Source organism: Streptopelia decaocto, assembly GCF_964273445.1.
Source record: "Streptopelia decaocto genome assembly, chromosome: Z".
Classification (NCBI taxonomy): Eukaryota; Metazoa; Chordata; class Aves; order Columbiformes; family Columbidae; genus Streptopelia; species Streptopelia decaocto.
The window spans coordinates 46,302,194-46,878,909 of NC_138657.1; the positions used below are offsets into that span (position 1 = coordinate 46,302,194).

The window sequence follows — 576,716 nt, forward strand, 5'->3', positions numbered from 1 at the left end:
GAAACATCCTTGATGTTATTCTCATACTAAATCCAAAACACAGCATTATACTAGCTGTTTGGAAGAAAATTAACCAGGACAATGACATAGTGTACTGACTGAAATATAAGCTAGAAAGCTATTGCCAAATTCCTTGGCCATAAATTTCCGGAACACATTTTAGCAAAGCATTAAAAATAGCAAGTGTTTTCATCCGGTGAAATACATAATCTCTCAAATAACTAACCTACCTTTTTGTTTCTCATTACATTTCAATGAACAATGTTACTTCAATGAGCTTTAAGTTCTCTTTTTTATAAGAGAAAGTTGACATTTTAGGAAACAGTAAACCTTAATGAGAAGCATCTAGCAGTCTTGTGGAGTTAGCATCTAAACCTGGTGAGACTGTCCTGAGAAAAGTTCACTACGTGGTAGGACATTGCTTAGCTGGCATATGAGATTTCAATTATCATGTTAAATTGGTTGCAGCTAGAATATAATCTTGATTGCAGGCACTCTTTTATAATTCTTTTATGCATTTTTACCTGTAACTGAGTTTCTGCCTTTGCAATTGAGAACCCAACCCTTTACTTCACTAACAGAAACTTGTACCCTTTGCTTTCATAGACAAAATTAATACATCCAAAACAGTGTTGTAAACATATTCACTGAGCATCTGTCGCTCAAGGCAAGTTTGGGAATACAGCTGGCACAGCCTGTTTCTTGCTGTGGTCCCTGGGCCTCTTTGAAGACTGGCATGCCTTCACACTTTGGTCTGTAGTCATACACCTAACCAGTCCCACCTGATCATCTTAGAAAATGATATTCTTTTTCATCATGATTGTTTCCATTCTATTCAATGGCAAGTTAAAAGTCCTTAAAACTTCGAACCATCTAAGTAGTGTTAAAGAGATGCAGATTACAACGTTATTATATTGTTCTTTCCAGAGGAACCATTTTTCTGAATTGTCATATTTCCAACAAAGGATCGTCTAGTCTAAAACAAGACTTATCTATTTATATAATCTAGCTTGACCTGCAAAAAATTGACTGTTTCGTCTTCCTCTTTATTCATATGGTAAATGAAGGAAAGAAATGATACTCCTTAGAATAGGTGAGTGGTTACTACCGTCTTTATGGTTCTTGTTTGTTCTTTTTTTTCTCTGACAAATGTTAGCTTTCGGAACCAAAGTTCCTGACTTACATCATTAATGAATCAAAGATGCCCATGCTTGACTCTGAGCACTGACACAAGCAGTGTAAATGCAGACATCTCAGTTCCATAAAGAGGCCCTGCCCTCCTGTATTCCCTCATTCCCGTATCTTTCCAGCATAAGAGCCCTTCCTACAATTCACTAACGTCTTCAATTCTACCAAAGCTTTATAATATGAGAAGTATTCACTATACATACATTTGATTAACTCCCAACTTGAGTTTCAGTTTTCCCAAGAGACCATACATGGCACACCAATAATAAAGATGGCATGCATTTAGGTGTTCTTTTTGTAAACTTGTCTTCCCTACCTAAAGGTTGCCATCAGTTCAAGACTCCTACTAGCACATATGATGTGGCAGTTTCCATCTGCAAGAAAATATATTATGCTATTTGGGTAATTTATTTATGCTAATGAACATTTGTATAAATCCGTCGCTTTGGACTCTGAATTGTAATCAGGGGCCTCTCAGGTCAGGACTGCTTACAAAGGTAACACTATCATCTGCCCATTCTATACTGGTTGCACGGACATCTGACAGCTGAATCTCCTAAACTGTGGCAGTGATTATGGTTACTTTAAAATCTTGTGCTATGAACAACGGTGATTCAAGATCTGGCTGTTGAGAAACTAAGATGTCTGCATAGCAGGGAGGAATGGAGCGTGTAATCAGCCATCACAAGTTAGACTTGCATTGCTTGCCAGTCTGATCCTGCAGTCTTAGATTCAAAAGCATGCTTAGAAAGAGTATTAGGAACCATTTTGTCCCCCTATATCTCTGACTCTGCATTCGATTAAAAACTGTAGGGATGGAGAAGAGCACAAGCTGGGGGCAGTGGAGTGTGAGGGGGGCTGTAAGTCCTCAGGGGCCATAGAACACAATGGTATGTGGGTGTCAGTGGGGTTATTAGAGTCTATGGGGAGGAAGGCAGAGAAGAAGCTTGGGGGTCTAGGGGTCTGTGGGTGATAATGTTTGCCCACCTCCATGTAACTGTGTCCACGGCTGCTGGAGACTGAGGAGCCTCCAGTGCTTCCAGGGCTTCTCCTGCGCAGTGCTAGTTGCCAAAAAGGTGGAGTAATAAAACTACCATGGCCTGATAAGACAGTGGTTACGCCTGATATATACAGCATCTTAAATACTCCAGGGACAGACGGAAGCTGCACACGTCAATCTGGAAAGCAGAGACCTGGCTTGCAGCAGGCAGGGTGGCCATGCCCAGTGCCCAGCAGATGAGACTGGGCCTGGCCGCGGGGGGCTGCAGGGACTGACATGCGGGGCAAGACCCTCTCCCTGCACCCCAACAAATCTGTCCAAGCACATGGAGGTGTAGATCAAAAGGGCTTTATTGGGGGGAGCAGTCACAAGGGTAGCAGACCCTTGCTGACCACAGTGAGGATCCTTCCCACTGCATAAGCCACATTGTTGTAGGTCTCCTCACACAGCACGTGCAACAGGAGGTGGTAGAGAAGCTTGGTGTCGCAGCAGGAGGCGTAGAGCACTGCAGCAGCCAGAGCACAGAGGACCGCCAGCTCCGGGACGACAAAGAGCATGCAGAGCATCCTGTGGGGCAGAAGAGGCACGGGAGACAGGGCAGGGTGGAGGCCTCCCAGGCTCCTCTAGATAGGGGATGGAGGGACCCCTTCTAGGAGCCCCACAGGCCTCCTCCCCAGCCGCTTCGCACTGTTCCCTCAGACAGGCTGGGACATGAGATTTTGCAAGCCTGGGAAAACACCCTGGCCCAGGGAAAACTGCAAAGCCCACAGCCAGCCAGCAGCCTGGCTTGTGAGCCCCACCAGCTGGATCAGGCATCTAGCCCATCATCTCAGCCACTGCCCAGGAGCGGGTCCCAGGACACAGGGGACCCAGTGGGGACACTCTCTGCAGCCAGTAAATGAAGCTGTGTCTCCTCACCAGCAAGTCCCTCTCCTGCAAGTCAGCACAGAGTGAGGACACTTGTCAAGCACTGCCGCATGGTCAGGACAGGGCAACAAAGATGATGAAGGGAGTGGAGCATCTCCCTTATGAGGAAAGGCTGAGGGAGCTGGGTCTCTTTAGTTTGGAGAAGAGGAGACTAAGGGGTGACCTCATTAACGTTTATAAATATGTAAAGGGCGAGTGTCACAAGGATGGAGCCAGGCTCTTCTCAGTGACAACAAATGGTAAGACAAGGTTGAAACTGGAACACAAGAGACAAGGTTGAAACTGGAACACAAGAGGTTCCTCTTAAATTTGAGAAGAAACTTCTTCTCAGTGAGGGTAACAGAACACTGGAACAGGCTGCCAAGGGGGGTTGTGGAGTCTCCTTCTCCGGAGACATTCAAAACCCACCTGGACACATTCCTGTGTAACCTCATCTAAGTGTTCCTGCTCCAGCAGGGGAATTGGACTAGATGATCTTCTGAGGTCTCTTCCAATCTCTAACATTCTCTGATGCTGTGATTCTGTGACAGCTGGAGTTACACGGTGCCCTCGGCCTTCACCTTGAGCAGGAGTGTAGCCCATGTTTGCTGTGACCTCCATGGACCCCTCTCCCCAGGGAGACCCACGCTGGCTGGGGGCAGGGGCTGCCACACACTCTCCCCCTTACCAGCTGTTCTTCCACCAGCTCTGGCAGTGCAGACTCTGGTGTCTCGGCCTCCTTCTTCCTCTGCAGCTGGCTGGGGGCAACAGGGCTTGGTTGGACGACTTAGAGACTTCTACGGCCACGCAGGGCCTCTCATTCCAAACATACACCACCCCAGGCAGGGATTGGGCTCCCCTGTCACACCCCCACTCCATCACCTGGCACCAGCACTGGCAGCCTCATCCCTGTGAGTGCTGCAGAGACACCCTGCAGACCCGTACGGGGGTGAGGGGTGCAACTCACCAGGCCTCTTCCTCCTCCAGCTCCTCTTCAAAATTCCTTATTTCCCGACGCAGCGCCTGGGAGCCGTAAGGGTTGCGAGTGCCTGAGGCCGCTGTGGCCCTCCTCCAGCCCCCCCAACCCAGGGTCTGTGGGCACCCACCCGTTTTTCCCCAGCCCTTTTGGCATTAACTCAGTCTTCTGAATAGCCTGGTGCAGCAAGGCCACAGTCTTGGAATAGCGCCCTTCCACCTGCTAAACAACGGGTGCACCATGTGGGCAGCTGGGCTGGGACCTGGATACCCCCAGCCCTCTCCAGCCCCAGGGCTGTGCCCACTTGGGCCTCCTTCTCCCCTCTACCTGCTCCTGCAAGAGAGGAGAGCATGAGGAGCAGCCATCAATCAGGGCACAGGGACACCCCCACGAGTGCACTCCCCTCACCATTATCCCCTCCCAGCTCCCTTCGGGCACCACCTTTGCCCTCACGTCCCCTCTCCTTCCCAGCCCTGCAGCCACTGTGGGCAGACAGAGGGACTCCCATGCCCAACTCGGGACACAGTCCCTGTCTCCACATGGTCCTGAGCAACTCGCTCTAGGTGAGCCTGCTTGAGCAGTGGCACGAGATGAGACAACATCATCTCCAGAGGCTGAATTTCTTGCAGTGCCATATATTTGATGGTTGAATTAAGGCAAATCTGTTAACCTCTCTTTCTTGTGTCTCTGTTTACCTATCCTATCAGCTGAGCAAAAATGATTCCTGTAAACACGGTAAGTAATTCAGGAAAATCAGAAAGACATTAGGGAATAACTGAGAGGAGAAAAGGAGACAGTGGAGACAGTACTAATCTGAATGTCTTTATAGGCAGGAACTACTTTAAGCCCACACTTCTTTTAGTCAAAGAAAATGGTGTAAATATTTCTTCTTTAATATGATGTATAAAGGTTTGGATATTGAACGATTCTTTATGAAACAATCTGATTTGCAAAAAGTAAGGTTGTGGATAAATATTTTCAAGGTTTCAAGGTCTCCCCTGACGCCTACTTCTAAATATTTATCATTATTTGTTAATGTTACTAATTTTTGTTCATTGCTTTAATTTAGTGTTCTGTCTTGAGAACACACAAGAATTTAGGCTGCTTTTTAATGAAGTTGTACATTATGAGACATTTTGACTAATATATGGTAATGGATTCATTTCAGGAACTGGCAGTATTCCTAACACAATCACATTCAGTTTGATAGAGTAGTGTTTCCAGAAATTCTGTAAATTTTAGGAATTCTGAAAGAATAAAACATCAGAAGTGTTTTTTTCACAACTCTTCAACTAAGTTACCAGATGATGTCTCACTTATGTCGGAGTTGAGGACATAGTTACTTGCCTGCTCTTCATATAGGTAATATATAATCCATAGATTCTGGTTATTTACTTTAGTGTCCAACAATAGCTACACTGCTATAGGTAAGAAGACGGGTAAAATTGACCTTCTGTACTACCCTGTCCTTACTTGCTTTCTCGACCTAGTGAACTGCATAAGAAGTAAACCACAGATTTTTAATTTTTTTTTTTTAATAGTGTAATCATAGTTCAGTGAGTTGGATTATATCAGGAAATTGCATCCAGGACAGAATGTGTCCAGGAGGCAACCTCTCTATAAGATGCAAACTGATCAGTGAAAGTATTTAAGAACCATGTAGCAGCTGTCACAGTAATAGGTAATTAAACTGAGGTTCTAGAAATAAAAAGTGCATGGTGATCCATCCCATACTTGATTTCTATTCCAGCTGCTAATTATGCAAATGTATCCTTGTAATTGTTGCTTAGACTGGAATCTTCCTATTACATATTCATATCAATAACAAAGTTTCAGTCAATCAATCCATGTTTTGCTTCTGTCAAGTTTTTCATATGCAATTAAGCTTCTGACAGCTTGGGCTTCGACTGTGATGTAAACATTAAGACAGTGTAAGCAAAGATGTTTTAGTAATTTAAAAGTTACATATATTTAAATTCAGCCATTTCATACAACCACGTTCAAGATTTTCAAACGGACTTGAAGTATATACTTATTAACTATGTCCTATTGCACTACCAAATAAGTACGCAGGAGTGTAACTTTTACAATACTTCTTAACAAGGATGTAGTAACATGCAGTTATGCTTGGTCTATCGAGTCCTGCAAGATTTGTCTCTGTTGCTTCCTTAGATTTTACAAAGCTCTAGCATTTCTTCCTTCTGATGATATTGTTCATAGAAATAAAATACACATTTTTTCTTGTTATTTTTGTGAGGGTAGAGTCACTATATTGTCATTTATTTTGACATAATACAGTTGATATATGAAAAGCAATTAATACTTTCAGAGACGTAACCAATCCTTTTAAAAATTATCGGGGTTTTCATGAGTTTAACCATATCTTTGCTTCATCGCAAGGACATTTCTCAATTTGTTACATGATTCATTTGTGCCTAGCTTGCTAGAAATGTCAACGTATGTTGAACTTGTCTGAGAGAATCAAGCTTTCGAATTACAAAAGAGGACAAGGAGGACAGGAGTGCAAACCTTTCCATACGGGTAATGTGTCTAAGAACCTGCCTTAAATCCAGGTGTTTGTAGACCACATAAAGGAGAAAAACAAATGGAACAGTATCACACCACCAGGACTCAATGACATTTGCCCAAGGGCTCTAAAGAAACTGAAGGATATTGCTGACTGACTGATTGCACAACCTCTTTTCAACAGGCCCAAACACCAGAGGAATGCAGAATGGTCAGTATGACATGGATTTTTAAAAGGCTTCCTAAGGAGATGCAGAAGAGGAACTACAGAGCAGTAACCCTGACTTCTGCATTGGGCAAGTTGGTGGAAGCGATCAAAAAGAAAGCAATTAATGGGAGTGTGGATAAATGCTTTCAACTGGGGAAGAATCGGTATGGATATTGTTGACTTCTCTTGACACATGAATCCAATGGCATTCTTGGAAGGAATCAGTAATCATGTGCATTAGAATGGACCTGCTGCTATAGTCTACTTCAATTTTCAAACAATGCTGCTGTGTAACCCTATATTTGGCTGGCTATGCACAGTTGTAGTGCCTCTGCCTCAAAATGTATAAAGTAAGACTTGAAGAGGCATCCAGATGGGTGTGGAAGACTTGGTGCACCTTCTGTATTAGTACCGACCAGCTCAACCAGGACAGTTCAGCCTGGGAAAACAAAAAAGATGCCTGAGAGAAGATGAATAGAAAAGAACTCTTTACTCTCTCTCTGAACACATGAACTCAGGGGCTTCAAATAAAACTAGCAGTATCCCCACTCAGAACAAACACAACACTGTTCTGCACACCAAGAGTGGCTAAGCCACACCCAGTTGATGCATTTTCAGGAGCTCTTCAGGACTGGAGCTTATGTGTAGCTCTGCCGATTTGCTGAACTCTGTGGAATCAGAGAAGCAGAATTGGCAGCCTCTGATGAAACTTTTCATCTCCCTATAATACAGAAAGCCAGCCCAGCAGGCTTTGAACTTTTCGAAAGGCTATGCACTTGGACCAGACCTTTTAAGATGGAGCCAATTTTATCTGAGCGCTATACATTTTCTGATCATAAGTACAGAGAGCTGTTTCTGAGATGCAAAATCTTTCTGTAATTATACAGTTCCCTTTTAAGCTTGACTTTTTATGCTTGAAAAATTTTTTGATCAGATAGGTTCTACAAAAGCAGTATGGATCCATTTACACCCCCTGTGAAGAAAAAATATTTTCCCCTGAGGGAGCTGGAAAGCTCTGAAAAACGTATGTTCTGTCACACCAAGTTTAATGGAGGGGAATGCATCTTTTAACTTGCTTTTCAGAATATCAGTGGGTGCTAAGGTAAAAAATAGTACCAAGATGTTCTGCATACAAATTAAGACCTCCCTGGACATGTCTTCTCTCTTAGTCACTGACTGACAGGTGTTTAGGCATTTGCTGTCCCTACCTGGAGTGGCACACATTTAACTATTATTTTTTCAAGGGTGCATATCCCAGCTTTAAACCTGTCTCTGTAGCCCAGGGAGTACACTATTTTAATTGTATACATGTCTTGACCTTCACATCTTCCCTGTAAATGCTGGGAACCCCAAGTTGTGCAGCACTGAACAAGCCTGTGATCCTTACACATGCAATACACTGTGCAGACCCTATCCCCAGGCAGGGTTATCCATTTTGGTTATTTGAGCTAGTCTAGGATTTTTCTTTCAAGACAGCAACTCCATTCCTTCTTACTGATGCCCAACGGGAAGGATGTTCACATGAGAACTTCTTGCTGCCCTGTTAGATGCTGCCTGCAGTCTTCTCTGTTTCAGCAAGCTGGCTGTGACCATCCTGCGGACAGAGAATTTGGGCAACGCAGCCCCAAAAACCACCCAGCACAGCCCAGTACAGGCCTGGGATCCCTCCGGTTCACTGCTAAGTGGATCACTAACTGCTTTATGTATAACATATATATATAAAACATATATATAAAAAAAGTGTGTATATATATATATATTATATATACATGTATATATAAAATATATACATATATCACATAAGGCTTTCCCGGTCAGCATCACTATAGCTGGTTACTATTTTCAAGCTGTCATGATGAAGCAATGTTTGTCTCTCAACAGTTAGCTGGATGGAGTGCTGTTAGAGCAGGACATAGACATGCATGCAAATTGTTAATTCTTTCAACTTAATTTTTCTATCAGAAAAAGAGAGATGAAGGCTGCCTTCCTTAAAACTCCCATGGGTACGAAGTGATCAGTTATAAATTTGATCTGTACATGAACTACAAATTTTTTAGTCTACTTATTCAGAAAGATAATTGCATTAACATTTTATTGACTATCGTTGTTTCCAGAAAAAAAGATCGCACACTGTATCTCATGTATAAGCAACTTCTCTGGAAGATTTTTCATGAGCATTTGTATCTGTTCTGTAAGTAAGGAGCACCAGTCAGTAGACGTTAACTAGATTTAGTAGATGGGTCTGTAAGAATATTAAGAGATCCTCAGCAAATGTGTGGTGAAATAAATATGGATTTATAAACCGAAAGCATCCTCATTTTTTTTCTGTAAAACTGTTAATATAGTCATGACAGTTTTATTGTTTACTTATTTAAAGGAGTATCTGTGGTCTGCAGTTTGCAGAGACACAGAGCCATGGCTGGCACATAACATCCAGGGCTTCCTGCATAGCTCTTCCAAATACTGAGCCTACTAGCAAATTCTGTTGCTTATAGTGTGACCTCCATAGGTCATACTAATTACAGAGAAGTTGAAAAACATTGATTTCTGTCTAGTCTCCTTTTGATTTTTGCATTGGTGTTTTCAGAGTAGAAAATATGCTTTCCCTTCTTTGGAGATCTGCATTCAGGCATCATGTGGGGACACGGAAACAAGCAGTTGTTGTGATGTGTGATGTACATTCTCTCTGTAATTTTTGGCAGATCATTTAATGTATTTTCTTGATTTCTGCCTTGGCAAAATAGCAAAACTGCTACTATTTTAGTAAATTGTGTGATATAATGTTAAAAGAATAAAACAAGTTATTTCTGTTACTGTATCAGCAACTTCTTTCAGAGATCTATGGCAGACAATTTGCTTAGTAAACTTTTTCAAACTGCAACAAACTGATAGCAGAATGAATGTATACAAGTAGAACAAAACTACAGAAGAAAGCAAACTAACTATAACAGTATCTCATGTTAAAGAGTTTTGTGTTGTTAGATAATAGTATACCATGGTACTGGCAATTCTAAGAATTCAAAAGCTAAACATCAGTCCCCCCAAAAAACATAACACTGTCTTTAAGAGACATTATTTAAAAAAAAATAAAAAAATAATAAAAAAAAATACTTTTTAAACTTCAGGCCACACTCAAAAAAGTCTTCAACAAATTCAAGGGACTTGTTCCTATGAGAATGAAATCTAAAGGGGAAAAAAGGGTCCATCAAACTAGCAGTTAAAAGAGATAACATTAAAGTCAGTAGTGAATTATTCCAATACGCAGGAAAAACAGGAAGTATACTCTAAGTCTAAAATGGTTATACCAGAAGCTTGTTAATGCTCTGAAACCAAAAAAGAGTCACACAAACCTGAAAGAAATTACACATTGCTATGGTACAGTACCAGATACTAGCTGAAGTACATAGGGACAAATTAGAAGTTTGAAGTATTCAATGGCTCTTTTCACTCTTTCATTTAAAATAAAAAGTATTCTGAGCCATTTTTTCATACATATAAAGTGTAATGGCAAGGTAGTATGACACATCTTTCAGAAGAGGAAATGAACAGGCTAAAGGATATTTAGATGTAAATTCTTTAATGTTCTAAAAGTGTAAGTAATTGAAATCAACAGTGCTTGATGAAGATCACCCTAAAGCAATGGTTCTCCAGTGAACTTTCAGTTCTCACATCTGACCACATTTTTTCTCTCAAGACAAAGATAAGTGACTTAAGAGGCTTTCTGCTTAATTATCTCAAGGGGAGAGAAAGCAGAGATTGAGGAATGATTGTGAAACATGTCATATATACAGGAAATGCCCTTACTATAAGAGACTCGCAGCAGTTTCAAATCTATTTTCCAAGCAGCTCACAATATTGAAAAGTATGGACTGTGCTTTGACAATAGCTGTCTCCTTGACAATTCGCCTCCAATAGCAGCTAAATAAAATACATGCCACATTATTTGTCCTTTAGCACTTCCGTGACAGTTTTTTTTCCTAGAAAATCTTATTTTAATGTTGTAATTAGAGGGAGTATCAAACTGTATTACCACTTAAGAAAAACAGTAGGAAGTAATTTTTCCTATTGCAAATGTTAAGTTGTATAATTCATTAGTACATTTTGATGTTATGGACATCAAAAACATAAATGCTTAAAGATCAGCTGGACAAATCCGTGGAAGAAAAATGCTGACATGTAGTTACAACGCTCAGGAAGTCCTGCAGGTCACAACTGTTCTAGTTTGGAACAACACACTGGGACGAATATCCCTATACACTTCCTTCAGTCTTGGAAACTAGTGGTTGCATTTTTGAAATGAAATTAAGTGTCAAATTTTGCATTCATTTAGTTCCCGAGTTACAAGCATGCAAATAAAATGAAAAACATCCTTTTCTAATCTGACACGGGCAAGCAGCAGTCAGATATGATACAGAATTCATGCCTAATGAGCCAGTCTTCAAACACTGTTTTAATACAAAGGTAATTTTTTTTTTTAATGGGTATCTCTACAGATGCAGTAAACTCCAAAATTCACTACCAAAAAAATAATATTAATATCATGAATTTTGCATAAGTCACTTAAGCAGAGCTAAGAATTACCTGGTAAAGCAGTTACTTGTATTAATATTAAGAATATGACAAATTTACAGTGCAGCATGTGAATGTACAAAGCAAAAGTGGCTACAGCACTTCAAGTATTTAAAAATGAGAGAGCTGTCAATCAGTCTTAGCCTGTGGGGAAAAATGACTTTTATCCAAAGGAAAAAACCAAAACAAAATGTGGATTAGACAGGACCCCAAAAATAGGAGCCCCTGAGACAGAGATGTAAAAAAAAACCCAAAACCCAAGACCAGACAAGCAGGTAAAATTTAAACTACAATTGGTATTTGTGATTTTTTTAAGTTAATCAAATGTCTGTGTATCGGTGTAAAGAATGCAACTTTGCAGCAGCCATAGTGTCAGGATGTTGTCTCGAACCCTGGATTCCCTCAAGGGAGCTGATCTACTGTTTAACTATACACTCATCATACAATTTCCAACCAACGCACTTCAGTCCCTTAGCAGTACCTTTTGTGTCCTCTGGCATTATCACTATTACCAGCTTAAACCCCAAAACTGCACTAATCACAGCAATGTGACTGCTTGGTCAAACAGTTAGAAAGAGCTTGTATTTGTGCTAAATATCATGCAGATGTACTCCCCATAGCCTAGTGATTAGCACTCTCACCTTATCCTTCCAAGACTTCTTGTGCTTTATGATGAACAAACACTCAACATAAAACAGAAATAATCCTCCCAAGAGGTTCAAAACAGATTATCTCAATGATCTCCTCTGTACACTTGAGCTGTTAGCCTATACATCTGCAGCAAAACAATGAACATTTTTCTAATGGGGATGCTCGTACAAAGAATTGAATCTCTGAGCAATGCTCTGCCAATGCTGCAAGTAAACAACCTCAGGCATCCTCAGCTGAGGCTCTTCCTCTGCTGTCATCACTCCAGATGTCTACGAAATATGACTAAATACTGGCAAAAATCCTTTTGGCTATTAATAAATGCCATTTCTGGTTAGAATCATGTTTTAGCAGAAACATTTCAAACGCCCTCATGCTACAAATAAGATAGCTTAATTCCTGACCTTAATATTTTTCCATTTGACAGTCACCTCTCTGTCAGATAAACCCAGCTACCCAAAGACTGTGGGTAGAATACTGCTGTAAGCATGTTATGTATTAGATTTTTTTATCCTTGAAATTAAACACAAATCTTTTTTACCCCGCAACTCAAATAGTAAGTAAAACTTGATTTTTTTTCCTCAAGTTTTCCTTGACTATGCAGCTCTGATTAGAAATTACAAGAATACCTGAGATTGAGTTGAACAAGTGAACTGCAAAAATCATTACAACAGTCTTTATATAAAGTTTAACTTTAGTAATTCTCAAGTATATATAAAGATAATATTTCTACAATTATTTCTAAAAATGGATCCCAGCACCCCATCTAAGGAAACAGATGTACGATTTCTAGACTACAGAAGGCAGTAACATTTATCTTTTCACCACCTCGAAGCTGCCTCTATTGCAGGCAAAGCTCCCAGATGGATACAGCTCAAAAAGCATAAATTAAAGCAATGAAGCTTTTGTCACTCTTTCTCTTCATTCACTCACTGAATAAAATAATTTTCCTCATAACGCAGCTCTGTTTGTCTCCTATTTTACTTTCCTTTTTTAATGAAAAATAGCTAACTTCACTTTTATATTTTTGGAAGCTGCAGAATATCAATGACACAGCAGTGAAATGCAGTGACTGTGCCAATATGCAGAGACTGATAGAAAAATATAAGATAATGAAATGCTCCCTTGGTGTCTTTGTTTTTCAAGACACAGGTTTCCTTTCTTTTATTTCCTTCTCCTTTTCCTTGTGTTGTGCTTTCCTTTTCTTCAGTCCATCCTTCCTCCTTTTCATTAACCTAACCTCCCTCTTATTGTTTTTCCATTGAAAATAACATTCAAACTGCTGGTTTTCCTCATCAACTCCAGCAAGAGGATATAGCAAAAAATCTCTACGCTTCCTTCGGGAAATAACTAATCACAAGCGATGGATTTTCACTAATATTCTAACATGAACAAACAGTGGGGGAAAGGGCCTCTCCCTCCTAGTAAGTGCATTGAGGATGCTCGTATCACAAAGGCAGCTCTGAGGGAGGGAGGAGACACCCGCCTAGCTAGCCAGATCAGCTGAATCAACCCTGGTGATCAATGGGGAGACAGATGTTGCAGCCAGATCACCCTCACATCCAAATCCTGCTTTGAGCAGGGGCACAATGTGAGACAACATCATCTCCAGAAGTCCCTTCGAAGCTCAACCAGTCTGTGATTCTGGGAACTCACCTTACGCTGGGCCAGCAGACCCTCCAGCTGCTGGAGTACCTGGTGGCAATTCTCCGAACACCACCCCACAACAGAGTTCTGCGAAGAGGAGCTGCATGCAGGCACTGAGTCCCTGACTCAGTCTGAGCCACTGCAGCTCGGGGAACATGGGCAGAGGAGGGGACACTGATTATCTCTGTGCTCAGCATCTCTCTGGTTTCCTTCAGCTCTTCCTGCTTCTTTGCCTGCGTGGGGTGATACTGAAAAGTCAGCAAAAAGACTTCTTAACACTGTTTTGAAGGTGTTAAAAAGCAGGCACTTCTATTACCGCATGCTGGATGCTTGGAGGATCATTCCTCTAATCGAGAGTGTGCATGATTTGCACTTCTTGGTATTTATTACATATACCTCTTGCATATTCATTTGTTTTTACTGCTTAGTTAATGCATTAAACATAAATTATTTCCATACACCCTGTCCTCTTCTGGAAGTCCATCATCTATTCCAAGAGTCTTCATCAGGGGTCTCTAGTGGTCCGCGGGGGCCTTTGCAGCCTGGTGCCTACTCTGTGTCAGCTCCTTGACCTAATTTCTTGAGCAAGCATATTGTCATTTTGTGCTGCTACTCAGCAAAAGTCACGTAGCTCTTTCTTCATTTAGTGGAACGTTCCGCTTTCCCAGCTTGCAAGCCCAGGGCATCCTGCTTTGCCTTATGTCCAGTCTCTGTAGAGCTCTTGTTTCTCTGTTAGGTTTCTGTTACTTCATGCCTAGTCTTGCTACATTATGCCTAGGGGGTTTTGAAATATTTTTGTTCCTCTTATCAAATCCCTCCCTTTTCTTAAGACTCATTCTTATAGAACACATCTCGTAATTATTAGTTTCTATAATTTCTGTAGTGGAGTCAGTTATTTTTTCAAGTGTTCCATAATAGCTACACTGCTATAGGTAAGAAGACGGGTAAAATTGACCTTCTGTACTACCCTGTCCTTACTTGCTTTCTTGACCTAGTGAACTGCATAAGAAGTAAACCACAGATTTTTAATTTTTTTTTTTTAATAGTGTAATCATAGTTCAGTGAGTTGGATTATATCAGGAAATTGCATCCAGGACAGAATGTGTCCAGGAGGCAACCTCTCTATAAGATGCAAACTGATCAGTGAAAGTATTTAAGAACCATGTAGCAGCTGTCACAGTAATAGGTAATTAAACTGAGGTTCTAGAAATAAAAAGTGCATGGTGATCCATCCCATACTTGATTTCTATTCCAGCTGCTAATTATGCAAATGTATCCTTGTAATTGTTGCTTAGACTGGAATCTTCCTATTACATATTCATATCAATAACAAAGTTTCAGTCAATCAATCCATGTTTTGCTTCTGTCAAGTTTTTCATATGCAATTAAGCTTCTGACAGCTTGGGCTTCGGCTTCTGTATTGGTTTTTCAACAGTGTTACAAACTAGATAATGCCAAACACGTCAACAATCGGTCACTCAGGGAGGGGCAGAAGCCAAGTCTCTTGCCCATGTTACCTCTGTGTTAACAGCCTCTGGGTTTTGACTTGTTTGTTTTCACATATTCAAAATCTTAATATAAGATAGGGAACACTGTGCTTGCCCTGTACATCATAATTTGCAGACAAACTGAACACACAGAGGTATAGGCATATGTGTCAATATTTTGGAGCTACTTCTCATAGGACTTTTAAGCTATGATCATAGAGAGCTGTAAAACTTTTTTTTACCAAAACACTTTCACAGTGAATACACTTTCTGCTTCGATTGTAAATAACAATCCTAACGTTATAGGCAGGTCCCAGTCCATTGAATTGTCTCTTTCTTTTTGTACTTGCTTAAAGATTTGTATATTCTGCACCTGAAAATACACATGCTTCAAACTAGTCAGGGATTGTTTTTATCTAACTTTACAGAAAAGTTCAGAAAAATATTAAAAATGTGATTGTTCTTATTTTGTGCCTAATTAAGTAAAATTGACCAGGAATAGAAATCTCAGATCAGTATTACTTAGAAAATTTGACTGTGATGTAAACATTAAGACAGTGTAAGCAAAGATGTTTTAGTAATTTAAAAGTTACATATATTTAAATTCAGCCATTTCATACAACCACGTTCAAGATTTTCAAACGGACTTGAAGTATATACTTATTAACTATGTCCTATTGCACTACCAAATAAGTACGCAGAAGTGTAACTTTTACAATACTTCTTAACAAGGATGTAGTAACATGCAGTTATGCTTGGTCTATCGAGTCCTGCAAGATTTGTCTCTGTTGCTTCCTTAGATTTTACAAAGCTCTAGCATTTCTTCCTTCTGATGATATTGTTCATAGAAATAAAATACACATTTTTTCTTGTTATTTTTGTGAGGGTAGAGTCACTATATTGTCATTTATTTTGACATAATACAGTTGGTATATGAAAAGCAATTAATACTTTCAGAGAGGTAACCAATCCTTTTAAAAATTATCGGGGTTTTCATGAGTTTAACCATATCTTTGCTTCATCGCAAGGACATTTCTCAATTTGTTACATGATTCATTTGTGCCTAGCTTGCTAGAAATGTCAACGTATGTTGAACTTGTCTGAGAGAATCAAGCTTTCGAATTACAAAAGAGGACAAGGAGGACAGGAGTGCAAACCTTTCCATACAGGTAATGTGTTTAAGAACCTGCCTTAAATCCAGGTGTTTGTAGACCACATAAAGGAGAAAAACAAATGGAACAGTATCACACCACCAGGACTCAATGACATTTGCCCAAGGGCTCTAAAGAAACTGAAGGATATTGCTGACTGACTGATTGCACAACCTCTTTTCAACAGGCCCAAACACCAGAGGAATGCAGAATGGTCAGTATGACATGGATTTTTAAAAGGCTTCCTAAGGAGATGCAGAAGAGGAACTACAGAGCAGTAACCCTGACTTCTGCATTGGGCAAGTTGGTGGAAGCGATCAAAAAGAAAGCAATTAATGGGAGTGTGGATAAATGCTTTCAACTGGGGAAGAATCGGTATGGATATTGTTGACTTCTCTTGACACATGAATCCAATGGCATTCTTGGAAGGAATCAGTAATCATGTGCATTAGAATGGACCTGCTGCTATAGTCTACTTCAATTTTCAAACAATGCTGCTGTGTAACCCTATATTTGGCTGGCTATGCACAGTTGTAGTGCCTCTGCCTCAAAATGTATAAAGTAAGACTTGAAGAGGCATCCAGATGGGTGTGGAAGACTTGGTGCACCTTCTGTATTAGTACCGACCAGCTCAACCAGGACAGTTCAGCCTGGGAAAACAAAAAAGATGCCTGAGAGAAGATGAATAGAAAAGAACTCTTTACTCTCTCTCTGAACACATGAACTCAGGGGCTTCAAATAAAACTAGCAGTATCCCCACTCAGAACAAACACAACTCTCTTCTGCACACAGAGTATGACTAAGCCACACCCATTTTCAGTAGATGTGGTTCACTGACTGGTCCTTGATTCCTGTGAAAAGATCTCATGACTGTATGAGCAAGCATTGCCTTGTAGTATACATACGCAAATGAAATTAATTATGATTGCACAGGCATTCTTCAGATTTCTTAATATTTAAGTGCTTGTATTCACAATCTTTTTTTAAGTTGACTTCCACATTGTACCTAGTAGCTCTGTCACTCTGTGAAGTGGTACATGCTGACCCAGAAACAATTGTCAATGACAGCATTCTGACTTATAAGAAACATACATTGCTCTGCAATACTCCTGCACCATCCCACTGCAGTTTTCATCAGTTTCAGAACTGATTGGCATTTGGGACTTTCCTTCTGCGTGAAAGCTTCCCTCAGCTGTGCTGCTGCTGGAATTTACGAGATGATCAGCACTATTTGTGACCAAGCAGCGCCTCAAAAAATCTATAGTGTAGTAATACCTGTGAATGCAGAAATACTGTCTCCACTTCATGACCTAGACTTAATGGGCATGTCAGAACAGCTTTGTTTTTCAAGTACCAAATCGAGTGGCTTCTTAGAAGTATTTATTTCCGAATCATGATTAAAACTTTTGCAGCTTATCTTCCATAGAAACACGAAACACATGAGAGCAGGACACTAGAAATCTTAGTTGTGCTGAAATATCCTGTCTCTGGAGTATAAAAATATCTGATTTATTTCTAAAATAAGAATATTGTTTATAGTTCAGGTAACATACCAGGAATTTTAAAGGTGGCCAGGTATGTGACCTTTTGTGAGGTCTTTCCCATAATGATGAATTCAGTAATACCGATACTTATAGTCTATCTCTAGCAAGAGATGTCTCTTATTTTTTCTTAGGAAATTGCTAAACTCAGCTGTCTTGTATTGCACAAGAACTGTGATCAAGGTGTGGTTCATCATGTAGGTGCTGGCACAATTTTTTGTGTGGCCTAATCTAAACTATATTTTTTCCCTAATTTTTCAAAATTCCCACAGTTTCTCAGTTCTTAGCACACGCCTGTAAGGGCCATGAGAGCATGCTCTCTCCTGGCCAGGGCTCCAGAACAGCACCAGATAATGCTGCTGATTGCTTCTGACCCAGCCAGTGGCTGTGGGGTGAAGTTCCCAGGCAGAGCCAAACCCTGTGCTGTGGGAGCCACTTTTGGCAAAGGCTCTACTGCCCAGCCCCTCAAGACCCAGCTCCTGCTGCCTCACAGCCCTGCCTGTGCCTGATCATGCTCCCCTTTCATCTGGTCCTGGACGCTGACCCTGGTCAGCTTCTCAACTGGCCCTGGTCTTGCCTTGTCACCATCAACCTGCCTGCCAGTCATGAGGCTGTGTCTGATGCTGGGCTCCTTCGCTGTGCCAGATCCTGACCCCCACCATGCCTTAACGTCCAAGTGTGGCCTTGTCCCCACGGAGGTCCTCGGTGCCCCAAGGCTGTGGGACAGGCCCTGGCTGGCGGTGCCCTGCCCCACTGGTCTGGGTGTCTCCCTCAGCCCCATGGAGCAGCTGACCCCGCCAGTGCCCTGGCTATGCAGTTTTATTCAGATGCTATGTGAGCTGTAGGAGGTCAGCCCTTCTCTTTCAGAGTTTCAAACAGTGCTGCAATACAATGGTCAAATCAATGATAATTAGATAGACTTGGCTTCCTAATACACTCCTCCACGATAAATGTCCACTGTAAATTACTGGTTATTATATGCACTTCAGTAAATGAATCACGTAAGTGAAAGAAGCTTGGATACCACACTAAATCAAACTTTAATGGAAGCATCTCAACTATTTTTTTTCTCAGATTTTGTCAGTGATATAGTCATACTCATGAGCTTTTAATTCAGGCAGCCTTCAAAGATTTTTCCATACTGTGTGGATAGAGAGACTATGATTATCTTGAACTTTACATAAGCATTGCAAATACTGTTGCTATCAGTGAACTATGAATATAGACTTTCAGAATGAAAGAAAATCTAGTTCAGAGATGCTCATGGGTGTAGCTGTTTGATCTCACTGATACTAATGCATTACTTTAAATTGAGTTGTACCTGACCTAGATCTGACAATTCAGGCCCTAGAGGGCTTTTTTTCAGGAAAACAGTAGCAGTATCTCAGATAAAGATTACATGACTTAAACATAGACCAATGATAGCAACTATCAGAAATTTCAAAATTTCAAATTTTAAAATTTACATATTTTACACAAAATCATCTATGTGTGTTGATTTTTACACAGCTTGCTAAAAGTGTATTATTTGCATTAATTTTTTGAATGACTGTATTGTGTTTTCTTAAGTACTGGTATACGAGACAAGATTAACGTGTTTTCCTTTCAGAATATAAAGGCTAAACTGATCTCTCTAGACTCCATTTATAATCAGTGGACAGAAACAGGTAACTCTATCAGATAATTTATCTTAAATGTCTAAAATACGTTGTATTAATTGCCCTGTGTAGTATCCTCAATGAAACTTCAGATGCCTGAGATGAATGTTACATAGGGTGTCCAAAACCATGACCTCACCAAACAGCGCACTGTGTTATCTGCCATATTTACTCACATTTCACAGAAATCAAGGATTAAATGAAAATAATTATTATAGTACCTACTACAGCATAAGCATGCTGAAATGAAATACGAAGGTTGTCATATAAAAGTCATACTCTGGAGAACACTGAAAAGTACGGCCCTATTCCCCTCCTACAACTTCCTCCAAGAAAACTGCAAGTGCAGATACCAGACATGTTAGTTCATTTATTCTTGATAACAACCAGGTGAGATGAAAAGTATGTTAAACCCGCACTTTTACATAGTTGCTTCCCTGACAAAGAACTCTGGCAGAAGCTGTATCTGATAATGAGAAAAATTTGAGGAATAGAACAGGGATTTGCTTCATTTGGAAGTATCCATAAAAATATGTTAATTCTACTGGGATTCGGGCTCTCTAGAAATCCACGTTATTCTTGTTGTTTGCAGCAATAAGTTACTCCTACACATAGAAGAACAGAGACAGGTTTATAACACAGCTATATTTTTTTCAGTTTTTGAATTGACTACATCACCAAATTAATACATCTTTATTTCATAAGTTTAGTTTTATTATCTGTGCTGATTTGTTAAAGACAGGCATCTGCCTGCATACTACTCACAACACAATTTTTGTTAATATGCTTATAGTAGCTTGGGGTACAATGTATAATTCTTCTGTTGATCATGGGCAATGTTTTGCCCATATGTTAGCTCACAGCTTCTCTGTTCTTTTCAGGCCTTTTCAGTAATCCAAGAACGAATTTCTAACTCTGTCTCCTTGCCTACTGACTCCTCTTCTTGTAAAGCAAGCACTGTTAACAAAATTTTCTGGCTTAATAGACTTTGGTAGGTACAGCGCATTAACTGAATTTGGTCTTTAGGATCTCTCTGCCCTTTCTATCTCTCAAAGGAGGTAACAGTGTTATTTAAAGATGCAGACATCTGACTTCCACAAAAAAAACCCAACAACCAACCAACCAAAACCCGCAAAACAACAACAACGACAAAAACAAAAACACAGAAAACCCCAAACAAACAAACCAAAAAAAAACCCACCCCCACACAAATCCCGCCACCCTTCATTTAGAAACTTGAAGATTTAGGGTGCAAGTCCAGACCTCTTCTGATATCTGAACTTAAGCATAACCCAAAATGACTCATACTCTGAACTAAACTCAAAGCCAGTTTTCATAAATATTCAAGAACCTGATATCTCATTTTCTTTTCCACTTCAATTCCAGCACAAGAAACTTGGACATATTCCATGGAACTATCACTTTCCTTTAGACTGACAGGATAAAATGAATTAAAAATTATGTGGCTTTAACAGCCATCTCTATTTTTAATCCTGTAACCCCAAGATGGGATTTATTTTCTGGCACTAGTATCTAGTGGATGTTTTTGTTGGGTTTTTTTTTCACTTTTGCTTTCATTTAGAAGTATAAACTTAACATGAACCTGACAACCCACCAATGATTCATGACATGCTACATTGCTTCAAGTTCTCTGATCCGATTAGTTGATGGATTGATACTTAACTACACACACACAAACACACACAAAAGCTCTACAGTTCTAACTACATCTTTAGGATTCTGGGGTTACAGAATATCCAAGTTTAGGACCATTTCCTTTGCTACACTTCGGTACCATAGATATAAAGTGTTCTGGGTTGCTTTCCTATTTTTTTCTGTTGATCGCAGCAACCTCTATCTACTGTTGTCTAGCACAAGACTAAGTACATAAATAAGTGACATTTTAATATTAAATTATTAATTGCTCAGACCCAACATAAAAAGGGAAGTCATTATTGTTAAAGGTCATTTGTATTTGTGGTTGCCAATCCTTAAACAGAGCAGGTTAGTCCCTCAATTGCAGACGTGTAAAACTGCTTTTTAAATTGTTGTCTCTATACTTCTACTTACTGAAGGTCCCCTGGACTGGCCTTCCTCCTGAAAGGTAAATGTTGCTAAAATGGCTCCTAACAAATGCTGTTTAAATCCACAACACTGTAAACTGCCCATTGTGAGAAATGTTTTCCTCTTCAGAGTGTGGAGAACATGATTACTCAGCAATATAGTCAACATCATTGACAAATAATCTATTTTCCATGCATTTACTTAAAACTTATGGCAATAAAAAACTGTTCACAGTGAGTTGTAGAAGTGCCTCTGTGAAAGCACTTCTGAAAAAGGTCCCTCTTACAATAAACATCTGAAGATACGAACCAATAGCTAAAGTTTTCGTGGTGGATGAATCTCCCTTAGAACATGCTACAACTTGTTAGAGTGTATAGTATCCTCAGCTTGATCACCTTGTTCATTTGTGAAGCTACTGAATTAGATCTTCTGTCATTTCATGTCACGCAGTAGGTTTTGGGGTCTTTCTGGCATGTGGTCTTACTTTTACTGATTGTGTGCAGAAATGGACTTGTGCACGTGTCACACATTTAATGCAATGGTAGACTGATCGCTATCTGAACACACTCTGAAAAACTAAACTATAAATAGTACAACAGCAATCTTCAGATGAGTGACAGGCCAGCAGGCTGAAAAGACAATAAAGGAGATTATTTTAGTGGCTATGTTAAGGACCATAGTCTAGCCTGCTACTTTTATGCTACCACAGAATACCATTCACCCTTACTCAGTGAACTCCACAGCAGGCACACAAGCACATCCTGTGTTTCCTCAAGGCACAACAGGAGAGAAAGGAGAGGTCACAGCGAGGGTGAATTCCTACTGATGTTTAGTGGCATATGCTTCCTTATGCCACAACTTAGAGCAGCTACAGCCTTGTCTCTGGAGAATGATAATTAGTTATTATTTTTCCACCTTTCTTCTATCTCCTTACCCTGTGCAAGGCAGATTATCTCTAGAGCTTGATACAGTGACTTGCTCTCCTTTTCACGGAGGCAGATGATACATAAGCCAAAGTTTCTTTCTTCGCGTGCAGTGCAGCAGGTGTTCAGCCCCAGGGGCTAGAGAGGAGCTATAGCTGCAAAAGTGCTGTAGCTGCTACTTGAAACGCTCTTATCATAACTCCAAGCTGGTCAGGATCACGCTGCTGGGGCAGATACTCTCCTTTTTTCTGGGGAGATAATTCTGACATAATTCTGACTGCAGCGCTTCAGCACAAAGGTGCAGCTCCAAGTCAAATGCATATGTTCACTTTACTACCTCAAGGAACCAAGGGACTGCAAATAGTATATAAACACTGCTGTTGTTTACTTTTCTTAAAGTTGTTTGGATGTGGCTTGTTTATGATTTCTTCAACAGAAATTCTTTAGGAAACAGTGAATAGGAAAATATAAACAGAAGTGCTATCTCATACCTTCCTTCTCTTTTCATTCTTCTTGAATAAGATGCACAGTAAGGTTAATTTGCTTTCAACATTAGTTGCTTTTGTTACAACTCTCCACCTGACACACAAGCGAATCATAGAATGTCTTGAGGTGGAAGAGACCTTTGAGATCATCTAGTTCCAATCCCCCTGCCATGGGCAGGGACACCTTTCCCTAGACCAGGTTGCTCAAAGCCCCAGCCAACCTGCCCTTGAACACTTCTAGGAATGGGACATCCACAGCTTCCCTGGGCAGCCTGTTCCAGTGTCTCACCGCCCTCACGACAAAGAATTTCTTCCTTGTATCTTATCTAAATCCACCCTCTTTCAGTTTAAAAACATTACTTCTTGTCCTGTCACTACAGGCCTTGGTAAAAAGTCTCTCTACATCTTTATAAGCAAGCTCACCTTCTATATTGAAAGGCTGTAATGAAGTCTTCCTAGAGTCTTCTTTTCTTCAGGCTGAACACCACCAAGTCTCTCTGCCTCTCCTCATAGGAGAGATGCTCCAGCCATTTCACCATTTTTGTGGTCTCCTCTGGCTCCTCTCCAACAGGTCCTTGTCTTTCCTGTGCTGAGAGATCCAGAGCTGGATGCGGTGCTCCAGGTGAAGCCTCACCAGAGTGGAGTAGAAGGGGAAAATCACCTCTGTCAACCTGCTGGTTGCACTTCTTTTGATGCAGCCCAGGATCCAATTGACTTTCTGTGAGTGCACATTGACAGCTGCGGTGCTCCGGGTGGAGCCTCACCAGAGCGGAGTAGAAGGGGAAAATCACCTCTGTCAACCTGCTGGTCGCACTTCTTTTGATGCAGCCCAGGATGCAATTGACTTTCTGTGAGTGCACGTTGACAGCTCATGTCCAGTTTTTCATTCACCGGTAGCCCCAAGTCCTTCTCAGCTCTCAATCCCTTCATCCCCCATCTGTATCGATAATGGGGACTGTTTCAACGCAGCTGCAGTACCTCATATTTGGCCTTGTTGAACTTCATGAGGTTCACATGGGCCCACTCCTCAAGATGTGAAGGTCCTCCTGGATGGCATCCCATTCCTCTGGAGATACAGCTACACCCCTCAGCTTGCTGTCATCTGCAAACTTGCTGAGAGAGCACTCAATCCTGCTGTCTGTGTCATTGATGAAGATATTAAAAAGTATTAGTCCCAGTACAGACCTTTAAGGAACACCACTCAGGTTTCCATTTGGACACTGAGTCATTGACTAGAACTCTTTGACATGACCATCCTGACAATTCCTTCTCCATCAAACAGTCCATCCATCAAACCCAAATCTCTCAATGTTACAGGTGAGAATATTGTGAGAGACTGTATCAAAGGCCTTTTACGAAGTCCAGATAGATGACATCCATATGTCTTCCCTTGTCCACGGATTGAATGACTCCATTGTAGAAGGGCACTAGGTTAGTCAGGACGAAGCTAAAGGTGATTGAATTTACAAAAATATTACCAAGAACTATTGTCTTTCAAAAATCCATAATCAGCATAATACATAATATGATTTTGTAAAATATACCATTTAAAGCAGCTAATATTAGTTCACTCTGCCAGTTTTCATTATATTGGTCAAACTCCTATCAACTTGTATTTAGCTGTTCATGATCATGGTTTGTTGATACCATTTCCTGGCTCTTGAAATGGAACAGGGATATTCAAATCCCAGAAAAAATTAATTACTAAAATAAGCAGTACAAACAAAATCAAACCACAAATGCACAGACTCAGCTACTGAACAGTATGTACTGGCTTTCCTAAATATCTGTTTAACACCTGCAGTTTGACAGCAACTTGTGACAGACTCTAGAATGAGCTCTGTCCAAAAGAAGTGAGAGAAGGCTTGGCAAGGCAATTTGTTACTAACAAGGGGGCAGAACTTGTCTAGGCCCAAATGAGAACAGAAAGCTGTAAAACACTGCAGGTCAAATGAATAAGACTAAAAAAATAATTTGATGACCACTTTGCAAAAGATGCTCAAACTAGTAGTAAAAGCATCTTCATATACATCAAAAGAAAGAAGTTAGCTACAAATCTAGTGAGATTGCTTAATGACAAAACTCTAAAGGGGCCGTGTCAAGGATGGCAAGGCTAGCACAATGAAGCTCAAAGAGTTGTCTGCTCTAGACTGTGGTTGGGGTGCTGGGGATTCATAACCCCACACCTGCTTCTTGCTGAGGAGGCCACAGGAACTATATCCACTTGAAGTAACTTTATAAGAAATACGAGCCCAAGTAGGGAAGTGAAATACAGGGTGCACAAACCTGTCACCTGGAAGTGGAAGCCAGAAGTGAAGAAGGACCTCAGCTATCAAACTGCAGAACTATGGGTTGCGACACAAAACCAGTCCTTACGGCTGGGAGCCAGCCACCAAAGTACCTCTGCCAGCACAGGGCACGTTGGTGCCCTCTGACCGACCTCTCTCCCTGTGAAGCTGAACCGTTTGTGGCAAAACTCACTCAGAACAGGGGCTAATGCAGTCAGAGGGGGCAGAATGTACCTTCTGTGAAAGGAAACTGCTCCCTGAGGGTTCAAATAAACACAGACAAAGGGGATACATCTCATGTTTTCCTCCAGCTTCTGTACTCGTCTACGCGTGGGTACACCGAGGTTTCTGCCAGGGCACGTGGTGTTGGGCATAGTATGGGTATAAACTGGAACACAGGAGGTTCCATTTAAATATGAGAATAAACTTCTTCATGGTGAGGGTGACAGACCACTGGAACAGGCTGCCAAGGGGGGTTGTCGAGTCTCTTTCTCTGGAGACATTCAAAACCCACCTGGACACATTCCTGTGTAACCTCAATCGAGGTGTTCCTGCTCCGGTGAGGGGATTGGACTCGATGATCTTTCGAGGTCCCTTCCAATCCCTGACATTCTGTGATTCTGTGTGATTCTGTGTTTCCAGCCGTCCCTCCTACACCTGACAGTACATGACTCTCCGGTCCAGCGGGCTACCCCTCGGGAAGAACCTCTCTTCGCTGCACCCACTCCGACACCACTCCGGGCCCTGTGAGCTCAGCGCGGCCCATGGCGTGCGGCCCACGGCACGCCGCCCGCCCCGCCCCGCCTCGGTGCACGGGAAGGGCGGGAAGGGCCGCAAGGGCCGCAAGGGCCGCAACCCCGCAGCCCAGGCCCCGGAGCCCGCGCGTGTGCCGGCACGGGAGGTGTGCACCACGGGCAGAGGGCGGAAGAGCTCCCGCCTCCGCGCATGCGCGTCGCCGCTGCTGCGGCCGGGATCTCCCCGCTGCGCCTGCGCGTTTCCCTCTTCCCTCAGGCAAGATGGCGGCCGGGAGATCAGTCCGGGGAAGGGAGTGAAGGGGTGGCCAGGGAGCCGGGCTGGCGGGGACAGGACCCCGCCGCCGCGGCTAAGGTGTGCCTGAGGGAGGTGGCTGCTGGGCAGGTTCTGAGCCTGCGCAGGAGCTGGGGAGGAGGCCGGGACTGCCGGAGCCTGCCGCGGGGATGAGGAGCTGGGGAGACGGGACAGGGACCGGCCCTCGCCGGTGAGGAGGGGGCTGGCTGTCCCCTATGCGCGCCCAGCGGCTGCCCCTTCACGCCGCCCCGGGGAGGAGGCGCAGCTCGCGGGTCCGCGCCGGTGGCAGCAGCGGCGGGAGGCGGCGGAGGAGTCGCGGCGGCGCAGCCGGGCGGGGAGCGGAAGGCAGACAGGTGAGTGCCTGTCGGCCGGAGCGCTGGCCCCAGGTGGACCCGCTCCGCACCGGGCCCTTCGCGCCCAGTTTCTCGGCCAGCACCCGCTAGTGGCCGCCCCGGGCAGGTTTCAGCTCGGCATCTGCCTGGAGAAGGCTTGTGTGCGTTTCTCCCCGAGGGTGCCCGCCCCTCGGCCCTGCCGCCTGGCCGGGGGGTCGCCGCGCCGGGACGAGGCTGAATCCCGTCCGTGCTGCCCCCCACTCGGAAGGAGCCAGGTCTAGTGGGTGTTACTCAAAGCCAGTAGTGACGCTTTTTTTGTGTGTGTGGTTTTTTTTTTTTTTTTTTTTTAATAGTGTAATATGATTTAATTTAGTGGTTTTGGTCTTCATAATCTGCCAGGAAGCATTCAGATACTTGATAACTAAAACACCACTGGAATATGAAGACAATAGGGTCAAGGCCTAGGGACTAGGTTTTGGGAAGAGCTCAGCTTCTGTCTTCTATGAAAAGATATTTAAAGGCCAGGTCCTGCAAAGACCTTCTTTTCTAACTGTTGGATGAGTCTTTAACTTCAAAACTCAGTATTAGCAGGGCTTATTTCTTCTGTCATATGCCCTCTCTGACCTCTTGTAATGAGGGGTGGATCCCTCAGTGGCCATTCATAGGTTCAGAAGTGATTGAATGTAAAGTAAAAGAGTTCAGATTTCTGTAATGTCAGCTTCATTATGTAACTGCAGAGTAGTGGAGAAGTGAAGATACAAGTGTACTAAACTATAGAACTGACTTGTTGCTTTGCTCCCCCTGCATAATAACTATAAACACTATGATGCTAGTAACCTGTAAAACAGGGAAGACAAGACAAGCCTTTTGGTAAAGCTGTGATAGAAAATTTTAACTTTCTGTAAAACAAAACAAGGTTTTGCAGAAACTGTTTTGATGTACTTTCTTCTACCAGCTACTGATTGAATAAGAGGAGATTTTTCCATGTAATAGTGGAGAAGCACAGACTTGAAAGTTGTACTTCAGGAGTACTGCTAACATTTTGGTAAGTTAAGGCTGTGGTAAGATTTAAGTAAGATTAGGTCAGTAATTGAAATGTAGAGAAATGGAACCTTTTTCCTATTCAGTTGCTGCAGTCTTTTTTTTTTTTTTTTTAACCAGGTTTAAAAAAGTTGTATGCCAGATGCATTCATCCGGTCCTGAGCACTCACGAAATAGTAGGCCTAAACTGAACGTTGTGAGATCATTGTTATCCCTCAGCTTCAACTTCCTTGATTTTTTTTTTTTTTTTTTTTTTTTTTTTTTTTTTTTTTTGCCTTTTCATTATGGCAAAGGCTCTTTATAGAATTGTTCTGCTTGGTGAGAAAGACCCTGCAAATACTTGCTCTCCTTGGATGCTTCAGGTTTCAAAAAAATTATTTTAATTATTTGGTAAAAGGTATTTATACTTAGTGGTATAGAGGAAAGGAGGGGAAAGAAAAAAAAACACAACAAAAAAAGCCACCACAAACAAAAAACCCGTGGAAATCCAAATGTTGATATAGCCGATGTAATATTTTTTCATTTTAAAATAATGCAGTAGGAAACACTATTGAGCATAACAACATGTCTTACCATGTGTGCTCTTTCCATGCAATGAAATCCATGCTCAAGTGTGTTAAGTTTTGATACCTAGGCATCTGTTGCACAAAATGTTTGTCAAGTAACTAACATCTCAACTATAGTTTCTTTGGAATGTACAATGAATACCATCAACAATGTGCTTGTGCCACTGTGGGCAGAAAGTTTCTGATGCTCTCTTTTGGTCTATATTAGTGTTAAACTACTAGCTGTTGGCCCCAATGAACACCTGCATTTTTTTATTTACAATAGTTGTTTTATTGTAGTTAACTTCCTTTGTTTGTTTCAAACAGCTCAGTAACAATGAACAGAAATATTTTATGATAGCAAGTTGTTCTGAAATATCATGAGTGGTAAGTGGAAGCATCATACTGATTTAGGATGGCATGCATCTTGTTTCCCCTTTCAAACTATGCTGTAGAGGTTGTTTCATAGCACTATACAATACAAATAAATTAGTTCTGTGGTCTTCTCTCATACTATCTGAAACCCTGAGTAAGAATCCTTGTGGGTTTTTTGGTGCCTCAAATATTCTCCTTTGAGTTGTCTCAATTTAATTTGGACAGTAGAAAGCAATGCGTCTTTTTCTTTCTTTTGTATTAGGTTACCATGTTTTCACAGGATAATTTTTAGTAACTCATAGGATGGTGATGGAATAAGCAATGGCTTAATGGACTGAAATTATGTAGCTAACCAGCTTGGTGAATAAAATATACATACACTGCTAACTTTTCCTTTTTTAATGAGAGTATCAATATTATGAATGTTAAAAAGAAAAAAGAAGTGTATCAAGTGTATTAGCTTAGCTTTTGATGAAGGTTCTACTGTAAGCTTAAAAATGCAGTATGACTGTACTAAATAAATGAATATGGACTCAGCTGAGAATCTGGTAGTTGTCTTTAAATAGATCTTCTAGTTTCCTGTTCAAGTTCATAGCATTTTCATCATGCATTTATTACCACTATTAGCAAAGCAAACCCACTTTTACTGTTAAGTCTTAACTTTGACTCCTTCAGATTCACATACCCATCTCCTAGTGTTTTGATATTTACTATCCCACACTGTTGGGATTTTGATCGTAATTAACTTAAATTATGATTACAACTATGACTTCATTAAAATAACCTGTGATGGTGATTTCAATGGCAAATCATGCTATGCTGTTTTAGAACTTGAGTTGTTGGGTGGCTGCCATTCAGTTTTTGTTGAAAATGTGCATCTTTTTGCATCAGTTGTAGCTGGATGGTAAAGCCACTAGGCAGTAAGCACTTACTCAAAATATTGGAGGTCTATATTTAGCATGGATGTTATGTTTCAGTAGAGATTATGGGAGGGGTAGGTAGTTGGCAAAAAAGGCTGAAAAAAACAATAGTTGTTTTTGTTATGTCCATGTGCTACTGTAACAGTATCTCTGATACTGCTTGCTGGTCATGGTCACAAGGCTAGTCTAGTATAGGTGTTAGTATGTAGTGTTAAGTTAATGGTTGGACTCAATGATCCTAAAGGTCTTTTCCAACTAAAATGATTCTGTGATTCTATATGCTAATTTGAATTGACTGCTAAAGATTAATTGGGTTCCATAAGTATGGTCATTTGTGTCTTTAGTAGAGGATAATTGCTTTCATGTTAGTCATCACTACTGGAAATGAGAAATTTTAAAGCCATGAATGCTTTTTGAGATCAGAGAGAATTTATTTTGCCATTACTTCAGTGTGCATTTTCAGAAGATGAGAAATAAAATTTGGTTGACAAGAATATCTTTTGAATTAGTAAATACAGTTGTATTAGAGAGCACAAGTACTTTGACTTCTCTGTGGAAGTGGTAAACTAAAACCCTGAAGTTTGAGGATCAATAACATTTCAAGGGTATCTTTCATAAATGTGGTGGTATTCCTTGGGGGTGCACTTTAACCACAAATTGATAGAATATTAATCTCTAATGGAAGAAGAGACCTCACTCACATAGACTTTATAGTTCAAAATAAAAATAATTCAGGCTTGTGTGAAATAGTAAAATGATACCTCTCTTAATGTTGTGATTTTTTTGGGAATACATGAACTTTTTTTTTCTTACCCTGTAATAGAACTCTGGTGATACAGTAATGCATCACTTAACTTTGAGTGAAAATTGTTTGTTTTTTCTGGAAATTAGATAACAATTAAAAGCTTCCTTATTTGTGCAGTTAATGGTATGAGTGTTGATTGCTTTAAATAGATTCTGAAACATGCTGAGTTTCACAGAACTGAATTTGGCTGTTACTAGATTGGCCTTTTTGTAGTAACTGGCATGGGGAGGGAACTGGAAGGAAACTAGGACTTCTCATTGTTGTATGACAAGAGTGCAAAGAAATCATGAAAGCATAAATTGTGTGAGTTGGCTCTCCCTTTATTGATGGAAAAAGGTTCTCAGGATCACATGAGCTTTTTCTCCTCTCGGAAAGCCCTGCTATGGAGATCCCACATTGCTGCTGTTCTTCTATTTAAATAACTTCAGCTAAGAATCTCTTTAGAACTGAGCAATAATTTTTCTTATATAATAGTATTAAAAATCCAATATAACACACAAACTTTATACAGCTATTAAGTTACATTACTCAAATATGCCTACTTCATCTCATTGTTCTTTTTACTTCAAGCTACTTGAGTAATATATTGGATTTTATGACTTGTTTGTGCTTTGCTTCTATTTCTTGGAGTAAGATTTTTTTTTTTTTTTTCCATACTATAAGTTGAAATTCAGTTGATCAATGAGAAGCATTTCCCTCAAGCCCGCTCTGGCTTGTTTTGTTATGGGCTCTACTGGAGTTTTTGTTTGAGTTGCAGACTCCCTGTTTAGGTAGTGGGATGACTTCTGTATAACAAAATTATTTGAATGCCTGAGTAAGCATGTCAGAATAGAACTTACAGCTGTCACTGTATATGCTAAAGAGGATTCCTGCTCCTTGTTTTAGTTTGTCTCCTGATGTGTGATTAGTTTGGTTTTGGGGTTTGTTTTTGTTGTGTTGTTTGTTTTGTTATACAGGAGTATTTTTCATAACTGATTTTTGGGAATATGGAAATGTAAGTATTCGTTTTAATAAAATATGAGGTAGACTGAGGCTCTGGTTATATGAGTAAGAAACTAAGTTCAAACATGGTGGTGAAAATAAAAGTACTGTAATATTAAATTTATCTCAGTAGCTGTAGTGGAAGTTACTCATCAGATTGTCTTTGCAAGATTTTTTTGTGACAAAGGTCCTGGCAATATCTTTGGTCACAGACTTTATTTTCAGCAGAACAGATCTGAATCCATGTTGCTACTTGTGTTGACCTTGGAGAAGGAGAGTAATCTTCAGATACAGGAGCAAAGTGTTACTACATCAGAATTATTACAAAGAGTTTGTCCAACCTAGTAGTTTTGTGGAATGTGGCTTTGGGGTATAATTGTTTCCTAGAAATTGAGAGGTGTTAATAAACATGAAGAAATATGGCATGTAGTGTGCAGAGATTTTTTGGTGTTGTGAAGGGTGATTCTTGTTTTAGGGTTTTATAATTAATAGTTTTTCATAACCAGTCTTTGTAATAAATTTGTGGCCTTTTCTGCTGGGATAGAGTTGACAGAGTTCTTCCTTCTCTACAAGTCCATCTTTATAGTGGTGGTTCTCCTACTTGTTATGGGTCGCTGTTACTGTTCTGTGGTTGTAAAGTCCTTCCTCACAATGTCTTATCTTGCAGCTGGTCTTTGTTCTCAGAAATTATTGATAGCCAAGCTTGTCAAGTTTGATGAGAGTAATGCTGCTTTTCATGCCAGTTGTGCTTGGATTTGGGGGACAATATAAGAAAAGGTATTGATAGTAGACAAGTAGTTCTATGTTGTTACTAAGAGAAACAAAGGAGTGTGCTGCAGAGCAAAGTAAAATCGAGGTGAGTATATAGCTGTACCTGTGTTTTAGTGCTTTTGGTTTGGGAAGGAGCAGCGGAAGATTTAGTTATTCCTTGCAGCATATGTTTGTGGGTTCTTTGTTAAGGAATAGGATATTCATATTTCATAGATTATATGTACCATATTTAATGTGCAAACTACTTCCATGCTAAACATACATTCCAGGAGTCCTGTTGTGTCGTTGACATTCGTGTAGCTTTCTTTGAATATGTTTGAGAGCATATGAAGGATGTTGTGGGAAATAAATTCACCACGTTGATATGTAGTTAGCGGCACTGAAATTTAGTAGTTCGGAGATTAGACTCAGTTTCTAAGTTTTTTAGAAGTGTTATTTCAGATATGGTAACACTACTGTTGCGGAATGTACTAACTCTAGGAATTAAACTTTTCATGAGACTGTGGTGTAAGAATTTGAGCAGATATGGTCATGTTCTACAAGCATTTGTTCTACTTGTTACCCTAAGAGATGCTTTAATGATCAAGGCTTCTAGCAGTGTGATTTAACAAGAGCTCTTATTTTTATTTGAATGATAATGAAAACAGTGAAGTATTCAATTGTCAATTGTCAATTTCTATATTAAAAAAATCTGGAGTAAAAGAAAAACATACTTTATATTTGTTTTACTTCAATAATGCAATCCATTGCTTGTTTACTTGAAGTATCAAAAGAGGATGTTAGTGCAACAGTTTGTTTTTAACAACAGTGTTGTCACTTCGGCCAGCAGCAGTTAACCTCCATTGCTTTGTGTGTATAACAACCTTTGGAATAGGTTAAGATTCATCAAACTGTTTTGAAAATGGATCAAAATAGTTTGATTAAACTGAAGTTCAAAACCTTACTAAGTTGTATCTTGTGTGTACAGTGTCTGAATAAAAATACTGAGTTCCTCTGCTGTTTTTCTTCGACATAAGTAATAATAGTGCTGTCTTTACAGATCTAAATTCAGATGTCAGTCTTGCAAAGAACTCGCAGTTTGCCTCAGGTTGCTGACATCTTAGTGTAGTACTGCTGTTGTCTATTTGTCTTCATTTGTGCTACTCAGAAAAAAATATATCTTTTTATGGTTACTTGTTCTCCAAACAACAGCGTAATATTGGATGTGTTTTGAAAATATAATTGAAAGTATTTTTTCTTGTTCCAAAGTCTTTTGGTACTCATATTGGTGTTGATGGTTGGTCATGTTGATCTTTACTATCCAGTAAAAATGAAATGCACTTTAGTTAAACTTTGGAATTCTAGAAGCTTTTCTTTAAGCCCAACAATTTAGCATGTCTTAATTTGAACTTTTTTGTGCAGTTAAATGCTAACTTCTAGGTCCGAAAACTTTGAAACTTTGTCAGAAGTCTGCGTAATGCCTTGTGAGGGTTTAAGGAAGTGAGTGACCTTCACACTACTCTTGCCTATTCAGTAAAAAATACCTTTCCTGTACCCTGGTTTGAAATTTTAGTATCATGTTGCAACCTGCTTATTTTGGTGAAATGCTGGCCACTTTATCATTTTGCTCTTCAGTAAAAGCCTCAGATAGGTAGGCACTTCATTTTCACAACAAAGAGAAACAGGCTTCCATTCTGAAAGAGAAGTTTGTGTTTTACCCGTCTTGTTCTAATGTACTTCCAGTGCCCATGATGCTTGCCCCAAGGATGGAGTGTCTCTCTTCCTCATGTTTAGAATAGAAAATTCCCATTTATGATGTGCAAAGCATCAATGGCTAAGTAGCTGTGACTCTTCTACTCTGTGGTGTGGTTTAGTTTTGTTGTTGTGGGTTTGTTGTTGTTTGGTTTGGTTGTTTTGGGTTTTTTTTTGTGTGTGTTTTGGGGGTTTTTGTTTGTGTTGTTTTACTTTAGGTATTTGAATTTAACATTCCACTGTCACTTCCTGCCCTGAGGTATGAGTTGGGGGGAGAAGTGACTCAGGTTCCTGGATCCTCTTGGTTGGAAAACAGTATACACAGTACTTAAGGTCCACAAACAAAAGGCTTTTATTTTGCAGCTTGGCCCAAATGGTATATGATTTGGTGGCAGAAGGGTTTACATTATTGTAGGTTCAACTGGTAAACATTAAAAGTTTTTGGCACATGTGGGGCTCTAAATCTTATGTCGCTATGTTACTTACAAAAAGGAAAGGAAAAAAAAGGTAGAAGTATGGGAAAGAAAGAAAAGAGAGAAATATTTCACCATCCTTATGGCTCCGCTTTATGTGTGATGGAGTTCACAGTCTCGGATCCAGCGATGTGCAGTGTCCTCTGGTGTCTTCCTCAGTTCATGTGATGAGATTGGTGAGCAGAATGGTACTCAGGATGCTGGGTGGGCACTGCCAGTGCTTGCACAAGGTGGGCCTTTATAGCCCTCTGGGTTTGCCTGCTTGTGTAATTTTTGGTTGTGTTTTGTGGAGGTGTTATTGTGGAAGATGGAAAAGTCGGGGCGGGGTGGGGGTTGTAGAAGATTGACAAGTCTTGGGCCATCTTGAAGGGTCTCAGCTTTTGCCTTCGTGCCATGCTGAGCATATCAGAAGGTGGAGCTACATGCCCTTCAGTATGTACCCCACCTCCTACTGTCAGTCTGCCAGCCTGGTCCTTGTCTGTGGCTCCATTAGCTTGTCGTTGATATGTAAATCACAGTTCACCTTATACTGAATATATCATCTCCTGTGACTGGATGAACTGGTTTTGCCACAATGTTTGAACCATTATCCTTATCAGACTCTGACATCCACAAAGGAAACACTGCCTTGAATAATGTGATTTCTGGAGTTAAATACCTGCCTTGTCTCACTGACATTGTTTGCAACAACTTCCGTATGTTCTGCTCAGAAAGTTCTACATTCAAGATATCTAACCTTTCTAAGCTGTTTTCTACAACACTTGTGATCCATGAGCTCATATAAGGTCTCCTTGGTTACTCTATTAATGAAAGGCTTCCATGCGGAATGAAGTTTGGGTAAAATTTTTGGCTGTCAGCAGGTGCAATAGACTAGGATCTAGACCAACCAAAAAAAAAAAAGGCAGATTATGTCAGAATTTACTTATTTACTCACTCGTGACATCAAAAGTCTCCTTGTCAGCAGTTCTGGAGGAAAAGCTTCTGTGCCAGTAACCCTGAGACTAGAATTGGCATCTATTGGTGCTGAAGACAGTGTCAGCAGGCAGTGCTGAGATACATGAGATTCTGAGGTTAGCAGAATCTAATATATGACCACATTCCTTCCACATTGTTAATTTTTAACACAATGCTAAATTGATTTTTTTGTGGCTTTGTAATTTTGTTTACGGATTTTATCCTACCAGGATAAAGCGCTACTCTGAATACTTCTCAGTTCCCTTGTGAATCTATTTCTTTAATCTTGCTTGATACCAGTCTTCCTGCTCCTGTCTGTTTCAGCAGAATGACTCTGTTGGGATTTTGTTCCCTGGTATACAAATTGTTCAACTACAAGACTTTCATTGTATAAGACTCTAATTTTAGCCTGCTCTAGTGGGGTGGTGACTCAAACTTCTGTAAAATCCCTATTTCCACAAAAGCAGGAAAAAAACCCAGAGAGTTCATGACTTTTTGTTTAGCAATTTTCTACATTTTGTATTTTGGTTTTATTTCAGTAGAAACTACAGAACTAAATTAGAAATACAAGCTGAAAATATGCTTTAGCTAATGCAATTTGTATTCTTTGGTTCCAAATATAGCTTATTTGTTTACATGTATTGTTATGTATGTTCATGAGTTTTAAAAAGTTCTGTATACTGATTATGGTTCAGAGCAGAAATGCCAACTAGAATAATGGTACTTAATTCACATGTGTAAGTCTCTAAATATGGTTCAGAATGAGCTCCAGAAAGTTTTAAAATCAAGACTCAGCTTGGAGTCAGTAAAACTGTTTTAATTCAATCAGATCTTGTTGTGGGTGGTAGTTTTTGGGTTTTTGTTTGTTTGTGTGGGGGGAGGAGTTGGGTGGGAGTTTTTTTGTTTGTGTTTGTTTTTTCCTCACTTGGATGTCATAAGTACGCCCAGGCTACCAGGAAGCACAGAGTATGCCTCCATACCAGCTCATACACAAATGTGTTTATTATATTTTTGTCTTAGAATGTTCTTGTTAGTTTAATGTGTGTACATTGTAAATCTATGTCCTTACATTCAGTTCAGCTCACTCCCCTGTTGCATTAATGCATGCCAGTGCAATCAAGTAGCCAGAATATTATAAGACTTCTTGTTAGTTAATATAAGACTAATGGGATGTTTCAATTGGCATGGAATTAGGTCTCTAACAAAAGGTTTAGATGCCAGTCCAAGTGATGGCTTGCTAATTAAATGTCTAAATGTCATTGTTAAGACCTTGAGAACTAGACTTGATTCATAAAGCTTTTTCCAAAAATGTTTGAAGTGCTGGAAGCTGAAAAGAATGAATTGAATGGAGAAAGAGAGCTTGTCTGTCTGAAACCAGTAGATTTGTGTATTGCTTTATTTGCATCTCTCTCAATTTTACTTGTAAGCAAGATGTTCAGGGTTTTGTTTGTTTGTTTGGGCTTTTTTCTTTTTTTAAAATTTTTTATTTAGCAAGTGAAATAGTGCCTTGAATAATGTAAAGGTACTGAAGAGTCCATGTGACAGTCTAGTTTGCATGCAACAAGGAAGACCTGAAACTAGTTGTAAGGAGAAAGCCTAGTTGTAATTCACTGTTTTGTATTTTAGAAGTCTCAAATGGGTTAGCATGTTTTCACTTGTTCAGAGAATAAGGGGAAATGTCTGCCTTCAACATGCTGAGGTTACCATGGCTAAATTTTATATTTGCTGTCTGCCAGTGTATTAATTCTTGCCTTTCAAGTCACCTGCTCTGAATAGAGGTAGTGTAGGAATGTACAAATTCGTTACTTAATCGGTGTTTATTGCTTGAAGATTTTCTAATTTGTGGCATACAAGTGATGAGGTTCTTTACAAAGCCAGGTAATTGTTCTCATGGACGGTTTGCCATCTAGTTTAGTGTTTGAAGGAGAATTATCTATTTTTATTCGGTTCGTGTTCTTTTAAGTTTATTGTATCACTTGTAAAATGGATGTGTAGTGCTTTTCGTCATTCTTGTCTCTGTTCTGCATTTCCCAAGTTGTTATGTAATTATATTGCAGGAGTCTCTAGGAGCCATGCAAGCATTAAAATTACTTTGTGTTGGGCAAAGTTCAAATCTGTAAAAAGACACAATTCCTGTACTGAAGCAATTACATTTTCCAGTGAAGTTGTGCTATACAGCTGTTCACAGAAGTGCATGGACTTGATGCACTAGCCATGCTCCATCACATGGCTGAAGCACAGGAGTACCCTTTATGTGGTGGGTGCATATCTGGGCGCACAAGAACAGTTCCAATCAAGTCACTCATCCAGATGACTTCAGTCACAGGCATGTTTGATCACATGGCACTTTTGCCAGAGTTTCTTGAGTGCCATGGTGTGAATGTTGTATGAAATTTCCAAGTGCTAAGACATGCCTGGTCACAAGACAAGGCAAAAAATTCAGGGGAAGTGGAAGAAGTAAGAAGTGAGAATGGGCAACAATTAATCCATAATCTTAAATAAAAAAATTTTGATTGCTGCCAATTGTGTTTCTGGAGAAGGACTTTGGTTTTCTGTTTGTGTGACAGAAGGGATTTTGCCAATGACATGGAATCTCATATTGTTTCTTACTTGTCAGAACAAGTAATGCCTGCTGTAAAGATTTCTTTCTCTTGCCACCTGGGGTAATTGGCTTGCAAAATTAACCCCTTCAATGTTGTGAGAAATGCTCAGAATTCTTGGGATCCTGACTTAGCTTGATTTGCAGGCACTAAATTTGCCCACAAGACTACATTATTTGGAATTTTTGTTTATGTAGAAACAAAGTCTTACGTTTGCCAGAGTTTCTTCAGGGTGACTCCATTCCAGGCAAACTTGAAACTTGAATAGTTTGAGTTTTAACATTAAAATAATAGAAAATATTTCTAGTAAGGGATTCAGTACTTGATTAAAAATATAAACATTTATAAAAGAGTAATGGATCAATAAAATGCAAATCCATGCTGAGGAGGAAGATCTGTGTCAAATATGTTTTTTCCTAAATCTTAGCTAGTTAGGGCTGGTATTCTAGCTGACTTGCCTTGGGGATCTTTGAAAATACATCTCTTCATTTAAGATTCAAATATTTGGGTTATGTGTTAGGAGAAAAAAAATAAATTATTCTAGTACGCTTAGCAATGGAGAACTTTTCTAAACGTGGTTGTGATTATTTAAAATTTTCACTTCATGTGTCTGTAGGGATTACAATCTGAGATGCAAAATATATCTGTAATCAGTAAAATGTTCTTCCTTATCTCTAGCCTGAGTGTTTCAAGAGTTGCAATGTTGTACACTTTAATCATGCAATTGTACCTTACAGTTCTAAGATTTAATACATGCAATTAGTTGAGTAGCCGGTGGCCCTGAATCCAAGCTGTGGAAGCAAAGATGGCACTCAAATATACACTCTATCTAGATCAAGGAATTTAAAAGCACTCCCGGCTTCTCAGTTTTTGACAAACCTAGGTGCATTTTTCTTCTTTATTACTCCACTGATGCTTTATTTGTTCTGGGCATGGCTATCAGCCCTTCTTCAATTGCTTTTTTGCAGTACTTTCCTGAAGTAACTTTGGTAGTGGTAAATTTTTAGTAGTAGCTGTCTCAGATGCTGGTTTTGTTAGTTTGAAGTTGCCTGTTGATTTCCAAGATAAAGAATGGCACAAAGAAAGGCCAGATCTGTGTGACTTCTAAAAGTGTGGATCACAGTGTATTGTTGCTATATGTGTGGAGCTTGGTATTGGAATCAGCTTGCCTAGAGATGAAATGAATATTTCAATTTTGCATTCCTCTTCTAATGAGCAGGTAGATAAATTTCAATAGGTATTCATGCTGCTTGAATACTGGACAGGGCTGCTTATACTTGAATTTTGTTCCTTACTGACTGTTCAGTAAGCTGAACCTTTATTATTAGGAGAAAATATCCTAAGATATTATGGACTTCTCAGATTGTTATGAAAACAATCCCCACCACAATGGAAGCAAAATGTCTTTTTTCAACTTCACTAGTGTTACAGAAATTAGAATTTGAAGATGCAGTTCATCCAAAACCCAAAAAGAAAAACATAATTCCTAGCACCCACCCCATCAATATCATAAACCCTCATATTTTGAAATGAGGCTGTGGATTTTTAATTTTCAGTAAACCCACTAAACTGTGTGCCAAAAGACAAGGGAGTAAAAATTTTAGTGTGCCACTAATGCCTATAGGCTTGTGTAACAGCAAATTCCCTAAGGGAGTGAGATCCAGATCATCCAAGGAAGCATTTTTATGGTCAATAAATAAGCTGAAGTGAGCAACAATGTTTCCAAAACAAAAGCTAACCCAAAAATCTAAAATGAATCATTATGCTTGATGATTAACTTGTCTGTGAGCAGGAAAACTGCATGCTGGCCAGGTGTCTTGTCTGCGGGGGTTGTGCTACCTGAGAGCACAAGTCCATTCTGCATGAATGCTGCCTCTCGCAGCAGCTCACCTCTGCATACACAGAAATCAGTTAATGGTGAGAATTCTGTATTGGTCCTGAGAGATCTTACATTATGGTTTAATCCTAGCCAGCAACTAGGACTGCACAGCTGCTCACTTCCCCCTGTGTCTCAAGTGGAATTGGGGAGAGAATTGGAAAGGGGAACAAACCCACAAAAAACTTTGTGGGTTGAGATTAGAACAGTTCAATGAGATAGAACATGAAGAGAAAATAATAATAAAAATTATAGTAGAATATACAAAACAAGCCATACACAATGGAATTGCTCACCATCTGAGGCCCAATAGCATGTTCATTTGTTCCCAAACAGCCAATATTTGCCCCCTTGCTGACTCCAGTTTATGTAGTGAGCATGATGTCATATGGTAAGGAATACCCCTTTGGCCAGCTTGGGTCAGCTGTCCTAGTTTTGTTCCCTCTGAGCTTCTTGGGTACCTGCCAGAGCATGGGAAGCTGAAAAGTCCTTTACAACCTGCCAATAAGCAAAACATCAGTGTGTTAGCAACATTCTTCTCACACTAAATCCAAAACACAGTACTATGGTAGCTACTAGGAGGAAAACTAACTTTGTCCCAGCTGAAACCAGGACACCTTGGCAAGCAATCAGCTAAATCTCGGTTGTGTGAGACTGGATAATAATTGTTGCAACACATCATGAGTATATGCACATTGTAAGGGATTAAATTCTTGCAGGATTAAATAAATTGTGAACTTCAAAGCCCGGAGTGGATCCCTGCATTGTTCAGTGTGAACCTTATATTAGAAGCTGCAGAACACAAAAAAATCAGTATTTCCTAATTGAATATCTTGTCTCACCTTGTGGGCTCAGCACCTACTGAGCTTTTGTGATTTTTATTAACCACTCCACTGTTAGGAAATTAAGTTCCAGTTTGTCTAATTTCCAGCTAATGGATCTCTTTAAACTTGTGACAAACTTGGAAATATTTTCAGTATACAGTAATAAAAAGCAGCCTACTTTTTGCTAAGCCAGCTAAATTGTATTCCTTAAACCATACAGCATAAAACTTTTTAAATGAAATGATACATTTTTGTGGTCCTTTTTTGAATTTCTTAGTAATTACTGTTATGTACTGAAATGTGGATTTTTTTTTTTAATTAGATTTTTGAGGAAGATATATTTATCCTCAGATTTCTTGTCAACCCTTTATCTTATAAAGGACAGTTTTTGTAGATCTACTTGATATGGTTGTCATGTTCTAGCTGAGAGCTCAGAGACTCAGGCTTAAATTTAAGTGTTTAAAGACTATAATTATGGTGAGAGAACTCACAGCCACGACTGAGCAAGATCTTTGTGTTTCTAGACCTTGTCAAAGCTGTTCTTAGTGCAGTGGGCTTTCAGAAACTTGCCTAGAGCTGGAACTTTTTGTTTGTTTTATTTTGTTAGCAGACTTGGAGAATGGTGATGTTTAACATACCTTTTTGTAAAAGGTCTTTGCTTACAGGATTCCACAAAAATTGACCTTCCCTCCTTTTTGATACCCTGCACCAAAAACAAACAAACAAACAAACAAAAAAAAAACCCAAAACGTTGATGACCTCTAGGTAAATAAATTTTTAACTGATTTATTACTACTAAAATGTCAGAATGCTTACAATATATCAGTTATTGCATTAGCAACATTGGTTCAAACCAAACAAAGGGAATAGTGAAAAGAAGATGGTGAGAAAAAAGGTAATATTCCACTGAAGTGATAGAGCTTCTATTTATCATAGTGGTGTGGAGTTCTGGGATGTTCCTGGGTTCACTGTAAAACATGTATAACCATGCAGCATCCAATTTTTTTAGCAGTGACCTTTGTCAACCGCAGTGTAACAAGAAACTGAATCTGATCATCCATTTATGTGTGCAGTCATCCATTTGTCACCTACGGATGCTAATACTGCAACTTCTTATGTCTGATACTGAATATTAAGAAGCAGCAAAATAGGGCTTTTTCTCGTAACTCAGGCCACTGTACGTATTCTAGGTATGTGCTCAGTTTTTTCTACTGGATATGATACTTAATCAGTCTCTGAGCAGCGGAAGGACGTGCAGCCCTGGGTAGATCAGTATGTTAGAGTCAAGACCTGTGTGACAGCTTAGGACAAAGTATTCTGAGACAAAGTGCTTTGGTTACAAAAGGTAGCTCTAATGGAGATAAGGCAAGTCCAGAGCCTGGCACTCTCCAAGAAACATCAAATTCTTGAACTTTCTCTAAAAATTTAATGTTTTTTTCTACTCTATGGCGCAGATGAGGAAAAATAAGATAAATTTCTATTAACGAACGAAGTTCTCTACGAAGAGCTTTTCATCTGAAAAAAAATCCCCAGACAATCCCTGTGGTATGCTAGACAAGGGCTTTTATGTGGAAGATACTCAACACTGCAGATGTTCAGCTTCCAGTACTGTTAACTGATTACCGAAACAGAATTAAGTATGGGTTAGAAGGTACAATTACAGGTTTTCAAAAGTGCTGAATAAGCCTTTAGTTTGTGGGAGGTTTGGAATAAGTGCAGAGGCACATGCGTGAACCAGTGGAGTAAACTAAACTACACTTGAAAGTCAGCTCTTTAGTTTACCTGGTCAGTGTGAACTTGCTTTCTGCACATTTACAGACAAGTTTTCTAGCTCACACATTTAAAGTCACCTTTCCCAATTTCTGTAGAAGTCTATCTCTTCAGTGGATTGAATAGGCATCATCCATTTATGTTTTCCGCCTTTTTGGATAGGATTGTTTTTCCATTTAAAAAACAGAAATCTGTGTGAAAATTAATGCACAATTTTAATATTGGGTAAGATTAAGCCCTCTGCAGTTAACTGCAGAAAGCAAGAGCTGATGCAGGTTTGTACTGAACTTCTCTTGCCTTTCATCTGAGGTATTGCACAACATTGCTCTGACTTGCTGCCTCCTGATGTCCTACACGTGAGCCTCAGATTAACTAACAGCTGTGATATTTGAACCGAAACATTTCTAATAAAGACTTGTACCCTAGAGTCCATTAGAAATGAGGCCTAACAACTGTCATGCTTTGCCATGGTATTAAGGGGGAGTGGAAAAGATAAATAAAAAGAAGGCTGAAAATATAATATGTGCCTGAAAGAGCTGCAGGAGAGGGAACAGAGTGATTCAATACTTGGGATACTCTGATGTTCTTTAATTTAGAGGATGAGGAAACCATAGGTAATGAGTAATGTGACACATATCAGGTGGATTTTATTATATAGCTGAGATAGAAGAACGGGTGAATAGATGGTGAAGTTTACTGGATTAATGGTTTGCTATACAAACTCCTTTTTTTACTGTTGAACTGGTTTTCGAATATATGTGACTAATATTACAGATTGGGCCATGGCTCCATACTAGATCTAACAGATGTGAGGAAGGAAGCAGTCTTTCTCCTTGAATCTTGATTTATTTAAGTTCCAGCAAGAAACCTACATGCAGATGGAAAACTTTAGTGAGAGGAAGGATGAGTGGGAGATGCCCCAGAGAGCACAGTACTTCTGGACAAAACAAAGGAATTGGCAAACAGTAGAAAGCATTAGATAGTAAATGATTTAAAGAGCGGGTGATGGCTTTCCGTACCTCTGACTTATTTATGAAATAATTAAACAGCACGCATTTTTCTGCTTTTCTCATTTAGCTTATGTTACATGACTTTCCAGTAATTAATTGACTCCTGTGAAAGACAGACCTTTTAATTGCTTGTGGAAAAATCTTCTCAAGTTCAGGAACTTACGGCACAGTCTTTGGGGGAGGGGGGCTTTGAGGGCAAGTAGAATGCAATTTATTTTAGCACATCAACATAATAGAAAATCTTCACAGAACAATTTGATTTCTGATTCTGTACTCTCAGTACAGAAACTTCCTGTTTATTTTTGTAGGACTAGTGTCAGAAGGGTTGAGTTCATGTGTTCTGGTTGATGCATTAGGAACAGTGACAGTTCTTTTCTCCATTCTTTCTGCATCTGTGTAAGAAAGGTGGTCCTTTCGTTTCTTCATCCTTAGGAAACCTCTTTTTCTGATTATCTTTCTTGTGCTCATAGTTGGAGGTCATCTGTATGGGGAAGTATATGTGACATTTCTGAGAGAATCCTGATGGACAAAGTATGAGTATAGCTTTTCATGGTCAAAACACGGATATTAATGTTGACGGGAGCAGGTTATGAGTGTTCCCAATGTGTGTATATACAAACTATCACTGATCCTAGTCATACAGTAAGGACAAGGCTCAGAAGGAACAACACAGAGTCTGTGTGTGGTAGTGAGAAAGGTGAAAGCAACTTGACAGTTTCCAAGGAAATGAAAAACTGAGAGCATATTCAGCTTCATCAATTTTTAAAATAAATTTGAAAGGCAGGAGACAATCTATGATTATAGCAGCTGCTAAAATATTTTATTAAGTCCTGTGTTAAGATGAAATTTGCATCTATGTAAAACAGATGTGAAATGTTTTCAGTCTTTTGTTAACAAAATCTCTTTATGCCACTGATATAAGTCAATGTATAAGTGAAGTTCCGAAGGTAAGATCCCTTAAGTTGGCAATACTACATTTCACATTTGCGAGTAATACCAACCATAGTGCCTGGCAACAGAGAGAATTTAACTTATTATCCAACCCACTCACTGCCCAGAGTCTCTGAGGTAGGTCATACTGTGCATGTACAATGACTAATAATGAAATACCAATCACTTAAACTATATTAAATAGTTAAAAGCTTCTAGGGAGAAAGCTACTACTGCGAAGGGTAAGGTGAAAGCACAGAGAACTGTCCCATTTATGAGCCAGTTATCTAAAACGAGAAAACCTCTTGCGTTTTCTGCTCCAATAGTCTTGATTTTATGAAGCAAATATTTTTGGGCATCTTAATCTGCTCAGAGCTTCTATTGAGCACTACTTACTAGTGGTGGGGGAAAAAGGTTATGACAATTTTATTTGGTCTCAAACAGGATTTTTATAAATGCAACAAGGCATTGGGAAATACTTAGTACATGGATTACATCAAATATTCTGTGAAAAGATTAACAATTCCTTTTCTGGAGCCAAATTCCCATTTGGCTGTTTGAGAATGCTGTGCTGGGTAGGCTGCAGGGATCTTGTCCAAGATAATAAAAGTAATTGTGTTTTGAATGCTGAAACTGAGTCGGTATTTTTCAATACTAAAATTTTGCATCCCTGAGATTTGTTGGATTACATGCAGAGATTTCATTCTTTTAACAGATTTTTAAAGGGGGGGAGGTTACGTAATATGGAACAGGTATTGCTAGATCTGTCTTAGTTATTATATCTTTCAAAGAATGAAAAGTCCATCTTGTTCCTTCTGCCAAACAGAAAATAATTAGCCAAAAATACACTTAGTCTAAACAAGGCACTTCTCTGTACAATTCCTTTCTGTGTTTTATTTTTTTCTTGAGACCCTGACCTTTTTTTATTCAAGTACTGTTTCATTGGTATTATTGGTATCAGTTCTATTGTCAGGATCTAGTACTGCATGCAGAAAGCAGTTTTGAAAGAAAACAAGAGTATGTCACAATACCATTCACTTGTGTGGCTAAATATCGATGTTTTAACACCACTGGGAGATATAGTATGAGAAGGATCATCTTAGTAATAAGAACATGCTGATTATGAAACTGAATTTCACTTAATACTGGATTTTTGCTTCAGAGGCAAGTGAATGTGACACAGACAGAAAACATAAGCTACCATTTTTATTAAATCATAACAGAATGGGCATTACTATGAGCAAGGAAGCGAAAGCTTTCTTCCTCACACTCACCTGTCATTTTGGCAGAATGCATTGGAGAATTTGTACTGCTGCTTATGCTCTGCTTGTTCTGTGAATAAATATGTGACTTCAGGCTACAGAGTAGTGAATCTAACACAGCTCATCAGCACTGAATTTACTCAAATTTATGCAGCTTACAACTACCAGGCTCAGAAGGCACTGACTAATACCAGGACTAACAAGAGCATTTTCACAGAGTGAACACTATAGTTAGTTTTTCAGAGTTGCAGAAAATGCAGTATGATGTGTGTAAACAAATGGACCATGTTATGTAGCCTTTGATCTTTGGTATTCCCATTTAGGTTCTAGGAAATTAACTGTATTTCTCAAGCTTAGTTTTTTACTTAGAAGGTTGCAGTTTAGCTTTAAAGTATATAGATTTTCAGTTTTCTAGCATTTTCTTCAGCATTGTTTCTCTAGTATTGTCTTTGCACATTGAAAGTAATTACACACTGTGCTGCACTCGCAACTTCTGAACATGATCTAAAGCCATCACTGAACCAACCTGATTGGTATATAAGCTTCAACTCATATTGCAACACGTTGCCAACTGATAACGAGCTATGTCTATACTTATTTCAGTATGCACTTCTGCTAATGTAAATAATTTTAGGATGGAGAGAGCTGTACAGTAACAGCTGGGAGCATTTTGGCTTTCTTTTCTGAAGGGAGGAACAGTGGCTTATATCAGTAATGTATCAGTAAGATCGCTTTAGATGTAATGCCTGCATAGGTTCTACACTTTAAGTCTCTCAACAGTAATGTGATAATTTGTTACAGCTGAGGGAGTATGAACTTGGTGTCTGTAAAATGAAATTGAGTGGATTGAAGAACAGAGAGTTGTCAACTATTGCTGTAATTAATAGGAGCTTTGTAGCAAAAAAAAAAAAAAAAAAAAAATCATATAGCCTGACCTTTGAATACTGGCACACTTAAATTTTGTTTAAAGTGGTTTACTGTAACACCTTAAGTGATGGAACCTCTATAAGTAGTCATACTGATGAAGTCAAAGAGGATTTTGTGTGATGCTGTGCTGAAGGTAGCAGATGACATCATGTTGCACATCTCCTTAAACACAAAGACGTTTAACAAAAGGTTATCTGGTAACGAGCATCTTTCCTGAGAGCAGAGTATTGCCTTCTCTGACTGGAAAAAAAGAACTATGGGAAAACAGCTGAAGTTAAACTAGCAGCATTTAAATATCTGTTGTGCAGTTGCTCACAAGCATGCACAGGCCTGTGATGCCTTCAGTTGTGCCTGGTCCCAACCATGAGGTATCATGAGCTGCTTGTCTCATACAAATCGAACAAATTATTAGAGGAAGAATGAAATTTCCTGGGGCATATAAGGATATGTGTTTTTAATGAGCTATTTGTCCTTATGTCCACTTGTGTAAGTGTGTAACTCCATAATTTATGTGAAGTGCCACAGGGAAGGGCATTCATTTGCTCTAGCTGAGAAACTTGCGCTTGTTCAGATGTCTTCTTTCGTGCACTACTCTGTTGAGATGGATTGCACTGCCTGTAGATTTATTCTTGACTACCACTTGAGGATTAAAAAGACTTAATATTGTGCTGTTTCTACAAATCTGCCTTTTATATTACAGCTGGATTTTTTCAAATTTCATCTCTGTAGTACCTTTTGTCTTTATGACATTTTATTGAACTGGAAATACAAACTACAAACTCAAACAGCTGAAATATGGCTTCATTTCTGCTGCCTCTTGTATTCAGTAGTGTGTTTCTGGACTCAAACAGCTGAAATATGGCTTCATTTCTGCTGCCTCTTGTATTCAGTAGTGTGTTTCTGGGCGGGGGGGGTAAGTTTTCTTTGTGTATACCTTTTTGCTTCCTTATGCTTGGGGAGAGATCAGTTCTGGAAGGAGATTCTAAAATACATCATTTCATGAATTGATTTGTTTATTCATGTGTCTTCTGGATTTTTTTCCAACCCATCACTAAACTGATACTTGTTCTAATTTAGTATAGCTTAAGTGTATACATATTTGATTTGTCATAAAATTAGCACCTAGTAGTGACAACTTTATATCTAAAAAGCACATGAAAACAGTGTTTTACTGAACCGCAAATAAGCCTGAGATACCCTTGAAGAATACGCTTATGGTTGCCTTTTAAATATGTAGTGGCTCTGTGGATTTCTTTAAAAGCTAGATGAACTGTTATTAGCTTTAATTACAGAAGAACCTCGTTTCTTTTTTTTTTGTATAAAAGTATTTTCCTTTATAGAAATGCCAAAGATTGTACTCCTGTACAGTATTTCGTCCTTGTGTGCTTTTGTTGAAAGGAGAATTATAATATTCATGGCTGAAGTAATGCAGATGCTCGTGAGCTAATTTCTGCAGAGTGTGTTAATTCTCGTGCCCGTGGCTATGCAGAGTACTGGTGGTGGAATATAGAGCTGGGGCTGCTTCCGTGTGGAAAAGAAGGTCCTGCCTGCCTTCTCTGTGAATTAGCACGAATAATATTCTATATTTTACGTCGTGTGTGCGCAGTAGGTGGTAACGGGTTCCAGGCGGCTCAGGCCTTCAGCGGGTTGCGGCGGCTGGGGACCGCCCACCGCACTGTCCTGCGGGGAGGACGGCGTCCTCCCACGGGGCTGCGCCGGGCTCGCCTTGCCCCCGTCCGTTAACTTCCTGGCGGAGGCATGCCTGGGTTCCCGGCCCCGGGCCCCGCCTTTCGCATCTGGCTGCGGGAGGGCGCTCGGCCTCTCCGGGCGGCAGTGGGGCGCGGGGCAGCCCGTCGCATTGACAGCGCCCCGCCGCTGCCGGCAGCCCCGCCCCGGGCCGTGCCGCTGCCGGTGCCGAGAGCCGCAGTTCGGGGCCTGGCCGCCGGCGCGGCTCCTCCTGCCGCGGGGGCGCGGGGCGGGGGCGCCGCTGTTCCCCGCGGAGGGGGCGGGCGCATCCACAGGGGCGCGCCGCCCCATTGGCTGCGCCGCCGCGCCGGGCTGCACGTGACCAGCGGGGCAGTATTGGCCGCGGCGCTGGCGCAGCCGGTGGGCGCGGGCGGGGCCGGACGGGCCGGGCGCTGGCGGCGGGATGGAGGCGCAGCTGTCGCGGCCATGGGGTGAGTGCGGCGGCGGCTCCCCGGGGCCACCGCACCCGGGCGGCGGCGCGGGCGAGGTGAGGTGGGGCGGGGCGGCTCTCTGCGCCTGTGACAAGGAGGCGGCGGCGCCGCCGCCGCCGGGAAGGGAGAAGAAAGCGGCTTTTGTGGCTAAAAAAAAAAAAAAAACCAAAAAAAAAACCCCTAGCCTGCGAGAAAGGGCTGTCGTTGCGGAGGGGAGGAAAACCCCGCGCCCGCGGAGACGGGCCACCAGGCACGGCGGGGAACCGCCGCGGGCGGTACCGACGCCCCCCCCCCCCCCGCGCCGCCGGCGAGAAGCACAAAGCCGCCGCGGAGCCCTGGCGCGGCCGTGCGCCCCGTAGCGCGGGCTCTGCGGCCAGAGGAGGCGGAGAGGAGGCGGGCGGGCGGGCAGCCCTTGCCCGGCGTGTGGAGGTGCCCCTTGCGGGGCGGCGAGGCGCTGCCCGCGGGTGGCTTCAGCCCGGCTTTGTTGGTGATGGAGGGCGGCGGTACGTCCGCTGCCGCAGCGCGTCGCCGGGAAGAGCGAGCCGTGCCGAGCCGAGCGCGCCTGACGGAGAGCGCTCTGGGGTGAGCGCTGCGCCGTGCGGCCGGCTCGCCCTGGGATCCGCTGACTTCTTACAAATTTATTTAACATCACAAAGAAATGCTTGGGTCCGCGACTTAACGTGAATGCTGTGGGAAATCTTAATAAATTATGTATGAAGCAGTGGATCCTTTCTTTCCCTTTGTCAGATATGCAGCTTTTATTCTAGCAGTTAGGTCACCGCCAGCAGAATGCTCCTTGCTTTAGCAAAAATCTGTGGTGGCTTTTGGAAGATGTATATACTGCCAAATTATTTCATCCTATTTGTTGTTTGGGTCACGATTTAAAATTCTTCCTGTTGACTTACATGGAGGACCCGTGGTATGAGCTATAAGGAGCATTTTTCATTTGATAGGATTTTCTTTGAGGGATCAGTGGAACCTGGTTTTGATTTGATTTGGATAGTCATACACTGAAAGATGCCTTTTAAAGGCATAGTGAGAAACATTGTGCTTCTTATTTTGTATTGAAGTGTTCTCAGTAAATTACTGTGCATGCATGAATAGATCAATATAGATCAATTTCAGTTTTTAAATACTACCCTCCTCTGCTGTTTGTTCTGTTGAAAGTGCTCGTTGATGTTCCTTCTGCCCTCTTTTTATGATTTAGTTAATTTTTCTGTTACTTCTAATACAGTCAATAAATTTATATACTATTCTGTCAAGATTATGGTTCTTTGAAAATACACGTAAACATATGTACTGAAAGTACTTGCTTGGAACCAGACTCTTCTGTACTTTTAAGAAAACTCAAAGTAACTGGTAAAATATCTTTTCCTGCTTCTCAGTTCTATTAAATACAGTGATGCACAAAATAGAAGACAAATCTAACTTGCTGAATTTAAATTTCTGCTTTATTGCAGACATCCCCTCAAAATATTTTTTGTATATTCCATTATTTTTAGGGTCATAGATTTTGTGTCTTATTGGTAAGAGAGGCTTTGTGTGATGTTAAATTGTGAAACATCAGTTGAGGACTCCCCATTTGGAGTAATTGGTTTCAAAAGGTAAATTGGTGATACTAGATGTTTCTACTGTAATGTTTTGAGTGTTGCAGAGGTGTTTTCACTGCTTTTTTTGGAAAGAAAAGAGGGTGACAAAATCACAGTAGGGATTATGATAATTATTATGGTGATGGTTCTTCATGTTTAACAAGAAACAGTATTGTGCAGTAAGCAGAGTAGTTCCTGTAAGAAACTGTAGTCACAGTCTTAAAAATGGCAGCTTGAATAAAAGATCACTTTTAATATACTTTAAGTTATTTATGAGTGCAGACTTTCCTAAACATCATCCCTCAAATGCCATCATGATACTTCCCAAAGTATTTGTACAGAATATTCAGTTATGATAAATGTTTAAGTATGTGTTTTCATAGTACGCTATTGGTACTCAGCATGGAGTACCAATGTCATAGTACACTCCATACTCAGCATGGAGTAATACAGCACATGTTGGAAATACATAAGGTTAAAATAGTTTTCTTTGGTCTTTGAATTATGTAGGATTTCAGTATCTGTCTTAATTCAGTGGGTAAAATGTTTATCTTGATGAAACAGGATTAATTTTATTTTCATCAATACAATTCTATTTTAAATTGGCTGTACTAGTCATGATATGTTTTGACAGTAAGTTATTGTTAGTGAAGACCAAGTCTCCACTGGTGGTTTTCCAGAATTCTTGCAGGACCTTTGTGAACAGATGCTGGTACATTTCCTACAAGTCAAATGTTTTTTTTGTTCCCTGAAGTGCTGAAGGGACCCCTGAAGATGACCCCAATAGGTGACCCAATACAGGGGAAATATTGCTTTATATATGTATAATTTTTTTAAATTAAAGCTGTTTTTTCTCATATTAGTAGTTTTATGTTTAATTTGTGTTTTCAGTTAAAATTGGAAAATAAGGACCTGTCTCAGGCTTCTTAATAGCTTAAACTTTCTGGAATTGAAGCCCTAAAATATTGTGAGTGAGGAGGAGCAAGTCATATGCAGTGAGGGATACACAGTTGGCCATGAATAGCAGAGGTGATCATCATGAGGCATGAGTGTTCAAGCTTGTGAATCATCAGTGGTCCAGTATAAGTTATGATTCAGATGATGTCTGGACTGCTTTGTGTTCAATATAGTATTTAAATGCAAATCATGTTTTGTGTTTTCACAGTCATATTCGGAATGCATCATGACTAACCAGCTAAGGAACTTCCCAATGCAGAATTATAAAGGAAGAATTGGTGCTTTTTTTCTTGGCAGTGTGATAAAAACTGAACTTGACTGCTGATAGCCTGAAATGTGTGATTTCTTGACTTCACTCTTTTTTATATTAACAGGAATTTTGGGGGGATTGTTGCCACTCTAGTAACATTCTAAACATGAGGTCATTTCTATTTGTCACGCACTTGACCGCCATCATACTTGACCTGAAATAAGGAACATAAGCCAAGAGTTCAGACCATCATCTTCTCTTTCCCTCTTATCACTTATTATTTTGAACCCAAATCAGCCAAGTTATGTTTTGGTTAGGAAGAACAGATGATGCTTCTGCTTATGGTTGGTGACTACAGGTCAAGTATTGAACTTAAGGAAGTATCCCAAAATATAACAATGGCTTGAAAGTTCTTGCCAAGTTATGAGATCATTAATGGAACAACAGAACAAAATAACCTCTCTACCCTACCCCCCAGTCAAAAGAGTTTAGGAATGTCACATATAGTAACACTTCAGTGTTTTAGTCTGCTGTCAACAGAGATAACTTTCATGAAGAAATTGATAGAAAAACTGAGAAGAAAATCCTCTCAGTGTGGCTGAGGTTTAGAGAAAATTATGTTGGCTTCCTGTTGAAGGGACTAACCCTTTCACACATTGTGTTAGGATAACTGATAATAATAATGGCTTTTTGTTTGGTCCTTGTTTTTTCTATGCGTCTGAAAACCCAGGAATTTGGAGGGTTCTAATCTAGAGATTATTATTTGGTGTAATTTAGTATAAGCTTTTTCAAATTTATTAAAAGGAGTAGTGTTACATAACTTGGAATTCACTTTCAGATATCAAAGGCCTTGTTGCTGAAACAAGCTGATGCGGAACAGTTTTCTGTGATTGCTGTTCTTCTTCCTGCATCTCTCCGATGACCTGAGCATGCTAATATAGAACAAATGAGAACATGAGTAGAAGATACTAAATCTGCTGTTCAACTCACGGGCAATTCTCATTCTGTGCAGAATATTTTCTTAATTCTCTTTAACCACACCCAAAGCCTTACAGCACTTTCAAACTCCGTGTTATATTTGCCCATGTGGCCCAGATGAGGAAAAACCAAACAAAATAGCCTCCCTTCTAACTCCTATTGCCTAGAAGTTTTGGCCTTTGTTCTTAAATGCAGGTATGGGTAGAAGGATTAAATATGCTGGCACCAAAAGACATTTTAATCAAATATAGGCTTAACATGAGGTGGAAATAGCTTGGTTGTTCAGTGTGGTGCTGGAGAAGGCAGAAATACAATTTTTCTGCTCTGTCTAGAAAGAACCAAGATAATGGGATTTTACGATCTGAGTCCAATGGAGTATTTTTCAATGGGTAGGAAGAGAGAACAATGCCTGTGAAGGGTAAACGTTTTTAAGTCAGCAAGCCTGGAAAGTTTGCCCCAAACCGAAATGGATAAGACAGTCCCTGGTCTACTGATGCTTATTTTGGTAAGTTCTTAAATACAGCACTTAGAGTGTTGATATTTTGCCAAAGTTGAAAAAGGACGAACAGAAGGATATTTACATATAAGTCATTTAACCTGAAGACAAGCTTCAAACAAAATAATGGAAAATCCGATACAGGATTCAGTCAACAGAGAGATTGAATTAATGCAAATTGGCATGGTTTGATATGTTCAAATAAGAAGTGCCATTTTTGAGGTAACTATATGAAAGTGGTCCATTTAAGGCTGAAGTTAGTAAGTGGAGCTGGCTTACCTTAGAACAGCTGTGCTGGATTTTTTCCCCCTGCCTGGCAGCCTTGCTCCTCTTTTGGAAATAGCCACGTAACAGCTGCTGAGCCATTGTGGTTGATGGCCCAGCATAGTAAATTAAACTGGGACCTATTTCAGATTACCTTGGTAGTTAGGCAGTAATCTACATTGGTTTAGGCAGCTGCCACTTGAGCAGCTGAGCCCTTGTCTCTGCCCTGGCTGGAAACCTTGAGGAGATGGTTAGGGCAGACAGCTGGGGACAGGCACGGCTGCAACTCTCACAGTGTTAACACTGGCTGCTTCCAAGTTGGAAGCCCTAGACCTAGTGCTTAAAAAAAAAATCTGGTTAAAAATGTGTTTAAGATAAACTAATTGGAAAAAAAAAATTCTCATGACACTATGACTGTTTTTTCGCCTCTATTCAATGTGATATGCCCTTGAATAAACAATTCCCCATTAGTCACATGGGAATGAATGACAAAAATTGACAGAATGATAAGGACAAGATATTGGGCTTAGCACTGAATACTGAGGTAAAATTTGTGGATGTAGAAAGAAATCGGAGTTGATCGTCCTTTCCAACCTTACTATATGATATTCTAGATATTCATGAACTTTAGATAGAATTATTACAAGTTGTTGTAGTAAGCAGATAAATGACATTGTGAAAAAATTTCATTACACAAAGCACAGGAGCACATCTGTTTACTGGTGGTGGTAGTAGAATGCTAAATTCTGTTTGCTTATTAGAGAGTTGCACACCTGTTTTACTATTCACTGATTTTGGTGTCTGAAGTAGCCATACAACTTATTTGCTAACAAAAGCTTAAAAAAGTCACCCTCAGGCAGTTAACTCTGAGTGAAAGAATAATTATTTGGTTGAAGATTTCTGAAGTTGAAACAAATAGGTGGTAATTATCTCAAAATGCTGTTTAGCTTTACATCAAGATAGTGCCAGGTCTCTGTCACTACTGTTGAAAAAACACATGGTAGGGTTTTATATCTTAGATTCTTCTTAGCCTCTGTTCTGAAAAGACTAAGATTCATTTTTTCTACAAAAGTTACTTTATACAAATAGAATGTTCTCATAACAATTATGGCTTCTATGGATGAAAAAATAGTAACAGGAATCTGAAATATTTTCATAAGGAGATTTAATTAATATATCGCAAATTGTTGGGGCCCTTAAGTAGAACCTCTTCAGGGCATTTTGAGTATATATGCTTACTGATTTCAAAGAAAAAAAGGCTCTGATCATTAAAAACATTATAAGTTTTCAGATGGTATTGGGGGTTTTGCCTGTCTCTTGGGATTTAAGACTAAAAAGGGTTCATCTAAGTTTCTGATTTCTGGGCAGTTGTTACTGGCATAGGTTTCTTAATGTAGAAGAATGCATATCTAGATCTTAACAGTACATTTGCATAAATTTGGGCTTCTCATTAATTTTGATTTTAGTGTGTCAGAGAGTTATATCCAGCTTGAAGTTCTGTGTGTGTATTCATGCAAACTGCTGATTCAGTAAAGCATGAAATTTCTTGTCATAATTTCACCTTACTTTAATAGGAGATGGAAATTTCTCATCTCTTAATGATGAGAAATATGGGTCAGGAAGTGGGAGGCCTAGACTTTAGATGCTTCTTACAATGAAGGAATCATATTTCAAAGTTTCTGTATTGCAAGAGGACTATTTCTTGGAGTAAATCTACAGAAAGGGGTATCTCCCATGCTTTGGATGATGACCACTCTGCAAAGGAGAAGCGCAGTTAGAAGGCAAAAGGGAGCTTGACTGAAGCATAATAGTGAACTTCTCAAAGGTGGGTTGTGCAGCTTGTGTCGTGCATTTTCCCTTGGGCTGGGTAAAATGTGAAATGAGTGGTGGAGCCCAGAGTTCTTTTCTTTCCTTTCTCTCTGCTCCCCACTGAAGTGGTTTTGTATGGGGGAAGAGTAATTTATTCTTGACGCAGCTGATTCTTGCCCAATAATCTTGAGTAAGTTTGTGTGTTTATGTGCAGTGGTACAGCTTTAGGCTAGTGGTCCACATGTAAGCTATTCCTTGTTTTCCTTTGGACTGGTTGTTGGTTATTTCTACTGTGAATGAGGTGATATGTGGCTGTGAACACTGTCTGGCTGAGAGGGTCCAGAGTTTGATTCTTTCTCCAAGGCAAATGTTTTGACCACTGAGAAATTAGAAGGGGCTGCAGTGATATAGTTGATTTCTAGTGATGCCAGCAATTCTGTGTTCAAAAGTTAAGTCCTTTTTTTTTTTTTTTTTGGTACTCAAATAATTTGGAGGATAAATCCAAGGATTAGTTTTGGGACCTGAACTCTGATGTGATTTGCCTAGTTTGAGGCAATTCATAAAAACCTATTTCTAGAAGAGAGGCAGATTTTTGAGGGTGTTAGCTCAATATATGTGGAACAGCTTGTGTGTAATGGAGCCTTGTGATTTCACTCTACGAACTAAGTGCCTGAGAGCTGTTGCGGTGTTCAGCAACAGGAAGCCTAAGCTGCTTTGTGGTCGTGCATTACCTGTGTCCATTTCCTCCATTTTAAAATTAAATAATGGTGTATTTTGTGAAAGGCTTTGACATGTCATTATTTTAGGAGAAAAAGGTACAAATAGCTTGAAGATACGGAAATGAGTACAGTATTCTATATTGAAGGTTAGGAATACAAGATGGGATTTCTGAACTGTTAAGTCCAATTCCTTCCTGTGCAGTGAGCTAGACAAGGATGTTGCCAGCCTGCATTGAAAAATGATGGATTTATACCCATTTGTTCTGTGTCAGTATTGTGTTTTAACATAAATGTTTTTCTCCCTCTCGAGTGTTTTTCCCCTCTGTAATAACAAAGTGCAGCTGTATCATTTCAGCCTTTGTTTTGCTGGGGCAGCAAAGCCTTGCTCCTCAAGTCTCGTCTCATACGAGAGACCTTCTGCTCCCCTGATTGCTTAGCATCTTTATCTTCACTTACTTAAATTTGCTTTTCTTACCCATGCCTTTGTAAAATGACTTGATAACTCCGGAGATCATGTTAGCTTTCCGTGTGCCAGTCTCATGTAGGCAGTGCCCAGGTGCTCTGCAATCTGGCTGCTGAGAGGCTCAAACTGCTCCTCCCCACCCACTGCTTTCAGGTGACAAGATTCCTACAGGAGTGACCGTGCATTGTTACACTGTTTAATTCTGCCCTGTTTCTACTACTTCATTTCTCATTTCATGAAATGCCTTTTGTATTACATGTAGTCCTCTGACCTTGTGAAGCCTCTTGAATTTATGCGAGCAAGTTTTTATGCCACTTCTTCTGCTAAGGTCAATAATGAAACATTTAAAAATACCTGTCACAGACTAGTTTTGGGGGAACTTTACTAAGTCTCTCTCCAGCCCAACAATTTGACTTTCAGCGCTGTCCAGTGTAATTTTGTCTTTGAGCTACTCTGTTACTCATGTACAGTTTTTCTGTTTGTCTCTGTTTTAACTGTGGTTCATTTTACACGTGGCATAAAACACTTTGATGCAGTTGGGGTAGGTGAGATCTGTTAATTCTAAAAAGTAGTTTACTGTTCTCCTCAAATACGTGGTATTCCTTCCTTTATAGGCAGGAAAAAGGAGAATTATCTTCGAGGGCCAGGGAGGTAGGGATGCATCTGTGTGCCCCCAACAAGTCCAGGTGCCTCAGCCAGTGCGGTGGCAGGTGGTGTAGGTGGCCACAGCCTATTGCCAATGTGAGACTGGCTGCTTTCTGTTCAGTTTTCAGTGTAGATGCAAACATGGTTTGCCCAAGCCTCGCCATGATACCGAAAGATTTTATGTATGCTTTTTTTTAATTATTATTATTCCACCTCGGGAGTTTCGCTTTAAAATTGGTGCTGTACCCCAGGGTGTGGGTGTGGGTGTGCTGGTAGCAGGGAGCAGCTGCCGGCATGGCTGTGGCTGCTACTGGTGCAGGTGCCTTCCCGGCACGCGGAGCTGCAGCCAGGCAGCGTGACTCCCAATAGATGCCAGACTGGCAGGAGCAAGTTTCTGCCTGTGCGAGTGTTGGTTATTGCCCATTTGGGCATCTATTCAACTAAAAAGTGAAGATGTTTTGGATTAGTTATGGTAATCAGCTTTTTTTTTCTTTTTTTTATCTGAAAGCTCCCAGAATAAGATTAGACATTAGAATAAATCAGGAAGAGACACTAGTCTGAGGCAGAATTTTGTCTCTTAGTGGCGGTGTCCTACTTCCATGTTACAAAAATAAAATACGCAAAATGAAGCTTAGGAACTTAGATCAGGAGAGGGAGAAGACAAACCAAGCTTCCCCTTCAGGAACTGGGTCCTTATTCATTTACCATAAGAACATTTAAAATATTAGAGCTATTGCAATTGCTCTCTTTCTATGCTGCCTCGTCCCCTCATTTAGTTTTCCCCATTTTCTTCATTTTATGTATGTGTCTTGTTAATGTGGCTGGTTGTTTTAACTTCCGAAGTCGTGAGAATTCTGTAGCGCGGACAGAAAAGAGAAAAACTTGGTAATTTTTATCATTACCCATTTCTTCATTTTAATCATCAGTTAAAATAATTGGAGAAAAATATATTCTAGCTAGAAAAAAAATGCATGTCAAATACAGCGGTTTCTGTAAATAAGATGTACATGAATAAATGTGTGATATAATTCAGTCAAAACCAACAGTTTCTATCAATATTATAGTACAATACTAATGTATAACAACTACTAAAAAAGTGTTTCCACTTCTGTCTACCTTTCCTTGGGCTTGTGCAGAATTGTCCCTGCAGTGTATGTTCTGGAAGGAAATGTGAACTACAGCTGTTGGTTTTATTAATAAGAATGGAAACGGTTACATAAGAAATAAAAACATATATGAAATGGAACAGAAGCAGTCTTCCCCCTCTTCTTTTTTTCTTTCTGTTACAACTCTGTGAACTTTCCACCGTTTAGGTTAAATAGCCTGATAGTAAAAGCACAGAATTCACAGAATAGAGTATATGTTGCAGATTGCCTTCGTTTCTGTAAAAATGAGGTGTCCAATAAAGCATAACCAAATTTTGAAGAAATTTGTTAGGGATATTTTTTCTTTGGCTTATTGGTAGCGTCATGGAAATCACAATTCTGTAAGGGAAAGGCTTCTTCCTGCTCCTGTCTTTGATGATGACAGGTGTTTAGGGTGTTAAGACTTGCTTCTTGAAAAGGAAATAAACTAGTCTAAGCAAATGCACTACAGCTCTTGTTATTGTTCCTGTTTTCAATGATATGTATTATTCCTTGTGTTTCATTGAAATTAAATTTAGAAAGGTTGAGCACAATTTTCAAAACTTGTATTGGGGAACTAAAACCTTTTTGAATAATTTAACCTATTTTTAATAGGCTGGATAATTCAATTAAGATTGTGTGAAAGAGCAAAGTTGATTACATAAGGAGTTACACAAGCAGTGAAGTCAAAGGCTTAGTGAGAGAATACACAGAAAATGCTAAATAAGACCTTTTAATTGTTTCATGTTTTCCAAAGTAGTGCTGTAACTATGCAAAGGAATGTTGTCCTGTAAGCTTTTTGTATTTTTTTTCCTTTGAGTTACAGGCTGCATACTTTAGGAAATCCCTGCAATGACACTGGAAGGCTAAGTTGCATGTATATGAAGTGCTAAGCTTCCTTTTATTTTGTTAAATGGCTGACAAATAAGAAATTGATAGCTTCAACTATGAAGAGCTTCAGAGGTGCTTAGCCATGTCTTAGTTAACTTCATTAACATTGTTATCTAAACTCCAGTGGGTTTTGGTTTGGAAAGTGGGAAAAAAAAATTGAATGTTATAATTTAAATTGGAGTATTTGTTTCTTTCTCCTTTGTAATGGCTGAATAATTGTGATGGTGTTCTAGGGCTGTGCTACAGTATTACCCATAATAATATGGGATATCTTCATATCAAGAATAGCCTTTTATCTTTTTTTTTTTTTTCTTCTACCTTGCAATATGACCATTTCTTGTGTTGGAATTTTTTTAGTGTATTTGTTTGATCTTTATACCTTGGAGGGTATTTTTACATAAGACTTGATTACTGCTACATTTGATGCTTTTTTTTCTGTTAAAGTTCCTCAGTATTTACTGTTTGCATTTCATACAACATCTGCTCTAGTGCATGCTGTTCCTAAGAATTTTGAACATCTGTGACTATCTTTTGTTTCATAGAATAAGTAGTTAGTCAACATCTTTTAGATATGATAGGTGGTTCTTGTTGTCTATCCAAAAATGATTAAGTGTGATCTATTACCTGTGTAGTTTCTCAGTGTTAAAATTGAAATATGAGTAGTAATGATGCTTTTGTATTATGCTATGGCTTTCTTTCATGTATTCTGGCTTCCCCTAATACCAAACGTAATTGTTAATGAACTGCTTTCGTTTGCTTAATCACATGTATCAAATGGAAGCCCACTGAAAAAAGTCTTTTGACTGGCATCAGTTCTAGGCATTAATAGTTTGGTTTAATGGATATGAATTAAATGTTTGGAAAGTTGAGTGGTAAATGGGAAAGCAAGAGATAATTTTATGGTTAGATAAATTTGGATTTTTTCCCTAAAATGCTTAATATTTTCTCTTTCTTTAGGGCTGAGGGTAGCCCAGAATGGCCGCAGCTTCATATGATCAGTTGTTAAAGCAAGTTGAGGCTTTAAAGATGGAGAACTCCAACCTTCGGCAAGAGCTAGAGGATAACTCAAATCACCTAACAAAACTGGAAACCGAGGCATCTAATATGAAGGTATTGCAGACTCTGTGCCTCCGTACCTCAATGTTTGTTTTACTGCTTTTTGTGTCATGGACTGATAGTTGCTCGACAAGTTTTGTGTGCTTTTAGATTCCTACAGAATTCCTTTTCCAAGTTGTGTAAGGGAAAACAATTGAATCTACTTAGTGAATATTTTATTTGAAAATTTAAATATTACAAAACGTTTTTTTAGAAACAGCTTTTTATTTTCAAAGCTCCTTTTCTGGTGTGTCTTGATAAGCACTACTGTTTTAGTACTGCTATACTTCTCAGCACAAAGTACAGTCTGATGACATAGTTTGACAAAGCAAGTATTATTCAGCTCTCGAAAACATGGGAGGGAGTGGAGGTTTTCTGTATTTTAAGGTAAGTTTTGGGGTTTACTGCCGTTACAATATTTAATGTCCCAAAAGGAAAAGTTCATTTTAAATAAGACCACATGTTCTTCAGCCTCTCCCAAACACTAGTTTCATACTTAATAATTTCACACTGCTTTGTCCATCTGGTGTTTAGTGGCTAGATGTAGGCCTTCAGAGCCACCTCTCCAAGAGGAAACACTAGCCTCAGCTGGAATTTAGGTGGATTTTGATCAGTAGGAAGATACATACACAGCTGCATCTGTGTCATCCATTGCACTAGACAAGGCAGAATTTCGCAAGCATTATAGCTGCATTAATGTAGTGCTCTTCATAAGTTGACAAATGCTGCTGCTTTTGCTAACAGCCAGGAAAAACACACTGCTTTTGGTACCTCAGTTAATATAACTCAAATTGTTGGTATCTCTGCACATGCTGCTGTATTGGGTAGGCATATTCTAAATATTAAGCATGTCCATCTCTTTTCTTTCCAATCTTTGTATCACTTATTGTTCCTTTATAACTCATCTTTATTGTTTTAATATGGTAATCTGATGAATATAGCAATTAAAAATACTTTGAACTCAACTTTTATTCTACTAGCATGTGGATTGTGACCTGTATATTCACTGTAAGGATAAAAAAAAATGATAGTGTTCTGAAGCACTGTCACTAGTTCCAACACTTGAAAGCACAATTTTTGTAGATACATTTAATCTTTGCATTGCAGTGTAAAAATTGAAAATGGGTCTGCTACCTAAATTAAAATGAAATTGTAGTCCTTTACAGCAGCTGCTTGAAAAAGTGGTTGCCTTTAGCAGCTGTGGAAAAATAAAATTGTTTGCTCAGTTGTGTATCTGAAAGCTAGTTGTGTCACTTACACTGTTTTTCTTAAGATAATATTAAAACAAATCTGTTAGTAACTCCCCTCCCTGTCAGTGCAGTCTAAAATAAGGGAGGGAACAACAGGAGAGATGATCTTCCTCATACTTCAAAAAAGGAAGAGCAAAGCGTGTCTTGTTTCCTTCTTAGTCCACATAACAGTTTTTTGGTTGTGTGTTTGTTTTTTGGTGGTGATTGTTGTCGTTGTTTTTTCTCTTAGCTTTTGTACAGATAATTAAATTTCCAGTGACCTAGAGACAAACCAGCTGTATAAGCTGGTCTCCAGGGCATTAATTTGTGATGTGGAACAGTTTTCTGTCCTTACTTCAAAACTGGCAGACCACCAAACAGAAAGCAGCTCTATTGCACTCCACAGAGCAGTGGTTATGGGCATATTCAGAGTAGATGTCACTTTTTTCTTCCTCCTCCTGAAATGCTATTCGACATCTAAGGAATTTATCCTAAAAAAAACTTTAACTCAAATACCAAACCCAATATGTTTCTTTTCATTTTGGGGGATAGGTTGCAGGGTGATTGTTCAGATTAATTTGATTGATTTTTTTTTTTTTTTTTTTTAAATCCATATTCTATGCAGAAATCCAAATCAGCTGTGTTTCTCAGGAGTGCTTGCTCCTGCACCATGAGGTTATTTCTTTCACTTGTTTTTTTCAGATGTGTTTGGAAAGGGTCAAAACTGACTATTGACTTGAACCTGAAGGATGGTGTGGGAATGATCTTGGAGTCTGTGGGTGAAGTTTAATGGGGATCGTTGCAGAATTCTGTTTTGTCGGGAGATAATTTTAGTTTTGCAAGCTTTTGGAGAAAGTATGCTTTTTTGGAGAAAGTATGGGCTTTGTTCCACTACAAGAGACTGCACGGTTTGTATGGTTCCAGTGCCATAATTAGGGATTATTGCAAGAAGAGTATTTAGAAGAACCAGAGCAGTGGAGATTGAAAGCCCTTTGGCTACCATATAAGCACTTAAAACTCTAAATGCTTTGGAAAAAATGATCCTTTGGGAACATGTAAGATGCAGCCCTTCCCACCAAGTAAAATCCCAAATACTAGTTGGAGAAGGGGAGCAGCAGTGAGGGAAAAAGGCTGTCGTTCTATGGCAGACATCACTATTCTCGCACCATGAATTTTTATCCATGGGCTAGTGCAGAAACATCTCACAGTGATTCTTTGTGTTGTCAATGTGTTTACTTGTGTCTCCTCTTTTTTCCTTATATTGTTTACTCAGTTGCAAAAGTTAGGAAGAGCATTTTGAAGACTACATTGAATCTTTAAATAAATTGGTTTTGGAAGTAGTAGTGTTAAAATGTTGTGTAAGTGTGCCTTATCTTTATAGTCACCCCATTTCAGAAATGTAAGGTAATCATACTGGAATTAAAAGCTTAACATGAGCTCATCTTGCGTATGTATTTATTATAAACTACTGCTGACCTACATAAAACAATGTCTGAATGCTTCATGTTTAAAGCTAAATTTCATATTTAAAAGTGAAACTGCCCATTTGCTGACCAAAAACCAACAATATGATGGATTAACAAAGATTAATGTGATAACAGGGGTGCCAAAATGATTAGTAAAACAGTGTCCACTTTATTTTTTAATTAGTGTTGTCGTAGGGATTAACTGTTCAAACAAAAGCAAACCCTTAGCGTATTATGACTAAAATGGGGAATTCTGTTGTTGCTGTTGACTTGCTGTCAGATGAAATAGAACAGTTTGATATCATAAAATGTTCTCTCTAAATCAACAAATATGCGTTTTGATGCTCAGTGAAATAATTATATTGGCCCATAAATGAAGAATAGTTTCATTGTCTAGATGTAGATAGTAACTGCAAAAATACAGACTGTGGATGAATTTAGAAGAAATGAACATAGTTTCATTTGACTTCAAAACCTGTTAAAATTCACGAAGAGACAAAAGTGCAGGCCAGTGTCAACAATAGTACTTTGCGCATGTAAATGCAGGAGACTTTTTGTCAGAAAAAGACCTCAGATTTTGAGACAGAGATTGCAAACAAAGACTGTCGCACCTGGTTCTTGGAAAAGACAACTGTTTTTCTATTAAGGATGGCTTTTTTTTTTAAATTTTTTTTTGATGTCATAGCTAATTCATATCAGCATTTTTCCCTGTATAAAATCTGGGGGGGAATAGGTATATGTATCTTAACTCGAAGTAGTCAGGAAGTGGCAAAAGAATAATGTCATGCTTGATTGTCACACCCATGCTCTGTCTGGATTTTACAGTCAGTGTGTAATGTGTCTTATCCTTGTGTAAGAAAGCCATCTTTATGATATGTGATGTGCTGAGGGCAAAATGTTCTGCATTTCATCTTTATGTAGTACACTTAAAATTCTACATATGATTTTCCAGCTTATTTAATGTCTTCTGTATTGTATCACACATATCAATAATAGAGGAGGAAGGCTGTGTGCAGAACTGATTCAGATTTCTTGAAGTATTTTGCAAATGTTCTAACCAGCTAAATAGATGCTGTTAAGCAACAGGGCAATGGTTCAGCTCTTGTTCTCAGAAGATCATGAGCTACTTATTCATGGGGGTTGCTCACAGTGGTTTGTTTTGGGGAGGCTTTTTTTTTTTTTTTGTAGATCATTGTCCTCATATAAAGGTTTTAGTACTAATAATTTTCTGTGGGTTTTTTTTAGATGTTGTTTTGTTTGAAGGAATTCAAGTTTAAAAGACAAAGTCCTAGAGAGCCAGTTACTGTGGTGTCCAGTGTAGGTCCAAAGACTGGATAAAGACTGGATGGTGTTCGTGGGTTTCTTCTGCTAATTAGATAGCAGGGTGATAAACCTTGTGATGCTGTTTTTTGTATTGGAATGGATGATGAAATAAAAAGCAAGTGCTAAGATATTTTTGAGGAATTTGATTTTGAATGTGTTTGTATAATAGTAAGCTAACATAATTTTTTGTTGTTGCAAAATATATTTTAGCCTATAGAATATAATAACCCAGATTTATTGCAGTGTTGTGTATACTGTATGAGGTTGATTAATACTCAAATTAGCAGAGTTAAAGTGTGCTAAAGAAGATGCATGGTGCCTGTTTTTCATCTTGTTTCTGTTATGATGATTTTGTGAGAATGAGAAAACTTACATCTTACTAGAACTGTGTAATTTTATAATTAAATATGATTGTTGCATTTTATCTGCCAGTATAACTTCCTATAATATGTTATTATGACTGTTTAAAGGGATGAATATACAAATACTTAACTGGAATAGCAGACTGACTAGCAAGTTAGCAACTTAACAGTTACAGTACCTTTTTAGTTTCATTAAAGAGGGGGAATCTGAAAAATGTACTGCTTCCAGCTTGAAGTTTGTTAGCATCCATTTGTTTATAAAATCAGAAGACGGATGTTCAGAAAGTTCCAGGAACTAACTGGTTTGCGGTGTTTTGACACTCTGTTACACTTTTGGACGTGAACTCTTTGTCAACCTTGTATGGAAGTAGCGTTTTATGATCTATTAGTCATAAGAGTTTAAAAAAAAATAGTGTTTATAATTTACATTAGGATTACCAGTGGCTGAATCACATAAATTTTTTAGAAGTTTACACTTGTAGTGACAAAAGATTTCAGATACTATTAGAATTCTTTATCCCCATTGCCTAAATTTTAACGTTTGCTTTAAAATGGCCACTGGAGGATTCTCTCTTTTGGAATGTGTGACTGCTTTTATCAGGTATCTCCTTGATTAGATAAGCAGATTATCACATTTTAACTCACCAAACCCTTTTTTATGGTCACACAATCTGCTTAGCCACCATTTATTTATGTTTTACTGTGGAAATGTACTTTATTGTGATCAGCTGTTGCTGATTGTCTGTGTTTAATGATCCTTATCCTAGCACAGAAGGTGCTAGGAGATACTGTTGTTACTGGCACAAGAATTTTTAGTTCAATGTTTCATTGTAATCCATGTGTTTGCAAATTAGGATTTGAAGCCAACATGTTCACAGAGACCTCTGATACTTACAGTTTAACAGTTTTGTTATATGCTGCATACGTATGTAGTGAGTATGTATCTGTATGTGAGGTTCCTCAAGGAGATGGTCAATAAATACATTCAGTGATTACCAATGTTTGTCATCCCATCTTCAGAGATCTGACAACAGTTTTTATAATAAGGCACCAGAAATCACACATTTTGTTGGGGATATTTACTGTGTCACATAACAGGACTTTCCCATCTCTTTCCAAAGGGAGAGTGTTTCTAGCTTCATCTTGCCTTTTGACTTTTTCCTTTTATCTTTGGAGAAAAGATTTTTAGTTGACATCGCACAGAGTAAAATGTTCCACCAGGGCATACAGAAATAAATAATTTAAAGATTATGTTAAGCTATGAAAGCAAAGCATTCAGTACACAGAAAATAAATGTTTATGTTAAAATAGATATGTTTGATCTGGAATTGCTTCTGGTGAATAGGCTACACATAGTAAGCAAACTGTGGTATAACTTGGGATGATTATATCTGAATCTTGAATTTAGTATGATAGGAATTTTGGTGTGCATCCTGTTACACATTAGAGTATTAGTGCAGTTTCCATAATTGTCACTGGAAATCTAATTTCCAAGTGATCTGAGTTATATGGTATGCTATTTCTGTTAAGAGGTCAAGTCAGATAGAATGTATTATAGTTGCTTCATGAATCAAAATGAGTGTTGCGATATCTTCCCAGTAATTGCTCATATGAAGCATAGGGATATTTCCATACTATGCAGAGAACATTTCAACATATTCATAAGTTACCTGGAAAAAAAAAAATTAGATGAAAAAAATTGATTTTCAGGGTGATAAAAATTAACACGAATTGTGAAGAGCTGCCGAAGAATCTTAAGGTGTCAAGTGACTGAACTGAGTACTTGGCAAATAAAATCCAGTGCTCCAAAGTGTAAACCAATCATGACAGAAAACAGCCTTAAATTTATATATGTAATGAGGGGTTCTGAATTAGCATGGCAACAATGTAGAAAGAGGTCTTTAAGATACTGTAAATATGGAGAGGCCTTTGGTCTGTCCAAGTGTGAAGAGCAGCATTTGCTCTTGGTTCTGTTCTCTTTTTCCCCAGCTGGGTCATGCTCCTTTAAGAAGCAGGATGAGGAATTTCCCTCCCTTCTAGACCTCCAAAGCATTGTGAAGGAGAGGGGCCTTCAGAGGTGGGGGAAGGGGCGCCAGCAGCCCCGGAGCCCATGGCTGAAGGACAGCAGCAAAGAGCCGGTGGTAGAGTAGGAAACTGAGACATCTGCCTGGCCAGCCATGGAGAGTCACGTCGTGGATCAGGTAGCTCTCTGCAGCTCACATCTTCCCTGCAAGGACACAGCAGGCAGTGCGGGAGTCGTACTGAGGCTCAAGAACAGCAATTGAAGTGTCTCTTCAGGCAGTTTGTTTTTTTTTTTTAATTCAAATGGTTAATATTTTAATTAAAAGGTTTGCTGACTATCCTGGTTTATAGTTTGGTGTTTTGTTTCATTTAAAAGCTCTTCAGTCTTCTTTGGGAGCTCAACAGAAAGTGTTAATTTGTAGTTCTAAGCAGATTCATCACAAAGCTGTGCGCACCTGAAAAATAGCATGGTCCCCAGTGCAATAGTTTTTGTCTTACTGAAAAACACTTCAGATAATGATTTCAGGAAAGTATTTTTGGTGAGAATTTGTTCTTATGTCAACTGGGACTACAATGTGTGTTAATTTAACTTTCAAAATTCTATGTGAGGTGGCACTAGGATAACTTTGTCACATTAAAAAGTGGTAGGTTTTGGGTTTGGTTTTGGTTTTTTGTTTTGGATTTTTCATTTGGTTCGTGGGTTTTTGCTGTTTTTTGTTGTTGTTGTTGTTTGGTTGGTTTTTAGGAAACCAGAGTTATTAGGTTATTATATCAAGGTCCAGAAAATTCCATAGAATTTCATAGAATAGATGTTCAAAGCCCATCTAGTCCAACCCCTCTCCAACGAGCAGGGACATCTTCAACCAGATCAGGTTGCTCAGAGCCCTGTCCAGCCTGGTCTTGAATGTTTCCAGGGATGGGGCATCTACCATCTCTCTGGGCAAACCTGAGCCAGTGTTTTACCAACCTCATTGTAAAAAATTTCTTCCTCAGATCTAGCCTGAATCTCCCCTCCTTTAGTTTAAAACCATTACACCTTATCCCATTGTAACATGCTCTGCTAAAAAGTCTGTCCCTGTCTTTCTTATAGGCTCTTTTTAAGGACTGAAAGGCTGCAATAAAGTCTCCCCAGAGCCTTCTCTTCTCCAGGCTGAACAACCCCAACTCTCTCAGCCTGTCCTCGCAGCAGAGCTGTTCCAGCCCTCTGATAACTTTTGTGGCCTCCTCTGGCCTATGTCCAACAGGTCCCTGTCTGTCTTGTGCTGAGGGCTCCTGAGCTGAACACAGCACTCTAGGTGGGGTCTCACCAGAGCAGAGGGGCAGAATCACCTCCCTTGACTTGCTAGCCACGCTTCTTTTGATGCAGCCCGGGATGCAGTTTGCTTTCTGAGCTGCCAGCGCACATCACCAGCTCATGTCCAGCTTTTCATCCACTCTCGACCCCTTCATCCCCCAGCCTGTATTGACACTGGGGGTTGCCCCGACCCAGTAAGTTGCCAATGTGATCCCACATTTACTTTACAATTTATGAAGCAGTTGCAAAGCGTCAGGGTCATCCTGTGATGTCAGTACTGTAGTGCTGCAGACATGTAACCTGTTTTCACTGTGTCCTTCAGTTCTGGCCTTTTTTTTTTTTCTTCTTTTTTTTTGCATCATCCTAGTTCTGCCTGAGCATGCCTGGCTTTCAGCTTTTTGGTGAAGAATCCGGTTTACCTGAATACAGATGGCAGTGAAAGAAACTTCTCCTTTTGCTTGCTACTCGCAGCAGTTGAACATAAATTTTCTCTCCTTAATTAGCCTATGTGTCAACCAACTGATGAGAACCTTCTATCCTGCTTTTCATTTGCTCATTACCATGCAAGTAGTGTACCTCAGAAAGTGGTGCCTGTATTGAATCTGTCCTTGTCCCGGCATTGTTTGCCTGCATCTTCCAGCCAGCTCTAACGCGCCAACTTCATTTTGTCTGACTGATTTTTTGGCGTTTCTCTGAACTTCATTATTTTTTTTTTTAAAGCTTGTTGTGACACCTGCTCTGTCTGGCAGACAGTAGAGGCTTTGTCTTGAATTTGTTGATACTTCACTGAATTTTGTTGTGGCCCAGCTTTTGGGGAGCTCTAAGTAGGAACATAAATTCTAGCAGATAATAAAGAGAAATTTAGAAGGAACTGGAAGTGTTTTGAAGAACAACTCAAGCTGCAGTAGCAAATGAGAAGTTTGTGTCATAAGTTTCCTGTTTTTACCAAGAAAGCTAAGGCAGGGAATCAATGAATCAAAAGCATAAATTAATTTCTGTTAAATTCTTGTTTGTATCTTGTTTTAATCTTTAGATTAAAAAAAAAGCACCAAAGAAGACTTAAAATGCATTTTGTTTGACTTTGCGCATTCAAATATTAATGAAATGCCAGCATTAAGATAAGTGATGCCACCCTGATTTTGTCAGCTGGTTTGTACATCCTATGATACCATTTCAGTTATTCTACAAAAAAATCTTCCAAAGTTAGCATGCTCAACGCTCACAGGCTGAAAATATACTGTTGTATAAAATAATCTTGTTTTCTAATCTACGTCTGCAAATGAAGTTTTTAAACACATATTTTCATGTATGTAATGATCTGTAGAGGGTTAGGTATTTCTCTTGAAAGAAGTGCAGACTGCAGGAAATTTATTTATTTATTTATTTATTTATTGTTTACAGTATTAAAACTAGACTAAAACTCCATGCTTTTCTGTCAGCTGGATTTCTTAGCCAAACCGTGTCTCCTTGAATGAACGGTGGTCTTGCTGTGTCGGGGTTCCGTACATCATGGGAATTGCATGACTAGAGTCGCCATCAGAAACACTGTTGGGAGAGAGCTCACCTGGTAGCAGAGAATCCATTGAGAATTGTGGGATATAGACCTCACATAGCGCTGTGGCATCCCAGGCAGACAGTGCTCAAAATCCAATTACTTTCAGTACAGCTTACCAAAATATTTTGATGCAATAATACTGTATATTTTGCTTTCAGTGTAACTGAATTGTGTTTAGTATGCTGAAATGATACAGATTTAAAAAATTTGCTACAAGTTGGCTTTGTGCACTGTAGTGAATCATCTAGATGTAGAAATTTCACATTATAGCTACTTAATAAGGGAGATGTTTTAAAATATAATAGCATAGGATCTGACACTTTGAATGTCAGGTCCTCTTCCAAATGTTTGGCCGTATAGGCATTTGCGCAGCAGATACGCATGTATGCCTGCTCATGGTGAAAGCCTATTTTAGCTTTGTATTCATCCCATTCTGTGAAACAGCTGTGATAAAAATGGACAGAATGTCGTGGCACCTCGTTTTGTTCTTTGAGTAGCCATACTAGACAAGTCTTCATGTTTGTTTTATTGAAGTGCCTACAAGAACAGTCTTTGCTGTGCATGATAATAGCTGGCTAGTCTAATATGAGAGTGAAATGAGCTGTGTATATAGCCTTAGACAGAAAGATTGTTAATTTGGAGAATTCTTGTGGAGAAGTCAGCAGCATACTGGCTACTATCTTTTTGCTGCCTAGCAGTCTTCCATTGATATAAACAATGCCTCATTTAAGGCTAAATTTCTAAAAATTTTACTTTTGACTCATGGAAATAGTATTTTTTTCCAGTGTTTTTCAACACATGCATTGTTTGATGAACAGACAGGGTGAAAAGGCATTGATTCAGCAGTAATATTCTTTGCCTGTACAAATCTTTATGGAATAGGTGCTAAATTTTGAGCTCCTGTAGCTTGTGCTGTGTGAATTCACCTGGTATCTTCTTTCCAGTGTATGGTTGTTTTCCACTTATTTTGAATAGATCCTTTCCCCATGTGTTAGTGCTTGAACTTAAGTCTTTCCCTTCTTTCAAGGGAAAACTGTGATCATGGTTGGCATAGGAAATATTACATGCTGCTTTTTTGCCTTTTTTTTTTTTTTCCCATAAGGGGAGCTTTCATCATCTTTCTCAAAAAAATTCCCTGACTCTGAGCTGGATTTCACACATGCATAATGTTTTTGTGGTGCCCCACACACCCATGCCTTTCAGGAGGGAAGAGATTATGTGAGTCTCAAGGCACGTAAAGGATTGTGACACGGGGTAGAAGACTACTGGTATTACAGTAAATATGCAAAGGATAGTGCAATGGATAGATCCTCTGAAAATACTGTGGAAAATAAAAGTAATTTTGAAAACATTAGTGTGTTTTATTCATTTGATAGATTCTAATGTGTGAGTGGAAGAGACTCCCGTAAGGTGAACTGATTTTTTTCAAATTGAATCAAATTATGGATTCTGGGACCTACTTCTGTTTGGTGACTGCACAACTAATGCAGTTAGACATTTCCAAATAACTCTTTATATGTGAACCAAAAATGTAGTTATAAAAGTCATTTAGCATGCTACAAAATGCAGACATATAAAATATCAGAGTATTGAAGCAGTAAATAAGGAGCAGCAATATTGTGTTTGATTTGCGTCATCTTAAGTTTGTTGGTATGATTTCACAAGAAGTAATATTTTAGCATTATCTTTGTGATTCTAAAGATTCTACCATTATCCAAATTGGTTGGAATTTTTTTTTTTAGCATTTAGGTGGTGTTATATATAGTTGCTGACATTACTTCAGACAGCATGCTTTCTGAGCATAAAATCAGATAACGTTAGTTGATCTGACAGTGGGCTTCACTAACAACTTAGTAGACTTCAGTATGTGGTTACAGCAGGTGACAGCTCTTGACCATGCTGGCATGGAGTGTATATTTTTCTTTTAGAAAATGACATTGTTGGAAATTGAAATGAACAACATCATTTCACATAACAAACACTTTCTACGAGGTTGCAAGTTGAGTTGCTGCAGTGTTTCACCTTGGTCAGCAGTGCTGTCGTCGTTGCTGTCATCATTTGGACCTCGTTATAGGGCTGAGCAACCAGAGTGTTTGCTTGGTGCTTCAGGCAATTAGAAGGGCTCCTACCAAACTTGATTAACTAGCAGTGTAGTTTGCAAAAATGTATACGAGTAAAGGGCCTTTTCCGTAGCTCTCACTTGTTCCCTGTGAGTGCCGTCTTGCGTGTGGCAGTATTAAGCCGAGTTCATATGGTTTTAAGGGGTCATGTAGGACCTTGAACTTAAGTTTATGCTGCTTATAAATGTATAGAAAATAGTATTCTGGTGTCTGTCTGCCCCGCTGTTTTGATATGTAGTGGTTTTGTTCAGTGATGGATGTGCTTTTAGTATGTTACTGTTTTCCTGCCCTTTTAAACCAATAGTAATTGAAACAATGTCCAACACCAGGTTGAACTTCAGAAATCACTTCCAGTTCAGAGTGTATATTAAGTTTTCAGAATATTGATTTAAAAACATGAGCACAAATTATGTCAGGAATATTCTCATTCAAAAATACTGTTGATTTGGTTAAAAATAATAGTTCTGAGTCATTCAGTGTGCATTATTGCCAACCGGTGTGGTGCTTAGATGTTCAATTGCTGTCTGAAATAGTAAACACCTTCTATATTTGTGCAATTACACTATTTTTATACTCAAATGCTGTAAATGTACTGGTAACCAAGGGAAGTGTAACCTAAAAAACCTAAACTGAAGGATATTTCAATTTGGGTTTTGTTTACAAACATAAAAGGAAATACATAGTGAAGTCTGTGTATATATATATATATGTAGATGACAGAAATGCCTCTTTATACAGGCGCAAGTATAGTTATTAGCTTAAAAGTATGAACAGGTATGAAGTGTCTTACTAAAATTGATGGATAGAATAGCATTTGTTGGAAGTCTTTTTAAGTGTAGACTCAGCTTACCTTTAAAAGGTCCAGAAAATTTCAAAACCTTTTGTTTGCTTACTGTTCCAGGTGATACTGGCCTGGTGTATTGCTTCCAGCAATTTAATGTATTTAATTTTTGTGATGATTTTCACATGTTCTGACATTTGCTGAATACACAAAACTCTTTGAAAAGTGAATATTAGTGATAAAGCTCTTTCCATTTTGGGGCAGGGGGTGGATCTTGAGCACGTAGTGTTTACAGAAAACCAAATGTATCTGATTTGTTTGAATTGTCATGAGTGTGCCTTCCTGCCAAAGGAGAGGTATATGGCTAAACCAGAATGTCTTTGTACAGATACTATATATTGAAATATTTCTAAATATTAATATTTATACCTGTAGTCCTAAAAATTGAGTGTACTTTTAGATCTTAACTCACGGGGAGTTGAAATCTGGCATTGTTAGTGTTGTTCCCCTACAGTTTTGTTCTTTATTAACAGCTTGATCAAATTCACAGCCCTTAAGCAATTTTATTGACAACCATTACCACTTAACTGGGTGCATGTACTGTTAGTTAAGGTGCTTTTCTTCTCAGTACTTTTCCAGTTAGCTGCTGATGGGTCTGATCTGTTTTATTTGTTTGTGAAGTAGTTATAAGGTCAGGACTGTATTCACAGAGTACAAACAAACAAAAACAAGTGGCATTGTTTCTGTACTTCACAGTCCAAAGACTGTGAAGACAGAAACCTTTTAAAATTATGATGAGTCATAGGGACTTATCATTTTCCAAAAGCATTAATTTGTACTTCTTCTGCAGGACAAGATGAACTAGGTTATATTTAAGTGACCATTAAAATAATTTGACTTACATTTTTTAAAAGAACAGAAAAGAAGTTTTACAGCCTTCCGTATAGGTACATTTATGTTTATGTGCTTTATCAGTAAGTCACTAAGCAAAGAATTTGCGTAGAATAATGCTATAAACCACTACTAATACATTTATTCAGACTTGCGTAACTAAACAGAATATAAATTTAAATTTATTTAAGTTGATTCAGGTTTAGTTGTGGAGAAATTTTATGCTATTTAGCAGACATGATATCAAAAGTAATATAAAATTATTGTGGAAAAGTACTGTTTCAAAGCACTGTATTAATCTTGGGGGGTGTCAAGGTTTAAGGCCAAGGCGGCAATAAACCGTGGCAGATGCTCCCTGTTATCCCCTTTACCTCTCGCCACCCCTTCCTTTAGATCAGAAAGATGATAAGAAAGATAAGGGGAAAGGAAGAAAGACTTAGAATTAGTTGGAGAGTTTTAAAGGGTTTACTATTGCTACTAATAAATAGAGAATATATACAAACTATACAAAACAAATCTGCAGTGCTCGATGTGGAGCTGGCGTCACTCCAGCAGCAGAGCTGGGTGTGCGGAGCTGGCGGCTCCAGCAGGTGCAGCTCAGGCCCCCGGAAGTCATGGGTGGGACTTCACAGCAAACCGGAAACTGGTTGCAGGATGCGGGGCCTGAGGCCTGTAGGTCACAGGCAGACAGGCAGGGTCCTCTCTAGATGCCGGCCATGGTTGAAGAGCTTGACCCTCATGATCACCCTCTTGTATAGGGGGTATGATGATTATGGGATGGAATACTTCCACTGGTCAGTTCTAGTCACCTGTTCCATGCACCCCTCCTCAAACACGCCCCTCTCACAATGGAACGTGGGGAAACTTATCAGTCTTTCTTGGCTACCATAGTAATAAATCTAAACACAAGCTTCTTCAGCATTCTGGTGGTCTCTTATCAGCAACCGAGTACAGCATCCGAGGAAAAAATATGCAGGCTAAAACTCAGAGAAGTGCAGCCACCTAGAAGAACTTAGCTGAAAGAAAAATCACTAAAAGAGAACTGGTCTTGTTTTTAACAAAACCAGGACAGGGGGAAAAAATGGGAGAACTCTACATAAGCAGCATTAGTGTTGAGTCCTGGAGTTATAATAAGTGAATAAACAAAAATGTGCATTATCACAGTAACAGATAACTTGTGTTTCTCCAAATGGGTTATTGCAGAAGACTTTTCTGTTCCTTTATTCAAATAAAACCGTAAATCCCCCAGTTTGGCATTTTGGCACACTGCCTCGTTTTCTACCAGTACTTGACCCCGAGGCTGCATCTGCCTCTCTAACCTTTGTCTGCTTCGTCAGCTTAGATTTCAAAGTGTGCCGTGATTGAGTTTGAAACTGATGTCATAGCATCCATAATAGCGTTGTTACCTTAGCAATGATATTATAGAAAAGAAGTGAGGAAAAATAGAAAAGAATGCTTTACCTGCTAGCTTGGAAAAAAAAAATGCATGTGATGTTGAAGAAAAGGGAATAATTTAAAATCTGGAAGTTACAACTTAAGTTAATGAATTGTAGCAGAGAAAATTGTGAAATATGATCCCGTATGCTAGTGTTTCCACTGTTGCCAATATTCAGAAAGCACAGTCCCTATCTGCCAGTGTAATTTAGTAGCACAGGAAAAGGTGATAGTATTTCCATTTAACTGTTCATGTTGGCTTCTGAAGCAGGAAGACTTGTTATGTAGGAAAGTATTCTGAAGTTACCATTTCTGAAATAGCAGAACTGCCACGCAGAGAGGTGAGAAATGGGCTTCTGAGAAGGGAACAGGAGGAGGCATTGGAATTTCAGGTTGGGTTTTTTCCTTGCACCAAGGCGCTGTTCTCAGAGGAAAGGGATTCATTAGTTATTGCTAATTTTAACTGAGTTGACAGGTCTTGAAGAAGCCTGTAAAACTCCCAGGACCACTCCACATATCCACATTGCCCTTTTAGGCTTTTAAACTAAGACTGATGTCTGCAAATGTTATCTGCCTTTATGTTAGATAATGTAGGAGTCCTCCTTTGAAAAACACCAGCTTACTTGTTTGTCTAACTTTGCTGACAAGGCAGATGTTATGTATAGAGATGGCTGAGCCATATGGCTAAGGAAGATGCCCTTGGATGTACTTAAAAGCAAAAGCTCAGTAGAGATGTGTTTCTGAAAACAGTGGTTTTATCACACCAGACGTGATCCTGAAGGCTGTGCCAGCATTATCAGCTAGTGCAGTAAGAGCAGATCTGTGATGCATTATGTGAAGGACTCAATGTGCATACTATATATGTTGCAGGGGATTTTCTTTTTGGACTAGCTCCAGCCAGGTCCTGTGGTGTGAATGCCCATTAACAGTCTTGAGTGTAACTGCTGGCTTGGTTTGCTTGGAATAGAATTCAGTTCACACTTCGCAGTCACCCTGCAACGTGAAACAAGTGCAGTTGGTTGGGCAGGTGGGAGTCTGGCATCAGGCTGATCCAAACTAAAATGTAAATGCGGACATGCACCTCAACTCCAGTCAGACAACATGTGAACTGGGAAATTTGGCCTCAAGTTCACTGGCAAGATTATTTCCACAAAACAGTATAAACATAATTAGTGTGTCAGTACTCCAGTATTACTCTTCCTACAGTACTGGCATCTCATTACATGGTTGGTGGCAGCAACGATTGTGCTGCTACCGTGTGCTCTTAGTCTAGTGTTTGCAGATTATTTCTCCAGAACCCTCTGTAGTTCTTTACTCAAAATACTTTTGTTTCCTCCCCTGCCCTGCCCTGCCCCCCCCCCCCTTTTTTTTTTCTTTCCTCCGTCTCTGTACAAGGAACACCATTTTGAATACAGGAATGCTCAGTAGTTTGTTTGTTTGAAGAGTATTTTTACTTATAGATGCTGGGTTTTTTTTTCATTTGAAAAGAGCAAAATGCATTTTAAGGTTACCTGTGCAAGTTGCAAGAACCATTAATGTTGACAGTATGGTATGCTAGGCTCTTAAAAAAGCAAAATAGTCATGTGGACATATTTTAAATCATTTAAAATTCCTTAATTTTCAAGTCTGGTCAGAAAGTACAATTCTGATTGTAGAGTCTACCTATGAAAAGTATGAAGTATGTTTCATTATTCAGAATTGTTTTAATTTCTTGACTATTGCTGTTTCTAAAAATACTTTCTATGGCACAGTATGAAAAATTGTATTTTAAATTCCTGTAAGGGCTTTTAGCTTTGTGGCCAGTCTTTTCAATTTATTTTTGCTATTGATGTATCTGCTATTATGATATAGAAGAGGCATTCCCTAACTTGCATTTGGTTTTCTCTCAGAATTTAGGCCACTAAGCATTACGGACGTGGGGGCCTACAAGACCCTTTTAGTATAGCAGTCATTGTTTATTATAAATCTTTTTGTGCATTAGAAGTATATTCCTTCAGCTGTATAATTTTATAATACATAGTTTCAGTAGCACACAGCAATGTTCTTGGCTTTAAAGCTTCAGCTGCAAGAAGGAGTCCTAAATATCTTTCTTGAAGGTGTGGTGGTAGTAGTAGTAGTAATTAGCCAAATAATATTACACCATGAAGGAATCTTAAGTCTTTTCCTTATAGGTGTGGTGGTTGTAGCATTGGTAGGGGTAGCAGTAGTAGGAATACTGTGACTATTCTTGCTGGTTTACATTGGTGCTAGGGCATTGCAGAAGATAAATCTGGGGGATTACTTCTGCTCTGCTATATTTGAGATTTTAAAAATGTGACACTCAAGATAATTTTGTTACTCTTAGTTACATATCCAGGTTTCATTTTTACAAGGTTACCTTCAGGTACACAAATGGAGTAATCTAACTAATTTCTCTGTGCTTTCATTTCTTCATCTGTAAACTCGAAGTAACTGCTATTCACTTTAAGAACTTTTAAATAAGCCAATAGATTTGGCTATCAGAGAGAATGAGTTATTGAGGGGTATACTTTACATCATGACTCTTTGGGGAAATAGTGTGGATTATATTTGATGGCAGTTAAAGGTATAACACTTGATCATTAATTACACGAAATATACTTTACAGCAGCATCTCAGTAGCTGTTACATAAATGTGCACTTAAGGGCAGAAAAATATATATTTATCTTGTAGTTTATTGTTGTAAATATTTCTTAATTAAGCTTAATTTCTTACAGGAGGTGCTGAAACAGCTACAAGGAAGTATTGAAGATGAAGCAATGGTGTCTTCTGGACAAATAGACTTACTGGAACGACTTAAAGGTAAATGTATAATTATATTGTAAGTAGGTTCATTTGTTTCTCAGTTGTTTGTTCTTTGAGATAAATTTTTTTAACTCAGCTGCATGTTCTTTCCAATGCTGACTTTGATTAGGGATAGATTCGGTGCCTGTAATTTTTGCTAAACATTTTAAGACACATTCTCAAAAAAAAAAAAGTTCCTATGCTGCTTTTGTGCTTTTGCTACTATTACTTTAGGGGTTCATATGAATTCCTTTTGGTATAACTTGCATATCATTCAGTTCTTCAGAAAAAATACATTTGTTTAAATTAATGATGGATTAGCTCCACCAATTTTCTAAACTTGTTTGGATGCACTGCCTCCTCCATGTCATATTACTGGAATTGTATCTGTCATGCTGCAAATTGATGCCCCCTTCCCTAGAGCATGTGTTGGAATGTGCACCATCCCATTGTATGGGATGTGCAAAGCAAGCCCAGACCGCTTATACTCCGTGTATACATCCATTATCCCTGCCACTGAACCAGAAATGTCATAGGGAATGTTTATGGGCCGTGTGGTGAACAGAGTTGTCATCATTTACGTGACGATGAAGCATCTGCAGGGTCTCTGAGGAAGAAGCTATTAAGAAGTGAGCCACGAGAACAATCCATAGCATGTTTATGCAAAGCTTTACCCATTTCTTAAGTCCTCTGGGAAAGAGGCAGGCAGGTTCAGGTGGGGGTGCTGTTCTGATTGTCAGGATTGCAGTTTGGCTGTCTGCTCAGACTACTAGTGTTCTCCCAAGTGTACCATTAAGATTGATTTTGTTTCACATTGTGTTCTTCGGTGGTGCCAATGCAAAATGTTTCCATCATAAAGTCATGGAGTTGTTTGGGAAATAAGAAATTAAGGTAGAAATTATCTTTAAATTTGTGCTGCTGAACGTCAATTTTGAAAGTGTTTGCTTTTTCTTATCCAGAACTGAACCTGGAAAGTACCAACTTCCCTGGAGTGAAATTAAGGCCAAAGGTGTCCGTGCGTTCGTATGGGAGCCGGGAAGGATCTGTGTCAAGCCGTTCAGGAGAGTGCAGTCCTGTTCCCATGGGATCGTTTCCACGAAGAGGATTTATGAATGGAAGCAGAGAAAGCACTGGATATTTAGAAGAGCTAGAAAAAGAGAGGTAATTTTCTTTGTTTATTCATCCAGTATAGATTGACTTATAATTTTAACATGTAAGTTTACTGACATACCTAGTATTTAGCTATAATGCATATGGCTTTGATCACTGGTATGTTTATCTTGACAGGTGAGGAAGCCAGGAATCTGCATTATATTTAGATGCACAGTAAACAAGTTTAAAACACATCATACAATTCCTACTGCTTCATCGTATGTGCGTTTCATTGTTACTCTTCGTTGCTGAAGGTTATTTTACTTTGATCAGCAGATTGTCAACATCTGAAATATATTTAGACAGTGGGAGGAGAGCATCCCAGACACCTCTGTACCTCATCACTACTATTGTTCAGTGGTGAAACTCCTTACAGTGTGATGGTGCAGTCTCTATCTTTTTTGCAAATGTTACTACTGTAACTGGTTGATTAGTTATTTACTGTTATCAGACATTTACCTAGTGATCCCGGTGTCTCAGCAAAAATGTCAGCTAAACAAAATTATTTATTCTGTCTTCAATATGTTGTTCTCATCTGATGTTTTGTGTTGACAAAATAATGAGATTTCTTTTCTTGGAGGCAGTGATGTCCATTTAATAGGAAGCACACACATTCAGACCATAATACAGATATGTAGCACTTTATCAATCACTTGCAAAGGAAATGCAAAGTAAGAGACATGCAGCTGTTTCCACTGAAGACATTTTTATGTCTTAAAATGAACCTGACTAAAGTCCCAGGTGTTTTCAGAGGCCTGCCTATCAGACAAGGTTTCATAAAGATCTGGTTGTTGACAGCTACTTAATAGGATGTCAAGCTGGGGGCTGCAAAACAAAAATAATAGCAACACAGTATTTTTATGTCTAGTAGTCATGAACAAGCAAAAAACCCCACTTTCGAAACATAAAACATGGGGGGTTATAAGTGGTTTGTGGGCAACCCTTCAGAAACCTCTCCTCTAAAGGGCCTTTCCTACAGTACTTGTTTGTATTCTTCCAGTGCTGTTTTTACCGCATGCGATACTAAAATCTTTCAGTACAGATAGGACTTTCAGTTACGGTTCAAGTGAACTCCAGGTCACTTGGAACAAGGAGTATTAATTTATAGCAGCTGAAGTTCTTCATGGTGATTAGCAAATCTGATTTAGGATCTGTGATTCTTTCCAACTCTCCTGTATTCTAAGGTGATAAGTTCTTTGAACGTTGCTCTCAGTGATAACGACAGTGTAGGCAGTGTATTTGTTCCAAGTAGTGCTGGAAAAAGGGGATAAGGATATTTTTATTTCATATGAGCTTTAGGCAGTGTTACTGTTGCAGCTGATGGGGTAGAGATTTGTGCTGTGAAGACGGTCTGTATAGGCATGGCCTGATCACATCCGGCTTTATTATTAGTGAAATCATGGATGATCCAAACTGCTGTGATCTTCATGCTGTTTCAGGGGATGTGTAGGGTATTGGCAAATTAATGAGATGTTTATTAATACACTAATTCACTAAGTGTTTGTTAGTGTAAACAACTTAGAAACAAGAAAAAATGCGAAATGTCATTTGTATTGAAAAAATTACTTAAGCTTAGCTAGAAGTGATCTTCTGAGGGGAAGAAAATTAATCAGATGGTTCACTTACCAGAATGAACATATATTTGTGTGCTTGTTTCTCATTTGCTTACTTCTCTAATTTCAAAGTCCAAAAAAAAAGAAGAAAAAGTAGGAGGTGTATGTTTTTAGGTTACCAATTTATAATATATTATTTTAAAAATATCTCCTGCTTTCTCTCTGGTCATTTGTTGGGTGTATGTGGTAAGACACTGTACCAACAACAAAACTTCTCAGAGGACACTGCAGGTCACTTTTTGTGTTGGTTTACCTTTGCAATTTAGTAAATTTAATAATCTCACCTTTGTGAAATAAGATTATAATCTTATCATAAGTTGTTTCTGAAAATGTTTGTATACCGTGTTTATTCCTTCTGGTTTACACCACTCCTTGTTTTATTTTCTTAATGTTGATTTTGAGCATTTTCTCTCTCTTACATCCCTTTGACTAAGTGACTTACCTAAGTCTTTACAGCATCTATCAGCAGTGTTTTATTTTCAAGATCTTATCACGTCCCAAATGAAGTGACAATATTAATTGTCTTTGTAATTCACATAGTGCAAGTAGGGTAGCATACTGTTTGTTTCCCTTCTCCCTTTTAACTGGGAATAACATAATTATGCAGAAAATATTTCCAAAAGAATAAACCAATTTTCTGCATTCATTCAGCTTAATCTATTGTCGGGAGCTTCAAAAATGTACCACATTAGAGAAGTCTTTAACCACCCTTCAGAAAAGCAGTTCAAATGGTAAACTTTTTGTTAACTCATAAAAATAAGGTTCCAGAAGTGTGCTTCTTTTGCCCTGTTGCATTCTCACTGAACTTGACAGCGTATGACAACAGAATTTTCTCTGATACTGTGAAAGTCCTGATATAAATTTTAGGGTATAAAAAGGTGGAAAGACCCAGCTCAGTTATTCCATCACTTTTTTTTCCATAATCAGTAACACTTCTGCTACCTTAAATGCCCTCCTAACCTCAAGAAGTTCCAGAAGGCTGAGAAGGAGCTATACTTCTGGTTGCTATAGTGTCTGATAGTCATGTTAAGAGTGGGGAGCAGCTTATCAGACACATCTACAGAGACTTGCTGCTTATTTTCAAGGAAATAGAAGTGCAACCTGCTACAGTTGTCCCAACTCTTCAAGGCTTCTGCTGAGAGACCTTAAGATATTGTTAAAACCTGAATTCTCATGAAGCAGTGATACAAAACTAGTAATCTCAAATAAAGCATTACTTGTAAGCAAAAATGACACTATTACATTAAAGGAGTTGCCCTCAGGTCATACATTATGTTGTTTATGGAGCACTGATGGCTCCTACGTTCTCTTCTTGCTTCTAGCATCAACTGTGCATGTCAAAACAGATAGAATGGCACAGTGTCTCATAAACTGAATAACCCTACATTTCACAAGAGAATCTTAGTCACATGTTCACTTAGCCAAAAGTAATCCCTCTGGCTTCTGCTACCAGTTCTTTGACATCCAGATGCAGAATTAGTCCTTTTACATTTGCAAATCCTCATACAGTAAAAATACTTTCTATAAGGATTGCATTAATTATGTTTTTGCAAATTTGATTTCACAAACTGGACACAACTGACGCATGAGCACCCAAGGTGGAAAAAAGGGGGAGTCTTGCAGAATGTGATCAGGCACCCAGGGCGTGTGTTAACAGGAGGGGCAGGTGGGAGGCCAAAAATATCTACTTTCCTCACAGGCTTCCCTGAGCACCATCTGTTAGCTTTTCTTTCAGTCTTTCTAAAGGACTTAAGGAGTTCTTGCCAGCCCCATCCCTGTAGCTGGGGAATTACTCTTTTCCTGTAATCCTGCTACACTTACCTGCCATGGTATGGTAATCGTCACTTATTGTTTCTTTTCATCAATTTTGATTGTATACTTTGCTGTTGTTAAAGCTGCCCAGTAAATGACTCAGTGTGTAGTCTTGACATTCTTAAAATAATTCTGTTTCAACATAACTGTTGAATCAAATCTGGAAATTTATGTAATTCTGTCCATGTTTTAAAACATCTAACACTCTTTAAAATGTGTGTAATTTTTCAGTCTCTTGCAGTTGTAATGAGGGATTTTGTCAATTTTAATTTTCCATTTGAACACTGGTCAGGCCACTTGCATTGGGTATGGAGTATAAAAGTCAAGTCATCAAACTAGTTTGAAACCTTTATAAAGCAGGATCTAGGTCGAACAGGTCTTTTAAAGCACATATTGTTGAATTATTTGTTCTACATGAAGTTCTCGCCTGTGCATGTTTGAGTATCTTAATCTCAAATAGCGATTAGGATGCATTATCAAAGTAGTCAGGGAAGTTTGTGTTTTTTGTTGTATGCTGTGTTTTTTTTGTTTAACACCTTCCAGTAATTATCTGTAATGTGTTCGTGTGGTTGATAAATGCTCATTTAGCTCTTGCTCAGAAAATCCACAACCTGTGTTTAGAGAGGGGGATGCAGAAGTTAAATGATAGGGACTAATACTGGAAAAGGTTGTATGCAGCTTTCTCTTCTCTGACTAAGTCTTAATTTTAACATTTCCATGAATGCTAGTGAGCAGTATTAAATTGTTAGAAGGCAGAAGAGTGCTCACAAAGCGCATTTATAAGAAATTAATAACGTGTGTATAAAAATAACCAAACCAACCAGCCAACAACAAAAACCTCACCAAAACCAATGACAACAACAAAAACAACCAAGAATGGGTTTTCTTTATACCCCTACTAGCCAGATTTTGCCTCAAAATGTTAATACCTTTTGAAAGTGTTGTAACAGTAAACACTATATTGATAAAGTTTACAACTGTGTAAATGTAGTTCATGCAAGATTGATAAAATAGCATGTAAAATTTGTTAATAGATTATTTTCTTCTGCATATATTAATATTCCTCATATATTATTCAGGAACACAGTATGCTTATGGCACCCATTTAAATGTTTTAAACAATTGCAAATGTATCCTATCTATAACATTTGATGGAAAATACTCTTTGAAGTATTTTTTAATACTCATAGTAATGCCTTAATTTTGTGTGTGTTACCCATAGTTTTGGTAAAGGTGGCAAAGTTAGGAAGGAGACAGTGTGAAGATGGATGAGAATTTAATTCAGTAATGTTATTCAGGGAGGTACATGCTCCTACAACATTCAGGCCCTTAAATGTAGTTCGATGCATTGTACAAAGCATATTGTTTAAAAGACGCAGGATACAAGTTAGCACATGACTAACTTTTTTGCTTTCACAAAATACCTCAGTTTTAGGTTTCAAAATGGTTTTGTAGAGCAATGTAGGTATTTTCCTCTTCTATAGATGTGGTCCTGATATACAAGAAGCTAGTGACTTGATTAGCAAAGAGGAGTCAAAAGGTTGTTTAGCCGGGACCAGGGAACTGCACCCACCTTCTCAAATGTCTGCTTAATGCCCTCTTCAAACTTTGTTTTTCATTTAAACTTTTTTTGTGGATATCGGTGCTTGTTTCTGTACCCACATATGGTAATGAGGTCTTTATCTAGTGAGACATTTCCTGCTTCTGTTTTTAATAGATCTCTTTTGCTTGCGGAGCTTGAGAAGGAAGAGAAAGAAAAGGACTGGTATTATGCCCAACTTCAGAACCTGACTAAAAGGATTGATAGTCTCCCACTTACTGAAAATGTAAGTACCTTCAGTATGCTTAGTCATGTATCTGATGCTATGGTCTTTGTTTAGATGCTGTGTATATTTTATGAATTTGGTGATGTTCTCTAATATAATTTTAATTTAAAACATATTTATTCACTATGTAAAGCCAACCTTAGCCTAAATCATGCATTTTTCTTATGTAATTTTACACATTAAAATTCATACCTGTCAGTATAAATGTCAGTGATAGAGAAAAGCACTGAAAAGTTATGACAAATTAATTACATGTCAGTACGTTGCTTCTATAACTCTCTCCCCAAAGGTCTTTTTTCCATCCGTTCTGTTATTTAATGCATTATTTTAGTTTTGAGAGCAACATTAGCCTAAGAGACAACTTACACAGGAGCTGTCAATTCATAACAGCAAGTAAAGTTGTGCTATAGCCTGTGTAGGTGGTGTTGCTCCATGCTTTTACCTTGGCATCTCCAAACTATTTACATTCAAGTCATAATTATTTTGACTAACGAAGATATCTGATGTCCCAGATAACACAGATTTTCCTGTTGTCAGACTTCAGCAGCTGGAATATATTTGCAGTGCATTCCTTGACACATACAGTGTTAGGAAGTCCTGGTTGCCCATTGTTACAGTCGTACCTGATCAGGAATAGTCAGCCTCCTGGAAATGGAAACAGACAGTGGAAATGTTTCTGTGACTGCAGTGAAGCAGCTGGACTTGAGCAAATCTAACACTGAATTGTAACTGAGCTTATCAGAACCCCAGAAGCAAGGCAGGGAGGTCTGAAAAGGATCTTGAGGAAGGGCAGTCCCTCACCAAAGGCACTGTCAGCTGTATCTGAGTCACTCTGTTTTAGGTTTTAAGATTGTCTACCTAGTTTCATAGGTAATCAGTTTAACTTATCTCTTCTTATGATTAGAATGTCTTACTTAACATCTACACTAAAGCTCTTCCGTGGTAATTTATATTCATTGCTACTTACTTCAGCCACAATAGAGGGGCAGTTCCCATTCTTTTTTCCTGCTTTTCACGTTTTTGTAGATAGATGATTGTCTCTTTTTGACTCTCTAAATTGAACTTGGGGAAGTCTGCTGGAAGGACGGCTCTTGGAGACTCATTTGCAAACTGAGTAATTGTCCAAAACTAGTGAAGTGCTTTGCTCTTGTCTTGAAAAACATGTCAGTTGTAGTGTCTTCTCTTAAGCTGTGTTGTGCATGAATTGAATACTAGTGCTTTTTCCACAGGAGAGTTAAAAATAGGGTAGATAGCAGAAGTATGAAAACCATCACTATGTGCACTAGTTTGATACCTCTGAATATTTCTGAAAATACTGATTCAGATGGCATGCATTATAGTTTTGTTTGTATGCTGATGGATCTTAGTAGCCAGATGTTCCAGGCACGTAATGAATTACACTGTCACAACGTTTATGTAATATATTTAGTCATTTGACAGAACTTGGTGGTAGTCTGTTGGTTTTACAACAGTATGTGTTCTTATTTTTAATAATGCAGTCATATTTTAAGGATCTATAATTGTGTTTTGTTTATGAACTTTGGTGTGGAAAAGTAATTGTTCTGCTTATGCTCAGAGAAATATATAGTTCACATAAACATTATTTACTAAAATGCCTTCTCTGTACTTCAATTTCAGTTCTCCTTACAAACAGATATGACCAGAAGGCAGTTGGAGTATGAGGCAAGGCAAATCAGAGCTGCAATGGAGGAACAACTAGGTACTTGTCAGGACATGGAGAAGCGAGCACAGGTATAGTTTGTCTTTTGTTATTAGAAGGGATGAAAAAAAAATTTCCTGCATTTTTATGAAATTATTGGTAGTTGTATCTTACAACTGTGTGTAAACACAGTGATACCTTAGAGCATTTAGTTAGCCTTTCAAATACAAAAATAGGAATCAGGCCATAGGAAATAACTACACAGCAAAAAGTACCCTTTGCATGTTTTGAAAGAAGACTTGTGAGTACACAGATGTAGACAATTTCTTAAAAAAAAAAACCTTTTAAAATTATTATTTGCTTATTTTTATTACCATTTTAGTTTCAAACAAACATGTATTTACAACTACTTTATTTATATCTATCATGTTTGGTTTTTTTCATGCTTTTAAGTTCAAAATAAAATCTATGGTTGAGTTCCTTTAACCAGAAACCACGTATCAAAGAATAATCTTTGCAAACAAGGTATTCAAGTAAAATGTAATTCATATACGTATCTGGAAGTTGGTTGCTCTCACCAAGAATTGTTTTGCATTCATGATGAGGATGTAGAATTCTATATGCAAATCGTGTTACACCCATTTGGAAGTATAATTCTAATCTAATTGTGTGGAACCTGTAAATGGAGAGATCAGTTGCTTGCTAGTTATAAAAAGTATTCCCCCCACAGTAACAAAGCGACAATTTGCATTGTTAACATTTATTTCCAGAGATGTTAAATAACCGGCTTGCTAAGATATTTTTTTAAATGGTGAATGTTACAAAAATAAGTCCTTTCAATAAAAGTAGGTTCTATTTGTCTTGCCAAGTTTACTCAACACAAAATTTTGCTACGTAAGGAAACATTTCTATTTTTGTTTGTGACTAGAAAAGCTGCTTTAAGTTTCAAAGTTAACAATTTAGTAGGACTTTTCTGAAAATTCATATGGTTATAAGTATTTAGGAGAACAGATATCCTTCAATTGTGAGGTGTGTACATAAAGACTGTGTAGGGCTTTGCCTACGTAGACCTACTCTGTCAAACCCAAGTTTACTGTGCCTGGATAATAACTGGCTCTGATCTGGAAGCTGTATTACTGCATTATGGAGGTTTATCAGCAGTGGTGATGCGCTGCACAAATTCAGCTATACAAATGGTGTCAGCCAGTCCTGGGTGAAGGCAGATCAAACTCAGGATTTTCTGTGGATGTCTGCTTAGCCCTGTTGCAGAAGAAGGTGTTACAGAACTTCTGGGAAAGTTCTCTTGCTGCTAAAAAGCTTAAGCTAGAGCAAGGTGAAGTAAGCTAAATAGGTAGGGTAGGCTGCTGACAAAATTCTAAATGCAGTCAGGCAGAGAATAAGTGAATTTTTTCAGAGAAACAATTTGCCAAGAAGACATTGAAAGATTTTACGGTTTTCGGAATTAATAACCCCATGGTTTTATCACAACTGTTTTGTTGTCTATCTATGTGTATAACATGTACTTTAAAAAATTACACTGTCTGTTGTGATTATATGAAGGTGGGAAAATAAGAAGTAACTACTTCTGCATGTGCTTCTTGTGAATTGGAGTGGTAATTCCCCTTGGTTTTATTTTACCAATAACAGGTGCCAAAACTTTGTAGAAGTTCATTGGTGTACGAATACATAAAAGCAAATTCTGGATTATTTCACTGTGATGCTTAAAGGTGCAAATTGCACCATTCATATTTGGCAGGTGTAATGAATTTCCTGGTGTTTCAACTTTCTGCTCTGTGGTTTCCTTCCCTAACTAATTGTGACACACAATTCAATGCAAAATGCAGATTGAAGAGAGAGAATGGTTCAGCTATATGAAGTGTGGCATTGCAGACATCTCTGTATTAAGAGTCACAAAGACTGATTCTGTGAAAGAGCTGATAACCTTCTGTTGTTCAAGTAGTCATTACACTAGCCACCCTGTCTCATGGACCTCTTCCCTCTTTCATGTGTCATTATTTCCTTTAACCTCTTCTTTTGAAGCAAGTTAACTCACAGCAACTCACCATTTGTTATCTTTTGTGAAGTTTGTATGTAACAGTCACTCAGAAATGCATTAGAAGACTGTTAGCAATTCATTTTACCATGCTTAATTACTTGCAGTGTATAACTACAGTGTAGTTATATCTACCCTGAAGTGTATAACTACACACAGTAGTTCTTGGGGTAAAAAACCCAAAGCCATGCTTGTCTGTGTTTTGACTGTTCACATGTTGTGGCATTTATACTTAATAATAAGAAGCAGCAAACTTTAATTTCTGTAAAATGTAAAAGTTCCAAGGATGAAATTGTGTTCACATAGAATTTATCATAGCATCATAGAATGTCCTCAGTTGGACAAGACCCACAATGATCATCGAGTCCGACTACTGTCCCTGCATATGACAACCCCACAGTTCACACCGTGTGTCTGAGGGTGTTGTCCAGTCTCTTCTTGAACGCTGTCAGGCTTGGGGCTGTGACACCTCTCTGGGGAGCCTGTTCTAGTGCTCCACCACCCTCTGGGGGAAGAACCTAAACTTCTCCTGGCACATCTTTCTGACATTCCCTCGGGTTCTGTCATTGGTCACCAGAGAGAATCAGCATCTGCCCCTCCTCCTCCCCTTGTGAGGAAGCTGTGGACTGCGATTGAGGTCTCCTTCAGGCTGAACAAACCAATTGATTTTAGCCACTCCTTGTATGGCTTCCTCTCCAAACTCTTCACCAGCTTTGCAGCCCTCTTCTGGACACTCTTCAGTAGCTTTATACCCTTTTTATCCTGTGTTGCCCAGACCTGCACACAGTGCTCCAGGTGAGGCCGCACCAGTGCAGAGCCGAGCGGGACAATCACCTCCCTCACCCGGCTGGCAATGCTGTGCTGGATGCACACAGGACACGGTTGCCCTCTTGGCTGCCAGGGCACTGTTGGCTCATGTTCAACTTGCCATAGACTGGAACCCCCAGATCCCTCTCTGCAGAGCTGCTCTCCAGCATCTTGTCCCCCAGTCTGTATGTACAGCCAGGGTTGTCGTGTCCCACGTGCAAAATCCGGCACTTGCCCTTGTTGAACTTCATGCAATTGGTGATTACCCAGTTCTCCAATTTGTCCAGATCCCTCTACAGGGCCTCTCTGCCCTTAAGAATGTGAACAGCTCCTTCCAATTTGTGTCATCGGTGAACGTACCTAATATTCCCTCAAGTCCTGTGTCCAAGTCATTTATTTTTCTGTCATGCCAGAACAAGAAGGATCTGATATTTTTTTAGGTTTAGAGTTACCGAATATCTTACAAGAAATGATTATTCATATGAGAATTTATCTCAGGATCCTTAAAAGTTTGCTAGAACAGCAGACCGCTAAAGATATGTGAAAATTTGGATTCTGGAGTCTTTTACAGATTAAGATTTCAGCACTGTTATCTGCATACAGTGGTCTTGTTTGTAAATGTAGACCAACCCATTAATATTTTTGTCTGTCATGTATATTTTATTTTGAAAAAAAAAGAGAAGTGTTTTAGAACAAAATATTCTTTATTTTTACTTTCTAGAAAATTACTGTTTTTCTATCACTGTGAATATTGAGAATTCTTTTTTGTTATAAGTTTTACTAAAGCAGTAAAGTTCAAATAATTGCTAACTTGTAATTGTTAAATTACTTTATCCAACAGTTTTATGTTAATAAATGTGATTAGTAAATGTAACTGGGAATATGCTGGGAACAAACAGGAATAAAAAGTGATGTTTCTCTTATATGTTCTGAAGTTAAAACCATTCCTGGTGCTTCTTCAATTGTGTACCTCTGGTTTTGTGTATTTGGCATTAGGCTGTATGCCTTTGTGGCAGGAAATGGATTCTTTTTTCTGCTTGTACAGTGTTTGGTACGAATAATGCTCCCAGTTAATAACTCCTCAATTTATCTTTAATACAGATGATGAGATAAGGAAGAATGGTCTGATGATTACATCTCTGGACTAAAATTAGGAGGGTGGATTGAATTCCCGATCCTTTTGAGGACTCCATCAGTGATACTGGGCCAATCATGCAATATATATATTTTATTTATTTATTTATTTAGTCTGCACAAAAATATATGTACAGATACTTAGATTCTCTTGATGCCCTTTATAGAATAAATTGCTGGTTATGCAGAAACAAACTAATTTTAGGGGAAATTCAAGCCATTCTTAAAGACCGTGTCAGTCATGCATTACTTGACCAATGCACAGTTATTTCCAGGAATATATTTTTATTATAGAATAATAGAATCATTTTGGTTGAAGGAGACCCGTAATATCATTGAGTCCAACCATAACCTAAATCTAGCACTAAACCACGTCTCTAAGATCCTCATCTCCACATCTTTTAAACACCTGTAAGAATGGTGACTCCATCACTTCCCTGGGCAGCCTGTTCACCTTTGCATGAAGGAATTTTTCGTGATACCCAATCTGAACCTTCCCTGGTGCAACTTGAGGCCATTTCCTCTCATCCTATCACTTTCTACTTGGGAGAAGAGACCAACACCCTCCATGCTACAACCTCCTTTCAGGTAGTTGTAGACAGTTATAAGATCTCTCCTCAGCCTCCTTTTCTCCAGGCTGAACAGCCCCAATTCCCTCAGCCGCTCCTCATCAGACTTGTGCTCCAGGCCCCTCACCTTCCAACCGCTCTTGTAGATGGGTGTCACATTCACTAGCTTCCAGTCAACTGGGACCTCCCTGGTTAGCCAGGGCTGCTGGATGGAAATAATGGAAAGTGGCTTGGTGAGCACCTCTGCCAGCTCCCTCAGTGCCCCTTGCATGGATCCCATCTGCCCCCATGGACTGAAGTGTCTAAGTGGTGTAGCAGGTCACTCACCATTTCCCCTCAGATTTGGGCTTCATTCTGCTCCCCATCTCTGTTTTCCAGCTCAGGGGGGTCTGTACATGGAGCACAACTGGTATTACTGTTAAAGACTGAGGTAAAGAAGGCATTTAGTACCTCAGCCTTTTCCTTGTCCTCTCTCAATATGTTTCCCACTGCATCCACCAGAGGACAGAGATTCTCCTTAGCCCTCTTTTTGTTGCCAATGTATTTACAGGAGCATTTTTTGTTCCCTTTTACAGCAGCAGCTAGGCTCAGCTCTAGTTGAACTTTGGCCCTTCTAATTTTCTCCCTGCATAAATTCATATCATCCTTGTAATCCTCCTGAGTTGCCTGCCCCTTCTTCCAAAGGTTATAAATACTCCTTTTTCTCTTGAGTTCCAGCTGCAGGTCTCTATTCAGCCAGGCTGGTCTTCTTCCTCACCGGCTCATGTTTTGGCACATGGGGACAGCCTTCTCCTGCGCCTCTAAGATTTCCTTCTTGAAGAGTGACCAGCCTTCCTGGACTCCTTTGTCCTTCAGGACTGCCTCACGAGGGACTCTGCTAAACAGCCTCCAAAACAGGCCAAAGTCTGCCCTCTGGAAGTCCAACATAGCCGTTCTGCTGACCACCCTCCTTCTCCCAGAGTAGAAAACTTGATCTTTTAATGGTCACTATGCCCAAGGCGACCTCCAACTGACACACTGCTTATGAGCCCTTCTCTACTTAGAAACAACATGTCCAGTGGGGCTCCTTCCCTAGTTGGCTCTCTAACCAGCTGTGTCAGCTAGTTGTCTTTCATGCACTCCAGGAGCCTAGACTGCTTCCTCTCTGCTTGTGTTGTATTTCCAGCAGACATCGGGTAGGTTGAAGTCCCCCTTAAGAACAAAGGCTAGCGATCAGGAGACTGCAGAATATTTCATCTGCCTTTTCACCCTGATTGGGTGGTCTGTAACAGACCACCACCAGGGTGCCTGCCTTGTTGCCCTTCCCCTTGACTCTCACCCATGGATGTGGAACCCTGTCATCACCCTCATCAAGCTCCAGACAATCAAAACAGTCCCTAACACACATGGCTACCCCACCTCCTCTCCTTCCTTGCCTATCCCTTCTGAAGAGTTTATAGCCATCTAATGCAGCACTCCAGTTACAAAGAGTCATCCCACCATGTTTCTGTGATGGCAACTACGTCATAGTTTTTCTGCTACACAATGGTGTCCAGCTCCTCTTTGTTGTCATGCTGTGTGCATTCATATAGATGCACTTCAGCTGGACTATTGATCATGACACCTTTTTCTGGTGAGGACTGTTTCCTTTGTGACCATCATCAAGGGCTTCCGTGGTTTCTAACACATAGATAACCCTTGTGTTTTTCTACCACATGGCTCTCCATCCCCTACCTCCACTGAGACAGCAGATGGAAGGGCCTCGCTAGCACCCCTTCGCATGAATGCTGGCATGTCGCCCTTGGCTTTGGCTCTGCTGTGTCTGGTTTCCTCCCTTTCCCCCTAACAATCTAGTTTAAAGCTCCTTCAAGGAGCTCTGCTAACTCCTGCCCCAGGATCTTCCTCCAACTTTGAGACAGGTACATCCCATTTGTCACCAGCAGGCTAGGTGTCATGTAAACTGAGCATGATCAAAAAACCCAAAGTTCTGCTGGTGGCACCAGTTCCGCAGTCAGGTATTGATCTCTTGGGTCTTTCTGCATCTTTCCTCGTCATACGCTGCAACTGGGGAGCAGAGGAGAACACTGCTTGTGCTCCCAATCCTGCAACCAGTCATCCCAGGGTCCTGAAGTCTCTCTTGATTGCCTTTGGATTTTCCTTTTCATTCTCATTGCTACCTACCTGAAAAATTAGTAGAGGATAGTAGTCTGAGGGCCTAACCAGGGCAGGAAGTTTTCTTTTCACATCTTTGATGCCTCCCTGGGGCCAGGGTTAAACTTCCCTAAGAAGTGGGTCTCAGTTTGGGCAGCTGCATCAGTACTTAAGGATTTCTTGATCTAGGAGCAAAGGGGGATGAATTATCTGTTTGCCTCATGTTATGCTGAAACTTCTCTGTGTGCAGCTTTCCAATTTTATTGGCATTTTTTCTGATACTTTGCATTACAAATTCAAATCAAATTTATATTTTAATGTTCATCACTTTGCATCTCTAATAAATGTTAACATTTATGATGCTTTTCCTGTAGCTGCTTATGGTGCATGTTTTAGGAATTAGTTCTATTTTGTGATGCTATTTTCTTCTGTATTTCTAAAATTTCTATATAACATTGTGTTTCTATTCCATGTGTATCTTTTGGCATTAGCACCTTTTGAAAGTTCATCTTATTTCTGTTTTCAGATTATAAAGACATTAAATAAGATTGGCTATAATGCTGGTCCTTGCAGTGTCCACTAGATGCCCAAAGCCTTTCCTTTTTTAGTATAACATTGTAATGTAAACGTTAACGAGGCAGAAAGAATCAGGATTTTTCTTTCAGTTATGTGTCCTTTTTATTAAGCTGTCCATCACAGAAACAGTACTACTTAATCAGTTCATTGTTCTGTTCATATCCTGATATTATTTGACTAATTACTTTCTGCTCACTTTTAAAGTTACATAACTTCAGTTTATTATCAAGCTTATACAGGGATATAAAACTTCATATGCTTACTGTTTCACAGAATCATAATGCATCCTGTGCCTCACAGTACAACTTCTATGGAGTATATGTATCCTGTAACATTTTGGGTTTTTATCATACCCTTTACTAACCACAGAATGGCTGCAGTGGGAAATGAGTAGCAATGTGGCTGTAAAAGACTGATTCAGAAATTTTTATAATATCCCAGGCAAACCAAAGAAGCAGTATGTAGTTTTCTTCTTCATACTCGGCCTGTAAATTCTTTGAGATTTTTAGGAGCAGAAAAATATTCAGAGGCTGTGCATAAGAAAAACTCTGAAATCATTATAGTAACTGAATATAATAGAAGTAATTCAGAATTTCATACCTTCAAGAAACTCTGCAAATATAAGTCTTCCTCAAATCTCTTCAAGGCAAATAGAAGTCTAATATTGGAGATCAAGTCAAATAATTTGCTGAAGATCTGCACAAAATGTCAGTTTCAGAAACAGGAAGTTTGTGCAAGTTAACTGGAGCATTTTCCTGTACTTGAGTGTATACTGTGTGATGACCCGTTATATCCAAATGAGTATCAGTTTTATTAAAAACCGAACTACTCGCTATGTTTTCAGTGTTTGCAATCATGCCTGTGTTTTTTTATGAACATTTGAATTAGCACATGAATGAAGTAGTTTTGTTTTGTAGTCAGCTGTATTTGCACAGAACTCTTCATACTGTCATTCTAGACAGTATGTAAAAGGAGTTTTTGAACAAAATCAAACATGAAAATGCATTCGTTTCAGGCGAGGGTGGCGAGAATTCAACAAATAGAGAAGGACATTCTTCGTATACGACAGCTCCTGCAATCACAAGCAGCTGAAGCAGAGGTTAGTGAGCAGTTACTTGCCTTCTTTTGAATATGGTATCTTTTTCTGGGAAAAAAAAAAAATCATAAAATGGTAGGATTATTTGCATCAGCTAGTGATGTAATAGTTAATCAACTAGTAGGCTGTTACTTGCTCTCTGGCCAGTGAACTGAGGGTGGAATACCTGGATTAATCTTTGTGCTGCTACTGAACTTTAATCACTAATGGTGTACCAGTTAAAAGTTAACTGATGTGCAATGTATTATGAAGGCTGAGTCTTGGTTTTAGTAAATAATTGTAACAATCAGTTGTATGTGCCTTTCTAAGTATGAATCTCTGATAAGCACCTTCGTGGTTTGCTTATCTTTTGAGAGAGATAAGATTAAAAAAGAGCAAATACAGCTTCTGTCAGACTTTGTTACAGAAGCCTGGCATGTTTTTAGTGTTTAAGTATTGGGTTGTGTATTAAGAAGTACAAGATAATGTTTGCTGTAAATTACAAAGTCCATGGTAGTAATTGCTGTTAACAAAAACTACTCTCACAGTGGAAATTCCAAGGTCAACTCAATTTCTTATATTGGTAAATTAAATATGAATTTTATGTTGGACCTGAATATTTTATGGTTTGCCTTCACCCAAAATAACTACTGTGAAAGCTCAGATCAGCGTTTTGATTACTAAGGGCTGTGTATTTTTCCATTTTGAAAAATCATGATTTCATAATTCCAGGGTTTTGGGGAAGATCTGGTTTTGTAAGTGAAGCAGACACTAGTGTGTGTAATTAAAGTTGTCTGGTCTTTTGACATGTTAAATAATCCAGGTATTAAGCCACATTGATGAGTTCCCCCCTGAGCCTTCTTCAGGCTCTCTCAGCCTCTCTGTACATGAGAGATGCTCCAGCCCCTTAAGCACCTTTGTGGCCCTGCACGGGACTGACTCTAGTACGTCTATATTTTTCTTGTACTGGAGAAGCTGGAAGTGGACACAGTTCTCCAGATGTAGCTTCACCAGCACTGAGTAGAGAGGGAGGATTTACCTTCCTTGACTTTTCTGGCAAAACACTTCTTAATGCGGCCCAGGATACTGTTGGACTTCTTGCCACAGGGTCCATTTTTGGTCCATGTTCAGCTTGGGTGTCCACCAGGACCCCCAGGTCCTTTTCTGCTAAGCTGTTTTCTAGCTAGGCAGCCCCTGGCATCTACTGGTGCCTGGGGTTGTTCCTCCCCAGATGCAGGACTTTGCACTTTTCCTTGTTGAACTGCACAAGATTCTCTTATCAACCCATTTCTCCAGCCTGTCCAGATTCATCTGAAAAGTGGCTGAACTATCTGGTGTATCAGCTTCTCCTCACAGTTTTGTCATCCCAAACTTGAATCATAGAATTATACAATGCTAGTGATTGGAAGGGACCTCGAAAGATCATCTAGTCCAGTCCCCCTGCCAGAGCAGGAACACCTAGATGAGGCTACACAGGAACGTGTCCAGGCGGGTTTTGAATGTCTCCAGAGTAGGAGACTCCACAACCTCCCTGGGCATCCGGTTCCAATGCTCTGTTACCCTCACTGAGAAGAAGTTTCTTCTCAAGTTTAAGTGGAACCTCTTACGTTCCAGCTTAAACCCATTACCCCTTGTCCTACCATTGTTTTTCACTGAGAAGAGCCTGGCTCCATCCTCGTGACACTCACCCTTTGTATATTTGTAAACATTAATAAGGTCACCCCTCAGTCTCCTCTTCTCCAGACTAAAGAGACACAGCTCCCTCAGCCTTTCTTCATAAGGGAGGTGCTCCACTCCCTTAATCATCTTCGTTGCCTTACGCTGGACCCTCTCCAGCAGTTCCCTGTCCTTCTTGAACTGAGGAGCCCAGAACTGGACACAATAATCAAGGTGTGGTCTCACCAGGGCAAAGTAGAGAGGAAGGAGAACCTCTCTGGACCTACTAACCACCCCCCTTCTAATACACCCCAGGATGCCATTGGCCCTCTTGGCCACAAGGGCACAGTGCTGGCTCATGGTCATCCTGTTATCTACCAGGATCCCCAGGTCCCTCTCCCCTACCCTGCTCTCTAACAGGTCATTCCCCAACTTATACTGAAACCTGGGCTTGTTCCTGCCCAGATGCAAGACTCTACACTTGCCCTTGTTATATTTCATTAAATTTTTCCCCGCCTAGCTCCCTAGCCTGTCCAGGTCACGCTGGATGGCAGCACAGCCTTCTGGCATGTCAGCCACTCCTCCCAGCTTGGTGTCATCAGCAAACTTGCTGATAGTACACTCTATTCCCTCATCCAAGTCATTGATGAATATATTGAACAGTACTGGGCCCAGTACTGACCCTTGAGGCACTCCACTAGATACAGGCCTCCAAGCGGACTCTGCCCCATTGACCACGACTCTCTGGCTTCTTTCCTTCAGGCAGTTCGCAGTCCACCTCACTTCCTGATCATCCAGACCACACTTCCTCAGTTTAGCTATGAGAATGCTGTGGGAGACTGTGTCAAATGCTTTACTGAAGTCAAGGTAGACCACATCCACTGCCCTGCCATCATCTATCCACCTTGTTATATCTTCATAAAAGGCTACAAGGTTGGTCAAGCACGACTTCCCCTTGGTGAAGCCATGTTGACTGCCCCTAATTACCCTCTTATCCTTGATATGCCTTGAGATGACACCAAGGAGAAGTTGTTCCATTACTTTCCCAGGGATGGAGGTGAGGCTGACCGGTCTATAATTACCCAGATCTTCCTTCTTGCCCTTTTTGAAGACTAGGGTGACGTTAGGTTTCCTCCAGTCCTCAGGCACCTCTCCCGTCTCCCAAGACTTGGCAAAGATGGAGAGTGGTCCAGCAATGACCTCAGCCAGCTCCCTCAGCACCTGTGAGTGCATCCCATCTGGGCCCATGGATTTGTGGATGTCCAGATTGCCTAATTGTTCCTTAACCCAGTCCTCATCAAACAAGGCAAATTCTTGCACTGTCCTGTCTTCCTCTGGGGCCTCAGGGGTACGGGGCTCCCCAGGACAGCCTCTGTCAGAGTAGACAGAAACAAAGAAGGCATTCAGTAACTCTGCCTTCTCTGTATCTTCTGTCACCAGGGCACCCACCTCATTCATCAATGGGCCTACATTGCCTCTGGTGTTAGTTCTATCTGCCACATATTTGAAAAAGCTCTTTCTGTTGTCCTTGACCCCTTGTGCCAGGTTTAATTCTAACGAGGCCTTAACTTTCCTAGTTGCCTCCCTACATCCCCTGACAACAGCCTTATATTCTTCCAAGTGGCCAGCCCCTCCTTCCATGATCTGTAAACTCTCCTCTTCCACCTGAGCTTACCCAGCAGTTCCCTGTTTAACCACGCAGGTCTCCTGGCTCCCTTCCTTGACTTCCTACGTGTCGGGATGCTCTGATCTTGAGCTTGGTAGAAGAAATCCCTGAACATTAACCAACTATCTTGGGCCCCTTTACCTTCAAGCAGCCTTGCCCATGGGTTTTTCTCTAGCAATTGCTTGAAAAGGCCGAAGTTTGCCCTGCTGAAGGCCACGGTTGCAATTCTGCTTGATACTCTGTTCCTGCCACACAAGATCCTGAACTCCACCATTTCATGGTTGCTGCAACCCTCAACCTTTATCGCTTCAACCAGACCCTCCTTGTTAGTGAGGATGAGGTCCAGTAGTGCACCTCTACTGGTCGGCTCTTCCACCATTTGCATAAGAAAGTTATCTTCAGTGCGCTGGAGGAACCTCCTGTACTGTGGCTGTCTGGCTGAGTAGTCCTTCCAGCAGACATCAGGGAAGTTAAAATCCCCCATGACAACCAGGGCCTGTGATTGTGAGGCTGCTCTCAGCTGCCTGTAGAAGGCCCCATCAGCTTCCTGACCTTGATCTGGTGGTCTGTAATAGACACCCACAACAGTGTCTCCCCTGCCAGCCTACCCCTTAATTCTCACCCATACACGCTCAGCTTGCTCCTCATCTGTGCCAGGACAGTACTCGATACATTCTAGTTGCTCTGTCACGTAAAGAGCAACTCCACCACCTTGCCTGGCTGTCCTGTCTTTCCTGAAGAGGACAAAGCTATCCATGACCACGTTCCAGTCATGTGAGCTGTCCCACCATGTCTCCGTAATTGCCACCAGATCATAATCTCCTGCCCGAACTCAGGTTTCTAGCTCTCACTGCTTGTTCCCCATGCTGTGTGCATTGGTGTACAAGCATTTCAGGGAGCGAGCTGAGCATACTGATTCCACCCTAGGGGAATGGGAGGCCTCCCAGTCCCCATCAATTCTAGAATGCTGCCCCACTGATGCAGGCCCACCTGGAACCCCATCCCCCATCAAGTCTCGTTTAAAGCTCTCCAAATGAGCCCTGCTAATTCCTGACCCAGTGTCCTTTTGCCCCTGCAGGATAAACCATTCCCACACATCACTGTGTGGACTGGTGTCCTATAAATCCAGCCATTATCAAAGAATCCGAAGCCCTGCCTGTAGCACCAGTCTCAAAGCCAGTCGTTTACGGATTAAATTATTCTATTCCATCCCATGTTGTCACCCAAAAATGGAAGGAGTGACGAGAAAATCACTTGAGCTCCAGACTCTTTCACCATCCGTCCCGGAGCCTTGAAGTCTTTCTTTATGCCCCTCATACTGCGGGATGCAGCCTCCTGCCCACCTGTCTGGAAGATCAGCAGTGGGTAGTAGTCTGTCAGGTGCACCAAGTCAGGGAGTGCCCTGGTGATATCCCTGATCTGGGCCCCGGGTAGGCTACGAACTTCCCTGTGATGAGGGTCAACTCTTCATATTGGGCCCTCCGTCCCTCTCAGAAGGGAATCGCCTATTAAAATCACCCTTCTTTCTTTCTTGTCAGAGGCAGTCTTGAGGTGTGGAGTTAACTGCCTCTTCCTACGTGTCCCTGTAGGCGGATCTTGCACTGTGTCCTCACCTACCTCACCTACCTGCTCTTCAAGCTCCAGGGCTTCAAGCTTGTTATGGAGGGGCACCTGGGGAAGTAAAGCAGGTAGGGAGGGGGGTTTCCCATGATGCCGAACGGGAACTCGCTTCCAATCCTCCTCATCTTTTAGGTCACTTAACCTCTGCGCAACAGCAACAGGGCAGGGGACTGTCTTGGGTCTTCCACCTCTGCCCGACAAGGTAGGGGGTCTGCCACCTTTTCACACTCCCTGATGGTCCTTAGTGTCTTGACCTCCTCTTTGAGTTTTGCAACCATGCTGAGCACATCTTGCACCTGTTCACACCTCATGCAGGTCGAATTCTGGCCTCCCTCCCCTGGCAGCAGCAGGCTCTGGCACTCTCCACAGCCAGTGACCTGAACAGCCATGGTTTGGGGTAAGGTCTCTGTTTGAGTCGCCACAGTCTTTTTCAAGCAAGCTCTCTTCCTGGAGGAGACCATGCCAGCAGCAGTCTAGGACACTGCCAATAGATGAGAGATCTAACAAGCAATGAGAGCAGAACCTCTGTGTTCTACTGCACGAGCAACCACACCTGTTGCTGCAGCAGATGTCTGAAGAACGTGAAATCTCTCCTGCAATGCAGGGCTGTGGTCCTGGTTTTTGCCCTTGTCCTTCCTCTTAGGATCCTGAACCCTACCATCTTATGGTCACCACAGCCAAGGCTGCTTCTCACTTTCATGTCCTCAACCAGTGTTTTGTAAGTGTCAGGTCCAGCAGCGTACCGCTTCTTGTTGGCTTTTCAGTCACGTGTGTCAGGAAGTTGTCATCAGAGGACTCAAGATATCTCCTAAAATGTTTTGTCCTGGTATTGCCCTTCCAGCAGATACAAGGGTGGCTGAAGTTCCTCATGAGGGTCAGGGCGTGTATACACAAGGCTTCCTCCATTTATTTGGAAAAGGTCTCATCTGTTTCCTTTTCCTGATCAGGAAGTCTTTCGCAGATGTCCACTACAACAGCATGCATGTTGGTCTGCCTGCTAATCTTCACCTACAAGCTCTTGACTGGCTTCTGACCCACTCCTAGGCAAAGCTACATGCACTCTAGCTGCTCTCTCGCGTAAAGGACAACCCCCCCTCCTTGCCTTCCCAGCCTGCCCTTCCTAAAATACCTGTATTCTCAATTGTAGCTTTCCAGTCATGTGAGCTATCCCACTGCACTTCTCTGTGGTCTCAATGAGGTTGTAGCCCCATGGCTGCACACACTTTAACTCCTCGTTTGTTTTCCATGCAGCATGCATTAGTGTCAAGGCACTCAGGTGTGCCGATTCCCCACACAGGCGTGAGAGCTTTCCCCATGAGGTTGTTCTGCTGCACCTCCCTCCTTGTGTGCTGGTGCTTAAAGGGATTCCACTTCTCCACCCCAGTTGTGTGGCTTTGCCCTTGTGTTCCCATCAGCCAGGGCCCTTGCCTTGCCTGCCCTGTCCCCAGCTTCCTTACTTGTTTATTGAGTAATTGCTCTGTCCCTCATCGTTCCTAGTTTTAAGCTCTCCCTACCTGGTTGGCCAGTCTCTCAACAGATACTTTGCCCCATTTAGTTGGGCAGGTCCTGTCCCCAGAGTGTTTCTTTCTTCCTCTGGTAAAAAAAAAAAAAAAGAATCACAATACTTCGGATTCACTTAAGCTCAAGAACTCAAAATGCACTGAGATGCAACTACAGGATTAAATAAGTTTTTGTCTTAGTTCTTCATGCCTTTCACCAAGTTATTTGGCTGCTGAATACTGAATACATGGAAATTCTAATATATCAAAATGTTGTTGTGGTGTCTTATCCATGAAGTGTCTGGAGGGCTAGTTGTGTAGTCAGATGTTACCAGCGTGCTGGTGGTAAAGGAGACAGTCACTACATACTTATTAATACTTTATGGTGTGTTTTAATAATTTCCAAAGAATGGCCATCTTCTATGGAGATCTAGTTCTGAAATTGCCTGGTAGCAAGGAGAAAGGTAGTAGCAGTCAAACTGCAGAGTCCATGTAACTGAAAAATCTAAACTTGAGGCATTTGTTAGATTTTTATACTCTGCCTGATATAGTGATACCCAAATCGAATGTGCTCCTTATGTTTATAAAGATATAGTAACAGCAGTTATAAATACCATAGCTTGTCTACTGATACAGTTGGCCCCTATGGTGAAGCCAATCATTGTGGAATCCAAGTGCAATATATCTTGTAGAGTAAGACCAAATACAGTACTGCCCCATAAAAATAGCTTTTGGAAATCAATGATCAGAGAAAATTTTGGTGCAAATTTTTAAGGTTTGGTGAATTACTAAGTGTTGTAAATGCTACTAGAAAAAGTTGAAGTAATTTGCCTGCAAGTGATGGGAGCTTCAAATTCTGTGAGACTTCTGTTAGAAATTTTGCAGGACTTTCATAGTAATGTTTGAAGTCCCCTGTAGAGTTAGACCCCTCCAAAGAGTTTTTTTTGGTCTCTCAGGTACAAATCTGAACTTATTTAAAGGAAAGAAACATTCTTGGCAAATGTTTAATATGGGGGTTTTGATTTGTTAAAGTGGTACAGGCCTTTCTTTCAGAATATCTCTTGTTTGAAATAAGTGAAGTCTTTCCATTGGGCGGCGTTGCTGTAGATAAAATGTGAAGGATTTATTCTGTATAGAGGTTGTGCTCAGCAATCTTTAAACTGGGATGGACAGGAGTTCTCTCAAGGATTTGACTCACTAGAATTTCTTTTTTCTTTGACTTGACTGTAGCAAAATTGTTTCAATCTTATGGTTTCTTATTTTTGTTTGTTGTATTCTTTGACTTACCTTCTTACTTATAGCTGTATGTGTATTGTGTTTAATATGAAGCAGTGGCAAAATATACATTTTCTGATGTTCAGAAAATAATATTGTATGTGTAGTTTTCAGTACACGTAAAATAATAGAGTAGTGGAGTGCTGGGAAAAAAACAGTGGTTTATGCATAGAAAAGTCTTCTAATAAATACACAAGGAGCTGCTTCGGCAACTCATGTTGACAAAGTGTTAGGTTAAATTATTTGTAGTTTGTTGTCTTAGCAAAATGATCAAGGCCTACAATGCTTGCAAATGTCATAAAATACCGGGAGATTTCTCTTCTACTAGTAAATACAGAGAAATATGGTGGTAGCACTTTGAAAATGGTGGCAAACAAGATGGAGGGAGTGGCTCTGTCTTCCTGTGAGAGGCACGTACAGTCTTGCACTGTTCTGCTGTGAGAGTGAAGAAGCATTCTGCATGAAAGTGACTTCGGTGGTGTGGTGCCACAATTCAGACATGGCAGAGGGCTATAAACCCAGCTTATGCCTCCTCAAAAATTGTTCTTCAAAACAGGTGGTGCTGTTTACCCCTGGGGACCTGTGTACCATTTTCTAACTGCTGAACCTCATGTAGAGGTTACAGGGTCTTCTGCTGTTCATGTGCTTTGGCTCCTTGCTGATGTGGTTTGTAGTGTACACATACACAGGTCCTGCCTTTCCAGGTCGAAAGGTCACGTGAAGAGGCAGCATACTCGCAGTGATTATACTGTGTTTATAAATACTAATCCACAGTCTGTCAGATCAATATGCATTTATTTACAATAATGCTGTATATGTACAAAAATATAATCATCCATATGTGGGGGGTACATATTTTTATATAAATCTATTTAAAAATATCTGTTTATATGAAGATTCCATTTTCCATAAATACCTGCTATCTGCTGCCTATGGTATTGTTAACTCCTTTGGGCCAGTCTGCATGAAGAGAACAGCTTCTCGCTTCAAATTACTTCAGTAGCTGAAGTGGTAAAAACTCTTTGCGGTGAACTTGCAGAGTTGACATTCAAGCCCCACTGATGACCTATGTGTAATGTGTGTGCATGCTGTGAGTGCATACTGCATTTGAAGTTAGATAAGCCTAGTAACTATTAAAAAATGCCTTATAATTATAAATTACGTTGAGTGTTACACTGACAGCCTTTTGTAGTGGGCGGAAAGGGAAGCAATGTCTTTCCTAAATAGCACATAGCAAACAAAATGTATGTGAATGGGAGAAGGTCAAAGAGTGCTGAAGAGAGCAGAAACTTTTCTTGTCAGAGAATGAAATACCCCTGTGTTTGTGCTCTAGATGCATCAAAACTATTTAATAGATACACCATCATCACCACCCAAAAATACTGCCTCAAACTCAGGAGCATTCTTGGAAGAATAGCATTATTCGCCCTCAGGTGACCCACTAGGTCAGAGGGTGGCTAATGAACGGTTGTTGAGTACTGCTTTTCTGCATGGGGTTGAAAATTATTGTCACCTAGTGACTGGAAAATTCTTTCATGAGTTATACTGGAGGCTTAGATCTAGATTTTGTCAAACTCATCATTACACTTTATTCAAGGTTGAAGTACTGTGAGGTGGGGATTCAGCATATAACTCAACATGTAGTATAGAAGGCCTGATCTTGACTGGGTCCTCACTCTTATGTTGGCAACAAAAAATTCTGTAGTCATTGTATGAGCATCAGTAACAATTTCATTTCATACATAATGACAGAGATGGTGCCTTTTAAAATCACAGATCTGATTTAAAAGGATAATAACACTGTGTCTCCTAAAATATTTTGTGAGTTTTGCTTTGTGGCTTACTCATTTTCCATCACTGAACATACAGTGTTAAGAAAAATGTTAACCATCATTGTTTTCAATTTTCTCATGCCAGTACTTTTTCTGATACTACTGTGTTCTTTGACATACATTATTCCTTTAGTTAAACTGTATAGATTTAATTTTCTAAGTTTATCCCAAAATTATTACTTAATATCTATTTAGTTCGTTACTGGTTTCTGAAATTCTGTTCAACATTAAATACTTTCTGAGCTTGAGATTCTAATGTCTTTATATGAACAAAACAGAGCTAGTATTGATTGCAGTGATAGGAGTTTGATCAGCAGGTTAACTTATTTCAGTGTATACACATTGAAGAGAAGTATGTTTCTGCTAAAAGTGAAAGAGACATTTCCATAAATCAAGATGTGGCAGACTATGCTATCATAGGCTATACTGCTCAAGGACATTGCAGAGACACAGAGAAAATGAATTTAATGTAGCAAGTGTAGTTAAATTAATTAAGAGGTTCTGCAAGCGTGGTGTCAGGGTAGTAGCCTCTGAGTCTGAAAAATGAGATTTGGCATCAGAACAAATACTATGAGAACAGTTGTGCTCTGGAGGTAAGATGATAACGTTCCACCTCCAGACATCAAGCACCTTTCAAGGACAGGGTTATTTATGCCTTTCTGAATATCTGAAACATTTTAAACACATTACTAGATAATATTGGATACTTCACACGCTTCATTTGTGCTCAGTTATTCTGTTTGCTTTATTAAGAAGCTAAAGGCCTGATTTTCATATTGATCTCATGATTCCTGTCAGTCACAGGCACACCAGCTTGATTTTTGTATAGTTGTATAGAAAATTTGGTCTCCTGAAGGAACTGAAACATGTCCTGTACCAGCTTGCAAGATGAGCTGAATTTATTTTGTTACAATATTATTAGGTGGATCAGTATCAGGCTATATGCAAATTTTATTTGCATCAAAGTGATTTGTCCTTAAAAATTAGGATTTGTACAGTACAGGTATCCGTCTGTTCACGCAGAAATTATTTGTCTGTGAATGTGAAGCTTAATTGAACTGTGCTAGCTGTAGTTTCCAGTAAATGCACAGATCACGTGACAGTGCAGAGAAGACAGCTGTTTGCTCCAGTTCTGTTTCATTTCTGACAGCGATGTGAGCACAGCTGGTGGAAAATGGTGCTTCTGTGTCTCACAGCAAATCCTTTGTCTTGTAGGGCTATAATCCTCAGAGGACATGCTTCACTTTCATCTTGCAGTTTTTCGAAGACAGTCTCAGCTGTTAATTATTGAGTCTAAGCGTTACGAAATACAAAGTACTGTTCAGTGGCTTTGTGAGGATGCAGCATTGATGCATTCATGGTCTAGAGGGCTTTGAATGGTAAAGTGTACTTCATTTCTGTATGTAATTTCATAAACTCTTATATTAACAGAGAGCGCCTCAAAGCAAGCATGATGCAGGTTCCCATGATACAGAGAGGCAGAATGAAGGTCAAGGAGCAGCAGAAATCAGCATGGCAACTAGCAGTACTGGCCAGGTAAATTTATTATTTTGTTTGTTGATAATATAATTAAAATGCTGAATATATTGGCGTTTACCTTACAGTGTTTGTATAAACTGCTCATTTTGGAAGGATATGTTTTTTTCTTCTTTCCATCTATAAAAGAGAAATTTCTTGTATGTATTGGAAAGAAATGTTTTTATAACATGAAGTATAAATATTCAGTAATGCAGGGAGCATGTTTCTTTTGTTTAAATGATTAATGAGCCTGATACGATGAAGGAGATAACAAGAATGACTACAGAAAATGTATTCTTTTGTAGATGAACTGTAACCTTAGAAGTACAATTTAACTATTGAAAATTGTTCAAATTTACAGTTTAGAAAATAGCAGTGAAATATCAGTGATGTTTTGAAAAATAGGAGAACCAAATGGCAGGTTTATAATTAATGTTTCTTCAGTACTATTTTAGATACAGCTTTGAAGCCAGAGTATCAATGAGATAATCTCCTAGTGTTGGGCTAAAGGGTTATTTAAATGCTTCTAAATAATCTTTCATTGCTGGTCCTTTTATTAAGTAAATACATTAGTGCGATATTTTGAGAGCTATGCTAAATTCTCTACTTGTCTTTTAAACAAATATTTATCAAAATCTATTACTTTTCTCTTTGGCTAAAAAGACTTTGATTTATTTACTGTGGGCTAATAATCATTCCCTTTATGATTTCCAACTGTAGCTGAGATATTCCTACTAGTAATGGGGTTTTTAAAAATTCATACTACAGATTTAATGGTTGAACATATATGCAAAATATTTTTCTACTCCAGGGAAGTAGAATTACTTAAATCCTTCTGAAAATGTCTTGTATAAGAAGATTTATCAGAAGGAATTGTGGTTTGGCTAGAATATTTCACTTGATTAAACATTAAGCACAGCCCATAATTTTGCTTTTGAAATATGTTTGATCACCATTTGGAATTAAGTTTTATCAGCCATATCTGAACAATTGCTTGAGACTCTGACTCTTAATTCTTGTGACAGCTTTATTGTTTGAGAAGAAAACAGTTCAGTGCTGCTTTTGGGGCGGAAAGCATATTGTATTTAAATCATTGATGAACTGTGGATGTATCATCCATCTTCAGAGTATGAATCAGGAGTTATTCTGAACAACAGATATTTTAGAGGGAAGGGAGAAGGGATTGTCGTGTCTTGACAGTCTTACGCAAGTGGGAGATTCATTCATCCTTCATTTGAGATCTGTTGAGGATTTGCGCAATTTTGAACTTTGCCTGATAAAAATGTGTCAAACATGTATATTCTCTCCTCCTGGAGGTGAATACATCCGGGGCACCGAATCTGTGTTAAAAGGGACATCTGGAGATTATTTACCGTCAGTGCAAGTCCAGACAGAGGAGGTTTAATGGATTGGGCATAACATTTATTTTTGATAAATGAGCTCAATATACTTGGAGCCATCAGTATTCATTTGAGTGCAAAAAAAAAGTTTTAACCACATCATTTGGTTCTAATTGGTTTTGGAGTCACATAATCAATGTTAATTGAAGCACTGCCCATTGCATCCAGTACTTTGAGGTCAAGATACTACGAAGGGATTACTCAGTGTAAAACTCTGGGAATTCATTCCCATATGGCTAGCACTGCATATTATTTAATTAAATAATTTAGAAAATCCAATATAATTTTTATATGAAGCTTTAAGATTTTGAATGTTTGCTGTAGTCATCAGAGAAAATAAGGGCTTGTTTATGTAGGAAATGTATATTGGAATAAATTGTGTGAATTTAAATCATTCTAGTTGTACTCTTTGCATAATACTTATTATGGAACACACATGAAATGTTCTGGATTCAAATGGGAGAGTGAAACAAGCATAATATTGTGTGCTTAAATATTCCAGTATAACTAGAATTTTTTTCTGTTCAGACAAATGCGACATGAATTTATTCCTGCCTTTTACTACTGGTCACTGTCAGCTTCAAATTTAAGATATTGAACTGTGTGAACAGCAAAAACTCAGGCAGGATTGTTCTTTCTTTATGGTACACCTAGAAAAAACATAGAAATTATTTCAAAGTGCCTTTCATACAGTTTTCTTCAGTGTGTTACATATTTTTATTGAAAAAAATAAAATACTCATTGATCCACATAGGTTGAAAATGTTTTGCAAATTAAGCTAATAATTTCATGAACAGATTTTAGCTTTTGTAGAGGATCGACAAACGACTGGTGACTACCTCAGAAAGACAGTGTTCTTGTACTAACAGTGTTCATTCTTCGTATGTATTTTTTTTTAAGTTCCCTAAATGGAAAAGTAGCGACATAACAGGGAAAACTTCACAGATAGGAGGCAGAGCAAAAGAAAGCAAGCCATGACAAAGAAAAAAAAAAAAATGCGAAGAGAATTAGATAAAGGATAGTTTAAAAAAAGGGGGGAGGGCATGGGGAAGGAAATGTAAATAGGCAAAATGGATTAAAAGAGAACAAAGATGCTAAAATACGGGTCTTACTACTACAGATAGGAGCATGCTATTTATAGTCATTTCTAGGAAAATTAGAGCAAGTAGTGTCAGCATGATTTTATAGTTTTTGATTAAAAAAATAAATAGATTAATCTGCTCTTTATTTGCTTTTGATATGAACAAACTCAAGTAGGATTACTCCCTGTCCAGATAAATCTTTTTACTTGTCAGTTCTTGCATACCTGGTTGTGTTCTGAAGAACTACAGCCTTATTTTCCTGTGCACTACATAATCTGACATAAAAGTTGAGTCTGCTTTTTTTTCTCTCTGTAAAAATTATAATTTGGTTTGTTGCAAAATGCAGTTTTCCTCCTTCTTGGTGCAAGTAGTAATTATGAAATATTTCCATTGAAAATACAACTCTATTGAGAATTAATTTCAGGAAAAATGGTTAATAAAACCCAGTTTAACGGTGACTTCTAAGTTGAGTTAGGGGAGAGAGCACCTAACGTAAAGCAAAAATAACTTGACAGTTCACTACTGTCAATAAAATCTCTTCATCATCCAGTGGTGAAACTGAATTATGCAATAGTTGCTTTTTCACTCAGACTTTGGTTTATACTGAAATGTTGTTTAAATTTGTAGGGTTCTGCTGCTCGAATGGACCATGAGACAGCCAGTGTTATGAGCTCTGGTAGTAACTATTCTGTTCCTCGCAGACTGACAAGTCATCTGGGTACCAAGGTAACCGAAGATTACAAACCACAGGTCGCTAATGCTACATTTTTACTAATACAATAACCTCGTTGTTTCTGCCAGTAATACTAATATTAGTTGACGATCTATCTACACACAGTAATTTTATGGAGTTAAAATTTTAGAATATTTTTTCCACTTTTAAAATATATGCACAGAAATTCTTTGTTTCACTTGTTGATGATCACTTAAAAGTTGTTACAGTAAGGAAAAAATGATTGCTAGAAATTACTGAAATATCTAAAAATCTGTGATATTGGTTTATAATCTGTTATGAAAACTAACACTTTTAAGAGCAGTGCTTTGAATACTTACCCAGAGTCCAAATCCACAAAGCAGATGCAAGTTCTAAAAAATTAAATACACAGGAAACAAAAAAGAGATACAAGAAAAAATTATGTAGTCCCTTCACCATGATGTCTTTTCACAAAAGACTGTGCTCCAAGTATATATATAGCATAAAAAGAGAGGGCAAGAAAAGGGCAAATCTATAACACGAAATTGAGTTAATGAACCACTGGAGTTCACACTGCCTCTGGAATCAGCAACAGGATAGTAATATTGGTGTTGTGCTGAACACAGTCTTCTGGGAAGCAGACCCTATTAGCTTGACATAGTATTAATTACTTTGGGCCTTAGAACAGCGTTATAATATTGTAATTTCAGTCCTGCACTGTATGCATGTACTAAATGGGGCTGATATCAGTTAGAATGTCTGTGTTTTCATTGCAAATTGTAGAATTCCCAAAATCTGGAAATAAGAGGAGAGCCCTGATGAAGGCAGGGTAAAGGGACTGAGTGTGGAAGTATATGGCCAAAGAAATAAGTTGAACTGAGTGTGCTGTGGGATAGGAAAGCTTAATATTAATGCATGAGAAGATGCATTTACAGATGCAGAAGATGATGTCTCTGTGGGCAGTGTGTGTATACAGCAAGAGACAGACAAATATTTTTTGTTTTTCCTATACTATTTTTGCCACAACCTGGAGGCCGGATTTTTTTGGGTTCTACAGCCCTATTCTCTGTCAGAAACTTTACATACCAATTCTAAATAACATTGGATTAAAGCTGCCACTTGAAATATCTGTCAAGAGGCATGCATGAAGCATATTAAATTCACTCTGCCTTAAGAATCCAAGTGGTTTGTTTTAATACTGTATTTGATTTTTCCCAAACCAAGAAGACAAGATCTCCTAAGCGGGATGCTAATCTGACATAAAATTGGCTCCAGGTCTATTTCAGTGGATTTTGCTTATGATCATACAGTTGCACACATTCTAAGATTTTTATTGCTTCAGCAATCCAACATTATTTAGAGCAGTACGCATTAACAGACTTCATGCTTAGTCTACCTGCTGCTATCCAGGTTTTTATAACTCGGTATTTGCACCCATCTTCAGACACATTAGAATCAGAAAAAATCTTTCATTGGTCTGGTAACCAGTACAATTATGTAGTTATTAGTAGAAAACTTTGCGTAACAGTCCAAAGTCTCATTTCCTCCTTAACTGGTATATTCTAAAGAAATACACACAGCTACTTCACAGTTCCCTTTGAGAGTTTCTTTGTGTTGTGTTTTGATCATGAATGTTCCTGTTTACCTTGGCTTTAAGAGTTTGGAGATCCTAGATAATATCTAACATCATCCTCTACATCCTGTTATTCTACTGAAAGTTCACTGGAAGAACCAAATGCATTTCTTGATCTAAAGCTATTGTTGAAGAAAACAAAACGGGAAAGGCAAACCAAATAGTGCATTGACCACTGTATTGACAGCCAAGGGAATCCCTCAATAATTGCTATTTTTTTAATGAGAAATTTGGTTACTCCAAGTTAAATGTGTAATGCTGGGTTTTCATGGCTTGATTTAATTTGACAAATGCTCAGTGTTTTACATATATATAAATGGGCATTTTTTTGCTTTACTACTTCTATCCCCATAAGCTTGAAAGTGTTAATTTAACACTTCAGTTTTGTATTTGCTGTAAATAATCCAGTCCATATGCAAGTCATCCTAACAAAAAATGATTCGTTAATTTGAAATAGTGTTAAAGGAAAACTTAAAAGTAGATGGATGTAAGATTTTTTTTTTTAGCACAATGTAAACCAAATATTAATGTAATCATTCTCATAATTTGTCTAGAATCATCATATTTAATGCCACATTACATAGTTTTTCACTGAAGAGCATCTTTACATTAAAGTGTGATTCATATAGTGCATTTTTAAAGACTGAATTGATTTTAGAGGTATTTTAGATTTCTGAAACACTTTCATTGGTATGGTTATTTAATCTTTTTGTACAATGGACATTTAGAGGTCTTTGCCATTGGTCCGGTAGATTAAAACAGTTAAATACCTAGCCATTTAACCACTGCATGAAATCATTAAGATTATGAATGCTGAAGTAGTAATAGTAGTTAATTATTTCTAAACAGCACTATTTTTGCGCCGTTAAATAAGGGGGGTTTGCTCATGTGTTCTATTCAAATTTAATTTTAGTTTCATTTAATGTGTATTTTTAAAATGTAACTGTATTTTTAAAATGATTTGACCTGCAGGTGGAAATGGTGTATTCATTGTTATCAATGCTTGGTACTCATGATAAAGATGACATGTCAAGAACGTTGCTAGCAATGTCTAGCTCCCAAGACAGCTGCATAGCCATGCGTCAGTCTGGATGTCTTCCTCTCCTCATCCAGCTCTTACATGGCAACGATAAGGACTCTGTATTGTTAGGAAACTCTCGTGGTAGTAAAGAGGCCCGTGCCAGAGCCAGCGCAGCCCTGCACAACATCATTCACTCTCAGCCTGATGACAAGCGAGGCAGACGGGAAATCCGCGTGCTCCATCTTTTGGAGCAGATCCGTGCATACTGTGAAACATGTTGGGAATGGCAGGAGGCACATGAACAAGGCATGGACCAAGACAAAAACCCAAGTAGGTTCTGCAAGCAGTATAAAAGTGTTTCAAGCATATATATTTAAAACAGTAAATTTATAGAAAATGCTAATTTAATCTGTTGTCTTAGTGAATGTATGTGAGTTTTCTTCTATATATGTTGTGTGTATATATCTATTTTTTTTAGGTTGAGGTAGTGTTAGGAAATACTATCTTTTATGGGTATGATACCCTATTTATAAGCTTCATAGTTTAATCATAGATCTTGGTGTGTTTTCCGGATTATAGTTCTAGTGTTTTATATTTATAATCTATAATATTGAATATGCAATCATTCTGCTTTACATTTTAAGGGATAATGAAACATATCTAGATAAATAATCTCAAACTGCTTTTCATACAGATACATTCAGGAGATAGCACATTTCATTTAGGAGGGGGACAGAGATAGAAAATTAAATAATCTCAATCTATTCAGTATAATATGAACTGGTTTTTATCATGTGGTATTTAAGAAATATTTCAGTGTTAAAATACAAGAGAGATGATATTGTAAGTGAATAGGAATTTTCTCAGGGAACAGATAGAAAAAAGATTTAACCTTCTGGATCGCTTACCTGCTTTTCTGAATTGAGGGCATTTTGTAAATATGCTGCTGGTGTCTGTAACAGGAGCACTACTCAAATCAGTGGGCTGTGATGTGTGTGTTGCAGGTTACCGCAAAAACCATTTAGCAGGAGTGGAACAAGATGTACCAGTGCCATTTGTGCATTAGCCGGAACCTAGCGCACAAAATTACGAACTTTAAATCTTCTCAGTTATGAAACAAAGGGTTTAATTAATCATTCATAAGGACAGAACAACCAAAGAAATAAGTTTGGTTTTTTTGTACTGGGAGTCATATTTCTTACTTGATACATAGATTCAGGATTTTCCTTAGTTTCTTTTTCAGCTTCAAATGTATTTCTAGTACACATGTTAGTAATGTTCTTAACTAATTGTTTGTAGATTACTGGGGACATGCAAACCCTGAACAAATCTGTAATTGATTTATATTAAGATTAGGTTTGCTTTGGAAAATTTATGAACTAGACAAAATCACCTAAGAAATACTAATTGTTACCTATTTCTGGATCAGTGCCTGCTCCAGTGGATCATCAAATCTGTCCTGCAGTGTGTGTTTTGATGAAGCTTTCATTTGATGAAGAACACAGGCATGCAATGAATGAGCTTGGTAAGACCAAATGCTTTTCTCTGACTTCGAGAAGTCTGCAGGAAATGCTGACACTCCTGGTGTGCCTCACTGGATATATGGCTTTTTTTACTACTAGTTTAAACAGATCATCAGTTCATTGGTGTCAGTTGTTGCCTTCTAAGTGATTAATGGAGTTTAAATTAACCATACCATTTCCCAGTGGAGAAATTATTGTCAGTTACTCTTTTTTCTGGCATAAACTGTGAATTTTGGAAGAGTATTTTACTGTGGAAATACTTGCAATTTCAATGGAGACTGCTTTCCAGAGTGGGAGGTTTTTGTTGGTTTTTTGTTGTTTTGGTTTAGTTTTTGTCACAAGTTGGTTCCTGTTTAGCAGCCTGAATTTTTTAGGCCACGCTCAATAAATTCTGTGCATGCATTTTTCCTTAATTTGCTGCTTTTTGTTATCAATGAAAATATTCTATGTATCTTTCTCAGAAAATAACTTTCAGTGATAATTGAATCAGTAATTTTCAGATTTACTAACAGCCTTTGATGTAACCGGTGCGAGTTCATTGGTCAAACATGATTTTGGCTGGGTGAAATTAAAAGATGAGTGTGCTTCTTACTTCCTCATAATTCCTCCTGTTCCCATTCTCCCCTGACATGTCAGTGTCATGCTGTCATATCTTTCAGCTGCTACTTAGCGCAGGATTCAAGATCCAGAGTCAGTATTTAACAATTTATTTACCTTTCTGAGCCTTCTGGTTTTCAGACGTTTGAGACTTGTTCCGTACATATAAATGCAATGTGCTTGTGGTATATATGTACTGTGCTAGTGATACTAGAGTACAGATATATTTATTTTCTTATTTGTTGGTTTTTAAAGGAGGTTTGCAGGCCATTGCTGAACTGTTGCAAGTGGATTGTGAAATGTATGGACTTACAAATGATCACTATAGTGTTACCTTAAGGAGGTATGCTGGAATGGCTCTGACAAACCTGACTTTTGGAGATGTGGCAAACAAGGTAAGAGTAGAATTTTAAGCATACAGCAATTTCAGTTCATAGTTATGTTTGAATTGTAGTTCTCAAGACGAGTGATGAAAATTTTCAAGATAGGATGTTGAATTTGAGCTCAGGACAGAAGTTCAGAATACCTCTGTCACTCCATCCTGCTTCTGACAGAGAACCACAAACTGAGTATGGTATTATGCAAGTATAGTATAAACACTTAAATTATATCACTTTTAATTTGTCACTGGAAGTCAGGATTTTATCTACTGGCTTATTTTTTTATGAGCACAAAATTAGTATAGCACATAATGATGGTGGTCTCTCCACTGATTACAGTTAGTGACTGATTTTTCTGAGGATGTTGAACTACTAATTGAGTCAAATTTTGTAAAGTTGTCAGTTATTTAACAATACTATTACTGTCTGAAATTTTGCAAACTTCTTCATGCTGGAGCTTGCTTTAAAATATTTGGAGCATATCTGGCTTACAATGGGAGCTACTTCACATTATTGTAAGAGAGAAGAAGTGCTCTGATTTCTAACAAGGACCTTGCTTTCATAAGATAGAATAGTTTCAATAATTTCTTGCCCCAGAGTTTGCCAAGCTATGGATCTTAAAATAACTTCATACTGGGAAGACTTTTATCTTTCTGCTCTAGAGGAAGACATTTCAGAAGTGAATGGAAATGACAGGATTCGTGTAACTTGCTTTTTGTTCCCAGTTTTAGATCAAGATTAAAGCATAAATCCTTGCTGCAAGTGAATTACTTCACAACATATTGGCTCTTTACATCATCCAATCAGTAACCGCTACAGGGTTGAAGTTACTGGGTTTATAGCATATAGCATAAACTAAACTAATCAGAGATGTAAATGTATATGCTGTCCAGCTGACTAGTAGTACAGTTCTAGCACATATGTTGTTTTTGAAGTATTTTTGGTTGTGATCTGTCACAATTTCCAACATAAGCCTTTCAATTTATCTGTTGCTATTGTATCCTTAAAAAGTTGTTCTTCAAATGTGAGAAATGTTGCTATATTTATCAGTTTTAAATATTCATATTATTTTTCATACTATGTTTATTTGAGAGAAAAAAAAAAGATTGTGAGGCCCAGTAGACATTAACACATGGCCAGCTCACAGGTGATTTTTATCTGGCACATAATAAAAGGTGGCTTGTAAGGTAGTAAAGTTCCAGATCAAGTTATAGACCTGTTGTAAAAAAATATAAAATTTAGCACAATTTTACCACGTATGTATTGTCCAGAACAGATACTGACAGTTACGCTTAATTTTTTAGTAGTTGTAAACCAAATGTTTATTGTAGGCGATATTATTTTACTAAGCTTTTATTGCATTTCAGATATGATTAGCTTAAAATATCAAAACACTGTGCAGAAGTAAGCCACCTAACCTGACATTTAAGACTATTCACTTTTTTCTTATTATTCCGAACAGGCTACATTATGTTCTATGAAGGGCTGCATGAGAGCTCTTGTAGCCCAATTGAAATCTGAAAGTGAAGACTTACAGCAGGTAACATCCTTATGAAATATTTCTTCAGCCTGGACATTTCCATGAATTTCATTGCATTGTATTAAGATATTGTATTTCTGCTCTCCTTTCGTAATATTTACCTTCTTTCTATTCATTCAGCCTTGCCACTGGTTATTTTTTATACTTGAATTCTGTCTGTCATCTTCATAAAGTTTCTAGTGTGCTGTCCATAGCCAGCCTCTCTTTTTTTAATTAGGCTCTCTTTGAAATATACTTCATTTATCCCAGCCTGGTTTTGGGGGATTTTTTTAGGTTTGGTTTTAGTTGGTGTTTTTTGTTTGTTTGGTGGTTTCACTGGTTTGTTTGAGTTTTGTTGGTTTTTTTTAACAATTGCTGTTCTTATGTTGTCTTGTCTGCCTTAACTTTGAAGCAAAGTTTGTACCTGTACTCATTCCACAAATTATGAAGCACATCTTCGGTCTTGTAAAAGTGCTTAACTGTGGGTCATGTTCTGTTTTGGTTTTTTTGTTTGTTTTGTTTTGGTGTTTGCTTTTTTGTTTTGTTTTGCCAAAGCACATATGACATGTGGGCTATAAAACTCACTTTTATGATGCTGACCTTTTAGTGGAAATCCAGTTTTAAAGATAAGTTTGAGCAATCTGCGATTCTCTAATTTAGTTTACTGGTGATGGTGCTAATGGACTGGGATTACACAGAGTGTTAATACAGTATTGTGGCTCCTCCTGCATTCGTCGCAAGTAAATAATAGGGTAATAATAGCAGAGGAATCTGTATTTCAAGAGAACCTGCATTGACTTGACAAGTCACACATAACTACTCCAGCACCTCCCAAAGAAGCTTTTTAAGTACGACCAAAGTGTTCAGTGACACCTGAGTGTCTCTTCCAATGGCTCCTGCTATGTAAAGAAAACAGCCTGAAAATAAGTGCTTAGAGTGATCCTGAGAGTTGAGAGTGCAGAACTATTCTTCATTGACATGAAACTTGTTTAAAACCATTAAATATTAAATTATAATCCATTTTAATTAATAAATACTGTAAACAACCTGGAACAGCTTTTGGAAGGGAAAACCCTGTTTTCCTTGCAGTTTGAGTGAATCATCAGATTTATGTAAAATTGACTTTATCTCTTAAAGTACCATTCACAAAATTTGTCTCCACTAGAAGAACAGCTACCTAGTTATGACTGAGAAAATTATTAGAATTACAGCAGACGTTACTGAGTAAACTGCCTGATTGCGTATTAGGGCAGATACCAAGTATATTTACTGTTCTTGAAAAGGAAGTCACAGACACATGGGCCCTCTGACCTGTGGTCTGTCTCCAGTCACTGGCAGGTAGGACCCCTGTACACACACACGTGGGCAGAGCAAGAAGTCCCTCACTCTTGAAATGTCAGAAATGAGATTAAATAAGAATATGAGAACTGACCATGCTCATCAGGCAAAGGGCATGGCCAGAGGAGCGTATCAGCCAGCCAGCTGTTTAGATGCAGCTTACCCTTATGTCCACTTACCCTTGTGTTTCCCCAAATCACATAGAATCCATCCTTTTTTCTGCCGTTGGAACCTTTGGGTCCTCCCATCCCATAAGAAGTCTTCTACAGGCTCAGAATGCTCTTCACATGGATCCCAGAAAGTGTCACACATCCCTAGGCCAGGACTTCTGCACTGGCCTGCCTCAGTCCAGAAGATGCAGTGAGCTGCTCCCACTGACTCCCCTGAATGGGTGTCACACCTGGCCCATGGGGCTGTGGGTCTCCCAGGAGAGCCCTGGGAAGAGCCCAGACAGGGTGCCCCCTCCTCCGAGCTCTCAGTTTGTGTTCCTGCCTGTCGTGGGGCCCCTGTGCTCCTCTGGGCATGTTGACATGAGCCTCTGACGGGCTGAAGGTTCTTGTGGTGGGCCTAGGAGAGCAGCCAGAGCAGGGTATCACTGGGCTCTTCCACCTGCCACTGCCTGCCTGGGCTCCCTTGTGGGAGTTTACACGCTTCTTTGGCGATTAGAACATCTGTAGGTAAAAGTTTTCCATGGAATATATTTTGTTAGGTTACTGGGGCCCATAAATAGATGAAGTTTACTACGTAATGACTGTCCACTAAAGTGACAGTCTATCTCAGTCTGGCCGCTGCCAAGGACATAGGCTGAATGGCTACTCATCTGCTATAGATAACTATTCTTATTGAAAAACACACAATGTATTTTTAAAATATTGCAAAGATCTTTAAAAACATTAATCAAATGTTTATAAACCATCTGAGAGGCAAGTGTTCTTGTTCTATTTCACAAGCAGAAAAGCTGAGAAAAAGATTATCTCAGTCTCTCTCCTGAGAGTATGTATATCTAGTGCAAACATCTGAGTAGAGCACAAATCTGAATTTTTTAACCAGAGTGGAAAGCAGGGAACATGATTTCAAGTCTTTGTTTTAGGTACCCACACACAAAAGCCAGTACCTTTGATGAAATTTCATCCTGAAATGTTACAACAGTCTAGCAGGCAAGACAACAAAAAGCAGATTGTAGCAAAGGGCTAGTTCAGTAGCTGAGCATGTTCACTGTTAATTAATCCATAGCATTCTAGAAATCCAGGAGGAAAGTCAGATGACTTGCTAAAGAAGTAGCTATACTGAGATACATTAATTTTCTTTCATGTTTTGCAGGTCATTGCAAGTGTGTTGAGGAACTTGTCCTGGCGAGCAGACGTAAACAGTAAAAAGACTCTAAGAGAAGTTGGAAGTGTGAAAGCATTGATGGAATGCGCTTTAGAAGTTAAGAAGGTATCCTGTATAAAAGATTGAGATAAATTTTGGAGATATTGCATTTATTATACACAAAGCACAAAATACTGTTGTCCTTTTTGATAAAAGCACTTTGTCAAATATTTGGGGTGTTTTAGGTAACTTGCTTTGAAGAAGGGAGTTGGTTTGAGTTAACATGGCAACACACCATAATGTAGCAATGGCATCTCAAAACTACTAATATTACTGTCTTTTTATTTGAGGGTTGACAGCTTTTACTCTTCAGCTTCATAAGCTGTGTTGTTGCAATAGCCTTTTTTATAATTTTGCCACTTAATAAAACCTCTTTCGAGTTAATGAATAGATAAGTACCAGTTCTGTAATATTTAGATATATTTTTGGTACACAGACTTTATTATATTCCATCCCAGATTCCCCTGCCAATTACTTTTCAAGCCATTTTTACCATTATGGCAGCTAACAAGTATTGTAGCACATATTTCTGAAAACTTTGAGGGAAGCAGCACCAAATCCATAGCTGAAGGAAAGAAGCAAACAAAAGTATCTATGTGTTCACTGCTGCCTGCATCTAGCTTACCAGCCCAGAAAGCAGAAATTAAAACATACATAACTCCTTGAAGCTAACTTAGTATTTCTGAGAGCTTGTGACCAATAGTTCAAAGCTTCCCTAATCCTGTCATTTTGTTACTTTCCTAGGAATCCACACTAAAAAGTGTTCTGAGTGCCTTATGGAATTTGTCAGCACACTGTACTGAGAACAAAGCTGATATATGTGCTGTTGATGGTGCTCTTGCATTTCTAGTTGGCACACTGACATACCGGAGCCAAACAAACACTTTAGCCATCATAGAAAGTGGAGGAGGAATATTAAGAAATGTTTCTAGCTTAATTGCTACTAATGAGGACCACAGGTGGGTATACTTTTTCTGTCTCTTTAGTAACAGTTTCTATGACTGAGTCTTAATATGAATGCATGTATTAAATGTAGTGATTAAGTGTAGTTAATCTGAATGCATTTGATAAGGCAAGTATTTCACATAACAGGAATATGCAAACGGATTAATACCTGCTGCTTGTTAATGGTGAACTGTACTAAAAGCTTAACTATTCATATTTGTAATAGGATTTGATTAGCATTCAGATGAAATATGAGATAAATTTACAGTGGAGAACTCATAATTATCCTTTCTAAGGGCAAAACTTGCCACTAGCATAATAGGCTTTTGTTTTGCATTGTCTCTTATCCTTTTGAAATGCCACTTACTGATGTTTGTTTTCAATTACTCAACACCAGGCAAATCTTGCGAGAGAACAGCTGCTTACAAACCTTGTTACAACACTTGAAGTCGCACAGTTTGACAATAGTCAGTAATGCATGTGGGACACTGTGGAATCTTTCTGCACGAAACGCGAAGGATCAGGAGGCGCTGTGGGACATGGGAGCAGTCAGCATGCTGAAAAATCTCATTCACTCAAAACACAAAATGATAGCCATGGGTAGTGCTGCAGCTCTGAGAAACCTCATGGCAAATAGGCCAGCAAAATATAAGGATGCTAACATTATGTCTCCAGGGTCAAGCTTACCATCTCTTCATGTCAGAAAACAAAAGGCTCTGGAAGCAGAATTAGATGCTCAGCATTTATCAGAGACTTTTGACAACATTGATAATTTAAGCCCAAAAGCATCTCACCGTAATAAGCAGAGACATAAACAAAATATATACAGTGAGTACGTCTTGGACTCCAGTCGGCATGATGATAGTGTATGCAGATCAGAGAGTTTTAATGCTGGTAATATGACTGTACTTTCACCATATTTAAATACTACAGTATTGCCAGGGTCCTCCTCTTCCAATAGGGGAAACATAGAAAATTCTCGATCTGAGAAAGACAGAAGTCTTGATAGGGATCTAGAAGTAGGTTTAAATACCTATCATCCAGCTGCAGAGAATACTGGGAACTCCTCTAAGAGAATAGGAATGCAGATTTCTACTGCTGCAGCTCAGATAGCCAAAGTTATGGAAGAAGTAACAAGCATGCATATTCCACAAGAAGACAGAAGTTCCAGTTCCACTTCTGAAATGCACTGTTTGACAGAAGACAGAAATGGCCCAAGGAGATCAGCCACTGCCCATACTCACTCAAATACGTACTTTCCTAAATCTGAGAATTCAGGCAGGACGTGTCCTGTGCCTTATACAAAAATGGAATACAAGAGAGCTTCAAACGATAGCTTAAATAGCGTCAGCAGCAGTGATGGTTATGGTAAAAGAGGCCAAATGAAACCTTCCATTGAATCTTACTCTGAAGATGATGAAAGTAAATTCTGTAGTTACGGTCAGTATCCAGCTGACTTGGCACATAAGATTCATAGTGCGAATCACATGGATGACAATGATGGAGAGCTGGACACACCTATTAATTATAGTCTTAAATACTCAGATGAGCAGTTAAATTCTGGAAGACAAAGTCCCTCTCAGAATGAAAGATGGGCAAGGCCTAAGCATATAATAGATGATGAAATGAAACAAAGTGAACAAAGGCAGTCAAGGAGCCAAAATGCAAGCTACCCTGTGTACACCGACAGTGGAGATGATAAACATATGAAATATCAGTCACCTTTTGGGCAGCAAGAGTGCGTTTCTTCCTTCCGATCAAGAGGATCCAATGGCTCAGATCAGAACAGAGTAGGCTCAACTCTTGGAATGAATCAGAAGGTAAACCAGTCCTTGTGCCAGGTTGATGATTATGATGATGATAAGCCAACCAACTATAGTGAACGTTACTCTGAGGAGGAACAACATGAAGAGGAAGACAGACCAACTAATTATAGCATAAAGTACAATGAAGAGGAACATCATGTTGATCAGCCAATTGATTATAGTTTAAAATACTCAACAGAAGTTCCTCCTTCTTCTCAGAAGCCATCTTTTACTTTTTCAAAGACTTCTTCAGTGCAAAGCACTAAAACTGACCATATTTCCTCAAGCAGTGGGAACACATCAGCCCCCTCAGCTGGTTCAAAGAGACAGAATCAGCTTCACCCAAATTCTGCACAGAACAGAGGTGGTCATGCGCAAAAGACTGCCTCCTGTAAAACTCCCTCTATTAATCAGGAAACTATACAGACTTACTGTGTGGAAGATACACCAATATGTTTTTCAAGGTGTAGCTCTTTGTCGTCTTTGTCATCAGCTGAAGATGAAATAGGACGTGATCAATCCACACGTGCGACAGATGCTAATAACACACTGCAGATAGCAGAACTAAAGGAGAACAGTGGGGCTCTATCTACAGAAGGGGCAGTAAGTGAAATCACATCAACATCACAACACATCAGAACAAAATCCAGCAGAATTCAGACTTCTAGTTTGTCTCCTTCTGATTCCTCTAGACATAAAGCTGTTGAATTTTCTTCAGGTGCCAAATCTCCCTCAAAGAGTGGTGCACAGACTCCTAAAAGCCCACCAGAACATTATGTGCAGGAAACACCACTCATGTTCAGCAGATGTACTTCTGTAAGTTCCCTGGATAGCTTTGAAAGCCGTTCAATTGCTAGTTCAGTTCAAAGTGAGCCTTGTAGTGGAATGGTAAGTGGTATTATAAGTCCCAGTGACCTTCCAGATAGCCCGGGACAAACAATGCCTCCAAGCAGAAGTAAAACGCCACCCCCTGCTCAAGGAGTTCAAGTAAAAAGAGAGGTAGCTAAAGGTAAAGTACCTTGTGCAGAAAAGAGAGACCCTGGTCCTAGACAGGCAGCTGTAAATGCTGCTGTTCAGAGAGTTCAGGTACTTCCAGAGGCTGATACGCTATTACATTTTGCCACAGAAAGCACACCGGATGGGTTTTCCTGCTCTTCTAGCCTGAGTGCTCTGAGTCTTGATGAGCCGTTTATACAGAAAGATGTAGAGTTAAGAATAATGCCTCCAGTTCATGAAAATGAACATGGAAACGAAGCAGAACCTGAACAATCAGATGATACAAAGGATAACCAAGAGAAGAAAGCGGAGAAGCCTGCTGAAGCAGAAAAAGACATTTTGGATGATTCTGATGATGATGATGATATTGAAATACTGGAAGCGTGTATCATTTCTGCAATGCCAACCAAGTCTTCACGTAAAGCCAAAAAGCCTTCCCAAGGATCTGCTCCAAAAATACCTCCTCCTGTAGCCAGAAAGCCTAGCCAGTTGCCAGTTTACAAACTTTTGCCTTCACAAAGCAGATTGCAGTCCCAAAAGCATGTGAGTTTTACACCAGGAGATGATATGCCACGGGTATATTGTGTTGAGGGTACCCCAATAAATTTTTCAACAGCTACATCTCTGAGTGATCTCACAATAGAATCGCCCCCGAGTGAGTTGGCCAATGTAGACAATGTGGGTACAGGAGCAGACTCAGGGGAATTTGAAAAGCGAGACACCATTCCTACAGAAGGTAGAAGTAATGATGATTCTCAGAGAGCAAAAAGCTCAGCTGTGACTTCCCCAGGCCTGTATGATGACAAAACAGACGAGGGTGATATTCTGGCTGAGTGCATTAATTCAGCTATGCCAAAAGGAAAAAGTCACAAACCTTTCAGAGTGAAGAAGATAATGGATCAAATTCAACAAGCTTCTTCATCACTAAGTAATAAAAACCAGCCAGAAGGTGAGAAAAAGAAGCCAACATCACCAGTAAAGCCTGTTCCCCAAAACAGTGAATACAGAGCACGTATAAGAAAAACCACAGAGCCTAAAAGCAATATTAATAATGAAAGAAGCTATCCGGAGAACAGAGATGCAAAGAAACAGAATCTTAAAAATAATTCAAGAGATTTTAATGACAAATTGCCAAATAATGAAGAACGTGTAAGAGGAAGCTTTGCATTTGATTCCCCTCATCATTACACACCTATTGAGGGAACTCCTTATTGTTTTTCACGGAATGATTCCCTAAGTTCTTTAGATTTTGATGATGATGATGTTGACCTTTCAAGGGAGAAGGCAGAATTAAGAAAAGGAAAAGAAGCAAAGGAAACAGACAATAAAGACTGCACTAATCCAGAACAATCTTCAAGTCAGCAACCAAGTAACAGGACACAAGTTTGCCAAAAACACCCAACAAGCAGAAGTCAACCCAAAACTTTCTCTCAGTCAGCTAAAGATATTCCAGACAGAGGAGCAGCTACCGATGAGAAGACACAGAATTTTGCTATTGAAAACACACCTGTTTGTTTTTCTCGCAATTCATCTCTTAGTTCCCTCAGCGATATTGATCAAGAAAACAATAACAACAAAGAAGGGGAACCTGCAAAACGAACTGAGGCTCCTGATTCACAAATGGAATCAAACAGACCACAGACTTCTGGTTATGCACCTAAATCATTTCATGTTGAAGATACTCCTGTATGTTTCTCTAGAAACAGTTCTCTGAGTTCTCTTAGCATTGACTCAGAAGACGATCTTTTGCAGGAATGCATTAGTTCTGCTATGCCTAAAAAGAAAAAACCCTCAAGGATAAAGAGTGAAAGTGAAAAAAGTAATCCCAGAAATACAGGTGGTATATCGGCAGAAGACTTAACACTGGATTTGAGAGGGATACAGAGGCCAGATTCAGAACATGGTTTCTCACCTGATTCAGAGAACTTTGATTGGAAAGCTATACAAGAAGGTGCAAATTCTATAGTTAGTAGCTTGCATCAAGCTGCAGCTGCTGCATCGTTGTCTAGACAAGCTTCTTCAGACTCTGATTCTATCCTTTCATTAAAATCTGGTATTTCTCTAGGGTCACCATTTCATCTTACCCCAGACCAAGAAGAAAAACCCTTTACTAGTAATAAAGGTCCAAGAATTCTTAAACCGGGAGAGAAGAGCACACTGGAGTCTAAAAAAGCAGAATCTGAAAGTAGGGGAATCAAAGGAGGGAAGAAAGTGTATAAAAGTATAATTACAGGAAAAGCTCGCTCCAATTCAGAAGTTTCAAGCCAGCTGAAGCAACCACAACAGACAAGTGTGCCTTCAATTTCACGTGGTAGGACAATGATCCATATTCCAGGAGTTCGGCATAGTTCTTCAAGTACAAGTCCTGTTTCCAAAAAAGGTCCCCCACTCAAAAACACAAATTCCAAGAGTCCCAGTGAAGGCCAAAGTTTGACTAGTTCTCCAAGAGGAGTCAAGTCATCAGTGAAACCTGAGCCATCTCCTGTTACTAGGCAGCCATCAGGGTTGAACCAGAGTGGGTCAAGTAAAGGACCTTCTAGATCAGGATCCAGAGACTCCACTCCTTCTAGACCTCAACAGCAGCCATTAAGTAGGCCTCTGCAATCTCCCGGCCGAACCTCAATTTCTCCAGGAAGGAATGGTATAAGTCCTCCCAACAAACTGTCTCAGTTGCCAAGGACATCATCTCCTAGCACAGCTTCAACTAAATCTTCAAGTTCAGGTAGAATGTCGTACACATCACCAGGCAGGCAGATGAGCCAGCAAAACCTTACAAAACAAACTGCCTTACCTAAGAGTACCAGTAGCATTCCACGAAGTGAGTCTGCCTCAAAAGGGTTAAACCAAGCTCTCAGTAGTGGTGGATCAAACAAAAAGACTGAGCTGTCCCGAATGTCATCCACAAAATCTAGTGGAAGTGAATCTGACAGATCCGAGAGACCTGTTCTCGTTCGTCAGTCAACTTTTATTAAAGAAGCTCCAAGCCCGACTCTAAGACGGAAATTAGAAGAGTCAGCTTCATTCGAATCTCTGTCTCCTTCCAGGCCAGATTCTCCCACAAGGTCCCAACTACAGACCCCAGTTTTAAGTCCATCTCTTCCTGATATGTCTATATCCACTCATTCAACTGCCCAGACTAGTGGTTGGCGAAAATTACCCCCTAATCTAAGCCCTTCTGTAGAGTATGATGGGAGACCAGCAAAACGTCATGATATAGCCCGTTCTCATTCTGAGAGTCCATCTAGATTGCCAATCAATAGATCGGGAACTTGGAAGCGTGAACATAGTAAGCATTCCTCATCGCTTCCTCGTGTAAGCACTTGGCGAAGAACTGGAAGTTCCTCCTCAATTCTGTCAGCCTCTTCAGAATCCAGTGAAAAGGCAAAAAGTGAAGATGAGAAGCAACCCGGAAGTTCTCTTTCTGGACACAAGCAAAACAAAGAAAGCCAAGTACCAGCAAAAGGTACTTGGAGAAAAATAAAGGAAAATGAAATTCCTCAGATAATAAATGATCCTCAGCATTCTTCCTCGGGTACCACAAATGGCTCTGATTCCAAAACTCTCATCTATCAGATGGCACCAGCTGTCTCCAAGACAGAGGATGTGTGGGTGAGGATAGAGGACTGCCCAATTAATAATCCTCGATCTGGAAGGTCTCCAACTGGAAATACTCCCCCTGTTATTGACAGTGTTTCAGAAAAAGGGGGTGTGAATGGTAAAGATTCTAAAGAGATTCAAGAAAAACAAACCCCAGGGAATGGAGGTGTTCCTGTTCGTACCGTTGGTTTAGAAAATCGTCTGAACTCTTTCTTTCAGATGGACAGTCCAGACAAGAAAGGCACTGAAACAAAGCCTCTGCAGAATAATCCTGTCTCTGCACCAGAAAACAATGAAAGTACTGTAAGTGAGCGTACACCATTCAGTTCCAGTAGCTCGAGCAAACATAGCTCCCCCATTGGTGCTGTCGCAGCAAGAGTGACGCCTTTCAACTACAATCCAAGCCGCAGAAAGAGTAGTGTGGACAACAGTTCTGCTCGGCCATCACAAATACCAACACCAGTAAATAACAGCACAAAGAAACGTGACTCCAAGTCTGAAAATCCAGACTCTGGTGGAACTCAGAGTCCTAAACGTCTCTCTGGCTCCTACCTGGTAACTTCTGTTTAAGTGCAACAAAAAATAAATAAAACTGATGTATTATATACAGCAGCTACTTAGAACTTTTGTTTCAAACGAAACTAAAAAAAATGGGGATTGATTTTTTTTGTTGTTTCTATTTGTTGTAAATAGCTTTGATTCTTGTTAGAAGGTCCTTGTTCTGGAAGCCATATTTGATAGTATACTTTGTCTTCACTGGTAATATTTTGGAGGAATACCTGATTGACAGTTTGGAATAAAACTGCTAATGCAAGTAGATTTGTACAGTATGTTTAACGTATTAAATTAGCATCCCATCCCATAATACTTTAAATATTGCTTGTTGTTGAAATCACGGAACATTGCAGATAGAGGTGATAACAGTCATATTGCTTTATCAATCATTTCTAGATTACAGACTGACTTAAACTACATCAGGGAAGAACTGGTATTATTTATGCAAAAAAGTATACTCAGTTTTAGTATTCATGGGTCCATCTAACCCAATAATTAATCATGTGGCTGTGAAATTCACAGTAATATGGTTTCTGCTGAACAAGCTTTCCCAGCCTGCTCTTCTGCATGAATGGAATTGATGGTTCATTTTCTGAAGTAATGATTAACATTTCTGTGGTCACATAATGTGCATAGATAGTTGTGGTGTAACAATTTACACTTTGTGCCCTGAAAAAAACAAACAAAACAAAAAAAAAAAAAGAAACCTGTGTAACTGTAAAACCTTGAAGAAAATTATTTTACCTGAATTAGATTTTCTCTTAAAGTAGGTAGATTTTTTTTTTTTTTTGCTATGCTGTAACTTGTTGTATATTCTGGTATTTGAGGTGAGATGGCTGCTCTTTTATTAATGAGACATGGGTGATGTCTCAACAGAGACTAAAATGGACATTTCAGAATAAATTATTACTATATGTAAGTTGTGTGTGTTACTTCTGCATTACATAAAAATACAGTATTTTATTTTGAGATGTCACCATATAATGTGTTGTATAATGCACGTACACTTAAGGCCTGATCCAGCAGAATCTTGCACCTCCAGTATTCGTTCTTCCTTATCACTGACAAATGGTTGTTGCAGGATGCATGTAACAGTTGCAGGATCAGGCCCTAGGTCTTCTGTAATATATTCTGTGAGACAGTTTTCACACATCTCAGGTGCATAACAAGGCTAAAGGCAGGGTATTTCCAGTAGCCAAGCAGTATAATTGTTTTCTTGACTGCAAGCCTGAAACAATATTGTATGTATAAAAATAATATTTGTAAAACACAAGATTTTTTTTTAATTTGGGGATATAATATAGAATGTGAAATAGTGACTATAAGATGAAATCTTAATTCTACTTGAAATCTCCGTGCATTTTTTAAATTTATTTTTTAAAAATTGTGAAGGGGGAAATATTGCAAGAATCCCATGGCAGTAAGAAATTTGTTATCATAGTAGAAAAAATGTTTTATTCACAAACCAGGACATTTGCTGCCTCAAGCCTTTTTGATGTGCAAATACAGTTCATGCTAGAACAATGCCGAAAAGATAGATTTGTCCTTTAATAAGATAAATATAGCCTGGATTTAGATGAGAATTGGTTTAAAGTAGAAACATGAGAGAACAGAACATTAAACATTCTGTGCATGACTGAACAAAACGTGAAATGGTATGTCAGTTTTGTTGTATCTCAACTGGACTGTTCTGAAGTTAGCATTTTAAATAATTTCTATTCAGGATTCAAAATGCCCTGATTTCAGGAAGCCCTGAAATAGAGCAGTTTACCTTTATGGTAGCTTTAGACAGTTGCAGAGTGTATCACATCTGTGGCTTTTGTACTTCATCTGATATTGAATCCATTTTTATCTTGAATTCACCATGGGATGTACTGCTTATGAACAGAATTGAGATTCTATCAGCAGATGCAAGTCAATTTAGATAAAAGCCAATACCAAAAATACCTGTTCAGCAAAAATGGTATCTTATTTGCTCTTTTGTTCTTTCCTTCCTGTCAGATTTGCTTAGAGATACGCCATGTTTCTGTATTATCTGGGGAATCTGTTAACAAGCATTGGTAATATTTTGCATACACTGTCTTCACTTACGAATATTAGTGTCCTTTTAAAGATGAAATAGAGACAGATTATATAATGTATTCAAAGTCAGGACTTGCTAGTGGAGTAGAATACAGAACTCTGTCCTTGAGTTTAAAATGCAAGACCACTTTTCTTATAAATCATGTGATACTTCTTTTGTGCTGGTCTTTTAACTACTAAGAAGAAGTTACACCACGTAATCCAGGATAGTTGTTTAATGCCAGCTTTACATCTATGTCCTGTCCATTTAAGAATTTAAAGGTAAAGTCAATCTCAGTAAAGGAATTCTGATTTCAGTTTTATAAGTGATTGAATCAGAAGATGAGGTGAAACAATAAATAGTTGTATGTGTATCAAACACCAGAATGTCTTTGAAAATTGTAGTGGCTTCTCTAGACAGTCTTGGAGGTACTTCATGATCATTGTAATTGGGAAGTTTCTCTTAATATCCTCATAACCAACCTTTATTTGTAGCAAAGACAGATGAGAGAAACTTTCAAACTGTAAGGGTAGTGATACATTAAAATATGCTTCCCATGGGAGTTGTTAAATTTCCATTATAGAAGTTTTAAGAAGAGGTTTATGAAACATCTCATAGGGATGGACTGTAGTATATTTCATATTGCCTGTGTGCAGAGATGGGCTTAGGTGATCTTTTGAAATGCCTTCCACATCTACATTTCTCTGATTCTTTATCTAAAATACTTAGTGTCCACTAAGAGCCTTTTAGAATATTTAAGGACATCCATGATGTTTGATTTATGCTAGTGATGGGGATATAAAATCAAACATGAAAAATGGCTGTAATAAGTATATTTGGTCTTGGATTTTGTTAATGATGTGTGGATTTGTGATAGATTGTATTTATGCTGCTAAAGATTTGCTGTTCCTTGGTTTTATTTTTAGAAAGTCGCCACAGCAGGTAAAAGGACATTTTTTATGTCGAGGCAAAACAAAGAAAAGCAAGGAGCTAAGGAAACAAAGACTAGCATTACTGTTCTTACGGGATGCACTGCCTTTCTTTCTACCGATTTTGGTACAACTTATGTGACTTATGCTCACACCTTTAGTTGTCCTTGAATTAGCTTGCCATATCCAGAACGTATCAAACTTGTACTTAAAAATCAGCTTATACTGAAAATAGACTTGTAAAGCTCATTTCAGACCGATTTTATAGTTTCGTCCTCTTGATGTGAAAAGCAGAACCATGACCTCCCCACAAAGTCTAATTAGTTCACCTTTTTAAAGGTACATTGATTTTAGTTTCTTGCAGTATGCCACCACTAAGGTTAGTGCTCAATTTCTGTGCAAGCTGTTCTGACTAAATATTGCAAACTCTAAAGGGGAACTAATCTATTTGTATTTTTCATGTGCAGTTCTCTAGCTGAATATTTTCCCCTGAAACCTTAGTTCTTGACACTGTGTCAGAAATGACAGTTTAAAATCGAGAGCCTTGCCAAGATTTCCTGATGAGATTGGAATATATTGGGCTTCTCTGCAGAATACAAGTATAGTTTATGCTATGAACTTCAGTAGGCAGCAGTATTCAGCATAGACTAGTACCTTTGGTGGCTTTGGGAAGTTAGTTGCTGTGACTTGGGTGAAGGGGGAGGGAAAGAAAACTGACAGTTTCTGAGACTCTCAGCCATGTTGACCCAGGGATGGACTTTCAGATCTTCTCTAGTAAATTGTATAAGATGCACAGGAGAGAGAACAATTTGTCCATAAATTAATGAGGTTTTATTTTGAGAGTATACCAGTGCACCATGAAACTGCAAAACTTTGTCTGATAATCTGACAGCTGAATTCTTTGGCTGCTTTGGAGTGCTTCCTAACTCCATCCTCACCCTCTTAACAGAAATTGAGATTACCAAGAGAACAGTGTATTAGCTTTTTCATTCCTCTTAAAGATAAAGGTCCATATTATTTCTAGAATCAACAGCATGCACTATTAGAAGTCAAGTTTTCTTTTCCTGCCCATGTCCCTAGCTGTGAATCTTGGCACTTATCTGACCCTTCAGTGGACCAACTCCTCCCTTACCTAGGAGAATTGCTGGGGGAGCAGGATTAATGCTGCCTTAGTGTGCTGAATTTGTGCAGCACAGTTGGACAAGTGCCACCCAAGCCAGCAGCAAGGAAAATAAACAGCTAGGGCTGGTAGAAGAAGGTTGGGATGGTTTCCTTTATGGGTGGTCAGTGTGTTGGATCAAATTATTACAGGCATTTTTAAGCCACTATGCCAAGTTTCAGACCTGTCTTCAACCTTTTTGAGACAGCAAAAGCAAATTAAAGTTGGGGATATTTTACTCTTTAACTATTGTTCGTTCTGAACTTCTGCCTAATGGCTGCTAGCACTTTGCATTTAAATATATTTTGTTTGGGTAAATCTTTCATCCTGGAAATTCTGATAACTAACTTCAAAAGTATTACAACAGTCTGTAGTTTGTGCTTGTGGAAAAGTACTTCAAAAATACACAAAAACCAAATTGTTTTACTGTATGTAAACTTCTAGATGACAGTTTTTAAATTTGCATTATTAAATTCAATGTAGTAAATCCTTCCAATAAAATATCTATATATATATATATTTATTGCAATTAGTTTTCTGGAAGAGGCTTGAAGAGGGAGAGAACAAATCCCTTCCCTAATAAAGACAGTACAACTTGTAGGGATGATCTGGAAAATGTTTCGGTGGACTCTTACAAGCTCTTCTATTCTCTTCTGTTACCAGATGGCTCCTGAACTGTCATTTCTCATGTAGCTTTCATTAAGTAGCATGAACAGCCGTCAGAGTGTCACCAGTGATCGTGTAGACTTGCACCTAAATGTAACTTCACAGTTCTACTGTAATGCCTTGCGAAGTCTCATCCACCTGGCAGCTTTGTTCTCAATGAGATGTGTGATTTGGATGAAGCTGTGAATCAGAAGGTGTTGGTTAATAGGAAGCGTGACTTCCTCTACATGTTTAAAACTTTGAGGACCTTATTAATACCAAATTACCCAAATGTATTCACTCTCTGGTTCCACAGCCATCTTGTTTGCACTTATAAGTATAACCGGAAGAGGTGCCCACACTATTTTCATTTTAAATCACATATAGAAAGATAACTCCTGCTTCATAGTCTCTTATATGCAGAATAAAAGGTTGTATCTGTAAATGTGTTTATAGAGAATGTTAATGTAGTTAAGGCTGAGTTTTTAGTCAGAATGGTAAGTTAATTGGTTATGTATTGTGTTTGGTTACATATAGGAATTGCAAGGGGATTTGGTGTGGTGCTGAAGAGCTTAAGAGTTCACAACAGTAATTAATGTAGGTGTCAATGAATTTGTTATGCCAAGATGAATATAAAGTATGTAGTTAATGCATAGGTTTTCTGCTGTCAACTTTCAGTTTACCAGATGTGCTGTTTACTTACTCTAAGACTGGGTGATGTCTCCCTAGCATAGTTTTGCAAATAACTTTTCTTAGGAAATTTCCACATAGTTACAAGCTTATGTATTTATGAATTTCTGCCACTTCAAGATTTCAAGAAATTGTTCTAATTTTGCTGTTTGTGAAAGCATCTTTTGCTTTTAGTGGCTGTGGAATTGCAATTATAATACCAGGAAGATGTAGAGAGAGCTTGTTCACTCAGTAAAATGCACTTCTGTCGAGACCTCAAGCCATGCTTACAAACAGTATCTCTAATGCCCTGCTTTCTGGTGGGATTTCACATGCATGGAATTTTCATGCTGGTTCTTTGCAAGTAATTAAGGTGTCGTTCTCTGAGATCAGATGCATTTTCCCACCTGTAAATGTTGTTTAACAAACTCAGCCCACAATTATCTTTCCTTCAGTTTTGTTGTTTGCTTCTGCCTGAGATGCATTACTGTTTATATCCTAACTCTGTAATTAATTCTTTTTTCAACTATTCTACTGTATTTTGTTTCACAGTATACTAATTCTGAATTTAGTCTTGCTATGCATAATTTATTTATTACTTGCAGTGTTACATAAAATTTCCTCCTGATTGCACCTTGTCAGAGTGGAATTTTTTTCTTGGCTACTACTTAAAGTCAGGTGTCTGTTTGCTGTATTAGAAACATAATTTCGTTTTAAAAGGAAGTTGCTGTTAAGACACTTCAGCAATGATTCAGCATATCAGAACAAATGCTGTAAACATGCAGTTTTCATTTTGATGGTAGTCACTTCTCAGATAAACAAGCAGAAAAAAGAAGCTGAGAGACGTGGTTCAGCAGTAGAGCGCTCTGTTCTTGTCCATGTTTCATTTTAGAACAAACTGCATAAAACAGCACCTAGTTCCAATACAGTCTAATTCCATAATCTCTGAATTACAAGAGGCTTGCAAGAAGGCTTATTTAATTATTATGACTCATAAGTACAGCAGAGACTCAGTTAATTCCAAAGTCTTTCTTTTCCATAATGAATGCATTCTTTAGTCCCTCATTAGAGACTGTTAAGGGACCTAGATTGATTAATTCCCAACACACAAAACCATGTATTTATATATGCACACATATTTTGCACTCTTATATTCACTTCAGGCGTTGACATAGTTGGAAGCATTTGAACTTAAAAAAAAGAGACACTGTTGCTGAGTTACTAAGACCCTTTGTTTTCCAATATTTATAGTGCTCTGTTTATAGCTGAGAAGATGAGTTCTAATTTATAGACTGATTAGCTGGTACCTTATTTTTGAAGTGTTCCAGAGGAAGATGCACTTAAGTCTTTATATATATCAGAAAATTAAATTCCCTAGCTATTAATTAATTTTAATGATTTTTATTCAGAATAAAGGAAAAGCATTAATTACTAAAGTCATTAGTGATGGTGAAAACAAGGAGATTTTGAGTGATTACATTTAATACAAATGAAGGTAGATTATGCCCAATTCTGCCCCTTCTAACAATCCTCTGTACAAAAAGCATATTGTTTGCGGCAGTGGGGGAGAAGCATAATAAGACAGAATTCAGATTTGCTTATGCATCTGGCCTAGATTATTGGTAAGATCTGTGATGGCACACATTAAGAGAGGAAGTAGCTATGGAAAAGCAGGAAGGTAGATACGAAAGTTAAGTCAAAATATGGATGGTGAGAAAAGTCCCATTTTTTAAATCTTTATTATTATTATTCCATTGTGTGATGAAGGGGAGTTGGCATCTTTTTTTCTTACTATAATTGAGTTGTTGAACAACCATGGTGGATTATGTGACACTTTTAAGTGTTTTAAGTCATTGGGAATCCTTACAAGCAGAAATCCCCTAGCTTAAATGAAAACTATGAATTTAGTACGAATATTGAATTATTGTGTCACACACAGATGATTGATGGTTCCTTTTGATCTTACAAACTGACTGTATTCAATTGTGACTTTACGCATCTGTCAGCTGTTCTACAAAGCTAAAACAGAAGGCGAAAGAATGACTGGGTGTAAAACTGAAGTCTATACTTAAGAGACATGGCGTTTGCAGATATGAAAGAATGAGAGATGGGTAGAAATCCCTATTTTTCTATTTCCACTTTTCCAGTTCTCCTGTTGCCAGCTAAATAGGGATATGAATAGAGTCTTGGCAATATGGTGCCCAACAGTCTCCCCTATATCTCAGTGAAATACTGGATATATTGTCTGCTGTACTTTCTAAATTAATGTATATAAAGGCTTTTGGGTCTAGGTGACCAAAGAGTTAGGTCTGAACAGAATACAGATCAGGACAGCTGCTTCAAGGCCACTTTGTGATTGTCAGCTGCTCTAGTGCTGCAGCACTTACACAAATTGAAACAAGCCTAATGTGGCTTTAGAACATCCCACGTGCCTTAAAAAGGCATGAACATCATCTTAGAGATGTTTATGCCTTTTTAAGGATCTGCAAGTGGTCAAGATTGTTTATTGGCCTCTACCATTGAGATGAACAAAAGTGATGCTTCCTCTGTAATAGAGTTGTGTAGCTGCTGCCTCTGTAGGCAATAGGCATGAGGTAGTGCCTCTTCAGAAAACACGTAGAAGACAGGATTTTGGATTGTTAAAAGAACTGGGGTAGTCTATGGATTTAAAATAAACTTTAAAATAAATTTTGGGAAAATGATGTGTACAGTCCTTTAGAAGTGGCATATACTGAGAATGGTATGGTTAATTCTGCACAATTAAGTTTCATGATAAGTAAATACCAGTGTTATGAGACTAGATGAAGTACAGCATTATTTTCTCTTTATGCTGTTAAAAGTTCTCTGTTGGACAGACCTACTTCAAACTTGTCTATTACTTCAACCTTAAGAGGCAGATTTCATGAAGTATGTTTCAATTTTCAACAGTTTGGGGGATTTGGTTTTTTCTGGTGTTTAGGGGTTTTCTTCAGCCCCTGTATTTTATTTTAAAATCTATACTTTGAATCCTTGTATAAAGATTGTGGAGAAAATCCTGGTCAGCTTGCCCCCTTCCCTTCAATGTCTATTGAAACAACTGAGATTTTGCTCTACATCCCCTTTTTCTGTGTTTTATCTGCATTCCAGTATAGAGCTATTCCACCAGTCTAGCTGAAAATATACCTTCTCCCAAATGACTCTGCTAGTCCAGTTATTATATAGGTATTTCTAGCATGTTTAGACTATACAGTGTAACATCAGGTTAGTGAAAACTGAACATGTAAGCTAGGTCTGAATAAGCTGGCGTCTGCACACGACACTTCCAGTAAAACACAGAGAAACTCTGTCAGCTCAAATAATCTACATTTTCTTGGGACCCCACTTCTAGTTAGGGCATTTCCTTTTATCCCAAGTGAAATGTACCAGCCTGTATCACAACTGCTTTGAATTTCTTTTTCACAATTGTACAGGGCTCTTGCTGGCTTGTTTTGTTTGTGTTGGGTTTTTGGGGTTTTTTTGCTATTTTTCTTCCCAGACACCCTTAACAGTTGAAGTAAAAGTATGACTAAGGACACCTAGCTTCCTGCAGTGAGGGAATTCTCTGCTTGAGATGCTTGTGGTGCAGTGCTCACTCCCTGGCATTTCCACTCCAGTTACATAAACTGGAATAACCTCACCAAGTTAACACAGCTTTTAGAGAGTAGGATCCCTGCTACTAACCAAAGGGTTATTTGCAGTCTTGAAATTTTACTACAGATGTATGTGAGTCTTATCCTCACCAGCAATTACACCTTCCCTCCACACTGCTTTACAGTTTTAAAAGCTGTCAGGTTTTGATTGCTTACCATTCAATTTCTGAGGTCAGGGACAATGGAGATTTGGGAAGCACATGCAGCTACAACATGCCTGAGCTAGTGTGCTTTGTGACCTACTTCTGTCTCTGAATTCCTCAGGCTGGAAATATGCAGAATTCAAGTTTGAAATATATTTTTTATGGCACTAGAAAAAATGCAGTGACAGGATGCCATATACTCAATGAAGTCATTCTACAGTGATGAAAGGATTGAATTGACATATCTGTACCCAGTGCTTTATTTTAGGCATGCTAGTTTCAAGATACTGTGAATTCTAGCACCAATTAGGAGATTGGTATGTGATAACAGCATCTGCAGAAAAGACAACATGCTTCTCCCTGTTGTGGTCAGTCATGTAGGGTGTATAATCCAATCCATAATGCCACAAACTCCATTTCCAAGATATTTTTTATTACTTTTCTATGTGAAAAAATGCAAAAAATACTTTGTTATTGCCAGTAATACAGGATATGTGTTTTTTGTTCTGTTACAGTGAGTTTAAACATTGATTTAAAAGAGGAGCCATTAACCTGATATGTTGGTATTAAAAAGCTGTGTGAATTCAAAGGAAAAAAATAACATGCAATTGTCAAATATAACAACATTAAACAAATACACAAAATCTTTCTTGGTGTCCTGAGTTAAGTGGACTGAGAGCAGTCTTAATATGCCAAAATGGTACCATGCTACTCACAGACTGGAGTTGTATTTGATGCCTTCTTTAAGGTAATGTCAGAGCACTGTTTCTTATGGTGATGTCCAATGGTACCCCACTATGCACTGGAAATTGCCTTACAAAGTAACTGAGAAACTAAAAACATTGCAGAAATCTAAGGGGAAAAAAAACAAAACAAACAAACAAACCACACTGTGAAGAAGTAAATTTTGAGATTGGTTCACTACATTTTAGCCTATATTTTTAAATTGTATATGAAACTGGGATAATACCAAATCAGTATTTCTTAGCATTTTTTCCTAAAAACACTAGAGCATTCTTCAATTTCACATCTGCTAGAGCACTGTCCTTCAGAGGGAGATTTATGTTCATACCCTTCTGGTGAGTTCAGACTTATGCAGACCAGAAGGAAAGGGCTATGCATATTATTTGATGAAACCAAACAGCAACGAGCTTCATTTGTAACGTGTAGCGATGACCATATTTCAAGCAATGGTCAGATAGATGTATACCCTGCATACTGCATGCCCACATGGAGACACAATTAATATAATGAAAGCTAGTCTGTCCACAGTTCACATTGTGTGTACAGTCATGGAGGATTAAATGGTGTAAATGGTTGTTGAAGCCTTTTTTAGCTTCAGGACCTTCTTCTCCCCAGTTGCAGGCACAGGGACCACAGCCCAGTGTTTGGGAAGCACAACCACACTGGTGTGGGATCCAATTGCCATGCAGGGGGCATGCAGGCAAAATACTTGTCGGCCAACGCTACAAAGGCTGCTGACCTGCCCATGTCCCTCCTTATCTCCCCTGCAGCCACCTCTGTCTTACTGAATGGAGATAACTGCAGGTGTCAAAACAAGCTTCTGCCACTGTGGCTGATGCACAGAGTAACCACTGAAAATCTGGGCAACTCCCAAGGTAATGGTGGCTCTAACACTTTTTAGATGGTGGGGATATCAATGGAAAATAATTTAGTAGACACGTGTGTGTGTGTATGCAATGGAAACTTCAAAGAAAAACACTGTGCAAAGATCACAGGAAATCCATTACCAACTAGCAATAACAAGATGAGAATGTTTTGTGTTTAAGCAACAAAAAATATTGTAATAGATGACCTCTTAGGTACACTCAACTCTGTATCAGCAGCTTGATGGAACTCAGGAGATCACCCTCCAAAAATATGTCATTAGCACTGGACAACTATTGCATCAAAAGCTTCCTTTGTAACTTAACAAAGCTCACATAACCTTTTTCTTTTAGCAGAGGAGCTTGTTGAGTCATGTTTGTGAGCTGCTGCCAAATCACTGCCTTGCTACCAGACAGCTGCAATCACATTTTTTAAAGCTGCTGTTCATATTTATTTCCTGTAGTGCTTTGTACAGTGTATTCACTTCTGACATAATGAGAGCAAAGACAAGAAACAAAACTGCCCATCATTCAAAAGACTGAATAGGCCAAATAACTTAACAGCTGCCAAATGCCACCATGATTCTTCCTGAAGCCTTTCCATAACTTTCCCTAGTTTTCATGAACTGTATTTGCAGTTCTTCCCTGGGAATACCACTGTGTTGCACTGAGTCTCAGCACGCTCCTCTTGTTTCCATCGCAGGGAGCCAGATGTTTTGGTGGAGCAGAAAAAAAAATATGGATAAATATTGAATAAATACCTTCAGTTCTTTGCCCTGATACATATCTGTTGCATGAAGTTTAACTTGTAACAGTGCACAACAGTGCCATGTGGAATTCAGAGTGACCGTGTGGTTGAGGTTGGCAGGGACCTCTAAAGGTCATCTGGTCCAAACCCCGTGCTCAAGCAGGGCAGCCTAAAACATGCCCAGGGCCATGTCCAGATGGCTGTTGAGTACTTCCAAGGATGGAGACTCCACCACCTCTGTGGGCAGCCTGTGCCACAGCTTGGTCATCCTTGCATGGAAAAAAAAAATTCCCCATGTTCAGGGGGAACCTCCTGTGTTTCAGTGTGTGCCCATCACCTCTGGTTTTGTCACTGCGCACCACTGAAAAGGTCCTGGCTCTGTCCTCTTTGCACCCTCTCTTCAGGTGTGTACATACATTGATGACATCCCCCTGAGCCTTCTCTCCTCCAGGCTGGCAGTCTCAGCTCTCTCTGCCTTTCCTCAAAGAAGAGATGCTTCAGTCCCTTCATCATCCTGCTGGCCCTTTGCTGGACTCTCTCCAGTATGTCCTTGTCTGTCTTGTATGGGTGATCCCAGCACTGGACACAGCACTGCAGGTGCGGCCTCACCAGTGCTGAATAGAGCAGAACCATCACCTCCCCTAACCTGCTGGCAACAGTCCCCTTAAAGAAGCCCAGGACACCACTGGCCTTTGCTGCAAGGGCACGTTGCTGGCTCATGTTCAACTTGGAACCAAATTCTGTTCTTCCCACTTGCTTTCCAGCTGGGCAGCCCCAAGCCTGTACTGGTGCCTGGGGTTGTTCCTCCCCAGGTGCAGGACTTTGCACTTCCCCTTGTTGAACTGCATGAGGTTCCTGTCGGCCCATTTCTCCAGCCCGTCCAGGTCCCTCTGAATGGTAGCACAACCCCCTGGTGTATCAGACCCTCCTCCCGGTTTGGTGTCATCTGCGAATTTGCTAAGGGCGCTCTGTGCCACATTATACCGCGCATTAATTAAGATGTTAAACACCACTGGATGCAATTATTGACCCTCAAGGCGCACTGCTAGTTACTGGCTTCCAACTAAATTTCCGCCACTGATCGCCACCCTCTGGGCTCACCTGTCATCAGCACTTGTGCCGCACTGGGTGTACGAACCATCACGGCGCACCCTCCCAAACCACGCCGGGCAGGCAGAGCGGCTGCAGTGCCGGACCTCCCGCCGCCTCCTCTCCGCCGAGCCCCGCACAGCGCACGGCGCTGTAACAGCCCCCCCAGGCGTGCAAGGTCACCCTCTGGTGACTCGTCACGTATGGGAGACACCGCTCAACCCGTCCGCTCGCACCGAGTGGCGGGTCGCTCGTTACACTTCGCCCGCCGTGTGGCTTCTCAACCTGTCTGTGCACGGCAGCCCAGCCGGCGGCACGGCCCGTGCCTCCGACACGCAGTGAGCGGCCACAGCTAGTCCTCGGCACGGAACCGCCCCCACGCAGGGCTTCCGGCCCCACGGACGCAGCCGCCGAAGGGCCCGTCATCCCCCTGAGCCTCCCGCGGCCCCGCCCGCGCTCCCGCCGCAAAGGCGCATGAGCGGGGAGAGGCCCGCGGCGCGGTGGAACTTACGTTACATTTCCTTATAGGGTGACGCGCTTTTAGAGACAGCACTACTGGCCAATGGAGTTCCAGGACCTGGAGGGCGGGATTTCCTGGCGAAGGGGAGGAGAGTGGCGCTGCTGCGGGCTGGCGGTGTCCGTGGTGTGGGGCCGTCGGTGTCATGGCTGCCGCTGCCACCGCGGCGTCTCCGGCTGATAAGGAGAGGTAACGTGAGCCACGCCCTCTGGGGCCCGCGGTGGGGGCTGTCGGCACTCTTCGCCGGAGCGGGCCGGGACCGGGAGTGCGTCAGGGCCGCATCCGGCGGCGGTGGGGGCCCGGGCGGCCCAGGCGGGAAGGACCGTGCCGGCCCGGGGCGGCGGGTCAGGCCTGCAGCTCTGATAACTTGTCGGAGTGTGTGCGGTGCTGTTACAGTAACCCGTCACGGAACAGGGCCGCAGGCTGGGGCGCGGTGCGGCTGGTGTGCGGAGTTTCCCCGCGCAGTGTCCAGGGGCAGCGGCCGCTTTTCCCTTCGCACGCAGCGAGGTGGGGAACCGGCCGCAGGGCCGCCCGCTGCGGGGCAGGGCGGCGGGTTCGCGCTGCGCCGGGGAAAGTTGTGAAGTGGGAGGTCGGGGTTTGGCAGCGTCTGTTTTTGGAGTGCTTTATGCTGAACTGTCCTTCCGTTCTGGTGACGGATTGTGTCACTTAAAGCTTAGAACTAAGGTAAACTGACCAAGAGGAGGTGCTGATCACTGCCGTGTGTTCACGGCTGTAAATGTCAGTAATGAGGCTGGAAGTTTTCTAGGCAAAACTCTGCCATTTACACAAAAGTACCAGTTGTTTCATAAAGAGGAAAATATCAGTGAACAGGTATTTGGAAGAGTAATGGAAGTTGAGATGACTGAGGCTAGTTTTAGAGGCAGTGAGAAATGTTTCCTGGGAGGCAGTAAAGAGCAGTGTCTCCAGCTAACTGAATATGAGTCTGCTCCAGATTATCTTCTCAGCCTCTGATTCCTTATTATGCCACTATAGCTTCTCACTCAAATGTAGGTATTCTGCAGCCTCTCCTTGTAGGCCTCAGCTAGTTGAGGGTTTTTTTTCTGTCTGATAAGAGGTATAATTGAGGTTCTGTCATTCTTGTCACCTGTATGTATTCAACAGGCTTAAAGCTAATGAAAAACCTTAAGCAAATTTCTAAGTATAGCTTTTCAGAGGCTTTATAGCTTGCCCAAATTTGAGTTGTTATGTGTGTGAGTAGGAAAAAAAAAAAAGCCAATCCATGGAAGAAAAAAAAACCTGCTTTTTGCTTCTGTCAGCAGTTAGTGTCCTACAACCTTTTCAGGAAGACTTCTTTAGTTATTTTCAGGGAAATGTGTGTGTTTTCTTCTGTGTTTCAGGGATTTAAGAAATGGGTCAAAACATTCTCTTTTAACCTTTTTTTTTCTCAAGATAGGTAGTGCTTGCTTTGTACACACTGTGCCCTGAAAAGTGGTGTCGTGCAAGGAACGTTTCGGCCAAATAGTCGTGAAGCGTCCTGGATAGCTCAAAAATGGGGTTTTGCAATGTCTCACTGCTTGGTCTAGGGAAAATATGTGGTTCTAAGCTGCTGTGGGAACTTTGTAGCTATGAGATTTTTTAATTTTACTAAGAAAATGTTGCATAAGCAAGTAAGGTGTTGATGTTACTTAAACTCACTGTTTTCTCTTTTTAGATTCATCTGCATTTATCCAGCGTATTTGAATAACAAGAAGACAATAGCAGAAGGAAGAAGGATACCTATAGACAAAGTAATTTTGTGGGTGGCAGGGAAAGAATGGTGTTTTGTTTTGCTGTACATAAGTGTGCAGAGATTTGGAAAATAAATCTAAAAGCTGTTGATCTTTTCTATCCCCTATGACAAGCAGCTCTATAACTGGAAATTACAGTGTATTTGGAGATAACCTAGTGTCAGCATATGAAAAGCAGGTGAAGTAATGAGAAACTTAATGCACTCAGCCTCTGTATATAAGTAGTTTGCCAAGACTGAACGTGATGCAGAGAAGAATAGCTAGCTGAAGATTGTTTACTTGGTGACTGACAGTATGTACCTGTGCCCTGTCCCCTTTGCTGCTGTGAAGGATAGAAATTAAAATGCTTATGGCACATAGACTTGGTAGTTGTTGCTTTTAATCTGTCTGGACATAGCTTTTCATCATCTCCTTTATAATATTTTAGCAAGCAGTTCTGGAAGAAGTAAAGGGCTTCTCTCACTGCTTAGGGTTGGGTTTTTTTCTGACAACAATTAAAAATAAAATCTTTCTTGAGCACACAAGTTGCCTGTCAGAGATCTGTCTATGGGAGGAGCCTGCTGCCCTGTGCCTAGAAGGTTTCTGTTCTTTTCTCCTGTCGTTGCTGTAAGTCTGCTGTTGCTGATTCATGGCTTTTGTGTTAGCGTTGTTTGTTTTTTTAATTTTTAAATACAATAAATGTTATTTAATTTAAATTCTTTTTCCTAAGCAATTCTGTTACTTGTTCCTGCCCTAATATATTCTGTCTCATCTGTTTCGTGTTTTACAGATATCTTTTTTTTATGTTTTCTAGACCATAGGAGTGCTCACAGATGACTTCTACAGTAGATTTGCCATTACTTGAAGTACCTTGTTCCCCCATCTACCTTTTCTAGTTATAGAGTATAGGTGGGAAACTGCTAGCTGTTACTGTATGGGTAGTTCATAATTGAAAAACAATTAACTGTAACACATTGTTTCAACAGGCTGTTGAGAATCCTACGTCTACAGAAATCCAAGATGTATGTGCAGCAGTTGGATTCAATGTGCTATTAGAGGTAATTCAAAAACACAAACAAAACAAAACATACCAAAAAAACTCCCACACCTTGGTATGTGTCTCTGTTCTTTCATTCCTTTTATCTTTTATTACAGGATAGATTACAATTGAGAAGTTTTTATTATCAGACAAAATATTTGCTCGCTTTGAGTAATGACTAACTGTAATAATGAAGTACAGGGTGTTTCAAAAAGGTGGACCCAGCATGTTACAATTACACGAAAACTTACAAGTGGTTTAATGTATTATCAGATTTTAGTAACCTTTTTATAAATGCTCAACATTCCCTCTGTCTGTCGTATGCACTGTAAGAGTTTCATTCATGGGTGGTTTGTGGTTGCAGAGATACAATGATTTCAAATTTGGTCAATCTTTTTGAAGCACCCAGTAAATGTTGGAAACCTGTATGCAAGGCAGGAGTAACCCAGGTCACTGAGATGATGCCACTTCTAAGCTTCTAAAAAAATTATTTTTATGTAACAATCCTCCTGAGAATACTACTCTAGATGCCTAAAAGTGTGTAATTTTGCAAGCGGCAACTCTGCAAATTAAGCTTTTTAAAAAGCATGTTTTTAATGAAAGATTATTACCTTTCAGAATTAGTGTCCTGTGGGAACAGAATTCTGATGCTTGAAATCTTCAGGGTCTTTTGGAGTTCCGTTTTAGTCAGAGAATGTTGTTGTGGTTTTTTGTTTGTTTGTTTGTTTTACTGCAATACCTTCTTGCTCTTTAAATAATCTAAGTTGGTTACCTTTTTCTTTGGGAGTGATTCTGAGCTTCTAGACAGGTGTCTTTTTGCAGTTCATTTTCTGAAGTAATGGTTAATTCAAGATGCTGTTTTATTTTCTATCACTTCTTTATACTAAAGAATTCAAGTCCTCGTGTAAGAGTGTGACTGGTATCCAAAAACCACTATAAAATTACTTTGCTTTTCAGAACTTGAGTATAATCCTGTTAGCTCATACCAGCCCGTGAAATGGCCAGTACCAGTGTAAGAAATCTGTAACGTTTTAACAAAAATTAAGTCTACGAGTATCCAAAAGCAGTGGGCTTCAGGCTGTGCTATGCTGACATACTCTGTCTATGTGTCCAGAAGGTTTTGTAGCTGTGAAGATGGAACAAAAACCTGTGTCACTGCAGTGCAGAATGGTGGGGGAGTCAAACAATTCCCTTAGCAGGTTACTTGCTAAACTGTTCAGTACCAGTACCTGGTTGCAGGAGTACTTCCAAAAAAAAGTTATGCTATAGTTTTGGATGCTACTGCAGTGGCTAAAGGGTGGGTGATGCTGCTAGAGAGCTGCTGCTCAGAATTCCAGGCTGCTATGACTTAGATCAATTCCCTGACAAGTTTTGCAGAAAATTATTCCAATACTTACTCTAATAAGTTTCTCCTTTGCTGTGACAGAAAAATAAGATGTATCCTAGAGAGTGGAACAGAGATGTGCAGTACAGAGGTAGAGTACGAATCCAGCTCAAACAAGATGATGGCAACCCGTGTTTACCACAGTTTCCAACACGTGAGTAGAGTACCTGGGTTAGGTACTTCAGCTGCTAAGAAAACAGAACGTCGCTGTTTCTTTTGTTACGTTACCAGCTTGCTTAATTAGTTCTACTATTATAAATTTTTAAACTTTACATTAATTTCTTTGCCTGCATAAATCAACCAAGTCGTGTTTGTGAGTGAGCACTGGGTGGAGTTTGTAAAATGCTGTTGTCTTTGACCCTGCTGTTTCTCAGTGCTTACACTGGAGGGGATTGTGGGGAGTGTTGTGTGATTGCTATGCTGAACATAGCAGCCGTTCAGTTTTGGCTGACTGTTTCTTTACAGTTAAAACAGAGGTTTTGGTATTAAAGTGGCTAAATTCCACCATTTTCTTAGGTTACATACATCAGCTAGGCACCAGTATGGATGCAAAATTGATAAAATACAATACTGACTTCAGTTGAGTATTCTGCTGGCCATTTTCATAAATTAACAATTTAACTAAGTAATAGGAACAGTTCATCTTGAACAACAAGTAATTTAGTCTTTTGCATTTTTCCTGAAAATTAATCGCTGTGTAAAACGAAAGTAAATATATCTCTGAAGAAGCAAATACGTTAAAAAGCAAGAAGAATACTGAGTCTAGAGTAGCATAGGAGTGCTTTTGGTCAGGAGGAGGTCATTTAAAACCATATTCCTGCTTGAAGACAGCAGTGCCTTTCTGAAAATGCTTGTAGCTTTTGCCTGGTCATTCTGTCCCAAGTATTTTAGGCCATTATGAGTTGAATGGAAAGAGTAACAGGAAGAGTGTAGGTACTTCAGAGATTGTCCTTTCCACTCTTCTATCCGTCCTGCACTTTTTTAAAATTTAAAAAAAAATGCTGAGAGGAGTATTTCACAAACGTCTAGCTACACAGGGGAAAGAAGCAGAACTCCTAGACTTGATATCTACATAAACAGAAATCTAAAGTGGGGCTGAAGTTTCTAACTTTGAAAATTATGCAGATGTTCTTAAAATAGTAGGTGTACATTGATCTCTCTGTGTATTTTTAGGTAAATCAGTGATGCTGTATGCTGCAGAAACCATTCCCAAACTGAAAACAAGAACCCAAAAGATGGGAGGTAGTGATCAAAGTCTTCAGCAAGGAGAGGGAGGCAAGAAAGGTAAAGGGAAGAAAAAGAAATGAGCTCACATCTGGAATAATTGTTACATCACATAATTGTACGTACCACAAATGTGGAGGGACACGTTAGTCCTACAACTTTGAAGTGAAAGATACAAGCAAGAAATAAACAGGTGAAGCTGAGGAGAAGTGCCTGCTTTTCTTGGAACTGAATGCATGTAGCTGCCTCACATCTGTGTAACAATAAATCTGTGTTCACACACAACCTGCAAGTCTGAAGCTAGCATTCACTTTGAAAAGTGGAGAGAAACATAAGCAAATGGGGTGGGTGGGAGAATTATTATTTCCAGAAGAAATATGCAGCTTTTGATAAATAAATACTCTCATGCAGACTAGATATCTGAAAACTGGTTGCCTTAGTAAAGCATTTATCTATGCTAGAGAAGTGATTGTCTTAGCTCTGGAGAGTCTTAGCAGAAAAATGTAAATCGATTAACTTGTCACTCTGTAAACTTCCTTTGCTAATCTTTCACAGCTATCAGGTGTACCAATAAAGGTAACGTTAATTATGAAACATGTAATTTTATAGAATACTTGTTCTAGAAGTTATTTTTTCCTCCACAGCCTGTTTTAAAGAAGTCAGTGATGTATATTGTAATGATAATGTAAAGTTTTAAGTTAATTTGAAACAAAATAGCTCCCTTTTGTGTCTTGTATAATATGAGATGCTATATTATCCTCTTTTGGATTGTTATTTGAGGGGCTAGGAAACATAGCTTTATTTTCTACCTGTCTAATCCTATTGCAGATGTCTGAGACTTGCAGTGTCTGGTAACTTAAAATATTTGGGGTTTTTGGTTGGTTTGGTTTTGTTTAAAGTAGCATACAGACAGGGACAAAAAGTTATTTGGAGAAGGTGAGTTTGTCAGAACAGCTGTCCAGTAACAAGGTTCCTTTGAAGTAATTAGGAAATGTACTGTGCAAGTTAAATGAGATCTAGTTCAGTTAATATGAGACTGGAAAAGAAGCAACAGTACCTGCTTAGAGTTTAAAAACAAAAATCCTATATGAGTTTTCTAATCCTTACAATAGGAAAACAAAGTAAATTGGATGCTTTCACAGCAAGTTATCCAATTTTTTTTTTTTTTAAATAATTTTTTGTGGCAATGTTCTACTTTTGTATTTATCTTTTTTGTCTATGTGGTATGCTTTTCTATGGCATCACCATTTTCCCATTGTAAAGATAAATAGCATACAAAATGTATCTAGACATTTAATGGCTATTCTGAAGTAATGAAACTTGATGAAGTTCTTGATGACGAGATCCCCGCTCAAGTTACTTGTGCTGGTTGTTTGAGTTCTTTTATATCCTTATACTTCTTGTTCCACACAACTGCATCTTTTCAAATAGATGGTGAGTTACCAGTGCCCCTGGAAATGGATATCGATGGGTACGAGTAGTGTATCTGTGTAGAGCCCTTGACTTGTGAATAGTTCAAATTGTATTTCCTGTCTGTAGTACTTTGTAAGTGTGGTTCTTCTGTTGCATTGTTTTGTGAAGGAGGCAAATTCTCACTGCAGTTGTAACAAATCCGAAAGCTGCCCTGACAAAGTACCTCAAACCAAACCCTCTACAGGTGTGTAGGCTCTCTGAAATAGAACAGCTTAAGAGAAGAAATACTATGTTCTAAGGCTGTGATTGATTGTGGTCTTATACAGATGTCTTCATTTTTTTTTCTGCTGCTTTAGCAGTTTCCACAAGTTACTTTGGAGTGTCTGGCCTTGAAAACACCATTTTGGGAAGTTAGTTAAATGATATCTGTGAGTTCGTGAAATGCCGTGGGAACAGGTGCTGTCTGCAAGTTTTTTGTTACAGAAGGCGACTGGATATGGTCAGAGCTTGCTAGTTGCATGCACTCTACAGAGTTAGGAAAGTGCTACAGGTTAGTTGCAACGTGGGGAAAAATACCAAGTAAAGTATGCAAGCAAGAGTGGAAGGTACACTTGTGACATGAAAGACTGTAACTGCCCGTGGATTGTGGGGCTCAAGTTATTCCTGGCTTTTCCTGAGTGCTGAGTAACTTTTCTGAAACTGTATTTAAAGTGAGAGCTCTCTGCAAATTAATTGGTACAAGATAACTCAGCTGCATGATGTCAAGTGGAGGGGAATAATTCCAGCCAAGTCATGATCATGTTATGCCCGAGTATTGTAAGTCAGAGCTTTAGACCACAGACAGCTGAAAAATGCGGAGGGAGATCTGTTTTCAGTGGCCAGAAATTAAATATCATAAGAACTTGTCTGTGCTATGGTGTGTGTGTATTGAGAAAGAATCTTAGTGGCATTGCTTACCAAAGTTTCCCAATCAAAGAACCAAAAATAGTGTGAAGCTATTTTAAAGCGCAAGGATCTTGCACAAAAGACTGAGAAAGATTTCTGAAAAGAGTAATATTGAGCTAAAATAAATAAAACTCTGATTCAATCAGATTAACAAAGAAAGCTCTATGGGTATTTTGAGTAAAGCTGGCTTTATTTTTAAGCAAATTGTGCAGTGTTAGGAAATCAGATGATTATTACCCTTAGGGAGGTGAAGTCTTGTTCCTCCAACCCCTGCCTGCTTATCCCCCATCTCTAAATGAGTGCGTTGTTTTGCTCTTTTTGATTTCTATCTGGCTTTAAAATACACGAGCCTTATCTGTTCCTAAATGAGGCCTCAGAAAGTTCAACGCAACTCGCCCTCTCCTGCCAGGGTTAAGCTTGTAAACGAGGCTTTCATTTCTGTATTTCATGTTTTTTTAATAAACTGAGTTCCTTAGAGGGTTAAAAACAAGTGGGTCAAGATAGTAAATCGGGTTCTTCTGCAGGTCTTTCCCCGTTCCTCAGCATACTTCCTCTCTCCCCTTCACCCTCCCCGTTCCTGGAACAGGGAAGATGATTGGAGGCCTTTGTGGGACTGGGAGTAGAGATACGGCTGCTGTAAAAACACAGAAATACTACCACTGCTGCTCTCAGTGTTATCTATAGAAAATAATTTTTTGAGCGGCAAGCTGGGTGGTAATGGGTGTCTTTTTTTTCCAATTTTTTCTTTTTGCCTGTCTGTCTTTTACAGTTTTCTTTGAGAATCTGCTTAGGCAGCGTAGTTACTAAAAAGACACTAAGGTCTGTGGTTTCCTGTAGATGGCAATAATAACAAAGATGTGCATCGCCGAGTGGGAATTTGCTCTGTATCTAAGATGGTGTCCCTCCAGAAGATACTAGTCCAGCTGTTCAAAAGTATATACTTGTCTTTTCCTATACTTTTTTTTTTGGTACCTAGACAAAGATTAAGCATTTGAAATGGACATGCAAGCTCAGAATCTGCATAACAATCCTCATAGCAGTTTCTGTGTCAGCAACATTCCCATTGACATTGGGCATTAAGCAGGTCTGAAGAGAGGCAATCAACAAAGAAATTATTAAAAATGAAAATTCAGAACTGTTGTGAGATAGATGTTTTATTCCTTCAGATGTATGGAAGAGGGCACATAGCTGCTGTAGCAGAAGCACAACCATCATTATTCAGTTCTTGGTTTAAAGTGAGTTTCAAAAGGTTATTTTGAAATGTGTTTTAACTTGGGAAGCAAGAATAATGTATGACTGTATGTAGTTCTCCACCTTCAGCCATGAAGTAAATTTCTCAAAGACCAGCTCTGTAGAAAATAGGAGTTCTTAAAAAAACTTGGTTGGCTGTGTGTATATCCTATTCCTTCTGTGCACTTAAGGCTTAAAGTCTTTTAGCCAGAACTCTTCTTTGAGGCAGCATATTTATCTGGGATGTTCATATGTGCTGTACTGAGAGTGTGGAAGATGGTGTGACCCTCTTGTTTCCTTCTCTCTGTAGCTGCAACTGTGTCTGTGTTGGAATGGAATGGAATATTTCAGTTGGAAGGGACCTACAATGACCACCTAGTCCAACAGCCTCACCCCTTCAGGGCTGACCAAAAGCTAAAGTAGGTTATTAAGGGCATTGTCCAAATGCCTCTCAAACACTGTAAGGCTTGGGGTATCAGCCACCTCTCTAGAAAGCTAGATCCAGGCTTTGAACACGTTCTCAGTAAAGAAATACTTCCCAATGTCCCGTCTAAACCTCCCCTGGCCCAGCTGGAACCATTGTCACATATCCTGTCACTGGATACCTGTTACTTAGTTGCTTCTTGTTACAGACTGGCCTTCACAGGGTTATTTAATACCTCTTAGGATAAAATAATCTTGCTTTTCAAAGAGGGTTGTGGTTTTTTTCCCTAAAGAAAAAAGGCTTAATGTAATACAAATACTCTCTTCATCTGTTGCTTTATTCTGAGCCTGTCAGGTCATTTGGTTGACATGATAAAGAGAGTAGATGGCTCAAAAACGTTACGTTCCCATAAGTCATGAAGCTGAGTGATCAAACCAGGATGGAAGATGATGTTAATGCATCAGCCAGCGAAGAGACTTTCTATGTCCCAAATGGGACAAGGAAAGGCAAGGGAATGAGTGTTTATCCTTTCTGGTTGGCAGTTTGCTCTGACCAAGCTGCATTTAATGAGTGTTCAGTCATCATTCATGCAGCCACAGATTAGGTGCAGATTAGATCTGGCAAAAAAAACCCACCAAGTCAGATGCTGTTTTCTAAAGGGCCTGAAAAGATGGGAGAACTGAATACACTGCAGTGGTTGGTGTTGGGGAGCTGGGAGGAAACTGAGAGTCATTGGTGGTGTGGGACCTGGGAGAGAGCACGGGACACTGCATGTAGAAACTGAGGAGCCTGCGTTGTAGGCATTGTAGTGCTATTTCTTATGAAACAGTATGTGTGGCTTTGGTTAGTTGGTATTTGTGTGGGTGTTTTTGTGTTTGTTTTTTTTCTCTCTGTGGAGGTTTAGTTGGTTGTTGTGGGGCTTTTAGGGGGCGTGGGGGCTTTTTGTTATTTTTCCAGATAACAGAATTTAGGCGTATCTAATCGAACGGTTGAAGAATTCTCTGGCAAGGATGCACTGATACAAAATGGTAGGTATACAAAGTGTTGTTTTGTGGAATTCCACAGCCTCAGCAAAGGCATCAACTGCATGGCCTTCCAAAAGACAATCCAAAGTTCATCTTCAATTATTTTTTACTTGACGAGTTCATGTCATCTTGAGGATTTTTTTTTTTTTTGCTTTGGAATAGCCTAATGCTTTATGTACAGTGGGCAATATGCTCTTCAGAAAGTTTTGTCAACATGGTTGTACAACTGAGGACTCCCTTGGTGGTCCTTGGTTGTTAGTCCTCGGGTAGTGTTTCGTTCCATCACTCTGGACAGAGAAGTTCTCTGGAAAGACAAGACCGGTGTTCACTATATTTGCATGGTTGCCAAAATGTGCAGTTTACAGGAAATACCTATGACCTATATGACCTATGACCTATAAGAATTTGCGATTTTGTTTTTTAAAACGCCATTCTCCCTCCTTTGCATAAGGAAGTTATTCTTGGTTGAATTTGAAATAGGGGTGGGAGATGGCTAAAGAATTAAGTCATAATATTATTGTGCTGAGTCTCAGGCTATTTCAACAGAGTTGACAAGGCTGGAATGTGAACTGAAGACACTTAACTTTGTCAAATTAAAACAGTTGTGATGGTTTGACCTGACAAGTAATTAAGTCACATCTTCCACCACTCAAAAGAATTTCTATTCTTTGTTTACAGTGTTGCTTTCGTTTGAAGAATTTGGTTTCATTTTAATATCACTAGTGGCAATATTTTCATTGTAGGGTTTTTTTTTTAATGTTCTTCTGAACTTTTTTTTTTTCCTTTCCTTTTTGCTGAGTTTGGAAATGCATAAGATAAAGCAGAAGGAATGTCCTACTTACAGTGGTAGCAGAAAGAATTCTAAGCATACCCCTCCCACACCAATAAGTGTGCAGCATTATTTGTTTCAGTCACTTATAGAACACCAGAAAATCAATGGGTGAGGAAAAAACTTCGAAATCCCTGTAGTTTACTGCTTTTCTTCCCCGTGTTTCTAAATAACGCTAAACCTTGATCATTCCTTAGATGAGCAAGGCTACAAAGTCTGGGAAGCTGCACTGTGTAGGCAACTACTTGTGGTGCTCACTGTTGAGAACAGAGCTGGGTTCCAAACTCTTCTATTAAGGCCTAATGCTCAAACAGCCCTGTCACACCCCATGATCCAGTAATGAAGCAGAAGTACTTTTTTCAGGCTCTTAAAGATGTTTTTACTAGTTCCCCAGTAATGATGTTTGGACTAAAAAAAGTTAATATAATGTAAAGATCATTAGGTTTTCACTGTTGTCGTGTAAGGTTCTCAAGAAATACTGACACAGCATACCAGTCCTGGAAGAATTTCTTTATTTGTGTCCATTTTTATTTAGCACATTACAACTTCAGCACATACATGGAGTAGATGTGTGTACAAACATTTGCACATAAATGCTGTGAAGAAGACTTTGAGAAGAACACTTCTCAAAGTGCCAGCCCCCTGGAGCTACTTGCGGGAAAGGATAATTTGCTGCAGAAATTCAGGCATTTCTACTTGCATCAAAGGAAGCAATGAGATCAAGTTCTGTTGAAAACAGGTGGTAGTTCCAGTTCAAGTAGAAATCTGACACAGGAGCACTGAATTTAGCTGCTGGTCACAAAATACGAAGTTGTAAAGACAAGAAGTTGATTTAAAGCCTAACAAATTCTGAGAGATGTGAATTAATGTTTCAGCACTTCCCTAGAACTGTTTTATCCCCATTAATAACAGTAGAACAACTGTTGAGTAGTATGAGAAGTGAAAAATAAGTCTTGTCTCTAGTGCAGAGCTCATTAGCCTTGGAAAGTCTAAAATTTACTAGCAGCTTTTAAAGAAGGAAGTTACATGGTACTTCGTACCTAAATCAATTAGAAAATTAAGTAGCTTTATTTCTTACTTATTATTTCAAAAGGTGAAACTAAGACTGGGCACATGACTGTGATATACTCAGGTAATGGTGTTTAAAACACAACACTGGGGTTTAATACGGTTTACAGAAAATTGCTCTGGGTTTAAGACGGAGAAAGATAACACTAGAAATTAAACCAGTTCAATGGTGAGTCACTTCAAACCTTTTACTCGCTTACATCTCCAACTTTGTTGTAAACTTTATCCTCTTCAGCACATCCACTCATAACACAAAGTTGTCATGGAATGATCACCTGTGATAGATTTTTTTTCTTTCAAATAACAAACTGCATGCTGTCCTACAGAAAATTATGCACAGTGTGTCTCATACTTGCCTATCCAAGCTGAGAGCCCTAAGGGCTGCTTTCCAGCCTAGAATGCTTTAAGACACTTTTTTGCAATACACATCAAATTTAAAACTGATATGCTGAGTTACACTGTGTGCTTCATTCTTTTGCAGCTCTTGCATCTGAAAATTTACAGTTTTATGTAAATGTTTATCTACCAACTTGTTGCAGAAAGCCAAAAGTCTTCAAAGTCTATTTTAAGGTTAAATCTTCTGAATTTAAGATTGTGGACCAGAAATCACTTTTCATCGTATCAAAAGCTTAAGCTCTCCTTCTGCATGTTCTGTGAGTTAAGAATTGTCATAGTATTACTGTGAGCTTTAAACACCACCACAGAGGTTACAATAAGGAGATTTTAGTAATTCATGCTGAATTTGTTGAAAATACTGCACTACAAAAGAGGAAATACAGAATTAGTTAAAAAAATATTTTTCCCTGACTGCACAAAAGCCTTTATTCTCTTAACAACTTTGGTTGCATTCTTACTGGCTGGTGAGGAATACAGCAAGTAATGACAAAAGCATCTCTATTCAGGCAGTTTCAGTGCTAATGCAAAGTTGTTCTTAGCACAGTCAAAAGAGCTTGCAGATTTTTAGTAGCAGAAAGAGCTCATGGAGGATGTAGTCCATCCCATTAATGATGTAGTTCGGGAGACTGACATCCAAGGAAGTTAATATTTCAACAGGACTCTAGGAAAAAGTTCGTAATGGTATCCCTCCTTAGCGAAAGGTGGTTTCGGCTTTTGAGTGTGATCCTAAAAGGCACTCTATTAACAATTCTAGATGACATCTTTCTTTAGCAAGAAGAGGCAAGGAGTTGTACTTGAGCCATCTTGTGCTAGTCCTGTGCAATTTAATGCATCCATTTTACACTAATATAGGCTTCATGACTTATTTAAAGTTACTCTTTCCTATACTTAATATCTATCCATTTAAGAATACAAACACTGTACCAAATACTGTGTTACAACAAAACATGCAACAGTGAATAATCTCTATCTTTAGGTGCCTAGAACATGTAATTTCATCATGTACAACTTTATTGGTGGGGAATACAGCCCTTATGCCATCTCTTACCATAAATCCCTGTATATTCAAGAACATCCATTGAGACCAGTATTTTCTTACACGATAGCTTCATGTTTGACCAGACACAGCACAGTCAAAGTGTTAAAGAGTCATTACATACATGGAGACAACTGAAGTGCAGAGCCTGTGGGATATATACTTTTACTTATGTTACTACAGGAAGAGATTACTGAAAGATTTCCTCTGCATGAAGATGAATAAAATGTTTTCATTAAGCTTCAGATGCTGCCCACTGCATTGCTTTTAAGTAAGACTTCTTACTTTCTATACAGACAGAGCAAAATAGTAAGCAAACTTATGACACATTCCTTTAATATATCAAAATGTTTCCAAGGCAATATTATTGAATTTAGACCACAGTTCCCAATAACATCAAGCTTCATGAAGGAAGTTGTAGGGAAACTTTATCCAATTAACATTTAAGTGCTCTTCTTTTCTTCACCCAGTAAGTTCACTGTTGCTTTCTTGGCTGCAGGAAAATAAAAGCAGGTTTAAGCATAAGAGGCCTATAGACTAAATGGCCTGTTCAGTGTTCTGGAGCTGCATTGGTAAAAAAATCCTCTTAGGTCACAAAAAAAAAAAAAAATCACAAAAGAAAAATCACAACTTTTGTATATATATACACACAAACAGTGATAAAAATGGTCATACGAAGATTTAAAAAAAATAAACCATAAGCAAGGAACAGCACAATAAACAGCACAGAGTCACTTACAACTATTGTATCAATAAAATGGAGTTGCTCAGAGTGTTTAGGACATACAGGTTTACAGGAAGAAATATACTACCAAGCTGATGAAACAGGGCTTGAATAACATTAAGGTATTTTGTGTGTACATGCATGTGCGTGTACATAATTTCTTAGAAAATATATGTATGTAGAAATCTATGTATGTGGAAATCTTTCTTTTTCCGATTTTTACATGTAAAGACTAAGTGATGCAATGAGGACAGAAAAATCCCATGTGCAACAGGGAAGAACATTATTTAAGACACCTGTCTAGTAATAGTGATTGAGGAAGGGTCATGCAGCAAAATTTACAAGCATAGTTGAAAAAAGCAGATAATTTAATACCAACAGGAAAACTGCTTAAATTAATAAGAGGAAATGAAGACTGCATTGCAGTGTTTGGGCAAAAGGAGACACAAGGCACTTCAAAATACCTTATAAATAATTTTCCTTTCAAGTGAAATAAACCTTTATTTTAGCTACTTAAAACATTAATACCCTCAGCAAGTCTGCTGACTCCAAGCTGTGTGGTGTCACACGCTAGAGGGATGGGATGCTTTACTACACAACTGGCAGCCCTTCTGTACTATCAGACATTTGAGATGGTATTTTAGAAGACAGAAGAACACACTGAAACAATAACTGTATTTATGGAAGGTATGTTGTGAGGACATTCGGATCTGCCTCTAGAGAGAATGTTTATAGTGATATGTATGGTGGGAAGACATACAAACTAATTAATCTTTTGTTCCACTCACATAGTTTGCACTCATTCTATCATAACTGCACTCCTAGAAAGTGAGATCCACCGCAATCATATTGTCCTGGATCTTTACCCAAATTTATCTCCCTTATAATTTACATAGTCTTCTTACATTTTTTTTCCCAAAAATGATGAATACTAACTGTAAATGTTAGAGTTGCCCAGGGCAATTCCTCCTACTTGATGCGATTAGTGAGCAGTTTTTTCCTCACCTTCTTTAGTGATGGTATCTGCAGTCTCTGCAGCCTTGTCTTTCAGGTCTTGAACAACACTATCAAGCTGAGCTTCATGCTTCAGGAAGAAAGGCCGGATAATTCGATGATAGAGAAACTCTGCCCCATTGGAAGGACTTGGAGCCATGCACCACAACAGAAAGCCACACTAGAAGGAACAAGAACATCTGCATAAGTAGAAGAAACGAGTAGGAGACAAGGCACAGTGTGCATTCCTAACTCTGCCACAGACTTGAGCATATTTAAAACAGTGCACCATCCCCTTCATGTGCTAAGGTCACAGTCAATCAGTATGCACATCCGTTTAGTTACATACAGTGAATCTTTATATTGGAATAATTTCATGGATACTGACAAGATAAAAGGAGGGCTGTAGCAGTAAAGCTGCTCTGGTAGCAGGTGTATCAAGACTCCATGTACTTCGTTTGTTTGCTTTTTAAAAAGGTAGAAGTATAAAACTTGATTAGACAAAACATTAGTGTCTCTGGCTACTTCTAAACTATATGTGGCACAGGCCTGATTTAAGGCCCAGGTCCCTAAATCACTTAAATCCAGCCAGAACATATACCAGGAGGAAAGATGTCCCAATCTACACAGAGCACGCAAACAAGGGTAATGCTTTTGGATTGCACAGCTTAGGTATCGCTTTTGTAGCACAATCTGCTCTCTGGGAAGCAAACACTGCCACTGTGTGTGGGGTAATATTTCTACACCTTACAAAGGGGATTGGAAAAACAGGCTATTAAATGTATTACAAATATCTACCTTCACTACTGAAGCACCTATATTTGGCTTCAGTTCCACTGTCATACACAACACAAAGACAGCTATGCAAAACAAGCTCAAAACATTTAAAGGACAGGTAGTGCCATAAATACACTTGCCTGAGCTCTGCAAGCAAATATAAAAATCCTTTAGAAAATAAAACTGCAATAAAATCAAGCAAATTTTCTCAGCAATTGTACAGTTCTTTCCAGACACAAATAGTACAATATTACTCTGTGTCAAAAGCCACTCCAGAAAATAAAGGCAGAATAGCTTTCCACAGACCATCTTGAAACACAAAACCAAACCACCCCAGGCTCAGACAAAATGTGCTTTGTTTTGATGCTAGACATGATTAAATGTTTGAGGACTTCCACACATGTTTGGGAGTAGAGGGAGAAAACACAACAACAACAAAACCTCAACTCTTCCTCCTGAATCCATCTGACCACACAATTAGCTATGTTAGGCACCAAAAATCACACTAATCATCTAAACTACAACAAAAGCACAAGCGTAAAAGTCTTCATTTAAATAGAGTAGCACTTATTTATACAGCTTTGATTTCCAAGTTTTCCAGTTTTCACAGCAGTGTTCACAGCAGCCAAAGAGATGTTTCAGTGCATGTGCTAGAGACTCTGGAAGCCATTTAAATGAAAAAAAGCAAAGCTTGTTACTTATTTATGAGGGTTCCAGTACACTGCATAGCACAGAAGTGTTTCCTAGAAACAAGTTCTATCACAGTACCCTTTCAGAACTCCACTGTGCCCAGCCAGACATTTCGGTCTCCTCTCCTTTCCCTCACACATTTGATTTGCCACTGTAAAACCACAAAGAACCACACCAAATTATTTGTTTTCATTTGTTTGCATAAGAAACTCCTCAACAACAACATGACCATTACAAGGTGATTTACATCAATAAAGGTTCCGATTTGAGTTTAAGAAAAAAAAGACAATAAAATCCCTTTTCAATTATGAAAAACACGAAGTCTTCTTCAGGCAAACCTTCCAAATATTTTATAATATCTCCCCTCTATTCTTCGTCAGATAAGGGATATTGAGATTGAATGTGCTATAGGTTCTGCTCTTCATACCTGTAAAATTTTGGCTTTGTCTTCATGACAGGGCACACCACCATAAAACTGACCCCCCCCCTGATGCACATCAGTTGAAGAAAACATCTTTAACCTACTGTTTTTGGAGGAGAGTGGTACTCCTTTCTTTAAGGCCACTTTTCATTCCTCTCCCTTTAGAGAAACCCAGTTATATACTTGGAGCTGGGAAGGTAGGCTTTCTCTTTAAAAAGGATCACTGATTCCTGGTGATAACAATTGCCTTCTACAGAAGATATTGCCAAAATAATTTACCGTCTTTTTAGGTAAGCTTTAAACTATTTGGACATGGTGTCAAAACAGAATGAATTGAAGGAGTGTTGTCCCAGAAGAGAAAGGTTTTTCAAAGTAAAGTGCCCACCAGTAAGAATGCCTACCAGGAACGTTTCAATGAACTAAGAGAAATAATTCAACATACAATAAAATTTGGGACCAGCAAGGAGCAACTGATGCAGTATCATTATGCATGGTCAGAGGAAATAAAGGCAAAAAGTGAGAGAATATAGATTTTCAAAAGCTTCTACTATTTGTAAGTTAATATAACAGAAAGAATAAAATGTAGTATCTTATGTTGTTATCTTTCATTAAAAGCTAAGAAGTATATTGATGTTATTTTCTGTTAAAGAATAACTAGCCGATTACTGATGGTTATTTTAGGTGTTCCAATACACAAAGATGTTATTTAGTTCTCCATTATTTTAGGAAATCCCTCAGCTCTAAGTCCAACTTCCTCTGAAGTCCAACTTCTTGCCTAGAAACAAAATTAGTCATTTTGATTTCACAGCTTTGTCCCAATCTAGTCAGCAACAACAACAAAAATCTTTTACAGTTATAGATTTGTTCTCAAGTACCGATTGCTTTTGAAATGTACTGAAATAGATGATTATATACATTTTATAAAGGACACACAACTGAAGTTGAAAGTCTCAGTCTTTTCAAAGCTTGACAATGTCAGACTGTTAACTTATTCTTCCCTTGTTTCTTGTGAAACTGAACATAGACTATTAAAAATAAAGTGGTTTGTTAGAAGGTACAGAAAGTTCAGAGTGATAAAACTGATAACTGGAAAAAAAAAAAAAATTACTCTATTCTTTGTGACCCTCCAGACCAGCCAGCAGAGGGAATGGAATTTGTGAAATGGAGTGACTTCCTCAAGCAGATGCCTGGGCTGGGTCTAACCCACTCGGATCTGGTACTAACAGCTGTTCTTGCCCTGGCAGCACCAAACCAAAGAGCTGGGTTTGCCACTACAGCAGAGAAATACAGCGTGCAGGCCCATGGCCAGCTCCAAGCTTCTAGAGACAGAAGACTACAGAAACCCAGGACACGCATCATGGGAACAAAGTATGAACACACTCCTAACAGGAAACTGCAGTCATTAAAACAAAGGGAAGTGAAGCAGATCTTTAGCTGAAATCAATAATTAGTTACATGGGGTATAAGGACAAGAGATCTGTCTTAAATCAGAGTCAGATCAACACGTTAGGCACTTCAACACACTCACAACAACTTCTCTTGCTTCATTTGACTGAGTGCCTTGTAGTGGCAGTTTGCATAATGCACACAGTGTGCTGTGTCTGCTAGGAATCCTGTTCAGAAATTCTGTTCCTATATAAGAAGACAGAACTGTTAGCAGAGTCTGAAGTCTCCTTCTCTTTCCACTACCAAGAATACTCCTAGGATAACCTCTGCTATTTTCTCTGGGTACAGAATTTTAATACCTGAATGCCAAATATATATTGTCATAGTTAACAGAAATATTGTAAAACACATCACGTACACATGAAATCATGAGTTGTATGTGTGTTCTGTTGTCCTGGTTTTGTTAAAAACAAGACCAATTTCTCTTTTAGTGAATTTTCCTTTCAGCTAAGTTCTTCTTAGTAACTGCACTTTTCTGTAGGTGGACACATGTTTTGGTAGACATAGCAATGGAATGCAGGTTGCAAATAAGGATGCACGTCCTGTAAGCAGAGAGGGACAAGGAGACGCAAACTGAAGAGGTGACTAAAGCTGACTAAGTAAGTATTCCATCCCATCCATGTCATAACACCATATAAAAATGGGCAATCACGAGGGTCTCACTCTGTCTTCGACTATGGCCGGCATGTGGGGAGGACCCTGTGGGTCATCCCTGCGATCTGAGGGCTAATGACAGACCCTGCGTCCTTGAATCCGGTTCCGGTTTGCTGAGGAATCCAGCCCAGGATTTCCGGGTCCCTGCCCTGCAGCTGCTGGAGCAGCGCGGAGCTACTGGGACAATTCGACATTGGGTTTGTGTATTTTGTATTATTTTCTCTATTTTATTAGTAGCATTAGTCAAACTTTTTTTTTTTTTTTTCCCCCCAACTTGCAAGTCTGTCTCTCTTTTTCTCCTATCAACTCAGTGGGAAGGGGAGAGACTGAGGGGCAGAGGGGGCTAACAAAGCATCTGCCATGGTTTATTGTTGCCCTGCAATCAAACCGTGACACCTGTGCTTCAGAGAAAAAAAAAAGCACAGCCAAATAAGAAGTAGGCATTACAAAAAAACCCACAAAGCTCAAGAAAACTCAAAACAGTCTTCAACTGGGGAACAAAAAATATATGCAAACATTGTAACACATATTCAGAGGACTTATTACACATGCTTTTCACCAACTTTTATGTAAAAACTCCTAGCGTGCTAAGAACTTAGAGGTGACATAGCCTATGCTTAATACAGGAGCAGCTATGATCCATGGCTCAATCCTGCACGTCAAGGCATATAGAAATACTAAGCAGCTGAAACTCAGTCTGCAAGCAAGCTACAAGTTGTATCAAATAAATGTGAATATGCAAACTTAGCATTTTTGGAAAATGAAAGCAAGCTTGAAATTTGAATGAATGACATATCTGGGCTTCTATTTCATAACATCACAAAAGAGGCATGGAAATATCACAAGCTGCATTACCAGAAGTTTTAGTTGTGGATGGGTTGGAAGTTGGAAGCAGCCTCCTTCTGCTCCCCACATGCAGTACCTTCCATCCTTCCACTCAGTCAGCAATGTTTTCTGATTCTCAGCCAGCAACTTCCATCTGCCTTTGTATCACAGATGTAAACCTCTCCTCCTATCCACTACTGAAAGTATATACTTGACTCCTCTGTGCCTTTGACAGTTATTACAGAAAGCAGTGCATTTACCGTAACTGCTTCCTTTTGCCGAACTAAGAAAAGTACCTCACTGTTGATGGTACCACTGTAAGCAAAAGTGGTACTTCTGACAGTGTTATCAGAATCATCTGTGGTTTGTCTTTACTTGCTAAGTCAGCCTGAATTTCAACTGTGTGCTCTTCATACAGAGTGCTGTGCTGGCATGAAGAAATCATCGTCACGGCTTTTACCACCAAGGTAGGAAAGAAGCTCTGAAAATACACCGTATTTTCACAGAACTGCAAGTATACATCACTGCAGACAATGGGCAAAGTCATTATCCTGCTAAACTGTGAGGTGAAGTTGGGGATGCAAAATAACTTTGTAAATGGTTAAGACCAGATTCTTCCAGTGCCATAAGAAATCCTTTTGGATCCTATTCAGATCAGATGAACTTTTTCACTATTTGGCTTGGTCCTGATATATTAAAACAGTAAAACATTCACATATGGCTTCGCCATGGTAAACTTCAAAATTAGCAGATTTTTCTTAAGAACTTCCCCAAAACATTAAGCTTACAGTGGAAAGACATATTTTCATTTTTGATTAACGGAAAAAAAAAAAAAAAGAGGGAGAGAACTAACTTTGTGAGACAGGCTATCATATTTTTAGTCTGAAGCAATAGTTCAAATATGTGCTTTTTCTTGGGAAGCTGAGGAAATATGTGTCCAACTGATTGCACAGTTGATGCCTGTTAAAGATCCAAAAGGAACAATGCAGAAGTGTAACTGAGCTGTCCAAGTCAATTTTTGTTTTCAAAACATGGCATTTTCTGGAAAAAGCATTTGGCAGCATCGGACCTTACCATTAAAATTTTAAATTACCTCATCACAATAGCTTGCATGCAAATCCTTTCAAGAACTTTGATGGGGCTAAACCAGGCTAGCAAAGCAGAAGAGAAGGAATAGAACAGCTCATTGACACAGAAAATAGGTAACAGTTCTTTAAGCTAAACAACTGACTCTCTAGCATACATGGTAATTTGCTATCTCCTAGAATAATTTAATATGCTAAAGTTTACTTGCAATACAGCCACACCTTAGTTGACAAACAAAGCTCAGAACACATTATCAAATAACTGTCTGTAGTTAAACTACACTAACATATAGATTAGCAACAAGCTCTTCTGATACCTGCCATTTCCTTCCAGAAAAGTAGTCTTAATTAAAAATGAAGTCTGTGTGATTCAAACTATTTTTATGTTGCAATTTCCTTTGCTCCCATTAGCAGAGAAGCTAATATTTCCTTTTGCTGCCTTTGTGATTTTACTCTCCACTTTCACTAATGCACTTAAAAGAAAAAAATGGAACCATCCTGTAATGTTTACCACATGCTGTAATTTCGCCCGATTTACCTGAACACCAGGACAAAGAACTGTTATTCCATGGTACATCTACACTGTCTCTTCTTCCTGAAAACATGGCAGACCTTTTCCTGCCACCCATCCCAACTTCCCCTCTTGCCTCACAAAACCATCAGCAGTAAACAGATCACTTCCATAGTAATAAGTTACATGTAACCACCGTCTAAAAATACAGTGTGACCCAGGAATGATTCCGAGGGATTCTTTTGTAACCAATGTGCTTTTGAAGACATTAAATCAGTTATATCAAAGATCTCATTTTAGGAGAGGGGACACATGAACTAACATACCTTTAGCATGTAGTAGAAAGGGAACCAGGAGAGGAAGATATCAGAGAAGAATTCCACTATGCTGAAAACACCATACACAACCCAGTAAGTCAGCCACTGTGTGTCATCATCTTTATTGGGGCTTTCAATGGCCTTGATTCTGTAAGGAAAACAAAACAAGTGAGCACATCAGTAGCACCAGTCTCATCTATGATGGTGAAGTTTTTATGACTCAAATTTGTTGTTCCATGTGAATCCTCATCATTTAATTTCTCTATATGCTCCACAGATTAGAACTAAGTAGTATCTGTCATACAATATGCCCAAGGTCTTTGGACAGCAAAGCTTTTCCCAACATGTAAGACTTCAAAAAGAAAAGATACTTCAGCTATTTCTAGCTCTGATTGCAAAAAGAAAGCCAAACAAAAAACGTGAGCATCCTCACCTCATTCATCAGACAGCTCACAAGACAGGGAAGAGAGGTGATAATCTTTTGCCAGTTCCAGCCCTGGATGCATTATGGTAATCCTGACCAGAACACTGTTATACATGAAAGCGCTAGTGATCTACATGACATTTAACCCAAGTAGGTGCTCTGTGCTGCACATTCAGCTTGGCTTTCAGGGCTCTGCTGTGCTGCACAAACTCTTTGGCTGCGGGATGAACTCAGCAGGCTCACTGGAATGGAGGAGCCCACAGGCAGTTCCTACTGGGTACTAGCAATCACACAAACTGCCTGGCCTTGCCTGTATCCAACAGTGAATAAACATCCTTCCTTTCTGACAGTAGGTACCATAAATAGAGTTGTATTGAAACAAAAATCCTACAGTAGCTTAAATTATCAAAATGGGGTAACCTTGTCTACAGGTGAGGTGTGCACAGTATGCTGCATCATAGGCCCCTTCAGCACTGCACAACTTGGAGTTCCCAGCATCTATAGGGACATAAGATTCACTATACTATTCTGTTTCTTTATAGTGTTAGGTCTAATATATAGCATTTTAAACGATGCTTCACGGAATCTGAATGCCTTTCTTACTGGGATTGTAACAGACCAGCACCTCCCAATGCAAACAGCATCTACATTAAAATTTTAGATTTACGTCAGGATTTTGAAGTGAATTTCAAATATCTTTACTGATATGTACATATACTAGATTCCTCTTTGGAAAGGTAAACCGTAAGATTTGCTCTAACTACTAACATGCACTTAGCCTACAGAAGCAGAGGAGATCCAGTACCCACCCATCACATACAGTGAGGACTAAATATCTGCATCGCCAATTGTTTTGCTCTACAAATCCACTCCTGCAAGATTTACAAATTCTGATGTAGGTTACAGTATTAAGAACAGGGTGGAGCAACCTCTAGTAAAGTCTTGGGCTTCCTGCATAATGATTAACCAGGTTTTTGTTCTCCAGCTGCTAGGAGAATTAAGTTTATACCGTTCTAAAAATAGGAAACAAAGAAAGAAGTACATGTGCTTTCTTCAGTAAAAGTAGCGGAAGCTTGAGACTCACCAAGTGCCAGATTAGCACTCTAAGAAGTTTTAGAAGGAAATGCTAGCAACTGTAAGCCTGATAATATGAAGCTTAAGAGTATTAAAAAGCGTTTGTCCTCTCCACTCATTCCATAGGATTAAAATCTGTAGATTCAGTTTAATTAATTTAGTTTTAATTATTTTCTAACTTATTCCCATAATATTAGCTACATTGTTGCTGAAGCAGCATCTGTAGGATATACCAAAGGTGCAAATTTCTTTTAGTTCATAAAAAAGACTGAGAGTTGGGGAAGTTTGCAAAATAGAAATGAAGAGATGGCTGGCTGGGACTGTATTTCCTGGTTTGTAACCAAAAAACCACTTTGGACTGTGTAACTTCCTAGTTTTGTAAATTAAGAAGAAAAAAACCCAAAACTCATGTGACATGCCTTATGTTTTAGCAAAAGTACTGGCAAACCCACCACATGCAGAGAGAATTGCTGTAGCTACCGGATTGAATTACTTTGAAATGCAATATGAGGATCAGATACTTAATTTATGTATTTTTTCCATTACAGTTCGTGGCAGGCTAGCAGGGTCCCATGATGGGGAGAGCAACAGCTCTTGCCCTACTCCACCATACACAATAGGGCACTGTTAATGAGGTTCTGCACCAGCACTACTGGAAGAACAGGTTTCCACAAGCAGACAGCAACAGGTGTGCTTGCTGCTGATGCTAACAGCACAGCGTTAGGAAACAGTCGTACAGCCGGTCTGCTCAAAGGCAGTGCCAACTTCAGATGCTCCTGCCCACCCACTCGTAACCACATTTTTTTCTACAGCTGCACCCCTCAGTTATTGTAATACTGCTTGGTGAGAGTGCCCTGTAAAACAACAGAACACCACACACAGAAGGTAAGGAAGAGCACTATTGATCTGTTTTCAAGCTGTGAAACCATACTTCTTGAAGGAAAGCAAAAACCACATGTGACTAGTAAGGGAGTGGTGGATGAATGGAGGAAAGAAAGGAACTGATTGCAAAAGTTTCTCGATGTTAAGGAAAATTGCTGTAGGGGTTCATCATGTGAATTTCTCTGCTTCTGCTGACAACTTCTCCATTAGAGCCATAGGGGGAGGCTTACTTTACCACAATAAGCATGCTAGCTTGGTATTTGTGAGAGAAAGTTTTGCAGTGAAACTGCTAACAGTCTTGCTGTTTAACAGTTATCTTAAGCCTTTTCCAGTCATCTTAAAGCCATCCACAGCTTTAAGGAAGCATTTTTAAATTTTTGTTAACAGTCACCTTAGTAATCATGAAAATAAGTTCTCCTAAAAAAGTTTAGAATCTTCAATTTTGTGGTGAAGGGCAGGTGACCTATCATTGTGTTAAGAGGCATGCTTTACTCTCTTCTCTCCTGTAAAAGCAGATGGCTTTTAAGAAGAGCGCCAGAACTGCAGTGCCACAGGTGCACTCCCTTTGTGTGTTCACCACCTGCTGCTGTAGTTACTGTACTTTAAGGTGATGTCTTGAAGGGAATACATGGACACTTCGATGTTCAGACAGTCACAAGCAGCAATACTACAAGTAGACAAGAACTGGTCTGATTTAACCAGCTCACACACAGCATCAAATCCACATGTGTTTCCTTGCACACAGTAGAAAGCAGCACATTCCTCCTCCTATAATGTTATCTGATCTAGTTAGGCACCATGGGACAAGTTCAGGTGGCAGACCCCTACAACACCCACTAACATCTGCATCTGCTAGCACCCTCATTGGACTTGTTTTATAAGTTATTCTAAAAACTTTCAAGTATTATCATAGTGTAATGCTCTGTACAATTAACCTTAGGAGACAGATCACACGTTACTCCAAGCCAAGAACATTTTATTCTTCTCCATGTTAACTCATTAATCAATCAGTCTGATACTCAAAATGCAATCTCCATCAACGAGCAAAAAGATACATAAAGAGGCACCAGTAGTACATCCAGCTTTAGGGTAGCCCTCTTGTAATGGTTATTCATATGTTGCAACAGCAAGTAAGTCAGTCTCACTAGCACAGAACATAAAGATTTCCCAACAAAGGAAGGTGCATCCAAAACCTATCATTTCAAATTTAAAAATAAAACACATGCTGTCCATATTAGTCACGTGTAGTAATTACACATCACAAAGTATTTTATACGGTGCTTACGTACCAACTGCAGAGGACTTTAAACAAAGCCTCAAACAACTACTTACAGTAGTTCTACATGTAAGAGGTGAGAACAGTCACTAGGAACAGCTTCCAGCAGACCACATGGTAAACATCACAGCTCAGTTATTTTAAAAAAGGATGCCTGTCCAGCAGTGCAGATGGCCTGCCATGGGCCAGCATTGCAACTCATGCAGACAAGATGGGGAGCCAAGTAAAAGCTTCATTTTTAGCCAGACCTGTTCCTCAGTAACCCTGCTAGCTGGTGATGCCAACAGCAGAGGCAGAGGCTGCCACGCTCTCCAGTGGCCCAGGGCTTATATCAGCTTTGTAGCTACAGTGTCAGAGTACTGGCTCAATTTTGACTGTGTGCATCCTAGAATCAGTCAAACTGAACTCTAGGTCAAGTAACAGTAACAGATACCGGCCCAGTTTTCATAAGCTGCCAAGTACTTTCACTTAAAGCATCTGACTCATTTAAAAAAACAAACAAACTAACTAACAGCTCTTTTCCAAAAAGAAGCTATTATACACTCCTGAATTAGCTCTGGCATAACAAATCATTGTTAGAGTTAATTCACACATACAGTACTCACAGAATAAGCATATCATAAGTACACCAGTTATGAGTTTGGGCTGTGGCTTTTTTTGTTTTTCTTAGCTGAGTCTAGCTAATAGGATGTGGAAGTCAGAAATAAAGAAATGCCAAATTTTATCGCCGTCATCTCATAAGAAGTTATCACTCAAATCCCTGCAATTTTACAAGGTGTACCTGATGACTCTTGTATAAATAAAGTTAAAAGTTTAAGACAAAAGGTTAGCTTCCAATAAGGCTAGTGTTCATGCTGCAGTTAGAGAGGACTAGATAATTTTGTGCATCCTTCCTTCAGTTTTCTAGTCAGTGCTATACTAAATGAGTAGGCAGGCGTATTTGTGACCCCCTTAGGCAAATATAGCACTTTTTATTTTTCCTCCTGTTTATCTAAAAAGCAAACAAATAAACAACAACACACAACAAAAAACAACCAAATAAACGAAAACAACAACAAAATAACATAACAAAAACAAGCAACTGAAACTACACACTGAAATTAACTACACTTCTAGAGCTTATTCTTACAGTGTACACCAACTTTTTAGAGCAGGTTGTGGAGACTCAAAAATAATTTACTCCCTGCCATCCATCCAGACACCACTGTGGGATCAACACTCCACTGCACCACAGACTTCCTCAGTTTGGTACCCTGTCTAACTCGTTTCAGACTTATCTTGGCAGGTTGCCTTGGTGACATCTGCCAGTGAAACAAGTACCCGTGTGTCTGTATTCATGTTTTTTATTTTGTCTTCTGCATTTTCATCCAGCCTTCCATCTTTCTTCCTCCTTACTGACTACAATAGCAGAATCATGCATTTCCAGATACCAAACCATCTTCCTGCCTAATGCACTTATACAACTGCCCCAGTATGCGTCTGCCATCTCCCCTTGCTCAAAATTTTGTGTATCCACAAGATGGCAGCAAAAAATTCATGAAGGATAGCAAGGGGGCTCATTGTCCATGCAGGGAAAGACATTATTAGGAAACACCGCCAAACAACATGACAGTAGTACGAAGGGTTCTACCTTCATTTCTTCAAAGGAAACTGAGACTGAGGCAACAAAAGGAACACATGCCTTTTTGCCCACCAGTGAACTGAGTCCTACAGACATTTTAAATCAGCACAAAGCTAGACTCCTGAAAACACAAAACAAAACAAACAGCTATCCTCTCATTTCATTCCTGTGTAGCAATAAAATTTTGAAACTTTTTTTTTTTAAATAAGTTTTATCTCATGTTCATGGGCCCTTACGATAGTTTGCATTTTTCCTAACAGCTGAAGACAGCCTCATTATCCTCATCTAAAACTTGTGTCTTGCTCATTGTACACGTAGTGACAAGTCGGCCTCCTTCCTTTTGGGACAGCAAGATGTTGCCAGCTCTCCTGTGTCAGACAGCACCGTAGCTGTGAACAAAGACTTTAAAATTGTAGCTAGAGTACATCACCACAACACAATAAAAAGGAAAACAAGAAAAACAACTAAAAATAGTCCACATTTTTTTAATTTCACTTTTTTACGCCATCTCACCTTTTCAGCATACAGCATTGACATACTACCCATCAAATGTTCAAAGCATTGTGACTCAGCAGGAGGAAGGGTAGTTTAAAAATACCTGCCAGCAAACCCCACTGCTGTCACTCTTAACTATTGCTTTAATATCTGTAGGCCTACATCAACCAAGTCACTAGAGATCAGCAGAGTAAGAGAGAGGAGTGCATGCAAGGTGCAGTAATGCAGTGCATCTTGGTCAAAAAGGTCTGGCAAAATGTCACGTATGTCTCAAACATATCCACAGTCCCTAAAAATAGTATCCGCATCAATTATAAGCTGGAAATTTTTCAGTGAGTTTAATTCAGATTGTGGACCCATCTGTATACAAAGACCTTTACCTTTTTAACCTGCACTTAATATATGGAAGGTAAATTTCAAATTTCCTACAGATATCATAATATTAGGCGCTCTCTTGTATTTAACTACTTCTTATCTGTAGAAATGAAAGTACACCATTTGACCAACTGACAGATACATCAGTTTTTGTTTTATCATGGCACTCTAAAACCTAGAAGACAAAAAGTAAATATGTTTGGAGGAACTGATTTGGCAGAACACACACACAAAAAGTTGAAATATGGGTGTTTTTTTGTTTGAAGCCCCAGGAAAGAGTCTCAGCTGTGAGAGGAAACGGTGTAAGTGCAGGCAGATTTGAAACTTTCTACTTATATTTATACTGAGTGTTGTGAATCTGGTTAGATACACCAGCTCTCTCAAATCACTTTCATAAAGCAGCAACAGAACATCACTTGTGAACATTAGTGTATCATGCAGCATTTTCTGTGAAGGAAAAAAAGTGTTCTCCTCAAAATTTGTTAAGAGAAAGCAAATTTGCAGCCCTACCTCTTAACAAATACAGAAACAATTTTACATTTTCTAAACTGTGACCAAAGAAAATCTGTTTTTCCTTTTAGAGGTATGGAAGAAGCAAGGGAAGGGTCAAGACACCATGACAGTATTAAAAATTAAGACGTGAATTGTGTGTTTATATGTCTCTACAATCAATCTAGATTATTTCCTGTTTGTAAAATGCCACAAGTAGCACTTACATAGTAAAACCAGCTAAACTGAAGTAATAGCAGCCAATTAGCCAAAGCGGAGACATGATTGTACTAAATTGTTTTTCTCCCTTGAAGGCACCAGTAATAATTTCAGACATTTTACTGCCTGAAGCTATTTTCATCTCTGCAATTTTGCAAACATAACAGCACTTCTGAAGCTTCCAGTCCTTTGCACGCATTTCTTAGTCAAATGCTCCAGTCCTTTTTGCTCTCTAATTTTTTTGAGGCAGTTCACCACCACTGGCTATGGGTGGAGCTGCGTTTTAACTGGCTAGCTCTGGAAAGTTCAGAGAAGCAGTGAAAATATTGGCAAGGTTATTTATACACTGCCAACACTCACTTCTTCCATATTCTTCTTTGTGCAGTTAAAACTCGCTAGAGTTATAAAAAGCTGTTCCTATAATCTGTGGTAAACTTTTCAATACTGGCCTACTACAAATACAAAAGCCTGCAAACAAATACTAGATTTCAACTTAAAATTAATTTTATATTTCATCACATAGCACTTAACAGAATTTTAGGGAAGCAGACTAGGGTTTTATCGCAAACTTTAATCCAGATTGCCTGATTTACTGGGAAACAGACACATAGCATTTACTTGGAAAACTACTGCGGAATTATGCCTACGTTAAGAGCCTCGGGCAGGCCCTTGCTGGGGACACAGCACAGAAGACTCAGATTTTAGAGAAGACTTTGTATCATTGGAAACCCCTCCATGTATAAAACCACTACAGACTTGGCCAAAGCAAAGGTGAACACCAACAAGGGGAAGGAGCAGAGGAACGGCCGTGCCTGCCTGACACTGTAGCTGGCATTGACCCTGGAGCTGCCTGCTCCCCTGGCCCGTGGGTTTGAGCCTTGGCTGGGGCAGGTCCCAGCGGTGTCACCGGTGTGACTGCAGGCAGCTGCACCACGTCACGCCAGCAGCCAGGTGCTCCCCATCTGCTGGCTCTGACTGAGCCGCCACAGCCTCCAGCACTTCCCCGCCAAAATTCGCACCTGCTGAGCGGCACACACAGACAAGGAACACAGAGAAGGACATAAATGAAAGAAAATAAACTACAGAATTATACAAGGTGTGACAGGCAGGTACATGTACATCCATAAAACTGTCCTGGTTTCAAGTGTGAACAGACTGAAATCTGAGCTGAGCACCCTTCCCTGTTGTTTTTTTTTTTTTCCAATATATTTTCTTTCAAGCAAGCAAAGAGATGAACAGTAACCACTGTGACTAACAAGGTAACCCAAAACTAAAATCTTAATAAACCAGATTTGAAACATTCCAAATGAGTCACACAACCGTTCGCCTCCTTGCCATTTTAAACAGTGATAAGGACAGGAAGTGGTCTCAGAACACAGACATCTGTCCCACTCCTTCACGAATGTCTTTTCTGCTGAAGACTGACTGAGTAATTAATTGTTTTTCATTTTAAACCATTCAGTCAATGACAAGGCAGAAATGATACTTTCCTCTGTTATGAAGTAGATCAATGTAAGTTAACTGGGGAAATCTGCTGTTTACTCTTTCTGTACCTTTCTGAGGCATTTCAGGCTTGGATCCATTGTTGAAACACCTGTGTAAACATCAAACTAACACCTCATGCGAACATGTTCCTTTTACAGGTCCTGACCTCTTCCAGAAGCCACAGCTTTTACTGCAAAAGCCATTTGAGGGTGTTTGCAGCTGATGAAAATAGCTGAAAACTGCCTTCTACCCAAAGCCAGGAAGCAAGTCTCACTACTGTGAGTTCACATAGCAGGCTCTTCAGCTGTCTTTTCAAGGGGGGCAGATTGAACAGAAGAGAGGACTAAACAAACCACCCTGGTTAGTGTTCTGTATGCTTTGAGTCTCTATGCTTTTATGAGCATGGGGGACAGCACTCAGCAGCACCCTGACTGCAGTATGGGATCCAGAGCAGCAAAAATAAAAGCAGGAATCACTCCAGTAATTCAGCTTTATCTTCTCACAGCTTAGCCCTGCATTAGGATAGAGATCCTACAGTATGCATGGGCAGCGCCATGGTAGGACCAAAACAAAAAGAAACCATATAGTGGAATAAGAGTAATCATCAATGAGGAGTCTTGCCCTTTTTCATGCTCAGGCACCCCATGCTTGACTTCAGACTGAAAGCCATCTCAAGGGATAGGACAGGTGCCCCATCAGACTGATCCCGTAACCCTGTACAGGCTGGCAAGGCCAATACTGCCTATGCTGAGTTTACACTAAACAGGACCATGAAAACGTGTGCGCTGCCACATGCCCCCCCATGTCTCCTCTGCACCCACAGCAGGCTGCTAGCTCTGCAGGCACTGGGGGCAGAGCAGTGCGTGTGGGAAAACATGACGTACCAGCTCTGTTCTTGGGGAGGGGACCAAGCCCACCAGTGCTCTCAGCAGGCTGCTTCATGAGCAGGAGCCTGACTGCAGGCTGCTCCTGAAAGACGCTTGGCACGCAGCACGTCACATGCGTTTTAAGATTTTTCACCCAAGATTATAAATGTATCAGCATTAAAAAGACAGCTGAAGGGAAAGCATTGACTGAGCGTGAATTGGAAAAAACAAAACCGGCACTGTATTCATATGCAAGTTATTAATGGTTTCTTTTTTTTTAAATAAAAACTCTAGCCAAGGACAATGGCCTATGTACTCATTACTAAAAAAAGAAAACAACGCAAAACACTCCATAGTACTACTATCTGGGAGGTAACTTTTCACATTAACATACATGTAAAGCCACTTTCCAATATGAAAAAGGGTATACACTCTAAAATTATTTTCTTTAATATCCAGATTTAGAAGAAAAACATTGGAAGAGAAAACCCCATTATTCATATTCAATTTGCTACTGTCTTGCCTCCACAACTCTTAAGAGCTTATATTATCAGTTTATTCACCACAGTACATAAGAGCAGATTTAAAATATAATATCAAACCAGTTTTAAAACAAATTAAAAAATGTAAATAGGATTTTATAAAGTAATTATGTAAGTTTATAAATGACCTAACTCAGACAAAAAATATTACATAAACATAAATCCTATGCAACTGTTTTAAGGTTTTGAAGCCTTGTTGGCTGATATTTTCACTTGCAGATTTCAACTAAAAATTGCCTTATAGAAAATAAAACCTAAGTTTCTCCAGGGTTTGTGGCCTATAATCTCTTGAATTAATGCCCACTGGAAACAGTATTTAGGAAAGTGTTGCTTAGTTTTAGGAATCACAACTATAAGATGTTTCCAGAGAATCTAAAACTAAGTCAGTCCCTGACATCTCTGAAAAACAGAAGAGAAGGAACCTATTTTTTATTGCCCAGCAGCTAATTACAGAGAATGTATTTTTAAAAGTTGCTGACTGTATTTAAACAGTTACATGAAACGCAAGCACTGTATTTCAACAACATAGCAGTAAAGCTGGGAAGGACTTCCATTTTATAAACGTGTTCAATTACATAGAAGGTTTTATTTAGTACATTTCTGAAGTCTTTTGGAACACGCTCCACTGTGGTCTTACCCAACAGGAAATCCATGTTAGTCTAATAACAATATAAAGACTATGAAAGATACTACGTATTCACAAAACCAAAACATCTAAGAAGGCTTTCCTTTGAAAAATTAATATTTTTAAGACTTTTACACCCAAGAGGAGCTACAGTGTCCTCCTTTTCACCTTCTCAACAGCTAGGTGGATTTGGAGTAAATAGCACTCCTTAATGCATCTCTGTCTTATTACATTACCTTGTGCTTTGTGTTAAACATATGCTGACACTGCACCAGTGCCTTCCTGCCTATCTGGAAGCATCCTCAACTAAAAATGACAGTATGAGTTTTAGCAAACACCATTACAACAGCAACTCTCCCTCCCGTTACTAGCAGCAGGTGAGACACAGCAATCCAACTTCTCACTCAGATGACATAGCCAGGAACCCAAAGATGAAATGCAGCACACTACAGACACTGGTTTGCAAGAGTGGAATTTACCCGGCATCTCCCGGCTGTAATTTATTACATAGCATTTGCCAGATGGAAGAAACCTCATCCTCTACTCAGCACCTTGCATCCATACGCGCTACGGGAAAGGGTTGGGCGGGAAAACATCATTTTGGGAGCGCGGTCCTCAAACGCCACTGTGACAGACACGCGCCAGGGCAGGGCTGAGATTTTGCAACCGCATTCTTCCCCCCTGCGGGTAACACACGCGATCCCCGTGATCACAGGGATCAAGTCGCGACACTCACGAGATGTAGGCGGGGTAGCCGAAGCCGATGACGTTGCAGAGCAGGGACGCGCCGTATCCCACCACCAGGTACACGGCCACCACCCCGACGATGGCTGCGCGGGGAGAGAGCAGAGAGCCGTTAGCGCGGACGGCCCCACGCCCCGCGGCGCTGAGGGGACGTGTCACCGCCCGCCCCCGCGCCACCCGGGACGGCCCAGCGCCGCCGCGGAGGGCGAGGAGGAGCGGGAAGGGCGCGGCCGCTGCGCCCGGAGCCGGAGCCACGATCGACACCATGGGCCCTTCCGCCCCTCTCCTGCAGCCCCTGTGCGAGGCGCCCCCGGCCCCGAGCGCCTGACGGGGAGAGCGGCGGGGGAGAGAGGGGCGGGCGGTGGCCGGAGCTCACCGGTGGCGATGTAAGTGCGGTTGACGCCGGTCTTGCTCTCTATCCGCTCGAGCACGGCAGTCATGCAGTTCTTTTCGTGCAGGAACCGGTCAAACCTCTGCCTCATTGCCGCTGTCATGGCGAGGCCGTCGAGATGCCCGATCTGTAGCCCTGGGCTCACGGCGGCCGAGCTACAGGCTCCGCTCCGCCCCTGGCACCGCCCGCGGGCCCACCCACAGGCGCGGCGGGGGGCGGCACCGCGCGCGGGCACACCCGGCCGGCGGAAGGTGGCGGAAGGTGGAGGGCCGGGGGCGTCGCTCCGCCGGGGGCGGGGCGGGGCGCGAGGGAGCTGGGAGCCGGGAGCCATCTTCCGCCGGCCCTCGGAGCAGTGCCGGCGCCGTGAAATGGAGGTCGGGTGCCCTGGGACACCCCTGGAAGGGCGGCGCTCCCCTGTGTACACAAAGCCAAGGAGGAGGAGCCTGCAGACATGGCCGGCTCCAAGCCCCCAACATTGCTCAAAAGTCTTAAAAAACCCAACCAAACAAAAGAAACCCCTTACACATGTGATGAGGAAAAGTCAGAAACAGATGGTAAGAACTGACATGATGTAGGAAAAAAGGTTACAGCAACATCATTGCATGGCTACCCAAAAGGTGTGTGACTACACCAAGGGCAGCAGCTCCTAGCTGTAACTGTACCCTAGAATTTATGATGTGCACAGAGATCTTGAAAACTAAAAATAGATTTCTGGCTATAATGTAGTCCTGGAAACTTCCTTGGCTGGGCTGACTTCCCAGCAACTCCTCTGCATCTGACTCAGCATTACAACTATAACATAGACTCTCCGAGCCTTCTTCAAATCTGTGTCACTCATAAGCAAACTAGAAAATACAAATCAGTCTTCGAAAGTTGTTTTGTGTCATCTTAAGAAAAATTGAAATGTAAATAGCACACTCTGCTTTCAAGCTGTCATTATTCTGAGGGAAGGCATCTTGCAAAGAAATTAAAACATATTTGTTTAACTGCTGAAATACCGTTCCTTCTTTCAAGTAGCTGTCTTATTAAGGGCAGAGGTGAGGAGAATAGTACCTAGTTCATAACCCCAGGTAAAAGGTTTGTCCTGTAATTTCAATATTTTTTTTTTTTTTTAATAAAGGTTTCATCTTGTTTAGTGGAATTATAAAATACAGTTAAAAGAGATCCCTGGAGGGTATGTCTTCAAGTCTTTTGCTCAAAGCAGAGCTAATGCCAAAGCTAGAGCATGGTGCTCAGGGTTTGGACCACTGGGGTCAGAAAATCTTCATAGATGGAAATTTTGCAGCTTACTTGGATACCCCATTGCTGTGCTTAACCGCAATCACAGATATTTTTTTTCCTCATGTTTGAAATTGAAATTTCCCTTCATGTCATGTGTGACCGTTTCATCTTGTCCTTTGCCCTGGCCCTCTGTACCTCTGAGGAGGGTCTAGGTCTCTTCAGCGTCCAGAAGGTGGCAATCTGATGTCCCCACTTAGTCTTCATTTCTGAGAACAAGCACAACAGTCCCAAATCTGTGACCCTCTTATGCCATGTGTTCCTGTCCCCTTCCTTTGCGTCTCTTGTTTGCCATATCCATCTGGCTTTTACAGGGCATGTTGGGGGCTGTTGGGACAGGTGTTACATTGCATGAAGGGGTGCTGCTGCTTTTAAATTGATAATGACTAGCAACAGTGCCAGATATCTGCAAGAAATTGTCCCTAATGGGAAGTGTGCTGCAGATAGAACAAAATTCTATACCTGAATTTAAATTACAGCAATATTAAAAATGTTAGCGATTTCACTGAGATTCCCTTTGTTGTCAAATATAAAGAGATTGCTGTATAGCAATCCTCCCCACTGTTCTAAGAACGCTTTGCTATTCTGCTGTGCATAACAGTTGAAAGTGACATAAGGTAAGCATCACCAGAAGATGCAGAAAGCAGTCGTATTTTGCTTATGGGTATGCTGGGATGTGGAGAAATTACAGGACCCGCTAAGTTCTAAATGAGCAATTCTCAAACTGAATAGGAATCTGTAGACGTGGATCATGTTAAGCAGGAATGCAAGAAGCCCCATGGAAACTTACTCTGGTCTTTTGAGTTTTGTTTTCTCTCCCATGCTCTCACGCTAAATAAGGTCCCTCTAAAAATTCTGGGTTTTTTCATCATAGCTACAGACTGAAGGACTGAGGAAGAGAATAGAAAACACACAAAACTATTCTAGAAACTATTATAACTATTATTATCTAATAAAAACATTAACAACAATGGAATTCCACCTAAGTTTTCATAATAACTTTGTTTGCACTTTTGTTCTTTAATTCAAAAGTATGCTTTCAGATGTCTTCCACAGTTGATCTGTGCTAGACAAACATTTTCAGTGTACTACAATGTGCTGAGTAAATTTCTCTTAACTGTAATGTGCATAACTATTTTGCTTATGATGCTTTAATTGTTAAGGAGCAAGAGAAAAATGAGTTTTTAGAAGAAACAAACTGGAAATGCAAATAGAAAAAAAGGTAGGGCACTGTAGTAGACAATACCAACGTTCTTCCAACACAATACAGGGAACACACAATATGAGGTGGTGCTCCTGCTTCTTCCCAGAAAAGCCTGAAACTAAGAACAAGGAAGAAGAACACTGGTGTGAAGGAGCTAGCCTAGAGAGCAAGGTTAAAGGGGGATTGCGTGACCTGCTTAAGGAACTTCTGCTGGAGATGAGGAGAAGCAGAAAAACACAGCAGGAATACCCATGGTGGACCAAGAGACAACTGCCTTCCCATCTTGTAGGTTCTGAAAGTAGTGGTGTCCTAGATATCAGAGCCAAAGCACAAGCAGTAGTAGACAGTTTGATCAGGCTAATCTGCCTCTAGTTGTAGATTATAATGAAATACCAGGCCTGTCATCTGAAGTCACAGGCTACATAACAGAGCTGGCCTGGGAGAGGAATTGCAGCCTCAGACCACATGCAGATTGGCAGGCTGCATATTCTGCCCACTGAGGCTTGCATTGTAAAAGGAACTAAAAGAAAATGACATGTAACAGCATTCTTTCCTTTTTATTGTCCACCATTCTTAATTTTTCCTTTTTGTATCCTAATTATTTGTCTGCCTTTATTTTCCAACTAATGCAAATTAGGATCTTTGCTTCTCCACTTTGATGTTTTAAGCTATTTGCTCTGATTTTAGGACTAAAATGTCCTAGGGACTAGATGCGCTGACCGACTTCTTTATCTGTTCTATCTGCAGGTGTGAGGCGGCTACAGAGGGGGACTTGGTTGGGACAGACTTTGACTGACACCCAGGCTGATCAATGAGCATATTCCATGCCATTAGTGTCATGCTTCATATTTAATGGGAGTTGGGTTTTCCAGCTCGGGAGGCCCATTTGGTCTGTCTTGATTTCAGTAAAGCATCTGACGAAGTCTCCCACAGCATCCTTACAGCTAAGCTGAGGAAATGTGGTCTAGATGATTGGGTAGTGAGGTGGACTGTGAACTGGCTGAAGGGAAGAAGCCAGAAAGTTGTGGTCAATGGGGCAGAGTCTATTTGGAGGCCTGTATCTCGTGGAATGCCTCAAGGGTCGGTACGGGGACCAGTACTATTCAATATATTAATCAATAACTTGGATGAGGGAACAGAGTGCACTGTCAGCAAGTTTGCTGATGACACCAAGCTGGGAGGAGTGGCTGACATGCCAGAAGGCTGTGCTGCCATCCAGCGAGACACGGACAAGCTGGAGAGTTGGGCAGGGAGAAACTTAATGAAATATAGCAAGGGCAAGTGTAGAGTCTTGCATCTGGGTAGGAACAACCCCAGGTTTCAGTATAAGTTGGGGAATGACCTGTTAGAGAACAGTGTAGGGGAAAGGGACCTGGGAGCCCTAGTGGACAGCAGGATGACCATGAGCCAGCACTGTGCCCTTGTGGCCAAGAAGGCCAATGGCATCCTGGGGTGCATTAGGAGGAGGGTGGTTAATACGTCGAGAGAGGTTCTTCTCCTGCTCTACTCTGCCCTGGTGAGACCGCATCTGGAATATTGTGTCCAGTTCTGGGCCTCTCAGTTCAGGAAGGACACGGAACTGCTGGAGAGAGTCTCTCATATGAGGAAAGGCTGAGGGAGCTGGGTCTCTTTAGTTTGGAGGAGACTGAGGGGTGACCTCATTAAAGTTTATAAATATGTAAAAGGTGAGTGTCACAAGGATGGAGCCAGGCTCTGCTTGGTGACAACCAATGATGGGACAAGGGGTAATGGGTACAAACTGGAACACTGAGGTTCAATTTAAATATGAGAAGAAACTTTTTCACAGTGAGGATGACAGAGCACGGGAACAGGCTGCCCAAGGTGGTTGTGGAGTCTCCGTCTCTGGAGACATTCAAAACCTGCCTGGACACATTCCTGTGTAACCTCATCTAGGTGTTCTTGGTCCAGCAGGAGGATTGGACTAGATGATCTTTTGAGGTCCCTTCCAATCCCTAACATTCCATGATTCTGTGATTCAACTCTGTTCTCATTGAGTTCTGTTTGCTAGATCCTTTTGTTCAGCTTTTTGCTGTTCTGCTGTTTTGTAATGGTCTCTGGGCCTTTCTGCCTTTTTGGCCTTTTCACTCTCTCCCCAGGATCAGCTGTTGGGTACCAGGGTGGTCTTTTCCTGGGACTGGCTGCTCAGAATGTACAGAAGTCAGGACAAATTGCATTGAGTATAATTTATTTTATATTTTATATATATTAGTATGTTAGTATTATGTTGTTACTTTATTAAGCTCTTTTTATCTGAATTCATTATTTTCTCCCTTTTGATTCTCTCCACTACTTGTAAGTGGAGGAATGCGGTAGTGAATGAGTGAGTAGCTATTGTGGTTTTGATTGTTAGCTGGGGTTAAATCATGACAAGAGGGAAGTAAAATGTGACATCCTCCTTTTGGTGCTTTTAGCAAGCTACACTGTGTAAATTCACTACAACTAAGCCTCTCAAGTCTAGTGCAGCCATCATCCCATCATCCTCCCAACCATCCATGCTTACCCTCCCTCCTCTGCTGATATTGACCTAGCTGGATCCGATAGCTGAAGTAGAAAACTATTCACTTTATGCAGCAATTTTTCTACAGGTTCTGCCCCCCCATCCCACCCCCCAGCTGCCCGTGTTCCAGTGCAGAGGAAGACCGGCCTGCCGCAGCGGCAGCCTCAGTGAAATTAACTAGAAGTCCCGACTGAGGGAGCTCTGGCACTTTTGCGAGGAAGGGGTGGGGAGGTGACACGGTGAGAATTGCTTTAAATATTCACTTCTCGCTGAAATCAAAGGCGGCGGCGGCAGCGACGGGGAGGCAGCGGCTCCCTCTGGCGGCTGCCGCAGCCATCGTTCTCCGGGATGCCAGCACGGAGACGTTTCTATCCGACACATCTTCCTCGTCCGGACTGCGGTTAAAAATGTTTTCTGTACTTGGTTATTCATAGTGCGGGGTTTAAACCTCTCCAAGCACTAAGCTTCCTGACTTCAGCCTCCATGGTAACGAACACGAATTAACAGAAATACGGTGCTAGAGGCTTCGTATTTCTCTCCACAGCGGGTGAATTTCCCCCTCGCCTCCCGCCAAAGGTGAATTTGACGTGTGGACGAGGAGGGTGACGCAACGCCCAATTTAGAGGAAGCCGACTACCTCACACGCTCGCTGAGAGGAAAGCCGTTTATTGGGCCGCGGGGAGCTAAAGGGCGAGTACAAAAAGCCGCGGCGCTGGGCGCCTCCCCTGCCTGCCGCCGCTGGAGGCCGCTGGCTGTTCGGCCCCGCACTACCCAGACGCCACCGAGCAGCCGACATGGCGGCGCTACGGCTGCCGTAACGTCCTGTGACGCGCCCCGCCGCTCCGATGACGCCCCAGTCCGGTAGCAACGGCCATTGGCCGCCTCCCGCTATCACCTGCGGGTCCCCTTCCCTCAGTAGCTCGCCAGCTGATTGGGCCACCGCGTCAGGCCACGCCGCCAGGCGGGAGGACCCTGGAGCCGCTCGAGAGAGGCGATTGGGGGAGACAGCTGCCACTCCCCAGCCTCCCCGCCCCGTTCGCCACCGGGCGGGCACCAAGGAGCCCCGCCCCCTCCGCTGTACCGTGGTTCGGGCTTCGCCGCGTCGGGATGAGCCGCGTTTCCCCATGGAGACCAAACGGGCCGAGATCCCCAGCAGCGTCTTGGACGACCTGTGCAGGTAGCGGAGCGGCGGAGGCCCCGTTCCGTGGCGCCGCGGGCTGTCCGCTGCGGGGGCGGAGTGGAGGCCGTCCCCCCGCCCAGCGCGATCGGGCCGCTGGGCCAGCGTGGCCTGGGTTGCTCGGAGCTTCTGAAATCGCTCCGTGGGCTGGCAGGACTCCGGGGAGGGGAGCGGGGCGGCCCGGGGGAAGGGGCGGTGCCGGTAGTCCCGCCGCGGCCGGAGAGCGGAAGGAAGGGGCTCGGTGCGGCTCCCCCTGTGCCTGTGCGCGGCTGCACCCGCCCCCCTCACGGCTTCGTGGCCGAAGGCGCCGCCTCCCGACGGCAGCTGCGCCGGCGGGGCGGGAAGGCCGCCCGCCGGCACAACCTGGCGTAGAGCTGAACCGGCGGCGGGGAAGAGGCTGCGTGTGGGAGCAAGGTCGGAACGTGCATTTTGGGTTTTTCTTACGGGCTTCAGCAGCTCATGCTGGTTGGCCGAGGGAGGCAAAACTGTGTCGGCGGTGTTTGCGCGGGTGAAAGAGCACTTAGATGCATATGGTCGGTATGACGTGCCCAGTGATGAACTGATGTGATACTTAGAGTTTGGAAGTTCGGTTTCATTTAGCAGGGGTAGTAGGAAGCATCTTCTGCCGATTTAACTCTGGTGGAAGAGGCTGTTGCAGTGAGACAGAAAAAGAAGAGCCAAAGGAATACCCTTCAGTGGGAAACTGTCCTCTCCTACTTGTTGGTCCTTTCAGAGTGAATGGTTTGCTTTTCTTGTCCTAAAGACTACACATTTAAATTTTTGTAAAACATGGATTCTGTTTTCTTGGGGGGAGGGGGGACGTGCTTTTTCCTCACATGATCTCATTCCCTGGTCATGTGTAGTGTAGCCATTTGAACTTTTAAATTCATCTGTCATCCCCAGAATTTGATGCTACAAACTGGATGTGATATTTGACATGAAACAACCCTTCTGTCTTACCACCTCGAAAGGACCCCTTCTGAAGTGTTTATGTACAAGAGGGAAAGGTTACAAGAGATGAAAGGTAGTCCACTTGCTGGAATTAGTAATTAGTGTTTTCAAATAAGTGAAAATGCTTTGAAATGAGAATACCACAGGAAGCTAGAACTGCTCAGCTCAGCAGCGCCTTTTGTTGTGAGTCTAATGCAAGAGTCAGAGTTTGCAATGCATAAGTAAATTTTCAGTTCTTTAAGTCTGGCCTCTGAAGCATATTTGTGTTTCTATTGTATCTCCTTTGGGCTCCCTACAGACGGATGGGACTTGTTTAGATGCTTGCTTACATATGAAGCGTGATTTAAGACTTCTTCAGAAAATCTAGAGGGCAATCATAATGTTTATAAAACTGAAATAGCCTTTTAGTGTTGTTCCTGTGGGGTGGCTGATAAAAGGGTACGAGTAATTAGATCTTATAGTGTTACAGGGTCAGTCCCACTGTCTTACTGTGTTCATCTGAGGTCCTGTTGTTTTCTACTTTTGAAATGGTGTTTTGTCTTATAATTGAATGAATGTAGTCATGTGGTTTTAACAACAACATAAAAGCCTTACAATGGTTGTTCAGAGGCTTGTAGTTACCATCTGTCTTGCACTTCACCTTCTTCTAATTCACTTTGTTGACTTTCATGAGAGCTAACAGATCAGCCCTGCTTCAAATATGCTGTGTTGCTTGGACGTGGACAGACAGCTGAAAGGAGCAGAGAGCTCAGACTTTCTTGTGGGAGAGGAAGGAATCTGGTGTGCACTGGAGTAGTGACAGGGCCTGATAGGTCTTGCCTCAAGAGAGTAGACAAAGTATTAAATAAGTGGTGCTGTGCTTCAGGTGGTTGGCTATAAATCTGTCGCTTCCCACGTTCTTTAATATAGATATGATATTAGTGGAAATTCTGGTAGAAATTGCCAAGCATTTTTTTGTGCTCACTTAGAGGATTTAAATACTTCCTAGCACAACCTATGCTTTGGTTTTCTATTTAATTATTTATTAAAATTCTGCCAGCAACTAAAACTTCAGTACTAAAATAATTATAATTTCAGTATAACTGATTTGGAAGGTTGTAGGACCCAAAGGAATCTTTTAAATCAGTATCTTTTAAAGTGAACTGTAGTACTGTAGAGCTGCAAATCTAAGTAACTATTGGAGAATTTTTAGGAGATAGCAAGCATTCACATTACTTTTCCTAAGCTAAACAATGAAACAAATCTATTTTCAAGTAAAGATTGCCAAGTAATTTGAGGTGTGGGTTTGGTTTTTTTATGTGTGTATGTATTTGAAAACCAAAAAGCAAAGTTAAATCTTAGTTGTCCATCGAACAGAACTATTGGTTTTATCTATATATTGAGGGTATTAGAATATCTGTCATGCTTCCACACTTTGTCTTTGGACAAGAATATTTTCCTTTGTCCTGAAGCACAAGGCCTGGATTCTCTACAGAAAACTCCTAGTTAAGAGTTTGTGTATGCAGGAGATGCAATCACCATTGCTTCTCACGGTATATGCCATTTTACATACTTGATACATTTCCTTGTGACAGAAAGACCACTGTGAGCTGGTGCTAATTCCATCAACATAATGAATTGCTGAATTAAAATTTGTTTGGATTTTACTTTCAGCTGAACCGCTTTCTTTAGATTCCTCACAGGTTTCTGTGTAGGCAGAGGCTCAGGGAGACTCCACACAGAGGCTACTTGGAGAGGCTCATGTTTAGGTCCTCAGATCACTTGCAGCTGTTCCAACTAATTCAGCTAATTACTCTAAATAATAATTCCATTGTTTGGGACAGTTACAGCTGTTTTAGTGTGTGCAGGTAATTCTCATGGCTGTTGCTAGCTCCAAAGGCATATAAAGGTATGTCTTTAGGGGTGTATGTGGTGTTTTGTTGTTGGTTTGTTTGTGTCGAGCCAGATAGGCTAAAAAAGCCACAAACCCAAACAAACAAAAAACACATACCCCCCCCAACAACAAAAAACCCACAACAAAACCCAGTAAAACAACAACAAAAAGCAAAACAAACAACAACAAACAAACAAACCCAGCCACATAAAACCCTCCAAAACCCAAACACAAAACCAACCAAACAAAAAACCCAAAACAACAACAAAACCCGCAACAACAACAACACCCCAAAAAAACCCCACCAAGACCTACGACTGTGTTACTTTTACCGCATAAGTTATTTTATTTTTGCAATTGTGAGTTAAAGCTTCCGAGTTTTTAGTTGCTGCACAGGATGGCTGGGTTTCTTGCTGTAGTAATCAATTTTGACCTTGACAAATGCTGTTCAATTGTATAGTTAATTTGGCTATGACTCCAAATTTGTATTATCTTTAGTCAGTAAAAGCAACTCAGTTTTGAGACAAGATAACTTTTAGGAGCGTCTGCATTATGTTCTTAAATAGGGTTGGCGGTGTCTTGTTACTAAATGGGCTAGTGCTTTTACAAAGTTTCACTTGCGCTACTTGTATGATCATCTATTTTTGCTGAGGGTGAAGTTTGTCTATTTAGTAGCAGCTGTAGCTTTCACTATCCAGTTAAGTTTGTAATTGCATATAGGAAACTTAGTATATCTATTTCTTCCCTGGAAGATAAAAAAAATCCAAAACTAACCAACTCTGCAGGTGCAATGTGTACTTGCGTATGTTCTCATATATTAATCTTAGTGTGTTCCTATGCTGTGAGAAGTGGAATATGTAATAGTTTCATATAGGCTATACCTAAACTTAAATGTAGAATTTTTAATGCTTGTTAGTAAAAATTTTCTTTCATGTTGGCTTTATTAAATCAAGTACATTGGGTGAAGTGCTTTCAGGACCTGGGCTTTGTCCTGTGGACATCAACATATAAAGTTACCTGCTATAATGGGTATGTTCAGACTCAAATGTTCATAGCTGATGTCACAGAATCTAATACTGAAATTATACAGCACTGAAACCTGTACTAGCGAATCAGTGTAAACTAGCTCTTAAAAAAACCTTTAAAAAAAACCCAAAAAAAGCAAACCACAACTTTTCCCAAGAGTATAAAACAAGTAGGCTTTTATATTCAGTGATAGAGTTCTGTCTGAGGATTGAGCAGAAGTGATAATGGTGGTGATGATTATTGTTAAATGCATTCATTGCACAACCATTCTCCTAAGCATGACAATAAGATTAAAAATACCAGTCTAATGCACTTTCATTCAACTTTTTTTTCCCCCTTCCAAGCTCTCACAGTTTTTCCTTGCTAGTAAACTAAATTAAGAGACTTCTACACTCATAATTTGTATTCAGAGAGTAAAATGTTACACCTTCATTCTTATTCAGAGAGCAAAATATTTCTTGGCAGTGTGTGAAAACAAGTGGAAGCTAAAGCCAGCTATGTAATGTCTTCAAACATTTGTTGAGTTTCTAGGCCGTTTTAGAATCACACAATGCCAGTATACAATTTCTTCTAGTTCTGGTAAGTTATTGTGTGTTTAAGTAGGACCACTCTGACCCCTTCTGCTAAATAAATCACATACATCTACATTTTTTTTGTCATGCTGTGTTGTGCTACTGAGTTGTTTTTTACTGTATAAATAAGTGGAGGTACTGAGTTTTAATGTAGGTTTTTGAGCTTCTTGGTGCTCTCTTTCTCCTATAAGCAAGTACTGTTACCCCATCTTTTGACTTCAGGACTGTGGTGGGTTAACCTTGGCCAGCAGCCAGATGCCCACTCAGCCACTCATTCTCCCTCTTCAGTGTGGTGTGGGAGAAAATAGAATGGAAAATCTTGTGGCTCAGGATGAGAGAGGAAGGTTGCTTACTGATTAAGATCGTGGGCAAAACAGATGTGATTTAGGGAAAAATAATTTAGTTTGTTGCCAAATAAAATAGATTTGGATAGAGAAACAAAGACAGGAGAATTTAAACAACAGCTTTCCTACATCCCTGTTTTCCCCAGGTTCAACTTCACCCCTTCTTTCATGACTCCTCTACTTCGTTTCCCCTGAGCAACACAGGGGGATGGGAAATGGGGGTTGATGGTCACTCTGGAACACTTTGTCGCTTCTGCTCCTTCCTCCTCATGGTTTGCCCCTGCTCCAGCGTGGGTTCAGTCCTATGGGCTGAAGTTCCTTCAGGAAATATCCATCTGCTCCAGCATGGGATCTTCTACAGACCGCAGTGTGGATATCTGCTCTGCCATGGAACACCTTTTCTCCCTCCTTTTTCTCTGACCTTGGGGTTTGTGCTGCTGCTTCATGCTCTCTCTTCCTCTGCTGGCCTGACATATTCAGCCACTGTCAATCAACACCCCTAGGTCCTTTTCCTCCAGGCAGCTTTCCAGTCAGTCTTCCCCAAGCCTGTAGCACTGCCTGGGGTTCTTGTGACCCAAGTGCAGGACCTGGCACTTGGTCTTGTTGAACCTCATGCAATTTGCCTCAGCCCAACCATCCAACAAGTCCACATCCCTCTGTGGAGCCTTCTTACCCTCCAGCAGATCGACACTCACACCCAATTTGGTGTCATCTGCAAACTTACTGAGGGTGCACTCAATCCCCTCATCCAGATCATTGATAAAGAGATTAAACAGAACTGGTCCCAATACTGAGCCCTGGGGAACACCGCTCATGACCAGCCGCCAACTGGATTTTACTCCATTTACCACAACTCTTTGGGCCTGGCCATCCAGCCAGTTCTTTATCCATTGCAGAGTATACCCATCCAGGCCATGAGCTGCCAACTTCTCCAGGAGAATGTTGTGGTAAACAGTGTTATATAAGGTCATGCTCAGTTACAAAAAGGGGGGCTGGCCAGGGGGGCAGTCTCTTTCTTTCTCACTGCTGGAGGGTGGGACAGTCCAGGATGCTCTCTGTTCTCTCTGGGCTGTGTGGTTCAGTGCTATTGTACTTTGTGTGTGAGCTGCTGTCTGGGACATCAGGGAAGTTTCAGTGCAGGCTGCAGTCAGGAATCCACAGTTGCTGCTTCAGAGGAATTGTTTGCTTGGAAAAGGCAAACGGCACACTGGATTTACCACATGATGATTGATTGTGCTGTGTACTCCCTGCTTTCTATATTGTTATTTTTTATTTGTTTGGGCTTATTTTTCCTTTTTTTTTTTTTTTTTTTTGCAGTTCTATTAAACTGTTCCTATCCCATCACACTGAGTTTTGCGTTTTGTTTTCTAATTCTCCTCCCCATCCCACTGGGGGTGGGGTGAGTGAGCAGTGTGTGGTTTTAGGGCTGGGGCTAAACTGAGACACATGTGTGCTTGTGAACCTGAAGGGTGTCAAGTGTGTGCTTGCACTCAACACCTTCTGCTTCTGCCAGCTGAAGAAGAGAAGGGGAGTTTGCAGTTTGTGCCTGTGTATTGTAAGTCCTGTATATAGGTGCTGTTGAAGGCAGCACCTGTCTGTGGCAGACTGTGGGACCAGCTGTATTGGTGTCCTCTGTGTGCCCCTGGGATACGTGCTGGCATTTGTTCCTGGTCGAATCTGCCGAAGGGAAAGTGGCAGCCGTGTCCCTCAGCTTGGGCAGGACCCCAGGGCATGGGGATGGCCACACTGCCTAGGCATGAGAGTCCTTGGCCACAGTGGCTGAGAGGGGCAGCCATTTTTGACACCTTTGAACAATGTATACTTGTCAAAATTTAAATAAAGATGTCTTATGTATTTCTGTTTCTGGCAGATATTATGTGATATTGTGATATTATGTGCTTTTGGAATTTACCCGGTCATGCTCAAGACTTGAATGTAAAAGATCTTTGTCCAATGGTTTAAGCTCAATGGAGTGGATGACCTTAAATTGCTAAGAAGAAAAATTCTGTTGTTCTGGATCTAACAAATAAATAAGTAAAGCTGCTTCTGCTTGAGTACAATAAGCTGTTACACAGTTCTGCTTACACTTCTCTGGGACTCTCTATTTGTGTGCCAGTAGCTGAGCTAAAGCATAAAGTAGACTTGAAAAATAAACCAATTGTCCATGTTTTATTTCAGATTGAGAAAGTTAATAGGATCATATTGAATTTTAAAACCTGCATAAATTAGTAGGTTGCTGTAGTTTTAAGTGAGAATACATAGCCGTGTTAACTTGTGTCCAGAAAAAAAAGCGTTGACTTCTGTTATCAGAGTTTACAGATGTTCTTTACTGAGCATGTAAAAAAACATGCTTTCTTGTAATATGGCCATTTATGTAGGACGTCCTCACTGTTCCTGTTTTCACAACAGTTAATTTACTTAGTTTATTTTAATTGACTTTTGTGAAAGATCATGATCCATTCCCTTTCTTGACTTTAAAAATTGTATTTTACTTTGATGTGAAAACCTTTTGCTGTCCAGACAACCTGAAAGACCAATGGTCTGTTGCTCTGTGCCAGTGGATCAGAAATTCTACTGTTGCAATGCATTTTTGTTCTTAGATTTGTCCAACCTGGTATATTTGGCTAATCTTACTCTTCTGTCTTTCCTGACAGCCGATTTATTTTACACATTCCCAGTGAAGAAAGAGACAATGCAATCAGAGTGTGTTTTCAGATTGAACTTGCCCATTGGTTTTACTTGGATTTCTACATGCAAAACACACCAGGATTACCTCAGTGTGGGATAAGAGACTTCGCTAAAGCTGATATCCTTTTTAATACTGTGATTGTTTTCAGTCTCAGTGAATGAAGAGCAAACTGAATGTTGTTAATAAAATTTCGTACTTGCAGCACCAAAATATCAGTTCATGTGTTTAGTGATTAGAAGTATCATTAGGTATGTGATTTTATCTGTTAATTGCTTTCATAATTCTGTAGCATCTACAAAAGAGATGTTTCTCAGACTGCTAAAGAACTGTGGTAATTTCTGATCTTTGAGGATTTTTGCTCATGGTTGCACTTTGGCAGACTAGGTGGTTTACAAAGGTGAGCTGTTGGAGCTTTTCATGGTGTTTTCTTATGTTAATACCTTTCCAAGTAAAAGTAACATAAATGTTAATGTAGCTGGAGGTGGTATGTGTTCCACCATGGGCAGTGGTATGTATTTGTTGGAAGCACTGTCAGTTGCTCCTAGGAACAGTTCTGTTGGTAGGAGAGAAGATGCATTTTTACTGAATCCATATGGTTGGCCTCTGCTTTTTTTTATTGCTTACAAGGACTGCTGGAATGTACACTATCTAGTCCTTGTTGGAGGAAAAACTCGTGACTATTATCCATCAGGCATTTTAGTTTTGACTTCTTCTTGTATATTCTTGATGTGTGATTGGTGTACTGCTTCTGACTTTCATAATAATATTATCTGTGGTTTCACTGCACAACATACTTCTCTGTTAGTTTGATAACAGATTTACTTTGAAACACTACAGCTTGTGTTTTAACATCAAACAGTAAAAATATGACAAATTTCTCTTGCTTGATATTATGCAGTTATTTTTTTGTTTCTTTTAGGTATGTTTTTAATTATAAATGTATCTTCAGACAAACAGAATCATTCCACTAATTGTAGGCAATGCAGAAAAAATACAATGTAATAAATGTTATTTGTTCATTACATCTGTCCCTCTCCACCTCATGTTTGTCACAAGTATTAGTTCTGCTGAAGTGTCATGTTTTTAAGTACTCTGCTATGGAATATTTTTTATTGGTAGTATAATTTTGAATGTAATATATTAACACTTTTATTAAGGACTTCTGGATTTGTTTTCAAGGTTTTAGAGTTACATAAATTGTTTGTGGTTTTTTTTTGCATTGTGAGTTTTATTAGAATCTAGATTTCTGTAACTTGATGCCATTAAAATAGGGAGTTTTGCATAGTAAATACTTAAATACAGGTTCTGTACTGTAGTCTAACAAATTGTTGTGGGAAAAAGTTATTTCCACTTACTTCAAGGAGGAGATTAAACTGGTGTTTGTCACTTCAAAATGAAAAAAATGTGATTAAGATAATACATATTCAAAACAACTTATGTGGATTCTTCAAAATCAGTGGAGACCTTCCTTCAAACAAACAGCTATGTTCTGTCTTTTTTTCTTTTTTTCTTTTTCTTTTTTCTCTTTTTTTTTTTTTTCTTAGAACTACCAATTTACTTGATTAATTTTGATCTTTTGAGTTTGGTAATGGGTTATTCATAATATTTTTTACTTCCAGCAGAATATATCCTGAATGCACTTAGGAGAGGGAGTGTGGTTATTGTAAACATTGAATTTTCTGTGTCTGCATGTGATTTGAAACTGGATGCTTACATTTATCTTCCTTAACATGCTGCTGTACTCTTCAATCACTGCCCTTTTTTACTGCCTCAAGGTGAAGATGTACAGAAGGTTCTAGAGGAGTGGAAAGAATACAAAATGGGAGTGCCAACCTATGGTGCAATAATTCTTGATGAGACACTTGAAAATGTAAGTATGGAAATAGTTGTGAAGGGCTAGAGGGAAGGATGGCATATGCTGGCAGAAGTAATCTTTTTGTTGTTTATATTTTTCATCTGTTGAGGAAAAACAAACAAAACAAACAATTACTTGACACTGTGTGTGTACAGAAATATAATATAGGAAACAGTAAAGACATTTCTGCTTCCTTTCCTACTCAGATTTGTTATTTTTATTCTGAGTTGCATGATCCTGTAAAAAATTTTGCAGTTCTTCTTAGAATACAGAAAGAATAATGGGTTCTTTCCTCCAGGATAAACGATCATTTTGGAGAAGCAGAGAACAGTGAAGGGACGACATTTCAAAGACATTGGTTAGAATAGTGAGTGTTTAACTGTTGCATTCCCATGGATTTTGCAGGTTCTTTTGGTTCAGGGCTATTTAGCAAAGTCTGGTTGGGGATTTCCAAAAGGGAAAGTAAATAAAGAAGAGGCTCCTCATGACTGTGCTGCTAGAGAGGTAAGTTGTATTTCATTCCCTTAAATTTAAGCTAAATAAATGAAATTTCGCTGAGAGCAGGTTATATGTGTTTAATGAAAAGACATTTTACTTAGGTTATCTTTATTGAAATCACGTAAATAAATAGTCAGTTCTTGCAGGAGTCTTCTACTGTAGCTTTTAGTGCTTTTCTGAATTCCAGAGTGGTAATCAGGGGTGCGGTTAGGTAATTTAAAAATCACTCTTTGATGTTTGTAATGGTTTTGCACTAGCTTGCTAAGTTAAGTGAGTACTGTTTTGAAAGTTCTCTACTGAATTACTGATTTACTTTAAAGTATTCCTTTTGGTGCTTGGGAAATACTAGTACTTTGTGGCTTTTGGAATATTTATTTCAAGTACCACCAGAACTCTAAAAAGGTAGAAGAATGGGATTTAGCATCTGTACGCTGGGCAATGTAAAAAGACTGAAGAGTTGAGTTGGAGATTGTAGAAGATTATGTAAAAGTTGTGAAGAACTTTTATATCGTTCAGTGGTGCAGGAACAAGGATCAACATATATGGGAAATAAAATCTGAAAGTAAGATAATCTGTGGGATTTATTGGTGCTGGAGACCTAAGTATATAGTGAAGATGCATATTAAGAATAGCCTGTAAAAGTATACTACTCAATGTTCATGTAACATAATACATCCAGAATTTTTGAGAGGAAAAATAAAGATGAGGGAAAGTAGCAAGATGCATTAGTTTTCTTCATGGCTGGACTGAATCAGTATCTTAGAAATAATGGACTTTTTCTTTTAAATATATCTGTCAAAGAGACATGAATTAAAAATTCCATATTTCTGATTCCCTGGTGGTGCTTTCCATACCACTCATAAATTTAATATGGATGTTAGATCTTAACATTGCACTATTATGCGATGGACACAGATGAAATACACTTTCATGTTAGCAGTTACTGATCTGTGAGTGTAGAGCATTATTTATGTAGTATTGGATGGTACCAAAGAGTAAAACACCTGATCTACAAATGCAGTGGGCTGTCACTGCAGTACTCAAGGGCTGGGGAAAGATGAGCAGAGACTTTATAAGGGTAACTTGATTATTCAATGCACATCTCTTTCCCCGTCACCCATAAATAGTTTGCTAAGTGAAACTTTTACAAGTCAGATCCTTTTAGGGCTGGTCTAAAAGACTGAACTGAAGGGAGAGAAGACCATAAATATATTGACCACAGCACAAAGGGACAGGACAAATTAGGTGTAACTGCTTCAGGAAGGGATGACGTGAAGTATGCCTTCCTCTTTACTTCAGTTTAGGCTAGCAAAAGCATTAAAGTCAGCACAATTATACTGGGGAAAATATTTTGATTTTTTTTTTTAATTTGGAGAATTGATTTAGATTATAATAGTGAACATCACTGGTGCTATGATCTTTTTCCATTAAGGTAGATTGTAATTGTGCATAAACTAGCAGGTTCTTCATGGCTTCCATGTGGCCAGGAATCGGCATGTCTGCAATATCTGTGCATAAATCTTTTAACTGCTTTTACTGGAGTCAGCACAGGTGTAAAACCATAAACTGCATCTGTATAAGGTATAATTGAACAGATCTTCACTGTGCAATGCCTACACAGTGCAGTAGTGTTTCAGAAGCTGATGAAAACAAAACCATACTAAATGAATGATTCTTTCAGTAAAAGGAGTTTCTACAATAAATTCACTTAAATAATTTGGAAAGATCATTTAGGAAGGGCAAACATTCATATTAGCAGTAAGTATGGAGGAGAAGTATTATCTTCTCTTGAGACAGTGTGTGGTCATTTTTTGTGGGTTTTTGTGTGGGTTTTTTTTGGTGTGTGTGGATTTTGGTTTGTGTTTTGTTTGTTTGTTCCCCCCCTTTTTTTGTTTTGTTTGTTGGTTTGGGTTTTTTTTTTGTTTTGTTTTTTGTTGTTTTTTGTTGTTTTGGTTTTTTGTGGGGTTTTTTTGTTTTTTTTGTGTGTGGGGTTTTTTTGTTTGTTTGTTTTTTGTTGTTGTTGTTGTTATTTGGTTGTGGTTTTTTTTTTTTGTTTCCCTAAGGTCTATAGTAATGTAGCTAGATGGGAGGATGACTAGCTTTTTACTTTAATTTAAGAGGGGTTGTACATTCTGATTTGAAGATTGACTGATCAGTTATTTGCTTTGTATTAAACACTTACCTTTTTTATATTTGTGCTTAATTTCCTTTGCATTTTCAAAAATTTACAACCACTTTGATGATACCAATGAATTCATTGGTATTTTGTGTAAGGTATTTTGAGTATTTCTTGCTATTATTTTATATACAATTATTTGGTTCTATTTTTCATTATACATACATGCAGGAGCTGGTAGTTGAGAAGGTTGAGTTTAAACTGGGTATTAGGAAGAGGTTCTTCACCCAGAGGGTGGTAGAGCACTGAAACAGGCTCCCCAGAGAGGCAGTCATGAGATTTTTGAGAACTAGGAAGTTTCTAAAAAAGAATATTTACTTAGCAAGATTGGAGACATGATGTGATTTAAGCTTTTAGGTGTGTTTGACATGAATCTTCTTATGTTACAAACCTTGTATACTTGAGAGTAGTGTCAGAAGCCTATATTTTGAAGTAGGGCATTGAGTAGCCTGATCTAGTGCAATATGTCCCTGTCCATGTCAGGGGGTTGGACTAGATGCTCTTTGACAGTCCCTTGCAACCCAAACCATTCTGTGAACTATGATCCTTCAGTGCAGACATAGACCATAAAATATGCAAAAAAACCCCGTTCTTTTCAAATATTGTTGTCTTTCTAGTAATCTCCAGCAGGTATAATACTATTTTTTCTTTAGAGTAGCTGATAATGCAGTTTTAAGTTTGTCAGTGTGAATGTGCAGTTGAACTTTTTAGTAGAAGTTTTGCTAGCATATTGCTGGATTTTGTTATGAGTATAAAAATGGCTGTATGTATTGGGGCTAGAAGGATTGTTGTAAGAGAAGAAAAATAGATGTGCAAATAAAACTTGCTAGAATTTGCAGATGTCTTTACTCCCCAAGTAGTAGTTTTTGCTGTGAATAAGATCTCCATGCACCCAGCAGCATGTAGGAGCAGCCAGAGTCTCTCCATCTCTATTAACAAATTGCTACATGAAGGTGTAATAGAGTTGTTTCAACTTTTATTACAGGTCTGTCTGTCTTAGAGAAATGTAAAGCACATAAGATCATAATACTTTGCCTATTATTGAACCTACATCTATGGGTAAAGGCTTGTTTTTCCCAGCAGTGGCCTGTTTTCCTGGGTAGATCTGAAAAAAAGTCATTCCTTCCCTTGTTACGATAGTTTCAGAAGGGATAAATCTGAATACCTGTACTGATTTTTATCTGTGTGCTTCTCAGGTGTTTGAAGAAACTGGTTTTGACATTAAAGATTATATCTGCAAAGAAGAATACATTGAGCTGCGAATTAATGATCAGTTAGCACGGTTGTACATCATTCCAGGAGTTCCTAAGAACACAAAATTCAACCCCAAAACCAGAAGGGAAATTCGGGTATGTGTTATTTTATTTCAATCTGTAGTAACCTTGTTATGGAGGTTGATTTTTAAAGCTAATAGTCTGTAAAATAATGAAACTAGCAAGCATGATGAATGCCTCAAATACTATTTACAAATGGCCTCTCTTCGCTGTAGGGTCTTGTCAACTTCTTGCACCATTGCAGCAAAGACTGATTCTTGACCATCTGTCTGATGTCTCCATTGATAATGAGAACAATATTAGTGCATGCTGTCAAACTATAATTCTCCTGTTCTTTTAGGTGGTATATGTGTTAATAATTTCACATTATTCCTAGTTATAGATGCATGTTTAACTATATAATCTTCTGACGATGTAGTTATTGATTGGTGATATACAAAAGCCTACATATCAGAACGAGAAAATAAGGATTGTGTTCTGCTTTTCATGGCTAATGCTATCCAGACTTAAAGAACAGCATATTTTGAGGAGAAGGTTGGGAAGGGGACACTAAATGGGAACTGTTTTGGATGGTTTGTATACCATCAGGCTTTTAAAAGGTATTGTGAATGGGAGAAGCTATGACTGAGGTAGTAGGCTTGTTGAAGATTATGGGTATCAGAAACAAGGTTTCCAAAGTTTGAATATCTTTCTTGTATTGCAATTCAGTTTAGAACAGCTGCCCATATTTTCATGTAGATGGTGCCACTGAATAAGGCATTGGGTTTTATAAATAGGAAAAGGTACTTGTAGTTGACTAGACAGGATTGCATTAGAGACTCGTTTTTCAAAATACCAAGTAGAAGAGGTGAACTTTGAGGTTTTTTAAAATGTACTGTAAATACCCACTTTGTATAACAGAACTTCATCATATCCAGGCAGATTTCACATACCATGACAGATTTTTGTCTCAACGTTGAAGGACTGTCTTCATCTGACTTAATACAACTGAGCATGCCATCTTTGTATTCCCTGTAGAGCTGTATTGAAAACCTGTTCAGTTTGTAACTTCCTTCCATAATACGCATCTTATCTGGACTTGGGGTTTTGGGGTTAGATTCTGCAATAGAAAAGCTGATGTGGGATCTTCTGCACTGTGTATGTTGCAAATTCCGCATTTCATCCCCCATTCTGCAAAGTATAGAGTTTTAACAGTTGAAGTGATAATGTATAAATTATAACACAAATCCTAGCCTTTACCTATGTTTTTTTCTTTTATAACAAAAACTGAAACTTACTCTGCAAACTAAATGCATTTCTTTTGGATAATTTTTGAACTAGTGTCGCTGGTCTAGTTTTGATGACTTTTTAAGAAAAAATAGCAAGAATAGTAGTGCCTTTGAAAGTTATTTAAAGATTCTGCCTTTGTTTATAGCATTCAGTGTGCCATGGGTTGGATGTATTTTGAAACACTTATTCATAATTTAGTTGCTGGAACATATAATATTTTAGGTGTTATAGTCTTCCATTGTAATTTTTCATTAAGGGAGATAATTGCGTTTGATACGCATTTGTAACATTCTGTAAGGCTACAGTAGAGCGTATTTTTATTCTATTTCTTGTTTTTCTAGAATATTGAGTGGTTTTCCATTGACAAATTACCATGCCACCGAAATGATATGACTCCAAAGTCCAAGCTGGGTTTGGCACCTAACAAGTTTTTTATGGCAATTCCCTTTATCAGGTATGTTTGAGGTGAGGCAAAGGCTAGGCCAGTGCCTTTCAGAAGAGTTAAATTTCTTTAGATTTGTTTTAGTAAGTAGATCCTGCTTGCACACAGGCCATTGAGGGAATGGATTTCACGGAGGAATGGAGATTCCTCAGATAGCGACAATGGATTTTCATCTACAGGGAGCACACCCTCTAAACCCAACTTGGAAAAAGCTAGGTAAGAACCAGGTCAGTTTAACCCCGTTGCATCCTTTGTATAAAACTCTGGTCATACAAAGCTGCCTTTCTCTTTGTTCAAGTATTTGTGTTCCAGTAATAGAATGGATTAATTAAATAAATAAATTGCAGGCATATCTTAAAGGACTGTAAGTAGGATGAGAAGTTAATTAATGTCATGATATGTATGTTGTGTGGGGTTTTTTTTGGTAAATATTAATGTGTGTGAGAAATGAGATAAATTCTTGAGTCCTGACTATGGCAACCCAAACAGCAGAAGCCAAAACAAGTAAACAAGTTTCAGTGCTTCAAGTTCAATGCTTTTGGCACTTACTCAGAGTTAAAATGGGACTCTGTAAAGTAGGACTGTAAAATACTGGCAGAATTAGCTAGCCAGATAAAACCTGTGGGATTCAGCAGCGAAACAAGTGCTGCTGGCTTTTGATTCAGCTGAGCCAAAAGCAAAGAGCAAACTTTAAAACCTGTAGTCCCAAAGAAAAGGCTGTGATCCAGTAATGTGAATCAGGTTAGCATCAACACTAACAACTGGACCAATGCTAATGTGGAACTATCCTGCTGTTTATGCAGAACACAGGTTTTCTACCAGCAGGCAAAACAATGCTATGTGAATGCAGTGAGCATTATTAAAATTTCCACACTAGGTTACTTAAGCTTGTCTTCCATGGTGTTCTCAAAAAGCAGAAAAATCTTTATTTCTCTTCTGCTATGAATAGGCTTGAAGTTCTGTTGTGAACTGTTTGTTTTCCTGTACTAGATCCAAAATTCGCTGTAGTCAGCAGGTGTTTACAGATGGCTTTTCAGGAGAACAGTGGGTGAAGCCAAAACAGCCACAGAAGCCATATAATAATCCTGAGATGTCTGAAATGTTGAAAATAAAGGTAGGTAGTTTTTTAGGCAAACATATGCATCTGGACTATTGTTGTGGTTTAACCCCACCTGGCAACCAAGCCCCAGGCAGCTACTTTCTCACCCCTGGTGGGATGGAGGAGAGAACTGGAAGGGTAACAGTGAGAAAACTTGTGGTTTGAGATAAAGATAGTTTAATGGGTAAAGCAAAAGCCGTTCACACAGGCGAAGCAAAAGAAGGGATTCATTCATCACTTCCCATGGGCGGGGTGGTGTTCAGCCATCTCCAGGAAAGCCGGGCTCCATCACATATAACAATTACTTGGGAAGACAAACACCATCACTTGGAATGTCCCCCCCTTCCTCCTTCTTCCCACAACTTTATATACTGAGCATGATGTCATATGGTACAGAATATCCCTTTGATCAGTTGGGGTCAACTGTTCTGGCTGTGTCTCCTCCCAGCTTCTTGTACACCCCCAGCCTACTTACTGGTGTGGTTGTGTGAGGAGCAGAAATGGCCTTGACTCTGTGTAAGCCCTGCTCAGCAATAACTAAAACATCCTGGTGTTATCAACACTGTTTCTAGCACAAATCTAAGGCATAGCCCCATGCCAGCTCCTGTGAAGAAAATTAACTCTGTCCCCGCTGAATCCAGGACAACTATTTAAAACAGATGTCTTCGTTCAAAAATGTTTTTCTCTGGAACAGAAACATTGACTTTTATCACCATAGCACACAAAAGTACAAACACATTTAAAAAAAAAAAAAAAAAAAAAACTAGGGGATTCTCAGATTCATCAGACATTAGTGGTGGTGAGTATCAGGTGGTAGTTGTGTTGTTTCAGGTGTAGATAGCTATTACTACCCATCATTTTGGTGTTCTTCATGTACCATTTTGAAACATTTTGGATGCCGCTCACTAATACTCATCAGTGTATGGGAATTCACTGAACTGAACTTCCTGTGTAATACAGTGTGTGTAACAGTGCAAGAGAGACTGACTAGTAGCTGGTGATGTTTTGTAACTTGAGTGCATGTGTGGTTAATTTCAGTGTGTTTCGCTTTGTCTATAAAATATACCATTCACATGGTTTGAGGTTATTTGGAGGAAAGTTCTAGCTAATAGGTAGCAATGATGGTCAATGCTGTCATCTAATCTCTTCTCTTTACTACATTTTGGACATAATGGCAGAGTCAGAGCTTGAGAAGCAATGGCAAAAAGCAGTGTCAAGATAGTTCCAGCCAAAAGAAGCGAACAAATGGAGTACACAATCAACCAGTTAAGCAAAACCATGCCTTGGTAAGAAACACACAGTGACTCTCATTAACAGCTTCCAGTAATGCTTAACAAATATCCAGGTCAATGTTGCACTGAGAGAAAGTAGAGTGTGTATCTATCAAAAGTTTATTTGATCAGAATATTTGCTATGTATTTGTAGAAATATGACATTTCTTACCTCATATGCATATACATCAATAGACAAGCCTACTAAACTTCACAGAGTTTGCATTTTGGAAGGAAGTCTTGTTTTTAGCAGTTTAAAATTTGCCAGCTGTTTCAGTAGACAGTCCTGCAGCTTTCCAGGTTCCTGTCAGGTAATAGGCTGCTGTAGTGTGTCTTGATAAGTCAATGTAGTACATTTCTTATTTATTAATGTATTATAATTATTGTAAACATGGAGTTTTGTTATGCAACAGATGCAGAGTGGTAATGCATGTGCTTATTAATTTTGTTATCTCTAGCAAAATTGTTGAGATGGAGATTTATTATTTTTCTGGCATAAAATTTATAATTTTTTAATCATATAACAGGACTACAGCAGTTTGTAAATTTCAGTATGACATTCTTGGTTTGTTACCTTTCCTTGCAGTAACTAATCGTCCCCACAGTTTTGCTGGGTGGGAGAAGGCTCACTGAGATATCTCTGATTTTTTAATACAATATCTTGAAATTTTTTTTCTCCACTGTACTTTACCCCTCTCCAATTCTGCTATTTTGACTCATGTACATCAGCGAGCCCCAGTTCTCTGTGCAGCTCAGCTGGCCTGTCCAGGCTTTAGATTTTATTGTTTCCTGGCTGTTAACTGGACTCTTCACTTTTTGGCTTGAGGTTATTACCTTCTCTCTGTTTTTCATGTAAAAGTGCAGAAACCATAAACTCTCATCCTGTAAAATCCTCTCTGTAGCAAGAAATAATTGGATATATTCGGGTCTAACAGTAGAAGAATGAAAAGTCAAAGAATTGACTGCCCAGAAATTTGGCTATATAAAAGAAACTGTAACAGGAATCTGTAGGATCTTGATGGAAACAAGTGGAACTGTTAATACTCCACATTTACTTCGTAGGCTTTTTACAGACTTTGCTAAATACTTCTGTGGTGTTTTGTTTGCATATTGTCAGTCTTTTGAAGTTTAAATATTTCATGTCCCAGTGATAATTTTCTAGTATAACTTGGAAGCCATGGAACTCTTAATTTTCACAGAGTGCAAAGGGCCATACTTTTCTCTGTATTTCTGTACTTAGAGCAGCATACCTGGGACTAAAACTTAATTTTTCCCTGGAGAGTTCTAAGTTTGTGTGTCTAATGCATGTTAATTTAATTGTCAGTAGCTGTGTGTTTGCGAATACTTTCTCCTTGCATTTCGGGAAAAGCAGATTGAAGAATGGTGTTATATATGTGCAGCTTTGATTCCAAGCCACCATATGCAAGACCTTGCGCGCTTAAAGCATTCACAAAACACTCAAAATTTTTCCCTATAAGCCTGCATTTTAAAAATGATTTGTTGACTCTTAAAAGGCTGCATGATTCTGAAAGACTTGTGGACTTGAAGCATGCTTACTAGATAAAGTAACATGATAGAATTCATGCTGAGTTATAAGTAAAATAATTCAAACATCAGGAGGTGTGTCAAAGCATGTATAGCCAGCATGCCTTTTAGCTGATGCTTAAGCTGTACCTGCAAGAACTAGAATGCCATTTCTTTATGAAGTGTATAATGTGGTCATTCTCTTAACCAGAAATGTGAAAAAAGGCTTAATCCAAGAAGACTTCAAGATAACTTTGAAACAGGCAAGTGCAGTCTGATTTTTACATGCATTGTCACACATTACAGGCTGAAAGCACCTAAATAATAACGGCTGAGGGCTTTTCCTTGTATGCCAACCTGTCAAATGCTATAAAGCTGTATTTTTATAAGTCTGAGTTATTTTTTTATTTGGTTGACTACATGACTGCTTCATGTTGGTTTTGCAATTCTTCTATTTAATTATTAAACCTGTCAGATTATAGCAGGTGGCTGAGTAAAAAGTACCTGAAAGCTGGTTTAAGAAAATAGCATCTGAGTCAACACAGTGCTGGTAACCAAGTGTTGGTTCAAGGCTTTCTGTCCTCTAGTAATAATATGCGGTTGCTATTAGAGTACTCTGTAGAGTTCACACAGTTCTTTACTTACTGCTGAGGAGATAGCACTATATTTCTTTCCTCGTTATTAATAAATGAATTGCAAAACAGCACCTGTGTGTAAAACTGGCTGTTGAAAGTGTCCCCAGATTGCTGTGACTTAAGATTTGCTCTGGCCATTAGATGACTTTTAAATATGGCTGTTTGAGTTATCTTCTTCTGTTTATTACCAGACTTACAGATTTGTCATAAGTATTAATGAATGTACATTTGAGGTGTGGCTTTGTATTGTTATTGATCTTCTTATTGATAACTATCTATTTAAAATTTGTTTCATGCTTTTTTCTTTTTAAGCAGATGCAGCATATGATCTGTGTTGCTCCAGTGAAGACCCACTGCCAGACCACGTAGAGGGACAGTCTGTGGCATGCAATGGCCATTACAAATTTGCTTTCTCATCAAGAGCTTTCTTGAGTTTCAAGTTTGACCATGATGCCATAATGAAAAGTTTTGACCTCTGACAGAAAACTTACCAGGAACGAAAATCAGACTTGCCTGTTGCAATTGAGGGAGTTTCTTATCCAGCCTTACTCTTTCTCAGGAGTTTTTTTGTTTTATTTGTTTGTTTTTAAATGCAATGCAGGGACTGACTGATGATTTGGAAGGGTTTGTTCTCTTTGTGGTATGGAAGTGGCATAATCAAATGTTGCACTTTAAATGCAGTATAGCCTTTGTCCACAAAAATACCTTTCCAGTGTTCAGTTCACTTGTTCCTGGCTGTGCATTAGAGGGCATTTTTTTTTAAACTTGCTGTGTGTTTTGTAGAATGTCATTGACTTTTTTTTTTTTTAACTGTTGGAGTATACCAGATTGCTGAACTTTTAACTGGTCTGGTGTAAATTATTTTACTTGTTAGTCATTATTGTGTAGTACATTGCAATATTATGGCAGTGGCAATGAAACTGATTTCTCAGAGAACTCCTCTGTCTGCCCTAGAAATTTTGAAACCCAAGTTGCACATTTCAAACTTAGCCTCAGCCAGTTATCCTTTCCCTTTCCTGGTTGCTTGTCCAAAATATCTTCCTATCTTCCCTCCTTCACACTGATAGTTTTTCTTGGCAGGTGGTCTGTAGTACTTGGAGTCAAGTCTATAGCATTTTGACTTCTTGCACCTACTCTGCCTGTCTTCGGTGGGGATACACAAACTGGGTAGAACTTAGCCATGCCAAGAGTCTAGCTTCAAATCTTATGCACTGTCCCCAGCTGGGTAGGAAGAAGTTGCCAAGTTTTGTGTTATCCCAGTTGCAGCTGCTTTCAAAAAATAAAAGCTTAAACTTTGTGAGAGGTCACTTGTGTAGAATTTATACTGAATGTAAATAAGCCTCTGCAGATCTTGCTGAGGAGGAAGGCAGGTGCATGGATAACAGAGTCATTGTGTGACACTAAACAGCTTAATCAGGATTGCAATAACTATTCTAAGGGTGTCCAGTGTTGTATTTTCTGCTGTTGTCCTCAGATCTCTTGTGTAGTGTATGCTCTGTATATATCCAGTAGTACTGAATTGCACTTGAGTTAGCATTTAAATGATGTAGCCTCAGTCATTTTCAGCTACGACACTTTCGTAGTAAAAATATCAAAGATTTGTGGGGGAGGAGGGAACAAACAAAAAACCAGTAAGAGTTTGAAGTGACAAACTGTTAACTGTTAAATCACCTTCATGATTCAAGTTAAGGGGTTTTGAATGTGTGCTTTGCAGTTGAGAGACATGTGCTTGAACTCACTTGTCCCAGCAGCTTGTGGTAGCAAGTATGTTGTCGCAGATTTGCAAATGGACTTTCTCCAAAACAAAGGTGACTTCACTGGTTGAGTGAACTATGCCCTTGTCCCATCACAGTGTATGTTCATACACTGAGTCTTTATGCAACTTGTATGTCATCTAAAACCAAAATCCTGGTCTTCCTTCAACTACCCTACTTCATCTGCCCTACTTGATCTTTTACCTAGTGCTTTTCCTCAGAAGTAGCTTTAGAACTATCTCTTTATTTATTACCTGCCCAGCACCAGGTGATTAGTGGCTCTAAGGCTGTAACAATCTTGGTGATAGAATGCTGGAGTTCCGTACCAGTCAACAGGAAAAGCAGACTGCAGCATTTCCTCCTTCTGGAGGACAAGAGTCCCGAGGGCCTTGTCTGTCAAGACCAAATTGTGAAATAGCTCAATCTATCTTTGTCTCACCTCATTTTCTTAAAAAAAAAAAAAAAAAAAAAAAAAAAAAAATCCAAAGGTTGTTCAAAACAGTTCAAAACAGTAAATGGTGAAAGACAGTAACTGAGGAGGTGGCATAATGCTGGAGGAGGTTGTGTTATTCAGCTTCAGGTGAAAAATGAATCTTTAGTTACTTCTTTAGTGCAAGTAGTTGATTTCCCAGCAGAAGTGCCTTTACACATAGTGAGGCAGAAGTTTGTATTCATATCCTGAGGCTGCTACTGCCTGTGGAGTTAACAAGACTCTCCTAAGGCATGATTAAGTACCAGGCTGTGGAAATCTTTTATAACTGTATTTTTTCTGAAAAGTCAACTTATATTTCATCTAGTGCTCTGTGAATTAAGGGGGATATTGATGAAACAGTGAACTTGGAGCTTCTGTCAACTGTTTGGGAAATCATGTCACAGACAGTGGAAGCCTTAAGAACAGAGCAAGCGTGTTCTATGAACAGGAGATGCTGGCTGCCCTCTATATTCACTGGGTCAGTCTTCTTCTTAGTGGAAGTTTGGTTCAGTGTAATAGAAATTGGTTGCTTCATTAAGCAGCCCAAAGTGGGGCTTATACATATGTCATTATTTTAGTAAATCTAGCCTTAATGTGAGTTGCAAATAAATGTGATAAATATGCAATAACTTTCTTCTTTGTATAAGGGTACTGTTTCTTGTAGTAGCGTTGCTTTCTCAGTATGGTTTCTAAACAACCAAGTGTGGTGGCATGTGTTCTACCTTACAGGTTCAATCATGCCCTGCATTGTGAACATTATGAATTGTTTACTCTTGTTTATGGTTTCATTTCACTATTGTTTTATAATTAATTATGTTTCTAAGTTTAGATGTACAGTTTACATTAGCTTCTGTAAAACAGTGAGGAAATAACAAGTGACATTTAGTTCCATGAGTTTTTGTTTCATGGGAGCTAGACACAGAGCAACGAGTAACTGTTTGCTTATCAGACCTAAGAGCTGATGTCAAGATACTTGAAAAAAAACATTGCTCAATTTATGCTTAATGCTAAAGTAAGTCAGAATGCTTGCCTGTAAGGGGTTATTCAGATTATAAATAGTTATTCTATGTCCTCGAAATGAAAGAACTCATGGAATAAACTAACGTTTATCAAAATAAAACTAAAATGTGTGAGTGCTGGCAATCTCTTACTAGTTTGCATTTTCTAGTACTACATAAATCCCTGCTTTAGTGTGAGATTTTTTAGCATCTCTTCTTCACAGAATGCTCTAAACTTTGAGCTTGGATTGAAGAGTGATCTGCCTAATTGAATGATGTATGTTCTGTGCTGGAATGATACTAACTTCAACTCCTTGATGTACATGCATGCTTTTGAAAGTACCTGCGTCTTACATAGTTGGAAGTCTGGAAACAGTGGTACTGGGATGAAGATGAGAACTAGCCTGATTTATTGCACAATGTATTTTTTTAACACAATGTAATTTTTTTAGGCCAAACTTGTGTAAGTAATTTCTAATAACATTTTGGGCCCAGTCTCTGTTCCAGGCTTCTGTGCTGTGCTCCAACCTTCCTCCTCCGTCCTGGAAAGGTGATGGAACAGCTCTATGATTTGATTTGGTGAACTGAGAACAATACTTAGGGAGTTTTTTCTTCATCTACTTGTGGCTGTTATAAACCTAACAGTTCCTTTGAAAAGCAAGGCAGGCCTCTAGCCTGGCTATTCCTAGCAGGCTTGCTCTCAGATTGTCATTTCAGATAAGAACTTATTTTTTTCCAAATTTTCCTTACTGTAGAAGAGCTGCTTTTGTTGATCTGTAGTTTATAGCGGCACTCATGTCATTCTGTTGTGAAGAATGAGAGTCTACATTAAGAATCCAAGCTCTAGTATCCCGTGGTGCAAGATGGCACCGCTGCTCCATGGGGGACTGCCTGACCAGTTGTTGGGTCAGTGGGCTGTTTAATCCTCAGCTACCTGCTTTTTATAAATTCTGAGCAACAGTGTTTTTTTTTTTTTTTTCCAAAGGTGAAGTCAGGTCCCTTAATCTTTTAAATTATAATGTTATATTCTAAATGTATTGGGAAGGTCAAAACTATTGAGAACTGGTCGAATAGCCTCTCTTGTTGATTTAAGATCAGTTTATTTACAGACATTGTCTTGCACTGTAAATGTTAAATAACCTTGGTGCTTATACATGACTTCATAATTTCAGATTCCCTTGGTTATTATGGTATTTCAGCTTTTGAAACAACCAAAATTATTTAAGATGTGGTAGATTGCTACAAACTAACTGAAGGTGCTTTTACAGTAAATGAGGCTTGGAAGTGTCACTACTCTTGCATAATAGGTTTTTGTTCTTATACATTTATAGCAATAGTGTAGTTCAAGAATGAAGGTAGGCTAAGTGCTGGTATTTGCACTGTTCTTAATCCTGTACATGAGCACTGATAGATGCAGTAGGACTTGTGCTGTGTGTGCATTTCACTGTTTCAAGCAGATTGTGAACTTATAAGGAAGACAATATATGTAGCAATTACATTGGCCATATTTATTGAAGATCATACAAGAGGAAGTATTCTGGATTAGCAGCAGTACATTAAATACTTGGGTTTTAACTTGTCTTTTCACTTGAAAATATTAGGTTAAGATAGACTAACTTCTTGTATAGATTCAACTTTACAGAAACCCTTATATTTAAATTTTTCTTAGCTCCAGAATACTTCTGGAATTGTCTTCAATTCATCCTTCACTACTCACAGGAAAAAGAAGAAAGCTTACTTTTAGGTAATCAGAAAATTCCACAGGGTACAAAATATTTAACTTTGAATAGGTCCACTATGAAATTTACTGAAAACACTGAGTATTTTGTCATTGTTAAATACTGTTGATCTAGCTTCTAGTCTCCATTATGGGTTACAGTTCAGTTCCTTTAAGATAAGGATTACAGCTCATGGAGCATTCATCATTTTAAAACAAGGCATTTGCAGCTTTTTAAGAATATGGATCCTGCAACAACACACTTCCCACTGTGAGAAACACTTACTTTGCAAGTTTTTTTTTAAGCACATTTGACCAAAATTACAAAGCTAGGGAGATGAACTATTTGTATCTTACTGGTTTGGTATGTGTTTTTGTTATGCAGTGTAAGTATGCAAAACTGCATGATTAAGAGCTCTCAGCAAATATGTCTCAAGCCTATGCCTAGAACAGGATTCTTATGTAACTTTAATATGTCTGCCTGGCATTGCAGTGTGTGAAAGCTATACTTCAGCCCCGAGGAGCAGTTTAACTGTGTTTGCAAGGCACTTTGACATGAAAAAGCAAAACTTGACTACAAAGGAAGTTGGACTTTGTTCATTAATTTTGGCATAATGCTAGATTGCTGTATGTGTTCTGGGACTCAGGCTGACTCGAGTATTGCTGCCCAAAGATAACACTTCTCTGTGCAGCATTGCATGCCTTGCAGAAAATAGGGAACCAGTGTTTTACTATATGGCTCTTGCATGAAGGTTTATGTCTTCCACCTGTTTGTTTGAAGCTCAAGAACTTTACCTGTTTTCTTCACTGGTATGTAAGTAGCATATCGGTGCTAATTAAGTAGAAAGTACGTACAGGTAATAAGGTTAAAACCATGTAAAGTTACAGATTTTATTCCCATTTCCATTATGTTATCCTGAAGAAAGTTTGTGTCAGTCAACTCTTCTATTTTAGTAAATAAAATCTGTAACTGCCTGTAACATCTGTTGTACTGATGATTGTGATTTTATTATTCATTGATTCAGAAGCTGAAGCACACCATTTAAGAGGCTATAATTAAATTTACTTTTTTTCCTATACTGTAATTTTTCTTTGTAAAATTAAATGATTTTATGTATAAACTCACTTAAGTACTGAAGTATGAATATAAGCATTGCTGATCAGTGTGAAATGGAAATCCTGTGGTGCTGGTACAGATTATTCTTTCACTGTAGAAGGCAGTCAGCAGCACTAATTATATACAGTGAGTAGAAGAAGGATTACTTTTTAAAGTCAATTGTACAAGTGGACAGGGGCCCATCCAACACAACGGGAAACAATTTAGAAGGTGTCAGAGGTACTGAAGAAATGAAGTATGTGAACTTCGACCAGTGTTTTCAAAGTACTTCTGAAACAGTGTTGTTGTGGGGGTTTGTTGGTTGGTTGGTTTTGTTTGTGTGTGTGTGTGTGTGTGTGTCTATAACTTGTCATTAAAAGAACTGGATGTGTGGAAACAGTTTCATATGTGCTGTTCTATTTCTATAAAGTGCTCATTGAAGCTGTGGAGAGTTTGTGGCAAGTACTAATGTTGCTGAGCTCAGCTAAAACCTGTGATCAGATCTTCAGTGAGTTCTTATGAACTCTTCCTGTCCCTGTTATGGGAACTCTCCACACAGTATCATACCATCTGCCTCCATGATTTATCTCAGAGAAAGTGTTTGTGGTACCTTCAAGCAGAGCCGTTCAGCAATGGGATGACAAGGTACGGTAAAGCAACTCCCAAGGCAAAGAAACAGCATTAGAAATTTATTCAGAATATAAGAACATTTGTAAAATAAGTATTATAAATGTCTCTGTATAAATAAATGCAGTTTTTAAAATTCTATATCAAATAAACACAAAAGAGCTATTTTACAGCAACTAGGAAAACTAAAAAGCAGCAGCACATTTAAAGCTAATTCTGTAAGGTGAAAAGCTTCTAAAATTACAATGTATTGTACAGTATTAAAGGAAGAGAAAATCCTAATAAAACCAGTAGAACAATACTGACAATGCAAATTTAGTCACATGTGCTTTGCAATAGCTAACAGTACATTCAAGCTGGTGAAGATTGATACATTTAATTAGAAAACAAAGCGTACTTTTTTCTGAACACACTGTGAAATCGAAAGCTTCATGCACTCTGGTGACCTAGAAAATAAAAAAAAAAACAAACCCAACACCCTAAGAGTAATTAATGAGTGAACAACTGTTTTTCTTGGTTTGCAAATTATTTCTACAACCAGTGTTAGTGAGCTAGGTTGCTCATCTATAGGCTAGTGTTTTGGTATTTCAAACAATTGCATAAAAGGAGTTGGGGTTTTTTTTGGGCATTTATTCACGGGGTTGGTGCCATTTTTAACTGGTACACGGGAACTGCAGCTAATTGTTAATATCTTCATAATAGCAGTAAACCTTTCACCACTTCCCTATTGCCCTTTTCCAGTATGCCATCAAATGAAGCAGGAGTTGCTTACTTAGGCAAAATGAGTGGTGGTCTGGCAAATGCAGCTACTGCTGAGTCTGTGTGAATACCTTTTCCATCTACAAGTCCTCAGGGAAGAAAGGGGGTGTGGCTTACATTTACTGATGATTTATAATTTAGTCTAAAACACTTCTGCAGCACAGTTGGCAGGGCAGCTATGCAGTAAAACAACATTTCAGTTTATGTAGAATCAGCAAATCATTAAGCCTGAAAAAGGCACTGAGGGACACTGCAGCTTTTTATGCTTTTAAACCCAGGTGCATTTTATGATTTCTTAATGTGTATACTTCTTTTAAAGACAGATTTAAATTCAAATGCATTAAGCTTCATTGTGTTTGTTATGATTAACTGTTTCTCTAGCTACCAAGAAATTAAAAAAAAAAAAACCTGATCCTAAGAGAAAATCCAGTGTAGCAGTGGTTTCCAGACACTTTAAGTGAGAGCTATTTCACATTGACAGCTTGAGATGACCCCCAAGTTACATGGGTGTTTCAGATGCAAGAAGCCAAAACTGTAACTGCATTTTTTGCCACAGTACACAGAGGATCATTTTCTTTGTGTTTCTTCACAAACAAGTGTGATCATCTACCACTGAACCATATGGCAAAACCCCACATTCCTGTTGTTGGTGAGAAACATCATCATTTGATACTTAGCAAAACCATGATGACAGTAAGAAATCAATGTGCCTGTTCCCTCCTACAGCCTGGGTTGTGAAAAATTCCATTTGGATTACAAATTGAGAAAGAGGACTAACCAAACCAAATCCCAGGGCATCACTACCTACAACTTAATTTTGATATTAGCATTGTTTTAACTCACTATTGCAGTCAATATGATGTTGGCTTTGTAGCTGATGTATCAGTCTCAAGAGAAGTATGACTTACTACCCTAAGGAAAGAAGAAAACAGCCACTAAAGTAATAAGAGATACCATGAACAGCAACTGCTACAGTTTCAGATGTAACCAAGACTTAACAGTACTGCCACATTCTGAGTACAGATTCCCACAACTATTTTGGCTGTTTCGCCTAACTGAAGAGTAGACAAAACCAGTTCGAGTCCTCTAAAAATATTCCCTTAGTACTAGAAATTGGAGGAATAAATGAAAGAAGTTAACATAATTATAAATACACTAATAAAACTTGAGGTGCAACTCAACATGTAAAGCAAAAAGGATAGATGACAACTGAAATCAGATTCAGTGGAGAAAATAGAGCCCGAAAAAATATAAAGCAGAGGCATAGCACAGTAACAGGCTAACGAAGTTAATGAACTCTAGTTTGGCATTGTTAAACATGGAAAGTGTGTTACATACTCGGTCAGAAAAGAAGAAAATTCTAAATGAAATGGGTGCTACAGCAGACTCTGGTATTTTGCTCCCTAGAGAAATCAACCTGATTGCCATGCTTCACTTAATGTTCATCACCATAATAGGCCAGCATTTTCAATTCAGTCACTGGTAATACAGTGACATGATGTGACTTACTTAAACAAGACGATGTTTCCAGTAGCAAAAATTAACCTAAGAAGCTGTATGAAGACATCAGCATTCACATTCTGTTTGTGGCTGTATACCCATACACCTACACATTTCTAGTTTTGTGTATTCAATATTAAACAGGTACATTCCTAATAAGTACCTTTTTTGGTCAAAACACATCTAAGAAAAGATATTCTACCTCTTGATCTCAAAAAGCTGTAATAAGCACTATACACATGACAAAAATGGCCCAGCTTCTTAAAGACAACCTTGGCTATAATGTATTAACAAAAAAACCCAACTGTTTGTTTCACAAAATAATTGCAAACCAGGAGGTTTCCTGTGATTTCTTACTCAACCTTGACAGACTATCTACCTGGCACGGTGAAACTCAGAGCCTTTAATCCCCTCACAAATTGTAGGAAATACACCATTACAGAATCACAGAATGTTAGGGATTGGAATCACAAGTTTTCGGAGATGCAGCTACAATTTCCTGGGTTTGTTTTCCTACCTGATCTGCACTGTGAGTGAGCGTACTGCAAGTACAGTGCAAAGAGCAAGCCAGTCTATCATATCCCCACTCTGCAGCTGCCTAGTTAGTTGATTTAACCACAGCAGCAAGTCTTGAGGGCACAATGCAGAGTTGTGTGCAGAGGCAGCTCAGGATTGGTAAAACTCTCAAGTTGTCTCCGAACTACCCAAATTAAAACCTCTTAACATGAATTGTTTTGCTATGTGACACTGTCACCCACAGGACATACATAAAATGGAAGAAAACTTGTATGAATATAGACACAATGACATAGACGATGTACATACTTATAGCATGATAATTCAGGCACTGCCATTTTACATTATGAAACAGTCCTTGGTTAACGCTTATATTATCCCCATGGCACCTCTCTGGGATCCCAGAGAAGATGTTTGTGTCAGCGTTGACAGTCAGAGCTTTCAGCACTTGAAGCTACCTAAAAGTCAGCCTCTAAAAGAACTGAATTCGTAATGGCACTAAGCATCTTTGAAAGAGACGCATTTAAAGTGAAGTTTCATTGGTGTGTGGTCTAGAGTTCTCTTCTTCTAGTAAAGCTATTCTTTGCTTGAGCATCCTTACTTGTGTTTCATGTCTCTCCACCATGGCCATCATTTGTGATTCCAACTTCTTCAGCTTATTTTGATGTTTTTTCTTCGCTTTTTCATAAGCTGCTACCAAGTTGCTGTTAGAAACACAAGGCAATAAAAGTTAATTCAAAAAGGCTTGTGCACAGCAAGTGCTACAAAAATCCACCCCAAAATCTCACCTTCAGGGCACTCCGAAGTTTGAGTACTGATCATCTTAAAATTTGCTAGTGCTTTAAAACACATTAGATCCAAACCTTACAGATCCAAACCCTGATCAGTGCTAATCTGTGTATCCTTTTTGGGGTGAGTGCACACCTTTGCCACTAAACTGGTTAATAAAAACATTTTTTAACATGGCTTAAAAGTGACAGCCAGAAGTTGCCAGTGATGACCTTGCAGAGGACTGTTTGTGAGTCAGGACACCACTGCATTAAATATATAAGGCTTTACAAAAAGACTGCATGGCCAGAATCTGCTTACAAAATACAGCATTTATTTTGCATTTGCCATTTTAAAAAGTAAGACTTGGAGGATGGCATCTTGTGCTAAGTTGTCAGCTGCTAAGTATCTTCTGTGCCTCCACCTTGTCTCAGTAGGAAAGCTTGAGATGGGTACTGCTCCTCACCACAAGGGTTTTCAAGTATAACTTATTAATGAAAAGTGCATTGTGAGTGACCAGCTCCTTGCAGGAGTGACAGCTACACTCCATCATATACAGAACCTGAGGGAATGGCAGGAAGATGTGCCAGGGAAGGTTTAGGTTGGACATTAGGAAAAGGTTCTTCCCCCAGAGGGTGGTGGAGCGCTGGAACAGGCTCCCCAGGGAAGTTTCACAGCCCCAAGCCTGACAGTGTTCAAGAAGAGACTGGACAACAGCACCCTCAGACACATGGTGTGAACTGTGGGGTTGTCATATGCAGGGACAGGAGATGAACTCGATGATCCTTGTGGGTCCCATCCAACTAAGGACATGCTATGATGTTCTCAGTCCATCCAAACACAGTGCCAGTAAAACCTACTGATTTAGCAATAAAACTTAAGTGTGATTATCAGAGCCAGTTTACTAAGAAAGAGGCTGGAGCCAAAGAAAAAGGAACAATTTTAACCAAAATAATAGATGCATAAATCTGACTAAATGGAGGGTTTAATAATAATGTATTTACTGTAACTCATTACAGCCACTCTATTAGCTATACAGTTTTCAGTGTCCTTACTGGGAGGTTTGTACCTCCCCCAATCTCTAACTATTATATAACCTTAAATAGTCAATTCCTGTGAATGCAAAGATCCACAAACTGCTTGTAGGGGGAGGATTACAGTACATTACCAGAACACAGTAAAAAAAACCCAAACAAATCAAGAGTGTATCCATCTGCTGGTAGATCCTTCACCTGTTTGCCCTTTTGAGGTCATTAACAAATTCTGCAGATTGCTGATGTCTGATTTCACTGCTCTTTGTGAGTCTCTCCAAAGCACTCACTAATTCTTGCACTCTAGCTTTCAGTTTCTTCTCCCTGGATCAGGAGAAAAGGAAGGAGAAAACTATTGTCAAAACAGAAATAACACTTCAGCTCGCCAAAGCATATATCGTGGTCAAGTTTCTACCTGTGCTGGTCTGACAGGCTGAAAATACTTTGCTTAATACTACTTGGATAATACAGGAGGGAGTTCTTACATTAAACTTTTCCAAATATTTGTTTTTATAACATTCACCATTTTAGAATATAGGATCACAGGTGCAGCAGACAGAAGAGAAAACAAATTTCGCTGGTGGGTCATGGTTTTGTATATACCAAGTCACGCTAAGAAATAATCACAAAGATCCATTTTTATTTTTAGAATACCTGGAACATGCCACGTACTGTGTCTTGAACGAGACAGCAAAGGAAACTACCAAGGGAAATCAAACATCAGAGTAACCATATAGCATATGAGGGTTGCTATTCACTTACTAAACAAACTTTTTACTTAGAAATTACTATAGATCCAGACCAACTCCACTGATTTCAGCTACCGCCTCAACTTTACCTGCGTAATTTATGCTTCAGTCTGTATTACAGTAGATCACTAGTTTTTTGGAAGCTAGCAAGCTAGCGTCAGTGGGAAACAGGAAAAGTTAAGAACAAGAGAGTGGAGTACAAACAGTAGTGAGGTTTAAAATGCCAATAGTTACCGATACTTAAAATACTTACCAATTACGAACCAAAAGCTAATCACATGAAGCACGCCAAAATGGAAGGCAGGTACCTTATAATATTTTTACATTAGAAATATTTCTACGAGGGAAAGAAAAAGCCAACAAGGCAGAAGCTCTGGGGAGGAGTCAGCATTACAGCTTGGGGTTTAAGCTGCCTTTAAAAAGCATTTCCCAGTGCAGGTGAGCGTGCATGAGGCTGGTGGTTCTTCCCGGGAGCTCCCTGCTGTAGGGCCCATGGCTGCCCACAGCCTGCTCCTGTACACGCAGGGCACTGTCCCACCTCTCATGTGGAGACACAGGAAGCCTTTTCTGTGACTCGTCCTCATGGCACAGGCAGGCCAAAGAGAAAAACAGCAGATTAGGAAATAAAACAAAACAAAAGAGTAAGAATTACACAGAGCTGGCCCTAAACCAGTAGAAAGTTAGATTTTCAATGTCAAACCTTACAGTTGGGAAGTTTGCATGTATGGAGACATTTGTCTATGCTTTGCTACCTAAAACTGTTTTGCAGAGATTTGCTTTTCCCTCCTGTTTTTTTTGCAGTGCTGCTAAGCAAGTAAACCAGATTTCATCCCCAAAACCTAAGTACCATTAGCTCTCACATAAGCCCAGTAAGCCCCACAGGAATGAATACCCTAAAGTTTACAAAAGCTCCTCCATTTTGGCAAGAGACCCCACAGCTGCTCCTGGAACCCCAGCTCACCAACCTGCAGTTCTGCGGCGGGCCTGGCAACGGCAGCATGGTACAACCAGACAGACTGACGGCACACGCGGCACGTCCCACCGCGCCCGACTGCAGCAACAGAAGGGCTTTCACCAAGTCAGCCAGGGAAATATTCCAAGTCAGCAGTTTATCCCAAAACACTGCAGACGCTGGTTTACCCGCCAAAGCAAAAAGGGTATAAAGAGGGGCCTTGTTGATGAAGAATCATCAGTATTCTTTATGTGTCCTTTCATTGAAGGGAAAAAAAAATCTTACAAAACCACGACACAGGGATCTGCTTCTACACTAAGTTTTCAAATTACTCTATTTCCCTAGTGGCTGAAAGCTCACTGTCATCCATCCCAAATACAAATTTTATTTTTTTATATCATATCTTAGCTGTCAGAAAGACTAAGCAGAGCCTAGGGTCAAAATTTGTTTTCTGCAAAGAAGGTAAGAACAAAAACTTCCCAGGTTTTTACTTGCAATAAGAAATAAATTAAAAATATGAGACCTGGCAGAGGCCAGACATGTTATCTAACCAGTGTGACACTACTGATATGGGCCATACAAGGACAGAACAGAGCAGAGCAAATCTGGTGCTTGTCTGCTCCAAAGAACGCCAAGGCCAGGGGCTCTGGAGAAGGCACAGGAGCTCTGTGCCCAGCTGCTACCTACCATGAACAGCAGGTCCAGTGGAATAAACATTCCAGTACCTGGATGGGGAGAAAACTAAAGAGGCTGATGTAGCTCTGAAAACACTGCACACATTCCCACAGGAAAGAACCCTATAGAGCTACAATTTCCTGAAGCTGAAGTCCTTAATGCACCTGCTGTAACAAAAGCCGTGTGCAAAAGAAATGCAGTGGAAAGACTTGAAGGAACTTGTCAGGAATGGTAAAGTTTGTCTGCTATGGTGACTGTTACCTGATAAAGCTATTACATCACAATTTGTCTGATTTTGCATCCACTCTTTCAACCAATTATGCTCAGTCCCAAAGTCAGCTAAAACATCACAAGGTATTTCTTTACATTTGGCCTGTAATATCCTTGTCTTGATGCTTGCCAAAGACACAGAGCCAGCTGAGTGGTAAACACCCTGGGCCTCCACAGGCTAGTTAAACAACTTTCAGATACTAGTTCTGAACCATGTAGGTAACAGTGGGTAATTATTCAAATCTATAGGTGCCTCAAATTTAGATTTATATTGGCAAAACACACATATTCCCTAAGCTGATAAAGCCCAGATAGTTCTTTTGGCTTTTCTTGATGTCTTCAAGTCACTGAGAACAGCACTAGGTAGTGCCTACTCCCACCTCAATCTCAGGGAAAGTAACAGGCAGTTTGTTTGCATGTGCTGAAATATCCTAAAATCTTACAAAACTACCACACAGGGATCTGCTTCTACACTCACTGTTCCTGATGTAAAACATGGCTTTCTAAATATCTTTACTTCAACAGGCATTTCATGGAACAAGTAACACCTGGGTAGACAGACACAGCAGCAACAGTAAAGGCACACTAAATACCTTGTTTTAGTCTCAGAAATAGAAATGCATATACACTTGGTTAATGACTATTACATGCAAAAACATGTAAGGATTTCTGCTGCACCACTGCACCTTCTATTTCAGTAGCAGATGAGAGATCTCAGAGCTGTACCCCACTGGCTGGCCAGCAAGTACTCTATCCCTTTGTAAAAATCCCATGCCTCACAATGCTATCTCTTCCCACTTCTCTCCGTTTCTATCACTGATCACCTCAGTTTGGACAGAAAGAAATGTCCTCATTTGTGTCTCTCCAAATCTGATTGCTTAGCTGGGCAGCAAACAGGAGTGATAATGAATCCTGAGGTGCTCCTTTAATGCCTTATGGGGGGTAGCTGTCTTTACTGGATTTCTAACACCACTTCACTTTCCTGATTGCTATTATAAATCAGCAGGATATGATGCATCAGTCACTACATGCTTAATAAAACAGAATTTTTTTAAAACAATAGTCCTAGTCATAGGCATTTTCCAAGGATGAGAATGTGTCAAAGCTGCGAAGCAGGGATGGAACTGCATTTCATGTGACAATGACATTGAGTATCCTCCTGATACATCCTGATAGACACATGGCTGTGGCACGGCCTTCTGCTGCCAGACACTCTTGCAGAGCACGGAGAGCAAACTAGTACAGAAGCTGCCATGCCAAACTCACATTATCACACCCCAGGGCTGTGGGAAAGCATTTATGTGTGTATTTTGATGGGAACAGGGGAGGAGAAACAAGTTTTTTCAGGAGAGCACGACTTCTGTGAGTTGGTTTGACCGCAGAAGTCAGCACAACTTTTGCTCCCAACAGCCCCTCTTGCAACTGGCTGCTGCCACTGGAGCTGCAGTAAACAGCTGCAGCACCTTGTGTGCACAGAGAAAATGAGCATGTGCTCCCAGAAGTGGGAACAAGCTCCTGATGTGAGGGCATGGCTGCTTCCAACACATGGGCTGCTGGGCACTTGAGAAGTCAGCTGGGGAAATCCCTGACTGCACCCTTTCCAAGAAAAAGCTCAGAGTAAGCGTATTCAGAGGCCTACAGCCTACTCCAACATCCACTAAAAACACTATTTTCAGCAAAATGCCTAATATGCTGGTAACAGAGACTTATGTTTTGTATTTTCACAATCAAAACACTCTGTGGGCAGTTGCTAAGCAGTTTTCAAGGACTGTTTCAGACTTACAGGATTATTTGAATAGAAAGGCAAGCAGATGGGGCCTGATGTTTTAGCTGATTTCAAGGCTACTGCTGCACAGTGGGGAATTCTGCCAGAGCCATAAAGGAAACTATACAACATCGGGCACATTTCTGCAGTTTCTGTCAATTTGGCTTCCGCACATTGACACCATGTTTGGCCTAGTATAATGTAAGCAAGGTCTTGCCTACCTTGTATTTTCCCTCCTGTCTGGGCTTTTTGAGACATGTTCGGGTTTCATATGCCAGAAGTCTTGCCAGGCAGATTTTCCTGCCCTTGTTCCTTTCACTGAGAATTCCCCAGTGTTGCAAACAGTAAGATGCTCTTCCCTGGCACACAGAAAGTTGATTTTTCTGCCCCTGGCTTGGAGTGTAGCCAGCCCACACCCCTCTTGTGAAAACACAAGCTGTCACCCCTCTGCCCTGGGGTCAAGAGCACCCAAATCTCTTACCAAATCTGGAGCAAAAGACGAGGTAAGAATGCCAGAGCTGGGCACACAAGCCAGGGGCCTTTAGGGCTTGACTACCCTTGCCACCCTCAGGAACGTATTTTTACCCATCAGGGAGCATTGCCTGCTACAAGGAGACCCCTTTAAATTTTGGCCTCTCCTGTCAGAGTGGCACCTTTAGCTTCAGCTCAGCATCTACCCCTGGGCTTTGCATACCCAGAGTCCTGATGCAGCAGCTGGGCTGTCCCAGGGGACAGAGGACCCAGGTTTCCCGGGCATAGGTCCGTGTGCAGGCTGGGCAGCCCCCAGGAACACAGGGTTTTGGGAGGAGAGAGAGAGAGAGAGGAGAAGGACCTCCTGCATGGCCCCTGGCTTTCTGCACGGTCCCCGCTTTGAAGGGGAGGAACAGACCTTCCAACCCACACTTCACTCCTAGTGCCCTTCCTAACATCCTCCTGTAGTTTTAAGCCTGCCATGCTCCCTCGCTTCCCCCTCTGCCTTTTCCAGTTCCAGCTGAACAGGGTGACACCTTGTGATTCTGTGATTGTTTTTGCTAGGTGTTGGACTCCTCTCAGGAGATAACAGCTGGACATTTAAAAGGAATGCAGACAAATTATCTTTTAATCAGCAGTTTAAACTAACATCTAACATCAGACCTGCATGCAGAATCCCCAAGCCAATTTGGATGCATGCCTGCCTCACTGGTATGGTTGGCCTGTTAAGGAAAACAACTACTATTAAAGGGAACTTTTTAAAGAGGCAACAAAACAACACTTTGCAAACACCACAAGAGCCTTAAAATCACCCTCTTCAAGTGCCACATCTTCCTGTCTCACCCTCTTGAGCATCAGTGGGCATGAGAACATAGAGGAGTCTTCTTGAGAAGACTGAGAGTGCTTTACAAACCACTTTTGTGGTGTAAAATGATGTACTGTTTTCTTGCTGATTGTGAGATGCTTAGAGCAGATCCCAAAAACCAGAGTGTACCACAGACGTGTTATACCACTGGCAGCAGAGAGGCAGGCCAGGTGTGGTCCTGGAAACAACAGACTGGCAGCTAAAAAGAGGGAACATGTTTGACATGCCTGCCAAACCCGCTGCTCAAACCTCCCACCCAGCTTTGCCAGCCCAGCCTGGAAGCCTTCCAGACCCGGAGGTATTTGGAGCTCCCTGTGACACTTACACCCAAGTGCACAGGAGCTCAGCAGTTCAGATACCACATAGTGGTATGGAGAATTATTTATTCCATGTCAAAAACAGAGGAAAATTATGGTTATTTGTGACGCGTGTAGGAAATATAGCGACCTGAGGCACTTTTGAGGGATCTGTCCCTTATATCACCATGTGTCATCTCTTTTCTTGTGAGAAGGTTTCTCTCAGAGGGGCTCTCCAGGGGGTTTCCAGAGACAGGTCATGACTTCTGAATCCCTTAGGCAGCCAAGGGAAACCATGAGAGGAGACTGCAGGGTCATAAATAAGAGAGAGATCCCCAAAATTTGCAATGACTGCAATCCATGCCAGTGTCTGGCTTTCAAATGCCTCAGAGTTGTGTATCGCCCCCTTTAATGGATGCAATAATGCGAGAACAGAAATCAGTAAATGTTACTGACAAAAAGCAGCCAACAGTGCATGAGAAAAACTCACCAGTAGCTCCTGAATACTAGCCCTACCTACCTCCCCCCACTTTTATCCACTGCATGTTCATTCTGTACTTTGGCCATGCAGAAAGAGGATTTTACTGACTGAATTCCTAAAAGCCATTTGAAATCTTAATCATTACAATATGATGTGTTTTAGGCATTCCTCTCCTCATTTCCAACACTTAGCCTTACTGATGGTCAAGACAGGCCTAAATCTCAGAGGTGCTTCTACCTACTCCTGGATTCTGCTATGGTGAAAATAAGGGTAGCCCTAGAAAACATGCCAGGCTAAGATGATGTTACATGAAGTTTACAGAAGTTTAAAATAAAGGAAGGTGGTTTGATCTATCTCTGACTGGCACTGTGTCAGGAAATAGCGACTGCCATGGTTTGGCACAGCTTTTTGTTGAAACAGTTGCTCTCTCAAAAACAGAAGTTTGCCACAACACAGGGTTGTGGTCTTTGGACAGGTATAAAGACCTAAGCCTGCAAAGAAAACTGCTATGTCTCAATAGACACATGGAAGCTATTGCAACAGGATGAATCACAGAATGTTAGGGATTGGAAGAGACCTCAAAAGATCATCTAGTCCAATCCCCTGCCAGAGCAGGAACACCCAGATGAGGTTGCACAGGAATGTGTCCACGTGGGTTTTGAATGTCTCCAGAGTAGGAGACTTCACAACCCCCCTGGGCAGTCTGTTCCAGTGCTCTGTCACCCCCACTGTGAAGAAGTTTCTTCTTGAATTTAAGTGGAATCTCCTGGAACCTCTTGTGTTCCAATTTGAACCCATTACCCCTTGTCCTACCGTTGGTTGTCACGTCCTACTAGAAACACGTGCAATTTCCACTCCAAGACAGGCAGGGCCATAGCTCTGTGCAAAATGTACTTTTTGTTAGAAGAAGTGTTTATCAGTCCTACTGATTAGCACCCTTCTCTCCCTCCATGGTGACTTCCCAATTAGTACCATCATTTATGAGGTTATCTCTCTGTTCAAAAGCCGTCAGACATGGCAAATATGTCATTTCTTTGTTGTGTTGCCAGATGGAAAGTCACCTTTTATAAGAGAGATACTGAAACAAGTCTAGACTGACACAATTCATGTAACCCTGCACAGTCATCAGAGATCATAATTTTCTGCCAACTAATGACCCATCTGAGGTCTGAACAGTCAGTGTAGTTACAAAGTGTTTGTCTGCCATGGCCTTTAGCTAGTTATTGTCAGAACCTTCCTGCTCCAATATTTTAATAGTTATAAAGGACTCTCTAAATACATACACAAAATACAACCCCTCTGCAGATAGAAAAGCTATCAGCAACTGGAAATAAAAGAACAGACTGCAGGAGGACCTCAACAATCAAAGCATTTCTAATAAGGCCTGGGAAGAGGGACAAGTTTCAGGGTTGTCAGCTTGGCCATCTTTCATAGAATGAAATAACTTAGTAGAAAAAAAAAAAAAAAAGATTAGTTGTATGACCATTATTACAATCCTGCTAAACCAAGAGCATTTCCCATCTGGAATTCTTCTTTCTGCTTCCTCCCTGCCACCTCTAATGCATTTATAACCTGGTATGTGTCTACTAAGTTATAAACTCATACAAGTCACCTATAGTGCTTCCTTCCCCTGCCACCACAGAGTAGAACATACTAGCAAGGAAGATGTAATTTAAAAGTCCCCATCAGAGATTGTGTAACGTGCCTAATTTTGGGGTATTCAACCAGATCCCCTGATAAAAGTGGCCTCTGGCATGATCACCGGGGTGTCAGTGCCAGGCCATGGGGCTGGTAGGAATACACTTTTTCCCTCCCAAGAATAAACAAGCTTCTTTATGCATGTGTCAAACTCGAGAAAAAACACAGGACTCTTCATGTCTATTGACACATTCCATCATTCCATCAAGAAAGGAAAACAAAATGCTAAAGGCTCTGTCAGAAAGTGTTTAGGCTTGGCTGGAACAGGATGTGTCTCTCATTAGTGGCCTTAGCCTACAATACCAGAAATTGGTTAACATAGACATAACTTTTACAACACAGAACTTGAAGGTAATTTTCATTTCTACCAGTTAGCATAGTGGTCAATGAAGAGAAAAGCAATTTCTGTGGAAATCCCCTAAGATGAGTATTAATGCTAAACATTGCTATGGGAAACCCTGAGTCCTACTAGAAGAAATACATTATGAAACAATAAAGGAAGAATTGCTCCTGCTTTAAATTTCTGCTGATGGACACTAGCAATGATAACTGGGGGTGACAACATGCTGCTGGATTCCAGATTTACAAGAAAATCTGCATGTGCAGAGAGAAGACAGGCTACCTCTGTGAATGAGACTGTTCTGCTGCTAAGCCATTTGCAGATTATGAACAAATAAATGCTTCCAAACCACAGCAAAATCCAAACCGTAACTGTGTCTCGCTGTTTTATTTGGGTTTCACTCTATTTCAATTAACTGACAAGAACCTGACTGTTCTGCAGCAACAGGAGGACAGAAGGGGAAAGCAGCAGAGGGGGGAGCTGCCAGGGCTTTTGTCTCTGTGAAGACAGGATGGGGAGGAGGCAGCAAGCAGGGCTGCTGATTGATATCACATTATCTGACAAAGACTCAAAAGCAAATGGATTTTTGCCCCTATCCTTGCAGCTGCTGTCCCCTGCACCAGTAGTGTCTGTTGCCTGGAGTAACTACAGGCAGGTCCAATTGCTAGATGCATGCACTAATTGCAATCAGCACTGACATATTCCTGGACACTGGCATTTAAATATCGCCTCTAGACCACAGATTCAGTGTGTGACATTCACTGGTTTCACACTTCCCCCAGCAAACACAGTTACTGGGCAAAATATTTTCTGTTTTGAACTCTGATCCTCCTCCTTTGGTGGGCGAGGAGTGTGGGCTATAGGAGGAGCCACCAGGATCTCTCCTCTTTCACATAAAGTGCCAGCACTTGTTTTCCCATAGAAGCGGGAAGAGCTCTGAAGGATCAGCATGTGCTAAGTGCAAAGAGTTACATCCATTTGTCCCTAAAGATATCAGACCATTCTGCATTGTTGTAGCATTTGCAGAGAGGAAAATGCAATCTGACTGTTCAAAAAATTCTTTTGTGGATCCATGATGGTATAAATTTCACGGTGAAATCTGAGGTTCCAAGCATCTAGGATGGCAGTTAAGAACTGCTGGTATTTTTTAGAATAGCAGTGGCTGAACAGGCTGCAGTAAGCTTTTCCACGTGCTAGACGGACTTTCTACCGACTTCCAGAGAGAAAACTTGATGATAAGGACACTCAGCATTCAGCCTGATTTGGCTGGCACACCTATTAGGGAGAAAAATACCTGGTCCATGCAGCTTGTGTGAACTGTGCTTGAGCCCCACTGGCAGCAGCAATCACATTTAGTACAGTCGTATTTCCATTACACAGAGAGTCTTCACTCCAAAATTTATGTACAGTTTAATCCGATTATTTTTCTTCCCCATTTCTGCCTGACAAACTGTACTTGCTAGGCCCCTGGCTGGAAATCCATGCTAATCAACTTAAGGCCTAGTAGATAAAGCAAAGGGGTTTTTTTCTCTGTGTTGTCAGCAAACCACATTTCAAGACTATACTCAGGCCTTTGCTAGCTAAGGTCACTGACATCTTCTCGAAATCCAGGAGTAAACAACAAGAACAGGAAAAAGCTGCAGCTCAAGTGAAAACAGAAAATGCCAGCGGAGCTGCTCACATGGGGATGGGAGTGTATGGGGTTTAAGGGAGGCCAATGGCTCTATGCAATGCTTATGCAAATGACTTTGTCGATGGCTTTTATCCACCCCCACACACAAACGACAGTTTTGATTATTTTAACCACAGAATTTTGTTTCCTGCATCAAGCAAACGAAAGACTCAGCAACTGTCAGGCTATTAAGCAAATGGTATGAGATGTATTGATTCTGCAGTAGTAATGATCTTACATTTTTACATAATGCCTTTCAGTCTTAAGTGTCCCTAGGCACACTACGAGTTGCACCTATGCAAAAAAGCACTTCAGGAACAAAACACCACAGCTGCCTGAGAGGACATTCCACCATTAAAGAGGCTGCAAACACCAGAAAAGCAAAATGCACTCTTCCTAGCTAAAATTCTTAGCAGCATTTTTGACAGGTTCAAAATAAAATAACCAGATAGCCGCGTCTTAGAAAAGGTGGAACAAGTACTGAAACAACTATTGAAACAGTGAATATCTCTGTTATGAAGCTTACCACATAGCTGGTGCAGCAAAAACCGCTGCACAAACACCTAGTTAATGTATAACTGTACTGAAAGCTTTGGCTTTTGGCTTTGGCTGTTGATAAAAGCAGCTTGTTAAGACATCAATTCTCTCTCTCGTTGGAAAGCTAATACTTCACACAACAATGTCACTCATTACTGAATTGTTGATCTACTTACATACTCGGGAGGCAAACGCAGCATCTGAGTCATCAAAATCACTGCAACTCCCACTCCTGTAACTCCTACCCAACCTCTAATCTGTGACCCACCTTCTTAACCAAAGATCACACTTCAAATCCTGTCTTCACTCAAGGTTTTCTCCATGACCTCAAGCGAGCCACATCACTGTTTTGTGTTTCATTTTCTTGCCTGAATATGGATATTCCTGATACTTTGAGGGTTTCTTAAAGGCAAAGTTAATTTGAATTTTAGAGAACTGTAAGGAGAGCGGAACTGAGCACCATGTGAAGCACTTCCATTGGCTGAAGAACAACACCAAAAGAGAAGGGGAGGTTAGAACTTCGATCCTTTTCCTTCTCACAGGACAAATATGTGATCGGCCTTAAAAATCACATGAGGCTAAGAGCAAAGTCTCAGAACAAATCATGTCTCTGGTGAAGGAAGCTGCTTACCGCCTGAGTGCACTTGTCAGCTCAGCAGTCAGTTCACTCTCGTTGTACGGTCTCAGCTCAGCTAGTGTTAACGGTGTTGCGGTGCCATCACTGCATTCCTGAGAAATAAGGAAAGGTAATCTCATTTGAAATTTCTTAACATTTTAATGGGAAAACTCTGAAAACCTCTCAATTCGCAGCTGCTTTTAAAATGGAGGTGGAATGAACATCACAATGTCACAACAGCATGGCAGCGTACCAGCACACTGAGAAATGGACTAACGGATTAACGCTTCACAAATCCTTCTAAATGTTTTCTAAACCACCACTGCTCACTGATGTGCAGAATGCTCCTATATTGTGCGTAACTAGTGGTGCTTTATATTACTTTTCACACCATGCTTGAAACAAAGAAGCACTGGCTAAAACAATTGACACTTTGCCAGAAATACTAAAGTAAGAATGACACAGTTATACAGTAGCTTTAGATTTTGTTTTAAAATATATTACAGAGGTTTATGAGGACATGGCACTAAAATAACAGGATTAAAGTTTTTCTTGGTATTGCTATTTCATCATGTGAATTATTAATGTAAATGCATAAACCTGTTTATTTTGCATTATACTAAGGGGGGGAAAGTATACATTCTCAAATCATTACAAACTGTCTGACTTGGAAAAAGAGACTGTCATTAGAGCGTTCTATCAGCTTCATAGAAACGAGCTCTGTTTTTTCATATTTTGTCTTTGGAGTATGAGGAGGATGGCGTTCTACTTAGACTCTCTTCCACTGTTTCCAGTGAGTGGCAACAGGCAAGACACAACACGTTCAACCACACTAGCTTGTCTGTTTGGTAAGAGTGTCCTTGTTGTACTCCTCAAAATAACAACCTTATTTTAGCCCAGGCTTAACAGTAATTCTGTGAAGTCCTTGTATGTCACCACATGAAAAGAATGACCTAACAACTAGAGGAGAAAAGACGTGTATCTATAGACAATCGAGGAGAATTATTAACACACTAAAGACTGCTACAGGGAGGGGAGTGGTACAGTAAGTTATGTTTATGTCGATTCTGAAAACTTCTTTGACTCCTGACCTTGCCCAATTTGTCTTTGCTTCCGCTGCTGGTTGAGCTCAGAGACCTCATTCTCTGCTCTTTTTGCTCTTCCACTTCAGACTTCAAGTGCTCAATATGGATGAGGTAGGCCTGCTCCTGGGCCTCTCGAGTGCTCAGCTTCAATTCCAATGCCGCCTTCTCCTTCTCCAGCAGGTAAAGCTGTGCCTTAAGCTCTGCCATCTCCTCCTGTTGAAGAAACATTATTAGTTTGCCACTTTGTGGGACTACAACCCAAGGGAAGACAAGGTTAAACAAGATTTTCATCCACTCCTATTACTTGAGTGTTCTTTTCATGGAGAACACTATCAGCATCTGGAAGATGTTTTATAATCACGCAGTACATTTGTCAAAAGACTAGTATATCTTGAGACTAAGTCAGTATGATGATCTGTGCTATCCCTTAATCAGCCTCAGAAATAAGCTCAGAGGAAACAAAGCAGCTAATGCGGAGCCGAAACTCGAGTATCAGGGACCTGAGATGGTGCCACACCTATGGAAATCTCTTCAGTTCTACTCTGCCCTTCAGAGACCATTGCTGTAAAACCAGGAGTGTCTGACTTTCTTGTCAAACAGCTCCCTACGTGCCAGATTCCAGTTTCTTATTGATACAGAAGAATTAGAGTTGGTTTCTATCTCATTACAATGGAACAGGTTTGAGGGACTAGGACAGCAAACACAAGTCACATATTCCTGCCTCATAACCCCAGCCTCTGTAGTAGAAGGAGTCAGTCAAAAAGTATGGCACCACTGGATGTCCATTTTTAATATCCCTCCTCTATATGGCCAGAATCCCAATTACACACAACTGGAGGTTGACAAAATTGCACGCGCTTATATTCTTCCATAAATGTGATCCACAGAAAATGAATACTGGAACTTCACAGAAAGCAGCTCAGTTATGAGAGCTAGTTCTTGTGTGTAATTCTCTTCCCATTCTGATATTTATGACAGGGCTGTCAGATACTGTAACACAACAACTGCTACTTGGGGACAGACTTTTGCTTTAACATCTCCTCTGACAGTGGCAGGGCAGAAGTGTAAGAACAAAGCATAAGTGCAGTGACCCTTCTTTCAGCAGTTGCTCCAAACCTCCCATGAAAAGCAGCTGATGGGTATCCTGAACCAGAAGGCTCTTTGTTTTCAACATTTCAGAAAAGTTTCTTCCACAAAATGTCTAGTTATTTTCTGAACCCGGGAAAACCCATCATCTAAAAAACATTTAAAGAGATAGTCCTAAAACATAACTTATATTATGTATTAAGAAAACACCATCAAACAAACAAAAGACCGCCAAAACAGAAAAAACCCTGTTAAGCTTGCCATGACCTAGGTCACCTCAGGGGTGAATACTGAGTTCATGCAGTAATTTTCTTTTTTAAAGTTCAGTTCTAGAGTTGTTCACTTTGTAAATATATCTGAAAGACCGAATTTTCTTGTCGTGTGGACAGCCTGAAACAAATCACTATTTACAGGCTAGAGAGTTGGGCAGGGAAAAATTTAATGAAATATAACAAGGGCAAGTATAGAGTCTTACATCTGGGCAGGAACAACTCCAGGTTCCAGTATAAGTTGGGGAATGATCCATTAGAAAGCAGTGTAGGGGAAAGGGACCTGGGGATCCTGGTGGACAGCAGGATGACCAAGAGCCAGCACTGTGCCCTTGTGGCCAGAAGGCCAATGGCATCCTGGGGTGTATCAGAAGGGGCTGGTTAGTAGGTCAAGAGGGGTTCTCCTCCCCCTCTACTCTGCCCTGGTGAGACCACATCTGGAATATTGTGTCCAGCTCTGGGCCCCTCAGTTCAAGAAGGACAGGGAACTGTAGGAGAGAGTCCAGTGCAGGGCAACAACGATGAGTGGAGCATCTCCCTTATCAGGAAAGGCTGAGGGAGCTGGGGCTCTTTAGCCTGGTGGAGACTGAGGAGTGACCTCATTAATGTTTATAAGGGTGAGTGTTAGGAGGATGAAGGCAGGCTCTTCTCGGTGACAACCAATGATAGGACAAGTGGCAATGCGTACAAACTGGAACACAGGAGGTTCCACTTAAATTTGAGAAGTAACTTCTTCTCAGTGAGGGTGACAGAGCACTGGAAAGGGCTGCCCAGGGAGGTTGTGGAGTCTCCTTCTCTGAAGACATTCAAAGCCCACCTGGACACACTCCTGTGTAACCTCATCTGGGTGTTCCTGTTCCAGCAGGGGGATTGGACCAGATGATCTTTCGAGGTCCCTCCCAATCCCTAACACTCTGTGATTCTGTGAGTTTTATTTTTATTTTCTTCAACAACAACAAACAAGCTAGTCACAAAAATATCAAAGGCATCTTACCTTATCCTTCAAAAATAATGCTCTTTGTATTATATCCACTATTAGCAAAGACTATACAATTACTAATCTTCGAACATATTACCATATTAACTTTTTCTGTAAAAGAGAATCTAAGTTCCTACCAAAAATTTGCTGTCTGGATTAAGTGTAAGCTGTGCACACAGGTGCAGCACAGTTTAAACCAGCATATAGTAATCAGAAGTAACAAGTGACTTATTCAGAATCACCAACCACGCAAAAATAAAATCCATATTCTAAAAACCCTCAGGCTTGGAAAGTTTTGTATGAGCTTTAAAATAATTCATTTATTCATCTACTTGTTTGTGAACTGAAGGTTAGAAGCACAATCAGTTTCATTCAGTGTGGTTTACAGAAATGTATTTGTTAGGCAAACTTACCATTAATTTCCTTTGTCAACAGTTAAAATGTAAATAATACTGATAATGATGGGGAAATTTAGTTATAGGAGTTGAACTGGATTGTCTGGTATACTTAAATGTATGTATTTAGCTTCTTAAGCCTCTATTTCTAAAGCCATTAATCTACTTAGCCTGCTTAGTGAAGGCTGAGAAGTAATTTGAGCAGAGTATTTTGGCACTTACGTGAACAGAAGATACTATTGACAGAGGGCTATCTATGTGGGATGGTCATGACAAGGTCTTCCCAGGCTGGAAGCTGAAGCTAAGCAAATTATTTCTAGCCTAGAAATAAAGGACATTTATTTCCTAAAAGCAAAATGTGAATTTAACCACTGCAGCAATGAATCCGTGGAACTCATTTTTTCCATCACTTGAAAGTCCTAACTTAAAGACTGGATGCTTGTTTGCACTACATACCCTAGCTCAAAATCAATTTGAGGATCAATGGTTAACTCCTTTGTTTATGAAGACAGTAAGCTTAGATCATCACATATAAACTCCCAAGTTTGCATCCTGTCTTAGCAGACATATCATGAAGTCCAAAAGCATCTCCATATGTTTTTTCATGTCAAGACAATGTGACTTTGAAGTGCAGAAGCAGAGACAAAGCAGGGGAAAAGTAGAACTGTTAGTGTCTTACAGAGACTCTCAGGGAAGGAGGAGGAATGAATGGAAAGGCTGAAGTTAAAAATTCAAACTACAGTTGAGGATTCTGGTACAGACACATACAATCTGTGAGGCATGGTGGCAAAAGTAATGTTTCATGTGGGAAAATTTAAGTAGCTCAGGTTTACTTACAGTTAATTAGTCTCTACATCTGCAACATTTTTTTCCCACAAAAATACATTTTCTAAAGATAGCATCTAAATTTTATTTCAATTACATCACCTTTGTATATTTACTATCCTCTTTTTTTCTAATTACAGGATGCTGCTGAAACATTTTGCAGCATAATATTCCTGCTTCTTCAGTGTGCGCCTAAAGCACAAGTGGCATTTACAAAATGAAAACCTGAAGGAGGAGTTAGCAAGTGGTCACTCTTCCAGTTGATTGCAGAAGACTAAACCAACCTGTGCAAATTCAGAAGCTTTAAACACCAAATCCAACAGTCATTTCAAGACTAATAATACTGAATATTTTGCACTTGCAGTCATATTTTAATTCTGAATGTAGGTGAAAACTTGAATTACAATTTAAATAATCCCAGCTCAGTATAAACAGAAACACCACAGCGGTCTCAAAATTAAAATCTGTGGTGGATGTGATCATGTCAGAAGAATAAAACAGTGAAATGGAGAAATAAGCAAGGACTCTCATGTAGCAAAAAGTGCTACAAGTCATGAAAAAGGACTCCAGGAGGAGTACAGTATAGAAGGTGGAATATACCAGCCTTCAGAGGTAAACCAAGTATCAGAGCAGTTAAATGCCATGCTCTAGTTAACTGTATTTTACTATATACATCTTGTAAGAGGATGAAATTATGTACCAAAGGTGCACAATAGGATTGTTAACATTTTCTGCAAAGAGACTAGTCTCAAAGCACATCACGAGCACTATTATCACCACCTGTACACAAAAGAGGAAAAACTATCAGTGTAGAACACTGAAACTTCTTATTTAGATTAAGTCCTTTGAAATGCAGAAAGGCTGTGAACCAAGAATTATTTACACTCATCAGAAGTAATCTCCTTGCTAACTGGGGCATGACAACAACTGACCTCAAAGTAAGACCACTGAATGATGACAAATCGCTGACGAGAATATATTTGGAAACATGGTTAATTATTGCTTGAAGCAAAGAATCGGATTTTACAGAAGTACTGGCAGACTACTGTGTCTTACATTCTGGATCAGTAAAAAAAAAATAAACAGGGCGACAGAGTAACCATCCACAAAGCATCTTTATATGGATAATTTTCATCAGTAACAAAGCACTAATGGTGTAAAGACATCTTCAGAACTTTATCAGCAAAACACACAGATGCAAGAAGCAATATGACTGATGTTGTGGTCAGTTTTTACTGGGAGTCAAAAACGAAAGGCGCCAAAAGATGCAGCAGAGATTCCATCACAGATACAAGTTTCGGTAAGACAGCAGCAGGTCACAAGACCCAGCAATGCAGGAAATCCTTGAGCATCTCAATCAGGTTGTATGATCCTTGCTAAGAATGTGGAAGGGAGGGAATAAATTAAGAGAGGCTAAATGCTGAAGACCTCGGCAGCACAGATGAGTCCATCTACTTCAAGTTAAATAAAATACTGTCAGGAAATTTAAATTCTCCAGTTGTCTCAGAACAAGGCAGATCCATATGCTACTCTGTATGAGGTTTACGGTCCAAATAATAGATACAAACAAAACAGTCAGAAAGCCAAGACATCCTTGAGTCTTGCCCTTAAGTTCAGCTATGTTATAGCTTGCTGAACATATGAGCACGGTGTAATGCAGACCTGAGCAACAACCATGGATGCTAGTAAGGTAGCAAACTGTCTTGGCACCAAAGTATGCAGAGTGTAGCTGTGCCTTTTGTAATGCTTCATGCATAGAGGAAATGCAGTTTTCAGATTCTGCAGCAGGAGAACACTATCCATTCCAAGCTTTGACAAACTTGAGTTTTCACCGTAATCCCTGTCAGAAACCTACAGATTTCCTGCAGTTGTGCATTCCAGCGAAGTACAACAAATTACAATGAATAACAGCACTGTCTGTTTCTCTGTACCAGAAAGGACTGAGGGTGACTTCAGCTATCTTGGTAAAATGCCTGTCTATTCCAGTATGCACTGCACACAAACCAACCAAGAAGAAAGATTTCTTCTTCTTAGGACAAGTGAAAACCCGAAGTGCAAGATCCAGCCAAAAGTTATGAGTGGACACCGTATGTCAAAAACAAGTTAGATCATCATTTAGTGAATGAAAGGATTACCAGCACTCAAAACTGTGCAAGAAATTACGATATGCCACTGTCTGTGTTCTGTCAGGTCAGGGAATGTAAAGGCATTAGTAGGAAGGCTTAGCTCTGCAGAATGCATTTACCAATCCATTTGAAGATACAGGTAAGAATGCTGTACAAGAGATTTCAGGGATGATCTGGATGCAAAAGAGGAGAAGCAGGTGTGATATCTGAAATATACACTTGATTATCTACTAATGTCTTCCAGTACATATTGCATGCTTTAATTATACGGAATATATTGCTCTTGGCATTAATATATTCAAACAACTAACACAACTTTAAATCTTCTGACTGATAGCAGGCAATGCTTTTTTCTGATCTGCAAATACTAAACGTATTATTGCAAAATTATATTTGTCATCACAGAAAGACAACACCACTAAGAACATAACTACCATTACTAAGCTACCAGTTAGCTAGCAGTAGTACATCTGAACAAAAATGTATAGTTTTAGAAGCTTACAAAAATACTAGGATTTGCTGTCCCACATAATACCATCATCTGACATTTCCTATTAGTTGACTAAAACAGGAGTTGATAACATGTAGAAATTAAATTTACTTAAACTGAACCAAAACCGGGTGATTTCTAAATGCAGACAGACACCTCTATTGCCTTTAGTATGTTCCTGTGTTTCAGTTCACCTCTCTCAAGGTCGACACCGAAGCCAGATTTTCAACTATATAAGCTCTATACCTGGTCAAAAAAGTTCAGTTTTTCTAGATCAGATCTTTAGAACTGGACACACAAACCAGGCCTGAGGGACCAGAGTTTGCTTCGAAAACCTCTGCTGCTGCACATCATTACACCACGCACTCCCTGCTCGGAACTGAGCTACAGATTGCAACACTGTGCCTAGCAGAACTCCGGGCTTGTGACCAACCACTGGAGAGCATCAGGGATTACAGCTTCTGACAGACCACCCTTCCCTCCCATGGCAATATTAAAAGGAGGTGAATTTGTTCTGCTTCACTTCACAAATATTCAAGAGGCACATTTGCAAGCTTGTACGTAAAGTAATGAACTGTCTCTTGGGAAGTGCTGTATCATGCTTTTGGTCACCCTCAAGCAACTCAGCTGCCACGTCTCTTAGAGAGAGCATCTGGTTTGTCAAGGAGAACATTCCAGGTTTAGAGACACAGATCGAGCCCTGGCCTAATTTAAAACACACCACAACTCCTCAATGCTAATGCACTGCCTTCTGTCACTTTCTGAGTAGTAGATTTTCAGCCCTGATTAGTTGTTTCAACAAAAGAACCCTTTACTACCCAGTGTTCACTGTAAAAGCCTCCCACATGTGTGATTGAGTGTGTTTTGCAGCCCAGGGGCATGTCAGCAGTGCAGTCAGGCTGCTGGATATAAATAAAATACCTTCATTGCCATAAGTTCCTGCATCAAGACCGCATTTTCCAGGTCTAGCCTCTGGCTGTCTCCACGAGGTTTAACATCATAGCTAAGGGGATCAATATGGATGCTTTCCAGTTCCAGCATTGTCAGTTTCACTGCTGCCCTGTCATTTTTCAACTGCTGGATGTAATCCTTCAGCCGCTGCTCATCCTCCTTTGTAAATTCTGTATCACAACTGCTTGCAGTTGAGCTGGTAGTACTGGAAAGAGAAAGAGCGGTATTAAAAAAAAAATATTTGGAACAAAATCAGTATTTTTACTTCAAACACTCTCCCAATACTTCATCAACACATCCAAGCCTTACTTAAAAGTTCATAGAAAGGGCACAATACCATGGACTGGATGTTGCAATGTTTAGAATATGCAGAGGGGTGTGACAAATTCAGAAAAGAAATTAATTTTCTAAGCTGCATGAGAAAATTGAACCATGTGACAACACCTCTGCAAAGCCAGATATTTAGTGACATGTAACTGAATTACTTTTTCTGGAATGGTGCCTTCTGAAACAATTTTTTTTTTAAATTAGACAAAAAACACTTAAGATTCTCTCTGCTGCCCAGCCAGTCTTCACCTTCTTTGGGAAGATGCATCTGCTAAGAAAAAAGAATCAGCCCAGACCTCATTTATCTCTGCTAATGGCAACACCAGTTATCATCTCAGATATTTTCAACGGATACTTGTAAGAATCAACCTGAGCAAAATTCCACTGGCAGATTCCAGGAGGTAGCGTCTTTCAGTTCATGTTAAGGTGTGTTCCTTAGTATACTGACATTCCTTCAGGGTTGGAGGGATTTAAAACCAGTCCATAAGTTAGCAGGATTTTTAATAAAAAGTCATCACCAGACTTGGCAGAACTTCTCCTGTCTACAGGCATCAAACAAATGATTGCCCGTTAGTCTGACAAATGTTTACACAAGAGATCACAGAAAGACAGAACTAGTGTCTTACAGCAACGGTGTCTTGGTGCTGCCCGCCCACCTACACGCACGCTGGTGCTTCAGGGGGCCGTGACTGACACGGCTGTAGCATTCCAGGGCTGAATATAGCTGCAATAACACTAAAAGGAAAATCAAACGCCCTGTTGTTTCTATAACCTCACTCAAAGCTGCCTGCTGTCTCCTGAGGTCCTGTAATCAGCTGCGGGGTGAGGGATAAGTCATCCATTAACTGTGCTTGTCTGGAATGCTAGATGATCTCAGTTATCAGCAGGGGAATAAATCACTTTCTGTATCAAATTGCACTGCTGTTCAACATTTTTGTAGGAAGAAAAAAAGCCCCACCGCTACATGCTGTGATAGTCAGGATGATGTCCTAAAATAAAATATGCATATGAAAAAGAGGAAGCCTATTAAGATAGGCTTGACTTTTTTCTTTTGGTTCTACTCCAGCTAAAGCTACACCGACTTCTAAGTGCCTCAAACAGTTGCCAGTTTTCCCACAAATTCCAAGCACAGCCTTGGAGGAGACGGAGAATTGGCAGGTCTACAAATATTTCTCAAAATCATTCCCTCTCATGAAATATCACATTATAGTTCTTTACTACAGTTCTCTGTCAAATTCCCATTATTTCTGCTTTGTTTTTTTAGGCAAAATAGGTGCCGTATTTACCACAAGTGTAAACTGGTCTTTGCTTCTGTTTTCATCCATTTCCATCTACCGTGAAGCTAAAAACACCCAGTACCTACACTATACAGAAAACCCTTCAGGCTGAAACAAATTTTTGTTTATATTTGGTTCTTCATTAGAGAACCTCAAAACAATCAATAAGTCTTGCTTTACCTCGTAGATATTGATATAAAAACCATGAGGACAGACAATACGAGAAATACTTAATTCTGTACTGAAGTCACGTTGCAAGTTTCCTCAGCACCCAAAGACAGCAATTGCACAGCTTTCCTGGATTAAACATAGAACAGCTGTTGCTGGAGGAAGGACAGCTTTTAAAACCTATACAGGCTTCAAATCTTGGGACACAAAGAGCTCATCTCAGTTTTCGCTTGCGAAGGAAAGAAAAAGTAGCTCTCCTGATGGGAATGAAACCTGAGTAAAAATACTGAAAGGCTATTGTTTTGCTGTGTTTGGTCTCACTCAGTGGATATCCAGAGATTTTGGCCCTTAAAGATCCACAGCTATGCATATGTATTTTAGGGGAGAGCGGTCCAAACTGAGGAAGGCTGTTTTGGCTGTTGCCAATGATACTCAGGCTGCTTTTACTTCAGTCCTGGCTGCCTGCCTGCCTGCCTGTCTCTCCGCAGCTGAGTTGGCTCCTCTGGTGAATTGCGAGTAAGCTGCTCCTCTTCTTTTCTTTTTTTTTTTCTTTCCCTTCCCTCCTCCCCTGCCCCCATCCCTTTCTTTTTGTTTTAAGAAGGTCAGGGGAGCTTGGAGGGGAAGCCAGCACAGAAAGATGTAAGAACCTTCCCTCTCTCCCTACATTTAGGAGCAAGCCCCCAGTCAGAAGACTGGAAGCAGTATGGCTTGCAGAAGGCCAGGGTACGAAGCCCACTTTGGACTGTTGCAAGATTGAGGCTGCAATGATGAGGGATGGAAACAATGCTGCAGAGTTTCTGAACTCCCACAGCACAGCCCTGCCTGGGTCTGTTCCCCCCAAAGCCTCACCATACAGTTCTTAACAGCCATAGTGCTAGTCCACTGCTGCCCTATTTAAGGGCCCAAAGTTGATGGGCGTATGATCCTGAATTTCAGACATCACTCTCCCTTCTAATAGTAATCAGGGCAAAGGAAAACGGACTGGTAGGATGCACATGTAGCATAATACATCCATCCAAAAAACCCCATGGAGCTGCTGCAAAAGATGTGCAGTTTCTAATTTCTCAAGTATGTAGGTAAGGAAAGGATCACAATTTCTTCACACCTGGAGGCAATATAACATCAATCTGCTCATTCTCACTGCTGTTCTATGCCGAACAAGCAAAGAGAAATGTTCTTCCCACTAGCTTCATCTCTCAAGTCTTACAATGATGTAATGCCTGGATGATGTAAAATTAATTTGCACATACAGCCTATGGAAAACATGCAGGTTGGTATAGTATAATGTGCAGCTTTATTTGCTCTCACACATGTGTGTTCACCTGCATGTCCGTGTGTATAAAACGCAATGGATGAATATAAATTAGGTTTCCAACAGTGTCTCTGTGTAACTTCTGTAGGCTACAAAATTTTGCCCATAAAAACCCTGTATAAGCTTCAGTTCATCTGTTAAAAATCAAGTCAATAAATAAATCTGCAATTCAGCAATAGTGTAGATGATACAAAGTTGATAGAATTGAAATAACACTGTCAGAACCAAATCCACAAAACTTGTCTGAATGTCTGCATGCAACCTTACATTTTAAAGAATGCATTTGATATACAGCATAGGTGGGCCAACTATCTTCTAGGTAAACACTGTGGCTTGGGATCTGAAGCAGCACAATGCCAAAAGACAGTTAACTTCCTGAGAAACAAAAGTACTCCAAACAGCCAAAAGAAAAACAACAGTATATTTGGCTAAAATCGGAACCTTTGGTGAAACTACCCTGCTTCCTTCTGAGACTAGTTTGGTCCAGCAATGAAGTGTTACATAGATAACATTAAGATATCTTTTGAGATATTTCTAAATAACTCATTTGCACACTTCAGCCAAGATAATATTGTCTGACAGCTAATCTTGTCTGTCATTTGAAATCTGACGTGATTCTGATGAGAGACACAGTCCTACATTTGGCTGAGTTCAAATATTTTGTCATACTGCATAATACTGAAAGGAATTCCTTTTGCATGTAAGAGACCCAATCTTTCCCTCCATTAATCCAGATGTAAGGTTGGGCTCAACTGCACTGCAGGGAATAAAATCCACTCTTTTCAGTCAGTGTCACAACTGGAGTCTTTCTCTGGTTTCCTTCTTCTTAAGGTGCAATCTGTCAAACCTTGTTGGCAATTTATGTTCTATAGTTAGCTTCTGTCCATTAAAATAATTATGGTTCCCAACTACACTGCAGACCTATTTCTGTTTTCAAAAAATGAATTGGCAACATTATTGTGCTGCTGCCAGCCATATGAGTTGAGATGCTTGCTATTATGTTTATTCACTTTACCAGTAACAATCTCTGTGATGCTCTTTCATTGCATTTTATCTCTTTTTATTTCAGTTGCTCCCTTTTACAGTCTCTAACCACTTGTCACTAGTGGCTCACCAAGAATTTATTCTCAGTAATGTGTTCAGCAATTTGACATTCAGAATCTCATTTGAAATGCCAAAGCTAAAGATGGGTCAACAATTCCATTATAAGTCCCTCTTCTGCAAGATTTTGCACAGCAGGAAGAATTAATCATTTGTCACAAGTCTCAGCGAAGTAGAGTTTCATCATCCTACTACCTCTTCACTCAGTTGCCTTCAAAGGGAACAGGTAGCAATACATATCTGTAACTAAAAGCCTGCAATGCTAAAAAAGCTATGGCAAAAGATCAGTCTTGCAGATTTGGAGTATGTTTGAACCACATAATGTAAAAACGTTTTCATTTCAGTGCAGTGATCCCCAAATGGTGGTTCACATAGCACTCACTAGTGATGTGGGCTTGTTCTTTAAGATAAAAAAAAAACAAACCCTAAACAAAACACTAGGCCTGCAGGAACAGATATAAATATGCAGCTCACTTTCCTATCTCTGCTTGAATTGCTATTGTAATGGAAAATGAAAGGAAATGGAAACCATCAGCATCAAAGAATCATAGAGGGCTAGAGGTCTGTGGCAATGGGACATCCATCTAGAGTGGCAGGAAGCCAAGTGACAAGGGATCATGCATGGATGGGTTGAGAGAGCTGGCAACATGGGCAGGACAACTCCAAAAAGGAGGAGTAGTGTCCTAGAGAGAAACAAAAAGCATTCAGAATTATAGGGAGAGGAGTGCCAAAGACAAAGTCTTCAAATTTTTAACCTGAGACAGAGCATTTTCTGATATGAATATAGAAGAGTGTGAGCCTTTCAAACCAACACAGATTTTCCCTCTATCGGTTGGCAGAGTTTCATGTGTCTTTAAGTTGGAGAGGGGATGCCTCTGTTTCGAGACAGGGTCCACAGGATGGAGAAATCTGAAAACACCTCTATCACCTATCAGTTGACAGCCACAGAAGGAAAGAAGAGAGTATTTGTTTTTCATGGAGAAGCTAAAGTTTCAGAAATATTTTCACTCATATGTATGTACAGACAAATTACATTGGGCATGGAGGGAGGGGAAAGGGACAGTAATATATGACCAGATCAGGATGCCCACATAACAAGTTCCTGACTTGCTGTGTGACCTTTGCGTGAGTGAGAGAAGCTTTTCTCTCTCATGTTCGACATATATCAAACCAGATAACAACAGTTACCTTATTGAGTAAAGTATCTTGCTTCATGCCAGAAAAAATTATCCTACAATGATAACAACTCAAACTAAAACATCTGTCTCACACACAGAAGCATTTATATTTGCATTTTTACATTTCATGACACAGTTTATACTGATGAAGTTTGAAATCCTATGCCATTTTAATCACACTCTGATGAAACTTTATCATTACATGCATACACTGCCAGCTGATCACCAAAGGTGAAAAAGCATGCCTTGAACTACATACCACATACCTCACAAGGAGGAAAAACAAGGAGGTAGTTATGAACAACTGAAAATGACCCTTTCAAATAGCAGAATGGAAAACAAGCTCACCCTAGTTAGAGGTGTTGCCACATGTGGCCACTTACAACACACATTCGCATGCAGGTGTGGATACAGCATAAGTGCGCACAGACTGAGACGAGTCAAGTATTTGCAACAGCTTTGTATAAATTCTTTCCAAGGATAGTAAATACTTTTGGTACAATGAGTGATCAATTAGAACAGATGCTGCCGTATTAATTTCTGAATAAAGATAGAGCTTTCCTGGGCTGAAAGCGCACCATAAAACTTACTTGATTGAAACCTTAAAATTTATCTCACGTTTGGACCCTGTTCCCTCAAGTTACCTTTTTGTTCACTGTTTAGCTATTCCATGCTAGACACATGGCAGGAAATAAGATCCTTTGGAGGAGGCATCAGCAAGAAGAGGAAATAATACAGTACTAAAATAAATATCTGAAGTGTCAAAAAATGACAGCATTGGAATAAGGAACTGGCTCAAAAACAAAATTAAAATGAAGTTTTAGAGTGGATCCAAGAAACCAAAATAACTTTTGAAAAGAAAGATGTTCATCTATATTTATCCAGGATGCTTGCCAAATTTATTTCCATACACAAGCACACATATTCACTGTACAATTATACTGCAGGCATGCAATGACTCAAAATAAAGCTGCTAGCAGATGTATTTGAACTGGAACACTTTTGCAATAATAGCTCATTTAAGTGTCATTATTTAATATGTCTTCAGAAAAACTGCAATATCCAGCCTTTCCTGGAAGAATACACTCTGTCTGTCATGATGTTCATTTGCCACTCCACGTGCAAAAAAAGGAAAATGAAAAATGTGGAGAGGGGCAAAGGGGAATGAGAAGAGAGACGAAATGGTTTAAAACAAAATGGCTGGATTTGCAACATTTAGAAAACAATTCTTGAGCACTCCAAAATTCCGATGGAAGCATACTTCAGGTCTCTGGTTCTTTGTGTGTCTGTGGTGTCTGCACACAGTAGGTATGAATAAGAAGTACATGATTCCAGTTCCAGCCAAACAGCAAGAAAGTCACTGAAGTAAACCAAACATAATGGTTTTGCCCTTTATGAGGAAGATCAAAGTTCAGAGTCACGCATTTGCAACAAATTTACACAAAACCCTTCTCGGTCTGTGCTACTCAAAGTCTGAAGGCCATTAAATTACTGAGGCGTGGTGACTTACAAATCAAAGCAAAGAAGTCAGTGGCCTGAGGTGAGGGAGGTAGTTCAGCACATACAATACAACATAACATTTGGTCTGAAATCAAACACTTGGGGGTTAGGAGAGCAGAGGAGTTGCACTTACCTCGTGTGGCTGTTGGATGACAGGCTTTCCCAGGGCTGCACGCTGCAGCCAGTGACTGCATAGGCTCCCCCACAGCTCCCATCTAGTTTCATCAGCAAGGCTTTTGCTGCATTCTCAGCTGTCTTCCTGCAGTCATGAGCTCTCTTAAGCATCTGGGTGATGTTTTCATCACCTGTCTGGTCCCCTAGTTTTCAAGCAAACAATGCTTCAGAGCTTTGAGGAGGGTGATAGAAATTAAGGCAAGAGTAGAGACACTTTTATGGGGTCTCAGTTTATATCAAGATAATGAGAATAAATTAACGGTCTACGAGGTAAAAGCAACTTCATTTCTGTGTGAGCATCAGCGGTAACTAGGCTACTGGCCTAAAAGCACCTCCCTCTCAGCCACAGGCTCCCAGTACTTGTTGCTCCAGGTACATGTCTTAAGTGATGTTTTATCTCAGGTAGCTTGTCTGTTTTGTAAGGTTGTGCACTGTGCGTTAGGATACTCAAATTAGTAATAGACTGGAAAAGCCTCAGCCTAAATTAGAACTTTATCCCCATCAGTCCAATGCTGTTTCACACTGCAGTCGCTTCCAGTGCTGCTTCTCACAAGGACCTAATGGCCTGCCAGAACACCTTCTTACAGGTTACCTTTCCAGCTGGAAGAAGCTACTTACTGTCTTTCAGAGTTTACAGTCATGCATAATAAACCAAAAGAAAACTAGGACTGGTGTTTATTAATCTGCTGTAATTTCTAGTGGTTCTGTAGCATGTATGCAGCTGGTAAGCCATCCCTTCAGCAGAGGCAGGACAGAAACCACAACAGTCACTATTCTTACAATCCCAACTCCAGCTGGAGTAAAATCATTAAAATAAGACACATTAGTGGCTACAATTAAAGTCTGAACAAAGCTACAATATATTCATACTTTACCAAACACAATGTAAAGACATCAGATTATTAAAAAAGTCCCAGCATGCTCTATCTCAGATTTTCATTTCAGCTTTATTCAACCCAAAGACCAATTACCTACACTTCACTATTGCTAAGTTAAGTGTGTACACTAGAAATAACATTCATGTGGAAGAAAGGATGGGAGAACATTCTGTTAACAGCAGCTGGATGTGCTCAGCTCTAAGTGATGCAGAAGCCACTGCCATTAATTTCCCACTCACAGATGTTGATAAAAAACTTGAATGATCTTCAAACCAAAAATCTGCTATTTTATCTAGGTGTTTTAATCAAATTTCACAGTGAAGTAAAGGTACATAAACCAACCACAACTTCCTCCAAGCTGTGTTATATAATGGGAAATTGATGCTATTTCTATCACAGGGCTGTGACTGATAATACCATAATTAAGAGCTGTAGACAGATACCTATACGAGAACTAAACTACATTCCCTTTCACTAAGTGCATGTGAGATAAAATCCCACTCAAATCCAAAGTATTTCTCCCTTCTAAGATTTCTTTCTGTCACTTATGTGGATAGCAAATCCAAGACTGAATTCACTTCTGCTGGCCACTGATCTCTGCCAGTAGGAAGTCTCCCTAGCACACTGCGGAAAGGAATGAGTGGAGTCTGGAAGAAAGGTCGATGAAAATCTCAGACCTCCACTCTAATGTTCAGCACACACTTCACAGGCCAAGACAGGACAGCTTCCAGCACTTGAAGAGATACAAAGCAAGGGGGATGGTTATCAGCACAGCAACGGTGGACTGAGTGGATCTAGTCATCCGAAAGAAGAGGCTGACCATGTCAGTCCTGTGGCTCCAAAGACAGATGGTCACTTTGTCTCTGAAAGCTTTCTGTTCACATCCCAGTGATTCACATCCCGAGAACCTTGCACTGCAATACTGTCTCAGGCAGCTACTGAGCCTCAGCACAGCATGAAGAGCTATTCTTCCCTCTCTGAAGGTTTCTGCTCTTTCTACTTGAAGACTACTATGGCTACGTTCTCCTATCTGTAAATGAAATGAGACTACAAAACCCAGATTAATATTTACTGTGTGAACACCCTTCTCTATTAGAAAAGTGGAGCCAGCAGCTATGTCAAGATCTAAACACTTCTAAACTGTACCCATGATAGTAGCTCATTCTATTACTTAGCAAGCAGCATATTAAAAACACTACCACACAGCTAGAAGATTAACTATCCACAAAATAAGCAAAACACAGAACATATATGCTAGTATCTCTGACTACATAATAAAACATAAGACCAAATGTTTTCAGATTTCAGAGCAAAGGTAAAATGTGGGGTGAAAAAACAGTTTGTTTGGAGTTTTTGTCGTTTAGTTGGTTTTTGTTTTGTGTTTTGTTTGTTTGTTTTTCCTGGTAACTAGTCAATGCTACCTGTGTATTGTCTTAATCCCAGTTTTTCATAGACTCTACTCAACTTCTATGGGGGTCAATGTTGCTGGTTCAAACAAAATCTGTACCTGCAGTTACCACAGCTGTATGGCCCGAAGCCACATATGCTCATGAGTACTGTTTAATAATTCCACTTTGTACAGTTGCATGCCTGTAGCAGCCTCACCATTGCCAGAATAGGCATCCCCTTGTGATAGTACACATAGGTTAAATTAAATTCCTGCTGAATTTTATTATTTAATTCCAGTCTGTCTTTGTCTTTTCCCCTAATTTTGAGCATGTAAAATGATTTAATTAGTTAAAAACAAGAAAAGACCAGAGAGCATTCTTAAGGGATGGGTCACGAGATGATGCACTGTTACAACTAACACTAATGCTAAATGACATGCAAACCAAAATATTTAAATAAAGGGATTCATTGACATCTTACCAACAGAACCAACACCTGCAGCTCTAAACTGCCCAAGAATGAGACTCTGCTCACTTTCTGCCAATGCCAATAGCAGCTCATATGCTTCTATGCACTGTTCACTGGAAGAGAAAACAAACCATAGAAAACAAAAATCACACAAAATGTATCTGCAATTTAGAGGTGAAGAAAGTTGCGACAGCAACAAAAAAAAAGGTAGCTGATGGAAGTGCATGGATCTCTGCTACTTGTCTAGCAGCAGGGATATTAAATGACACAAACACACAGCTTCTATCAGAAGCATTCAATAGTACCTCCTTCCTTATGATGGTCCCAGGTTGGCCTGAAGTAATGTGACAATTTAAAACAGAAGAGAACGACCTGATGTGAAGTAAGCTCCAGAAGCATGTTTGAAACAGTCAACAATATGAATGGTGGTTGACATGATCCCCTTGAGAAACTTTTTTTCAGGCCTTCTTACTATGCAAAATACAGTATTCTATATTCTACTATATAACTATACTATACAAAGTACAGTAAGAATAAAAGATAAATACTTGTTCTCTGTCCTCGCTGTACGATTTTCCTCCCCACAACACAACAGCTTCTAAATACAGCTGTGAGTCAGTCATTCCTGTTGCATTCTAGTGGTTTTGAAAATATATACATAAATACACCTATTTGCAATTCACACTTCCTTGTAATTTGTTCAAGGCTGATAGTAACAGAATACGCTCTTAAAAGGCACACCATCTGTCCTAAGACCAGAAATGTCTGTTCCAAATTAATCGCAGTTGAAGACATTACATGACAGCTTCTTTTTCCATTTAGTTTAAAGCAAATTTAGATACTTGTAACCCAATACCACGCAACTCATCCACAATTCCAACTGATGTAATATAAAGTCACTCTGAATTATGTGGAGTAGAATACTACGCCTTGGCCCAGTGGTCTTATGAAAGGTGCCAGTCTCACATAGAGAATCTGTATCTTACGACTGGTAAAAGCAAAGATAGTTCGAGCCTACGCATAGTCCCAAATCCAAATGTTAATTCAGTATTTTAGAATGAAAAGATAAATCTGTATTTTACTATTAGATTTTTGCTACGGCTGGTGAACTAGGGTTGAAATACACTTGTATCATAACTTCAGTTCTGTAGTGTGTCAAGTAGTTTAACCAAGGGGCATTTTTTTCAGGGAGGAAAGAAAAACTAACAGTATGACTATGGCACACCAAAAATTTAACTCTCAAATATTTCTATCAAATCTCCCCCAACTCCCTCTTCCTCTGTCTGAGACACCCTGTGCATAGGTACATACCTGTACTGCAGTGCGAGCCTGAGGGCAGTGGCATTGGACTCGTACTTCCCAACAAGCATGCTCATCCTCTCGGCGTTGCTCTTGCACTCTTCCAGTGTTATTGTCAACAAGTCATTCTGGGATTTCAAGTGCTCAATACGGCTGTAAAAAAGGAAGTAATTTGCAGCCTTCAAGTTTAGCTCACAGATACTGTCCTAAAAACTCTAGAACAATCATAATTTAAAAAAACAAATACCATTTGGTCTACACAAGGTTTTTACTGAAGACAGCAAAATCTTTTGAGTTCTGTGTCCCCTATCAAGGGCCCAGAGGACAGTTATTTCTCTCAGCACAGCCTCTTCTCCTTCTCCTCTCCTTCCCATAAAATGTAATCATAACTCTGTGGAACAGCAGCAAGCAGAAAGCTGTATCCTTATTTTGTAGCAATACGACTGTGTAGGACAGTTTCATATTAACCTTTTGCTTAATGTATCTGCCTCTGTTGTTCACTTGCTGCTACCACACCGGCTTCGTGTTTTAAGTGGCATATTCATTAGTGAGATGGGAGGATGTGTGTAGGAAACTTAACAAACAGAAGAAGGGCTAGTATGCCATTTATTCAGTGATCAGAAAAAAGCCCTGATTTTCTTAGCTGCTAGAACTCTCATGTACTTCACCTCCTGTATCTTCTTTGACACATCCTACAATGATACATGTCAAAGCATAATTGTGCAGCGCACAGAAAAAAGGAAAGGAAAAAAAAAAAACGAACAAGGATCACATTTTGCAGCACCATAAAAACATGAGCTACAAATAAAAGAGATACTGTACTGATCAGACTAAATTTGAGATAGCCACAGTGAGAAGAGGGCTTGGAAGGAAACATGCTGAGACATGATTCTCCCATCCCTGATCCACAGTTCCAATTTTCTGTGCCAAAGAATACATGAAACATTAGTTTTGACAATGCTTATTGAAGGATAACACAACACATATTTTAACTACAAGCAAAAAGCTGCAATCTTTCTTTTGCAAGTGGAAGGCTACTTACGGGTATATATGCCACACCATAAATACATTCACTGATGCAGTTAATGCTATAATTCTGTTTCTCCAGGACAAACCAAAGCAAACTAAGTACAGAATGATGGAGAGCAAATTGTGGGAAACCTCATTTCTAGCAGTGATATGTCATATGAAAAAAATTACTACTTGGTCAGCCATAGAGAAGGACACTCTACAGTGCAAATAGTCACAGGTGAAGGTCCCATGCTGATCTAATAATGCATGACCAAACTTTCCCAATAATGTAAAGGACCCTTAGCATATGATTCAATCTTCTCTTCATCAACTACATCCCATGTTTACCTGGAACTGCCACAGTTGAGCTGGGACTGAACTAAAGAGATGTTCAAAAAGTATAAAATAGTAGTAAATTTAACAATGCTAATAGCAGACAAGATATTTGAGCTTATCTGACTTTCAATCTTACCTATTTAATCTCTCTGTCTCCACTTCAAACTCTCGGATTTTACTCTCAGAGATAGCAGATCCATGTGAATAAAGAGTCTGGAAAATTTCCTGGATGTTTGAACAGTCTTGGAGGGAATGTGCCAAATGCTCAGCCACAGTGCTAGACACCTGCCCAGGGCAGTTAATAGATCATTGTGAACAGATAACCCAGTGGATTCCCCCCATAGGCAGTCTGTGTTGAAAGCTGCATTTGCTTGCATGCACTCACTTCAGGACATTCATTATTCAGTTTTTGTTATGAATTTTACATTGAATAGAACATTTACAAGTTTCCACTTTAAGAAGCTATTTTGATTTAAAATTCTACTAACCAAAGGGTGAAGTCCACTATTTCATCATACATTTTAAAAGCCGAATATGCAAGTTAGTTACTTTCTTGAAAGCTCAGCAAAAGGTCAGAGCTAAGTTTTTCAGCGAAACAAATACTAACACACAGTAACAGCAGCAATATGGACTTATATTGCCATCACAAAACAGAACCCAATTCTCTGTTGACAGGAAGTTGTGAAAAGCAACTGAATGGTCTTTTCTTGAAGAATAATATTTTGCAGGAATTGACCCAAAAATTATCCCCTTAAAGTCACGCAGAGTGTGACTTCTGGCCACCAGTTATGAGAAAACGGGATCTTAATACTGGGTTAAATACTCTCCGTTAAAAGTGATTTTGAGAAATATATTTCAAAGTATTTTCAGTTAGCTCATACATTAATTTAGTAAGAAAACAATGCTGCTTTAAATGGCACACAGGTTGTCTTCAGGAGGTATTATGCATGCACATAATTATTAATCCTTACCCCTATGCTGCTGATTTCTGATCCTAAGACAGGTCTATCAGATGATGAAGACTCTGATCTTGTCTTTGACAACTTCACTCTTTCAGCAATCTGTAAGTCAGAATGCTGCACAGGTTACACAGGAACCGACACTTTGCAAAGGGTACACAAAATGCATTTGTTCACTAGCTGCACTGGCAAAACTGAAGTACACTATTGTAAAATTGACACCTGTGTTGTAACTGAGAGAATGACAATCATTAGCACTCAATTTCTTGCTGCAGCTCAAGTTCATGGGCCTGCTTAGGACTCCAGAAAACTCTCTGAGGATTCTAGGTATCTCCTAGTTAACCACGTGTTTGCCCAGCAGCTGTGCAACATGAAGCTTGCTTCTCCCAGAGAGTGAGAAGCATCACTGCAACACATGACAGCTCACCTTGGCTATGGGAACGTCATTGCTGCTGCTGCTCGTGCTCAGCTCTCCTGTGCTGGGGTTAACGGGCCGATTTGCAGAAGTGAGACGACTTGGGCTGGACGGGCCTGTTGCCTGCACGCTTTGCAAACGTGTCTGCAGTTCCCGAACCTACAATAAAACATAACATTCTGTTTCTTCCAGTTTTATGGTCTAAATAGTTTGGAGATTTTCTCATTGTCTATCCAAACCTAATTGCTTCTGGCTTGAGTGTAGAAGTTGTGTATTGTCCAGTGGTGGCTGCAAAGTTCATCTGGGGAGCAGATGTATGCAGGTTGTTTTAAAATTCCGTTGTTGTCAGTTTTTTTAAACTACTTGCAATGTGGAAATACACAAATGTAACACTGTGAAGTGGTAACTCAGAGTTTCAGCTTGATTTATATAACCCCCTCAGTACAGCTGTACTATACGTTTAGAAATCATTCTCTCTGGGGTGAAGCTAATGCTCCAGCCTAAGATTATGATTCCTAAACAAATGAAATGAAGACTCTGCTGTTAATGGAAAGCTTCAGTGTTGAATAAACTGTTGACATAAACACATCACAGGATGACTTTGTCATATTTCAAGATCAAAGAAATTCAAATGTTATATCATGCTTTCAAAACTACAGTTAAGTAAGGCTACCATATAATGAGTAATGTGCAGACAAGAAAATACCAGAAAAGCACCCAAACAACAGTTTGCAGAAGTTCTCTGCAAACATACACTGCAAACACTGCACAGACCTCATAACACATCAGATACTTGCAGAACTGATGTCAAATGATTTTCCGGACTAAAGTGTGAAAAAAAAGGTCTGCAGGAGTCAAAGTAAAGCTGAGCTAAAGATTACAGTTGTTTACCTTGGAATAGGTCTCAACAGACAAATAAATGGTCTGCTTAACACAACAATTATGCCATAAGGTGAAGTCACAGAGCTCATTTTCCCACAGAATCTCAAACACAGAGTGCAAAATAAGAGAAGAGGGAGGAAACCATCCAAAGAGGAAATTTCCCAGAGTATTAACTTTAATACACAAGTTTCTAGACCAATTTTGTTGGAACAGCCCATTTCAAAACAGAGTTGGTGACATTTTACCAAAAGTCTAGTGAAACAAAAGTTCAGTCCATCTGATACCCTCTGCAGCCATGAAATGCAACTCTGATTCCTACAGTCTAAAACAAGGTGGGATTTTATATTAAATACAATAGATTTACACAAAGAACTAATTAAGCAAGCTGAAACTCCTCAGTCTAAAAAATAACAAAACTAAACTTGCATTAAAGCTTAGGCTTTCTTCACTTATGTGCTCGCCAAGTGCATGGTCAGCACTTCGACACCTCTGCTTGAAGCAGTGGCAGTCAGCATGTTCTCTGCACAACATACACAGATCCCTTCAAGCTACTGCACTAAGAGTTCAAGCTGGAACCCTCTCCAGTCACCCAAGCAGTATCTTATGCTTCCTATGATCAGCTACAGCCTGCTGCTACTTCCCGGGAGGGTACTCCTGCCTGCCCCTCAGGCATGTGGGGAGGGTACTCCTGCCTGCCCCTCAGGCATGTGCAAACCGAAGGTCAGATTGCCTGAGGACTTACCATCAAAGTAATGGAATTTTTAGGTATGTGGAAATTAAAACAACAACAACAACAACAAAAACACCCAAACACAAACAAAAGGAAAAAACACACAAAAAGCCAAACCAAAACAAACAAAAAAACCCCAGCAAAACAAAAAACAAACCCCCATACCCTGTGTGTTTTACATATCAGAGTAGAACAATTGCAAGTTACTAATAAAAAGCTGTAGGTGGCAACAATAAGAGCACATAAAGTCTAACTGCACTCATAACTTCTCTGTTCAGTTGTGGAGGAGTGCTATGCCCTAAACAAAATTAATCCAAATAACTCGACTGGTCTGTTGAAAAAAAAGATGAAGTACACAAAACCTCAATTCAAGTCCCCAGCATTTAAAGCAACTTGCTGATAAACGGATACAGGTGCTTGCCCCAGAATTGTACATCTTAACTTTAATTACACCATGACGTTAACTGAGCAGACTGTATAAACTACACATTCATAGCATGTATCTTCTACATATTTGCTGCTGAGGCCTCCTTTGTTCATACAGACATATATAAGTTCAACATGGCTACAGCTGCACTAATGCAAACCTTAAGGACAGAAGTGCTCTGCTGATGCAAACCAAACATTTCAGCCTGCTGATATGCATAAAACTGAAATAAACCATGTATGCATTTTTCTGCTTGCAGATGTGGAAAGCCAGTGTAGACAGGATTTGTACTATGGCATCAACACTGAAAAGAAAAAAAAAAAAAAGACAACTCCAAAACTTCATTAAATCAAAATCACATTTATTACTATTTATAATACCAGGCTGTTTCTAACTAAATACCCCAAGCACTTAAGTTACAGAATTGTTTAAAAACAAACAAACAGGAAAACCACTAGGGATGCTGTTCTTCATAAAATCAAATCCCTGCCTCGATGTCTGACTTAAAAATTGCTAAAATGTTCACCTATGCCCAGAAGCTAGTCCTGTAAGATTTCAGTCCAAAAGCAAGTAACATTCTCAATTTATGTGCAACCGGGAAACAGGGTGTTAAAATTTCTTAAAATGCTAAGCATTCATTGACTCCAAAGTTTAAGACCACCTTACGTAAGGACAATATTACACAGAACTTCAAAAGAGATAGGTTTCCTTTAGTCTATGTTTTATCACTGAGCAGCAATTATCAGCCACACTTACAAAGCCAGTTATTCTTAAGGATCTGTAAAACGACATTAGCAACAGAAAGAAAAATGAACACAGCTAAGACTGCAACCAGGCAAAGCTTTGCTCAGGAAAGCATTTATAAAAGAAAACTCAGAGCACAGCACAGTTATCAGTCTCTGCAAGTCACTGTTCTAATACTGTACCATAGAAGCAACCATAACTTAAAGACACTGTCTGCTTATCCATACTTCTTGAGGTATTTACTGATTCAGGCCTTCATTTGAGAAATGACATGCTAAATTAATTGCTATAAATAACTGCACTAGCTTTAGCAACGCTGAGTACCAGATGGTAATTCTGAGCAGAGTAACAGGGGAAGTTTGTCTGACCTGTGAAATCACAATTCACACATTCACCAAGCCAGAGACTCATGACTGGGTCTGCCCACCCACTAGACTGTTCAGCGACAGCCTATGTAACTATTTGTGGTCATCAAAACCTGCACCCTAAATAGAGCAGTATGCACCATCTCCTTGGAAAATACTTTTCCACACTAGCAGTAATTCCACAGGAAAAATCAAGGAAGATCAAAGAACAGGAATCAAGAAAAAAAAAAAAAGGTTCAGAAGAGAATTCTGTTTTGGATTGGTGAATGCACGAGTTATGAAAAGACTAGTTTAAAAAGTGTTACTAAAAGTTATCTGACCACCTCTGTTCAATACTTCTACCAGTCTTAAGCGTCAACACCAAAGTAATAAAAATTATTTTGAAGGTTATTTTTATTAGTAGAATTAAGGTAATTGCAGTACTGCACATGAGACACAAATAACACTTGGAAATGGGAGAGAGGAAGGGCAGATCCTCTAGGAAATGGATTACAAAATTAAAAATCTGACGAGTCGAGAGACGTAAAGAAACAAAGCCAAAAAAGTTCCACTGAAAGACAGGAAGGTGTGGATTTCTGAGTTGGGGAGGAATAACAAGAAAGGATTTAATTGAAGACTTTTTAAGCCCTTGCATCATACTTGTTTAAAGATGGAAACATCCAGAACAATATAAAAATTGCCATAAAGTCCTAAAATCCTACATTGAGATGGAAAGTGGCCAACAGACAAACGTAATTATATGATCAGAAGAAAAAAAAAAAAAGAGAGTAAAGGAAAACAGGAAAAATTCAGGGAAACATCTGTGAAATTCACAATTTAAAAAAAGAAATATCAAAGATCTAAATAGTCCAAAGAATTACAGAAGTAAAGAAGTGCTGGAGCCTCAGAAAAAGCAGGAGCAGGTGAGATACAAGGCAACAGAACCGTTAGACTTCAGAGCAATGGACAACCTAAATAACAAGATAAGTCAGGTGCAAACAGACATTCTCAAGTTATTAATATAAACTTAAATAACTGTAATTTTTTTAAATATTTGATGTTTAGCAATATGAACAAGTTGTTTAGCTGCGTGGCTATTTTTCTGTTGAATGCTGATAACTGGGGGAAGAAACAGGGAAAAATAAAGCAAAATTTCTCATGTGTACCTTAAGAACTAAATAGAAAGACAGCAAGTGAAGAAGAGAAAAGGGGTTGACACATCACAGTAATGTTCAATTTATGAAAGACTTCATAAACGATTAACAGACTTCATGGACATGTTTGCAGAAATGAATACAGGGTTATAGAAAATACTTTGATGGAATACGCTCATTATCCATAATCATGAATCTAACAAACACGTTTTTGCTCTTATTTTACACATGCACACTCATAACTACATGATTTGTTAACATACCCTAAATTAAAAAAAGCCAAACAGCTACAAACTGGCTGGTTTTGTCACTGATTTACACATTCAAAGGACACCTGCTGCTTTTGCTTCTAAACCAGTTTCAAACAAGGAGCATTCCTGTGACTCTTTTCTTTCTAGCCCACTTGCGACCTGTTGCATCATGCAGTATCTTTGAACCCTTCAAGTAATATTTTTCTCAGTATTTTAATACAATTTGATTTTTTTTCCCTGTGTTATACAGAAGATGAAGATAAGTACAACAATCCATGGGCAGGGAATACACCTCTCCCCCTTTCCAATCTATTCATGCATACTGCAGGTCTGTGGAAGAGAAGATGGAAAATGACAATTCAAGCTGCTCTGAGTGGCAAGGGCCATTCCCAGCCTAAAGCACCACTCACCTTTCAATCAGGCCTAGTGGTGACTGATAATTTTCAGCCCCTCTTAAATGTTCAAACAATTACGAGCACCAAAGTTGAGATCTCACTTCCTACAGGTTGTCTGTTGTGGTTGACTGAGCATGGTAAGGAAGTCTCTTCTAGTATTTATAAAGGCCATCTCTTCAATGAATGCTGTGGAGCTGAATGACCTGCACTCATCTGTTTGAAGGAGGCATTTACAGAACCTCTCTCCTCTGCAAAGATGTCTACTTTCAGTAAACACCCAAGAACTTCACTATTATCAGGAGAGCTACTCCTCTGGCAGATTTTAAAATAAATCTGCAGTTTGAGCAATTATTTTGAGGAAGAAAGAAAGTGTGCAACACATAGACACAACAAGCTATGGTAGAACAGGTATGTTACTAGGGTTTACACATACATCTTTTTTATAGTGGCAGGAGAGGCCATAGTGCACTGAGTGATATAAACCTGTAACCAAGCAAGTGCTCCTCTGCTTTTGCCTGTCCCTCCTCCATAAAGGATGCAAAGCAACGAAAACTAAGGATGTGGCACAATGTGACATGGGAAATGACGCGTGGATTCTCTAAAAGCTCTGAGCACAACTGAAGTGTTGTGATCCTGGCTAGCACACAGCAAAAACACACAAAAGCGAGGGCAGTAAGCCTACCTCAGGCTTTTTCTCATTTAATTTCAGTTTAATCACTAAACATTTACATACAATCTTGGAAACAGAAGCAAAGCTCCAGTTCACTAACAGCTCAGCTGCTGCATAAGCAAATACCATGAAACAGAAGGAGGCAGAGAATGGAAATAGCTTTTGGCTGCTGCCTCTGTTTCTGGTGCACACCAAGAGACAAGGAGGCAGAACAGTTCAAGGATCACTTTAAGTTGTGCAAGCTGATAGTAATTTCTAGAGGCCCATAACATATCAGTGTTCTCTAGAAATCTGGAACAATATCTTCTTATCCCAACAGCCAAAATAAGAACAGTTAAGCAGCTGGTGCCAGCTTTATGTCATCTGAGAACAGTGTGGGCTCAAGAGTGAGTATGAAGCCAAGGATCTGACTGTTGCTGTGCTTTGGGAAGTTTTCAAATCCTGGCAAGAACAAGGTATTTTGGGAGAGCCCTCATGCTAAAATGAAGTTTCTTGGAGCGAGGGAGATCTGTGCAGCTGGAAGGATCATGCACTAAAATGGCACTTTTCTACTCCTCTGCAGATTATGTTTTCCTGAAGGTCTTAAGTCAAGTACAGCTAAAATATTAAGTCTGTGTTTGTTTTTGTTGCTGTTGTTTTGTTGGTTTTTTTCTGATTAGTTTGGTGAATGAAGGTGAGTTTGAAGCAGATACAGAATGATCCTCACAACTAAACACATTTGATTAACTGCACAAGTCGACATACGGCTTATGCCAAGAATAGACTTAGCAAACTTCCAGAGCTGGAACCACCTTTTTGCTCAGTTCCTCAGAACAGCCTCAGGGAAGCCTGAACACTGTCCACATTCACCGCCTCTTGGGCTGCTTGGGACTGTGCACCTTTCATGGGGAGTAACTAAAAAGCCACAACTTTTGCTTTGCAGTCATGATGGAGTTTGTATGTTGTATCAGTGATGCTCATCTGACCACCCTCATAGATACAAGAGATTTTGTGTATAAACACAAACTTTTTCTCCGACTATTTAAGGCTGTTATTACATATAGCAGTTGTAAATAATGCTTACTTGATTCAGCGTTATTCTCAAGTAATAATAATATTAATCCCACTAACTGCTATGGAAGGCCCCCAGCATCTTATCTGTATTACTGAGATTCAGGATTATGGTCAGCTATGTGTAAGCAGTTTCTAGGGCACTGACTGGCCCAGACTTCCACAGATTTTTATTTTTAATATGGCAATATCATCCAGAGGTAAATCAAACCTCTATATTATGAAAGTAGCTGCTACACTGCAGGCATTCTATAGAAATAAGTGATTACCTCATTTACTAATGACCCGTGAGAAACAAACCCCGTATGTATGTTGTTTCTTAGCTACTGTTCTAGAAAGCAGCTCAATCTGTCAACAGAGAACAGTAAATACCTAATTAAATTAAATCTCCTAAAAGCCCAAGAAAAATGTCTTGAAAGTACTCTGCTTGATTACAGATATTGGTCTAAAGTAACACATCTATTGGTCTGGTCAACTTCAAACTTACTCACTTCACCCAATTGAATTTGAGAAGAACAATAACTAAATTTTTGTTGAATCTCCTTTCCCACGCTCCAGAGAAATGCTCTGAAGTGACTCTGAGTTCAGGTGGCATAAAAAAAAAAATTAATAGGTCAAAGAAAACATTTATTTTGTTGCAACTATGTACACAAAGTTACATTAAAAATGCAAATATGGTTTTCAGTGCAACAACTACATAGTGTTGCTGACAAAGGTGTGGCAGTGGCACAACTCCCTGGAATCTGGAACCTTCAATGGGGCAGCTGATAGCTCTTTAGCACCTTTTGTGCCCCACTGTGCCTGTCCCCACATACAAACCCAGGGTGGCACCAAGGTGCTGACAGTCACATCCTCCCCTACTTGGGGGCAGGACAAGGCGACTTCACCTCCACCAGCTGTTGGGGCAGGAGGGGTGAGACCCTTGGTCAATTGACAGGGTCATTAACAAAGGAGGTGCCCAGAGTAGCTGTGAAGCTTCTGTACTACGTTGTAATGCCCACAGCCAGATCTGACTGGGCTATAAAAACACAGAAAATCCCCTTTGAGTGGTCTTCTTGGAGCAGTGGGGCTGTGAACTGGAGCCCTCCCCTTAGACTGGGATGCCATCTAAGGAGAATCCCAGGATTGAGAGCACCTCACCTCCTCGTTGGGATGAGTGGTTATTTACTGGATATATCCTTGAATGAGTCCTTGCCTAACCCAGGCAAGTGAGAGACCTTGCCTAACCAAGCAAGTGTAAGCCCTCGCTTAATGCAGGCAAGTGATTATTTCTTCTCAGTACCCTGGAGTAAGAGGCCTCTGGTTTTGTTTCTTGTGAGTGAATGCATGCACGTTGTAGATCCTCATTATTCTTATGTTGTTGTACCCCAATAATCTCCTCAACTGATATCCAAACCTGTATTTTATGTTGTTGGAGTGCTCAATAACTGTATAAACCCTGTTTCTAGTTGGTTTATTGGCTACACTTTTCTGGCTAGAATAAAGTCTGTTTTGGAACTTGCTGTCCACCTAAAACTGACTTTTGGGGTGCCTCCATGACACAAGGTCATATGCCATGAACAAACTTCTCTGGTGGGGGCAATAAACCAGTTGTTATGCAAGTTCAGAATGATATTAAAAACAGTATTTCAAGAATCCTCTATAAGTGCAAACTAAATTAAAGCAACTAAAAGAAAAAAAAATGGCAGCTGTGCCTGAATACAGAGGCTGCTTGATTTTGTTATGCTCTGTGCCAATCCAACATTAACTCTTTGTCTACTGGGCGAGATACCTGTCCAATCAGTCCAAGAAAAAATTTTCTTAATTAAAGAAAAACAAACGTTTTAATTGGCTTGCTGTATACAAAAGACAGCTCACAGTCTCTGTAGAGCAATTCAAGACTCACCCTCTCCAGGGTCAGTGCTCTGAACACAATTTAGGTCACTGATGTCCCACCGCTGCTGTCACCTGACAACTGCTGCAGCCACTGACATGAAAACAGTTGATGACTTCAATTCTGCTTCCACCAGAGATGCTTCCATAACAGAGACACCAGTAACACATGCAGCGCCCCTGCTAACCGTTCCAACAGACAGATCAGCAACTGCTAGGTCAGTATAAGTAACATGCTGTCCTGTCAGTCCCAGGCCCTGCCTACACTAAGGAAAAAGTGAAATATTTAACAACATAGCCAGCACTTGTGTGGCTCCACAAACGTTTTGTCTACGAGGGATTCCACTGTAGACCGACCAAGTCAAGCAGTATCCACACACACAGAACTAAACAGCATTTTCCTCACCTGCTAATCCAATCCTCTGCTGCTGCTGGCAGCCAGACAAAACATGGTTTTGCACAGAGATATTAAAGCTAGCTCTAGAATTAATGCAACCGTGTTAACTGGGACAATTAAAAGTATGCCTTTTTGCTTTCCTTTGAGTACAATTCTAACACGATGATCCAGATTTTAATAGGTATCTCTGCATAATCATACATTACATTATACAAACATAGCTTTAATATTTTAAAGCTTCATTTTCCAAGTAGTTAGTCCTCCTTACTGTTTCTTCAGAAACACAATTCTCTTGTCTGTTAGATACCTTATAGCCTAATTTCTGGCCTAACATAGCCATGATGCTTTATACATATATAATCTATTCTTGCTCCAGTTCTGTCCTAAGCTTGTACTGCCATTAAGTCCTATTCTTGCTTTTGCCAGCATTTGTGAAGAGAAGTCAAATTCAGATTTTGCTTTGTCAAGCTGAACAGGAGAATCTCTTTAAGTCACTTCTCCAAGTAAGTTGTCCAATTCTCTGACCATCTTCTACATATTTTTTTTGCCAAGTGAAACTGAAGCTTTTCAAGCGTGAGAACTACATAAAAAAATTCAGATCAGATCTCACCACCCTTTATACAGTCTTTCCAGGCTCTACTGGAAATAACTACAGCGGTACACCGTAGGATTGAATTTACCACAATGCATCTTTCTACTTTTCAATTTTTTGGGGTAGGTTTGTTCAGTTGGTTTTTGGTCTTGTTTGGTGGGCTGGTTGGTTGGTTTTTTGTGTGTGCATGGTTTTTGTTTGCTTTGTTTTGTTAGTTTGGTTTGCTGGTTTGTTTTTAACTGAGGAGCCTCTGGATATCAGCATAAATTCTTGTTACCAATCTTTTAAGCACCTTAACTTGCATTCCATACTTCCTGAAATTTAAATATTTTTCTATTATCTCTGTGCTCAAGGCCACCTATTTTTTTGTTTGGTAACCCAATATTGATCTGTATCATCTGCAGCAAGAATATCTGCTGCCCACTTGTCCCTCATCCCCAATCCTGCAATAATTCACCAGATGCATAAATGCTAATTCTGTAGCTCAAGGGGTAGTACTGCCTCTGTTTAAAAGGAAGTGTCACTATAAAAGCAGTGCAATAACTTCAGGACTGAAAATGACTTACACTTACAGTATACAATAAAACTAAATTTTACAAAGGAAAAGTTGAAGTGGTCTTGTTTTACACGATAGCAGATTATTGTTCCCTCATCATACCTTTTTTTTATTTTTAAGAGAGGTTAGGAAGTTTTACAAAGGCAATTTGTGGCTCAATATCTGAAGACTAGAAGTCTCACATAACGAAGCTTCATGCTGAAATGATACAGTCACTATAGAACAATGTTGTTTTAGAAACATAGCATTTGCATGAAAGGCTGATCTACTGCCAGAAGGTAGAGAGCAACACTTCCAATAATTTTACCAAGATACAGTGGTAAAAATTGTCACTCAAATCGAACACAAGCTTGAAACTGCCTGTTTATCGTGGTTTAACCTGAGCTAGCAATACAACCACAATAGCCACTCACTTGACCCTCCTCCACCCCCCCAATAGAGGAGAGAAGCAAAAGGGAAGGGAGAACCTTGGACTGAGATAAACGCAGTTTAATAAAATAACAAAAAACTAATACGCTATTAGTAAATATGTGTGTGTATATATATATATGTACGTATGTGTGTATATATATGTATGTGTGTATATATGTATATAAAAATAAAAGATATTCAAGGCAATTCCCCATGAACTCTGTCCACACTGAGCAGCCAGTCCCAGAAAGCAGCACCTGGTCTCAACAGCTGATCCCAAAGAGAGAAGAGAGAGAAAAAAGGCAGAAAGGCTCAGAAGTCTCTGCAAAACGGCAAAAGGCCAAACTAAATGTCCCGACCAAAACCCACCTGGCTGTGCCCAAGGGAGAGAGACTGGAAGGCCCTGACTCCTTGGATATGAAGCATGACACTAATGGGATGGAAGACTCTCATTGATCAGTCTGTATGTCAGTCAAGCTCTGCCCCATCCATGCCCCCCTTCCTCGATGCCTCACACCTGTGGGCAGAGCGATCAGAGTGTCCTTGGCTCTCAGACCAGAGTAATTAAAAACATTAGCTCTGAGCTGGGGTGTTATCTCTTGTTCTCCAACTAAGCCCAAATAATCAGCATGCTAGCTATGAAAAAGAAAGGTTTCTAACTGTATGAAGAAAATTGACTCATTTTTAGTCAAACAAGCACACTGTTTTAAAGATAAAATTATTTTACATGTAGCCAAAACTCTGCAGATTTAACAGGATCTTTAATCTTTTTTACATACAAATTTCCATGTTGTTTTTTTTACTTTGGACTCCACAGAGAACAGGGCCTTTATCTGACCTTGCAGCACCATAAAATGTCGATGGGGAGACAGGACATGGCTGGGACTACTCATTGTTTAGTTCTGAGAATTATTACCCAGTGACAGGAGTCCTGCTCTTTTTCTTTCTCCTAATCACAAATTGAATTTCCATCAAAAACAAAGAAATATTTGTTGTTTACAGGAAAAAATGCCTCACAGGAAAATTCACTGAACGAACATCTGCTTTCTCTATAGATAAGTTACATATGCTTCCTTGGAGATTAATATCAGGCTTTCTGTTAACACATGATTTCTGATATCAGGTTGCTGTCCACCTTGGCCATTCATCACAGGCTCTTTTTCAATTATTTCCAGTTTTGTCCTAATTCTGTTCTATAGCTCAGCTTTAAGAACCTAAAAGCCCTACAGCCAGGACAGGAAGCAAGATGAAAGAGAAGCATGTTCTGGTGACAAAATTACACAGGCTAGGAGGGAAAAAGAAGGTATCATCTATGCAGCAGCCTTACCCTTCGACGCAACCTGTCTCTTTCTTCGCGAATAGCGTTCATGGTGGCCTTGGTCCTGTTCAGCTCCTCCTCTTTGCTACACAGCATGGCTGTGAGGCTCTCATTCTCTTCCCGCAAGCCAGCCAGCTCCTTCTCCCATCGAGATCTCTCTTCAGATAGGTTTGGGTAAAGGTCACGTCCCAGTACACCCTCAATCTCTTCTACAGTCTGCAAAAATACAGTCATCAAAAACCAGAAGGAAGTCGAGACAGATGATTGAACAATACTAATGATGCATGGGACAGAATATGTAACAGTTAAGTGTAAATACTTATATGCACACATGCAGCCCCACAACACCATGAGTTTGCTTCTTTTCTTTAATAAGTAATATCAAACAAAATTATTGCTTATTTAGATAGTTTGACCACTGTATTGAAATATGTCATACTGACCATCAACAAAGCAGATGGATGTTTTATATGCAAATAAAACATATGTCACCTGTGAGTGACAGCAATCCCATTAGTTTCATCTCAGAACACTTCAAAACAAATTGATGGCTTCTTGTCACTGGTGAGCACTGTCCTTGTTGCTTCCCTGTCTGAGGAACAGGCAGAAAGCAGCAACCTGTGAATGTGCCTGGCATAGGGCCTCGTTCTACACTAACTCCACAAAAGGGCAAGGAAAAGAGTGGCACAAGAAAAAGAGGACTCTTCCATCTCCCTGAGCATGTTCTTTCCTAAAGGTGACAGACAGATAAAAGAAAACCCTCCTTGGCTAGGCTGACATTATTACAGAAGGCGTTACAGTCTTTCTAGTGCCTAAAAAACGCTGGTTTCTCTGGGTCACATAATGTACCATTCAGCACAAAGGACATTTGGCAGCTTCCACTGGGTGAAACTAAACTACATGCACACACCACCAGCAAGGGAAGACTGCCATGCCTAAATTTGCCATCAGACTGGTCATTCAACATGTTGAAACACAGTGTAACAGTGAACATGTCATATGCAATTCTGATTCTACTACACAGCATATGCTGTACCTGTGTTGAATTTTTTCACTTACAGAAGACCTTTGCAACAAGCAAAAACCCTCAAATTGTTGTTTGTAAGCTTTTAGATCTCTCTGAAAACAGTCTGCATTGAAATCATACGAAGAAACATGGAAAATAAATTAATATATCAAGTAACTAGCAACATATAAAGTTTCATTTCATCAGATAATCCAAGAACATGTTATAACTAAAGCCTATACTTTCAAGTTTAATATGGAAGATAAATGACTCATGTACCAATGCTAAAAATACTCAGTTGTTTTATTCTAAAGAACTGATTACTAACTACAGTTTATGTCCTTAATTTGGTAGAGACTACAAGAATCAGCTACTGGACAACTGAAAATGACAATCCAAGCTGAAAATACAACTCTGCTTTTATTCCTGCAAGAAAAACTTCCCAGAGTTTTCTGCACTGTCTGACACTGAGGCATCAGTGAATTTTTTTGTCCATTACAAGGCAAGGTTGCTTATTTACTGTTATCAATACATTTATCTCAAAGAATAAATCTCAGCTACAGCAAGACTATACACTATACACTTCTATGGAAGAAGCAGGGACAAAGCTGCAGTCAGGTTCAGTTTACCCTTTTAAAGTGTATTTTATGTCTCTCTTCCATAAAACTGCAATGAGTTTAGAGTCATAAACATAAAACTCCATTGACAGAGTATCTACACTATAATTCTGCTTACATATTTGGTAGTAAGCTTCAATTCCTTTTCCAAAGAGGAAAATGCCTTGCAACATTTCTGTAAGACGAAAGAAGCTGCAGGTCTCTCTTACCTTCACTTGGACCTATAGGTCTCAAACTATGACAAGGTAAGTTACTTCAACACAAGGATGAGTTCAAGCTCTGCATAAGTATAGGGTGGTTAATCTTACGATGCGAAGAAAAGCTCTATAATGGCAGTAGCATTCCCTCTTGATGATGCCAGCTTTATTTTAAAAGTTCCTCTTTGTTGCTGCCTTCTCCTCTCTCTTCTTCCCCCAAAACTCCTCTCCTCTTTCATGCACTTCCCGTGCTCACGGGCTCACCTGCTCACCCCTCTAACACCAAGTTCTGCTTCTGCCTCCTTTGTCCCTGTTCCCCGTGCTCCTAGTGTTGCTATTTCTCCAACTCCTCCCTTTCCCAAGCCTCTTCTCCTCAGAGCACTAGTGGGGGTGACAAGCCTGGAGCAACAGGGAAAGAGGACAGACTGTCAGGAGGAAGCAGCAGCAGTGGTTCAACACCATGGAGGTATCTCCAGACACAGAGGCTGCTGCTGTTTCTCCAGACTCTGTGGCTACCATCTGCCCACACAAGTATAAAAGTTCAGGCAATGACGGCACCAGCACGGGTCTGACAGCTGTACTAAGGATTGTCCTATAGTCCTTAAAAAAGCAAAGGGACCCTTCTTCTTGTTTCTATGCTCCTTCATTTGACCTGATCAATATCCTTTTGCTGACTAAACTCTTATCATAATTCTCTGGTTTGATGACCAACATGCCACCATCCTCCATGGTACACAATTCACCAATATTGTACACAGATATATCTGTGTAAACTACAGAGTTGATTATTTTTCTTCAAAGCAGTACTACACAGCAGTTCTATCTGGCATGCTGCTGCCCAGCAGATAAATTCAGGTATAATTTCATGCATTACAGGATTGAATTACAACATAACATTCCAAGCACATGGTAGGATGTCATAGCACGGTAATTCCAGTCCTACCTCTGACACTGCCATCAGTATTATCTGCCTTAGTTTCCTTACACGAGGTGTTGTGTTACGGACATGATACCACATGAAATCAACAACCATCAGGTTTAAAAGAAGCAATCAGCAGCACTTGTTCACAAGGCATAACTCAATGCTAGAATTTATTCCTACCAGAATTTATGGAGGCCAACAATTTAGATGGGTTAAAAAATATGTCAGATACAAATACGGAAGTAAATCCCACCCATGACTATTAAACACAAAGTTCCTAAACTCACCTTGCTGGAAGCATCTTTGATTGAAGGAGAAGAAGGACACATGATGCATGTCCTTTTGGATGCCATTTTCCATTGGCATCTGCCACTAGACGGATAGACTTTTGGTCCAACCCAGTGCAGCTCTTCTCATGTTCTAAATGGTTTGTGTTTGGAAATTTTTACATCTTTTTTTCTTAACTGGTAGAGTTTTACTGGTAGGTATCTGTTACTGACAGTTATTTACTGTTCAAAATACTGAGGCATTAACCAGCCTACTCTGTGGAAACTTTATTAAACAAAATATAATTCTATACTGTTCAGTTTATCAGACAATCTGATAAATCTCATTTCAAGGTCTTTTCAGTCTTCGTGGGACAGACACAATTGAGCTAGCAAAGGCCACACAACTTGTATAAAAGAAGAAAAAAAAGATTACCAGCAACAGCATTAGAAGAAACCCAGTGAAATCTAACCATCAAAACAGAAGGATTCAAAACACTTAAATGCATTAGTCCATAGGTGAAGAGCCAACATTCAAAGTAAAAGACAGTCAGAATATTTCAATTTTCCATTAATGATTCCACCTGTTTTAAAAATATCTCAGTCCTCTGCCTGAGGAAGCAGGAAAGGAGAAACGACTTGCAGCCATGGTAGAATTGCAGAAAGGGGCTCTACATGCAGGTTTTGCCGTATTAAACACATCAGTGACACACTTCCCTAGCACATAATCGGTGCATGTCAAGAGAGATTCCTGTCTTCTTTAAAGGTTAATAACCTTCTCATGCTATGACTTGTCAAACACAAAGAATCCCAGGCTCTACGGCACAGGCAGTGTGGACAAGCCTTCCCCTTCCATGGCCCAAAAATGGCTACGCCTGTAGAGACCACATGAAAATAAAAGGCCTGCACTTTGTAACAGGAAGAAGCTGCTGACAGCTACTTACAACTTTAAAACGTCTGACTGTAGTTAATTTGAATCAACAGTAAATAATCCAGAAGAGAAAAAGTTGAGAATTAAGCTTATGGCAGCTATTTTGACGTTCTGTTAAAACTAACTCCTGCGAAAGTTCTGATCTCCTCTCACTTCAGAGACCTCTGTGGCCCTCACACAGACCCATCTCTACCTGTTTTCCAGGATTCACAATCACTCTCATGGTGAATATTGACTTCTGAGAACACTTAATCCTAAAACTCCAGATAATGCTGGGTAACATCAAAAGTATTGATACTAATCATCAAAGACACTCAAATTGCTTTAAGACCATTCCCAAGAGACCCAGAAGTCAGTCTGTTTGTCTCTCTCTCTTACATATCCACATTTTCCAAACTACCACTCAACACTGATTTCTTTATAGGGCATTATATTTCTCTGGCACCAACAGGGACAGAGGGACTCTTCCCAGTAGTATGCCAGTTGTCTGTCTCAGCTGTCTAGAATGGTCACAGACCTCCCCACTTCAATAACAAACTGTCAATAGTTACTGACGCCCTTCCATCTGACCCAAAATACTTGTTCAGCTCTTTTGCTGTATATAGTACAATACCCTATGGTTCCCTCGCTTTTAGGTTCTGAATTGCCATCCCTTCAACACATGTCTCTCCTTGTTACATGCTCAATAAAGCAAAGACACACAAGTATCAGTTGAATTATTTGCTCCTGTGTTTGGCTTGTCTCCTTAGAGTTAATACACCACACATGCTTTGTGTTAAATACTAGCTTCATATTTTAAGACAGCAAAGCCACAACTTACACATAGTTTATGGCATTTTACCGTCAAATTGCAGTGAGTATCCCATATTGCGTTTTCAGTTACCAGTCACTGACTAGCTGTGTGACCTTGGGCAAGTGACAACTCATTTGGTGGATAATCTTAAGAAAGTAATTTAGCTGCTGAGTGTCCTCATTTCTCTTATCTCTGAAATGAGCATAAGACAAATACATTTCTGATTTGAGATCGAAAGTCTGTTAGGAGCTCCTCCTGTGCCTCAGAGAATTCAGAGTAAAGCAGGTGTACTACTGCCTACCCAACATACACTGAGAGCTGAAGCTGATTTCAGTGATTTACTTTGTCACCTCTGGAAGTAAGGTGTTCCTACTACAGAATGTGATCAGGTGTCCTGGGCAATGTACGTGCTGTGTTTGGAGCCTAATGTTACCATTACCTTAATGGCTAAATCACAGTGTTCGCTGGCAGTAGTGAGCTGTTCAATGTGTCTATCCACTTCTGCTACCGATAAATTGCAGCTGCTCTTCTTCCTCCCGCAGACAACACTTTCCAGACCTGTCAGCACTCTTTGCAGTTCTGAATTCAAGTCACTACAGTTATCTAAAAGAAAGCAAAACAAAATAAAACAAACATTGCAACCACTAGTGACTCAGTGAAAAAACAAACTCTAACCCAGGAAGTGCCTGTTGCAGAACAGCCAGGACTGATATTGTTCAAGGAACGTCCTTGCAATCTGCCACTTTTTCCTCACCAACACACACCTATTTTTTCCTTATCAACTGAAATCACGAGTTACTTCCCATTTGACAAATAACACCCTCCCTACTTATCTGAAGTGTATATTCTCTCTTCAAAATGTTTCTTTTCTGAAGGACAGCATTTTAAGACATGCAACATGCTCACATACTATGCCATTTCTTTTTTGTTACTCTTATTGCTATTCAGGGCCTATTACCCTGATTTTATTACACTCAAAGGTTTTTCTTTTCAAATACAATTATTCTTCTGCCTAGTAATTCAAGGACATCATGACAATGTTTTTCAGAGGAATTTTTGTGGCTATACTCAAGCACTGCCTGCTTTAAAAATTCCTGGTGTTTACATAAATGATCCCTACTGACTATATTTCATTTTCATGGCTATTTCTTCTTCAAATGCAACTGCAGAATATTCAGGGACCATAGCAGGACACCTACTATTGCTGTGTTATATACTACAGCCATACTAGCAACACACACAACAATATTTTAATTATAAAATGTGGCAGAGAATCACTTCCTTTTCTGTCTTCAGGCAAAGCTCTTCTAGTGCTTTGTGCACTGCCACAGCATCCTCCATTTCTGTTAAAACAAGTTGGTCTCAGTACCTTGTTAGCTGACTTCATGAATTATTCTTGTTTTCCTTACACTCGTATCTGGCGACGGTGGCAGTTCTTAAGGCAGACACATGGTAGAATTCATCCTTGCGCTGCCTCTTGTATGTGCTGGTTAGTAATTCTAGCTTAATAGTTAAAAGATTGCAATAACTACCACCTGCACAGCACACAAGTGGTGCACTACAAGACAGCAGCAAACTAGCAGTTCCTATACCTCGCTAAGAACAGTGGCAGGCATTCTTCCTGGAGGGTGTTACTTCTATATTACCATTGCAAGAGTTTCACCATGGTCAGAATTCCCTAGTAGCCTCATAGCTGTGGTTCTCACAGGGAACTAAAGGAGTGTGGCATCGAACTGTGTCTGAAATTTAACAGCCATGAGACATCGGACTATTGTAGGCTCCCCTGAAAACTCTCTGTACAAGAGAAGACTGAAAGCAGGTGGATGAAGGGATGAGATGATCAGAGAGTAAGAAACTGTAAAAATCATTACCACAAGTCTAATTCTGTAGCCTAACGCACATAAACATGAACCTATTGCTGACCAAAAAACAAGAGTTTACAATAATGTCACAGTATTGTAGGAAAAACATGAATGGGCAACATATCCAAAATTTGACTCTTAAAGTTATATTCACTAGTTCTCAACTAGCAGCCACCCATAATGTAATTGTTGTAACAGTACCAAAAATTCCTTTATAACACTCATAAGCAGCATATACTATTCAGGATGCTTAATTGTAAAAACCTCTCTTTTGTCTGCTTGGATTTGTTTCCATAATACCTTCTATAACAGACATTTTGTCTATTTAAACAACCTTCAGAAAGACCTTTTATGCTGAGTTTTTCTCCTACAGTAACATTTTCCCCAAAAATAAGGGTTTCCAATAATGAGAAACTCGTTTCTCACAGAAAACCACTACAACCCAATCATAAACTCTGCAAGACATATTGAAGAGCGTTCATCATTTTAGCTCTCAGTATTTTATTGCCTGTAGCAAAAGAGTAGCATATCCACATGCATTAGTGTATGACGTATTCTTGTTTTTAGTAAGTCACTGATGCTACTTCCATTAGGGTGGTAAGCAAGGTCATGCACATGGTTATCAGCTTCTGATTTTTTCTCCTTATATGCCTATATCTAGAAGAATTTAAAAATTTATACATATTTGTATATATATATATATGAGTATGTATGTATACACACACACACACATACACACAAAAGGATTTATTTTCAAAGGAATATGGGAAGAAAACCAAAAAAGGACAGATCTACGTATAGAAGGAAAACACAGAAAAATGCAAGAATACCTAGAGTGAACATTATTACTTTATCCCTTGCTATGTTTCATTGTATTGCCTTGTTTCCCAGTTAGCAGAAACTTAAATGGTTAACTTTCTGTTAATGTACACAAACCCATGAAGAACAAAACCAAAGCCCTAACCCCAAAATAAATACTGAAAAGTAAATTACTTAGATTTTGTCAAGAGAAAAAAAAAAAAAAAAGGAAAGAAAATTGAAGGGAAAAAAGTACTCATGTTAGAATTTCTTCATGTAGGAACTTTAATAATAAACATTAATTTTTAAAAGCAAAAACCTCTACTAAAATATTCTGACTACATACAATATTTTTTGAATTCTTTATTTCAGACACTTAGTGATTACATTATTATTAATACTGCTCTATCAATATTTCTAGAAATTAAAGACATTGAAATATAAATGTGCTGTGGCAGGTCTCAGATTTATAAAGAAATACAGCTCCAGAGCTCATGTATTCATATAAATTTAAGAAACCATAGGGAAAATCTCTTTTATGTGGTTGCCTACAATACTGATATATTTTCTACATTATTAAACTACACTTGATGGCAATGAATATGATGCCCAAAAGTCAGCTTACTCTCAGGTCCATTCCTCTATAAGGCATTGTACTGGAAAAAACAGCAAAAAATTCTTAATAATGAAGTGTACTGCTCCAAACAAGTGGACATTGTTTTAATACAGTTTCTTATATACAAAAGCATATATTACATGTTCCATTACAATCATTAAAGCCTCACATAGAGTTAATAGCTTAATATTTAAGGATCACCAGTTCTGCAACAGGGCTTAAGACTGCCATTTAAACGATTTCCTAAAACACCACTCATGTACAGTATCACCCACAGAAGCTCACAGGCACCCAGTTAGTTTACCTAGGGAAGAAAATGAAGACCAACTATTTGGTTTTAAATACAAATGAAGAGAATTAGTATTCTGAAGATAATTCCAGAAGCCAGTCATAGTGAGGACTACACCAGATTTCTATGGGGCTCAGCAATTGAGCCAAATACTTAAAACATTATCATACTTATATTGCAAACTTGATAGAGTAATTATTCCATATTTGGAGGATGTTCAAATGATCAGTAATTGTACTTGGATGACAAAACAGATGAAATTCTGAAGGAAAGATGCTTGCCCTCTTAGTTCTTAACCAGAAAAAATTAGTTACAGACTGTCTGGAGGCGGTGCCTCCTTGTACTATACTTGAACAGCTTGTGTCAGATTTATCTTTGTCTAAATTCACTTCAGTAAGCTATCCCTATTTTACACTTTAAAAAGGCTCTCAATTTCCAAAAAGTGCCAACATCCTTTATAGTTAGGCTGTAAAAGAACTGGACAGATAGTTCCACATTTTCCCCCCAACTTTTACTGTCTGTAATTATTTTCTAGAGCTAGACTACTTTACAGGAGCAGGTATGCGAACAGCTTTTTTCCCCCCCCGCCTCTTCTTCCCTGAAAGTCATGAACTCTCCTGAAGAGATCATTCCATTTTAGACTCCATAGTTATTCTGCATCAAGGCACAGAGGTCACTTGACATACAAGTTCGCAGTAATAGAGAAGCTCAGCATTTGTTGCAATTAGCATAGCCTAGACTCGTATATTTCCTCACTAAATATTTGGATTTGCATTTCAAAGGCTATCATGTCTTTTTGCAGTGAGAAGGCATCATGTATGCTAAGATGCACAACTTACCCATATCTGCAGTGACCACGGTGGACTGATTCTCCGGTACTGAAACAGAATTCTGGTCCATGCTGCGTGAGTCTTCATTAACCTCATGCTGGCTTTGGCTGAGCTCTGACCGCAGCTCTGAATACTCATCTTCCTCCCTGGGAGAGAGAGCAAAGAGGGAAATAAAATCCTCTGAGGAAAAATGTTCCTCTGTGACACTTACTTCAGACCTGTAAACTGAGCCACAGGATACAATCCACACAAGCCTAAAGGTTTTGTCCAGACAGTAAAGAAGGGTTTATAACCCTTACCACAAAGCAGCTGTGCTGTGCCCACAACACCCACTTCCAGCAGCCAGGGCTTCTTTTCCATTTCTTTATTTCCAAATTCATTATTACTCCAGACCACCATTCAAGGAAATAACGGGTGGAACTGAGTGCAAGCAAGAACGCATGCAAGAAGGACATAACGCTGTTCTGCAGTAACTCTCCAGCTGACAAGTCTTAATCAGCACAAGTGGCTTTTCATCCCAAAGTGGATTAGCAATAACTGATTTTGGTCTCTTTCTCAGTTCAAGGATGTAATCGGTTTGTGTGCAAAGCAAGCGTGCACATGCACGTACCTGCATACGTGTATGCTCCTAGGGACGGGTAGGTTTTTCATTTTCTCTTCTCAAAAAGAGGAGAATACATAAGTCAGTATAGTGCTGAACTGCTGGAGTTAGTGGAAAATAAAAGGCCTCAATTACCTAAGTTTTAACTTATTTGTCAAGCTGGTTCTACTAAAATAATGGAAGACACAGAAGATTTCAGCTAAAGCTAATGAGCTTAAAAAATAAGGGCTTTTCCTTTTTGTCTCCACATGAATAGTTCAAAGCACTGGGAAAGAAGATAAGTAAATGAATAATAGCTTTGCCTGAGAGCATTTATAAACTTTTTTTTCTTTTGATCTACTTGCTGATTCAATGCAGATTTTTTTTTTAATTTCCATAGTGACTGTTTTGACATTAAAGCATATAACTTAAACATGAGAAAAACACCAGTTTACTCAGGTGTATACTTACTGATAAGTTTACTTACTGATAAGTAAGTAAACAGTCATCATTTGGTTACACACTAAATCAAATGCAGAGATTCATTTTGCTCCAGATTCAGCAGAAAAGTGTGAGAAGGGAACTGTCTGGGTTTGGAAACAAGAAGAAATAGCAAAGAGGTATCTGGGGTTCTGCATCTGGGAGGGGCACCTCTAACGTTAGTTCTGCTGTGTGCATGCTACATGGTGATAAGCGTTTCTTGCAGAAATCTTGCAGGATTTAGCCTAGAGGCGTTTCTGGATTTGCCAGGCAAAATAGCAGAGAAGATGGCCCATGCATACAGAGAAGAGCAACAGAAGTACAGTCAGCTCCCAAACTAGATGACATGGCAATTTATAAACCAGGCCAACTCAAAATAGGAACTTCAGCTTGCTTGCCAAGCAGGGTTTCCCAAGGTACTGAGATGTAATTTCTACAGGAACTATTACTCTCTTCTACCCCTTACATTTACTTCAGTGCAAAGAAAGTCTGACTTTATCAGAAGCACTTAGTGACTATTATTAAACAAAAATGCAGACCAGCTGTTTAAAATTGTGATTTAGATCAAAGAAAGGTCTTTAAGGTACCATGCAATACATGTTTAAGACAGTGTGAGAGCTAAGTAATGAACAGCAGGAATTAAAACAGTGTAATGAAGACATGTAAGTGTGAGTTAATGCTCCATAAATTTGTTTATTATTAGCCACAGCACAAGCCAGCAATAATTAGCTTTAGACAAAACAATTACCAAGCACTCAAACAACTGCAATTTTTGATCTGAAGGTAATTGATTTTTTCATTTATGAAACAATTAGTCCCACATTTTTAAAACGTGAATTACATCTTCGAATGCACAGAAGAGTATACTTATCATAGAACAATGCCACACACAATAATAATTTCTCAGCAATCTTCTTTTGACTCTTGTTGCATAGACTTTCTGTTTAAAATCCAATACAGTTTTGTCTAGCTAGCACTAGTGCTGTTTTTTCAATATTACCACCATCAGTCTCTTGTGGCAGTTGGCAAGAATGCCATGTGGCAGGACTCACACCTTTCTGACAGCTCAAGCCAGAAGTCAGTTTCTGAATTAACACACACTTCTAATACCGGACCAGAAAGATCAGAAATCCATTTCTGGTAAAGCAACAGCAAAGTGGTCTCCCTACCACCGCTCTCATGGGGGGCAGACTGTGGGCTAAAAACACAAGGGGGAACTCCAGGGGAGCAATGTACCAAAAATATAAATTCTCCCTTTAAAACTGAGAATCCTCTTTACCCAAAAGAGAAGAGTCCTCCAGTGGCGCTGGAAATGCACAATGCTCAGCAGCTGGCAACAACTGGCCATTGAGCCCCTGACACACCACCCAGAATGTGGAGGCATTGCAGCTTCCTAGTTGCTGCCATCATCTAGGGCCTGGCTGGAGAAAGCAGGTATTAGTTCTCCTATGGGCCCCAGGGACACCCAGTTACTGGAATGTTGTGGCAGAGTTGGAGACAATAAAAATCAGGCTGTTCTAAGCACAGAACACCCTGGAATCAATGTTGGAGCCAAAAAAAAAATGTGGTTTACAGGTACATCTGCACTTACTGGTTTCTTCATGTTCAGGTTCAGACACCAAGGAAAACTTGCCCAAAACCAGCACACTTTCAGCATTCTTTCACATCACTGACAAGTTCTGCCAGGGTGCTGGCAAGGCACACATTCTCTTCATGGATACAGACAGAGTGTAGTTTTATACTTCAGGTGCCAGTAGTTTTTCAACAATCATTCTACTTGAACAAGTATTTTTAAGGCATTCCAAGACCTTCAGATAGAGCATACTACAGGTGTATGTGGCATTGCAACCCAGAGATTGACTGCTCCCTGTGTATACCCTCTGAACCCATTCATTTGTGAACAAATAGTGACACACTCAACACAACATGGGAATTAATCACTGAAGGCAGCTGGGACTGGGCATTGTATGCTGATGCCAACACTATCACACCCTCACTGCCATTTGAATTGAATCCAAGCTTCTACCTAGCACATATTTAGAAGCTACTATTAGACCTCAGGACATTGTGTAAATATGACTATAAGTGCCATCTGTTATTTTGCATGATGCTAAGTTTATTCACTCTCCTTCTACCTCATTAAATCCAAAACAACAGGCTTTCTGAATATATTTCAGATTAAAAGCTGTAAATCTGAACAAATGGTTTTACAGCAATGGGTTACAAGCTTCTTGACAACTGTTTCAAATTATCCTTTGCAGGCACCAATATTCAACAGTTTGGTGTTAAAATTACTTATTAAAGTTGCACAGATGTATCCAAACAGCCACTGGTTTAGAACTAAAAGCAACTCGATCTCTTCTTTTTTCCTCCATTTGACATCTAAGAATGACTGCCAGTCATAGGCCAAAGTTGTTTTTGACAACCAACTTACAAATGATTTTGCCAGCCAAAGACATGATTAAGAGTTGAGTTTAAATGAAGATAAGGCAATACTCAAAACCTCTCAAGTCAGGAATATCACCTTTAACATAGACATAATTCCCTTTTAGTACACTACCGTGTAATTTGAAAATCCTTTCTGTGCTTCAGAGTTACCAGGTCTATTGCTTATGTCCAAGCATTTACAATAGGACTCTACAACTCAGAAGATGTATTTGATTGGCTTTGCTGTCTTATAAATTGTACACACTTGGAAAGACAATGGGACTAGGCATACACCTTGTCAAAGGATAGAGAACCAATGAATGTAAAAATAGTATTCTACAAATTGAAACAGCAGAAGTAGGGCTAACGCTATGCCACCAGCATCCACTTGACATGCTAACAGGAACTCCGTGGTAGGACCACTATGGGGAAGGTCATCACTCTACAAGAAGCGGACAAAATGTACTCTGCACAACCTTCATAGACTCTTCCTCCCAACAGTCTTTCAGAGTTTGACAAAAGCCTGTGACTTAAGTTTTACAACAAACTTAAGCACAAAATTAGCTACCTCCTCCCACTCTCTCCCTAATAATGTAGACAAGAACAGTGAGACAGTATCACACTGTTCTGTAATTTTCCAACAAAAAAACAGACAAAGTTTACATCTCCACACTGCTCAAATAAAAGAAGCATCCTCATCCTAGTGGACCACTTCTTTAGTGTCTTTTTGCTCCCAAATCACTACCTTCTTGAGCTGGTAGTGGGTAAATTCTGCAGTCACACATGAAGAACTAGGCAAGCAAGTGGCTCATCTACTAGCATAGTATGAGTACAGGCAACTTTCCTTTTAGCCTTAATATTAAATCAGTTGCAGCTGTATTTCAGCTTTTTTTGCCCTTTTTTTTTCTTTTTAAATGAGGTTGTGCTTCCAAACCAGCTGGGCTGTCTAGAGCAGCGACAGGGAGATGAGACAATTGCAGATGAATGTTGGCTTGCTCCCCCAACCATAGTGAGCTCATTTTCCTTAGGGAATGCTAGAAGAACATAGTGCAAGAGCAGCAGCTAACTCCATGTGGCCACACACATGGAGCTTGTTGCACCCAAGAAACAGCAAGCAAACCTAGAACAATCCTGGAAACTCCTAAAAATACTCTTGTAAGATTATTGTAACTAAGATCAACATATCAGATATACCTGGGAAGAGGCACAGGCTGTAGACATGTGATTTAAGCTTTCTTCTAGAGCTGATATTACTAAAGTACATGAGGAAAAGCCATTACGCTTCAAACTGTGTAGAACCCCTGACACTGCAAGGGAACCTCACCGCCCGCCCCCCCCCAAAAAAAGTGAGAAAAATTATCGGAATGGAGAATACTAACTAGTTTATACAGCCTGCCAACACTCCTCGAGCTGTTGCAATACCTTATTCAGATTTAAACACTACTTCTGGTTACTTTCTGCCCTACTTTTTGAGGATACTAGTCACATTCAAACAAAGAGCCACAGATTTAAAGATAGTAGAGCTTAAGGAGGATAGTCAAATACCCTCCATGAAACTTTGGTTTCTCCCAGTTGTCTCCAGAATATTTTTGGGTTTTGGAAGGAACCATGAAGCATGTCATAAAGCAGCAGTACATCAAGCTACATATTAGCTTATTTTTACAGCCTAAAAACAATACATGAAAATACTGAACAATCTCTGTGTCAGCGCTGGGGAGATGCTTATCTGCTATGCAGTTAAAGTAAACTCAATAAAACTGTTTCCAGAAAGAGTGCCTAAATTTTATGATAGCACAAGTGAAGCCTCCACTCAGTATTACTTGCAGGTGTCCAAAAGTCAAATTGAAACTAAAATCCCTCTTGTGTTCCAGTTTAGATAAAGAAATAAAGGCTGAGGCCCTGGCAGGGCTGTGCTCGCACATTCCCTTCTCTCAGGACTGTGTTGTTCCAGCTCCCAGGATCACTGTCCCCATCACCAAGGGTGGAGCACCGCGAGTCACATCTGTCCCAGCAAAGACAGCAATTACACCACCCTTGCTCTCAAGAGTGATGCAAGTAGATCCCAGAGTAGATTTACAGGAAGTCACAGCAGGAAGTATCATTTTTCCTTCTTTCAGTTGTCTTTACAAACCCTATGGAATCCCTCCAGTTCTACCTCTGCCATTTTAGGAAGACTCTTACTCCTCTGTTCCCCAGACACTGAATTATTTGCCTCACTTTGCTGTGCGTGCCACAGCTGGCTCGTTTACGGACATGGTTCAACATCCACAGTATCCATCCGATTCCAGTATTTCGTAACTGAGACACCACTTGGCATTTAGCTTGCCACAAAGACTCCAAGCAAACATTTTTTTTTTATTTTATGTAATATTTTTCTTAAATGCCATAGAGTTCTTCTGCCATTCAGGAAAAAAAAAAAAAATCAAGGTAGCTCTCATGCTTCTCAGATTTTGCTTCTCAACCAGTCTTTTCAATTGGTAGAGCTTTATCAGAGAGAAGAGTGGGAAGGGCAGCCAGTAACATACTGAAAAGAAAGGTGAGTTAAAACAAGATGAATGGGAGGTTTGTCTGCAGAAATATCAAGCATGAACGAACAAGGGAGTCACAGGGATTTTTTTAAAGGGAAATACTACGGGTTTAGAAAATATTTACCTGAAAAATCTCATCATAATCATTGTTAGTTATGACCATGACAGAGTTGGCAGTATTTATCTTCTTAAATAACATTAACATAATGTGACTCTATCACTGCTTTTTCTAGTGGTATGTATGCATGATATTTTCTCCTAATGGTACACCAACCCTTTTTCTTTTTGCATATAAATATTTTCATGAAAGGTCAAGTCAGTAGTTGGAAAAACTTTGCCTAGTAGAAACATTTACAAGGAAGAACAAATGAAGCAGTTACCAAAAATCTTGCAGCTAATAGGCAAAAGAAAATGAAAATTTGCCACACAAGTAGACCAACAACACTGTCTATAAAACTGTCAAATTTAATGAGATGTTCTCTAGAAAAATCCATAGATTCTAGCAGTTTAGTTGCATCCTCATAAGCTAAACTTTAAGAAGCTCCTTCCTCATTCTAGTCCAACTTTCTTTACATTGAGAATAATGGGTAAAAGCAAGTGAGGAAAAGTAAGTGGTTTTGTGCAGTCAAACGTAAAGTTTATTTAAATACAGTAACAAGTAATGACCTAGTGTAATAGCCCAAGCTTTGCTGCTCCAAGGACAGGCAACAACATGACTTGTACCATAGTGTTTTGTCACGAATACCAGTACAAGTAGATGCAAAACCTACTGAAATAGTTTTAACCCATATTTCTCATTACAAATGATTTGACAGGATGCCACAAAAGAAAATTAAAAGCAGAGGTGCAGGCTTGGTGGCTACATTTTCCTTTATCCAGCACTGCTATCACTTATGTGGTGCCCTGGCATGTATGTTACGCTTAAGGAATATTCAGATGGCACAGTGCACTTCTTTGCAGTGCTTTTTAGGCTTTGCAAAGTGCGGTTTTGCCAGAGAGAATGCAGCAGTTTTGAGCCTCAGGATGATACTCTGCAGAATACCTACCTTAATTATGGCCAGCTACTCAGAACCAGTCATAACAAGCCTAACTACCCTAAAGTCATCATCAAATTTTATTTATAGACTATAATTCACACTGTGTTTTGCACCATTAGTGCACTGGCCCAGAATTTCCAGGAAGTTGCCATACCTTATTGTTGTTCCCTGTAGTCGGTCAATTTTTTTATTTAATTCAGCAATGATACTGTGCAGCTCTGTGATTCGTTCCTCGTAGCGTAGTGTTGTTCGCTCCTGCACGTCTTCGTGCTCTCTCATTAGGTGGGATTGTTCACACTAAAGCAGAGAAGCAAGGAACAGAAAGGGTCTTATGAAAAAACTGGAAACAGATCAGACACAACGCAAAAGTGCACATGATTAATAGTTTTCTCACTTATCAAACCAGTACCTTAGCAAGTACTTTACAGTACCTTAGCAAGACAAAAGGAGGTATGCAAAATATTGACAGGTACACAAAGGTATGTCATCACTAGATGTTAGCAACTGAAAAAATACGCCGTATACTTTTATTATTATTTTTTTCTAAAGGGCAGAAGTTGCCCTTACTGCTTGAACAAAAACATCATTTGCATCTCAAAACAGCTATAAATATCTAATCTTTCAATCTGTGAGATTCATGATGCATCATGAATCTTCAAGGATCTTCCCAACGTGGTCTGAATTAGAACAAGTCCTAAGGCAGAAACCACATTATTATAAAGAAAAGTAACCACACTTTGTGGTTATGACTTCTTCTCTAGTATGAGTATTTGTTTTTATTAGCCTTTGAAGATAACACAGCATATTTTTAATTATTTTAATCCTCTACAATAAAATTCTTATTATTTGAACAATTACACGGCTACAAAGATGTTTGTTTTTCATACATATCATGAAATCCTCATTTTTCTTTCCAACAGAATTTTAAATTCAGTTTCCCTGGCTCACTCTTCATGCCAACAAACACACTACTTCAATTACAGCAAACAATTACCATCTACTGCAATTATGATCCAACAGCACACACTGATTGAAATTATGCTTGGTAGAGGCTGGAAAGAGCAAGACTTCAAAATTTTTGCTTCTGATCCCCTGCAGGAAACAGTCAAGCCTCCTTGCTACCACAGAATGGTATGTATTATGCTGTCAATAACAGAAAATTAGCAAGCCAACCAACAATATAAAAATCACACTCGTTTAGTGAAAACCTGCAACGCAAGATCCTAGTAGCATTTCTAAAGGCTGTAATTTATAGGAATGTATGAGGTCCTCCAACATTGCTGCATCAAAACTTACTTTTTCAAATCAAGGAAACACTATATAGAGGTAACTCCATTCCACAGACTAAAACAAAATAGTTTCTTACTCCAGCTGGAGCCAAAAGCACTTAAAACAGCACTAAGACAAAAGAGACTGTTATCTTCACACTGAATAGGATAGCGAAGGGTCATATTTTAGAAGACTGATAACGTTCACCTGGCTTTTAAAACTTCATGTTGGCAACTGAGATGCCTATACATATATATCATAATGACTATTTATTGTGGGATTATCGCACAACTTATTTCTCACATATCTGTATCTTAACGTTCCATCTGGCTGAAGAACTACCACAGCTTTCACAGTGAAGAACTGAGAAAATGTTTAACAATGCTTTAGAACAGATTTAAGTGCAATAAGAGTTGCTTGTTCTGCCTTTCTAAACCTAAATTTCCTGTGACACAATTTATACTCACAAATGCTACCTAAGCATTATACAGATCAATCAATTATCTGCACTGCTTTTTTTCTTTTAAATCAAAAAGACATTTCAGATGGAGTGTGTAATAATTATGTTCAGACAATAAATAAAACCCCTAGCACTACAATTTTTGCTCTTCTAAGCTATACACTGAAAACCAGAATTTGTTTATCTTGACTGAAGATATATTGACTCCTGCTAATGGACCTCAGCCACAATACCAGACTTGCTTTCTGTTTTCCAGCCATTTCTCCTTGATCATTTTTCAGGATAACCATCATTTAGTGACAGGAATACTTTGTGAACAACCAACAGTCTGGCAATATAAAGACAACAGCTTCATGTATGCTTTTTTAAAAGGCCTCTTGAATTATCTTGGGAAAAAACAACTACAAAAGGCAGAAAGGAAACCTCTGTGAAAGACAGGACATGATGCTAAGAAAGGCTGCTGTGCCCTGGAGGTGGGTACAGAGTTGCATCTCTTAAGTTCTGGTCAGTCATGGCGAGTCTCAACTAAAAAAGGCAAAAGCATCCGAAGAAGAGAAATATACTTCAGTATGAATCCCACAACACAGCAGCTGAAAATTCTTCTGGTTATACAAGATTGCTCCTTATTACGGCGCATTCAACCCAAAGCTTAAAAGGGAAAAGAAACAAATGCATGTTTTGGTACCCACAGCTAACACTTTTTTCTGGGATACTGAATCTGCCCATCACCCACTTTAGTTTCTGTGTTCTTTGAGTCTCAGAGCAGTGACCTGCTAGTGTTCCTGCTTCTTTCCAGGGTGTACATATTCAGCTCTTGCAATTTATTTGCATATGTCAGTCACACAAACTTTTTAAGATAAATACCTTACACCCTTTTCCTCATCCCTGTTTCAGTCTCATACTTAAGTTCTGATCAAAACCATTAAGAGCTCTAATTCTCTGAGAAAACAAACACAGGGATAATTCACTGAGAGGCTGCAAAACACGAGCAGTTGTTGAGATCAGGAGAGAAGGTTCCACCACAGCTCCCAGTGTAAGTGACCTTTGTCTGGTTTTCGGTACAGACTAAACAGGTTATTTCAATTACAGCATAAATTAACAATGCCTGGGGAAACGCTTTTATCTGACCTCTTGATGCTGGGAAACGACCACATGAGCAAGAAGAGTATGAGGGAGCAGGACGATAAGAGAAAATATTTCAACTCAACGGTATTGTCTCAACAGGATTGTACTGCCTAATAATGTACATGATTTCCTAGTGCAAGAAACACTACCAGTGCAGACCTTTATGTTACATCAGCAGTGTTCAGTCAGAGGACAAAAAGAGGACCACGGGAAGCAGTGGTTGGTAAGAGATTGCTCGGTGCCTCAGGCCCTGCGGAGACAAGCACTGGCCACAGCATTGTTCAGGAAGAATACAAGTCATACAAGTCGTAACCTGAACAAGCCACAGTGATAAACCAGTCTAACAGGCTCACAGAAGTGAAAAATCTTTGCTCAACTAAAACAGTATTTTAATTCTAGAGGAGTGGCCAATTTTAAAGTGGCAAACCATTAATCTAATTTTAAGTATAAACACAAGTCCATCATGCCAAATCCTCAATCATGGAAACACACATGGTCAGAATTAATTGTTCAGTGGTATTTTCTGTATATACTTGATGTGGAAGAAGAATACAAGTAAACAGGACTAATCTATGTGAGATAAGTGCAACACACAACAGAACAAATAATTTCAATGTTTATCTGAACATTTCTAGTATTTCTGTGTCAAGTTACTTTGTTAATTGAAAAACTGATGCCTTCTTGAGAAGTTCACATATTCTTATAGGCCTACAAAGTGTTTGCTTTATTTTTATTCTGAAATTCTGCTGTCCTTCCTCATTATATTCTGGAGGACAGTGAAGAAATATTACTGCAGTAATGGAACTTACTGCTGTGTAATACAAGATCCAGAATGATGCAGCAGTCTTTGATACCCTGTGTCTAGAGCTATTATAAAACTCCAAAACTACAAGGACTAAGCACAAAGACCAAGACTACCTTGTGCAAGGAGATGAAACAATAAGAAAGATGTACTAAGTGGACTGTCTATTCTTGTTGTATTTGCTGAAACATTCAACATGTTATTAAATCCCAAGTTCTACCATAAAACTGCAGAACTCAATGTCACAGGATGTAGGAAATGCCAAGAATGTAGACAGATTAGGAAGAAGATTAGATAAATCCACAGAGGACAGGACCATAGAGGACTACTAAATGGGATGCAGCCTCCTGCTCACAGACGTTGGCAGAGAGGTGGGGGAGTATATGCACACACTCTCCCTTCAGACATTCATGATTTATCATTACCAAAGCCAGGATAGCGTGCCAGACAGAGCTAGCAGAGAGCACTACTTTTCTTCTCATAACCACAGAACTTGTGGTTGACCAGTACTTTCAGCAAACTTAATTCGAAAGATCACTTCATTGCCAAATTGTGCACTGATACAAACATAGAGACAAGGAAATCTGCTGTTTTAGTGAAATAATAGAAGGGTGTCAGAAGATGCTATAGCTGGTCTCCACAGACTGCAGTTTTGGGGACGAGCATGATACAACCACCTGTAATCAATTATGTCCGTTTACAAAATTTCAAGCACAGGCTATCCAACTATCTTTCTTCTGCATTTGTCATCCATTACTTGAATTGTGGTTCCTCAAATCACTTCCACTCTGCCAATCGCTAATCTTTTCTTCCAAAGTGTCTCACATGAACCATGAAATGATGGGAAAGGTATTACAAAAAATGTGTTTTAAGGGCCGTATGTTCCAGAGTGCATTTACCATGCCAGATGAAATGAAACATGTGCTGCCTTTTTAAGTATAGTCTCTGCAGAACAGAGATTTAATACTGGCCCCTTAGCATCTGAACACGGTTTACGCAGAACCTCAGACACCTCTTATTTAATTTATGCCTTCTGAACCTCCGATTTGCATTAGTGAGGAAGAAATGCATTAGACAGAGGTTGTAAAGGAAAAAAATTATATGATACGATACATGATATGAATTTGAATGAATCTCTGTAGAGTGGGAGGAAAAGTTCAAAAAATTATGTGAAGTGGAGCATCTACTTGGAAGTGATGCAGTTAGAAAAAGAAGAAAAAGTGGCTCCACCAGAATCTCAGTACTTAAACATAGCCAACACATTGAATATGAGTTGTGCTTGTTTTATGGCTTATTCCTTAAGAAAGATTGTATTTAATTTAATACACAGCCCCAGAAATTTTTATCCAGTGGAGGGCTTTAAAACAAATTTACAATAGCTAAAATATGAAAATTTAATAGAAATTGTACATTAGAAGGTGATTTTTTTAATCTGAAAGCTAGCTAGCACACTAGCTTTCGGATATTGTGATTTTGTGTTCACAGTTTGAGTAGCAGTTGTCATTACACTTGTGTTCACAAGCAGACAACCCATGATCACATAAAAACCCTCAGCACTACACATCGAGCACTGAATACAAATGAATAGTTGCTAACCCATCAAAGAAAACACCAAACAATCTCATGCTAACAGGGCACATGCTAATTCATGTCACCATCAATGAGGATTCATTACTGCACAGGAGCACCTACAGGCACTCTTCATGCGCTGAGAGATGACATAGATAGTTTTAAATAAAGATCTGGAAATAAAACCAGAACACTAACAACAACCTGTGGTTAGTGCAAGACCCTGCAGAGTTATAAATAACAACAGAGTCAGTGTAGTCACGCAGAATGATGTGGATTGTCTGAGTACAGTGGATCCATACGACTGTTTAATGATTGTCAAATGCAGCCTCATATCAAACTGTATATCAGAACAAAAACTGTCTCAGAGTGCAGCCGAAATTAAAAAACGCTCTCAGGATTACAGCTAATAAACAATGTTAACTCCCAGTGTGACTCTGGTTCACATATTGAGGAGACTAAAAATTTTTTTTTTTTATTTCTGGATATTGCATTGATGGTCTGCTATAAGAGTATCATTTACAAGCCCCAAAACCTTAAAAGTAGCTGAAAAAACACCAGGGAATGCACACAAGGGCCAAAACATGATTGGAGGACTGAAGTAAGAGCCTTAAAATCTAGACTGCTTACACATTTCTGCATTTGGCTTGAGTTTAACAAGCCCCAACCAAAATGCACTCAATACCAAAGACTCTAAGTTCACAAAAATCACAGGATCACTGAGGTTCACGGGGACTTCTGGAGGCCATTCACCCAACCCTTGACCGAGCTTAAGAAGGGTCATGTAGAGCACATTGCCCAAGGCCAGGTCCAGGTGGCTTTAGTATTTCCAAGGTTGGAGATTCCACAGCCTCACCAGGCAACAAATAAGATGCTCCACTTCAAAGGACAAAATGCTTAGACTGTCTCTATGCAAGTATAAATGAGTACACATTTTGCATTAGTTTTGAAATGTATAGTGCTTATGAAAAGTATTTGCCAGAATGACAGTATCTGAAAACAAAAGTTTTGTTTGTAGAAGAGAGAAATATCAAGAACAATAGTTTTGCATTTGCCTCTCTATGTTTATCTTGAGAGCTGTGAAAGTTCAGACCTTGGCTTTCCACTGTGTTTTTGACAACAGATACATACAAAATGGCTTATTTGAAGCTAGGCTGAGATCACAAATTCCTTCTCGCACACCACCAAAACACTGACAATCGGCAATAGCTTTTGATCAGTGTTAATTTGTGCTGTGTTTGAATCTGACCCAAGAGTGGAAGGCTCTGTAATGTTACCTAATCCAATATGAGTATGCTGCAATTTTTGTATTCTAAAATATTTCAAAGCAGTCACCATTTATGTTGGCTTCAAAACAAAACTAATTCTTTCTTGTTATATTTTAGAAGAATGACATCAGTACATAAAATTCAAACTCCACAGCAAATACATTTCTTGCAGTCTTAAAATTCTTTAACTTGTGACATTGTTCAGATACCTTACCCTGTCCCCACACACCATATTCCCCTCTGAAGAACAAGGACAATGCAAAACCAAGGACCATCTTCAGCATCTTCAACTATTGCTCACCTGTGCTTTTGCCAATTTCTTTTCCAACAGGTCACGCTCCCTTTCTGTCTGTTGTAGACGTTTATTAAGTTCTACTATGTCTCCCTTTAATGAAGCCAGGGCTGCTAAATGAAGCTAGAAGACAAAAAGAAAGAAATAAATTAACCAATTCACAAACCATGGAGCAACAGCATTTGAAAGAAGACATAGTATTGTACAGCAGCTACAACATCTGTGGATTTCTGTCGTAGTTAATAGAACTTCAGTGTAACAAAAGTCTAAAAGAAATCCACATGCTACTGAATACTTTTTACATTTACATTTACATTTTACTGAATACTTTTTAGAATTCTCCTCTCCAGATAGCACACATATTCCTTCATCAGAAAACCCATTATAAGGATAAATACAATGAAGTATAATTCAGCTGGAAATGTGTAGAAAAGTTCTAATGTTAGTTCAATAGGAAGTAGTTTGAGACTTGTGTTATAAAACCTTACATTAAATGTTGACTCAGATTTGTGTTACAAAACAAGGTGTATTGTGTTTTGATGCCTTCAGATATATAGAGGTTATCAGTTTGGTGAAAGGAATAATTCCATCCACAGGATGCAGTTTTATTTTGCAACCAAAGCTTACTCCACTTTGAGCTTCTGCTCTGTAGTTGTTCTCCTCAGTCTCACGTCAGTGAGTTTCAATGATTCTAATCTACTAAAGCCACACATTAAGAACCTGAACTGTTTTTCTTTCTGCAGTAGATTCTTTTGATGGAAGATATGTTCTACGTTTAACTGATAGCATGTGGAAACACAGAGCAGGCTAGGATAACTAACATCATCCAAATTAGCTACACAACTTAAAAATCAAGAACAATTCTTAAAAGAATCCTATACTTGCAACGCATTCATACTCTCTTCCTGTCCATATATATTCCATTCATCACTATGCTGAAGGCATCAGCTGGATTTCAGCACTCAGTATGGAGAACTACAACTGAAAAGTCCATCAGGAAAACCAGCCACTACTACTGAAATCTTCCTTTGCAGTAGTAAAGAAACAACGCCAAGCTACACTGGGTGAGAAAACAAAAGTGAAATTTCACAGCGGACCAAGTAATACAGCAAACACCGCTCTGCTGCCAAGATCCAGACTGAAACACAAATCCTGTTTCTAGTCCTCCAGCCAGTTTCAGTCCCTCATGCTGACATTTTATTGGGTGGGTCTCTTTAAAGTTATTTTTCTTGTTCCATTTCCAGACAATCTGCTAATTAGTCCTAGTTTGATATCAGTTTTACCTTTACAATACTGGGAGACAGCAAAACCATAGGTGTTTTCACGTACTGACGTATGAAAGTAGATTTAAGAGTAAATCATTTGGCAACAGCTCCTTCACATAATACGGGATTCCCATTGTTACAGAAAAGGCCACCTCTGGCCTCAAGACAGAAAACATTACTTAGTAACGATTTTTAGATGTGAATTCTGCAATTTTAAGTGCAGCGTAACTAGCTCTGTTAGAAGCTCTGTACATCCTCATTTGTGACTTCAATTAGAAGCATTTTTATTACATCAGCTACAAAACCATCTTACACATCTGCAGCTATCCATTTCCATACAAATATACACATACACAATTTCATGTTTCAGTAGGTTTAAGATTCTTGAGGCAGCCTCATTTTTCAAGTGAAAAAAAACAGCAATTCAGGCCGCTACAGGCATATGCTACACAGTTTCTTTCAAGTATGTGTGCTGAAATCTCTTCACAAACCCAGGAACACGCTGAGTATCTTTAAGTATTCCTGGCCTTCAGCAGAAGGCCTTCCTTCCTACCACAGGAAACTACGCACTGGTTTTACAGTGTGGAGAAATAAGAACCAGCCTAATTGTACCAACCTGTTCATAACTGACTTCCAATTTTCAGGAAAGCTGGTGAATTTATAAAGCACTGTTTCACCTCATTCTCTTAAAAGAGGGGAAGTGTTGCAATGAAGCTCACCAATTTACTCATCAGATCTTGCATCCTTCATCATAGCTTTCAAATAATACAGGAAAAAATGGCTACAATTCTCTAAACTGAACAAAACAATGCTACATAGTCAAGTAAGTATCATTCCCTTTCGCACACTATAATTAAATGATCACCAGCTGCAGTTTTAATTAAATACCAGATCATTAACATGGTGCTGTAACATAAAAGGACACCGTTAATTTAAAAATCTGAATGAAAACCAACTGTTCTCTGAGTAGTGGAACTAACGAGGCAGACTTCCTATGGATTTGTATTTGTCATCTGTCATTTGTCATCACACGGCAGTCAGCTCGGCTCTTCTTCATGTTCCCCACCCCAAACCGGGTAAGAAACTGCACTAATCCTGCCTAGTTTTATAGCATCACAGCTGCCCAGCCAGGCAGCTCCTGCCACACAAGGGTATCCAAAACGTTACATCAGTCTCCTTGTTCAACATAGGGTCTTCTCTTCACCAATTAACCAAAGGATTTCTTTGTTAATTACAAGGAAAGTTTGTGGCATCTTTTACTCTCCAAAATTATCCTTTCCTGTCATAAATCGAACCAGCCCAGTTTCTAAATGCTAAAAAAAACAAACCAAACCAAACCAAGTTACTGAAAGGGCAGACTAGCCAAGAGGGAGCTATCACACACTGAGGGGCTGCTTAGGGTTCACATACATATCCACTGCACAGCAGTAACTCATGTGCAAGTGGTGCCTCCAGCTACTACTGCAACACACAAGGCTAAGACAGCTAGCTAGTGTGGCTCTGGATTCTTGGCAGAACCAAAGTCTCCTTCCCAGTTCCTTACAAAAGATGTTTCAAAGTATTGCTGCATCTTCCCTTAAGGTGTGAGCGTTCCCACAGTCCAGACATCACAGTGTGCTTGTAGAGAGCACAGCAGGGTGGGAACTGGAACACGGATCTTTGGGTCTTGCTGTAACACAAACAGGGAAACATCTGAGCAATGAGCTACAGTCATTCAAGTCGTTCGGGGGGGGAAAGATCACATTTATAATTCAAATGCAGTGTCAGTCACGACCGTAACTCTGCAGCATTGAATCACTACGGGATTTGACAACTGAGAATCAGAGAGGAGTATGGAGGCAGCCATATGGCATGCTGCTTTTTTCTCCCCTCAGCAGTGACAGACAAAGCAGACTTACTGTCACTAACGTTCATAACAGACATTTATAGTTCAAACTGGGTTGCCTCTAAATGACACATTATTATGAAACAGATAAAAAACTCAGTAATTTGTAAAAATTAACACAGACACCACAAAGATTTCTGTTTGTATAACACATTGGTCTGAACCTTTAACAGCAACTAGTTCATATAGAGAAAACAGTTCATTGACAAAGCCTGCATTGCTCATAAACTTTATACTGATCCAACACAACTGTTATTGAATTCATATAGGAAAAAACCCACTATGGGATGCTGATGCACCCAAGCTGTCCAACAGGACAGGTGAGGACAACACAAGAGAGCTATCATTGAAAGGGATCAGACAAGCCAACCAGCTTGCTTCTCTAAAAAAATGCATCAGTTATGTTAAAATAGAAGCTACAATTTTCACGAATTGAAACATCTATACACAACATTTATAACCAATACTATCCTTTCTATTTATTAAATATAAAATATACATTATTTATTATTATATTTATAATAACAAAATACAAACTGTGCATAGCATGCCATCTTTAAAATGCAAAATACTGCACAGCTAAGTGTTGAAAGATACAATAACTAAACAAAAAAAAAAAAAAAGTACAGCCTTAGGAAAAGTAAGTTCCTGAGCTCTCTTTCAGCTTCTTTTATGACTGCAGTCTCTTCCCCACTACATACTTGTTTCTACAAACATCTCCTACAAAACTGTAGACATGAATTAACGATGCGTATTTTGCTCAATGCTTTAAACTCTGCTTTTGGTGCTGGGTTTTGTGACATATTCTGTGCAGGTACAATTGTAAACAACATTTCCTGGTAGCCAGGTTTCTCAATAATTTTGTGGGGAAAAGAATACAAAAGCGGATGGGATAGTAATATGAGCTAAGTGCCAAGGGAGCAAGTGACTACTGACAAGCCTGTAGTAGGTATTGCTGGAAGTGTTCTGATGCCATAAACAAAACAGGAGAAAGATGAAAAGGGCAACGAGGGAGGGTGCTGAAAAAGTTACAGGTTAAGGTGAAAGCACTGCAAAGCAGTATCAATGGGAGTCTTTAAACTTAAATTGCGTGTCTCCTTTCTAAAAGTCTGCTTTAAATCAACCCCAAGTTGAAATACAAAACAGGGTGGAAGTTGTACTAAAAGCTGGTATAAAACCGAAACTGCTATCCTTCAGAAAATTTCAAGATTCCAAAATTATATTTTGCCCCAAGTTGAGTTACAAATCAGGTTAAAAAAAATCTCCTAAATATTTCATTTTGATACCACCTAGACATTTTGTTTTGGCTGTGTTTTTAAAACTTACTTTATATATATCAGCTCTCTTATCCATAGGCAGATACTTTTATATTTAGCATTTTCCCCTGTCATTGTGAACTGTGATCCTTATCACTAAGTTTGATCCACATTTTTCTCTCTCTCAGCCTGGAACCAGACTAATTAAACCATACTGCTAAAACCAGCTGTACTCACTGCGTATGTTTGTTATTTTCAACAAAGAAATCACCTAAGCACATCCCTCTTAGTGAAATTAAAGAACTAATCTTGCATTTTTCCTCATTTCCTGCCTTCCTCAGCTACAGTACTGCTGCACATCGGATGGGAATAGATATTCAGAAATGTAACCTCTGACAAAATAAGGGAGTCATAATACAAAGCAGCCAAACACCAAAAGACCAATTCGTTTGTTCTGTGTGTGTCCTCTGTGACTGACCAACAAATCCCTACCTGGTAAGAAGGCTCAGAGGAGATGGGCCACAGCAATGTGCCTGTGAAGTTCAGGGAGTAACGCAGCCTTGGACTGACCACGGTTTTGCAAAGAAGGTGACTTAAACAACAAGGGGACACCAAGGGGACCTGAGGGTGGTCTTTGCTTTCAATAAACAACTATCAACAGCTGAGCGTATCAGCCTGTGGTGGAAAGGTTTCTCCCTATATTCATTAAAAGAGTGTGAATGTCTCCCAGAGTTATCCGGGCCAATAAGGGGGAGACACGTATGTGGCTCACCAAAACACAGAAACTAGCAAACAAATTTAAAGGAGAGCAATTGGCTTGAGCTGGCTTCAACCCATGGATGCCTTGCTAGTGAAACTGGGATGCCCAGCATTGTGACAGCGAGCGTTTTAGAGACTGGTAATGAGAATCACATCAGTATCATGATGGAACTGTGCACTGCAACTGCTATATTGTGCTACATGTAACTCAGATTTGTATTGTGTTTCAGTATGTTTTGTATCACTCTGCTAAACCAGCGTAAGTAAATCTGATGTTAAACATGACACCCTCTACGTGTGGAATACCTAAAAGAACACAGAGATTATTAGGCTACAACACCCTGTCTTCTCTTCTGTTTCCCATTTGCCTTCTGTGTGGTTTAATGCAAGCAGCCCACAACACAGACACTTTCTGTGTATTGCTACTACTTATTTTAATGACAGGCAGTATGCACAAAAAAAACCCCAACTGATAAAATATTTAGAACACTGCTTCATTTCTGAAAAACCTCCCCAGTTTTTTGTTATCAAATTACACTGGACACAGCACTGGATTTGAAAACCCAAGCTGCCTTGTAAGTTGAGAGATGGGAGGTGTAGAGGATAGCGTGGAAAACACCGGCAAAATCTCAGCTAAAACTGCAGAAAGGTTAAAACAACAACAAATGCCTATGCATGGTATTTTCTGACACCCTTCTTCATCAAAGGAAAGAAGGAAATATGACTAAAAACTACAATTACTGTCAAAGAAATAGAAAGGTTAGTAATGGAAGTTCATAACGAAAACCACATTTTAAGACACAACAATAAAATCATGTCTGGATTTTTACTTCAGGAATCTTAGGGCTGTAACTGTTCCATGAATTGCTGACTTTAGTTAATGGCTGTATACAATAATATCAGGGTTAGCCTAGGAAAAGCTGAGACAAGGCTGGCACTAATCTGCTGAGGTGAATGAGAACCTGTCATGCTAACACATGGCAGATATACTTAAGATATGTAATAAAGGTGCAAGAGGAAAAACTTACACAGAACAAAAATATGGAAGAAATTATAGCACAGGCCACACAACCAGGAAGCATCTTAAAAAATATTTAAAACAAAGGAAAACCTAAGCAAAGCTTGCAAAACTTTCTAAGAGAGGAGTTAAGGATATGAAATTTGTGTTACAGGCATTTGCTGTAAATAGAACCTAAAAGGTGTTGTCAAGATTACATTTTATCAGGAGCACAGATCAGCAGTACTTGCAAATAACACACCTGCTTAAAGTGATTCTTATATTAATATAAATATGTAGCTACTCTCAAACACTTTTCTTCTCAGTCCTACACAATTTTCTTGCCACCTTTCCCTGGCCATACTCCATGAAAGGCACATTTTTATGGTCCAAGAGATGAAATAAATGTAATTGAAGCCCAATTCTGTGAACGTATTGACAAGATGGGAGTGGAAAAACTTAAAAGAAAAACCATCCTCCAGAAGCAGTGACAGGACAGCTCGATATTCCCTAGACAATTTCAGCTGTATGATCTCAAGAGCACAGCCCTGAAATACCCCAGTCAACAGCTCTTTAAAAAATTACCTAAGGCAATGTCAAAATGACTAAAAAAGCACTACCACTGAATTGCTGGATGTGCCTACAAACATATCCTGAAACTATATGTTTGAAACAACTGTTACGTGCTAATAAAAAGCCTACGAATTTTTAGAGTGACATACAAAATGGACATTTTGTGACTACGCTGCTGAAGCAAGTACTGTCACGTTGGACATTAGACAGTTACTTCATATGTGTGTGCAATACTAAAATAATGTGCCAACACAAGCCAGGATGGAGCTATCCAAATTTTAGAAAAACAAGACCAAATGTTTGTAAGACATACTTTGCTTTAATTTGCAAAATCTGCAGAAGATGTGCTCAGTCTGTTTGCATTATTTATAAGCAACTTCAATTGAGATTTTTTTTTTAAACTGGAAATTAACATTTGCAGGCACTTGTGACTATTTCAAATGTTTTCTTAAAACAAATAAACAAAAACACACACCTTAATAACAGTAAAAAGTGTTTGATAAAGAAAATAAAAGATTGTTCAAAATAATGTCACAAAGCAGGTAATCTAATGCTATTCCAGTGAGTAGGATCAGTTTTAGATTTAAAAAAAAAAAAAGTAATAAAGGAAAGTATCTTCACTTGAAAAATTAATTTGACAATTCACCCTTGATGAAGGGACCATGGTGCTAATTTGTACTTCCGAGTGTGCCTGAGGGCTAAACTAATGCCTGTGCTTCTATCACAACAAATGTTTATACCATCACTGAACAGAAAATTTTGAGTGACATGAGAAGAAAAGCCTAAAAACAAGACCTAAAAGTAACCAGAAGAGACAAACATCTGAATCTGGAGATTACACAAGACAAATATGCTTTGCAAAGTTTACTCTTGGGGCATTCTTAAGAACCTTAATTGTCCCACTGCAGGGCAGCCCATGTCCACACACACCAAAAGCCCCTTGCCTGGGTTTTGCACCACATACAAAGGCCTGGCCTTGCTTTTGCCCTTCGAAGGAGGAACCTGTTGCCACACACACTCCCAGTGAGGGAGTAAAGTAACAGTAATGCAGGGCATGGAAACGACATGGTGGGGAGATCATGCTTAGGACAAAACACTGTCTTCATCTCAATTAAATCTCAACACATTGTCTGCAACTTCAGTCTTTAAGTGAAAATGAAAAACTGGTATTAATACACCATTATGAGCTATGGAGGGCTTGAGGTGTCCATACTACACAGGATTTGATCCCATGTCAGTGAACTTACTTAGCATTCCTCCCCTCCTTACAATTACTCTCAATTTAAGTATGGCAAATTGATGGGAAGAGGAAACAGACCTATTTTTTTCTGCCTCCCCTTCTGCCCAACACAACTGGAGAAAATAAACTGAGAAGGGAGAAAAACAGTGAGGTTCAGTGCAGGTCCTTATCCCTTGTACATCTCATTAAAACAAAGCCCTCTTCTCTGGTCCTTTCCAGTTTGCGAGGTGATGGGCACACCATTCTCCCCTCAGGAAAGAAGGGAGTGGAAAACTAATCCCAAGAATGAACCTCAAACAATCCTCTGCATTTAGCATTAAGGTGACCCACATTCTAGGCCTGAATACAACAAACGTCACAGACAGCGTGTAAGCTCAACTGCATTGACTTGTTTTCCAACAGCCCCACCATTTTTTATATCATTTTAGCTTGTTCCTTCAGCTTCAGTCTTTGACTGAAAACAATCCAGATCTTCATAACAAAGATTGCCATTCAAGAGCCACTCAAGAATTAGATACTATTTATTATGCTAATTTACTAATAATTTTACAAAGCATCCCACAGTTCTTGCATTCTTTTCAAAACTTCTTGACCAGAAAATTATTTCTGATTTCCAAAGATAAGACAAAGCAACAAAGCTGTACTTAGAGTGATACAAGGATATTTGTCTCCAGCATGACCCATATGATCTGCTGTCACCATAAATTTTGAGAAACAAAATTTGTATTGCCAGGTCAAATCAGTGATCCACCAAATCCAGCTCTCTGCTTCTGCCATAAAAAAAAAAAAAAAAAAAAAAAAAAAAAAAAAAAAAAAAAATTGATGCTTTAGAGGGAAAAAAAAGGGAAGGAAAAAAACCCACCAAACCCATCAGCTAAGCCCCCTATAATGTACTGGTCCAATTGTTTGAAATTCATAGAAAGAAAATATCTCCCCCACTTTTCTTAGTCAGCTCATGCCCTGAAGTGCTTAATCAGAACCTCCATTATGGAGCTTCCAAAACTACAGCTCTAAAAAAACGTTTCAAAGCAGCTAAACAACTTTAGAGCCTCCAGTTGTTGCAGGAAAATTCCCTGCATAAGCATGTGCTTGCTTAATAAAATATACTCAGTTCAGTTCTTAATGATTTCATAATTTCAAAGCCAGCTGCATCTCTGAGACCTTCATATTTATCTCCCTGCTTCTTTAGGTCACCAGCCATCCCCTCTTCACAGGGCTTCTGATGGACACTCCTCCCCAAACCCCTGCACCTGTAATTCCACCCACCAGTTCCACATTCTTCAGGGTGAGCGGAGAGGAGACAGAGAATGAGTTGAGGTCTCCAGTGACCTCCCAGCTTAGAAGAAAGTAGTGGTTTTTCAAATGTTTTTAGAAGGATAACCTACTACAAAGGGCACTCAGGATGTATTTGGTTTATTGCCCAACGTTACACTCCTGGCTGCAAACGTCAGGCTGCCCACGCCGTGCTCCCAGGTTAGCGCCTCACTATTGCAGGGAAGCTCTCAGCACAAGCCACTGTCCCCAAGGTCAGACTTCCCATTTTAGGCAGACCCCAGTTTTTCGCCTAGCAACCTTTACCAGCCAACCAGTTCAAAATCAGATGCATAATGTTCCTAAGGGGAATTAATTTCTTCAAACTTAATACAAATCCCTAGGCAAAAAAACCTGCGCTACTATAACTTCAGTTCCTGCAGGAAGCTTCCACAGTCTCCATCTAGCTACATACCATAAACCTTTGTAACAGTTGTCTTTGAGTATTCACTGCTGAGCAAAATCCAGTGCATTTTGGCATTTCCAGACTCCTCACTCCTGCATCTTCTATTGCCCTCTCTTTCTTATTACCTGGTCAATACGCCAGGGAAAAGCTGACTGATTTTACTGAAAGCTTTGCAAACGGATGGTGAACTGCGGGAGACTTCACATTACTTCCCATGGAGCTTTCCCACTGCACTAGATGTTACTGAAAATATAATTCCAATAACCTGCTGCAAAATACAGCCCTGATAAGGCTCTGTGATGAATCAGCATTAAAAATGAGTATGTAACAAAGAAAAGCTTAAAAAAGAGTTACTACAACACTGTTAGAGAAGCTTGTTTGGAATAGAAAAAAAAAGCATCTGCTTAGCTGGGTTTCAGTATATCAGTAACTAGTTTTGGTTTTATATTTAGACAAGTAGCCCCAGTTGTCAATGAAAGCAAGTTAAATAAAGAAAAATCTTATGCACAATTTCTACGTTCTAACCTAACAAAACTTCCTTCCTTCTGAAAACAGTCCATAGTTCTATCCAAGTAAGTGTTTGCTCTCTGTGGTATAACTCGTTTAGAATAAATCTCTCATTGAAGAATTTCACTTAAAACCTCTTCCTCTTTCTGCAAAAACATTAAAAAATTCAGCAGTGAAAACCACTAGTTGTTTTTTATTGCAAGGCCAAAGCAGTGAGTCGGAGGACAGGGAAACTGAAAATGCCCTCCACAACCTTGTTCTCCTCCAATCGACACCAGTTACATGCATGTTTTTATCTACTGCTAACCATCAGAAAACCTTATACATGATTTCTTCATGACGCCTCAAAACTCCTTTGTGATGTCAGCTATGTTTAGAAGGAAACAGTCAGCGCAGAGATATACCACTGGGGAACCCGACTTTTTGAAAGACATTCAATTGCACTAACGTATTTTTCTGTTTCAGTCAATGCACGGCTTACATTTTAGCAATGGAACCTCCAGTGCACAAACAACTGACAAGGTCAAAATAAACATTAATAAATGTTTATTATCAATTGTACCGGCACAAACAAGTCTGCACAGCTGGCACACTTCAAGCTCTTCACTGAATAGGGATTTATGTAGATAGGTTTTTTAGTATTTCAGTAACACCTAGATATATTATTCCCTATAGGAGAAATATTTTCTCTTGTTATGCACAGGACTAATAATCCAATATCACATCTTTGTCTTTAGTGTCAGGCATAGCATTTTGTTCAAGGGGCTTCACACTTTTTCAGCCATTTCTTTAGCAGGCTTCTCCAAATATAAAAACAAGTAGCTGCAAACTTTGCAGAGAATCGAGTGCCTGCAGCATGCAAAACCATACTAGGACACTGGAGCCAACCCATGATAGCAATTTGTAAAGATAGCATCAAAAGTAATTCGAAGGTACACATAGCCAGTAATTACAAATGTGAAGCTAATCAAACTGTCATTCACAAATGAAATGGTTAGAATTTCAGCCCAGTTCACAACTCTGTCTGCACAACTCATGGCTGAGAAAAGGCATCTGGTAAATCCTAGCAAAAGATTAAATCTGTTTCTCATAACCTCTCCTCCCACAATGAGCTCATTTTTGTTCTTTTGTGTCATAAGTTCAGATGCAGAGACTTGATGGATGAGCTTTAATTCTTCTTCAAATGAGGATGCCTCTATCTTCTTTTTCAACTGACATTTAGAAAAAAAATCCCTTGTTTGTCAGGTAAAAGTGCATAACAATTTTCTTAAACGTCAGAAACTTCTGCAAATGGAAAATCCATTTTCTAACCAGACTGTTATGTATTTTGGTTAAGACTACTTATTTTATATGACCTTTTCCCTGAAACTTCTCTGAAAAAGAATAAAAGTTAAGATTCAAGTGTTTTAAAATGCCTACTGGACAATTACTCTTCACTGGTATATACACACTCAAAATTTAATTGCATTTAATGAAATTATAGATGCTTATAATTAGCAAAGTTGAAAGCTTCTGTCAAACAAAACTAAAAACTAAAAATTGTTCTAACATTTTGAGACTCATTTACATAGCATTTCCACCATTACATGCCTGTCTGTACCAAGCCCAGGGCACGTTTGCTCCTATCTTGGATTCTGAATGCCAAATTCAACCCCGTATTTCAACTGTGCAATCCTATTAAATAAACAGGAGTTACATAGATATTTATGAGTCCAGAGCACGGTTCCATGGAAAGTGCACATCCCATGAGGTTGACGTTCTCTACTTGAGTGTAATTTTCTTTGCTTTAAATCATCAAATAATAACAGAAAAAACATTACTAATTCTCTAAGGAAGTCAGGACAGCGCAGGAAGTTACTTTTAAAGCATTTAATAATATACATTTTTTATGTTTATATAAAACAAATGCATGCCTGCATATGCATATATATAAGAGAAAATCAGGGGTCATGACCAGAGAAAATGTATAATTTAAAGGCATTGTATGTGTCACACAGCCCACCTAACACTTCAGAATGTCTGCATACTTCTTACAACCACTTTCACTAACATACACACAAAAAGACTCACTGTGAACATGGCTCATAAAGAGCTTTCCAGCAGCAACTGGCACAGCTATAAATCTGCATAAGGTTGAGCAAATAAATCTTGTGCTCTCTGCTGACCATATAGGAACATTAATCTTAAGAGGAACACAATTCAGTACCGCCTTACCTGTTTAAAGTAGGGCAAATATTTTACTCATGCTAATTGTCCTGACAGAAAAGGATCAACACTGCATTAATCCATTTAACATATGGCTTATTTTTCACCCCTGCACATTACAGAGGCCCAAACATTTGATGATATTAAAGCTAAAGCTATTCTATGTTAATTCTTCATAGAGCATGTTCCTCACTCATGTAGTATTCTCTCATGTGTATAGCATGTGGCATATTACTCACAGAATTTGGTAGAATGAAAATGAAAGTTAATTTTTCCATATTCCATGGCTTCACCATTTGTGTAACATGATACTTTACAATTCCCCCGAAGAGTTGTTGCATTACTTTGTTTTTATTTATATTCTGAAAAATGGTTTATGTGGGCTCTATAATATCAACATATTAAAAAGTATTATCTTTAACATATTTTTAATAATGAAACAGTAACCACTCCAATCTAATCGAAGAAACGGAGGGGGGGGTGGGGCGGGGGGGTGGGGAGAGTATTTTACCCATCTTAATGCAGTTTCCTGGTTCAAAAAGTATACTTAAGAAGGGCCGTATCAGGCCAGACCACAGGCTGACAGTCCAGCACCCTGCCTCTAAGAGTGGTAAATCACAGAAGTTGAAGAAGAAGCGTAAGAACTGGGTACACATTTGTAATGCTTCCCTGGCATTGCTTTCTACGTTCTGCACCACAAGGATAACTTTTGTCCCTTTTCACCTTGTGTCACTCAAGAATTTGTAATGCCCTCTCAAAACATATACCCCTTTTGCTTCCTTATCATCTGAGGCTGACATGCCCTTAATCTATTTAACAGAAGGTACTCTTGCACTTTTCATCCTCCATTTTGCCTTTCTTTGGAGCATTCTGCTTTTATAGTCCTGGTGCTTGATACATTACAGCACTGTGGGACAGTGCCTGGCTGCACAGCTGACAAGGCTAACCATTTTTTGCTCTCAGAAACCTAAATCTATGCGTATATTACATCACTAGCCTCTGTTATATTAACATTTGGGTCAATCTAGCCTGTATATAAGCAGTCCGTGTGTTCTCAAGTGTATCTCTGGGGTATATTTCATGGCTCTTTGTGCTGAGAAGTTCAAAGTTGCCTCCTTTTCCCTCCCTCTCCCAGCTAACTGTATCAATTGCAGGAAAATATGTCTGTCTTTAGGGGAAAGTAGTGGGAAAGGCATTACCAGTTTCCTCTCTATGAAGCAGGTAGGCTCCAGCTTAAGCTAAAGCATTTCTGGGGCTTTAATGTGTGTTCTCAACCACAGAAGCAAACACCAGTTCAAAATGCAGACACAGGCATCTGCTGAAAGGTTTCGTGTATGGATACTGGTAACAACTACTGGTATGTAAGTAGAAACACAAGACATGTCTATGCACATAACAGGTGGAGAAAGAGAAAGAAGCCAACTTTCCAGTGACAACATCATGGTATGTACCAGAGATAACAACTATCCAAAATATTCTTATCCTACAGAACTCTGGATAACTTGACTCTTGTATTGCTGACATAAATGAACCAAACTCCTATTTTAATTCATGTTTTGATAAATGCCATCAGAATTACACAGTTCTGGTGAATCACTGCCACACATACCCAGCATTCATCCTGAGCAGCCAGCTAACTCACCTAAGCATGCCATTAGCAACAGCCATGCTGTTTTCATATCCAGGCTATAGCTACACTATACCATGTTGACTTTACTGTAAGACTTGATGTTCACACAGAAAGGTCAAGAGCATGCAGGTGGCTGCACCTTCTCCTCCAGGCTGTGATTCCAGCCCGAGCGCTCCCTTCCTTCCCTCCTGCCTCTTACGATTTCTCCTCTTTTAGGGATCCAGGACTATGATACTTCTCTGTGTCCTTTCTTTACTGGGTTATTATCTTCCCTATGCACCATTCTTTTCCTGTTCCATCTCTTCACCAATGCTGCCAGACTCACCACAGCATTGCCTGTGCAGCCCCCAGACCACAGTACAGCAGCTCTTCCCCATCAGCCCTGTGGTCCCTCTGAGGACAGAATTAGCCCCTCATTAACCCTCTCCATCCTTCTGTTATGCACCAATGCAGCTATTTACCTAACTGCAGGGAGCAATCAATAATGTCTCCATTTGCAGGCATCGCTTTTGCCTATTTCAACCACAATGCTGCGTATGCAGCAGAAGCAGCACTTTCAGCTGCCAAAGATATCTAAGCCCCAGAAAGCATAAAATCTCAAAGTTTCTTTCTAGAAATGGAAGTTGATAAACAGCTATTTTTAAAAAGACAAGGATCAGGTTTACAATAGTAAGGAGTAAAACATGTTATTGCTGGAAAAAAAGCAGAAACATGAAAAAGTAACCTGTAATTTTTTTTTTTTTTTAATCTGCTCAAAATTCTGGAACACTTTATGATTTAACATAGCTGAAAAGTACCTGACTGCTAAATCATGTGCTAGAATAGTTTGGAACATATATTGAGAAAAAAACTTTTAAAGCCCTGCTGAGATAATCAGGCTTTTTTAAAAAGTGGTACTCATAGAAAACTAACATTAATTAACATTAATTAAGCTGTAATTAATTCTTCAGAAGGATATTCTTACTCTGCAATAAGAAGGTGCTCATTTCTTCTCCCCACACCACTCCCTATATCCTTCTCAGTTGAATTTGCCATTAGACGAACCCAGACTGAATTTTACACAAAACTATTATTAAAAGTCAGACAAGCCTGAAACAAGTTGCACAGCTCTCACTGAAGTAAGTACATGCAGCAAATCTGGAAGTAACTACCCAGGAAGAAGCAGCAACCAGCCATTCAGTGCCTGCAAACTGAACCCAGAGCAGGCAAGCACACACACCCCTCCTGCTGCTCTCCCCACTGTCCTGGAGCAATCACAGGGTAGCACTTTCTGTGCTTGGTACAAGGCTTTCTGTCCTAGCAACAGACTTTCACCATCACTGTTTCTTTTACTCGTCCTCTAATCCCACCAGAGGAGCTACCACTTGCACGTTGGAGGAAATCTCAGTGCAGGACCTTGCACTCAGAGAGAAAACTCTTGGCAACACACAACTGATTCGCTTACTGTTTACTCAGTTTCCCTAAGTGAACCTAAGACTGTATTTGGGACTTTTTCTTCTAGCTATGCAGATGTTGAAATTTCTCAGGGGTTTAAGATCGGGGAACACACTAAAAGCAAGCCAACAGTGTCCTCCCGAAGGAAGAATCCTTACCTTGTGATCTCAATTTAATGCTCCAGAGACAGTTCAATTTCAGTCACTGAACATATGTTAAGGCGCTCACTCTGCAAAGCACTCCAGCAGTTTGATCAACTGGAAGGGTCAAAGATGCCACTGTGAATTTGCTCTTACTTGAGCCACACATGGCATATCAACCTAGATGCTCTAACCTCACTGTAAGGCAACCTGATCAGACAGAATCCAAATGTTCACTATAACAAAGAGGAAAAAACAAAATTGGATTTGACAGAGAAAAAAGGGTAAAAGTAATTTTCTTCTCTTGTTTTAAGGTTTCAGAACCAACTAGTGTATTTGAAAGTCTGCGCCACTCTAAATAAAAACCTACTGATGGAGACTATATATTGCTAGAGTAAAAAGCTGTCAACCTCTGTTAGGACACACTTTCATAGTGCTATTTCTAAGTCCTAGACTGAAACAGAAAATTTATAAAAAACATATTCCACCAGACTTTCACAGTGGAGATAAAACAAGCTTTAGTCCTACTGTTCACTCCCCACTTCAAAGAAATTGCAATCACAAATGTGTAATTGCATGTACAACATGGTTTAGCTGTCAAGGATATGTAAACTGTAGTGCAATTTTTCATGTTCCCAACATACCATTTATCTACATTCAGCCAAAGTTAAGTGCAGGCATTTCTTGAGAGAAGGGAGGTAAGGGGCAGGAAAGGAAGAAATGTTTCCTTAGACTGTGTCCACCAACCATATGAGATTCTCAAATTTATCTTCTCAAATAACTCCAGTGGAGTATTTCTGTAAATGTAATTTGTAGTGCTCTTTAATCCTGTTACTGAGATTTCCCGTTTGTTCAGTCTCAACAGCAAAGAATGAGAGAAATGTATAGTCTGCTTCTCTAAGCCTGGATCATGCACAGTTCACACACAGTCAAACCTCAACTGAAGCACCATTTATATACATATTATGAAACTAAAACAATCCCGTCTCCACCAGTAGAACATTACACAATCTCCTTAAGGTGCTGTGGATCAAAACTGGACTCCTATCAACTCGGTTAAAACTTTTTGCTGAACTCAGTTCCACTGCCTGGAAAAAGCATGAGGTTCGAGAATAAGTCTACAAGAGTGCAACATGTGGGAACCACAGTAGCCCTTATCCCTTCCATCTTTTCCTCTTTTCCACATTTAGATAAGTGCCAGTTTGGACTGCTGTTGGAAAACAGAGCAGGAATGCTTATATGCTGTGTCTAACAGGGCTTTTTCTGAGTCACAGTGGTCCAAACTCCCCAGTGGCGACAGAAGGTTCACAACACCTATTTTATGGCCCTCCTTGCAAGTAGAAGCAGCTGGCTGTATAATTCAGTGCTGCCCACCAGCCCCACTCTGATATCCTTAATTCTGCCGTCTCTTCCTTTTCACACGAGGATGCAGTGACAGCAGCTCTTACCTTCCTTAGCAGGCTGTGCACAAGCACCCAGGGAGACACGCAGTTGTAGGGCTTACATATGGTTTCCCCAGTAGTCACCCCACACACACACTTCCCAAAGATTGCAATGGCAAACTGTGTGGATGTGGTCTGTAAACAGGGCTGTGAATTAGACCACCCTGCTCTGAACTAATATACTTGAGTTTCCTGAGATTTAAGTTAGCTGCTTTTCTTGAGTAAGGACATTAATGGCTTTTCTTTTCTAATTAACAGCAAATGTTCCATTACATTACAAAATCAGAAAACAAGACAGAGATCTGGAAAAGAATTCGCGTATAAAACAGATGGCTCTAGGCAAGCACATTACACTTAAACATAAACATCTTTCTGAACAACTCATGCATATTTTTGCAGTGTTACCAACCTAACAGTTCCAGCATCACCCCATATCCCAGAACTACATACTGCAGGAGGTACAAATGTGGGACAATCAGCCAAGGGAAAACTAGGTTTCGTTATACATCCTCAGATATGTGACTATCAATGGACACATTTCAACTCCCAATAAAAATCAGGGAAACTGTGAGAATAAACCACTCTGCTCAACCCACTCCTCAGCCACAGGCAGAATGTAGGCAGATGGGAACATCCCAGCCCTTAATTTCAATCTGATCCGATGTCGGGTTGCTAATTCTTAACCATGGGACAGAGCTGTTTCTCCCACCAATCTGAATCATCAACTTTGAAACTATTACATATTCCTCCTCTATGCTCCCTACAGACCACAGGAAGACTGGAGAGAGACTCTTCCATGCCCAGAGTGACAGAATTACACTGTGATCTTTCAAACAATTTTTAAAAATTATTACATGGGCAGAGATTTAAGAAAAAGCCCTCAATCGCCCTTCACTTAAGTCTCTCAGCTTGGTAAAATCAAAATAACATAATGGCATTTAACTGATGCAGTTTACATGTCACACTAAAAAAACCCCACCAACAACACAACAAACAACATCCCCACCCCTTGTCTCCCCCCAAAAAAACACCACCAACAAAAAATCTTAGATAATTTCATATTCTTGGAGTCCAAGCAATTTAGTCTGACCAACCAAATAACACCAACTACAGCATTACATCCAGAAACTCCTGTATCACATTTAAAGACAGAGTTGGAAGGCCTATTATGGTCAACCCTCTGAACTACAGCCTACAAACATCACATGCTACTGGTTACGGATCCTACGGACTTCCTAAGCTAACTTAAAAACCTTTGAGTAAGATGTACCATATAAACACTTCACGGAAGTGGGTAAGGATACTCCTCTCCATAGACAAGAATAAGTGAGATTGCTTTTCCTTTGCACACATCAGACAGGGAGTGGCAGACCTGGTAGTGGAAGCCAGGTGTTTCATTTCCCAGACAAGCGCTCTAATTTTTCAACCATCTTGGCTTCCAATGAATTTTATTTTTGGCAGGCACAACATAGTGTTAACACTGCTTACTATCCTATTCTACTGTGCATGAATCATACACCACAGTACTGATATAAAAATGGTAAATTCTTAGAAACTAATACTGTCAATACTATTTTTTTTAATTAAAAGTGAGGTGACATTGCCAGGTTTTTGGTGACAAATAATTGATTTTTTTAGATTAGGACAACGGGAATTAACAAGCTTATTTTGAAATAGTAATTGAGAAGCGACATTTGGTTCATGTAAAACCACAAATGCACCACTGATTTTATCTATCTGAAGCAAAAACACAGAGGGAATGAAAGAAAAGCTCCTATTGTTGTACCACAATGAAGATGGAAATGAGGGTTTTTTTCCACTGTAGACATTAAAATTTGGTAACACTTTTTTTTGAAATTGTGTACTAGCTATTAGAGTCAAGATATTTCAATCTGTCTTTGCTGAATAGAGAAACAAGAAAAGCTTACACAGCCCCCCTGTGTAAGATGATGACCTTATAGATCATCATCCTGTATCTTAAAATACTTTAATGCAGAGGAGAATCTAAATAGGAGCAAAGATATAGACAAGCTACACTGAGCACTAGCGTTCAGAACAGAGTATGTAAACAGGGCTGTACATTATGTACAGTTAAGAAAGCAGGACCTCGGATAGGAACTGAAATAATAGATACAGCTTATGTCAGTTCCAACTTGTTCACATTTCAGGGAAGCCCTGCGGTTGTTTCACAATGCTCTGTTTTCTATTATAAATTAATCATAGCAATGTGCTGTTGTCAGACATCATAAAAATGTAAGGCCAGCTGACAAACAGAGTTCTTACCCTCACTTAAGAGATGACCAAATTATTTCTTTACAAAGCACATATCAGTAGATAAAAATACATCTGCCAGTATACATGCGAGGTATGTTTGGAAGTGCAACCTGGATTTTAAAAGTCTTATGAAACTAGAACTAATCCAGTGTACTTACCATCATTTAAACTGGGAGGCAAACCCTGAGACATGAACAGTCTGAAAGATCAGCAGTGGTATATGGCTGATGAATGGTACATAACTGCAGAATGATGAATGCGGGATGGTTGGTCTCTAGCCCAACCTCCAGCTCACAGCAATCACAGTTGCTCAGGACATTTTGTACAGTTGGGTCTTGAAAACCACACTGGATTTAAAAACACAATGGCTTTTATTTGTTACCTAAACAGCTTCATCAATAATGCCCACCTGTTAAGAAGTAAAAAGAAATGCAACAAGGCTACAGCAGGAAGTGGCTTCACTTCCATTCTGCCACCACTACTCTATGAAAAAGCAAAATAAAAACCCTCAGTCTAACACCATGTCTCGGTTTAACCCGAGCTAGCAATCACAGCCACTATAGCCACTCGATAGCCACTCCCCACCCCCAAGCAGGGGACAGAATCAAAAGGGAAGGGAGAAGCTCATGCATTGAGATAAAAAACGTTTAATAAAATAGCAAAAAGACACTAATATACAAATATGTACAAAATAAGTGATACTCAACGCAATTCCCTGGTCCCAAGCAGCCGATTCTGGGGGGAGAATAAAAAGGCCAAAAAGGCAGAAAGGCCCAGACGCCACTGCAAAAGGGCAGAACAGCAAAAGGCGAAACTAAATGAAGTCCCAAACAGAACTCAAGGAGAACAGAGCTGAAACAGAATGGGCCTCCTGGGCTGGAAAACCCAACTCCCATTAAATACAAAGCATGACACTAACGGCATGGAATATTCTCACTGATGCCCGGGTGTCGGTCATGGTCTGTTCCATCCATGTCCCCCTCTGTAGCCGCCTCACAACCACAGATGGAAGGCCCAGAAAGACCTTGGCTCGCAGACAACAGCTGAGATACCAGTAAGTTCTTACATTCTCTTCATTCCAACTCAAAACCACTGGAAAGTTACTTGAAGAAAAATATTAATTCTGTCCTGGGGTGCTATCATATTGTTCTCAAACTATATCTAAACAATGACCCTGCTAGCTACAAGAAAGAACAGTTTCTAACTGCAAGAAGAAAATAATTCAATTTCAGTTAAACCAGCGCACACCCAAACAAAAAAGCCCTGGATGTTGCAACCACAGAATACATTACATTTAAGCAGAAACGTCAAGTGTCTCAGGAACACCCCATTTCAAATTTAATTCACTCAAAGTTGAATATAAATAATGCCACAATAGAGTAAACAAACAAGGCACTAAGCTGTGCAGGGGCACTAAGTGGTGAGTCCCATCTTATCTAACTTCTTCAAAACCTATGAAAGGGAACTAAAAATGAGACTAAACTGGGTGGTGCAGGAAACGTTACTGAAGATCGAGAAACTATACAAAAGACCTACAAAGACGGTTTGGAAATTAAAGACAATTTGGAAGAAGGCCAGATAACATGAGGGGATATCACACTAAGAGTGATTTAACACGTAGGAGGGCCCTGACGGAGGCACAGGGGGAAAGTAAAGCAGCAGGAGGAAGAACAGTGTCTTTATGGAAGGAGTCTTGTTAGGGAGTCGAGAAAATGACAGCTCTTGTCTGTGCAGCTCAAATAAGAAGCCATCTGGAACACTCTATTCAGTCCTGAGAAACTGAATACCAACCAGAGACTGATGTACTGAGGGAAATTTTGGCGGGAGGGGGGTGCAAGGAGAGAGAAAATCATAAAGCCATTGACTTGATTGCTTTGTATCTACCTAGCTACTCTCCACTGCCGTCTTCATCACCATGGAGCTGTACATCTGTGAGGCACATGAAGTTGAGATGCATAATCTGGGTAAATGGCAGGGAGCAAGAGCAGCTAATTCCAGGCTATGGATCCAATAAGGAAATGCATTTTGGTGCACAAGAATTTAGGCAAGAAAGAAAGGGACGTATATAATTTTTTTTTCTGACTATATGATTCAATTGTTTGAGTCAAACAAATGTCTCTTGAGAGACATTTTTTAAATTATTTAAAACATGTTGAACAGTTGGAAGAGGTTCTAAAATACTACACAGTAGTAGTAAAGATACACACAAGGTACACTGAGCATTAGACTTAGGAACAGACTAGAGAAATCCTGCACTAACTGCAACACCCAAGCAAATAATCTCGAGGCGTTTGACATAGACAGTGTTCTCTGACACCTTTGAAAACTGTCCTTGCATTTAGTCCTCTTAATTGCTTGTCTTCAGAACATTAAAGTAAATAGGAAAGCCAAAAAAGGAAAAAAAGTCAAAGAAAAATGAAAGTATAGAATTATTCTTTCTCTAAATTTAGCCTTAAAAAAATATAACTTACATTTAGAACAGAGAAAACTCACCAGCACAACTAGATTTATACCAACAGATTTTTGTTACTGTATTACTACCTCTTGTGTATAAGGTAATAGCTTCTCTTAAATTATATCTCTGGTAAGAATAAAAGAATTGTGCCTGTATTCTTTAGAAGAGTCATATTTATCATAAGCGAGCAATGCTGCAGGAAAGCATGTAAACTCATTAACTGGATAGCCTTGTATAGTTTAGATGGGCATTCTTCTAATCTTGCTTTAGGTTGGCATTTTTGTCCAGTTTGCCACAGAAGACACCCTCAGAACGCCCGCCCTTCTGATTCTGTCCCCCACCCCATCCTGCTGTGGGACAGGGAGTGAGGGACCAGCCGGGGCTCAGCTGCTGGAGGGGGTCAACCCACCAGGGTGCTCCACAGCATCAGCTGACTCAGCGTCTACACAGGTGAGAGGAACCATATCACTTGCAGCACCGTGATCCTCTCCCTTCTCCCAAATGCACTCTAAAGGCTAACTTAATTTTAGTATGTGATTTCAACAACAACAAAGAGGGCAGATGACTAAACAGAAGCAGGAAGTAACTACATCTAGCACGATTTTTTTTAAATCTACCTAAATTTAAGGAGTGAAAAGATGTGCTAATCTAGTCTGTTAAAATGAACTTTCCAAAACCTACACGAGATGTTACATAACTTGCTGAGACCCAGAAAAAACACTCTGTGCCAGAGGAGGAGACTTCCAACAATCACCTAAAAATAGCTATTAAAAAATGAGGGAGTTCACTTCCAAATGAATGATTCTGACTTTGCTGCTTTCATGTTGGCTGTAATTCAAGTCAACAAGAATGAGGTTTGCCTTTGCAGGTCTGACTAATGCACAACTAATTTCAAAGAGAAGCAACTTGGAAAACCATCAAATACCAACCTGTTCCTTATTCTATAATGGGCAGAACACAAAATGACTTTATGGGTATAGCACACAGGGGTCACATGCACTGTATCTTTCAGAACTCATCTGAAATGAGCTTTACCACATCCAAAAGGTTCCTCCTGTTGGAGTGAAAACTGACAAAAGGCCATGGCCACAAAACTTCTTCCAGATTCTTTACAATTAAACCTCTGTTTTTTATGGAAGCTCTAATGGAAGAAAAAAATAGACAAAAATGTTAGCAAAGATAACTGTCAAATCACAGAGAAAGCCAAGCAAACTCTGCTTAGGAAGCAAGTCCAGGAGATTCTATGACCATGAATCTTGGTTGTTAGTCAAGAGCACAGAACTAGCCTACAACAGTGAAACAAGTCTCAGGGTGAAGATCCAGGGGGCAAACATCTCCACTGTCAGAGAATGGCAACTCTTTCTCCTTCTGAAAGGCTTCTCCAGAACAGAACAAGACTCTCTCAGCTGAGATACTTCAAGGAAACACCTGTTTTCTCAGTCCTCATGACCAGCCTTCACGAGTCCCTAGGAAACTCAATGGGCCACAGCTTAAACTGAGTTCCTTGTTATCACTGTCTTTTCACTGCATACCAGCACCTTCATGTGCTCCCACAGATCTATCCTGCTACTTCCTACCTGCATTGTGTTTGGAGTCGGTCATGCACCGTACTGCCTGCCCGTGCCTTCTGCCCATCAGGAATGTATCGATGATCTCTTTACCTAAATTCCAACTCCTGGGAGTGGGAATGCTAGCACCATCGTTTTGACAATGCTTATCAGCAAGAGAAAAGGGCTAACCCTGCTTCAAAACAAGTTTCTTCCTGAAGCTTGTAATTTCTTCCTTTCTGGTGTCTTTACTGTTAAAGGCCTGCTTTGTGCTTTGGGAATCCTGACTGTTCCCATAATTTGCCCAGAATACCTACAATGTAATGGAAAAATGCTGTCTTCACATCCTAGCCTGTATCACCTCTCAAAATATCTCTGCTGTATCTGTGGCGAATTTTTTTATCCTGTCTTCACAGGTGTTTTATTAAGGTTTTTAAGTTCTATGGTCAAAGGTTCACTTCTGTCTGTTTTTTAAACTACTGAAGGGATCCCCTGGAGAAGGAAAAAAAGCTGCCAGGTCAGCAGGACTGTGACAGGTTTCCCCAAATTCAAATCTGAAAATTAACAGTGTAAAAATAAATACAGTGTACCCAACTTCTGAAAAGCAGAATGGTGACCCTATGAGAAAGGAGCAAGTCTGTTGCTGGGCTGTGATCTCTTGCTCCAGATGCTTGCTTGTGCCCCTCAGAGCATCCTGTCCATAGGGAGCTAAAATTTATCCCTGGAGTGGCAGACTGTGAGAACAACTGGGTTGGGTATGTTAATCAGAGACAGCATGTGAGCAAGCAAGAATGTCAAGTCATTCACACTTGCCTCTCCAGGCATGGACAAGTACCCCAAGTGCACTGGGACATGTAAAGCACGCGGTGAGTTCAAACAAGGAAGCAGAAGAAGAACGCACAAGAGGAAGGCCAGTGGACTTGGCTGAATGTTTAGTCCACACACACTGCCACTCATTGCTCACTTTGGTATAGTGTTATACAGTGACAAAGGGATGGAAGGGAGGTCTCTAGTAGCAACAATAAAGCGTATATCTTGGCTGGAAACGCAGGATTTACCATCAAAGAATCAGAAAAGCAACCTGAGATGTTGTCTTTAGTACCCATTAAAACCCTGCATTTCAGAGGAAACCAGGTCAATAAAATGTACGTAGTTAATTACATACTCTGCATGGAAGATTAGAATTATTCCTTATTGCCTGCTGTATTTGGGCTGAGTTAATCTGTACCGTACCATCTTCTAATATTGAGCAGGATTAGACAATGTACTGGTAAAAATAAAAACACCTGAGTCCTGTCTATGCAACAGCTGCCCTTGTGATAGCAATGAAGGAAGCAAATAATGCATTTGAACTTCAGCCGCTGCTGATGCAAGGTGGAGAACTGATTTAATAACAGAGTGGTAAATGGTGGATGTGACTTCTCTAAGTTCAGAGCAGCAAACAGTACTGTATCCATCACACCTCCTATTCTTATTCAAAGTTTGGAAAGGCTCTCCTTTAGCAGAAGGAAAAGGAACATGGCAAAAGGACAGGTGGTGGCTTCTTCTTTAGGTGTGCAATTTTCGTGTACACTTATGCATATGGCATGGATACCAAAAGGAAGCAGAAAAAGGAAACAAATAGCGTCAGACACTTTGAAAGGCCCACACCAACAAAACAGTATGCTAGGCATAAAACAAAGCAAGAATTGTTTGCAATGTTACTTAGACAATGGCAATGAAAAGTACAGCAAAAAGGAAGGCTGCTATATTTCTTTCTCTCATCATAACTGCTAAAGAGCCTTCAAACTTGAGAACCATGCTGGATTTTTTTTTTTTCCCAAAGCATAGACCTCTTTAGGAAAACAAAGAAACAAAAAAAGATCCTTTGGATTTCTCAAGATCCCAAGAGCATGTTTTGCAATACAGCTACTTCTCAACTTCCTCAACAACAGGAAAGTAGCTAAGTCACAGGGAAGTAAACGGAGAAGAGGATTCTGTACTACAAATCCTTTCTGCCTTGTCTCAGTCTCTCAAAGCATGTAACAAGTACTTAACAAAGCAGAAAGAGTGTTTGCAGCATTTCTCAGGATCGCTGGCCAACTCAAAGTGAAGATCAAGGTTTAGAAGCAATCCAGGATGTAGCACAGCCATCTTCATTATTCCTAACATACAAATGGAAGACAGAAATGGACTGCCATTTTCTACCTTCTTTATCATGGACCTGGTAGCAAGAACTTTTCCTGTTTCAGCAAATTGTGTACAATTCCTCCCCACTCCTACACCTGCTCCAGTTCTCATAAGCTCTATGGCTGTCACAGCAGTGCTAAATTAGACAGGGTTTCAGGTGTCTCTACCATTGCCCTTTGCACCCTTTCTGACAAGACAGAAATAAAGTAAATGCATTACAGGCTGCTGGGGACTACCTGTCCTAGCATGCACAAGAGCTGACTGGTGAGGTTTCCTTTGTTTTCTAGTAAAATAATCTAATGTATGCAAAGATGTGGAAGCAGGTTAAGGGTGTAACAACAGCTGTTATGCAATGATTTGAGATTAAAGAGGAAAGGCTTATAAAAAAAAAGTATGTTTTTTATCAGAAAACTTTATTATCTGTTGTACCAGACTGCTTTGCATAGGCCCTGCCACACAGAGAAAACATCCATGTAGTGTGGTCCAAAATGGCTTACACTCTAGATAAGAACGCACAGAAATTATGTTTCCCTCAAATACAGTGTATTCAGATTTGTGGTCTAAATGCTAATGATTATTGCAATTAAGTATTATCTTTTATTTTTCAGTTGTCCCTAGCTCTTCTGTACCACCAGGCAGGTTTGCAACAAAACATCATTTACAATCAGCCTGTATTTGGCATTACAATAACTGTACTGATGTGAATTAGAAGGACTGATAACTGAAAACGGGTCTGTTCTTGAAGCTGACCTCTGCCATGTTTCCTGTTGGCAATGCAAGCATAACGCCGATCAATATAGCGTGGTATGAATTCTTTATACTCAGGTAGAACTTGGTAAAAAGCCATTTTTAAATGTAGTCAATACCATATTCACTGCAATTGGTACTTTAGCACAAGTACAGGCAGAATTTGTTAAATTATTACTTTTTTAAAAAGACATTTTTAGTTAAGGAGTTCAAGATGCTGTGTTTATTTCCACTACAGAACACCTCCAAATTTTTTCTGAACATTTTGTATAAAATAAGCATGTTTCTTGTTTTTCTTGTATTAGTTGTGGGGAAGGAGGTGATTAAAAGCTATGGAGCAGCTTTCAGATCAAAGGAAATAACAGATTTGCTATGACACAAGGTTTTGTTTGGTTTATCTTTTAAGCATACAGAATAACAGAGTAACTCGCTAGATCCTTCACAGATTTAACCTCCCTAGCAAGTCAAAATTTGTTCCCATTTCTAAAGTTTCAGTGGTCAGCTCAGTCATGTAAATTCATCTCACCTCTATGTCCAATATGTGATCTCCTCCCATTCTTTTGTTGGAGCTCCCATCTCAATATCTCACGTCTGAAATCTTTATATCCAGGCCACTTAATTACCACCCAGCGCCACCAGCACTTCCTCTCCACGTAACCTACATCCACCTCCAAAATACAGGCCAGCAATCTCAGCGCACAACTGAGACAGATAGTTTATGAGTCATAGGACTGCTCCAAATCCTTTCGGAGATACTCAGCAAGCTAATTAATCACTCCTACATTCATATAAAGTTATTTACAGTGCAGGAAAAAAAAAAAAACACCACCCAACACAGAATCATGTTTTAAGTTCCTGTTCTTCCCGGTTAAGATCACACAGAGGTTAACACAGGAAGGAACGTTTATTATCCAAAGCCCAACGTTACGATGTTAAAACTTAGATCAGAAAAGGTTCTGCTGTGCTCACTCAGGCTGGCACCTGTCTGCGGCACTCCTAGGTGCCTGTCCCGTTACAAAGCAGTCGCATAGAATGGGAAGGGGGCGGGAGGGATAGCACAAAAAACGCAGTCGGTCACCAACCATCTGCCCTCTTTGCCGCCTTACCTCGGTCTCTCACCCTCAGCACTGCGGCGAACACACAGGGCCGCTGTCACGGGCTGCCCGAGCAGAGCCGCCGGCTTCCCGCCCCCCGTTTCCCCCGGCCAACCTCGGCCTCCCCGCCCCCACCGGCTCGCCCTTCCCCCTTCCGCCCTCCCCCCGCGGCCACAAAGGAAAAGCCGCAGGTCAGGAAAAATGCGCCGCGTTGTCGCGGTGTGGCTGTTGCACAACGTTTAAGGCAAGTAAAGTTGTAGGTGGAAGAACACAGACACACACACACACCGGTAGAAATAAAGATGCCTTAGTATTCTGCCCTCACGTGCACAGCGCTGCAACAGGACACAACAGCTGCTCCATCCTGCTTTTGGCAGGAAAATAAACTCACCTAGAGCACGCAGTTTGGATTTTCACCCCGAGCTGCGCTCCTGGCGGCGGGTTCCCCGCCGTCCCTGCTCGAAAGGAAAGCGAAGCGCCCGTCCCCGGCGGCCGCCAGCCGCGGCAGGGCTGCCCTGCAGGGTCTCTCCCCCAAAACCCTCCCCAGGATAAACTTACGCAAAGTGAGGAGGTGTTTCAGCGACTCCTCGGAAAACCCTCCTTGTTTCTGAATGAGTGCGCGTTGTATGTAGAGATATTTGGGAGAGGAAGGGGCGAAAGCCACATGCCCTGGAAGAGAGGAGTGGCCAGTCCAGAAACTCGCCGTCCGAGTACACCCTGAGTAAGTGCCATGCTCCGCCAACAGCAGCAAAGTTGCCTTCTTCAAACAAGAAGAAAACCTCCCACTGCACCACCTCCTGCTTCACCTACAAAGCTCAGGTTGTCCCATACCCCCAGCCGGGACCAGCGTGAGCACCCAGCAACGCATCCCGCACCCAGTACCTTAAGAGCACTTAGGTCTAATACTTGACAAGCACTTTGCGTAACTGCAGTTTTGGCCAGTATTTTCTCTCAGTACCTTCCACATAGCCCTCTGTATTCTGTAGCTACCTATTTCTGCTTCATTTACAATTTGTACAGAATGTCACAAAACACAGCAGAATACTGATTATTTGTGAGAATTCCTGTTTTCCTGTTTCTTTATGAAAGCTCCTTATCCACATGAACAGGAAACCTTGTGGTAATCAGCCTCCTCCCTTTTGTTAAAAACACTGATGCTGACTCCTGGGAAGCAAAAACAAATCCATCCTGAGTTCAAAGGCATTTCTGCATTCCAGTTGTTTCTCTGACAATGCTATGTTACAGAGCAGCCAAATTTTTTCCCAACAGCAAAGCAGCAAACTGTACTTCAAAAAAAAAAAAACCCCACATACACGATCAACAAAGCTTCAGATATCTGCTTCTTGAAGAACAATGGCCTTACCTAATCAACTACTTAGTTGTCCCATTTGCAGTGAACAGAGCATCTTATATCTAACAAACCGTGATTTTTTAATCAGTGCAGCTTAATGAAGCATCAGCTCGTTTCATACTCAGGCTCTGCAGCATAGGAAATACCTCAGCTTCAGCCTTCTCTCTTAGTCAGTCCCTCTGCTCTCAATTGGTATATGATGAACATGCGACAGCAAGACTTCTCCATCGAGACTTGTATCAATAAGAGCTTTCAGGATGACCCAAACCACAGATCACTTTACGCCTCAGTGGTACTTTGTAGACCTTATCTGGAGGCTGGAGAGCATTGCCTTTGCATATCACATTTCCAGACTGGCAAAAGATTTATTTTGAGGTGCTCACATTTGTAGTAAATTTCCAAGTAACAAACCAACAATAATAAACGTGCATATACAACAACAGAGGACAAAATGCTCTACAGTTCAAGGTAAGGTTATAAGACACAGGTTAGAAACAGAGGAGAAAGAGAAACTATTATTTTAATCTAAATATATGTATATTCATCTAGTTTTGCAGTGCTAAATATCATTTTTACAAAACAGTACTACGTTATTTAATAAAGCAAATTAAAACATGTGATTTCATCCATTAAGGGGCATCCAGAACACACTGTAAGACGTGTAAAAGCAAACAGGAAGACAATCTCCTTTTCTTGGAAGTATTTGAGTTTTTAAACCTAAATCTATAGTTGTCATCATCATTAATGAAAACATAAGAAACCATGAAAACATGACTTATACAAGACGTGGATCCTAAAGCACAGCAGACCAATAAAATGAACACATACCATTGTCACTACTCAGCTTACAAATGTCACCACAGTAAAATCCATTCCAAATAAAGATCTGGGCTGCAGACCCTAACAACACAGCCAACTTCAGTATGCCACAATGTAGACTGTCATGTTACTATGCATATATGATGCTTTATATTTGAAAATGCACATCTTATTTGTCACTGCTGCTTGCAAGCCTTTGTCTAGAAAAGCAACTTGGTCAGACTAACATTTTTGTCTTTTTCCCTATGGTTTAGTACAAAAACATTACAAAGCCCTTTCTTACGGAAGGAAGCCACTCTAGAAGACTCAATAATTTGCAAGAGAATGCTCGTCTCTTGGACAAATTGTCACAAAAAATCTATTAATTGGCACTACATGGCTGGATGATAAATTTCATCACAAGTTTGTTTTGAATATGAGTGACAAATTTCAGTTTTGAGCTATTTTACAGGAAACTGAATTCCCTGAATACATACACTTGCACACATGGAGTTAAACACTGGAATACCTTAATATTTTTGTATAGATACGTGCTCCTATCATAAGCAGTAAATTGGAAATTTGATTGCATACGGTAAAGAAAATTAAATCTTGTTCATTACTTCAAGATTAGCAAAATACTTAAACAAAACTGAATTATTTGACAATGCTTCCATGGAACTTCCTTGACAGGAAGTTTTTGGAGCTCCTAACCTCACCCACCCAGTGAATGGCACTGGTAGTCAGTCTAGGTTTGTCTCTCAGTCTAGGTTCATCTCTCTCTCTTTGTGTTCATCATCAAATTGCAGTCTTTTAAAAGGTGTTTTAGATGAAGTGCAGCTTCTCAGGATTTATTTGCTTCAGACACTTGCATGCTCAAAATTTTCCTTTTTTTTTCTTGTTTGTTTGTTTTCCCCTTTTGTGCTATAAATAAACCAACTGACATCAGCAAATAAAGTTGCTTAAAATGCTCCCTAGTAACTAAAGTGAAAAACTCTCTCTGATGCCCTCATTTAAATGTATCCTCAAAGACACAATGCCATCATCAAAGCACTTCAATAAAACTGTTTTGAAAGAATCAGAGGTAGTTGCTTCTGACAGTGGTTTATACCAGCAAGAGCGAACAATTCTAACACTATCAGAAGGAACTTCTGAAGGAAAATGGTAAAAACTTACATTTATAGTACAGTACAGCTAAAGCCCATGAGCACACAAATGTATGGGGAATGGGCAGACCAGCCTCTGAAGAACTTACATTTGGAAAATACTTGACATGAGACACAGACAAGCATCCTGCCAACCAGTAATGACAACCCTAAAAGCTGTAAGGAGCTATAACCACCTCCCCACTTACCCAAAATATATCTGTTTACAGCTAACAAATAAGTAAAATAGTAATACCAGAGTAATCCCCAGGCACCTTGCAGAAATGGTAAGTTCAAAGGTAGCATCTGCAGCAAATCTTTTTGTTACTTTCAGCCTTTAAACCTGCTTTCTGTTCTAAAGACAAACTGGATTTTTAAAAGTTTGTTTAATCATTACTTTTAAAATCTCTATTTCTGTTTCAGAGAAACTAAATCAATATCCATCCAAACCACAGCAAATATCCAGCCAAACCATATAAACAAAACCAGCAAGGGGTGTCAGAGAAAAATACAATTAAAGCAACAGCTCTATACAAAAATTTCCTTTGGATAGGTTGCAACATATTCCTCAGACAATAATCAGAAAGATGTGCTGTTGAACCAAAAGCCTGTGTTATGCCCAGTGCGCCTGAATTACATTAGAACAGTTAGCAGCTTCATCTGACCTATTTATGTTCCTTCTTTCCATGGGCATAGCTGCTTCCAGAGAAGAGCTATGCAGACCATCTGTCGGAATGACATTTAAAAATGTTTGGAACATATCAGAGATAACAGTGAGTATTTGTTCATTTGTCCATTAAAAATAAGCCTTGTCAGTAATTTTTTTATTAGCTTTGTTTAGTAAAACTTAAACACCATCTCAAATGCACTATTTGTTTGACAGAGGAAAACACTAAGCAGACTCATCATTCTATCTTAGACCCTGCAAAGTAAGGAGGGAAATCTACAGTTACCAGCAAACTAATTAATATTACATGACAATCACTCTACCCATAAACTCTACCATTTGAACTGCTCCAAATAGAACTAAGTATTCCAAAAGACAGATAAAGTCAGGCCAGGCAGTAAGTACATAGAGTGGTACTGACTGAAACCTTATGAAAATGGGAGCAGTGCTCTGACAGCCATCCCAACCTTGTCCTGCCTCGAAAATCATGTCTTCCCTTTCCTTCTTCGAAAAATAATGTGCCTGGCAAAACAATTATTTCCAGGAAGCAATGAACTCAGGGTGAGGAGTGCTTTGCATCTCACAAACACAGCGGAAGCACTGCAGTAACTTTAACCAGTTCAATATGACCGAGAGATTTCAATCTGCAGATCTAAAAATTAACTCCTGTTTATGTAAGCTAAAAAAAAAAAACAACTTTTTTCAACAATTAGTTTCTTCTTTTGTATTTTTATATATGCACATTTATGTAACAGCTTTTACATATTTTATGCATGCAAACTCTGTCTGAAAACATAGCCTTTTATCTCTCAGTAATTCTCATGCAAACAGGGTTAAACTTTTGCTACTTGGGCCTTCACATTTGGCCTAAAATTGCATGCACAGGTAAATTAATGCCTGTAACTAGCACTTGTAAAAATTAAGGGAGAGATGAAGATTTACCAGAACAACTTTAGGGCTGCTTACACACATCTGAACTGCAAAAAGGCACTATTTTCAAGAATACCAAATACATGCGATTGAAACAATCCTGACCTGTACTCTGAAATCCCAATGACGTGAACAGACTAAATGTTAATTGGAACGCAGCCAACATAATACAAAAGGCTTTCAAGCAAGAGCAGTTTACTGCAAACTAACCCATCTACTTTGTCCTTAATTCTGTGTTAAGAACATAATAATATATAAGAACATGCTATATGTTCTCATATGCGTAATATATAACATACACAATACATAATAACATAATTATGCATAAAACACATTTCTGCACTGTGTGATTTTATTATTGCTGTTTCCAAACGTGAGTGAAGTGCTGCCTCAGTTTAAAACAGCTTCTACCCACTTAGCTTAAGTTAGTCAAGAATACCTGCATTTCTCATTCAAAATTACATTATTTTCAGTTCCCCTCTCTCCCACTGAATTAACTCTATGTCACGCAAGTATATAATTTTTAAAGTTCCATTTTGCTTACCACATTGACCTATAGGAAAGCTCTTAGTGCCCTGGAAAACAGACAGCTCTATTGCAGTGTGAGCCACATATGGATGCAAGCTGATTTGGGTGTGTCAGTGATAAACAAGTATGGACAGTGATCGCGTGGAACAACTGGTTGCATTAGAGTCACAGGATTTAAAACCAGAAGAAACAGTGATGATCTAATCTGACCTCCTGCATAACACAGGTTGCAGAACCCCACCTAGCAATTACCTGCCTCTGTGACACATTCGATATGGTAACTCACCAACACTGGTTTTGCCAGATCCGTTTTGAAACACTGCCCTAGAATGCTAATCTGCAGCATGCTGCATCAGGCAGATTCCGCACCTCCCAAACACGCTTCCCAGAAGATGGAGGGGTGTCCTTTTCTGGATCCAGAGATCGCTGCCCCACGTCACCGCCCCACGGCAGTGCTGACAGAGCAGCCCCTCCCTAACTTGCACAAAGCGGCCGAATTAGCTCACCCTCCGGCAGACCAATCCTCTGGCCAGTGTCTTACGGAGTGCACGACAGGATGCAACAGTTGGGCATTGGCACCAGCACTTGCCACTGCCAAGCCAGCAGCTCCCCAGACAGCAGATGAAGCCAAATGCACTGTTTTAGCTCAAGGACATGCACCCAGCCTTAGGAAGAACACCTGGGAGTGACCCAAGGCAGTTCCCTGGCATGGCTTCAGTCGGCTTCCACAAGCCGTGTGCAAGCAAGCTGTCCCACAGCTGCAACACCTATATGAAACAGCCTGAGCAAAACATTTATTCAACTTCTAATTGGTTTTCCTATTGTCAAATAAATTATTCAAACATACTAGTGGGCACCTACCCTTTCAATACAAACATTTTAGTAAAATTAACATTGAAGGTGTGTTTTTTAAGTACAAAGACATTTTGTGTCACAGAGACAAAACCAATTAGATTGACAATATAAAGTTATTCCATGTTTTCATATTCTTAAATTAGGTTTTGTACATACTTAACCTCTTATATGATTATTTCAACCAATTAGTCAGCCTGAGCCCATATACAGAGAGAAATATATTTAAAATAGAGTTTTAAACACTTGCTGTCTTTAGAACACAGATTTTTTCAGTCAATTACTTTAGCTGCTATATTTTATAAATTTACAAGATACTAAAAGCTTTAAAAACAAAACAAAACACATTCCTTATACCCATGGGCATTCATATACTGAGAAAACTCTCCCAGAAAAACATTTGCCTTCTGACTGCAACCAACACATGTTCTCTGCTCAGGTTTTGCTCCTTCAGTATTTATCATGAATCAAAACATGAGAAGATAACTGAAGTGGTCTACCTCAGAAGTCTGTCTTCAAGTTAACTATCTCTCCTGCCCTTCCAAGTGCAGTAGTAATCAGCAGATCAAGGATTAGACAGAAAGCTTTTGTGTACTGTACCTATCTTCCTAGTCATTTCACACAATAAAAACTGTTTGGAGGAGCTGCAGCATTACAAATTGCTTGGAATGTGGAAGCAAAACAGCTGAAGTGCGATTAGAGTTAGAAAACCCACAGTGCTGTAACTGCACCTTTCAGCTCTATGCACCTTCTCCTTCTGCCTCCTCTGGCAACACCAGCTTAACTGTACTGTTAAAGAAAAGGTTTTTTTCTGATTTGTTTTTCTGTTGCCATATGAACTAATAAGTTAGCTACTATATTAATTTCTGCTTCAATTAGCTCTATAAAAAATACCAGACAAGTTCTAAAAGCAGAAGTATTTCCGCAAGATATGGAACAAACCCACCATCTGCCTTTTATATTCCAGGCTTTTTTTTCTGAGTGACACCTATGGTCTAGATGTTTAATACCGATACAAAAGTGCAAATATAAAATCCTTAACAAAATACAAGGGCTTCTCTGTTTCACTGATGTGTTGGTATGTTTTTCGGCAGCTTCCAACCTGCTGACACCCATCATACTGTGGGACATAGTAATTCAGGTGTCTGTATTCTGGAGACACTTCTGCCTAATCCCCATTCAACATCACACTCAGTCCACCATAACTTTTTGAAGAACTTTTTCAGCATGGTCAACTCATAAGTGTATAATAATCACAGGTGTATAAACTAAGGACAACTGCTGTATTTTTCTTTTCCAAGTACAGTAATGCATTAGGGTAAACACTGTCAACATAGAACAATTTATGCAGAAATACTATTTAATACTTTTAGGTTTTATATAAAAATACAGAGAGCGCAAGAGCACATAATCCTCAAACAGAGATGTGGTTTTATGGGACAACAACCAATATGGCTTGAGGGAGAAATTTCCAGCAGAATGCTCTGATAACCTGTCACTGATTTAGTTGTAAAAAGTTATCCAAGTATTCTTCCAGCTTCTCATTTTTTCAATCCTATTAAGTTGTACTGACTCCATACTTCCATGGTATGACACTGTTTTCCACATTACAGGTAGGAAAGTAGTTTTAAATAGAAGCATGGGTGAGAAAACAAGGTTGTGTGATGTCAGTATCATCGTCTTAACCACAAAAAAATATGTGTTTTGGTGTTCAGAAAACTTGGCATATAACAACTCTCACATTGAAGTTTTTGTTTATCACTGGATAAACCAGGTAAAGTGGATTATAGCAGATGGTTACAGGGGTTTAGCTCAGCTGTTGTCTCCTCTCCATTAGGAATTTATAATGAAATACAAATCTCTTTCTTGTTGTAACAAAACCTGCAGCTGTATCCTTTCTGTACAGTGCAAGGGGGGCCAGGAGGCACAGCCAATGGCTCTGACTCATGCTGCCAGAAAGAGTTAAGATGGTGCAGCTGAAGCCATTCTTCCCCCAGCCAACCTCTCCAATTACCTCCAGAACGTACCTCTTCCTGGGACACTGCAGCTCGCAGCCGTCACCACCGAGTATGAATCACTCCCGGTTTCTGGCTGCATCACTGTGCAACAGTGCAAACGATGTGGCTGAGAAGCCCAACTGATGTCCAGCTGGGCCAGACCTTGTAGAGACAACAGCAGCCTCAGAAAGGCAGCAACTGCAGCTGGTCTTAGCCACAAAAACTCACTCTACCAGAGACTGTGACTGAGAGCTCAAGATAACCTCTTTTAAAAATGCTTTTGACTTTCCCTCAAGAGGGTCACATATTCTATGTGCAGATATATATCCACTCTGTGCAGACGTAGATCCACTATATGCAGATATGTTGAGAGCAGATCACATGGTCTAGTCAGATGTGAGGCAATAAAACAGCAATTTAAGTAAATGTTACACTTGCACTTTTCAGTACCAGGTGTGATTCTTACACTCCTGATTCACTACAGTTACCGAGAAGTGAGATCCTGATAGCTTCTGTACCTTTTTCAGCTCAGTTATACTCCTGCTGTATAAAGATCACAGAGGTAATGGATTATAGTCTAAATTTAAACCTAAATAAAAGTCATCAATTTGTTACCCAAAACTATTATTGCAAAAATATTTTTCCATTACAAATAGCCCCATTTTAGAGTCAATTTCTCACTGGTGTCACAAAATTATTTCCTTCTATGCTGTTGCTGCATGAGTACAATTACTGTTACAGAGAGATCTCCGATCTCCCTACGACCTTCCTCTTATGTTGTCTCAATACTTTTCCCAGAATTATTTCAGTACTTCCATCCATGTAAAAATTATTTGTCTGCACACACACTAAACCTAATACTTAGTTCAGGTCACCCGCCTGGTTGTGCCACCTCCCAACTTCTTGCACACCCCCCAAAATCTGTTCACTGGGGATAAGCAGAGTGAGAAACAGGAAAAAACTTGCCCTTGTGCAAGAGCTGTTCAGCAACAGCTAAAACATTTATGTGTTATCTGCACTGTTTTGGTTAAAAATCTGAAACACAGCACGATAAAAGCTGCTATGAAGAAAATTAACTCCATTCCAGCTAGGCCCAGTACAAAAATGAAAAATTAATGCAGACAAATCACATGCTAAGACAAGAAAAAACACCTGTAACTGTAAAGTAAAATAAAATAAGGAATAAAAAAATCTGGTTTTAAAATGTTTCTTGGAAAAGGATTGAACAAACACAAAAAACAATGTGCTAATCTGAGGGTGAGGCTATTAAATGATAACTAACTCAGGTATACAAAGACATCAGTGAGCTAAAAATAAAACAAAGACGGATGACAAGGACAATCCAAGGCTGCAAGCATAAAAGTAATCTGACCATAAAAGAACACACTTCTAAGAAAATCCTGACTGTTAAGGAAAAGAAAATCAAAGAATGGCTTTTTATTGCCTCATAATACAAAAATAAAGTTGTGACACTGAAAATTATTAGATGCCAGGTTCAATCCAAACAAAAAGATACCTTCACAAAATATGCCACCGGACTTTGGGACCACTGCCTTGATTTGCTATTCATATTTCCAGTTTATGTGGATTCAAAGAACTAAAATTTCCATTAATGCAAGAAAAATCCTTCAAAAACCATAAAGCGGAGGGGCCTACCCCTAAAATAGCTCTAGCTCAGATAGGCCCCTACTCAACACGGTTGGTGGGGTACAGCAGTACCTTACTGTCATACTTTCGAATAAACATCTATTGTCAGCCACCATCTGAAACCATACCATGGGGCAGCTGCACTTCTGGTCTCACGTTGTATGGCCTCACCTGTTACATACATCTTAAGAAATTATATTCTCATTTATCAATTTAAATTTTACAGATCCCAAAAGCTTGTTGTCCTTATTAAAGATTTTCCATTTCAGCATGGAGCTGTTGGTCCCACTCCCACAAGTTTGGTTCCAGACCCCCAGAGCGTGTGCAGCCCATTGATTCAGCCCCAATAGGGGCTCCTCTTGCAGGCAGAGGAGCGTAAGCCTCCAGAAGGAGAGGAAAAGAGAAAACACTTGTGAAACAGAAATTCTCTCAGCAGAGGAAAGCACTAGCCCTGCTCTTGCTTTCTGCCCAGTGTCTTCCACCTCTTCATCCATGCCAAATCATTTGGCTTGTACACCAACTTGTTTGGCTGCTGCCTGAGTGGGCAAGAACAATTTATTTTACCTCACTTCAAATTCAGTGTCGCTTTATTTCACTAACATCAACAAACTCCAGGGGTATATTGGCTGACAACGAAAAGAATGTGCAAGAACACGAAGAGGAAAAGGAGAGGAAAACACGTGAAGGGGCATTCTGTAGGAAACTGAAGGTGAGGAATGCAAATGCAAGTCCAACACAGTACAGCACAAGATGCAGGTGACGAGATCAGTGAAAAGACAGCAAGGAGACTACCTTAACCATACACACTGAGGTTTTATTAAGGTATCTTTGGTATGTAGGTAGGTAAACAGCACATAAGTTTAGCAGTAAACACTAATGGAATGGGGAAGAAGTAATTTTAAAAGGAGAATTTCCCTTTGGAAGAATGCGATACGAGGTGGTTAACTGAGCCTGCAAAACACAGAAGATGATTAGGGTTTCCGAGGAGTTTAAAATCCTTGAAGCTGGGATCACTTCATCATACAGGTTTCATACATCAAATACACCAAGAAAGCAGCATGTGAAGGAAGAAAGGACAGCTTGCATTTGAGAGACTTCAGAAAATATTGTGGAAGCAAAGGGAGGAGAGATGAGCAGCAGAAGCATATCCATCCAGCTGCAGTTCTCTGTTTATATCATGCCCTGATGAGATTAGTACTGTTAGAAGTACCCTTGGAAGAAAAGATTGCAGCTGAAGGGTGGGACTCGATTAGCATGGTGAGATAAGCTATGCAACAGCACTGTGAATCCTTACAGTTTACACCCCAGTCAAAATTCAGCCTAATATGGGTTAACGAAAAGCTAAATCTCTATTAAACATACAGGACATAGACAATCTATGCCTACCCAAAAAATAAAAAAGGCAAATTTTCTCCATGTGTGTAGCTGTGCATCAGCAGAAGTTTAAACATCACAAGAACATGATGTCATTAAAAGAGTTTTCACCCTGTGACAGCGGCAATGATCCACTAACACTAAACAAGGGCACTCAAGTGAGAAAAGAAACAGAAGGATGCTTTAGTCAATGACCAGCAGCATGAGGCATCAGAAGTGTGAGTATCTTTGTTTCCATTTACCTACTTATCCATTGCTCTCTGCCCATCTCTTTGCAACAGAAACTAACAGACAATGTCTCAAAATGACCTAAAGAAGAAAATATGCTACCAACTTTTACTGAGAAACATTCAAAATAGGGAGCAGGATTGAATCAGATATGCTGGCAGAACCCTCTGCTAGCGGTGAAGGTTTTGAAGCAGAAACAGAACGAAGTCTGTTTCAAAAGGACATACTTGTGCGTAATGGGAGTCTGTAAAGCTCAAGGAAAAAACAAAGCTAGCACAGAGATTTTTGCTGATGGTCTCACGTGGTAACTCAGGACCACAGACACACTTTTTCATGAGCCTCAATATAACTAACAGGTCAAAAGCATTTTGTGTATGAAAGATTATCATCTGTTGTCAGCCAACATTGAGGGGACAGATGGGTTTAAGGATCCTTGACAGAACAATGATGGCATTAAATCATAACAGAATATTATGATTAGTATAGCACAGAATTTGTGATGGGAATAGCACAGGATTTCTACAAGCAGAATTATTATAAAATAATATATAAGTAGTATAATACAGAATTTTTGACACAACTTGTAATTTCTAATCACCTGGTCCCTCTGCTGATAGGATCAGATCTTAATACGTGGTTTGCTGTATCAGTATAACAATCATAATGTGGGCTCAAAAATCATAGAAAATAATAGAAGTCGCTCAGTCTTTGGAGGAAGAAGATGATGATGGGGACATCCCTGGCCACAGTGGGTCCTGGGTCTAACTCTCCAGCAGCAGCTTCGGTCCGAGTTCCCCACTTAGGACTCATAACTGCGTGATTTTATGGACAGTGCCCTGGGTGCCGTTACGCTTCCCTGTTCTGTGGTGGGGCCATCACCAGCACCATATTGGCTGGGTGGCTGGGACCTTCAAGGAGTAATGGGCCAGGTGCCCAGGAACCTTGAGGCTGGTAGGTGGTGTAAGAAGAAATCTGTTTGGTTTGTTTGTTTGGTGCACAGGGCCTTCAGGGCCTGATAATGAGGGAAAGGGAAAGAATATGAATACGTGACCCCCTCAGCCACAGCGGATGGCTGCTTGCCTTACAAAATGCTGTTATGCTCACCACATTACCAGGGTCAGGAGCAGGGGTACTGGTCACACTGGTGCACCAAGGTATCAGCAGACAAATGACAATATATTTAAGCACATGTCTGAACAGAGTTCAAGTGTAACCAAGCCTCATGATCTTTCCCTTAGCAAAGCCAAATACATTACTTTGAAGTTTCCCAGGGTATTCAGGAGCACAGTACTCTCTGCAAATACTTAAACAGAGGGCAATATCCATCAGAGCAACCTTCCCACAACAGAGAATGATCCTGACTCCCAGAAAGTCATGATGAAACCATACACTACCAAGGCACTGGGTCTGCGCCCATGCCTAACACATGCATTCCCAGTAAACTGAACAAAGCTCAGAAGAGGTTTTCAGTGTACATACCTAGATTTCCTGACCACCTCCCAGCATCAGAAATTGGACTGAGAGAAGAACAATTCATTCAGCCTGCTTCTAGCTACTGTTCATTCTAGGAGCATTTAAATGTGAGCTGGGAGTAAAGCAAGATGAGCTGTTCTGCTGGGGGACATAACCACCCCGAGAAGCCTATGGAACTAACCTCTCATCAACAGTGAGATGTACAGTTGTTCAGTGATTGGGATGTCTGCATTTCAGTCATCCAAAAGGAAAGTGCCATTCACATGCAAATCACAAAACACAATGAGGAATACAAGAACAATTTTCAATATCAATAAATAAAACACTAAACAATAAAATTTCTACCCATATTCCATCACTGAAACATTTTGTGGAAACAAAAGCTATGTGAATTTGACTAAATTTAGGAGAGAGGGCTTTTTTTTCGTTTTAGTTTAAACTACTAGTATTGTTACTAAGGTCATTTTCAGTGACAGAAGCTATGCACACTACCATTCTTTTCTGTGCCAAACAATCCTCAATCATTGTGTCACGTTTAAAACCTTTCAGACTTGTAGAAAGCCCTCCTTCAACCAGGCTCACCTTGGCCTTACATGTAAGCAATTCTAAATAATATCCATTTTGAATACAAAATACCCAACAGTTCCAAAAGCGAGCTAGCAAGCACATCACCAGAAAACTGAAATACATGACAGTCTTTCCCCCTTAATTTGTTCAGGTACTTTCAAATTTAAAGTGTCAAGAAGAAAAGGATTTTATGCAAGTGGAGGCAGACAAGACATACTGTCACTGATATTCCACAGTAAACTTTATGAAAGAAAAAGACCTTTCCTAGTAGCAAGTATTAACCGTCAGATTTCTGCTTACATGTTGCTCTGTGTTTTTTGTTCACAAAACTAGCTTGTTGTCCAGTTCACAATCTCCATTTAAAACAAATGTATGAAAATAGGAGGACTTGATGGCACATCTCACAAACTTACTTCTTTTTTAATCTGTGAGAGACCTATTATCTTTGCAGCTTAAGGAGAAGGTATATGTGTTAAATTGGCAGAGTTCAGACAACAATTTGTAAAGCAGGCATTTCTTCAGCTTTCAGAGTTGAAACATGACCAAGTATGCATGCATGCACACACACATATACAACAAGCAACGCGCAATCATACATAGCCAGCAATTCTTGTATTACAGCAGGATCAAGAGCCCAAAATATTTCAGCAATCCAATGCAACATTCCTGAATTATTAAACTTCAGCCTCAGTATTAGCTGAACCCACAATTAATTATTGCTCATGATCAAATCTCATTACCATTTCTTTATGAAAAGTTTTTCTACATATGCATGGAACCAAAGAAAGAGTAAAAGTAGAGAAACTAAGCTATAAGCACAACACTACTACTGTCATCACACTCCACAGATAAGCAGCTCTGCATGTATTTGAAGAGTATAATGAGATAAGTGTTTGGTGTAGTCTTTAAGACAAAATGTTTAGTCAAAACAGTCTTTTCTTTAAGATAAAAAAGGTCCCAGCTGAAACAGGAGGCGATTGTGGGTACTAATGATGTTGCAACAAAAAGTCGAAGGTCACTCAAAAGAGATTTCAGGGCCCTAGGAAGAATGCTAAAACACTCAGTAGCACAAGCAGTGTTTCCCTTGATCCTCCCAGTAAAAGGGAGAAACTTTGGAAGAAACAAGTGAGTCCAAATATCACTACCAGCCTCCAGGACTGCTGCCTCCACCAAAACTTTGGGTTTTTAAACGATGGAAGAGTCTTCGAGGCACAAGGTAGGCTGGGGCCTGATGGGTTCCACCTGTCCTGATGGGAAAAACACATCTTTGGATGTAAGTTGGTGGGACTGATCAAGGGAGATTTAAACTAAAATCATGGGGGAAGGGGGTACCAACAGGAGAGCTGAACGTAAGCCAAGAGCTGGCATGCCAGCTGAGGGTGGCAATGCTAGTGGGAACATTTACACTGCTCCTGGGAGCACAGAGGGCTGAGGAGCACATCTGAACTTCTTGTACACCAACACATGCAGTATGAGAAACCAACAGGATGAACTGGAAGTGTTGGTCAGTTCCCAGAGCTATGACATCATTGGTATTGGTGAGACTTGGTGGAATGAGTCCCACGATTGGAATACTGGGGTGGAGGGCTACAGGCTGTTCAGGAGGGACAGGCAGGACAGGTGCAGTGGAGGTGTCACACTGTATGTAAGGGAGAGATTAGATTGTACAGTCCTTACAGTTAGTGATGAGGTGTTTGAGAGCCTCTGGATGAGGATTAGAAGGATGGAAAACAAAGGAGATGTTGTAGTGGGCATCTACTACTGATTGCCCAGTCAGGATGTTAGCATTGATGAGTTATCCTGTAAACAATTAGGAGAAATTTCTGGATTAGTAGCCCTTATCCTTATGGGAGATTTCAACTTCCCAGACATTAACCGTTAATATCATATCATATCATAATATCATAACCCCCCCCCCCCCCCAACATGGATGTAGTTTTTCCGGATATTAGTAAAGTTCCTGATGCTGTCCCTCACAGCATCCTTCTGGACAAGTTGTCCAAACGTGGCATTAGCAGGTTCACAGTCCACAGGGTGAAGAACTGGCTGAAGGGCAGAGCTCAAAAGGCTGTAGCAAACAGGGCTACATCTGGCTGGTGACCAGTCACCAGCAGTGTTCCTCATGGCTCAGTCCTACAGAAGTGCTATTCATTTTACTTGTCATTTATCTAGATACAGGACTTGAATGCACCCCTAGCAAGTTTGCTGATGACATCAAACTGGGAGGTGCTGTTGATTCTCTTGAGGGACAAGATGTCTTGCAGAGGAATCTAAGTAGATTAGGCAATGATTAATGGAATGAAAATTAACAAGAACAAATGCTGGATTCTGCACTGAGATCCAGTAACAGGGGGCACAAGTATGAACTAGGAGAGCAGTGTCTGGGGAGCAGCCCTGCAGAGCGGGCCCTGGGGTGCTGGCTGACAGCAGCTCAGTGTGAGTCAGCAGTGTGTGCCCTGGCAGCCCAGAGGCAAACCCCATCCTGGGGGCATCAAACACAGCACAGCCAGAGCTCAGAAGAGGGGACTGTCCCCTGGAGAGAAGGCGGCAGCTTCAGAGGGAGGAGAAATGGAGAGGGAGGTGCTGAGCTTTCTCACTGGGATCCAGTGACAGGACAATGTAAGCTGTGCCACAGCAGGTTTAGACTGGACATTAGGAAGCATTGATTTACCAAGAGGGTGGTCAAACACTGGACATGGCTTCCTAGAGATGTGGTTGATGCCCCAAGGCTGTCATTGTTCAAGAGGCCCTTGGACAAGGCCTTTAAAAATATGATTTACCTTTTGGTCAGCCCTGAAGGGGTCAGGCAGTTGCATCATTGTAAGTCCCTTCCAACTGAAATATTCTATTCTATTCTATTCTATTCTATTCTATTCTATTCTATTCTATTCTATTCTATTCTATTCTATTCTATTCTATTCTATTCTATTCTATTCTATTCTATTTTCCTTTCCATTCCATTCCATTCCATTCCATTCCTGTTCTAGTACAATCCAAATACTGTTCTACATCTGTGACACAGTAATATTCACTGAGGAGCCCTGTTTGCCTGTGTACATACTTAATAACAGGCTACACACATGGGGTAATTGGTAAGCGTTTTCTGTTAGTGTTTAAGAGACGCAGTGTTCTATGTATGCAATTAGCCCATTTCTAAAATAAGCATATATCCACGTTTCTTTTCTTGGGGAAACTTTTCCTGGACTTTGAACAGCAAAAACACTTCATGCTATACTGAGATACTGCAAAGGAATACTAGTCCCTGTTTTCCATTCTTCAGCTGACTTACGTCTTTATCTTTCCACTACTCTACACCTGTGTATTTAATCCGTTACAGAAAGGATTAGGGCCCACTGGTGCCAATTGGTAGTCCACTGCACCCTTGCCTTTATTTGTTCTCTAGCACAGCAGCTGACAGTTTCACCAGTACTTCCCCCACGCTAGGTAATAAACTAAAGTAATGCCTAAATTATAATACAATTCTAACAGAATGGGAGATTCAGAAAAAGCCCTGCTACTTAGGGACTTTGATCTTACACTCAACCTCTACCCATAAAGATGTTCAAGATGTTACTCCTGCAAAGGAGAATCACCACTCAGAAATTAGCATGGTGAGCTCCAATGCGACATCAGCTCCCCTTATGTTTTACCCACTATTTTCATAGGGAAATAGACTTCAGTTCACAAAAAAACCCCTAACCTAGCCAGTAGCCTCCTAAAATCCTCAGTCCAGAAGAGGCATCAGCTTAGCAACTGCTATCACTCACAAAGGCCAAGGAAGTCAGTTGTCTTTTCCTTCCTGGGAGACAAGGGCTTGGCTAGGCCTTCCCACAGAAGATTTTAAGCCCGAGATTTTAAGTGTGAGAGGCTGTGGGGAACTGGCAATTAAGCAGGTTGACTTCTTTCAGTTGCCTATGCCATTTGTGTACAGTGGCACAAACATACAGAACAAAATGCCACAGGGTTCCAGTATATCTCTGTGTCATGAGAGAAGAAATCTGGCTTGGCTCCAGCAAGTAAGAGTAGATAAACAGATTAGGAGAAACAAGGAGTTACAAAATCAAAAGGTTTATTGTCTACTCTGTGTAAATTTGTATTAGATGCACCCATCTGATGTATTCATGATATGAAACTGTCCGTCAGAGTAGTGTTTGCTCTTTTAAAATTAAGTTCTGAATGAACTTCATTCTAACTTAGTTCTAAATTAACTAATAAAACTTCTAACCCAACTTTCAAGAGAATTTTTCTATCCATATATGTGCAGGTTTCTGAAATTTCTTTATTTCTGAGGGAAAAAGGAGCAAAGGGAAAATTGCTGGGTTTCCTCCCTTAAATTAATACTGGTTAGAACCAGTATGTTTTCCACCCCCAGAAGAGAAAGCAAAACATTACTTCCTCTCTCACAAAGCAGCAGAGAACATCACCACACACTTAGCTTCTGTATCTTTCCAGTGGGTCCTAAAGGTGATGGTTTGGGGAGTGAGTGGATGAATCAGTCTATACTTTTTCACCAGGCAGTTCCACCCATTATGGAGGGATTCTGCTATACAGCAGGTCCAGAGAAAAGCAACAGTTGTGCATAGACTAAATTCACTTGATTGGAACAGTGCTGTGGCACTGCTGTCAAAGGTGAGATTTTCATTATCTTAGAAACACAGAAAATATGTGGGATTGCTACAGTGTCTTCCATCAGAGTCTTCCAGGTCATGCTAATATTTCCTTATATCTGGCCTTCTTTTCTGATGCAAAAAAGATGCAAAAGATGGAAAAAATTGTCTGACCTGCCCATGTTAATGCTCAAATTGTGTAGCACAATCAAGACCAGCGCTATCTGCCTAATCGTAAGAGATGAAAAGTCTTTATGCCTCCCTATTCTAGTCCAAGCTTTCTAAATGTTCTTGAGTAAGCACTACAGAATCCAACTAATCCACTAAAATCTACTCTTAAAATTCCACATTCAACCACACTGCATGCTGTATCTGGTTACAATTCGTTAACTACTGGCAAGTGAGAAATGAGAGCTTTGTTTACAGGATATGACCTTTTACCTGTTACATTCCTTCTGTGCAGCCAAGTCCCTTATGAAACATCATTTAACCACTTCTGCTACTTCCTCGTTCATCTGATTTCCAGAAGGAAATCCTGGTCAAATTCAGGCAAATTTTCTTTACAGCTGTGAATCTTCAGACAGTGTAGCACAGTCTATCCTTGCCAACTCGTCAGTAACTCTGAAAGGAATGTCTGAAGAGGTTGTGATTTAGAAGCAGAGTTTAATCAGTAATCAGAAAGGTTATAGTATATGTTCTATACTAAATTTGCTTTGAGGTTATTTGACCTGGTCAGCATATCTTAAAATGTTTAAGCTACATCTGATTACACTACATGTCAACTCTGTTTGCACTAATGTCCAGTTTCTTCTATGATGAACAAGTCATTAGTTGGCACTATGTTTTGCAAAACCTGTTTCAATTTGAAATTTAAAGAGGTGAACTCTTTGTTCATCTTAAGTGGCTTAATAAGCTATGGTTGTATATTCATTACAGGAAGGCACAAATAAAATCGCACAACACATCTCTGAGCCCAACACAAAATTGATTCCCACACATACCACTAACTCATTCCCTACACAAGAGAATTCAGGTACTGTGAATTTCACAGAAGGTATCACAAAAAGAGGCAAATACAACATCGAGAAATTACAGAAGAAATACAGACCATGTGAGAGGAGGAAAGAGATTTTATGCAAAAAGATCCATTTCATCAAAGATTTTTTAAAAACCTTCCAAAACAAATAATAGCAACAACAAATGCCTCCAAACCACTTTACCCCACTTAAATATGTAGCAGTAACTTGTGTATAATTCAGGCACTCACTGAAGACAATGACTAACTTTAATATTTCTGGCACCACTTATTTTTAAGAATTACTTTCAACTTTACTTGAACCATACTTTCAATACCTCACCTATAACAAGGTTTTAATTTGCTTCCATATATGTCTTTGTTTCCTAGAAATCTTTATATACACCCGGGCTACATGCATAAAAGACAGCTTCTTCTTAAATGCCTTTTTTTTTTTTAAATCTTATGTTCCCATTGGCACAAGTGGTTCCTTTTCAAAAGAAGTATTCACAGAAATATTTCCCAGTATCTACAAAAATTTATCAGATCTGAGACTCCAGACAAGCATCCTGAAAATACATTTCGCAGTACTTTGTAACCAAGCCATGTATTTCTGACAGTATAGTTCATTGTTTTGTACCAATGTGTGACATTTCTCTGGAAGTTTTATGTGGTTCAAAGACTTTTTCATTCTTTTTCCTTTTCTTGATCTCTCTTTACATTTTGCAACTTTGTATTTCCCACAGGGAAAGATGACACATACACATATAAACATGTATCACATTGGGAATTAAAAACCAGGCTTATCTTCCAGCCCATGCCATTAAGAATAATGTAACAACCTGCACTCAGTTTCTTCTACATAGAAACATACTTCACATATGTGAATCGAGGGTTGAAAATAAAACCAGTAACTGTCAGAAGCCAGCATCCAAGAATGTTCAGTGATAACAGAGAAGCTATGTGACAACGGGTAAGTATCTATGGCCCTCAGCATAATCAATGTGTTTTCGCTTAGTCGAGAAAACACATACATTGACTTGCCTCCGATATACCATTCACAGCTGCTTGGTACACTGTAATACTGTGCCTGAAAATGACTATATTTTAATGGAGAAGGTTTTATACAAATATTATTATTTATTTTGTTCCTTCTTTGATTAAACTTCAGTTATCATTATTAATAATCTCTATTAGCCTCCCTTTCAATGATACACTTGAGGGCAGGTCTATCATTGAGAGGGACATAGACATAGGAGGATTGGGCCAACAGCTACATCATTAAATTCAACAGTGACAAATGCAATGTCTGGCAGACAAGGTGTCACAGAGGCACCCCGAGGTTAGTTTAAGGGACAACAGGGTACAAAACATTTTTAAACCAGTGAGAAACAGGGGTTTAGCACTCCAAAAGTGACTTAAATACAGGTTCGGATATCAGTTGAGAAAAATTATTAAGGGATAGCAACTAATTCAGGAGGTCCACAGTGTGCATGCACATGGCTTCACCCAAAATAATGGCGGAGCTGTGCCTGAGTCCAGGAAGAGTACACACTTGCCTGAACATGGTATGGGATTATTTTAAAGAGATACACGTACTCGTATTGAGTATGGAAAGTGTACACTCGCAATCCTGCAAAGGTAATTTATAATACACTCGCAATCCTGCAAGGAGAGATACATGTGCAAATGTGCACGGAATATTACACATGCTTATGTGGAAGCAAGGGAGGAAAATACACCCGCGATTATGCAAGGATTAATTTTACATGTGCTCGTATTGAGCAGGGAACGTACACGTGCATATGTGCACGGAAAGTATAAATACATGTGCAAATGTCCACAGAAAGTAGATACACTCGCAATTCTGCGAGGGTTAATTTTACACGTGCTTGTATTAAGCACAGAAAGTACACGTGCAAATGTGCACGCAAAGTTACACATGCCTATGTGGAAGCACAAGAGGAAAATACACCCGCGATTACACGAGGATTAACTTTACACGTGCTCATATTGAGCACGGAAACTACGCGTGCATATGTGCATGGAAAGTAAATACACTCACAATCCTGTGAGGAGAAATTTTACTCACACACGTGGCAGCAAGGCAAGTGGAGTCTCCATCCCGGGGAGGGGGCTCTCGCTTGTGCTCCAAGAGATCCGCGACAAGGGCAGAGTTTCAACGAGAGTCCCGTTTTTTTAATTGGCTGATCAGATCTGACTGTGGGCATTCCAGAAGCTTCTCTGCACCCCCACACTGGCTGTGGGTGCCCCTGAAGCCTCCAAACATCCCCCACACTGGCCGCGGGCGCCCAGTGGCACTGGCGCCTCGGCACTCCCTTCTCCTAACGGCCCTGGCCAGGGTGCTCTGGGGCCAAACAAAAGAAGCTGTTAGCCTCAAACAGCAGAGAGAGAGGGAGATGTGCCTACTCCTTCCATACTGAAGGAGGGAGGGGGAGAGAGGGGGGTTTGCATCCTGCCACACAAGGTGAACCAAACTCTGCAGTGGGGCATGCTGGGAACTGACTGGGAACAGCTCTGCTAAAAAGAGGCTGGAGGTGCTGGTGGAGAGCCTGCTAAACAGAAGCCAGCAGTGCATGATGGCAGCAACGAACATTAATACCATACTGGATTAAACCAATATCAATGCAGAGAGGAAATTAACCTAGGTCAATCCTCCCACTTACTTATTCTGCACTCTCTAGACCACACTCAAGTGTATGTTCAGTTTTGGGCCTCACAGTACATGAAAAACATTCATGAACTTGAACAAGTCTAGCCAAGGGCCAACAAGATGAACAGGGGGCTGAAGCACTTGAGGAGAGGCTATGAGAACAGGGCTTGTTCAGACTGGGCATGATGCAGCTTTGAAGAACTTCATAGCAGCCTGACAGTACATAATAATTGGTTATCAAGAAGATATAGCTATGCTCTTACTGAGGTGCACAGCAGGAGGACAAAAGAAAATGGAAACAGGTTGAAAGAGAGGAGGTTCCAGCTGCATATATAGAACAACCTTTTTCCTGTGAGGGCAGCCAAGCAGCAGAAGGGGTTGCCCTGAGATGCTGTTAGAGGAAATCTCCTTAGACATTTCCAGAAGTAACTGAATAAAGCCTTGAGCTGCCTGGTCTGAATTCCATGTTGACTGCTGTGAGTAAGAAGTTGGTTTAGAGATATCCTGAGGTCCCTCTCAGCTTGAATAATCCTGATCTACTACCTCTGCTCCATGAAACAGAACCTGGTAGAATTTAGTCAGAAACAAGCCACCAGCTATCACAGTATTAAAACATAATCAGAAATTAGCCTGTATCTATAACCACTCATCTCTCCCTTGTTCAAGCAAGTACTCAAAAGCCTGAGTGGTGCAGAAGTCTTAGAAAGCACCGCTATTTACCTTGTCTTCTGTCTTGTTTGGAAGTATGGGATAAGCAGAAGCTGCTTTCAGCCTCACCTCAGGCTGGACTCACAGCAGCCTACAAGCCCTCATGGAAACCAAGGTAGAGAACACAGCAGTCCCAAATTTGAACATGACCTGAACACCAAGCCAGGAATCCAACATTCCCAATTACCTGTAGTCCAGCTCCCACACAGAGGCACTGTTGAATCCTTGGTGCAGTTCTTCGCTACAGCTGTCTGGATCACAACAGTTAGACGGGTCTTGGGGACACCACGTAAGTAAAGGAAGTCCCCAGAAGCTCCCTTTGTGTGCAGCTTCTCTCCATACTACAGATCTGACCCACTATCAGTGGCAGCCAATGCTCCATCTTCACCTAATTCTAGAAGAGCATTTGTCACTGACTGCAGCTGTTCAACAGAAACATTATCTCCTGCAAAAACAAGAAGTATTTTCTTATTGTGAACAGCTGAACTAACCATGAGAAATATTTTCGGATAGTTATATTTGCATTAATAGATTTTATTAAACATCCTCCAGCATTTACAGATTGACAGAGTAAGCTTTATTTACTGCTCCCACTGTGTACTATTTATAAAATAACTAAAAGTGGTTTTTTTGTAAGTTTTTTTTATCTTATAGAAAGGAACAGCTTCTACTCAAGAAAGCCCGAACAAAAGGAGAGGGAAGAGCAGAATCCTTGTCAGAGCAAAATGGCATTATGTCCCTGGATTAGTGGAAAGGAACATAAACTGGTTTGAAGGTCTATATATATACATGACTGTATTAGGGTTACTTTACTAAAGACTGTGATCTCAAAATAGGAGAAAAGAGGCTGAATAAAATACTCTAGATTCAGAACTGTCATTTAGACAAAGGAACAACTACAATATGCATACAAACACAGCCACATATGAGAATTACATAATTTGAGAAAACCATTTCTCTCACTGACCTCTCCTTTCTCATGAAATATATTGATTCAAAAAAGCTAAAGAAAAGATATAGATGCAAGCAGAGAAAAAAAAAAAAAGTAGCATAGGCCACATGTGTCCTGGGGAGGTAAACAAAAACCTGAAAAATGTTTAGATTGTTAAATGGAATGTAAATCTTCTTGCAGTCATCCTGTAGCTTGTATCTGAACTACACCCTTCAGCATCAGCAGCAGCAGCAAAATCAAATGAACAAGGAAAATAGGTTTCTTTCAGTATTTCCTGTTCTTTCTGTCAACAACCATGAACAGTAAACTACTTCTGGCTAGATTAGTATCAGAACCAAGAAACAAAAATTGTGCTCACATCATTGCATGGGATTATCATGGGTCAAGACAACATATGTGTGTGCACATCCCAAGCAGTGAGATGCAAAAAGGAAAAAAAAAATCAGTATATAGCAATTATAAATCGTATATATATCAGTATATTGATAATAACTGCTATTCATCCAGAATTAAGTTATTGCATTTTAGAATTAAGTTATGTTTCCTTAAACAACAGTAGTTTGCCCACAGGTGGTACTACCCGTTCAAGTTCTCTCAGTCCAGAAATCTTTCCTTGGAAAGAGAATTTCTTAAGCTTCAGTGTTCATATTCTGTACCAGTTGTGGTAGAGAATCACTAATAATAATGACAGGTTCAGCTTCCTATAGCAGGTCAGAACTTGGACCTCGGAGCAAAAATAAGTAAATATGCTTACTTTTGAAACAAGGAAGTAGTGTATATGGAAATAAACACACAAATCAACGACATGCACAAATGCTCATCACATTATGACTAAATCTAATTTTAGGCATGTTAAACACCCAAAACTAAACATTCCTCCTCTTCTCCAGTACATCATGTTTGTAATACAATGCAAAGTATTTGAATGCTAAATGGGAAAACTAACTGTAATTGTCTTGATTAATTCAAGATGTCCTAAGACAATTTTCTCCTTCAAACAACGTAAACATCAAAAATGGTTTTCAGCCACTGGCCTCAAAAAAATAATGAAAAAAGGTAGTTTAATTTGCAAAGTTAATGCATCAGTTATCAACCATTGAATAGACAGATCTACCCTTTAAATGAGCAACTCTTCAAACCAGCAATAACCAGTAATGAGTTTCAAAAATTAAAGGGTCGCACTTTCTCGTAATTGGAAGATTATGTAAATGCTGATGAAAGCACAACCTACCAGCCAACTCTACTGCTTTAATCTTCAATCTGGAAGTCCCATATGGGTCAGAACGGGATTACAGGGTGTAACTGGTGTGGTGAGATGGGAAGATTCCCAGATACTGTTTCCAATGAGAACTGCTTCTTTATGTAACAAATATTTCTGGCACCTTCTGTCATGTCTTCGCTACTCACTACTCAAGGATATTTCTTGAAAGGACCAACAATATTCAACAATTCTTTGCAACCTTAAGTTGGAAACCTTAACCAATAGGTCAGAAACACAAGGTAAGAAACTGACAAAGGATTAGATTGGTGTAAAAGTAATTGCATTTTTGGATCGTGAATTTTAAATCATTATAACTAGGCTCTAACACACCTTTATTAAATAAAAGAGGAACCACTACAATCAACACATTCTTGCCAATAAGTAAGTTTGTTTATTCCTGTAGCATAAAAATCCATGCTTCAGGATTCAACAAATTCTTGGGAAGTATTTTCTGCATCCTGCTTGTGGTTGTGGAAGCGTTAGCCCTGCCAAAAGTTGTTGAGATGCTTGAAGAAGTGGTAGTTGGCTGGCATGAATACGGCAGATGAGATCAAACTTCGTAGCCCAATTTGTTCAACTTTTGAAGTGTTGGTTGCACAATGTGCAGTATGGCATTGTCATGGAGAAGAATCGGGGCCCTTTCTGTTGACCAATGCTGGCTGCAGGTGTTGCAGTTTTTGGTGCATCTCATCAATTTTCTGAGCAGACTTCTCAGATGGAAATAAACACACCGTTACGGTTTCACCAGGATTCTGAAAGCTGTAGTGGATCAGACTGGAAGGAGACCACCAAACAGTGACTATGACCTTTTTTTGGTGCAAATTTGGCTTTGAGAAGTGCTTTGGAGGTTCTTCTCAGTCCAGCCATTGAGCTGGTCATTGCTGGTTGTCATATAAAATCCGTTTTTTGTCACATGCCACAATCTAATCGAGAAATGGTTTGTTGTGGTGTAGAGGAAGAGAAGACCACACTTCAAAGAGACTATTTGTTTGGGTTTTTTTGGTCAGCCCATGAGGCACCCACTTATCGAGCTTTTGCACCTTTCCAATTGTTTCAAAAGCTGAACAATCATAGAATAGTTGATGTCAAGTTCTTCGGCAACTTCTTGTGTAGTTGTAAGAGGATCACCTTCAATGATTGCTCTCAGTTGGTCATTGTCAACTGCCAATGGCCGGCCACTACTCTCCTCATCTTCAAGGCTCTTGTCTCCTTTACGAAACTTCTGGAATTACCACTGCACTGTACATTCATTAGTAATTCCTGGGCCAAATGCATTGTTGATGTTGTGAGTTGCCTCTGCTGCTTTACAACACATTTTGAACTCAAATAAGAAAATCGCTTGAATTTATTTTTTGTCTAACATCATTTCCATAGTCTAAAATAAATATAAACCAAACAGCAAGTAGTAAGTCAGTATATAAAAAAAAGGCAAGAACAGTGCATTAAAATAATGTGTAACATAACCACATCTTTTTAAGAATGTATTCCAATATGAAAGGCAAATTCAACAATGCAAAAATCGCAAATCCTTTTGCACCAACCTAATAGTAACAGGCCAAGTGCTGACGCACAGCACACTAATCTGTGTGCTGATGTAGGTTTTATTTCACCATTTTTTAAAAAAAGAAAACAACCCAACAACCAAAGCCTTGGCTCTCCTAACCACATTAGCAAGTAAACTTTCCCTTTATGTAGCTTTCTATCCTCATTTTAACCTGCCAACACCATAGAGGGTAACTTCTGCCATCTTAAAATGATGACAGATAAAAGTTTATACCAATTACTTCCTCTAGGATAAGACAGTCACTAGAAGATACTCAAAGAAAAAAAAAAAAAACAAACTCAAATATACAGTATATATAGTGAAAGATAAGATATTCTCTGGCCTATATCCTGGGATGACTTTGCCACTGTGAAATTGCACTGGCCGTAATTCAAGAGTTGTAAGTTCTCTTCATAAGGAAACCTTCTGGTCTAATGCCTTCTCTTATCTTCCTACTGCAAGACTTCTCCAGCATCATCCAGATGTAGAGATGTACACAGCCACACAAAGATACAGAAAAAAGAGCCCTTGCCTTGTGAAAGAGAACTCTCGTGAAGAGTTGAAAGAAGTTACCCTCTACTTTCCTCCCTCCACTGGGAGGAGAAGAGGCCATTTTGCTCATTCTCCTCTGAGTGAAGGGCTTGCACCATTTCATTCACAATGTGGTAGTCAACATGGACCAACATGCAGGTGATGAAAAACAGGAGCACAAGCATTTAGAAGCAGTGGGTAATCTCACTGAAAGGCAATAAAATAATTGTGGTTTTGAGGTTACTCCACTGAAGAGTACTTGGGTTAGTATATCATAATACTTTACTATTACAAGGTGTTACTAAGTTCATGAATCTATGTAAGCAACTGTGTTATTTAACCATATTAAGGGTGGAAAGAAGAAAAGAAAGCAATGAGCAAAACCAGTTTAAAGACAGAGAATGAATTATTGTCCAGGAGGAACTACCTGCCTCTGAATTTTCAAGTTTACTTGAAATTAACTTGAATTAACTTGAAATTAACTTGAAGATAACTTGAAAATTTGGCTAGTGCACTCACATTAGCATCACTTGCAATTATAAAAAAAAAAAAATCACAACACTCTTATGCACATGAAAACACATAAATGTAAAGAGTTTGAAAAAAATCTGGATGTAAGAATGTTGGAGTAACACAAAGAATACTTAGACAAAGTTTAAAAAAAGAGGTTCCTGAAAACAAAATTCAGAAGTGATGTAAAATCATGCCCTGGGGAAAATGCTAAAGACTCTATGACTTCCGAAGCATACAGCTGGACTGGATAACAAAATATACATTAGGGAGCACTCTTAAACTGGCAGAGATATAGAATAGATGATTTTATGGATCTTTCCATCTGTAATATATAGTTTTCCAGTTGACATAATTTCCAATGTCACCAAGAAACCATTAAAAAATTATCTGCATCTTCTAAACAAAAGCAAAAATACCGGCTATACCAGGTTGCAAAGAAGAACATTTGAAGCGACTTAGCTTAGCTATATGACCAAAATATGCAAAGGAGTAAAGAAAAATAAATTAAGACACAATTCTTGCTGCATTCAGTGTCTTTTCTTTTCCATTTCTTTTCCTGGTTCCACATCATCAGCAAGAATTAGCTAAGTCTGCAGTAGACTTTATAGCTTCCTTGGAGTGGGTTTGATCTAAAAGATCAGACTTGTGCTGCGGAGCTTTCCACGTATTTTTTATTTCAGCTAAATGTTAACAGAATTCCATTTAACATCTAACGTTAACGCAAATAAATAATACACCCTGTAATAAACGTGATACAGGTAAGAATACTGCCCTTAATACCTGCTTTTGCTCTACTGTTGTATGTATGAACTTTTCTGCAAAAGCAGCCCTCTAGACCAAGCAAAAGACCTTTAATGTATGCAGAAGTTATACAGGGAGAAGACAGACAACACAAGGAAACAGTAATACAGTATTATTGAGCAGGACAAAGAGTGACAGAAGCACATTATTAACCCGTTCAAGGCTCGTCTAGCCAGGAAAGCCATGAGGGGAATGTTTAAAATACCTTAGTTACTGAGTATAACTTACTATGTATTTTGTCTTATTTTGTAGTTAGCCAAAAAGCTGGCCTTGCTTTTCTTTTGTTGGTTTAGTTCAAACTGATTCCCAAGCAGTACACCTCAAACCAGAAAAGGCCATGTTTTTACTCAAAGGAGAGTCTCACTCAGGGAATTCTACCAGTATAATCACAGCTGTTTAAATACAGCAGCACACTGGTTAACAGCACAACTGCAAAACAGCCCTGTGTGGACAAGCCCTTACTGTTTTCTCACACATAGTATGGGAATAACCCTACTTCCTTTCATTACAAGGGTGTTAATTAATTACAGCACTCTAGGGAATAGAATAGGCATTTTTTTCAAACTAATATTAAATCCCACCACCTTTTTTTTTTTTTTTTTTTTTTTTTTTAAGATGGGACTATTTTCTTCAGCTCTTTTCCAAAAATGACTGGCTTTAGTGGCTTTAGTGGCCCCACAGTATGACAGTTCTCCCTTTAGCTAGGGCTATGTGTCTTGCATGGAAATACTGTTGAAGTTGTTGTTCACCTAAGCCAGCTGGAAGGATCATTAAAAAAAAGGGGGACTTGGCACTAACCGGAACTGAAGTTGCTGCTCCCTCCACTGGAACATTCTGAGCTTTAAACCTCCCAGGCACACTGCAACAGGCTGGCACACAGTGGGTAACCAGGAACCAGATAATGCACCACACACAGAGGAAACTACAGAAAAACAAGACTCCTGTGTTTATTTTTCAGACAAGCAGACCACGGCCAGCAAAGCTCTGAGGTCAAACTGCTTAACGTGGATTTCCAAACAACACAGTTAAAGGGTTCTGCAACGCCAAGCAAAGGTATACTGTATTACTTTACCTCTTTGAAAGTCATCCAACATACGATATTGAGGACATATACAGAAATTTTTAAAAATGCCAAAGAAATTCAAACACTTGGTTACATCTACCACTGGCCCTCCTCAAAGAAGGGAAAATCTTGCACCACCTCAGATGGCCAAACAGTACATTTTGAACCATCTAATGACTCAAAAGTTAAAATATTCTCCATGTGGACAAACAAGAAAAGAGATTTGGGAGGACTGAGAAGTGCCTGAAAGAATACAAAAGACCATTACAAACATCTCTCCTGGTAAGCATTGGAAGACACTGCTTTTTGAAGAAATAAATTAAGAAAAGGACAGAAGCTGACTTGATTTACTGCTTTTTGTGGCTTTGTTAAACACATACATGAAAAATATATTTAGCCATCTAACTTTAGGTATTTCAGGTCACCAAATTATCACCCTGGCTGTTTATACATTAGTAGCTATAAATTGCTACATGGAAAAGAGCAGAGCACAGAGTCACCAGTACCTTTCCTGTTTGTTTATTTATGGTGGTTAATACTGGACTATATTGGCACCTCCCTTAAATATCACAACTGATGACAGTTTTCTGAACTGAAGAGATACAGGTGAAGAAAGCTCACTTGAAACAGGATTATGGGTTTGCACAGACTTAGAGACATAACCTTGGAATCTGCCTCCAGAAGTACAAATTGGAGTTTTTTAAGGAGTCTAACAATTTCAGAGTACAAACTGGTATTTCACTTAGGTATTTCACTTCCACAGACTCTTTCAAAAATCTCAGCTGTAAAGAAATACCACATTTATTTCAAATTCTCATACGAACTACTATGGCATTCAAAGATTCTTATCTGGAAGGCCCCTGCTAGTGCTCCTCAGCATATGAAGCACACTTCACAGATGAGGTACAGGTAGGTCCAAGGGAGGCACAGTTAATTTCATGGCCTAAATACCTGAAACTCACAGCAAACGAGATCACTGATGTGAGGTTTGGGAGTTCTTTGGAAGGGGATGGGGAGGTGAGCTGTAATAGAGGAGTGTGCGTGCATGATTCTATAACTGAAATCCACACGGGCAGAGTAGCAAAACTACACATTTTAAGTAGGAAAACCTGACACACAGAATACTTCCTGTCCAAGACAAACTAATAGAGTATTATAGATAGGAATAGTCAATATGACTATATAGCCTGTTGATAAGGCACTGTAGTTTTCTCAGTGTAAATCCTTAAGTGAGCACACTTCTAAAGGGAATACCTTTTCCCCATTTTTGCTACATTTCTATTTTGTAAACATATATTCTCATTCACAATTGTGTTGGACTCCTGTCTGAGAACTAAATGGATTCAATTCTAAGAGGACAGATAGATACTTATTTGTCTCTCCTATTCTTTTGTGGCTCCATCAGCTAAAGACTCAGGCACATTATTAACAATTAAGCCCATTCAGACCGTGACAGGGTATTCATGTATACTGTAGTCTCACTTTGTTCTCCCCTCCCTCCAATGGCAAACTCTTTTTCCTTTAAAGTGCTATGCCTCTTACTGCTGCTCTTGTTGGACTGCAAATCACAGTCACAGGTAACACACAAGTAACCTTGTTACCTGCAAGTACAGTTCAGTATCAGATTGTTCTGTTTTGCCAGGCTTTGGTTGAAGGTCAGACATGCTTGACTACATGAGTTTTAGCTTCAACTTGAAAGGCAAAGTACTCGAAAAGTTCAGGTCTACAAACTGTACACAACCTTAAACTAGAAGTGAGATATAAATGATGAGATTTCCCTTCCACCTGTCCTGTCCTTCCTTTTTTCCCCTTGTTTTTGATTAAACCATATCTGACGCCCACTTCCCTAAGCAAGAAACTCAAAAAAAAAAAAAAAAAGAGTGGCAGAAATCCATGAGCTCTCTTGCAAGCTTCATGTGATCACAAGTGGGAGTTCATGGTGTTTTCTTCCATATCCACTTTGCATATTCAGTAGCATTTTACTAGCAGGAAAAATACAAACAAACAATAAATAAAGACTCCCTGCACTTAATGGACAGAGTAGTTTTAATAGCCATTTCACACTACTGCTTTTAAACCTGTGCTCCTCCTATGCTTTTTTAAATTAAGTTTGGTTTTATTTTTTAAAAATCACATCTGGATGCTTGCATTAAACATAAAAGGCAAGTACCTCTGGAAAAATACCAACTGTAAAAAACACTGTGTCCATGAAAAATGAGGGAATTCAGAAGCAGAAATTAAGCAATTTGACTACAACTATTTACAGAATGAATGGCAATGCTGTGGTGAGAACTAAGCAATGACATATCACTGGCCATAGTGTTTAACTTCAGAGTAGCAAAAATAAGGTGAGTAGGAAGAATTTCATAATTGACTTCTTACAGCTCAGTTTCACTATTTGCAGAACAGGTAATTCATCAAGGTTTATCTGGGAATGAAATGTATATTCATAGTTGTAAAAATCTATTTTACGATGCATAAAATACACAATATTATTTTTACTTAGACAAATGAGTTCCATTCTAAGCCTAAACAAGTCACTTCAGGGATATAAACGAGCAACTTTAACTCCCTCCCAAGCCAAGCAATAATTCCTAATATTTGTTTTAAATTTAAAATGCCAAATGGATAAATGAGTTGACAGTACTATTTTTATCCTGTGGTTCTATTCCACTTTTGGTTTCCTTATTATGTTATGAACTCCTTAAGACAGAGCAAAATTAAGACACAGACCCTGTCTACAATGGATTGTACAATTCCAGAGCTCAGTATCAACTCAGGGCAGCAACTGTTGAAATGTACACATTTTAGTGATCTTTCTACTGAAATTTGGATTTCACTAAACAGGACAGCTGGAAATTGGTATTCAAGAGCAAACAATCACATGTACATATAAGTCTCCATAATAAATGCAAATGTTGAAAAGTTAATTTAAGGAAGAAATGACCCAGAGAAGTCCCTGAAACTGGATGACCTTAGGGCTTTTTTTATTGGACAGGATACTCAAAACGTACAAGGACCATAGTATTTAACTCCTGTAAGGATATTTCAAAGATTACTGGAAACCTTTAGAACATCTCATGATCTTCATTATGAGTTTGTGGCAAAACACGTAAGGGAAATACAGTCCCTGCACTTCCTTGCCACCCCCCAATTATTTATTTATTTATTTATTTTTTAATTAGAGCAGGCTGACTGTTACTCAGAAGACGCTCTCAAAGTCATGTATCAACGGAATGAGCTGCTCAGCCATCCTGCTACCTTCAGAAAGTGAAAATATTAACACTACTCTGAAAAGAATTAAGTTATTCATGCCATTAACTTCTAAGCCTCAGGAATCTGCTGTAGACAGGGATTAGCTCAGTGCAGTAAGCACCCTGCTTCTGACTGGCAGATGTTATAACCACATCAGAGTAGTCTGAAATAAGTCCGTTGGAGTCTGGAGGAACTGCTGCATACCTGCAAAGAAAATGTCTGGACTGTAAAAAGTAAGTAAATAAAAGCTACAGACTTTTTCTATTGGAACGCAAACAACTGAAGCCCTTGCTGTGCTTAAAATAAAAAAAGGAAAGAAAGAAAAAAACCACCCAACAACATTGTTAATTAAATGTTGGTATAATAAAGTTATGCTATGTAGGAAACATAATGGCAGGAAGATGTGCCAGGGAAGGTTTAGATCGGACATTAGGAAAAGGTTCTTCCCCCAGAGGGTGGTGGAGCACTGGAACAGGCTCCCCAGGGAGGTGTCACAGCCCCAAGCCTGACAGTGTTCAACAAGAGACTGGACACACTCTCAGACACATGGTGTGAACTGTGGGGTTGTCATATGCAGGGACAGGAACTGGACTCGATCCTTGTGGGTCCTTTCCAACTCAGGACATTCTATGATTCTATGATACAGCTTACTTAAAGCTGATGTTTTATAATGTATGTTCTAGAAATAATTTATCTACAATAATTTTGTGAGCTTTATCATCTCTATGTTATTTAGTAACATGAGATAGATAGATAATGGATTTCTTTTTTGTTTATTTAAATAGATCTGAAACATTCTGGTGGCAAGGGTAAAATGGCACAAGAAAAGATCCATGAGTTAACACACAGGCAGAAAATCCATCTGGTTGAGACACTCCAGAGATGAGTTTTAGGACTTCCATCTGGAACAGAGTTTGCTTGCATTGAAGTACTGAGTACACTCTAAATCATGACACTTAACCCTGCAGAGAAAAATCTGAAGAGAGTTTTACTCTCCAGAATAAGGCTACAAACCCCATGACTCATATACTATCTGGTCTGATGTGAAGTTTCATTCACAGAGTCTCTCTGTCTCGTGTTGCCCAGGGATCCCTCCCATGTAAGTGGTGTGGTACAAAGGGTGTAGTGAAGTAGTAAAAGCACTGGGAATAGTTTACTGTTCTTTCATTTGCTACCAACAGAGGCTGGCTGGAAAAATAACAGTTCAAGTGAACAAGAAAAGTTTCTATTCCAATTTGTTGAAACAGTGATAAAAAAATACATGCCGGGTCATATGAGATTAATTCTAAAATAAGTAACAAAAAGTTAGGTGCAAAAAGTAGCCAACAGATTGGGGATGCTACACTAAGGTAAAACCAGACTTTTCCTTGCCAGGCTGAGTTCAACAGCCATGTCGATACCTGTGGCATCAATTCATAGTTTGTCTAACACCTCTTATTTTAATCACATTCAGTTTGTGTTTGTAAAGCATTTTGCATAACACTCCCTAAGGTTTCTACTTCATTCTTCATTTAAAGAAAGTTTCTGGTCCTCATATTAATGTGCTGGGCATACCAGTATGTACAAAAAGGGAGGTTAAAAGCACGTAGGCCTTTGCTACTTTAGCAGTCTATCATCAGTTTCCTCAAACAGATTGTCAGGCTTCCTTCACATTCATGTCTAGGTGGTGAGAGATGCTGTAAACATAAAACTTCAAAGAGCAGAAGAGATGTGCATTTGCACAGACAAAGCTTTCACAGAATATGCAACCAACAACAACAACAACAAAAAGTGTAATTTTGTTGCAGAAAGTGCTTGATGCTGCTTTTGGGGGGAGTTATTCCTGTGGTATCTATGTATTTTTCTGCACTGCCAAGGAAAGTATACTTAGAGTATAACTTTGCATTCCCCATTCAGATAGAGGAAATAAATGGGAATTCCGTATCAGGTCTCCATTTTGGGATACATAGCATGAGAGACACATCCATTTGGAAATGTCTGCAAACCCACTGACACAGACAAGACCCAAGAAAAGGATGCCCACCTACCAGGATTAAGCCTTCCACAACGACTAACAGCCAGAAAACTTTACCTGCTAGCACTTCACTGGTGTCAATAACCACAGCATCCCTGCAGGCGTGCGCACGAGGAGAAGATGCCATCCCTCAGAATGGCATTTATGCAGTTCTGAGCAACACAACCAAAGCGAGAGGTTAGCTGCAAAGTTGGTTTCACAGCACTCAAACAAGATGTCACAGGAGACACCTATAAAGCCACCACCCTCCAGCTGTCCCTTCTGCCACAGGCTGCCATTCTTAGGGCAGAGCCAGCAGAAGACACTGCCCGAAACTCAGTGACTTCCTTACAAACCACAGTGACTTATAGGATCTCATGTCTACCTGTGCTCAGAACGCATCAGTAGGTTTCATACTGAAGTACAGTAGGCATGAGAAGGTGGATTGACCAAAACATCAAGTTTTTTGCTAAACTTTAACTTCAGCAGACACTGGCAATACTTGTCATGACACCATGTCCTTAAAGTCTCCGATTAGTCTACTAGTGAAACAAATGGGATGCATAAATACAACAATTTCACTTTATGTTTATCTATTCCAACCTTAAATGCATTAAAGCAAACTTCTACTGTTTTGTCTCACCAAGACTTCAAAAATCCCAGAGAACAGAACATTCTATTTGCGCATGGTTATAAAAGTCTGTGGAATAGCTTGTGGAGCATCAAAGCAACACGCAAACGGCGACCAGCAAAGGGAAATGGAAGGTATGAACCCTGTGCATTCAGAGAATAGTTGCTGTATCTGTCAGACTGAATCACCATTATACCACTGACTACTGGAAAATCATTGTTAAAACAGCTCATCACATATGTACTCAGAAGAGGAAAGCAACAAACGGTTCTCAAGACCCAAGGTCATAGCAAGCAATATAAAGATAATATACTGTTACTAGAAATATTGCAAGATCCAATCATTAATACAAGAATTAAACAATACAGGAAAGTATTGTTTAATGTCTTACCTGAAGATATTTACAAATACACTTACAGACACAGAAACCCACATAAATATTCAAAATTTATTTATTGAAAAAGGCCAAAGATTTTTTCTGTTTTTTTTTTTTTTAAAGATACATTTAAATTGTTTTCAGGTACTGAGTAATATACTAGATATATTCCTAAAGATTACTTTTGTTCAATTAATTCATCACGGAATCATTATCAGTTGCTGTAGTGATATTCAGAAAATTCTACTGAAAGTTTGTTCCATCTTGAAGGGAAACTTTGCTCCCAGTTCCAATGCAGTCAGTGGGAAGATAGCACTGTCTAAAACAAAGAACACTAAAGTCAGCCTCTGACCTCAAGCAGCCACTAACTTACATGTCAATGGCCACACTTTCCAAATGCAAAAAGCATTGTGCAGTGTGGCAAGAGCTCACAGCAGCTGAACTGTGTATGCAGAACACAGTGAGGGCTTGGAGGACATCAATGGGAACAACTGGAGAGTCTATACATTCATGTATCCACAGCGTATATAGCTAACAGGCATGAGAGGAAAACAATGAGTTGGACACAGATGTTGGAGGATGTATGCTGCTCTGGAAAGGAGGAAAGAAAGCAAAGGAGAGCAGAAGTATGTGTTGTAAACTATCTGCCAGGCTATAAGGAGGGAGACCATGGATGAAATAGAACCTGAGGATCATTTCAGAAGGACCAAAAGCCTAAGATTCAGTTGGGAGTTTATGATAGACCAGCCAGGCTGCATTTAAGCAAAACCAGAAATCATTATAATATCTATGGAGTATCATGGGAAACTAATTTCTCAGATACCAATGGCAGAACAAGCATTCCTAGCAGTGGTGAGCCTAAACACTTCTAGATGTCCTACCTGGATTTCTTCACTGGTCACTAAAGGGAAGGCAATACTTCTAATGAAGAGTGACTTAAAATAATAGGAGCTGGGCTTTACACTGAGCAGTGCTGAAGCAGAGGGATCAGTTGAAACAGCAGCTTTCAAAAGAGGTGGTGCAGACAGCGGGCGAACAGCAGCCTCTCAGACTGCTGCAGCAAGATGTGCAGGAGCTTGTCGGCAGCTCCTTAACATGGTACATTTCAAACTGACGTTTCGGCTAACTCATCAATATAGTACGTTTCAGCAAAAGAATTGCGAATCTGAATGTTGAGAAGGTTCAGAAATTTCTTAAATTAATAATAAAAAATACGATGATAATAATAAGGAAGGCACACCACCAGATCTATCAAGATTAATTATTACTTGGAGAAAATAGTTAACTATGTATTTTACATTGTGCATATTTTATAAAGCTTATTATACACTAATCAATTCTATTATTGTCTTCTGGAAAGAAAAACATCTTGAAAAAAGAAAAAAGCAGAGTGGAATCACAATGCTGGCAAGGGAATTGGCATAGTCTTGGAGACTCCTCTCAACTGAAAAAGGAAAATAAAGGAATATGTTTCAGGTTGACAGCATCCCTTTAAATTAAGTATTTATTACTGCACTTACTCAAAGCACAGAAGACAAAGCTCCACCAACAAAAAAAAAAAGTTTACTTTGAATATATACCATAAACCCAAACTCCCTTGATGATTAATTACATTGCATAATTGTGGCTCTTAAAAGATACAGTCAATAAGATGAAGAAGACATGGTTTGTGCAAATTATGATTCCTCATGATTTGCACAGACCCCTGACCCCTGAAAGCCATGCTGATGCCTGGATAGTTTTTATGAAATGAGCTTGACATTCTTGTTTTATTTCACCCATAGTTTTCATCTCCATCAAGACCAATCACTGTCTGTTAAAAGTAATTTATTCCTGTGTCAAGCCCTTTCACTATTCTTTAGAAGATTAGTCATCAAGGGAGAGCAGCTTAAATCTTTGCCTTATCAAGATACTGAACTTGCTGTAGTCACGAAAGCATGATGTAACCATGAGGCATAGATAAAACCTGGAAAAAAAACCATTGCAAAATAAGTTCTTAATTGATTTGAGATTAAACATAACAAACTTTTCAAGAGAACCAACTGCCAACGAGAGATGTTAGGCCATCTGCCATAAAGACACTCATCCTAAGAACCTTAGCCAAAGCTAAAGAAGTACAATATTATAAAACAACATACTTAAAATAAGAAAGAGATATGGAGACACTGAGTTTCCGAAAGGGCCAATTATTTAAAAATAAAATCTAAAATCCACTAAAATCTACTAGGAGAGTGAAAACTCTCCTGTACCGCCACCTGCTTTAAAGACATGCTGCATAAATGGATGCTTTAATATAAGTACATTTATTCCCCACATCCTTTATTGTTAGTTATGCATCAGAGCAGAGATAAGGACTTCGTCTAGTTACTGCCATCTCTCTTGGTTTGTCGATAGCTACGCCCTGCTCAGAAGATGCCAGACAGAACATTACTTCGGAACACGGGGCAGTCTGGATTCTCAATAACTGCCCATTCTGCTCCATGATACATAGAAGATAAGGTTTTCAAAATACCAGAGCCCTTCAGACAGCTCCCCAAGTAATTGCTTTTAGATTATTATTACTACTGCCACAGTAAAACATCACATTCTTTTAATAGGTCGAATGATCAGTCTTCAAAAAAGACCAAAAACTCCAAAGCAGGATGACAACTGGTAGGAAGCAAAGGGCATCTTTTTTGAAATTAATTATACCTACTTTCACAGCGGCTGTAAGATTTGAGACGTGCCTCTCAGACATGTTCTCCAGTACACCCAGTCTAACAAAGACCAGTATTTTGATATAAAGAAACAGACCTTGAGATCATCAGGTTTTAAATTATAGACCTAATTCAAGTAATGTTTTGGGGAAACAACATCCTTTGCTCTGGGAAGCTGCCAGAGAAAGCAGGGCTCAAAAGACTAGGAAAACATGAAGAAAAACATGGGAAAAAACCCATATTTAATATCACACTGTTAAAAGAGGATAACATATCAGTACAACAGCAACAGAAAAAGTACATGGCATTCCTCAAAAAAAATCTGGATTTCTCATTGATTCATAACTGGAGGCAGGGGGAAAGCGAGATGGGGAGAAATATTTTAGAGGGGCTGATAGAACCCTAAAATAAAATATTCCAAGAGCCAAAAAAGATAGTAGAGCAGTCCATTTAGACTACAGCAAGGTGAGGACAAAGCTAGAATGTTACTAACAGTTCATGAGAAACAAATGGCCAAGCTCTAGAGGTTCAAATCAATTGTGCGAAGAAGGAAAAAATGAAATCCAGATACTTATAAAGCAGAATGTGTCTGTCTCATTTCCCAAAACATGATTCTGCAAATAATTTAGCTTAAAAAAAAAATCCAAACAATGACTGGTTCTTTCCATCAGCAAATACTTTTCCTACAGAGGACTTTCTTCTAACTTAAATAAAAACCAGCCGTCTGTTTTCCAAGACAGTGATGTTTTAAAGGGGTAACTAATATATAGCAGATATACATTATTTTGTGTTTTCAAAACACTGTACAAACACTAATGCTCAGAACAACCCTGCATAGGTAGACAAACAGACACAAATAAGAGGAATTTCTGATTAAATTAAGCATGGGAAGGGAGGGATCACCAAGTTTCCCCTTGCTCTGGGACAAATACAATCCATGCACTTACTGCTCTTCCTTTCAAAACAATTAGGCATTTGGAATCTCTGCTGTCTCTCATGGCTTTCTGCTCCACCTTCACTGGAATTCATGCCAAGAATGTTACACATTAAAAAAGGTGCAAACAATCCTGCTGTAATTCTTGAAAGTTATATGCCACAAACAACAGTTGACTGGACTGCAGCTTCAAAGGGCTCAAGGATATTAAACTCCCATGTGGTTTTACTCAGGTCTTGCAGCTACCCCAGCATAAAGCTCTGTAACAGATCATATACATCGCCATTTGGGACCCAAAAGGAAAGCATTTTATCTTTTACTTGTGTTCCGCTTCCACATACTGATTTGCCTTTTCCTAAAGGAATTTAAAATCTGTTTATTTGTTTTTATTGCAAATCAGCTCACAAGCTTTACTGAAATGGAAAACGGAACCACTTTTTTTTTTTTTTTTTTCCAAATTACAAACAACATTTATTTTCTGGAATACTTAAAAAACCCTGTACGATGTTTTCCAACACTTGTAAAAACTTTTCAACAGAACCACATGACACTAGGCCAGTTCTCATTCAGACACAGAACACTTAGGAAATGCTGTATTCAAATCTGCACTGAGATTTTCAATAAAAAAATAGGAAATAATTTCATACTGGTAGGCATTCATAGAAAAACTCACTTAGAACATCTGTAGGCCTACATTAGTAAACACTGATCATTTGCAAGATTATTTATATCCTCGAATGTTAGTTCATTCTAATGTTTTACTGTGTTAATAAATAATGATAACATGTTAAAAATACCCAAATCAAAAGCACAAAAAAGTCTTCTATTATTACTTCTCTTTCAAGCTTGCCTTCTGCATCTAACTCTATTCTTCAATCATCTGTGAAAATATATCAAAAAATTTTCAGATTATCTGCAGGAAGACGTCCTTCTACTCTGATTTTCATATCTTTTCACAGTTTGCCCTTAGAGCAGCACAATGCTGGAAGCAGAATAATTAGCTCAAGAATCTCTATGCCTCTTCCTGTCTCTGTACTTTATAGATGTCTGAAAGCTACTGCTCAGACTGTGATACCACAATAATTAAAACCATATCTCAACACCACCAGACCCCTCGTAGAACAAAATCCATCTGCATTGGGCAAGGTTACATGTCTGCATTTCCAATGAAGAATCCAGAAGGAATTCTATTAATAACAGCATTTATACCAGCTTGTACCTTTATACTGACTACGGAAGCACAGACAACAGATAATCAGGCATAAAAGTAAGGTAGTTCAGGCATTACCTGATCTGGCGTGAAGCATACAGGTAAAAAATGGACATGTCAAAATATTGTGAACAAGTCCAAACAATGAGTACAATTTTTTTTCCTGCCATTTCCTTCCTCTCCCTCTCTTATGAATTCAAATGAAAGTGAGAAATAAATGGAAAAAGATAAAACCGTTCCAAGGAAAAATTATTGTAAATCTTCATCTAGCCAACTAACATAAAATCATGTGAACTTTATTAGTCCACTACTAAGACAATCAATATTTTTTGCCAGCAACTATTGATCAAGCATTAAGGTCAATTAATTACTTTTTTCATGTCACCCAGTCTTAGATAGAACTGTCTACTAAAACCAAAAAGAACCCTCTCAGCAGTATTATAGAAACTGCAGCTTTCAGATTCTTTAGGACTGTACTTCTTTTTGAAAACACTTTGACAAAAAAGGGTCACCAAAAAAGTGAAAAAAAAAAGGGTGTTATTTTTATGTTTGCCAAATTATAAACTGATAGATTTCAATTAAAATTTGAACGTATAGCCAGGCTTTCAAAATATATTTCTTGGAACATGACCTACCAAAGAACTGTACTCTGTCCTTTGCATTCTCTTTTTCCATCAGTGTTCATTTTATTTCAGCCCAATGAGATGCAATGTTTTCATGTGGTTTCTAAAAATTTTCTCTAAATGAGATTTTGATTTACATTGAAAAATTACATTATTATATTACAATGACTTCATAATCATTATCAATGTACTTGGTGCATAACCATAAATTGTGTACCACTTACCAGATTTGCTAGTTAGGAGGCTGCAAGGTCTTTATATTTCTACATATAAAATTTTATGCATGAAATGCACCAGCCATGAAAGCAAACCCCTTGGGTTACTACCACTAATGAGTGTAGCAATGCCAAAATGTCAGTGATTTCACTCTGGTCACAAAGGTTTCAGTTTCTCTAGATCAGATGTTTTTCATAATTTCTATTAAAAGGCCAAAGAGAAGTTAGCAGATCCCCAGACTGAACAGAACTAAGTTAAACTTCAAAGCTGTTATCTTATAAGGACACAAGAGTATTTGGTAGAATAACATCAAAATATTCAGTTATGTTTTCTTCTCTACTTAAAAGATTTTCTTTTCCCTCTTAAACTGCCATAAGGCTCTGGGTGTAGACAATGAGAAACAGTAGCGGCACTGGCGCTAAGGAACTACGAGGCATACGACATCTGCAAATTACTGTTGGGAATCTAGCTCAGAATGACCAGAACTAACTACGTTCAGAGAGCTCTCAAGTGATACAGCAGGAAAAAGTTATTGAAGAGGGGGATATTTCAGGAGATCGCAGGAAGGGTCACAGGGAAAGGTGATGAATGATCTATAATCATATTCAGCAGAGCAGTAATCCTACACAAAATCTAAAGGAACACCTATATGCAACATCTGACATACTGGAATTACAGCAAAACTAAACCTGGCCAGCACTTGTGAGTTCTCCAGGAAAACCACTCCTCAAAATGTCAAAATCTGCTGAGAAAGCTTGACTTTTCAGAGTACTCCACAGCAAAAAAAAAAAACAAACAAGTCGTAAGGCAAAACCACAATTAACCACGATTTCTCCAGAAATCTTACTTTTATTGTTAGGATTTTAAGTACTGTGTGATCCTCAGAAACTCTCAATCTATGGGTCCACAAGCAGGAGTGGTTTTGAGACAACGCACAGCGCATTTATTATGGCTGGACCGACACCACCTGGGATCACCCTGCCCATGTGTGTGCTAGTCTTAGCACCATTGCTCATTGTATTTAGTCATTACACTGGTTTTATTGTGACTATTAATTTGCTATAACATCGTGCTAATTAATCACAGGGCAGAAACGTGCCATTATGTGAACAGAATTGTCCCCTTTCTCCAAGTGGTTATAGAGCCAACCCTGCAAGAGGCAGGATTCCTCTTCCCTTTACTGACAATGGTCAGTGAGAGCTCTGGAGGACCATGCACGATCTTGGAGTGTAACATAAATAAAAAGACAGGCAGGGAAGAGGGAGATGGGCACATGTAAAAACAAAGGCATCGAGGGCAGCAACAATAAATTAGAAACTGCAAGAAGGCTGAAAGAAAGGGCCAGTGAAAGCTGAGAACACACACGGCATTTAGTAAAGCTCTAAGAAAGACAGAAGAGAATGAGCTGTGGGCACTGAAAACTGAGCAGCAGAAAAGCCTGCCCAGAGGCAAACTATAAAATTCAATAAACATCTGCTGATTGAGCCTCCAGGCACTCAATTCAACTATTATGAGACAGGAGAAAAAGGACTACCAACAGTTTTGCAAACAATTTATCTTTAAATATGTAAATAGGAGACACCATAGTCTAAAAATCCCATATGTCATGGTCACCTTTTATTTAATCTATTATCTCAAAGTTACTAAGTCAAAACATGTCTTCAAGAAATGCCATCAAATCTGCTTAAAAGCTGCAACACTATCATTCTTCAAGAGTAAAACTGTCCCAACTCAGCCTACCATTACAATCCTCTGAAAACCTTTCCTATAAATGTTTTTTTTTAAGTGTAATTTCATAACCATGCTGCAATAAGACACACTCCTCTCTGCAAGACCAGTATTGAATTATCAGTTTGATTAAAAAGATTTCTGATAAAGTGTGTAACATACTGTTATTAACAAATTGAAAAGTAAGTTCACATACACTATAATGACAGAATCACATCAATAATGGTGTAAGGCTTATTTCAGCTCCTCAAATGAAATGCATTATAAAGTACAAAGTGTCACTGCCATTACAGTGGTACTGTATATTACTGGCATTTCCAGTATAACACAAAGCCTACTTTATCAGTTGTTTTATTTATCTTTTTGTTACAAAATACAGGGTATTACACTTTGGCCTAAATAATACCCACTAAACCTTGGCAACTCAGTCCTTTAACCATTCCAGGGTAAGTCAGATACATAAATTAAGTTTACCAACAGTTCACAATTCCCATTCAACTAAATAAAAAGTGTAGCTTTAGATACAGCCCAGTTGGATGAGGGGAAAAAAAAAAAGAAGAAGTAGAAATTACTGAAAAACTACACTATAACTGGACTGTGAATCACTTTATTGATTCCAAATGACCACATAAATTCATCATTTTCTCTGTACTCCAATGGCTAACCTGTTTTTGATCATGCATTTTCAATTGTAGAAGAAAGGAAAGGGAAATTCACAAGTGGCACAAAATAGCTAAAAAACCCTTTCAAAAATAGTTCTAGAATTCCTCACTGTCTCCTTATGTCTTTATCTAAATTTCTTAAAAGTAGAGAATATTTTATTTTTTATAAAAAAATACATCATTACTTCCCATATACACAGCATCTTTTAGCATAGATATTGTGTTGTTCTGCAGCAACTTAATATTGCTTGGTTGTGCATTTGCAATTTTTTTCACACTAAAAGTCATTAAGTTCCGATGATGACACATGAAAGAGACCACATAAATATATGCATATAGATGGAGTTTAAATAGTCAAAAGGTAGGGAAAAAGATTCTGCTGTTAGATTTATAAACAAAACACCACCTCAGTTGTCAGAATGATGCCATGAAACCCCTTTTAAGTCACAAAACAACAACCCAAGGGAATGGCAGGAAGATGTGCCAGGGGAGGTTTAGGTTGGACATTAGGAAAAGGTTCTTCCCCCAGAGGGTGGTGGAGCACTGGAACAGGCTCCCCAGGGAGGTGTCACAGCCCCAAGCCTGATAGTGTTCAAGAAGAGACTGGACAACAACACCCTCAGACACATGGTGTGAACTGTGGGGTTGTCATATGCTGGTACAGGAGTACCAGCAATGATCCTTGTGGGTCCCTTCCAACTCAGGACATTATATGATTCTATGATAATAATGGCAAATGTTCACAAATTAGAAACTCATTTAATATCTTATGATAAGCTTGAGGTTCATCTCCTCCAGCTATCTACCTGCTTCTTCCTCCCCCAACTCGTGCCCTCTGCTTTTTCCACCCTGCAGAGGTCTTCCATCCTGGTTGTGCCAAGTACCAAACTGAGCATTCATGTAGCCGTGACACAACAATGGTGTTAAGAGACAGTCCCTTCCATAGGAAAGGAGAAGGGGATTATCAGTTTTCAACTTTGTTTCAATCCATTAGGAGCTGTGTTTATAAAGTGTGAATTACCCAGAGCAGGTATGGATTTTGATTACTGTAGAATTTCCTGCTTCTCCAAAATGGTGACCCATTAGTTGCTGACAGTGACAATCAGACATGCCAGATAGGTCTGTCATCTCCATGGAACTTGGTACTATGCAGTACTGAACAACCAGGACACCTATACCCACATCAGGAATTATTCAGATTCTTCTTAGATTGAATTCACTATGAATATGTCTTTGAAATGGAAGTTTAATTTCAAAGTTGATTTAGGTGAAAAAACTGAGCTGGATTCTGGATTAACAGCAAACTCATTATCACTAGAAACTCCCACATTACTGCATTTCAAAACCAAAATCTAAATTCAAACTTTCCTATGGTGTTTTTTGTAGTATTTCTTTTTCAGATCCTTACAAAGGCAGCAATATATGTGATAGAACATACATAAAACGTCAACATCTGCTAACAACTAAAACTGCAAAATTATTCCTTTGTTCTCTTAGAAGGAAAAATTCTTCCATGAAAAGCCACTATAACTTCCTCTAAAAATGAGCAGCAAGGGCACAAACAGTAACAGTAAGCAGTATAGGTCATCCTTTATAGTAGTTGGCTTATTTTTTTAGAGCAGAACCATGCAAAATCTATTCTATCCTAATCATACTGTTCTGCAGAATGAAATGAAACATTTAAATAAACTAACAATTTTATGATATCTATTTCTTGTAAGGAATTAATCATGGTAGGATGCTACTCTCTCTTGCATCTCCAAGGCAGAGAAGTTTCTGACAAAATTAACTTACTAAATGTTCTCACACATGAATATTTTGTTTATTCACAGAAAGTTCCCTAGTGCTTTTGGTTTGTTTCTTTCTTTTCAGTTCCAATATATACTATGCACCTGCCATCTTCAAACCTGCCCTCAACAATAGTTTATGCACTTACAGAAATATTATTTGATCACTCTGATAACACAAGATGGTAGAGTTCAGGATCCTGAGAGGAGAGAGAAGGGCAAAGATCAAGATCACAACCCTAGGCTTCAGGAGAGCACACTTCACCTTCCTCAAACATCTCATTGGAAAAGTCCCATGGGATAAGGTCCTGAAGAGAAAGAGGCCCAAGAAAGCTGGTTAATATTCAAGAATCACCTCCTCCAAGTTCAAGAGAAGTCCATCCCACTGAGCAGGAACTCATGCAAAAATGCCAGGAGGCCTGCATGGATGAACAAGGAACTCCTGGTAAAACTCAAATGCAAAAAGGAGGCATACGGAGTGGGGAAGCACAAGCAGGTAATGCGGGAGCAATACAGAGACATTGTTTAAGCATGCAGGGATGAGGTTAAGAAAGCCAATGCCCAAATGGAATTGAATCTGGCCAGGGACGTCAAAGACCAGAAGGACTTCTGTAAGTAGAAAGGTGACAAAAGGAAGGCCAATGAAAACATGGGCCAACTGCTGAATGAGGCAGGGGACCTGGTGACACAGGACATGGAAAAGGCTGAGGTACCTCGGTCTTTACTAGCAAGACCAGCCTTCAGAATCCCAAGCTCCATGGACCAGGGGGGAATGCTGGAGCAAGGAAGATGTGCCCTTGGTGGAAGATGATCAGGTCAAGAAAGTCTTAAGCAAATTGGTCACACATAAGTGCACACCCCGATGAGATGCACCCACAAGTGCTGAGGGAGTTAGTAGATGTCATTATGATGCCACTTTTGATAATCTTTGATCAATCATGGTGACTGGGAGAAGCATACAAAGACTGAAGGAAAGCCAATGTCACTCCTATTTTGAAGAAGTACAAGAAGAAGCAGGTGTTGAACTATAGGCTGGTCGGTCTCACCTCAATCCCCAGGAAGCTGATGGAGCAGCTACTCCTGGAAATAATTTCCAGGCACATTAAGGATAAAAAAATCATCAGTAGTTGTCAGCATGGCTTCACTCTGAGCAAGGTGTGCTTGACCAACATGATCAGCTCTACAGTGGCATGGTAGATGAAAAGACAAGAGTGGATATTGTCTGCCTGGGCTTCAGGAATGCCTCTAACAGCGTCTCTCATGAGATTAATCTAAGGAAGCTCCTGATGTATGAGCTGGATAAGCAAACAGTGAGGTGTACTGAAAACCAGTTGAATGGCCAGGCCCAGGGAGTAGTTATCAGTAGAAAGAAGTCTGGTTGGAGGATTACCCCAGGGGTCATTACTGGATCCACTACTGTTTCATACGTTCATTAATGAGCTAGATACTGGGGGAGAGTGCACATTCGACAAGTTTGCAGATGACACCCAACTGGGAGGAGAGGCTGATATACCAGAGGGTTGTGCTGCCATTCAGAAGGAACTGGATAGGATGGTGAAATGGGACTACAGGAACCTCAGGAGATTCAACAATGAGAAGTATAAAGTCCTGCACCTGGGGGAGAAACAACCCCAGGCACCAGTACAGGCTTGGGGCCATCCAGCTAGGAGGCCTCTTGGCAGAAAAGGACCTGGTGTCTTGGTGAACACCAAGTTGAATGGAAATGAGCAATGTGTTCTTGTCCCAAAGAAGGCTAACGGTATTCTGGCCTGCATTAGACAATATCTTGCTAGCAGGTTGAGAGAGGTGATCCTTCTGCTCTGCTTGGCATGAGTGAGGCCACACCTGGAGTGTTGGGTCCAGTGCTGAATTCCTCAGTCCAAGAGAACCACAGACATACTGGACAGAGTACCACAAAGGGCCACCAAGATGATGACTAGAGCATCTCTCCTAGGAGGAAAGGCTGAGAGATCTGGGACTTTTCAGCCTGGAGAAGAAAAGGTTCAGTGGGATCTCATCAATGTACATAAATACCTGAAGGGAGGGTGCAAAGAGGCCAGAGCTGGGCTCTTTCAATTGGTGTCCAGTGACAGGACCAGGGGGAATGGGCACAGACTGAAACACAGGAGGTTCCCTCTGAACATCAAGAAACTTTTTCACTGTGATGGTGACTGAGCATGGCACAGGTTGCACAGAGAGGTCGTAAAGTCTCCATCCTTGGATATATTCAACAGCCATCTGGAAATGGCCCTGGACACCTGGCTCTAGGGACACCTATACCTCACTAGCATAAATTACTAGGTTTAAACCTGTTTAAATAAGACATAAAAAGAGATTTAGCATAACACAAAATACAGAAATATAGGAAGTTAAAGAAATTCACACAGGAAAGGAGAAAATCTACTTTAATGAACAGCAATTAGCATATTTATTTCCATTGCAGAAGGGGCAGGTATTGAAATTCAACCACATTGGTTTCACAAAGAAAGATAATTATGGGTGTTCACAGGTATTCAGCCCTGCAGGATGTGAGACAGAATCCATACATTTTAAAAAGCATGAAAAAAACCCTGTGTTTTGCAGAGATCTCTCACAGAGGAATTAATTTATTACAGATCTCCAAGCCATCATGGTTTGACTGTTACAAATCAATACACTTTTTCCTACTTTGCACCACAGGGAAGATATCCATCATCAGAGGAGGAGAAACACAGAGATTCTGTCCATTCTTAAAGCCAGCATCTCATAAGACAGAAGAGCATCATAGACAATACTGCAACAGTTTTTTTCCTTCACGTGTAGCAGTCACCTCAACAGTGCTACCATACTGGTGTCATTCACAGCAGCTGACATATAATGCTACAGGCAGAGATAAATTTTCCCTCAAAAATTTAATTTATTTACTGATTTCATTGAAAGAAAATGCATGCTTATTTAGCATGGGCCAGACCTTCCACCAGATCAGTTATACCTGACAGAATATGGACTTCTCATATACCAAGCACCATGAGAGAATAATTTGCTCCTACAGGAATCAGATTACCATATGTAAAGAGAAAGAACCAGATGATGAACAGGTAGACCACCATGAGTTTAAATAAAAGGAAGAAAGTATGTCTGCAAATCAGTTTAAATAAAAAGAATTGCCAAAGTCAGTAAATCAGATGACAGCAGCATCAATAACTTGCAAAAATTATATTGTACTATGTTATGCAAGCAAAAGTGAATAAGAAATGAAAGGACAGAAAAATGAACTTATCTCGTGCAGATTTAGCAACGGCAACGGACAGACCTCAGCACACCATTCTTAAGTGGGTACTTGGTCTTTTCTGCAGATGACAATAACCACTTTGGTTTCTACATTTGGCTGCAAACCCTGTCTCAAGCACTCTAGCTCAGGCAGTTCAAGAAAGGATGATATCGCTGAGGTGCAACTTCAAGAACGGTAGGAACGACCCTGACTACAGTTAACAACATGCTATATTCTACTACTTAACACCTGGAAATGGTTTCAAAGTAAGCAATCTGTGTAATTTAGATAGGATGCAAAGTGCAAAAGATTACCAAATTAGATGCATTCAGCCCTATGAAGGATAGTTCTTAATAGAAAACGAGAACAGTCTGGGCTGGGGTTATCTTGGCCTCTTGTAGATGAAAGTCAGATACCATAATGTCTTTGCAAGCTGTAGCGGTTTAACCCAAGCTAGCAATAAATCCACGATAGCTGCTCACTCACCCCTCTCTCCACCCCTCTAAATAGGTGAGAGAATTGAAAGGGAAGCGAGAAACCTGGATTGAGATAAATACAGTTTAATAAAATAACAGAACACTAATACACTACTAGCAAATATATATATAAAATAGAATATAAAATAAAAGATACTCAATGCAATTCCTCACAAACTCCATCCACACCAAGCAGCCAGTCCCAGGAAACAGCACCTGGTCCCAAACAGCTGATCCCGAAGAGAAAAAAAAAAGGAAAAAAGGCAGAAAGGGCCAAAGGCCTCTGCAAAATGGCAAAAAGCCGAACTAAACATCCCAAACAGAACTCCCCCAACTCCAAAAAACAAAGAGCAAAGAAGAACACAAGAGAGAGAGAGGAAGACTGGAAGATCTCTCCTTAAATATGAAGCATGATGCTAATGGGATGGAATACTCTTATTGATCAGTCTGGATGTCAGTCAAGCTCTGCCCCACCCCTGCCCCCCTTCCTCAATGTCTCACACCAGTAGGCAGAGTGCTCAGAATGTCCTTGGCTCTCAGATCAGAGCAATTAACACCCTAGGAAAGAGCTAATGTTTTTATCTCTTGTTCTCAAACTACGTCCAAATAATGACTGTGTTAGCTACAAAAAAGAAAGGTTTCTAACTGCATGAAGAAAATGAACTCATTTTCAGTCAAACCAGCACACACGCAAATGATACATTTAGCCTTACAGTCTGCAAAGGATAGACTTTGCAAGATAGGCGCCTGCACTGTTTTGTGGGAACACTAGCTTCATCCAAACCTCTGCAAACATGGCTCAGAAGGGCACTGAATTGTCAATGAAATAATTTTGGACTTATTACATAGCACAGCAATGATCTTGTATTTCTCTGTCATCACAACCATGTATCATAATTCTGTGTTGACAATTTTAATTTCATCATTGCAACTAAGTAAATTAGTCTTTTGGAAACATTTCAAAAAGTTGCTCTGACAGATCAGAAACCAGAGATGCTGTTACAATTCTAGCAAGCACTGAAAGATCCTCACGCTTTAAAATGTATAAATGGCCTACTTTGAAAACAGGATCTCATTCCAGTTATCAGCAGATGGCCGTTTTCCATAAGCCTGATGCAAATTTCTACTTTGTGATATATTACATTCTAGTGATACCCTGGTAATCTGCAATATAATCCAGCAACCACCTGCTGAAGCATTTTCAAAATTCTCCAAAGGGTAGTGATGGCAATTTACAAAATTCAGCATGCTGACAACAATACTACAACCAACCAGTTTGTTTAAAAAAAAAAGCATCACCACGGCTCAAACCCCAACATCTGAAACTTGGAAGTGCTGGACTTGCAATGTTAATACAAACATAATTCAAAGCCTTTGCACTAATGTATTAAAACGGATACTACACCTGCACAATGTTTTTCCTCTGCACTGATGGGAGGCCTGTATATATTTCCTATACCCACGTATATTAAGGTCCAATCTCTCGCTTCTGGGCTTCTTCTCCATTCTCTTCTGTTCCAGAACTGTTTGTTCTATGTCCCACAGCCAGGTCTCACCCACACCCTGCTCAGCCACCCTCTGTCCCCAAAGTCACAGGTCTCCATTCTCTTCTCCCAGCACAGAGACCTTGCAGCACATCCAGCTTCCTGCCCAAGGAGCACTCTCAGTGACTCCTGCTAACCCATCCTTCTATGCCACTTCCTCACTTCAAGTCCTAGTTCCTCCTTCCAGCCCACCTTCCAGCCTCCTTCATACCTGCCAGACAGAGTCTACTCTCCCTTGTGCCTTTTCCTGATTTCCAAGTACAGCTCCTGACCTTCACAACTTCTAATCAGAAAGCACGATCTTCAGAAGCTGTCAATGCTGGACTGGGTGGGTAAGAGTGGAAATTGTCTGGAGCCACAAAACAGCAGACATCTTCACACTCCGTCACAGCGACGGTAGCCTAACCCAAAACCCCAGGGACCAACTGTAGTAGACTTCTACTGACCTCTGAGATAAAGCAAACTTAGGTAAATCTTCACTGCGGAAGCTTTAGCTGCAGTGGCCTAGACAAATCTTGTACTGAGCACTTGCAAACATTTTTGCCTCCTTCCCTGAATACCTTCACAAGATCAGTTAAAAGGAAAATCACATAAATCCTAATACTCTGTAAAATTCCAATTTCTGTTACAAACCTGCGTGGCAGCAGAAAGAATCGCCAGATGTTCTTGTATTTTTAACATGAGGAAGCTTTGTCTGTTTCACTAGCTTCAATTGTGGAAACAAATATAACACTTCATCTGGTAATTTTGCCAAGAAATTCAGCTTATGAAAGACTGCAATTTCAATGGTCAAAGTCTTGCGAAGTCAGAATGCATCAGGAGTCTACATTAAGAAGCAAAACTAGTAGATGTCAGTGTCAATTCCACCTGAAAATATTAACCCTGTCATTACATTACAATATAAATTTTTAAGACAGTTTTATAATAAAAGGGAAGGCCAACCAAAATTTTTGAATTTCCTTAATGACTACACATATTTAAACACACAAAACCAAACCTACTATTTTAACAAGAGTAAACTATTTCCACTTTATTTTGTTCAATGTCCTATATTTTAATATCAAACATCGTGTTTATTATTATGGTAGCAGCCACTAATAATTAACTTTTCTTTACAATACCTTCTCATGCAGCTGAAAATAGTTGAACAACACAAGCACAAACAAGCAATGACACAGAGTAAAAAGCTCTTAAGATATTAAGTAGTGCAAGTAATTCTTCAGTCATTGCACACTGATCACATTTTTATCTGTATTTACAAATATCTAAATTTAAAACAGAGACATCTGGATATTGCAGAAAGAAACATCTGAACAAAGTCATGTTTAAAAATAAACACAAACTTAAACACCACAAGTATTCTGCTTCAATTTCAGGTTCACCTCTTAAAGCTAAATATTTACATACATACTGTTTTAAAATAGGTTGCGTAATATAGGCTTGCACTGAGAGAAGTAGCTTTTTGATGTGCAGATCAAGGCAGCAGTTCACCAGCACGGAGCAACACTCCAAACAAAAATACAGACCATGAAATGGAGAAGTGCACTGTGGATGACTTCATGTCACTGTGGAAACTGTTACCTGTTACCATGATTGCTTCCAGCTCACATAATATATCTGTAATGACAGATTCTTAATTGTACCACAACTCTTTGTTGACATTTGACTTTTCATTATAAATGTATTGAGATCTTTAAATGGTTGAAATAATTATTAATTATGGAGATTCAAATAAAGACCAGCAGTCCCATCACAGCTTCACCATACTAACAGTAAGAAACAATCCTTGTTTAGGGGACTTTACAGTCAAGGCAGGTAAGGAAAAAAAAAAAAGATGCACAGAGAAGCAGAGGAATTTACTCAAAGTCAACTGAAACAGACACAACCCACGTCCCACATAACCCTGGTGTCATCTCTGTTCTGCCACCGAGACCCCTCTTCAACCAAGATGCTGATTTAATGTCTTAGCTGAAAAAAAAAAAAAGTAATCACAAATAGTAATACTGAAAAACTGAAGGAAAATAAAAACAATTCATCTTTTTTCTCTATAATTTTAGATACCAACTACATCCTTTCAGAAACTTTCAACTTAAAAAAAATTAAAAAAAAAGGACAATACTCTCTAGTCAACTTTAAGATCTAGGACAAAAATGTATACATAGGTGGTATGTATCTAAGCATACAGAAAAAAACTACTCCTTTCTGTATTTCTTTAAATTTGGCAGGACTGAAAAGATTCCTATCAATATTTTTATTTCAATGGCATTTTTTTTTGTGTAATTACAACAACTGAGTTGGAATATGTAAGCCTATTTTCAGAGTTTTAACAAATATTTCTATTCATTAGAGACGGCATAAATCTGTATCTTCAGAAAACATACATAATTCATGCAGAGTTCACTCAGTGTTCCTGACATGGGACTGACTAATGCAGACTGTCACCAGTGTCAAAACACTATCTTTACCATCACCATGATCCCACACCAAACCTCTGTCCTTCCATCATGGAGAATCTTTGAATTCAGAGATCATCACATTTCCCGACATACTACGTAAGTTTGTATTTTATTACTAAATATAACAGAAAAGCTCAAATAGGCTTTTCTGTGCTATTAAGGAAGCAGGAAGTCCCAGAGCAAGTAAAACCTGCAACTACAAATACTATACAATGTCATAAAGAGAATAAAACTTAAGTATGAAGAAAAAAACAGAAGTGACAAGGACTCACTTCCTTTTCGAACATACATCAAACTGCTCAGAGCTCCAGAACAAAAACACCTCAGTACACCCTGCCATAGCTGTCCAATCTCTCTCTGCCTCTCTTCATACACACACGCAGTATAGAGGCTTCTACCTTTGCAAACATTAGCAAACACTAGTGCAAAGGGGCAAGTCCATTCAAGTTTCCCATTTAAATATTTTATTTAAATTAGGACAGACACATCAGTGTAACTGAGACACACAATAACTCTTTAAATTCCGTAATTGTATTTCATATTTACCACCTCAACACCCCTCAAGACAACAGTATGGGAAAATGCCAGGTGTGCGAGGTTGACTAGTACTTCGCAAAGCTGATTTGATCCAGGAAAAAAGGAAAGGGTTCACCCAAAGAAGATTTGCAAACTCTACCTCAGCACTTCTGAAACAATAAAGCTGAGAACATTCTTATAAGGCTACAGATACAGCTGTTATACTACCACCAGATGAAAGCTTTTTCCAGATCTCCACCAGAATCCGTTTAAGAAAGTTTCTCTTTAAGATACTTTGATCTAAGCATACTGGGTTGCTGTGCTCGCTTTTCTAAGACTTGAGCACTTCACAAACACTGTTCAGCTTTTTTGTTTGTCTACTGTTACCAAATAAATGAGTTACACAACTTTTTCAACATTAAAATAATTTAAAAACACGCCATGTATTATTTGATAACCACATTCCGCTCTGTTTTATTGCAAGGCTGCAATATTTTAAAAGATTAACAATAAGGATTTATTAGGCTTCCTAAAACATCTCCTGATCAGGGAAAACATATACCTTCTCCAGTGGCAAGACACAGTACACTCTTCTACATTAGAAGCTGCATATACCTTTGACACTGATGGCCAAGGTCATCTCCAGTTGCAGAGATTGGAACTGCAGTAGGAAATGTTGTGTATCTGCTCAGAAATACTGGGAGTATGCTGGCATGCTTGTTACGTGGCTAGAGACCATCCAGGGAGCAGATGTTATATTAGGGTGACATTTACTTTCTGATTATCTTAACGAGAAGACTCCCAAACCCAGAAAGATAAAACAAGTGTTTGAGATTTAATCCGAGCCTTGAATGCATACAAAACCTGCTCCCCATTCCATTTGTGCTATTTCCTCACACATATGTACAGTGTGAGCACAAGCTGACGCTTGTTCCAAAAGAACAGAGACACACATGGGAAAGCACCTCAGGGTGGGGATTGCCACCTTGCAAGGGAGGCTTGGCCTAATCCCCCACTCTTCTGCTGGTTACCCACCTCACCCTGCAGCTCCCCTCAGACTTACTCACTGGCCTCATGTACAACTTCAAGTCACGCAGCCCCTTTATTTCTGTAATTCTTCTTCTGCATATTTTTTTCCTCAAGGAGTAATTTCTAAGTGGAGCAGCACTGGAACACAAATCTTAAAAGAAAGTGTGACATTGTCCTACTGTAAAATTACCAAAAAAATCACAATTTAAGCCTTTCAAACGTGGCCCTCTCTTTACTAATTCACATCTGCTATTACAGACAAGATTTCGGTGAAACCCTTAGTATTCTGCTTCCTACACAAACACATACTTCAAATCCTATCTTTCCTTCCCCTCCCCCAAATTCTAAATACTCCGTTGTTAAAATTAAAAAAAAATTACTAGTTTTTCCAAGACAAATAACCCATCTGTTCATTCCAGTCAATGTAAAGGGTTAAAGAATATGTAGCTGTATCTAATGCTGCAAGCCACAACATTCACATTCAAAGCACTTGACTTCCAAGCAAAAAGAGAAGAAGGAAAGCAGCATGGTATCTTCTAATTTCGCTGTGCAGTAAATAATATATCCTTTTTAGAAGTTATACACCACCAGCTTATACAGCAAGTGCTTAAAGAACACAACAATCATATTATGCAAATCATCTGCACCTAAAGCGCTGAATGTATTGCAATACTATAATACCAGCCCTTATGCCACAACAAAGTCTCTTAGGCACATTCTTACAATCAGCAAACTCATAACGCTCACTTTAATGAAAATTATATCAGAGAACATAATTTGGGTCTTAATCCAAGGATTTAATTTAAACATACAACAGAGAAAAATATCATTAAGCTCAGTATTTATATTTATTTCATGTTCCTACACTACTAATTTAAACTGTCCCAGAATTAGGCATGGGCATAACTGCTGACTGCACTTAACCCATTAGGTGTACTAGGTCGGACCACAGAGCTCCCTGCCCTAGCACACCATCTCAGCTGTGGGTGGCCAGGGCCACATATAAGAATGAGCTCGTATGTAGCGATACTTCCCCGGAATGCTGAGGCTTAAAGCCATCTGAGGCTCAGGGACTTGCTGAGTCAAAAGCAGTGTCTTTGAATTTGGAAGAAGAAGCAGCAAATATAGATTAGACAACCCAGCTCCTTCTAGATGAACATGAACACCTCTTTCTGCAGAAAAAAATGAATGAATATCTACAAAGCATATAAATTCTGTGATAAATGTTCATATTTAACTATGTAAAAACAGTGTGTAATTGCCGTTTCTGTGCACCAAACTATTTACCTATACATGTTTTCAGTAGCATTCACAATGATGGCTTTAAAAATATGCCTTGTGATTACGTTAAAGGTTTACAATATTGTATGACTAAAAATTGAAGGCATCCAAGGAGCACTTACCTAATTCAGTTGTCATGTATTGCATACAAATCACATCCTTCCTTGATGAAGCCTTAAAATGCAAACTCTGCAAATCTTGTTGAGCCACAATATTGACAGGCAAAGGCTCGTTTCGTAAGTTGAACTGTGCTTGGCTGGACACTGTTACTTATTTACAAAGGTACCAGAGGCTGTCGTACATTCTCATAGAGTACAGCAACAGCTATCTGTGAATTCTACATTTTTTTAGATTTGCATCTCTTGATGTATCATATATTAAAAAAAACCCTAAATTAAGACTACCACCAAGCAAACCTTGCTATGTAAGAACAATGCTGCTTCTACCGCTCTGCAGTTACAGCACACTGAATCTACCACACAAACAGCACATCGGCTGATCTTTCTTTCTTTGGACAGAAGAAAAAGAAAGTTGAGGGGAGAAAAAAAAAAGAATAAATGGGGTAACGTGTCAATAAACAACAGCTTGAACTCTGGAGCTAGGGAACCATAGCACATGGGTTTTGTGAAGTCTGACTGACCTATAACAGAAATCAGACTTTTTTTCCTGCTTTCTGCATGACCTTTGGATGTGGGCAGGAGGAGTAAATAAAAGACTATCAAGATCTCTGTTTACTTGGACAAGAGTTTAGGAATAGCAAACACCAACCCCACACAAGTTTCTGCAATCAGACTGTGTCTTGAAAAAAAATGTATGCCTTAATTTTTGCCCATTTCCCAAAGAGGGATGTCAAGAAGAACGTTTCAATACAAATTGAATGAGTTGCAATAAATTCACTTTCTATTTTGTCTAATGCATCCATTCAAGAATGCATTTACTATATCTTCAGGGCTTTGTAGTGTTCCTGTTTATTTTAATAACAGTAGTTTCATGCCTAGAGCTCCGTGGACTCAGATAAAAGAGTTCAAAGCACCTACATCGAAACCCACTGTCCATGAAGTGAATCATATTCTTTCTTGGTCTGTTGTCATATCTGCCATTCAGTCATATACACTGGTAGCAGCGCAGTGTAATGTGAAAATCTGAGCTGACTGTAGAGATAGAGGTGCAGGTGAAAACACACTAAGACAGGAGTCATTTAATCAAATTCCTACTGTAGCCAGGTCAAAATTCTTCCATTGTTTAGGTGAACACAATGCTACTGTATTCCATTGATCAAAAATAAACATGGCATACAGAAGATACGTCCAGAAAGGAAGGGAAAAGCATGACGAAGAGGTGTGAAACATTTATAAACCATATATACAGCCTTTACTTTTCTGTCTTCAATTACAGCAAACAGTACCAGTCACCAATAGGAAAAGGCCTAATTTGAGTATACAAATTAGAGGGAGTTGGTTCAGTAACAGAAGTTAGAGGAGAGCAACTAACTGCATCTCAGAGTACTTATGCATCTTTCCCCCTATGGGAGATGGAATATGATGCTTCTGTAAGGCCTCCATGTTTAATTCAAAACGCACTGTTTTATCCAAGACCAATGCTGAAGCTGATCCTGCCTTTTGAGAGACACAGGCTAAAGCACACAGTCAGGCAAGCTGCTCAACGTATGAAGATGAAGACTAGCAGCAAAGAAATTATGATTAGCAGCTCAGGAAAGTTACAAGGGTAAGATCATCCCTGGTATGTCTAAAGTTAGAAAGAGGCCTATTTCTAACTTACCTGTAGCACCAGAGTACAAATGTAAATTAAGTATTAAAGTAAGCTTGTTGGAAAAAAACAGACCAAAAAAACCCCAAACCAAACAAAAATGCTACACAGTGCACAGTCACAGACTGCTTTCAATACTTCCCTGGTTAAAACATCAGAAAAAAAAAGGTATTTTTTACAACAAAAGTACAGCTTACAACTTTGTGGATGTGTGAACTTGAATACATAATATTTCAAGGTACCAGTGCTACAAGTAAATACTGCCTGCTCCAAATAATGAACCAAGTATCAAGTCTTAGTGACACTCCATGTTTTATATGATCCTGAACAGTCCTGAAAATTTTGTGTTGTGGGGACAGAGAACAGTGATCATCAGGCCATCAATACAACTGTAGCCACAAACACTGTGGCAGACTCCTACCAAAAGTAACCTCGGCTTTTATGTCGATTTTATGAACTCCATTTATGCTGCATTGCAGCTACACAATTTCTAACCATTCATTTGAAAAAGTAACACAGATTAGATGAAATTGACCTCTTTTGTACTTAAAGGGGAGGAACACACGAAATGCCTGTCACAAGAACTGCCCAGTCACAAACCTACTGTTCCTCTTTCATGGCAGGGTACTGCACTTTCTTAGATCTCACACATATACTCTGCTTCACCCTACACTGTTGTTCTCTTCACTAGTCTACTGATTTATTTCCCACTATAAATGTCAGCTTCTCCTTTCTGTGTGCAATTAATTCCATAAATTAACTCTCTCATTCTGCCAAGTATACCCTATCTAATACTCCTAAGAAAAAAAAAAAAAAAACAAAAAAAACAAACAACTAAAAACCAAACGAACATATAAAGTAAACAAAGGATATGTTACAGTAAAAAGTGTAGCAAAGAAATGGGTAAAAGGGAAAGAGAAGCATTTCAGTTAAACTGGGACAATACAAACCGCAGATTCCATTTTTTACAACATGACCTTAATCAAATGCTTGGAATTTCTTAGCATAACTAAATTAGCAGTTCTCAGTAAAGCTCATAAGGATAACATATCTAAGACATTTCAGTAACTGCCAAAATATGCCACTTGTAACACATTTATTCAGCATTTGCATAAAATCTGATATGGCTTTTCTTTCAAATTTATTAAAAAACCCCACACAATTGTGTTATACAAAAACCAAACATACCCACAACTGTAAGAAGTAACAGCTTTTATGGCTTCAAATGCAAAAGCAGAAAGTTTCCCATAGCTTGTTTTCTTTCAGGCAAGGAAGGAAACTAACCTAATTCATCTAACCTAAAGAAACATCACCTTGGCTAAATATAAACAAAGTCACACAACTTCTGCCAGTGTTGCAGTGTTGTTGTCCTACCAAGAAATACTTGTCATCTTCCACTCACCCCAATTCCCTCCTAAATTAGTCACCATCTGCTTAATCTCAGCTGAGATCTCCATATTTCACCTACTGCAAAGATGAATGTTGGGAAGCCAGGGAATCTCTGCTGCAGGATAACAGAAAAAAAAAAGGTCTCTACATAATTACAATTATTTGCTTTTCACCACTTGTTCAGAGTAAAGCAGCAAGTCATTCAGGTCATTTCCTGACTGGCACAGCAAGTTATAGCAAGATACGCATTCTATTAATTTTTAATTGCATTGCTTGCAGATTGAAAACCCAAAAGGGGAGCGTTTCTTTTTAAAGCATAAAGAAGGGCACTGAAACTGCTTACCTCACTCAGCTCTGCAGGGGAGTCGTTTCCATATTTCATAGCAACTCCAGAATTCATGATTAGACTTCTCAAGGCTTGATGATTTCTGCAGATTTTAATGCTTAGAAGCTTTTTTCAACTGATTCAATACTTTCTTCTCAAAAATTTTTCTGTCTTACACATTTTGCTCTAGACAGCCATTTTTACCCCACACCAGTAGTTTAAATTAATGATGCAAGATCTTCTCAAAGAGCCAAACCAGTGTTGACTTCACAGACAATCCATTGCTGCGAGAGACTTGTTAATACCAAGAAGTGCTCGGAGAACGCAGGGAAGGAACTGCTTGCCAGGATCCCAGGGCTGTCTTAGTCCATCTGCAAGGCGTGCTTCTTCTCTGCTGTCTGTTTAATGCTGCTCTCTTCCACAACTCTGTTTAAGGACATCTCCCAGTGCTGCGTAATGTACTTAGAAAAATTTAATGAGCTTCACGTAAGTTCACAGAGGAATTAAAAGGAGAGTGCTGCTACAGTCCTCAGCGTTCGGGCACAGAGAAAAGAGAAGAAAGCTCCCCTCCCCGAGACAAACCAATGCTGCACTTCACGCTAAAGTTTCCCCTGCCAGTGAGCCTGGAGTTTAAGTGGTTTATGATCAAACACAGCTGTCTTGCTGCTGGCTACAGGGTGCATGGAAGGGGTGGTACTAAAAGGATAGTGCAAGTGGGAGGGAGCGAGCTACAGAGAGTTCATTTTGGAATTGCAGGCATCCTTCCAGCTTTCTGCATACTAATCACTACAAAGAAAACTATAAAGCTAAGTAACAGGAAATGCCACCTGGATAACAATAAACTGGATTCCTATTTCCCTATTCCCATGTGCAATTAAGTAAGGAAAGTTGGGGGACTTCATGGGGTGTGGGCTGTAAAGATTTCAAAAGGTCACAATAAGCCCAAAAGCACCACTAGAAAGCTGCAGATTCTATGTAACACCCTGACATTTTACAGAGACTTTGGGGAGATGCTACTGGAAGAAAGGAAGAAAAAAGCATTTGCTTTCAACAATCAACTAATGTTCTAGAAAAATCCTTAACAAGCTGGATTTGTGCACATGCTGCATTCACTGCAAGAACTGACAAACCTTCCCCTTCCCTCCATCCCCTAAAATATAGTGAAAGCCCCACACACTTTGTGATGCTGAATCATTATGTTCTTTTGGACTTACAAGTAGCAAATACCAGACTCTGCAGCTGAAATGTACCTGATTATCTTAATACAATGTATTACTGAAGTGTCAAATGAGTTCAGAAAACCACCAGGAGAAACAGGAATGAATGCTGTACAAGCTGCGGCACAGTTCTTGCACCCTCACAAAAACGTTTACACAGAAAACAATGTTCTCCAAGAGCAACATTTCAAAAATCATCTTGTGATTTTTATTTTTCTCTCCTAATCGGAGATTAATATCAATACACAGACATAAGGATAACTCATCCAAATGCCAATACATAAAGTGCATTAAGAACAAGAATTGAGATGAACACACATATATGTATGGCTCTATGTCACTAAAAAGCGTCGGCACTTTCTGGGTCCTTGTCCTTCCTCCATGCCCAGCATCAGGAACTGCAGTTCTCCTCTGGCTCAGGGGGGAAGGGGAATGCCACAGTCTCTTTACAAAACTTCTTACTTTTGTCCTCCAGGTCTATTTTCTAGCCTTTCCTTTCTATTTTCTGTATTTTTCCCATCCTCCAGTTTGCTTTTTAGTAACCTGTGGTTTTGGAGTTCCCTTCTCTTTTCATGCCCACCTTGCATTGCCTCCATTCTTCATTATCTTCCTCCTTGGGAGCATCCTCCCTGTCCCACCTTTACACACAGTTCTGTCGCTACGTTAGCGCTTCTCTGCGCATTCCTCCCTGCTAGTCCGCTTTGTTGCACACACACGTTTTCCATTTAGGGCCCCGCAGGCCGGTGGCGGGGCTGCACTGCTCTCTGCTGGCGGCCGGCTCCGGTCTCAGACACGGCCCCCAGCCCCGGGCAGACCCCTCTGCTGACCCTCCCCTGGGGAGGGATGGAGTAGCACATGCGCCGCCGCGTGGTGCACTGATTTCCCGTCCATTAAGATGTTTATACGCAGGAACAAAGGTGCTGTGTAATGATTTACCTCGTTTCTCACACCTGAGTTAAAAAAAAAAAAAAACACAAACAAACCATTTTCGGTTCAAAAATTCCTGCAGCTGACACAGCACATATAGGAATTTTTTATCTTTTCCAAGTTATGCCTTCACAAGGCTGAGGGTGAGAAAGGTTTTGTATTTTGCATCACTATCCCTATCAACTTTTATATTTGCTTGGAATCTGCCCTGATGTGATCTTTCTCCAATTCTGTCACATGCATCACAGGTTCTTCCACACAGGGATGAGTCTCAGAATTACTTAAGAATAAAGTTCTAAGGTTTTCCTTTTCCAAAGCAAAGGACATATTAATTATGGCCTCAATATACCTCATTTCCTAGACTATATCCCTATATTGCCAAGTACTTCCCAGTTGACTATCAATAGGCATTCAGAAATTAGAAGTTTTGATTTGCTTTCTTCTCGCACCATTGGTGCCCATTCCTGGCAGACAAGCCATCCGACAGACCAGAATACATGGCACTCAGATGCATCTCAAGCATAATGGTGCAGGACACGTGAGGATCTGAACTAGATCCATTCCATACTGCACCCATACACTGCACAGGATTATTTTTTCCTGTCTCTTTCCTATTCCACACAGTAACGTGGTAGAAAGAGACAGAGATACTGACTGGAAAACAAGAGCAGAATTCACAGTTTTACATGTGCACAAGAACATAGGAGATGCATGCCACTACTTTCAGAAAAATAATTATTTAAAATATAAAAACTAATTGTAACTCCTGAAAATTAATGAAATAGTCAAACCCTGGTGATGGAGCTGACTCCCATTGCAATCTCTGCATAATTGCACTGATTGGTACAGGGTTACATACCTCTCAATTGGAAAAAATCAGCTGTTACTGTTAACCAACCCACAAACACTGGTACTGCCTGTTTCAATGTAGCCTGAGGTCCTTATAAACTTTGCAGGCATTTATTTATTGTGGAGGGACAGCCATGACTAAATGTAATAATTCTTCTAAAACAGTTACTATTATATCACATTTTAAAAATAGTAGGATAGAGAACATATTCCAAATACCTAAATATTTAGAACTTGTTCCTCTGTGAAATGTCATATTATCTAGTATTTCTCGAAGTCCATTTACTAACTGAATGAAAACATTAGATCACAAAACTAAATTCCCAGATAGACTTGACCGAGTGTCTCCAGGCAGCTTCACTGTTTCCAAACACATGCAAGTGATCTAACACAGTAGCAGGGTACTAAGAACTTTTTTGAAGCCAAAGTGCATTTTCCCATTGGCTTGTGCCAAAGGCAAGCTTCAAAGAAAGCAAAGGAAATCTCAAGTATGCCAATTTTGCATTGCCAGGAAAAGAACAGAGCACCCTGTGATCCAGCTAGAGAGAGGTGCCTGCTGGATTCAGTCCCTCTCTGTTTCTGTTCGGCTGCTGACTGTCCAGTCTCTCCCTGACTCAGTTCCTTGTCTAGGACAGCAACGCTCCCTTGCCCTCAGCCTCCTCCTGCCTGTCTGATTTTTTAGCCTCTACAGAGAGGAAGGGGGTGAGGATGGGAACAGAAAGAGCAATCTCTTAACCTACAGAGGTACATTTTTCAGCCCAAGAGGACAGAGTCTCAGTGGATGCCTCACTGTGTACTGTGACACAAACATGAAGGGGAAACAAGAAGCTGGATGCATCCAGCTGTCACTGAGGCTTTTATAAACAATACCCACCAATCATGCTATGTCACGACAGAGACACTGGCCTGGGCTTCCACTCAGTCTCAGTGGATTCTGATCAATTACTGCTTTCTGTACCTCTAAGGCACTCATGATGCATACTGCTGGTAAGTAACCACATCTGCACTGACAGATTCTTCCCATGATAATTTCAGAATTATCTAGTAACAACCATTGGTGTGGCCAGTTTGCTGACTGTTGATCTAATAATCCTTTGGCCACTCTATTCGTTTATTCTTATTAAACTGCAGAAGAAGAATCACTGACATGCACTCGAGATTTACTGAGGAATCTACTTTTTGGTCGTATCTGAATACTCATTTAATAAGATTTACTCTGTCACCTGGTGTAAAAGGATTCTTTTGGGATGAGATACAACTCTCTGGCCCTTCTCACCTTCACTTTTTGAAACTGTCACAGAATATGGAAAAAACTCAGCACTGTAGTTATTTTACAAGGTTTCTTCCTCATAATCTGTCTCAGTAATTACAACACTCTGTTTCCTAACAGTTATTGGAGCAGGTGTGACAACTGCCACACTTGAATGTTTCTTCCTTGTTTTGACAGCTGCAGAGTGAAAACTACAGCATAAAAGCAATTATCTACTAAATATATATGTATAGCATATTCTTCAGCATAGTGTATACCACTTTCTGGGAAGCAGTTTCCCTCTACATACAACATACATAATTAGCTGATCACAATTCCAGGATGTACAAAATAAGGCCTTCTTAGTTGGTTCTGTTTAATGAGCTCTGTAATTGAAATGCCACTAATTGAACTCCACTGAGCATTTAGTTTATGCTTATTTGTTTCAATATCATCTCTACAGTTAGAGCAGCACCCTGCATAATCCCACACACAAATAGATTACACCTTCAAATATTGCAAATCTGGCACACCTAATTTGAGTGCAGCATGTTTTTTTCTCATTCTGGCACGAAATACATAGCTTTAGTGCCAAAGTCTAAATTTCCATGGACAAAATAGTAGCACTCAGAAGGCTAAACTTGGAAGCAGAAGCTCAATACAGCATTTGGATAATGTTTCCAGAAAATACTTTATTCAATAATACTAATGCACTGTGATATAAAAGGGAGAGGCCAAAAGGGACGGTAGTTTCTTCTTGATGCAAACTGTTCTCATTAATGCTGGTGAAGGTTATGCACCTAGGCTGAGAGAAAAAAAAAAAAAACAAAAAAACACCACAACTTATTTGAAACAATTGAAAGTAACCTTATACTGAAGAATAAACCACTCTCTCTGAAAAAAATGCAAGCAAATTTCTCTTCTTTCCTTCAATCACACCATCTCAATTAGTCTAAAACAGATAACGTGTCTAGAATAATGTCATTTCCAAATAGCACTTCAATCAGCTACTCTCACTTGTTCACCCTTCCTTAAATACTTAATCCACTTAAAAAGTCATGTCCTTGACCCGACCAGTCTCCTTGGGAGTTCACATTTGATCCCTTTTTCTATCCTTCAGTATTTCATGCCATAAAGCCACTCACCAACCTGTCAAACATCCACTCTCATTTTCTGTCATTTCATCCAAAGCCATCACATTCATTTTGATTCCCCTGACCCCACAGAGCCTTAGCATCAGGTCAGGACAGGAGAAGCACCAGGGTGTCAATGTGTGCCTGTTATTCATGTTAGAAATTGTCTGAGGACAATAGGGAGAGAAAACAGCAATTTCATGCTCCTTTCATGTTGCAGCCATCTAATTATCATCACTGTTGATTTGTTCCTTGCTTAAAAACACAAACAAGGACATTCTGTAAACTACAATTCATGTCATCATACTTCTGCTGAGCTTCCTTTCATTGTTCAGCATTCCCTCAGTTAATCATCTATTCCTCCAGTTATTAACCACAAGGTAAACTCACTCATTTCACTTCCAGTCCCTACAATCTTGGTAGCTATTTTGATTTAACTTTTTGAGATACAGTCTGTTGGTTTTGAATACTTATTGCACTAAAAATATGACCACTCTTAGTAAAATACCTGTGGATTAATCCTGCCTTTGAGATATCTACTCTTCTCCTGCATCAGAACTTGTATTCCCTCAAATTTATCAGTTGCAAATTGAATGTCTTTCAAACATTCTCTCTCACATAAGAAAGTTTTGCCAGGACTCCCCTGCTAAGTCTCTCCTGTTTTGCCCATTCCCTGATAGTGAGATTTCCTCATTTACATTCTCTCCTTACTCCTAAAGTCTCTTGGTTTTATGTCTTACCCTTCATACACTCCCATTTCTAGTTCCAGTCCCCACTCCACAGTCATGATCTTGTTTCTGCAAACATTCAGCAATGCAGCTCATCAGCTGCCCCCTTCTCTTTCATTCTTGAGCTTTTCTGAGACATCTATGTGTGTTCAATCTGTAATTATTTTCCCTAATTTTAGAACTGCTCTCCACTCTGACTTCTGTTACCATGGGCATGTTGAACACGCAACTCCCTGACCTGGACTAGTGACCACGTAAGTGCCCACAGTGACACAAAGAAGGGGGAGGGAGCCTGGCCCCGGGTTTGCATCAGAGCTGAGCTTGGACACTTCACTCCACTCCCACACAAGCTCCCCGTTTCACCAGCTGTGGTCAAGACCTCTTCTGAATGTTTAAGAGATGAACTGATGGATACTTTCTGACTACATGTACATATATACACATACATATACATATTTGTACATATTTAGTCTGTGATGTTTCAATACTCAGAGATGCAAGGAAAACCATTAACAAAACCTCTACGCTGGACTTCCGGAGGGCAGATTTTTGCCTATTCAGAAGTCTAGTTCAGAGCATACCCTGGGAAACAATGCTTAAAAACAAGGGGGCCCAGGAGGGTTGGACATGCTTCAAGCAGGAGGTTTTGAGTGCACAGGAACACGCTATACCAGTGTGCCGAAAGGTTAGCTGGCGGGGAAGACAACCGGCTTGGTTAAACAGGGAGATTCTGAATGAAATCAGAAATAAAAAGAGACTTTACCGACTGTGGAAAAAAGGGCTGGCTACTTATGAAGAATTTATGGAAATAGCTAGATCATGCAGAAAAAAAATCAGGGAAACGAAAGTACAATTTGAAGTTAATTTGGCCAATTCTGTCAGGGATAATAAAAAGTCCTTCTTCAAATATGTTAACAACAAAAGGAGGGGCAAGGAAAACCTCCATTCTCTGTTGGACTTTGAGGGAAATATAGTTAACAAAGATGAGGAGAAAGCTGAGGTACTTAATACCTACTTTGCCTCAGTTTTTACCAGTAAGACAGGTGGCCCTCAGGACAACTCATCTCTGAAGGTGGTTGACAGAGACAGGAACCCAAATAGGCCCCTTGTATTCCAGGAGGAAATAGTTGGTGATTTACTGAGCCATCTGGATCCTCACAAGTCTATGGGACCAGATGGGATCCATCCTAGGGTGATGAGGGAGCTAGCAGAAGAACTTGCCAAGCCTCTCTCCATCATTTTCCAACAGTCTTGGCTCACTGGGGAGGTCCCATATGATTGGAAATTGGCCAATGTTACCCCAGTCCACAAAAAGGGCTGCAAAGCTGACCCTGGCAACTACAGGCCTGTCAGCCTGACCTCAGTGCCTGGCAGGGTTATGAAGCAGATCATCCTGAATGGAATCACACAGCACCTTCAGGATGGACAAGGGATCAGACCCAGCCAGCATGGGTTTAGGAGGGGCAGGTCCTGTCTGACCAACCTGATCTCCTTTTATGATCAGGTAACTCACCTGGTGGATGAGGGGAAAGCCGTGGATGTGGTCTATCTGGACTTCAGCAAGGCCTTTGACACTGTCTCCCATAATATACTCCTGCAAAAGCTGGTAGCCCATGGCTTGGACAAGTGTACTCTACGCTGGGTTAAGAACTGGCTGGAGGGCCGGGCCCAGAGAGTGCTGGTGAATGGTGCTGCATCTAGCTGGTGGCCAGTCACTAGTGGTGTTCCCCAGGGGTCGGTGTTGGGTCCAGTCCTATTTAACATCTTTATTGACGATTTAGATGAGGGGATTGAGACCATCATCAGCAAATTTGCTGATGACACCAAGTTGGGAGGGAGTGTCGACCTGCTGGAAGGCAGGAGGGCTCTGCAGAGGGATCTGGACAGACTGGAAAAATGGGCTGATTCCAATGGGATGAAGCTCAACAAGGCCAAGTGCCGGGTGCTGCACTTTGGTCACAACAACCCCCTGCAGCGCTACAGGCTGGGCACAGAGTGGCTGGAGAGCAGTCAGACAGAAAGGGACCTGGGGGTACTAATTGACAGGAAGCTCAACATGAGCAATCAGTGTTCCCAGGTGGCCAAAAAGGCCAATGGTATCCTGTCCTGTATCAAAAATAGCGTGGTCAGCAGGACAAGGGAAGTGATCCTTCCCCTGTACTCTGCATTGGTGAGGCCACACCTGGAGTATTGTGTTCAGTTCTGGGCCCCTCAGTTCAGGAAAGACATTGAAGTGCTGGAGCGAGTCCAGAGAAGAGCAACAAGACTGGTGAAGGGACTTGAGCATAAGACCTATGGAGAGAGGCTGAGGGAGCTGGGGTTGTTTAGTCTAGAGAAGAGGAGGCTTAGAGGTGACCTCATCACTCTCTATAACTACCTGAAGGGAAGTTATAGCCAGGTGGGGATTGGTCTCTTCTCCCAGGCAGTTAGCAATAGGACAAGGGGGCATGGGCTTAAACTCTGCCAGGGGAAATTTAGGCTGGATATTAGAAAGAAATTCTTTACAGACAGAGTGGTCAGGCACTGGAATGGCCTGCCCAGGGAGGTGGTGGACTCGCCGTCCCTGGAGGTTTTTAAACTGAGATTGGACATGGCACTTAGTGCCATGATCTAATAAACGGACTAGAGTTGGACCAAGGGTTGGACTCGATGATCTCTGAGGTCTTTTCCAACCCAGTCAATTCTGTGATTCTGTGATTCTGTATATATACTGCACACACTTAACAAACAAGTATACACATATTATATATATGTGTGTACACAGACTTATCTATATACATGTACATATGTAAGTATTTGAAAGTGTGGATTCACTGAGATGTTCCATTTGAAACATTTTCAAATGGATGAATACTGGCAAAGGCAGTCAAGGGGCTGACAGATCCCTACTTGAAGCTCTACAAGACTTTGCGGCTGGCATGAACATCTAAATAACAAGAGCATCAAGTTCACTGAGCACTTATGGAGTTTGGGGGAGCTTTTATTTTGTCAGAAATGATTAAAAAAATTACTTCACCAACAATGTGAACTCAAGGGATACATATAAAACCTCTGGTGAATCAAAACCCCTAGTTTTCAACCAGATCTATGTTACTACCAACAAATTTGAGATTATTGTCATTGAATTCCTACAGGCCTTGTGTTAAGTTCATTTTATTTGCTGTCTTCCTTGGCTGCATAGTTGAATGGGTGCTCATAAAGATCAACAAGTTAGTTTACAGAACAATTCTCAACTCCCTAACTATTTAGCATCCTGTAACTATAAGTGTATCCTGGCATGAGACACTTCAAGAAACACCTGGCACCCCTGTGGGCGCTACAGAAATAAGGGTTTTTCCTTCCTTTTCTATAATACATACCAGACAATCAATATTCATGTAAAAATCAGATTCAGCAATAATATGCACTTACAATCTCTTTAAAAATTCATAGGGTAGAAAGACTCAATGTCTTTTTCTCCAGTCACTTCCCTAAAATTATAGCTTCAAGTAGGTAAAGTAATACAAAACTCAGCATAGGAAATTAGAGAGGGCTATTTAGCTTAAAGCCATAAACCTCACTTGGGTACATCAGTGGGGTTCTTACTTCATTATGAACTCTTCACAGAACAGACACTGCCCTTCCCAAAGCTCAGAGTTTATTTGATTGCTTCCTACCATGATGAAAAACAGAGTTTAACAACACAGTGCAACAGAGCTATTAACATAATCTGTCTCCCAGCTGAGTAGTGATAATGTGGTTTTCTAACCCAAAATGAAGCAATCACACTGAAACAGTTCTTCACAAAAAGTACAAACAGTAAGTGCAAGAGAGCGCATGTGCAGAAGTACTCACCTCCCATTTTCTCTGCACTGGCACCTAAATAGTTCCTCAAAACAGCTGTGCTGACAATCATATGTTCATTAAAAAAAAAAAATAATACAAATCCAGAACAGAAAGAGAAGCAGCAAGTTTGAACAGCAGCAGCAGCATCCTGTACTGCCTGAGGTCAGTGTCCCAGACCTGACACTGTCAGGGGAATAATTCCAGGGAGCACAAGCATCTTGATGAACTTAACCATGGCACTGACAGGTTTCTATGGGCAGGAACCCTACCTTGTCTCACTTGGTTGGCAGGATAAAGGTTGATCACTCCATTATAACTGAACTAGCCCTGAACTGCAAAAGCTCTTCGAGTCCATTTTCAACTGTGCACTGTGGTTAAGATTTTCATTTTATTATTAAAATTCCTGTATATAATATAACAAAAACATATGGGTTCATTATATGCATAAAAGGGGAGGGGGAATAAGTCTTCACATCTCTTTAATTAACGAGGATTCACAGAAGCTCAACAGTGCCAACTGCAACTATGTCAGGTCAACACTTCCAACTCAAACATCAGGCAGAAAGGCTGGTAAAGCAGAAGATCCTGTGTCAAGGCTACATTGTAATCTTTCTGGCACACCAGAACCCAGGAGATTCACTTCGCTTCAACAGACTAATCTGGGCCTCAGGCTCAGCTTAGCAAGACCAAGCAAGGTAAATATATTGATACTATATTCTATGTGGCTTTGTGCAGTGGTGCTGGGACAATGTACCAGGTGAATCGCTCTTCATCTCAGACAACCTAGGAAAAAAAAGGAGTAAAAAGATCTGCACACCTGCACTGGAGCCGGAGCTCTTGTAACTACAGCAAACATAATGGGATGCGCAGTTTCTAGTCAGAATCTAGTCAGGATACAAAATCCTTGCAACTGATTTAAATTACAAGTTTTGAAACTTACACGCACTTGTTAAAAGCCCCATTTTCTATAGCATCCCACTGCCACATGCCGGTTCCCATCATTCAGTTACAACCTTAGAGCTGGGATAAAACCCACCATTCTGTGCACTTCACCTTCATTATATATTGTGAGAGATGTTGTTCAACTGTCACATAAAAGATCCAAATAAAAGCCTCAGTCAAAAGGATCTATTAAAAGGCTGCCTGAACAAATATGCCCTATGGTGACACCTATCACATTGTGCTGTGACCGTCTGCAGACAGAAATAGTGACAGGAAAAAAAAAAGAAGAACCTCAGCACAAAGTCATCAAAAAGGGGCTATAATCCCATAATGAAATCATCTGTCATGGAGAGAGGGAGAAAGAAATTATGTCAATATGTTACTGAAACTTCATATGTTCAAGAAACTTCATAGTTTGCCTTTTGCTCACTTCTATGTCTGTTACGATCCAGTAAGGTTAAAAGACAGAAAAACTATATTTCAAATAAAGCAAACTAGTCTTGGCAGACCTAATCTGTAATGTCCCTTTTAACTTATAAAAGAAAAATGAATAGCTGAGCACTATTAGAGGGCTATATAAGCCAGAATGGTATAAACACAGTGCATAATCCTATTACACCTGATGCCTGCTTCAGACAAACAAACTCCATTTCAATGCTGGTTTGAATTCAAAGACAAAAAGCAAACAGCTTCATGTATCTCCACACATAAAAAACATCTGTCAGGCAAAACTGTCTGTGTGCCTGCTTTCTGACTAGCCAAACCTCCTGAATCTATATTCCAATAATCAGTTATTGCGTTAATGGAATTGTCGCATTCTATTTTTAGCCTGGCAGAATGGAAATGATGCCTAGTTTGGAGGCAAAGGCACAAAAGGCAAGGCTGTCTTCGGCACAAATCTTTTATTAAGAGTAGGCTCTACTGTCCACACCACTAGAATCTTCTTCGTCTTCAGGCCTTCCTGCCTACTACAGCTCCAGCTGAAGGAATCATTAGACTGTACTTTCAGAGTAATAGCTTTTGTTGGCATGAAAAATAAATTTTAATACCCATCACATCTAGGACATGGAAAACAAATGGCTGCAAGAGGAGGAAAGGAAGAGATGCAGCTCCTGTGGTTTCCTGTAACACTACGCACCGGTTCCCAAATACAGAACAGATCCTTTGACAGAATAACTTGGAAAACTAGATCTGTGCACAAGTAACCGAATTCTGACATATCCTACAAAGTGGCTATAGCAATTAATAAATTCCTTGAAATACATAGAATCTAAGTGTTTCTTATCGACACAAGCCTCATACAGAGGGACTAGAAAGGCATTGTTCTCTCTCCTGTCAAAAACATGTGTCCTGAGAACATAGGATACCTGACGCTTTGAGGCCAAATTTCCATGTCTGTAAGGGAAAGGGTGGGGAAGCTGAAGGAGCAGAGCTTCCCAAACCAAGGAGCAAACAAGCCTATTTTAGAAAAAGAGAAGATTTGGAGAGAGCATGGAAAAGAAAAAGGAGCAGACTTTGCCAGAAAAGGCCATACCAATTTTACTGAGATATAAACCATAAAAACTTTAGAAATTAAATGAGACCCATGGTAGTAGGTTCTCATTAACACGGACACCAAACAAATGTACAAACCAACCATGGAATTACCTTTCACAGTACAGTTCTTGATACCAGCCCTGAAAAGATCGTTTCCCAAAAGAAATACCTGTGTGATTTCAATAAAACTCATATTTAATTTACAGGGGATGGCTATACACTAAACAATAGAGAAAACTCTTCATATTTAGGATAGTTATTAAGAGCATACCTTGACTGCTGCAAATCTCTATGAAGTCATTTCTTTCCCTATCCCCTAAAGAAGTATTTTTGCTTTCTTTATAACCAGAAATTCTTCCTGTTTTTAAGGAGTCAATTTTTACATCTAGATGCACAAGCTTTGTTAAAATAAGACAAAAAGGTAGCTTACTAGAGTAACAGCCCACATACAAGATTTACAACTTTTGGGGAGGGTAAGTAGTATGGATATTAATTTTTACTCCCTAAACACACTAACATTACAGTGACTTGTGACTTGTATACATAAGATGGACAAGCAGACACCTATCACCAGTGGATAATTCAATCATATCAGTGTTTTTAGGAAAGACTGTTGATTACACAGGCACATCCCCTGCCAGTCACACAGCAAAGGATGCTAGAAAATTCAGCTGGCTGTCTTACAGCCAAGCTGGGAGGTGTGGTACGAAGTAACAGAATAATTGATGTATTGTCAAATGGTCTCAAGTACTAGAGAAAGGGCCAAGGAGATTAAATTCAGCATTTTGAATTTCAGCACAGGATGTCATATGTGAATATATGCCAAATACCAAGCATCTCTGTAATATTCTCTTGATAAAGTACTAAGTACATATTATAATGTTAAGGTACTGCAAGAAATCATAACATGCTCAATAACATGACAGCAGTACAGAATTTACATGCAGATCACTTAATTTACATTTACATGCATCTCAATGCACAAAAACGGTTATTGTGACTCAGGATGAAACAGCCCATTAATGTTGTTTCAAGTAGTTACCCAGAACCAGCTGCACTACAGTCTCACATAAACACAGTGATAATTATTAAGTGTGCTCTTTTTATACCCAAAAGCTATCTCTATGAATAGGCCACAGTAAGTTAGGTTTGCCTGATTAGGGAGCAGATCCTCTAGGTGGGATAGGAAAAGCTGCCTCTCCCTAAATAAAGTAACAGTGACTTCTGGAATACTATCACTCAGTATAAACTACGTCAACTAAAAATAATAGCTTTCTCAAAACAATGGTTCTGTCTGTCATAATATGCAGCTCAATACTCTTAAGGAGGAAAAATTAGCATTCAAGGAGTCTGACTAACAAAGAGGTATCACAGTAAGAATATCCATTTTCAGAGCACATGACACTTCCTAAGACAAAGATATTAAGTTCTCATCTGCTAGTGATCATGCTGAGAAACTAATGCTAATATAACTACATATTGCTTTAGCATTAATATTTCCAGTATGTCTTCATACTTTATCAACTTTGGGGTTGTGTAGCCAACAGAGATGACATCTCCATGAGGCACAGTGAGTCCACGGTCAGAACTAAATTTGGTATAGTCAACTTAATTCTGCTGCGCAGAAAGCATACCAGGTCACACAGACGTACAATCAAAATGGTCTGTTCCCAAGATCAACAAAGTCCTTAGTAGCTCCGATTGAGGTACACACACATGGAAATCAGACAGGAATAGCTGAAGAAGAGCTTATTCCACAGTAGATACAAAGAGATGCATTAAGAATCTTGGTGCATTAGCTTTCTGGTTTGTTCTTAATAGAGACACTCCAAACCCAGCTCCCTTTAAGATGAGAATTACGTGCAGATTTGGCAGGTTGAGCAAACTGCATCAATGTCCTCCTGCCTAAACACACCCACCTTGCATTGACAAGATAAAGCAGGATTACATCTGTTTATCGCTGGCCAGAATGATGAGAGGCTGCAGGAAGTGATGCTGGCACCTCTGTAAATATGCCATTCTCTCTAAGAACAACCACATCTGTGGCACTTGCATGGCTGATTTGAGGAGGAAATAGCAACATGAGCTTCTGAAAGCAAGTGGTCATGAAGAAATCCTACCACACTCTATTCTCAAAAACACAGCTGTACTCTTCCCCTCTGCAAGTCAATCATACCCTCATCAAATTTTTCTGTGTTTTCAACCAAAAATGCTCTGGCAAGGAAGGTGCAGTCAAAAAGATTCCAATAGAGCAGGAGTGTCTTTGGAAGGAAAACCAGAGATTAAAGCATCCTGGAACACAGCAGTCCCTGGACTGATAGTTTAAAAAAAAAAAAAAAGGAGAACATACTGAGGATCATATTTCAAAAATGTAAGATCTCTGTGCAGAGGCTTTCTCAGTAAACCAGAGTTCCTTACAGTTAAAAGAATAAAGGTATGAGATCATATTATCATGGCAGATGAAACAATCCCAAGTGGTTTTACTTATGTAAATGTAGCTACTTCTGACAACAAATACATTCATCTTAAAACAACAATGAATTAAGGCAACAGAAACTAACAGTAAGCACACAGACATGTACTAGCATTTATATACACACATTCTACTAAAAAAATAATCAAGTTAATCTAGTCTATTTTAATTATGTGCAAGGAGAATATGAAAAGTGAATTAAACATATCCAAATTTTACTACTTCAGCTTATTAAACTTCACTGGCATTCTAATGTGACAATGCCTATCATATGGGGATGCTGCCCCATGCGATGTTTCCAGAGAACAGCAATACATCAGCTCCTACAATAGAGAGCTGTCCCTCCTGCTAGCACCATGGGGAATGCATCACAATTGCATGGCTGCGTGGGAAGTGAACAGATGTGACACCACATGAACTAGCTGTTTCACTGCAGTTACATGACCGTGCACGTTAGTGACCCTTGTACGACTTTGAATATTCAAGTACAAAGAAAAAACAACTCACAAGCATGCACATGCACAAAGAAATCCTTTGAAATGCTTGGATTATTTTCTATCCATGAAGAATATTTAAATTATTTACATCCCAATGCAATACAAACTAAACCCATAAATGATTACATTTGGAACATATGCAAGGGTTCCTATCAGAGGTATCTGCTGTAGTATTTAACCTAATGGGATGAACATGTACATCATCAGTAAGTGGTGACAGGTCATGTTAAAGGTTATATGTTAGTCATAAATACTGGTACCAAGGTGCAAAGATATAAAAAGAAATGTGTTCTTAATATTTAGGTGTAAAAATGTGAATCTGAAAACACTGAAAGAGTTAAACACCCTATAAAGACTACAGAATAAATTACTGAGGTAAAGCAAAAGCTGTATCTGAACATGTGTTAATAAACCACAACATAGCAAAATGACTTGAAATGAACAGATAAAAACATATGCAATGAGTATGAATGGCTGAATTTCAAACAGCATTTAAAAAAAAAAATTGCATTGCTCCTTCAGAGCAGCTATTATGTTTATAAAAAGTCTTGTAGAGCTGTACTTCACAGGATTTCAAACGCATTAAAAACACTCACTGTATAAAAACTAAGCAAAGCAACAGTGGACTGATGTTCATTTAGCTTTTGCAAATGAAAAACTTAAATGTTAATGGCAGTATGGACACCCTCTGTATTGACCGAGTATAATTTATGCTCTAGAAGTATATCATCACAATAAGGATGTCTTTAGCCTGACTGCACAGTTTAAAATCAAAAGGAAGCTGTCAGAAAGATAAACAAGAAATTAAGTAATAAGAATTGACTCTCCAATAGGGAAAAACACTTCAGGGTGCCGAGAGAAAAGCAATCAGATGAGTCCTAACCAGAAAGCACCTAACTGGTTTATGGTCACCCACACAATAGTTACTTTGGTTAACCTCTGAGTATCTACGTATCTACACAGAAACGTAAAAAAATCTGCTTTTAAGAGTGTGTCCATAAGGCCTGTGTACATGCATTTGGGAGAAGATGCCAGGAACTGTTCATCCGGGAGCGGGATGACACAGAAAGGGTCTGTTCTGCTTTTTTGTAAGCGTTCTGAAGAAGATAAATCTCTCTGGTTAACTTTAGGATCATTTAGAGTTCCAGAGATAAAAGTCCACACAGAGTCTGTTTTTAAATCTCTGTCCTTCTATTACACAGCTTTACAAAAAGAAGTTTACAATCAGCTCCTGAAGGGAAGAAATTAAGCTATTAAGCCTCCATCAGTTTTTTCAAAGCAATCCTGGTTACAGTATAAAGGTATCTGCCCAGCTCCTTGTGTACAACTGAAAAAGTTCCCTGGATTCAACCCATAACAATGTGAAAGCTGAGATTTGTCATTTCTGTGAATGAATGCAAGGGAGCAGTTTGGCTTGTCATTGTGGCAAAAGCAGTTACGTAAAACAATTTCAGAAAAGACACAGAGAGGGAAGTACCCATATTAAATCACCTCTCTAAGAAGGCTATGTCTATCTCTTTGAAGAGTCTAAACCTAGACTGAAGTAAGCACCCCCCTCACTATTAAAAACTGTGTAATGGGAATAAATGTAAATAGTGAAAAACAAAGTAAATAATTCTCACCATTTTCTCCTATTCCTTTATCTCTCAATTTCAATAAAGCCAAAACAAAAATTTACATGTGACCAATGACACCAACACTCAGCAGGAGTCAAATGAAAATGTTATTGTATTTATTTACATATGAGAGACTGCTGATTCTACTATGGCTTGAAAGAACATAGAAAGAATATTTAAAAGCAGAAGTATAACAGATACTTGCCAAAACAAAGATCAGGCCATCTTACCTGACAGTAAGCAAGAAGGAATTTAGAGATGTGAGTAATAAGAAAGCCATAATACCTTGGGATATTTATTTCTTATGAGCCTTCGGAATTTTTAGTTAAGATTTCTACATGTTATAGCAATGCAGTAGCCTTCACACGGTGCATTTCTTGAATAACACTGCATACCTCTATATTTGCAAATGTACAATATGTTACCAAAGCCCCTCATTTCCGAACCATCATCATTAAGAGACACAGAAAGAAGGCAAACGAGTACATACCACCTTGAAACCTGAATGAACTCCAGATCCAAAGCACATAGCAACGCACAGTTCCCAATCCAGAAACAAAAGCATGCAAGCCACTCTTTTGGCACAGCTGTATTGGCCTTAAGCAGCTTTACTTAAACTTCTGTTAAAGCGCATTCTACACCTTTTAAAATAATCAAATGTGAAACAGCTCATGTCTTTCAAAACCAGTAATCTTTAAGCAAGTCAATGCATGCTACAGGACATGTATAACTGAACAGGAAGTTTTATGATGATTCATTCACTATCTGCCTTAGACCTAGACTTGCACCTTTTTAATGGATTATTGTGAGAGCAGTTTTTGGTGTGGGGAAGTACTTGTTTTACCATTAGAGTTTGTTTGAGTCCGGCAGTGTTTTCATAGAAGTCAGAGAACACAGGACAGAAATTGTGCTCAGGAAACATTCAAAAAAACAGTGCCTCACAGTTTTCAACCCTGTTCAATATCCACCTATTAGCAGCTACATTTAGATGATGTTTCTTGCCTTGATGGTGACATTACTCAAGCAGGGTCCTACTGAAGAAACAAGACACTTACTGTTTCTCTTCTATCTCCAAAGTTTTTATTCTGCTAAAGGAAATATTAGATTGGATGCACATGATTGCTCTTTTACAAATCTACATCTTCTCTCTCTCTTACTTAAAATTAGATTTCCAGAAAACTACTCGAATGAATAAATAAAGCTGATAATAGGCCTATAATTTCCTAGGTCTTCCATCTTACCTTCTTTCTAATAATACATGTATGCCTGTTCATTTTCTGTTCTTTCCAGTTTCCAGCTGCTTCTGCCCAGTTTTGAAGATCGAAGAGTTTAATGATTTATAATAGCTGATCCCTTACTATCCTTCCTATGGATAATGAGGAAACAATTCCTTCCTTGAACACTTTTCTCCCTTAGATAAGTTTCAATATCTGCATATTTTTACTCTGCATATGGAAACCTTAGGTCCTATAGCAGACCATGTTCAGGAACCTAAATACAACTTAGAAGGCCTTGAAAACACTTTAAGAATATTTTTCATCAATTTCTTCTCAAATAATGCAGCTTAAAGAAGTTGAATTTCCTCTGTTCCCAGCAATCACTTCCATAGGACACCAAGTCTTGAGCAGGATGTCGGACTAGATAACCTTCTGAGGTTCTCCTACAGCTTGAATTATACTACGATACTATGAATTAGGACTCTATTTCATCAGTTAAGTGTGCCAATAAATAGTCATTTTAAAAAAGAGAAACATATTGCTTTCATTTTAGCACCTTTTACTTCTGCACTTCTCCACTTAAACTCACGCAACTCATGCAACATAAATCAGAAACATGCTACAAAATGGGTGGTCTACTATAACACTCCTGGCTTAAAATGAAAACATAAATTTGATTCAAATGCACTGATGGGGAAGCAAGAAATAATGCCCTACTCATTCAACAGTTACTTGTATTTTTACAACAGAGAATAGTTCTTGCTAGCACAGTGCTAGCACACTAAGGGTTCAAAACAATTATCAAACAATTTAGTGGGCAGTAATCATGGGAAGAATTTTTTTGCACAACACTTCTGAACCATCTGACACCATACTTAAAAATTGGTAGGAAATCTTCAGACACAACTCTTCTTCTGTTAAACTGTATAAATGAAAAACTTCAGTTTGGCTCCTCACAGACTTCTACCCTTTTTGATGAAAATCAGTAATACAAGCTTTGGAAATACTATACACCTATTAACCACTAAAATCACATTGGTCTTCTGGTAAATGAAAGGCAACAGCAACATGGCATGAGGGTTCAAAGGTTCTGAGGCTGGAATTAACATACTGCTTTGGAAAGAAAACAAGAAGACATTTCTACAAAATTTTAAAGCACAGGCAAAATGCACTTACAGTGTTGGCTAATTCTAAGTAGCTTCCTCCAACAGATCTGCTAAAATTTGAGGTCTGAGCTAGAAGTCTCTGCAGCAGAGCAGCCTGTTGACTCGCATTGCTTCCACCATTCTCCAGTACATTTTGTAGTACAAAATTACTCTGGAGGTCTGGGCTCTGAAGGTCTCTTGCTCCTGAATCATACTCCCAGCTTTCTCTGGCTCCTGATAAGGCACCTAAAATACAGAAATGGAAAAACATTATAGTATGGACTGTGTATATAAAGAACACATAGAATCACAGAGTATCTCAGAGACACATAAGGATCATGAAGTCTAACTCCCTGCCCCTCTCACGACTACTTAAAACTAAACCATATGATTAAGAGCATTATCCAGACACTCCTCGAACCCTGACAGGCTTGGTGCCGTGACCACTTCCCTGGGGAGCCTGTTCTAAGTCACGAGCCACCCTCTTGGTGAAGAAACATTTCCTAATGTCCCATCTGAACTTCCTCTGATGCAGCTTCATTCCATTTCCTCCTGTCCTGTTGCTAGTCACCAGAGAGAGATCAGCACCTCCCCTTCCACTGCTTTCTGTGAGGAAGGTGTAGGCTGTGATGAGCTCACCCATCAGCTTTCTCTTCTCCAAGATGAACAAACTGACCTCAACTGCCCCTTTTAAGTCTTGCCGTGATGACATTTCATGATCTTGGTTGCCCCCCTCTGGACACCCTCCAACAGTTTGATGTTCCTCTTATACTGAGGTCCCCAAAACCACACACGGCACTTGAAAGGTGGGGCCGCACCAGGGCAGCGCAGAATGGGACAACCACTCCCCTCGAAGGCCAGCTACGCTGTGCTTGATGCACCTCAGGACATGGCTGGCTGCCAGGGCGCACTGCTGACACATGAATAAGTCTGCTTATCTTTCCAGAAAGAAAAAAAGCAAACAGCTCCACCAGCATTATTGCCCATCTTGAACATGCTGACAACGCCAGAAAAGAAAAAAAAAAAAAAAAGAAGAAAGTAAAGCATTTTCACAGATCATTTAATAAATTACAAGATCCAGAAGAAAAAATAAAAGCATTTGCATACATTATTTAGTATAGAGTAAAAACAGTGTAATTTACACTGTTAAGGACCACTGAATGAATGTCAGTTACTAGTTAGATTGAAAAGTAGCACTGATCAAAGAACAACAGAGAAAAAACGTAATTCACCTATTTTTGCTTACTGAATACCAAGACAACACATTAATCTTTTAGCCATACAGTTCAGCATTTTTTTATGTTAGCACTGCCTTTGTTATTATCTCAGGATTGCTTATTTCAGTGACACACAATCACAAATTACAATTCAATGCAAGAATATAATCATGTAGCTACTGACAAACAATGAATACTTCAGAGAAAGTTTCTGTATCATGAAGCTGTGGCATTGCTTTTCCTCCATGTGTGATTCTTCCAGTTCCCTACAGGCAGAGATGGGCTTAAATCCCAAAACAAATTTAAAAAACTTGTCTTATTTTATCTCCATTTCATCCCTAGGTGTTTCTTTCTTCTTCCCATACAACTGTCTCACTCCTTTTAAAATCTTGTTATGTTTTAGAGTCAAAAATTTCCTATGGCAAAACATTCCACAGTAGACACGAGATTATTTAATAACCCTGGGCAGCACATGTAAAATTTCATTAAGACTAAAAGCAATTAAAGAGACTTGTCCGAGCACACATTCCAAGTTAATAGAAAAGTCAGAGCAGCACTACGGACTACAGCAAAACTCTTCATCCACCGTGTAATCATCAAACCATAAGTAATTGTCTGTAATGCCGCTCTATTAGTTTGAAAGCTTTTCATTTTTATGAGCTAAGTCCCTCTCAAATATTCATTAGCATTCTGAGTGTTTGCTAATCAGTGGTTATTACTTGTACAGTACAATGCCATGGAGAAACAATAAACTATATAATGAACTATTAGGAGAATGCCTCCCTCTTGCCAAGAAAGTTCAAGCTGCAAAGTGCAAATAGAGAAGCAGCCAGAAGGGAAGTAAGATGGCAATTAATCTGCAGCTTTAGGTCAATATCCTAACACCCTGTAAAGCAGTTATGCATAACAAACTGACTTAAGAAACCCAGATGTGGTTTCCCTGCCTTACTGTAAGGAGAATATGCTAGTCTTTGAACATGTACGTAGAAAATAAAACAAAAAAGTATTACAGTTTATACCAATAAAATTACCATGATTCCTTACCACAGTTCCAGGTAAAAATTAAAGATTGGTTCAATTATGTTTACACCAAGAGCATGTGCTACCTTACTTAATCTAACTACATGCTGCAAGCTGTCCAACAGCATTGAGCTAGGATGGTTCCAGATAGACACCAGCCGTATTTGACATCATGGGCGGTGCACTACGACTAGTGACAACACACAAGGTTAGGAATCTCTGCCCTCTTATGGCCACAGCATACTGTGCAGCAAAAAAAACAGCAGCCCACAGAGCTGAAGGAGCAGAAATATCTCAGGAGCCTGAGGGGTATAAGGGATAGTTCTGTCATCTCCCAGGTTTGACAAGGGAAACAACTCTGCCTGCACAACCATAGCCACAGAATTAAGAGAGGTGGTTACATAATCCTCTTTCTACAGAGCTAAATATGACACATATTTCAACAGAGCACCTCCACTAAATTTCCGTTACTCAAATGACATTGTCCTGCAAAAGGGCTTTCACATTCATTCAATTAACAATAGTAGCTTTGTTGAAGACCTAGGTGGCCTTCATAGATTGTACCATCTGCTAGCAAATTGGAAGTGCTAACAACACCCAGCTTGCTCAGAAGTCACCTGTCAATCACAGGTGGATCCAGGAAAGATTGCTTTATGACTGTATTGTGAATGTATTTTTAACCCAAGTTTTCTTCAAAGTTCACCTATGTACTCCTAATTAAGCAAAAACCAAAACAAAATAAAACAAAGGCAAGAGGAGATGACTGTTACAATGGAGGGCATTTCCAGTATTTTATTTTGGGCTTAACCTTAGTCTCTAAACTAAATTTGCCCACTTTTTCCCCAATAGATTCCAAAACTGGCTGTTAAGATGCTGTCCTGCTGGGTCACGCACCTTTTAAGTCTCAGCTCTGCAGGGAAACTCTGCAGTTCTCAGAACTGAGATTTCAGTTATAACTGAAAATTAAATTGGGAATTAACATGCAACTCTTACTCTTACAGTAGTAACCAGAAAAAAAGGTATCATTAGGCATGACAGCACACCAAGAGCTGATATCTGACCTGATAACTAGGAATCTATAGTTCCTAAATCTGTGTTTAAGAACTAATCCTCACAGAACTACAGACATATCCTATAGCAGTTTTCCCTGTTGCTCTACACTTAAAATCATATGAAACATGAAATTTACATATTAAATGAACAAAAATTATTAGCATCAAAATTCCCAGGCAATAAGTACGCTGCAAAAAAAAGACTTATACTACTACAATTATTAAGCAGAAAAAGGAAAAATATGAGTTGTACGATATTTGTATCAGCCAAGTATTATAAGAGCATATAATTGGTTTCAAATTTCAGAAGCAATGTTTCAATTCCAGAGTAAGACAGTTAAATCAATCCTTTTTGGACCAAATGGATACATCAGACTTCTCTAAAAGCACAGTATGAAAGCTTCTGATTCTCAATAAGCGTCTACACAAGTATTCTTCCTAGTACTACTAGCACTTCCCTGTGTTGACCTTTAATTAATTCTGGGTGCAATTCATGTTACAGCAAACACTCAATACCTAACAGGAACCTTTTGTTTCTAGTCTTGTATAGAGTAGATGAGTAGATCATCTAAGTATATGTGCATCCATTAGCAGCAGTCAGGTCAATCACAGCAGAGCAACCTAAATCTTGTCTGAAATATTTATTTAAAGATTTTGGCCTTTGCCAGGTTTTCCTGTTAATTTGGTTAATCACTTATTTCCTTACAATTTACAATTATTTAAACTTCGACATATGACATTAAAGAAAAACAAAGGACAGTTTACTTTGATGACACATACAAGATTTCATAATTTCAGTTGGTGAATTGTCCCAAAGTAACTTTAATCAATTTCCTTGACAAATATCACTATGATAGGATACCTTGCCCATCTGCATTGAGACTTCTTGCTAGTTCAATCTTACCACCTTCAAAGCTCTCAGTAAGAGCACAGTGTCTGTGTCCTGGTACAGGTGTCACTTCATCATGCTGATGTGAAAGAAAACGGCATTTCACCTTCTCTACTAACTTCTCTGCTTAGAAGCCTTCAATTCTGCAGCAGGGAAGCAAGTGCCTACTGTAACTACAAGCCTACCCAAAGCCAAGCTTTTTGGTTTGGCAAAGGTTAGCTTTACCAGCCCATGCTGACAGACCAAGCATTACGTGATTTCATCTTTGCTCATAGAGCAGGAAAGACAACCCACCAAGACGGTAGGGTGCTGAAGATGTGTTAGTTGCTGAAAGGATATGGGGTATCAGGAAAAGTGAGGTATTGTAAGATTAGCCCAGCATCAGCTTCTTGAATGAGCCGGACTTACAAAGCATGGCAAACACGAAGACAGTCAGCAACATATGACACCACGAGCACAACCAGCCTCTAGGTCACACAGCTACACCTCACTCAGTGAGGAGGGTCTTAACAGCAGACACCTAAAATCTGGTCACTGTTTTTCATGAGGTATCACTGACATTTAGTTACTTAAACTTCCTTGAGAAACTCTGACATGTAACACAGAATGTAAGTTGTATGTGCACTGGGCACAGCTTGCAGATTTTATTCTAGAATATGATGATTTTGCTGCTGCGTGGCTGGGAGTTAACTCCTCTCAGTTCAGTGTTTCAATCAGCCATGATATTGCAATCAGAAGTTGCATAATTATTTTAAAATATTTTCTTCATTATTTATTACATGTATACAATTCTTGGAGATATCGTTCATCTGATTCTACCATGGCATTTCACACACTGGATCACTCAATAGGCATAAACAGGTTACAGTTTAGGCAACCAGTGAATTTGCAGCTTTTCAAGTTGAGCCAGACAGTTCCTCTCTTTTCCATTTTGTTCAATATTCAAAATTCAGATTCTGACTGACCAGAGACAGAATCCTTGTGTATTCCAGAAGCATTATCTTACCAGAAAAAAATGGCTATTTTTCAGCATTCAGGCTAATCTTTCATTCCACAGTTAAAATTTGAAAACCTATAAGAACGAGTGAGAATTGTGGGTGCCTACTCTTTTATTCAATAAAAGCACAACAAGGAGATTTGCGAAAAGCACTAGTCATTTGAAAGCTCCCCCCTGGCTTCAGTAATAATGATTTTTGTGGTAAGACCACCACTGAATGAAGTGAAAACCATATAAAATTAACAAAGAATGGTCTTTTTGCATTAATTAGTCAGCTGAACAAGATGTCAAGGAGTAGGCCTAGCTATAAAAAATGGGAGGTATGGCAGGAAACCAAGAGGAATGGGGAGTAGGTCTTTGGACATTCAGACATTGAACTCCTATAATCTGATGGAAAAATTGCAAGGGCCAAATGCACTTTAAAGAAAATTCACACATTGAAGAAAGCTGCAATTGCTCAAGCAACATATGAAGTACAGTAAATCAAAACTGAAAACAAGCTATGTTCCAAAAAGGGATAAACTTTATACTAAGCCAACCTGATTAGAAAAGTGAAAATTCAGTCATATTTGGAGCTTATTGAAACTATTTCCATTGTTTCCTACATAACATCATGTGTGTCCATAACACCAAAGTTCTTCATAACACATTAAAAACCAAGTGTTTTCTGTCACATCCTGCTGCCCGGGGTGTTTTTTGACCAGGAGACTTACAGGAAACTAATGAGAAAGTGGGTACAGCTTTTTCATTCACAAAAACCTTCTGTTAGAACTGTTTATGTCTGCAATGGAACCTACCTAAAAACCACAAGATAACCACAAAACGCTTTATGCGAGTCAGTGAACTACTCCCATATAGGAATCAAAGACCAAAGGCTCCAGCTTCACTGCACATGGTTACCACCCAGTACACGTCCTAAGTCTGTCAGCTAGAGTAACTCTTTCCTGTTTACCAGGAAACACGCTCTAAAACCTACTTAATATTTTGCATCAGATGACAAATCCATATGAATGACAGCATGGCAAAAGAGAGATGACAATAACTGCCTCTCCCATCCACAGGCAGGTGAGCCTGTTCATTTTAAAAATACAGAAAACTTCCTTCTAAATATCTATTAGAAGTTCTAGGAGAATTCAGAATAAAACAACTTTTCTTTTTTTGAGGGGAAAAAAAAAGTCTGCAGAGGAATAATTTTTAAATACATGCTCAGCTCAGCATTCAGTCCTAAAGAAAATTCTCATCAGAATTTTTCTGAACTCTCCTCCAGTGACCTAGAAGGAAATAACTTGCTACAGGAGAAGCAGTAATGAGAGACAATTTATCTCTAGAACAAGGTTCTGTCGGATCACTATCTATGTCTTGTTCCTCCCACCATGGCTTTATCTGGTTTGATGAACGCTGGACAGAAGATACCGGGTTAGGCTATGTTATTTCAGTCCTTCTCTCCTTACGATTGCAAGTGAGGACAGCAAGCTCTCAGTGGAGGAAGCCACACCATGCCCCACCCTGACGGAGGCAACTTACTTCATGGGAGAAATCGGTTTCATGAAATAGATCTCAGGGGAAAATTGAACCAAATCAATCATTTTTGCTCTAAAAATAAATGCCTTGGACTTCTCAGAAAAATGCATCTGACACCTTTAATAATTTTTGTCTAGATTTGGTGTTTTCTAAATTCCTCAAAGAACAAAAAGCTCCAGAACACTTTGGTATTACACCAAGACAAGCAAGTATACTTTGAAAGAGTATAAACAGCATTTTATATGCTTTTACTGGTACTAGGAACATACAATGCAATGTACATGCATTACAGAGATCACAAAAAAACACATCACTATTTAACAAATGACCTAATAGAGCATAATCTTTTTGCCATAGAAATAAGGCAAAGAACAAATTGAAAAAGTACCCAAAATTTGACTGAAAGATAAAAATAATTTCTGTTTGAGAACATATGACACTAATACTCAGAATACACAAGAATTCTCTTACAGACTTAATTCAGTAAAATAGACCTTCTCCTGTTATGCTTCATAGTGGCCACTGGAGGCTCATGCAGAGTTGTAGGTGTGTAAGTGTAGTATGTACAGCAAGTGCAGTCAGCTTACACTTTGCCTCCCTTGTTTCCCTGAGCTAGAGTTACAACATTTTCATATCCTGCTGGTATGTTTCTTCAAATCATCATAAAGCCTCACCTGTATTTCAGGTTCACTGAAGTATCCTCGTATTTGTACATTCAGAATTTAGGAATTCTGGAATTTTGTGCTGCTGAACTCACTACAGGGTACAAATATATAGTAAATCTGGGAGATTCTTAAATGCACCTTTAAAGAAATTAGAACAGTTAGAAACTTAACGAGTAGTCTTGTTAAATAAAGTAATGCTAGCATCTCTTTTTTTGGCGCTTTTTTTTTTTTTTTTACACTCAATGATATATTCCTCTAAGTAGATTTTTACCAAGTATAAAAACTACCTAAAATCATAAGAAATAAACTGAATGTCCACATGAAAATTAGAACACATAAAAGAATGAGCTTGCCAAGAATAAAACCATGAAGTAGACAATCAAAGTTTGTATCAAGTAACTCATTCTTTATAAAGTCTTGAGAAAGTAAGACATTTAGTGATATGTCTAGTGAAAAAGTTTATCTCATTACAGTTTTCCAGTCATACAAAACAGCTTTGTGGATGAAGGACCCAGGACATGCATACTAACAAATACTTGTGGAATTTCAGCCAAATGACCTTCATCAAATTTATTTCAATTACTGTAGAAATGTAAATCTGTAAAATATTGTGTTTTCAGTAGTTCCCAGTAGACTGGCATTGGCCATATAGGAAATGATGAAACAGAAAACAAAAAAAACACAGTATCCATGACACCCTCATATACCTGTCCTTGAATCTGGAATAATTTAAGATTATCTTTGAGACGTGACAACCATTTTGTCTATTCAGACACAAGAAATGGATAATGGGAATGATTTATCAACAGTCTGGAAACCAAAGTCTCCCAGAAACCAGGTGTTGTTTAATTACCAAACTAAATTTTGCCAGAACACTTAAGTCTAAAGTCTGCATTGCACTTAGGAATTCAATCTAATACTTCTTTTGAGGTTTATAGTCAGGCAGACAGTAATCCTTTTTTTTTTTTTTCCTGGAAATTAATTATGTCAGTAAAAACAGGTGTATATAGTAATAGGAAAAAGGGCGCATAAACTTGATATCATACTGAGGCTAGATGAAGTTCCAACACAGCTTTCAAGTGCAGTATTTGTACTGTATACACTGTATTTTTTTAACAGTTATTTCCTCTTACGTGGCAATTTTTTCTATATGTAAACAATCACCTTCCTTCCCCAGATTATCTTCCACTCAAAAGAATCTCAATTTGGATCTGACTTCAATTCATGTGTACCAAAGCAAACAAACAAAACATCCTGCATCTGTTGTCTGTCATTGTCACTTTGTTGCTCACTGTTTTATGAACCATAATATGTTAGATCTACACTGGCTCTATTAGAAGTGGGCAGGCTTACATCACCATGTAAGTCAGGAGAGGCTAAGCAGAAATTTGCTGAGAGGGCACCTTTGTTTTACAAAAGCTTGAGAGTGGGATGTGCTCATCCCCAAGTCAAATGACGCATGGCTTCTGTGAATATCCCAGCTGCACCCTTCTGGTTTCTCAAGCTTATCGCAGTTTGTGTAGAGAACATAAACTAGAACAAAGCGATGAAGTGATGCTGTAAGCCAGTTCCACACCCCATATGTCAAGCGACAGCTCCGTGTATTGCTACTGCAGTTGACCAAGAAGCCTGCACAGCACTGGCTGTGCAGTAACATTACTCTGTACCAAGCCACAGCTGTGATGCTCTGCAGAGCTGCACGGTGGCCAAGGACCAGGCTCCAGCTCCAGCTCCATGCTTCTGTTGGGGCCAACCATTCTATCAACTCTAGGTAGCAGCAGCTATCAAGAAGTGCAGCTTCCTGCATTTTCCCCATAGGCATGCTCTGCCCCCCAGTCTGTCTGTATTCCACCTTCCCTCCAATATTTTACGCTATCTAGTAATTTCAAAGACATTTGACAGTAGTGTCATAGTCTCAGACATTAATTCCATGGAACGCACAGAGATGACAGACACTATTAGTGCTCCTGCTGAGGAAAATAACACCATGTGATGCAATGCTCAACCTTGATTAGACACACTAGGGGAAAAAAAAAAAAAAAAAAAAAAAAAAAAAAAAAAAAAAAATCCCACAAATGGAAGAAGGTCAGGAAACTGAGAGAAAGCAAAAAGAATTTGTTCCTCCTGCAACAAAAAAGTAAACTCTGCTACTCCTGGTGACAGGACATGGCAAATGCTAGAAAACAGCATGGGTTCAAAGACTCAGTTCTGTAAGACAGTATTACAGATGGTGGGAGGCAACACATGTGCGAACAAGTGCAACCATCTCTAGTCCAAAGTCCTGAACTGAAATTTAATAGGGAAGAAGCATTACATGCTCACACAATTCCTATTATCTTCTCTAACCATGTCTTTTTCACTACTCCAAGAGACAGGATACCATTTCAGAATAACCTCTGGTATAATGCAGATTAGCTGTTCTAACATTTTACAAATATTCAAACCAAAAGAAAGCCTCGGTCAAGTCTGTTGCCCTATCAGACACCAGAGAACCCATTCTGTAGGGATGACTTTCACCCTTTGTAGATTCACTGGTGTCTAACGTGTACTATACATTGCAGTTTTAATAAGATGAGTCAGCTGTCAATCACAAATCCCTTGGAAATCCAGGTTTGTTTGTTCTGCTGCTCAGAGAATGTAGCACTCTATGCTTCTAAAGACAAACAAACAATTACCTATATTCTGCTGCTTTGCACAAAGATGGCAGGCAGTATCAAAAGAATATTTAAAAGTAATAAACCACTTACAGTTAACGTAATTTTATATGTAGTTGAATTCGGCATAGTAGATATTCACAGCTTTTCCAGTCAAACAAATCTAAGGTGAAATTTTGCTCGTAAGTCTCACGAAAATCTGCACCCCACCTTTGAATCCATATGAACCCTGTCGTTTTTAATTAAATATAGCATCGATAAATTTGATCTTGCTATTAGTTTCTTGAAGGCAATTTATTTGCAGTAAGATCAAACATGGAATTAATGAAAAGCAAAAGCAATGATTTTTCAGCCCCAACTGGCCTGCCTCTGATGTTTACTCACTACTGCTATTTGAGGTTGAATTTCTACCATTCCTTTGATTAATTTTCATGCTTGATCCACCATCTAAATAAATCATCACATCAAAATTTCAAGTGAATTCTTTTCAGTAAAGGGAACGAGGGAGTTCGCTATGAACTAATTACTCCTAACCTACAGCCAAAAATTAGTTATGACTCTGGTACTCATAACTATTTACCTAGATTGTAAAATCACATCAGTAAGAACATGCAGCTTTCACTTGGACAGGAGACCATACGCCTGTCTAAAGAAAGAATTTGTTAATAAGCAGAACCATTTCTTGTTCATCTTCAAAAATGATGGGTACTAGAAATAGAGTACTCTGCCAGAGTACTCTGGCAATTTGCTAATTACCCGTAAAGAGCTAGACAAATCTATACGACATATAAGTAATTCTAATTCTAGCTTTTACATAAGACATATAAAACTATGCAACCCTGAAAACCTGACAGAAGCCACAACTGTTCAGGCAACTTCCTGCCTTAAAGTGTATTTCTGCTGTATTACAGCCTCTCATTCACCAAGCGATCTCATTCCATCACTCACTAGATGATTCACACAGATGTATTGTACACATCATGGCTTTCAGCCTCCCTAACTGGAAACAGGACCCACAGATTTGATCAGTAACTAACATTCTTTCTGTATTTCCTCCTGAAATTATATATTAAAATGTCAGGTGGCATATGGTCATTGCAAGACTCCAGTAGCACTTTCAAAAGTTATTTTATTAATTTATATTAGATTTTAAACAACGTCAGAAGAGTATTAACAGAGTTCACATTCCATTTAATTTATAGAAAAATTAACAGTTATTACTTGCAAATTATTGTTAAAGCTGACATTGACATCAATGCTGTAAAGAACTACAACACATTTTAATAGTCTTGAGTTGTGGATATCCAAGCAGCAAAAAGCATCATTCTAATAAGCTGGAAAATGTCCTTTTTCATGCATTTGAATAAAGGAATAAATTTTAAATCTATACACTCATTTCATTGTCAAGATGGTAGATATGGATGCAGTTTTGGCTTACTGAGTACACATTTGACTGGATATTAGTAAAACTGAGTCCTGTACCTTGACTAAAATAGTCAACCAGTTTCCTTATATCTGCATCCCACCTGGAAACACCGGAACAGAAACATTTGTTGGGCAAAGTATGGCAAAACTATTAGAACAATTTATCAGTGATAAAAATGATGGGTGAGACAAAATTCATTAGTCATTTAGATGTAAGTATTTCTTAGGACCTTTTTTGCTAGCAAAAAATATAGGTAGCAAAGATAATATTTTATTTATATATATGCATATGTTTTTGTTAAGACATTGTGAACATCTACAAGAAAAGCCTGCACAAAATGCTGTCTGATCGATAACCTCTGTGCAACTATATACAAACTGGCATTGTAAAAACATCCATGACAGAGGCCGGATTCCTTTCCTGCAGGTCACCAGGGCCCCTGCTATATAGTCAAATGAATTTTGAAATTTTGTAGTTTATGTACCCCATGTGGACACATGATAACAGCTTTCAAGAATTATCAGCAGCTCACACATTATGTAGAAATTACTCTTGAAAAAAGCCCTGTATCTAGCTTTGAAAATAATTTTCATTAAAACCGGCGTTCCCTGTCCAAGAAAAAGATACACAAAAAAAGAACATCCACTAAGTTTATATGTTTGAATTTGCACATGACGATGTCCCCTGTCTTAAACAATGTTTAGAAAGCAATAGCAAACAGCCAACATAACACAATTGACTCTTTGATCACTGAGAACATATGTGAGCCCTCAAAGACAGGGAAAGCACGGAACCATATGCAGATCATAATTCAAGCTTGACTGCAAGTACAGTTCCTCAGCTCTCATTACGTTCATACTCTGTGCAATGTTTACATCACAGAAACACGTTACAGTGGTGTTCCTTTGACTCTTTGAAAAAAAAGAGCTGTAGAACATACTGAACATGCCTGCCACAATAGTTTTCATTTACAACCAAATAAAAACCAATTGTATTCTGAACACTCATTATTATTATTTCCTCCCATTCTATTTTTTGTTTACATGGGGGAGCATCTCCATATGTTATCTAACTATTATAAAGTCTTACAGAACCTGCAAGAGTCAAGGCAGGACAAGAAAAAAAAACAGCAGCTCAAGTACAAAACCAAAAGGTCAATGTGAGGGAGGTGTATTTATGTGGCTCAGATCAATATAAAGACTATAATAATGCAAACAACTAACAAAAGATTTTAAAAGAGAGCAATGGGCTTGAGCTGACCTTAACCTGCATATGTCTTCCCAGCAACACTGGGGATGCCCAGTGTCATAATGGTGAACACATTGGACTAGATGATCTTTCGAGGTCCCTTCCAATCCCTAACGTTCTGTGATTCTGTGATTATAGAGCCTGGTAATGGGAAACACGTTGGTATTGTGATTGAACTGTGTATTGCAATTGCTATGTTCTGCTAATGTGTAATGTAAATTTGTATTGTGTTTTCAGTATGTTTTGTATCACTCCGCTATATCAGAAATCTCATGTAACATCAGCTATCTTCACATAAGTAAATCTGATGTTAAACATGACACCCTTCACATGTGGAATATCTAACAGAACCTGGTCAGAGAGAACTGGACTCTGAGAACAAGTAGTTACATGAGGAGCCAGAACACAGATAAGCAAACTCTCCAGCAAGATGTATAAAGCATACCTGACTGTAAAAAATATTCCCAACTTAATGTAGGGCACATGGAAAGAAAGACTATTGGGATGACTAACAGAGGAACTCTCATTTAAAAAGTATTTTTAAAAAATCTAGGTTCATGTAGTCTAAGCAAAAGGTTGAGGCAACTCAGCTTGAACTAAATACAATCAGTGACGTATGGCCTCCTGAAGCATGGATGTAGGCTCATTCTAGGTCATGGGCCAAGAGTCATGTTTAGCTAGTAAGCAGCTGCTGTAGGGAACTAGAGCACTGACAACATCCCCAGCTTCTCCCACAGTACCTTTCATTTTGGCATTTTTGACCATAAGCTGTGTCCCTTGGTCTCTTGAATCTGTTACAGAGTAAAAAGAAGCATTTCTGCTCTAACACAAACTGATCACAGTGCTATCAAAGGCCAGACTCAAAGACACAGACTATCCTTTCTACATCCCATGTTTCTGTAGACAGCATGGCAATGTCTTTCTCTTTTTTTTTTTTTTTCTTTTCTTCCTGGCCCTGGGTGGAGAGAGGGCAAAAGGAAAGGAGAATTGTTGTATTCTCTACATCACAAGGCAGTTCCACATATCCAGCTCAGATCCCCAACTAAGTGGAATGATTTTTAAAGCATCCAAGAAGTATCCATATTCCTACAGTGTATTACATCTAAAAGACAAAAGACTAAGGTTATTTCTCTCCTAATTTTTAATGTTTCTACCTACATAACTATTCGGGCTTCAGAGACAAGAGAAAGCTCATTGGATCATCAGTTACCAGCTGAACCCCACAGATCTCATAATTTCAAGAAAGATCGTTGTCTTGTACAATCCAGGTTTTAAGAAGAGGATGTTCTGCACACCTTCTAGTCTATATAATGATGACCAGACTACATCAGTTACGACAACACTCTAACACATGACCACCTTATACCACAGCATGTTCAAAGCCCTTTAGGTGAAATCCTGACATCAGTAAAATTCGTAACAAAACTGGTGTAGTTTATCTTTTGTTAAATTACACAACACAACATTTAAAAGACATACCTACCTAAACTGTTATTGCTGCTAGTTGGCCAGGAAGTTATCCTATCTCTTAACTTTTTCTTTTTACAAGAGTCATCCGATATCACAGAAAGCTCCACTTCCTCCTTCCTGATTTCTTGTACCAGTTCCATGCGGCACTGACTAAAATCCTGGAAGGAAATTTTTCCATTTTCATCTGCTCCCAGCTGGTGCATGATCTCCACGACAGACTCCTCCATATTCAGCTGGCGGCACACCATCAGCAAGTCATTCCTAAGGATATTTTTAGAGGGAAAATGGGGGCAGAGGAGGGAAGAAAGTAGAAGAAAGATTGGAGAAGTGGGAATGGAGAAAAAACAAGAACAACAATTTAGTTTAGAAGAAAAGGAATACTAACTCCATCTATTCTGGAAATGCATTAATGCACAGACATTGAAAACCAATAAGCCAATTTTTTTTCGGGTCACTCCAACAAAGGAACTATGAGGCTGGCAAGAAACTACAACACAGAAAGCCTATGGTAAAGACTGGAACATTTTTTTTTTTAAGTGTTAGCCTCTGTTTTCCTGCTGTTATTAAATTTCTTCTAGCAGGGATGGACACAAGGGAAAGCTGAATCTTGCTGAATCCAAGAAGCTTGCTTGGTCCAATTGTTTAGTGAAACTCACCAAAGGGCAAGGATGGCAGTACTACACAGGCAGTCCTGGCACGGACTGTGAGTGCCCAAAAGACAGCTGCAACTAAATCAACATAGAAGATACTTGCAACATACAGTACATTTATGAATTTGTACACTGTGCTCTTAGGAGAGGTGCATGCAAATAACCCTAAATAAATCTAAATCCAGGCAAAAAAATTAGAAAACTCTGACCCATGTAATCTTCTATTTTGTGTGAAGAACATACCTTAGAACAATTCTTCTGAGGGCTTATGTTCCCCATCACTCTTTTTTCTTTTTCAAAGCTGAGGTAAGACTAAGTATTTTGAAAGAATTCTGAACAGTAGCAGTTTGATGTAAAAAAGAAAAATAAAAGCAACAGCAGGAAAGAAGGTACTGGATGTGAACTGGATATGAATGCAAGTGGTCTATTAGACAAACACCTGATATTCTCCAACAGTGGCAGATGTGCAGCTCAGTGAAATTCCCTGGTGACTTGCTGCATCAACCCCTCAGAAAAGAGAGGGTTTCTTGGAAAATATTCTTATATCGCCTTTTTTCAAAGTGTAAACCACTTAAAAACCCAATGCTGTTCTTAGGCAAACACAACTATGTAACTGTAAATCCAGACCAAATAATCTTCCAGGGCATATAGAGAAATCACCTCTGCTCCTTTCCAGATGCTTATAGTTTCCATAAACAGCAGGAGACAAAGCTTATAGACTCAGGTCTGCCTCATTCTGCTGCTACTCAGAGAGACTTGGTCACCAAAGAAAGGCAGAACCAGAAAACCCTTTTTTGTCCTATTTTCCTTCCGTTCCTCCCCACCTAGCCTTATCTCACTTTAGAGACAAAGAGGTACAGGGAGAGAGAAGGAACGAAAATCTTGAAACAGCTTCTGCGGCAGCTGAAGGAAGGCAGATGCATACTTGTCAAATGACAACTAATCACAGTCAGATCTGAAGCAACAGCTACTCTACACTATCAGAACTTGGTGTTCCATTCTCTCTTTAAGTTCGAGAGTTAAAATAAAAAGACCCCACTGATCTGCCACTCCCACATTTTGTTATTTTTTTCCTGCTATCCTTTTCTTAAATACTTTGTGAGTCAGATTGCATAATACTACCACACGAATTCATACCACCAATAGCATGAATATGTCATGGCCTCTTTAAAGTGTTGGTTATTTTATGTTGCATTAAGCTTTTGTGTAGAAGGAATTAAAGGAAACATTTAATGACTCAGTATTATGTGAATTATATTTAATATTATTATTTCACTATTAATATCTGAACATAATTTAGAAGGTTTCTATGAAAACATGATACACTGAAATATCAAAAGTTCTTGCATGAACAGTTTCATTTAAGTAATTTAATATCACAGTCAAGGCTATTCTACGGAAAACAGTTGTATATTGCATGGAGCTTTGTAAGTCTCTACTCCACAGGAATTCCAGAGCTGCCTCAACAGACCTCTTGGCAGACGTGTTTGCAGTAAAACTGGAGTGTAATAATAACAATTACATTATGATCGTGTATTTTAGCAAAAAAAATAAAATCCCCACTTATGATAAGAAATAACTTCATTAAAAGATAATTAAATTACATTACAAAGGCTAAATGTAAGTGATCGATACTTGCAGTCAAAATTTTGTTTAGAGTTTTTCTCTTAGTTTTGAATCTCATCAATGAATAAATAAAACTTAGCACAGCTCAGTTGCTCATCTTTAAAAATTAAGACAACAGTACAAAGCAATCTCACAAGGGTGTTGCAAGGAATAATAAGGATGACAAAGCATTCCAATTTTCACTAGGGGAATGACAGACACAATTAAGATATGGCTACATGTGCTCTCTTATAACAGACAAGATATACCACCAGAGACTGAGGGACTCCCCAGAGGAGTGCTAATTTTGAAATGAGTATCAGGAAAAGCAGTGCAGAGCGATTCTGCCAGGGGCTTCCAGGACAAAGGTCCATGTCCCCACTCCCAAAAGGGAGCACAGCCCACAAAAGGACATCTCCAAACCGGTATCTGGTACTCAGCTTTCTCTCCTGTTACTCAGATGTGAACTGAGTATCATTTGTAGCATCTGTAGCTTGAGGACACTGCCTGAAGCAACCTACAGAAGCACGAGAAAAGATGTAATGAATTACAAAAAAAATTAATTGGTGACTACTTGAGGAACTGAGGACCACAAGCCCTACTGACAATAGATTTAATTTACTTGGAGTGCATCATGCAATCTGAAATGACAAGATTTTTCCTAATCTCCATCTACAAACAATACCAAAAGTATGCACCCCAGGAAACTACCTGGGTAGGTTCCCTGAGGAACTACCTGGTTAAGCATACATGCACACTGCACAATACCTACAAGGGGTTGGCTCTGAGACTGAACAGAGCCAGTGGAGTAATTTTTCTATTCTTTTCCCATCTTACATACTACCAAATTTATAAAGAAGGTCTGGTAAGGATGGTTCTACAGCCACTAACTATATAACACCAAGAGGAACTGTATCTTTACTTAAAACTACTTAAATTTTCAGCCACTACAAATGTATGGACATTTTGCGGGGAAACATTCAATCTTTGCTTACGCAACTTGCAGTCTAGGCACACAAATACTTCTGAAGAAGACAAGTCAAATTCAAAGATGTACCCAAGTTCCCTAGAGCCAAGTAGAGTAAATAAACAAACAACACAAGAAAACCTGTTCCATGCAGTTGTGTTGTGAGTTACTTCCTGACCAGTACTATACACAAACAGTGATATATTTGGGATATTCATTTAAAAAGTACTAACATGCAAAGTCTGTCTAATGGAGCACTCTGTAACACCCCCAGGAAATGAAACAACAGTTAGTTGCTGAGATAAAATGCATACTGGAAACACTGGAGTTAAATCGCTTTTATTCTCAGGAGGAGTGTGTTTAATTTAGTTCCCTGGTGCAGACAGCAAACTCCAGAGTACCTGCTGCTGGACACGGACTGATGTGCTTCTGGGCCTCTCGCGATGCCCCATCTGCTCCGACTCTCACAGAAAGTCAAGCTGCTGACTGCTGAAAACATGAAATTACACCAGTTCCCCAGCTTTCTATGAGCAACTGCAGGCAAACGATTCTGGCAACAATCTGGAAACTGTTTTTTTCTCAGACGACTCACATTTGCTACTCAGAGTACTTTTCTAAATTTCCTAAATTAGTTTGCTTTCTTGTTAAAAGGATGTGAGCCCTTGCAAAAGAGAAAAAAAAAGAAACCCAGTTCGAATGAAGGCTGTGGTGTCACAGTGAATGCCAACCGAAGTGCCCCCCTGAGCGTTCTCCAGTCTGCTATGATTTGGCTTCAACTACGTGGCCTCTGCAGGTTTCACTGCTGTCACTGCCTTTGTGAAGCTTGAAGACAAACAAGTAAGACAAAGACTTCCATATACCTTAAGCACACCCTCCCCCAGGAATTTCACCTTGTGGGACTTGGTCTACCAAAGGCAACAACAGTCTAAATTCATAAGACGCGCTGCATGCAGAATTCTAATGCTGCTCTCTGTTGAGACAGGTCAAAACATACATTTGTCTCTTTTCTTCACCAGTTTTTGATTTAGACCTAGCTCAAATAAAATTCTCCAAGAAGTACCTCAGTTCTTTCTGCCAAAGATTTTCTGCAAATCACCAACTTTTTCTGCCCCACTGATCAGCTTCCCTCCAGATGTGAAGTCACTTTAAACTCTGAAATTCTATCTTTCTAGTCTTCTTTCCTGCCATTCCCAAAGCAGTCTGTCTCCAGCTTCCTTTGCTCTGTTTACTAATTCTTCACATAAATAAGCAAAAATCTGTGATACAACAGGTCAGCTTGCTGCTGACTTAAATCACACATTCTGTATTTTTACCACCAAATGTGCTATCATATACTTATCCCTAGTTTATCTCAGCTGATTTTTTTCAAACCATATCTTAAATTTGTCAACACCAATTTTGACTCCAGTCTTATCCCCCAGTATGTCTCTAATCTTCCTTAGCTCAGTGTAATCTCAAATTTCAGAAAGCTTACTCATCATCATATCATCCAGATCATTAATCCTTCATAGTATTGATCTGGCCCAGGCCATCTTTCCAATTTCTATTTGGTACAGTCTGCTATTTGTAAAATAAATTATTGTTATCTCCTGATCTCCTCGTTTAGCTTGAAAAAAAAAAACAAACCAAACTCTGTCCCTTACTCTGTTTTTCTAGCTTGCTTACAAGCATCATAAAATGACACCAAAAGCCTTAATAAAGACAAGACAGATGTTATCGGTTGTTTCACTTCCACCATTAGCTGCTCCTACAAGGCTTGAGATCAAATGGATTTGACACAACAAATCCATATTCAGCCACTTATAGTCTGTCTGCAGACTGATACCCAGCCCACTACAATTTTAAAGAAAAGAAGGATATTTTAATCGTTCTTTTCTTTCTGTTATTTCTGTCTCTTGGAAGCTCTCAGGGAAAAAGAACTGCAAAATATTTCTGAGGCCGTCTTTAAGACGCTTGCATCAAGATTTTCAAGTACAACTAACTGAAGCAAATCCAAGTTCTCCCTAACTTCATCCTTCTCTCTTCCTTCCAAGGTATTTGTTACTGGTCCTATTTGCAGGAATCATGTCACTATATTTGGTATTTTCAGTGCTGGAAACAAACCAAACCAACCAACCAACCAAACACACACACACACAAACCCACAAGAAAAACCCAAACCATCTCACACTTCTCAGCATCAGCCAACAACAGCTCACTGGCTCCCTTTCTCAGGTACCCTTTCCCTGGTTTTCCCATTACTGTTTCCATACTCTGGGATAGATTTTGTTGCATTTGAAATACGTTGACACACACTGCATCTCATGGCCTGTGAGCACAGTGTGTCTAGTTTTGACTAAGGCTGTCATGTCTGGAGAAAGAACTGCAGTGGGTAAACAAAGGTCATTTACCAACAGAGAAGTGGCGCTTGTCAACACAATCTCTGCCATTCTGTGGCTTCCCTTGTGCTGCTTACCAGTTTTAGATTTTGCTGCAACACAGTATCAATTCAAACTATAGACTCCACCACATGGTAGGAACTACCAGGAGTATAGTTTTTGTTCAGGGGTAGGCTGGTCTTTGTTACCTAACTTACTCTTAAAAATTACATAAGGCATTTAATTGAATAACCGCTAATACTACATACTGGTTTGTTCTATTAAATATAAGAAAGTACTGCTGCAGAAAAACTCTCAGAAGAAAGGAGACATTAGATGTCCTGATTACAATTAATCATTACAGGTATGCTAATTAACATACAAGGTCATGCATGCAAACAGTCACCATGCTAGGATGAATTCCCTCTAAGTACTATTTATTCTACAAGAGGCATGTGAACATTCACAGTAAAAATAAGGTGGATTTGAAAAGCCACAGTGTAGCTATTTTTCTTCAGATGCCATTTGAAGCCCATCCTGTGCATGACATACCATTAGGCACAACACTAGCCTTCTTAACCTCTTGCATTTACCATCCGAGCTACTAAGGGTCTAAATAAAACCTCTGCTGTATTTTTCTACTTCTTAAAGCACAGTAAGAATAATGCCATTTTTATGGTCATGAATTACATTTTAGAGATGCTTCTTAGTTCAGAGCATTTTTTTGAGTGAACCGTGTTTAAAAATCAAGCAGAGATAACCAGAAGGAGCACAACTAAACCCCAAACTCAAGTTTCTTATTCCTGTCTTGTGTCAACACTGAAAGTCACACAGTCATCTAATGAGCCAGAGCCATGAACTGAGCATGCTGGAAAGAAACATTTCTTACTGAGCTAGTTATCAGCCAGGGCAGCTCTCTGACTGAACGAATTCCAGTACACACAAAGCAAAGCTTCAGGACAATGCACAAACTCATTCAGCAGCACAGCCGTGAAACCTCCACTTACCTCTCCCAGTTCATTTCATAAGGAGTGCAGACATCTAGCTTAGGGCTGCATATTTCAAAGGAAAGGCCAGGAGCCCAAGTATCTTGTGAGACTCCATGCTCTCCAATTCTCTTACAGCAACAATCCCAATAACACGCTATTAGCAACAACCTCATTAATAAAATTCAATAAAATTAATTTAGATAAGAAACAACTTCAGCATTTACAAGTTAACAGGATGCTAACTTTCAAAGGGGTCAAAAAGGCTGACAGTTGTATTCTCAAGTGACTCACTCTTGATCATGATCAAATTTTCCCCATTACAATCTACCTGGACCTCAAGCTCCCAAGAAAAAGCATACAATAACATCACATAACAAGAAGCCTGAGATCTACACTTAAGTCTCTTTTCTCAGATTACTAATGACAACGAGGAAAGAAAAATGCAATAACCTGTATCAAACACTCTAATGAACTCTAGTAACTTTAAAACATTAATATTTTCAGCTAAAATGTTTTATCATACCCCCCTGCATGTCTGCTATTTACCTAAGAACTGGACAGCTAACCTATTCAAAATAGGAGAGGTTCAGAAAATTCAAGTTCAAATATATTTCTCTGTGAATTAGTTGTAAAAAATACAGACTTTTACATAAGACATAAGTCTTTAATGAATATTGATTCTTGGTATGTTTTCTAGACACAGTATTTAACAATGCAATACTTTCTTCTTCATCCTAAACTGAGCATGCAGGGTGTCTCTCTGGCTTTTCATCTATATCCATCCATCTGCCTTCCCTCATAATTTATTCTTTTTTTGTTTATGACACTCTAAGAGGACCCCTGGAGGAGAAAGACTAAAAGCCAACAAAACTCTATGCAACTGTTGTACCATCGACTAAGGCAAGTCCCAAGAGAAACAGAGAAAAACAACTACAGGCATGTAAAAAACAGCATAGTGCTTCCACTCACCATCTTACTTGGCATACACTAACTATTGTGCTGTATTCACATAAAAGCAGTCCTTCAGTTACATGGATCACAGACCCTGTGACAGCTTCCTAATGGAGATGGATGAAAAATAAAACTATGTCTAGGAACAGAATCTGGGAGTTGAAACTGTTTTCAAGACATGCTCAAACATTAGTGCAAGGCCAATGTCAGTTTTACAAAGGTTCAGGCATTTTTATACTAGAATTCCTGAAACTAATTTGCATGAAGCTTTCAGATGGTTAAAGAAAGAACATAGCAACTAGTCCAGATCTCAAGTGAGAATAAAAACTTGTACTGAGGTCTAACAACTTTTTCAACTCCATGGTAGGAAAAGCCCAGCAATACGAAAAGCCAGGCTGAACCCAAGGACTAAGCAAAGCCTTGTCCCCATCCTGTTGACATTTTGCAGACTGCTTCTAAATGATATTTGCTTGTTAGACAGCTGGATTGAGGCCAGACTTAGGACTGTACATCACTGGGACCAAAGTGCTTTCGAAAGTTGAAGCCTCAGTACCTGCAAAACTAGAAAAATAATATTACTTATCTCACAAGTCTTCAAAGATGGAGTTTTTCTCCATCTGTTCTGTTACAGAGCTTCTTAAACCACTTGCTTGTAGGATATATTGCTTCATCACTCCCTTATCTGCTGACATCTGAGCACTCACAGCAGCTTCTACTTATACATTTTGCTCCTGACGCAGCTTCCAACCAGCACAGAATACCCTCCAGGGATTAGAAAGCATCTACATGCCGAATATTAACTCATGCCCAAATCGAGAGATCCTGACCGAATGTATTTGCATGGGGCCATACACGATCATCTTACGGGTAAACCCCAAGCTTTACCACCAAGGGGCTCCAGAACTGCATGTACAGTATATAAAACATCATGTCCTCAACAGCAAGGTGATAAAATCTTTTACAAACCTGCCTGTGTATGTTTGTGAATTTACAGAATTTAGTATAATTTCAGAGGCAATTACCAAATTAGAACAGCCTCTAGGAGGCTACAAGTGCATACATGAACCAAATGACAGAAAAGCTCCTTGTTCAGATCTTTTTGCAAAGTCGAGATATTGGGTTTATTTCAGAAGAGGCACCATTTTAACATCACACTTTAAGTTCACATTATTACACCCATTCAAGTGCCTCTGCTCACTTTTCCCCTAGTTGTCCTGAGACTACCTATGAAAGGAAGACAATCTAATCACAGCAGAGCATAACCAGAAGTTAAAAGAAAATACAGTGACAGGAAGAGCCTACTCCTGTTTTTTTTCCAATATGTTTTCTTGTGGCTACCACTGTAAAAACTGCTTTGGTAAGTACAGCCTTTAAGAAAAAAAAGGCCTTTTTCTTTCATCAAGAGACTCGACTTGACAACTGCAAGCAACACCGGGAAGTTATTCATGGCTAAACACAGAAATACACAGCAGACAGGAGGAGTCTGAGAACCTCATAGCCATGCAGTAGGTATATTCTTTACCTGGTTTAAGACCTTGACATATTGCAGTCAGCTCCCTGGGGAACAAAGCATGTTCCACCTCAACACTACCCCAGCGTACTTCTGCACACCGTAGTGTAGTAGGAGAGACAGGTGAGCAACCACACAAGGCCAAACTTCTGTCTTCTTTAATTCTAGATTCTGCTGATGAATTTGGAACTTGGTATCTATCCATTCAGTTCTCACTAAATATCTATGTTAAATACTACACACTTGTTTCATTAACCTATTTTATTTACAGGACCTTTCACAAATTTGTCACAATTTATACCACACCAGTAGTTTCTTTGTGAGTTTTTTTCGCCCCCATAACAACGTGCACTGCAGTTCTGAGCTCATCATTTACCCATCTTCTATGACATTCAGGTCACTACCTCCAATTTATATCTTAATTTTAAAACATATGATGTTTGGACAAGATCTCTGACAATGCTGTCTACAAATATGAATTGTGGTTTTATTTGGCGCTATAGCCAAAAGTATGTGGTATACCCTTCAAACAGCTGTAAGGACAAAAGTCAGATTACAGTCTTAAGAAACATCTATATTCACCCTAAACATTTTGAAATAATGACCTATTTTTAAAGGAGAGAGTAAAGAAAAAAAAAAAAAAAGGCAAAAAATAGCAGAAGATTGTTTTGTTTTAGGGTGTCCTGGTTTTGTTAAAAACAAGACCAATTCCTCTTTTAGTGAATTTTCCTTTCAGCTAAGTTCTTCTAAGTAACCGCACTTTTCCGAAGTTGGCTGCATGTTTTTGTAAACAGAAGCAATGGAATGCAAGGTCACTGATAAATTTCACATGTCCCACAATTGAGAGGGGCGTATTTGCAAGGAGGGGCAAACAGAACAGGTGACTAAAACCAACCAACTAAGTATTCCCTCCCATCCACATAATACACCCTATAAAAGTGGGAGGTCACGAGGGTCTTGACCTCTTCGACCATGACCGGCATCTGATGAGGACCCTGTCTGTCATCCCTGCGATCCGAGGCCTGGTTCCAGTGAATCCTGAATCCAGTTCAGGTTTGCTGCAGAGTCCAGCCCAGGACTTCCAGGTGTCTGCCCTGCAGCTGCTGGAGCAGTGAGAGCCGGGAAATTCAAGATTGGTTTTGTGTATTTTGTATTATTTTCTCTATTTTATCAGCAGCATTAGTAAAGGATTTTTAAACTTTTTTCCAACTGGCAAGTCTCTCTCTCTTTTCCTAGTTCAAACAAGTTAATAAATAAATTTAAAAAACCACTAGTTTGCTACCTGGATTATAGCAATTCTTCCACATCTACAAAAACACAGCTTATTGAATTATACACCAAAAACTGGAACTGCATGTCAACCTGAATTACTAACCTGTTATGACACAGCATATTTATTCTGAGTCTCATATACCCCAAATACCAACAGCAAGACAACCAAGGCAGCAACTTGGCTGGTCACAGACAACCCACACTGATTTTGTTCCTTTCATTTAATCGGTCCTTTTGTGCTTCTCTTTAAATGTTAAGCAGAGAAGTCCAAGCACATCAGCAAAAGCAATCACCTAAGAAAAAGTTCAATGGTAATGGCTGTGAGGGAGAGTAACTGAGAACACAGAAGCATAAATCTTTAACCTTAAAAACACAATTAATAGATACATACTTAGTCTTCTTGAAAAGACTTCCTTTTCTTTTCTAATAGCATGTGGCCACTTGATGCAGAAACACTGAGGAGGTGCCATAATGTATTCAGCAAGAAAACTAGCAACACCCTACTACTGCAGCCCATCAAAAAGGGAAGCATCAGATTGCCCTTGCAAAGGTTTTGAGTTTCCAAAGCTATTCACCACTAAAAACACTCACATAACAGATCAAATTCACACAGGGCTAGTGAAAAAGGCACATCTTCAGAATGTCCTTTCAAAAGGCTGTATAAGCTTGATACAAAATCAGTAGGTTTTGTATTGTATTGTATGGAGTTTTAAACATCTTACTCTACTTTTACCAGGCATCTTCTGTAAGACATTGATCCCAGTGTAAAGTAAATCTGTGTACACAGAAGAAAGTATTTTCAAACAAACTCTACAAATGGAACTTCACTTCATTGTTGTGAATATGATGACAATTCTCCCTCTGAATTAAACATTATCTTTTCCTTCCTGCTTCATAGAAATGCTTACAATCCATGCTTACAAGTTAAAAACAGAAAACCAGCACATTTCTAGCTTAATAATGAAATCAATTTTTATTTCAACCACTGTCTCCATAGCTCATTTTTTAAGCAAAAGTATTTCCCGTAGATTCAAAATTACCTTATTTAGACCTTGCAGTATTAGAACAGAATAATCTGAAGACCCACTTCACGACTTCTACAGCAAAGATGAAATTAATTATGTGCTAAATAGAACTTCAGTATAATTCACACATAATAAAGCTACAAGGCAATTAGGTTTCTGAAGACAACATTAATCTAGCTCACACCTGTAACAACCCAGCATGCTCTCACCTTCCTCACTAACATCATCCAAGGCCACATACGTGGACCTTAAAAAAAAAAAAAAAAAGCAGCAGGGGTGCTCCCCAATGCATCACCTCTCTGATGCTGAAGATATGAATATATTTTATATTTTTAACTGTAACACCAGATTCTGAAACTTTTAAAACCAGAGTAAAAACCACAACAAACAAATGCAATTAGCGTTTTTTTCAGTTAACAGCTTTTTGTTAACAACAACTCAATCCAGTTACAGCTGCAAAAACAAAGTTCTGCTGTAAACACTGTTAAAAGCTGCCTTTTGCTCGCAGCACGACTGATCCAGCTGATCTCAAGTGTTCAGAATCCAGCCTTAAGCATGGACTGCTTTGTAGTTGTTGTTTTTTTTTTATAAAGTTACCTCTCACTGTTGGAAGTACCAGAAGAATGCCAAGCACTTGCAAGATGTTAAAATAATTGAGTAACTAATATTAACCCCAAAAGAAGCAAAAGCCTTTTCAGTACAAACCAACAAATTTGAAGTCTTGTGTTTTCCTGGTACTTCCATCTAGCTAGATGTTGCAAAATTTCAACACGCACATATCAAATGCAATGCTCAGAGACACAGGCTTTAGCATTTCATACCCTATCATTCAGCTTCTTCTGGATTATAACCACCAATGGTGCACAACTATGCTTTACCATTTTGGTATCGTCGTAACTATTTAGAGCCTGAAAATAAACCGGTATCTCAGGTGAGAGACAGCAATTAATCTCAGGGCATTCTCTTCCTCTCCAGCCGTGCCTCTGCTTCAGTGTTATTATTTGAAGAGGTTTACAGATTGATGCACAACAAAGCATTTCCACAGCTGAGACACCACGCTACTTCATTAAGAATGCAAATAGCTCTTTTTCCCCATGCAATATGAACTGAATAAACATGCACACAAAATGCCTGCTTTTGCTGCAAGAATAAAGATCTTCTCTTCCATATCAGCTCTGGAGTTGGAAAGAAAGAAATCTTATAAACAAACTGCTGAATGTGTTACACAAATGACTGACCAAGCTTCAGCCCCAGAAGCAGACAGGAAGGGATACTCATTTTGAAAGACATGACAACCTATGCTGAGTAACTGCTGCAAAATCGCAAATTTCAAATGCATTGCATTGAAAGTGAGTCCTGAAAAAGAGACTCAGGCCAGTGGAAGGCTATAAGAGATCATCAGTTCTAGTCCACAAGGAAGCAGACAATTGTACAGTGCTGCCTACTTTGCTTTCAGCTCTTTATACAGATGCCCAGGCATTTATTGCGATGTTCAACCCACTGTAAAAGGTGCACTAACGTGCAGAACTCAGCCTACCATCTCTACTGCAGCTACAAGGAAGGCAATGAAGAAATTGTTGCCCTCAAAGATGAGCAAAGAGAAGTCCAAGGAAGGAGGGCAAAAGGGATCAGGAAAACCAAGCAACTGACCTGTTTGAAAAAGAAAAAGCAAGACAAACAGTAAGCACAGAATGACAAGACTACATTTAGTGTAAAAGCAGATGTAACTTTTTCATCTTTAATTCATTACATTAAGAAAGATGAAATTAACTAAACACTAAGACTGTAAACAACAGCAACAATAAAAGCCCAGTTCCTTTACTTCTAACAGGGACACTGTGTGTCCACAAATCAGAAAGTGCTGTCTGTAACACTATGATGCTGCGTACTACAAATGTAACCAAAAATCACTGGGCAAGTCTGCTCCTGTATAAGCTATTGCCATAAAATAGATCATGAGGGAAACTAAGACACTACACAAAGCAAGGAACACATTCCAGTTACAAGACTGATGACCCAGGCTAGCTAATGAAGTCAAGAAAAGTAAATTACTCCCTCTGGTGCCAAAGATCACTTGTTATATATTCATTCACTACTTTCTCACAAATGCAGAAGTTTAAGGGAAGACCGCAGCTTATAACACTATGTTCTCTGATCAAGGCCATACCAGTTCCGCCTTAAAGGCACAACTCCCTTCTGAAACAAGGTATTAGTAACTTCCAACAATGGACCCACCATCTCCTAAAGGACTTTCAACCACTACCCTCTTTATTTCCACTTCCTGCTGAAATCCAGTGTCCTTCCTCAGTCATGTCCTGGAGTTTGCAAAGCTTTCAAGAGTGTAGTCGAAGCAACATTCAGAAACACCCGTTTTGAAATACACAGAATAGAAATTTGGAACAAAACTTAGGGAATGTAAAAAAGTCCATCAGAATGAGTGGCTTGCATCATGGTAGCATCTCTCAATTGCCCGTATGAAGTACTAAAACACTAATATTCCCTCAGTAAGGTCTTTAAATTAGACATATACAGAAGTCTGCTGAGTTTACATTGCAGAAAAGCATCACAGTACAGATCAGCCAGCAAGTGTGCTCTGAGGAGGGAGAGTATGCTTTAAGTGAACATCCTAAGTTTTCAGACATTAGAATAATTTCCATGAAGACAGTAAGCAAATGGAAAGAGAAGAGATCTTAACACACTGGTTGGAAAGCATACATTTTCGAAGTTTACATTTCAGAACCACAACTGTCAAAATAATCCTTAGACTGAGGAAAAGAGTGTTTGGGGAGATGTTTAGACAAGAAATAACACGACCCTTAAATTGTATTTTTAAAGTGACTGCCAACTGTTACGGATTTTCAACAACTTTCGGGCTCCAAAGAGATGACAGTAGGGATTGAATCTTACTTAGCCTTTTTTGCAGGGGCATATTCTTAGGTTTCAGGTTCCATGACAGACTTAGAAACTTCCCCACTGCGACTCAGCTCTCTAGAGGCACTTGCAAACCATGACTAGCACAGGTTTCTTTAGGAAAATGCAAGTTGCCACCATTTCTGGCAAATCTCACCTTTAAAAATCTACTGCTTTTGAAATTATGGTGTAAGAGCAGATGACTAGCTCCAGAAATATCCTTCAAACAAACGCTATTTCCTGACCAAATCAAACGACCAGTACATCTAGATTTATGAACATTTAATTATGGTTTAATTCCAACTACCTACTGTAAATGTACAAGCTCACCACTTCCCCCTCAAAATCTATCAGCCTAGGTCACAGTCCCAAAACTAACTGGGGACCAGTAGAGGAATTTAAATGAGATTGGATAACAAGGATATTGATAAAAACGTATTAAAAAGTAAAATCAGATGATGTGGGATGTGGCAGTATACTGACATCGGGCCAGTGAGAAACTACGAGAGTCGAAAGAATGAGAACAAGAGTTGGTGAAAAAGTACAAGAAGCAAGGACTGTATGCTGATTGATACATCAAGGACAGAGGAATTGATACAGGATTGATACATCAAGGACAGGGGGGTAACTTGTGATAGACCAAAAAATGCTTTTACGGTAGCAGCTTTGGTGGGAACACAAAATATATTGCATGTGTAATGACTAAGTATATCAGCAAATGCTTAAGCAAGCATCATAGCAAATAAAATGCAAGCCTGAATTTGTAAAAATGTCTCTCTTCGCACCTTAAAGAGAGTCCGTGCCTTATTCGCTGCACTGGGAGATTAGTATGAATGTTCTCGCAGGTTACCTGTGACCAGCTTTCTTTCTTTAGTTGCAAAAATCACCTGCCTAGTGCATTACGCGATGAAAACCAGCCAGGTTAGAATGCGGGACCTTCCAGACCCGGTGGAAGTGGAAGTCCTCCCGGCGGTATTTGTCCACCCTCGCCTCCGCCCCCTCAAGCCCCTCCGTGCCGAGGCAGTCAGAGTCCATCTCTCAAAGCCTTCGCTCCGGCAGCCAGGAGGCGGTAGGGCGGGCAGACTCGCCGCGGGCCGGCATCCGCACTGGGTGCGGGCCGTGGCAGGCTGGGGCTGGCCGCGCCGCAGGGAGCAGCGGGTGCAGGCGGCCGCAGGTCCGTCCCCGCGGCTGCCGGCGGCAGGAGCCGCAGGGCGGCTGCCGCAGAGGCGGCGCGGAGGGTCCGGCCGGGCGGCGGCGGGGGCTGCGCGCTGCCAACTCCTCCAACTCGCCGAGAAGTTGAGACGCCGCTTCACGGGCGGCGGAGGAGGGGGGAAAGACGGGAGGGCTCCGCGAGAGCGGCGCAAAGAACCTCCTCCTGCTGTCGCTACCTGCTGATGAAGCCATCCCCATCGCCGTCGCAAGTCTGGAAGAGGCGCCTCATCCTCTCCTCCTCGCCGGTACTGGAGGTATCGCTGCTGCTACTCCCGGCGCTGCTCACCTCCGCCACGGCGGCTGCCGCCATCATGCGCCAAGCTCCGCAGGAGGAGGAGGCGAGGCCGCCTCAGGCGCCCGGGATTCCCAGCCCCGCCGCGCCTGCAAAGTGCGAGCGGCAGCACAACGCGGGGGCGAGGAGCGCCGCCGAGCCCAGGCGCGGCCCCGCGGGGGCGGGCGGGCAACGGGCTGGACGCCTGAGCCCCGCGGCCAGAGGCCGGAGTGGCCTGGCCCGGTGCCTGGAGCCCCGCCTCCGTCTTCGGCCGGGACCCTCCGGGAGCCGCGCTGCCGTCGTTGAGCGCCTGGACGCGGAGCGGGGAGAAGACGACGAAGCCTCTCCGCTCGCCCCCTGTGCACGCCACCATCCTGCCTCCACCTTGGCCTGTCTTTCTGCCCGCCACTCTCCCGGGGCCAGAAACCACAGCGGCACCGAGTGAGCCGCCTGGCTAAAGCACGGCCGACCGCCCTTGTAGTTGCGGTTTCCCACCCCATGAGAGTCTGGCCAGCAACTGCTGGGCAGCCCTCACTCAGCCCGGTGTTCTGGGGGTCATTGTTTTCCTCTCACTGGGCAGGCCCAGCTCCCCGCTTTTGGAGTGCGCCAGCCTCGTCGGATGTTGGCTGGCCGGTGGGAGCCAAGTCCGGGCAAACCCCAACCAAACCAAACATTTTCAGGAGCCCGGTGTTTGCACTTCAGGCTGCTTGGTGGTGTATTGAACAGTTGGGAGCATTCTGAGCGCTGGCCCTGCTTGGTGCATTCAGTTCCTTTCCACTGATCAAATTTTACCTGAAAAGTACATAATTTGTTTTTGTGCTCCAATGATTCATCGTCAGCTAGTGCTTTGAACTTGTTCATGGCTTGTACCTCCTCTGGTCTTTCTATCTCCCTTGCATTTAGAGAAAACTATTTTTGTAGTCTTCATGTTGCCAGATTAACACAATGTTTTCATCTCACACATATGGGATAGCTTCTTTATTTCGTTTAGTATCCTTGGCACCCTTTTTAACAATTGAGTGAAAAGACCAACAGCACCGATGGCAATATTATCTCTTAACCCTATCAGAAATACCTATTTTGAAATAGCCTAGAAAAGCCACTTGCCTGCTTCACAGTAGCATCACATTGCATACTCCATCATCCTGTGATTAGTTAGGTCAGCTAAGTTTTCTCTTAACCGATTTCTGTATATGGAAAAAAATGCTGATATGAAGCACATGCATTTCCCTCATACTATCGGATTGTACTTCTCCTATTACTTCAGTCTTTGAAGACATCCAAGTGCTTCCCATATAGCAACTTGATCATCCTTGTTGTTGACAATGGCTCATGAATATGTGAAGTCAGCAGAGTTATCACACTTCTCTTGTTGCATAGTTCCTTTCAAGTATAATAACTGATGGCAACAGTTTTAACTGTTAATGTTTCTTGTACCTTGATTAAGTCATTACAAGCCAAAGAGGTGTTGTGTTAGCTAAAACTGCTTGCAAGTGCAAACATGCATGTACTCTCATATTCTCTCAGTCTCTGCAGTTTTCCAAATTTGGTTGCTCATGCTGGTTCTTGCTGGATGACCAGAGCACTGGGGTATGGAGCCAACACCCTTTCATACTCTTTCAAGGGAAGGAAAGCAGAGAATATTGCAGGTATCCCTCTTCTTTCAGCTTGTAGTGTGTTATCTTGGAAGATTTCCATTGTGTTCCATCTTTTGACCTACAATGGTCTCACTCTTAGTCTCAGCATGTGCTTTTTCTCAACCCCATGTAGGATGTTGCTCATTTGTGAGACAGGTTGCTTACTGCAGCTATTTGTTTTACACTGAGGATTGGATGAGCTGGCCAGTCACAGGACCATTTTCTTCAGCCAGATCCTATAGACTAGCTAAATTTCCTGGATGGCACTTTATCTTTTGTTCTCATTTTATCTGCATGTTTCATGTCTTTGGGATCAGGAACTCATCCATTCCTTAGATTCTCTCTGCTCCTTGCTAATGATCTTTCTGAGTTGGTTATTTATATGCTGAGACTTTCCTGCCAGCTTTTCCCTTCCTAGAGGATCAGTTGCACTTAATTTTTGCATCTTCAAGGTAAGTCCCAAGAATACCTAGTGCAGTACCTTCTGACTTGTAGTAAACCACCGCTCACTCCAGTTCCTCCTAGCTGATGGTAACGGCTGATATCTTAGCTGTGGTATGGCATACAAGATGGTAAAACCAGCTGAGCTTGCTGGCTTATGTTGTGATCCACATCTAACCTTTGAAAAGATACATCACATTCGTTGGGAAGCAGCACCTAAGAGGTACTTCCCCACATTCTGGTATCTGTTCTGCTGTTCAGTCCTGCAGCTGAAAACAAGAATTTCAGATGACAAAACGCACATGTTTAAAACAGAGAACATGCCGTGCAGTAGAAGGTACCATCCTTCCTGAAGTGCATTCTCACTGTCCCTGGTGGGAAGGGTGGGTTGTGTCCAGAAAGTTATGAAGGGAGAACAAGGAAGTAGGACAAAGTGTGGGACCTCCATATCGCTGCCTGTCTCCTTTTGGAAAACAGGCTTGATATTTCTCAGAAGAAGAGAGTTTGCACATTTTCTTTTTGAAATGGGATCTTACCCATCAATCTGGTTTTTGTTTATCTTTTAATGTAAGTTAAATGAATCCATAATTTTTCAATATTGGGTTCTTTTCTACAATCAGCTTTCCATAATGCCCTGATTTCCAAATGCAAATATAAAAATATACCAGCCAGCCAATGCAAAAATTAATAAAAATGCTGTACCAGTGCTAAGCACATTTATTTTCCAGGACTTACATTCACAAACTTGGAGCTCTCTGAAAGATAGGCATCAGACACCTGATTTCCAGAGGTGCTGGACTCCTAAGACTTCCACCAAATCAACAGGTGTTTTAAGTTTGTGTGATCTCTGAAAGTCAAGACTATCTCAATTTAGGTGTTGAACAATAGAAAAAGACCACCATTGCACACCTCTCAAAATTAAACTGCAGATAGCTTTGCAGAAGAAAACAGCAACAGTAACTGTACGTAGAAAGCTGCAAAAAGATGAAACTTGATCAAAAAATAGAAAAAATTCCCACTACATAGCTTTCAGCCATCACACTCTAAGATTTAACCTCCTTGAAAACCAACAAACAAAACAATCAGTAACTTAAGATTTCAAGCAGCAAGTTTTAATTTTGTAATATTCCTTTATGCAAGGTAGCCAGTGTGTGTAATGCAGAACTTTCTCAGCATCAAGAGTCCAATTCCCCAGAACACCATTCCTTCCCATTTCTGAAATATTGCATCCAGCCCTTTTCCAGTTGTGCCAAACACACCTTCTAGAGTTACCTGTTTCTCCATGTGGTTCTTAGGTAACAAGTACTTCCATGTAAACTGGCTGACACCCTGTCATGTCATACTAAGGGGACAGATGGGTTCTTTTAGGGATCCTTGACAGAACAATGATGGCATGAAATTGTACTTAAAATGAAAGCTTTATTTTTCTTAACAGGACATTATGATTAGTATAGCAGAGAATTTATTATTAGAATGGCGCAAGATTTCTACAAGCAGAATCAGTATAGTAAAATCTGTAAGTAGCGTAATACAGAATTTTTAATACAACTTCGCTTGTAAATTCTAGTCACCTAAGTAATACAGAATTTATAATACAACTTAACTCCTGATTTCTAATCACCTGGACCTTCTGCTGATCAGGTCTGATCTTAATACGTGGTTTGCTGTATCAGTATAACAATCATAACCTAGACTCAAAAAATCATATGAAAGAATACAAGTTGCTGAGTCCTCGGAGGAAGCAGACGATGGTAGGGCCATCCCTGGCCACAGTGGGTCCTGGGCCTAACTCTCCAGCAGCAGCTCCGATCTGAGTTCCCCACTTAGAACTCGTAACTGCGTGATTTTATGGACAGTGTCCTGGGTGCTGTTACGCTTTCCTGTTCTGTGGTTTTGCTAGTCCTAGCCTCAACTGGCTCAAGCATGGCATCATGCTAGTGCACCTCCATGGCTTTCTGTGATGAGATTTGCAGCTTTGTGTTGTGCTTCCAATATGGTGTAGATGTACCAGCCAAGGTCGATGCTAACTCCTGCTCTCAGCAGTTCTCTCCACTGAACAGAAAAGTGCAGCAATAAGGAACGACGCATACAGATGCAGACTGAGACGCACAGATGCAGACAGAGACGCACAGACACAGAGTTCTTGTCAGCAGCGAGAGCAGAGTCAGGCAGAGCTGAGCTGACTTTTATTAACAGTTTCCAATTTATAGATTTACAGATACAGGCCTGGACCAAGAGGTTAGACAGGATGTTTTTTCAAAAAAATGTTATTCCAAACACACCACACTCATGTTGTGACTGTTTTCAGTCACGTTCCCATGCCTATCTTGTTGCCGGTGTTCAACCCACGCATTCACACACCCAGGCCCAGCATTCACAGATCATACATATGAGGGCAGTTTTCTGACCCGAGATATCATTCTCACTGGCTTGGGCTATCACTCCTTACACTCATAAAAAATGTACTTCTGTATAACCTGTCCAAGGCCCTTTAGCTGGAACCACATGTCCTGCCATTCCCACAGAAAAATGTGACTTTACCTTTTAGATTAATGTTGTTGTTTGGAATGTTTTATTCAGAAAAAAAAAAAAATCCTGTCATGGAATCTAAATGAAAGGAAACCCACATGAGCTAAATGATTCAGAAATAGGAGGTGAGCTGAGAATGTGTAAGGATGGTTCCTTGAATTCTTGTGGTTCCCAAGTCTTGGCTCAGAATAAGTGTGGTTCATGCACACAGATTCAGTTTCTGTGCCTTTAGACAGACACATATGTAAGTAGCCATGGCAGTATATTTCCAGGGCAAAGGCTGCAGAGTTAACTACAGGTTGTTGCTTTCTTTTCTATTTTACAGCCAACCACTGTGGATGTTACCAGATGATATTGCCCTGCCTCTGAGGCCTCCTGCTAGACTTGTCCTGAAACCCTTCATGAAGACATGATCTGGCAGTGAATGAGAAAAAAATAGTGTAACTTGTAAACACATGGCAGTGAACAAAAGAATTGGTTCCATGTACCCCTAACAGAGGCATGTGGTTACCTGGGTTTTCTAGAGTTAATAAGACAAACCTTGATTAAAATTTATCCTGGACTTGATGAATTTTTCTAAGTCTTTCCATTATGTAATAAGGACTGTGAGCTCATGCCTTTCGACTGAGTTGAATAGGAATAGGATTTGTATCTTCTAGTCTGCTGCTTATTTTCAGTAAACTTTGAGGAATCTGGCATCTGAGACTCACCCCTTCCTTCATTTTTTGTTTAAACTGTTCAAGAGGTTCAAACATTATTTAAGGAAGGACTGAGAGCAGACAGATAAAAGCACACATGTAAATATTCATCTACACACACCCCCCACATTTATTAAACCGATCAATAGACTCTTTCCTTATGTCTCAAAAGTAAATAAAAATGAAAGTGAATAAGAGGAGTAGAAGAGACAGCTGAACAAGAAATTCTGTGTCAGTACATGATACAAGAGGTAACATAAATGGGGAGGAGACCATCATCCACATACAGCCCACCATCAGCACAAAAAATTCTGGGGAACTATCAGTGTTTCCAGTTGTGTCCAGTAAAGCAACAGATGCCCATTTTCACTCCATGTACTCTATTAAACAAATATGTCTCATTATAATTTCACATTAGTCATACTTCCCTAATGTGTGTAAGTACACAAGGAATCTGGAGAGGGACTTTTTACAAGGGCCTGTAGTGACTTTAAACTGAAAGGTGGTAGGTTTAGATTAGATGTAAGAAAAAATTTTTCCCCATGAGGGTGGTGAGGCCCTGGAACAGGCCGCCCTGAGAAGCTGTGGATGGCCCATCCCTGGAAGTGTTCAAGGCCAAGGTGGATGGGGCTTTCAGCATGCTGACGTAGTGGAATGTGTCCCTGCCCATGGCAAAGGAAGCTGCAACTAGATGAATGGTCTTTAAGGTGCCTTCCAACCCAAACCATTCTATGATCCAGAATTGTTCAGATTGTATAACTCTGGCGCTGTCCCACTTGGGCTACGATTCCAGTAGCAGGTGCACCAGGCTGTCAGGAGGGACTGATGGTCGCTACCTTTCCAGGTGGAAAGGGAGTTTTTCCCACACAGCGGGAGCTCTGAGCACATTGCAGGGGGCCTCAGTGCTCTGACTCACCGCATTTGCAGAATGGGAATTGTTCTCCCCAACAAGCCTGACTTGCCCTGGTATTGAAGTGACCCACAGGGGAGGACTGCACCCACTGACCACGCTAGCTTGTCAGTGATTCTTCCGTTGTATTTCAAGAGATAACAAGTCTTACATCACTATCTACTAAAATATAAAAAAAAAAATCACAAAAAGACTATTTTGCAGTCAAATCTGACACAATACACTTACACAGTACCTAATGGATAATTTCGTTTCATAAACTTAGGTTACAGTTCTTTTTCTCTCAGTAGTGGCATCTTTTGCAGAATTTTGTAGTATTCATGAGGGAGAATATATTCTGCGAAGTAAAAATAAGACAGCAAAAACTGCTGCATAATAAAAGTGCCTCTGAGAAGGGTAAAATAAGAATGCATAATTGTATTTGAACATGCAGATGTATTTTAGCATAAAACTCTGCTGCCTCTTAATGCTTCTCATAAAAAATATATGGGCATATAGACATATGGTGATAGAAGGAAATAATTATTACTCCAGAAGTTGTTTCCTGTGAGCCTTAACCAGAAAATATTTCTGAGACCGACCATGAAAAAGAATTTTAAAAAGTCTTACAGGTTGTTAATTCTAATAAGAAAATCTACAGCTAGTAAGTTTTATTAACAGAAGCTGGATGAATAATATGTAAACCTCACCACGTTTAAGAACTTGGATAGAAACAAAGACAAAAACTGTTCTGTATGTGTGTTTTTCAGAATGTTCTGTTGAATATTCCTATTGTACCTCTACATCTCATACGGACCTGAGCTGGAGCTGGAATGCTAGAGTGGGTGAAGATGTGGCTGAATGCAGAAGAGCATCCTTTGCTCAAAGAAATGGATATGTCTGTGAAGGTCCTTCCTCAACAGCCTGAAAGAAGACATAACTAGAGGGAAGCTGGACCCATGTTACAGCACCGCAGGGCATGTGCTATGTAGGGCTAGTACAGGCGTGGTTGGACCCTTGTGCTCTGGAGAGTATGTGGTTGGTCCTCCTTCCCGGGGCTCTTGCCTGCACGCAGGCCAGCTGGAGGGCAACCTGAAAGGTGGTCCAGAGTCACCTTTAGTGGTTTTGGAAGTAAATTCACCAAAAGAGGAGACAAGTTTGCACACCTGCCTCAAGACGTAGGCTTAAGGCACAACACTGACTTTGCTTTTTTTGTCACACGCTCAGTGCAGATCACAATTGACTAGTGAGCAGTGCACAGCACTCACTTCAGTGCACAGCATATGGGTGACAACTCCTCATGAAGTGAATCTTCCTCCTGATTCATGGGAGCATGGAACTACTCTGCTCAGTAGATTTTGCTACCCAACTTCTGACTCCTCTAATTTGCATCAGCAGTTTGAGAAGAATGATTTATTGGCTGTTTGAGGGGGGTTTTAAGCATATTTATAGTGAAAACCTGCACCAAGCAGATAGTTTAAATCATGCTTAGTGTGCCAGCATTCCATCATTACAGTGTGTTAAATTCAAACACTATTAGTTTACTGAATCAGGTTTCCCTTTATTTCACTAATATTTTATGAGTTCCTGTCTTCAACTCCTGGAAGCGGATTAACCTCTAGTGTAATGCTACCAACAGAATTACATTAGCTGTGAATTCAGGCTGCAGCTTTATTTTCCAGCAGCATTGTATAAAACTGAATCTTTCTTTCTCTGTGTGTATTCTCACTGTGTGCTTTACACTCACCTGTTTTATCACACTTAATAGCAGTGGAGAGTCAGCACAGCAATAGAACAAGTGGGCTATGTATTAAGAACTTTGTTATGCAGAATGCAGTCAGCTTCATTGTGCTCTTAACTATATAAAAACCTAATATAACAGCTAGTTATTGTCTCTGTGAGCTGTTGTATACACAGGGTTGCAAACTGAGGTCAGAATAGGGCCTAAGGAATCATTTTGCAGAATCATGTGCTTTTTTTGTAGGAAGGCAAAATGATGCCGTTAAGACACAAGGAACTGGTAGCAGATCTGGGTACATAATTAAACATTTCTGATGTGACTTTTTTGAACAAGTTGTGTTCTCTCATTTATTACTGTCAACACTGAAGAAGACAAGAGGAATTCTAACCTTTTCAAGCTAAAGAGTTTAATTTTTCGTAATAAACATGATGTGCCCTAACAGGACAGTACTGACTGGTGTTAAGGAAATACTATTAAGTACTTTGGTTGAAGATGTACAGGAAGGCACTTGGGTTAAAAAACTGAGATAACTTTAAAAGCAGCCTTATAATAGAGCAAACTTTCAGCTCCAGTACCACTTCTCAGAGCAGAATTATGCTGAAGTGAGCTTTGCATACAGCTTTGGTAGAGGTCTCTTAAAAGATACTTTCCAGGCAGCTATACCAGACAGTGTTTATTTGTTACTCATTTAGTTCCCCACTTAAGTATATATTTGAGGAATGGTTTTCTCTTCCTATTTCCAAAGTAGCAACCTCCAATAGCTAATCCTGTGTCACATCCAAGAGGTTTTTTTTGTTTGTTTTATTCATATCTTCAGCATGGAGTCAAAGGGCAGCAGGAAAAGATGATAATTCCAGCCAAAGGTTTATATACTGATCTAAAGATTACTCAAGATACCAACGAATCTCTTATAATGATGATTGGCTAAACAACTTCCTTTCCGAATGCCAGCTTGAAAAATTACTTGCATTTTACAAAACCGAGGTCAAGTAATACTTTGCAGGGAACAGGCTAAGGACTGCAATGATCTTACCCACCTACATTTAATGCCATTCAATTAAATTACATTATTTATGTCCAGACAGGTATCAGTGCTACTTTTTTAGGTGCTGCCAATTGTACACTATTTCAGTGATATATGCTTTAACAGCATAGTGAAACAAACAAACAAGCAAACAAACCAAGAACACAAAATTTCCTTCACTTTCCAGTACAATTTTGTATTTGGCTGACACTGCTTTCGGGCATGCACCACCGCACAGGTAACTGTGCTGCAGACACCGCGGAAGGCACTCCTGCCGTTCCTCCGGTTTAGCAAGGCAGGTTTCATGACCCAGCTGTCACGGTCACCGAGGTCACAGCGCTGCCGGCAGCTGCAGGCGACACGGCGCACCGCCCGCACTATTTACTTGCGTTCACCCCGCCCAGGGCGTCCGCGACTGTTGTGAACCCTCCGCTCTCCGGGAGGTCGGCGCCTCGCCCGGGACCTGCGCCCCGCCCCGCGCGGAGGCGCCGCTGAGAGGCCACCGCGGGAAGGAGGCGGACGAGCCTGAACCTTCGACCCCCCTCCCCCTCCCGCCGCCAGCTCTCGCCACGCCCCCGATGCGCTGGGGGCGGAGCCTCTTGCCCGCCCCGCCCCGTGTGAGGGCGTTACGGCGCTGCGGCGGCGTGGCCCCGCCCTTCCGCAGGCGGCGCTGTGCCGGCAGCGGGCCGCCTTCCCGCCGCGGTCTCAGCGATACTCTGGAGCGCGGAGCCATGTCCCGGCCCAGCAGCGTCTTCTCGCCGCAGTCCGGCGGGGGCTCCAGTGCCCCCGCCGCCTCTGCAGGCCCGGCGGCGGGCCGCGGCCGAGGCAAGGGGCTGAAGGATATCCGCGTCGACGAGGAGGTGGAGATCGCGGTGAACCTCGCCCTGGACCGGTTCCGTAGCGGAGAGGAGAAAGGTGCGCGGCGGCAGCCCGGCCGCGGAGCGGAAGGGTGGGCGGGGGCGCCCCGCCTGGCAGGTGCGCCCGGGCGGGCCTGGCGCGGTGGGGAGCCCGGGCGGCTGTGAGCACCCGGCCTGGGCCGGCGCGGGGAGCTGAGGCCCGCAGGGGGTGACACATCAGGGCCCCGCCGCTCGGCAGCCGTTCGCCAGAAGTGTCTCCTCAGCTCCCTTCTGCCCGGGTAAGATGGCTTGCTTGTGAGCCCTGTGTTGCTCACAGGTGCGAAGGGACAGCACTACTCTTAGTCCCGTTGTTCACGGGAGGTCGTGACAGGTTTAGGTTTGGGGACTGAAAAACTCGTAGCGTTGAGATAGCATGTCAAGAATACTGCATGATGTGTTATGTTTTTTTTTTTTTCTTTTTAAAATTATTTTTCTAGAAATGGAATTTCCCTCTTCTTTCACTAGTACTGAAAGAGCATTTGTTCACCGGCTCTGTCAGTCTCTTGGACTCATATCTAAAAGTAAAGGGTAAGTTAGAATCTGACTGTTATTTTATTTTTTCTTTGCTTGGTGAAAATATATGGAATTTCATTGCTAATGTTAAAATGGCCTATGTTTGTAGCATGTCTGGCACTGTTGCAGGGAATAGTACTAGAGAGAAAGGTTTTAAAAGTGCAATAAAAGTAAATGTCTTTGTGCTTTCCAAAAAAAGTCCTGAGCTTGTGACATGCTTAGTGTGAGATAGCTTGCCATGATACTGTTTATGTCTCTTTCTTTTACTCTGATCTTTTGAAGAGAAAAGCCATATTTGTTGACATGATAAGCTTGCGTGAAAGCTGAGAATCTGTTTTCCTTGGGAGTTCAGGTGGCAAAGCAACAGGGAAGTTCCAGGAAAAACCCAGACAGATGGAGTGTGTTGTATAACCTGTGTGTGTGGACTGCTGTAAAACCATAGCAGCGTTTGCTGTTCCCCAATTTTGTTTATACTTCATGATTCTTGTAGGAATAGTATAAAATGCTATTTCTCTGATCTATGCTTAAGGAGTAAGAACTGTTCAGCATTGATTGTGTTGAGTGTGTAGCTTGGTTTCAGAAGACCTTATTCAAGCATAGTGCAGTTCAAATGAAGTTATGCTTCCAATGTGATTCCAATCTTGAGAGCGGTATATCTAATTTTTTGCCACAGTTACCCAACACAGTAAATTTGGCTGAACTGCTGTATCTTTGCATCATATTTTGGGAATACAGAGTGTTAGAAAGCAATGTCAGGTGTATGCAAATGGTTAGCAGGAACATGATTGGATTGTACAGTGCTTGTACTTAACTGTAACTGGTAAACCCTGCTTGAACCCTTGTTGAGTATTTGTAGAGCTTTGTGTCTCTGAGCAGCTCCCTGGTGGATTCTGCAGTGGTTTTGGTGGTGGTTTTCATAAAATATCTTGAGTTGGAAGGGACCCATAAGGATTGTCGAGTCCAACTCTCTGCTCTCACTGGATTACCTAAAACTAAACTGTAGGACTAAGAGCACTGCCCAGATGCTCCTTGAACCCTGACACGCCTGGTGCCATAACCACATCTCTGGGGAGGCTGTTCCAGTGACCAACCACCCTCTCAGTGAAGAACTTTTTCCTAATGTTCAGTCTGAACTTCCCCGATGAACTACACACAGCATGTGAGGTGGGGCTGCAGCAGTGCCTTGTAGCGTGCAAGAACGACACCCTGGTGTTTTGTTTGTTTGTTGTTGTGTTTTTTGAACAAACAAGCCAAACCATAAAAGCTTCACAAATGTGGAGTTTTCAGGGTGATATGTAGCATAGGGAATATTTGAACTGAAATTTAAACAGCTAAGAAGAAGGGAATATTTGCCTGGGAAGACAGAAGAATTTAATAATGCATTGCACATTTAAGAAACATAGGTTTCCTTTTAAAAGAAATTCAGATGTTCTAGTCATGTGTAGTGTCCCCAGATTTCCTCGCTATTCATGTTTACAATACCTTTGAAGTGATCAGTCTTTAAAAGCTTGATGATGATTTACTTTTATTATTGAATTTCTAGATTTCATTTTCAGTGTTGATATGTCATTGTAGCCCAGGCACAAGATAGTTCAGTTTCAAACATATTTACAATAATTCTTTGCTTTTCAGTATCATAGTGCAGTCTGAGAAAAGAAATGCAGTGTTACAATTAAGTGCTTTAGCTCTGATTCTACATTGTAAATCTTTGATAACAGACATCCTGGGAATCTAATTTGCATTACTGGATTTTGTTAATGCTTGGAATATCACTAGAAGGCTGCTTTTGTGTCTGTTATGTCTATTTGTTGATTTTTAACCTCTAAAGTTCTTAAATTAGTCTAGAAATCAGTTTTGATTGATGTAGTGATTGGTGGAGCCAACTCGTCTTTTGAGAGGCGAAGGCAGTGACAGACCTTTAACAGAAAGGCAGCAGAACAGTGTTACATTATCAAGGCCTAGTGGTAGGGTTGCGCTTGGTGTAGTGATCCAAAGTCTGCAGTGTCTGTGCTGCACTGTCTTGTGTGCGTGGAGTGCTTTTGGTGGTGGATATTGTGGATGCTTCGGTCATTTTGGTGTGTGTTATGCTACATATGACATTATTTGGAAGTTTCTAGTTATGACATTACATTTGAAGATAATCTGACAGGCATCTTGAAAGATTTATGGCCAAAGATCATTACATAGTAGTACATAGGTTACTTATTCTTGAAACTCCTTTTTTTTTTTTTTTTCCTCCTCCCAGGAAAGGAGCAAATCGATACCTGACTGTGAGGAAGAAGAATGGCTCAGAACTAACACATGCAGTAATGATTTGTTGCTTGGCTCCAAGTATAAAACATGCTATTCGGAGTTTCATTCAAAGATTTCCTGTCACAAATAAAGAACGAACAGAACTTCTGCCAAAGACAGAGCGAGGAAATGCGTGTGCTGTTGAATCTGGTATGTTCAGTGTATCTTCTGATATGGGCTTGTGAATCGACACTGCTTAAAAATCCCAACCCATGACCGAAGCACAGACCAAACCCTTTCCTTTTCTGTCTCCTGTCCTGTCCCAACTGACACCTCACTGATTTTCTTGACTTTTAATTTTTAATATAGAGTCTCTTAAAACTCGTTTCATGAGGAGCTTAGGCAGTTGTGTTACCTGCATTCCACTGTCTCCCTTGTGCCAACTTACTTTTGAATCTTGGAGCCAGTTTGAACCAAACTTATTTGGAAATAAATTTCTTAAATGGGAGTTACTTAAAAGTTCTGTGAGATGAGATTGAAGAGAGAGGTGTTACTGTGACCACTGTACAGGAACCACTGTAGGAGAACATGAGTCTGGCTGTTCTGCTTATAAAAACGTATGTTATTGATAAAATAAGAAGTTTATTGTTTGTTTTGTCTTCTTCTAAAATAGATTTGGTCCCTAAGAGACTACTAGCTAGACTTCATGATTTCTAGAATATGAAAGAGTTCACTGGAAGACAAAGTTCTGATACATTGGGGTTTTTTTTAAACAATACTTTTAAGAAGATTATTGCGTTAACAGTTATGAGCGTAGGAGTTGTGTTGTGTTTCTGTGTGCAAAGCTGGGTTTAGTGGGCAGAAGACAGTCGTACTGGTATGCCTTGTTTCATTGGATATTTCTGATTCTTGCTGTTTTGTACTTTTAAGTGCTTCCTTTGCTTGTTTTCTTTTTCAGTTGTTTCAATTGTTTAATAGGATTGTTTACTGAACAGAGAGAAACTATAATAAGCCTACTGAAAAGCAATTCATTAGGAATGTAAGCCATAAACGAATGAATAGTGTACAATTTTTCTTTCCTTTTACTGATTTTTTTTTTGTTTTTTTTTGTTTCTTTTAATCTGTTAGCCTGTGTCTGTCTCAGTAAGACAGTGCTTGTAATTTAATGTAGAATCATAGAATAGTTTGGGTTGGAAGGGACCTTCAAATATTATGTAGTCCCACTCGCCTGCAATGAGCAGGGACATCTTCAACCAGATCAGGTTGCTCAGAGCCCTGTCCAGCCTGGCCTTGAATGTCTCCAGAGATGGGGCATCTACCACCTCTCTGGGCAACCTGGGCCAGTGTTTCACTACTCTCAGGATAAAAAATTTCTTCCATCTAGTAGATATCTCCCCTCTTTTAGCTGAAAACTATCACCCCTTGTCCTATCGCAACAAACACTGCTAAAAAAGTCTGTGACCATCTTTCTTATAGGCCACTTTTAAGGACTGAAAGGCTGCAACAAAGTCTTCCCAAAGCCTTCTCTTCTCCAGGCTGAACGACCCCAGCTCTCTCAGCCTGTCTTCACAGCACAGCTGTTCCAGCCCTCTGATAACTTTTGTGGCCTCCTCTGACCCCTGTCCAACGGGTCCATGTCTTTCCTGTACTGGGGGCTCCTGAGCTGAACACAGCACTCCAGGTGAGGTCTCACCAGAGCAGAGCAGAGGTGCAGAATCACCTCCCTCGACCTTCTGGCCATGCTCCTTTTGATGCAGTGCAGGATACAGTTTGCTTTCTGAGCTGCCAGTGCACATCGCCATCTCATGTCCAGCTTTTCATCCACTAGTACCCCCAAGTCCTCAGCAGGGCTACTCTCGATCCCTTTCTCCCCCCGTTTATATTGATACCAGGGGTTGCCCTGACCCAGGTGCACTTGGCCTTGTTGAACTGCATGAGGTTCGCATGGTCCTGCTTCTGAAGATATATTAATCTGTTAGTCACATTATATATATAATTGAATGTACAGCAAGCTTTTACTTCTGGAAAATAGTTTTTAAGGAATTATAGAACAGTATTTACAATACTGAATTTGAAGTAGTCTCCTCTGAAGTCCTCCTCTGAAGACATGCAGGTTCTTTGGCTGCTTTTGCATTGCTTTGTAATACATCGTACTGCACTGTGTGTGTCTGAAAGTCTAGATACAGCATGGTTCAGTTTGTATGATTTAAGACAAATCTTATGGGCTAGAGCATTAGGTTATGCAAGACTGACTGAAAGGAGGTCATAAAAGACTGGGAAGGATGTGAAAGAAGGCCTATGAATCACAGTAAAGCTATCTTTTTCTCAGAAGGCATGCTTATCAGTTTGGAATAACTTAAATGTATAACTATACAGTGACTATATCTAGGCAAACCATGGAGGTGTGAATGTGTAAAAAGGACACAAAGGCCAAGAAAATATGCCAGGCTGCTTTTCTTGGGCTTAGTTTCTATTTATCTTTTTGCTCTTCATGACGTTTTTTGCCTTTGAGCAGTGCACTGGGATAGTCTATTTTTGTTCAATATATCTATGAAAATAATAACTCCTTTGAACAGTATTTATTTCAAGTGCCGTAACAGGATGCGTTACTGTGAATACGGTTTTTAAATGTCATGGGTTTGTCACTTTAGAGATACATATAAAGTCAGGAATGTTCATTTTTATGTACGATGTTATAAGGAATGTTTTAGTGACCTTCTTTTGTATGTGTCCAAGTAAATTGTTAACTCCTCTTCACAGAAAACAGAGAAGTGAAGAAGACAAGCGGACGACTTAACAACGGTATCCCCCAGGTTCCAGTGAAAAGAGGGGAATCAGAGTTTGATTCCTTCAGGCAATCACTGCCAGTTTTTGAAAAACAGGAAGAAATTGTCAAAACAATAAAGGAGAATAAAGTTGTTCTGATTGTAGGAGAGACTGGATCAGGAAAGACTACTCAAGTATGTTTCTGTAATCAAATAAAAAAGATAATATTTATACAAAACTAATGTATATTTTGTAATATGGATCTAATAAGGGATTGATTGATACTGGTTTTAAGGCTTTTGTTTTCCTATGTAGTTGAAAGTCTTGTGTATTAATTCACTTCTTGCTTTTGAAATACTAAGCCAGCAGATACTTACTAAAGCATAAATGGTTCTGCACAATTTTCTGATAGACACTAGTTTTTCATTAAAGCAGTATAAACTATTGAAGGGAAAGTAGTTATGATTTTGTATAGCCCTTTTCCTTCTAAAGCTGGTTCTAGAGTTCTAGTATGTTAAAATGAAAGATTATCCACAGGTATTTTTTTAATAGATTTCTCTGAAACAGGAGAGAGAAGCTTCAGCTTTTTTTTTTAATTAAACTTAAAATCTGACATTTATTTTTGTTGCCTTGCTATTCCTTCAAGTACATTTGTAATTATAATCCTGCTGTGAACCTTCTTGCAACCTATGTAATATTGAAATGCAGTTACATTTTTTCGCTGTGATAGAAAAGATATGATTTTATCAAACTAAAAAGTAAATTTATAACACTTCTTTACAGATCCCTCAGTTCATTCTTGACGACTGTTCCAAAAATGGAACTCCCTGTCGTATGTTTTGCACTCAGCCAAGACGTTTGGCAGCTATTGCTGTAGCTGAAAGAGTGGCAGCGGAAAGAAGAGAAAAGATTGGCCAGACAATTGGTTATCAGATCCGATTAGAAAGCAGGTACTAATGATACTTCTTAAAGTCAATTGATCTTATATTGGTATCCTTAGTCTTGTGTACATTTAAGCTACAGCATATTTGTGATACAGCCTGGTAAAAGCTCAGTAAGTAAAGTATAGAGGGGATATGTTATTTCAGGTTATGGAATATTTAAGGCTGAAAAAGATGGTTTTCCTCCTGTATTTTGCAGTTTCCTGTAGAAAGTTGTCTTCTGTAAGTCAATTGCAGGTGCTTTCTCTTGATTACTGCTTGTAAGAGTGTGTGTCTATTTGTAATTTCTTTGCTAATTTTCAGATAAGTCTGCAGTTTCTTCTTTCTTTTTTTTTTTTTTATTCCTACTTTTAATATGTATAGATCCAATAGTTCTGCAAGCTTTCAATGTTGGCAGGAAGGCCAACATGCTGTAACAAGTGCTAAACAGTGAGAGTTGATAGGTGGCATAAAGGAAAAAGGTCAAAATTTGAAAGTGAATGATAAAGTCGAGCATTATTTACATATCTAGTTTGGGTAAGATTTACTCTGTTTCAGCTTTTATGTTTAAAGCATGAAGTGATAGAAAGAAATTTCTAGATCACCTGAGGAATTTGCTTCTAAAACAGGAATGGATGAAAGTCTGAAGACTGTGCAGTTTTTATGTTTTTGAACTGTGTAAATAGTGGGAGTTCCAGGAATGGGCAGCAGTTGGGATGTGAGAAGATGGCAAAAAGTACAGCTGGTTATGTTGCTGATATGGACAAATATACATTGTAACTAGTGAAAATAAATGCACTTGAACAAGACAGCCAAGTTAAAGAAGAATTTGACTATGTGTACAGAAGCTCACAAGGCTATTAAGGGATTAGAAGAGCTAGTAAAGATGAATTGTAAATAAAGTGGATGATAAATGAGTGAAAGTACTATGCTGACTGAAGAAGAACACAGTATAGGTCAGCTCAAAATGGAAGAATTATTGGAAGCAGTGCAGAAATTCCTGCTTAAGAAGAATCACAGACCATAGAACACCAAGTTGGAAGGGACCACAAGGATCACATGGTCCAACCTTTCTTTGCAAAACGGATAGTCTTGAGAATATGGCCCAGAACCCTGTCCAGCTGAATCTTAAAAGTGTCCAATGTTAGGAAATCCACCGCTTCCCCAGGAAGGTTGTTCCAAAGGCTGGTTGTTCTCATCCTGAAAAATTTCCCTCTTGTGCCCGATGAGAATCTCCCCAGGAGTAACTTGCACCCATTACCCCTCATATCTTCCATGTGCCTCCTTGTAAAAAAAGGGAGTCTCCATCTGCTCTGTAGCCACCCTTTAAATACTGGAACATGGTGCTTAGGTCTCCCCTAAACCTCCTTTTCTCAAGGCTGAACAAGCCCAGTTCTCTCAGCCTTTCCTCATGTGGCAGCTTCCCAGTCCTTTGATTGTCTCTGTGGCCATTCTGTGGACCCTCTCCAGCCTGTCCACATATTCTTTTTGCATAGCAGGGACCAAAACTGAACTCAGTATTCCAGGTGTGGCTGCCAAGCGTTGAGTAGAGCGGCATAATGACTTATTTGTCTCTGCTGCTGATGGCCTTGCTAATGCTGCCCAGCATCCTCTTGGCCTTCTTTGCTGCAGCAACAAACTGTTCACCCATATTGAGACTGTTGTCCACCAGGACCCCCAGGTCCCTTTCCACAGAGCTTCTCCCAGCCAGATAATTCCCAGCCTGTGCTCCACTCCTGGATTATGTTTTCCCAAGTGCAAGATAGTACGCTTGTCCTTGTTGAACTTCCTAAGGTTCTTGTTAGCCCATTCTTCCAACCTGTCCAGGTCATCCTATGCAGGGTGGCTCTCCCTTCCAAAGTGTCCATTTCCCCACTCAGTTTGGTGTCATCAGCAAATGTCCTCAAGGTCCACTTGATCTCTCCAGAAGAATAAATAGATTATTTTAAGAGAAAGAGCAAAAGGGAGAGACAGCAATAGTTCCAACTCCAAGCAAAAGAATATGGGGGTGGAGGTGCTTATGATAATGTGGGAGTCTTAATTTTTTAAGTTTTATTAACTGTTAGACAACAATGATGATTTCTAGAAGGCTGCTGAAGAGAGAAGAGATGGGTAAAGCATTTCCATCCTGGGTGTGTACCCTGAATTTAATATGTAGGAGGATTTTTGAAAGGAGGGATGAATTCTGAACTTGGAAAGTAATGCACATATGATAAACTAGTGAGCTTGTCTTCTAGAAAAGAACTGTAGAGTATGATACAAAAGAACTTTTCAGTACTTAAGGTGGCAATGCTGGAGAAAGTTGTGGCAATCACCGTTTTTACCTGCATAGCTAACTCTGCCACAGGTACTAGAATAGTGAAATACTTGAAGAGAAAAATGAAAGTATTTGAAAAGGATCAGCTGGTTTCTTGGTGATTCAATCAGGTATAGGCAAATACAAAGACTGCATCCAGGCATATGCTGAACAGTTGGAACTTGTTTTTCCAAAGCACTCCACACTGGATTTTTTAGTAAGTTACACAACATGGAGATGTTCTCAAGGTTCTGTTTCACTTGCTTTTTTAAATTTATATAGCTTTGCCTCTCACCTTGTGAATCAATCCCTGTCTGAAGTTCTGAAGTGTAAGCACTAAGATTCATTAGGAATTGCCTGGGATTAGACATAGTTTAAAAACAAGTAGTATGTATGCATTAATTATTTGCTGAGAGAACTATAATCCCACATTGGGTGAGCAGCTGTTCAATCTTTTAATTTTCAGTAAGTAGTGGAAAGCTAGCATGCATTTAAATGGTACAAAAGGCTGAAGTATCTTTATGAACTGTTCAATAGGGTTTCTCCAAAGACGCTGTTAACGTTTTGCACTAATGGCATACTGCTTCGCACGCTGATGGCCGGAGACAGCACTCTGTCAACAGTGACACATGTTATTGTGGTAAGAGTCCTATAGGATGGAACAATATGTATTACCTGTTAAGTGGCAGATAAGATCCTAGTTTTCTTTATTAATTTGCTTGAGTGTTTAGGGTGTTTTTGTTTGGTTAGAATCTGAATTAGTGTTAAAGACTATCTGAGTCTTTATTGTAGCATGTACTTTTTTTTAAGTGCCTTATTTTAGGTTCATGTTAATAATTTAATTTTGGAATCGTGATGCAGTTGTGGAGGACAGAGCTCTAGATTTTTCCAAACTTCCTCTGTCAGAAAGCAGAAAACCCTTAGGGAGGCTTCTGTAGATATGATTCAATGTGGATGTGTCAGAATTTCTTGTATTATGTACTTGTTTTAGCAATACCAGGTTTACAGTCCATTTGTTTGCCCAGATGTTTTCAAGTAGTATAATTTTCAGTAAATTATTTATGTGTGCTTGTTTATTATTATGTGAATATTCCTATTGTGGAGTTTTATAAGTCAGTGGAACCAGAGTACTTATTGCAAGATTAAGTTTTCCACTGCTGAAGACAGAAAAAATCATTATAGTTGTAGGTGTCTACCTGTTTATCAAAATACAAAAAAGTGTGACAATGATTAGACATTCTTGACTTTAGCCGGAAAATCTTGTATTTGTGTCCCTGCTTCCTAAGTTCATAATATAAAACAAACCAGCAGAACACACCAACAAAGATTATTGACTAATCAGTCATGTGCTTTAATTGATGGTAAGCTTTGTGCATGACTCAATGGATCTAAGCAATCTAACTTTTTCTCTTATGATGTGGTATCATACATTTCTTTAAAAGTTCTTCAATTATGAAGTGAGAATTTATTAAAATATTGGTAGGATTTGCAGTTTGTCACTATATTAGAAATAAGATTTAAGTGTAAGAATCGGAGGAGTTTCAGAAATTCACTTTAATCTCCGAAATCAAGGTGTATGTTAATGCTTATGCATTAACAGAGCAGTCTGCTCTGATCTCTTTATAAAACTTTTAAAAATTTTTTTGACTTTTGGATAGTTTTTAAACAAATCTGTACTTAGACTTACACATTTTAATAGATCTATAATGTAGCAGCAAATTAGATATTTTAGTTTTTAAAAGAGTTCATATTTGTGAAAAGTTATAGTCTTGGATCTGTGATGTTTATCTTTTGCTGTTGTTTTCTTTTTTCCTTCTCTTATAGGATGAAGTACATGAGAGGGATAGGTTCAGTGACTTCTTGTTAATAAAACTGAGAGATGTTTTGCAAAAACAGCCTAACTTGAAACTAATTATTTCTAGTGCTGCTCTAGATGCCGATCTCTTTATTAGGTATTTTGGAAGTTGCCCAGTAATACACAGTAAGTATTTATGTAGACTCTGCAATGTGAGGATACCCGCCCTAGGACTTATAGATCCTATGAAACTGTAGCAAATGATTCTGAGTAAGGGAACGTGCTAAATATACTGAGAGTTACAGCAATGCTTGTTGTTTTTTGCTTGTTTTTGTTGTTTCGTATCAATTTGCACCTACTTCAGAGTGCAGTGTTTTCATCACAGGAAGTTCTGTAAGTGCAGGCGTGCCCTGGCCCCTAGCATATTCAGTTCAAGTAGCAGGAAAAGATTATTAAAGTGCTGATGTCCATGGTGATATAGGCCCTAGGATCTACAAAGTGTTATAGAGATTAATTAATTCCAGTACATTCTGTTTCTTCTGGCCTGACAGAGATTGCTACTGGTTACTGGAGCAAACAGAGGTAACTGTACCTGGTCACTTTAGAAATACAGTCCTAGCCAAGTTGGGTTTTCATGCTTTAATCATATGTTTCTTTATTTTAAAGGAAACTTGTTAGCTGTTAATCGAGGCAAGCATTGAGGAAAGACTTGGCAATTTATATTAATTTATGTTCGGAGTCAGTGATCTGCAGTTAACTTTTCTTTGCATTTGAATGTAATCTATCATTATTGCTGATTTCATTTGACTGATCTTTAGTAAACCTAAAACATATGTGTGTGGGAGATGCTGTTCTTCTCTTCACCCTCCTCGGTGACCTTCCCTGGCACCTTGCAGTCTCTTCTGTTTTCTACAAGGGTATATAAGTTTTGAAAAGGTGCCTCTAAGAGAAATGCTCTATTTTCAAAACAACCGAGTAGACTACATCAACCATTTTTTGAGAAGCTTAGCAGTCCCAGGACATGGGTAGGACCACTCCTTTGGAATTTTTTCTACAAATCGTCAGTTTATTTCAGTGAATGTTCGTGAATTTTTTTTTTTTCAGATAGAAGTGTTTATTTTCAGTTCCACGTTCTGAATTTATGGCTATTAAAATAAGACTTGCAGACAGCTGAAGGCAGGAATCTGGAAGTGACACGTGATTTCAGTGTTTTCCAAAGTATTTTTTTGGAGAGGGTAAACCTCAGTTATAGGTGTTATGTGGCTTCCCAGTTTAGTCTTGTAGCTTCCTGTTCATTTAGATCAATACGTTTATTCAGGAGATTCTGACACTCTTTTCTCCAGTTTACCTCAGTGGTTATACTGTTAGCAATACCAGTCTTCACAGGCTCATCACAATTGAAAAGACACTTTTCCTTTTCCGTTTTTGAGAATTTGAGAATGAAGAGAGTCTAGATACTTTGTTTGTTAATGTCATGAAAAAGATTTGATCCTCCTTCAGCAATATAGCTGACAAAATCCTGAGCACAGAAACCAAGCAGTTGTGGATTCCTGTAGCACACGGAGTTTGTGATCAGTGTTGTAAGACTTCTTCCACCACAGCTTGTAAAAGTATGTGAATTGTAGCTTGTTCTTTCTGAAGAAGGGGAATATCTTAGATCATTTAAACTCAGCTATGGCAAATGTCTGCTAAGGGACCAGAAGTTAAAATACAGATAGTTCTTCATGTGAAAAAGAATCCTTGAATGTCCATAAATAAGGTCCAGAAAACAGTGATAATGAAAAAGAAATCAGAGTATGTTATTAGGAGGTAAAGCCCATTTAGAATGTCTCACTGAAGAAAGCCAATTTTGGCTAAAGCAATTGAGGAAACAGAGAAAAAAAGTAGTTGAGTAGAAAGGTGGCAATCTGCTTGTGAGATCCTGCACTAAAGCTGTATGAATTACTGTTATGTTTTGTAATCCAGGTGGCAGCCTTACACAGGGAATTGTTTTCTGTAACCCTAGAGAAAAATGTTTATATTCTTATTCTCATTTTGATAAAATTGCAATGACAAACTATTGATCATGTGCATCTCTTGCTATAACGCTTCAGGAGGTTAATGAGAAATAAAGTACCCTGCTGATATTTCCCTTTTGAAATGTTTTGTTTTGGGGCCTACTAATCTTAAGAAAATAAAGTTCAGTGAAGATACTCTCACAAGATTTTTCAAGGAAAGTAACAATTACTTACATCAGGCCCTAATAAGTTTTTGTCTCTGCAAAAATGGTCTTAAAAATTAAGGTTATGAATGAAGCTAGGGAATATCTAATATTTTATGAACTATTTATCCTTTCAGTACAAGGAAGACCTTTTGAAGTTAAGGAGATGTTTTTGGAAGACATTTTACGAAGCACTGGGTATACAAACAAAGAGATGATAAAGTACAAAAAAGAGAAACAGCGAGGTTGGTGGACTTCTTAATTGCTAGGGCTAAGAATGAGTCTCACTGATTGAACAACTAAACAGTATGAGTGGCTGTTAAAATTCCTGAGTCAGAATATTAAGTGAGACATGACTAGGTGACAGCAAGTGTTTACATTATTGAAGTAGATTATGCAACTTAAAAAAAAAAAAAAAAAAAATCACTTTTTTTCAATGGTTGCATTATTTTTGCCTTCAATTGGCAAATATTGTATTTTCCTCAACTATTATAGAGGAGAATTGCATCTAATTGGGGGCCTTACCCACATGAAAACTATAGAAGAGATACTATGTGTTGACTGTGAGTGCAAACTGATGTGCGGCTGTTGAAGAGGGCTGGATTTTGTACATCTTGCACAGAAGTGGTTGCTATTAGTAACATTTTTCACTGCATTCTTCAGACATGGATGTATTTAATATGTATAGCCCTGAAGCATTAACACACTTAATATAGCTGTTTTTTGTTTTTTAAAAAAAAAAAAAAATGTTGGGGGGAGAAAACAAAGCTATAGAGTATGATCCTGACTACATTTTATTGTGGTGCTCAGCTCTGATCATTGTGGATAGGAAAGTTCGGTTAAGGCACTGGTGTCCTCATCTGTTGCTTCTACTGTATGCAAAAAAGAGTTCTTACATGCAGGAGCTCTATCATTTTGTTACTTCACTTCTGGAGAAAGACCTGTACTGAGAATTGTGTAGAAAATATTTACATAGGAAGCTCATTTGAATGCAGTAAGTTGGAATACTGGAGACCTAAAGGGATTAAGCATCCAAGTGGTATTTTTTTACCTTGTTTTTGTAGCAGATGTTTGCAGTGGTGTACTTTGGGTGCCCTTAGTTGTGGAATTTATGTTTGACTGGTAACAGCATTCTAGATTAAATAAAAGATTGAATAGGTAAAACTTTGTGACTTACTATAACTATTTTTTATCACTGTGGATAATTAAGATAACTGTAAAACTTTTTTTTTTGAACTATTAATTCTAGAAGAAAAACAGCAAAGCACTCTTACTGAGTGGTGTTCTGCTCAAGAAAGTAATAGCAAACTGGAATCTCAGAGACAAAGATCTGTCTCAAGTGCAATTGAAGAGTATAATCTGTTGGATGATGGTGGTGACACAGTATTTACTCAACTGGTAAGTTTTTCCTTTTGTTGGAAGAGATGTTTAAATCTGTGTTATATTAGTACTACCCATTTTAAAACTGTTTTCAAAACAGTTTTAAAACTCTCCTGGAGTGTTTCCAGAAGGATATTAGCTTATTTTAAGCCTTTTTTATTAGCATGAACTACTACAGGTAAGTTTCAATTATGATGGTTGCGTATAACTTCTATTTATAGCAAATGACTAGACTGCCATTGTTTAAAGTACTTGCAGATGATCCAATAAATGCTTTAACTGATACCTGAATGCTGTATTTCCGGTTGTCACTTGAAAAACCGTTCCAAGTCTTTGTGTCCAATATGTGAGAGTAAAGACAACTTTTTGAAGATACTAATCTTTTAATGCTGTGTTTTCTCTTCAGACTGAAAAAGACGCAAATTGCCTTGAACCATGGCTAATAAAAGAAATGGATTCTTGTCTTTCTGACATCTGGTTGCATAAAGATGTTGATTCCTTTGCTCAGGTGTTCCATCTCATTTTAACTGAAAATGTCAGTGGTAAGTTTCTCATCTTATTCCATAAGAAAAATCAACCTTAAAATTACTAGAATTTCTGCAACTGCTTTGTCTCCAATTTCAAGTGTTGTTACCTTTGAATTCTGATACCTGTTAAAAAAATTGAGTTAGTAGAATTAATGAATTTTTTATTTATTTATGTTGTACTTACTTTGAAGTATTGACAGATGTGGGATGAAGTGAGAAAACGAGTTTGCTTTGGGCTGGGTTTTGAAGGTCATGTTCATACTACATTTAGATGAGAAAATAATGTTTTTATTGGGTGTGCTGATTGTTTTTTCTGTAATTCTCAGTTGATTATAGGCATAGTGAAACCAGTGCAACTGCACTAATGATCGCTTCAGGGAGAGGCTTTCTGAGTCAAGTAGAACAACTGATCAGTATGGGAGCAAACATCCACTTGAAATCATCCAATGGCTGGTAAAACCACACAGATAAACTGAAACATAGATTTATTTGTCAATATAAAAATGAGACAGAAATTTCTGTAACATCTAAACTAATCTACTAACTTGTAAGACTACTATAAACACTAACAGGTTTTGACAGCCTAAACAATTTCTAGCTTCTGTTCATTACATTACTTTCTGTAAATTATAAATCAAATTTTTAATTGAAGAGTCTTGAATATGGGATATACCCTCTTCGTTTCATTGAGCCTGATTTAACACACTGGTAAGAAGAAAAATTAGAATCTTTCTTACTGAGTTGATAGAATTAGATCCAAAATATTTGATGATCCTTATTTTAAGAGAGTAACCTCTTAACGCAAGAGAGGTTACTGTCTTAGATACAAGGGAGAAGTTGTTCATCATGAAGGTGGTGAGACCCTGGAACAGGCTGCCCAGAGAAGCTGTGCATGCCCCATCCCTGGAAGTGTTGAAGGCCAGGTTGAATGTGGCTTTTAGCAACCTGGTCTAGCAGAAGGTGTCCCTGCCCATGGCAAGAGAATTGGAACTATATGGTCTTTAAAGGTCCTTTCCAACCCAAACCCTTCTATGATTCTGTAAATCTATATTGAATTCAGAAGTAGTGTATTAGAGGTGCAAAGATCTCTGGTTTGTTGTATCTGCAAATATGTTGTATCATATAAAAATATTTTCAATCTGTAAAAGTGGAGATTTTTCTGTCCATGAATTGTGTCTTCATATAAACAGGGAACTACAGTAAATAATTGTAGTAAGGCAAGATTAGGATTCCGGGAGTCTGATAATTGGTACTACTACTGGAGAAACTTGGGAAGGAAAGCAGTTTAAAATGAGAACAGAATTAACTGCATTATGAGGAGACCAATTTCTTCCTCATTTTCTTCAGCATGTTTGCATGTGCTTCTCTGTATTGCTGGGATTCTTTGTTGGTAAATAGTTGCAGTTATCCAGAAATCATATAACTGTTACTCCTATTTATGCACTTTAAATGGGAAGTTGCAGATCCAGCAGAAATGTCACTGATTAAGCAGTAATGCAGAAAGCAACAGAAGGTGCGGTATTAGTTGCTTCCTCATGAACATGTTATTCAGATATGTCTTTTGTAGTGAGAAATTAATGAAGATTTTTATGCAACTTTTTCAGGATGGCTTTGGACTGGGCTAAGTGCTTTGGACAAACAGAGGTTGTCGATCTGTTGGAGTCCTACAGGTAAACTGTAACTACTTTGCAGAAACAGTTGTGCAACATGGTGAAGGGGAATTTTTGTTTTGTCACCTTTTAATCAGAACAGTTTTGAGCTTTTGATGCTTTAAAATCTGACATAAATAGCAAGATTTATTTGAGCATAGGAGTATTTCAAAAAACATACCAGTATCATAGTGATTATGTTTGCACAGCTCCTAGAATAAGTTTAGTTCTAGTGGTGTTGGAATTCTTTTATATTACTAGTGTTTATCGTCTTGATATGGACATTCCTATTATGACTTTGTATCTAGGCAGGATGTGATTGTAGTAAATAAAAGTAGATGATGGTTCTAGGTCCCTGCAACTGAAACTATCTGTTCTATTCTGAATAAATAAAAATGCAGAGGAGAGGCTGCTTCCATACCACATAGCATTTTAATTTAAAATGTTTATTTTGGAAACAAATCTGATGTGTGTTTTTATCTGTAGATTGTTCATATATGACAGCCATATTAAAGAAACATTATATGAGTAACATATACACTAGGACATTCAAGAATTGTTTTTTCATTAACTTACAGTTGTCATAGTTTAGTTACAGTTTTGTAGAGACCTATCTTATAAAAATTTCTCCTAGTATAGTATCTGTTCTTGTAGTACCTGCTTGACTGTTATGCTAGTGAATTTTTTGGAAAATACAAGTCTTGCTGATATTTTTCCTTTAACAGTTAAACAAAGGGTGTCTTTATACATCAAGTTCTGTCACATTGGCTTATGGTTGCGTTTTGGTGAAGTATAACGAAATTAAAGTTAACACTAAAAATTGAAGTTGCGTGCTTTGCTGGGTTAACACTTAAGTCGGTGAGGAGTAATAGTATTGTGGAGTATATGAGTAGTCTTGGTGGTCTTGATCTAAATTTGAATTGATAGCTGAATTTAAACCCAAAGCAAACAGCCTTGACACTGGCCTGTGTATTTGTATATTTTAGTGCTTCAGTGGAATCTGGAAATGCAGATGAAAGCTCCCTGGTCCAAAGTACTGGTAGTGACCTTAGTGCAGAGGACAGAGAACTCCTGAAAGCTTATCATCACAGTTTTGATAGTGAAAAAGTGGATCTGGACCTGATTATGCACTTACTTTATAACATCTGCCATAGTTATGATGCTGGTAGGTATATACACACACTGCCAATAAATGTTTGTGGATTCAGCTTCTGATAAATTATGCTCTTTTTCCAATAATGCTAAATAGCTAAAACCTTCTGAGTGCTAGTATGTGCAATACTGACATATATGAAGTGAATTTTCTGTTTATCTCTGCAAACGACCTTCTTTTTCAGGAGCGATTTTAATATTTCTTCCTGGATATGATGAAATAGTTAGCCTGAGGGACCGTATTCTTTTTGATGATAAGAGATTTGCTGATAATGCTAACAGGTAAAACCTGTAGTTTCTGTGGTTGTCTTGAGTTTTTATTGTTTCTTTTAAAGACCCTTAAAGTGTTCTTTGTCTTGCATTAGATACCAGGTTTTCATGCTTCATTCAAATATGCAGACTTTGGACCAGAAGAAGGTGCTTAAAAGTCCACCACCTGGCATCCGCAAAATAGCAAGTATCAGAGGACTTCATCAAATATTGTATTAGTCTATTTTGTCTTTGTTTTTACAGTTACTATTGTTTTGTTTTGTTTTTTAATTGCAGATTCTTTCTACTAATATTGCAGAAACCAGCATAACAGTCAATGATGTTGTATTTGTTATTGACTCAGGCAAGATGAAAGAGGTACGATGAGCTTAAGCTTTCCTTGGGAAGTGAACTTCCTATTATTATTTTAAAATACATTATCCATATATGTTGGAGAGCTATTTTTTCTATAGTAGGCTGAGAGCTAGTGCAATGTCAAGCAACAAAACTCAGAAGTTTTAACATCCATTTGTTTCGTGGCAAGTACTTAAAATAGCTAGCTTTTAAAAAACCCTGTGAAAGCTATTGCAAGTTGATCTATTGATAGATCTTTTTTTTTTTAAAGTTAGTATATCTGTTTTGTTTTTTTTTTTAAACAAGTCTGTCAGTTCAGACCACCATCTTCCTGAGACTTAGAGAACGCTGGGAGTTCTGTTTGTCCCACTGTTGTATGCAGTCCAAGCATAACATGTTAAGTTTTTAGGCATTGTGTTTCATGTGTTGGATGCCCATTCCTTAATTATTTGTTCAAGAAAAGTGAGAGAACATAATGAGACAGTTTGAGATCCAGCTTAGAAAATAGAGTTGGATTTCATCGGAGATAAGCACACCGAATTCTGAAGTTCTCATGGTAATCAGTTTTGTTTTTTTTTTTTTTGTAATTTTGCATCAAATGTAAGGAAATAAGGACAAAATTTCCAAGTGAGGCAAAGAGAAAAACTTGAATATAACACACAGTCCATGTCTTTTATTTACTTACAATTACCTATTGTCTAGAAAACTTGAATTTAGAAAGCTGTGTAGCACAAAGCTATTGTAGCATAAATTCACTTGAAACCAAGTTCTTTAGAACATACTTTAGTGCCAGAAGCTGCTGGTGCTTATTATTATTTTTTAAGAGAACTTCTGTTGATGATTTCATATACCCTATTCAATCTTGGTTTTATGTTCCTTGCTCTGCTTTTATAGATGTCTTTTGATGCACTGAGTTGTGTTACAATGCTAAAAATGGTGTGGATTTCAAAAGCCAGTGCTATCCAGAGAAAAGGCAGGTAATAAATGCTTCATACTGTATTTTGTTTTGCAAACATGCACTGCCCTGTATGTTAAGGATGAAGTACACACCATAACAGCAGCCGCAGTGGGTGGGGTTACTAGCCTAGCCTGGTATCATGTGGGACAATGGCCAATGCTAATTCTCTGCAGAAGAGTAAGGGTCAGCCTGTATTTTCTTGTAGTCATTTCCCAAGTTGTAGAAAAGCAACACTCAGGAATTTCCCAAAGCTTACATCAGGTCTGTTTTTTTCCCTCCATGACCTTGTTCTACTTCCCATTTCTCCCATGTAGCACCAGCAGCCACAGTGTCCAATAAGTTGTTTCATGACCGATTTGTGGGCAAAGGGCTGCCTGTTAGTTTTTAATTGATACCTCATCATCCCTGTATTAAAGAGACATTGAGCAGTGGTACCTTATTTGTCTTCTCCTGACTATGCATGACTTTACAGACCTTTATCAGATTCTTCTCAACACTCGGTGAAGCCTAAGAGGATATATACATTGAGAGCAACAAATGCCTGTGTTTGATAATATGATATTGACATTGAGCTGCAGGAATGTGAGCGTTTGCTGTCTCTGTCCCCTTGATCATGAGTTGTTTGTTTTTTATTCTACCTTTTATTCCCAGCGTGTCTTGAACCATTTGGGGGAGGTAAAGAGGAAGAAATGAAGCTTATGACTTAGATTACTTACAGCAAAGGACAGTTGAGATTTGGATGGATCTTAGGTTAGCAAAAAAACCACATCACTTTATTTTTAGATAGGCTGTGTTTTTATTTCTGCAGATCTTTCAGTGTTGAGGTAACAAATTTTTCGTACTAAAAATAATCCATGTACTGGAAAACTCTCACCTCATATGTTGGACTTACACTGAATGACAAAATTATCTATTTTAGGCCTGCTGCTTCTGCATTTCCATTCTAAGTTTATGTGTGTTTATCTTAAGAAATTCTGATTTTCAACAATTTCCTGCATTTTATTCTCAAGGGCTGGGCGCTGTCAGCCTGGAGTCTGTTTTCGTCTCTTCAGTAGACTCCGATTTCAGAATATGCTGGAATTTCAGACTCCAGAACTTCTAAGAATGCCACTTCAGGTGTGTGTTTGGTCAGAAGTTATAATTAGAAAATGTATTATCATGAAACCATAATATTACTCAAAAAAAGCAATTTCTACACTGCACCTCCTCATCTTAACAGTCTGTTGTTGTTTGTTTTTTTTTTTTCTTTTTTTCTTTGTAACTTGCAGGAGCTTTGTTTACACACAAAACTACTGGCTCCAGTTAACTGTCCAATTGTCGACTTTCTTATGAAAGCTCCTGATCCGCCACCAGCTTTAATTGTGAGAAATGCTGTGCAAATGCTTAAGGTCAGCAGGGGAACAGATTTAGATGGGAATTGTATTTGATTCTATATTTGTGGTGTAGCAACATATCTTACTGAGTTTTATTTGTATTGAGCCTGCTCTTTAGTTACTTAAGAATGCTTTGAATTTTTGAGTGTTTTCTATTTTCTTTTTCTGTGTGTGGATGTATTTTTCCATGCTAAGGGAGAAGAGTGCTTAAAAGTCTCATCTCAAACTGTTAAAAGAGTTTGACTTGCTTTCTTAGCATTTGCAAACAAGTCAAGTTAATGTTCAGTATTCATTTCTGCTTTTATTGTAAATTAATTTTGTCTACTTCCCCCTCCTTCCCTTTTTTTTTTTTTTTAACAGACAATAGATGCCATGGATCCTTGGGAAGATCTCACTGAGCTTGGTTATCATCTCACTGAATTACCTGTAGAACCACACCTTGGTAAAATGGTGTTGTGTGCTGTTATTTTGAAGTGCCTGGATCCTATTCTTACCATTGCTTGCACTCTTGCGTATCGAGACCCTTTTGTCCTACCTACACTGGCCTCTCAAAAGCGTGCAGCCATGCTGTGTAGAAAACGTTTCACTGCAGGAACATTTAGTGACCATATGGCGCTTCTCAGGGCTTTCCAGGTATTACTTCATTTTCAGATAGAGTGCTAATCACAATAGACCACATATCAAAGTAAATGGTGTATCGGTCAAGCTGGATGTAGAATGATAGACTATGACAAAGTCCTTAGAGAAGAAGCTTTATTTTTGCCTAGTAGCTTTCCTGTGTATACTGGGCTTACACATTTGTGAAGGAACACTTTTTGTCAGACCTTTTTGTTTGTATTTTCAAACCTGGTTAAATTCTGAGTGTTCCAACAAAGACCACTTTATATCCTGCTACACCGGTAACTTAAAGTAATGATCTTGATATAATTATGTTTATAATAAGTTAACAATCTTTATAAGTTAATATAATGATCTTACAATGATTTAACATAATGATTGTTATGTTAATTTAGAAAATGTGTATAAAGAATCTAGTAGTTAACCAGAAGAAAAAAAATCTGATTTGATACATTTCTTTCAGAATGGCTTCTGCCTTAGTTTTATTGAGGTAAATGGCATTTTTTAAAAAAGTAAAATGAAAAGTGAAATTAGTAATTTTTAGCTAATCTAATTAATAGGCAAATGGAAAAAACTATTCTTTACAGGCATGGCAGAAGGCACGCAGTGATGGCTGGGAGAGAGCCTTCTGTGAAAAGAACTTTCTGTCTCAAGCCACGATGGAAATCATCATAGGAATGAGAACACAGTTGCTTGGCCAGCTTAGAGCCTCAGGTAAATATCTTGGAAAAATGTTAATGTAGTTTTGGAGTCAAGTCTATACAAATTGTAATAAGAATAGTGTTCACTGGTGTCATTTTCCTTCCTTAATTTGGAGCAGACTAGCACACATTCATTCTGGGCACAGTGCAGATGCTGGGTGGGAAGTGTGGCTGGGGAGCAGCTGATGTCACTGAAAGCACCTGAATGTTCCACATGCCACTGGCTTTCAGTGCGAGAGATGTTTCCTTGGATTTTTACATTCTAAATTATGTCCATAGGAAATGTCTTTGCCTTGTAAAAAGTAATTCTGTTCTAGGTCAGTATAAAACCCCTTATCAAGGAAGACTTCAGTATAATGATTTCTTCTTAGTGCTGTTAAGGCTGATAGTGGTGAAAAATGCAACAAATTAGTAGTTATTTCACTTTTTTTTTTAATTCCTTTTGAGAAGTGAAAAAGTAGTCTCAAATATAATTAATTATAACACCTTTCTGTCCTCTCCTTTCTTCAGGTTTTGTTAGAGCCAGAGGAGGAGCTGATATTAGAGATGTTAATACTAACTCTGAGAACTGGGCTGTAGTTAAAGCTGCCTTAGTGGCTGGGATGTATCCCAATCTTGTGCATGTGGACAGAGAAAACCTGGTTTTGACTGGACCAAAGGAGAAGAAAGTGCGATTTCATCCTACCTCTGTTCTTAGTCAGCCTCAATATAAAAAGGTAAAATGACTGAAAAATAATAATAAAAATTAAAAAAAAAAAATTATGAAACTGTTTTAAAGATGTGAAAATTCCTGCTCATACCAGGAAGAAGTTCTGATCCAAAACTGTGGGGTTTTTTAATTTTGTTTTGTTTTGTGTGGGTTTGTTGTTGTTTAAGGTTTGTTTTTAAAGCAAAATATTTTCTTTGAAGGTGGTAGGATAATTTATGAGTCCAGATGAATTATCTCTCTTTTTTGTTTCTGTTTATAAATTATGTGTATATAAATATTTATGTATTTATTTCTACATATATAAAATAAGAAATATGTTAAAATTAATTACAAATAGAGGCTGAAATAGCGTAGTCTTCCTCGCTTTTGCACAGATTCCCCCAGCAAACGGGCAAGCTGCAGCCATTCAGGCTCTCCCTACAGACTGGGTTATATATGATGAAATGACGAGAGCTCACAGGATAGCAAATATCAGATGTTGTTCTGTTGTAACGCCTGTCACTGTGTCTCTGTTCTGTGGACCGGCTAGATTGCCAAGTAATGCTTTGCAGGAACCTGCATCCTTTCGAGGTACAGTGGGGTTTGGATTTGGAATGTTTCCATTGGTATGTACTAGTATGTGGTATGGAAGGCTTATTTTTCAAGAATATTTAATATGTTTATTGGCTAATTATTAAAATGACAGAGCACTAGTTCTTGCAGCTGTTCAAGAATAGTAGGCCCTGTAATAAATGTAAAGTTTTGTGAATCCGTATGGATTTGTATCTGTAAACTACACTTCCATAGTTCTGAAGTCTCAGAAATTACTGTATAGGTTGTAATGAAACAAAACATACAAACAAAATGTGTAATGAGAGTACTAATGCTGAAAAGTGTAGTATGTATGTTTTTTCTAGACATTAGGTTATTTTGATAGTTTGAACCAGATTATTCAAGATGAAGCATAGTTTAGAAACTGTCAGTAAGGCAAATACTCTTATTCCTTCCAGCTGAAACATGCATTTTAAAGCTTATTTTTTACTGATAAATTTTAATGACAATTAGCTGTACTATGAGCTAGAATTAATAGGGAGTACACAGAATTTTCCTCTTTTTAAAATTTAAATAGAATGCTGTAGGAATAGAAGAAAAATAATCTATCCTGCTGTCAGTTCTCTAGAAATATTGGTTTGAATCTGAGAGTCCAAGTTATTTTTGAAGCTTTCCTGTCTTGCTCTTAAACTGTTACTCTTCAAATAGTCTTTATGCAGACTGAATTGCACTTTAAAAAAAAATAGAATCCTGCTCAATAGCCGTATGTATATATAATACCTTTTTCTTAATGGGTCTTTAAATCTGTTGTTTTACTGGGAAATAAAGCATAGAGCATTGTGTCGTTTTGCAGACAGCCTCAGGCAAAAGTTTGATGGTGGCTTGTTCATATTGATGAAGGTACAGGAGTCAGTCAGATCACCTTAGTACAGGTGCTTACACAGTAGGGCCCTCAGCAGGTCTGGATATCTGAGTTTGCTAACTGAAGCAAAGACTTTTCGCTGAGGGCTCTTTGCCAAAAATATAAAGCAATTTGACAAATTTTTACCTTTTAAAATAAAATGTAGAACGAAAATGGGTTTATTTCTGGTAATACAGTAGTGTTTATTTTTTGTATGTTAATATAAATAATACAGAAATGTTAATCCACCTTTTATATTTAATTCAGAAGATGCGGTATCTGGTGATAACAGTGATAGCGAGGCAGAGGACAAAGCTACCACGAATTTGGCAGTACTGAAGCTAGATGAATGGCTCCATCTCAGGATGGAACCTGAAGTAAGTATCAATTCAATGTTTGATTCTTGTAGAAGGATATTTATGTCATGTCTTCCTAAAAAGATTTCTGAAAATTTGGGTAACTAAGACTTTTCTGTGAGAATGGCTGTCACAGTCTGTTTGAGTCTCTCAAATTTACAGGGCAATGCACGCTGTGATTTAACCTTTATTTCACGAACTTATTAAGAGACACAACAAACAGGGACTCAATCCCCTTTTGCCCAGTCTAGTCTATCACATGACTTCACTTATTCACTATTCAGGTCATAAGGTTTCATAACTTACAACCTGTGACTCTTGTGCACCTATGAACAAAAAGAAAAAAGCATTAGTTACCATGAAGACAGAGTGCTTATGCTTCCTCCTCCATCACAGTGTTGGCATCCCCTCTGTCACACTGGGAAGCACAAACCCTCAGCAGTGCTGCTGCTGTTGGATCCGCTTCAGAAGCTTTTTTGGTAAGCTGATGTTTTGTACCTCCCAGCTTGGAGGTTTAGTCTGTACCATTTTCCTATGATAGCAGATTCTGACAAAACTGCCAGACAAAAGAAAATGACTGCAGGAAACAGCAAGCTGCAAGTGACAGTAGCTGCATAATGGCCCTTTAGCTCTTTCTGGCCACTGTCCTTCCACATGGTGCTCTCACTTTCTGCTGGTGCTGCTTCCAGCACACAGAGGCCTTAGCATGAGCTGTGTTAGCCAAAATCTGAGCAGGAGTGGAGTCAACAGTGACAATGACATCTTGTGTATTTCCTTCTCTACGATGATGACTAAAGTTGGATCAAAAGGGAGCGCTTGGAAGTTGGGAGTTGCTGAAAGCAAGTTATTGTCAGATATAAGAAAAAGGAAAAAACACCTTTTGAAGATAGAAATTTTCAGGTTGTTCAGAAGTGCTGACTGTGGTAGGAGGCAGAGTAGTTTATGGGCTATGAAACACTGGTACTTAATAGATCTAATAACAATACTGTCTCTTGAAGAGATGCTCCAAAGTGTGATTTTTTTTTTTTTTTTTTTTTTAAGGAAGCATTACTATTATCATGGGAATAAAACTATAGTCTTCTAATTTCAATTTTGTCTAATTTGAGCAGAAGGCTGCATAAGAAAAATATGTCAGAGCTCTTTTCTGTCAGGCAGGAAGCAAGAGTGCATGAATAGAGACTGAATTGAGAGGAAGGGCATAAAGCATGAACAGATTCTTTTTTTAATTGATAAAAAGTGAAAAAAAATCCAGTGGATTTACAGTGTGATTTTAATTTTGGTGCAGAGCTAAATGAAGTAGAATGTTCTAAAAATGATCTTGCACCCGAGAAAAGAAAAGATAACAGCCTAGTATACATGTGGGGTTTTCTCCCTCTCCCCCAGTACTTTAGTCTTACCTTTCAGCTTGGACCCTGTTCATTTTAGAATGCCAGATGCTGCCTGATAGGAAAGATGTATGGTACCCTTACCTGCCTGATCTAATCTTTATTAGCCATTAACAGAATTGAAATTCATTACAGGCTGCTGGTTTGCTGTTGCAACTCAGACAAAAGTGGCATAGCTTATTTCTGCGTCATATGCGAGCTCCTTCTAAACCGTGGTCTCAAGCTGATGAAACAACAATAAGAGCAATTACAGCTGTTTTAAGTACTGAAGAACAGTCTGCAGGTTTGCAGCAGCCTTCAGGAATTGGTCAGAGACCGAGACCTATGACTTCTGAAGAACTTCCTTTAGCATCTACCTGGGGGTCAACCAACAGTAGAAAAAGCTCAGCAGAAACGGAATTCTCTGATGACTCCTCGAATGCTGAAAAGTAAGCTTTTGAGATCTTCTAGAGACTGTAAGTTGTAATTTATTTAGCTGTAGAAGCATGGCTTGAATTTCTGCTAGTAATAAAAAAGAAGAAATTGTAGAAACCCAGTTGAAAGAACCAATATTGTCCTACGCTGCGTTGAAGTTGTGGTGTTGTTGAGTAGTATTTCATATGTGTGCCTGCTGTTTGTGAGAGCAGTCAGGAATATGAATTGTCATCTCTGGGAAGAAGTAGCAGAAGAAGTTTAAACCTATCATTCAAAACCAATGCACGATCAGTATTTTTTTAGTTAGTGTTTAATGTATTATGGAATAACTGTAATATATGTAGTCATGCAATAGGCTGATATGTAGATAAGTTGTCCTGTGTGCACTTATGAAAATCCTGGCACGTCTTGTATCTACCTTTACTTTTAGAGTTTTAATGAAATCGACACCTGCTGCACTTCACCAGCCAAAGAAGCACAAAGAAAAAAAAAATTTGCACTCCAAACGAACTTCAGATGACAGGTCAGATCAATCATCAGTGAAGTCTACGGACAGCAGTAGCTATCCTAGCCCCTGCGCTAGTCCTTCTTCTCCAATATCTGGAAAGGTAAACTTATCTTAAACAAATTACCCCACTCTTCAAAATTAGAAGTATTTCAGAAGTAAATTTGATGATATCTTTCAAGAATTATCAGGTATTATATTGATAAATTAAGAACATAACTTAAATTTTCATTTTTAAGAGCTGCATAATACGTGTTTTTTTCTGGAACTTAAAATCTAGACTAAGTATCCTTGTTGTGCTAGTTTAATACATTAAAACTATTTTTCTTTGCAGACTACTGAGGTAAGGCCATCTGAAGTAAAAAAATAGTTTTTTAACTTGATAGAATAAGGTGTATTGGGTTTTTTTCTAAATTAATACACAGTTCATGCACTTCCGTGTTTTTAATTCTCCCTCTTTTTCTGTAATAGCATACATTGTTAGTGATTGTGTTTAAGTTTTGTGCTGTCTGCGTTGTTATGACTGCTTGCTTTTTTCTGGCAGTTATTTTAACAAAGCACACATTTTTAGTGAGGTTATTGGCATAATTCTGCCTCTGTACTTGAATAGTAAACCACAGTAATATGAAACAGATCACTGAGAGGAAAACAATCCATTGTTCCTCTAGGCATGGACTCATTGCAGGATTTAGTAATTCCTCTTAAGCCTTTCAGTTTTTAAATTCCACCAGTGTCAAAGGGAGAAAGCTGATGTTGCCTCAAGGTGGAAATGTGAGTAGTGTGCTTCAGGCTATAGTACAGAGTGATGAATTTTGTGTTTCCGGAAGGTGTGTCAGACTTAAAGAATTGTGATTAATCACCAGACTACTCAGGCCAGTTCTGCTATGCTTGTTTGCTTCCTCTCATGAATTAATTATGATTTTGAAAAGTGCTTAAAAAATATAAAATAGATGTGCAATACATTTTAAAACCAATTCAGACAGAACCTGCTGCTAGATTCTGTGTTTCTTGTAGAATCTGGGAGAGGAAGGTAAGGAGCACAGTCAAGGGATTTCTGTCTTCATGTGTGTAAAACTTTAGAACTAAAGCCTGGCTTATTTTATTGTAGCTTAATTTCATTTAATTTTTCAAGGGTTCCAAATCTCCTTCACCAAGACCAAATATGCCAGTTCGGTACTTCATAATGAAAAGCAGCAACTTGCAAAATATTGATATTTCTCAGCAGAAGGGTATATGGTCTACAACGCCAAGTAATGAACGAAAGCTAAATAGAGCCTTTTGGGAGAGCAGCATGGTTTACTTGATATTTTCTGTTCAAGGGTCTGGACACTTTCAGGTGAGTCCGTAGCTAATACTAAATATTAGCTTTGGTTGATTGTTTAGGAGAGTACAGCAAATGACTGTGTAGGATGGAGGTTTTTGCTTGTGACTTCTGACCTTCTAATCAGTAGAGTAACAAGCAAATGTGTCTCTGATTGCTGAGGAAAAGTGTATTTTGTTCTTCTCTGAAATGCACTCTTTTAGCTAACTCAGTTTGTCACTCAAAGGCTAAGATTGAATTGCCTCCAAAGATCTTGAGTCAGAATGATGTTTTAACCCTACATTGATTATTCAAATCAACAACAAAGCAAACAAACCAATCCAAACAAAGCAGTGGATTGCTACTCTCTTCTCTGCATGCCAAAATAAATACTGTAAGCAAACAAGCAGTTATAATCTAGTCATGGCTTTCTGAAGCTGGGAAACTCACAGATAATTTTATTACAAATTTTAATAAAATCTGTTTTGCCTGAACTGTAGTTTCTAGAAGTCAGGAAGGTGGAAGGTCATGGCCACGATTCTTCCAGAGCTGTGTCTTGACTTCAAGTTTAAAAGGCATTTGTCACAAATTTGTTGACAAATTGGTAGGCAATTTAAAGTTAAAGACTTGACCTGGTAGTGCAAAGTTGCGGTTTAGCTGTGTTGTAGAGAGAGCTAAACTTGGTTGTTCCCAGTAAAGAAAGTTCCACTTACCTCTTTTTATATAAACTATTCATAGAAGTCAGCTAACTTAAAATCTAATTAACTAGCCCAAATAGTCTTGGTGATACCACTGAAGGATTACAGTGACATATACATATAGTGATTTGGCAAATGCAGACGTAATACTGGAAAGTAATTTTCAGCATGCCATGAAAATGGGCTGTTGTGTTGGTGCTCTTGGAGGAGAAAGCCGCAAGGGGAAGGACATGCTGAAGTCAGGAATGTAGGTGGTTGATGTTGCCTTGTCCTTCCAGTTTTAACAGTGCACCAAGCATTCATAGGAATGTGAGATTTACATTCCTGTTAATATTCTCTTGTACCAAGTGTCTCTTTCTACTTCTATTTTTCCTCTCTTGAAATTTATCAAAATCCATTAAGTGTGTCTTGAGCTGTCTAGGACTGCTTGTCCTACTAGAATAGTGCATGCTGGTAACTTAAGTAGTGCCCAGCATCTCTTGAACTTTTAAGTCACATCTGGCATAAATTTGGCTGGATAGTTGATAAGTTGGGTGTGTGGTGTCTTGTTTGGTTTTGTTTGGTGTGTGAGCAAGTAGGAGTGTCTTTACATTAGTCAGAAGTAATCTTAGATTTGGGGTTTCTTTCATTTTCTTTCTGAATACTTGTTGTCTTGGAACTTCTTCCTGCTTCATTGAAGAAGGAAACAAAAGCAACTTAGACTTCTTTCTTTGAAGAACAGCTACAGTCTCTTGATTTTTTGTGAAAGTTTGTTAACATGGGGCAAACATGGGAAGGAAGGAATGGATTTCTGCAAAAAATATCTACAACTAACAAAGAACAGCTAATGGATTATTATGTAGTGGAACATTAATCTTGATTGTTTATGCTTCAGATGTTTTTACAGCACCTTTTGAACCTCTTTTACAAAGCTTAAAAACCTCTTTTGTCCCTTTGTGAGGGATTGAGAGATGTTCTCTGTGTTCAAACTCTAGAAGATGTGGAAAAACAGATGATACTACTTTTAACTTTCTAGATGTAAACATTTTTAAAGATCCAGCTTCATGGGGGAGAGTGTGTGAATAATTTTGAAACTAATTTGAAAGTTGCATATGAAGTCTGGTCATTTATTGAATTCCAGCCTAAACAGATGCGCTCAGTCTTTCCTTTCATATTTCAATTTTTGCTCCAGGGTTTTGCTAGAATGGCTTCAGAGATAGGGTCCGAGAAAAGTCAGGATTGGGGATGTGCTGTTTTTGGAGGTGTATTCAAGGTGGAATGGATCCGAAAAGAAAGCATTCCTTTTCAATTTGCACACCATTTGCTCAACCCTTGGAATGACAATAAGAAAGTACAAATAAGCAGAGATAGCCAGGTAATGTTATTCTCTCTTCTAAAGTCTTTTTTACTTGGTAGAACCATGTATTGTTTATTAGCTTGCTTATCCTTGACATTTATCTCAACTGTCCTCATATGTCTGTTAATCTGAATCACAGTTCATTGAGCCACATTTTACATTCTGCTAATGCATTACTGTTGAAGTAACAGAGGCGCTTTGATAAAATCAAAGCAGTTTCTTGCTTAGTATGTGTTTAAAAAGAAGAAGAAGAAAAAAAGATGTAATGCTGGGTGCTTCCAAAAATAAACCTTTTTGGAATTTGTAGTTTTCAATCTGGAGACTTGTTACTTTTGTCGTTCATACTTTCTCCCCAAGAGAGTCCATCACACCCGAATGACTCTTCAAAATTACAGCTTTCAGTTTCCTGTAAAGACTGAAGAGAATCCTGAGATTTGAGGTAGAGTAAAGCTTAGGACAGTTCTTCAATCTGTTATAGCCAAATGCAGCTACAAAAGCTGGAAAAGAAATGCACAAGAGTTCTCTATGGCAGTTTCTGCATTCTCCCTCTCAAAATAGCTCCCTGATATGAGATTTTAGAGCTAAACTTTTTGTATCATCTTCTTAGTACTTCCCCAAAACCTCTCCAGTTGTAAGAATGAGGAAAGGAACATACTATAAGAATGAGAAAGGAACGTAACACATGATGTAGCACTTGACTGAGTTAAACGTAGAAGATGCAGAAAATAATGATTTTTAGTTAGTAAGTGACATATGAAAAGTACAGAGTATGGCACGTATGTTCTTTTGTATAGTGGTGGTGTGTTCACTCAGAATTCTCTTTTCAGGAACTGACACCTTGTTGTGAATGAATAAACCCCAGACAGCCTGTGGGCCAGGGTTGCTTATGAAAGATTTTTATCTCCTCTTGAGCCCTAGTGAAAAAATCTTCATGTGCAGGGAGTTCTAATGTATGTCTCAATAGCAAAAGGAATGAGCTCCTTCAGAAACACGGAAAGTAGTCACCAGTAACTTCATCTAACGATTCTGTTATAAATTGTTTCTATATGTTCAATAGTAGCAGCGCAAATGATTTCTCTAATTTCCTGCTCACTTTCAGGAGCTGGAACCACAAGTTGGAGAGCAGTTGCTACAGCTTTGGGACCGTATTCCTTTGGCAGGAAAAAACTCGACTGATTGAGCATGTCAAGTAATGTGATGGAGGTAGTTATTTCATGTATGCATTACTTGCTGGTTTTATTATGGAGGAAGAGCTATCTATATGCAATGTATCATTACAGTACCATCTTTCCTATATAACTTGTGGAAGAAGAGGTAGACTTGTTACTAAATATTCTCTTCCTGTTGATTTATTTTTTTTCCTTTTAGCTGTGGTTCTTGAAACATCAGCTATAACCACTAGAACCAGCATTGTGCCTACAGTTTAAAGATGAGGAAGACGGTGGTGCAACAAGCTCCTGAAGTTGTTAATGATGCTGTGCATCTAGCAGTGGAAAAATAAGAGGGAATAATGTTCATTTAAGTATTTCCTGTTCTAAGCAAATGTCATAACATTGTTCACCAGCCTGTGTTTGACCGAATTAGTTTTTTACAATAGTATGTAGTTGATAATGTTGAACTTAGCCATGTTTTTAAATGAGTTTGAAACAATGGACCACATACAAGTTGTTTGTGGGTTTGAAAGAGCACAGCAGTTTAAATACACAGTTTACGTTGAAATGAAAAAAATAAACTCAACAGCAGAGTAAAACAAACTGTTAAGCTTCATTCTTTAATTGACAGCACTGGGGAGCTCTGGGGATCATCCTGCATAAGTGTTCCAAAGACTGGATGCTCTTGTGTTGCTTGTATTTACATTATTACATAAGCATTACAATTTTTGAAGATTTTGATATATGATACATCTATACTAAGGAATAATTGATGTTATAATTGTTTAGTTTTTTACTTCTATTAACTATTAGTTAAATGTAAACTAAGCACTCTGCTTCTGAACAATTTATTACTTATTCTTCTGTCTGCCTCTTGTCGTGTAGAAGGATCTAAAACTTGACAAATATCCTCTAGTTTTGCAGGTGATCAGAAAGCATTTATCTCATGTCAATTGGTTAATGATGATACGTCTTTTGTAAGTTAATCACAGTATAAATTAATTTAGCAGCTTCTCTTCAATACTACTGTGTTGTTTTTTTTGGTCTTCTCCTTAGTCATTGACTTACTGTACTATAAAGCTGATATAAATTCAGTCTGCTCACTGGCAGCACTATGTTTGTGGACATTCTTAGATTAAACTGAGAGCTTTTTGTGAGCCCCTACTTAGTTTTTTGTGTGTCAGCTGAGAGTATTCACATGTTTCAGAATACCCTCTGTGTTCACTCCTGCATTCTCTGTAGCGACTTCCATACCTGAACAGTCGGGTTTGGCTTTGCAAGACTAACTGGGTCCTTGTACGGCTGGTATTGCCTGCCATGGCGTGTCTGGAGACAGTGCATACAATGGAGCTGTGAGGCTTGGATTGCCTCACACAAGATTTTCAGACCCATGTTCACACAGGAATGTGGGGCTGTGCTGCCTGGTACAGGATTCCTGCGCCTTGCATACACCAGGGACCAGCTGGCACAGAGGGGTCGCAGAGGTGGTTTGTGATGTTTGTTAACAAGCTTCTGCGGCTCTGTGGTAAAAAGGACAGTCCAGCCAGGGCACGTGCATTCCCCAAGGTGGTTGCCTGGGCCAGGTCACTTTTCACGCCCTGCTGCCTGCCTGACAGCCATTGTCAGATGCTTGGTCTAGCGCAGTCTTGATAAATTACTTGCCTTGCTGTTGTTACGATGCAGATAATTATACTATTGATCTGTAATTTTTCCTGCGCTGTTATTTAGAGATAAATGCTTTTTCCCTGAAGCTGTTGATCTGGTGTGTGTTACCGTATCTCAAACCTATAACTTGGCACGGCTGCCTCTGCTGACAAAAGTGGGATATGGTACCGTACTCTGCATTGTGACCAGCCCTGACAATGTAGTGGGTGCCTTAGCTCATTGTTTTGAGACCTTGCCCTGCCAGCAGACCTCAGATTCTACTTGGATTAGAGAAAATCAGAAACACAGAAACATGAAGGGAGAGTTACCCTGCTTAAATCTCTTAGGTCATTGCCTCAGAGCTACTGAGCAAACTTTGAATGCAGCCAAAGCCCAAGTTAAGTACCTGTGGAAAGACCTGTCCCACACCCAGCAGGACACTGGGGCTGCAATAGAGGAGAAGTCTCCAGCCCCTGCCATGTTAAAAGCGAGAAACTAGAGCAATGCCTGGTCTCTCACTTTGCAGTATCTGTCTGGGAAGAACTTGACCATCATCTGGAAGCTGCACAAAAGAGAATTTCCTTATGTAGAGACCCAAAAGACAGGGGTGATACTTGATCTAATTCAGATTCAGTGCTGTGTCAAATTCCTCCCTTCCTGAAGCCTTACTAATCCAACCAGTTGTTAAAATAGAGTATGATGCTACTGGAGGTTCGACAGGTGCCTCTACATGCTCTTTCATGAGCACAGACATAGCCAGACTAAGCGAGCGCTATCACATGTCTGTTACTGTGGATAATTTAACCTGGATTGAAAATACATTACTGTCAGAGACAGAAAGGGTAATGTCTCAAACATTGTGGCAAAAACAGTTCTGTAACATCCAGCCACAGGAGATGGGACCATTGGTGATAGGGTGAATTGCAATTTATGACAAGCTAAGGAGGCACAGACAAAGGCTGGCTGGCTGATACAGGAGGTGAAGGATGTGTTAAAGGGCACATAGCTCCATCTCCTGATAGGACCAGTATGGCACTAAGGGAAAAGACCCCAGACTGCTGAGATCCTTCAATATGGCCCAAGACCCTTCAGGACTTTTATATTTTTTGCAATCACCCCCCCAGTGACGCCTGCACAGAGGACCAAACAGTATGCAAGCAGGCGCTCTAGAGGACTATAAGAAGCCTGTCTGTGCAAGGAGGGGCCCTATGTAGGGAACCCGAGTCACCTCTGCCCCGACCTGTACCTCTGGGCAGAACATTACAGGTATGTGACAGGGGTGGGGGTGGTGAGGAAACACCATCTGGGTTTCAGACTGGAAAGTGTGGAGACTCACTTTGTGTTCTGGGGTGTTCCAGCTTGAACCGTAGATGCCCTGTTCTAGGTAGCACTAGTGTGTATTCAGTGCAGTACCTCAAGTTGAATGAGGACCCCTGGCTATTGCCTGGGCCAGTCCCACAGATTTGGAGTTAAGCATCGTGAGGCTTGTCACCAGTCATGCTTTAGAAGCACCCGCTGTGGCAGAGACCTATGTGGACATTGTACAATGTGGTCCACTGGTGCCCACTAATCTAAAAGCATCCTGGTCCACTCAAAGCCTATTTAAAGTCAGTGGGCACGGGCCTTGCCAGCACAGCACCTGGCCCCACGTCGGGCTGGCTCTCACAAAAGGTAGTTTCTGCTGTGCCTATTCAAACCCCCACGTGTTGTGTGAATAGGATTGTGCAGAGCTATTTACATACTGAGGTGCTTTTAAGTACACTTGAAACTACTTTCTTCTTCTTCCATGGTTTGTCAATGTTTTCATGGCAATCAGATTCCATACAGTTGGTTTCATTTTAGCAGATATTTTAGCAAGTACTTTAAAACTGAGTTCATATGATTTTGCTTGTTTCACATGTCTTTGTTTTAGCGATTTTAATGCTAACAAAACTAGGATAAGTCTATGCTGACGGCATGGACAGTTAGTAATGTGATCTTTTTAGTTCTAATAAGTTGAGAAGTTTTTGTTCAGCTGCACTCTGACTTCCTTTCCTGCTTCTGTATTTTCCCATCAAGTTGCACGTAATTTCTTGGATATGCATTCAGGATTGCTGTTAGCATCTGAACTCAGGAAGGACCTATCAGGGATGAGTAGTGTCTGGAGAACAGATCTTGGGGACTTTCTTGAAGCTACTGAAGTATTCAAAGTTCATCTGAAAGAAGATAATTACACTGGTTCTTAAATGATGATTTTTAAAGAAAAAAGCAGCTTACCTCTGAGCCCTCTGATTGTACTCTCAGTGCCATAGTGCATCAGCATGTTTAGCGACTTCTGAGGTGACCTTTACAAGACACAGTCAGCCAGTAGTTACTGCTGCTCATCCTTTGGACTTTTGTCATTTGGCAACAATTTAAGAGACGGCGTGTAAAAACGAAGGTAAAAGCTTTTTCCATGAACAGTGATACTGCAACTTCCCTATGCCACAGTCTGCAAGGAGTATTGCGTAGTATATTTTATATCTATAGCGGATTTAAGTGTTTTCATAATTGAACTAAATTACTAGAAGAGGTTATTTTGGGTGAAGGAACACTGAACAATGTGATGCATAGTAATCTTGTTCTGCAGTTCAGTCATTTGCGAAAATATTTCCAAATAAAAATTCATGTGCTGTCAACCCTTTTTCAGTGTGCCGTCATTCCCTTTTTCATCTGAAATGTGCAACTGTTTCTTGGTAATATCATAGTAGTACACATTTCTTAATTGTAACTTTCAACAAATCAGCATAAATTATTTTTGAGTCTGGCTCACTGTCTACAATAAAATATTCCATTCTTGAAACTCAGAGGAAACTGACCTTGTTTTCTCAGGTGACCTCCTTTTGTCGTCCATACAAGTTTTGCTAGGTTTCATCCAGTGGAAATAAGGGTGTCTTTATGGCCAGACATTACTTAATTTAAATCTGTGCAGAATGTCTGCACATTTATTTCACTGGGCAGTGATGAATTTTTCTGATAGTTCTTTCTGCAGAATTCTCTGCTCTGGTTTTGTGTGTATCTCTAAAACACCACTTTGGATGTTTTGGAAAAGTGCTCTTTTGAGCCATCAAGCACATTCTGATTTCCTGACCCTTTCTTTTCACTTCGCTCTTCCTATCACCCTGGTCTCCCAAGAGGGAGTCACCTTGGTAACTGTGCATGTGATGACACCAGCAGCATCATCGGGCTTTGGGAGAGCTCCAGCACTGCAACTCTCTGCTGGGGTTCATAGAGACACCCCATCTGCCTGACAGCGGCTGAAGGGAGAACTGAAGCATCGTGAAAGGCAAAGAGGTGAACCTACCTGAGAAATACCAAGGCAGCAACAGCACACAATTCACTAATCTTTGTACCTATTAATATGATAACAAATGGCCCATGGTTGTCTTCTATACAACTGTGAAAATCCCAGCTTGGAGGTTCTTGGCCCGGAGCTGATTTACTCTGCTTTAGAGTAAATGAAGTGCTTGCAAGCTGGACAGTTGTCTACAGACACAAGAGTGAGGAGAAAGGGAAGAGAAATAGGGTTATGAATGACAGCCAGAGGTCTTGCAGAGTGTGTTTATGCATGAGCAAAGCCTGTCTGAGCAATGCTGATTCATGACAACTCCAGTCATGTTCCTCAAGGCAGTAGGTAAGAGCTTTGCCAGTGGCTTGTGAGCAAATACTGAGGTATGCTGCCTTCTCAGGAATGTATTTCTGAAAATAAGGTAAAGGTGGCAAGCTGTTTTGCCACAGACATAGTTAAGTTCCTCTATCTAGGAACTAAATAAAAGTTAGGTTTCTAATTTTTTTCTTTTTTAAAAAGGTATTTAGTAGCCTAAAATTGTTTATTTGTTGCAACTATGTCTTTCAATGTTTGCTTTTTTAAATTTTTTTTTCCTTATCGAACTGGTATAATTTCAGCTCCATCATCACAACATCTACAAACGCTTTTCCTCCAGTGCTTGTGGCTAAAATTTCTACTGTGGGATTTTTTACAGCTTCCATTTGAAATGGCTGTTATCAAATGAGATCATAGCTCACACCTGGCAGGCTAATTTCTCTGGGTTGCGGCTGGATCAGGTTGTAGTTACCCCTAGGTGCTTTGTCTTTAAAGTGAATTAGAGTGGTTTCTGCAGCTACTCCATTTTTGTGTGTTGGTTTGTTTTCCACATATAGAATGGAAGTGTTCCAGAAAAGCCACTTTCTAGATGTATTCGGTCACGGCTTTCACTATCTCAATAAGTTTGTCTCCTGTTGCTCTACATCTTCCTACTCACACTTAGCTGTGCTCTTTCCTTCCCTGTGGATTATGCTTTGTTGTTTTCAGCCTTATCGTTGCTGCTGTCTTTGTTGCATACTCCAACAGGTCCCACAGTGAAGAAAGTAAGATATGTTGCTCTACAGAAAAGCTTCATTTGTTGTTATGATTCTTTTGGCAGACGTTGAAAGGGTATCACCTTAAGTAAAGTATAAGCCTGGGTTTAAATACAGATCAGTACTCAAGAAAGTGGACTGAGGGAATACCTTGCATCATGTTTGAGAATAAAAATTTAAGAGTCCTGAAAATCCTGAAAAGCATTGCATGTAATCGAATCAGGCAATTATTAAAGGAAGCTGTATTTTTATTCGTGTCAAGCCTCCCCCCTCAGAGTTTTAAAGCTAATTCCATACTGTGTGGGTGTGAAATTATTGGTTTTTTGCCTTGTGTATATGATGCGCAGCTCTGAAATTCACAACCTGATCTTTTAACTTTGCCTGTGTGAGTGGGCAGATATTGCATCTGGTGCTGTTGATGTGTGACCAGAAGTTGCAGCCCAAGGCTCTTAAATAATGTACTACTTTCTCCTCTCCCTAGAGAATGTCTGGTGGAGCCTAGCAGCAATCAAACAAGATTAAGGAACAAAACACAAGGATGCCGAGCACGTTCTGGACACTGGCAGAAACTGAGAGTGAAATTGTGGGACTTGTAAGATAGATTTAATATCTCTGCTTTTGTAAAACATCTTAATAATCTTTTCAAAAGCAAGCTGTGCAGAAAAGGGTACTGACTCTCTGTGTGCTGACAAGCTTGCTGTGACTTTTAGCTTATGGTGTGCTTGTCGAAATAAGAGCACGAACCTTTTTGTGTTGTTTTCAGGGCTCTGTTCAGATTAAGGAAATGTTTTCATATTCATGCTTTTTGAATTAGTCTAAGTGCAGTTAGTAATGAAGAAGTCTGTCTTGCAACGTGGCAAAGATAGCATCTCAGTGACTGCTGCTTTCAGCAGCTTTGCCACTGCTAAATTTTAACATGCCGTAAAACCATATTAAATGTGGTGTCATCACTGTAAGAGAATTAATGTGCCATATCCGCAGGTTCTATATGAAAGAGGGATATACCTTTTATTCTAGGATGGGCCTAGGGACTTGACAAGAAATATCAATCTAGGAGAGAAAGGAAAGAGAAAAGAAGGGCCACAGGGCACCTTACGAACAGGATGTGAAGCTTCCAAGAGACTCATGAACTGGTGTTGTGGCCTGTTTTCCTGGTTAACCTATATAGGTTGAACTGAACTGATGTAGATTTCATGTGTGAATTTCTCTGGGTCTTGTCTTTAGAGGCACTGTGCAAATATGTTAGGAGGGACTGTGGCCCAGCTTGGACATCAGAGGACCTGCAGTAGCCATATTTGCATTGTTCTTCAGTCTGATGTTGAGGTATAGATTAGATGTTCCATTCTGCTTCCATTCCTCTTTAGACTATTGAAGCTGGATGAGGTCAGAAAGTAATTTAAAACTGTGTTGTTGTGCATTTACCCAAGGGAGGTACCCGAAGCCTGCTGTTCTGTTTTCCACTGCTCAGAAAACTGCGGAAAATGTGCTTTTGTTGGAATTCAAACTTAGCGGGAATGTACCAGTTTTCATTTAAAAGTCTGGACAATTTTGACTGAAGACAGAGATCAGAGGGACCCTGTTGTAACACTCCTAAAAAAGGAAATATTGCTGGAAATGGGCCTAAGGGAGCCTTTAACTTCCCAGATACAGAATCAGTAAGTGGTGGAGCTCATGTGTACTCAGGGTTGTTTTAAACAATGGTGCTCCATGCAGTAATGAATCAAATCAACACATTTGGTTAAATGTGGATGCAAGAGTTATAGAAAATGTTTGTGAGCTGAAAGGTCACACCAGTGTGCATAAAGTAGAAGAATGGAAGGGTAAATAAAGTAGCTCCATTACACTCCTACAAACACCAATACTACGTTGTTTCTAGGTGAAAGGTTTCTTGAACTCTGAACACGTCAAAGCTGTTGAATTATTTGTAGTATCAGTGGTGAGACATCAGATGAATAGGGGTGATACTGGAAGAAACATTCACCTTGAAGTAAAATAACCAAAGGTGTCATGAAAAATAGGACTCTGAAGATCCTTCAAAGCAAAGGTAGGTGGTGCAGTTGGTTAGCGTATGAGCGCTTGTCTGCTTGGAACTGTTTTAAACCAAACCCTAGACTTATTAGCAGGTGCAAATGAAATGCCATCTCCCCAGGAAAAGGAGTGAATTATAGTAAGGAATTTGTATAGAAACCTATTACTTTATATCCGTCGTACTCATCCATTGGTTTTCACTTCTCTAAACAGGAGGAGGGCAAGAGGTAGGGTGCAGGTAGGTATTAAAATACAGGTCTTAAAAGTTGGTTTTTAAATACTTCCTCTCCCCACCCCTTCCTGTGGAAAGCAGACAGTGTGAGATCAGGGCAATAAGGATATGTTAAATAATACTTGTCTTGTGTAAACATTACTTCTGTGGAACACTGCTTACCTGCAAGAAAGGATGGACATGAGGATGTTTTTTCTAAGTCAAAAGGTCAATTCAGGATGGGGTTCAGGATCCAGCTGCCAGCCCTGGTGTGGCTTCTCTCCAGGACCTTTCGCAACTTAATATGTTTAACTTGCTTATAACTTCCCAGCCTCTTAATGAGGTGTTTGTCTGCATTGCTTGTCAGGAGCTTTCTAGAGAATGCTTGTGGAGTCCCACCTGCTGAATACTGTGTACAAAAAAAGATTTAAGGTTTGTTTATTAGCGCTTGGTCCTTCAGCATGTGGAAAATGCAACTCCTCAACCAGCTGAGGTGCAGACATCAGTAGGCTTCTCCTTAACACTCTGAGTCTGCTCCTTGCTATTTCTGTTGTCCTAGATAGCTAGCAACAGAATTTTTCTAAAGTAATTTTGTTTTACGCTTGAACTGTAAACTTAAGAGCTGTCTCAAAAGCACAGAAACAGGCAATTCCAAAATGTCAGAAGTCAAGTATGAGGGGCAGAAGGCTGGCTGGGCTGAGATGATCTTCTAGAAGTTAGGTGGAAAAGTGCATGGATGTTGAAAACAAGGATAGGCAACATGGGAGGACTACAGAGATGCTGTTTGCTGCTGTAAAGAGAAAATTTGTGTGGCCCAGTCTTAATTAGACTTCATGCTGGCCAGCACTGTGAAGGACAACAAAAAGGGTTGTTGTTTTTATAAGCGATCAGGAACTGAATGTAAGTTTGCTGATGACACTAAACTAGGAGGAGCTGTGGATTTCCTCGAGGGTAGTGAGGCCCTACAGAGAGATTTGGATAGACTAGAGAGCTGGGCAGTCACCAACTTTATGAAATTTAACAAGAATAAGTGCCAGATCCTCCACCTGGGACAGGGTAATCCTGGTTATATGTATGAATTGCAGGACAAGAGGCAGGAGAGCAGCCCCACAGAAAGAGGTCTGGGGGGCTGGGTTGATGGCAAGTTGAGCATGAGCCAATAGTGTATCCTGGCAGCCCTAAGGGCCAACCATGTCCTCGGGTGCATCAAGCAAACTATGGGAGGGTGTCCAGAGTAGGGTGACCAAGATGATGAAAGGCCACGAAGGGCAAGACTTTCAAAGGGTGGTTGAGGTCACTTTGTTTGTCTTGGAGAAGAGAAAGCTGATGGGTGAGCTCATCACAGCCTACACCTTCCTCACAGAAAGCAGTGGAGAGGGAGGTGCTGATCTCCTCTCTCTGGTGACCAGCGATAGGGCAGGAGGAAATGGGATGAAGCTGCATCAGGGAAAGTTCAGATTGGACATTAGGAAAACGTCCTTCACTAAGAGGGTGCTCGGCCACTGGAACAGGTTACCCAGGGAAGTGGTCACAACACCAAGACTGTCAGGGTTCAAGGCGCATCTGGATGATGCTCTTAGTCATATGGTTTAGTTTTACGTAGTCCCGTGAGGAGCAGGGAGCTGGACTCAATGATCTTTACGGGTCCCCCCCAACTCAAGTTATTCTATGATTCTATTATTTTCTCCTCCTTTTTTTTTTTTTTTTTTTTTTAATGCTACTTGTGTAAGGAGTTAGTAACCAGATTTTAAAGAAGAGGTAAGAGTGGTTCTCTGTGCATCAGAAGGGTATCTGCATTTCTGTTCTCAGTTACTGCTATGAACAGACAGAAGAGAAATGAGAATGTTCAGTAGTCCTGTACTTGCTTGAGCCTTTGCAATAGCATGCACCGGTACTATTTGCAGTTACGTTTAAACAAGAACAGCAAAAAAGAGTGCACTATGGTAACATCTCCAGGGCAGTATCACTGGGTGTTTCTTTTTGGGATTTAACTCCGGCACAGCATCCTAAGAAAGTTAGGTTAGACCTGAAACAGACTGCTCCAGGACCTGGTGCAGTCACTGAAATGGCTACCAGGGATATGAATGGCTCACTGGATCAGAAAGAAGGAGAGGAAAAAGATATCTAAACATTTAAAAGAAAAGGAAGCTTTAAGTGGTAAAGAAAAATGATACACGTTTTAATCTTGAATCCAGAACTGAATACTCATTTACACCAAGGAGGGCTGTTTAAAATCCATCGTTGTTTCCTACTTATTTTCCTTGGAACTGATTTGTAACTACTTTAGCATCCTACTTAATTTGTATAAAAATGGTGATGATACACTACAAGAACCCTGTACTTAGACAATTATCAAATTCTTGGCATGTTACTACCTCCAATCGAGGTGCAATCCTTATAGATACAGGCCTCCCAAAGAAGCTGTGCCCTGCAGGTTATGCTCTTGTGGATGTTTCTTGTGATTTAACCATCTTAGAGGAGTATTAGTACAGACGTTTTTCCGATTGATTTAGGAAAACTGTGATTAAACTGTTGTACCACTTACAATCACAGAATCACAGAATGTTAGGGTTTGGAAGGGACCTCAAAAGATCATCCGGTCCAATCCCCCTGCTGGAGCAGGAACGCCTAGATGAGGTTACACAGGAATGTGTCCAGGTGGGTTTTGAATGTCTCCAGAGAAGGAGAATCCACAACCTCCCTGGGCAGCCTGTTCCAGTGTTCTGTCACCCTCACTGAGAAAAAGTTTCTTCTCAAATTTAAGTGGAACCTCTTGTGTTCCAGTTTGAACCGATTACCCCTTGTCCTACCGTTGGTTGTCACCGGGAAGAGCCTGGAGAGTCAAAGTAGAAATTGGACTAGAAAAAAATAAACTAATTCCTGTTTCTGTTTCTCTTCAGTGAACTTAAGTTTAGAAAATATTTTCATCTTATGATGATGTTAATTTATTTTTAAATTTAACTCAGTCAGTAGGCCATGCTAATTATTATCTATCAGAGAAAAAAACCTCAACCTCTGTTTGAGGCAGCAGACAGCTGGAAAGTCAAAGGCAGTTTCTAGCTACACTGCAACTATTCTCTCTTGAAATCAGTTACAGGAAAATTTACTTTCTCAGTGGGATTATTTTCTGTCAGTTTCAGCATTGCTGAAATGCATCAGCTCTAATATTGAAATCGGAGGAAGCAATTGGTATCTGTCTTACAAACATAGGATCATAGAAACACTTAAGTTGGAAGAGACCCTGAGGGTCATGGAGTCCAACCATAACCTCACTCTGGCACTAATCCATGTCCCTGAGAACCTAATCTATATGTCTTTTAAACACCTCCAGGGATCGTGACTCAACCACTTCCCAGGGCAGCCTGTTTCAGTGCTGCACAACCCTTTCCATGAAGAAATTTTTCCTAATATCTGTTCTGAACATTCCCTGGTGCAACTTTGAGGCCATTTCCTCTTGTCCTGTTGCTTGTTACCTGGGAGAAGTACAGCTTTATATGCTGTAAGTCAGGAGACTGAGACTGTTGGACATGTAGATTGGTTGTGAAATATTAGGGTGCTGGTTGTGTTCCCTCTGACTGCAACCCTTTCCCTCCATGTGATCAAAGTGGTCAGACCCATTCATTAATGTGGCATTTGGAGGAAGCCTGCTTACCAGGGCCCACATGTGCCCTAAGGAATAAAATTCTGTCTTTATAAGAGTAGAAGGTGGAACATGCCTTTTTCTTCCTTGGTCTGAAATTGCTGACTTACTGAAGGGAGAGAGCAGATTTGTACTAGTTTCAACCTCTGTGTGATCCCATTGCACGATGTACTTTGTGCTTAGCATAAAACTGCAGACTCAGTGGACTGGTGTCTTCCATCAACCTCCAAACTTTTTGTTTGTTTGTTTTGTTTTTGTTTTTCTGCCTTTGTGCTGTTGAAGTGGCAGCTGTATGAAGCAGTGTGTAATGAAACAATAGATAAAAGCTGTTGTATTGATCTGACCCGAGATAGTTCTGCAGTGAATTGTTCCGTAGTGTCCTGGAGCATTGTCTCAGTGGTCTGTGTGGCAACTAGGATGTACCTGTTTACTGTTTAAGGAAACCATAAAAATTTGGGTTTTATTTCCATTTACTGGAAACACAGAATCATAAAATCATTTTTGTTGGAAAGACTTTTAAGATCATTGAGTCCAACCATTACTTAACACTGTCTATCTCTAAACCATGTACCCAAGCATCTCATCTATGTGTCTTTTAAACACCTCTGGGGTGGTGACCCAGCTGCTTCCCTGGGCAGCCTGTTCTAATGCCTAACAACCCTTTCCATTAAGACATTTTTCCTGATATCCCATCTAAACCTCCCCTGCCACAACTTGAGGCCATTTCCTCTTGTCCTGTCACTTGCTACGTGGGAGAAGAGACCAACACCATCCATCCTACCAACCTCCTTTCAGGTAGTTGTAGACGGTGATAAGGTCTCCCCTCAGCCTTTTCTCCAGGCTAAACAGCCCCAGTACCCTCAGCCGCTCCTCATTAGACTTGTGCTTCAGGCCCCTCACCAGCTTCGTTGCCCTTCTCTGAACTCTCTCCAGCACCTCAATGTCTTTCCTGTAGTGAGGGGCCCCAAACTGAACACAGGATTTTGTTAGAGCGAGATAAGGACTTAGCAAAACCAGTCGATTCAATGTGAATCACGCTAAGCCATTTATTACAGAAACAAGTCTCCTTATATACGTAACTATATTCTAATCACGCGTCCACGCTCCAAGCATGGATTCGCTAAATGAGTATTGTGGGCTGTCCGTGCTCTGGAGTCTCACTGATGATATGTCCGATGATTCACGCCACGCCAGGACCCCGCTGACTGAGGAACGCCCCTCTTTCTCACAGCAGACTCTGCTTCTCCAAGCGGCCTTGAGATTCCTTTGGGCCTGACTAATTCAGCAACAGGTCTTTATCTATCAAGACCCCCACACACTTCCCCCTTTCTTTTCCTGAATTAGTCAGGCCCCTTGAACCGCACAGTGCATCATTTTTGAAATATACTGCAACATAGAACACGTGATTAACAACATAATTACAATTACATATAATGCAGTTAAACCTTACTTAATAAGATCAAACTACTACCTGCCTATTCTTAAAACCTTAATTCTACTATAACAACCTTATCAACACACTATTTTAATAGATTCAAAATAACCAGACAAGTTAATACAATATTTTCTCTTAAATTCCTAAAAGATCTATAACTGCGCAGTTTATAGGGTAACATACTTAATACCATCAGTATATACTAATAATTGAATTAATATCTTAAAAGTTATCTTAACCTATTTAAAAGATCAGTAGCTTAACCTTACTATCCCTTCTAAAACTTTATCAGTTGCTAAACTTAGATTACTATGGTAGAGATATCTCATAATTTTACCTTATCTATGCATTAACTATCTAATCATAATATCACCCTTTTGGATCTCCTGCTGATTGTTCAAATGGCCATTCTCCACAGAAGGTACACCACCTGCTTGCTAATAGGCTTCTAGATCACCAGGTCTGCGAGCATCTGTAACACTGAATTAGGATCCATGGTATACATCTGAATCAGTCCTCACAACTTATCTCCCTCCTGTGCATCCGTTGAATCTTTGTTGAATCCACTTCAATCCTCGGCCTGTAATGACACAAACATAACCTTTTCCCCAGGTTATCAATTGATGTGGCCTTTTCCATTGACTAGTGATTTGACCATAACTAATGTAGGTTCTTACTGATTTAGCATGGTTTTGGGTCATACTTGCAAAGTATTTCATCACATACAATGCTTTTGACAATTGGTTTTGTGGTGTTTCCCCTACTTCCCCCCTTCTTTTTTAAAATAAACAAACAAACAAAAAAGGTTCAGAACCAGATACGTGTGTTAGATCTTGACTACGTACTCAAAGTCACAAATCAAATTTAGAGGTTCCTCCTTAAAAAGCTCTAAGTAATTTAAAGCTGTGCCAAGTTCTGCTAATTGGGTTGAACCTTCAATAATTTTTACAGAATGATGCCAATTGTTATCTCCACACCAAACCAGTACAGCTTTATGGGACTTCCCAGAACCATCAACAAAAACTTTGCAAGTATGTAGGCTCAGATCAAATACAAGTATGGCCTATGACCTGATGTTAAAGACTTGCAGGTTCTGCAGCAATTTACATTTATGCGTGCCAAAAGCTGTGCTGTTAAGAAAACCAGCTAGTGCAATTTATAAAGACATAGATTACAAATAAAAAAAAAAAAAAATCAGAATTAAATTTCACAAATGGTACATATATGACAAAAGGATCATGGCCTATTAAGACTTAAATTCATTTCCTGCATTTTCTTGATCAGAGTGACAATTGGTATATAACAGTCGGTATATCAGTTTGCTAGCAATCTCATCATACTGTCCCACAATAGCCACAGGTTGTTTCTATGTTGTAGCTATAGACAAATCTGCAAGTCCAATCGAATGCAGTCAGCCTGTAAGGTTGTCGTGAATTCATTCCTCAAAGTTTCTAACTCCATTTTGGCTGTCATAGTTATTGGATATTGTTTTCCCTTACCGGATCGAAGTCCTGTTTCAGATCTATCAGTGTAGAATTTGCTTTATCGAAACATTGGCTGTTAATACTAGTGGAAATACAGCATTTGAAATTTCCTTGGAGATTTCTCACTTGCAGCAAGCAGATCTGCACCATCCCAGCAGCTTCTTGTAGGCCATGCAACTAAACAGAATTCTCAGAAAATGTTATTTGAGCTTAATTTACTTAACAAATCTTAACCTAAGAGAGGTATAGGACTTTGTGGCAACTATAAGAATTCATGTATTAAAACTTTGTTCCAAATTTGACATGCTATTGGTCTCAAAAAATGGCCTTTCTTTCGTTCTCTCCCATGACCTCAAAAGCTAGCATGGTGAATTTACTAAGAAGTCTCTTACAACTAATTACCACAGAATAAGTCTATCAACAAATTTTTGGTTTAATTTTCCAGTTTCATTAGAACTATGGGTCTGCTAAGGATGCCTTTAAACTTCACCCTCGGACTGCTCCATTCAGTATTACATCGCTGCAGTAGCGGGGAGAGAAAACCCCCCTTTCACTGCTTTAAAAGCAGGCAGCCAGGTTTTTCCATTTTTGTTTTTCTTTCTCTTCGTGCTGCAGTTTAGAGATAACCAAGGTCACGCAGCTGGCATAATGGCTGGTACGAAGTGGGAGGCTTTGGGAAACTTCTCAGTTACAATGAGCTGCACACAGGCCTGGCATGTTTTGGTCTTTTGTTTTCCCATTTCATTCCAGCCATAATACACTTTATATGCAATTTCAAGTAGCTCAACAATAGTTACATTCCTTAGCTCCATTTACCTTTTACAATTTAGAGATGTCAAAAAACAGTATAAACCAGTATAATAAACATCAATCCATTATTCTATTTTCTTAAATCTAAATCAGTTAATATTCTAGCAACTTTTAAATACAACCTCTTCTAAATTCACATTTATCATAGCTTTTTAACAATTTAAATGCTTTTCTAACAATATAAGCAGTTACTCTAATGTGTAAGGATGCATCCTAATGGGGAGCAAGGTGGAATTTTAGCAGTGGAACCGGTTCCCATTTTGGAATTATCTCCCCAGAAAAGATTCTTTTGGTACCAAATATGAATATGCAAACCAAAATACTGAGCTCAGATGTGAAAACCAAATACCCAGTTCAAATATGCAGATGGATCACAGTCACACTAATTTAAGACAATATCTCAATTTTTGCATTGCACCTTTGGGCCGCTCACTGCTCAGCCAGGTGGAGGTACCTCTGGGTCTCCCTGACAAAACAGGTCAGTGGCGCCGGAGCCCATCGGCCCCCCCGCCGGACTGAGCTTTTTTTTGCTTTGTTTTGTTTTCAGTGTCTCATCTGGTGCGCTACAACTGTTATTCCAAAACCTGGATTCTTTACTTGATGTGCATACGAAAAAGCCAAATTTAGTGCACCGACATGAGAGACAGCCTGTCACAGAGTTGCGCAAGTCTGAATGCTGGAATAAAGCTAGCATGCTGGAGAGAAAAATAACAGCTACCACACGCAAAATTTTACGATCACGTTCACGCAGTAAAGAATTAAATTACTCATGATCTTCTGAATTATCACAAAATGCACATTTTCAGTCAACGGATTCTCATGATTTAACAAACTGTGAACTTATCGTACCATATAGCACAGACCTACCAAAATTGCAACATACTTAAACAGATACCCACAAAGAAAACAGGTTAATAAGGAAAGCATCTTGCAGACTCTAACAAGTTTGCTGTGACCTGTGTGTTATCAGTTAACTCTCTCTCAGCTGTCTGAAATGATTTAATGATCTCTTGTAGGGATTTACTTTGCTCCACTCTTCTCGCCCTAAAAACAACATTAATTGCAACAAGGTGTTATACTTTAAGATTCTATTCCCCGGACACTATTCCCAATCATTTAACTTATGCCGCAACCACCACTAATTACAATGTTTTACAAGATCTTCCTTCCTTATAATTCCGAGTGCTTTCCCAAGTTTTAAAACACCTCCCAATACTGATTTTTTAGGAACACAACTGAAAACAATTATTCCTGACCCCATCTTGCAAGTAAAAACCTTGAGAATAGGGAGGGAGGGAGGGAGGGGGAGAGAGGGGAAGGGGGGGGAATGCACAGGCCTGCTTGAAAACAATTAACTCACATTCCTGACAAGCTGCTTGATTTTCAGAGAGGCAATACACAGGAGCACATAATATGTACTGTAAAACTCACAAATAACATGTTGATAGCAAACATTAGCATTCTCTACTGCTAATTTGAACACCAATGCTTCCTTAGCTTCTAAGTTTTCGACCTGCTTACTGATGGCCTCTTGAAGATAGTCAATAAATTGCATGTAATTCTCATTGGGACCCTGATTAACAGTTGCAAATTATTTGGCTGTTTTGTTGGTTTCAGACACCTCTCTCATAGCTTGATATGCAAGATCTGCTGACTGCCTCAGGATTTCAGAAACTAATCGTGCCTGTAGTTGCAGTGTGTCAATTAGTGTCTCTTCCAGGAGTTGTGGGATACCTGCCCCTTTCAAAGAATCCGCATTGTTCTGTCCTAAATGATCTATAGCTGTTACCTTTCACAGAGTTCTTTTGCCCAGTTCTCATCCGGCGACTCCTTCTGCTCTTTTGTAGGAGTTAGAGGGTTGAAAGACAGTAAAAGCAGATTGGTAAAAGGACTGATAGTACACTTGTTTACGACTTTAGCATTCTCATCTGTCACAGGTTCTTTGAGCAAGTTGTCTGACTCCAATCCTCTGGACTTGCTGTTCTCACCAGGGTTAGATGACGGTACAGGAGGCCACCCGCTCGGCATTTTTCCTCCCCCCGCCCCAGACTGCTGTATCATCGGGGGGACGGCACAACGGGGGATGGAGTGGGGAGGGGGTCAAAAAACACGATCCGGGTAAACTTCACAGTCATTTTTAGGTTTGTTATCAGGCTGCAACGCTGGAAAAATTCTGGCAACGGTAGCCCGCTCGGCCTTAAAGTCTTTTAAGGTGGAAATTTTAAGCTTCTATGTAGTCACTAATGATTTAGTTTCTTTATCATCTCCATTGCTGACCTTATTCCATAATTTCTGCCCTTTATCATCCCAAAGTTAACATTTATAAGCCTTCTCGTTTTCTCCCAGGTAGCCATTAATTCTGTACCGAATTAATAGTCTACATATGTTACTTTCTTCTTATTTAAGTCCTCTCATAGAGAGAATAGGCAGGAGGAGTTTAACTATAACTTCTTCCTCGAGGATATATTTTGCTCCATAACTTCATTCTCCCCTCCTCCCGCTCCCAGCCGCTCACCCTTTTACGGTGACTTCTTCAATTAACGCGGAGCGTCCGTACACTCTGCCCGGTTTTCAGGTCTGCAGCAAGATGCCACCAAGGAACACTTATGTTGACTTAATTTTGCTGCACATGTCCATTCTAGTTTGCCAGTCCACTGTTTGCCTCATCCTGATTTGGTGTTGTAGATTTCGCCCTTAATTATATTTCACACTGTGCTGCTTCTGCCAGGGCATGCCAGACAGCAGGTAAATCTCCAATAACTCAGATACACTTGAGGAGAAGTCAAACAATGGTTTTAGACCCTACCATTGCACAGAAAGTGAGTGGAGATGGGGGTTGCAGACACCATGTTCTGGGCAGGCTTCAAGGTTCAGAATCCCAAAATCTCTATAATTGCCTCTCACTGTGACCCCAGAGAAACAGAAAATTTCTAGGCAATTTGAATCACCATGTAGATTTTCAAGATTTTAGAGAAGCTGACCTTTTAAATAGACAGCAATTCACCATCCTAGCTGTAGCTGAGCTGGCAGACTGGTATAATTCTTTTAAAAATAGAGAGTAGCTGAAGAGTACTGAAGGTTGACAGGTTTCACAGTTGAGTAACAGTAAAGGCTGCTGGCTTAATTTCCTGGGTTTCACAAAGTCTATTGCTGCAGGCAAGCTTGTCATTAAAGAGCCTTGTGTCCAATAGCTGTCTGGTGAGTAAATTCACCTAGCTTCCTGTGAGAAGGGATCAGTGCCAGGCTCTGTCACTCAGGGCTGTGGATGAAAGAGAGAACTGCAAGAGCATGCGGAGCATAAAGAAGTAAATATGGGGGCCCAGGCAAAGAGATGGAAACCAATCTCAGCTGGCAAAAAATGAAGAAGGACAGGGCCCTTCTCAGCAGCAGTGTGAAAGACCTGATGGGAATACCTACAGTAGAGGCAGGCAAAAGCAGAGGTGTAAGGGAGATGTACTGGCAGGACCAGCCTTTGGCAAATTACACCTTGAGGATGAACCTCTGACACCAGCTGCTCTGAGTGGGAGGTTGACCAGGACAGTGGGACCTGATCTAAGAGAAAGACACCTCCATTAGACATTATATAGCTGCTTGCCCATTTTCACTAATGTTGAACTGTGTTTTGGAGTGATGGAGATAAGACAAAATAAGGAGGTAGGGATGAGGAGTGTGAGAGGTAGAAAAGGGCAGTAGTCAACTTGTACAAATGCTTTCCATCTGTTTTTATTAGACTTATAATATTCTCATCAGTCTGCATGACCCAAATTTCAGCACAAAATGCATGTGCAGGCAGTTTGCAGGCAGAGGGGATCAGTAGATACAACTGCTTTATAGATGGGGCTCGTTTCCTGGTAGCCTTATTTTCCAAGTTATTAAAGACTTCACTTGAATTTCTGGCCTAACTTCAGCAGTAGCAGCCAAGATCCTCATCTCTATTTCAGACACACAAAAGTATCTCCAAGTTACACTACAATGACCCAGCTGTATATGTTAGCACTGGATTCTTCCATATGGAATAAAAACTTTGGGATAATGGGCCCTAAATCCAATAGAGTCTATCAGTGTAGGCTAAAACAACATGACCTGCTGAAATATCTAAGCCACTGTCTATCTCAGGAACAGTGGAAGTGGTTCAGCTCCTATTATACTGAGGAAAATCTGCTGAGCACTGAAGAAATAACTCCCCTTGTGCTTTGTGTCCTTGTATGTCTCACCTCCTACTATCTTTCATGTATCATCTTTCAAAGCTACATATTTTAAAGTCTCCTACTTTTCTTTGCCATTTGGCTGCTTGGGTAACAAGTTTTACCCATAGCAATGTATTTTCACTCACAGCTGATAAGAGATACAAAAGTGAAGGTGACATTTGGCTCTTGAGGAATAAGACCACATGTCAAGATTTGATTGCAAAAGTCGACAATAAAGCATGGCAGATGCTTTGTTAACCCTCTCTCCTCCCCAGCCCCCCCTTTTCCCACTAAGGAAAGACGATAGGAAGAAAAGAGAGACAGACTAGCGAGTTGGAAGAAAGGTTAAAAATGTTTTACTAAAGCTACTAATAAAATAGAGAAAATAATACAAAATATACAAAATCAGTCTTGAAATTACTAGCAACTCAGCACCGGCTGCTCCAGCAGCAGCAGAGTAGGCACTTGGAAGTCCTGTGTTGGACTGTGAAGCAAACTGGAGCTGGATTCAAGGATGCAGGGTCTATCACTAGGCCTCAGATTTGCAGGGACAGCAAGCAGGGTCCTTCCCAGATGTCGGCCATAGTTGATGGAATACTCAGTTGGTCAGTTTTAGTCACCTATCCGTTCATCCATCCTTGCAAATACGCCCCTCTCGTGATGGAGCGTGTGGAATTTTATCAGAATTCAAGGTTGTTATATAGCAATAAATCTAAACATGGGCTTCTTCAGCATTCCATTGGTCACTCTTACCAGTCCAGAGCACAGTGTCTCAAAAAACATGTAGCTAAATTCAGAAAAGTGCAGTTACTTAGAAGGTACTTAGAAGAACTTAGCTGAAAGAAAAATTCACTAAAAGAGGACTGGTCTTGTTTTTAACGAAACCAGGACAACATCATTGCCAAAAAGAAACAAAATACACATTTATTGCAGAAAATACAAGTATAAAAACCGCAACAGCTGTTTGCAAACAAGGACTTAAAAAAACTTGAAGTACCACTTTCAGTGAAGCAATTTGGAGCTGTGTAACCTGGAATCTAAACTTGTACATAGCAACAGAAGAGAATTTGACAGTCAGGTGTAAGTATTTACATTCTGTGCTATTAGCTTTTTAAAACATAAATGTCTTGCTTTTATCACTCATTTGGTATAAAAGTAACTTTCATAGAGGAAAATTTGGAGTTTTATCCTTGTCGTCCTTGGACAACAAGGAAAGATGGTGCATGAACACAAATACAGTCTCAGGGGCAGAAATTAGGATTTACAGAAAAAGAGAAGTGTGGGACAAAGAAACACTCCCCGTTGGTGCTTTTGACTTGCTGCACTTACTGGTGTACCATTTGACCTCGCTGGCAGGTTGTCTCTGCAAAGAGGATGAAGATAGCTGCCCTCACTTCTGGACTGCCCTCTGTGTTACACAGTGTTGCAGCAGCTTTTAACCATCGCACTGCCCATGGTCACCTGGAGGTCTGAGTACCACTCATGTTGCACAGGTGAAAAGCAACTAACAGAAGAATTCACTGCTCTGAATTCATTTGACTGCTGTCCTTGCTGCTGATGGAAAATTTTCAAGGGTGTGCAGTCAGGAGGACAGCGTACCACAGCTCTGGCTGGCACGAGAGAGCACTGCAGTTGCAGGGCAGAGCATGCCGGCGAGGGAACCTGCAGAAGCAAGCTGCTGTTCCAGCATCACCTTGCCCAATTTCCCTGCCCCACCGCCTGAGGCTGCTTTGTGGGCTCAGCTGCTCTGCTGCTGCTCCATGAGCCAGGGAGGCAAAGAAAATCAGTGTATTTAGCACTCAAGCCCTGAGCAACCTTCTCTCTGGGCTGTCCCAGCAGCACACTGACCCACCAGTGTCAGATTGACCAGAAGGCTCCTCTACCACTGGCACCACCTTTTTTCCTACTTTGATCATAGTTATGGTGCAGACTTAATTATCATCCAAGAGGAAGGATGCCATGTCCATGACTAACAATCCCTTCTCATGGACATGTTGACTGACCTTCCCCAGTGCAGCTAGGCTGGTTCCAGATCAGGCACCTACTGGGAGCCCAATCCTGAGACAAGAAGGACAGAGGCTGCTGACAGACTGCAGGGCTTGCCCATGTTTCACCGTTTATGCTTGGGTTGCAAGAGCTGAAACTCTGCAGCATGAAACTCAGCAAAATATTCCCACCACCACACAGATACATACAGACACAACTCAGCAAATTGCACAGACGATACACAGAACATGGAGTTGGGTTTTCATTTATTTCTTTTTAGTATGCTCTACTATCAAGTATTGTATCAAGAGAATACTTTGGGCACACAATGAGTGTAAGGAAGCTCAGGATATCAAGTCAGGTGAAATAGGCTAATAACAATTTTGATTAAACTTTTACAGTCAGCACAGGCTAAATAATTGAACCTAGTTCTTTTCTCTTACTTGGGGAAAAAATCCCAAGTAGCGGGAGAGTGGACTTCCACATGTATCTTTTAGGTCCCCTATGTTTTTTCTGGTGCAGAAGAAAAGGATAAAAATAAGTTGTTTGTTTGTTTTTTCCTTGAGAAGAGCAAGCCTGTAATTAAAAACAGAAGTAGCAGACTTGAGATCTCCCCAGTCAGCATCATGTGTCTTACAAGTGAGAGGAAAATTCCCCGTAAAGCAGACAGGGAGTTTGGATTTTAAAGCTGAAGGAATGATCTATTCAGACTGATCAGAGCAGAGCTGGTGGGGTTATTGCACTGGCAGGCAGAGGACGGCAGACATGAGCTGCATTTAAAGTGTTCACCAGTGTATTTCCATACTGCTTTCTCAAGCAGAATTTCTATTCCTGCAAGTATTCCCCCACCACCCTGCCCCGCCTCACAAAAGAAACAAACACAACACGCCACTCCATCACCCCCCTGCTCTTAGACATGATGAAATATCAAGTAAGAAACCGGAATTAGATTTCCCAGAGAATATAATGTCATTTCTCCATCTGATTCCATGGGAGGAATTTTTTTTTTTTTTTAATTGTAAATAATAGCACCTGCAAGTGCATAATGCAGCAAAATTAAAATTATTTGCACAGAGTTTCCCAGGCAACCTCTTATCAGTTATCTGTTTCTGGGTCTGTTTGCTGCACTGTAAAACCTTGAACTGCCTTGTCTGTTGCAAAGTAAAACAAGTGTGGGAGTGAGGCAGAGGGAATCACCTCACCAAGACGTTCATTCATTGAATATGTGAATACTATAAGATTATTTTGATTCTTAAGAATAAGTTTTGAGCTATCTGCGTGCAAATGCTGCTTGTAAAGCAGCACATTAAAGCAGGAACACCGCCAGCCAGAAGCATTCCCTCTGCACTGCCGAACAACTTGCAATAAAAATCCTCCTGTGAATTCCTGCAGCAGCCACATCTCTCCATCATATTCCTCGCCAGCCCTTCCCTTTCCTGTCTACTCATCACATGTAAAACTGCTTTGGGTCAGTTCTGTCGAGGTGGGAAAAGGGGTTGAGCCAGTGACCTGCTGTCTGCATATTTCGGGAGACATCTTTCATCTCCCGTACTGCTGCACAAGCCCACTACAGTACCTCAGCTAAAAAGAGGAGGACAAGCACATTGTCTTTTTCTCCTTTTATGTTACCTTGAGACAACAATGAGAACTCCCCCAGCACCTCAGTGTGCACACGCAGGAGACAAATGCTTGGTTTTGCTTTATTTTCACCTCATACAGCAAAACCACCACAACCTGTCATCATGGGCACTGCGCTTTCTGGATTCACCCCCAATGTTTGAGTTACAAGGAAACACATGGTTAGGAAACTCCAGATCATTAATATTTAGCAAGGAGGTAAGGGAAAACATGGTGCCAATAAAATGAAAAGGTCAAAAGCTGGCTCCATACTTTGAATATTAAGCAGACAACACCACCTGGACACATTCAATTTCACTTCCATATTTTTGCTGCAGCTTGATTCCAAATTTTAAAATTAAGTCACAAGGTTAAAACACTGGATAGAGAGGAGACATGACCCAGCTCTAAACAGCAAGTAAAGCAGATTGCTTACAACAATTCAGTGAGCTAAAACTTTCAAAACTCCCAAAGTAAAACCTGGTAACAGTTTATACGTCTCAGAATACAGATTTTTTTTTTTTTTTTACATTGTATTATTTTCTTCTCCCCCACCCCGCGGTGCTGAACCTGTGTTTTCTGTAATTGCGTAGTTGTTTATTCTTGCCTACATTGAAAACTTTGCATTCATCGTTTTGTATTATGTCATATCCTTGAAGACCATTTCTTTCCGTTGTCCAAGATAATCTTGATTTTCGATCTTTTCATACAAGTGTAAACCAGAAATCACTTTTTTGAGTGTCAGAGAAACTGCACTGCTGTGTAAAAGTAGGGAGGGAGAATGAGGGCAGAGGTGAGTTTACCTCTATTGTTCTATTTTACTATCATTTTCACACCAGGATAATGCAAAGTACTAGAAACCAAATACTGTTAATGTACTATTCTGTATCACCTGTGTAAATGCTGCTAATGCCATATATTTATGTGGTTGTGTAAGCAATGCTCTGCATGAATTAATACAAGATCCTTGATGTGTTTTTCAGTGCTTATCAATCGTCGTTCATTTTGCAGCATAAATGGTTGACACCATTGTATACCTCACATGAACGTATTTCTTCTTTCTGTTTTTATGGTGTGAAAAAGATTTTTTTCTGGGGAAAAAAAGAATCTGTTGGTTTGGCTTTCTGTCTTGGTTCCATGCATAAATACATTATAATTTAAATATTATTAAAATGCAATAATGGAAAAATTTGGGATACATGTTGGTTACGTAGTCTCTCCACTTATAAGAGAGCTAACTTTAAAGCCATTTCAGTTTGCGCTAGGGCAGGTCCAGCAGAGGTTTTTGAAAATTTCCAAGAGTGGTCATGATGGTACGTCTCTCAGAAAACCTTTGCAGTGCTTAATCGTGACTTAAGTAGTGTAGACAACATTCGGATTCGCATTGTTTCAGGCTCTGTTAACTGTCACTAACACATGTGGGGATCACCAAGAAGTGGTGAGTGTCCTCTGAGAGAACAGGATGAGGAAGACAGTGGCACGAAGGGCTCAGCCTTGGCCAGCAAAGAGGAGCTCTGCAGAGAAAGACCAAGCTGGTCTCCCCTCCCTGTGGCCGAGATGCTTGGAAACTCTGGTGTGAGAGGCTTTTTGCCTCTCTACCCTGCTGCCTTCTGCTGCTGAGAGAGCGGGAGTGAAGCCACAGGGACAGGGAAGGTTTATCTGTATTGCTAGACACAACCAGGCCTTGCAGGCTCTGTCCAAATGGCCTTTGACCGTGTTTTCCATGCTCTGCTTCCTCCACCACATGGCCTGGTAATGCTGACCCAAGGAGGTTTTGTCCCAGCTGCTTCTGAGTAGGAAGCTTTGTGCCAGTCTGGCTCCCATGGGGAAACGGGGACCACTGGGACACTCTTCCTCATGCCTTCCTGTTGAGATCTCAGCTCTCCCACTGGGCCAGGATTTGACCTTCTCTTTGGATGACAGTTTGAATGTTAACATTGCTGTCTCTTTGAAGCTGCAGGAGCACTTAAAACATTATGGTGCCCGGTGCCTGGCATCCCAGCCGTTTCAGTGACACAGGTCAACCTTTCCAAGACAGGCTTTGTCATGCATCTGGAAACATCAAAATGGAATTCAATTTAATGCTGAAGGCCTATGCCTTGCCCTCTGTTGTGCATTTCCTCTTTGTCATATTTGCCTGCCTCTTTGCTTTGAGATGCATGTGCTGCTTTTTCTTTAGTAACATCTAGCGGTGAAATTTAAAGCAGACAACATGGGAGCTGATGAAATCAATAAAATTTCTCCCACTGAAGTTAATAGAAATATTTAATACTGTGAAAGTACTTGAAAGCATGCTTAGAAAACCACTGAGGGCGGGTGGGAATATTTCGTTTGTTAAGGGTCTGTAGTGTTGTAGACCGTTTGTTACTCTTCCTCCCCATAGTCACACTGTGCTAAGGAACCAACGGAATTTTAAATGCAGAGTGGCTCCAGATCTCTTTATTCTAACCAGAGATATTTAACAGAAACCAACTGTGACAGCCTCGAAGCATCCCCCGCATCCTTTGCTAAACAAAGGACTCATTAATGTTGTATGTCAGAAAGTTAAAGCCATTTTTGAAACTGATGAAATGCCAAATTGAGAATACAGCTTTACCACATGAATTCTTGTACTTGCCAGACTGCTTAGTATCTCACTTAGGCTGACATTTGTTAAGTAAATTTTATGCTCAAATAACATTTTCTAAGAATTCTGTTCAGCTGCATATCCTACAAAAAAATGCTTGGAAGGCACGTATCTGCTTGCTGCAAGCAAGCAATCTCCAAGGAAATTTTGGATGTTATATTTCCACTAGTATGGGCAACTGTAGTATCTGGTAAGGCCAACACTAGACTGACAGAACTAAAACAGAACTTCGAGCCCTTAAAGAAAAACAATATCCAACAAACTTGGAAGCTGAAATGGGGTTGGAGACTTCGATGAAAAAGTTTATGCACTGTGGACTTTTGCAGGAGTGCCAGTCAGAATATAATACAAGAGAGAAACAGTCCTTGGGGAAAACTGGAAATCTCCAAATGCTGCTGTACAAGTGGGATGGGGATTCCAAGCCTTTCTCTTCCCAGGATTAATGGTTTAGAAAACAGATATGTGATAGACAATTGGACATGACAAAGTGCCCAGAGTTTAAAAAAATTAAATAGACAAATTCAAGCCAACCTGGAGGTTACCTTACAAAATAGATTGACCCGAGATCTGCTTCTATTAAAAGAACATGGGGTGTGCAGTTTCTTGAACTTGGACCATGACCACTGTTGTATCCACATACCAAGTGTGACGAAAAGTTTAAATGAGCAAATTGGGGTTATCAAAGAGGTAGCGAAACAATCACAGAACCTTAGACACAATATTGAAAGTATGTGGATTAATAAGCTGTTGTCTCAAATGGGGAATATTTCACTTGCAGGGTGGCTAGCATCATTAGTGCAAACAGGAATAATTATTTTAGTCATCATAATTGTGTTTACCATGATTTTAGGATGTGTAAAGAGAGCCACAGAAAAAGTGGTTTAGAAGTAAATGCTCAAGATTATATTTTGAAGAGGGTTGAAGCCTAGTGGCCACAAAACCTCAAGAGGAATGATTGATGATACCTAAAATCAGCAGTTAGTAATAAAATAAGTCTAAATGAATAAGGGTAATAGATTTTAGGCATTGACTAGGTTAATAAGAATAAGTTTTGCAGATGTTAGGTGTTAAGTCACAAGAATGGTATTTGTTAAGATGATCAGGAGAAGGGTAGGAGACAACGCCCTTGCTCTCAGAAGATCAGGTGGTGACACCAGCACAAGCAGGATCCAAGCTGAATAACAAAAGAGTGTAATGCATATGCAAAGCATTTCTTGGAAATATAATGAATAGGTATGATCTGTGTGGATATAACCTGTGTCTGGGAGTTGTTCTGGGCCCCCATTAGGGGAATGACCCCTGTGGGTGCTGGCACATCAATAAAAGAGGCCTGCTTTTAAAACTGCAGTTCTTTTTTGTTTTTAGAAGCTTCTTCGATTAGCTGATTTACGGTACCAATGTCAGCTTAGCTGGATATTTGCTGAAGATCTCAGGTATTAAAAAAACCCTCTACACTGTCTGATCAGCCTCGCACCAGACAAACAAATAAACAAAACCTCCCCATGTGCAAAGTTTCCCTAATAATAAGGAATGAGAAGATAATTTTGTGTTACGTTTTGATTGATACAGAAACACATGGGAGAACAAGGAAAACCCAATATTTACAGTGCCTGTGAAGGTGAATATTTACATCCCTGTCCTTCAGTCAGAGCTCAGATTGTCTGGGAAAGAATGACTTTTAAAAACACTGTTATCCCAAAGCAGGAGAGTGTACTGATAATTAATATGTTAGTGAAATCTCATTTAATTTCATTGAAAGCTCTTTTTTAATTAGAGTAAAGGAAGTTGAAGTTTCACCTTGATAATTAGACTCCCTACATTTTGCAGAAACAGAAGGAATAATTTAATAGCAGAGGTAGCTTGGATTGAAACAAAGAAATTGACCCAACAGAATTAGATTACATTGTTAGGCGGGCATTCTTTATTTGCAGTGCTGGGGTCGCACTGACAATTCTCCGCCATAAGTGCTCACCACGACAGGACACTCTTGTGCAGCTTATATTTACAAAAGCATTGCATATTCATTACAGTTCTTGGAAAATATGAACAGTCACTACATTTATTCTAAGAAATGATTACAGAAACATGAGTTTAATTATTTCACGGTCTTTGCTGCCATATAGTGTTCCTTTACAGGCACTGCAGGATCCCTGGGGAGGCGTTTACTTCCTCTGAAGGTCTTCTCATAGTTTACCGTATGTGCCCGCTCGTTGAACTTTACGTGCTGGCAGCTCTTCGTGCAACTGCAATTAGTACATACTACATAAGTAATTACTTATTGCAAGCCTTAAATTATACTTATTTTTTCTATAGCTTACGTATGATACATCTGTTACTGTGAGTGTGAGGGTTCAGATTCGACCTGTCCAGATATTTCCTTTAGCTCATCTTGGGCTGTAATAGTTTCCATTAAAGATGCCATTACTCAGCTTGGAGTAAAAAGGCATTTGTTACTGCAACTGTACTTACTAGAATCACTAAGATCAATGTTGTAAGATTGTTGTAAGATTGTTGTAAGATTCCCTTAGAACTCGAAAGTGGTAGGTCCTACTGGTTCTGACATCCATTTCTTATCTGGCGCTTTTTTCACTCTTGAATAGTGAATCCAGGCAGGTTGCTCTTTCATCTTGATTGCAGTAAAGGTCATCAGCAATGCTTCTAAAGGCTGCCCTGAAAGAGCTTTAAGGTAAGCCTGGTCTCCTGTTACAAAGGGACGAATTGGTTGATCTAACCCTCTGGCACTCTCTTTCAAGCATCCACTTTCAAGCACTCTGTTGCTCTATTTAATGATTTACCTAAAGCTGTCATATATTGTCATAAATGTGTAGCTGATTAAAATATTCTCCTTGGTACTTAGCATGACAGAGCCTACCATAGAGAATTTCAAAGGGACTTAAATTATCTTTGTTTTGAGGCTTAACTGCAATTCTAAAAAACACAAGGGAAGGTACTTAATATAATTTTAGATTTTTCTCTTGACAAATTTTGCTCAATTGCTGTTTAATCAAATGATTCATTTTCTCTACCTGGCTTGTGGCCTATATGGTATATGCAATTGGCAATCAATTCCCAGAGCTTTCCTAATCTGTTGTACTACATGTGCAACAAAATGTGGACCTCTATCAGAGGACATCACAACAGGTACCCCGATTTGAGGAATTATTTCATTTAACAATGCTTTAGTCACTTCTCTCTCTTTGTTAAGTCTACAGGGGAAAGCTTCTGGCCAACCTGAGAAGATATCTAACGAATATAAATACCTGCCCTTTCTAGGGAGCTCGGAATAATCAATTTGCCAATGTTGTCCTGGTATGTTTCCTTTTCTAATTGTTCCTATCTGTACCTGACTTACAGTATTTGGGTTATTCTTCAAACATACTTCACATTGCTGAATCACTTGTTTTACGATGACATACAAATTCACTCCTACAATTCTTTTAATCAAATTCTGGTATAGAGCATCAGCTCCCCAGTGAGTTTTGTTGTGTTCTCGTAATACAATTCCTCATAACATATTGCAAGGTATTACTGCTCTTTCATCAGCAGTGATGGTGTGTTTTGAATCTGGCCCTTCTTCTATTTTTGCCTGTAAATCTTCTGTTAATTTATTGTCTTTCTTTGATGTCAGTTCAAGAAGACAGCCATCCGGGATCAGAGATATCACTTCTGTATTTGTCCCTTCAGCAGCCTGTTTGGCAGTGTAATCTGCTAGTTTGTTCTCAGTCTCTTGGTCAGAATTACCCTTTTGGTGCCCTTGACAACACAAGATGGCCCTCTATGCTGGTAACCTCACAGCTTCCCATAACTGAAGTATCTTTTTGGTGTTTTTGATCTGTTCTCCTTGCACTGTTAATAGTCCCCATTTGTTCCGAATAGTTCCATGAGCATGTGCTACTCCAAATGCCTATTTTGAATCAGTCCACGTACTAATCTTCTTCCCTTTGGAAAATTCTAATGCTTGTGTGAGTGCAATTATCACAGCTTTCTGGCCAGACATTCCTGGAGGAACCTCTTTGGTTTCAAGTTAGAAGATTTGGTTTCGAATTTGAAGATTTCTCTTCAATTACCTTGTGGGTAATTGTCACAGCATACTCAGCTTTACCTACTCCTTGCCTTACAAAGCTGCTGCCATCAGGAAACCAGGAGTCTTTACCATCCTCTAATGGTTGTTCCTTTAAATCTGGTCTACTTGAGTAGATAGCCTCCATGGTCTCCAGACAGCTATGGACCACATGTTCAAAACCCGACCCACTGAGGAAAGAGGCTGGATTGACAATATTGGTACTAACAGTATTTACATCATCTTGTTCTACTAATACTGCTTGGTATTTCAGAAACCTTGAATGGGGTAACCAATGATTACCTTTTTTTTTTTCCAGTACAACAGTGCCTGTATGAGACACCAACACAGTCACCTTCTGACTTGTCCTGGTTTTGTTAAAAAACAAGTTTCTCTTTTAGTGAATTTTGCCTGTCAGCTAAAGCCTTCATATTGGCTGCATTTTCCTGGGGAACCAGATACATGTTTCAGTAAACATAGCAATGGAATGTGAAGTTATTGATAAGCATGGATGGACATCTCACGAGAGGGACAACGAGAAAAAAGTGACCAAGAAACTGATCAACTGTGTATAACATTCCATTCACATGAATACTTCATATAAAAGTGGGAGATCATGAGGATCTTGTCCCTTTTGCTTACGGCCGACATTAGGAGAGGACCTTGCTAGTCATCCCTGTGAACTGAGGCCTAGTGACAGACTGATTCCAGCTCTGGTTGGCTGCAGAGTCCAATCCAGGACTTCGGGTGCCGGCTCTGCAGTTGTTGAGACTTTCAAGATTGGTTTTGTATATTTTGTATTATTTTCTCTATTCTTATTAGTAGCATTAGTAAAACATATTTAATTTTTCCAACTCTCTTCTCTCTGTCCTTCTTTCCCTCCCAATCGCCTGTCCTTAGTGGGAAGGGGGGAGAGGGAGGGGTAATAGAGGGAAGAGGGGGAGGAGGTTAACAATACATCTGCCAGGGTTTTATTGTCACCCCACTATGTAAACCCTCGACATGACTGTATGTTGAAGACAACGGTTGCCACAGCTCTCAGGTACCCTGGCCAACCTTCATTTACATCGTCTAATTGCTTAGAGAAGTAAGCTACAGCCCCTTTGTAGACCCCCAACTGCTGGGCCAGGACTCCTAAGGCAATTCCTTGCCTCTCATTGGAAAACAACCAAGATGGTTCTTTGTTCAGCTGTGCAAATGTCCTTTTGGCTTCCTCTGTCCAATTCAATTCAGAAGAGTTATTTTTCAACAGGTCATACAAGGGTTTTACCAAAAGTCCATAATTATATATCGGTAGCTAGCACCAACCTGTCATTCCAAGGAAAGCTCTGAGTTCCTTAACTGTTGTAGACTCACGTGTTCGGCAGATGGCTTTTTTCCTTCTACCCCCAATTTGCACTGTCCCCCATATATCTTGAATCCCAAGTAAGTGACTTGGCATTGTGTTAGTTGAGCTTTCTGTTGAGAGACTTTGCCGCGATTGAGAGACGGAGACGCAGTTTGATGCAAACAAATGTCCGATTTATTGATCAGAGGCGACACATTTATATAGTCTAAGGCTAACGTGTTACATACTGATTAGCTAATCTTTGCACAAAGTTAGTTCGACTGAGAAAGTTTCACAAGCTATGTTCCCATCGCTAACAGTTGCTAGCTTCATAATCACGATATACTTTGTTGCAAGGAGAAGGCACCGTTTATCACCGCAAGTCCCTTGTTCTTTGTTCTTGCTTCAGCACGCTGTAGTTTTCCACTGCAGTACTTTTCCACTGTTACCAGGCCCTGCTCCTACAACAGACTAGCTAACTTATTATATACATAAGATTATGTTATAGATCAATTCACATCATATGAATTTAGACAACCCACATCTCCCCCTTTTTGTTTTCAATCATCTGATTCTTCCCAGGGTCGACGTCCAACTAATTCCAGGACATCTTGTTTCACCAACATTTCAGCACTGGGGGTTTTTGCGAAGTCCTGTTGCTGTACAAGGAAGATTTTATTCATTGAAGCAGTTATCGATTTCTGTAAGCACTGCAACACACACGGAATCATTATTAATAGCACACAAATTATTAAAAGAATAGAAACTCCCTGTTCGAGCAAATCTTTCATCCATCCTGTAATACCCCAAGAAGCCAACCAGCTGTCAAACCCGTCTGTTCTTACTGTAACAAGATGTACTCGGTCCCGCAATTCTTCAATCTGCTTATGGATACTTTTCGAATGATCAGACAAATTCATACAGCACATTCCTTCAAATTCCTGGCAGCCATGTCCATGAGCTAACAAGAGAAAATCGATAGCTGCACGATTTTGTAAAACTGCATGTCGTAAGCTATCTACATCATTGGCTAGGCCTGAAAGAATATCAGAGGTTGTGTTGAATTCTTTTACAGCCCAACAGGCTAGTCTTTTAATCTTATTCCAATTGCTTGCAGCCATTCCTCCAGGTAAAAAGAAGGATAAGGCTATAGCAGATCCTAAAGATCCTAAGTTGACTTGGTCGTTACAATCTGGACCTAATTGGCGTAACGACCTTTTTCTTCTGGAAGATGGGATAGTAGAAGAGTTAAAGAGGTCTCTCATGTGGGGTGCAAATAAGGTAAGCTTCCCAATGTAACAAGGACCTCCTATTGGCTTGTAGGGGATTCCTGGCCATGCTCTATCTCCACAAATTAGGAAATATCCCTCAGGTAGCTTCACTTGTCCCGTAAAAGTTTTACCAATGTACATGAAGCCCATATTGTGTGACACATTCCAATGGAATGAAGCACCTGATACATTTTGGTATGAAATTAACTTGCTCAATGTTTCTGTATCACCTTCCCGTACAAAGTAGTTTTTAAGTAGGTCCCCAAATTCAATCACTCCAGTCCCATTGACCGGAAGCACCTGAGGGGTAAAGAAAGAACAGTTCTTCCATCGACTAACATCAGCCCAGCCTGTCAAGGGTGGAAAAGAGCCCCATAACTGCAGCTCTTGTACCAGCAAAGGGCTAGAAATATTAAGCAATTCAATCAGTCTTCTCTGATAAAGGGCTCCCTTTTGTGCTGGCCAGTCATTTTTCTTATAACATCCGTCCGCTTCATACCCCCCTTTTTCTTTTAAAAAGGAACAAAACCAAAACAAAAGCACAGTTTAGAATTAGATACATGCGTTGGACCTTGACTACGTACTCAGAATCACAAATCAAATTTAGAGGTTCTTCTTTAAAAAGCTCTAAGTAATTTAAAGCTGTGCCAAGTTCTGCTAATTGGGTTGAGCCTTCAATAATTTTTTTTCAGAATGATGCCAATTGTTATCTTCACACCTCCCAGAATCATCAACAAAAACTTTGCAAGTACGTAAGATCAGACCAAATACAAGTATGGCCTATGACCTGATGTTAAAGACTTGCAGGTTCTGCAGCAATTTACATTTAGGCATGCCAAAAGCTGTACTGTGAAGAAAACCAGCTAGTGCAATTTATAAAGACATAGATTACAATAAAAAATCAGAATTACATTTCACAAATGGTACATATATGACAAAAGGATCATGGCCTATTAAGACTTAAATTCATTCCCTGCATTTTCTTGATCAGAGTGACAATTGGTATATAACAGTCGGTATATCAGTTTGCTAGCAATCTCATCATACTGTCCCACGATAGTCACAGGTTGTTTCCATGTTGTAACTATAGACAAATCTGCAAGTCCAATCGAATGCAGTCAGCTTGTAAGGTTGTCATAAATTCATTCCTCAAAGTTTCTAACTCCATTTTGGCTGTCATATTTATCGGATATTGTTTCCCTTACCGGATCGAAGTCCTGTCTCAGATCAATCAGTGTAGTACTTGCTTTATCAAAACATTGGCTGTTAATACTAGTGGAGATACAGCATTTGAAATTTCCTTGGAGATTTCTCACTTGCAGCAAGCAGATCTGCACCATCCCAGCAGCTTCTTGTAGGCCATGCAACTAAACAGAATTCTCAGAAAACGTTATTTGAGCTTAATTTACTTAACAAATCTTAACCTAAGAGAGGTATAGGACTTTCTGGCAACTATAAGAATTTATGTATTAAAACTTTGTTCCAAATTTGGCATTCCATTTGTCTCAAAAAATGGCCTTTCTTTCGTTTTCTCCCATGACCTCGAAAATTAGCATGGTGAATTTACTAAGAAGTTTCTTACAACTAATTACCACAGAATAAGTCTATCAACAAATTTTCGGTTTAATTTTCCAGCTTCATTAGAACTATGGGTCGGCTAAGGATGCTTTTAAACTTCACCCTCAGACTGCTCCATTCAGTATTACATCGCTGCTGTGGGGGGGAGACAAAACCCCCCTTTTCACTGCTTCAAAAGCAGGCAGCCAGGTTTTTCCATTTTTGTTTTTCTTTCTCTTCGTGCTGCAGTTTAGAGATAACCAAGGTCACGCAGCTGGCATCATGGCTGGTACGAAGTAGGAGGCTCTGGGAAACTTCTCAGTTACACATTCCTTAGCTCCATGTACCTTTTACAATTTAGAGATGTTAAAAAACAGTATAAACCAGTACAATAAACATCAATCCATTATTCTATTTTCCTAAATCTAAATCAGTTAATATTCTAGCAACTTTTAAATACAACTCCATAACTTCATACAATACCAAGTTCACATCCATTATAGCATTTAAAGTATCATTTCAAGTTTGTCTCTCTTTTTTTTTTTTTTTTTTTTTTTAAATGATATTGCCCCTCAAAGCTACTCTAACGTGTAAGGATGCATCCTAAAGCGAAGCAAGGCGGAATTCTAGCAATGGAACCAGTTCCCATTAAAATATACAAATTAAAATACTGAGCTCAGACGTGAAAACCAAATACCCAGGTCAAATATGCAGATAGATCATAGTCACACTAATTTAAGACAATATCTCAATTTTTGCATTGCACCTTTGAGCCGCTCACCGCTCAGCCAGCTGGAGGTACCTCTGGGTCTCCCTGACAAAACAGGTCAGTGGCGCCGGAGCCCATCAGTACTCGCCCCCCCGCCATCGCAATGAGCTGAACCAGGCAAGGCCTTCCTTTTTGCTTTGTTTTGTTTTCAGTGTCTCATCTGGTGCGCTATAACTGTTAGTCCAAAACCTGGATTCTTTACTTGATGTGCATATGAAAAAGCCAAATTTAGTGTACCGAGATGAGAGACAGCCTGTCACAGAGTTGCGCAAGTCTGGATATTGGAATAAAGCTAGCATGCTAGAGAGAAAAACAACAGCTACTACACGCAAAATTTTTACGATCACATTCATGTAGCAAGGAACCAAATCACTGATGATCTTCCGAACCATCACAAAATGCACATTTTGAGTCAACGGATTGTCACGATTTAACAGAGTACGAACTTATCATACCATATAGCACAAACCTATCGAAATTGCAACATACTTAAACAGATACCCTCAAAGAAAACAGGTTAATGAGGAGAGAATCTTGCAGACTTTAACAAGGTTGCTGTGACCTGTGTGTTATCAGTTAACTCCCTTTCAGCTGTCCGAAATGATTTAACGATCTCTTGTAGGGATTTATTCTGTCCTGCTCTGCTGGCCTCAAAAACAACATTAGTTGCAACAAGATTCTATCCTCCGGACACTTTTCCCAATCATTTAACTTATACAGCAACAAACACCGATGTCAACATTTAACAAGAGCTTCCTTCCTCACAATTCCGAATGTTTTCCCAAGCCTTAAAGCACCTTCCAACACCGATCTTCTAGGAACACAACTGAAAGCAACTATTCCTGACCCCATCTTGCAAGTAAAACCTTGAAAAGAGGGAGGGAGGGAGGAAAAAGGGGGGGGGGGGAAACACACAGGTCTGCTTGAAAACAGTTAACTCACATTCCTGACAAGCCGCTCGATTTTCAGAGAGGCAATACACAGAAACACACAATATGCACTGTAAAACTCGCAAATAACATGTTGATAGCAAACATTAGCATTCTCTACTGCTAATTGAAACACCAATGCTTCCTCAGCCTCCAAGTTTTCAACCTGCTCACTGATGGCCTCTTGAAGATGGTCAATAAATTGCATGTAAGTCTCATTGGGACCCTGATTATGGTGTTTCAATTAGTGTCTCTTCCAGGAGTTGTGGGATACCTGCCCCTTTCAAAGAATCCACATAGTTTTGTCCTAAATGATCTATAGCTGTTACCTTTCACAGAGTTCTTTTGCCCAGTTCTCATCCGGTGACTCCCTCTGCTCTTTCGTAGGGGTTAGAGGGTTAAAAAACAGTAAAAGCAAACTGGTAAAATTGATAAAAGGACTGATAGTACACTTGTTTACGACTTTAGCATTCTCAGCTTTCACGGGGTCTTTGAGTAAGTTGTCCGACTCCAATCCTCTGGACGATGGTACAGGAGGCAACCCGCTCGGCATTTTTCCTCCCCCTGCCCCGGACTGCTGAGCCATCGGGGGCGCCGACAGTACAACAGGGGATGGAGTAGGGAGGGTATCACAGACACAAGCCGGGTAAACTTCACAGCAACTTTCAGGATACTTATCAGGCTGCAATGCTGCAAAAATTCCAGCAGCAGCAGATCGTTCAGCCTTAAGGTCTTTTAAGGCAGTCCCATGATTTCCATTGCTGACTCTATCCCATTTTTTCTGCTCTATATTGTCCCAAAGTTCAAGCGTAAAAATTGAGGAGGCAGTCACCGTAGGGACCGTAACTTGCACCCATTTAAGGATTAATTTAAGATCTTGTCCCGAAAGAGCTCCTCTTCCCTGCTTATTAAGCAGAGCTTTCATGTGCTCATAAACGTCTCTTTCAGGGGAACTCTCCTGATTCCCCATTTTTTAGTTTCCCGCAGCTCACCTCACGTTCCAGACCGGGGTGATTGATTCGCCGGCCGGCTTATCCTGCTTCTTTCAGCAGCACTTCCAAGTTCTGCGGGACTCGCGACACGCCACCAGATAGGTGGTTATCAATCTCCGGCGTTCCTGTCACGGACGATCACGTCGGGGTCACCATTTGCCGCCATTGAGAGACGGAGACGCAGTTTGATGCAAACAAATGTCCGATTTATTGATCAGAGGCGACACATTTATATAGTCTAAGGCTAACGTGTGACATACTGATTAGCTAATCTTTGCACAAAGTTAGTTCGACTGAGAAAGTTTCACAAGCCATGTTCCCATCGCTAACAGTTGCTAGCTTCATAATCACGATATACTTTGTTGCAAGGTGAAGGCACCGTTTATCACCGCAAGTCCCTTGTTCTTTGTTCTTGCTTCAGCACGCTGTAGTTTTCCACTGCAGTACTTTTCCACTGTTACCAGGCCCTGCTCCTACAACAGACTAGCTAACTTATTATATACATAAGATTATGTTATAGATCAATTAACATCATATGAATTTAGACAACCCACAAGACTTGATACCTACTTAATCCCAGAAAATTCAACAAGTTTAGAGTCCATTGCATGCAAACTTCTTTAGTTTATGTGGCCATAAGGAGATCATCAACACACTGTGACAATGTGACATTTCCTGAAGGAGCTTACCAGGTTCCAAGTTCTCAGGACAACTATTTTCCAAAAAACGTAGGGTTGTTCTTGAATCCTTAGGGTAGCACTGTCCAAGCTAAGTGGGTCTTTCGCTGAGTGCTGGGATTTTCCCATTCAAAAGCAAAGAGCTTCTGACTTTTTTGGCTAAGGCTAAATAAAAGAAGGCATCTTTCAAATCCAACACAGTAAACCATTTGGTTAACAATGTGTAAGTGATTTTGTTTTTAACCTCAAATCCTCCACTAATCTATAAATTTTACCATCTGGTTTATTTACAGGTAGGAGTGGAGTGTGCAATTCTTACTCACAGTCCACCAATAGTCCAAATTGCAAGAAATTAATAATCATTTATTTTATCCTCTAATTTTAGGGGATATTGTTCGATCCTCACTGGTCCAACCCCTGGTTTCAAATTAATTTCACTGGTTCTGCATTCTTTGATTTACCAGGAACTTCTGAAGTCCATACCCCTGGAAATACTTGAGCCAATATTTCCTGAAGTATTTGTTTTTGACTATTAGTTTGAATTATTGCCAAACTCAAAATCTCAATTAATTGATATTCTTCTACCTTGAACTACACTTTATGCTCTTTGCATGTTATTATTGCTTCCAGTTCCAACAGATCTTGTCTTAGTAACAGTTTAGGAGACCCAGGCATACATAAGAACCTATGGATTCCAGTTTGTTTTCCTACCTTATATTTGATTGGCTGTAAAAAGATACCTTTCTCTTGTTGGCCAATATCTCCCACTACAGTTACAGAATCTTTATCTAATGGTATCAGTTCTTGATTCAAAACCAAACAAAATGGTCCTGTATCAACTTGAACCTCATCTTCTTTCCCCTGTTTCCCTAGCTTTACTACAACCACAGAACCAGGGTAGATTCCCCAGGACCCTGTTGATCAACCTCAGCTATTATTGCAGACTTCAATTTTGGACAATCCCGTTTCCAATGTCCTTCTTCCCTAGAAAAAGCACATTGATTTTGTTTCAACTGACTTCTGAGTTGGGACTCATCTTTCCTCCTAGGAAGCCCTCCTCTACCCCATCCTCCCAAAGGTCCCTGTGGACTCTGCCCTTGTCTTTCTAATGCCACCACAGTAGCAGTTAAAAGGATCCTGTGGTGGCCAGTTAATACCACATTCTTTCCGCCACCTTGAATTATTTCGCAAAGTGAAAAACATGTCGGCATACATAACTTCATCCCATTTTCCTTCTCTCGAGAATAACATTATAAGTAATAAAGTACCATAATTTGAAGTCCTGTTAAGAGACCACATTTCCTCATAATCTTATTTATAAAATGGTCCCCACTGATTACAAAGTTTTATCACAGTTTTTCTAAAAGCATTGCTACCAGGTGGTCCCCGAATCTCCAGTGAGCTAAAATACACCCTAATGGGCTTTTTTCTAGAATACCACTACTATGCTGTCCTCCCATTAGGCAGGGGCAGCAACAAATACAAATGAGAAGTATACCCCACAAATAATACCAAAATCTTTCTATGACATAGAATCTTCACAATTTGTACCCCAAGTTTATCCCACTCTTTCCAAAACTTACAGTTAACACAAAATAGCTCAGCTACCAGACTCAAATCTATCCAACACTTAGCACTACAATTAGGACACTTCACAACACAAATTGGTTCACAGCTTCCACACTTCAAACAAGTTAATGCCACAGCAGCTTCTACTGTATCTTTAGGTATTGAAGTGCAAAGCCCAAACCAAAGTTTATCCAAAAATTCAAACAAAGCTCCAGAACTGCAGTACACTTTATGCCTGTACACAGAGCTGTCTTTATACCACAACAAAGAAATAGAATGACCAGTACTGGAATTACACAAACAAATCCAAAGCCATCAAATTCCAGAAAACCAAATAACTGAAGCATACCTTTATGGTGCTGGCAACCCGGTATATGCTATTCTACATAAGGATCTTGTCTTGCAACTTACGGATAGTCAGAAGATGACCAATCTCCAAAATACTTGAAAAGAATGCCTTCTTACCAGACTGCCCTCACTGCAGTGATCTGATTGAGATGAGGAGTCTCTCCAGCAAAGAGTCTGGGGTGCACCCAGACAGTCCCTGACTGTCCTGAAACAGGACAGAGGTGATCCCATCTGGGTCACCAGACTGAAAAAAAGAAATTTACTAAACAGCATTAGATTACACTGTTAAGCGAGCATTCATTTGCAGTGCTGGGGTCACACTGGCAATTCTCCACCAGAAGTGGAAAAGGAATTGGGCAACGGATGTTGTGGAGAAGGACTTGGAGGTACTCGTGGATGGACATGAGCTGGAAATGTGCACTGGCAGCTCAGAAGGCCATTGTATCAAAAGGATACAATTAAAAAGGATTATGGTCAAAAGGAGAGTGATCAACAGGTGGAGGGAGATGATTCTGACTTTCTGCTCCAGTCTGGTGAGGTTTGTTTGGTGGGGTTTCACTTGTCTTGTTTATTTTTATTTTTATTTATTTTTTTTCTGAAGAGAGAAATGGGTATACAACAATGCTAATGAATAAGATATAAAGTTTAAGAATGTGCTCACGCTTCTGAACCTGGGCCATGTCATGCTTGCCTATTACTTTCTATTGAAAGATACTGGCAGTCCCTCCTGGGCATACGTATGAGCGGAATTTTATTTTTGCTTATAAAATACTCAGTTGCAACCACCAGATTGCATCATGAGTATTCACATTTTGGCACTGGTGAATTGGAAAGATGAAGATCTTTCCTTCCCTTCTCTTTTTGTTAATTTTATACATGAGTCATGATACCATCTACTGTGTGATTCAGGGTTACAAGTGCCATTTCAGGGGGGAATATACATTTGATCCTGCAGCTTGCAAAAGAAGCCATTCCTTTGTCTTGTAGCTGGAAAACAAAACAAAACAAAACAATAATTTTGTTTACATCATCAACAGAAATACTGTTTCAAACAATATGATTTTACAAAGAGGAAAGTCTCAAGGTATAAATCTCACCTAGCTTTTAGCATTGAATATTCTACGTGGAGACTGCTGTGGTGTAGTGAGTGGCTTTTAAACTGAGATACTGCCCTCCAAGGCCCTCTTGGTGACACAGAAATATAATAACCTGATGGTAAATGGGTGCGTCGATGGGATTTTTTACAACCTCTCCCTTGAAGACAGGCAACTAAGGTGTGGACAAGTACATGGTAAACACCTGAAATTAAGTGAGACGAATTTCTGTAGGTTTCTTCTTTTCCATTTCTCTTTTATGTGTTGTCCATGCTTTTCTATTCCTATTTCCTATGTATATTTATTTTTTGTTTGTTGTTTGCTTTTCTTTCCTGTGTATTTCTTCCTTGGAAGTTCTGGAACCCTTACTCCAGTTTTCTTAGTCATCAGAAAATGCTGTGCTTCTTACATACTTTTTGTCAGTGTTTCTGAGCCAAATACTGCTGTAAAAACAGAGAAATATTTGTGGCATCTGGCCAATGTCTTACTCCAGCATAGGCAAGTAGTTTCTTCTTTTAAGATGCAGAGAACCTTGCTGAATGAGCACAGCAAGTTTGTCAACAATCATATTTTGTCTCCTTTCAAAAATGTGGTTTTAAGAAAATTAGTATTTCTTTAATTGCCAGTGTATTTTCTTCCTCTACAAGTCAATAGTGTTTTATAAGAGTGTGCAGTGAGAACTAAGCTGCAAGACTTTAGAGCCAGGGTGCAGGTGCATCCCAGTGGAGCTCCTGTAACCTGGTGGGGCAGAGGATTGGGGACTTAGACCATGTGAGGCTTGGGGAAAGAGAGAAGCAGAGTCACGAAGCCCTCTGTTTGACTCCCCTGCCAAAATGTGGGAATGCCTTGCACCATACACTTTCTCGGGGGATGCTCTGGTGTTATTCTTTGGACATCATGCCCTCAGTGCGATCTGGGTATGCTATGAGCACTTTGGGGATGTTCATGGGGACCCCTGGCATAGATGCACTTTGCAATGAACAATGTCAGTCAGGGGCTGTGGCAAGAGTTTCTCAATGCATATTTTTCAAAACCAATTCCTGCAGCCAGATATGCTACTCTGGGGACTTGTTCTGACCTGACAGTGGAAAAGCTGTACAGTTCACAAAAGTGACAGAGACTACACTGTGCCATTGTGTGGTCTGTCACTTGTGCCATCCCTGAAATACCTGATGTGTCCTCTGGTTGCCCTCACGACAGAACAAGAGCACATGGATAATGACCTCCCCTCTTCGGACCTATGAACTTTTCCATCATTTCTGGAAGCAGATGTCAAAAATCCACCTTTAGATTAATAAATTGGTGAGAAACACTAAGTAGAGATCTGTTGTTAAACCTAAGAGTGTTCTGAAACCTAAGTCATTAAATGGGAAAGTATGTCAGGATGCAGTTGGGAATAATTCTTAAACCCACAGATTATTTCCAGAAGTTGAAAAACTGATGAAGACTTTGCAATTGAATTTTGTGTCATTTGTAACTTCCTTCTTCTATCTATATTAAAAAAATGTGCCCCTGAATTTAACTATGACACTTATAAGTTACATTGATGCTATTTGTCAAACTTTAGGAGAAAATCAGCACACTGAAAATATAATCACTGTTAATCATGGGGAAAAAAAAGATTGCAGAAGAAAATCAATCCCCTGAATACAGCAAAGATGTGATTGTCCCGCACCCTGTGTTTCTGTAAGACTACTGTTGTCTGAAGTTACATTGTACTTTCTTCTTCCTCCCCTCCCTCTACTGCTACTTACTTCCCTGAGCCCAGACTTAAAATGTATTTCCTGTTGTGATATTAAAAGTTTTTGCTACATTAGGCAAAATCTTTTTTCAGTAAAAACTTCCAGTGGTCAGCATGTGTATTTTGCCTTTTTTGACCATGATGAAAATTTATCTGGAGAACATGTAAGATGGTAACTGAAGCTGTAACATGGCTTAAATTCTTCAGTTGGCGAGTTGTGAGATGTAGTAGAACAACGTACTTTGTTATTGGGTATTCATATCGGAGAACAAAAGGTTCAGAGAAAAAGGAAAAAAAGAGCCTATCCTTAGAAATGTAAACATTTAGTTTTAACTCATGCTGAGAAGTGTTATGATTTAGGTTCCCTATGACAGATGGAATAGCTTAAAAACCAAGGGCTGTGGTGGAAAGTTATGGAGGAGTGAGTGTTAGTGCTATGACTTCATGTTTCTCCAGTGTAATTGTGGAAATACTGTTACTCCAGCTATATATCTGTGTGAAGTGAAATTAGAAGCGGATGACTTGGGTGCTAACAGTTGTTCTTTTCCTCTGTTCACTATACAAGGGGTCATGGGTAAATAGCTAAGTCGTGGATGTCTATTTTGTAGATACCTGAAGTTAGATGACGTAGATCCATCCCATCCTAAAATCTGAGAATGTTACATACACATACATAGTACATATATATAATATGTGTACATATACATGATATATTATGTATGTAATTTAGTATGTCATTGTGGTTTAACCCCAGCTAGTAATCAAGACTGTGATAGCCACTTCCTCACTCCCTCCCGCATGCCCTATAGAACCAAAAGAGAAGGGAGAAAAGTGTGGGTTGAGATAAATACAGTTTGATAAGACAATAAAATAATAATGATACCGCTATATATTAAAAAAAAAAAAAAAAAAAAAAAAAGAGAAAAGATGTGGTGATACCCAATGCAATTTCTCATGAACTACATTTGCGCCAAACAACCAGTCTGGAAAGGAGAGAAGGAGAGCACCCAGGTCCCAAAAAGCTGATCCCAGCAGGAGAGAGAAACAAGACAAAAGGCAGAAAGGGCCAAAGGCCAACTGCAAAGCGTCAGAATGGCAAAAGGCTGAACTGACACTGAACTCCAAAAGCAACTCCTGAATGAAACAGAACAAAACCAAAACATATCTAATGAGCCAGAAAAGTCAACTCCAATTATATATGGAACATGATGCTAATGGTATGGAACATTTCATGGATCAATCTGGATGTCAATTTAAGTGCTGTCCTGCCTGTGCCCCTCCTGCCAATTTGCGCCTGTGGCTGAATGGCTGAAGACATCCTTGATCTCCCTGACAACTGCCAAGCTATCAGTGAATTCTTACATTCTTTTCATAGTGCTTCAAAAACACAGCTAGCCATTGAAAGAAAAATATTAACCCTATCCAAGAACAAAACAGTTTTATCTCATTAGTGTCAAGTTAAATCCAAACCAAAAGACTGTGCTAGCTAAAAAGAAGAAAATTTTTTTAACTGCACTGAAAATTAACTCAATTTCTGTCAAACCGTCATTTACGTATACATCCCATACACTTCTCTAATGGCATAGCAATCCCTTGTACAGACCAAGAGGCCTATGTTGTTACCTGGATCCTGTGTGTTCTTCAGAAGATGATGTTCTAATCTGTGTTTCCTATTGTATGTGTCTCGTCTGTCTTCTGTTCTCCTGGATCTTCCCTACCACTTGAAAATAATTTCAGGCTTTAATGTACTTCAAGAGAAGTGTTTTCTTTTTGTGAATCTTAAAGTGATCTGCTCCTCTATCTGTCTAAACCCTGGGGGATTGTTAATGTGCTCCTATTCTATTGCCTGTTTTTCTATCTTAAACACCATTAGCACCTAGAAAAAGCGTCTTAGCATACACATATGCTGAGACAATGGTGAATGCAAGTTCTGTTTCAGCACTTCTTCAGCTTTGGAGCTGAAGATGGTTTTGGTTCGAAGTCACCAGGTAGTGGCTTTATTTGTACTGTGCCCCTTCTGCACAACTACAGTGGGGTAGAAAAATGGTTAAGAATTTTTCAGTGTAGAATTGTAGAACCATTTTGGTTCGTAAAGACCTTTAAGATTATCCAGTCCAATGATAGGCACACTCTGATTTCCCCAGTTTAACGTCTCTAATACACTTGGTGAAGTACTCTGCCAAAGAAGCTTTTTTTCCAGGATGCAGAGATGGCCAATGCATTATATGGAAGAGATTTTCCATTCTGTGCTTATAATTGCTTCTCATTGCTATTATTTAAAAGGCCAGAGACAAGACATGCTCTTAAATACAATGTTACACTTTTCTCCAGCTCACAGAAATAAAATTAGATGCATTATCTGTAAAATTGTTTAGAAAAATACCAATTTCACAAACAAAATTAACACGTAGACCACCTCATGAACTTATTAATCTGTAAAATTGCTTTGTCCAATTTTATCTGACATGGCTGTGGATTGAGTGCTTTCTGAGCCTAGCAATTGGATTGTTTAAATTCCCTTAAGTAGAACTGTGCTGGCATTGAATTATCAATGGACTCAAACCAAATACGGCTAATTTAAATTGTCTTTTAGTTCATATTTTAAATGCCTGGATGTCTGCCAGAATTGTTAATCAGTTACTCTCCCCGTGAAGGGAAGCTGGGTTTAAGCTTTCCTAAAACTATACGAACAGAGAGAGTCCTGGACAGCAGGTGGGCCTCTGGCACGTATAGGAGTAATTTCCCTTTTGCATTTGGATTCATAGTTGGACTCAAAATACTTTTGGTTCCTGAAGAAATGTGCAATGATTACTAATTGAAGCTCTTAGAGATGGGTGCCCCAGAGCACTCCTTTGTCTTGTTGGTCTCTCAAAAAGCTTTTGTACCTTCTGCTCTTTCTACCCATTAGCAATTTTTAAGCTTGCCTTTTTTTTTTTTTTTTATAACAGTATTGTAGGACATCCTGCTTTCCTCTCTTACGCTTTTAATGATTGTTGGTTGGTTGCAAAAGGTGGTATGAGAAATTAACTGAAGGTGGCAACTGGATGTAAGGCTGCTCATTTCTGAAAAGTGGAGCTGGGTGCCTGATTGGAAGTAAATAACCATGGTGAGGAGGAAAGCTGTGAGTATTCATTCAAAGAAAGAAAAGAGTAACATAATTCTTTATTCCACTTTTCTATGAAAAATCAACAATAAACAGGCTTTTGATCTGCTGACTCCAAATTCTTTTGAACCATATGATAGTATTCTGGCAAAAGTTATTTTTTTCTCTACCATGTTAATTTCTGACAGGATGCTTGTACTTTATAAAATCAAAACCTGCATTCTACCAATACTACCTAATATTTTCTTAAATTATCTTTTTTCCAATACTGCCTATGACAGTGAGATCACCTCTAGGGGTCCTTTCCAGAAAAATGCAATTCTCTATGCTGTTGAGCCCCAGCATGACATCTAGGTGACACTTCAGTTTTTCTCTGGCTGATTTCCTCCTCATAATTGTACATTTGATAATAAAGCTAGTATACTTCAGTTGCAGCTTTGACAGAAAATAAATCTGGCCATTTTAGACACTGATTTAAATTAAAATGTCTTTAAGAGAGCTGTTCTGTACTCTTAAACATTTTTAACATTGAAAAAAAATCTGCAGACCTGTTCACTTCAACTTTGCCAGGCAAAAGTGTTGGTTTTTTGGTTCTGGGTGGTTCTTTTTTTTTTTTTTTTTTTTTTTTTTGTTTTGTTTGTTTGTTTGTTTGTTTGTTTGTTTGTTTTGCATTATTTTTGTGGGTTTTTTTGGTCTCTTTTGGTTGGGTTTGTTTTGTTTTGTTTTGTTTTGTTTGTCTTTCTTGCTCAATGATAAAGCACAAAGCGAATGGCTTTGACCAATCTGTTAATTTCCCAGTTTTATCAGGAGAACAGTATTTATAGCTAATTTTGGACTCTTGCCATTTCCAAATTTGCTTTATTGTCATAGGTAAATGGCTGTTTACTTCCACATGCTTAAATGTTACTCTGCTTGCAGTAAAGAAGGCTTGCTACTTACTCTTGCACTTTTATATAAAAGCAAAAGTTCTCTTGCCTTATAGCTGTTTACACGATGTTTTTTTGACACCTTGATCTTGTGCCTAATGAACAAGCACAGTTTTGATACACACTTCTTTTAAGAGTATCATCGGTCTGACATGTAGCCCGCATGCTTTTTCCTTGGTGCTGGGCAGTGTATGTCTCAATCAATTAAATGCTAATTGTGAAAAACAATGTGTGCTACCATTTGTGGGGTTTGGGTGGGGAAAAAGTTAGTTTCTCAAGTCACTTTCAGTTTGTTCTGTGTAGCCCTCATCACCTTGTACTAATTTTTTAATGCTCACTTGCAAAATGCCTGCATGTGCTAGCAGCACAGACCAGTGGTTTGTCCGAATGGATTATAGGGAAGGTCACAAGTCACCTTTTTTTTACATTGCTGTAAACTGAAATACAAATAGCGACCAACGTTTGTTTCACAAACCAGCTTAAATCTTCCGAAGAGTGGCGCCATGGTAGTGGGACCTATCACAGCCTAACAGAGGGTGATGAAGCACTGGAACAAGCTCCTGAGGGAGGTAGTCAGGGCTCCAAACCTGACACGGATCGTGAAGAGGCTGGACAATGCCCTCAGACACATGGAGCTGTCATATGCAGGAACAGGAGTTGGACTCGATGATCCTTGTAGGTCCCTTCCAACTCAGGACATTCCGTAACAGCTGGCTGAGCTTGAGCCAGCAGTGTGCCCAGGTGGCCAAGAAGACCAGCGGCATTCTGGCTTGTATCAGAAACAGATTGGTCAGCAGGACCAGGGAAGTGATTCTCCTCCTGTACTTTCTGCACTGGTGAGGCCACACCTCAAACACTGAGTTCAGTTTTGGGGCTATCACTACAAGAAGACTTTGCGGTGGTGGAGCTGGTTCAGAGAAGGGCAATGAAGCTGGTGAAGGGTCTGGAGCACAAGTCTAATGAGGAACAGCTGAGGGCTTTGGTCAAGACCTTTGCTCATTTTGCCGTATCCATTCAGTTTCAAAGGGCTGAAGTACTTGGTTTTCATTTCTTCAGGAACAGATGTGCTGTATTTCATTGGTGGTGTATTTCAAATGAGAAAATAAGTTTTTTCTAAAGCCTGTGTGAAGTGATTCTGTAAATGTCGACATCAGGCAATATCCGTATACTAATTAATTAAAGACAGTGATATGAGCACAGATCCCTGCGTAGGAAAATACTAGATACAGTAATTGCAAATGCTGTCTGTCATTTGAAAATCACAAATATTTATGTGAGTATTGAATGGATTGATAAGGAACTAGGGACCCAATCCGGACAATTGTCTCTCGATATGGAGTAGTTCAGACTGAAATTCTACTTGCAATCTATATAATTAGAATCTGACACAACATTTTTGTTGTATAGCACAAAAAATTGAGGAGAAGTAGATAGGAAATAAGCTTAAAGATTAATGTACTCAGAGGGTGGGAGATTCCCCTAAGTATTTTAATTTCAGTTTATTTAGTAGAGTCTTAGCTTAGTGTCAAAGAATAGTTGCAGAAATTACACCTTCAATAAAATATTACTTTAATTATTTCTTCTCAAGATAGGTTTGTGGAAACCAGACAATCTGCCAGCTTAATATTCTTGTTTCTAAATTATTTGTCCTACACAGAGGAGAAGATTATTTATTTTGGTTTAGTTTTTGTTTTTTTCCTTTCTCTACACAACACAGATTGAAAGAGCCAACTAAATTAAAGCCTGACTTTATTATACTATTAGTGTTGCTCTGCTGAGTATAAATCAGAATGAATGTGCTTGCTGTACCAGCGTTAATTTTCTTTGCACTCTTGCACCATGTCTTATTATACACTAAGCCTACAACACTGCTTTACTACAGTCCTGCTCTTTATCTTCTTTAAAATAATGCTTCATTAGAAAAAGGAATGTTTATAGAACTTCTTCTCCATGAGAACTTACATTTTTATCATGTCTGCTTTGAAGCGCTACAAAAAGTCCCTTCGGTTTAATGTTAAGGCTGCCTTGGGCTATACAAAGTCAGGAGTGTAGCCCTTAATAAAGTAAGGAAAGAACTTGCCACAAATCTCTACATCTCCTTCTTGCCACGCACATATTGCTGTTCTAACTCTGAAATTTATTTGCAGAGTTAGGTATATAATAAACCCACATCTACCAGTTTTTAACAGTTCTCATTCCTATTCTGGACAACGAAAATTAAATAGCATAAATAATTAACATTTCTGTAACATTTGAGACAATGTGTCTCATACCACATTTTTTAATATCTGTCTCCACAAAAAAACCCAAATGTCTTGGAAGCCTGTGTGTTTGAGACTATTTCTCACTTGTAGAAACATTCAGCAATTTCTTTAGCCATTGTGAACTAATTATCAAAGTTAGACTGATAAAATGACAACTTATTGTCAGTTAACAACGTGTTCTCAATCTGTTTCTGTCCATCTGAACAACCCCAATTGATCTGATTATTCTCAGGGGTCATATTTTCTAGATTTTTATACTACTTTCATTGTTTTATGGGACCATGCGATTTCTGCATAGGGTACCAAAAGAGGCCTTACCGACACCAAGTAGAGCAAAATTTCATGCAGATTTGACTGTGGTTATACCTCCCAAAATGTTTTTTGATACATACTCTTTTCATACTCTTTTTTTTTTTTTTTTTTTTTTAAAAAGACATTAAAAAAAAAAAGTATTATTTTCTTCTCCCCTGCCCCATGATGCTGAACCTGTGTTTTCTGTAATTGCATAGTTGTTTATTCTTGCCTACATTCAAAATTTTGCATTCAATGCTTTTGTATTATGTCATATCCTTGAAGACCATTTCTTTCTGTTGTCCAAGATGATCTTAATTTTCGATCTTTTCATACAAGTGTAAACCAGAAGTCACTTTTTTGAGTGTCAGAGAAACTGCACTGCTGTGTAAAAGTAGGGAAGGAGAATGAGGGCAGAGGAGAGTTTACCTCTGTTGTTCTATTTTACTATCATTTTCATGCCAGGATAACGCAAAGTACTAGAAACCAAATACTGTTAGTGTACTATTCTGTATCACCTGTGTAAATGCTGCTAATGCCATATATTTACGTGGTTGTGTAAGCAATGCTCTGTATGAATTAATACAAGATCCTTGATGTGTTTTTCAGTGCTTATCAATCGTCATTCATTTTGCAGCATAAATGGTTGACACCATTGTATACCTCACATGAACGTATTTCTTCTTTCTGTTTTTATGGTGTGAAAAAGATTTTTTTCTGGGAAAAAAAGAATCTGTTGGTTTGGCTTTCTGTCTAGTTCCATGCATAAATATATTATAATTGAAATATTATTAAAATGCAATAATGGAAAAATTTGGGATACATGTTGATTGTGTGGTCTGTCTCTCCGCTTATAAGAGAGCTAACTTTAAAGCCATTTCAGTTTGTGCTAGGGCAGGTCCAGCAGGGTTTTTTGAAAATTTCCAAGAGTGGTCATGATGGTACATCTCTCAGAAAACTTTTCCAGTGCTTAATCGTGACTTAAGTAGTGTAGACAACATTTGGATTTGCATTGTTTCAAGCTCTGTCAATTAATATTTTTACAAATGCTATTAATGATATGGAATGCCTTCAGTCTGAACATATTTCTCAAAATCCTAAGCTTCCAGACAAAAAGTGTTCAATATCTTCTCTCAATCTTCATGGACAGAGCATCTTTGCCTCTTCTTGTGATACTTTGCTGTGACTGAACAAGGAAGGAAACATTTAAATCAATTACCAGTAGTCAGAAAATGCATCCTGTCACTATTTAAAATGGATCTAGGAGCCAGAATATTTGCAATGGTGAAAGTGGGTTCATGGACTTATTTGCCTCTCTGAGCACATATTGAGTTAATAGCCTGGGAACTGTTACAGAGTGATTAGCAAAGCAATCCCAATGGTGAATATTTGCCAGCCCAAATGCTCTCACTAACTGTGCATTGCAATTGTTTGTCTTTAAATGTGGAAATTGTTGGGAAAAGAGAAATTGTATTTTCTTTGAATTTTCACTCTTGGCCCATCTTTTTGGTGCTACCCATCCCTTTCAGCACAGGAATCTAGTGTTTCATCTTGTTTTGCGTTTTGTCTGCCCATGGTCCTTGCACTCCTCCTCCTGAGTCCTCCTGACAAGGCAGAGCAGTTTCCATTTGGCATAGCCCAAGCCAGCAGTGTTTTCCTGGAAACGGGGAGCCCACCCTGAGAATTGAGGCTCAGGCTTTTGCTCTCCTCTTCATCTGTCTGTGTGTTGTTGGCAGCTGACAAAGCAAACACCTTGGTCAGGGATGAACATCCACAGCCTCAGCACTTGTTTGACTGTTGCTGCTCAGCTGGGGCTGAGGCTGGCACTGCTCTGAACGGAGATACAAGCTCATGGCACTGCTGGTGGGCTCCGGGTTATCTCCTGAGCCCCTGTCTGAGCAGGACACCATGTTCTGGCAGCATGTTCTACACTGCGGGCAGAGGGAGACCCATACAATAGGTGCTAAAACCATGAGGTTTTTTTTCACAGCTCAGATAACATGACAGTGTTACCAGAAAAGCTAAAGGCCAAGGGTCACACTGCCAAGAGAGATAAAGGTAAGGACACATCTCCAAAGTCTTTCACTGTCCCTCTAATCATCGTGCATCCCCTCATTTTCCAGTGTGGCATGATTTCTCACCAAAGCCAAGTACAAACTTCAGCATGGAGTGACAAGGAGGAGGGTAACCCTTGTGATTATGTAAGGGGCTGTATTTTTGCTGCTTGGACTCCTAGCTAAAACCTGCAAATTAGCACTTACATCTTGGCTGTTTCTTTCAAAGTCAACTAGAACAAATGGTGCACATGAGATTGAAAGCTAATGTGCCATTTAGGGGGTATTTATGGACACAAATACCTCGATGTGTCAAAAAATAATGAATTAATCACCTACTGGGTTTTGTACTCTGTGTTGCTCAGGTATTGGCACTATTTAGATGCATTTTGCAGTTATTCTGACACACCCAGCCTAACACTTGATGTACCTCTTTTTTGTGTTGACTATTAATGTTATGGTATCAAATACAAAAGCTAAATTTTCTATTGCATGCCAATAATTGAAAAGAACAGTCAGATTTCATTTTCCTGTAAAGAGTTCACCAAAGACCCTGAGTTACATGGTAAATGATTCTTCATATTAGACAATGGCAGTGCATGTGATTTTATTATTGTTCCTTCCTTCAGATGCATTATTTGTTTCATCGCTGAAACAGAAAGCAAAAAAAGAAGTAACATATGTAATTGTTCGATCTTATTTAATTTGCTCAGTTTTTCATTGATTGCTTATTTCTAAATATTTTTTTTTTTTGTTTTGGCTTTGGGGTTTGTTGTTGTTTTGGTTTCGGTCATGAGGGCTTGCCTATACCCTTTAATGTTTGTGGATAGTACCTTACACTGAAAAATGAGGTTGGATTTCGAAGAAGCAGCTTCTGCTCCCATAGTTATCAGTGGAAACACAGTTGTATTCTTGACTCAGTTGTCCAAATGCTGCACTGCGCTGAAATTGGAAACTAAGGAATGCAGAATATAAATCGGGCTAGAATTGTACCTCAATTCTGTCTGGTAATTCAGAGATGCAAGCGCAGGTACATCATATAAAGGGATACACCTGTGTTGCTGACAGGTAGAAGTGATCGGGGCAGAAACGTGATTTCGAATAATGTCCCTAATTATTATGGTGAAGAAAACTGGTCAGTTTGGAAGTGCTCCTTGCTTTCCCCCCATAGATTAGACAAGTAGAAAGACAAATGGAAGGGCTAGGCAATTACCATATAATTTTCTCTTCAACTATGCCAGCAAACTTGGTGCTAGTGGGCAAATGCCCTGGGTGCTTATCAGCATGCAGTAAAAAACTACATGTATTGCTGGCATGAAAGTTAAAGCCTCTTTATTACTGTTTTTCTTTTATACTATTTTTTTCTTTTAAGTGAAAACCTTTCACACTTTGAGGCATGAATTTTCAGCATGAGAAAAATCTTCCCTTGGTGAATCTTCCCTCAGTGATGCTCTGTGTATCAGCATGAAGGGCTGAACATGACCCTTCTCTAAAAGGTGAAAGTGGTGTGGGTGTGGAAGATTTCCCTCTTCTGCTTCCTCTGGTACCCCACAGCAAGTTTATTTTCAAGAGGGGAGCCCCGGTGGCAGCTGCCTGGTTCCTCTGGTCTCTGATGCCACATGTGCCTTCCAGAGCTCGTGGTCCCACGTTGCAAATGCTGCTGTGAGGGCAGGCTACAAATCTAATGCCCAAAGCTGGGCAAAAGAGAGGATAATGTGTGTCCTAAAAGGTCTGAAGTGGAAATTCAAATCATTGCTGCTCCGCAGTGGAGACATGACCTGAAATGGAGAGTAAGAAGGCTCAACTGCAAAAGAGTTTAAGGTGGCTAGAGGCAGGGATGCCAGAGACAGAAGGACTCCTGGTACAGGAGTGATGTTTCCTTTGGTGATAAGAGTTGTCTTATCAAAGCTCAGAGGCCACCTCTGGGTAGGAAAGTTGGGCAGGAATGGTCCCAAAGCCAGGCTGCAGATTAGTGCTGGTGCAAGTCTTTGTAAGAAAGTGGCTCACGATGGCATCTATGCAGACTCCTTGTAGAACCACTTCTGGTGGTAGGACTCTGCCCAATGCATTGTTCACTAATTGTTGTGTATTTAAGCCACAGGTGTTCTCCCCAGTCTTTTCAAGATCTGGCATTTGCTCTGCTGTTCGGGTTTTTGTGCATCCTGTTTATGGCAGCCTTCTTGGCTGTTCCAGCTTGGCTGCTCTGAGGAAAATCTGTCTTTTCCTCCAAGTGTCCAGTTCAGATCCCTGTGTTGCTGGAAGTAGTAAATGGACAGGGAAGAAAGAGGGGCAAACAACACAATTTGTTCACTGTAGTAGCACAGAAGCAAGCTCTTTTGACTCTTGCATTTCTGTTATGAAATGAAGGAGGACATTCTTTTAGCTTAGAAAAATGGTGATAGGATAAGATTTCAGTTGTGGAACAGAAAGGCAGATGGAATATTAGAGGCAGACTCAGTGGCATTCATAGGATTTATGAAAATGTTGTTTCCCTAGGAGCTTAGCTGAGAATAAAATGCTGAACAGTAACTGGTGATTTCCCTGCTGCAGCTGAAAGCAAATCTATAAATAGAACAGGAACGGAATAACCCCCCATCTAGCGAACAGGAGACCAAGAATTTCCCTCCTTTGACTTGCTTTGAATACTAATAAGAACAACGGGCTGGGGATGGAAGAAAGAAACAAAGAAATATGGCTGTAGCTTGCTCTTTTACCGGTTTAGAGAGGTGCTGTGTGCTTGCTGGTTCATTTAGGTGCACTTTTACCAGCACTGTGCAAAAGGAAACTAATAGAAATAATTTTTTAGAAGATGAGTTAGTTGTGAAACTCTGTGACAAAGAGGATGATGTGCAGCAATTTCCTTCCAAAGTATGCCTTTTATTGTGACTCATACAAACAGCTTGTGAGATGTCTAAAGCAGAAAAGGGTCTGTGAAAGAGGAATTTCATTATAAAAGAGCATGTCTGGTCTTTTGCAGGGAAATCAGATGCTTCCTGTCATTCCAGGACTGGAGGCTGTTTCTACTCTCTGCAATTTTGAAGCGATCCTTTGTCATCTCTTGTTCTCATTCTGTCTGCTCACAATTAGTTACCCTCTTGCCAAAGTGAAAATATTTTCATTTGATATCTAGCACAAATTATATCACAGCTACCTGTAAAGGATTGACAATAGAGAGATGAAAGAACCGACAGTGTAGTTTATCATTTTGGTAGCTCAGTGTAAGGGGGGAAATCAGCATGCAAAAAGCAGGCGAGCAATATTGGTTGTGAAGTGCAATTTGCACACTTGTACATCTGTGAACCTGTATGAAATGCTTCTTATGTTACATATTAGATAGTGTTCTTACGCAGGCAACAAAATCAAAGTCTGTATCTAGAAGTAAGGAGAAGTGAGGCAAAAGTGTGTGTGTGTGCAAAACAAAAGAGCATCTTCCGAACAGTACTGTTAAACATGTCACTTCAAAAGAGGAATCTGCAGAGGATTACAGTTAGGCAGCAGTTGCAATGTTAAAAAGTGGTCTTCGGTCATTAAGAGGCTACGTTATTTCCTTTGTGCTCCTGAAGCTGCAGCTCTGATTCTTATTGACAGCTCTGACATCTTCTGATGGAGCCTGTGCTCATCAGCTGCACGTTGCTGTGCTCAGCCAGCAGAGGGATTGCTCCCCAGTGCAGTTCATCCCCATGACATCCCCCCCAAGCTTTAAATACAACTGTAGTGCACACAAGCAGCAGAATCTCCGGGCAAAATGTCTATTTGAAGTGGTTGGCTACACGTGATCAAATAGCTCTTTGGTTATTAATCTTGACTGAATTTTTACATCATAAATTATTCAGTCATCAAGAAGAAATAGCATTGTAGTGACAAAGTGTCATGACAGAGGGTTTGTTATTTGGTCAGTAACTGAAAATAATATTAAGTGTATTAAAAAGGAAAAGATGTAGTACTTGGACTTTGTTTTGATTTATGGACAAATTATTTCAAAGGCTGTCGAGACAACACTCATAAAATCAAGACTTTTATTTGTAATCAAATTCTTTGTTTTATCTAATTAGTTGTACTTGGCATGAAAATAGAAATGAAATTTCATTATTTTAATTTACTGAGAAATTCATTATTTTTTTATACTTTGCTCACTGAAGGTTAATGTATGTATAAAAGATTAAGTAGGTTCCTATTTCTCTACAGAAACTGATAAGAGTTCCCTCATTAACAAAGAGAATAGCCAAGTCTATATAATGATAAGAATAAAGAGACAGTGTTGTAATTCATGACCATTTAAAAAATGAAGTTATGCAAATCCCAGGGCATTGCATATTGTTCATTGCAGATGCATATCTGGTCTGCATGGGAGCAAAGTCTGAAAAGAGAATAAAAAGAAAGTGAGCATAATAAAGATCTTAAAATGTAGAAATAAGAAGCAACCCAGCTGTCTTTTCTGGTTCCTCTTTTTTGATTTATTAATTGACATTTATTTCATTTGTCTTCTAACTCTTTGCTGGATACACAAGACCAAAGTTAATACAAGTAAAAATAAGAAAACATGATAATGGTTAATGTATTATATGGGAAAAAGGACAGGTTATTTCTACAGAAAATTTCCAGTGTGACTTATGGATTTCCACGGGGCTTTTCTCCCTATTTGACTTATGAGGTTTTTTAAACCCCAGTTCACTTTCACTCAGCATTGGTGTCCACATCGGCAGAATACACTGAGGCTGGGATTTTGGAGGCTTTGGATCTTTGGGTGGGAGTTGCTAGATAAATGGACATTAACAGTTGTTATGCTTTAGGGAGTGAGGAGACAAAAAATGGTTTAAGACTACTGTTCTAGATGATGTCCTGCTCTGTACCAACCCGTGTGAGAGTTGCTTCTCCCATGCACTGTCCTCAGTTATGCCCAGGAATATGGTTTGCTTCTCAGACAGAAGAACGATGGTGCACTATCTTGTTGAGGGAGGGAGCTGATATTTGGGGTGGAAGGGGATGGAAGAGAGAAGGTGCTAAGTTTTCATGTATGCTCATTAACTGTAGAAAGGCTCAGTGACCTTAAATGAGTGTTTGACAGTCTGGCAAGTGTGCAAAGTGTTTTTGCTTTGTTCCTCACATGTGCAATACTGGGGAAGCAATGAGGATGAATGTCAGATTTTTCTGGGACAGAGCCCTTCACCAGTCCCTTTGTTGTCCATTGGATAAAAGGGGTACAGGTGCCTGCATTCATTTTTCCTAAAATCCAAGGTCAAGATGTAGAAGAGTGTACAATGTGGAAGAGAGTGCATACGAGAGATGTTGTGATGGTTGTTTGCAGAGGTACTGCCAAGTAACAAGGCATTGTGGTGACAGCAGGCATACTCCTCTTTTTCTAATGGTGCTTTTGTTGTCTCCAGAACAGGGTTGTTTACCCTGTGTGCATACAAATGAGCAAAATTAGCACACAGAGACGAGATATTGCTTTATTACAGTGTTGCACAGGTCTGGATGCTGAAATAAAGCCAGTAAGCCAGCAAGCAAAAGAAAAGGCGCTATATACAAAATCTCATCACTATGTTCATACCGTGAAGAACCAATTGGTTACACATTTGCATATTGCATTACAGAATACTTTTAGCATATAATGAGCAATGTTCAGCTAAAGGACACTTTATCCAACAATCTTGACATACATGTTAAAGCAAGACTCAACTGTGTGGGCTTCAAATACCTAAAGCCGCAAGGCCAGTAGTGTATGTAGTTTGTGATTAGGTGTTTTGCAAGCCACTCTTGTCTTTGTTATATGAGCAGACTGACCTAAACCTAAAAGGATTTACATATCTTTAGGTTAGCAATTGCAGACAGGATTAATTCTTTTATGTGATGACATCACCTTGTCTTGCTCAATTTATCAGCTGGGTCTCATTCAGTTTTGAGGACATCAGAAAGGACCTAGTCCTTCCCAGCTCTTGTGAGGCAGGAATAGAGGGGGTGCTAACGGAGATTTTAGTTTAATCCTATGAGAGTGCGTCAAGATTAAACATTAATACATGCATGCACCAGTTGGATTTTCTTCCAAAGGATTTAGCTTCCTCTGCCTCTCTGACTGTTTCTTCTTTTGAGTCTCTGGCAGTGGGACCTTCTTCATTTTACCTTGTTTTCTGTCTGTGTTTTAAAAGCAAATTATTTGTTCTGCAGTCTCTGGGTTTGATATAAGGTTTCATGATGGAATCTGTATTACAGAAGGTAAAAATAAATGATCAGGTTGTATCCTTTGATCTCTGCAGTGAAGGACAGCCTGATGCCATGAGCTAGATCCTTTGTTTGGCCCAGGTTGCAAATGGTCTGGAGCCTGGGTGGAAAGATCAGGGAGGAGGGATAGTGTACATTCACTTCTAAGCTGACTGTGTGGTCTACAGTATAAATTTAAACAGGGTAAAGTCTGTGTTGGACAAAGATTTCTGTCCTTTCACCCCACTTGCTTCTTCATCATGCTGAGCTGCATATTTAAATCAGCTGTGACAGCTTCCTAGTTATGGAGGTTTCAGTCTCTGTTAGCTGAAGATCCCAGCTGCCCCTTGACAGCAGCCACCTTGCCAGTACACAGAAAGTGGTTCTAGGGCCAGTGTTCGAATCCTATTTGAATTGGTAAAGAATATCTTCATTTTCTGGATCATGAGACTCTGCTACAAATGGCTTGCAAGCTGTGTATTCAAAGTCTATAATACAAAGCAAATAAAAAGGGATAATAAAAATAGAAACATGACATTCTGTTAAATCTCTCTGCTGAATGAGACATTCCTAACACACTTGACTGAGATTATGCTGAAATCAATGCCATCAGTTTGTTCTAAAGATACACAGTATTATTAGACTATTATTGTTAACATAATTCTGCAAGCAAATATGGTATCAAAAAGCTATTTTCCAGTGACTTCATTTATTTGCTGTGCTTTGGCCATTTTCTCTTATCTCTTGTGGCTGCTGCTTTTTTTTCATGTTTTAATTTTCTTCTTATTCTCTCTATGATAAAGTGTGATGTAAAGTCCAGAATTTTGGATGGAAAATAATTTCTAGATCAAAAGTCTCTGTCATTTAACTCTGAATAGCATGTTACCTGTGATATCTCTATAAAGCAGCATACCTATGCAATGTTATTGTTATGCCCCTTAAGTTCAGTGGAGAACAACTTAAGACATTTTATTTCATTTGTCTGAGTGATTTGGTTTCAACTGTTACACAGTGGCTGAAGAACCATGCCAGTTTCCTGAGGAACAAGAGATGAAGCAGTTATTCCCATTGTTCAAGAACATTTTACTAAGGACATCAAGAGATTGGAACAATGATTACTGAATGCTTTTACCAAAACGTGTTAAATGGATGGGTGTTCTCTTTGGTGGATAAATAACTGGCTGGATGGCCGGGCCCAAAGTGTTGTGGTGAATGGAGCCAAATCTAGTTGGTGGCTGGTCAAAAGTGGTGCTCCCCAGGGTTCAGTATTTGGAGCCAGTTCTGTTTAATCTCTTTATCAATGATCTGGATGCAGGGATTGAGCGCACCTTCAGTAAGTTTGCAGATGACACCAAACTGGGTAGGAGTGTTGATCTGCTCTGGGGTGGGAAGGCCATAAAGGGGGTGTGGACCAGCTGGATTGTTGGGCTGAGGCCAGTTGTATGAGGTTTAATAAGTGCTGAATCCTGCACTTGGGTCATAACAACCCCACGCAGCGCTACAGGCTCGGGGAAGAGTGGCTGGAAAGCTGCCTGGCAGAAAAGGGATCTGGGGGTGTTGATTGACAGCCAGCGGTGTGCCCAGGTGGCCAAAAAGGCCAACAGTATCCTGGCTTGTATCAGGAATACTGTGGCCAGCAGGATTAGATAAATGATTGTGCCACTGTACTTGGCACTGGTGAGGCCCCACCTTGAACACTGTGTTCACTTTTGGCCCCTCATCATAAGAAGAACATTGAGGTACTAAGAGAGGATGCAGAGGAGGACGATGAAGCTGATGAGGAGCCTGGAGCACAAGTCTTCTGAGGAGCAGTTGAGGGAGATGGGGCTGTTCAGCCTTGAGAAAAGGAGGCTGAGGGGAGACCTTATTGGTGTCTATAACTACCTTAAAGGAGGTTGTGGGATGGCAGATGTTGGTCTCTTCTCCCAAGTAGCAAATGACAGGACAAGAAGAAATGGCCTCAAGGTGCACCAGGGGAGCTTTAGATTGGATATTAGGAAAAAATGGCATTGGAACAGGCTGTCCAGGGAAGTGGTGGAGTCACCATCCCTGGAGGAGTTTAAAAGGCATTTAGACGAGATTCTTCGGGACATGGTTTAGTGCTAGAGTTAGGTTGTGTTATGGTTGGACTTGATGACCCTGAGGGTCTCTTCCAACTAAAACGATTCCATGATTCTAAATTCTACAGAGGTCTGCTGAAGCAGGCAAGGTCAGCTACTCAGACGCTGAGAAGGACAGCATCTGTGGGATGTCTTGTAAGGATGTGAGAGGTGTCATGTTCGGTAATGTCTGTGCAAACCTAGACATTATCAATATCTAGACCAGACACTGTTATTTAAATACCTCATATCTAGGGCTTGCAAATATAAATGACAAAAAGCTATTTTAACACTCTGGATTCTACTAATAAAGCAGCACATACGTAGGAAAATACAACAAGGTGGGCCACACTATGCTATGGTGGAACCCATAGTATGATGAGACAAGTAGTAATGAACCCATAAGTTTCCCATAAATCTTATTTTGAAACATCACAGAAAGCAGTAGGCTTGTTAGCTGTAAGGCAGCAAAGTTAATCTGAGTGCTTGCAGGGAAGGGAAACTCAGCTCCACAGAGAGACAACTGCTGCTTCTGCATTTGTCCCTTGCCCAAATATCTGAGGCACTCAGGTCTCAGTAGGAATCACACTGTGTGTCTGCTAAGTCTTCTGCAGATCTTTCTGTCAACATACGTATCAAGAATATAAATTTTACTCCTGTGGCTTTTCTTCTTCCTCACCATTGTCTTTTCCCCCAGTTAGCTGCTGTATTACAGTGTTTATCTTCCAGCCTAGTGGTAAGGTGAAGGACTGCTGAATGGCAGCAGCATTACTTCTTTTCAGATTGCTATCTGCTGGTTCAGACTATCACACTAGGCAGCTGGGAAACCCTTCATTTTCCCGGGAAGCGCCAGACACCCTTTTCCAGTCTCTGTCTGATGAATGCAAACTTGAGATATTCACGACATTTTGTCTCCTTTCTCTAATTTTGCCTGGTCTCCAGATAACCACTACATTACTTCGCCATCCCTCTCTAAGTGCAACCATGTTAAAAGCAGGAACTGTGCCAGCTGATTCATAGAAATCTTCCAAACCACAGAGAACTGAAACTGTAATTTTAAATGTTCACACATTAGCTCTTAACAAAATGTTATGTGATGAATGCAACCTCCATTCTTTGTTCACACGTTATCATTGAGCTTACTTTGACTTTGTTAGGGTGTTTGCTCCTTGAAAATTAGTGCGAAAATATTTCTTTGCTTAGGGGTTGTGTTTGCTCTTTGCTATTTAAGACTTCCTCCTTCCAGAAGGCCACAGTAAAGTTGTGGTTTAACTCTGTTTTATGATGGCAATAATGTATTTCTCTATTTATTTATGTTGATAGTATCATCAAAGGCATCTGTGCTCAGTAATTTAAACACACAGAAAACTCTTTCTCAGACTGATGATGAAGCCTGAAACAGATCACTGTAAAGAATTAGGTAGAAATTTTCACTTTTGACATTAGGACAGAAATAGGAAGAAGGGAAGAATTGTAGGGGGAATGCCTTAAACAACCAGGTATCTAGATCTTGCTGTAGTGTTCTAAATTAGGGTGAGCATTCGCCTTAAACTATTATTTTGAATTACTCTGATCAGGAAACAAGGCTCATTCATGTGAAATTTCAGCAGGACTTTTAAAATCAGCTCTACTAGTTATCTGCTATTTTATACTCAAATAAGTCAAGTTGGGCATATGTGTTTTACATTTAGAGGTATTTAGGTGCCAGAGATGAAGGGCATTTGGGAAACTTCCAAGAGTCCAACCCTTAGCAGAGAGAGCAGAATGCAACTGCTGGAACAGTGTTTAAGGGGTGTGCAAAGATATTGCTGACAAACAAAACCATATGCAGTTCTTCTATAGCACTTTTGCTTCCTGATGGCAAACTTGACTATTGGAAATATTTTTCATAGCATAGATTAAGGAAATTGAGAAAACTACTGATTTACATTCCTGATACCAAACCAGTGCAAATACTTTGACTAAAACCTATTTTCCAATGTTATGACTTGTCCAATATGCACTTATTTTAAGTGCTAAGGGCACCTCTCACTTTTTCATAAATACTCAGGTATTTAGAGAGATTCCTATTCTTCTAATTTATCTTGTCGTATTGTATCATACCCTATCGTATTGTACCATATCGCATCGTACCCTATTTTAGCCTATCCATTTATCCTTTGGAAAGACATTGGGTTGTCTGTCATCATCTCTCTGCCCACATGCTTTCTGAATCTGTCTTTTAAGGTTAAAATTCTTCAGTGTATTAACTGAAAATCTGCTTCCTTTTTGCATTATTTGGTGATTTGATAAAGAGGGAAGTAAATGCTAAAGGACAATGTCAGATCATTTCAATGGCCTGTCCTTTCTATGGTTACATGCAAAGAACTCTTTCTCTTAGAAGCCTGAAAGCAGTTTATTTTTGCTGATTTTGACAGTAGCCATTTGTCAGACAAATGAGGTAAAAATAACAATTGATGAGTAATAAGATGACTATAACCAGGCAGTTATTTGATGTGTACAGTATTTTATTCTATGAAAACATTTGTATTTGTTTGTTAGCATAATTGATGATGACAGCACACCACTTGGAAAGTATAAATTGAAAGACAAGAGATTACAAAGTATATTTATTAAGTCTTTCGGTCAGTTAATGCCAGATATAAATATTGCTATTCAGATCTCAGATTCATTACCTGCACATCACGACAAAACAAGCAGTGATATTGCAAGAATATAAGATATAAACAAGATGTAGAAAGAAAAATAGTCCAGTTCAGCTTGCAAAATTACAATTCTGAAGGTTTGGGTTCAAAATCTTCTAAGATTAGCACAAATTATTGTTCTTTACAAGTCATTCAAGACTTCCTTGTTAATTCAGTTTCTTCATACTACCCTTTCAAATTATTTTTTCCTAAGGTGACCTGGTAACTCACTGTTCTGTCAGATACCTGCATATTAGACACACTTGATACACTTAACTCTTGAGCTATTAGGATACAACATATGAACATCTGTTTTGGGGGCTCATTGACTCTTTCTGTCTTCTAATGATAGTTCTTCTGTTCCTGCTGCCTTCCTGTATTCCTCATTGGGCTCCCTAAGAGTTGATTGTTTTTTTTCTGAATTAAGTGGTAAAATACAGAAAGTTAGAAAGTTTCAGATTAAACTCTGGAAGAATAAAATAAAACTAAAATAAAAAGCCCTGAACTGTGAAAAAGTCAAGTGCAAAACCAAATAGATTGTTGTGACACTGTAAAAGGAAATAGTCTGATGTATGATTTTTGCTTCATTGTTCAAGGAGCAGTAGTAACTGCTGTAGCTATTTAACATTACACCTATTACCCTTAAATATCTAGGAGAATTTTTAAGACAGTATCTAGATAGATTTCTAATATTTACAAAAGACTGAAAATGGGAAGATTCCGTTAATTATAATGGCGGGAAAATAAGTTAAAAGAAGGCCACCGTCAAGGTTTTGAGTTACTTAAATTAGTCAGCTTTTACAAAGTTATTAAAAAATAAAGCTGATGCATTTCCAGTTTTTGCCTTCTTACTTTGCATTTGAGAATGAATACAATCATCTTTATACTAGTATCGTGGCAGTGTTTTCTGCCTAATCTAAAACTGCACACACGGAAATATAAGGAAAAACAGCACGATAATGTTTCTGGCAGTCATGTCAGAGCAGATGCACAAGCTTCTGAAAGGAAAACATGCACTGCTGTGCAACGATACGACTCAAGTGTTTGAATTTGTTGGATACTCCATTGTGGAAAGCTGTTGTCCTAGCAGAAACATTCAGAAAGTGAAACAAAATGGCCAGGTGGCTTTCTCCATGCTGTGTATGTATTCCTCTGGTCACAATGTTCTTTTTAGTTACAGCAATTCCACCCTGTAAAAATTATGATATTGGCCACAAAATGCTAAGTTTCAGGCAAATTGTGCATGAGACAGTATATTAGAGTAAAATAATATGTATCTCACGTGGTTAGAAAGTCAGGTATGTTAGTATCAGTTGTTGTCAGGAAAAACATTTGGTACTCCCAACTAAAGTGACCTAATGGTCTTTTCTAATCCTTTGTTCTGTTCCTTCATATACATGGGTTATAAATCTCTTTAAAAGTGAATTTTCTTGTTTCAAGTTTTCTGTTGATCAAAAGGAAACTTTGAAGCAGTGGTGCTTTCATGGAGTGGAACCTTTCTATGTCTCTTCTTAATAGTAAGCAGCTTTATGGAAATTGTTTTCCTCTGTGTAATGCAGTAAGAATCAGGGGTTTATCTTCTTAAGACTCTTGTTTCCTTACATAAGCTTTAGGTGAATGACAATATAAGGTATTTATAATGCGAAATTGTTATATTAGCAAATTCAGTCAGTATTGTTCACTAAGCATAGAAGTTCCTAACACAGATTGTTTCTATAACTTAAGTAGAACAATCTAAACAGCGAATATATATTTAGACACATCATGAGATTCTTTGTTGATTTAACTAACTTATGAAAATATAACTTGCCCCTCATTTGGTAATTTTTTTTCCACTGCATTTTCTTCGTTGTTAATTGATTAATCTCATTTATCTTCTAAGTCATCAAAGTAATCACCTTTTCAAAGACTGTCTGCAAATCATACAAGTAGTGTTTGTGTTCTACCTTCAGCAAAGTAACATTAAAAGTGTGTCAGGTGTTCCTGGAGATAAGCTTCTAAGACGTAAAATGTCCAAGACTGTCACAAAAATAGTAACACTTCTAAAAGGAAGTTAACGTCTTCCTGTAGTGTAATTTCTTTTTGTTGCTTGCCAAGGTGTGCTTATTTTCCTTATTCTTACTTGTACTTTGAATGATGCACAGATTTTAATCACAGAGTTAAGGGCTAGAGTGGCCTTCACAAGCACCAGCCTTCTCCTGTATTCCACATAAATGTCCTTAGTATTGAAGTCATGCCCTACCTCCTGTTCTCTTGAGTTTATAGAGTTATGTTGGCATAATTTTCTAAACAGTCTTGCTCTTCCTGAGGAGTTGCCTACCATGCGTTTTGAAGAAAGGTGAAAATAAACAATAGAGAAACTTAAAGGTAACCGAGCAACAATCTAAAACACTGTTAGATTATGTGCTGATTCTTTAGTGCTTACATGAGTGAATAATTCCAATGAGAAGGCACAAGATCAGGCTTTGTGTATATATGATAAGTGAATGTGGTTTTGTAATAAGCAAAACAATTATTTTTCTTTGTCAAAGTCAATGACTTTTAATGCTGAGAATTTTCTTGGTGAGCATGAGATGATACTGTTGACTGCATCAGGAAGAGGACCATATTTCTTGTACAAACTGAGATCTTCAGGGACATGGAAGAAACAAATACTTTTGAATTTGGATCTTAGTAGAAGTGAGGCTCCTAAGTAGGGAAGTATCCACAAAAATAAGGAGATATTTTTTTGTTTGTTTTGGTTCTTGACTGTATTCATGTCTGGTTGTTTCCTTCTTTATTTTGTTTTCCTCTCTCGTGTAGTTATGTGCATGTTATGTGCGAAGCTGGAATCTTCTTTTAAGAAGAATTCTTACAAGAATCTTCTTGTAAGAGTAAGAGATAATTCTAGGAGATAAGGTAGTGTTGCAGCAGATTTTAGTTTTCTGTTTTTCATCCTCTTGACATACGTGAGGAAGACCTGAGTTTTCTTTCCATTGTTCTGCCCATATACTTTCATTAATGAAAGACACACCTTAACTTCTAAACAGAACATGGTTATAAGTTCTGATGACGATACTTTTTGCTGAGGCAAAACTCCTGGAAATGGTCCCAAGAGGTCTGTAAATGTATGTGTAATTACATGCCTAATTTTAATTGTGAAAGAAGCTATTTACATGACCAGTGTTTGTCCAGGACTACCTCGCTATCTTTTTCAAGTGAATGTGATTCCAGGCTTCTATTGTAACACTCTTAGCTATCCTCCTGCTGCTACCCTTATGCCCCTGCCTAGTAAATATGATAACAGACCTTCTAATAGAAAGATGATTATATTTCTGGAATTCGCAAGAACTGTAATTCCTACATGCATGTGGACAGCTTGTTGCTAATATCTTTGTCTTTACAAACTCTTAAATCATAGCTTTCTATAATACACTTTAAAATAACATATACTTTCTTTATTTTGTAGTTTCTTTAGCTTTATGAAGGAGCTGGCCACTACAGATACTGTGTAGATTAAATTCAGCAAAAGTGACCTAAATGCACAAACGTAGTCTTGGCTTTGGCTTCTAAGAGGAATTATGGCTTAGGCTTTTCTTGAGGTAGAGAGCTATTATTCTGGCCTTGTGCATTAGAGCTGATTATGAAATGTGTGACAGTGATTTTCCTTTATGGTCAGAAACACAGAAACTGAAAAGTGAGAAAATTTTACTTCAAAACTCTTTTGATGATAGATGTTCCTCCAGGCCAGTTCTCCTCCTGTTTTTTGTTGTTGTTGTCATTATTGTTGGTTTGGTTTGGTTTGGTTTGGTTTGGTTTGGTTTGGTTTGGTTTGGCTTGGTTTGATTTTTCCCCATTCTTCCACTTGCTTCTCATTCTGGTCAGAGCTCCAGTCAACTCTGAATTATCCGTTCTTCCCTGAGGTCCATTCTCTTTCAGCATCTTGATTTTTTTCCTTACAGTCTTTTACAGATTTTACCTTCCTGTTTGTGCAGTTTTCTCCACTGCACACAAAAAAGTAAATATAGATGCCCCTGTGGCATCCTTAAAATCCCCTGGAAACATGGTGCCTGTAGGCTCAGGGTTAAACAACTCCTTTGGGGTGAATTTCCAGGAAATTCCCTTGCAGATCTGGTATCTTGGCTATAGCCATTCACTTCATCAGCTGTGATGTTTTGGGTCCACTAGGATTTGAAATATATCAGTTTTTAGGAAATTTTAAGTTTTATTTATTGCATTTTTAAAATTTAACTTACACGTTTCTCAGTAAGAATTCACTTCTTAATGAATGGAAGTCCCAAAAGTTTCAAGACAGATTAATGTAAATGTTGATAGTATACATAGCACACTTCATTTTCCCAGAGTGATTAGTGGTATATATAGCCTCCATTTGACCTTCTCTAGTCTCCTTCTGTCCTTCCTGATGCATAAGAAAGTGAAAATCCATCACCTTCAGGCAGCACATGTAGTGCTGCATGTATAAATAAGAGGTGTAAGGTGGATGTCCAGGATTTGGAATGCAGAGATGGGATGTTATGTTGCAAGGAATAATTGTTAATGACTATCAAACTGCTTCTAATTTGTGCCACTCTTATAGTCTTATTTTTGTTGCAAACATTGGCTCACCAGATATGTGTTTCTATTTTCCATTTTCTTCACAGTAAACCTGATGGAAAGCAATGGCAAAGACATAGAAGGATCTTGAGATTTCATACTTCCATTGGATGAACCAAAGCCCCAGTCCATGAGAAACTTAAGCCTCTACTTTAACTATGCAAAAGATGTGGGTGACTTGCAAGCTTGAGGAAAAGACTAGACTAAATACATGCTTAGGTTCTCGCTTTTGATAATTAGCTGCTTAATTAGTTGTTTAGCTGTAATAACATCCTCCCCACCCATTTTCTCACCAGACTTGTGTTTGCATTTGTCAGTTTTTATTTTACAGCTGAACTGAAAATACTTGGAACAAAAGTCTGCGCAAACCTAGAACATAAACCACAGAGGACTGTGGGGTTAACAAAGTGGGGTTAAGGTGCCTCTAACCACTGTAGTAATTTGTATAATGTGTAATTATTGCTGCATAATCACATCCTGTCTTTATCAGTACTGTTCTTTTGCTTTTCTGTTTTCTGAATTTTCCGTGCCTTCAATAGGTGAAGTTGTAATCCCATCCCCATGTCAAAGGGCAGTTCCTGTTCTTCTCTGTCAGTGGAGAGATGAATGTGTCTTCAAAACTTGTGCTTGTGATTTCTTTTTCTGGAATTGTTCTGGGGAGTTGTGCAAGAACAGACTTAATGTTCCTTGAAAGTCATATAAATGCAGTTGCATGGAAAACAGAAAATTTATCTCTGTCTCATCCTCAGTCACTTCATGGACAGGAGGAGTTTCCTGAGGTGAATGAAGATGAACATCTATACCAGCAATTGTTTCACAAGATTGTGTAGGTGATTAAATATAGTAATAATTAAACAGATTAAACCCATCCATTTTTGCTAGGGAAGATGCCAAACAATAAAAAAATTAACAACTTCACTTACCATCTAAATAATTGCCCTGTTTTTAACCCAGACTGGATGACGTTTTATAGCACTGGGTTGATTCGTCACTAAAGCTCCTTTATTTAGGTCTCTATTTCTCATTACACTTTCAACCTGCAATTATTTGTTCTTCAAAAAGCTTCTGAAAATAATACTCAGTCAGTTTCCAGAGTTAATTTGGCAGAAAAATATTCTGTAGTGTCCATAGCAGCCTTTTATATGTTAGGTGCATTTGATTAAAATTTTCTTCTCCAGGTTTGACCAGACAGTTCAAATGAGTGACCGGGGGAGTACCATGTATCCAGTACTATGAGGTTAAAGAGATTGCAGTCTGCATTTTCCCATTATTATATTTTAAAATGAAACTGTCTGTGAATTTTCCAGTCCCTCTTTGAAGCTGCTGATGTCATCTGCTTCCACAACTTGACAGATAAGCAGGTTTTATGGGTAATTATGTTTTGTTTTAAAGATATGTGATGCAGTATCTGTTCTCTGGGAGCCACCAGCCCTTCTCCAGGGTGACTCACCTGTGCCCTGAGCTTTAAATATCCTCTTTACGTGGCCTGCAGCCTCAGTTTAGTTCTTATGCTCACCTGTGAGGCTTCATTTCTGATCTGTTGTGCTGTGTCCTCCTACTTTGATCATAACTGGTTCCCTCCCACCATTGTGAGTTGAGGGTTGTGACATGCCTGTCACTTGGTCTTTCCATGATGTCTAGACTGCTAGCTTTGATGCTTTCTCATCTCCTCTCAGATCTCTAGATGCTGCCTTTTGTTCCATTAATATTCTTGCGGATTCTTGCAGTTTCTTGCTCATCTTTGTCTTTTGGGGTCTCTGTCCCCATCTCAAAAGTTTCCTTCTGACAACTCTGACAGCTCTGCCAAGCTTGTCTTCTCTTGTGGGCTCTGTTTTGTTTCTGGGTGACCATACTTGTGTGCCTGCTCTGTTGCCACTCTCTCAGTGTGGTTAGTGCCTCATTATGCATTTGTTCTGCCAACTCCTATTCTTCTGCCTTCATTGATAAGTAGCTCTACAGATCCCTTGCTGCTTTGCCACTATTGACTCACCCCTCAAATTGCCATCTCCTCCTGCACTTGTCACTTCTGTGCAGCACATTGCTGAGATGTCATACTGATGAAGTGCAACATAACTGCTGTCTTTTAAGCTCATTTTTCCTTCAACTTTTTGCAGTTTTTTTTTTTTACTTTTCTTGAGATTCTCACATGCAAGGTACATGTACTGAATTCTGTTTTCTGCAAAATATGCTTTCTCATGCAGCCATGCAGCTGAAATCCTTATCTAGGCCATCATATCCTTATCCCCTTGCTTACATCAATAGGCTTTTCTCTGACCTTCAGAAATGCTCTTTACAAAGAGCTGCAGCAGTGTGGAATGCACTAAGATCAGTTTTGACCAACTTTTCTCTCTTCATCTGTATGAGATGTTTTTCTAAAATGTCAATTATACATGCATTGTCTTCACTTCCAAAGCACTCATGATTCTTTGCTTACCTTTTGTTTATTACTTGGTATGGAGAAATTAAACTCTGCTTCTGAACAGTTCTGTCGATCTGAGAGATTTACTTCAAGACAAAAACTGCACAACTCTCCTCTGGTAATGTAAATTTGGGAGGAGCTCCCTGCGAGTGTCTGCAACCCCATTTAATTCTCATCCTTAAAATACTCCTTTTCATTCAAGTGCTTCCAGATGTTGTGGCAACAGACAAGTCACTCTTGTGTAGAAACCACACATCTGCTTGTTCTTTGTTCTTGTTTCGTAGTATTTTCTTACCTGCTATCACAATCGTCCTTTGCATTAGACTGTGCATTTCTAGAGGCAAAAGCATTCTGAGTGTGGTTTCACATGGTGTTGTGAATGCCTTTGTTGCTTGTGTTGAGGAACTTTAATAGTTTGAGGCATTTCAAATGCTGAAATGGTAAGTGCTGTAACATCTTAACCAGAAATTTAGTAATTCTGTATTAATGGTAAAGTTTGGATGCTCAGTGGATTTAATATTAGATTTCAGTTTCTGAAGTCGGGAATGCCAGTTCACCTATGAACACCAACTTTCCAAATGCAGTCAAGGGAGATGTGCAAATAGCAATTGTTCATTTTTCACTGTACTATTATATTATAAAGTTGTTCTTTTATGACTGAAACCCTCATTTATGGCTTGCTCTTTCTAGTACAAACAGATGGATGGAAGATCAGACAGAAGAATACATAGTTCTGTTGACAACACTATTCATGTTAACTGAAATGCAGAATGCAGAATTCTTGGCCATAAGGGTGAGTGCCATTCTCCAGACAGAAATTATAGCCATTTTTATCTGCTTGAGTAAAAAGAAAAGCTCTAAGGAGCCATTTTTGGAAGGAAGCACAGGGGAGCCAGTTTTAAAAAATAGAAGGAATGACAGTCATGGTGAGAAAAATAGCCCTTCTCTTCTTGTTTTTTCTTCTGCTTCTCCTTATCTTTGAATAACTACATTGTGATGGTAGCCCAGAGTCCATTGTTTGCTCTCCAGTAAGATATCACATACCTTTTAGGAAAATCCATTTTTTATCAGACCAAACCTGACCTGAATTTACTGTGTTTTGTGTTTTTTCCATGTTATCAATTATTCCATTTTGAATAACTTTAGAGGTGAGAAATCATGAAACAAAGAAAAATTACAACCACCATTGACCTATTGTGTGGAATGTAAGCTCCTAAGCATTTTTCTCTGTTTTCTTAAGAGATAAAATATGGTTTCTATCATCTAATTGTAAAAGCTGGGGACCAGAACTCCTTCTGTGATTAGTGAAATAAACTATGTATTCCCAGAGTAGGACTCAAGTTGTGGAACAGGATAGTAGAATGTGTTCCCATTCCAGGACATCTACTTTACTCATTACAGAAGGAGCCCATTCAACCACTATCTCTGAGATGCCCAGTTTTTAGGTGCTATAATTAGATAAGGCCATGAGTCTCAACTGTAGCCTCTAACCAGCCACTTCTTTGCTCTAACACCTGATTAATGAGCAGTCTAAACTGCATATATAAATGTGAACTGAAAAGAGAGACTGTTTAAAGTAGACTTAACAGCTAATCTTCTAATATGCATCATCAAGCTAAAAGCTGCTTAGTTTACAGTTTTTCTTAAAAAAGAGAATAATTGTTAAGTGAATATTCCAAGTGGTTGTGCTATTTATATGAAGTGTAGGTTCTTTCAAGATGAAAGACCTGGCTACTTCAAGCTATTTTCATTTTATTTGTTATGATAGCAAGAAATGGTCTCAAAATGTTAACGGGAAACATCAGAGTTTGCACAGTGCTTAAAAACCAGAAGTAGGTTAGGAATCCAGACAAGCTAATTTTTAGGGTTCTTCAGAAAAACTAGTATAAAGCCAGAGAAGTACAGAGGCCTTGTAATTAGCAGAAATTAACTCCTAATGAGATTATTTATCTAGAAGTAGTTCTGGTTAGGAGGTGCTTTCTAGCCTGCAAGAAGACGAGAGACTGTTAAAGTAGTCTTGTTCTGCTTTGAATGAAGAAGAGGCAGGGGACCAAAGGGCCTGGTCTGCAATTTTCATTCAGCTTAGAATAATGAGTAATCCAGGAAAAGCCTGAGGAATCAAGATGCTTGTTGGGGTCCCTTGAGGAGATCCCCTTCCCTCCCAGGTTGTAGTGGCTTTGGGATTCATAGAAGGATAGAATAATTTAGATTGGAAAAGACTTTAAGATTGAGTCCAGCTGTAAACCTAACACTGCCAAGTTCAACGCTAAGCACCGCATCTACATGTCTTTTAAACATCTCCAGAGATGGTGACTCCACTACTTCCCTGGGCAACCTGTTCCAATGCCTGATAACCCTTTCAGTCGACAATTTTTTCCTAATAGCTAAACTAAACCTCCCCTGCTGCAACTTGGGGCCACTTCCTCTTGTCACTCACTTCTTGGGAGAAGACACTGCCCTGGTTTTGCTAAAAAACAAGTTTCTCTTTCAGTGAATTTTGCCTGTCAGCTAAAGCCTTCATATTAGCTGCATTTTCCTGGAGAACCAGACGCATGTTTTGGTAAACCTAGCAATGGAATGCAAACATATTGATAAGCATGGATGGACATCTTGCGAGAGGGGCGACGAGAAACAAGTGACCAAGAAACTGACCAACTGTGTATAACATTCCATTCACGTGAATACTTCATATAAAGTGGGAGATCACAAGGATCTCGTCCCTTCTGCTTATGGCTGACCTTAGGAGAGGATCTCGCTGGTTGTCCCTGAGAACTGAGGCCTAGTGAGAGACTGAATCCAGCTCCACTTGGCTGCAGAGTCTAATCCTGGACCTTGGTGGCCGGCTCTGCAGTTGCTGAGACTTTCAAGATTGGTTTTGTATATTTTGTATTATTTTCTCTATTCTTATTAGTAGCATTAGTAAAACATCTTTAATTTTTCCAACTCTCTTCTCTCTGTCCTTCTTTCCCTCCCGATCGCCTGTCCTGAGTGGGAAGGGGGGAGATGGAGGGGCAAAAAGGGGGAAGTGGGGGGGAGAGGGGGTTAACAATACATCTGCCAGGGTTTTATTGTCACCCCGCAATCTTAACCCTCGACAGACACCAACACCCTCCATGCAACAACCTCCTTTCAGGTAGTTGTAGAGAGCGAGAAGATCTCCCTTCAGCCTCCTTTCCTCCAGGCTAAACAGCCCCAGTTCCCTCAGCTGCTCCTCATCAGACTTGTGCTTCAGACCCTTCAGCAGCTTTGTTGCCCACTTCTGCACTCTCTCCAGCACCTCCCTGTCTTTCTTGTAGTGCGGGGCTCAAAACCAAACACAGTATTTGAGGTGTGGCCTCACCAGTGCCGAGAGACACAGGAGACATTCAAGCCATGCTCCGCTCTTTTAGTAAGAAATTCTGTCACACAGCTCTTACATATTTCGCAACAAAGAATCTAAGTGATACAAAATATTATTTGGAAAGCCACTAGTTTTAATGAGAAATTCCTCCCTGATTCTTCATATCAAATTGGTTGGTGGCAGGTTTTCTAGTTGCTAACCGAAGTATTAGCACTCTCTTCTAAAATGGAGCAAGTTGCTGGGCAGTCTGTGCCACAGGTCCAAGATTTTTTGTCTAATATGGTGACTAATATATTTTTCCATTTTAGTATATTCCCATAATAGATTTTGACTTCAGATCAATGGCAGAGACCTTGGTTCAGTCCTCAGCTCTTTCAACTTATCAAGTCTTCCTGTGTTGGGTAGAGATTAACTGAATCAGCAACGCTATGCATATATACAGACACTTACGAACCTTCGTGTATTTTGCATATAAGCTCAGGAAGCTATAAGCTCTTTGTGAGAGGAAGCCGTTTTGAAAATGATTTGCATAATGTAATTATATGAAATGAAAGATAAATTACCAATATAAAACACCAGAATGTAGTGAATGGAGCTTTTTAAAGACAGAGTCCGTAAGCTGGGCAATTAAAAAAAGTAAATAGTCTAGTTCTTGTTGTAATTATTGATAATAATGATGTGTATCATATGAATGGTTTTATAATAACTTCTGCCAGGGAGGCAGAATTTGAATTATTTGAATTATTCTTATTTTAGCCATAACTTCTGAACAATGAATTGAAGACTTTCCTAACTAGTAGTCTGTTGTAGCAACAGTCCCAGTTCAACTTTCTTTTCCAGTAAAAGAGTAATTATAAAGGAAAACAAGCAGTCCCCAACAAACTAAATTCGTAGGTCAGTCTGAACTGAGATAAATATTGAAATATTACGTTTTTCCCTGCTTCTTGCATGAGCTTCTCCATGTACAGTGTGGGTCCTGTCATTACTGTGGAAAAAGAATATGCATACACAATATACTTTTGCCTTTTTGAAGTAAATCAGAAAATTTCCTGAAAATCCTTTGGACTGTTGTTTGACTTTCACGAGGTCATATCTCTTCTCAGCATTTCCTTGATTTTGAAGCAGTAAATGTACCTAAAGTCATTCCTTTGAATTAAGCTTGCATTATTTGAGAAAGCCATTGGTGATCTTGCATGGCTTACACATTTATTTGTTCTTGAATTTTGGATTTCACACATGATACAAAGTCTAATTCTGTCTAGGAGCTCATCAGAGACAAGAGGAAATGGGGCAGAAGTGGAAGCAAATTGTGTTGAATCTGGATCATTAGGTGCTTCAGATTAACATAATTTTACAGTACTTAGTTCTGCAGGAAGATTTCTCCTACAAGTTAAAGCAAGAACTCAGATTAGGTTACCAGAGAGTTACAAGGTAGTAGGAATACACAGGTAATTTGAGACTTTATCATCATCAGTTCTAAAAGCTACAGTTCTGTAAATTAGTTTTAAGGGTCATTGGAGGGATTATTTATATATATGCATATTACTGGAAAGAGAGGGATGATGCTGGGAGGCTCATGATTGTATTTCAAATGCTGTGTATTATTCAGCCATTGCTAATACTACTTAGTATGCTACAATGGAAAACTGCTGACATTAAAAAACTTGGTCAAATAATTCCCTGCTGACAACACCACTTTTGATAGGGTTTACCACATCACGATGTCTATGACACAGAAGACAAAAATTCAGAAGGCAAAAATCCAATTCAGAGAAAGGTCTGCTCTCAGTGAATGTTTCTTCATCAAAGTCTTTCACCTGCTCCTCTGGGAAAGCTGCAACACTTTTTGGACATGGCCTATAAAGAAAATGTTCGGACATTTATGGGACTTCTCTTTTTAATGGTATTCTATGCAGAAAGCATTTGTAGACTGGGGAACAACCCAGCAGAAGACTTTATTGGAGGTTATTAGGAAGACAGCTGCACTCTGTTTGCATTTCCCCCTTTCCACCCTTACCTATTTACTTGTGAATCTATTCTAAGCTATGAAAATCAACCTCCATAATACAAAGAGAAATCAAAATATTCCATCATCCTGTGAAACAATAAGTGGTGGAAAAACTGCTGGTGATAGAGTTACTTATGATGGAGGGCCTCAAGCAGAGGCAGAGGAAGCCAGGAGGGCACCTGATGCTAACTCAGGACCTCCTGTGACCATCCCCTGATGGATGGATTGTTGTGAGAGGTTTCTCTGAGCATCAAGAAGTAATCAAAGCAATACAGAGGTTGTAATATTTTAGTTCCACTTGAGGGGTAAACATTTGTCTCCAGTGTAACTCTCAATCAAAATATCTTTTCAAGGTGTCTTCTCCTGGGGGAAACCTCTGTTGTGGTGGGAACTGCTGCTCAAGCTCTTCAAGTTCTGACAAAATTGTCAGCAACTTAATTAATCAGAAATTGTGCCCGTGAGACAAAGATTGCCTTCCTACTGTAAATATCTCACTGACTGTCTGGTCAATGACTAGGACTTTGTTATCCTATTGCTAGTATTTGTGGTAAAATTTGCAGAAACTTCTGAATTCTGGGTGTTGGTTACATAATTATAAGCTGGGTGAGGTTGTTAACAGTTATTCTGACATTCAACTGGTTTGTTTAGATTTCTGTTTTTGTCAGCATGCTAAGTATCCCTTAGAGTTACCAAGTATTTTGTTGTTTGTATATCAAGAATTTTGTTCTTTTGAAATACAGCAATGCTTTATAAATAAATGTTTTGACTGATGAAAATGTTCCTTGTCTGTGTTACATGTCTGCTTGTAACTAATTCTTCCTGGAAGTACCAGTTATGTTAACAGCTTGACATATACTTCTGCTTTTCTTTTATATGGGTGATGACTAAGGCTGAAGAAATATGCAAAGAGTTAGTCATCTTTATTATATTGTATTTTATATGTATAGGAGTTCTTACATTTATGTAATGGATGTCCAAAGTCCAGGTAATAACATAACATTTTTATTAGCATAAATGCACGCATGAATAAACATTCTGCTTGGGGGGCAGATCTTACTACTTCTAGACATGATGAATTATTGGGGAATGGCTAAAGGAGAAAGGGCATGACCCCAGAGACCCTCTCCATGAAAAAGATCTTCTTTAGTTAGCATGAGCTGAACAAAGGTGGGTGAGGTGGTATTGCCTGGGAAAGGCCTGCATAAACAGGTCTCACAGTCTCAGGAGGCAGCTCCTGAGAAAGGCCTGGATAAACAAGTACCAGGAGGCAGCTCCGAGATAACGAGGGAACTCACATACCAGGGGGGGCCACAGAAGGGGTTGGACTCAAGGGGATGGATTCATTATGTATGTTGGGATGGGCTCATTATGTATGCTATCAAATCGGTGTTTGACAAGTAGGCATAGTTAATAGAATTGTTATAAAAGCTTGCGCTCGCTGTCAATAAAATGAAGCATATTTATCATCTGCAGCGGATGGCTGTATTTCTTCCTCCGTCGCCGTAGGCCCGAACCCATGCCGGGGTCTTAACCCCCGACATTTGGCGCCCGAACCCGGACTTGAGGACCTAACAGGGACCTGAAGGCCGAACAACGGACCTGAAGACCTAACGGGGACCCGAAGGCCTAACGAGGACTTAAAAGGATTAACGGGGCGACGGAAACGACAGCGGCGCCAGAAACAGCGACTGGCGGGCCAGAGCGACCGAACACTGTGCTGCGGTGTGTCGTCTCCGATGCCTGAACCGATTAAAGTTCGCTGCTGAAGGGCTACTAGGGGCATTACAAAAAAAAAGGATATCGCTGTAAGTAGTTCCATAAGAGGATACATAAGAGGATACATAAGGGGACCGTGCCAGTAGTAGTATGGATAAAGGCGGCACGGAAAAAAGGAACATGAATTTGGAAGTAGCCCTAGATCTTTTACGGAGCTTTTTGGAAAAGCGAGGGGTCGATAATAGTTGCGTTAAACAGCTAGCTGGTCTAGTAGCAACAGGGAGGGCTAAGGGGTGTTTTCAGGATCCTGATTTATTGTTTGATGAGGGGGAATGGAGAAAGCTAGGGAATATGTTGTGGGATATGGTTATAGATGATGATAAAATTGCTAAGAAGCTGATGAAGCTGTGGCGGGAGGTAGCTAACAACATAAAGCGCCATAAGGTAGAGAAGAATTTAGCTGCGGTTGCTTCTCAAAAGTTGGGGCAGACGGAATTGTCTGTACCGCCGACGGATGCAGGGATCTCCTCTTTTTCAAGTGGGGCCTCTGCACTGCCGTCAGATAACGATCTACTATTTAGCACTTCTAAGGTGCCGGCGCCACCATGCTGGCAACAGACTGTTCGTGTTATGGGTAGTGGAGCAGAAGGCAATAAGAACGAGATTAAAGGGAGTGAAGCCGAAGGTGCGGTTGGTGGTATTGAGGGGCAGACTCGGGAGCAGGAGTGTGGTAGGCGTGTCAGTTTGGTAAATTGGCGGAAGGTTACGGAAGAGGCAGCAGCTGAGGGGGATTTTTCTTCCCTTGCGTTTCCGGTTCTGTTTGAGCAAGATCGGGCAGGAGACTTGCACGGGGAGTACGCGCCGATTAGTTGGAAGATGTTGTCGCAATTAAGAAGTACGGTATCAGAAGCGGGTCTCCATGGGGAGCCCACGAAACAGTTTTTGAACTATCTCTGGATAAGCACTGTGTTGTGCCCTGAGGATATTAAGGTGGTTATGAGAATGATTATGACCCAGTCACAGTTGCTTTTATGGCATGCGCATTGGCAGCGGTTTTGTGAGGCGTCAGCACAACAACAGAGGGACGTAAACGACCCACTGCGGGGGGTCACGGTAGAGCAGTTAATGGGAACGGGACCTTACGTGGGGGTGCGGGCACAGCTACAGTTAGGGCCAGCGCGATGTCTTGAGGCGATGCGAACTGCCTGGGAGGCTGTGGAGCAGGTGAGAATATCACAGCCCTCTCCTTCCTATATGAATATTAAGCAAGGCAGGGATGAGTCGTTTGCGGCCTTTATAGACAGAGTAACTGCTGCTATTGAGCAGTCGGCTGTGCCAGACTGGATGAGGGCTCCGTTGTTAAGACAGTGTGCCATTCAAAACGCGAATAATGTTACGCGAGGAATTTTAGTTACCTTGCCTGCAGATGCTATGATTGAGCTGATGCTAGATACGATGAGCAGAGTTCCCGCGGGGCCACATGCTATGCTAGTAGAGGCAATAAGCAAGTTAGGGAGTGATATCCTTCAAGCCCAGCACCAAGGCGCTACAACGCAGCAGCAAGTGTTTGCAGCGTTACTGCCACTTCGTGCTGTTACAACTGAGACAAGAGTTCGACCACGTCTCTATAAACGAAGCGATAGCTGTTACCGATGTGGCCTAGGGGGGCACATAAAGCGCGAGTGTCGTGCAGTAAACGTCTGGTGTGAGAACTGTAGATCCAATAATCATAATACCGCGGCTTGCTACAAGTCGGGAAACGGGAATCTGAGCGCGCCGAGCCGCCGCGCTCGGACAAGAGTAGCAGCTCCAGTTGTCAGTCACCCGGAGGAGGACCGCCCAGCACCGCCCTCCAGCCAGCAACCAGCGCCGCCTCCAGTCAGCCTAGCACCGCCCTCCAGCCAGCAACAGCCGGCAGCCTCGGCCTGGACCTGGCAACGGCAGTAGGTGTCACCCTGCTTGATCAGAGACCGCAGAGGATTTCTACAACATCCACGGGACCGCTAATAATAAACGGACAGCCACATGGTGCCTTATTGATCGGAAGATCTTCAAGTGGCATGAAAGGACTGACAATAATACCAGGACTTATTGATGCTGATTTTACCGGGACTATTCAGATTATGGTGCAGACACTGTTTCCACCTATCCACATTCCCCAGGGAAGTAAAATTGCTCAACTGGTTCCCCTCAGTCAATTGACACGCGACATGACACCAGCTACGACGGAGGCTCGGGGGGAACAGGGGTTTGGATCAACAGGGCCTGCAGTTCTATTGACATTGTCCATGAATCATCGACCAGTAGCAACAGCAAAACTTGAGGCCAGGGGACAAATTCTTCTGTTGACCCTACTCCTAGATACGGGTGCGGACTTAACTATTGTAGATGAAGGAGTGTGGCCTGTTGATTGGCCGACTAAACCAATGGACAGAGGAGCTGAAGGAGTGGGAGGCCACTCGACTGTGCGACAAAGTGTTGACCGCATCTCATTAACTGTGGATGGCAGAAGGGCGTCTGCATTTATAACTGTGATGTGCCTCCCCGCAGGTGTGAATGGACTTATTGGTCGTGATGTTCTGGATCAACTCGGGGTTATTCTCACGACAGGAAAATCTTTTTAGCAACGGTCACTGCAAAATGGGCTTTCCCGATCCCGCTTCAATGGACATCCAGTGACCCTATATGGATCGAGCAGTGGCCGTTGAAGCTGGAAAGCCTTACAGCAGCACATCAGCTGGTGCAGGAACAACTTAGCCAGGGACATTTAAGGCTCTCTACAAGTCCATGGAACACGCCCATTTTCGTGATCAAAAAGAAATCTGGAAAATATAGATTGCTACACGACCTGAGAGTGGTAAATGCACAAATGCAGCCAATGGGGGCCTTACAACCGGGTCTCCCTAATCCATCTATGTTGCCTGAGTATTGGAAGCTGTTGATAATTGACCTCAAAGACTGTTTTTTCACGATTTCCTTACATGAGCAAGACATGCAGAGGTTTGCATTTACTTTGCCATCAATAAACAGGGAAGCGCCTACTCAGCGCTTCGAATGGACAGTATTACCTCAAGGAATGAAGAATAGTCCGACACTGTGTCAGTTATTTGTTGACAATGCCCTATGACCCCTGCGAGACGCATGGCCACATGCGCTGATTTATCATTACATGGACAATATCCTCCTAGCCCAGGAGCAGGACTTTTCACATCAGCAAATTCACATGCTACATACCCAGTTACAAAAGGAAGGTCTTGTCATAGCCAGAGAAAAAATCCAGCAACAGCAGCCATGGTTGTACCTTGGATGGAAAATAACGGACTCTCAAATCAGACCACAAAAGCCGTGCATCTCTACGGAAATAAAAACCTTACATGATGCTCAGAGACTAATGGGGGACATTCAATGGCTGCGACCTGTTACAGGAGTTACCAACGCGCAACTTGACATCTTGCGACCTTTGCTGAAGGGAACGGATCCTGCGACTCCTGTGCGTCTCACGATGGAACAACGAGAAATGATCCACTGCATCGCCCATGATACTATCTCTCGATTCTGCGATCGTCGTACTTTGGAGCGTCCCATCGACCTATCCATCTTTTTCACAGAAAAACACTTGTTAGGAGCACTAACTCAGCACAAAGAGAAAAAGGGGGAGCTCAAGTACTAGAATGGGTATTTCCCAGGTTACAGCTAAAAAAGTCAATACAAACTAGAATAGAGACGTTAGCAGAGTTAATACGGAAGGGTCGAAAGAGGGTGTGGCAAATCACTGGACAGGAGTTAGGGAGGGTATACGTCCCTATGCAGAAAGAGGTTATAGACTGGTACTTGCAAAATAGCCAGGAATTATGTGACTCTCTGCTCTCTGCTGCTATCGAAATATCTGTAGTACCTGTTAAGGCAGCAATAGTACAGTGGGTGAGTCACAATGAATGGATCAGGAAACCTCTCCAAAGCGAAACACCTTTAGGAAGAGCCCAAACAGTCTTTACCGATGCGGGTAGGAGATCCAAACGGGCAGCGGTCACATGGACAGTCGATGGCGAATGGCACCACCATTTGCTAGGGGCAGTCCCCGGTGATTCACTGCAGACGTTGGAATTAGCCGCAGTGGTGTGGGCCATGGGAAAGTGGAGAGAGGAACGGATCAATGTGGTAGCTGACTCACTGTACGTGGCAGGAGTAGTTCAACGTATTGAAAACGCTCAAGTCAAAGAGGTAAAAAACGAAAGATTAGGGCAATTATTTTGACAGTTGCAGGCATTGGTGAACAGCAGACAAGAGCCGTATGCAGTTATCCACATCAGAAGTCATATGTGGGATTGCGGACTAGGTGAGGGCAAGCAGAGAGCTGATAAGTTGGTAATGGTATCAGCCCCAGTTAGTGATTTTGTTAAGGCCAGAGAATCACATAGTGTGTTCCATCAAAATGCTAGGGGTTTGAAATCACAGTTTAGACTAACCGCAGAAGAAGCCAGAGGCATAGTGAGGGCATGTCCTCAATGTAGTCATCGTGGTCCTGGATTAGGTATCGGAGTAAACCCGAGGGGCTTGGGGCCAAACGAAATATGGCAAATGGATGTCACGCATGTAGCTGCTTTGGGAAGATGGAAATATCTGCACGTAACGATAGATACTTTTAGTCATTTTGTATGGGCCACCCCACAGACAGGAGAGAAAGCGATCCATGTGATTCGCCATTTGACAAGCTGTTTTGCAGTAATGGGGGTGCCAAAGCAGATAAAGACAGATAACGGGCCAGCCTATAGTAGTGAAAAGATGCGGAAGTTTTGCCAGTTATGGGGGGTTCAGCATGTTACGGGGATTCCTCATTCCCCTACAGGGCAAGCGATAGTAGAGAGAATGAATCAGACTCTGAAAGGTTATCTAGACAAGTTTAAGGATACTACAGATGTGTCAGAAAGGGTGACCAAGACATTGTTTGTTTTAAATTACTTATGCATCTTTGGATCCAGCGAAGAACCTCCTGCTCGGGTGCATGCGGGGGTAACCGAGAAGAAGTTAGTTCAAATGAAAGTAATGTACCGGGATCCTGAATCGGGTCAATGGATGGGGCCAGCAGACGTACAGTTCATTGGTAAAGGGTATATGTGTGTACTCACTTCCACAGGACCAAAATGGATCCCCGCCAGATGGACCCGTGCGACCTTGGCAGAATGATTCTTTTGCTGATGGGACTCACTGTAAGTTATGGTATTGATCCACATCTGTTGTTAAAAACTGACAATGTCTGGCTCACTTGGGCGAACCAAATGAATCATACAGACTTTTGCCTAAGCCTTGCATCAGCTCAGGACCCATTTAGAACCTGTCTCATCGGTGTTCCGCTGTCCATCAACGAGTCTTTGACCAAACTTGGGGGCCATTATAACGCTTCGCAATGGAATAACTGTAACTGTAGTGTTATCTTTAAAGCGAAGAAAAATGAGGGTGAATGCTTAGGACATATGCAATTTGCGTTTGAATCATGTCGGCTTGCATGTTTGTTAAGAGCTCTGAATTGTTCTTCTCAAAAGCCTGCTCAAGAGTTAGACCTGCTAATCTCTATTGGGCCTGCCGAGATTAGGGATGTTACACATCGGGCCAACTGTTCTAATACAAGGCCTGCCTATCAACCTGATAACGGAACTGGTGCTGTAAGTTTTGGGGGTAATGCATATCTGTATGACCTACCAAATGAGCGTCCCCAATGGTCACAATTTACAAACGTTACTCCACAGGTGAATGGATGGAATCTAACTGCTAAAAGTGGAGGGGTATGGATGGTAAAAATCACTGGGAGCGTAAATCTACCATCGGGAGTGTTTTTAATTTGTGGGGATCGAGCTTGGCCAAGAATTCCGTGGAGGCCCGTAGGGGGACCTTGCTATTTGGGAATTTTGACACTGTTTGCTCCGAGTAAGGTACAAATGATAGAGAAGTTTAATAGAACAAGGCTGAAAAGATCAATTATGCAGGAGAACTGTGATGATGGTGTCATACTTCCGAGTCAAACTGAGTTTATCTTTACATCTTTCTTTGTGCCAGGAGCAATGGCTGCTTGGAACGCGGCTAGCCTTAGAAAATTAGCCTGCTGGACTGCTAAACAGTCCAAGTTAACATCTCAGGTATTAGCAGACTTAGCAACCGACATAGATGATGTCCGTCATGCTGTACTGCAAAATCGTGCTGCAATTGATTTTCTGCTTTTAGCACAAGGTCATGGATGTGAGGACTTTGACGGAATGTGTTGCTTTAATCTTTCTGACCATAGTAATAGTATACATCGACAGCTTGCACAGTTACGAGATCATGTGAACAAGTTACAAATAGATGACGATCCTCTTGCAGACTGGTGGAAGTCCCTAGGGTTCCCATCTTGGCTCTTTGGATTTTTGAAGCCACTTCTCATGGGGTTCGTCTTTATAATAGTGTTAGTTAGCTTAGCATTGTGTTGCTTTTCATGCTTGCAGCGAATATGCCTTAAATTTGTGGAAACAGGCTTTCGTAGAGAAATATTAGTAGCCCAAAGAGAAAAAGGGGGAATTATTGGGGAATGGCTAAAGGAGAAAGGGCATGACCCCGGAGACCCTCTCCATGAAAAAGATCTTCTTTAGTTAGCATGAGCTGAACAAAGGTGGGTGAGGAGGTATTGCCTGGGAAAGGCCTGCATAAACAGGTCTCAGTCTCAGGAGGCAGCTCCTGAGAAAGGCCTGGATAAACAAGTACCACCACAAGTCTCACAGTCTCAGGAGGCAGCTCCTGGGAAAGGCCTGGATAAACAAGTACCAGGAGGCAGCTCCGAGATAACGAGGGAACTCACATACCAGGGGGGGGCCACAGAAGGGGATGGACTCAAGGGGATGGATTCATTATGTATGTTGGGATGGGCTCATTATGTATGCTATCAAATCGGTGTTTGACAAGTAGGCATAGTTAATAGAATTGTTATAAAAGCTTGCGCTCGCTGTCAATAAAATGAAGCATATTTATCATCTGCAGCGGATGGCTGTATTTCTTCCTCCGTCGCCGTAGGCCCGAACCCATGCCGGGGTCTTAACCCCCGACAATGAATAATATTTTACTTAATAAAAGGTGCGCTTACATCATTCAAATAGCTTGTTGAGTGGGAAATCATTCAGTTGAGAGAGGTTATGTGGGTTCGGTTCATTAATCTGCGTGTTCATTATGAGTGTGTTTGCATTGCTTCATGGTACATTTGGCTATGCATTAAACATAAGTTTGATGAATTGATAACTTGTCCTTGTTTTGCTGCTATTTCAAAATGCAGTTAGCTAATTGGAGCTGAATAAATATTATTTATATTACTACTGCTACAGAACTCAGGCTTCATCCTGGTTTTCATGCAGAGTGCTATGCAAGTTACTACAGTAATCTGTGTTGTATCTTGAGCTTATGACTAATGGAAAGGTGTTTAAAGAGAGGAACAGGACACGACAATTGGCAGTAAAAATTGTACCCTAGTTCAGCTGTGAACTTGAAGCCTGTTGAGTTGCATGGAGCCTTCCACAGATTTATCAGATCCAGAATGTTAATACATATATGCTAAGTAAATTTACTACAACCTGCCACTTAGTGGGTGCAAAATAGCAATTTTCTGTAGGCATTTTGGCCTATGAGGGAAGCAGAAAAGGAGACTCAGTAGAGTAAGGACCTTTTGCTTCTAGTTACACAGTTGTTTTGTAATCAACTAGTATTTATTTTTTTGTATATTGCTACAAAAAGAACAGTTTACAGCAGAAACGAGAAGGAAAAGCTAATGTTTAATTTTCACCTAAATCTCACCAGCATTCAGAAAAAAAAAAAAAAGAGGAAAAATAGAGGAGCAGAATTAAAGAGGGCTAGTAACAAGAAATGACCTGCCTGTTTCTCCTGATAGCTGCTTCTGCTTATGTAAAAATGAAGAGATGTCCCTGTTTGAGCTGGGATAGAGGTTTTTCCTTTGTATCTGGTGTGGTGCTGTGTTTTGGATTTTGAATTAGAACCATGTTGTTAAACACCGATGTTTTGGTTGTTGCTAGGTAGTCGAGACCTTTTCAGCTTCTCACTCTGTACCAGGTGCACAAGAATTTGGGAAGGGACACAGCCAGGACAGCTGGCCCAAAGAGGCCAAAAAGATATTGCATACCATATGATGTCATGCTCAGCTTAAAAGCTGAGGGAAGAAGAAGGAAAAAAAGATACCATATTGCAAGCTTTTGGGGTCATTGTTAATATTTATTATTGTTTCATATAGACACTACTGTGAGTCAGATCTATTGCATGAGTGCAAAATATCACCTAAAACTTCTGTGTTGATAATGTTTGAGTTTGCAAAGTCTTTCATGAAGGCAGTAAAAATACTCATGCAATAGCTATTTCTTATATGTAATTAAAGTCTATTTTCCTGGGATAGTTTTCTGAAGGTGAAGTTGATTAGAAATTTTCTTTCTTTTATCAAAGTGGAATTGTGTTCACTGTGTAGGCAATCAAACAGAAGCACTATCAGAAGAAAGTTATTTTTTTTTGCTCGGAGCATAGATAACTAGAAATTGAATGGTTATTTTGTAAAGCATGTGTGCATTTCAAAAGAACCTGTAGATCTTTCATGGTCTAGAAGCAACTGCCAGAGTCTTACTTCAGGACAGAAACTGCAGCAAAAGGCTCAGTGGTCACTAGTGCTTCCTATGGGACAACCAGAAGAAGATAAACACAGGAGCAGTAACTGAAATCTTTCTCAGGTAAAGGCATAGTTTATCTGTAATATATAAAATACAAAAGCACTGCTATAAAAATTTCAGACTTTTTGTATGTCAATGCCAACAAGAAACAGAACTGATCCAATGACAGACTGAAATTAAGCTAATATAATTGGGTGTGGTGCTGACAAGTGATGCATTAGGGAAAAATAAGCTCACTAAGCTTATTAAAAACCCACCCTGTTATTCTTTTTCTGCACATAAAAAAAAAAAAAAGTAAAAGAGTGGTTTAGAAACAATGCTCCATATTGTAATTTCATAAGATATCAAACAACACACAAAAAAGCATGCTTAATAAAATTTTGAAAGTTAAAAGATTACTTCATATTATAGTATATTTTTAATGGCAGCAAAGTGCGAGAGTGAAAGTGTAAAAATGCATACATAATTTTCATATCAAGGTGCTGAAAAGAGCGGTGCTATTGCTGTAAATTAGACATATCTATGAGTGGAGAATTTTTTTTTTTTTAAATTTCACGAAACATAGTAAAAACATCACTTGGTTTATTTTCTTTTTTGTTTACCAAGTCCTTCCACAGCTTTGTTGAAATAGTTGCTTGGACAGGAAGTAGAAGAAAAACTAGACTCATTAATTTGCTGATGTTTTCATTGTAATTATTTAAATCTACTGACCTTGGTCCATTTGCTAACATTTTTCCATACGTATGCGCATCACTATGTCCATCTCTGACACAGCAAACTTTCACATTGAAATCCCATCTAATATAGAGCAATATTTCCCAAATAAACATAGCACTCAGAATGTGAACAGCTGAAGGCTACACATCGAGTTTTGTGCACAGCCTGACACTAATTTGTAGTCAACCTGGCAGTGGGCCACAGTATATAAACTCATGTTATGTATACATATATATACAGACATATATAAACTCACATATATGTCTATATAAACCCATGTTTATAATCTTTAATATAAATCCCATTTATATTCAAACCACCTCTGCTTATATTAATGCTCAGTTAATGAGAAATTTAATTTTAGATTTCTCTACAAACTGAAAACCAATCTCAGTTTTGATATTTTTCCTACAATTTAGAAAGTCAGAGAAATGCACCACAGTTCATTTTTTAGTTATATCTGACTTATCTGCACTCTTGCATCAAATATCCAAGTAATTGACGACTCAAGTTTTCTAGTTTAAGGGATGGATCTGAGGATTGATCAGATCCAGTTTCAGACTCAGGAAGGTTCAAAATGATCCCAAGAATGAAATTAAGACACAAAAGAGGTCAGATGCTGCTAAATAGTCTTATTTTATTTTATGCCTAAAGCTAGAGCAACAGAGAAATAGGAGGAGAAATTAGGAGGAAAGTTAAGCAAGTATGTGAGAAGATAAGCAAGAGATAGTCGCCGCCAGGGATCCAAATGCTGTTTTCCGTCAGGCAGCTTTCAGGTTTCAGGCCCTGGTAGCGCAGGAAGTTCGCAGATCTTGGGTCGCACTGCTATTAGTAGTGCTGCCAGAGTTCGGGTCTCAAGTCCTCTGGTCTCAGGTGACAGGTTTTGGTCTTGGTGGTGGATGGCTACACTTGCAAGATGTAACCTGGGCATTTTATGGCATTTGGTGGCAGATGTTGCCTGAGCACACCTGGTCGCAGGTGTTTGTGGAGCTTCACTTGGGCTTACATAATCTTCAAGCATTCTTTGAGTGTCAGCAATTCACAGTCATCATGCATGTTGCACTTTAACTCCCTGTATTTAAGCCTTTACAGCAGGCCCAATTAAGCAAGCAGTGTTAGCAAGTGTTTTTCTGTAACAATCAGGCCTTAAGTTTGTCATTTTAGCAAGCAAGCTTTGAGAAAATAATTCACAGTATCTCAGCCTTCCACACTTATGCTGTGTGTTAAGGACCACCGTCTCTCACACACACTGAAACCATATGCTAAGAGCCATCGTCTCTTGCAATTACTGAGATATTTCAGTAATAGCTAAAATTCAATGGAAAATGCAGCAGTACAAACACTAGATGAAAACACAGGAGAAAACTGTTGTTAGTATTACCACTAATTTGGGAGGAAGTATGTGCCCCAGTCCTACGAAATAACAATGTTATTATGGTATTCTATTTTAAGTCTCTTTCCTTCCTCAGGCAGAGATGGAAATCTAGTGCTGAATCCTAAATCTTTTTAATTTTCCAGAAACTATCTAGAAGTCTTGAAATGCTAGTCTCATAATTCTTAGCAATTTTTACAATTTTGTTAAGATATTAGGAATAATATGATAACAGAAATGTGTTACAGGAAAGATATACAAGAATATGCATCCTACTGTCTTTCATTTAAAATGTGGAAGAGTCAAGGGAAGGACACATAGTGCTGCTTATGTTAACGTCACAGAGTGCCTTTAGAAACACGGAATTTACGTGTGGTGAATAGGATAGGAAGTTATTTGTGATTTAGTTTTAGAAATGACCATATCATTGCCTGTAAGAGCAACCATTATTCTGCACTAAAGTTAAAATTCTTCAAAAAGCACCCTCAGGAGTTCGTGCACAGCAATGTGTGTCCAGATGCCATCTACATATTTCATGAGAGATTGCAAAATTTTCTTCCTTAAGATTTCCAAAAATGGGTGTTGTTCCAGCATAATTTTTGTGCTCCTACCCAATCAAGACTGAATAACAACAGTGAATGAATGATTGCTTGAATTTACTGTCCTGAGACTGCAAATTCACAGTTTGAGGCTAGTAGGAGTGGCAGGCATTAAAATTGAAATTATTATTTTTTATTGTTGAGAATGTTTTGTTATGAAAATATAACATGGTAACTAACTTGCAGCTGTCCAGGTTGTCAGAGAGAGCTTATCTGTCAATAAGGTACTTAGAAACAATATCAGATGCTACATTAATTCTCATGTTCAGCCTTTGCTATTTCTCTTTATATATTAAAATTTAAAGGACTTCTAAGTGAAAATAAATAAATAACCAAAACCAACAAAACAAAGCCACCACCACCACCAAAAAAAACCAACAAATCAAACCACCACCCCCCCCTCAAAAAAAAAAAAAAACAACCAACCAACAATAGGGAAGAAGAGGGGTTTTTTTTATGGTCTGGAACAAGGGAAATGAAAACAGAAAACATAAACGACCTCTTCTAAGGTTTGTTTGATGTCTTACTAATTATGCCAGGATGTTCTGATCAGAGCTCTGCAATACTCACAGAATTCATTATTACTTAAATTTGAATACCACAGAATAAACATAGATGTTGTAACTCAGGTTGAGGATGTTCAGGACCCTTTGTGCAGGCAAAATATTATTGATGTCAGGAATGTAAAATTTGGTTCCTTGTTTTTATTGTGTATTTGATGTACATTTTATTTTTAGCAATTAAAGTAGTAAGCTCAAATCTTCAGCTGTGCAGACTGTGTATACAGTGATGAGCTACCGAGTTTTTTCTGTTCTATTTTTATTCTAAGCAGATCAGTACTTTCCTATTTATTTCTATTTTAGAAGTCACCAGTTAATTTGAATACCTTTTTTGGATGATGACCCATTTGGTTGGCTTTCTTGTGGAGCAGGAATAGAAAACTGCAATTACTTTTATCAGCCAGTTCAGTTCTTCGTCCTTGATTTGCAGCAATAGATGTGAATCAGTCATGCAGCATCTTCTGTAAGGTTATTGATATGCTGCAGCTGCAAAACTCCTTGAGGCAAATGGGTGGATTTGGAGCTCAAAAGACCAAAGGATGAAACAATAATGAAAGAAGAGAATGAATGAATGCTAGTGAGAGTGAAAGCCTACATTAAGAAGTAGGACTCCAACAGCAGGACAAAATAAATCTAAGATCCTGAATACTATTTGTGGATTAAATATTAGGAATAATAAATTAGAAACACTAATGAGGCCTTTTGGTAGTAGTGGTGCAGTTGTGTGCATTCCTAATTCTACATGCTTTGAAGTGAACCTGCCAGGTGCAGACCCTGGTATAGTCTGTCCCAGAGCTGTCCGAGAGCAGACAGTGCCTGCAAAAATCCCTTTGACGTGTAGGTCCTCTGTTGCATCCACCCTGTGTTCCAGGCATGCAAGACATTTCCTGACATCTTGCATAGGTGATTCCTCTGGACATTTTAGCTGTTCTCAGGGAGCTGTGGGAAGACGTAATTACCTGAGTGTGTTTGGGTGTTGTATTATAGGCTGTGCTGCCACCTGTGATGGTATGGCAGGTGCCATGGACCCACCTCTACCCCTTGCTTGCATGCTGGGCAGTAGGTCCAGGCAGGTGGAGGAGCGCTTTGCCTTTCACTCCCAATGAGGGACCATGCTATGAACAGTTCTGTTGAGACACAGAAGGGGCAGTGAAGCCTGGTACCACTCCTTTGGTTTGTGGTCTAAGACCCATTTACAGCCTGCTCTGTCATTTCATGCATGTAAGGGATGTTTTAACATAATACTATTGACATATTATGTAAAGTCAGTGCATTTGTATGTATGTTAGGTGTTTGCAATATTGGATGTTTGGCTTGTAAACATGCTGGAAGGTGGAAGAACAAATACGATTTATTGTGCAGGTAATACTGTTCAATACAACTCTGGATGGAATATCAAAGCCTAATGACTTTTAAAAATGGCATTTGGCCATAGTGACGGTACCAGCACTTCACTGCTATTCTGATTGCAACATGGTGCTACTGCTCACTGAAGTTCTACTCTACTGGTCACATTTTGCATTTTATAAAAATAAGCAGCCCTCAAACTCAGTGATCAGAAGTAGAATTTATTAGAATCTGAAAAAAAAAAAAAAAAACTGAACAAGGAAAGTCAATGGCAGTAGAAAAAAAAATTTCAACCTACAAAGTGCTGTTATGTCAAATATGTGTGAGTTGAATATAAAGACTATATGTTTTTTTGAGACAAAACAGAGACAAGCAAATAAGGTCTATTTATTATTATAAAACTTCTTAGAGAGCGACAAGAAAATTGTTTAAAAGAAATGGATGCTAGTCATTCAAACTCCTTTTCATATAAACCTTAGGACCTTAAATAAGACATATGAGATATTCGATTACTATAAATATATACTTTAGAGCTATCATTATAACAATGATGTGATTCTTTATTAAATTTTGTAATGTGATTCAGATTCTTCTACCTTCTATTCAGCACAATATTCAATGCAATATTTCATGAGCGTTCTAGACAAATGACTGAGAATTACTCTTTAGTTTGTATTTACAGAATGCCCAGAGCTTGTAAGTCAGAACTTCCGAGCTTCTGTATTTTGAGCTTAGTCACTGCTTGTCTTTCAGCTTGCTAGGAAATGGCTAGTGAGACTAGTTCTGAGACCTACTGAGAACCAGGGAACCTAAATATTACTGCTAATGTTGTGTATTATTGAGATACCAAGCCAAGTTTGCAAATGCTAAGAAAATACACTGAGAAATAATACTGGTCATGTTATAAAGTCAAACCAAGAAGTGATGTCTAAACTATGTTTAGTTAAATCATCCATGGACTTGTTAACAACAGGAAACTTACTGATGGAGTGTTTCAAATGACTAGGATGTACAGGGTAGTTCCAAACAAGGACACTGATTCCTGGCTATTTCGTTTTTCAGTTTTAGTCAGGCTCACATACAGATATTATGTCTGAATATCACCATCTCACCAGTTACCCCAGAATGGCTACACCAATCATTTTTCCTGTGCTGACAAATTTGTTACATCTATTGACTCTCATAGCTGCTTCTAGATCATCAGAATGCTAGTTCTACCAGTTTATAAGTCCAAGGCGTTACAGCAAAAGAATGTATTTCAGTCTCCTTTTCTCATGTTAGGCCCTTCTTTGTCTCTTCAAGCCTCTATTTTTTCATAAAACACTGGGTCAGCTGTTGTCTTTTCTATGTATTTCCCCTCAAATATAGTACTATTAACACAAACAGTCTCCAGAGGAGAAAAGCATCTGAAGAGAAGGCATTTTCACTTCAGTGAATCTCAAGGACATTTCTCTTTAGAGTGTCTAACTTGTTGCTGATCTAACTTACATATCACTTTGAGTTTTGAGTTTTTTTGTGAATTCAAAGAAACTTTGAAGAAGTCTGTGTGGGCACAATCTGGCCATCAGGAAGACCACAAGAAAGAGCAGAGCAGTCAATGCAAAACTCTCTTGAGACTAGTGCTTCCCAGTGTTCTCCAACTTGCAGGTCAACAAAATTTATTCTATGAAAATGAAATTTCTTCATATAGCAAACTCATGCAAATAATCATCTTGATTCTCATGGCTTTCATCTATAAACCCTCCAAAAGCAGTGTTAGTGACCTCCCCCCCTTGACGGTAGCATTAGAGCTGAGTATATCAGCAGCTTCTCCCACTACTGGAGGTTCAGCTACCTTGGAAGGAAGCCAGCTCCAACAGGGCAGCTGCAAGAAGTCCTGGCCAGGGATCTCACCTTCCCTTTTCTCAGGATCCACTTCTGAGCTGAGCTCTTGCCCTAGGTCTCTGCTGAGCTACATTACAGCAACCCAGGGCCTTGTCCCATTTTGCCTTGACTCTGACTTGCTGCCTTGACCCCCTGTATTGATCTTGGACGTGCTTCATCTCTGGAGCTGGTGTGGCAGACACAGATCCCTTGGCCAACCCAGGTCGTTATCCTGGCTCCACATCACTCTCCTCATCCAGGTGTGGTGGAGCTGTGCCCTTGGCAGGGGAACACTGCCTTTGCTGTCTTCGTGATGCTTCGTCCTGGTTCACCCTCCCTTGCAGAGCAGCCTGCCCTTGCCCTTGCTATTTTCTGACATGTGCACAGAAAACTGCCAACAAGAGCAGATTAGTCTGAAGCAGTGAACAGCGTCTAGGAGAAACAGAAGTGCTTAGTAATGCGTTCTGACCAGGCATGCAGTCAGGAGAAACAAAAGGGCAGAAAAAGTAGCTATATTTTATTATTTTTCTGACAGTTATCTGTTAGCACTTCACAAATAAAGCATGTGTATCTTGAAAGATTTTAATTTCATTTCTGATATTTTTTGTCCTGTAAGGATTTTTTTTTTCCCTCCTCTGGATTTGGAGACCACACTATTATATAAAAAAATGAAATGTACTTTTTCTTTGGTCTTTAATATTACCTCAGCTGAAGCTTCTGGAAGGTAGAGAAGAACCATTATACATGGAATATGCAGACTGAAATGTCACTCTTCATTCAAATTTAATCTTTGGCATTTCCTTTTGAAAGAGACTGTGCTTGGATATTAACACATGTTGGCAGAGATCTGCAGCAATTAATATGTACAAGAGAAGCTGCTAACAAAACAAAAAAGGGAATAGCTTGCAAATATTAAACTCAAAAGTATCTTTGATGTAACCATTGATGATAACATCTGCTTACAGACAGGAAAATTGCATAAACACCATTGAAGTAAAGAGTGGGACTATGTCTTAACTTCTCGGTGCTCTTAAAATGTAAGGAGACTTCAATTCTGTCCATGTTAAACACTGAGTTTACTAATAAAATGGATGCCTATAGATATTAAGCCTTAGGGCAAAGGAAACTTATTTTTTCCTAAGGTTCTAATAATTCCTTGTATTCCAGAGTTTTGTTGAAGCTCTGTTGATATATGCCTAACCGCAGCATCAGGTTACCAGAAAGCTGAGATGCCAGGAAGGGCATATGCCAGCATACAAAATCTCTTGGAGGGCGAAGGAAGGTCTGCTTGTTCACACATATGTGCATGATGGATACACAAACTAGAAATACTCTTTCCTGAACAACAGTGAAATAGATGCCAGGTTGTTCCCCAGGTCAGTTTTGCAGAGATACCAAACATCTTAAATCCTTCTCGAAGTCTTTTTGTATCTACCTCTGTTTTTCTGACTCAAATTACATGCACATACCTGCATGTTCCTTTGCACATCTGATGGAAATATTTCTGTATCTGAGTTCGTCAGCAAATTGCACAGATAAAATTATTTGACTTACAGCTGAACTTTTTAAACTAAACTCTATGTGGATATTGACCTGAAGGAAGAAGATTTTCAGATTACATGGATAATTTTATAGGTTTTTATTCTGTCTTGTGCTATTTTCTTTCTGCTGAAATCACACTCAGATTAGGGACACAACTGTATCAAGAGATTCAGACATTTTCTGTCTTTACAAGATCAATAATAATACTTTATGGTACAGGAGTGTAAGCCTGGGGTTATGTTCTTGTTTGTCCTTCCTCTAGGAAGATAACTGCTCAGGGCACAAAAATGCTACCTGCTGTGGAAAACAGAGCCAAACATATTTTGCATATTGCACAAATGGGCTACAATAGAATTGTCTGTTATTTTTACAATCATAATTCCCTTTTGAAAAACTCTTTCCTTTCCTTTTTTTTTTTTTTCTTTTGAGCATGAACTTCACCTTTACTTTGTTTTCCAGTTCTGACTCAGCTAATATAGGATTATGCAGAATAAGTGAAACAAAGAGCAAGGCAGAATGGATCACTGCAAGACTGGTTTTATTTTTTAAATATGAAGCAATTTTTAAATTTTAATTTTTGGGTCAAAGGTACTTGGCAATACAAACAAGAACAGGGCAAAATCCAGTAGGCTGATGCACTGTTACAGAGTAAGGAGGAGAAAAGATTCTGTATGACTGTGCAGATCCTACATTTTTTGCTCTTCCTTTCCATTCTTCAGTACAAATTTATACCTTGCCAGTGCACTAGAAGATGTTATAATTTAGAGACATCAATCTGCAATAAAGACCTCTCATTAAGCATTTTTATAAGAAGAAAAAAAATCCCCCCAAACCTAAAGGAACAAGTCAAACTGTTATGGGAAGTGAGGCAATTTTAAAGGAGTCAGGACTAAGCTGTTCCTGCTTAGTCTGATCCTCCAAAACAAACTAGAAACCTCTAAAATTGGTTATAAGGAAGCATATTAGCTCCTTGGTTGATATTTGATTGAGAAAAAGGATTATCTGAAAATCCCAGCTTTTCAGTGAAGACCTAATGGGAATATCCTTAATTTTCTGAATGGTGTAGAAAAATCAGAGCTCCATCCATCAATGTATTAAGTACATTGGCTTAATGGTTTAGACTGATGACGTATTTAGAACCTTTGCTGGTCTGACAGCAAATGTCTTACTCAAAGTATGGAAATTGTATTAAGAGGCGCTAGTAATTCAATGAAACCTTGGTTGTAACTGGGAGTCTGCAAGGAAGGGCTGGAAAGCAGTGGCGAAGTATGGCTGCTCCTAGGTGTGATGGCTGATGCAATCTGGATGCTTTCCTTGGTTGTTGCTGTTGCAGTGTTCAAGTACCTTTACTGATGATCATTTCCATGGCATGTAACTGCAGCCATATTTCATCAATGTATTTCATCAACTGAAAGGGTGTATTAATGTAATGTCTTAGACCCTCACTGAAAATCCATCATTTATGTTTTCTGTTCTCCTACTGAGAAGAAAATAAAAAGGTGATATAGGTAAGAGATGGGTGGTTTTTTTTCAGTTTCTTCAAGGTATGACCAAAGGTTTTTATCAGGTGATAAACACTGGCTGATATTCGCAGCTGTTTTTCTTGCACTGCTGTCTGTTTTGAAAATAGGCAGTGGCTCAACAAGACCTCCTAAAACATAATTTACCCATAATGCTGTTTCTCCACTAAAGCAATGCAGGATCTATGGTTCAGTTGCCAGAGCTTTCCTTTCACTTCAGTTGGCAATCTTTAGCTGGGAAGAGAAAAGAGATAAGGATACAAGACCTGAAGAGATGTAGGTGGAAGGCAGGCAGGGGAATGTGATGGAGTGATGCTGATAGTGAGGCTTGTCCCTGCTGTCCCAGATTTTTAACAGCTTTCTGGCCACTACGATTTTGGTTCCATGCCCTTCTGCCACTGGATCTGGACTTGTCTCCACATGATATCTTGGGAGTTGTGTTCCCGTCTGTCCACCCTCTTTTCTTGACTAACCTCTGGGCAGCAGACAGTGCAAGTGGCACAGAATGTGTTTGTTAAATTAATGTGAAAAAATCCTACCAGGTTGATGACTTTCTTGGCACAGTGCCTCACAGTACTAGTACCTCAGCAGGGAGGATGACTGAGCTTTAAATTGGCTGAGTTTTCTGGTCTGTTCTCTCTACCACTGCTGTGCTGGTGGGATTAACCTGGTGTCTGTGTAGGAGTCAGGGTGCTTCAGACTCCTACTCTCTCCCATCTCTTGATACACTCTCATTGTGCCCTGACAGTTGCTTTAAGAGTAAGTTATCTGTCACTGCATTTTTTTGTACTTTTTATTTCCTTCCAGTAAAGTTCAGAAGTGAAGATCTGACAACATTTTTTCCTTCTTTCATTTTGCCACTCTCCTAGCTGCAGTGCAAAGGGGTCAGATCTAGGGAAAAATCACTGTTGGGACTCAGATCCTGTAGCACTCTCCTGCCTCACAGGCCTCATTAAGTGATGGAGAAACTGCACAAAGAGGCACCTGGTGCTCTACCACACTGACAAGTCTTCCCTGGCACTGCTCTGTCCAGTTTTAGGTACTGTGCTTGAAGGAAAGCATTGACAGGTTGAGGAGGTTGCAGACAGAGGAGATCCAGGCAAGGAGAGAGTATTGGTGGTCATCACCTCACCAGCAAACATGAACTCTGAGGAACAGTTAAATGAAGTGCAGGAGCTAAGGGAACATGGTCTTTCTGTATGTACAGACAGCTGCGAAAACAATTAAGCTTATCTGTTCTCCCTGTTGGTACAAGATGTAACGGGATGAAATCTGTGGCAAGGACCATTCAGATTAGGTGGTAAGAAAAATTTTCTGGCAACAGAATGAGGGAGTGCTACATAGATTGGATAAGTTGGACAGATCCTCTGTTTTTGGGAGCCTGTGAGAACAGATGAACAAGTACCAGTACAGACAGACACAATAGCCTTGGAGCAGAGCAACTGAGGTGACCTGAAGAAGTCACTCTGTCCTGGCCCATACTTTTCTGAAAAGGCCCAGCAGAACGTGGCATGACAGGAAGACTGGGACTGTAGCTCCTTTTCACAAAGTACTGGCTAGAAGTAGAGTGGATAAATGGTAGCAAAATTTGGTGCTAGGCACAGGCAGTGAAGGCATATGCTGATGTTTTACATCTGTAGTTGAGCACATGGAAATTCCTGATTTTCCATCGTTTTTTGAATTTGAAAAAGAGTATCTGAGACCAGCTTTCTCTCTAACCCAGATAAGGACACATTTCAGGGGTACTGAAGACTTCCCATCTTAAGCTGCCTTGGAAATGGAATAGGAATAGCTTCGGCAGGCAATATCAAGAGTTACCTAACCCAGAAAAAGTCTAATGGTGAAAGTATTCCTTCTCCAGGTATTGGGAGGATGACAGAACATTCAGTTAAATGAACATGAAGAAACATTGTGGGCAAGCATTGTAACTAACCAGCAATTGCACCTTTTGGTCTCATTTATTCTCTTCTGCTGTTGTTCTTCACATGTTTGTTTCCAGTTTTCTTTTGTTTATTTATTCCTCCCTCCCCACACTTAGAAAAAAAAACTGGCTTCTTGCTGATGCAGAATGCGAAATGTTTTAGGTTTTCTGAGACCTTGAAGCAGCTTTCCCTTTCGTCTGCTGCTATGATTTATAGCCCCTACAGAGTGTATTTTTTCATTTGTGTCCATGCTTCCATGCTGATGTTTTTTCCTAGTTTGTTTGGGTTTTGTTTGTTTGTTTGTTTGTTACATTGCTAACTTGGGTGCATTTCAACTTTGAAGACATGCAGTGGTCAGAAATACTGCAACACCTTTGTCTTTGTTTCATCACTACATGTCTTCTAGCACTGGTTTTAGAACAGTGTTTATCAGCTGTTGCCTTTTTTTTCAAAATACCTCAGAATCCCAAATCCAATTAAAAATAAAATGGAGGCAACAGAAAAAAAAGCTGAGGGTCATGAGTTCCAGAAAAATACTGGAGTAGAATGCAACAAACAGCAGGACATAAATAGGGTTACAGTGGAATACAATTGCCGTATTTGATTAGATTAATCCAATCTAGTATTGTTTTTGGCAGTAGCTACTTATCAGTGTTTCAGGGAAAATTGCCAGAAATTACTCAATAGATAGTTACTGGAATAACCATTTTCAATACATGAAAAACAGGGGTTCAAATCTACTCCATTTTGTCTGAAAATGAACCATATGGAATTTCTCATTATCTACACTGTAAAGGAGTTCCTGAGTCTCACCAAGTGTTGTTTTTTGCTGTCTTGTGGCCAGTAGTCCCAAGCATTGATTAAGTTATAGGAAAAAGTTAGTTTTTATCAGTTTTCTAATATATTTGTCTTTATCTTGTCCCAGTCATTCACTGATTTTACACCCATTATTGTTCCTTTATCTAACTAAACCATTCAAATTTATTTCAGTCTATTCACATGTGTCTTTTGCCTCCAATTGGACAAAGTCTAGTTGTGCCTCCTGAGATACATGGTTTAGCTGTGCTTTCCCCTCTCTTTATACCTCCTTTTGCAAGAAGTGTTTGTAGATTTGGACAGTCATATTAAATTGCTTCATATCAGAAATTACAGGGTAATTTTTTCTATATGTTACTTTTGTTTAGTTGAATGTTGTATTTGCTTGTTTTCATTTCTTTTCATCACTGTGCAGAGGCATTTTCATTCGTTTATCAATAAACCTTCACTGTTTTCCCTGATAGGTTGATTTAGAACACAGCAATATGTATATAGCTTATTTTTTCCTGTGTTATTTTTGTCTGAAATAAATTTCTTTCTGCATTGTGATATCTGATTTCCTGTGTTTACTACATTCATCGGTATTTTCTCAAAATTGTCGCTCATCCTAAATAAGAATTTTAATGGATAATTTTACCTTGTCCCTGGCCACGTCCTACTGTTTTGTTCTGTCATTTCCAGTGATTGTGCTACTAAGGCTAGCAGGACTAGAAGACCATGTCTTGTCAACAGCCACACCATCACCTCCAGAACACACCAGCCACAATCTGGCCACCGCTGAGAGCATCCCCGTTGTTCCTGCCACATGGCCCTCTGCTCCCATGTGTTTTCCCTCACATTGGGGCACATCTGCACCACACATAATGCCTGGTACTTAGTACTCTCACTGCCCGTCAGTGCCCACAGTAGATGTGTCACAGGACCATTTTCTGATGAGCTTTGAGGTTAGCAAAGAGCAATAATATTCTAGGGGCCTGTGGGTGACCCAGTAGGAACTTCTCCAGTGCCAGAAATCCCTTGTGTTGCCTTGCCTCCCTGACATCTCACTCTTTTTTTAGAGCTAACAAGAGTTGGGTGCTCCTCAGCAAGGTGCTGTTGCTCCCAGGTCTGTTGTAGCTACTGCTGATCCTTTTCCAGAAAATGATTGCTGCATGCTTTGGAGACAGTATGCTCTCCGCTGTTTGGATTAATGCTAGAAGGACCATCAAAGCTGGTGAGGCTTTCTAGTAGAAAATAATCTGTCTCTTGCTCTTCACATGAGCTCTTTAGTAATTTTCTAAACCTGCTAAATTCCAGCCTCTCGTGACTGAGAAATATTTGCCAACATGGTGTTTGCTGCAGAGGTCGTGCAGCATTGACTCCTGCAACAGAAATGACTGTGGAGACAGGATGCAATTGCCATCCAGGCCCCTCTCCTTTGCTAGGACAGGGATTGGTGGCTAGAGGCAGATGCTTACCAAAATACTTGTTACCAAAACCCCCTGGCTTCTACTCTACCTATGTTTCTAGCTAATGAGGAAGTGTGTATTTGTATATTTTCCCTTGGTAATGCAAAGTTTATTTATTTTCCCCAATTAATGCACAACTTTTGGGATTAAAAGTGGTCAGCTTTGTGTACTCCTCCTGCCAAGTACTTAAAATCCTGAATATCAAGGCCTCTTAGGATTTGGTTCTTTTCTACCTGCGCTGCCATTATTCTGCTAAAATCTGTAGTGTGGTCAAGAGTAGCCTGTGCTCTCTGCTCAGGACTTCCAGGAAAAGTTTGTGAAGCAAGATACATTTGTCACCTTTGCTTTGGACTTCTATTCCTCTTTTTTGGATTTCTTCATATCCCTTTCAGTTTATCCAGTTTGAGTCAGCACTTGCTTGTGATCTACATATTCCCTACCTGGTCCACTTGAATACAGATTTTTGTCTAGACGCATTTCAGGTGTTCTTGCCAAAAGTGGACCTCTGTGAATACTCCTACCCCATGCAGAGAAGAACATGGAGACTCTTTTTGCGCATCTCTCACTGGTTACTGGCATACTGTGTTCTTCATCAAGAAAGAGATGCTGACTTAGGGGTGGGGAGGATAAAGCATTTTGAATGAGATCTCAAAGAAGCTGAATGCAGTATATAGCTTTGGGGTGATTTGTGCTATGCAGTAGAAAGTTTTGCCACACTTTCAGGGGGCACCTAGGAATGCAAGTTATGCAGATTACTAGTTTGGAGGGTAACTGGGAGGTATTAGGAGGTTGGATTGCCTCCCTGGGTTTCATTCCTCAGGGACTGTCAGAGTTCACTAGAAGGTAATTCAGTGGTTTGACAGGGGGGGCAAACAGGGACTTTGGCAAGGAGCAGGGCAAATTAGTTGTTTCTCTGAACACTGGTGTGACAAGGCCTTGAACCTATAGCTATAATCCAATCCTGACCATGGTATATCATAGGTAAACGAATAACTGTATCAGCACTCTGTATCAGCAAACCTGAATCAATATTCTCCTTTCAGGCAGTAAATCAGCTTCCATACATGCTGTTGGCAATTCCCTATAGCGTATGGGAGGGGGGATATATTACACCATAATTATTTTGTCAGCAAAAGAAACCTAACTATATTGATGTGCGTTTTGAGAAGAACACTACTTTGATTTTCAACATCTACTGTTATTATTAAGCTAATTTAATGTGCACTATTTATGCAACCTTTTCAGCTTCTTTCCTTGATAAACATAATTGATAGGCCAGAATGAAGTTATATCATCTTTGTACTGGCAATTTAGTAGAAACATAAGGAATTTCTACCAAGGTGATATATTTTTATATACTTTTTTTTTTGAAAAAAAAAGGTTAACTTTTAAAGACATGGAATTTTAAGTTATAGTAATTTGGCAAGGCAGACAAGCATTCAAGTCAATAACATGATGCCAACCTTGAAAAAAAGCACTCTCTGTGGTACTTCAGTAGGGGTGTTACAAGGAAAAAGGCACAAACCATGTTGTGCAGGGAACAGTGACAGTTTTGTAAGTCATCTGTGAGAAAGGACAAAAAAAAAGCTAATCCAATCTGCACAAAAGCCCTTACATTTTAAAACAAGAGATGCTTTCTAGCCATAGATGTTGACTTTATACAGAGGAGCAGGTTAGACAAACGGCTCTCTGAAGCAGTGTGATCATATGGATTTTGCATAGAAAACCAGGTAGTTCTTCAAGCCATTTCTTCCTATCTCTGCCCATTTCTTTCCCTTTCTTTATCAAATTCCCTTTAGTGCAGCAGTTGCACCTTTGAGCCTATCACTTTAGTTTTAATTCTTTTACTTTGCCTTCTATGCATCACTCACCATACAAGATGAATAAACAGAATGCAACTTACCAAATATTTTGAAATTAAGGTCTTTTGCCTAGAAAGAATTGTAAAATCAAATTTATGTCAAGATATTAGTTCTTTAACAGAAGCAGGCCATCATGCCACTTGATATTGAAGATATGTGCTAAGACATGAAATGGAGCATGTTCTGAATGTCCATTCAAAGGACAATTGAATGCAATTAAGAAAAAGGAAAGCTACATGAAATGGTAGAAGAGATTGATCTTGTAACATCTGTAATTGATTCTCATGCTGGAAAGAGTGCACCCCCAGAGATGGCAGTGATGGCACACAATTTTTGTTCTAAAAATGTGAAGAAAATTGACAGGAATCAAGGAGAAATGAATCTATGAATTACAGTGCAAAATAAAAGCTCTGATAATTAAAAGTAAAAACCCCACAAGCTCGTGACTTATTTAAATACAGAGTCTTTACACAGTAGTCTGTTAGCAGTTTTTTCCACCAGGAAATTGACTGTAGTCTTACCTGAAAAGTAATGGCAGTTCACCTTGCACAACACTGATGGGATCTGACTTCACCAAAGCTCTTTGAAGTGAATGGGGACATCACAAAAGTCAGTGAAATCCAAAACAATCTGTATTGTTTACCTGGTGAAGAAGTCAGGAATCAACCATTTTATTAAGAAAAAAAGGTATTTCCTTTGTGCATGCTGCCTACTTTTTAGCTATAGATGATTAAGGAAGGACTGTGGTTTTGCCTGATCAGTTGAACTTGAGATAACTGCTCTCTGGATCTCAAGCCGACATTTTCCTTTAGCTTTAAATAATTTTTCACAGCCAGACTCTGCATAGCTCATGCTGCCTGCCCACTGAGGATTTCCATTGATTAAGCATCCTCACTAAAAACAGTGAGGACATTTAAGAAGAGAAGAGTGACAAAGAACAACTAAAACTGCCCCTTACTAGATCGCATTGATATTCAGGGTCACAGTGCCTTTCTAGTTGCCCTTTCTCCAATGAAATTGGCCGAAATGCAGGATTATAAAAAAACGAGTTTAAGTGTTATCCAAATGCAATAGGAAAATTTTTGTAGTTAAATGATTTGTTCTTTAGTAAAACTGAAATAATTAAAAACTCAGGATGCTTTCTGACATGTAAAATACAAGAAAAATCTTCAAATACAGAGGCAGGTAACATAATGAAACAAAACCTAGAAATGCCTGTTTGTTGAAGCTGGACTAGAAGGCAAATAGCCATCATCTCTTGAGGGTATGAAGGCAACTAGCTGTATGCTATTTTTGTATCCAGGTGTGCTTTGCACTGTGCAGAAGAAAGAAAAGAGATCAAAAGAAAAATGGTACTCCAGCCTGTTGGTCACGCAAATGTTTATGTAGTCAGTCCCCTCCTCTTCAATAAGCTGCTTTTCTGTCAGATACCTCCCCTGTAAGCACAGTAGTTCCTCTCTCTCTCTTTTTTCCCCAGTTCCTCTCAGCAGCAGAAATTGACGAACTCTGAAAGTAGCTGTTTTATGTCTTGGAAGAGTTTACTAGTATTTCTTCTTAAACTTTAAGCCTTGTGTACAAATGATCATTTTATTCTTCACCTGCTGCTTTATCTACCTTCAGGATGTGCAACTTGAAGTGACTGGATAGTGCCTCAGCTGTAAATGAGAAGTGAATGAAACAAACCCACAGGTCTTGCCCCTCTTGCACTCCCTCCCACAAGGAACTCCTGCAGTGACACAGGCACAGGCAAGGAAGAAGACTGTGAGGGGTAAAGGAGGTCACAGCCTACGTTGGTCACCGTACCCTAGAAGCAAAAGCCTGACGAGGCTAGTCTCACTGACCCAAACAACTGAAAAACAATGTGTCAGAAGAGGATCACCCTGACCTGATAGTGAGACTCAACAGGTAAGCTGAGGAATTATTTTGTGCTTAGGGAAACATGGAGGTTGCCAGTTATGTGCTTTTAACAGCTGGAAAGTTTTTGAGGCAAAACCTTAAAACAAGGAAGAACCAGATTATTTAATTCTTACTCATCTATTTCTTTACCCTTTTCTTAGTATCGAGCAATCCATTTTTCTTTAAGCTTCTCCAGCTCCTCAGTTAGCTGATGTTCATTTCATTTGAGCATGCTTTACTTGAGAATGCAAGAGTTTCCTTTTCCAAATCAGTGGTCCTGCTCCATATTGAGGTGAGCAGGGCTACCTAGATTGTGGGATGGTCTGGAGTTTTACTAAATCAACAGCACCTCTCAGACTTCAGAAATGTATTGCTTAACTTTCCAATAATGATCAGCGTGCATTTATATTGTAGCTGTACTTGCGATAGTGTCACATTTGAATTCCCAGTATAATCTGATGAAACACCAGTGGTAGATGGAAAACGTTGTCCTTTATTTTGTATTCCCACACGTGATTTATGTTTTACTTAAAAAAACAAAGACAGGAACTATGAAAGCCTTTTTTTCCTCCCCCTCTCTCAATTTTGCTCATGAAGACCATGAATGAAACATTGCCTGTTAGGAACTGTTACAAATAAAACAGAAAGAGCAACATGCATTTTTTTTTTGCTAGAGGTATTTAGACAGTGAATATTGTTTGTTTTAAATTCAAAACCAGATAAGATTGTCATCACTGGATTACTTGCAGAGTTCAGTGTTTATGCCTTTCCTTCCACTTCTATAGTAAAAAACTTGATCACTATTGGTCTTAGATCTTTTCCAACTCATTAGCATATATTTCAACATTACCTCTCCTCTCCTCCCCTCCCCTCCGGGCATAGTTAGTGGATTTTTTTGGCGGTGTACTAAATTGGAGCAGAGCCAATAACCATGGCACCAGAGAGGAGAAAAAAAAAAAAGTGTTGTGGTTTTTTGTTTGTTTGCTTGTTTTGTTTTTCTGATACAAATGGTACATTTTCCAATATAAATCATAATTTTCCCAAAATCCACTATAAATACAAGAATTTCTTCCACAAAAACACTTGGTGTACATATATTAGTGAAATTCCATTATAGTAACTTTAAATATACAAATACAATGTATGGTTTATTTTCCACATCTTCTGATCCAGACAGAGAATGTTTTTCAACTGTATATCATAAAAGTTAAAAATTTCTCCATATTTAGTCAGAGACAATTACATGGTGGTTTAGAAGGCATGTGAAAATTTTAACAAAAAAAAAAAAAAAAAATTAAAGGGTTTTTGCTTTTCCCCTACTGTCTTGTGAAAGTTTTGCCTTCTACAACAGCTAGGCCTTTAGAAATAACTGCAGATGACAAATCTGAGTGTAAAAATAGCATAACAATATTCTCACATGACTTCTTGGCATTCTGCAGATGCTATTTGCATGAAATATTTCTGATGTGGCTAGTGTGCCAAAAGCAGTTATTGAAATCAACTGTAAGGCCTCTTAAGACCCAGCTGTATTGTGCCAGTGCAACAATTCTTTTGAAGTTTGTGGGGCTGCCTAGGTCAGGGATTAGTCACAGCCTCAGGGCTCTTGTTGGCTACTCTCTGTATATTGTTGATGTTCCCTGTGGAAGTCTGTATGAATTGGGTTGTCCACCTGCAGCTGTATCCAAAGGAAGTGTAGAAAGCTGCCTAACAATAACATATACTGTACATAGAAGCCAGAGAGATGTTTTTTGTTCTTGGTTTTGTTGTCTTGAATTGCTGTGTGACCCTCAGTATGTCATTGTGGTGGGTTGGCCTTGGCATGCAGCAATGCTCCCACTCAGTCGCTCTCTCGCTACCCAACTGTGGCAGGGTAGGGGGAGAGAAGGGAATTAGAAAACTCACAGAGAGATCACTGACTGTTTACTGTGTTGGGACCAAACAGTTTCAACTGTGATGCCCAAGAAGGTTGGAAGGATGATCTGGAAAATTACAGGCATATCAGTCTGATCTCGGTGCCAGGGAAGGTCATTAAACAAGGTCATCTTGAATTCCGTCATGTGGCACATACAAGACAACCAAGCAATCAGGCCCATTCAGCACAGGTTTGTGAAAGGCAGGTCTTGCTTGACCAGCCTGATCCGCTTCTATAACAAGGTGAACCGCTCGGTGGATGAGGATGTTGTGTGCTTAGACTTCAGTAAAGCATTTGACACTGTTTCCCACAGCATTCTCCTAGAGAAACTGGCAGCTGACAGCTTAAATTGAAGTACTCTTTGCTGGGTAAAGAACTGGCTGGATGGCCGTGCCTAAGGAGTTGTGGTGAACAGAGTCAAATCCAGTCGGCAGCTGGTCATGAGTGGTGTTCCCCAGCGCTCAGTATTGGGGCCAGTTCTGTTTAATCTGTTTATCAATGATTTGGATGATGGGATTGAGTGCACCCACCGTAAGTCTGCAGATGACACCAAGTCGGGTGGGAGTGTTGATCTGCTTGAGGGTAGAAGGCTCCACAGAGAGATCTGGACCGGCTGGATCATTGGGCTGAGGCCAATTGCATGAGGTTCAACAAGGCCAAGTGCCGGGTCCTGCACTTGGGTCACAACAACCCCAGGCAGTGCTACAGACTTGGGAAAGAGAGGCTGGAAAGCTGCCTGGAGGAAAAGAGTATGGGCGTGCTGGTCAACAGCCAGCTGAACGTGAGCGAGTAGTGTTCCCTGGTGGCCAAAAAGGCCAACAGCATTTGGCTTATAGCAAGAATAGCATGGCCAGCAGGACTAGGGCAGTGATGGTGCCCCTGTACTTAGCAGCGGTGAAGCCACACCCTGAACACTGTGTTCAGTTTTGGGCCCCTCACCACAAGAAAGACACTGAGGTGCTGTAGACAGTGCAGAGAAGGGCAACGAAGCTGGTGAGGGTTCTGGAGAACAAGTCTCATGAGGAGCAGCTGAGGGAACTGGGGCTGTTTAGCCTGGAGAAAAGGAAACTGAGGGGAGACCTTATAACTGTCTACAACTACCTAAAAGAAGGTTGTAGGATGGTGGATGTTGGTCTCTTCTCCCACGTAACAAGTGATAGGACAAGAGGAAATGGCCTCAAGTTGCCCCAGGGAAGGTTCACATTGGAGATTAGGAAAAAATTCTTCATGGAAAGGGTTGTGAAGAACTGGAACAGGATGCCTGGGGAAGTGGTGGAGTTGCCATCCCTGGAGGTGTTTAAAAGACATACAGATTAGGCTCTTAGGGATGTGGTTTAGTGCTAGATTTAAGTTATGGTCGAACTTGATGATCTTCAGGGTCTCTTCCAACCAAAAAGATTCTATGTTTCTATGATTCAATGAACTTGCAGAAAATTAATTTGATCCATTGCCACTTAAAAGTGGAGTAGGAGGGTGAGACAGAAAGGCAAAAATTAAAACAGCATTTTCCCCCAAACTCTTTTCCAGTTTCAACTTCACTCCTCTATCTCTTTTGCCTGCCAGGCAGTGCAGGGGGTGGGGGTTTTGGTCCATCCATAACAGCTTCTCTCTGCAGCTCCTTCCTCCTCACACCATTCCCATCCCCCAGTATGGGTCCTTTCCATGGGATATAGTCTATCATGAACTGCTACAGCATGGCTCATCTCCATGGACTACAGCATGGACAACTGCTCTGCCACCAGGCACCTCCTCCTGCCCCTTCTTCTCAGAACCTGGTGTTCATGTTGTTGTTTTGCACTTATTTTTCCCCTCTCTCCCGCTGTCTCTCTTTCTTAAATACCTCCACTGCCAACACTTGGACATCTGCAATACAGTCATTTATGTGCTTTTGCTTTGCTTCATTCTTCCTCACCCATTTATGCTTCCATTCCTTTGTAAAATGTTTGGAAAGCAGCTGCCAGACAGCTCTGTGTCAATGTTGTTTTATTATATGACTGTTGTAAATGCAACTGAAAGGTGGTTGGTTTTGTGTTGTGTTTTTGTTTATTGGTTTGGTTTGGTTGGTTTGTTTTGATTTGGTTTCGATTTTTAATTGAGACTCACAGGTACTTTCATCTCTTTAAAACAGAAATAATCTCATTTTGGATAGAAGCTGTGGAAAGAAACAAACTATTCTTAAGTCAAAAATAGTTCAGGTCTGATGGGTTTAAAATACAATGCTGAATAGACTGTGCAATTTACTTTGTTGACAAGTACTTACAGCTACACCTTACCTTCACCAGTGCAAACAAAAATGGTATTTATGTTCCCTTTTTCTCAGTTTCAATAACTACCTAAAAGGTTATGCATTGTAAGGTGACATCCAAGCAGGGTTCAGAAACAGTGGCCTGCTCTGCTGCATGATGGCTGAGCAGCCTACAACAAGTTGCTTGAGGTCATGGCAAATGTCTTTGGGCTTCATCAGAGCAGAAGGATGTCTGCAGGAGGGAACAGCCCTGTTGTCTCTGTTGCATCCCTCTGTTCTGGCTGGAAGCAACACTGGTCTCTGGCACCAGCTCATGTTTCCTACAAAGGACTGCGTAGAACAGGGAACAAACTGAAGCCTGAATGCCTTGAACTGAAAAACTAGTTTAGTGTAGGAAACACTAACATTTATAATATTACAGCTGAGTGTACAATGCAGCCGGGTTGTTCTCTAAACACGCAAGATGTGTCTGCAACAGACCCCTCATCAAAATATATCTTGGTTTTGAATCTTACAGCTTCTAGGAAGTGTTAGGGACATTAAAATTTTGTTGCTGCTTGAATCTGAGTCAGTGATAGGTTAGCTTTTTATCTTTATAGAGTTCCTTAAAACTAAAAAGAGTTGAGACAATAGAAGTCCTTAATTGGCATAAATTTACTCTGCATTGCTAAAATTTATCCACAATTTGTAAACTCATATTTATTATACAGACAACTTGTGTGCATCTCCCAGAGGGGAGATAAGGACTTTTCCCAATGGAGTAGAGGTGACCTGGAAACTAATGGACTTCCTATTGCAATTCTTGGCAGCTCTTTAAAGCCTTGAAAATGTGCTAAGTGGTACCAAAAATGATGTGTTGGCTCACTGCCAGATGTAAATAACCATGAAGTGCTACAGCTGGTGTAAATTAAAATTATGTTTGATTTTTAAGAGTAAACACCTGCCACTTAAACGTAGCTTCAGCATTATTTTTTTCTGTTATATACTAATGTAGCATTTCACTTTCTCCAGAGACATACTTGCTGCTGCTAGCTCAGACAAATGCAATAGTCTTATCCTTGCTCTAATGGAGAAATTCCCTTACTGTAGAAACAGGCACTCTTGAAAGGAATGTCAAGCCTCTGGGCATGAAACTTCAGATACTTCTTACCTCCATGACAAAACTTTCACTGACCTCAAGAAATCCCAGATGCTCTTGGTGGAGGCTACTTGACTTTACTACAAATCTCTTTTTGGAGGAATTATTCCCTGTGCTTCTTGTCCAGTGAGTGATCTTCATGTTCTCTTTGAGTTTTCTAGCTTTCAGATCTCTCTGCTGAATTTTGAACCTTTTTCCATGTACTTTTTTTTTCTGTCTCAGTTGCTAATTCATTTCCCAGGTCTCCTTCTGCCAAAACATTCTGCTTCCATTGTCAGCATGATATCCTCTGACCTTTTGTTATGTTCAGCGATGGTAAGGGTATGCCGAAATCTCTCCCATAGGCTCAGGTTGCTATTTTATCTAGCATATTGGCTGAATGAAGTGTCAGACTTGGCAGAAAAGTTGAAAGATACCTATGATACTTAATGTTGAGGTGTAAGTGAGGTGCAGTTGGAAGGGAAACAGTCTGGAGGAATGTCAAAGAGCTTTTGACTTCAGGTGTTGGCATGAAGATGACACCAGAGCTGAAGATAAAAACCCTAAGTTCTGATACAATGTTTATATTATTTTATGCTACCATCTCTGAAAGGAACTCAAATGAAAATATTTATTGTCACACTAGTGGGCATTGCATAAAGCAATTGTTGTCAGGGCTGAAAAGTGCTTTTCAGAAAGCAGTATCACCACGAGTTTTCTGACCTCTCTGTTTATGTATAGAGTATTTTCAATGACAGTTTTTAGACAATCATTGGAGCACTAGGCTGTTGGTTTCAGTAAGTCTTCTGCAGCAGCTTCCACAATTCCAGCTCTGTAGGCCCACTATTTCCCACAATACTTAGGCTTATTTCATAAAAGTATTAGTTGCAGAAAAGGAGAGAAGACAAAATGTGGAAGGACAACAGCTCCGACTCTGTCTTTAAGCTTGTAAAGTTTTCTTTGAGGGAAGGCCATTGGAGAGCCAGGTCTCTAGGAGGTAATTTCTGAATCATAGAATCACAGAATCACAGAATGGTTAGGGTTGGAAGGGGCCTCTGGAGATCATTTAGTCCAATCCACATGCTAAAGCAGGTTCACCTAGAGTGGATCGCACAGGAATGTGTCCAGGTGTGTTTTCAATGTCTCCAGAGAAAGAGACTCCACAACCTCTCTGGGCAGCCTGTTCCAGGGCTCTGGAACCCTCAAAGTAAAGAAGTTTCTTCTCACATTCAGAGGGAACCTCCTGTGCTTCACCCTGTGCCTGTTACTCCTCATCCTATAATTTGGTATCGCTGAAAAGAGTCTGGTTCCATCCTCTTGACACCCACCCTTGAGATATTTATAAGCATCGATGAGCCTTCAGCCTTCTCTCCTCCAGGCTGAACAGGCCCAGCTCTCTCAGTCTCTCCTCATAAGAAAGATGCTCCAGACCACTTCATAGCTCACTGCTGAATTCCCTCCAGTAAGTCCTTGTCCTTCTTAAACTGGGGAGCCCAGAACTGGACACAGTTCTCCAGATGTGGCCTCAGCGGGGCAGAGCAGAGGGGGAGGGGAACCTCCCTCAACCTGCTGGTCACACTTTTCCTAATGCACTCCAGGTACCATTTGCCTTCTTGGCCACAAGGGCACATTGTTGACTCATAGTCAACTGGTTGTCAACCAGAACTCCCAGTTTAAGCAAAGTGTAAGTCTGAAATTTTTTTTACAGTCTTTTGGATAATGATAAATTTGAATATAATTGGAAAAAATTAGCTACACCTTAGAACTATGTTCTGATGTCAAAACTGGAATAAAGTGATTACCTACACACTTTTTGTTATTGTGGATATTCATGGTATTTCTCTAAATGGAGAAAGGATTGCCACTGTGGTAGCCCTAGACAGTGTGAGCATGGATTACTGGAATCTGAGGCCATTCTGAAAACAAAACCACTTGGTACTCTTCTGGACTTGTAGTGACAGCTAGTAAGATAAAATTTCCATTGAGTTTTCTTCTGCAGCTTATTTTCCCTGTTTATTTCCAGTTATAGATGAGTATGGTGCCAGTCTGTAAGCTAGCTACAATAAAATGCATAGTGCCACTAGCAGAAGCTAGTGTTGATTAGTATCTCTCTTATTTTAATAGTCTGAAGAGAGATTTGGGGTTTCTTTTCTGCTCTCATCCACTTGTCCTTTGCCTTTTGCAGTGGCCAGGTATGTTTGTAAGTAACACATTCTGTCTCAAAGTGCTGAATTATAAATATGAAGTCTGATAGGCATTTATACAAATGACTTGGCTTCTTGTCACATTCATGTAGTGTTAAAATATATATTTTTTTTACTTGAGGACCACTCTCCTTCTTGAAAAAAAAAAAAAAAGAAAAAAAAAGAAAAAGAAATGGAGAGATGTCCTTGAGGCAATTAAAGGAAAAGAAACTGATATTTCAGGATGAACACAAGCTGCTTTCATGGCTGCCATTTGCAGAACAATGACGACAGAATGGTACAAGATGATCTGAAATGTATTTTATTCAGGAGCCTCTGTTCTGTTGTGTCAAACCTTCTTTTCCCAGTAATCACAGGCCTACAGCCTTTCATTTTTTATTATGCTTAGCAATGGTGCGGCTGCACCACGTGTCATCCTTAACATCACAGGGAGCCATTTCCTACAGAGCACTGGCCGAGCTGAATGCCTGACATTGCTAAAGAAAAACCTGTGACAAAGACTCGGTGGCAAGTAATAAGAGATGTACTAAAAAGGAAACAACTGCAGGGAAGTAAAAAGTGTGTGGAAAGCTGTACTCCTTGAGGGTGACGGTGAGGTTGCCGACTTCACCAGCTTGCTCTGTGACCTTGGACAGGTCAATGTTACCCCCGCCTATGGAAATGTACTGCTATCTGCGGGGTAGGACACTACCAATTCTGTAATAAGGGTGAAGGAATATTCTCCTCTTGTTTATCTCTGCAATTATAACATGGAAATAGTGAAGGCTTTCCCTTTTGTAAAGAGTTTTTCAGCTCTGAATAAAGATGGAAATTGTGAATTACCAAACAGCTTCATTTACCTTTGTGATCCTTCACCATCAACAGATATACACATCCAAACCTGTATGCACAGCGTTATTGCTCTGTTTCTTGCCACATTGACTTGAAGTGTTCTTACTTAAAAGTTAGTATCTTATTGTATTAGGATTGATAACCATGTGATCTGTAGATAAACACTGCTATAATACCAAGATTTTGGTTGCAAATCTCCCATAAACACTCCAGAAGCTTTTAACATAAGTATCCACTATTGTGTTAGTAATTCTCAGAGAAAGAAGAGAGTGAAATCAGAAACAGTGGTGTCCTGTCCTACTTCTGTCTTATTCTACTTCTGTTCTAGGCTTCAAAGGAGTGTTTGATGAGAAGGAACTGCGTCGAAGCTCATCTTCTAAGGAAACGGTAACACAGGATCTGGGTGGGAACAAGTCTTCATTCCTTCTGGTATTCACACTTACCCTTGCCCATAGTACATCTCTGTCTGGGGAGCTTATGAGAAAATAAGGGTGAAAGAGAACTAATGGGCCAGAGGGTCTAATTTACTGTGTTCACTGCCAGGTATTTCATACAAACCCTTTAGAAAAATAATCAAGCTCCGTCTTTGAGCTGGCTAGAAACAGTGATAACAGCAACCTCTGGGATGCTTTTGACTTCTGATGCCTCTCTGGGTTACAAGACTTTTTCTGATCTCCAGTCTAAACGTATGCATGGTCAATTTATCCCACCCTTCCTCCCTCTCTCCTTGCAATTTGGGCAAAACACTGCTCTGAGTTGTTCTAGCAAAGACGTTAATTTCTTATGACCTTTCCCTCCTTCAATGCTACTGCTAACAGGGTGGCTGCAAAGACAAAGTTTCCTTCTGTAAGGAAACTCTGTTAATAAGTCAGTTTTCAAAATCAACAGGAATGTTCCCAAGACTGGCACTCCTCTGCTGCAGGCTGGAGGTGATGCCCCCAGAGTACTTGAGATGGACTGCTTGTATTTCTGTGAGTTAAAGGTTTAAACATAGTCAGTATGGGGGCATGCTAGTATTTCTTTCAGCATAAAATGAAACTGTGAAGCTATGTCTGCTGGTTGTCCCATCAGCCCAGAGTTTGTGCTTGATATTTTTAATGGGACCGTTGATAGGTTTGATTCTCTGTGGATTTTTTTTTCCCCTCCGGCTGTGCTGTGACCTACTGAGTTTATAATTGGAGACAAACTGAAATAGCAGCACCGGAGACTGAAGCAATGATCTCATTAAAAAGTCCACATTTGCTAATAGAGAAAAACTTATGTTGAAAATCTCTCTAGGTGGAAATTCCTAACAAACTGGGTTCTCTATAATGATCACTTACCTACCTGTTAAGGCTACATTTCCTTTTGAGAATTCATGTGTTTATTGTGGGAATGCTGAATAAAGATGCAATTTGTTTTCTGACGTCATTTAGAAATGAACTAAGATGTCATTATTTGCCATAGAAACAGAAAAATGAAGGGCTTGTAAACCCTGAACTTTTTTTCATACTGCAGTTTAACCATTCAGTATTTGTTTTATGTTGTTTATTGTGCAGCCTATTTTGGGTGGATGAAAAACACCCGACATAGAAAACAGAGAAGAATAACCACCTGGCAAGTGAGAAGGTTTAATTAAGACCTTGTACTACAAATACTTGCAAAAAGGAGGAAAAGCTCTTCTTAGATTCATATAGGACTGTAGATTTCTAGGCACCTCAAAGCCTTTAGGTGGCAGTCATTAGCTCTAATAACCAGCCTCCTCAGATGGTTGAAAACATTATTCTTAGCTTGTAGTCTGTAGTGCCCAAAATGGTTAATGGAATTACTCTAAAACTGACTCAGAGTTCCTTATTAGTTTAATTAAAAATGAAAAAAACTCTTCTGAGCTGTTTGTAGTTTCCATGAAAGATGGGTATAAGTCTCCAATGGACTGAGTGCGGTTGTCAAACCCAGCAAGGCATTTCACTTTGAGTGTATATGCACTGTATACATTAATATAGGCCGAACCGAACTGGGTTTCTCATGCCCCAATCCGGACATGTGAGCCGAGAACTTTGTGGGACAGAGATGTAATGGAGCAGAGGAGAGGTATTGCAAGCGGTCAGGGTTACCAGGAAAAAAACAGTGAATTCAAGACTGGAATGAAAGATGGGTAAAAGGATGGAGTTGCAGAGAAGAAATTACATTTGATATAGCCTTGGAATAGAAGGTTTTTTGAGATGACACAGAAGGAGTTGAAGTACCAGGAGAGAAGAGATATGGGGTTGGAGAGTGAGAGAACGTGGAATGAGATGCACAAACCTGGCTCTTACATCTCTGACTCCTCATGCAGAGTAGTCTGTGTAGGAAAACAATAACCTGTTGTGTGAATTAAATCTATCAATAGGAAGCCATAGAATCACAGAATGTATTGGATTTGAACGGACATGTAAAGATAGCTAGGCCAACCCTCCTGACATGAGCAGGGACATCCTTCACTAGATCAGTTGCTCATAACCCCATCCAGCCTGACTTTGAACACTTACAGTGATGGTACATCCACAGCTTCATTGGCCAACCTTGTTTCAGTGTCTCACTACTCTCACAATAAAAACCAAATCCTTATATCCAACATAAATCTTCTAAATCTCTTTCAGTTTAAAACTATTTTCCCTTTTTCTGTCTCTACAGGCCTTGATAAAAAGTTTCTCTCCACCTTTCCCTTTAAGCCCTCTTTTACGTATTGAAAGGCCACGATGAAGTCTCACTAGTCCTGTCTTCTCCAGGCTAAACAATTCCAACTCTCTCAGCCTAGCAGAAGTGTTTCAGCCCTCTGGTCATTTTTGTGGCCTCCTCTGGACCTGCTCTAACAAGTCCATGCCCTTCTTATGCTGGGGGCCCCAGAGCTGGATGTGGTACTGCAGACAGGATCTCACAAGAGCAGAATGGGAAAATCACCTCCCTTGATGTACAGGCCACACTTCTTTTGATGTAGCCCAGGATACAGGTGGCTTCCTGTGCTGCAAGCATGTGTTGCCTGCTCTTTTTTCTTCCACTAGGATCCCCAAGTCCTTCTCTGCTCTCAATCCATTAATCCCCCAGTCTGTATTGATACTGGGAATTGCCCAGACCAGGTGCAGAACTGTGCACTTGGCCTAGTGAAAGTGCAATAAAGTCATAAGAAAAGATTTTGTATTGAACTGATCTTTCTCGGTTTTAGGGTATACTTTCCTTTTATTAGTGTCCTTATCAGAATGCAAATAAAGAGAGTTTAAGGGGAGAGGGACCGTCCCTGGTGAAGAGAATCTGCTTAAGATAGATAAAGTGTTTCTGTAGATATAGAAATAATTATCTGAAAATACATTTCTGAAATGGATTTAAAGAAATATATTGGCTGTGAGCAAAAAAAAAACCCTAACAATGTAACAACATTAAAAAAGGGGAAAGTATTTAGCACCGGGAATTATTTTGCAAGGTGGGATTTGATTTTGGTAAGAACTAAGATGTTTCAGACCTCTGAGTAGTAGTTTGGCTGCATGTTCAATTATGAATTTCTAAATGACAGTGTATGAAATTCTTTCCACAACATTGAATTTGCCAAAATCCTCATTTGCATCAGCAAGTCCAGGATTTTACTTGGTTTGTTTGCTTCTGTGCTGGTTTTTAGGCATTCAGGTAGAAATTAACAAGAGAATAATTTCAGACTTTCCTTTGACTTTCCTCCTTTAGAATGGATTTCTATCTTTTGGGTGGCACCCATTGCAGTTTCACAGGAAGAATTTACTCATCAACAGTCAGTTTAAATCTCCTGAACTAATGTCCTCTGGAGACCTGTAGGGAAAGAGATGAAGAAAACCTTAAATTACTCTGTCATTGTGCCTGAGTGAATGGAATAAAGCAAGGTGAACTTATAGAAAATATAAACAAACAAAAACTTTCTGTAACAGAAATGCTGTGAAAGCATCTGTCATACTACAGTAGAAAGAAGTAAGTAAAAAATCCAGGTAAAGCTGTTTGTTTATCCAAAATAGGTTCACTCATTATATGTATCAAAGACTAGCTTCTATACTTCATTTAATAGGTATAATAGAAATTCCAGTATTTTCTTTCTAATTAAGGAAATGTTCATGGTACAGTGCATAAATGACTCAAATATTAGGGAAGATAGCCTTAATATGAAGGGAGAGTGCTGAAACAGTGACATTCAGTCAAACATCTTATGGTGGCTCTTTCAAACCCTGCTAAAATGAATGCTTTCTGTAGGTTTTTATATTTAGCCTTTTAGAAGGTGAAATATTTTTAACCAAGGAAAAATGGTTTTCTAGATTTTAGAGGCCAGCCCTATATTGTTGGAGATGGTCCCAGTTTCATAAAATGTAGGTAGCAGCTGCCTCTGGAAATCAGTTAAACTTCTTGTTATCACTAATCCTATTGGAGGGATTCTGTAGAGAATTGTCCCTATGGTACTTAAAAAATCACCCCATTCCCTCACTGCACCTATTTTCTAAATGGGAAAACTATTTTATTAAACTCAAAAGCAACCAACTTGTCTAGATATGAAGCAGTTTGAATCCTTCCTTTCTGTAATTAGTCCAAACTGAAATCACCACCTGAAACTTTCACAGTGTGAAACTCTGAAGTTTGAGCTCGATGCAAGCTGATCACCACTCTGTTTTTCAAAAATAGAACTAACATTTAGCCACAATTTGGTTTAGAAAAATGAAATGCTTGTTGAAAATGGTGTCACACTTTGCACAGACATATGAGTTATTTGAAGCGTCAGGTGTACATAGTACGTATTTTATAAGTCTGGTGGGTTTTGTTTATTTGTTTTGTTTCCTTTCATGTTCAATGTGAGTGACATGGGGAATTGGGGAATCCCCGGACTGCTTCCTTCAACTACTTTCGCTAACCCATGACTTAACAACTAACACCTTCCTCTGGGTAAGACACAGACGGGGACCTTCTAACATGCTAAGCAGTGGGTTACAAGCACCGTTTGATCAAAGACACCTTGAAGTGCAGACACGATGTGTACCTGAGCTCCCTCACTTTAAGTTGAAAATGAATCTGTTTTAGCTGCTTCCTACAGATTTGAACTGTGGAGTTCAGCACTGTAAGTACAGAATGCAGCAGTTTGGATAAGGAGCTAAGGATTTTGTAGGAGGACATTGGCGTAAATGTTCACTGTCTCCCTTAAATCTGTTGTACATCTGGACCATGGCAGATTTCACTAAGAAACTTCCTAGCTGTAGAGTTTTGAAATAACATGGTTTTAGAGCGGTTGTCTTAGCAGGTCACTAGAAATTGATGACAAGGTTATTTCTGTGCAATTCCCTGTTAATACGAACCACATGTCTGCTGTGGACTTAACCCGCTCTAGTATAAAGGGAAAGGGTTGCTTCCCTCTCTCCTCACTTTCTTTCCCCCCCACAGCCCCCATATTACCCCACTGATTCCTTCTCCACACCATAAGATCTCCCTGTAAGACTAGGATCTGGCTGTGAGCAAGCTTCACCTTGCAGTATCAGGGCCAGGGACTGTGATCTGGGAGACCGATGTTCAGCTCACTCTGCTGGGATCTACTACTTTATTGCTGTTACAAGTGTGCCATAATCAAACTCTCTCTCTCTGCTATTACTCGTATCAGAGCTGAAAAAATGAAACAGTTTGGGGTCCATATATCATGTGTAGGCTCTTCTTTACCTCCTTCTGCAATTGGTAAGTGTGAAAACTAGTGTCAGCTTTAGGGCCTCTGTGAAGCCCATGCTTGCTGACGCCCAGTATTGCAAACCTTCAGCTTGGTATCCACTCTCCAGGCACATAAAGGGTGCAAATGAAGAAGCTGTGGTAGGACGACAACTCTCACTTGCTCCTTATGTTATTAAAAGGATTCCCTCTTCCTACTGTGTACATATTTCCAAGATATAAGTGCTCTGGAGAAGGCTGCAAGGGATGATGTGGATGAGACCTTACCATTCCACCTCACCCAGGTTTGATTTTGCTACAGCACCATTAGAGAAGCACACTGGTGTAACTGGAAGAATAAATTAAACTAGTCTAGGCAAACTCAAAAAGTGTTTAATCCTGAAGACCGAACTAGTGTGTGACTCAGCAATGCATGTAAATGCAACTCCAAACGTATAAAATGTTTAATAAAACAGAAACCTGTATTGCCCTCTTGTTGCTAGTATTTCTTCTCTTGCTCTCATTGGAACACAGTTAAATATCAAAAACAGGTCACATTGGTAACATTTTATACAAAAAGGAATAAGACTGCAAAGTCTGACAGTGATCCGAAATGAAGTTTCTTACAAGCTCTCTCCGTGTTCCTCCCCCTACTTAATCCACTTTTCTGCAGTTTGTGATTATTTTGTAGGTATCTGAAGCTTTAAGTCCAAGCATAATCTTGAACCTCCAAAAATTATAGATACTTTAGAAAGCTTTTTTTACTATTAAAATTCTTACAAATCAAAGTCTAGAGAACAGTAGTTGTTTACTGTTCATTGCGGACATCACACCTGTTGCATCACCTTATTTTTCTTTCAAAATAATTAATTTTTCTTGAATATACTAGGTAAATTGCCAATCTGAGCACACATAGACGTACTTGAAAAGTGCAGTAATGGAGGACAAGATTTTTTGGACATGCCATAGCAATAAAAGTCTATTTTAGAGTCTTGTGTGCATCAGCATTTTGAAGACCATTTCTAAGATGCATTATCACATTCTACAATTAATCTGTTATCACTGATAATCTTTTATTAGGCAATTTCCATTTCAAAGGGTTCATGTTAATTTTTCTTCTTCCTCCATCCCATCCTTCACAGAAAAAAGTTGAAGGACATGTATTTTGAAACAAAAGATAAAGTGACCCAGTGCTACTTTTAATAACACGCTTTCATATACAAGAAGTCAGATGGAAAAAAAATCTATTCAGCATGGTTCTCAAAAGTCACAGATTCATCTGTTTTAAAAATAACTTTATTTTTGTTACTGTTCAGAGTTCTGGAAGCAACTGAATATTTTGCTGCAATGTGTTATCTCATGCATCGAAGAACATCCAGTCTTTACAGACATCTCTGGTTGTGGGGTAGATTTTGGTCTCATTTAACACTTTTTACACTAGTGCATTTTGCTTTTCTCTGTGGCATTTTCTCTGGCTTAAATTTTGTGCCACAGACCAGATGCAAACTCTAAAACCTCCACAGAACCTCATGACATTGTATAGTGATGACTTATTTCACAAGGAGGGCTATGCTTAAAAAAGGATTTACGTGGCTAGCTTTTTTTATAGTGTCTAAGCCCAAAATTTATATATTCAGAAGCACTCTTCTCCGTTTCCCCTTAGCCTGCAGGTACTGAGGCTTTTAGCATTCTTCAGCCATCGAACCTCTGTGTGGATCATGTTCAGTAGTGTGGGTCCCTCCTTTGCTTAGGCCCTTCCAGGTGATTCTTGCATCAGTATCTTCAACAACCAGAAAGGAAGCTGGTGGCCTTCTCTCATCAAGCAGCCCAGCACAGGCAGCCTTTCTTTTATTCATGAAATGATTTCACACCACATCTCTTACCATGTTGCTTTACCTCCTAAATTACAATATACTCTTGGATGGAACAGTTCTTATTTACTCCTATTGAAGCTTTTCCTTTCAATGCCCATCCTGCAGTGCTGTGTATGACAGTGCACAAACACAGACTCACTGGCCTTGGACAGGCCTTTGAGCTCCTTCCTAAGGATGTGTTCAAATTTCATCTAATTGTTCATATTCCTGCTTTTAGTCTAGTTGGTATTCCTTCTGTTTAGATTATTCTCATTGCAGCTGCTCATGCCTGAAGTAGCATCAATGACTTCTTTTATATAATCTTTGCTAGCTTTTACCTAGCGGAGTTATTTAGCAATAAATTCTTTGTTACCCTTCTTGTTGCTGTTAGATGTGTCTGTGAGCAACTGAGAGTGAGGCTTTGTTAGGCTGAATCAGAACAAGCAGCAATCTAAAGACCCAAATCCCTGCAAAAGTGGGGAAAGAGACACAGCTCACAAGAGGAATCTTTCTGTTGGCTGATGACACCTTAGGTAGCTTTTGCAGTGGTTTCTCTTGGCTGAATTTGTCATCTGGCATCTGCCTGCACTACTCCTCCCCACCCTGACGCACTGCAGGTGCTTGTGCTCTTGTGTCAGAAGGTACCATATAATCCTGTCTCTGACTGGGTGTGAGATAGGCACATGCTCTGGCTTACAACAGTGATCCTTGTCTTTGTTCCTCCTGGAGAAGCTGTTGCTGCTGTAGCTGCTTTTGTCATTGCTCACACACCAGACTGTTGTGCTGCTGCTTCACAACATGAGCTAGTTCCTTGGTTCCTCAGAAAGGGGCAACGTAACAACAGGCTGCCAGGTGAGATGTGTGGATGGAACAATCTCCAGGCTGCAGTGCCAGGGAACTGAAGTACTTCATAGTCCAATAGTGGAGTAGTGATGCCACAGAAACCACCTAGGCAGATACAGGACAAGTACACTCACATGTTCAGTTCATTTGACTCAGCAATTTATGAAGACTTTACATTTTAAATAACAACTTAGAAGTGTTCCTTCTCTTTGTTTAGCCTGTACAAACAGAACAGCAGATCCCTGCAACAGTGATTCATCGTGAGGGTGTGCTGTAGTTGCACAGACAGACTGTACAACAGAAAATGAGGACCTAAAGGTTGAGGTGTCCAGTGGGAGAATATAGTGCAAATACCGATAAAAGTTTATGTGTTGGGGGTGTTTGTTTGCTTGTAAGTAAATAAATGCACTGCATCAAGACTAATGAAAAGGAAGCAGGTTTTCTTCTTCAATGCGCCAATTTTTAAACGGTATTGAAAAGTAAAAATAAAGGAGAGGTGAATAATAAAATATTTTTTAAAGTCATGGTTTCACTTTTCAGGAACAATTTGCTTAGAAAAATTGTTTAAAACAGAAAATATTTACTTAATTCTACTCTTTGGAAACTGATCTGCAGTGTTACTACCTAGTACACACCCCTTGTTTTCTGCCAGTGGGCCACTCCGTATCAAAAATAGTCTGTGTAGCTGAAGGTTTGGGCTGCCTCTAGTTAAGTCACTGCGATGAGGTTCTCTGTTTATTTTAGCCTAGTTTCAGAGCAAGTTGTAGCATTTTCACTAGAACAAGAGAGATGAGGATTGGTGGACTTCTATTGCCTATTGACTTACAGAAATCAAATACTGAAGAGCACATATATGCTTCCTCACTATAACTTCTTACTGCTTGTAGCATTGACAGGACTGTTAACACTTTTCCTTGCTTTGCCCATGTCCTTTTACATTTATTTTTTTCTTGAGGAAGGTTGAGTGGACCATCGTTCAGACTATTTTCGCTACTTCTTAGACACCTGAAATCCATCAAGTGAAGTGCACTTTTCTGTCTACTGGGCCTCTTAATTGGGCAAAAATTACAGTGATGAAAGACTTGAAGTTACACCTTGAATTACCCAAGATAGCACATGGCATCAAGAGACTGTTTAGTGTCTAATTTCTGTCTCCAGAAACCTGCACGAGGGCCAGGGCCTTCCTGTGTTAGGCACCATTCACACACAACATGCAAATTGGCACTTGCCAAGGAGAATTACTCAAGTATAACCTGGAGAAATGAGCAGATGTAAGAAGGAGGAGAAAGGATAGAAAATGACAGTGGAATAAAATTGGCTGATAAAATAAAAAATGGTCAGAGCATACCATCTGCTTTCCTGCAGAGCCTGCAAATCACTTAACAATGGCTGGAGTGAATTTAAAATCATTTGAGGAAAAATAATTACTGTTGCTGTGTTTTCTGAGCTTTTGGGAAGGAATGAATTCCAATTGTATCTACATCTTTTTCAATAACTCACTGAGTATTACTGTCCAAGCCTATTTTATTCAAAAATGTTTACATTTTTGAACCAAATTTCTGATGGCCAAAGCAGCAGCTATGTTTACAATTCAGAAGCACAGCTCTGCTGTCAAAGCTCCAGGAAAAGCAGCTGTGTTGGAAAACTTTCTATGAGAGAATAGCAACTTCTTCCTTTTCTGAAGAAGCATGATTCAAAACTGCTGTGACTTGTGATTTTGCTTTTTATTCTCAAAATACATGGAAAAATTGCTACCTTGAAGCAGGTGGTTGTAAGTTAAATGGAAATAATGTTCACTGACAGCCACACCATTGGAAATTTACCTGCAGGAGAATAATGTGTCTCTTGCTGCTTCTAGTAAGGAGTGAGATTTGGATGTGATAAAGAATGAGTGCTGCCCTTTGCTAATGGAAAATTATTATTATTTTTATAGCAAGAGGTATGATAACATTAATATGATAGGTACTATGAAGTACTCTCTTCCTTTCCAAATGTGCTAATGGCCCAGAACTTGGATGTAAAATAACACTCTCTAATTCTGTGTCACATACTTCAATAAAACCTTCATTGTGGTTATTGAGATCTGCCACAACATCATTAAAATGCCAAAGTCTACTGCATACTGTTTGCATTTCATGTAATCCTTTCTCTCTGAACTGTGAGCCTAGTGGCAGATACAATTCCACCCTCCCTCCCCAGCCCCCTCAATGGATTTTAATACTTTTAACATTAGAAAATTGCAGTTCTGCCAATTTTTTATTGTCACTAAGGGCAAGGCACTTGTACTGGTCTTATATTCTCAAAAGAGGATTGTTTTTGTCATGTATGACTCTAAGTTGCAAACAGCAGAAATCAGAACTCAAAGTACGATTTCCTGCTGTTTTCCTCCTGACACTCCGTGTTCGGTACCACTGAGCTTAAGTGATTCTGTTCTTTATCTCCATCATTCCCCTCAAGCCCTCTTGTTAGTGCTTTTCTTCAGTTACCCAGAAAAAACTCATTTCTTTATTTTCTAGGCTTTTTAAAAGGAGAGACTGTTATAATCAAAATACTTGAAAGCTACTATGTTATCCCATGGACAGAATTGCAATAGAGGAAAGCAGGGCTATGCAGAAATGCAGAGAATTTAGGTGTCTCAGCCCTGGCAGCTAAGTTTTGTTCTCTAACCTCTATCAAGCTGTGAATCTCCAGGCCAAATTATACTAAAAGTGCAGTTAATAATCGTTAAGAGAGCATTTTAAATTCTGCCCACCAGTTTTTGCACTGTATCAGCATATATTCTAGTATTCAGTAATTTTTTGTGGGTTTTCTTGTCAATGGTTTGTTAGGTTTTATTGTCGAGTTAGATCCCAAGGCATCATCTGCTTATCAGTTTCCCAGTAGTTGAGACTTTCAGGGGCAGTTAAAAAAAGTATTTTAGATGGAGGATGTTACAGGTATTACATTTTATAACAATTTTAAAGCAATATAAAGTGAATGAAGTTTCTAGAGTGATTGTTTTCTTTCAGGATACCTAAAATTTATGACATATATGAAGTGTAAACATAGCAAGTGTTCTTCTTGGTTTTCATACAGAGAATCTCCAACACTGATTTTTGTATAAATTATATACATAGATGTAATATATATTTATTTATTCTAATTGTGAGAGTGAGAAGAAAATGTTTGTGAAGAGGAAAAGGACGGCTTCTGCAAAAATATTGAACATTGGCAATTTCTTAGTGAACTGGAGAAATTTAAAAAATGCTGCCTCATTTCTGGCTCATATTGTGCCTTGGATCCACAAATATTTAGCGTAGGTAGTTATAAAAGAAGAATAAAACAGTGTTACAAGTAAGCAATTTTTTATTCTCTAAAAGCATGTGACAATCTACCCTCTGAGCTCTTTGGAAAAAAAAGCCTGATTTGGTACATAATCGTACACTTGGTCTGGGAAGAAATCAAAGCCTTTTCATCATGGCCTCCTGCTTTGACCCCAGTTTTGTGACACAACTCAATAGGGTAGATAACAAGAGAGTAGAACTTATGAGAGAAAAAGTGTCTCGTAACATTTAAATTTAACACTGGTTCAAGTGCAGCCTCTACCAAGTCCGGGGCCATTGTTTCCCATGTTACAGACAAATGCCAGAACTTCTTCAGATGAATGCATGTGTGTTCTGACATAAAATTCATCCTGGATCTACAGGAATTTTCATTGTTGTTGTCTGACATAATTTGTGAAGTAATTTTATCTTACTATGGAAAGGAAATTGTGAGACCTCAGTAAGTAAATCCAGAATAACTCTGTCCTTTCTGTAGGAAATAACAGCCATTGGGAATTTTCCACACAGGTTGGCTATTTCGACACCAGTCTAGGCACTACAGTTTCTGCAGCCTTGAAGGAGCTGTCACAATTTGAGAGTTTAATTGCTCTGTTACTCCTTAAGGCTGTTAGAATTACAAGTGCATCCAAATTTCATCAGAAAATACCATAGCCTGACTTAATTTAATGT

The 576,716-nt window shown here is 39.7% G+C and overlaps 6 protein-coding genes and 2 long non-coding RNA genes across 24 annotated transcripts; 4 read left to right on the forward strand and 4 right to left on the reverse strand.

The window, feature by feature from the left end:
* Nucleotides 1-16,137: 16,137 nt before the first annotated feature.
* On the reverse strand, nucleotides 16,138-25,956 carry LOC309451097. 2 transcript variants are annotated; one of them, XR_014186176.1, is made up of 3 exons: nucleotides 25,780-25,956; nucleotides 23,401-24,424; nucleotides 16,138-16,956 (listed from the first exon to the last, which is right to left on the reverse strand). It is a non-coding gene; the product is annotated as an uncharacterized lncRNA (long non-coding RNA). The 2 variants fall into 2 exon arrangements; XR_014186177.1 differs by lacking the exon at nucleotides 16,138-16,956 and adding an exon at nucleotides 21,255-22,198.
* Nucleotides 25,957-26,295: 339 nt separating this feature from the next.
* On the forward strand, nucleotides 26,296-135,024 carry APC (APC regulator of WNT signaling pathway). 11 transcript variants are annotated; one of them, XM_082074397.1, is made up of 17 exons: nucleotides 52,855-52,895; nucleotides 54,827-54,975; nucleotides 59,759-59,911; nucleotides 77,110-77,194; nucleotides 78,136-78,337; nucleotides 83,471-83,579; nucleotides 85,218-85,331; nucleotides 93,524-93,607; nucleotides 104,563-104,667; nucleotides 107,759-107,881; nucleotides 110,431-110,809; nucleotides 111,909-112,004; nucleotides 112,855-112,994; nucleotides 114,442-114,519; nucleotides 117,157-117,273; nucleotides 117,952-118,166; nucleotides 118,550-135,024. In XM_082074397.1, the coding sequence occupies exons 3-17, from the start codon at nucleotides 59,777-59,779 to the stop codon at nucleotides 125,118-125,120; spliced, it is 8,553 nt and encodes a 2,850-aa protein (XP_081930523.1). In that variant the 5' UTR covers nucleotides 52,855-52,895; nucleotides 54,827-54,975; nucleotides 59,759-59,776; the 3' UTR covers nucleotides 125,121-135,024. The 11 variants fall into 11 exon arrangements, with proteins under 11 accessions (XP_081930518.1, XP_081930525.1, XP_081930527.1 ...); XM_082074395.1 differs by lacking the exons at nucleotides 52,855-52,895; nucleotides 54,827-54,975 and adding an exon at nucleotides 26,532-26,665; XM_082074400.1 differs by lacking the exons at nucleotides 52,855-52,895; nucleotides 54,827-54,975 and adding an exon at nucleotides 26,532-26,665 and having other exon boundaries at nucleotides 107,759-107,857.
* On the reverse strand, nucleotides 129,969-138,071 carry LOC309451025. Its single transcript, XR_014186165.1, has 3 exons — nucleotides 137,837-138,071; nucleotides 135,097-135,232; nucleotides 129,969-130,101 (listed from the first exon to the last, which is right to left on the reverse strand). It is a non-coding gene; the product is annotated as an uncharacterized lncRNA (long non-coding RNA).
* A 343-nt stretch (nucleotides 138,072-138,414) lies between these two features.
* Nucleotides 138,415-144,309, forward strand: SRP19 (signal recognition particle 19). Its single transcript, XM_082075571.1, has 5 exons — nucleotides 138,415-138,530; nucleotides 140,014-140,089; nucleotides 141,055-141,126; nucleotides 142,534-142,645; nucleotides 143,665-144,309. The coding sequence occupies exons 1-5, from the start codon at nucleotides 138,487-138,489 to the stop codon at nucleotides 143,796-143,798; spliced, it is 438 nt and encodes a 145-aa protein (XP_081931697.1). The 5' UTR covers nucleotides 138,415-138,486; the 3' UTR covers nucleotides 143,799-144,309.
* Nucleotides 144,310-150,076: 5,767 nt separating this feature from the next.
* On the reverse strand, nucleotides 150,077-172,276 carry REEP5 (receptor accessory protein 5). The gene is made up of 5 exons (XM_082075570.1): nucleotides 172,018-172,276; nucleotides 171,634-171,727; nucleotides 160,534-160,672; nucleotides 153,811-153,979; nucleotides 150,077-152,574 (listed from the first exon to the last, which is right to left on the reverse strand). The coding sequence occupies exons 1-5, from the start codon at nucleotides 172,133-172,135 to the stop codon at nucleotides 152,525-152,527; spliced, it is 570 nt and encodes a 189-aa protein (XP_081931696.1). The 5' UTR covers nucleotides 172,136-172,276; the 3' UTR covers nucleotides 150,077-152,524.
* A 5,385-nt stretch (nucleotides 172,277-177,661) lies between these two features.
* On the forward strand, nucleotides 177,662-204,038 carry DCP2 (decapping mRNA 2). Of its 2 annotated transcripts, XM_082075391.1 has the most exons (11): nucleotides 177,662-178,209; nucleotides 185,630-185,781; nucleotides 187,407-187,534; nucleotides 187,925-188,023; nucleotides 191,390-191,542; nucleotides 193,078-193,190; nucleotides 193,287-193,394; nucleotides 194,169-194,292; nucleotides 195,456-195,563; nucleotides 197,284-197,335; nucleotides 198,023-204,021. In XM_082075391.1, the coding sequence occupies exons 1-11, from the start codon at nucleotides 177,878-177,880 to the stop codon at nucleotides 198,184-198,186; spliced, it is 1,533 nt and encodes a 510-aa protein (XP_081931517.1). In that variant the 5' UTR covers nucleotides 177,662-177,877; the 3' UTR covers nucleotides 198,187-204,021. The 2 variants fall into 2 exon arrangements, with proteins under 2 accessions (XP_081931517.1, XP_081931518.1); XM_082075392.1 differs by lacking the exon at nucleotides 187,925-188,023 and having other exon boundaries at nucleotides 198,023-204,038.
* On the reverse strand, nucleotides 199,929-413,915 carry MCC (MCC regulator of WNT signaling pathway). Of its 2 annotated transcripts, XM_082075389.1 has the most exons (19): nucleotides 412,930-413,915; nucleotides 397,319-397,566; nucleotides 383,178-383,392; nucleotides 277,097-277,210; nucleotides 270,457-270,599; nucleotides 263,260-263,396; nucleotides 259,295-259,458; nucleotides 254,133-254,339; nucleotides 242,343-242,489; nucleotides 241,928-242,017; nucleotides 241,093-241,241; nucleotides 239,622-239,762; nucleotides 238,323-238,423; nucleotides 235,535-235,718; nucleotides 228,509-228,743; nucleotides 221,424-221,630; nucleotides 220,348-220,445; nucleotides 209,147-209,269; nucleotides 199,929-207,850 (listed from the first exon to the last, which is right to left on the reverse strand). In XM_082075389.1, the coding sequence occupies exons 1-19, from the start codon at nucleotides 413,064-413,066 to the stop codon at nucleotides 207,670-207,672; spliced, it is 3,021 nt and encodes a 1,006-aa protein (XP_081931515.1). In that variant the 5' UTR covers nucleotides 413,067-413,915; the 3' UTR covers nucleotides 199,929-207,669. The 2 variants fall into 2 exon arrangements, with proteins under 2 accessions (XP_081931515.1, XP_081931516.1); XM_082075390.1 differs by lacking the exons at nucleotides 383,178-383,392; nucleotides 397,319-397,566; nucleotides 412,930-413,915 and adding an exon at nucleotides 363,811-363,919.
* An 8,740-nt stretch (nucleotides 413,916-422,655) lies between these two features.
* YTHDC2 (YTH N6-methyladenosine RNA binding protein C2) lies at nucleotides 422,656-455,005 on the forward strand. 4 transcript variants are annotated; one of them, XM_082075856.1, is made up of 30 exons: nucleotides 422,656-422,898; nucleotides 423,317-423,407; nucleotides 425,638-425,834; nucleotides 428,385-428,584; nucleotides 429,174-429,340; nucleotides 432,144-432,246; nucleotides 433,431-433,587; nucleotides 435,739-435,846; nucleotides 436,851-436,999; nucleotides 437,388-437,523; nucleotides 437,835-437,961; nucleotides 439,113-439,178; nucleotides 440,144-440,322; nucleotides 440,495-440,591; nucleotides 440,675-440,762; nucleotides 440,856-440,936; nucleotides 441,807-441,889; nucleotides 442,881-442,986; nucleotides 443,139-443,258; nucleotides 443,604-443,876; nucleotides 444,449-444,575; nucleotides 445,073-445,278; nucleotides 445,646-445,841; nucleotides 446,971-447,080; nucleotides 448,580-448,872; nucleotides 449,289-449,466; nucleotides 450,496-450,699; nucleotides 452,533-452,715; nucleotides 453,797-453,900; nucleotides 454,066-455,005. In XM_082075856.1, exons 1-29 carry the CDS (start codon nucleotides 422,715-422,717, stop codon nucleotides 453,875-453,877), a joined length of 4,290 nt encoding a protein of 1,429 aa, XP_081931982.1. In that variant the 5' UTR covers nucleotides 422,656-422,714; the 3' UTR covers nucleotides 453,878-453,900; nucleotides 454,066-455,005. The 4 variants fall into 4 exon arrangements, with proteins under 4 accessions (XP_081931982.1, XP_081931983.1, XP_081931984.1 ...); XM_082075857.1 differs by having other exon boundaries at nucleotides 446,974-447,080; XM_082075858.1 differs by having other exon boundaries at nucleotides 422,831-422,898; nucleotides 423,345-423,407.
* The last annotated feature ends 121,711 nt before the right edge of the window (nucleotides 455,006-576,716 follow it).

What these genes read in the sequence shown, in the direction of transcription:
- APC (XM_082074392.1), top strand. Translation starts at nt 26,528, where the DNA reads ATGCGCGCCCAGCGGCTGCCCCTTCACGCCGCCCCGGGGAGGAGGCGC. An exon ending in ACATGGAGAAGCGAGCACAG is followed by an intron (nt 85,332 to 93,523) that starts GTATAGTTTGTC and finishes CATTCGTTTCAG; the next exon opens with GCGAGGGTGGCGAGAATTCA. An exon ending in TTGGAGATGTGGCAAACAAG is followed by an intron (nt 112,995 to 114,441) that starts GTAAGAGTAGAA and finishes TATTCCGAACAG; the next exon opens with GCTACATTATGTTCTATGAA.
- SRP19 (XM_082075571.1), top strand. Translation starts at nt 138,487, where the DNA reads ATGGCTGCCGCTGCCACCGCGGCGTCTCCGGCTGATAAGGAGAG. An exon ending in TCTCCGGCTGATAAGGAGAG is followed by an intron (nt 138,531 to 140,013) that starts GTAACGTGAGCC and finishes TTCTCTTTTTAG; the next exon opens with ATTCATCTGCATTTATCCAG. An exon ending in GAAGGATACCTATAGACAAA is followed by an intron (nt 140,090 to 141,054) that starts GTAATTTTGTGG and finishes TTGTTTCAACAG; the next exon opens with GCTGTTGAGAATCCTACGTC.
- REEP5 (XM_082075570.1), bottom strand. Translation starts at nt 172,135, where the DNA reads ATGACAGCGGCAATGAGGCAGAGGTTTGACCGGTTCCTGCACGAAAAG. An exon ending in CTTTCTACTACATGCTAAAG is followed by an intron (nt 153,980 to 160,533) that starts GTATGTTAGTTC and finishes TGTTCCTTCTAG; the next exon opens with TGTGGCTTTCTGTTGTGGTG. An exon ending in AGATACCATCACTAAAGAAG is followed by an intron (nt 152,575 to 153,810) that starts GTGAGGAAAAAA and finishes ATTTTCCTGCAG; the next exon opens with CCAAGAAAGCAACAGTGAAC.
- DCP2 (XM_082075391.1), top strand. Translation starts at nt 177,878, where the DNA reads ATGACGCCCCAGTCCGGTAGCAACGGCCATTGGCCGCCTCCCGCTATC. An exon ending in AAACCAGAAGGGAAATTCGG is followed by an intron (nt 191,543 to 193,077) that starts GTATGTGTTATT and finishes TTGTTTTTCTAG; the next exon opens with AATATTGAGTGGTTTTCCAT. An exon ending in TCAAGATAACTTTGAAACAG is followed by an intron (nt 197,336 to 198,022) that starts GCAAGTGCAGTC and finishes CTTTTTAAGCAG; the next exon opens with ATGCAGCATATGATCTGTGT.
- MCC (XM_082075389.1), bottom strand. Translation starts at nt 413,066, where the DNA reads ATGATGGCGGCAGCCGCCGTGGCGGAGGTGAGCAGCGCCGGGAGTAGC. An exon ending in ACTTAGAATTAGCCAACACT is followed by an intron (nt 277,211 to 383,177) that starts GTAAGTGCATTT and finishes TTTGTCTTCTAG; the next exon opens with CTTCATTTAGCAGCCCTGGC. An exon ending in AGGAACTTATGGCAATGAAG is followed by an intron (nt 221,631 to 228,508) that starts GTATTTTATTTA and finishes TTTCTTCAACAG; the next exon opens with GAGGAGATGGCAGAGCTTAA.
- YTHDC2 (XM_082075856.1), top strand. Translation starts at nt 422,715, where the DNA reads ATGTCCCGGCCCAGCAGCGTCTTCTCGCCGCAGTCCGGCGGGGGCTCC. An exon ending in ATGCTGTGCAAATGCTTAAG is followed by an intron (nt 443,259 to 443,603) that starts GTCAGCAGGGGA and finishes TTTTTTTAACAG; the next exon opens with ACAATAGATGCCATGGATCC. An exon ending in AAATAAGCAGAGATAGCCAG is followed by an intron (nt 452,716 to 453,796) that starts GTAATGTTATTC and finishes GCTCACTTTCAG; the next exon opens with GAGCTGGAACCACAAGTTGG.